Consider the following 576,716-nt stretch of genomic DNA (forward strand, 5'->3'; position numbering starts at 1 on the left):
CGTAGGCACACCACTCGCATTTTTCTGGTTTGTGTTACAACACAGACGCACACTAATGTTTAAGGATAAGAAACCAGTTTACAACAACAACAATAAACAACATACTGAAACATATCAGCCACAATAGTCCTAATCGTAACAGTTTCGTCAGTTCAGAGGAGGGCCAACGTTACAGCGCCTGATTCGAATCTGGATAGTAAGTAGTGAGGCGGTAGGGGAATGAGGGAGTAATAAAATGCAACGGCCTGCATTTTCGCCTCACTGCCAGGACAACGAATCTCGGGCGCCTGCTCCGGAATCTTAAACAGCCGAGCGGCACGCGCTCCGCGTTCTTACAAAACGCGAATCCGCGTCCGTCGCAGGAGGCCCACAACCTGTTAGGAGACCAATAAAGCTCCGAGGAAACAGAGCCCGCCACTTGCCGCGAGCGAGTGGCAGCGGGGGTGGGGGCGGTCGGAGGAGGGGGGGAGGCTTTCGGGGGAAGAAAGAGAGGTCCTGCGAAAGAATAACGACGGGGAAATGATGCGGGCACAGGGCGACAGCGTAATAAGCAGTCCAGAGGCGGACGTGTCATAAATGTTTAAGCGCGCCGCTACAGAATGGGCCGACCTGTTGTAAACACGGCCGCGGCTGGAATTCGGCGGCAGACACTGTGCAGGCGCCGGCCTATCTACACCGGCAGTGAAAAGCGGGCATTCTTCGGCAGCGGGGGCTGGGGCCGGGGGGGGGGGGGCGGCGGTGGGAGGCGGGGGCGTATCGTGTTGCTGCCGCCGCCGCTCGGTACCGTAGAAAATAGCCTCAAGATAGCGTAAGAGGCTAATTTTAGGTGGGCGTGTACTGGCCCGATGCAGGACTCGCCAGGCGTGCACTCTCGTGCCCACTCACTAACACACAAACACACACGCACGCACACACACAAGCGCGCATGCTGATACCATTTCCATCTCTTCCATCTCCTCCAAATCCTTCCCCCACCATCCACTTACTCGTTACTCCAATAAGTGCACCAACACTTTGAGTATCTCAACAATACTAAAGAAGATTCAATAACCGGTCCTTTATCCTCGCCAAACATTCTTTCTGCTCTTTGACATGAAAACGTCTATTCGTCAGAAGAACTTCGTGTGACGAAATACCGTCAGATTTGAATCGTTAAGAAGTACGTGACTAATAACGTATAAATAGTTGAGGCATGGAAATGGGAAAGGTAGTAACTGCAAAAATTGAAACTTTTCAGGGAGACGAAAAAAAAAAAATTACGAATTTCGTTTCGCTAACATAATTTCAGGAACTGCTTGGAATGGAAGACATACACACATGCTTTTCATATCTACCTCTACATCAATTCTCTGCAAGTCATCCTGAATTGCATAGCACATGGTACGTCCCATTGTACCATCCGTTAAGGTTCCTTCCACTTACATACGGAGCGTGAGAATGACGGTCTGAATGCCTCTGTGCGTGAACAATTATTCTAATCTTATCCTCACGATCAATATGTGAATGATACGCAGAGGGTTGTACTATATTCCTAGAGTCATCATTTAAAGGCTGTTCTTGAAACTTTATTAGCAAATTTTCTCGGGATAGTTTACGTCTCTCTTCAAGAGTCTGCCAGTTCAGTTTCTTCAGCATCACTGTAATGCTCTCCCACGGTCAAACAAACCTGTGATCGTTCGTGTTGCCATTTTCTATATGCGTTTAATATCCCGTGATTGGACTGTTTGGTACGGGTCCCGACAGTGGAGCAATATTCTAGAATCGGTCGCATGAGTGATTTGTAAGCGATCTCCTTTGTATACTAATTGCACTTCCCCAGTATGACAGGTTCCATGCCCTCTTTTGCATGTATCCTCTCATTTTTATCAATTTTATTAATGTTCTATGTCATTGCACGGTAGTAACAGACAGACTAAGGTTATTGTAATGAGAGTATTTGTACTGAGAGTTCCAAAAATACTTTTTACTCAATCCTTAAACATGTTGTTTTACTTCCGTGGGTGGCCTGGGTGAGGCGAGCATCGTAGGACGCGGCACACTGCGTTTCCGGGTGGAAGCTGGACTTGCCTGACTTCTGAGGGGTTCGTACAATAGGCTTAAGCGCCTGGCGGAACGACTTCCGTCGGTCGAGTTTCGCGTATTGTATGCAGGGCGAAACGACCCGCGAGACGTCTGAGTGTCGCCGCAGTTTATGTTTACCGTTCTGGCGCGTCCGGAACTAAGATTCCTGTCACCGACTGACTGCATTGTCCTCATGATTCTGAGAATACTTGTGGACTGTGCCCTGCTGGGTGCGACTGTCTGGCACCGGATGGCTGGTGGTCCAGGCAGGTTGTTTTCGTATCCGGTCAAACGGCAAGTTCAGTGCCCTCAGCTGAATAGTAGAGGCATGATTGGTCAATTTAAACTGAGGCTAGTTGACGTCATAAAGCCCTGCTCAATATTGGAGGGAACGGTCGCGATTGGCGCAAATAATGTTCTGAGACGGCGTGGGGGAATTTTGGAACCAGAACTGAATGCTGATTCGCGGTTTTCGAGGAGAGTAGGGAGTTGAGCAATGCTGGCTTCGTTCTTGCATTGAATCACAGAAGGGATTCGGGATCTGATCTTCCTCGGAGTCGGACGGTCTTACGACTTGGTCGCTCGTTTTCGGAAGAACTTAGAATTCTCGGACAGCCTTCGCGGCCAGGGGTTGACACAGAAGTCGGCGCCTACATCATCAGGACGCTGCCTACCGACGACGTACTGCAGATTTCAGTACTGGTACAGTATTTTGCGGCTCCGGCATTGTAGGACCTTATCAATTTTATACTGAATCCCTTAACAGCACACGCGTTCGCTTTGCTACAAGCCCTCCTTGCTTGTTTCTCCATGTGATCCCATTTGAGCACTCACTACTAATTGCGATACTGCTGTATATAGTCGGGAGATTAATATTTGATTCACTAGGGCCTCCAGTAATTATCGTCAATCGTTTGCATCACAGAAAGTAGGAGCCCCATGTTCTCGAGCCAACTCTTATCCTCATAATATTTCAGTATACCTGTCCTTTAACACACTTTTTGTGTCGATAATCATTCATGTTGTGATGTATAATAAATCTCATTTTAATATTTAATCCGCATATCGTTTCGTAGATATATGCAGAATCCCATTTAATGTTGTTTATTATGATAAAGTTCTCTTTTTTTCTGAGTAGATTATGATTTTTATTAAATTATTGTGAGTGTGAACTCCTTATTTTACCAACTAGCAGGGTCCACCGTCATTTTCTTCCGTTACCGTTGGGCCCCCCCCTCCACCCCCCATGAACCATGGACCTTGCCGTTGGTGGGGAGGCTTGCGTGTCTCAGCGATACAGATGGCCGTACCGTAGGTGCAACCACAACGGAGGGGTATCTGTTGAGAGGCCAGACAAACATGTGGTCCCTGAAGAGGGGCAGCAGCCTTTCCAGTAGTTGCGGGGGCAATAGTCTGGATGATTTACTGATCTGGCCTTGTAACATTAACCAAAACGGCCTTGCTGTGCTGGTACTGCGAACGGCTGAAAGCAAGGGGAAACTACGGCCGTAATTTTTCCCGAGGACATGCAGCTTTACTGTATGATTAAATGATGATGGCGTCCTCTTCGGTAAAATATTCCGTAGGTAAAATTGTCCCCCATTCGGATCTCCGGGCGAGGACTACTCAAGAGGACGTCGTTATCAGGAGAAAGAAAACTGGCGTTCTACGGATCGGAGCGTGGAATGTCAGATCACTTAATCGGGCAGGTAGGTTAGAAAATTTAAAAAGGGAAATGGATAGGTTAAAGTTAGATATAGTGGGAATTAGTGAAGTTCGGTGGCAGGAGGAACAAGACTTTTGGTCAGGTGATTACAGGGTTATAAATACAAAATCAAATAGGGGTAATGCAGGAGTAGGTTTAATAATGAATAAAAAAATAGGAGTGCGGGTTAGCTACTACAAACAGCATAGTGAACGCATTATTGTGGCCAAGAGAGACACAAAGCCCATGCCTATTACAGTAGTAAAAGTTTATATGCCAACTATCTCTGCAGATGATGAAGAAATAGATGAAATGTATGACGAGATAAAAGAAATTATTCGGGTACTGAAGGGAGACGAAAATTTAATAGTCATGCGTGACTGGAATTCGTCAGTAGGAAAAGGGAGAGAAGGAAACATAGTAGGTGAATATGGATGGGGGGGAAGAAATGAAAGAGGAAACCGCCTTGTAGAATTTTGCACAGAGCATAACTTAATCACAGCTAACACTTGGTTCAAGAATCATAAAAGAAGGTTGTATACCTGGAAGAATCCTGGAGATACTAAAAGGTATCACATAGATTGTCTAATGGTAAGACAGAGATTTAGGAACCAGGTTTTAAATTGTAAGACATTTCCAGGGGCAGATGTGGATTCTGACCACAATCTATTGGTTATGAACTGCAGATTGAAACTGAAGAAACTGCAAAAAGGTGGGAATTTAAGGAGATGGGACCTGGATAAACTGAAAGAACCAGAGGTTGTACAGAGTTTCAGGGACACCATAAGGGAACAATTCACAGGAATGGGGGAAAGAAATACAGTAGAAGAAGAATGGGTAGCTCTGACGGATGAAGTAGTGAAGGCAGCAGAGGATCAAGTAGGTAAAAAGACGAGGGCTAGTAGAAATCATTGGGTAACAGAAGAAATATTGAAATTAATTGATGAAAGGAGAAAATATAAAAATGCAGTAAATGAAGCAGGCAAAAAGGAATACAAACGTCTCAAAAATGAGATCGACGGGAAGTGCAAAATGGCTAAGCAGGGATGGCTAGAGGACAAATGTAAGGATGTAGAGGCTTGTCTCACTAGGGGTAAGATAGATACTGCCTACAGGAAAATTAAAGAGACCTTTGGAGAGAAGAGAACCACTTGTATGAATATCAAGAGCTCAGATGGCAACCCAGTTCTAAGCAAAGAAGGGAAGGCAGAAAGGTGGAAGGAGTATATAGAGGGTTTATACAAGGGCGATGTACTTGAGGACAATATTATGGAAATGGAAGAGGATGTAGATGAAGACGAAATGGGAGATACGATACTGCGTGAAGAGTTTGACAGAGCACTGAAAGACCTGAGTCGAAACAAGGCCCCGGGAGTAGACAACATTCCATTAGAACTACTGATGGCCTTAGGAGAACCAGTCATGACAAAACTCTACCATCTTGTGAGCAAGATGTATGAGACAGGCGAAATATCCTCAGACTTCAAGAAGAATATAATAATTCCAATCCCAAAGAAAGCAGGTGTTGACAGATGTGAAAACTACCGAACTATCAGTTTAATAAGTCACGGCTGCAAAATACTAACGCGAATTCTTTACAGACGAATGGAAAAACTGATAGAAGCCGACCGCGGGGAAGATCAGTTTGGATTCCGTAGAAATGTTGGAACATGTGAGGCAATACTGACCTTACGACTTATCTTAGAAGAAAGATTAAGGAAAGGCAAACCTACGTTTCTAGCATTTGTAGACTTAGAGAAAGCTTTTGACAAAGTTGATTGGAATACTCTCTTTGAAATTCTGAAGGTGGCAGGGGTAAAATACAGGGAGCGAAAGGCTATTTACAATTTGTACAGAAACCAGATGGCAGTTATAAGAGTCGTGGGGCACGAAAGGGAAGCAGTGGTTGGGAAAGGAGTGAGACAGGGTTGTAGCCTCTCCCCGATGTTATTCAATCTGTATACTGAGCAAGCAGTAAAGGAAACAAAAGAAAAATTCGGAGTAGGTATTAAAATTCATGGAGAAGAAGTAAAAACTTTGAGGTTCGCCAATAACATTGTAATTCTGTCAGAGACAGCAAAGGACTTGGAAGAGCAATTGAACGGAATGGACAGTGTCTTGAAAGGAGGATATAAGATGAACATCGACAAAAGCAAAACGAGGGTAATGGAATGTAGTCGAATTAAGTCGGGTGATACTGAGGGAATTAGATTAGGAAATGAGACACTTAAAGTAGTAAAGGAGTTTTGCTATTTAGGGAGTAAAATAACTGATGATGGTCGAAGTAGAGAGGATATAAAATGTAGACTGGCAATGGCAAGGAAATCGATTCTGAAGAAGAGAAATTTGTTAACATCGAGTACAGATTTAAGTGTCAGGAAGTCGTTTCTGAAAGTATTTGTATGGAGTGTAGCCCTGTATGGAAGTGAAACATGGACGATAACTAGTTTGGACAAGAGGAGAATAGAAGCTTTCGAAATGTGGTGCTACAGAAGTATGCTGAAGGTGGGTAGATCACGTAACTAATGAGGAGGTATTGAATAGGATTGTGGAGAAGAGAAGTTTGTGGTACAACTTGACTAGAAGAAGGGATCGGTTGGTAGGACATGTTTTGAGGCATCAAGGGATCACAAATTTAGCATTGGAGGGCAGCGTGAAGGGTTAAAATCGTAGAGGGAGACCAAGAGATGAATACACTAAGCAGATTCAGAAGGATGTAGGTTGCAGTGGATACTGGGAGATGAAGAAGCTTGCACAGGATAGAGTAGCATGGAGAGCTGCATCAAACCAGTCTCATGACTGAAGACCACAACAACAACAACAACAACACCGTTGGGCCCATAATCAATTAGGTGGTACGTAAGGAGCAGGTCGAGTGCGTGTCCAGTTCTCATGCAAAATTTGTCTGAATTAAAGAGGTGCAAACTCTTCTCCACCCCGGCACCTTGCAAGTATTCTTCCAACAAACAGAATTCTGCCGTCTGCTTTACTCAAAACTGAGCCTCTGTGATCATTCCGTTTCATATCCCTTCAAAGTGTTACACCCAAGTATTTGTACGAGTTGTTCAATTCCAATTCATATTATAGTCGTAGGATACTACGTTTTTCCGTTTTGTTGAGTGCGTAATTTTTGCATTTCTGAACATCTATAGCAATTTGCTAGTATTTGCACCACTTTGAAATCTTTTCAAGGTATGACTGAATATTTGAGCAGTTTATTTCAGACAATACTTCATTATAGGTAACTAAATCACCCTCAAAAAGTCTAAGGTTAGTATTGACATTTTCTGCAAAATCACTAATATGCGGCATGATCAGCAAGGGTCCCAAAACACTTCTCTGGCGCACACGTGAAGTTACTTCTACATCTAAGACGACAGGCTGCATTCCTACCAAAAAGTCCTGTCTCCAGTCACAAATTTCACTTTATGCGCCATCTGGCCGTACTTTTAACAACAAGCGTAGGTATGGAATAGAGTCAAACGCTTTTCGGAAATCCAAAGCTTTCAGTATATCATGTGAGAAAAGTGAGAGTTGGGTTTCGTATGATCGATGTTTACGGAATCCGTGCTGACTGGCATGTAGGAAGTCATTCTGTTCGAGATGGCCAAGGTCTCTTGTTCGAGGAATCTAGGACTGATTATAGACAGAAAGGGGCTAATTCAGCCGCCAATTCAGTATAGAAGCTGAAAAGGATTCCATCGGGCCCTGGAGTATAGTTAGTATTTCACTCATCCTTTCACTACCACGAGGATTAAATTGGGGCGGCTCTCCGGGGTTTTCCTTCATAAAGCAACATTTGGAAACAGAGTTAACTATTTTGCTTTTCTACCTTCGCTTTCATTTCCTGTCTCATTCGCAAGGGACTGCACACTAACTTTGGTGCCACTAACAGCCATGTCGTGAGGGGTAGCCGCGTGGTCTAGGGAGCCTTGCCACAGTTCGCGCGACTCCCCTCCATCGTAGGTTCGAGTCCTCCCACGTGCACGGGTGTGTGCGTCGTCCTTAGTGTAAGTTAGTTTAAGTTAGATTAACTAGTGTGTAAGCCTAGGGACCGATAACCTCAGCAGTTTGCTCCAATAGGAACTTATCACAAAATCTCAAAAACTAACATCCTTTAGAAATGACCAGAATTTCTTTGGGTTTTGAGAAAGATCATTTGACAATATTCTGCTGTCACTGAAGGCTTCAAGTATTGCTCCCTTGGCAGCCCCCTGTGCTTTGTTTCTCAGCTCGTATTACGCAGTAAACTTTGTTTCTTTAGAAGTTTCTATACAGTGAATGTACACATGGAGGGTCCCTCCCATTATGAATTGTTCTACTAGATACATATGTATCCAGTGTATGGTAAATTATTCTTTTAAACCTGAGCCAAAATTCCTCTACATCCTCCTGCCTTGTGCTGAAAGTTACTAGTTTCTCACTGAGATGTGACACTGCTTTGGGTTACATATGGCATTTGAAAAATTTTACATTTTTTCTCTATGAAATCTTACTTTCCGTACATAAAACATCACTCATTATAAAAAATCAAAATAACTGTTCGTTCTGTTTTATGCACAGATTTTGCGGTAAAATGTATGTTACTTCTTATCAAGGAAGTTCTTCGTAGAGAATATGTCCTTTTTTTGTTTTGTTTTTACATCTGGGATGACTGGCCGTCTTTCAAGGCACTCCGAAGTAATGACTGACCTGTCCTTTCTTAAAATTCTGTACTCGTCCACATTTCTATGTCATTCAACGACTATCTTGTTTTTATGACATGAAAACCATTTCTTGACAGCATAATGCAGCTGAGGGAACTGGTTTTTAAAGGAGTTCTGTTCAAAAACTTGTCACATTCTGCAGAAAATTCATCAATACTACATTATTAGGCCTCACATCTTTAGCCCTGCGAATCATTTCTGCTGCCTCTTCTGGAGTTTCTACATATAGTTTTTCTTTTCTCAATGATGTCGAATTCCATATCACAAGGTATGTATGGATGTCCTGCAGATATAAATTTCTGCTTACCACTGTGAATGGAAGAGGTTTTGGCGGCAGAGTGATTTATAAACGCAGATCTGCATCACAGCAAACACTGCTACTTGTTACCAAAGCGCCTATACACGCTCTGTCGTCAAAACACTGTAAAAGGAGATACTGCCTTCTCATTTGTGACCGCGAATTGTGTGAGAAGGAACACCACAAAGGAAGGGGTAGTTTCATTGCCGCCCTTTATGCAACTTCCTTAGGTCTTCTCGTCTATATTCTCTGTTGTGGTGTGTCGTAAAAGTTTTCCTCAATCACCAATAGGAAAACTGCTTGATTTCAACGCTGGGTGTTGCAGTTCTGACCTCCATCGCTTAGGCGCCAAGAGAAGGGGTGATCTATGGGGGTGAGGGGTGGGGTTACGATCTTCCCATAGCGTGACAAGTCCACATCGGCGCTCAGCAGAATTTTGGTGAAATTTGGTGCCAATGTGGCATCATTAACTCATCGTCAAAACTCACATGAACTGAGCTCAAATCTTTTTTTCCGCACGTGCCTAGTAAGAGGGGAAAATGACGAGGTTTCACAAAAGTGACCCTTTAATTATTTTGCGCAGCGTAACTTGAGCTGAGTACTGGAATGGTTCTTAGACACTTCTGCGACTGATTTCTTTCTTTATTCCTGTCTTTGTCTTTGTCTAATGGCCTTTCTGGCAACGGGGCATCATACTAGCACGTTATTTCTTTTAGTAATCCGTTTACAGATTCCAGTACATATTACTACCAGGAAACTCTCCTTAAATTCCAATCTGAATGCATTATAAAAGACTGAAGAACGTTGCTAGCTTTTAGAAATATGTCCTTGCTATTTGAAACTGTTATGGGCAGGCAGTTGCTATGATATTTCTTACTTTCAGCCTATAGTGAGACATTGTGGATTGTGTGACAGGGGTGAAACGATTTACACTTTTATCGAATGCGCAAGTTTCATGAAAATCTCTAGACATCATAGGTAATTTAGTTACCTCTCCCCGCCTTTCCCCCTTTCATTACACTGTCGCTAACAATCTTGACGTCGCCAAGACTCTTTTATTTCTTTTGTGTTTTCACAGGATAGCATTCAGACATATGCTGATGAATGAAAAATGCAATCACGGTAAAGAGCAAATCGTCTGACCTCACTTACGCCGCAAATAGCGTTCTGAAACGACCGAACCAAATTACCCTGAAACAGATAATTGTCTGACGTCAGTAATAACAATCATAGCAGTTCCTGTCGCTGACATGCAATTTGCAGATCAGACCGATTACCTGGTAGCTGGCGAGCGGCGAATGATCACTGGCCCAAGCAATTTTGCAGCACGGACTAAATGATAGCGCAAACGTATCGGAAATTAACTCCCACACAGCTCTATACTTCATCTTGACCGTTAACAGTTCTAATGTGGACCCCCGAGTACTGACAACTGGAAACCGCAATTCTGATACGAGTCTCATTGCACTAATAGACTTCTTCAACAGTTAAATGTCTGCTCATATTATGTTTTTACCTGGATGTCCTTTTGAGATCATGTTTTGCAAATGTCATTCACTGTACATCAGTATATTTTCTTTTCACCCTTTGTCGGGTTTTTGAATTTTTTCAATGTGCATACATTCACTTACGCAAGGTTTTCCTTTTTCTTTCAGTTCATAAATGTATTTTATAAATTTCTTAATTTGTTCATTATTTATTTTGTCATGTTCTGTGCGACTTTATGAGCCAAGGCTGGTCAGTCATGGAGCAGGACATCTCATTCTTAATGCAATGAATGCTGGTTAAAACATAAAAACTTGAGATTTGAGGCAATTCAATACATACAAACGAGCAATAAATAATAACAGAAGAATAAAATCTTTCGAGAGGAACTTGTGTAAGGAGTAAACTGGGCGTGACTCAAATCTGTGAGTCATCTTTCATATTTTTCGTCTGTTCTTTGAGGCTGCTGAAAATAGAACTCGCAGCCCAGGGCACAGCTATCTATGCAACAGTTGCCGGTCATTTAGCTATCTACCGCTCAGCGTGCGGGTACTGTTTATTTTTGTATCTTTAATTCCCTACTCTTGAGAGTCTGACGGGCTGTTGTAGAACAGTCTATGTTCTTTACAACCAAATATTCCTATTGGCTGGGACAGGGGCAGAGGGAGTCCCAGTTGGGAATGCTTGGGAGTGATATCCAGTTCCACCCTACGATAAGGATGAAGTAGAGCTTCTGAACTCCTTGATGGGAACCAAGGGGCTTAAATTCCTACTTTTAGTTTGTTTATGAGTCAGTGCTGACTTTTGTCCCAACCAAAAACTAAAATTGTGTGTGTGTGTGTGTGTGTGTGTGTGTGTGTGTGTGTGTGCGCGCACGTTTTGCCCCTTGCAAGCATTAACATATGAAATCACACAAGATGTAGACATGAATAACGAGAAAACTGAGCTTAATAGCCACAATGAACATGAATGATAGTGATATAACATATTTATAGAAGAATGGTGACCGCCATGATTGAAGTTCTTAAGATATCCAAATTATTTACAATTCTTAAATAAATTTTGATAATTCAGGGAGTTTAATTTCCGAAAACTGTAGCCAGCAAAACTATTTTCAATATAACTGAAATGAAACATGCTAATCCCCAAAATTCATGAGGGAAGATGTGAATAGCAACACTTATAGCATTTGCCGACCTGGAAAAACCGTTCGACCATGTCAAATGGTACAAGATGTTCGAAATTCTGAGGAAAATAGCGCTAAGCTAATGGAGAGATGGATAATATACAACATGTACAAGAGCCAAGGGGGAACAATAAGAGTGGAAGACCAAGAACGAAGTGCTGGGATTAAAAGGGATGTAAGACATTATTGTTCAATCTATATATCTAAGGAGCAATGGTGGCAATAAAAGAAAGGTTCAGGAGTGGAATTGAAATTCAAGATGAAGGGATATCAATGAAAAGATTCGCTGATGACTTTGCTATCCTCAGTGAAAATGAAGAATTACGTGATCTGCTTGTAACACCTATTTTCGACCTACTTTCTCTCTATATCGATATTTCTGTGTCGATCTGTAGTGTTGCTTATGTCGAGTGTTGTATCTGTCATGGAAAATCTTTGACTGTGTATACATATTTCAGTTATGCAAACTTTCTGAACGATGTTTAATCTGTGCTAGTGGATTTAAAAAACTACTGGAGTGATTGTTATATATTATGCTGTAAATAACTTGGTCCATAGTTAGGGTTCAAGTGGCTCTGAGCACTATAGGACTTAACATCTGTGGTCATCAGTCCCCTAGAACTTAGAACTACTTAAACCTAACTAACCTAAGGACATCACACACATCCATGCCCGAGGCAGGATTCGAACCTGCGACCGTAGCGGTCACGCGGTTCCAGACTGAAGCGCCTAGAACCGCGCGGCCACACCGGCTGGCATAGTTAGGGAACTTAGGGTTGAATGTAAAAGATATGGGGAAGCCCCGCACCTACGGAAGTAGCCTGGTGGAGTGGAAAAGATGTGGTTGGCACGCAAGTGGCAACTCGTCCTTTGTGACGGGTAAGGTGTCTGGGCTTAGCAATGCTGTGATTAACATCTCGGTAGCAGTAACGAATCATGGTGGCTCATATTCTTGGAGTATTGAGCCCAGAGAGCTTAAGAGCAGTATTTATGGGCCTCTGATGCTAGATTTGGTGATATTATTATCATGACATGATTTTTGGCCGTATAAAGGTATAAATCCGACGGCAAAAAGATCTATAACAGGGCGAGGCCAACAATACTGTCATGACTGCATCGCCGGCATGCTAACAGCCACTACAAATTACGCCACCAGTACCACCATCCTCCCATTAAATTGTTTATATTTGACACTCTGTAAATGGAACAGGTATTTGTGGAATTTGGTTGATTTTAATAATAACCGTGTTGCTGCTAAAACCTCTATCTTACACCCGTAATTATACCAAAGCAAAAACCTGGACAGGAATCCCATCCTTGTGAATTTAATTCCATGTGCCCTAGATTATTATGGAAATACTTATTCAGCAGCTGTAAAAATAGTTGTGACTGCGTTCTAATGTGTGAAGTTATAGTGTTTAAAATTCATTTTTATAGTTCAAGACATACTCCACTTCCAGTGCTGTTTTAAATCAATCTGCAGTCATTTCCTTAAATAATTTGCCTTACTTGAAAAGCTGCCTGAAAATAGTAAAGTTAATCTGAAAAGTTAATCTGAAGTGGAAAAGATTATTAACGGTTTCATTTATGCACTTTGATCAGAATTACAAAGTTTTATCAGTGTTCATTTCATGAGAAAATGTTTGAGTCTGAATTTGATGTTGTGTTGGCATTTGCACAGCCAACTATGTTTTGATTAGGTTAAAAGACTGCTTATGAAAGCACACTGATTACTCAAAGAATTATCGTTTGTTGTGCTTTACTGAATTAATAATTATTGCTTAAGATACTTAACATTTCTCACACGTACTTGTGTAGTTTTGTTAAGAGCATGGTTCTTCAAACCATGAAAGTTTAAGGACCCTAATTTACTAGGCTAGTTAGTTAGTGAAGCGAACCAAAGGCTCCTTCAGAGCCAGTGTAGTTAGATTTGCATTCTGTTTAATTGCTTCAAACCAAGTTTAAGAAATAAATATTTACTGTGTTAGCTATTCTTAAGCAAGTTGGTTGATACATAGGCTAGAGAGCCTGTACGAAGCGAGAATGTTATAGAATATGGTCATTAACAGAACCCCCGATTTAAATCAGAATCATTTCATGCTCTTGCCTGTTTAGTATTGCTACTAGTTTCATGTGCGTTGGCCCGTTAGTTCTATAAACCGCTACACCTAGTTCATATACGGTACATGTTGTTGAAAGGCGTGTTACAGTTTGCTATCTCATTGGCCAGTTGTTTGTCGGACTCCCAAGTTAGTAGTACATTTATCTGCAAGGTTAGGTTACTGTGTTGTAGCGTGAACAAATATAAAGAACCAGTTTAGTGTGTGTGTCTAGGAAGGTTAGGATAGTCTTAGAACTGCCTTTGCTTGACACAAGAATGGCGAATTAGGATGGCGATCGATATTAATATGTAATGTTACAGCTTGCTTTTGTGCTGGGAGAACTTCTGTTCTTGACCCACCTGTTTACTATTGGTTATACTCTGCTGGAATGTTTCGGAAACGAATCCCAGTTTGATTGTTCTTTTCTGTTGTTCTCTCACGGTCACAAGTTTCTCGAAAATTCCTCGCAGAGATTAAACGTTGGCATTGATTGCCGTTTTAGCTGATCGGTGTTACCGTTACAAGTCTAATGAGTATAGAATATGGGCTGCAAGTAAATCGAAGAAAGACGAAAGCTATGAGAATTAGCAGAAATGAGAAGAGCAAAAACTTAACATCGGGTTTGATGATCACGAAGCAGACGAAGCTAAGGAATTCTGCTACCTAGGCAGCAAAATAACCAATGTCGGACGGAGCAAGGAGGACATCAAAAGTAGGCAAAAAGGGCTTTCCTGGTCAAGAGAAGTGTACTAGTATCAAACTTGGGCCTTAGTCTGAGGAAGAAATTCTTGAAAATGTACGTTTGTAACACAGCATTGTATCGTGGTGAAATATAGGTTGTGGGGAAACCAGAACAGAAGAGAATCGAAGTATTTGAGATGTGGTGCTACAGCAGCCAAAGATTTCCAATGAAAGCTAAACAGTTCATGGGCATTTGAAACCAAATCTTCCAGAATTTGAGGCCTGTGTCTTAACCTCTTCCTAGCGTCACAAAGTGCAATAATTTAGAAAATTCACGCAATAGGATACTTTTAGTGAAATCTAGTGAATGGAATCAATCTTTTATGATGGTCTCACTAGGTTCGCAACAGGGAGTTCGTCAGTGGAACAATGTTCATAACTTGAATCGACCTGGATGTACATCAGAGTCAGTTGCGCTGGCTGATGACCTCGCAATGTGTTTCCCGCATTTTAGCAATCTCCCCGCTTCTCAGAGAGCTCTACAACTGCAAGATGGGAGCTGTCTTTAACAAGCAGCATAACGTCCGCTTTTATTTAATTAAGTTTCATAACCAGGAGTCAACTTCGTGTGCAACGCTCTGACGCTGCCGCGTTTTAATACAAAGCCTTGTCGCTAGCGTTGCAACTTTGAAATGCAATGGAAAAGGAATTTAATCTATTCTCCGTAGCCTGTTTCCAGCAGTGACATTTTTCCACTGTTTCCCATTTCACATTTCAGGCTTGTGGAAGATGTAGCGGTGCGTTCAACAACATTCTCTTTCATTCTCTTTCTCTTTCTCTCTCTCTCTCTCTCTCTGTATCTCTCACTGCCCTTCTGGCTCCCTCCTACCTCGCGTCCGCTGCTTTCAGTATGGCCGTTTGTGTGTGTGTGTGTGTGTGTGTGTAGCAACCTGCACGCTGCTAGGCTTGCTATTGATTTCCTTTGTGTCCGTGGCTAGGTGTCGAGGTAACCACTGCCATCCACTATGCAACCCTGCACTCAAGTACTGCCCTTTGTCCCCTTTCTCCGTCCTTCCCCACACCCGTCCCCACAAAGGACATACTGAATGCCTTTCACGTCGGACTTGCCCCAGCCATTCTGCCTCTTAAGAATTCCTAAAAAGGAATCTCACAAAGTTTCTTTCAGTTGGACGTTGGCCTCCTCAATATGTCATCAGATTTACATGTTACAGTGCAGTCGATAAGAGTTTCTTTGTCATCTGCATTACAGCGGCTTTCGTTTGGACAGATGTGCTCTATGAAACATGTACTTCGTCCGAAGCTTTCTCATAAAGCACTATAGTTCGTATTTTGGCTTTGTTCGAAGATCAAGGGGCATATTAATGCGCCGAAGGCGGATAGTAACCTAGGTAAATGACGGAGCCAAGTTATCTTAAACATCTGGACCTTTTAAGTCAATCAGAGAGCATATCTTAGCTGCCAAACTCAATGACTGTATATCCGACTTCATCAAGTAGCATATGCGACAGGTGATTTTGCGATGGCTCATTCTCTAGGAGTCACCGATTTCTTGAAATAAAAGAATTATTACGGAAATTAAAGTATAGGAAACTTTTCAGTTCTGAAATAAGGTAGAAATATAAATTTATTGATGAGTGATTAAAGCTTATTACATCAGACTCCTTAGGCATCTGGCTGCCATGCAGCGAGTTCTGTTTCCATTCCCGTCCAGGTCGGAGATTTTCTCCAATAAGAGAATGGGTGCTACACAGCACATCATTTCATCATCATCGACACGCGAATCGCTCAATGTGGCGTCATCTGGAAAGACTTGCAGCTTGTCGCCCGAACTTCCCCTGGTGGGATTCCTGGCCATACTGCAATAAGATCATTTCCTTTCATTTCGAAGATTATTATTAATTTTGCATATGATGTTGGGTTTCACGAGATATAGCTAATAGCTAGTGATGATTAATAGGTAAAGAGGTATTTTTTCATAATTTTTGTGCCTCGTTATTCCATTTTATGCAAAACTTAGTAATTTTTGTCAAGATTACGTTTTCCTTTAAAAGTAATCTCTTTGGGAATTTGAAACGCGCCTCGAGAACGGATGCACCAGAGTGAGAGCTTCAGAGTTGGAAGATGACATTGTCCGGCAATCTAATGGATCTGAGCAGCCATCCCAAAACTTTATAAATACAGCTAGATTGGCTGAATGCTGTGAAAACGCAGCTGCGTTAGCTGTGAAAGTAACACCTCCCTGGACAGTCAACTGTTTTCTTTCAGTGCCGAGGTTTCAAATGGCACACAATCCCAGAGGTCGCTCACAGGTTGCTGGTTGATCTTCTACAGGCAGCACTCATCTTCTGCGGTTAGCAAAGTCATCGTCCAGGCCAAATGAGCCTACGGCTTAGGCTGCATATTGCAGAATTTAGCTGACTGCCTAACGCCTCAGAAATTCAGGAAGGTCCGCCGGTTTTGTCGATCTTTTTGCTCGGTAATAGCTACAATTAAATACAACGCATCTACGATGGTTGTTCGCTATTATGACACCATCCGGACCGCCATCACCTCTATAATGCCACTAGACAGAATATCTGTCGCTGATTCTAATTTTCATGCCTCATTACTGTGTCCGTCTATGTTCCTATGTTCTTACAGACCGGCCGGTGTTTGCAGGTCTCTTAAACGATGTTCCTCTGTGTTGATGCTCTTCACGGGTAGGCAGCCGGATTTCACCGTCCTGACGACTTTATGTTTCGACAGCCCAACTGGGCACCATCTTCAGTTCAGATAACAGGTGCACAATCACGCCGAGACTGAGGCAATATCAGAAACAGAGGCTCCTTTATACCCCGGGAACACATCACTGCGCGTGTGCAAGAAGCCTGGAGTATATATAAAACGCGCTGTCATTGCGATAAGGCTTATACTGGACAGGTTATTCGTAAGGTCGTGATCGATGTGTGGAAGAACAACGCCGCACACGTTTGATCCAGTTTGAAAAATCTGCCGTTGCTGAACACTATGTCAGTGAAGGATACAGAAGGTCGTTTTATAGGAGACGCAGATTATTACCGTAGCTTCCCGTTACTTGGATAGTGTACTTACAGAATCCATCGAAATACGATCATCTGATGACGTTTTCCTTTTATGAGGGTGTGGAACCATATTTTATCAGATATAAAACAACAACGGTCTTGTTTTCGACTGGCTGCATCTTTGATTGAGAGTCATTGCTTTTGTTATTTTCTGCTGCCGTTGGCGCTGCATTTCTTTGCTTCGCAGAGCACAGCCCTTTCGCTTCTCGCGCACGCGTAGCGGCCGATTCCCGGGGTATCATGGAGCGCCGTATCTGATGTTACCTCAGTTCCGGCGTAACTGTGTACTTGCAATCTCACTTGAAGATGACACACCAGTGAAGAGCATCAACATTTATTACACCGGAAAAATCTATGTAATCACAATGTTTCTCTATAATAAAGATACTTTCGCCATCCATTTTAGTGCTTTCTACTACACTCCTGGAAATTGAAATAAGAACACCGTGAATTCATTGTCCCAGGAAGGGGAAACTTTATTGACACATTCCTGTGGTCAGATACATCACATGATCACACTGACAGAACCACAGGCACATAGACACAGGCAACAGAGCATGCACAATGTCGGCACTAGTACAGTGTATATCCACCTTTCGCAGCAATGCAGGCTGCTATTCTCCAATGGAGACGATCGTAGAGATGCTGGATGTAGTCCTGTGGAACGGCTTGCCATGCCATTTCCACCTGGCGCCTCAGTTGGACCAGCGTTCGTGCTGGACGTGCAGACCGCGTGAGACGACGCTTCATCCAGTCCCAAACATGCTCAATGGGGGACAGATCCGGAGATCTTGCTGGCCAGGGTAGTTGACTTACACCTTCTAGAGCACGTTGGGTAGCACGGGATACATGCGGACGTGCATTGTCCTGTTGGAACAGCAAGTTCCCTCGCCGGTCTAGGAATGGAAGAACGATGGGTTCGATGACGGTTTGGATGTACCGTGCACTATTCAGTGTCCCCTCGACGATCACCAGTGGTGTACGGCCAGTGTAGGAGATCGCTCCCCACACCATGATGCCGGGTGTTGGCCCTGTGTGCCTCGGTCGTATGCAGTCCTGATTGTGGCGCTCACCTGCACGGCGCCAAACACGCATACGACCATCATTGGCACCAAGGCAGAAGCGACTCTCATCGCTGAAGACGACACGTCTCCATTCGTCCCTCCATTCACGCCTGTCGCGACACCACTGGACGCGGGCTGCACGATGTTGGGGCGTGAGCGGAAGACGGCCTAACGGTGTGCGGGACCGTAGCCCAGCTTCATGGAGACGGTTGCGAATGGTCCTCGCCGATACCCCAGGAGCAACAGTGTCCCTAATTTGCTGGGAAGTGGCGGTGCGGTCCCCTACGGCACTGCGTAGGATCCTACGGTCTTGGCGTGCATCCGTGCGTCGCTGCGGTCCGGTCCCAGGTCGACGGGCACGTGCACCTTCCGCCGACCACTGGCGACAACATCGATGTACTGTGGAGACCTCACGCCCCACGTGTTGAGCAATTCGGCGGTACGTCCACCCGGTCTCCCGCATGCCCACTATACGCCCTCGCTCAAAGTCCGTCAACTGCACATACGGTTCACGTCCACGCTGTCGCGGCATGCTACCAGTGTTAAAGACTGCGATGGAGCTCCGTATGCCACGGCAAACTGGCTGACACTGACGGCGGCGGTGCACAAATGCTGCGCAGCTAGCGCCATTCGACGGCCAACACCGCGGTTCCTGGTGTGTCCGCTGTGCCGTGCGTGTGATCATTGCTTGTACAGCCCTCTCGCAGTGTCCGGAGCAAGTATGGTGGGTCTGACACACCGGTGTCAATGTGTTCTTTTTTCCATTTCCAGGAGTGTATATTAGACGCGGGAGGCTTCTATAAATGTATTCATGGCATTCTATGAAATTGTACAGCTCTTTAATTTAGTCTGTAGTCGACACTTACTTAACTATAGCTGTGCTGTTCCCTCCTGTCCATAATCATGCTTGGTCACTATCGTTGTGATCAAGCATGAGGTCAAGGTGAATTATGCCTGCCGTAGTAGAAACATTTTATGCTTTAGGCAAAAGTCAGAACAGTAAGCTGGAACAGTGGGTGAGCCTTTTATTCGCTCACTCGAACGATAGTCGATAGAAGCCTTTCCTCTATGCTATCGTCGTCACCTAGCAACTTGAACCATGGCGTCCCGCCAGAGGGCGCAGCAGGCCCACATAACGCTCATCGATAGTTTCCTTCAACATCGGAGAATTTTGGTAATTCGATGGGTAACACTCCAGTCACACACAGCTTGCCGACGGCATCCCACAGTGATCAGTGCTCTCACCAGTACTTTTCGGCAAGTACGAGACCGATCTCCAGATCTTATAACAGGTGGCACTGTCTCAGTTCGCGGATGAATCTGCCGTTCTCACCAATGGTCGACGGGTGGCTGCAGTTATCTCCCGCTTACAACGGCAATTCGCGATCATTGATCGATGGGCAAAAGAAAACTTGATCTCTCTCAATGCCACCAAAACAAGGGCGGTGAAGTCCACTCGCGAACGTCCGATGCTACGCGACCTGCTGATCCTCGATGACCGAGAAATCCTCTGGTCAAGCCATGTCCAGTATTTAGGAGTCACACTGGATACAAACCTAGTGTTTAATCTTGACATTCAGGACAAACGGCAGAAGATTTGACGGCTCATAATCCAGCTCTACCCCCTATAGAAGAGTACAAGCATGCAAGCGTGCACTAAACTTCACCAGTACCGAGCAACGATCCTCCCAGCAATACTCTACAGGTGCTCAATGTGCATCTACAAGGGGTAAGGTTCGCGACGAACTAAATTAACAAACGTTCCTTGGAGAGACTTATCGATAAAATCGAGGCCTTACGTCCCACATCTCTTCATCTGGCATACACAGGCTTTGTCCGTCCCGAACATTGTTACTGGGTTTGAGTGCCTCGTGCTATCATAGAAGTTCAGTAATAACATGCCACCTATAGAAGAACCAACATAATTTAAGGGATCCATGACAAATAGCCCACAGTCGTTATGATGAGTAAATAAAGATAATATTACCCACCTACAGCAGACACCGGAGTCCAGTCACAAAGTCGGTAGCACTGAGTAGACACCACACACACACACGCACACACACACTCACACACACTACTAACAAAATGTCAGTTTGTTTTCACAAAGGTTTTTCAATAGCAAATGGTATACATGCTTTCACTCATAAAATATTAAGTGCAGTGAACAACCGAACGTCACCCATTGGGATATTTTGTCATCTCTCAAAGGCTTTTGATTGTAAGTATTGTAGTATGAGAGGGACAGTGCACAAATGGTTTAATTCATTTTTAACTGGGAGAATGCAGAAGGTTGAAATTAACATTACAGATGTCCGCAAAAATCAGCAGAGTCCTCTAACTGGGGAGGTATCAAGAATGGCGTCCCACAGGGTTCAGTGTTGGGTCCCTTACTGTTCTTAATAAACAAAAAAAAATGGTTCAAATGGCTCTGAGCACTACGGGACTTAACAGCGGAGGTCATCAGTCCCCTAGAACTCAGAACTACTTAAACCTAACTAACCTAAGGACATCACACACATCCATATCCGAGGCAGGATTCGAATCTGCGACCGTAGCGGTCGCGCGGTTCCAGACTGCAGCGCCTAGAACCGCTCGGCCACTAGGGCCGGCCTTAATAAACAGGGAGTTTGAAAAGAACTCCCTAGTTTTAATGTGTCCTAAAATCTGTACAAAGTGACACACTATTCTAGTTTGTGGTGTTTAATTCATCAACTCTCCAGTTTGTAGGTCTGCTTGATCTTGAGACGACACCAGAGCTATTTTTTTCTTCTGATCCCTCAGTTCAGTCCAGGTGTGCATGCAGTGTAGTGCAGAGCAACTCAGCAACTATGTGTACTCCGCAACAGAAAGTGCTGTGTGTTATTTGGCTTTCTTTTGGGGCCACATAAAAATGTTGTGTACAGTGAAAAGATAAGAGATATCAATCATTTACGGAAAAGAATTGTTGGGGCGGTTGGGACAGTTACACCTGAAATGTAGGTGAATACTTGGCGAGAAGTGGAACATCGTCTCGACGTGTGCAGGGCAACAAATGGATCCCACGTTGACATCTACTAACTTTAAATAAAACTTGGAAAATTTTCTTTCATGATATGAACTCATTGATGTAATTTTTCATTAATGTCTCCATTAAATTTATACTTAAAACTAGGGAGCTCTTTTTCAAACAACCTGTATATTAATGACTTCCCACTCCATATTCATGAACAGCTTAAGCCAGTTCTTTTTGCTGGCAATACAAGTATAGTAATCACATTCAAAAAGCAAGAATCAGCTGAGGAAATTGTAAATAACGTCTATCAGAAAATTATTAAGTCGTTCTCTGTAAATGGACTCTCACTAAATTTTGAGAAAACACAATATAACACCAATGATAAATATAGACTATGGACAGAAGGCTGTTTTTAAGGCAGATTATTTTGCGTTTTTAGTTATGTTAAGAGGGGTAGGACGTCAAACGGGCCGACTTGGAGCAGAAGAGGCACCACAGGACATTTCAATTTCCACTGTCTATACTTCTACAAATAAATAGCAGTGAAAGTTCGTAAACATAACGAAATTTTTTTTGTTTACACGTGAAATTTCATCATTTTTTTCACTTACTAATGGCAACATTTGTTGCTATAGGTATACTTTTCTTCATAAGTAAGAGAGATTCTTCGATGAACAGCATTCACAGCATGCAAACCATACGTAAAAGTGTATGAAACTCTAGAACTTTCCAAATCTGTTAAAAACTGTGGTAAAATTGAGGTAATTAACTATAAAATTTGTGTTTTTTCTAAACATGATGTTTAAAATATAACAGCTCATTCGTTTTTTCATAAATTTAATAAATTCTAGAGTTTCATACACCTGTAAGTATTGTATGTATGAATGCCTGGAGAACGCTACACACCTTCGTGTGTAGTGCCAAAAGTGGGGTACAGAGGATGTGGTGTTACGGTATAGGAGTGCTTTTCATGATCAGGGTGTGGTCCCCTTACTGTGCTAAAGAAAACGCTAAACGCGAAAGGATACCAACACATTTTACAGCATTGTTTAGTGCGTGTAATAAAGGAACAGTTCGAGGTCGCTGAAAGTATCAGCATGACAATGCATACAGATACAAAACATCATCTGTGACGCAAAATGTCATTCCTGAAATGGAATGGTCTGCCATGAGTCCCGACCTGAACCCAATGGGACACCTGTAGGGTGAGTCAGAACGTCGACTTGCCTCCAGAACCTAACATCCAACATCACTACATTCTCTGGTTTCATGAGCTGTTATTCTTCTGAAGACATTCAGGCAACTCACTGAAAGTATACCTAGCAGAGCTCAAGCCGTCATAAACGCGATGATGCTGTTCATAACAACATAAAACGCTGCTGATGTACAGAATTTGAACCAGCTGCAGCTTTCTTCAGCGGTTGTAAGAACCCCCACTTATACTTAACCTCCAGAAATGTCTCAGTATATTTGGGAATGTTCAGAGCCCGCAAAATCTGTCTCTCTTGAAGGCAAGACCTTTAAGGTAGCAAAAATCTTGAGTGGAAGATTAACATTTTGCTTCTGAATATTGGAAGAAAATAAGGCCTTAAACGACAATAAATGACTGTATTTCGCAAACGAACGTTTCTCCAACTTCAAAGTTGTCAAAATCTGGAAACTTCAAGAGTCTGTCTGGTTTAGTAATTGAGTTACTATGGATACATTTCAGCATATGTACTGTGTCAAAAATTATGAACAAATTTCTACTACTGCCATTAGGATGTTGAATACAGGGCTGCAAAATACCACTAGGGGTAAGTAAATCATAAGATTTTCGAATTACTACTTTCTTATCTGAAATTGAAGCCAACACAGTAAACCTTACTTTTTCTACTTCGGTAATTATATGTAATAACATATTTCTTAGCTGTTGATCAGTTAAATTATCAATGGTAGTCATACATTTTTAAATTTTAAAAATACAGTGCATGTCATGGAAACCTGAGCTGTTTTGGTAAGATCATTGCTATCAGTGTTACTGGCAAAATTAATTGCACCTCCTTTAAAGATTAAACGAGGCTCAATGTAAATGTCATCGAAGAGCACGTGTACCACAAGTTCATGATCTTTTAAAAATGTTTTCTTAACTTTCAGATACTCTACACTGCCATCAACACTTATACTATTTAAACTGAACTTACCTATCAGCTTTCGCGACAGTGCATGGATGTAGCAAATGTAGGTAACCACTATTGCGCAACTCTGTGTATGTAGATGGTGAATGAACATATAGAGAAGTTGTCAGTAATAATATATTCCCACAGTAACTGGTGTCATGTTTTGTTAGGAACTGATTTTGCTCAGTTATCAGCTGCAGCTGTGAACATGTACCACCCGAAAATTTATCTTCTAGCGCTTTCACCATATTTTCAGTCACCAAACACTTGTTTAAATTGTCTCCTTCAGACACTATTGACTCAACATATATCTATTTCTATCAAATACATTCTTGGTTTTTACTGACTTACATTTAGTGGGAACTTTATGCCGAGGAATTTTGTAGCCGTTGACAGAAAGTAGGACACTTCAATAAGTATTAATAGTGACAGAACCTAAAATAGCTGGTAATTCTTTGCTGACATCAATGAAACACAGCACTACCTTCTTCTCGCACGTGATACTGCACCACTGTTTCTTTTTGATATGGGTTGAACTTGAAAAGTAATTGCAAAAGTTCCCCAAATTTTTAATAGCGATTTGTCCTTCATGTTGCCTGTAAGCTCCCAAACGTCTTGCCACTACTTTCTCAAGATTCTCAACTTCTACATCACACAATCTTCTACGGGAGGGTCCAGCTGTCGTCACGTATACTAGTAAATTTGGAAAAACTGAAGGCCATGCATTTGGTTTCAGCTTGGGATATCTTCTTTCAAATGCCTTTACTTTTCCATCAACGACAAACTTTTCTGTCTTGATTATGCACTCTTCAGTGAAATGTTTTATGCATATCATTGGTTTCTTTAGCTTTGAGAAATTGGTCGGAATTTTCCTTAGACACTTTTTCTTTAGTTTTTCATCGCTTGGTAAAGAAAATATGCTGACAGCTTGGTTTTGAGATCTGTAATTAGTTTTGCAGCAGTCGCACTATAGCACCTTAGCATTTCTGGTACCAGTATCTGAAAACAGAACTTCATTGTAGCTTTTGCAATGTAAATACACACATTTCGAAACGTATTTGTACACATTTAGTAAGTTTTCAGTACAGCTTCCGGCATAACTTCTCAATTAAACACAAGTGTTCTCTGCTTATTAAGTAGTCGCAAAAATAATTATATTAGCATTTATGAAGTACTTACTGTTCAAAAAACTGCAAATTCGTAAACTTTTCCTTGGTAACAGAACACTGTAGCGGCGAGTACTTAACCCACAAGTCAATACAACGTTCAACATGCAGAGCAACACATCAGGAGGGGCACGGCTTGAACAACAGATCTACTCTGTCACAAACAAGATGGCTTCCAGTGGCCAGGCCGGTATGTTTAGTCGGCATTGCGTATCTCGCTGCTGACGTAACGGGCGTTCTCATGTCTAGCCGCAGTGCCTCAACCTACCGTCCACTTGCATATGGTCCACCGGCTTCTTGGGCCATCCCGGGAGCTGAAATCTTTACTCCCGACTGTGTGTGTGTTCTGCAGTATCGCTTTACTCATTGAATGTTACATGATATCTGCAGTCGATATACAAAATTGTAAAACTGGAAAATAAAGGAATATAATGTGGCTTCAATGTAAGAGAACCTTAAACGCTTTTGCGGATGAACGCCACATGTATTTGTTTTCAGATATGCCAAGACATGTTGGCCGTAAACAGTTTGCTTTCGATTTATGATGCCCTATGTGTTATCAGTAATGGTAGTAATTATTGTTTGCCCATTTGAGTGTCCATGCCACCGACTGCGACCGCCAAAGTAGTCTATTTCATTCACGGTGGGAGTAGTGCCGTTGGTGTCATTCACACTGAGTGAGGCCTATAGTGGTGGCGTTTACCATTCATCGCCCATACCCTTCCGAACGTTATGATCATTACGAGCAAGTTGGCGACCTTTCTCCGGTATTGGCTTTTCCAATAAATGTCAAATACTATGTTGTCATGCATGTCACTCTAATTCTCATTATTGCCAACATAAGAATTCCGACCATCTCTACGCTACCTTTCCTCTGAGGGATCTTTAAGAGGAGCTTCCATAGTAGAGCTGTTGCAATTAGACTGTTAAGTAAATGGAACACCATGGCGGAATACAGCTTTCTAAAACTGTTCTTCGTATTAAGACTTGAAACTAACGATGCTATAATTTGTATATCTAGAATGCCTTGTCAACTCTCTTTTCCTATACAAATTCCAACTGTGATAGCTCATTTGTTTTACTTTGTGCATTATAAGATCATTTATTACCAATGAAGAATACTCGTCATTTAAGACAGTAAGTTTCCACAAAATCTATGTTATGGTTTTTTTCCACTACTGTTCCGTTAACTTCTCCAATCCCAATTACTACGCAACGATTTAGCAAGATTTTTTTCTTTTTTTTTTCAGCAGGAGAACTTAACAACGGGTCATGGTTGTCGTTCGCAGTGGTCTTGACGCTGGAGCGGAAAGAAAGTGATGTGGCGATGCACTGGCTACGGCGACATCATTCTGCGGTCATTACTTGCCCGCCTGAGTCTGGAATCAGCGGCCATCAGAATATTCGATAATTATTTCACTGCGTCACTCCGATTCAATTCCGCGGTCGCCCCACGCATGGGACATTTCGATGGGAGGCTGCGACGGGCCTTGCTGAGGATAATTGCGGGTTTCCGTGACAGCGTTGTGCCCATTCCGAGTCCCAAATGGAATTTTAAAATTGCACTCGTCGAAAAAATTCCTCTGCCCTGTTCATTTTGCCAGGAATGCACCGCGAGTTGAAAATGTCCGATCTCATTTTTGTTTCCAGTGTCCCTCCATTTTTATGGCGCAATTTTTCTGTCATTTATCGTGGCCGAGCGGGATCTCAATTTATCATACAATCTGTCGAAAATTTATGGACTTTCTGACTCTTTATTGTGAGTTATTCTTGATTCAATGTAATATCCCATTGAAAATGTCACCGTGATGCGAAATTTTGGGGTTTCAACTAACTAATCCAAAGTATTTCAGTTTGTAATGGCTTCATAAGAGGAAAAAAATAAGAGTATGCAATCTACGATTCTATCTAATTTCTTCACGTATGGCACCCCCAAAGGGCATTGTATGTAATCTGGCCGAAGCCCGAAATGAGAGGCATTTCATTGTGCTTTGTAGTCCCACAATTAACTTATTTCCAAAAGCCGTAATAACGTTCTATTTTGTGAAGTAAAACATCTCCTACCATTCTGAGAAGTTAATTAGTATTCAGTCACAGTCTTACCCTCATATAATCCACTAGGCTGAGCTTACAAGGAGAAAGTGCCTACTTCGTCATCAACGATTTCATCTAAATTTGTGGTATATACAGGGCTTGGCCAGAAATGAAACTGACAGGCATGGAAGCTGCATACGGCCAAGCGCATAGAAAAAGTAGCATTTCTGGCCCGTTTCGGGAGAGACATAGCTCCCAGGCAGCCGTTGGCGCAGCAGAAAGTGTACAGAGCGGTAATACAAGGGTCGTGAGGTCGAGTACCTATGCTGAAACATTTTTTTTTTTTTATTTTCTTCTTTTACGCTACTTAAGCTGCAAGCAAATCGAAATAATGCTCAGTATATCGTATGGCAAGGAAAGCGTTTCTGAAGAAGAGAAATTTGTCAACATCGAATATAGATTTAAGTGTCAGGAAGTCGTTTCTGAAAGTATTTGTATGGAGTGTAGCCATGTATGGAAGTGAAACATGGACGATAAATAGTTTGGACAAGAAGAGAAACGAAGAGCAACGACTGAAAATGGCGATGGATTATAGTTCGTATCTTTTCAACAGAAACGATCTGATCACGTGAGAAAGTTCCACGGTAATAACTGAAGAACACATTCAGTTTGGAATTAAAATATACGAGAAAATAATGGTAGTTTCACACCGTTTGTGTGCGACATTGAGTTGATTTGGTTCGAAGACGTCGACGATGGAGGGAAAATGAAGAAATGGATGGCGACTTCTGATGTAACGTAAAAACTGAAAATAAAAAGGAGAAAGTTTCTGCATAGGGCGTCGACCTCACGACCGTCGGATTATCGTTCTGCACTATACAAAGGAATGGAAACAAAACTGAGGACGTGTTAGATGACGGTTTCTCTTTAGCAAAAGGAAAGCACCAGAGAGGCAGTTCTGGCACGAATGATAATAGAAGCAAGAATAAAGAAAAATCAAGACAATTTCACAGGACTTGGCGACCTGGAAAAGACGTTCGACAATGTCAAATAGTGCAAGATGTTCGAAATTCTGAAAAAATAGGGGTAAGCAACAGGGAAGGATGGGTATTATACGTACAATATGTACAAGAGCAAAGAGGAAACAGCAAGAGTTGAAGACCAACAACGAAGTGCTCAGATTAAAAAGTATGTAAGTCAGGGATGTAGTCTTTCGTCGTTACAGTTCAGTATGTACATCGAAGAAGCAATGACGGAAATAAAAGAGTTGTTCAAGCGTGGAATTAAAATTCGAGGTGAAAGGATATCAATGATAAGATTCGCTAATGACATTGCTATCCACATTAGCGAATCTTATCATTGATATTCTTTCACCTCGAATTTTAATCCTGCAACGATCTGCCGATTGTTACAGGACCCGTCGAGTGAAATGAATAGTCTATGAGATCAGATTATGAGTTGACAGTAAATCTAAGAAAGACGAAAGTAATGAGAATTAGCACAAACGAGAACAGCGGGAAACTTAACATGACAATTGGGGATCTCGAAGTAAAGAAAGTTAAGGAAACCTTATACCTAGGCAGCAAAATAACCCTCGACTGCCGGAGAGAAAAGGTATATATGGAAAACACTGACAAGAAGAAAAGACAGGATGATTAACACATCTGTTAAGATGTCAGGGATTAACTTCCATGGCACTAGGGGGTAAGAACTATAGAAGAAGAAAGAGATTTGAAGGCATCTGGCAAATAATTAACGTAGATTTCAGGTGCTACTCTGAGATGAAGAGGTTGGCACACGACAGGAATTCGTGGCGGGCGGCATCAAAGCACTCAGAGGACTGATGACTCAAATAAAAAATAAACTAATAAATGAACTCCTTCTGCTGCTCCTGGAAACAGCTCATGCCCGATCCGCGCCAAAAAGTTATTTCTTCTAAACCCTTGGCCTCTGGATCTCCCGCTTCTGTTTGCTTTCATTTCTGGGCGACCCGTACATATACCAAAAAATTTGACGAAACCGTTGCTGAGAAGCAGGTGCGGTCCCCTTGTTAGTATGATAGATGCTCATGAGCAGTGGCAGCTACAAGCTCACTCAAGACCTAGAAAATTCTCCACCTCTCACCAGGCAGTTTCTTGGAGATCGGTCTTTGGAACGTATTTGTAAGGTATGCAGAATGTAACATCTGAACGTCGTTGGTTACCACTTAGCAGACAATCAGTAGGATTTTCTGTGCTCTTGTTAGTGAAACATCAGTTCAGATGATTCGTTTCAGCATCGTATCGATAATAAATGATGTATGTAAGTATTAACGACGATGGTAAAGTATCCATTGCCTGTTAACTTATCACTGAAAATCGGTGGAAATATATTACGGCCACAGTTGATGTTAAGAAAATTGTTTGAGACCAGATGTGGTATTTCTGTACTCTTTTAGTGCTGTCACGAATATTCGTAAAAAGTGAAAAACCAAGATCCCTGGCTCCTCAAACCACGATCCCTGTTTCTGCTGGTAATGAGCTTCACTTCTGCACAGACAAATAGCAATGCACTGTCGTCGAAATGCAGGAATCTTCGACAGTTTTAATTAATCACTACTGACTACAAAACTTGATTCAGGATTCCCACACTAATTAAATCCTTGTTGAATCAGTGCCATCAGCAAAGGCAACATAATACCATTTTTAAGTAATTTTACATTACTGATCAAGCAGCAAAGATACCGTACTACTGTAATCACTGTATTAGACCTATTCGCTTTCACAAAACTATATCTCGAATTGCAATGTACTCATCGAAACGAAATATTTAGCTCTGTGCCAGTTGTAAGTTTATGTAGTTGACATTGGGACCTGCCTGATGCAACTACAATCCAATAAAAAAGAAAAAAAAACGACGTTTCACGAAGGAATATCCGAATGGGACGGAAATCCGTACACGTTGTAGCGCTCCAAAGACAGAAAACCCCGATTAACAAACTTTGTGGGAACTTAAAGTAGGGAAGTGAGTCATCTTGACAGTGGTGGCAACTATTGACGATAAAATTTACACTGGTAATATTTTGATTAACACCTCTATCATTCAAATACTGAGATTAGCATACAAAAAGGGGAGATAAAAGGAAAGGATTATCATAGATGCTTTATCAAACATCTATAGAATAAATAATAACTTAATCATAGCTAACACTTGGTTCAAGAATCATAAAAGAAGGTTGTATACCTGGAAGAATCCTGGAGATACTAAAAGGTATCAGACACATTATATAATGGTAAGACAGAGATTTAGGAACCAGGTTTCAAATTGTAAGACATTTCCAGGGGCAGATGTGGACACTGACCACAATCTATTGGTTATGAACTGTAGATTAAAACTGAGGAAACTGCAAAAAGGTGGGAATTTAAGGAGATGGGACCTGGATAAACTGACTAAACCAAAGGTTGTACAGAGTTTCAGGGAGAGCATAAGGGAACAATTGACAGGAATGGGGGAGGAAATACAGTAGAAGAAGAATGGGTAGCTCTGACGGATGAAGTAGTGAAGGCAGCAGAGGATCAAGTAGGTAAAAAGACGAGGGCTAATATAAACCCTTGGGTAACAAAAGAAATATTGAATTTAATCGATGAAAGGAGAAAATATAAAAATGCAGTAAATGAAGCAGGCAAAAAAGAGAACAAACGTCTCAAAAATGAGATTGACAGGAAGTGCAAAATGGCTAAGCAGGCATGGCTAGAGGACAAATGTAAGGATGTAGAGGCTTATCTCACTAGGGGTAACATAGATACTGCCTACAGGAAAATTAAAGAGACCTTTGGAGAAAAGAGAACCACTTGTATGAATATCAAGAGCTCAGATGGAAACCCAGTTCTAAGCAAAGAATGGAAAGCAGAAAGGTGGAAGGAGTATATAGAGGGTCTATACAAGGGCGATGTACTTGTGGACAATATTATGGAAATGGAAGAGGATGTAGATAAAGATGAAATGGGAGATACGATACTGCGTGAAGAGTTTGACAGAGCACTGAAAGACCTGAGTCGAAACAAGGCCCCGCGAGTAGACAACATTCCATTAGAACTACTGATGGCCTTAGGAGAACCAGTCATGACAAAACTCTACCATCTGGTGAACGAGATGTATGAGACAGGCGAAATATCATCAGACTTCAAGAAGAATATAATAATTCCAATCCCAAAGAAAGCAGGTGCTGACAGACGTGAAAATTACCGAACAACCAGTTTAATAAGTCACGGATGCAAAATACTAACGCGAATTCTTTACAGACGAATGGAAAAACAGGCAGTAGCCGACCTCGGGGAAGATCAGTTTGGATTCCGTAGAAATGTTGGAACACGTGAGGCAATACGGACCTTACGACTTATCTTAGAAGAAAGATTCAGGAAAGGCAAACCTACATTTCTAGCATTTGTAGACTTAGAGAAAGCTTTTGACACTGTTGACTGGAATACTCTCTTTCAAATTCTAAAGGTGGCAGGGGTAAAATACAGGGAGCGAAAGGCTATTTACAATTTGTACAGAAACCAGATGGCAGTTATAAGAGTGGAGGAGCATGAAAGGGAAGTAGTGGTTGGGAGGGGAATGAGACAGGGTTGTAGCCTCTCCCCGATGTTATTCAATCTGTATATTGAGCAAGCAGTAAAGGAAACAAAAGAAAAATTTGGAGTAGGTATTAAAATCCATAGAGAAGAAATAAAAACTTTGAGATTCGCCGATAACATTGTAATTCTGTCAGAGACAGCAAAGGACTATGAACATCAACAAAAGCAAAACGAGGATAATGGAACGTAGTCGAATTGTCGGGTGATGCTGAGGGAATTAGATTAAGAAATGAGACACTTAAAGTAGTAAATGAGTTTTGCTATTTGGGGAGCCAAATAAATGATGATGGTCGAAGTAGAGAGGATATAAAATGTAGACTGGCAACGGCGAGGAAAGCGTTTTTGAAGAAGAGAAATTTGTTATCATCGAGTATAGATTTAAGTGTCAGGAAGTCGTTTCTGAAAGTATTTGTATGGAGTGTAGCCATGTATGGAAGTGAAACATGGACGATAAATAGTTTGGACAAGGAGAGAATAGAATCTTTCGAAATGTGGTGCTACAGATGAATGATGAAGATTAGGTGGGTAGATCACGTAACTAATGAGGAGGTATTGAATAGGATTGGGGAGAAGAGAAGTTTGTGGCACAACTTGACTAGAAGAAGGGATCGGTTGGTAGGACATGTTCTGAGGTATCAAGGGATCACAAATTTAGCATTGGAGGACAGCGTGGAGGGTAAAAATCGTAGAGGGAGACCAAGAGATGAATACACTAAGCAGATTCAGAAGGACGTAGGTTGCAGTAGGTACTGGGAGATGAAGGAGCTTGCTCAGGATGTAGTAGCTTGGAGAGCTGTATTAAACCAGTCTCGGGACTGAAGACCACAACAACAACAACATAGAATAAATTCAGAATCATATGACCGAAAGTTAAATCCAAGAAAGTAATTCAGTCAAAGATAATATTTACCACGGAAGAAAGCTGTAGCCGAATCGAAAAGGAAATTCAATGCGACTACAATGCAACTCGGACATGAAAATGTTCTGTTAGTTAGTGGCTCTTCAGTCGCTCTAGAGTACTTTTGCGATAGTTGTCGGGACGCAAACTCTATTAGATTGTTTCAGTTTTCGAAGTTTGATAATTCGTGAGGTAGAGACTGAAGTACTGCTCAGTCAGTCGACTAATCCTTACCGTTCTCAACGCGACGGTATAGTAAGACGAGTATTAGGCTTCAATTGAGTGATATTGGTTTATCGGACACAGCCTTCGTACTGATGAACAGCTACAAACCTTGAGGGCAATGGATCAACGACAGAAAAACAATTCTTAGTCTTGAGTGGGAGACAATAAACGAAGACACGAAGAAAGACAAGCACGGCGATTAGTCAACATTTGTCGCCAGCGTCACCATTACTGAAATGAACAGAAGTTAATCTTGAATGATATATCGGTGTGCGTGTGTTGTAGGGACAAACAATTAATTACAGAAAGAACAATAAAATCTGAGTCAAAAGATAAATCTTACGTGTCGCCTAACTCACTAACGGACAATACAACGTGTATTAATGCAAGTTGATTGACTGTTTAAACATTTTAAGTGACTAAATGAGTACATGAATAATGGACAGTGAAAAGTGATTAGTTTAAACCAGTATTACGGCGAATTAAATAAACATTTACTCCATCATAAGTTATCTTTGGAGTTACGTCGGACCGTTTTTAAAAACGTGACGCAGCAACGGTATAGCAATGGAATAGTAGACAGCAAAATTTCATCCTCGCTAATTAAGACGTGAAAATCGACCCTAATGATGAAATCAAGAATCAAGATTTTATTTCATCACGGAACTAACCGGGCATAAAAATAAAAATAAACGATTGCAGTTTACCAGTTCGCACAAGCTGAGAATAGTGTTGCGAACAGATAACAGAATATTTCTTTACCACTCGAGGAGTTGTGTTCTTACGAGAGTTACAGGTGCTGTTCCACGTCATACCGACGGGGACGAACATCGTTGCTAGTCGCGTCTCCTCCCGGTGAGTGAAGGAGGAGAGAAAGGACGTCACAACGTAACAAACGATTGCAATTTCAGAAGAATTAGTGATTGATTCAATAGAAAGAGCTTCACAAATTCAGCAAGTAAATAAAGCGTTGATCCACCTCTGGTCCTTATACGGTTTATCATGCGGCTTGGCACTGATTGACGGAGCTGCTGGAAGTCTTCCTGACAGATGTCGTGCCAAATGTATCCAACTGGCATGCTAGAGCGTCAAAATCCCGATCTGGTATGATAGCCCTGCCCATAATGCTCAAATCACTTTCAGTTAGGGAGAGATTCGGTGATCTTGGGCGCCAAAGTAGGGTTCGGAAAACACGAAGGTAAGCAGTATAAAGTCTCGCCGTGTGTGAGTATTATCATGCTGAAATGTAAGCCCAGGATTGCTTGCCACAAAGGGCAAGAAAACGAGGAGTAGAATATGGTCGATGTGCCTCTGTGCTGTAATAGTTTCAAATGGTTCAAATAGATCTGAGCACTATGAGACTTAACTGCTAAGGTCATCAGTCCCCTAGAACTTAGAACTACCTAAACCTAACTAACCTAAGGACATCACACACATCCGTGCCCGAGGCAGGATTCGAGCCTGCGAAAGTAGCGGTCGCGCGGTTCCAGACTGTAGCGCTGCAATAGTGCCGCGGATGAGAGCCAAAGGGTTTCTGCTAAGAAGTGAAATGGCATCCTCGACCATCGCTCTACTCGAGTCAATGAAATTCCAGGCCAAAGACGTGTCTGAATATGCCTCTGACAGCTGTGAGACACCAACCTGATTTCGTGGTGCGTCGATTTTTTCTTTTTTCAGTAGAATCGATATTGCTCACTCGCTCGTACATTAGCTAACGTGAGACGAGTCGACTGGGAGTAACACAGGAAGAAAAATCGTTTTGCGTTCTCAGTTTCAATATGTCAAATTCAGTTACAACTGTGCGACTTGAATTTCATCAATAGTGCGGCTCTCCTACATTATAAGAGCTGTACGAACCTCGCATCCCACCAATGATGTTCGAGGTCACCTGATCTCCCGCTATGTGAAAAGCCCCGTCTGCATGAATTCGCTCGCTTCCAACAACTGTGGGCGAAGTGCGACGCCATAATTCAGTAATACAAGCATCGTCGCAAAAGTATGGGACGAGTCTGACTATCGTACGCATATTTGTCATGACTACGATGGACAGGAGAGCACACGGATCGTCTGTGACAGGAAAAAGATAAACTGTAAAAAGTATTGCAAAGTCCATGTGCTTGAGTGTGAAAGACATACCCTTCTAAAATCGGATGATTCTTTTGAAAATAAATTCTGTGAGTAAGCTGAAGAAACCTTATTCCAGGAAGTGTACATTTTTGTAAATATTGCAGTAGTGTTGAATTCATTATAAACGATGGTATCTGAACGATCAATGCCCAACAATTTTTTTGTCAGAAGACATTTGTTCCTAAGATTTGTAAATAGTCAGCCGGCCGCTGTGACCGGACGGTTCTAAGCGCTTCAGTCCGGAACCGCGCTGCTGCTACTGGCGCAGGTTCAAATCCTGCCACGGGCATGGACGTGCGTGATGTCCTTAGGTTGGTTAGGTTTAAATAGTTGTAAGTGTAGGGGACTGATGACCTCAGATGTTAAGTCCAATAGTGCTTAGAGCCATTTGAACCATTTAGTAAATAGCCAGTAATCAACATATCGTTTACACATACTGATTTTCGACGTAGTGTCAACAATGTTCCATGGCCGTACATCAGCGTTCTGTAAGATCAGGTATTCCCTGCTGGTAACAGCTCTTGTCCTGTGCCTTTCGTCATATTTTAACTGCATGAATTACGCTTTAATGGTCTTCAATGTTCGTCCCACGCTGATAATCCTTAAGTGGACCAAACAGATGGAAGTCTGACAAACGCAGGCCTAGGCTGTACACTGATGTGACGAAAGTCATGGGATAGCGATATGCACATACACAGGAGCGGTAGTACCTCGTACATAAGGTGTAAAGCGGCAGTGCATTGGCCGAGCTGTCATTTGTACTCAAGTGAGTCGTTTAAAAAGGTTTCCGACGTCATTATGGCCGCACGCCGGGAATTAACACTTTGATGGTGGAATGGTAGTTGGAGCTAGACACATGGGACATTCCACTTCGAAAACTGTTACGGTATTCTATGTTCCAAGTTCAATAGTATCAGTGTGCGAGAATACCAAATTTCGCGTGTTACTTCCCACCATGGACGGCCGACAGCAGCGGCGTTTGAGAAGATTTGTCAGTGCTGAGAGACGACCAACACGGCCTGAAATAACAGCAGAAATCAATGTCGGACGTACGACGAACGTATCCGTTAGGACAATGTGGCGAAATCTGGCATTAAAGTGGCTACGGAAGCAGACGACGAACGCGAATGCCTTAACTAATGGCACAATTTCACCCACAGCACATATTCTGGGTTCGTGACCATATCGGCTGGACCCTAGACCATTGGGAAACCTTGGCCTGGTCAGATGTGTCTCGATTTCAGCTGGTAAATGCTGATGGTAGCGTTCGAGTATGGCGCAGACCCCATGAAACCATGGATCCGTATTGTTAACAAGGAGCCGGCCGGAGTGGCCGAGCGGTTCGAGGCGCTACAGTCTGGAACCGCGCGACCCCTACGGTCGCAGGTTCGAATCCTGCTTCGGGCATGGATGTGTGTGATGTCCTTAGGTTAGTTAGGTTTAAGTAGTTCTAAGTTCTAGGGGACTGATGACCTCAGAAGTTAAGTCCCATAGTGCTCAGAGCCATGTGAACCATTTTGTTACAAGGCAATGTGCAAGTTCATGGTGTAGCCGCCACTGCAAATGTAGATGGTGGCGTCCGGTGGAGGAATGTAGGACGTGGATGGAAACTGTCAGGATGCGCCGTATTAAAACTCAGCCGTGATCTTCAAGTGTTTTATTATTCCCAGCTACAGTGCCGCACTCCTCTCTGTCACAGGGTCCCACGATTCCTAGGACACCACTTCACTTGTCTGCAAAACAGCTTGGCGCGGAAGGGCTACCTCAGTGACCCGTGCAACGTACTGTGGCGCGCAGGCCGTGTACAGCCGCTGAGTTTTGACGACGTCAGGATGTGCTGGCAGCCGACTCGGTGGCCTTCGCCCATTACCTCAGCACCGCTCGCTGGGGAGCCGCAGGGCAGCCCGCTCCATGCTTCTTAACCATCGTGGTTAAGATCGCACCGAAAACAAGCGCCTGCGATCCGACAGCCAAATCTGCGGCCCTTGCCTCGGGATGCGTCTGGCGTGTGTTGGGAGCCAACAAGACCGCCCGCGGTAGCGAGCAATCGAGTGGTCCGCTGCTGACTGGCTGTGGACCCCTCAGAGGGTCAAGGAGAGCTGCCACACTTGAATACCCTTCGTTAGAGAACCGGCACCTATTTACACACAGCTGTGCACCTCTGTTTTGATAATGCGCTGCTCCAAGTCATGTACTCATAACACCTAGGTTGCGACAGTCGGCCCCTTCTGCACGTAACTTGCGCCATGCAAACAGCTGCATTTACTCTTCTCAGTCGTTCGACGGCACTGTGGCCTCCATTCTAGTTCGCAACCTCTGGTAAGCGTAACTTACTGTCAACATGCCTGCGCCTCGCTGCAACTTGAGTGCTCAGAAATATTTCACTGAATCTAACTTTCCTGTCTTAAACGGTGGTGCGCCGGGCGCGGTGGTCTCGCGGTTCTAGGCGCGCAGTCCGGAACCGCGCGACTGCTACGGTCGCAGGTTCGAATCCTGCCTCGGGCATGGATGTGTGTGATGTCCTTAGGTTAGTTAGGTTTAAGTAGTTCTAAGTTCTAGGGGACTGATGACCACGGCTGTTAAGTCCCATAGTGCTCAGAGCCATTTTTTTTTTTTTAACGGTGGTGCCACTACATTATTCCACCCTTCGGGAAGACCCAGTCCCCGGGTCGACCTCTAACTACTCTTAAACTTGTTTTGGTCGGCACGTACTTATGACATATTTATTACTACCATTAGAAAACTTAGCTGTGGTCTAGTCCTCTTAAGTACATGACATGAGACAATACGTAAAAGTTCCTTACTGGATGACCACTCCACTCAATGCTCGATCAATCCCTTACCTACCCGTCCTAGGCCCTCGGTACGCAATCCACTGGGACTTGGACTACTGTCAGTTCCTTTTTGGATTTGGCTCTCCGCCTGATCAGAATGAAAACAACACACAGTAAATGTAAGGCTGCAATGGCACTTGGCACAGAGGTGCTCAAAAGGCTCGTTACTTGTCGTTGCCTTTCCCTATATTGAGCGACATGCTGCACAAGCTGTTCGACTGATATGCGGCCCTCTTGCTCTGAAATGAACTGGTTTACGGATCTCAACAGACCTGGCTCCAGAGTTTCATTTAACAAGGTCAGATTCTGCCTTGGCAAAAACTCTAAAGTTGCTTCTGGCCAGTACAGCTGTGGCTGTGTAACATTCACTTGCACGCTGGCAGATGGAAGGTTGATTCTATTATGTTACATGCAGTTCCATCGATTAAAATTCTGATCCCCTCGAGCTCTATAGTTTTCGCTTCTGGAAATACTCCCTGCTCAAAACAACTTGTACTACTATCAGATTTTCGTAGGTGGGGAAGATCCAATGCATCCCGACCCGTTGCAAGACCAATTTTGGCTCCACGATGTCTCTTGGACAGTCTGTTTCTTTCCTCCTGGCTAAAAACAACTGCACCTTGCACGTGGCCAGATTGGCGCTTATCACCCTGGCTGGACATACTGTTACCTTCCCTCTATGGCAGCTCCATAATTCCTCCCTTGTCATCTCAGCGTACTGGCTGTTTAAGTGCCGAGATCAGCAATACCTCCTCAGTTTTTACTTCTAGAAACTTGCTCAATGCTCCCCTTTTCAGTGACCTGAGGACAGAGATTACCATCACCCTTCCTCCCTCTTCAAAAAGACTGTTGTCCTCACCAGGCTCACAAACAACATATGAAACAACATATGAAAATACAATGCCTAAGTAATCTACGCAAACCCAATGACACATAACAAAAAAATGGTTCAAATGGTTCTGAGCACTATGGGACTTAACATCTGTGGTCATCAGTCCCCTAGAACTTAGAACTACTTAAACCTAACTAACCTAAGGACATCACACACATCCATGCCCGAGGCAGGATTCGAACCTGCGACCGTAGCAGTCGCGCGGTTCCGGACTGCGCGCCTAGAACCGCTAGACCACCGCGGCCGGCGACACGTAACAAAAAAACAAAAAGTACAAGTACTCTACTACTTTCTGGAATGCAAAGCATACGGTACACCATGCTGTACTCTATCATCCTGGTTTTCCCTGCACGTAACACCTCTCTCCACTCTCTCTTTCTTCCTCTTCCCTTCGTGTGACATGCCTGGAATCACATCTGGACAACCCTTAAATGGCCAAAACCGCCCAATGTGTACTATCGTTCTTCTATTAGGCAGCTGAAGCTTAACATTAATGGGGGATGTGGTTTCAACTACTTGGTATGGCTCTTGATACCTCATGACGAACTTCTTCATTTTCCCTTTTGGCGTGCAGGGGCTGGATAGCATTATCCACTGCCCTACTCTGCGGTAAACTTCCTTTCCGCTTCACTACGTCTTCCTGCCTTTCCAAAGCCTTCTTATTCGCCTTTTGTACCCGTTTCCAAACATGCCGAATTGTCCGTGCAAATTGACGTACAGATTCGCTGGCCCTTCCTTTCTGTAGCTTCACTAAATCAAATGGTGACAGCATTTTTCGCCCATACACTTCCTTAAACGGAGACAAACCGGTATTGGTATGGTCTTTTGCATTGTATGCACATACAATATGCTTCAAATACCCGTACCACGGACATTGATGAGCATCCACATAAAACTCAGCATCTTCCCGATTGTTCTGTGTACACATTCTGTCCTTCTGTTCACCTGTGGATGCAACGCACTCATCCCCAACTTCTTTATGTTCAACAATTTACACTGTTCCTTCATTAAATCCGACATGAAGTTGATCCCTTGGTCAGTAATTATTGTCTTCGGTACATCAAACTTCAAAATCCAGTAGTTTATTAATGCTTGCACGACCATTGCTGCCTGTTGATTTGGCATAGCCACCATCTCCACATACCTCTAAAAATGGCCTATTATTGTCAGAATGAATCTGTTCCCCGATAGTATTTGACTGAAAGAGCCTAAATCATCAGTTCCCAACATACAAAATGGACATGTCACTTCCGGCAGTCATTGTAGCTGTATCCGTTTCCGACTCAAATCTGCTCTCTGCGCATATGGTATACAATTATTGACATACTGATCCACATTTACTTTCCTACCCTTCCACCAATACCTCTCCGCCACTCACCTAGTCATCACTCTACTCCAACTATGACCAGATAACACATGATCATGTGCTTCTTCTAAAACCTCATCTCTTCGCTTCGCTGGCACTACTGCCCTTAGCCCTAACTTCTTTTCCCTGCACAGAAGACCATCGTACATATTAAATTGTGGCTGTGTCCGATACAATTTACAATCGTTGTCCATGTTCTGTAATTCTTGCCATACTGCCAGGTCACAACCTATGACTTCTACTTTTTCCACCTTTCTACTCAGTGCATCCACATTACTGTCTTTCTACCCAGGCTTGTGCACCACCTCGTAGTCGAATTCACTAAGCCCCACAGCCCACCTAGCGAGTCTAGTGGATGGATCCTTCAACCCCAACAACCACTTCAATGCAGCATGACCTGTCACTACCCGAAATCTTCTCCCACATAAATAACATTTAAAATATTTGATTCCATAGATTACACTAAGCATTTCCCTCTCTGTTGGTGAGTAATTCCTCTCTGCTGCATCAAATGCCAAGACGCATAGGCTATAGGATTTCTTTCCCATCAATTTCCTGACTAAGAACACACCCTAATGCTTGATTCGATACATCGCATGCTAGAATAAATTCCTTTTCAAAATCTGGAAACACAAGAACCGGACTTGATGTTAACACTTCTTTCAGTTTGACAAATTCTTTCTGACACTCTTCGGCCCACTGAAATTTCCCACACTTCCGTAACAACCGCGTCAATGGCTGTGCTAAATCTGCAAAACCCTTCACGAACTTTCGATTGAAATAGCAAATTCCGACGAATTATTGCACTTCCTTAACTGTTTTCAGCTTACAAAAATCCCTTACAGCCTGTACCAACCTCGGATCTGTTCACACTCCATCGATACTGATGATTTGACCTAAATATTTCACTTCTTCCAATGCAAAATGACACTTCTCCAGGCTCAACGTCAAATGAGCTGCTCTTAACCTCATAAAGACTTCCCACAATCGCTGTCTATGCTGCTCCATACTACTTGAAAGCACTATAATGTCATGCAAATAGACAAGACACTGCCGTGGTTTCAAACCCCTCAACACATTGTCTAGCAACCTCTGAAACGTTGCCGGAGCGTTTTTCAAACTGAATGGCATTCTGATGTACTGGTAATGGCCTCCAAGAGTAGAGAAAACAGTTTCTGGACGATCCTCTGGAGCCACCTCTAACTGATGATAACCACTTGTCAAATCCATCGTAGAAAAGTACTGGCACTGTCCTAACTGATCCAAAGTCTCCGATATGTTTGGGATGGGGTATGCGTCCGTTACTGTCTTCTTATTGAGGTATCGGTAGTCACAACAGAACCTGTATTTCTTAGTTCCATCCATAGATTTTTAGACACAACGACAATGCGCGCTCCCCAGTAACTATTACTGTGCTATATAATACCGTCGACAAGCTGCTGATCAATGAAATCCCCCACAACTGGCTGCAAATACCTTGGTATTCTTTATGGTTTACGGTAAGCAGGTGCTTTGTTCCCTGTTGGTATCCTATGTTGAACTAATGGTGTTGCTGGTAATGGCCCTTGCAGAATAAACAAATCCTTAAATTCCCATATCAATTCTTCCATATGCTCTTTTTCTCCTCCTTTCAGATGCTTAACTTTGTTACGCAATGCAGTTCTATCAAAAATGGCTCTGAGCACTATGGGACTTAACATCTATGGTCATCAGTCCCCTAGAACTTAGAACTACTTAAACTAACCTAAGGACGTCACACAACACCCAGCCATCACGAGGCAGAGAAAATCCCTGACCCCGCCGGGAATCGAACCCGGGAACCCGGGCGTGGGAAGCGAGAACGCTACCGCACGACCACGAGATGCGGGCCGCAGTTCTATCGGCAGTTAGTAGTTGATCGCTACGCCTACCTCTCGAACACTAGCCTTCGTCATCTCGTACATCCAAATTCGCTACTAAAAGTCCTTTTCCCAAATTCGCGTCTGCAGCACTAAAATTATCCACGTTCACAGGGACTGCACACCCATCGTTTCCCTCTTGTATGCGTACAATACTATGTTTCACAAAACAACCTAATGGATCCAAAACTTCATTATCCTCCAATGGTTCAATAACACATAACGTATCCACAGGTAGACTTGACTCTGCACTTACCCAGAGCAACTTCCCGGTGCCACTAGACACACACTCACGCGAATTAAGCCTTAATGCTAATGTACGTGGCTCAATTGGTTTGTTCATTACGTTGAACGCGCCTCGCGACAGCTCTACATTAACAACAGTTTCCCCTGGCTGAAATAACATTCCACCAAGTTCCACAGTACATTGTCCAAGGTCAATTTTGGCATGATGTTGATGAAAGAAATCTACTCCTAGGATCATGTCGTATCCCTCGATTACCCATGATACTACCTCCATGCATGCATTAAATCGGACTTTTTCTATTCGAAAGTCATCTGTCACCGACCCCAAAGGCGTGACCTCCTTTTCCCCGATTCCATGCAACCTGTAACGTGGTGGGTCTAACTTCTTTTGTCCCATTCTCTCTTAGTAGAAACTGATACCTTTGCCCTTGTGTCCTAGAAAATCTTAAACTTTTTAGTTCCTATGGATCCTACCACCGCACATTCCACATCTGCACACATGTTTGTAGCATTGCAATTAAACGGGAGCTCCTTTAGGTGGGTCTTGGGCCTCCTCTGCCGTTTAACGATTGTCCACCTCTACTAACTCCACGTCTCCATCCTCCACGCTGCTGATTTCCACCCCTTCCTCTCTTCTTCGGTGACTGGGTACATTGCCTCTGCACATGTCTCATATGACCACATTCATAATATTTTATACGTGCTGTAAACACAGTTTGTCTATCACAAACCCCAGTTGCCATGTCTATTTCCTCGCATTGGATTGCCAGCTGAATGGCTAAATACCAATCTTTCGGATACCCTTCACGCACTTTCCGGGCCATATGCGCCGGTAACCCCCTCAAAGACACATCAAGTGCCCTTTGCTCGGCCTCCTGCAACAGAACACCATTCGCTTCATCACTCTGACGCAGCTCTTAAGCATACTCGTTAATTTCACTTATTCTGTCCACAAATTACTGTACTATCTCTCCCTGTCTCTTCGTCATTATTCTGTACCTTGTACCTCTGTAAAAGCAGCTCCTTCAACTGCTTAAACTGTCCTGCCTTCCTTAAGGCCTGAGAACACCTTACATATGTCTTTGTTTCACCCGTTAATCTAATCTTGCTTACTTGTAACAACTGTTCATCACACCAACCATTCATCACAGCTGAAATTTCCAAGTCTTCTACAAACGAATGCACATCCTCAGATGCCTTGCCAGGAAACGGAATAATCGAACTCACGGTGGCTGGATCAATCTCCTGCTGCGGCATCATAGCCAAAACCAACTGATAAGATGCGGTTTCCCACTCACATCTAGATGTTAATTCACTTCTCAACTGCGGATTGTCTGCTGTGATTTGTGCTACTTTTTCCAACAAAATCCATACCGCTTCTGGTTCTGACACACTTCGCGTCCCTGACTCTGCCATTGTGTTGCTTGCGTTCCCAGTTAGTCCCATTTAAATCTATAAAATCCCATAGAAACAAAACATTTAACTACAAAAATAAACTGACCTCCTACAGCTCAGTATCTAATCGTATGTTTTATGCGATGATTTAATAGGAGGAGATAAGTAAAACATCATACTCAACCCAGTACAAAAGTAATCAGATGACACGAAAAAAAATCCTTCTGCCCCAAACACACTTAGTTTGAGAATTCAAAGAAAGAAAAAGTCCAACACTCAAAAAGAAAAACCGGTCAACACTCACCAAATTTTCTGATAGTAATAGCCGGCCGGTGTGGCCGTACGGTTAAAGGCGCTTCAGTCTGGAACCGCGTGACTGCTACGGTCGCAGGTTCGAATCCTGCCTCGGGCGTGGATGTGTGTGATGTACGTAGGTTAGTTAGGTTTAATTAGTTCTAAGTTCTAGGCGACTGATGACCTCAGAAGTTAAGTCGCATAGTGCTCAGAGCCATTTGAACCAATCTGATAGTAATACAGGCAGTGGGCTAGAACGTCGCACTGTAGAGATGACGCCCGCTATTCTGATACCAAATGTAGCCATCACTGCCAAATGTAGATGTTGGCGTGTGGTGTAGGAATGTAGGACGTGGATGGAAACTGTCAGGATGCGCTGTATTAAAATTCTCCTGTGATCTTCAATTGTTTTATTATTCCCAGCTACAGTGCTGCTTTGCTCTCTGTCTACATCACAGGGTCCCGTGATGCTGAGAACGCCACTTCACTGTCTGCAAAACAGCTTGGCACAGAAGGGGAACCTCAGCGACCCGTGCAGCGTACTGCAGCGCACCGACCGTGTACAGCCACGGAATTTTGACGACGTCAGGTTGCGCTGGCAGCCGACTCAGCGGATCTCGCCACTGTTGCCTTAGTGCCACTTGTGGGGAGCTGCAGGGTGGCCAACTGCGTGTTTCTTTGTCGTCATGGTTAAGATCGTGCCAACAACAAGCGCCTGTGATCCGACAGCCAAATCTACAGCCCCCGCCTCTGGATGCCTCTGGCGTGTGTTGGGAGCCAGCAAGACTGTCCGTGGTAGCAAGCCATCGACTGGCCCGCCGCTGGCTGGCTACGGATCCTGCGTTGGTCTCAGAGGGTCGAACCAGTTCCGTGGACTGGAACGCCAGTGCTGTGACACGCCGCACGGTCCAGGAGAGCTGCCAAACGTGAATGCCCGTCGTTATATGCCGCTCCGAGTCACATACTCATAACACCTAGGTTGCGACAGTGGGCCCCTTCTGCGTGTAAGTTGCGCCATGCAAACCCTTGTGTTTACACTTTTCCGCGCTTCGACGGCCCTGTGGCCTCCGTTCTACTTCGCAACTGCTGCTAAGCGTAACTTACTGCCAACATGCCTGCGCCTGGCTGTAAATTGTGCGCTCAGAAATATTGCACCGAATCTAACATTCCTATCTTAAACAGTGGCGACTCCATAATGGTGTGGGCTGTGTTTACATGGACCCTCCGGTCCAACTGAACCGAGCATTGACTGGAAATGGTTATGTTCGGGTACTTAAGAGTCCATTTGCATTCATGAACCTCGTTTTCCAAAACAACCGTGTGATTTTTATGGGTGTCTATGCGCCATGTCACTCAGCCACAGTGATTGATTTGAAGAACGTTCTGGATAATTCGAATGATTTGGCCACGCAGGTCGCCCAACGTGAATCAAATCGATCATTTATGGGAGATAATGAGGTCAGTTAGTGCGTAAAATCCTCCACTGGCAACGCATTTGCAATTACGGACGGCTATAGAGGCAGCATGGCTCGTTTCTGCAGTTGGCTCCCAACGACTTAAGTTCATGGCACAACGAGTTGCTGGGCAAAAGGAAGTCTGACACGATATTAAGAGGTATCCCGTAACTTCCGTTACTTCATTACAGGGTGTATGAGGGAATTATGTCCAACCCAATTTGGTGGTATTGTCCAAGATTTTGAGGTATGTGCGCACGCATTGTCAAGTTGGTATCAGATTTATTTTGTGATTATCCCGTAACTTCCGTTACTTCATTACAGGGTGTATGAGGGAATTATGTCCAACCCAATTTGGTGGTATTGTCCAAGATTTTGAGGTATGTGCGCACGCATTGTCAAGTTGGTATCAGATTGATTTTGTGATTATCCCGTAACTTCCGTTACTTCATTACAGGGTGTATGAGGGAATTATGTCCAACCCAATTTGGTGGTATTGTCCAAGATTTTGAGGTATGTGCGCACGCATTGTCAAGTTGGTATCAGATTTATTTTGTGATTATCCCGTAACTTCCGTTACTTCATTACAGGGTGTATGAGGGAATTATGTCCAACCCAATTTGGTGGTATTGTCCAAGATTTTGAGGTACGTGCGCACGCATTGTCAAGTTGGTATCAGATTGATTTTGTGATTATCCCGTAACTTCCGTTACTTCATTACAGGGTGTATGAGGGAATTATGTCCAACCCAATTTGGTGGTATTGTCCAAGATTTTGAGGTATGTGCGCACGCATTGTCAAGTTGGTATCAGATTTATTTTGTGATTATCCCGTAACTTCCGTTACTTCATTACAGGGTGTATGAGGGAATTATGTCCAACCCAATTTGGTGGTATTGTCCAAGATTTTGAGGTATGTGCGCACGCATTGTCAAGTTGGTATCAGATTGATTTTGTGATTATCCCGTAACTTCCGTTACTTCATTACAGGGTGTATGAGGGAATTATGTCCAACCCAATTTGGTGGTATTGTCCAAGATTTTGAGGTATGTGCGCACGCATTGTCAAGTTGGTATCAGATTGATTTTGTGATTATCCCGTAACTTCCGTTACTTCATTACAGGGTGTATGAGGGAATTATGTCCAACCCAATTTGGTGGTATTGTCCAAGATTTTGAGGTATGTGCGCACGCATTGTCAAGTTGGTATCAGATTTATTTTGTGATTATCCCGTAACTTCCGTTACTTCATTACAGGGTGTATGAGGGAATTATGTCCAACCCAATTTGGTGGTATTGTCCAAGATTTTGAGGTATGTGCGCACGCATTGTCAAGTTGGTATCAGATTGATTTTGTGATTATCCCGTAACTTCCGTTACTTCATTACAGGGTGTATGAGGGAATTATGTCCAACCCAATTTGGTGGTATTGTCCAAGATTTTGAGGTATGTGCGCACGCATTGTCAAGTTGGTATCAGATTGATTTTGTGATTATCCCGTAACTTCCGTTACTTCATTACAGGGTGTATGAGGGAATTATGTCCAACCCAATTTGGTGGTATTGTCCAAGATTTTGAGGTATGTGCGCACGCATTGTCAAGTTGGTATCAGATTTATTTTGTGATTATCCCGTAACTTCCGTTACTTCATTACAGGGTGTATGAGGGAATTATGTCCAACCCAATTTGGTGGTATTGTCCAAGATTTTGAGGTATGTGCGCACGCATTGTCAAGTTGGTATCAGATTGATTTTGTGATTATCCCGTAACTTCCGTTACTTCATTACAGGGTGTATGAGGGAATTATGTCCAACCCAATTTGGTGGTATTGTCCAAGATTTTGAGGTATGTGCGCACGCATTGTCAAGTTGGTATCAGATTTATTTTGTGATTATCCCGTAACTTCCGTTACTTCATTACAGGGTGTATGAGGGAATTATGTCCAACCCAATTTGGTGGTATTGTCCAAGATTTTGAGGTATGTGCGCACGCATTGTCAAGTTGGTATCAGATTTATTTTGGATTCTTGTCAGGCAGAACACATCGCAAACGCTTGTTGAGTTTGGTCACAGTGTTCACACATGCCTCTCAATGACTGACTCCATTAGCAGCACATCTACGAGAATGACAGCATCATTAATCCAAAGACTATCAGCAGGACTTCGTGAACAATCTGGGGGATGCCTTGAATTTCCTCTTTTTTATGACTATGGATGGATCCAGTCCAGTGACTACCTTTCTTTTTCCGACTCAAAGTGATGCACCAGCGAAAAGTCCTAACTAGCAGAAAAAAATGTGGCTTCTAAATATAAGAAGGGTAAGAGAACGGTCTTGCAAAATTACGGACTAATATCCTTAACATCGGTTTGCTGCAGTATTCCAAAACATACTCCGAGTTCGAATGTAACAAATTTCCTAGACCGAAAAGATTTTGTCCACGAATCGCGTTTTAGAAAGCATCACTAGCGCGAAGCTCTCATCTCACATGATATACTGCGGACTGTAGATGAAGAGTAACACACAGATTCCATATTTATAGATTTCCGAAAAGCGTTTGTCACGGTGCCCTACTGCAGATTGTTAGCGAAAGTACGAACAGATGGAACAGGTTCCCCTATATACGAATGGCTTGAAGATTTCTTAACTAATAGAACCCAGTACTTTGTCCTCGATGGCAAGTGTTCATCGGAGACGAAGATATCGTCAAGAGTGGCCCAAGGAAGTATGATAGGACCGCTATCATTCTGTATGTACATAAAGGATTTTGCGGGCAGGGTGTGCAGCAGTCTGTGGATGTTTGATGATGATGCTGTGGTGCACGGGAAGGTGACGAAGTTGAGTGACTGTAGGAGGGTTAAAAGATGACCTAGACAAAATTTCTAATCGGTGTGATAAATGGCGGCTAGCTCTAAATGTAGAAAAATGTAAGTAAATGCTGAATAGTAGGGAAAAAAACCGTAATGTTCGGATACACCATTAGTAGTGTCCTGTTTGACACAGTCATGTCATGTAAATATCTGGGCGTAATATTTCAAAGCGATGTGAAATGGAACGAGGATTGTGTCAGGGAGGACGAATACTCGACCTCTGTTTCTTGGGAGAATTTTAGGGAACTGTGTTTCATCTGTAAAGAGACCGCATACACGACGCTAGTACGACCTGTTCTTGAGTACTGCTCCAATGGTTTGGACATGCACCAGGTCGGATTAAAGGAAGAGATCGAAACAATTGAGGTCCGAGCTGCTAGATTTGTTACTGGCAGTTTCGAACAACACGCAAGTATTACGGAGATGCTTCGGGAATTCAAATGGCAATCACTAGAGGAAGGAGTCGTTCTTTTCGAGACATGCTATTTAGAGAACCAGTTTTTGAAGCTGGCTGTAGAACGATTCTACTGCCTCCAACACACATTTCTCATTTAAAGATCACGAATATAAGATACAAGAAACTGGGGATTATACGGAGGCATTTTTCCTTTGGACTACCTCCGAGTGGAACAGGAATGAAAAAGAAGGTGAAAGGTACCCTCCTCCACGCGCCGTATGGTGGCTTGCGGAGTATGTATGTAGGTGTGGATGAAGAAGGGCGTCACCATTGCCCTCAAACTGCAGCAGCAGTTTAAATGAAATGGCGTTACTTTCAAACTTATGGCCTGTTGTGAGCATTCCTGGAACCCATTTTGAGCACAAGTTTGAATATCAAAGAGGCTCACTCATTATATATACACTTGTATTGCTCACCGATAGATGCAGAGCCAACAGTCGAATTGTAATGTGCCGGTCTGCATGAATAACGGCATCCGCGCGATTCACCATGTCAGTGGAAGTGGCTATGACGGGTTACCCAGAACGTGGTCGACCATGAATCTCAGTTCCTGCACTTCCTGTCGCTTTAACTCTCAGTACCCGTCGGTCAACAGTGCTCCTCTCAACTGTGTCATTACCATAAACTGCTCACAAATGTATTTGTATGTACACTAGGGTCTGTTCTCCCGCAAGCTGTAATTAAATTGCAGTACTTTCCTTGTAATGAGTGCCTTTGGCCGACACCATTTTGATGATTCACTAGGGCTCTACCACCTGTCGAAAGATTCATCAAATTTGAGCTACCTAAATGGACATAAAAATTTACAGCGTCATTGATTGAACGACTCTCATACGACATATGCAGCATATATAAACATATCAGAAAGAGATATCTCTTATAAGATCAATAAATGAAATAAATGTTGCCATGTAAGGTGATTCATTATGTTCAGTATGTTTTTTGGAAGTTTGTGTGTAGTCCTTCTGGCACCTTATTTTTATGTTGTTAATGTTCATGGTAGCGTATTGAGTCTGTTATCAGAGTATGAATTGTGTGTCGCTTTATTAAAGTTTAATTGCTATTTACAGTGATTCAGAATGCCAAAGTATGTCTAAAGGGTTACTTTTGAACTTTCCGTTGATTATGGTACTTAGCAGCATCAGCAATGCCGCAAAACGAAGCCAGCAGTCTCTACTTTGTGATTATTCAATTACTGGTATGTGACCTATAGAGCTCTTCAGTATGCCTCTGGCATCCATTTAGATTTGTTACCGATAGGTTCGGACAACCCGAAAGCATCACGGAGATCCTTCTGAAACTCAAAAGGGAATCCCTGGAGGAAAAGTGATGAGAAACTTTAGGGAAGCGGCGTCTGAAGCTGACTGCAGAACGATTCTTCTGCCACCAACGTCCATATCGCGTAAAGACCACTAATATAAGATCAGAAAAATTAGGGCCCGTGCAGAGGCAGATAGATAGTCGTTTTACCCTCCTCTGTTTACGAGTGGAGCGGGAAAGGAAATGACTAGTAGTGGTACAAGGTGCTCTCCACCACGCACCATACGGTAGCTTGCGTAGTAATTATGAAGGTGTAGAAACTTTTACGGAGGCTGCTTCGAAATACATGCAAAACAACAAGTAGCCATGGAATTAGATGCTGATGTAGTACCGTTTTATCTGTTTGAAAGGTGGTTAATAAATACACTCCTGGTAATTGAAATAAGAACACCGTGAATTCATTGTCCCAGGAAGGGGAAACTTTATTGACACATTCCTGGGGTCAGATACATCACATGATCACACTGACAGAACCACAGGCACATAGACACAGGCAACAGAGCATGCACAATGTCGGCACTAGTACAGTGTATATCCACCTTTCGCAGCAATGCAGGCTGCTATTCTCCCATGGAGACGATCGTAGAGATGCTGGATGTAGTCCTGTGGAACGGCTTGCCATGCCATTTCCACCTGGCGCCTCAGTTGGACCAGCGTTCGTGCTGGACGTGCAGACCGCGTGAGACGACGCTTCATCCAGTCCCAAACATGCTCAATGGGGGACAGATCCGGAGATCTTACTGGCCAGGGTAGTTGACTTACACCTTCTAGAGCACGTTGGGTGGCACAGGATACATGCGGACGTGCATTGTCCTGTTGGAACAGCAAGTTCCCTTGCCGGTCTAGGAATGGTAGAACGATGGGTTCGATGACGGTTTGGATGTACCGTGCACTATTCAGTGTCCCCTCGACGATCACCAGTGGTGTACGGCCAGTGTAGGAGATCGCTCCCCACACCATGATGCCGGGTGTTGGCCCTGTGTGCCTCGGTCGTATGCAGTCCTGATTGTGGCGCTCACCTGCACGGCGCCAAACACGCATACGACCATCATTGGCACCAAGGCAGAAGCGACTCTCATCGCTGAAGACGACACGTCTCCATTCGTCCCTCCATTCACGCCTGTCGCGACACCACTGGAGGCGGGCTGCACGATGTTGGGGCGTGAGCGGAAGACGGCCTAACGGTGTGCGGGACCGTAGCCCAGCTTCATGGAGACGGTTGCGAATGGTCCTCGCCGATACCCCAGGAGCAACAGTGTCCCTAATTTGCTGGGAAGTGGCGGTGCGGTCCCCTACGGCACTGCGTAGGATCCTACGGTCTTGGCGTGCATCCGTGCGTCGCTGCGGTCCGGTCCCAGGTCGACGGGCACGTGCACCTTCCGCCGACCACTGGCGACAACATCGATGTACTGTGGAGACCTCACGCCCCACGTGTTGAGCAATTCGGCGGTACGTCCACCCGGCCTCCCGCATGCCCACTATACGCCCTCGCTCAAAGTCCGTCAACTGCACATACGGTTCACGTCCACGCTGTCGCGGCATGCTACCAGTGTTAAAGACTGCGATGGAGCTCCGTATGCCACGGCAAACTGGCTGACACTGACGGCGGCGGTGCACAAATGCTGCGCAGCTAGTGCCATTCGACGGCCAACACCGCGGTTCCTGGTGTGTCCGCTGTGCCGTGCGTGTGATCATTGCTTGTACAGCCCTCTCGCAGTGTCCGGAGCAAGTATGGTGGGTCTGACACACCGGTGTCAATGTGTTCTTTTTTCCATTTCCAGGAGTGTATATTGTGATCTCTCTGGGCCATTAGCTTTTGGTACAAGAACAATTAACGTATCACAAAGTATAAAATTTTAATGTACTTGCTACCACGTGACGAAGGGGGGAATGGTGTTTACATAAACACAGCAGAGAATATCCCCGTTAAGTCAACTACGTTAGTACTCGACAAGAGTGGAGGCAGTACACAGTCGCAGTAATTCCCAGATGAGAACATATGAGGAGCTTGTTCGCTACTGGCGCGCTGTTTATTAGAACACGGTCTTATTGCTCTTTCCATAGACTGCTCTCACCTGTCGTGCACATTATCCTCCATAAATACTGAACATACGAATTTGCAACGAGGTGTACTACAGTTTATTACCGCGCTCAAAACATTACTCTTTTCTAATTATTTGTATGTCGCTTTTTACTAAGCTGTATTGTGAATTTTAGAGATTTTTTTCAGTTTTTATATAAGAGGTGCTTTTATTTAATGGTTATTTAAGGCCGAATAGCACGGAAAAGGGCAAAATACAGGGACCAAAAGGCTACTTACATCTTGCTCACAAGGGAACCTCCCCATCGCACCCCCCTCAGATTTAGTTATAAGTTGGCACAGTGGATAGGCCTTGAAAAACTGAACACAGATCAATCGAGAAAACAGGAAGAAGTTGTGTGGAACTATGAAAAAAATTAGTAAAATATACGAACTGAGTAGTCCATGCGAAGATAAGCAACATCAAGGGAACGTTCACACTGGAGCGCCGTGGTCCCGTGGTTAGCGTGAGTAACTGCGGAATGGGACGTACTTGGTTCAAGTCTTCCCTCCACTTAAAATTTTACTTTCTTTATTTTCGCAAAGTTATGATCTGTCCGTTCGTTCATTGATGTCTCTGTTCACTGTAATAAGTTTAGTGTCTGTGTTTTGCGACCGCACCGCAAAACCGTGCGATTAGTAGACGAAAGGACGTGCCTCTCCAATGGGAACCGAAAACATTTGATCGCAAGGTCATAGGTCAACCGATTCCTCCACAGGAAAACACGTCTGACATATTCTATACGACACTGGTGACGGCATGTGCGTCACATGACAGGAATATGTTGTCGACCCTTCTATCTTGTACACTTAGCGAATGGGTAAAAAGATTCTTCTACCTTGTCCGATTTAGGTTTTCTTGTGGATGTGATAATCACGCCCAAAAACGTGATGAAAACATAAGAGTTTGTCACATAAACTGAAAATAAAAAATTAAACTTTTCACTCGAGGGAATACTTGAACCTAGGACCTGTTGTTCCGTAGCTGCTCTCGCTAACCACGGGACCACGGCACTCCTAGACTCGCGTTCTCCTTGATGTTGCATATCTTCGCATGGACTACTCAGTTTGCATATTTTACTAATTTTTTTCATAGTTCCTGTTTTCTCGATTGATCTGTGTTCAGTTTTTCAAGGCCTATCCACTGTGCCAACTTATAACTAAATCTGAGGGGGGTGCGATGGAGAGGTTCGCTTGTCAGAAACAAGACGGCGGCAGTTATAAGAGCCGAGGGACATGAAAGGTAAGCAGTGGTTGAAAAGTGAGTGAGACAGGGCAGTAGCCTGTCCCCGATGACAGCAATACCGTCCCTTAGTAAAGGAACGTTCTCAGAACATATGCTTTTGCTTTGCTACCTTCAATTTCAGATCCTGTGATATCCATGAGCGTCTGCTCATTAAGTCCCGTCGATTGCCTAAACTACGGAGGGAGTTCCGTTATTTCCACATTACGTAAATACGGCAGTATATTTCTTCGTAATGAGTTAACAACACCAATTCATTTAATTTCGTATTATAACAATTTACTTGATTTATTACGTAGTGCCGCACAAAGGAATTCCAACTTAGACGTCATTCTGGCAAGGACTGTTCAGTCAGAGCAACTACTTCTTGTTTTGTTCAAGACTGCCGAATGATTTCCTCATTTGCGCCATCATAAAAAAAAAAAAAAAAAAAAAAAAAGTTCAAATGTGTGTGAGATCTTATAGAACTTAACTGCTTAACTGCTAAGGTCATCAGTCCCTAAGCTTTACACTACTTAACCTAAATTACACTAAAGATAAACACACACAACCATGACCAAGGGAGGAATCGAACCTCCGCCGGGACCAGCCGCACAGTCCATGACTGCGGCGCCTTAGACATGGTAACCATGTCTCAAGTTCGTGGTGTTGGTGAAACATCGACAAACTTTTTTATTGATAAATCATTGTGTGTGAGGACCCGTAGGTCTTGTAAACTCTCTCATGATGATAATACGAGGCCTGTTCAGAAAGTAAGCTCCGATTGATTGCCAAATTGAAACCACAGTGAACATCAGAAATGTTTTACTTGTAACAATTAGCTACACCTTTCAGCTACCTCTCTACGTAGTCGCCGTTCTGACTTAGACTTTTGTCATAGCGTTGTACCAACTTTTCAATAGCCTCATCATAGAAGGCAGCCGCCAGTGCTTTCCGCCAATTCTCCACGCTGGCCTACACCTCGTTGTCTGTGTCAAAATGTTGTCTTCAAAGACAGCGGTTCATGTGACCAGAGATGAAACTCAGGGGGAGACAATTGCGGACTGTATTGTGGGTAATCTCACATTTCCATTTGAAAACGATGCAGGAACATCTTCATTGCCCCTGCAGAATGCGGCAGAGAATTGTCTTGAAGAAGAAACAGCACGACAGTTATGTAATGTTAGCTGCATAGCTTCAGGCGAAATTTCTCACCAGGCCCTCGTACTTGGCGGCAGACACTATTTTCTAGACATCTTTACGCACTCACTGCGAGCTCAGAAATGAGAAGAGCGACGTGATGCTAACTGGGGTTATACTAGAGACACTACCCAACACATCTGTGCAAAGCTTTATCGGATTTTCATAGTCGTTTCCATTTCGCGACCGATCGGAGCTTACTTTCTGAACGCCCCTCGTATCTGTGTCTTTGTCCGTGGTAGAGGTGTTGTTATGAAATGTAAAATAGTTGGCGATATGACTGTATATAATGCTATGTAATAAAGTGGTGGTACATCCTCCGAACTGTGGATGGCTGCGCCATCATGAAGGACACCTACAACGTAACAACGGACACAACTAGGACACAGTGACGCATTTGCGAACTTATTATTATGTTATATAGATGCCCTTGACAACAGCGCAAAATCCGAAATAAGTCGATTATATGTAGTAAAATAAAAATAAGTGAACTGGACAGTTTTTGTGAAAATTATTTTTCTAGGGATTATAATTATTATTTTCGTAGCTGTAAATATTCATGTGTGAGACATTATGATTAGATATGTAGCAGTCATTACAGCACACTTAGTTTAACTCTTCATTTTCATTAGTTATAAATAACGTAAGTGCTCAAACTGTATATTTTGCTTGTCAAAACGATAAACACCGTGGAGCCCCCAACTGCAGAAAAATGGTTGCACATACAGCTATATGATTCAGATTATGCTTCCATAGTTGTGATGATACCTATATCGAGATACTTCTTCTACATTTCTAGCTTTTGGTGTTAAAGAGTCAAACAATATTCACTATTCACAGCTGCGTTATTCTGCAGGGAAATCTTGCAGTAGTTTCAGATAATGGAAATACAATTACCCAACTTCGGACCATCAAAATTCGATTAAGTTTTAAGAACAGTAGACACCCTTTCCTGCGGACGAGGTATGTTGGTTTAGAAGTTGCCCTGAATCTATGAATGTATAAGAAGTCGGCTTCCAAAAACTCTCAAAAGGAGATGCTCCATATTGGCTGCTATTTCCACCTGTTATTGCTCTTCAAATGCGAAAGAGAATCGTTGAGTATTCGTAATATATTATGCAGTCCGATTTTCCAAGTGAATACCCACATAACTTTCCCGTAAGTTCTGTCCACGTATTTACGCACTGACTATGACAAAATAAATGACGTTGATTTTGGACAAACTCAATTACACCAGTTCACCAATAACATTCAACGTGTAGAACTTTGAGTTTATCTATGTTTTTACAAGGTACTTCTGCAGGGTATATTTTTATTCACTCTAGGGCAACGGTTCTATTAACTGTGCAGAAAATAAAAGGAAGCAGCAGACCTTCAAATTTCCATTAGAATGGAACTTTACAAGCGACTGCATTACGCAGTCCTGCTAGTCTCTCACGCATTCTTTTTCGAATATGTGACCGAATTGTTATTATTTAGAAGTATCCGTTCGTGCTACCGGTAATGACCCTCAGACAACACGTTTGGCTGTGCTCTTCCTCTCTGTGACTCACTAAATGTATACGTAAATACACTGACGTGACAGACGTCATCGGATAGCGATATGCCCATGTACAGACGGCGGTCAACTGATGGAAAAAAGTTGGGAGTATAACAAAAGGGTGATAATGGTTTTTATAGACATAGAAAAGGCATATGACTCAGTTGACAGGGAAAGACTCTGGGAAGAACTGAAGAAGATAGATATAGAAGATGAATACATTAATATTATAAAGACAATGTACAGAGGCCACAATTGTAGAATTAGACTACCATTGGGGAACTCTGAAAACTTCGAAATAAGACAAGGACTTAAGCAAGGAAGTATTCTATCTCCTGCGCTTTTTAATGTTGTGATGGAGGGAATGAATAGGGCAGTTAAAGATATAGTAAAAGAGACAAAAAGATGATTTTTGCAGATGATATGGTAATATGGGGTGATAAAGAGGTAGATGTACAGTTACAGCTTGAAGGAAATAATGAAAAAGTATGGATTAAAATAAATAAAGTGTGAAGTAATGGTATTTGGAAGAGAGAAAGGAATCAACGGAAATATTACCTTGAATGGAGAACCCCTCAAAGTGGTAGAAAGTTTCAATTATTTAGGGAGTGAAATATCTAGGGATGGAAGAATAACTAACGAAATTAATAGGAGGTTACAGAAGGGAGGCAATTTCTACCAAACAATAAAACATCTGATTTGGAATAATGAAGTTTCAGAAAGAACAAAACTCCTTATGTATAAGAATTGTTACATCCCTATTGTCACCTATGGTGGAGAAACATGGACAATGACAGAAAGGGACTGGAGCAGACAGCAAGCAGGGGAAATGAAATTTCTCAGAGCAGTTAAGGGAAAAACAAGAATGGACAGAGTAAGGAATGTAGAAAAATGAAATGAAATGATCGTATGGCATTGTTGGCCGGGAGGCCCCATGCGGGGAAGTTCGACCGTCGTATTGCAAGTCCTTTTCAGTTGACGCCACTTCGGCGACTTGCGAGTCAATGATGATGAAAACACAACACCCAATCATCACGAGTGAGAGAAAAACCCCTGACCCCGTGCGCGTGAAGCGAGAACGCTGCCGCAAGACCACGAGCTGCAGACAGGAATGTAGAGATTAGAAAGGACCTCAAACAAGAAAGTATGAGAGAAGAAATTGAAAGAAAGAGATTAAGATGGTATGGGCATGTTAAGAGGATGCATGGGTAGAGACTCCCCAAAATTATGGAAGAACTAAAGATGGATGGGAAAAGACTTAGAGGGCGCCCAAGAACACGGTGGAAAATGGGAGTGAGAATATCTGTGAGGTGTGACCTGGCAGCAAGGTGAGGAAGAGAAGTGGTGGGAGGACCGAGCCAAATGGAGAGGACTCGTCAGCAACCAGACCCGGCAGTAGCTGGAGCGGAATTCGGATAGAGATAGATAGACAGACGGCGGTAGTGTGGTGAACACCGAGGTAAAAGAGGTATTGACGGAACTGTCACTTGTACCCTGGTGATCCACGGGAAAAAGCTTCCGATGTGATTATGGACGCATGACGGAACTTAACAGACTTTGAACGCGGAATGGTAGTTGGAGCTAGACACATGAAACATTTCATTTCGGAAACTGTTAGGAAATTCAATATTCCGAAGAAGAGCAGTGGCGTTTGCGTAGAGTCGTCAGTGCTAACAGATTAACCAACACTGCTCGAATAACGCAGAAATCAATGTGGGACGTACGACGAAGGTATCCGTTAGGACAGTGCAGAGAATTTTGGCGTTATTGAGATGTGGCCGCAGACGACCGACTCGAGTACGTTTACTAACAATGAAACATCCCATTTGAAAATATAAGAATGACGGTACTGGTAAACCTCTTACGTTAATTGATTTTCAAACAGCTGAGCAAAACTGAACGTACTCAGACATTTCTGTCTTTACTTACTCTCATCATCACTAAACTGTGACTAACAATAACCTATACCTTTCATGAATCATTTACCTTACAAAAATCTTCGTTACTCGAACTACTGCAACACAGCGAGCGCCAATACTGCCAGCTAAATAAAAGATTGTAACTACTGAAGGCACTAATTACTAATAGGCATAGTTCGCAATTGAAAGATTTTGGTAGAGAACAAACAATGTATTTACCTTAGTAGTGGTTCATGACAATCAGGTTTACAAATATCCTTTTTCTGATAGACACACGTCCAGATCGTCCGCTCTCAAAACGCTGCCATCTCTCTCCCCACATCCACCACTGCTGGCGGCTCACCTCCAACTGCACAACGCTACGCGCTGTTCACATCCAAATGCCCAAAACTACAATAGCGAATATTGCAACATTGACAACCAGCCACAGACTGCACACAGCACAGTCAGTGATTTTCATACAGAGCGCTACTTGGCGTTACCAACATAAAAACCTAAACAGCCTACTTACAACAGGACGACTTCGCCTGCAGTGCTTCTCCTGGGCTCGTGACCGTATCGGTTGGACTCTTGTTGACTGGAAAACCGTGGTCTGGTTAGATGAGTCCCGATTTCAGTTGGTAAGAGCTAATGGTTGGGTTCAAGTGTAGCACAGAGTGCACGAGACCATTGACCCAAGCTGTCAAGAAGGCACTGTGGAAGCTGGTGGTGGCTCTATAATGGCGTGGGCTGTGTTTACATGGACTGTGTCATCTGGTCCATGTGAACCGATCATTGACAAGAAATGGATGCGTTCGGCTGCTTGGAGACCATTTGCAGCCATTCATGGACTTCATGTTCGCAAACAACAATGGAATTCTTATAGATGACCATGCGCTATGTCACCGAGCCACAATGGTTCGCCATTGGTTTGATGAACATTCTGGACATTTCGAGCGAATGATCTGGCCACCCAGGTCGGCGTACGTGAATTCCATCGAACATTTATGGGACATAATCGAGTCGTCAGTTCGTTCACAAAATCCTTCACTGGCATCACATTCACTATTATGGACAGCTATAGAGGCAGCATGGCTCATTATCTCTGCAGCGTACTTCCAAAGACTTGTTGAGCCCATATTTTGCAGGGTTGCTGCACTACGCCGGGTAAAGGGAGGTCAGAGACGATATTAGGAGGTATCCCAGTGTATACCGAATGTTTAGGTCTGTTTTTCCAGACTAAAATAACATATCGCCGAAACTAATAAATATATTTTGCCTGCAAGGCATAGCTGATTAGGTAATACAGTATGACCGCTGTCCACAGCTACATCGAACGCAGACTGGTGCTGCTTCATGTTCAGGACCCGGCAAGGAAAGTACGTAAGCGGAGCAGAGACGAATTACAAATCTTTCTAGCGGCACTTAGCAACGCTAATGAAGATATCCACTGACATAAGAGATGTTGACAAAGGTCAGATTATTACGACCCGCCACCTCGAGACAAGCATCGCAGAAACGGCAAACCTGGTCGGCTGCTCGCGCGCTACTGTCGTCAGTACCTACGGAAAGTGACTGAAAGACGGGTGAACCACGAACAGGCGGCAAGTCGTTGGACGTTCACGCCTCTTCACGTATCGTGGAGGTCGAAGGAGGTTTCACCGCTCTGTAAAGCAGGATATGGGGTGATATGTGGCAAATCTGGAGACACACTACAGTTTTGGTGAAGGTACAAACGTTACGGAGCGCAGCGTTCAGTGCACATGGTTGAACATGTAGCTCCACAACAGGTGAACCTTAGCTGTTCCCTGTTCATCCAGCGACGTCGTTAATTATGATTGTAGTGGGTATGGGGACATCGCGATTGAGCTTTGAAAGAATGGAAACGTGTCGCCTTGTTGAATCAGTCACGTTTCGTGTTATACCAGTTCTATGATCGGTTCAGATCCTCTGCCATCCAGGCTAACAGCTGCTTGAACTACGCAGCTAGTTGGACACAGTTTGGTGGGGGCACCATTATACAATGGGGGACATTCGCCCGGACTTACTTCTGGCCTGTAGCAGTAATCTAAGGCATCATGACGGTTGAGACTATGTGAACGTTATTGCAGACCACCTGCATCTCTTCACGCCTGATGTCTTCCATGGAGGTGACGGAGCTCATGATACAGTACCGCTCATTAATTTTAATAAGCCGTAAGTGTTATCTTACAGTCCCGGAGGAGGTTCGAGTCCTCCCTCGGGCATAGGTGTGTGTGTTTGTCCTTGGGATAATTTAGGTTAAGGAGTGTGTAAGCTTAGGGACTGATGACCTTAGCAGTTAAGTCCCATAAGATGTTACACACACTTGAACATTTTTTTTATGTTACATTTCAAATATGTACTTGAACAAAAATTTATTTCTCTATATATTTATATTTAATTACGTTCATTTAAACGTATATAATACAAACAGAACCACTATATTTTGCTAACGTCAGAGTATCCTCCCTTGGATTTAATGACTGCCTCACAAACTAGTGGCATATGTTTAATATGTTTTCGAAGGTACTGCAATTCGGTATGAGCCCACCCATCCTGAACGACATTCCAGAGGCGTTCCTTCCTTGTTATATGAACTGTCCGGATACATCTGCCCACTTCATCCCAGACCATTTCAGTGCGATTACTATCAGGAGTTTGGGACGCACACATCATATCTTAAGTAACGTATGTTCTTCCTTTGATGGAATGTACCTGGTACAGAACGCTGCCCGATCTTCATTATCCTGTGGAAATGTGAACTTCTCCCTATTAAACGCAGTCTACATGCTGTAGTATGATAATGAAGTATACGGTGGCAGTTCTTCTATGTTCACAATGTCACGAACTCTCTCGCTCTTGCAACACACCCGCAGACAATAATACAACCCACTACCATCTTTAAGTGTAGTTAGAATGCACTGCTGGGTCATCCTTTCTCTTTCTGATCGACGAAAGGATGTCTCTTCTGTGAATGACACTTCTTTCCACTCTTCTTGCATCCATTTACTAATTTTCCTAGGCCATATGAGCCTCTACTTTTTATTTATGAAATTAAGAATGTGTTTATTCGTTTCCATATGTCCTTTCAAACCTTCGTCAATCAGTGCCCTTTTTGTTGTTGCAACAGATATGTTTTTCTTCCTTTTTTTTATTTTCTACCAGTTCTGTACGAAGTTGTGCTGCTGCTTCAAAACTATTACTCTTACTGATAATTCTTATGAATTTGTCTTCACTTTTAGTTGTTTTATGACGTCGTCCTGGTCATGGCAGGTCCTTATTGCTACCTGTTGTCTTCTGATGGGGAAGGCTGTATTTCACTCCCCACTACAGGCAGTATTTCCCAAAATATTATACATTATGCGTATTCGCAATTGCGAATAATGACAATCATCAGCTGTAGAATGGAATGACGACAGTGAAAATTTGTGCCAGACCGGGACTCGAACCCAGATTTCCCGCTTATCGCGAAGGGTCGCCTTGCCATGCGTGTACGATTCATGGCAGACCTAGACAGCCAAATGGTATGCCGGCATGGTAGCTCAGCGTGGTCGGCCAGAGGGCTGCGTGCTCTTTGTAATGAAAAAAACTGAGTCAAGGAATCACCGATCAACTGGAACAGATGACTTGTGACGTCCGCCCAGACCAAACGCAACGAACTAAAAAGTGTTAAGGCACCCCCTCGTGATCGGCGGGAAATCCAAGTTCGAGTCCCGGTTCGGCACAAATTTTCACTGTCGTCATTCCATTCTACAGCTGATGGTTGTCATTATTCGCAATTGCGAATACACTTAATGTACATGTTTCATAACGGCTGTAATCGCCGCAGTGCTTGTTCCTTTGGACACGCATACATGTCTAAAGGAACTTTACATTGTAATCAGAATAACACAGGCACTGCAATAGCGTATTCCCACACAAAGAAGACTAGTGTTCAGCGGGAAGTTACCCTCTATGGAAAATTTTTTTACATTTTAATGATACTATTTATTGTTTAAAAATTAATTGTTGTTTGTGTGTTATTAGTTATGATTTAAAACTGAATTAATCACTGAATGAAACAAGCTTTTCTCATTTTTGAAAGTTTTATTAACATTTAAAATAGACAAGGTGTTCTACTGCGGTCCGGTCCCATACTCCTACAGCTACGAGGAGAGAGCCAGGTGCAATGCGGTGGTGAGTTACGCTCGAGAGCGCCAAGAGAACGTCATTGCCAATAACACATTTATTAGGCAGTAATACAGGATTGTCTTCCGCAGTACCGCACCACAGCCAGTCCTGTGGAGCAGCGCCTCGTCAGTAGTGAGATACGAGTGTACTCTGTTCTCGTAGAACCGCCAGGCCAGCGAAGCGTCGGGTGTCAGCTATTACGTCACGGGATGGCCATCGAGCTGCGGACTCTGGTGGCATTCAGCTCTACGTATCGATGTCCATATTACTCTCGTCCACACCGAAGGTTGGCACTCAGGAATCGGGCCCCAGGTACACCTGAAACACTCTCTGGCACGCAAATGTCGGCTCTCCGTCCCTCTTTGCGTGACAGGAGCTGGCAGCATCGATGTCTACCACAGGTTCAACATGAGCAGCAGCAATGGCTTTTCTTCTCGAAGGTGGATGATGGACGACGTCCAGGTCATGCAGGTGAAGCCTCCAACAGACCTGCAGGGTGATGGCGACCTCTGCACTCAATCAGTGTGGCCTCGGAAGTGCGATTGGCAGCAGCAGCGTCCTTCCAGCTGGACTTACGAGGTGCATTCAAATTCTAAGGCCTCCGACTTTTTTTTTCTCCGGACTGGAAGGAGATAGAAACATGCGCATTCTTTTAAAATGAGGCCGCGTTCATTGTCGATACGTCCCAGAGATGGCAGCACCGTACGGCAGATGGAATTTTACCGCCAGAGGCGACAATGAGAACTGTTTTAAATACTTAAAATGGCGACGTTTTCCTTACTTGAACAGCGTGCAATCATTCGTTTTCTGAATTTGCGTGGTGTGAAACCAACTGAAATTCATCGACAGTTGAAGGAGACATGTGGTGATGGAGTTATGGATGTGTCGAAAGTGCGTTCGTGGGTGCGACAGTTTAATGAAGGCAGAACATCGTGTGACAACAAACCGAAGCAACCTCGGGCTCGCACAAGCCGGTCTGACGACATGATCGAGAAAGTGGAGAGAATTGTTTTGGGGGATCGCCGAATGACTATTGAACATATCGCCTCCAGAGTTGTCATTTCTGTGGGTTCTGTGCACATAATCCTGCATGACGACCTGAAAATGCGAAAAGTGTCATCCAGGTGGGTGCCACGAATGCTGACGGACGACCACATGACTGCCCGTGTGGGATGTTGCCAAGCAATGTTGACGCGCAACGACAGCATGAATGGGACTTTCTTTTCGTCAGTTGTGACAATGGATGAGACGTGGATGCCATTTTTCAATCCAGAAACAAAGCGCCAGTCAGCTCAATGGAAGCACACAGATTCACCGATACCAAAAAAATTTCGGGTAACCGCCAGTGCTGAAAAAATCATGGTGTCCATGTTCTGGGACAGCGAGGGCGTAATCCTTACCCATTGCGTTCCAAAGGGCACTACGGTAACAGGTGCATCCTACGAAAATGTTTTGAAGAACAAATTCCTTCCTGCACTGCAACAAAAACGTCCGGGAAGGGCTGCGCGTGTGCTGTTTCACCAAGACAATGCACCCGCACATCGAGCTAACGTTACGCAACAGTTTCTTCGTGATAACAACTTTGAAGTGATTCCTCATGCTCCCTACTCACCTGACCTGGCTCCTAGTAACTTTTGGCTTTTTCCAACAATGAAAGACACTCTCCGTGGCCGCACATTCACGAGCCGTGCTGCTATTGCCTCAGCGATTTTCCAGTGGTCAAAACAGACTCCTAAAGAAGCCTTCGCCGCTGCCATGGAATCATGGCGTCAGCGTTGTGAAAAATGTGTACGTCTGCAGGGCGATTACGTCGAGAAGTAACGCCAGTTTCGTCAATTTCGGGTGAGTAGTTAATTAGAAAAAAAATCGGAGGCCTTAGAACTTGAATGCACCTCGTATTCCTTAGATGGCCGAAGACAGGTGGTATGCCAAGGATCGGCCTCCACAGCCCCCCCTCTCGCTGGGTGGCTACAGCTGACACAAAGGCTGAGGCTCCGCACTGGGCACTCAGCAATCAGCACTGAGCAGTCAGCAATGAGACATTGGTTTAAGAAGGGTGGGGTATTTATGTTGGCGCTTCCCGTGCAACTCTGCGGCAGTGGGATCATTTTGACATCATGTGTCGTGGTTTTCCCTCACTGTCAGCTCTTCTAGTGACTTCAGGCTTTCACAGCTTTCTCTTTCGGAGAATATTTTCTGCTGGCTTGACACATGAATGCTTACAAGGGAACCTCCCCATCGCACCCCCCCCAGATTTAGTTATAAGTTGGCACAGTGGATAGGCCTTGAAAAACTGAACACAGATCAATTGAGAAAACAGGAAGAAGTTGCGTGGAATTGTGAAAAAATAAGCAAAATACACAAACTGAGTAGTTGATGGGAAGACAGGCAACATCAAGGACACTGGGAACCCAGGAGCACCGTGCTCTCGTGGTAACGTGAGCAGATGGAGAACGAAAGGTCCTTGGTTCAAATCTTCCATCGAGTGAAAAGTTTAATTTTTTATTTTCAGTTTATGTGACAAACTCTTATGTTTTCATCACTTTTTTGGGAGTGATTATCACATCCACAAGAAAACCTAAATCGGGCAAGGTAGAAGAATCTTTTTACCCATTCGCCAAGTGTACAAGTTAGGTGGGTCAACAACATATTCCTGTAATGTGACGCACATGCCGTCACCAGTGTCGTATAGAATATATCAGATGTGTTTTCCTGTGGAGGAATCGGTTGACCTATGACCTTGCGATCAAATGTTTTCGGTTCCCATTGGAGAGGCACGTCCTTTCGTCTACTAATCGCACGGTTTTGCGATGCGGTCGCAAAACACAGACACTAAACTTATTACAGTGAACAGAGACGTCAATGAACGAACGAACAGATAATAACCATGCAAAAATAAAGAAAGTAAAATTTTTACTCGAGGGAAGACTTGAACCAAGGTTCTCTACTTCCGCAGTTGCTCACGCTACCACGGGGCCACGGCGCTCCTGAGCTTATGTTCTCCTTGATGTTCCCTATGTGTCCCATGGACTACTCAGTTTGTATATTCTGCTTATTTTCTCACATTTACACACAACTTCTTCCTGTTTTCTCAATTGATCTGTGTTCAGTTTATCAAGGCCTATCCACTGTGCCAACTTATAACTAAATCTGAGGGGGGTGCGATGGGGAGGTTCCCTTGTTAGTGCTGCGTTGTACCTAGGAGTGCTTACGAAACTCTTATTTTCACTAGTCACTAGTATGAAGTTATCTCTCGGCTTCTATCATGTCATTACGCTTCTTGCAGACTTGGACGCTCAGTCGTTCCCCCCATACTGCGATAGCTTCCGAGTGTACTGCAACTTGCTCAGCATTCGCCCCTAGCTGGCAGTCTAACGGTCACTGACACAGGCAGTTCGGCTTCCGGGTGCTGCCAAGGTAGACCTTGGACGAAGTTGTAGTGTCCACCATGAATACTATTCTAGGGCGTAACAGTTCTATCACAGTACCAGGATTCTCAAAGTGTTTTGCCAGAGGAAAAGTTTGGCAACCCTTGCTCTAATAGAGAACCCACGTTGTTTCGAAACTTGGGGCATAGACAGACCCGTTTGTCCGACTGCTATAATTGCAGCACGTTTGTCTGTGAATATTTCCACTACTAACTGTTACTGAGGAAATGAAGTACAGCAACCTTATCGTATGTATTGTACCACACCTTGAAGTACACTGTGGGCATCACACCAGTACAGTGAACAAAAAGGCAATGTGTAATGGACATTCATTCATCATGTAGGTAAATAAACATACCAACTCAGGTTTTTATTTTGTGTTTATATAGTACTCATATGGATATTATTGTATGCAAATGAAAACAAACACATAAACCTGGCCGCGCGGTGTAGCTGCGCGGTCTGGGGCGCCTTGCCACGGTTCTCACGGCTCTCCCCGTCGGAGGTTCGAGTCCTCCCTCGGGCATGGGTGTGTGTGTCGACCTCAGCATAAGTTAGTTCAAGTTAGATTAAGTGGTGTGCAGGCCTAGGGAACGTTGATCTCAGCAGTTTGGTCCCGCAGGGACTTACCGCAAATTTCTAAACATAAACCTGACATGTTCACTAGTTTTGACCTCGTCCTTTGCTTGCTCACCCATAGCCATGGCATTATGTGGTATCCACTGGAAGCTAGATATCAGTTATTAGTTTTATTGATAGTGCAACTGTCAGAGTTACAAAGCCAGAATCGTTCTACAGTGGTTTGAGAAGCACAATAGTGAACTCAAGTTTCTGTCTTTTCAATCCAGTTCGTCTGATCTGAACTCGATGGAACACATCTGGTACGCCATCGGACACCATCTCCGCGACCGCAGACAACTGCCCTGCAATTTATGGGAATTTCGAGGCCTGTGCACAGACATCTGGAGCCACATACCTTTGGAATCCCACCCATACCACGCTCAATATCTGCTGTATTGCATTCCGAAGTTGGTTATTAAGTAGGTGGCCATAATATCTGGCAGTTATTCATCAGTGCTTCTGTATTAGTACTTTCCACGCTACACAGAAGCTACCGCATTGCTCGTCCAGCTGCGTATGCAGGTGTTACGTTATTGTTAATGCGGACACTATTATCAGCCTGGATGGTTGCTTCTGCCCCAGAACAGCATGTGCACGAGTGGTGGGTTGCATTCTACCAGTATCCTGACGAGCGCGGAATAAGCGAAGTCCTGTTAGTAGTAGCGTTCTTTGTTCTGCAAGACTTCGGTACAAAGGTTCGTGATAGCGTCTCGGTGGCGTGTGTGTACATACAGACAGTGTCTGCTACCTCAGCACAGCTCGCTGAGACGTGCTTGACCCGTGTAGCGGGTGTGTATGCAAAACAGTGCTGCTGCTTCAGTGAAAGGACGCGACTGACGCAGAGGCCGTGCTGATGTGAGGTAGATACATCTGGATCCCTGACAGCCTGCAGGCTTACGCGGCATTGGCCGTGAACAACAGGCCAGACACGCAGATGCTCTGCATCGAACCCAGGAATCTTGGAGTCGCATGGAGTGCCGTACGAAGACATCGGAATCGTCAGGTCCAGCGGTGGTGGGTAGACCAGCAACTAGACTGACGACGCTGTTAGGAGGCAGAGTTAGAGCTGCTAGGCCCACTAATGAACCATTGGCTGGTGTGGAGACTGCTATAGCATTACCGGCAGTCGGAGTCCCTGAAAGTCCGCAGCTCGTGGTCGTGCGGTAGCGTTGTCGCTGCCCGCGCCCGGGTTCCCGGGTTCGATTCCCGGCGGGGTCAGGGATTTTCTCTGCCTCGTGATGACTGGGTGTTGTGTGATGTCCGTCAGGGTGCGACACTGACAGTATTTCGGCACCCGGTAGCACACCTTCACGCCTCTCAACGAAGTCTGCACTGGGGTTATTACCACAACACAAGGGAGCTACAGTGTAGTTTGGAAAGTGTGAGGGAGCTACTTACAGAAGTGAAGCTATGAGGGAGGACGGGCCCTGAGTCATGCCTGGATATCTTGGAGAGATCATTTTTCATGAGAAGCAAGATTCCATGTTTGAGACTCAGTATGACACTCAGTTTTAATCTGTCACGAAAATCTCTAAACAGCGAAGGGTTGACGCTGTAAACAGCGTAAGTTAGCTGCGAAACTAAAAGTTACGAGTCAGTTACACTGTCACACAGCAGAAGCTACCGAATGCACCACATTGTTTACAGTGTTCATTCATGCTGCGGGTAAACACCGACTGTCATTCGAAACATTATGTCTCCAGCGTCCTTACACGTTTTAAAATTTTTCAGTTGTGGTAAGCAGGATACACCATAACTAATAGCGAAAACTGAAATGGGTGAAGATGTACGAAAACAGAAGTTTGCCAGATATTCGCGAATGTGTAGTTACGAGCAACCACTTGCTACAGTGACAAATATTGACCTTGTTAGTACAAATGTAGAGAAGAAAGTGCAAATGCAGACACCATATTTTGTTTCTGACTTAAAGATATTTTCTTTTGGAGAGTTCTAAATTTCTGATTGTCATTATCAATTATAACAAGTCGTCAAAATGGTGATTAATATCTATTGTTTCTATTCGAAAAGGAAGATTCACAAAAAGCATGTAAAACAGCACTAAAAAAGAGGGGTGCAAATATGGGTCCTCCCCAAAAAAATTACAAGAAGTCTTTTAAAACATTCTAATAAAACTGGACAAAACGATGCAAAACGGTAGACTAGTTTACAGAGAGCAACTCGTATACATAAACATTTTTAATGAACATGAAATTAAAAAGTATTTACAAAAATTGCAAATGTAAATGGCTCTTACAGCCCCGACGCAATCTATACGTGCCTTATTTTGGCACGTAACTCACTTAACCGACACTTTTCTGCAATTTTTACTCGCAAAAACTGCAAGTTGCGCCGCTCTCCATCGTCGATATTCCAGTCACTATTGCTGTCCACAACGGGACGGTCGCAGGAGTCTGAGGGATTTCACGAAGAACAGTATCGTTTCGTGGGATGTGTATTCTTTTTCTGGAGGTGTCAGCAACCCAGCAATCCACACCGCTTCCGAACCTGCAAAAACTCAACGGCGTCTCTTTGACCAGTTTTGTCAAGCATCTTGGTCAACTGACAACTTCCAGTGATGAGCTTGACACTTCCCGTTTTGGGTCACTGAGTGTCTTCGTAGCATTGGTGACAGGAGAATCTCATTCGAAGTCACCAGGCAATACTGCAGTGTTTAAATAAGGACCTATATTCAAACCAAACCCACCTAAATAAGTCGGCCTCTACCACAGGTAACATAAGGACGTGGGGTCTAAAGACGTGCTTCTAAAAGTGCATAGGATTCTGCTTTCTGGAGATCATTGTGCCATAAAAAGAAAACGGTCTCACACATCGACCAAAAATTACAATTCAGAACGAAACATCATTTCACACTATAGCAGACGCTGCATACACATTTCCTGAAACAAGCGCTCTAACTGCTCAGTGATATATTCTATCAACAAGCGGCACCGTTTTCAGTCCTGAACGCCAGTCAGTAGCATCTTCCCTATCCCCTTGGGGAGAAGTGCAAATATTTACACATGTGCCCGATTTAACATCTACACGTCTATTTTAAATGTAAACTTTTCGATCATACTCCGATTAAAATTACATCGTGATCGCCGTTTCAAATAATCGAGGGACAGAGACCAGCAGCCTGTCAAACGTAGTTGATTCTTGGGCACTATGTGCTCCCTGTCTTCTCTGTTTTACAGGTACACAGAGTGCATTGTGTACCTTGGCTGGCTACAAGCTGGCAAAACTGGGCCCCCAGCACTGCAGTCTGTCAATCACAAAGTAATTTTAATCACAGGGTAAGTCCCAATCTAAATGGGCTGAAATTTCACCCATGACCACGGTTGGAAAATGCGGTAGATGCATGACAGGGCACCAGTACATTTTGCTGATGTAACACATCTAATGCGGTGAACAGTCCAAGATGAACAAAAGAGGCAGGACCTGTCCTTGCCCCCAAGATCACTTGACTTCAATTCCATTTTGGCTTGTTTACATAAGTGAAGGACACAGCACTTCAGTCGATATAGTTAAAGAACTAGAGCAGTGAACTGCACAGCCATGTCAAGATCCCGTAATATCAAAATATAATTAATGTAGAGTAATGAAATTTTTGGAATACATTTGTCTAGGTAACGTATTTAAGTTATTAACATTTATAAGGGGGTTGTTTGTGTTGTTGCCCCAGATGATAATTAGACGAAATATTTGTCAGGATTTGTAAGCGGTGGGTCCTCGAGGTACGGCAATACGTGAACACCGAGAAGTGGGTTTAAACAGTTTTGTTAACAAAGGCTGATTATATAACACGCACAGTACAAGCAGCCATCATCACTGTGTCTGACATCCTAATTGCGGTCGTGTCGAAAGGCTCCATGGTGAACTAAGAAAAGAGACATATTCGCGCCCGAGACCACGCTAGTTAATACTGCCCGCTGCGGGCGGCGGCCAGTGGCTTACTCCCTGCGTCGCACTGCGGCCCGGCGCACGTGTCCTCACCAAGCAAATTGACAGCATTCCAAATATACACACTGGAATATCATAGGTAAATGGAAGCGCGACATGAGCCACTGAAAATGTGAAATACTGGTAAATTAATTACCGGTGTAACCGTCAGACTGCTGAATTCAAGCATGCAAATATGCATTTATTGTGTTTTACAAGTTCTGGATGTCGTTTGTGAGATGGAGTTCCATGTCTGTTGCACTTTGTCGCTCAATGCAGGGACGTCCGATGGTGTCCCAGATGTGCTCAACTGGAGACAGATATAGAGATCGAGAAGGCCGAGACAACATGTCGCCGCTCTGTAGTGCATGTTGGGTTACAACAGCGATGTGTGAGCGAGCGTTATCCTGCTGGAAAACACCCCATGGAATGCTGTTCATGAACGGCAGCACAACAAGTCGAACCAAGTTGACGTACAATTTTGCATTCAAAGTGCTTGGGATAAACATAGGAGTATTCCTGATGCCATTCGAAATTGCACCCTAGACCACAACTCGAGGTGCAGGTCCAGTGTGTCTAGCACGCAGTCAGGTTAATTACAGGCTTTCAAGTGGCCTCTTCCTAAACAACACAAGGCCACCACTAGCATCGCGGCAGAACCTGCTGTCATCAGAAAACACAACAGGCATCCACCCTGCCCTCCAATGATCTCTCGTGTAACTGCACTGAAGACGCAAACGGCAGTGGTTAGGGGTCAGTGGAATAAACACTGCAGAGCGTCTGGCTCGGAACTGTCCTTGAATTGATTGATAGCAGTTAGTCGTGTTACTGTCGTGCCAACTGCTGCTCAGATTGCTGCTTCGGATGCAGTACGATGCGCCAGAGCCATAGGACGAACGAGATGGTTTGCCCTCTCGGTAGTGCTACGTGGACGACCGGAGCTGTGTCTTCTTTCGATTGTACATTCTCGTGACCACAGCTGCCAGTAATCATGTACAATGGCTACAATCCCAGTAAGTCTTTCTGCAGTACAGTCGAAGGAACATCCAGCTTCTCGTAACACTATTATGCGAGCTCTTCAAATTCAGTGAGGTGCTGATAATGGCATCTCAGTCGCCGTTTTTGACTAACATAAACACACCACGTCCAGTCTCAAAGGTAACTAGCGCCTGTTTAAAGCAAATCTGATTTGCATCCTCATAGTGGCGCTACTAGCGCCTCTCTTTACACGATTGGCTAGAAATCTGAATAAACATCATCTTTCAGATGCAGAAACACGCTTATCAACTTGTAATGTCTCTTGCAGCGGTCTCTCCGCGATATTTACAGAAATTTTATAAATCATATAACTCAGTACATATCTCGAAATATCTCTTCTTATCTTACCGATTATCAAGGCAAAGTAGTTTCAAGCCCAATTATTCCTTGGAGCGTCCATTAACTCCATGGAATAGCTTCTCTGCTATCTATGTTTTCTCTTAGGAAAAAGAATAGGGGACTTCTTGCCGATTAGTCGTGAAAGAAGGATGTATATGTATGTATTGTTGAGCTAGTCGCCATCTTGATGAGATTCTGTATGAGAAGGAATTTAATACATGAACTAAACTAAAGTAAGTGTGTTCGCGTATTATTTAACGGATTATTATTATTGACAGTGTCTGCTTACTACGCTGTGTTGCACGGGATCAGTGGGCAACGTCTGATTTACACTGGACGAACCTGCCGTTTTGTATGCTCAAGATATCCAGTTACTTCAAGTAAATAGGCTAACACGGTCTTATCAGCAGATCTCCGGTCTTCCCCATGTGATCACCGAAAGTTAATAATTATTACAAATGTTTCCAGGAGATCGACTGACAATTTTCGTCACACCGAGACTTCGAAATTGCTTCACTGCCTTATGGAATTTAAGTTAAGCTTAATTTAATCAGGATAGAACAGTATTGAACTGTGTGAATGTGATAAGCCTGCTTTGTCAATGAAAATTCCCTTAATATACGCATGTATTTACTATCCTGATCAGTGAAGCTAAATCAGGCCGGTGTGAGAGAGGTTTTTAAATTTTAGATCACATACAAAATATATTAAAAACTTTCGTTTACGTCGCACGTTTTCTTCTTGGTGCTACCATTTTTTTTTCCGTTAGTGTATAAAGCTAATTGTGGCAAGAACCTAAACGAAATGCAGTAACTCCGTAATCAGTCACCGGCGACCGTGGTCCCTTACATCAAAATACTCAGACGATATCCCTCAAAAACCACACTACTGGCCATTAAAATTGCTACACCAAGAAGAAATGCAGATGATAAACGGGTATTCATTGGACAAATATATTATACTAGAACTGACATTGCGATGTTACAAAATAAAAGTGATGTCGTTATTCAATGGAAAGTTGGAAATTGAGATATCGCTTACTGTTTTATCAATCACAATTGGCGTAAGAATCATGGATTGACCATTGTCATAAAATATTGCATTATGAGATGTGAATAGTTTTTACTTGCAGTTTCGCGTGGCTTGAGGCAGTCACAACTAGCGTGCTATTGATTGAGAAATTGTGTTCTTGTCTTTCCAATTACTTCATGATCGTAGAAACGATCATACCCGGTTGTGAAGTTATTGTTATGACAAAACAATTTCCTAAGGCACCAGAAAGTTCTTAAGGGCGCAAAAACAACTGCAACATCACACAAAAGGGAAATTCAATATTAAAGCTGATGCAAGATGACGATAAAACAGTTTTCTTTTTATCAATGTAACACGCACATTGGACTGCTGATCTTGGTGTCTGTAATCTTAGCAAAATGCATAATTAAAATGAAAATAATACTGAGGAGATGATAGGAATGAACACAGCTAAAATGAATTTAGTCCTGTCTCTTGATGGACAAAGAAAATGAATGTGCACTATAGGAAGACCCTGAACTCCAGACCAGTCCCGATCCTTAACAAATGTATCCTATAGGTTGTAAGTTATACTAATAATTTTCCACTTCTTCTGTTTCATATTGTAAATGAAAACCCGGGAAGCCACCTGAATTCGTGGCACCACAGTGGAAAGGACAGATGTACTGCATGATGAACGCCGTAGACGGCTAACACTGAAAGTGAAAGCATCACCAAGTGTAGTGCTACGTCATTAAACTGTAATTGAACCACAATGAGTCAACATAGGCTCGAACATTGTCCACTATAGTTTAGTGAAAATAAGCACTCACTGTACTCATGTATTAGCGTTATCGTCTTTCTAATTACTTCATGATCGTATCTACTATCATGAAATAATTAGAAAGACGATAACGCAATTTCTTAATCAATAGCACGCTAGCTGTGACTGCCTCAAGCCACGCGAAACTGCAAGTAAAAACTATTCACATCTCATAATGCAAAATTTTATGACAATGGTCAATCCATGATTCTTACGCCAATTGTGATTGATAAAACAGTAAGCGAAATCTCAATTTCCAACTTTCCATTGAATAACAACATCACTTTTATTTTGAAACATCACAACATGTGATTACATTTTCACGCAGTTTCGGTGCATAGATCCAGAGAAATCAGTACCCAGAACAACCACCTCTGGCCGTAATGACGGCCTTGATACGCATGGAAATGGAGTCAAACAGAACTTGGATGGCACATGCAGCTTCCACACGATACCACAGTTCATCAAGAGTAGTGACTGGCGTATTGTGACGAGCCAGCTGCTCGGCCACCATTGACCAGACGTTTCCAATTGGTGAGAGATCTGGAGAATGTGCTGACCAGGGCAACAGTCGAACATTTTCTGTATCCAGAAAGGCCCGTACAGGACCTGCAACATGCGGTCGTGCATTATCCTGCTCAAATGTAGGGTTTCCCAGGGTTCGAATGACGGGTAGAGCCACGGTTCGAAACACATCTGAAATGTAACATCCACTGTTCAAAGTGCCGTCAATGCGAACAAGATGTGACCGAGACCTGTAACCAATGGCACCCCATAACATCACGCCGGGTGATACGCCAGTATGGCGATGACGAATACACGCTTCTAATGTGTGTTCACTGCGATGTCACCAAACACGGATGCGACCATCATGATGCTGTAAACAGAACCTGGATTCATCCGAAAAATGACGTTTTGCCATTCGTGCACCCAGGTTCGTCGTTGAGTACACCATCGCAGGCGCTCCTGTCTGTGTGATGCAGCGTCAAGGGTAACCGCAGCCATGGTCTCCGAGCTGATAGTCCATGCTGCTGCAAACGTCGTCGAACTGTTCGTGCAGATGGTTTTGTCTTGAAAACGTCTCCATCTGTTGACTCAGGGATCGAGACGTGGCTGCACGATCCGTTACAGCCATGCGGATAAGATGCCTGTCATCTCGACTGCTAGTGATACGAGGCCGTTGGGATCCAGCACAGCGTTCCGTATTACCCTCCTGAACCCACCGATTCCATATTCTGCTAACAGTCATTGGATCTCGACCAACGCGAGCAGCAATGTCGCGATACGATAAACCGCAATCGCGACAGGCTACAATCTAACCTTTATCAAAGTCGGAAACGTGGTGGTACGCATTTCTCCTTCTTACACGAGGCATGACAACAACGTTTCACCAGGTAACGCCGGTCAACTGCAGTTTGTGTATGAGAAATCGGTTGGAAACTTTCCATATGTCAGCACGCTGTAGGTGTCACCACCGGCGACAACCTTGTTTGAATGCTCTGAGAAGCTAATCATTTGCATATCACAGCATCTTCTTCCTGTCGATTAAATTTCGCGTCTGAAGCACGTCATCTTCGTGCTGTAGCAATTTTAATGCCCAGAAGAGTATTTATGTTTTTCGGTAGAGTCCTGGTTTACCCTATATAACTTAACGTGTACATTATATATAGCTCTACAGTTTCTGTAACAGTGTAGATTTCAGAGCTGAATAGCGCTAAAAATGTGTTTTAAAATTCAATTACGCTATTTTTATCCGCTTGAGAGAGGTTCCACATACAGCAATGTATCTCAGGAGAGCGAAGAAGACATAAAAAGATGTTTGTTTATGTGCGTGGGATAAAGACGATGTGGTCACTGGGTTTCTGTTTCAAAAGCCAGCAGCAAGATGAAACGGCGAGGCAGATAGAGAGAGAGAGAGAGAGAGACAGAGAGAGACAGAGAGAGAGAGAGAGCTCTGCCCATTGGTAGACCGCCGCGAGCGTATACGTCACGCCACGCCACACCGCGTGTGAGCTTTTCAATTATGACAGGCGGACTGCCAGCGATTGGCTGTTTATCGCGAGCTCGCGTTTGTCAGTCTCTCTCGCGCATCGCCGAAACAAATGGTTCAAATGGCTCTGAGCACTATGGGACTTAACATCTGTGGTCATCAGTCCCCTAGAACTTAGAACTACTTAAACCTAACAAACCTAAGGACATCACACACATCCATGCCCGAGGCAGGATTCGAACCTGCGACCGTAGCAGTCGCGTGGTTCCGGACTGAGCGCCTAGAACCGCTAGATCGCCGAAACAGATCACGTTAACCTGACTCTGATCGGAACGTCAGTCAAAATGTCACCTACGAGCTGTCTGACCAGACACGACGTGCGCTTTGAGTGATCACTTTATAGCGCAATGCGGAATGTGTATACATACCACCAGCACGGCGAATTGGCCCTTTTTCTTAACAACATGTCAGACAACGGCGCGTCACGGATCACAAGTGTAACGTTAGTGTCGTGTTCCAACTTTCCAGTTTAAGTTACGGGGGATTTTAGAAAGGAATTCGGTGTTTATTCCTAGTGACACTTTACGGGCTAATACGAAGAAGAATGAAGGATGATTAGGGTTTAATGTCTCGTCAACGTCGAGGTCATTAGAGACGAAGAACAAGCTCGGATTGTTTTCAAGGATTGGGAAAAAATCCGGCCGTGCCCTTTGAACCATCGTGACGTTTGCCTGGAGCGATTTAGGGAGATGACAGAAAATCTAAATTTGGATGGAGGTACGCAGGTTCTGAAACGTCGTCCTCCCGAAAGCGAGTCCCATTGATCAGAATCTCGATGGATAATATGAATGTAAAACAATAAGTAAAGGCATTTATTTAGCCCCTTGGGTTGACAGCACTGTCTCAACATTGATATGCCTGAATCTCACTGTTCTCCATATTCGTTACCTTTATTGGTTCAGTGAATATTTCTGTTTGCAGTGCCCTTAAATCATTTTATTATGAATGCCACGTTGTCCGCACCCACCAAGAAAGATGTGATTCGTTCCTTGTACTTTGAAAGAACTAAAGCTGCGGTGATTATTCTCAGAATGCAGCCGCATTATTCTGGTAGCTGTCTTAGTGAATGCGTGGATAATCTCACCGAAATAATACAGGATTTGGGCTGGACATTATTAAAAGAAAGGCCTTTTTCGTTGCGACGGAATCTTCTCACTAAATTCCAATCACCAACTTTCTCCTCAGAATGCGAAAATATTTTGTTGAGACCGACCTACATAGCGAGGATCGATCACCACGATAAAATAAGGGAAATCAGAGCTCGTACGGAAAGAGCCGAGCGGTTCTAGGTGCTTCAGTCCGGAACCGCGCGACTGCTACGGTCGCAGGTTCGAATCCTACCTCGGGCATGGATGTGTGTGATGTCCTTACGTTAGTTAGGTTTAAGTAGTTCTAAGTTCTAGGGGACTGATGACCTCCGATGTTAAGTCCCATAGTGCTCAGAGCCATTTGAACCATTTGTTCATTCTTTCCGCGCGCTACAAGAGATTGGAATAATAGAGAATTGTGAAGGTGGTTCGGTGAAACCTCTGCCAGGCACTTTGATTTGAAGAGTATCCGTGTAGATGTAGATGTAGATGTAGGTGAACGTGTACCTTTCTGTGAGGAAGAGTGTTCGGGTGGACTACCCGCTTTGAAAATGAACAGTTACATTGAAAAATCAGATCAAACGTTTCGTGACGATCGTCGTGCCAGGACGGATGATAATGAACATGAGTTAAGCATTACTTACGGTTCTGTATTTGCAATCGTCTATTAATCTCTAAATTATTGCAAAGTTTGTGCTCGTTGGGTACCACGGATATGGACCTCTAATACAAACAGTCACGTTGGGAATTGTCGAAATCACAATTAGCACACGGTGAAAGGGATGGAGGAAAATTTCTCAGTCATATCATTAACGTTAATATGACGTGGTTTCATCACAATGAACGGCTGGATAAGTGTTAGAGCATGGCGTGCAAATATCCAACTTTTCTTATAGCAAAAAAACATCAGAATCCAAGATTGTGCAAGGCAGTTGATGGTGTTTTGAGAGGTTTAAGGTCTGCTGCTTCGTAATTACACCCCTGCAGGTCAAATAGTGTACAGTGAGCTTTTGCAAAATGTGAAACCCAAAATCAAAATAAGAGGGAGAGGGAAGCTTTCGAAAACTTGTGATTTCGCATCAGTATAATACCATACTTCATACAACTAGTAAAACAATCCATTGCATTCGCAATTTTGACTTTTCAATTTTTTCAAACGATGGAGTATCACCTGCTTGAATCCAAGTTATCATCGGATGGCGTGATAGTGGAGGCGGTAAAGGAGCAGATCTGAGCGACGCTATGAAGCTTCTTCCAGGAGAAACGTTGGGGAAATGACGACAGTCGCATTTTTTTTTCTCTTCTTACAATAATAACTTTTACTTTTTTCTTGTCCTTGTAGTACATCAGTGTTCCATTTCTAACCACTGCCTGATGATACCATTTTTATTTCTATCCGCAGCAAGCGGTCCTAGTGTGCCTCATAATATCTCTGGCGCTCCATTTGAAAGCAACGGAAATGTAAATATATTACCTCAGCTTGATAAACCATGAATTTGGCTCCCTTCCTAGCTCGGTAAGCTTTTAAGTTTTATGAACGAGTACCCCTGCGTAATATCGTGTAGGGCCCCTGCGAGCACGAAGTGCCGCAACACGACGTGGCATGGACTCGATTAATGTCGGAAGTAGTGCTGGTGCGAATTGACATCATGTATTCTGCAAGCTCTGTCCATAAACCCATGACAGTACGAGAGGATGGAGATCTCTTCTGAACAGCACGTTGCAAGGCATCCCAGACATCCTCAATAATGTTCATGCCTGGGGAGTTTGGTGGCCTGCGTAAGTGTTTAAAATCTGAAGAGTGTTCCTGGAGCCACTCTGTAGCAATAATGGAATTGTGGGTTGTCGCATTGTCCTCCTGGAACTGCGCAAGTCCATCGGAATGCACAATGGACATGCAATGGATGCAGGTGATCAGACAGAATGTCAGAGTAGTTTCTAGACGTATCCGAGGTCCCATATCACTCCAACTGCACATGCCCCACACCAACAGTATGAACATTTTCCTGCTGACATGCACGGTCCATGGATTCATGAGGCTGTACACGTCCATCCTCTCGATGTAATTTGAAACGAGGCAACATGTTTCCGATCGTCAACAGTCCAATGTCGGTGTTGACGGGCCCCAGCGAGGAGTAAAGCTTTGTGTCACGCAGCCGTCAAGAGTACACGAGCCCATATCGATGATGTTTCATTGAATGGTTCACACGCTGACACTTGTTGACGGCCCAGCACTGAAATCTGCAGCAATTTGCGGAAGGGTTGTACTTCTGTCACGTTGAACTATTCTCTTCGGTAGTCGTGGGTCCCGTTCTTGCTAGATCTTTTCCGGTTGCCGTGATGTCGGAGATTTGTTGTTTTACCGGATTCCTGATATTCACGGCACACTCGTGAGATGGTCGTACTGGAAAATCCCCACTTAATCGCTACTTCGGAGACGCTGTGTCCCATCGCTCGTGCACCGACTATAACACTATGTCCAAACTCACTTAAATCTTGATAACCTGCCGCTGTAGCAGCAGTAACCCATCTAACAACTGCGCCAACACTTGTCTTTTACAGGCATTGCCGACAGCAGTGCCATATTCTGTCTGTTTACATATCTCAGTATTTGAGTATGCAATACACACCATTTTCTTTGTCACTTCACTGTATAATAGATGAAAATAATCTAACGACAGTATTATTTGTGTGTGATCAGCTTATCAGAGGTAGTACAGAGGATGAAATACAAGAGTTTCTGTTGAAATTAGTCATGCTGCCAAACAATAAAAGTAAACTGCATGATAAGGTCCTACAATCACGCGGATGCCAGCCTACCGCTGTGTCATCCCTTGTCATGTGGCGTCATGCAAAAGCTGTATGGAGGTCCATAGGGCTAGCACACCGATCTCCTTACCACTGTTGATTTTTCAAGCTTTGGATCCGTTACCTCTCATTGAAGTAGTTCTCTGATGGCATTACAAGGTTGGCTGCACCCCGTCCCACCTCTATAGTCAATGGAAAATCCCCGGCAATAGTGGGAATGGAATCCGGGTCCTCCGCGTAAGGAGCAGACGTGCTGACCACTAGGCTATGGAGGCAGATCTGCCAAATAACGCAGTATGATATATCTGCAGAAAACCAGAAACAATGGCCCCCCATGCTGAAATCCAGGTCGTGTCTAAAACTGTTATTGTAAGCAAAATCATTAAGCAAGTCTCGTAGTTTCCATATTTGGGCTTTCACAAAACATGTCAGAAATAAGTGGATCCCCACACAGTATTCACCAGATTAAAAAGTTTAATGAAAACAGTACAACAAAAACTAGGTAACATCAAACACTATTAAAATAATATATGAAACTGCCATATCATTGTTCCTGCATGGGAGTGAAAATTGCACTTTAACATCTGTCAAACTGAAAATAATAGAAGCTACCGAAACTTAGTTCCTGTGATACCTAGCAGGACGGTCACTGCTTGATCTCAAATGTAATGAAAACAAATAACAATAGATATATCAATAATATTATACTATTTTATTGTTATTATAGTTATTTCTTATCCCCCTTTGTAGCTGAGTGGGCAGTGTGGCTCAACTGAATATGGAGGTTCAATTACAGATACTTCTAAGGTCTTTTTCTTTGTGGGCTGCACTCAGCCTCGTGATGTCAGTTCAGGAGCTGCTTGAGTGGGGAAAATTGGTATGACATTGCACCAGCTATACTGCATACGAATGGTAATGACGTAATGACACAGGCGGTCATTTCGCACTGAATGTTTCTTCTGGACGTGAACACAGGGCTGGTAATGGTGATTATTACTTTAACCCAGTGCTGAAACACACCTCTGTTACCAATTACATGATGTAACGAGTTCTAAACGTCTTGTAAACACGACCCATTATCTAAATGTAGACGATAGGTCTAAAGATAGCAATAAATATTCAACTTCAGAGCATTGTTGATATAATAATGAAATACAAAGGCTACTGGTTACATGTCTTGGAAAGTATGCCTGAATCTATTGTAGTGGGTGGTGCAGCAGGTGCTGTCTTAAAACTCGGTGAGAACTTTCCACATGATTTATTTGTTTTCACTGCTGCGCCCCGTTCAGCTTGGCCCACGTCACAGAGTCCCGCAATGCTGAGGCCACCGCCCCAGTGACCCAGTGCAACAAAACTGCTGTGTGTCGGTCTTGTAGGCCAGCAGAGTGCGGTGTCGTCAGGATGCTGCAGTTGACTCGGCGGTCTGCGTCCCTGCTGACTCAGCTGTCCCCATTCTCACTGCCTCTGCGCCGCTCCGAGGAGCCGCCGAGCTGCCCGCTGACAACTTCAAGATGGTCCGTGCCGTGTTCCCTCGCCAGCGTGGCTTAGGACGCTGCGACGACAAGTGCCCGTGATCCGGCGTCCGAATCTGCGGCCCTCATCTCGGGATGCCTCCTGCGTGTTTTGGAAGCCAGGACGAGCGTCCACGGTAACGAGCTGTGGAATGCCCCATCACTGGCTGGCTGGCTACGGACCTCGTGTTGAACCAACGACCCGCCATGGACTGGAATGCTGGCGCCCTATCTGCTGCTGTGTAGTGTGACACGCCCCGCCATCCAGGAGGGCTGCCATCCTTTAATGAACATCATTAGAAAATGGCACCTATTTATACTCGGCTGTGTGCGTCTGTTTTGCCAAGTGCGCCGCTTCGTGTCCCGCACTCATAACACGCTAGGTTGGCCAGTGGGCCCATTCTGCCTGCGACTTATGACATGTAAAACAGCTATGTGTACTCTTTCAGCAATTTGATGGCCCTGTGGCCTCTATTCTACTTCGCAACTATTGGTATGCATAACTCACTGCAATCCGGTCCACACCTGGCTGTAATTTGTGCTCGGAATATCGCACAAAACTAGCTTTACCTATCCTAAATGGTGGGGCCGCTACACTATGGTAGCCAAATTATTTGGCAGCAAAAACCAGTAGGCCGAGAAAGGTTTGCCCCTGAAGAATATGTTAGGGCTAATAAGGAACCAGAACAGACAGCTGGGCCTAGCTCCCGATGCTACTACTGCTGTTGCTGCTGCTGCTGATGATGATCTATGGGCGATTCTTCGGAGTAAGCACCGTATGTGCTATATGCCACAATTGTTGGCTTTTCGCCAAAAACTGATGCAGGAGAGTACTTCAGCGTAGACTTAGGCAGCATTTAGACATAATCCACAGAACTTGGATCCATTGTCACGTTCCTTCAATAAAAGTAACTATGGGTAAAGCTCTCTGAGGGGTACGGAAAAATTTCCGCCAGTAAAGATAAGGGGTACTTCTTTCTGGAATTCTCTTCTTGCAATAATGATACAATGCTGGGACCATGTCAGGACCATAGCTACTCCCTATTAAACTTCATCACTGGATTGTGTGAAACAGTACATAACTGGGAAAAAGGTAACGGTTGGCATACAATCAAGTCTTCTTTCACCAAACGGTAAACTGCAGCTGTTAGGTTTCAGATGCTTTCTCCATTTCTTGGATTTTGCTTCAAGTGACGTCTAGGTTTATCCCAATTTCAAAATATGGCTCGGTGTGAAGGAATTTTTATCGGACATGGAAATGGACCGCATCCTTAACGGAGTGTTTTGCGGAATTCGTCAAAACGTGCTTTCCCTAAGGGATGACAAAATTTAGATCATTGCCTATGCCCAGAAATAAAATATGAGGTCGTATCAAAAAGTTCTTGAAATCTGAATTTTGCATGCAGATGTATAGGAGTGCACTGAAATATCGGAAGGTGTCTTTCCAAATGTCCTTCAATCAGTATGGCTAATGCATATAAATTCAGGGGTTTCGCTAGTTGTTGGGGAGCATATTTCTTTTACCATGTTGGCGAGAGATGGCGATAGCTGATCTGAAAGAGCATAAGATTTTGTTTTTAACTTGGGAAAACCACTGCAGTAACGCACGAAATGTTGGAGCCAACTTTTGGAGACGACAACTTAAGACGAGCACGGACATACGACTGGTACAAGCGTTCCAAATATCGAGGAACTGGCATCACACTTGAAAATGTTTAAGAAGTGAGTGACTTGACTTTTCGAGACGGTGGAAAGATCATGCATCACTTCTGGAATGCCTTGGGGAAAAATTATGCTGCATGTGAACGTCTTTTGTCAGGAGAATTGAACATGGGGATGATTGCGGGTATGTTGGTGCCACAACTGCTTCAAGACGAACTGTAACAACACCGCGTAAAAGTCTACACAGAGCTTAAACAAACACTTCAGTACGATCGAGCCTTGTCATAGCCATGAACTGAACTTTCGTCACCAGGTGACGAAAGTTCAGTTCATGGCTATGACCGTGAAACCAACCAGCGATCGGTGCAATGAAAGAGTAATTCTCTGAAGAATAATGGTCTGAATTGTCTTACTTATTGCTATCCTCGTCCAAAAAGGTCAAGTCCATGCTGATCTGCCTACTTTTTTTTATTGAGGTGATTGTTCATAAGGAGGTGGCCAATAAAGAATTATGTCGCAATGTTACAAGACATTTGCCGGATGATATGAGGAGAAAATGTCCACAGAAGTGGCTTACGAAAGACTGGGTACTCCACCCTGACAACGCAATGCCGCATACGGCCTACGTTATTCAGCAACTTTTTACTACAGCCGAGATGATAGTTGTTCACCATCCACCGTACTCAGCAAATTTATCTCCCTGTGACTTCTTCCTCTTCCCCAAGATGAGTGTGAAGTTGACGGCACGAAGATTTGAAGCAGTGCAGAAGAGTCAAGAGGAGATGCAGAGGGCGCTAAACACTATAACGTAGAAAGACTTCCACGATGCATTTCGGAAGTTGCTGCGTCTGTGTATTTGCTCCTAATGGCAGTACATTAATGCTGGTGGTGCAGAATTTCGAGCCACCCCCACGTTGTAGCTGCGGATCGTTACAGACAGTACCTCAGACCTTGGTGGAATACATTCCCCTTCTGGCTCGGCATGTTGGGCATGGTCTTCCGGATTCCTTACCTCTGATATTTGTTGGTTGGTTGATTTGGGGGTCAGGGGCGAACAGCGAGGTCATCGGTCCCGTCGGGAAGGGAAAGACGGGGAAGACAATCGGCCGTGCCCTTTCAAAGGAACAATCCCGGAATTTACCTGAAGCGATTTGGGAAACTCAGGGAAAACCTAAATCAGGATGGCCGGACGCGGGTTTGAACCGTCGTCCTTCAGAATGCGTGTCCCGTGTGCTAAGCGCTGCGCCACCTCGTTCGGTCCTAATATTGGCGGACGACTTATGGCCAGTTGCAATGGTTCTTCGTTTCCTCCGACAAAGCGGTTTTTATTCTCAGATACCATGTTTCTAAACTGCTTGCGGGATGGGTGCGACGTGGTTTGCTTTGATGTCTCTCCTGTCGCTATCTAGTTCCTGTGGACTTCAGCCATATCCGCTCTGCTAGTCGCATGGTCATCCCTCTTTTACTAAGTTTTACATGCTTTCACCCTTTATGCCGCACCATATTTTACACGGAGGTGACAAAAATCACGGGATAACTCCTAATATCATGTCGAACATCCTTTTTCCCGGCTTAGTACAGCAACTCGATGTGGCATGGACTCAACAGGTCACGGAAATCGCATTCTCAACTACTGACCCGTGCTGCCACTAAAGTCACCCACAATTTCGAAAGTGTTGCCGGTGCAGGACTTTCTGCACGAAATGATCTCTCGATTATGTCCCATAGATGTTCGATGGGATTCATGTCGGGCGATCTGTGTTGCAAAATCTTTTGATAGAATTGTCTGTAATGTTCTTCAAAGCAACCGCAAACAACTGTGCCCCGGTAACATGGCGCATTGTAATCCGCAAAAATTCCATAATTGTTTGGAACATGAAGTCCATGCATGGGTGGAAATGGTCTCCCCATTTCTAATTCAACGATTGGTTTACATGGACCAGAGGTGCCAGTCCATTCTATGTAAACACAGCCCACGTCATTATGGAGCCGCAACCAAGCAGCACTGTGCCTTCTTGGCAACTTGGGTACACGATTCCGTGCAGTCTGCATCACACTCGAACCTTACCATAAGCTGTTACCAACTGAAATCCAGACACGTCTTACCAGACCACAGTTTTCCAGTCATCTAGGGTCCAACCGATGTGGTCACGAGTCCAGGAGAGGCACTGCAGACAATGTCGTCCTGTTAGCAAGGATAATCGCGTCAGTCACCTGCTGCCATGGCCCATTAACGGCAAATTTCGCAACACTGTCCTAACGAATACGTTCTTCGTACGTTCCACATTGATTTACGGTTATTTCACACTGTGTTGCTTGCCTGTCAGCACTGAGAACTCTACGCAAACGTTGCTGCTCTCACTCATTAATTGTAGGCCGTTGAACACTGCGTTGTCCGTGGTGAGAGGTAATGCCTGAGATTTGGTATTCTCGGCACACTCTTGATATTGTTGATCTCGGAATACTGAATACCCTAACGGTTTTCGAAATGAAATGGCCCATGCGTCTAGCTCCAAATACCATTCCTCGTTCAAATTCTCGTCGTGCGGCCATAATCACGTCGGAAACCTTTTCGCATCAATCATCTGATACAAATGGTAGCTCCGCTAATGGACCGCCCTTTTATATTCTGTGTACGCGGTACTACCGTCATCTCTATGATACATATCGCTGTCCTATGACTTTTGCCACCTCAGTGTACTTTTTAGGCGAAGCAGTACAGTGAAGGCAAGACTTGAAGGATCCTTATCCTTCAAACTAGCTGATGACGGAAGAGCAGTTGAACAGGTTTCTATACTTCCTCAAAGGGAGATGGTTCTTATTTGATCCATTATAAATGGTTCTGTTACCATCTTTTAACAGTTTGTCTACAGCCGACAGGAAATGGATCGGTTATGGGAGCGTTGGCCCCGTCGGTTGCTGATACGGAGACCATATCAACTTCCTGCACTGATTTGATTCATATTGAAAGCTTGTGTAGATCACTTCAACATAAGAGCTTATATACAGGGTGAAGCGAAATTCGCGCACTCGGGATTCACAGCGCGACTCCTCACATGCCTGCAGTAAAAAAATGTCTGTCACAAAATTTCGTCCGGCGACTACATCAGCAGAAAAAGGATGTTAAAAAGTGGCAATCTGGCAACACTGTAACCACAAGTATAGAAACTGTCTCAGTAAAGATATTGTAGTTGTGCTGTACAGTTGGTGCAGCAATTAGATTTTTGTGTTAGCATGCAGGAGGTCAGGGTTAGATCCTGCGTTCAGGCATATGTTTTTTATTTGCTAAATGTAGTCAAGGTGGTAGGGTATCTAGCATCTTAATCGTCAACAGCGATTGTAGCGGGTTCTCTGGAAGACATTTGCACTTACATACGACAATCGTAGAAATGGAAGATTGGTCAGCTTTCAAAGATGCCCTTTCCACGTCGTGGGCTCCAATTTATTCGCACCATTACCTCTACTAGATATGAAACCTGTTTTCTTTGTACCCTCCTCTAACGGTCACATAGATTCGCATCAACTATTATTGTTGCCTCGTTCAGGTCCACTACATTTCCTTAGGGCCTTACGTTACCAGTAGTACTAGCAACGTGCTTTGCGAATAATTTCCAAACTGGGTTACTATTTCTGTGTTATCACTATGGTCCCATTAATAATTTCAACTATCTGTTTCTTATTTGTCTAACCACGTATTTGTTATGTTCAGCGTTACAAAATGTTGTAAATTTTGGATACATGTGACATAAGGAACGGTGAATATCACAGTGTGAAATGTCAGAATGAAATTAGCAAATAAAAAAAATGCACCTCAATTCAGGATTGAACCCTCGACCTCCTGCATGCTCCCCCAAAACTCTATCCACTTCGCCGATTGTACAAGTAAAACGTCCTCACAGAGGTAATTACCGTGCGTGTTGGTAGTGTTGCCAGATTGCCACTCTTTAACGTCCTTTTTCTGCCAGATGTACTCACCGGGTCAAATTTTGTGACCGACCTTTTTTTATCACTGGCATGTGAGGAATCGCTCTACGAAGCCTGAGTGCGCGAATTTCGCTTCACCCTGTATAAGAGCTTATACATAAAAGATTTGCAACAACTGCCCGAAAGTAACGCGCTCCTAAAATAGCGTGAACATCTCGGATTTATTTTATGAGCATAACATGATGTCATAGGAGCAACGACGTACGTGACATAATCTACTACTAAAAATCATCCGTAAGATACTTGAAAATGGCCTAAGGCCGAAACTGTACAGCTGTACATGATATAAAGAGAATGGCAAGTGAAGTCATCTAGAAATCTTTCAAAAAATTCATCGCAGCTGCGAACCGTATCGCACAGAAAAAACAAAGATAAACATTGTGAAAATAATAAATGAATCTTTCAGTAATGATAGTTTGCGCAGTCGGAATAGTTACGTGAAAATGAAGGGAAAAAAAAGAAATGCAGGCGAGGAGATTTGTAAGTAGGCTGTTTAGGTTTTTTTATTGGTAACTCCACCTCTGTATGAAACTCACTGGCTGTGCTGTGTGCAGTCTGTGGCTGCTTTGCATTGTTGTAATACTCAACCATTGTAGTGTTAGGCAGCTGGCTGTGAACAGCGCGTAGCGTTGCTCAGTTGGAGGTGAGCCGCCAGCAGAGGTGGATGTGGGGAGAGAGATGGCGGAGTTTTGAAATTTGTCATGAACTGCTATATATATTATGACTATTGAGGTAAATACATTGGTTGTTCTCTATTAATTTCTTTCACTTGCTAACTATCCCTATCAGCAGTTAGTGCCTTCAGTACTTTGAATCTTTTAATTAGCTGGCAGTAGTGGCGCTCGCTGTATTGCAGTAGCTTGAGTAGCGAAGATTTTTGTGAGGTAAGTGATTTGTGAAAGGTATAGTTTAATGTTAGTCAGGGCCATTCTTTTGTAGGGATTTTTTGAAAGTAAGATTGCGTTGCGCTAAAAATATGAAACAGTTTAAGGACAGTCATGTATAAATGTTCAAAAAAGGGGACGTTTCATATGTCGACCCTTAGCCGAGGATACCTCACTGGAATCTTCTGATTTTGTTTCTTGTAGTTTGTGTAATTAGTGTAGCTTTTGTTTATTGCTAGCGCGTAACTGTGTGAGAAAATCTCCTCTGTAGTTGTAGTTTTTCATTGTTGTACAGTAAAACAGTTGTGGCATGCATGTAGATTTGCACCAAGTATTTCGCAGCTGCAATTAACTAGATATTATTTTCAGTGCTATAGTAATGTGTTCTCTTGTTTTTGCTCTTCAAATTGTGCTTTTCTGTGTTATCGTGTGAAATATTGTGACAATAATGGCGTGTGAAAAACGTAACACTAGGCTACAAAGTAAACAGAGAAATAATAGTGACGACGAGGGTAGCTTATCAGCACCACTGTGTAATGAATTAACAGACATTCAAAGTAGTAATTTGGTAACCGTGCATAGGGAAATGGAGCGGGCGTCAAATAATGGCGTAGACAATGAAACAAGTAGTGAACAGGGAAGCATTATCGATCGATCGGTCGGCAATAGCTCGCCTCAGGAAGCCGAAATGACGCGACACGATCTCGCAAATACTGTAGACTCAGGTTTTGGGTCCTCACCGTTTTCTCAAATGAGTCAAGACACATTTTCTGCTTGTCAAAATGTGAATGTTGCCGGTGAAAAGGCACTGCAAAAAAGCATAGAGAAACAGATTCCAGACACTAATACATTATTATTGCAATTAATGCAACAAATGGGACAAAATCTTCAAAAGTTAGACACAATGGAACAAAATCTTAAAAAGTTAGACGCAATGGAACAAAATCTTCAAAAGTTAGACTCATTGGAGCAAACTCTTGAACAAACACGTGAGGATTTAACTACTGAGTTACATCACATTGAATCGAAATGTCAAAAAGTCTGTAATGACGTAAAAACACAAATTTGTGAGCATTTCCAACCTACTTTTTCGCGTCATGAAAATGCTCTACAGAATCACGAAGCAGCCATAAAAGAACTGCAAACTACTGTTCATGAAAATCATGAGACCTTGCAAGCTAAATTTGACTCAGTTGCATCTACCGATTCGGTTACGCAACTTGCAAAAGCTCAGGAAAACTTGAAGGACACAGTAGATTCGATTTCAACACAAATGGACACTCTGAAACTTGGTTCAGAAAAACACACTGAGGAAATGTGTTCACTATCGGAGAAAGTAGCCGAACTTTCGGATCAGGTCACTAACTTATCTACAAAGGTAGATGATGATCTGAATGACACAAGACCTGTAGCCTTCACTGACACAGAAGTACAAGATCATTTGGCACAAGTAATACAAGAATTACATATTTCAGAGGACACTCGCGCTCCAGTACGGGGAGAGGGACATAGAAATACGGAACAGACACAAAATAACAACACAGGGCACTTCGGAAATTATGAAAGAAATTGGCAAGGTACACCGAATTTTGAGATGGAACCGCCGAAACGACGTAACAATGACCGACATGCGACCTGCCGACATGATGATTTTGACTATAAGCTGTTCATTACTACACGTACATTCAAAACATTTAAGAATTCTGGCAACGACATTCATCCACAAGCATGGCTCCATCAATTCTCTCATTGTTTTCCTCCCAACTGGTCGTTAGAACACAGATTAGAATTTATGTGTGGCTACTTAGAGAATGAACCAGCTGTAAGAATGCGATCGGTCATTCACGATTGCCACAGTGAAGGAAAATTTTACCATGCCTTCCTCTCAGCATATTGGTCTCAAGCCACACAAGACCGAGTAAAACATAGCATCATGATGATGAAACACTTTGAACAATCTGAATTTTTCAGTCTTGTCAAATATTTTGAAGACATGTTGCATAAGAATCAGTATCTTTCAAACCCATACAGCCCCTCAGAACTCATCCGCATTTGCTTACTCAAATTGCCTGAACATTTACGACATATTATTTTGGCAGGACGTTACAAAGACGACATTGAAGCTTTTCAAGGGCTCTTACAAGAACTGGAAATTGACACTGACAGTCGCGGAACGCGAAAACAGGAGCACAACAATTACAGGTCACATCCGTCACATTTCCGAGATGAAAGAAATAATAACTGGACACGACAAGGCTATTCTCACAACACAAATCGTGACCAAAACAGACACCACCCGTATGCCAACCGTTGGCAGAGTAGTAATAGTTACAGGGAAAGATCACCTCTCCACGGTAATGACTATCACAGAGACTACCAGAGAAACAGACAATATGGCAACCAGAACTATTATTATCACGGGAGACAGAATAACTTTAGATGCAATGGTCCAGCGCGCAGTTACGATTCAGGGAGAAATTCTCCACCACGTGACAGACAAGGAAGAAACTACGGAACCTACCGACATAACGACAGACCTGAATTTCATCAGAACTGGCGGGATTTTAACAGAGCTGGGCCCTCTCGGCAAGGCGAATTTGTAGAAGATAGGTCTCCTAATCCCAATAACGGCGCGCGCCAACAAAGTGACAGACAATGACTCGCACAGCAGGCAGCCGCGTGCGCCCGCTGGCTCCGAGAAAAATAACATAAGACGCTAGCCTTGAGAAAAATTTTAGCATTCTTTACCGACGTATACCACATGATAATTGCGTTGAAGTTGAAACTCTGCGTACTAGGAAGAGTAAAGGTTTACACCACATTTCACATGTAAAACCGTTTATAGAAAGATAATCTGCTTTTTAACTTTGTCTTTGCCATATAACTTTTCACTTCACGTTTCTAGTATGCTTTGTCAGACTGAGAATCTGTTAACAAGCAACAATGTTTGAAGTTAAATATCCAGTCAAGAACCAAGAGAACTTATTGAAACAGAAATTACGAATGCATTGTTATAGTGAACAGACGTCACAGTGTTATTGTGTGTGTACATTCTTGCTTGTTAGTTCCACTATCACGTAACGACTATAAGGATCGCATACTTAGAACATATACCGGCAATGCTAATGAGATTTTCATGCAACATTTTGGTTTACTTAAAAAAAAAAAAACATTCTGGATTTAAGGTACTTTCTGTGAGATACCAGAGGACACAGTGGTTAGTTTATGTGACAACTACACGGTTTTATCACGACGCTACTAATGAGTGACAATTTACAATGTTGCTTTTGCAGTGTTCTGTTTTATGTCTGCACAGTTTTATTTATTATTCTGGAAAGTAAAACATGTTTTAGTAGTAACTTTTGTGGTATAGCAACAATGAGACAGCCTTTTCCGTGGCACAACAATACGTTACAGTACAGTACTTTCTTCATCACAACAATAAGCGTAATAACTAAGATATCTATACGCAAAGCATTTCACCTTTGTTTATCATGGGGTAAGTACATTGACTTCTGCAGAACTTAGCTTTCGGAGGACGCTAATTACGACACTTCCACAGAATTATCTTACAGCAAGACGGACATTTAGCGCTATAGGACACGCATCTGAGTGTTTAATTTTGTACTTAAAACATTTATTTTTAAAGATATTTGAAGTACAATGATACGAAGTTTTTCCGTGATACATTTCATTCCATTGCAATAATCTGTAACACCTGAGGGTATAATTACATTAATCCTCGGGGGGGTATACGCTTACTTTGTGTACCATGTGTTTGGCAAGCACAAGGAGCCCTAGCTAATATGGTATTTGCTTATACGACTTTACACATCGGTACCATATTTCTCTGACACACAAATTACACAGCTATCTGGTCATTTAACTGAGAGATAAACATTTTTTTTTACTACATCAGTGACATATGTTTACCCAATTTCACAGTTGGGTAACTTCACACTTATGAAATTGTATTTTGTTTGTACTTTGTGAACTGTTCATATTTTTTCGGAGCCATTGTGGTACTATGAGAGCTTTGAATGATGTATTTGGTATGAGATCATGATTTTAAAGTACGTTTGAGGCAGATGACACTTTTGACTTGAGCAGAGAATTTTTTAGGGTTTGAAATTATTGCAGAAAGCTACGACGTTTTTGAGATTTGACTGAGGTATTATGATATTATTACGATGACTATGTGTATTATGCTGTTGCGGTATGTTTATGATCAGTAAGCTGATGCTATATGAGTTATTTGATTATGCTACATATCTGTTACGATGAAATATTGTAGAAGTGTCGACAAATAAGGTAAGGAATAATGAGTGTGGAAAAGGATGTTGGAAACCAAGAATCGTACTTTAAGAGTTATGAAATGTGTGTACATGCGTGAATGTATCACAATGCTGGCGAAAATTTTTTGGACGCTGTTATATTTATAGGATTTTGTTTCTACAGATTTGTAACCCAAATTCTTGACCTGTGAAATATATTTATATGAGACTGTCACTGTAGCGGAAACTGGTGTCATAAATATTTCGGTAAGAAAGTTCAGTGACCACCTGCACATAATGCGTCGTGGGCACCCAGCTGAGCGGCCAGGTGTGTCAGACGCCTGGAGAAAAAGTCACTATTGCGAGCCCTTTTCAGCGGCACAGGTAGAAAAAAAAGGGAGGCCATTATCCTCGCTATTGACGTTTCTTTGTAGAGAGCATCGCAAAAACGACACGGCCGAACTAGAAAACATATGTTGACACTGTGGAGCTCTTAATTTATGATATTTACAGAAATGCCTAATGAAATGACGAGAAATATTTTTACATCTGCACACCTGATTCTGACAAGCGTCTTTCTACGAAAGTTGAGAGAATTTCTACTAACTTATGAAATGTCACATGACTATTGAATGATATTTTTATGCTTTGGTTTGTGTAATTGCTTATTTCATTTGATATCTGGTTTCCAGCTGTCTTGCAGCATTGGTTTCATAAAATGAAATTAAATGCATTTGCTAATGTGAACACTTTCTGTCAACAGATCTATTAAATAATTACTTTATGATCCACATTCTTCGAAAAAGGAGCTCTTGGAATGGAAAGAACAATAATAAGGGACTAGTAACAGGAACTGCATACATAATTTTCTTTTCAACTACTTGATAATTTTTTTTGGTAGAGTAAGTTATCGTGATGCATCACTCTAGTTTTAAGATGTGACATAGGTATTAGACATGGCCATTTTTAGTGTAATATTTTTTCTGCTTGAGCTATGTCATGTTTAGAGATAAGTTTTTTTTGCTGCTGCTGTTTGCCATGCATAGTGCTACTAAATTTCACTTTGTATTATTCTTTTAAGCCAGTTTTACTACTGATTTATTTTTCTTGTTGCTGCACATTGGTTCATATTAGTTGTAATGTTGAATTGCTTGGTAATTTAGATTTACTGTAGGTTACTTTGCAAATTTCCATTTTTTTGTCATTGCTGTTTGTGTTAATTGTTTTGTGCTGCTGCATTGCCTCGTCCCTTAGTTTAGAATCTGAGCTCAGTAAATTTAAGTTAGCTTAAGAGAGGGTAGACTATATAAGAAACTAACTATGATGAATTGGAAGCAATGCATTGACAAGGTATATAAAAAAGATTTGGGCCAAAATGAGTATTGTACAATGAGAAATAATTATTTTGAAAGAAATATGAATAGAATACAGGAAGGAGGTTTAGATAGGACTTTTTGGCAATGATGATGAATGAAGGGAGATCTCCAAGAAGTAAAGAAAGTTTTGTTTGCAAAATACTGCAGTAAAACAAACCCTGTCCTTTCCTTGTATTATTCCGCTATGTGTTTGTGTACCCTTGTGTATTTGTTTTCTTCCTGTCTCTGTGTAGTTTCATAGAATTTTTTCTTCTTCTAATACTAAGCTACATTCACTATGATGAGGAATACTGTTATCCTCAAATATAATTGGCATTAATAATATGTTATTTTCTTTGTAAAGATGTTTAGACATTATTTATTCTGTTCTGTTTTAATGCTCATGTGTAAAATTGATGTTTCAAAATTTATTCTGATCTTTTATGTATCTACTTATGTCATAATTCCTGTAACACTGTTGTATATGTTATTTTGATTCTTTTGTAAAGCCTGTACTACAAATGTTATCTGTATTGTTATGCTCTTTAATGATGTATTTTCTACCTTTGTAATTGTATTCTTATGTTATAAAATTGTAATTGACACCAGTTCATCAAATTAAGTAACTTGTAAGTTACATTTCACTGCACACGTTTCTGTTGGTCATAGTATATGGACAATATGTGAGAAGTAGGGACTGTTAGTGTTTGCGCGTGTGTTAATAATTCAGCAAGGGACTGGATAACAGCATTGCTGGTTCTAAGGACATTTCAAACAAATTTTTTTGTGAGTGGACAAGTGGTGGTTTATGGACTTGCTATATTCTCCGCAAGACTCTTCGATGGTGATTGTGCACCTGCACAGTCACAATAGATGGCTGCTGGCCATCTCTACAAGGACTACAGTGGGTCTGCATCTTTGATGACCCACCAGTCCACAATCTCTACCAGGAATACACTGGGTCTGCACCTCTGGTGGCCCACCAATACCGTAATCTCTACCAGGACTGCAGTGGGTCTGCTCTGTGATGACCTACCTACCAATCTTCTTCAAAACGTCGAATGACTCTGCTGTGGGTTTGCTCTGTTGTGGCCCATTACCTGTCAGCATGTCAAGAGTCAGCACTGTCTTTCCGTTGGAAGGGCAACACTACTTCTTCAAGACTGCATGGAAATCCACTACGTCTATGTGCATTGTCTTTTACTGCTCAGATTTTGTGAAAAACACGGCAATTTTACTGTGATCAACGATCAGGACTGTCTTTACGGACTGTGAGAAAATTTTAGCTTTTGACCAACATTGTATCAATAAGTGTGTGCATTTGATTTCCTTGTTATTGTAATTATGAAAAATTTTATCAAATATGTATTGCCCACTGTCCAAAACAATTTGTAAAATTTTTTGTGGGGAGCATGGGGGCTACGTAAGTAGGCTGTTTAGGTTTTTTTATTGGTAACGCCACATCTGAATGAAACTCACTGGCTGTGCTGTGTGCAGTCTGTGGCTGCTTTGCATTGTTGTAATACTCAACCATTGTAGTGTTAGGCAGCTGGCTGTGAACAGCGCGTAGCGTTGCTCAGTTGGAGGTGAGCCGCCAGCAGAGGTGGATGTGGGGAGAGAGATGGCGGAGTTTTGAAATTTGTCATGAACTGCTATATATATTATGACTATTGAGGTAAATACATTGGTTGTTCTCTATTAATATCTTTCATTTGCTAACTATCCCTATCAGTAGTTAGCGCCTTCAGTACTTTGAATCTTTTATTTAGCTGGCAGTAGTGGCGCTCGCTGTATTGCAGTAGCTTGAGTAGCGAAGATTTTTGTGAGGTAAGTGATTTGTGAAAGGTATGGTTTAATGTTAGTCAGGGCCATTCTTTTGTAGGGATTTTTTGAAAGTCAGATTGCGTTGCGCTAAAAATATTGTGTGTCAGTTTAAGGACAGTCATGTATAAATGTTCAAAAAAGGGGACGTTCAGATTCAACTCAATTATCTCGTGTGCTTCTGAAACCAATCTGTTAACACGCTCTGCCGAGGACTCCTTGAACAGCAGCGAACTTACAAAATCTATAAGCACGGTAAAATTCTCAATTATCTAGATAATGGTTGAGAGTTGTGTCTTCCTGTTTACATCTGTTAAGGGACTGATGACCTCAGATGTTAAGTCCCGTAGTGCTCAGAGCCATTTGAACCATTTGAACATCTGTTAAAGCCGTAGTCGTTCTCCACACATCCTGTTAATATGAATTAGATCGACGAGGGGAAGTTCATAGGGTCCCCTTGTGAGCCCTGGGGCGACACAGTCGATTGTACCCACCCACCTACTGAACCTCTTACTTCTGCCACCTTGTTTTACTACTGTCGGTCCAGCTGATGTTAATTACGTTTTTTAATCTTCTTATTTCACTGTTAGGAAACTCCCAGTGACAAAGCATTAATTATTCCGTCACTGCCTTAGCCTTTCATCTGGCTGGTGGAGGTGAGTTGTTTCTCGCCACGCATAAGCTCTGCTCTCTAGTCTGCTGACTTTTAAATCTCTTTAAATTATTTCTCATACCCGGCATCTATATTGCTTTCAGTGCCTTGGTTTTACAACTCTTATATTCCATTAGAAATCGATCAAATTTATGGATGATATCACTAATTCCAAATGACCTCGCTTTTAATCACCTAGTTCCTCCTCTCTCTCTCTCTCTCTCTCTCTCTCTCTCTCTCTCTCCTCCCTCCAACGAACCAGTGAACATATTTTGGGAACTTTTGGATACCATATCTCATTTATTCGTAAAATTCAAGCCAAACGTGCGTCATTGAAAGCCGTCTCGCGACGGTATTAGTGTCTTTCTCACTTGCTGTCCCTGTCTCCTTGTTTTCTTTTTTAACTTACGCTGTACGAGGCCAAGTCAATGTTTTCCAAATTTGGCAGGCGCGGAATTCTACTGCGGACTGCGTCCAGCCGAGCCCCGCCGGGCGAGGTGGCTTGTCCCGGGTCGCTGCTGTCAGTGTTTAATAACGCCATTATGCAGGCCGCCTTGCGTCGCTGGCGGACACAAATCATCTTGACGTAACAGCGCGGTGCGGCGCGCCGTCCGCAAATCGCGAGCCCAGGCGCGCAAGCCGTCTTTGTCGGCGGCGCACTTTGTAGCCGGTCGGTGCGAGCCGTCAAGGTGCATCACACGGGCGGATGGCCAGGGGACGCGCGCGCGGCGCAGCGTCTGATGCAGCGGGCTCTAGAGCTGCACGGAGTCGCCTATGTTACGCCAGGCGTGGGCAGCCACGAGTTCCCTTGCCTACAGAAATAGCGCTCACCCTGCGAAACTTCATCTCCTTTTCCTTGAACTGTTTTCCAGCATCGGTGCAGGGTCTGCTGCACGATTACCAACTGATTTGGCAAGGTTAGTTTAAGGTGTGGTCGGACGCCACCCCGTTACAAGTCTGCACCGGATACGGTGGCCGATGAGCAGCGACGAATTTTCGAGGCATTCGGTGAGTGCAACGGTTATCTGGAGCGGGATGCCAACACTGCGCGCTCTCGACTTGTTGGCGACGTGCTGCGATGACAGAATCCAGGTACACACCCTGAATATACACTACTGGCCATTAAAATTGCTACACCACGAAGATGACGTGCTACAGACGCGACATTTAACCGACAGGAAGACGATACTGGGATATCCAAATGATTAGCTTTTCAGAGCATTCACACAAGTTGGCGCCGGTGGCGACGCCTACAACGTGCTGACATGAGGAAAGTTTCCAACTGATTTCTCATACACAAACAGCAGTTGACCGGCGTTGCCTGGTGAAACATTGTTCTGATGCCTCGTGTAAGGAGGAGAAATGCGTACCATCACGTTTCCGACTTTGATAAAGGTCGGATTGTAGCCTATTGCGATTGCGGTTTATCGTATCGCGACATTGCTGCTCGCGTTGGTTGAGATCCAATGACTGTTAGCAGAATCTGGAATCAGTGAGTTCAGGAGGGTAATACGAAACGCCGTGCTGGATCCCAGCGGTCTCGTGTCACTAGCAGTCGAGATGACAGGCATCTTATCCGCATGGCTGTAACGGATCGTGCAGACGGGGACGTTCGCAAGACAACAACCATCTGCACGAACAGTACGACGACATTTGCTGCAGCATGGACTATCAGCTCGGAGACCATGGCTGCAGTTACCCTTGAAGCTGCATCAAAGACAGGAGCTCCTGCGATGGTGTACTCAATGACGAACCTGGGTGTACGAATGGCCAAACGTCATTTTTTCGGATGAATCCAGGTTCTATTTACAGCATCACGATGGCCGCATCCGTGTGTGGCGGTATCGCTGGAAGCGTGTATTCGTCATCGCCATACTGGCGTATCACCCGGCGTAATGGTATGGGGTGCCATTGGTTACACGTCTCGATCACCTCTTGTTCGCATTAACGGCACTTTGAACAGTGGACGTTACATTTTAGATGTGTTACGACCCGCGGCTCTATCCTTCATTCGATCCCTGTGAAAGCCTATATTTCAGCAGGATAATGTACGACCGCATGTTGCAGGTCCTGTACGGGCCTTTCTGGATACAGAAAATGTTCGTCTGCTGCCCTGGCCAGCACATTCTCCAGATCTCTCACCAACTGAAAACGTCTGGTCACTTGTGGCCGAGCAACTGGCTCGTCACAATACGCCACTCACTACTCTTGATGAACTGTGGTATCGTGTTGAACCTGCATGGGCAGCTCTACCTGTACACACCATCCAAGCTCTGTTTTGACTCAATGCTCAGGCGTAACAAGGCCGTTATTACGGCCAGAGGTGGTTGTTGTGGGTACTGATTTCTCAGGATCTATTCACCCAAATTGTGTGAAACTGTAATCACATGTCAGTTCTAGTATAATATATTTGTCCAATGAATACCCGTTTATCATCTGCATTTCTTATTGGTGTAGCAATTTTAATGGCCAGTAGCGTACTTCATACGACTTTACGGAAACTATTCGGTAAAAAAATCCATTTTTGCGTTACTTACAGCTTTATATGCCAGCTGCAAGATGACATATCCGTCATTTCGTTAACAGTCATAGTTGTTGTGATATTTGCAATTAAGTAAGACATTGCGCGAAATTGAAAATTAATAATAGAGGTCTCTTTGATTTTTGCGTTTGCTGTATATTGCATAATATGTTGCTGCATATGAATTTAGCATACGTATAGAATTTTTGTTTAGACTTAGGTTGAGGTTTCTGTCTGTCACCAGTCCCGACTCATTTGTATCACATTCACCAGCAATAATGTCAGAATGAAATATCCATAACATTCCTCATATTACATAAATGGGTTGAGGTAACGAGGCAACGGCATTGCCGCAGTGGGTACACCGTGAGATCACCCAAGTTAAGCGCTGTCTGGCGTGGCCAGCACTTAGATGGGTGACCATCCAGACCGCCATGCACTGTTGCCATTTTTCGAGATGCACTCAGCCTCGTAATGCCAATTGCGGAGCTACTCGACCGAATATTAGCGGCTCCGGTCACAGAAAACCATCATAACGACGGGGAGAGCGGTGTGCTGACCACACACCCCTCCTATCCGCATCTTCAACTGAGGATGACACAGTGGTCGGATGGTCCCGATGGGCCACTTGTGGCCTCAAGACAGAGGTGTCTTTTTTTTTTTTTTAGGTATCGAAACGAAATTTTGCCAAATGATAGCACACAAACAGGAGAGTATTTTACCTTATTGTTACGTACAAAATTTAATTATCTACAATGTTTTTCCGCTAACTTTCTTGATGAAAAAATGTAATTTTTATGGGCCTTCGATTGCTGGTGAAACGAACAATGCTGATGTTTTTGGAACAACATAAGTGAATACATTTATTTTTATACCAACCTATTTATAAGCTATTAACCTTACTTGTCCTTATTCCCTCGCTTAACAAACTTAATAAACCACTCTTTCTGAATTCTCTCGCAATTGTGTCTGCACAAGATGTTAGTGAGGTGGCAGTGCATAAACTTTGCTGCGGTTTGGAAAAAGAAGCAAATTCTAATATGGAAACAAGAGAAATGTAGGTTTCAATCAAAATTTTGCCATTTATGACACTTCTCTGAAAGTTACAAATGGTTCAAAAGTCAGGCGAAAATAAATTGCTCCTTCTGTTCCATTTTCAGCGGAATTGTTTTTAGACAATAACCAAAGCAGAGCTGCCAGTCAATGTCTTTGGATGGTCGCCGCGCAAGTGTGAGTGTAAATGGGCTTCACTTCATATTTACAGAAAATGAGTGTGTATGCTTGAGTTTGGAATGGTGGTTTCCCTCCAGCGCACAGCATTTCGTCTAGCATACTGACCACCTGCCAGCAACCCACACCATTCCCACTCTCCCCATGCTTGCCCTGCCAACTCCGCATCTACCTAGCACATTATTCTGCACCCTACTCCCCAACTGTCTGTGAAAGTTTTCCAAATGTGTGTGAATCATATAACTGAGATGGGATAGTGTACCAGCCTATTATTCATTTAGTGGGATGTGGGAAACCACCTGAAAACCACATCAGCCGACTGGACGGATTCCATCCTAGTAGCTCAACTTTATTGCACACCACTATCTGAGCTGATAGTTTCCCTGTGCAATAGCACATAGAAATGGCAATGTTGGTAGATCTCCTTAGATCTTCAGTTCCACGAGTGAGTCAGCAACTGCAGAAATTAATACACACACTCCTCTCATGAAGTACACCAAAGATAGGCCTGTTCGTAATTCGAATACGCGGCATCGACACCTGTAAAATTTTCCTGATTTTCAAACAGTTTCTGTCAGTAGATCTGTTATGCTACACATAATACGTGAAAATTAACTTACCATCAGGTACATGGATTTGGGTAGTTTTGTAGCCTATGAAGTGTTATCTTATCAACTTCCGTTTTCTTCCACACATTTCAATCCATAGCCTTCAGGCTTGGGCGAGCTGTTGTAGAATTGACAGATATATATTTTTTCTTTTAATTTGCCACTCCCGGGAGTATCTGCCTGGTTTAGATACAGCTTGATAAAGAGAGGCGGTTATTTACAGTGAAATGTCCCAGCAGACTCCTAGTGGGGTGGAGAGAATCCCAACACAGGTTATATTGGAGGGTATTACCACTTTCAGCACTCGCCTGATAACCAGGGGAAACTTCCCAGAAACCATGGTCAGAAGCGGGGAACTTAACTTAATTGTGATAGGATGTTATCAATCGATTCTCAAAAATTTTAAGGTTTAATGTATATCTCTGTTACGGGTCGGTCAGTGTGTGTGAATTTCTTTTTCGGATTTAGATCTACTTCACAAATTTAACAATTTGTGGTCTTCAGTCCGAAGACTGGTTTGTTGCTGCTCTACGCGCATGTCCCATGGTACCCAAACTTGCGGTAATTACGCCCTGACGGCTAAAATGTAATTTTCTGAGGGGTAAAAGCAATATAGTTCAATTATATTCTGATTACGAAACAAAATCATTTTTGAAAGGTCATTGTTATTATCACACATCTCTCTCACATAGGCCACCCGCTACACGTATACTTTGCAATTGTACCATTCTATGACAGTAGAATTGAGACATAAATCACATTTACTTAAATGTCTCATCAAAGTGCTTTCTCTGAACTGTAGGTAGTTCCCGGAATAGACTAGAAACTGCTTCATTATTCATGTTGTCCTAGTTGTGGCCTTCAGTCCGAAGCCTGTCTTGATGCGGCCCTCCATGCTACTCTATCCTGTGTAAGCGTCTTCATCTCCGAATAACTACTGCAATCTGTATCTTTCTGCATCTGCTTACTGTATTCCTCTCTTGGTCTCCCTTTACGATTTTTGCTTCCCACACTTACCTCCAGTGCTAAATTGGTCATCCCTTGCTGTCTCAGAATGTGTCCTCTCAACTGATTCCTTCTTTTGTTCAAGTTTTATCACAAATTCCCTGCCTTCCCAGCTCCACACAGTACTTCCTAATTAGCTACCAGATCGACCCATCTAATCTTCAGCATTTTTCTATAGCACCACATTTACGAAAAGCTTCTGTTCGCTTTTTGTCAAAACTGTCTCACTTCCATGCATGGCTACAATGCAGACAAATACCTTCAGAAAAGATTTCCTGGCACTTAAATCTATATTCGACATTAACAAATGTCTCTTCTTCAGAAATTATTTTCTGTCCATTACCAGGCTACGTTTTATATCCTCTCTACTCCGTCCCTCATCAGTTATGTTGCCACGAAAATAGCAAAACTCATCTACTACTTTAAGTGTCTCTCTTTCTAACCTGATCCCCTTAGCATCACCTGATTTAATTCGACAACATTCCGTTATCCTTGTTTTGATTTTGTTGATGTTTATCTTATCTTCCTTTCAGGACACTGCTCATTCTGTTGATTTGGTCTTCCAAGTGCTTTGCTATCTCTGACAGAATTGCAATGTCATCGGCAAATCTCAAAGTTTTATTTCTGCTCCCTGACCTTTAATTCCTACTCCAAATTTTTCTTTGGTTCCCATTGCTGCTTGTTCAATGTACAGATTGAATAATATCGGGGATAGGCTACAACCCTGACTCACTTCCTTTTCAACCACTGCCTCCCTTTCATACCCCTCGACTCCTGTAACTGTCGTTTGGTTTCTGTGCAAGTTGTCAATAGCCTTTTGATCCCTGTATTTTACCCCTGCTACCTTCAGGATTTCAAAGATAGTATTCCACTCAGAACTGTCCAAAGCTTTCTCTAAGTCTACAAATCCTATAAATGTAGGTTTAACTTTCCTTAACCTGTCTTCTAAGATACTTCGTAGCATAGTATTGCCTCGTGTGTTCCTGTATTTCTCCGGAATTTAAACAGATCTTCCCCGAGATCTATTTCTACCTGTTTTTCGATTCTTCTGCAGAGAATTCGTGTTAGTAGTTTGCAACCCTTACTTATGAAACTGATTGGTGGGTAATTTTCACGCCTGTCAGCAACCTCTGTCTTTGGAATTGGAATTATTACATTCTTCTTGAAGTCTTAGGGTATTTCGTCTGTCTCATACATCTTGAACAACAGATGGAATAGGTTTGTCATGGCTGGCTCTCCCAAGGATATCAGTTGTTCTGACGGAGTGTTGTCTACTCCTGAGGCCTCATTTCGACTTAGCTCTTTCAGTGGTGTGTCAGTTTCTTCTCGCATATCACATCCCCCATCTCATCCTGATCTACCTCCTTTACCATTTCAATAATGTTGCCTTAAAATTCATCTCCCTTATATAGACATCCTATATACTCATCCCACCTTCCAGGTTTCCCTTCTTTGCTAAGGACTGGTTTACCATCTGAGTTCTTGATTCGCACATGTGCTTCTCTTTTCCCCAAAAGCGTCTTTAATCTTCCTGTAGGAGGTATCTACCTTTTCCCTTGTTAAATATTTTTCTAAATCCTTGCATTTGTCTTGTGGCCATTCCTGTTTAGCAATTTTGCACTTCCTGTCAGTCTCATTTTTAAACGTTGGTATTACCCTTTGCCCGCTTTATTTGCTGCATTTTTAAAGTTTCTCCTTTCATCAGTTAAATACAGTATCTCTTGTGGTATCCAAGGTTTTCTACTACGCCTTGTCCTTTTATCTATTTGATCCTCTGCTGCCTTCACTGTTTCATTTCTTAAAGCTACCCATTCGGCTTCTAGTGTATTCCTTTCCCCTGTTATAGACAACCGCTGCCTAATGCTCCTTCTAAAGCTCTCACGAACCTCTAGTTCTTTCCAGTTATCCAGAGTCTCACCTCCATTATTTCCTACCTTTTCCAATTTCTTCAGTTTTAATCTACAGTTCATAACCAATGAATTGTGGTCAGAGTCCACACCTGTCCTGTAAATGTCTTACATTTTAAAATCTGGTTTCTGACTCTCTGTCTGACCATTATATAATCAGTCTGAAAGTTTCCGGTGTCTCCAGGTCTCTTTCATGTATACCACCTTCTTTTATTATCCTTAATCCAAGTGTTAGCGATGATTAAATTACGCTATGTGGGAAATTCTACCAGACTACTTTCTCTTTCATTCCTTTACCCAAGTCCACATTCACCTACTATTTTCCCTTCTCTTTCTTTTCCTACTACCGAATTCAGGTACACCATTACAATTAAATTTTCATCTGTATAATTTCTTTTATCTCATCATACATTTCTTCAGTCTCATCGTCATCTGCGGAGCTAGTTGACATGCAGACTTGTACTACTATGGCAGGCGTGGGCTTCACGTCTATCTTGGCCACGATAATGCAACAATTTGACAGCACACCAAAATAGGAAGTACGCAATGGCTACGAGACTTCTGCAGGGCCTACGCTATATTGTTAATATTATTATATTGTTGTTGTTAGTGATTGAGGTAAGACACAGAGTAATGGCAACTTGGAGTCTTTCAATACTGCCGGTTCAAAAGGAAGGGGTCCAGCAATCAAGTGATTGACAAACAGGCAGGTCCAAGTATAGTGCACACATTTTAATTTGGCTGATTCTGGATAGCGTTGTATGGTGTGGGAGAAGCTGTTTTGTAACGAATGTCTACCCTCAATGTCGGTAGTTAGCTTTCTTCTCTAAGGATACTCTGGCATACTCGTTTAAGATCGTGTTATCTGTTGTGCCGAATTATAGTTAGATTTATTCATTGTAGCAAATCCATTGCCCCACCAGTCAATGTATAAAACGAGTATGCTGATCAGTGAATGTAAAGCACCATTTTTAAGCGCACATTTTCAACAATATTAGGCCCCTTTGTTCAGAGTCCAAGCTCAGGTTATTATTACCCCCTGTAATCGGATGCAAAATACATTAACCTAACGATTACTGTCACGACTTATATATAACCCAAAGAACGAACATTTCATAGCTAATGTACAAATTGTAGGTAATTTTCATTCTCTCTGTATTTTATCTTCAGTACTAACAGAATTTTCATTCATTTGTTTCATTAACTATGAGAGCGAAATCTTTAAACCTGCATATATGTCTAAAATATTGGTGCTCGCAGTATTCTGAATACAAACGCGACGCAGTTTATTTTTGCTTCTGTCTCACTGTCAGTGTTATTCTCTGTTCATGTTATTGCGCTTGTAATTTTCTTTATTACGAAAGATGCTGTAATCTCTGGTTCCGCTCTCTGGACTGTATTCCACACGGTAATTCTTCCTTCTTAAATAACACTAGATTCGATGTTAATATTATAGATGGCTGGTAAGAAAGTGGTGAAGGTTGTAGTTGGGCAATTTCAGAAAAATCAGAACTTTGCAGTACATTTTACGGCAAGAACTGGATATGAAAGTAACACACATTACGCTTTTCATTTTTGTTTTATTTGAATAAATGCGTAATCGTTTATTGACCGCGAATCACACTAAATTCGACGTACTATGCTACTTCAACTTCTAGCATATGTTTCTCCTTTCAAAGCGATGTTTGTACAGATGCCTTCTTATATAACGTTCTTTCCCAATTAAGAGTAGTACGCCGGGTAGACACGTTCTTTGCAGTTTCTGTTAAACGCGACTTTCGAACTCCACCATGTTACATTCACTTTGAGCTACATTCTACACAGATAATTAATTTTTAACTTCTTTATAGTACCCTTACGTATCTCGCTTAACGTGTCACTTAACCGTCTCGCAAACGGTATTATCCCCTTCCACGCAATACTGTCCTTCAGCTCTCTGCGTTCACTTCAAACCACGTTCCACACCGACAGTCAACTATTGTAACTTTTTGTGTTTCTCTCGCGAATCGAACCATTAATCAGTTCAGAAAACGCCATTACACTTTCCTCCAGTCGATTATTGTCCTTCAATTGTTCCTTTGCTTTTATATCAACATTAATTCGTCCGGGTATAGAAGTTATACAACAGAACATATACGTGTATAATACTTTATATATAACTTCATATGCTTCAGCTAATTTAAAATGAAGACCTCACTCAAAGTTGTATATCACATTTTTGGCAATACTGAGTTTTCACTATGATAAAATGGTACATTGCTTGAGACACGCTACAGTAGCAATGGACGTCATTTTTTCTGTTTACAAGTTGAACTATTTGTAGTTATAACGTTGACCATCATTAAATAACATTGTATGTCAATGAAAACGTGGATGTGGCTGATGTAAGTTTCATTCCAAAGGATATGGTATCATTAAATAAAAGCATAGAAAGGAAAATAGATCGATGAAACTGAAAGCAGAAACCCGAGAAAAGTAAGAGGAACAGTGGAAAATCTATCATTTCTACAGTTGATAAAGGCGTGCCTGAAAAAACTACGGGTACATCAAATCTTACGCGTAGAAGAACGTTGTAAGTCATTATAATGTAAAAATAATACGTTTGAATAATCTGTTTGATATGGCCGTCGGTCTGTGCAAAACAACAACAGGATGGTTACAGTTCGATACAACTACCTTGTTTTGACAGGATATTTTGCGACAGTAGATCAGACGTTTACCATTTCGGGACATGCAGTAGCTTTCTGTCCTGTGACCGTACTTTCGCATTAACCGGAAAAAAGAACCCCCATGAGATGCCCTGACTACCTACGAATGACAATGCACTATGTGATCAAAAGTATGCGGACACCCCCAAAAACATACGTTTTTCGTATTAGGTGCAATGCGCTGCCACCTACTGCCAGGTACTCCATATCAGCGACCTCAGTAGTCATTAGACATCGTGACAGAACAGAATGGGGCGCTCCAAAGAACTCACGGACTTCGAACGTGGTCAGGTGACTGGGTGTCACTTGTGCCATACGTCTGCACGCGAGATTTTCACACTCTTAAACATCCCTAGGTCCACTGTTTCCGATGTGATAGTGAAGTGGAAACGTGAAGGGATACGTACAGCACAAAAGCCAACATTCATGTTTTAAGCACCTTCTTGCTTCCTACTGTTGAAGAGCAATTCGGGGATGGCAATAGCATCTTTCAACACAATCGAGCGCCTTCATAATGCACGTCCTGTGGTGAAGTGGTTACACGACAATAACGTCCCTGTAATGGACTGGCCTGCAGAGAGTCCTGACCTGAATCCCACAGAACACCTTTTGGATATTTTGGAACGCCGACTTCGTGCCAGACCTCACCGACCGACATCGATAGCTCTCCTCAGTGGAACACTCCGTGAAACCTTCCAGAACCTGACTGATCTTATGCCTGCGAGAGTGGAAGCTGTCATCAAGGCTAAGGGTGAGCCAACACCATACTGAATTTCAGCATTACCGATTAGGGCTCCACGAACTTGTAAACAATTTTCAGGCAGGTGTCCGGATACTTTTGATCACATAGTGTATGTAATATCTACAGTTTTTTAAGTACATCTTTCACTATACAGGAAATACCCAGAACGACTTTATTGCTGTCAGTGTTCTTGAACGAATTAAGAAGTGTGGCCCAAACTTGAAAATTAATAGTTACACTGAAACTTCCTGGCAGATCAAACTGTGTGCCGGACCGAGACTCAAACTCGGGACCTTTGCCTTTCGCGGGCAGAGTGAAAATCTTATTCTGGTAATAGATACACTGTTGAATATCAATACAGATGATCGAAATTCATTGTATCTGCTTCTTACTCATAATGTCATTCACTCTTAGGGTACGTCATTCTCTGCTAAAAACAAAAGAGAAAAATCAACAACAGGTAATATCCCAATGCCTGTTAAGAGGTTTCCTTCATCTACATCTTTGTGACCGTCTGCAATTCACACTTAAGTGCCTGGCAGTAGGTTCATCGAACCATTTTCACAATTTTCTCTACCATTCCGCGCTCTAACAGCTCACTAAAAAAACTAATTCTTACACCGTTCCTGTACGAGCTCTGATTCCGCTTATTTTATCACAATAAAAATTTCCCTTTACTTGTAGACAGGCGGTAACAAAATATTTTGCACTCTGAGGAGAACGTTGGAGATTGAAATTTCGTAACAATATCGAGCCTGAATGAAAAACGCCTTTGTTTTAATGATTGCCACCCCAATTCGTGTATCATATCCGCGATACTCACTCTCCCATTTCGCGATAACACAAAACGATCTGCCATTTTCTGGACTTTTCCGATGTTCTCCGTCAACCCTAAATTCCCTGGCAGTATAAAGAGATTTTTCCTCTATCGGCAAACAAAATGATTGACTTGCTGGATATGTGAAGATATTGTGATGTACAATAATGGGAATTTCATGAGAACTTACCTTCCGAGTGAACAGTTCAATTTATATTTACTCTCCAGAATGAGATTTTCACTCTGGAGCGGAGTGTGCGCTGATATGAAACTTCCTGGCAGATTAAAACTGTGTGCCTGATCGAGACTCGAACTCGGAACCTTTGCCTTTCGCGGGCAAGTGCTCTACCATCTGAGGTACCGAAGCACGACTCACGCCCGGTACTCACAGCTTTACTTCTGCCAGTATCTCGTCTCCTACCTTCCAAACTTTACAGAAGCTCTTCTGCGAACCTTGTATCCTTTCTTTCAGGAGTGCTAGTTCTGCAAGGTTCGCAGAAGAGCTTCTGTAAAGTTTGGAAGGTAGGAGACGAGATACTGGCAGAAGTAAAGCTGTGAGTAGCGGGCGTGAGTCATGCTTCGGTAGCTCAGATGGTAGAGCACTTGCCCGCGAAAGGCAAAGGTCCCGAGTTCGAGTCTCGGTCGGGCACACAGTTTTAATCTGCCAGGAAGTTTCATATCAGCGCACACTCCGCTGCAGAGTGAAAATCTCATTCTGGAAACATCCCCCAGGCTGTGGCTAAGCCATGTCTCCGCAGTATCCTTTCTTTCAGGAGTGTTAGTTCTGCAAGGTTCGCAGAAGAGCTTCTGTAAAGTTTGGAAGGTAGGAGACGAGATACTGGCAGAAGTAAAGCTGTGAGTAGCGGGCGTGAGTCCTGCTTCGGTAGCTCAGATGGGCAGTCTGCCTTCGGCAGTGACACATTGCGGACCGTGTTGCCTGCCGGCCGCGCTGTGGTGCGCGCGCCTGTTTGTTTACGCCGGAGCAGCTTCGCGTGTGCGGTGTTATGAGTCTAGAACGAGATGGCACACTCGTACAGAAAAACGACTTTGAAGTTCAGTTTTGCGAACGACTATACACGACCAAAGGCACACGAGATTGAACGTTTCTTCAGAGAAGAGGTAAAAATCGATCCACAGGAAATCGTGGGAATCAATCTATCGCTCGTTTCAAGCGTCGTCTATGTCAAGCTTGTTGACGAGGCTGCTTGCGAAAGACTTCTACAACGATCACCGAACGGGTATCGTTTCTGTCATGCCGACGGGAATGTTGGTGCGGTTACAGTCGATCACGCGGGAATGGGGATCCGCACTATACGAGTCTTCGAACTTCCGTTTGAGGTCCCGTCTGAACTTGTTACCGACGCCTTTCGACCACATGGTACAGTTCTATCCCATGTGGCCGAAAAATGGACGAGTTTTACCACGTACCCCGTTTTAAATGGGGTGAGACACATACGGATAGAACTGCGCAAGCACGTCCCCTCTTATTTGTACATAGGAGGTTGTCACGCGATTATAATCTATGATGGGCAACCTCGCACTTTCTCGGGGTGCGGGAAAGAAGGTCACGTCCGCTCGGAATGCCTCCAGCGACGTTTAGTGCAAACTCCACGGGATGACGTTCAGGCGCCACAACGGACGACTGTCTTACCGTTTACCTTTGTGGAAGCCCTGAGAGGCGACGTGAGGGAGACTTCCGATGGGCACCAGCAGCTGCCCCCTATAGAGAACATGGACACCAACGGACTGGAACTCCGACCACCGGTTCCACCACAGCAGACACAGGACACCACAGAAGAGATGCAGCTGACGGCCCCTCCAGGCTCATCCGTGGTGGCTGCCAGTGCTTCCACCGAGAGCATGATAGGCCAGGCCCCAGACGGAGGATACGCAACCCCAACAGCCGATGCGGAAGCAAGGCAACGGAAACAGCGTTCGCCGAAGAGACGAAAGAAGCATCGACTGACTTCTGCTGACGATAGCCATAGTCCCGAGGGGACAGTGGACGACAACGACAGTATCGACCTGAGACCAGTGGATTCAACAGATACCGAGATGACAATGCAGGAACTAAACAGCGACGATAACTTGAACTCTCCTTCTGGTGACCGGAAGGCGGAAGTGGAGATGACAACTGTCCAACATCAGAGCGATGACAACGTTACCTCCCATCCTTCGACCAGTTCCGGAAATATGCTGGGGGACTGGGCGCAAGAAATGGACCAACAGGGACAGGATGAAAATACGAACGCGACGATTGAGGACAGTCCTGGCCAGAGGCCGGGAGGGGTCGGGAAATGTTGACCAACTTAGTGTGTTGAGGAGCGCCGGGGGCAGATGGACGCTTAATGACACCGCCCTACAACTGATGAACACAAGCCAGGCGTACCGCATTGCCACGATAAACATTAATGGCATACGGACACCGCTTAAAATTCAAATGCTGAAAGATATGTTACGCGCTGCGGACGTGGATATTGTACTCCTACAAGAAGTGCGTTTCACATCGCCGCCAGAGTTCTACGGTTACGAGGCACATTATTCAGTGCACGATGAAAGTGGATGCGGTGTGGCGATTCTCACCAGGGAAGGAATAGGAGTGGAGGACGTCAGGTCTCTCCCTTCGGCACGTGGCATAGCGATCACTGTCGACGGCGTTAGTTTCATCAATTTATACGCACCATCTGGCTCCACAAAACGAAGAGAAAGGGCGACTTTTTACACCGAAGAGATAGCACCGTTGTTCGCTGGACGCTTTGATAACTATATAGTGGGCGGCGACTTTAATTGTGTCGTCGACAAAAAGGACCAAGTACCTCATTATGTGCCATGCATGGAACTGCGTGCGTTGATTACCGAAATGGCGCTTCTGGATACCTGGGAACTGCAGCATGGTGACAGACCGGGTTATACGTTTGTCACGGGACACTCGGCGAGTAGACTTGATAGAGTGTACGTGACACGAGCTCTACGGACGACGATACTGGATGCCGAAATCTGGCCAGCGGCTTTTACGGATCATATGGCGTACGTCTGTACGATTTCACTAACGCGTCAGAAGATATGGCGGAGTAAAGGTCACTGGAAAATGAATTGTGCACTTTTACGTGACACTGAATGTCACCGGTCGATAGAGGCGGCCTGGGAGACCTGCGTTCGCCGCCAACGAGCATACACCTTGGTTCTCCAGTGGTGGATTAAATGCGCAAAACCAACGTTACGGAGAACGTTGATACGATACGGGCAGGACAAATCGCAGTGGAACCGCACAACGGCTGATTTTTATTTTACAGCCCTGAGGGAGCTGATGACCCAACAACCATCGCCGGAAAGGCACACGGCCATGCGCAGGATAAAAGCCAAGTTATTACAGCTGACGAGACTAAGAATGGAAGGTATAATGGTCCGGGCGAGATTGGCGGACACAATTGCTGCCGAAACCCCCTCCATGCACCACGTGGTACGTGAACGCCAACGGCGACGCAGGACATTGATCAGGGAACTAATCTCTGAAACTGGCCAGCAAGTTGTGCACCAGCGTGATATTGCGCATGTGTTTACCGACTATTTCCGCCAGTTATATGGACCTGTACATGTGAACCACGAGACACTACATGATGTCATCTCGGAAATGCCAGATAGAGGACCACCATTGGATGCAGAGACTTTCATCACAGCAATAACAGAGGACGAGCTGACAGACGCAATTGCCAGGGGGGCTCCGGACAAGTCCCCAGGACAGGACGGCTTCCCAATTGAATTTTACCGCGCCTTTACATACCTCATGGGACGGACCAGGATTCAGATGTACAACGAACTCCTGTTACCGCAGACTGAGATACCTGCCGAATTCACGGAGGGTATCATCATCCCAATACCCAAACCACGCGGTGGCAGAAATCCAGGAGATTATAGACCACTCACTCTCTTGAACTGCGACTATAAGATTTTCGCGCGCATCCTTGGGGCTCGCCTGCGGTCTTCACTTTCTGATAGACTCCTCATAGATCAAACTTGCCTCGGCGGTAAGAGCAACGTACATACAGCGCTCAGTGACTACCGAGATATCATCGCATTGGCCGCGGCATGCCGAGTGCGTGGGGCACTCGTCGCTATTGACTTCGACCATGCGTTCGACAGAGTGGATCATACCTTTTTGCATGCGGTGATGGGCAGATTGGGAATCCCACAGGCCTTCATCCTAGTGATCATGCGACTATTACACGGCGTATGATCAAAGGTCTCGGTGAATGGGCGGGGCACTGACTACATTGTTATTTCAAGGTCAGTTCGTCAAGGTTGCCCCCTTTCGATATTTTTGTATGCAATGGCTTTGGAACCCTGTCTATATGATCTCCGAAGACGGTTGGAGGGAGTGCCGTTGCCACAACTGACCTTTCATTGCCGCGCCTATTCTGACGATGTGATGCTGGTGGCACGGACAGGCGAAGAAGTACGTACGGCGTTGGCATGAATACAGCGATACGGGATGGCGGCAGGAAGCGTGCTTAATCTACAAAAATCACGCTGCATGAATGTCGGACGAGGATTACAACCGGGGGAGGAAGGCCCGCTTATCTTAGTTAAGACCATAAAATGCCTAGGTATTACGTTCCACACGCATGAGCAGCGGACAGCAGCGGATAACTACCGACGCATATTGAAGCTGATGCGGACAATGGTGCTGTTACAGAAATTAAGAGCGTTGGATATGATTCAGAGGGTGACCTATGTTAACGTATACCTAGCACCGAGACTCACTCACGTAGCGCATGTCCTGCCTTTAACGCGCACAATGGCATCACGGATACAAGCAACTTTCGGAAACTACGTGAATGTGGGACACCTGTTTAAGATCCGATACACAACGCTTACGCTACCACCTGGAGAGGGTGGTCTTGGTCTAGTGAACGTATATGAAAAGGCACGGGCGTTATTCGTCAGTACGATTTTCCGACAGTGGCGCGGTCAATTTCGCAATATCTCGGGTGCGTTGGCCGATGTACTAGCGCCCACTTCAATGCTGCCCCCAGTCGATGTGGGCCATATTTCACCGAAGCTGTTGAAACGTCCCCTTTTAACAATTATACACGACTGTGCTTAACCTGACACACAATATTTTGTTAGCGCAACGCAATCTGACTTTCAATAATCCCTACAAAAAATGGGCCCTGACTAACATTAAACTATACCTTTCACAAATCACTTACCTCACAAAAATCTTCGCTACTCAAGCTACTGAAATACAGCACGCGCCACTACTGTCAGCTAAATAAAAGATTCAAACTACTGAAGGCACTAACTACTGATAGGCATAGTTAGCAAATGAAAGATTTGGATAGAGAACAACCAATGTATTTACCTCAATAGTCATAATATATATAGCAGTTCATGACAAATTTCAAAACTCCGTCATCTCTCTCCCCACATTCACCACTGCTGCCGGCTCACCTCCAACTGCGCAACGCTACGCGCTCTTCACAGCCAGCTGCCTAACACTACAATGGCGAGTATTACAACAATGCAAAGCAGCCACAGACTGCACACAGCACAGCCAGTGATTTTCATACAGAGGTGGCGTTACCAATAAAAAAACCTAAACAGCCTACATACATAGCCCCCATGCTCCCCACAAAAAATTTTACAAATTGTTTTGGGCCCTGGGCAATACATATTTGTTAAAATTTTTCATAATTACAGTAAGAAAGATATCAAATGCACACACTTATTAATACAATGTTGGTCAAAAGCTAAAATTTTCTCACAGTCCATAAAGACAGTCCTGATCATTCATCACAGTGAAACTGCCGTTTCTCTTCTCAAAGTCTGAGCAGTAAAAGACAATGCACATGGAAGCAGTGGATTTCCATGCAGTCTTGAAGAAGTAGTGTTGTCCTTCCAACGGAAAGACAGTGCTGACTCTTGACATGCTGACAGGTAATTGGCCACAACAGAGCAAACCCACAGCAGAGTCATTCGACGTTTTGAAGAATATTTTTAGGTAGGTTATCACAGAGCAGACCCACTGTAGTCCTGGTAGAGAGTATGGTATTGGTGGGCCACCATAGGTGCAGACCCACTGCAGTCCTTGTAGAAATAATGGTACTGGTGAGTCAGCAAAAGTGTAGACCCATTGTAGTCCTTGTAGAAATAATGGTATTGTTGGGTCATCAAAGATGCAGACCCACTGTAGTCCTTGTAGAGACGGCCAGCAGCCATCTGTTGCATATGTGCAGGTGCACAATCACCATCGAAGAGTCTTGCAGAGAATATAGCAAGTCCATAAACCACCACTTGTCCACTCACGAAATTTTTGGAATTGTCCTTAGAACCAGCAATGCTGTTATCCAGTCCCTTGCTGAATCATTAACACACGTGCAAACAGTATCAGTCCCTACTTCTCACATATTGTCCATATACTATGACCAACAGAAACGTGTGCAGTGAAATGTAACTTACAAGTTAATAATATGATGAGCTGGTGTCAATTACAATTTTATAACATAAGAATACAATTACAAAGGTACAAAATACATTATTAAAGAACAGAACAATACAGATAACATTTGTAGTAACAAACTTTACAAAAGAATCGAAATAACATATACATCAGTGTTACAGGAATTATGACATAAGTACATACATAAAAGATCAGAATAATTATTGAAACATCGACTTCACACATGAGCAATAAAACAAAACAGAATAAATAATGTCTAAGCATCTTTACAAAGTAAATAACATATTATCAATGCAAATTATATTTGAGGATAACAGTATTCCTCATCATAGTTCATGTAGCTGAGTATTAGAAACATTCTACAACATAAGTCTTATCATATAAACATATAAATACAGGAAAAACATAAATACACAAGGGAACACAAACACATAGTGGGATAACACAAGGAAAGGACAGGGTTTGTTTTCATAGTAACATTTGGTACTGCAGTCCAACCCAAAACTTCATTCCATAGATCTTTCGTCTTATTTCAACCTTTGCTTCCACCAAAAAAATCCTATCCAAGCATGCTTTCTGTATTTATTTCACATATTTCTTACCTCATTATTTATTTCCAAAAAAATCCTACCTATACCTGCTTTCAGTACTTTCCGTATAACTTCTCAATGCATTTCTTCCAATTCATCGCAACTCATTCTCTTCTATAGTCTACCCCCTCTTAAGCTAACTTAAATCTACTGAGCTCAGATGCTAAACTAAGGAACGAGGCAACGCAGCAGCACAAAACAATTAACACAAACAGCAATGATAAAAAATACAAAAGGCAAAGCAAGCAGCATAAATTACAACTAATATAAGGCAATGAGCAGCAAACAAGAAAAATAAATCAATAGTAAAACTGGCTTAAAAGAATAATACAAAGTGAAATTTAGTAGCACTATGCATGGCAAACAGCAGCAGCATCTAAACATGACAAAGCTCAAGCAGAAAAAATAGTACAGTAAAGACAACAATGCAGACAAGGGAGATGTATATTCACATCTTAATGTCTATGTAATTAAAGTGGTGCACCACAAAAACTTATTCTATGAAATAAATTACCAAGTATTGTAAAGAAAATTATGTATGCAGTTCCTGTGAAGGGTAATGTCTTTTTGTGCTCCCTCATTTTTTTGGAAAAATATCACAAAACTATTATTTACTGGATCTGTAGACAGAAAATATTTATATTAGTACATCTATAAAATTTTATTTTAACCAATGCTGCAGTGCAGCTAGAAACTAGATATTAAACAAAATAGGCAAAGCAAGGCGTGAAACGTCATTCACTAGCCATATGGCATTTCATAGTGCAGTGAACAATCTTTCAACTAGAAAGACAATAGATGTGAAATGTTTATCATTATTTCATTTCAGTAAATATCATAAATTAAGAGCTCCACAGTGTAATCATATGTTTTGTAGTTCGACTGTGTCGTTTTTGCGATGCTTTCTGCAAAGGAATGTCAATAGCGAGGATAATGGCCTCCCTTTTTTTTTCTACCTGTGTCTCTGAAATGGGCACACGCTAATGGCTTTTTTCCAGGCGACTGTCGCCCAGCTGGGTGGGTGCCCACGACGCATTACGTGCAGGTGGTCACTTAACTTTCTTACGGAAATATTTACGACAGCAGTTTCTGCTACAGTGACAGTCTCACATAAAAATATTTCACAGGTCAAGAATTAGCGTTGCAAATCTGTAGAAACAAAATCCTATTGATATAACAGTGTCCAAAAAGTTTTCGTCGGCATTGTGATACATTCACGCATTTACATACATTTCATAACTCTTAAAGTACGATTCTTGGTTTCCAACAACCTGTTTCACAAACCAGAGTGAGTCCCTAACCACCACTCATTATTCCTTACCTTATTTGTCAACACTTCTTCAATATTTTATGATAACAGATACGTAGCATACTCAAATAACTCATTTAGAATCAGCTTATTGATCATAAACATACCGCAACAGCATAATACACATAGTCATCGTAATAATATCATAACACCTCAGTCAAATCTCAAAATCGTTGTAGCTTCCTCCAATAATTTCAAAACCTAAAAAAAAAAATTCTCTGCTCATGTCAAAAGTGTCATCTGCCTCAAACGTACTTTAAAAATCGTGATCCCATACCAAATATATCATTCAAAGTTCTCATAGTATCACAATGGTTCCAAAAAAATATGAACAGTTCACAAAGTACAAACAACATACAATTTCGTAAGTGTGAAGTTATCCAACTGTGTAATTATGTAAACATCTGTCACTGATGTAGTAAAGAAATGTTTGTTTCTCTGTTAAATAATCAGATAGCTGTGTAATTCTGTGTTAGAGAAATATGGTACCGATGTGTAAAGTTGTGTAAGCAAATACCATATTAGCTAGGGCTCCTTGTGCTTGCCAAACACATGGTACACAAAGTAGGCGTGTACCCCCCTGAGGATTAATGTAATTATACCCTCAGGTGTTACAGATTACAGCAATGGAATGAAATGTATCACGGAAAACCCTTGTATCATTGCACTTCAAATATCTTAAAAAAAATAAATGTTTTAAGTACAAAATTAATCACTCAAATACGTGTACTGTAGCGCTAAACTGTGCGTCTTGTTGTAAGATAATCTCTGTGGAAGTGTCGTAGTTATCGTCCTCCGAAAGCTAAGTTCTGCAGAAGTCAATGTACTTGCCTCATGATAAACAAAAGTGAAATGCTTTGCATATAGATATCTTAGTTATTACACTTATTGTTGTGATGAAGAAAGTACTGTACTGTAATGTATTGTTGTGCTACAGAAAACCCTGTCTCATTGTAGCTATACTACAAAAGTTACTACTAAAACCTGTTTTACTTTCCAGAAGAATTCAGAAAAACTGTGCAGATATAAAACAGATACACCGCAAAAGCAACATTATAAATTGTCACTCATTAGTAGCGTCATGATAAAACCGTGTAGTTGTCTCATAAACTAACCACTGCGTCATCTGGTATCTCACAGAAAGTACTTTAAATCCAGAATGTATTTTCAAGTAAACCAAAATGTTGCATTAAAATCTCATTAGCAGTACCAGTATGTGTCCTAAGTATGTAAGCCTGATAGTCGTTACGTAATCGTGCAACTAACAAGCAAGAATGTACAAATACAACACTGTGTCGTCTGTTCACTATAACAATGCATTCGTAATTTCCGTTTAAATAAGTTCTCTTAGTTCTGGACTGGATATTTAACTTCAAACATTGTTGCATGTTAACAGTTTCTTAAGTCTGACAAAGCATACTAGTAATGTAAAGTGAAAAATTTTATGGCAAAGACTAAGTTAAAAAGCAGATCATCTCTCAATAAACGGTTTTACATGTGAAATGTGGTGTAAACCTTTACTCTTCCTAGTGCACAGAGTTTCAACTTCAAAGCAATTATCATGTGGTATACATCGGCAAAGAATGCTACAATTTTTCTCAAGGTTAGCGTCTTATGTTATTTTTCTCGGAGCCAGCGGGCGCACGCGGCTGCCTGCTTGTGCGAGTCATTGTCTGTCTCTTTGTTGGCGCGCGTCGTTACTGGGGTTAGGAGTCCTAACTTCTACAAATTCGCCTTGCCGAGAGGGCCCAGCTCTGTTTGAATCCCGCCAGTTCTGATGCAATTCAGGTCTGTCGTTACGATCATATCGTCTGTCGTCATGTCGGTAGATTCCATAGTTTCTTTCTTGTTGGTCAAGTGGTGGAGAATTTCTCCCTGAATTTTCATTGCACGGTGGACCGTTGTGTCTGAAGTTATTCTGTCTCCCGTGATAATAATAGTTCTGGTTACCATATTGTCTGTTTCTATGATTGTCTCTGTCATATTCATTACTTCGGAAATGCGATCTTTCCCTGTAACTATTACTCTGCCAGTGTTTGTCATATGGGTGGTGTCTGTTTTGGTCACGATTTGCGTTGTAAGAATAGACTTGTCGTGTCCAGTTATTGTTTCTGTCTTCACAGAATTGTGACGGATATGACCTGTAGTGATTGTTTTCCTGTTTTCGCATCCCGCGACTGTCTGTGTCAATTTCTAATTCTTGTAACAGTCCCTGAAAAGCTTCAATGTCGTCTTTGCAACGTCCTGCAAAAATAATATTTCTTAAATGTTCAGGCAATTTCATTAAGCAAATGCGGATGAGTTCTGAGGGGCTGTATGGGATTGAAAGATACTGATTCTTATGCAACATGTCTTCAAAATATTTCATAAGACTGGAAAATTCAGATTGTTCGAAACGTTTCATCATTATGATGCTATGTTTTACTCGGTCTTGTGTAGCTTGAGACCAATATGCTGAGAGGAAGGCATGATAAAATTCTCCTTCACTGTGACAATCGTGAATGACCGATCGCATTCTTACAGCTGGTTCATTCTCCAAGTAGCCACACATAAATTCTAATCTGTGTTCTAACGACCAGTTGGGAGGAAAACAATGAGAGAATTGATGGAGCCATGCTTGTGGATGAATGTCGTTGCCAGAATTCTTAAATGTTTTGAATTTACGTGTAGTAATGAACACCTTATAGTCAAAATCATCAAGTCGGCGAGTCGCATATCGGTCATTGTTAGGTCGTGTCGGCCGTTCCATCTCAAAATTCGGTGCACATTGCCAATTTCTTTCATAACTTCCGAAATGCCCCGTGTTATTATTTTGTGGCTTTTCCGTATTTCTATGTCCCTCTTCCCGTATTGGGGCGCGAGTGTCCTCTGAAATACGTAACTCTTGTATTACCTGTGTCAGCTGATCTTGTACTTCCCGGATTTCTCTTTGGTGTTGCGTATTTATTTGATTCTGATTTTGTTTGAATTTCCTAATTTGTTCGCACTCTTCTGTGTCATTAAAGACTACCGGTTTTGTGTCATTCAGATTATCATCTACCTTCGTAGATAAATTATTTAGCTGATCCGAAAGTTCAACTACTTTCTCCGATAATGTACTAATTTCCTCCATGTGTCTTTCTACTGTGTCCTTTAGGTTTTCCTGAGTTTTTGCAAGTTGCGTAACCGAATCGGTAGACGCAACTGAGTCAATTTTAGCTTGCAAGGTCTCATGATTTTCATGAACAATAGTTTGCAGTTCTTTTATGGCTGCTTCGTGATTCTGTAATGCATTTTCATGCCGCGAAAAAATAGGTTGAAAATGCTCACAAATTTGAGTTTTTACGTCATTACAGACTTTTTGACATTTCGATTCAATGTTATGTAACTCAGTAGTTAAATCTTCACGTGTTTGTTCAAGCGTGGTGTCTAACTTCCGAAGATTTTTTTTCCATTGTGTCTAACTTTTGAAGCTTTTGCTGTGTTTGTCTCTGATTTTGTTCCATTATGTCTAATTTTTCAAGTTTTTGTCCCATTTGTTGCATTAATTGTAATAACAGTGCACTGGTGTCTGAAACATGTTCCTCAGTGCTTTTCGGCAGTGAATTTGCACCGGCAACATTCACATTTTGACAAGCGGAAAATGTGTCTTGACTCATTTGAGAAAACGGTGAGGACGCAAAACCTGAGTCTACAATATTTGCAAAATTGTGTCCTGTCATTCCCGATTCCTGAGGCGGGCTGTTGTCGACCGACCGATCGATAATGCTTCCCTGCTCACTAATTGTTTCACTGTCTACGCCATTGTTTGCCGCCCGCTCCATTTCCCTATGCACAATTACCAAATTACTACTTTGAGGCGCTGCAGTCTGGAACCGCAAGACTGCTATGGTCGCAGGTTCGAATCCTGCCTCGGGCATGGATGTTTGTGATGTCCTTAGGTTAGTTAGGTTTAACTAGTTCTAAGTTCTAGGGGACTACTGACCTCAGAAGTTGAGTCCCATAGTGCTCAGAGCCATTTTTTGAACTACTTTGATCATTAGTTAATTCATTACTCGGTGGCGCTAACATACTGCTTTCGTTTTCACTGTCATTTCTCAGTTTACTTTGGAGCCTAGTATTACGTTTTTCACACGCCATTATTGTCACAGTATTTCACACGACAACACAGAAAAACACAATTTGAAGAGCAAAATAAAATAACATAGCAATGGAAATAATGTCTACTTAATTGCAAGCGCAGCTGCGAAATACTTGGTGCAAATCTACATACATGCCACAACTGTTTTACTGTACAACAATGAGAGGCTGCAACTATAAAGGAGATTCTCTCTACAATTACGCGCTAGTAATAAACAATAGCTACACCAATTACACAAACTACAAGAAAAAAATCAGAAGATTCCAGTGAGGTATCCTCGGCTAAGGGTCGACATATAAAACGTCCCCTTAGAAAAATTATACACGACTGTGCTTAACCTGACACTCAATATTTTGTTAGCGCAACGCAATCTGACTTTCAATAATCCCTACAAAAGAATGGGCCCTGACTAACATTAAACTATACCTTTCACAAATCACTTACCTCACAAAAATCTTCGCTACTCAAGCTACTGCAATACAGCACGTGCCACTACTGTCAGCTAAATAAAAGATTCAAACTACTGAAGGCACTAACTACTGATAGGCATAGTTAGCAAATGAAAGATTTGGATAGAGAACAACCAATGTATTTACCTCAATAGTCATAATATATGTAGCAGTTCATGACAAATTTCAGAACTCCGCCATCTCTCTCCCCACATCCACCACTGCTGGCGGCTCACCTCCAACTGCGCAACGCTACGCGCTGTTCACAGCCAGCTGCCTAACACTACAATGGCGAGTATTACAACAATGCAAAGCAGCCACAGACTGCACACAGCACAGCCAGTGATTTTCATACAGAGGTGGCGTTACCAATAAAAAAACCTAAACAGCCTACTTACACTGTCACATTTCAAGTCTTTTTTTTTTTTTTTTTGGAGCTTAGCTATGTCAGAGATTCCTTCCCAACAACACGACTACCGACGACGCGAGACGTATACCAACTCTTACTACGCCGGTGCCCCAGGAATACCCTGGAAAAGAAGTACCCAGACAAGAACTGGCGACAGATATGGCGCGTTATACGGAACGTTTACCTCCCAAAGTCGGTACGCTCAACGTGGTATGTGGTGATAAATAGGAAGTTCGCAACGAATCAACGGCGTCACGCGATTCATTTGGCAGACACTCCACTATGTTTAGGCTGCGCAACAGTGGACACTGATGAACATCGTTTAGCATGTAGTGGGACGGCTCCAGTGTGGCACTTGGCACAACAGATATTGGCGTTCCTGTTACGCTCCGCCCCTCACACAATTTCATCAGACACACTTTTTTTCCCCCAAGAATCTTATTTCCCGGTCCAAAAAACCAATGCAGTGACATGGGTGCGGGGAATGGTGGTGGGCTACGTGTATAACGAATCGGAAAAGGACAAAATTGATTTCTGGCATTTTCTCCTGGATGGACACACGAAGCTGCAACAGCATAAGAAATATAGGCAAGACTTCGCTAATTACTTGCGACTTACATTTACCGATCCGCCGGCCAGATGGGGTGTGACGGGTGAGAGATGAGATAGACGGAGAAGCCGAGATAGACATCGATCACACTTACGACCCTTAGTTAATTTCGAGAAGACGACCCAGTCTTACACCAACGTCTGGAGAACGAGTCGATAGATGGCTCTCTTGCACTATCGAACGTCGGGTCGTGAGCAGGTGTCGCCCCCGACACGAATTTCATTTCATTGCTACAGGAGCATGTTTCTTTTGTATATGTACTATCCGCAATGTCTTCATGTCTTTCATTTGGGCATTTTCAGTTTTATTCATTTCCTTAATTAATTACTTTTCTAATTAGCCACTATTTGTCAACATATGGACTTTGTAGACACTATTTATGCGATAGTACAACAACATGTATGTCAGCAAAGATGGTAAGCCTGACATTGGATACAAAAAAAAAAAGAAAAGAAAAAAAAGATGGATAGAAGAAAAAAAAAGGTGGTAGAGCACTTGCCCGCGAAAGGCAAAGGTCCCGAGTTCGAGTCTTAGTAGGGCACATAGTTTTAATCTGCCAGGAAGTTTTATATTTAATCTGCTCAACTTTTTCTTCGCTATTGTTTCTCATCATGCATAAAGTTTTTTGTAAGTTCGGAGGTTCATTAAATAAGTACCGTCTATTATTTCAGTAAGTCAAGTAATACATTCTGTTAATACTTTCCATTATTTTTGCCATTGTAAGAGAAAATTATACGTTTTTGATGTACAACGGTATTCCACAATGTAGTTTTACAGGATACGCAAGGTTTTTACACGGAAAGCTACATAAAAAAATCAAGATAACTTTATAAATACTGTAAAACATGCTAAATACATGTTGCTGTTCTCTAATACGTACTGTATCGCTTGATCATACAGAATAAAACACATATACAAATAGTATGAAAGGAAAACAACAATACTTTTAGTTTCTGAAAAATTATGAAATTGTGATTTACAACTTTCTTTGAGGGAAGTCATCAAATGTTAATAATGAAATAAATAAATAAACACACGAAAACCATTCTGTCGCATAGGATTGTCATGGAGGTTATTCTACATCTACATCTACAACCACATCTACATAGATACTGTACAAGCCGCCTTAAGATGCGTGGTGGAGAGTGCCCTGTACCACTGCTTGTCATTTCCACTCTTGTTACACTCGCAAATAATGACTGTTCGTACGCTCTGTATGAGCCTTAAATTCTCGTATCTTATCTTTGAGGTTCTTACGCACGACGTGTGGCGGAAGCGAATCGTTCGGCAGTCAGCTTCAAAAGCCGGTTCTCTAAAGTTTCTTAGGTAGTGTTTCCCGGAAAGAACGGCGCCCTTCCTCCAGGAATTCCCATTTGAGTTCCCGAAGCATCTCCGTAACTTATGTTTTGTTCGATGGCGCGCGGTGTAACTGTAACTGTGTGGTCACGGGCGCCTTGTCACGGTTCGCAGCTCCCCCCCCCCCCCCCCCCCCGTCGGAGGTTCGAGTCCTCCCTCGGGCATGGATGTGTGTGTTGTCCTTAGTGTAATTTAGTTTAATTAGTGTGTAAGCTTAGTCACCGATGACCCCAGCAGTTTGGTCCCATAGAACATTACCACAAATTTCCAAAATTTCACCCGGCCTGGTATGGATCCAAAACACTCGAGCAACACTGAAAATAGGTCGCACCATCGTCCTATATGCAGTCTTCTTTAAAGGTGAACCACTCTTTCCCTAAAATTCTCCTAGTAAACCAAAGTCGATTATTTGCCTTCCGTACCACAGTTTTCCCATACTCGTTCTACCTTATATCGCTTTGCAACGCTACACCCAGATATTTGTGAGAGTGTAATCTTATGGGGCTTAACTGCTAAGGTCATCAGTCCCTAAGCTTACACACTACTTAACCTAAACTACCCTAGGGACAAACACACAAAACCGTATCTGAGGGAGGACTCGAACCTCCGCTGGGACCAGCCGCACAGCCCATGACTGCAGCGCCCGAGACCCCTCGTCTAATTCCGCGCGGCCCTAGATATTTAAACGACTTGACTGTGTCAACATGGACACTAGTAATACCATATCCGAAGATTACAAGTTTGTTTTACTACTCATTCGCATTAACTTACATTTTTCCACATTCAGGGCTAGCTGTCATTCATCACACCACACCTATTGGAAATTTTGTCTAAGTCGTCTTGCAGCTTCCTACAGTCACCCAGCTTTGACACCTTACCGTACACCAAGGCATCATCAGCAAACAACAGCAAACAACAGCAAACAACCGCAGACTGCTGGTCACTCCCCACCCCCATATCAAATAAGATTTTATCAAGAGCGTTTATGGTTTGCGTACATCAATTTCGAACTGTTTAGGTTAAATTTCCTGGAATAAATAAGTATGAAAACTAAGCGCCTCAAAAATTTGCAAGGACTTCAGAAAGTCACAAGCCGTGTTTCACACGGTATGTTCTTCAGTCGATTGCCTGATGGTTGAGTGGCAGAAGAAAATTTTGCAGCCAGGATAACAATATATCCCATATGGGTAGTACAAGCAAACCAAAAGTAGAACGAAATTTTCACTCTACTGCGGAGTGTGCGCTGATATGAAACTTCCTGGCAGATTAAAACTGCGTGCCGGACCGAGACTCGAACTCGGGACCTTTGCCTTTCGCGGGCAAGTGCTCTACCGACTGAGCTACCCAAGCACGACTCACGCCCCGTCCTCACAGCTTTACTTCTGCCAGTACCTCGTCTCCTACCTTCCAAACTTTACAGAAGCTCTCCTGCGAATCTTGCAGAACTAGCACTCCTGAAAGAAAGGATATTGCGGAGACACGGCTTAGCCACAGCCTGGGGGATGTTTCTAGAATGAAATTTTCACTCTACAGCGGAGTGTGCGCTGATACGAAACTTCCTGGCAGATTAAAACTGTGTGCCGGACCGAGACTCGAACTCGGGACCTTTGCCTATCGCGGGCAAGTGCTCCACCGACTGAGCTACCCAAGCACGACTCACGCCCCGTCCTCACAGCTTTACTTCTGCCAGTATCTCGTCTCCTACCTTCCAAACTTTACAGAAGCTCTCCTGCGAACCTTGCAGAACTAGCACTCCAGAAAGAAAAGATATTGCGGATACATGGCTTAGCCACAGCATGGGGGATGTTTCTAGAATGAAATTTTCACTCTACAGCGGGGTGTGCGCTGATATGAAACTTCCTGGCAGATTAAAAGCCATGTCTCCGCAATATCCTTTCTTTCAGGAGTGCTAGTTCTGCAAGGTTCACAGGAGAGCTTCTGTAAAGTTTGGAAGGTAGAAGACGAGGTACTGGCAGAAGTAAAGCTGTGAGGACGGGGCGTGAGTCGTGCTTGGGTAGCTCAGTCGGTAGAGCACTTGCCCGCGAAAGGCAAAGGTCCCGAGTTCGATTCTCGGTCCGGCACACAGTTTTAATCTGCCAGGAAGTTTCAAACCAAAAGTAACTGTACAGGCAGGACAGAATGACATATAGCCTCCACTACGGTAAAAAATATCAAAGACTGACTTTCTCAAAAGGATGCAGAAACGACTGAAAGATAGAGCATCCTCTTCCCCCATCCCTCCCCCCCTCCCCCTGACCCAACAGTTAAGTGCTCACATAGCCATAGTGACAAGACCTGTGTTCACGATGCCACAGCTAAGTGAAAATCTGATAATGGTGAGTGCTCACTTCAATTTTATATTGTGTAAGGAATGACACTGTCAAATTTGTGAGAGTTCGAGCTAATATCGCTCTTAAATCAATTTCATGACAGACATACCTCTCAAATTTTCGGAAAATTATTTTAAAACCCGTATCTCTGAACTACAATTTCTTGGATGTTATTCTAAAGTGATATAAGAAATAATAATTATTATTATCATTATATTAAAACATTTTAGTGTCGTAATTAAAATCGTAGGCATCTCTAGCACGTTAAAAGTTGGGATGACGGAGACTTTTGTACGTAGACGGTTGTGGGTAGTGGAGGGAGACAGTAACACCGGAGCCGTCCTCTGGATCCGCGCCCGCCGTCAAGAAAACCACAAAATAGTAATAGCTGCATTACGCATGTAGTCCGGACGCAAGAGGCAACTGTGAACATTAACTGCTCTGGTGCTGTGGTGTTGATTTGTGAAGCGATATCTCAGGTGCCCAGTCTCACTATTACACCAATGTCGGCAAAGTGCTATCACAACAATAATAGCACAAATGAATAAAGACACGGAAGATTCATGGAACAGTGTACCACAATTGATTGAAGATAAGAGAAATGGCATTCACGTAGTCCCTGCAGTTCCCTCTTTTATTTTACTGAACCTGGCAGCTTTATGCTAAGATCACCAAATGAAAAGCTGTCGATGTCGGACAGATTTTGAATATGAGTAGAGGCGAGAGAACGTCTCGTTGGCTGTTATGGGTGAGAGCCACCTTTGGCCACTTTCTGGTATATAATCGAGCACCAATTATTAGATACCCAGATCCACAACTCTGTTGGATATACTTCTCTTAGTTAATGTCGTTTCATCAAGAGTTACTGGCCGACGACTTCATTTGGTTCAAATGGTTCAAATGGCTCTGAGCACTATGGGACTTAACTTCTGAGGTCATCAGTCCCCTAGAACTTAGAACTACTTAAACCTAACTAACCTAAGGACATCACACACATCCATGCCCGAGGCAGGATTCGAACCTGCGACCGTAGCGGTCTCGCGGTTCCAGACTGTAGCGCCTAGAAACGCTCGGCTACCACGGCCGGCGACTTCATTTGAAATTTAAGGTTATGGTGAGGAATAAATAATAAACAAAAGCTTTAAGGAATATCATTTGTTATGAAGATCCAATACCAACAAATATGTAAATCTGAATCGCTCTAATATGGCCACCATCAGTGATGTTATGGTCCAAAGTTTCACCATATGGGAATTAATGTTACGGTGTCGTCAGTTTCCTACATACATTCACCGCATTTTACTTGGCTAATAGATGGTTAAAAAAATTAGAACCACGTTATTCTTTTTTAAATTTAATGTATTTGTTGGCCTATGGCGTGAACGATTTAGCCAGACAAGTGAGCAATGACAGACGTGGTATGGAATATTGTATATACAACGTGTTGTTGTTGTTGTGGTCTTCAGTCCAGAGATTGGTTTGATGCAGCTCTCCATGCAACTCTATCCTGTGCAAGGTTCTTCATCTCCCAGTACCACCTGCAACCTTCATCCTTCTGAATCTGCTTAGTGTATTCATCTCTTGGTCTCCCTCTACGATTTTTACCCTCTTCGCTGCCCTCCAATGCTAAATTTGTGATCCCTTGATGCCTCAGAACATGTCCTACCAACCGGTCCCTTCATCTTGTCAAGTTGTGCCACAAACTTCTATTCTCCCCGATTCTATTCAGTACCTCCTCATTAGTTATGTGATCTGCCCATCTAATCTTCAGCATTCTTCTGTAGCACCACATTTCGAAAGATTCTATTCTCTTTTTGTTTAAACTATTTATCGCCCATGTTTCACTTCCATACATGGCTACACTCCATACAAATACTTTCAAAAACGACGTCCTGACACTTAAATCTATACTCGATGTTAACAAATTTCTCTCCTTCAGAAATGCTTTCCTTGTCATTGCCAGTCTACATTTTATATCTTCTCTACGTCGACCATCATCAGTTATTTTGCTCCCCAAATAGCAACACTCATTTACTACTTTAAGCGTATCAGTTCCTAATCTAATTCCCGCAGCATCACCCGATTTAATTCGACTACATTCAATTATTCTCGTTTTGCTTTTGTGGATGTTCATCTTATATCCTCCTTTCAAGACAATGTCCAATCCGTTCAGCTGCTCTTCCAGGTCCTTTGCTGTCTCTGATAGTATTACAATATATACAACATAGGCAAATAAAATTACGCTAACACCCGTTAAACTTCATGGTACAATTGTGCATTCAACACAATCCATGTATCACATATTCTCATTGTGGCTTATTTATAACTGTGTATCCACTTCTTGAAGAAACAGGGCCATGCTGGCACAGCCCGTTGGGGCAGCTGCTGAAACAGGTCTGCCACAGATGTAGGTTGGGGAATTCTTGCTCTTGTCAAGCCCTGAGATACTGGCGTCTTTGTCTGTCGTAATGTGAACCCAAGTATCACATGGCTGAGGTCTTCCATGGCAGTTGTGTATACTTCAGAGCACGGAGATGACTGAACTTATAAGGATCTGAAGGATAACAGCCGTGATCTAGCCGGATGAGAATCATAGTGGTCGTTTGACGTCTAGATTGCTTGATTTGGGGAAATAATGTCAAAAATGGCTCTGAGCACTATGGGACTTAACTTCTGAGGTCATCAGTCCCCTAGAACTTAGAACTACTTAAACCTAACTAACCTAAGAACATCACACACATTAATGCCCGTGGCAGGATTCGAACCTGCGACCGTAGAGGTTGCGTGGTTCCAGACTGTAGCGCCTAGAACCGCTCGGCCAAAATAATGTCGTCTTCTGGATTTTTGTGAGGACTGCCGCGTCTGTACCATTCTTGAAAGACTCGTTTCGTTACACAGGGAGCGAAATATGCTGGAGGAAGAAAAGTGTAGTAAAGTTGGCCATCAGTCACATTTAGTTTCGCCAGTTGGTCCACCAAAACCTTACAGATAATACCAGAGTTGCCCTTAATCCATAATGTCGGGACACGTTTATGTTGGTTTTCACAGACAAAAAAATGGTTGAAATGGCTCTGAGCGCTATGGGACTTAACAGCGGAGGTCATCAGTCCCCTAGAACTTAGAACTACTTAAACCGAACTAACCTAAGGACATCACACACATCCATGCCCCAGGCAGGATTCGAACCTGCGACCGTAGCGGTCGCGCGGTTCCAGACAGAAGCGCCTAGAACCGCTCGGCCCACAGACATTACCCCAGGCACATGACGGTTACTGTTGGAGGCCTTTTGCTGTTTTTCTAGGTTTTCCAGTACACGGTTAGAATCCATGACAATAAGCGTGTCACTGAATTAATTTGCCACTTATCTAAGGAGCTCCTTAACTGCAAGGAACTTCGATAATGAAGATGGTAGCTTTTCTGTCGGAAGTTCAAACGTAGCTACAAAAACTAATAACTGAAGAAAATTATCAACTACAAAAAGCCATAGTGGATAGAAAACAAGTGATAAATGAATGCACAGCTCTCTGAGATGGAACTCTGTTCTCTTCCCTCAAAGAATTATTAGAGAAGACCAACCTACAGAGCTCTCACCCCCCAATCCCCACCCCACAAAAAAAGAATCCTCAAAACTACTGTCACAGTTTTGTCTCTCTCTCTCTCTCTCTCTCTCACACACACACACACACACACACACACACACTCACTCACTCCCATATCACACACAAAGAAAAGGCTTGTAATAATAATAAAAAATCCTCAAATCTGCTCTCTCTCTCTCTCTCTCTCTCTCTCACACACACACACACACACACACACACGCACACACACACAGATGCACAGACAGCTCTGAAAGATCCAGAACAACCGCCAGGAACACATTCAACTGTTCCACCTTCAGCCATCTTGTATTTTACACCTTCAACTGTTCCACTGTCTGCCATGTTTATTTTTACAGCTGGTAAAAAGTGAAACAATGACAGTGACAGTCACAGCTCAATATATAGTGTTTGACAATGATGAAGACGAGGAAAAAGAAAACGTTAAGTGAAACATAATGTAAACACACACACACACATCACACACACACACACACACACACATACACACACACACACACATACAATTAATTAGTTTCAGGGAAAGCCATAACAATTTCCAAATCGCAATTTTGGCTTAAACAATTTATCTACTTTAAGGTTCAAGTGGTTGCAGATGACAAACTGGAAAACAAAACAATCGCTGTAGAAACGCAATCCATCAGAAAAACCACACCATGTGGTAAAAAGGTATTAATTCATAATTTTATGTGTTTTTTTTTTAAAATATCTGTAATTACGATTTAAAAACCAATACTTATATGCATACAAACAGTAAAGAACATTCTTTATCTTTAACAGCCATAAAATATAAGCCCACTGAAGATGCTGCTACTGCAGTGAAATGTGTTTCGGTTAAAAAACAAAATTGTGTTTTGCTAAAGGCGGACCCTATCCAAAAACATATGTACAGCCCAAGATAGTGGTTCTCCGCAGAAGTAAGCAAAGCCAATTTCCTCTCTTGTTTTGTAGAGCCCCATAGACGAACCTGCAAACATATGACATTAATACGAGCTAGTAAATAAATAAGCAGAAAAGAGAAGCGCAATAACTTTCCGTCAGGTGTGTAAGTCAAAAGCGGACGCAAGGTACGTAACTTGTCTTAACACACCGTGCGATATTTTGCGCCTGTCCGCTAAATCTGCTTAGTTTAATGCACATCCAGTGAGTTTACAGCTGACGGGACGCAATCGTTAAGGAGAAGGGAGGGTAATCCAAGCCAGCGCACGTGACGTGCTTGGCTGCACCTATGTGCATCTGGCCTCCTCCATCATTGCTGCGCTGCAACTGCTGTGTAATCCAATACAGCACCTCCCACATCCCGCCCGCCTGCATTCTCCTCCAGTTTCAGCCACGCCGGTTGACAGATGCCTCGGTCGAGTGGCCTACTAAGACGCCGCTCCGTAATGAAACATGGCGTCAGGAAACAGGCAAGTACACGCACTCCACAGACAGCCAGCCATACAGAGCCGTGTCGGCAGTCGAGCCTCGGAGAGCGTACACGTCCCTCCCAGCTTTCAGGCAGAGCTAAGGAGTGTCATATGTCACATCAGCCGGTGACGTGAACAGCTGGCGTACATTGTTCTTCAGTGTTCTTTCAGTGTCATGTCACGAAATCTGCTATATAAGCAATGGTAACTCCTAAGGGAATACGATATTTACAACACATATTTGAATATTTGTTGCAGTGTGCAGCTTCAAATTCCGTCATTGATTTTTAAAACTCGTGTATTATCGCCAGTTGTGAAATGCAGAAAGTAGTGAAACACAATTTGGAACTGTTGACTTTAGATGTGGATACTTGGACAACAACAATGAAAGCAATAATACACAACGTTATGACCGAGGGCCGATATTTTCTTTCTAGTTGTTGTTGTTGGTGTGGTCTTCAGTCCTGAGACTGGTTTGATGCAGCTCTCCATGCCACTCTATCCTGTGCAAGCTTCTTCATCTCCCAGTACCTACTGCAACCTACATCCTTCTGAATCTGTTTAGTGTATTCATCTCTTGGTCTTCCTCTACGATTTTTACCCTCCACGCTGCCCTACAATACTAAATTGGTGATCCCTTGATGCCTCAGAATATGTCCTACCAACCGATCCCTTCTTCTAGTCAAGTTGTGCCACAAATTTCTCTTCTCCCCAATTCTATTCAATACCTCCTCATATGTGATCTACCCATCCAATCTTCAGCATTCTTCTGTAGCACCACATTTCGAAAGCTTCTATTCTCTTCTTGACTAAATTATTTATCGTCCACGTTTCACTTCTATACATGGCTACACTCCATACAAATACTTTCAGAAACGACTTCCTGGCACTTAAATCTATACTCGATGTTAACAAATTTCTCTTCTTCAGAAACGCATTCCTTGCCATTGCCAGTCTATATTTTATATCCTCTCTACTTCGATCATCATGAGTTATTTTGCTCCCCAAATAGCAAAACTCATTTACTACTTTAAGCGCCTCATTTCCTAAACTAATTCCCGCGGCATCACCCGATTTCTTCTAGATTCCTCCTCTTGTTACATTATTGTTAGGGTTTCATGTAGCATACTGAAGCCTATATTGTCTATTCTGTCGCTAAATCTATTACTTAAGAGAACAAAGGAGAAAGGGGTAAGTCTACATCTGACCCTGCAAACCTCCGTGAAGTGTGTCGCAGAGGATACGTCCCATTGTAGCACTATTAGGTTTTCTTCCTGTTCTATTCACGTATGGAGAGCGGGAAGAATGATTGTTTGCATACCTCTTTGCGAGCAGTAATTACTCTAATCTTATCCTCACGATCTCTATTGGACCGATAGGTAGGGAGTTATAGTATATCCCTAGAGTAATCACTTAAAGAAGGTTCTTGCAACTTTCCTCGAAATTGTTTACATCTGTCTTAAAATGTCTGCCAGCTCTTTTCCTTCAGTACCTCTGTGAGACTCTCCTGCGGATTAAACGAACCTGTGACTATTTGTGCTGCCATTCTCTGTAAACGTTCAGTATTTCCTGTTAGCCCTATCAGGTACGGGGCCGACACACTTGACCAGTATTCTAGAACCGGTCGCACGAGTGATTTGTAAGTAACTTCTTTTGTAGACTGATTGAACTTCTCCAGTCTGCTACCAATAAACGGATTTCTAGCACCTGCCTCAGCCACGACTGAACCTATGTGATTATTCAATTTCATAACCCTACAAAATGTTACACCCAGGTATCTGTATGAGTTAGGTGGTTCCAGCAGTGATTGATTGATATTATAGTCATAGGATGACTACGTTTTTTTGTTTTGTGAAGAGCAAAATTTTACTCTTCTAAACATTTATAGCATGTTTCCAATCTCTGCACCACGTTGAAATCTTATCCAGACCACTTACCTGGGGCACACTCGAAGTTACTTCTGCATCTGATGATGATTCTCCATCCAAGATAACATCCTGTGTCCTCCCTACCAAAAAGTGCTTAATCCAGTCGCAAATTTCACTTGATACCCCATATGATCGTAATTTTGACCATAAGCGTAGGTGCGGTACTGAGTCAAATGCTTTGTGGAATTCGAGAAACACTGCATCTACCTGGTTTGCTGTCATTACGCCTTGTGAGAAAAGTGCGAATTCGTTTCACATGATCGATTTGTTCGAAATCGATGGTGGTTGCTATGGAGGAGGTCATTCTGTTCATGCTACCTCCTTATCTCAAAAATCTGACAGGTATTCCGTCGGGACCTGGAGCTTTGTTCGATTTTAACGATTTGAGCTGTTTCTCAATACCACTGACACTCATACGTATTTCATTCATCTTTTCAGTAGTACGAGGATTAAATTGGGGCCATTCTCCTGGGTTTTCCCTTGCAAAGGAACATTTAAAAACGGAGTTAGGCATTTCAGCTTTTGCTTTGCTACCCTCAATTTCAGTCCGTGTCTCATTCGCTAGGGACTCGTTACTAACTTTGGTGCCAGTGTCAGCATTTACATACGACCAGAATTTCTTTGGATTTTGTGAAATGTCATTTGACAATATTCTGCTACAGGCATCATACATTGCTCTCTTGACAGCCAAATGCGCTTCATTCAGCATCTTTCTATCTACAACCCTGTTTATTTGCAAGTTTCTTTACAGTGACTGTATACCATGGCGGGTCCCTTCCATTACGAACTGTTCTACAGGGTCATATCTATCCAGTGCGTGGTCAACTATTCTTCTGAGCTTGAGTCAGAGTTCCTCTACATACTCATGGCCTGTGCCGAAAGTGACAAGCTCCTCACTTAAATATGATAGTACTGATTTTTTATCTAGTTTACTGAACATAAACACCTTTCTGCTTGTTTTAGTTATTTTTTATCTAGTTTACTGAACATAAACACCTTTCTGCTTGTTTTAGTTGTCCTTCATGCCTGCTTATCAAAGTTACTTAACGCTACATTCGCCTACCTCAAGGTTCGTACACTACAGTGCACAAATCGTTAGATGAGAAAGAGCTTAGTCACAGAAATATTTATTGTTTCAACGTACTTGTACCGGAGAAAAAGGAGTCAGACCCAGGAGTGCCAAATGGGAGAAAAAGAAGACCTGCCCATAATTAGAATTAATTTTGATTCTGAGATGACTTGGATTTATTTAGAAAGACAGCTGTTTTATTCTCCACTCTTGTTCTAACATTAAAACTATGGATGTGCAGTTAATGAACAAACTAGTTGAAATAAACTGAAAGGAAAGGAACCGTTCAGAGTGGTCTTTCTTTTAGTGAACTATCGCTCTTTTACTCCTTGTTTCCCGTATCTGCTGGAAGTTAAAATGCGCATGCTCGAATCTCCCTCCCCCACTCCCAGGACCTAAGCGTCCGTAATTCTGAATATCTAACGGTGAAATATGTGAACTGTATCTGACCGGAAGGCCGAAGTCGTTGGGTTACTTAATTCAGTTCAGGTTTCCGATCGGAACTGTGCGAACTGCGTCGATCGAAACTGTTCCTTTAGTTCACATAGTTAGATTAGTCTCCAGTTACAGTCCTCCCCTCCTCTGACCCTGAGTAAACCCTACTTGTAACATAAATGCTGTTAGGCTGCACAGGTGTTTCTTTTTTATTTTTTAAACCTGTTTACCCTATATCTAAATATTTCTTTCACATATTTGGTATTAATTTGTGTGAACTATTGAATGGTTCAAATGGCTCTGAGCACTATGGGACTCAACTGCTGTGGTCATCAGTCCCCTAGAACTTAGAACTACTTAAACCTAACTAACCTAAGGACATCACACACACCCATGCCCGAGGTAGGATTCGAACCTGCGACCGTAGCAGCAGCGGAACTATTGAATAAGAATGGGGAAACAGAACTAGGAAACAGATAAACGCACTTTTTGACAACGAGAATAATTTTATCTTTAGTGGTTCCCACTACTCCATTTCCTAAGTAAAGGCAATGTTTAAATGCGAAAGCGTTCAGCCCATCCTAACAAAAAAATTGCATAAGCAAAATAAAAGTTCTTAGAAATATCGATTCTGAGTTAGTTCCTAAACGTCATTCAGTGTTTGTAGGCAGTAAAATTTTGCTTTCTGATTTATTACTTTAATGGTTTTCGTAAGTGCTCTTATTTATTGGGTGCCTTAACATTAAAAATGAACTATATAGTTCATTTGAACTAGTTCGCCGGCCTAGTTCAATAATAACAACTGTCTGAAGAGGAATAGTTTCTAAAAAAGTACGACTTTTCCCACCACTAATAAAAAACCATTTGCTCAGCTTCATTGTATTTGTAATTCTATTAAGATCAATGTCTTTGATAGTACAATATTGTTGTTACTGCATATGAATGACAATATTCAGGCTCTAGAACGTGTAGTGTCTTAATCAGACAATATTTAAAATACACTTTACGAGAAAGTAAATTATGTCTCTGGCCTAGCAATGTATGCTTGCTACGCCAGAGACTCAGTTTGACCAATTTTAAAACCCTGGCACATCATATACTTTTGCTCACTGTAGGATCTGATAGTGAAACACGAAAATTAATACAACTGTATCTTAAATCGCTGTACTGGCAAGACGCGAGAACTTGTTAACACGATTAAATTGCCATTTTTTACCTGAGGATTACGAATAACAAAAAATTTAACAGTCCGATGAGCTTTCCGAAAAAAAAAAACAGATATTGTTTCTTTACTATCATTGACAACGCTACCGTAATGATTTACGTTACACTTCAGTATTTGTATTGGATTCAAAGAAGATGTATAGCAAATACATAAAGATATAACCTCATTCTAATATGCTATTTCTTTTAAATAAATCACAATAATTACTAACAGATTTCCAATAACAGTCATTTCTGTAACTTCTACGATTTAATTTGCGTTTCTTTGTTAAACATATTTTTTGTTCCAATTCATTACGTATACAACAATTATTTTCTTATAGAAAGACATAGTAACATTAGAAATAATTAAATATTATAGTACTTTTTCTTCTGTGACAACTCGTCTCTAGCATGTGAATAACAAATCATTACTTTCAAAATGTTGGATAATGTTAAGCTGTTAACGGCATGTAAGACTGAGAATAATTTATGCTTTTCTAAAAGGTGTTGTTTTATGTACCAACTGACATTACTATCTTTTCCAGTGGGTAGGATCACATTTCAGCAACAGAATATTGGTGTACGTATCACTGGGTTTCATTTTTTGTACTTGCGCTCCTGTAGAATTAAGTCACCTGAACTTACCCCATAGTCTTCACTTACGAAAATCTCTCCATAAGGTTCGTATTAGACGTTACAGTATAGGTTACTACGAATTCTTTAAATTTCATTCTTTTGGTGAGCATCGTAAATATTTTAATAAGTTTATTCACATATGTTTCTTGTCATCCTCATTTGTACCTAGAAATTGATTTTTACGCTTTCTATGCTTTGCCAAACGAACAGTAATCTATGACAGTAAAGTCGGTATTATGTGATGACGATTTTCCAGTCTCATTTCGATATTCCATGAGTGCAGCTGTGTAGCAATAATTCAGTGCCGTGTTTTTTGAGATTATGCCACGAATGTAATGAAATGCAATGGTTTAGCTTTCGTATATATGTTTTCATTTACTTTTAATTAATATATTTCACATTTAAATTATATAATCACTAATAAAATATCATCTTCGTTGTACTTCAGCTACCGGTACCCTGTTTCAGCTGGAGCTTTATTCAGTGATGACTAGTATTTGACTTAATGTTTTCGCTCTTTTCGTTTTTACTACGAGGAAAACGAAAATAACTGAATAATGTAAGTTACCATAATAGTATACAGATGATCGTAAGACGACGGAATATGCTTCATTTCCGAGAGCGTCGAAGGAAAAGGCTAATGCTAAGAAACTTTTCTACGTTATGCAGTACTTTAACAATAATGTACAAAGATAGTGTTAGACCAAAATCCAAAAGACGAAAGGGAAGTCGTTCCGTGAAATTTTGTGTAAAAGTGATGATATCGTTATACATTTTGTAGAAATTTATTTTCAATGACTTCTTCAGTTACTTACAATTTCAGTTGTTGTTTCTGTGTGAGAATTTTCAGTAAACATTTTGTGTACACATTTTAAATGTGCAGTTCAGAGTTTTTGCTGCACAAATCCATACAATTTTTACGTTTATTACTGCATAATAAATAAGTACATCGTTAATGACATGGATTCTTCATGATATGATACTAAGAAATATGTTTCTCAATTTATGTTAGCCAACGCTTTACAAGAGACAACTTCATCGAGGTTGTAACTACATTACAAAACGCTTCCGACATCTTCTAGTTCGCTATTTTGTATAGAAACTCACGTATCTTGTACTATTACATGTAGTTAGAGACACATTTTGTTTCTAAACGTTGTAAATATTTCATGAGCTGTTTTTGCAGGCTATTTTTGGCTGAAAAATTATCGTAAAATTATGTGTAGTTTTCTTTGCGTTTGGAGTTAACACAGAGCTGCTTATCACGTATATTTTCTGTGCACTCACGTACGTCTGGAATAGATGAGTAACACTCATGACTCCCGTGTCTGAATCATGCGTGATCGTAATTTAAGAATCTGGTTGGTTGGTTGGTTGCTTGGGGAAGGAGACCAGACAGCGTGGTCATCGGTCTCATCGGATTAGGGAAGGATGGGGAAGGAAGTCGGCCGTGCCCTTTCAGAGGAACCATCCCGGCATTTGCCTGGAGTGATTTAGGGAAATCACGGAAAACCTAAATCAGGATGGCCGGACGCGGGATTGAACCGTCGTCCTCCCGAATGCGAGTCCAGTATCTAACCACTGCGCCACCTCGCTCGGTTTAAGAATCTGGCTGTGTTACTGTATTCATAGGTACTGAATATACTAACACTATATTTGCTTCTTAGTACCCACAGTTTACAAATCATCTATCACTGAAACTAAGGTTTCTCGAGCTGAACTAACAGTTTTACGTTATGACTATTAGATTAGCTCTAATATCAAACAATATATCATTGCTGTAGCATGTGAGTAGCGTCGAAAACTTCATAATTTTAATTAAATTAACTAGTATTCCAGATAGAGCTCCAGTTCCTTATAATTTTAGTCATCTTATTGTTGATGAGCGAATGAAATGACTGTATTTTTATGATGCTAACAGCAAATTACACATACTCATTGTAGAAATTAATTTTAGTTGCTGTTAACAAATGCAACAATGTGATTATCAGCTTATAGCACTTCATGTTCATATTTGCCTGTGTAAAAGCACCAGACGTTTCAATAGCCCATAGGTACTACCTGGCCAACAGCTGCGTCAATATACGACGGCAATAGCCATCTACGGGAGTCTCACACTAGTCCTAAAATGATAAACAGAATCTCAGGTAATGATGACCAGTCACTTCTCACAGATGACCTGAGAACCTATACTAAATCTGTAACAAATAAAATGGTGAGACTGATTACAGTAAGCCTACATATTCATGAAGATAATATATTCTTATATGCGAGATGATGCACATGTGTACTGTTCGAAGAAGAAAGCTTCTGCTGTAGGCATGTCAATGCATAGACCAGGGTACAACCAATAGATGATCTTCCTATGCAAAGGTGATCCCCAGTTTGAATTTCAGAGGGACAGGCAAAAGCTGGATCAGTTTCTCGTTCATCAAACATGTGTGAAATGGAGGTAATCAAAAGAGTTTGTATCCCTGTATACAGAGGTATATAGTTCATCGTGGATTTCTGCTCTGTTTTGATGTGGAACTCGTGCCCTTGACTTTTTATAAATGATGAATTATAGGTAGCGCAGGGAGCAGTCGCACTCGGTATGGTGGTTTCTGTCTAGAATATGTATACAGTGCTCTATGTACGTACGTTTCTACACACAGAATTTCTCATTAAAACATAGGCTTACTGATGTATTACTGTGTACGAATACTGGAATTCTCTTGGTATATGTCATAAACTCCATCATTAACCCCGTTACATGTCGCTGCATAAGCCTCTTGATTCTTCATGTAGTCACATGTACACTTGATGTTGTATTATACTGCTTGCAGCGTAAACCATTTAGCCGATGCGTGCTTCTGTCCATGGTGGAATTTCAGCTAAGTAATTAAGTAATATCCCCAACATACAAAAACTTCCAAACCTGTGTGAAGTGATATTTGTATGAAGAGTGATGGCAGAACTGGCTTGTTGTTAACAAATGACAGTCTGAGGCTTACGTCATAAGTGAATTCATTGTGAACGTGAAAAGGGTAGATCATAAACAGAAAGTTGTCAACAGAACAGCGTATATTTGCTTTACAGGTGAGGAGGAAATATGATCGAAATTATGAAGACGTGAGACGATCGTTCACAGCCACCATACAAGCAAGTTATCTACAAATTTAATCGTTGGTTAGAGGTGACAGGTTATGTAGCTGACTTATCACGCAGTGCAGTTCAAAATTAGTAACTTCTAAAGAAAACCAGCAACTTGTCAGACAGATGTTCAAGGAGGATGTAAAAAACATTACATGTGAAGCTTTATAAACCTACATTAACAAACGCCTAAACGAAGATACTCCTAATCTAAAACGTGGATGGTGTGTGATCCGCAATGAAAGCAGTCCAAACTCTTGCAGAATAATCCTGTGGTCTGATGAAGAAAGTTTCAAGTTAAATGGGTGAGTTAACGAAAGCAGTCGCGTGTATTGGTCTCCTGAAAATTCGTGATTTGTCGTTGAGGAGGAGTTAAATGTCCCTGGAGTCACAGTCTGCGCTGGTATATGCAGCAAAGGAGTGACAGACCATTATTTTTTTGATGGGACTGTTAACGAGTAAAGGCACCGCGAAATAATTTAAGAAGTTATCATTGAATGACGGTAGACAATACGCCTGTACTTGAAACTTTGCGAAACAGGCTACTTGGCAGCAAGACGGGCTCCACCTCACGACCAATTGCACGTCCGTGAGTTTTTGGATGAGAATTTTCAAGAGTGGATAGGAAGGCAGTGTAAAATTGATTGGTCTCAAAGTTCACCAGACCTCAGCCCTTGTGATTTTTCAGTGTGGGGGATAGTGAAACACAATGTTTTCGCCACAAAACCATTAAATCTACAGCATTTAAGTGCTTTGATTGAACAAAAATTTTAAAACATTTTTGGTAGTAATAGGAAATTATGTGGCAAGACATGTAAATCAGTGTTCAAACGATGTATTAAATGTGTAGATGACAACGGAGAACACTTTGAACAATTTTAATAGCACCAACTACTTTGTGTAAACCGTTAAAGTTGCAAAACACTGTACTAAACGTTGTGTTAGCTAACTTTTGCCACTCCTTGTGTAATGAATTGAAGTGGGACACAAAATTTATTAAAAACCCTTATCAGCATTGTCCATTGAAGATAACACCTAAGTGATGTAGGCATCTTTCTACTTCTCTTACAATTTCTGTTACTCTCTTGAAACTACTGCAATTTATTCCACAGATAAAACTTCGAAGATAGAATAGAACTGCACTGCCTATAACTGTGATTTTAAGTTCCTTTCGATAATACCGGAAGTATTGTATAATTGGCTAAATCTCATCTTTTTCCATACATTTCCATTTCTGCAGTTATTCTTTGATGTATGTAAACCAGTTGTAACGTTCCCGTATATAAAAATTTCTGGTACAAAATTGACTGTGAATTGAAACTGATAAATTTTGGACGTAAGCAGCGCTATGCCATGGCCCTGTGAAATCAACCTAAATAAACTGAAAAATTCTTACCTCATAATGGTGTCACCAGATAACGCTGTCTATATATTTGCTCCTAAATGGCACAGCTTAGTGCAATGCTGGCCTATATAGAACTACTGAAGAACATTTGTCTGAGATTTGCATTATTAGAAAAAAAAACTGACTTTGCTTGTTGACACAGCTGCATAACTGGTCCTCCGATTATTAATCAACACATGACAATGATCTGGGAAAATTTGTAAAATATTTAAACTAAGTAAATGACTGGTAAAAAATTATGTTGTGAAAAACCATAGTATTGAAAACATTTCTGCAAACCATTACATAAAAAAATTAGAACATTACGAGTCTGACTTAATTAGTGCTGACAAACCTCAAAAAGATTGAAACATATTCATATTAACATCTCAGACAACAAATTTAAGTACGCGCATGGAATGAAGAATAATAAAGCTTACCGTACACTACATGGCAATGAATTGCGCTGCACCAGGGCCGACTGCTATTGCTCTTATATGGCTAGGAGCTGTACTGTACCGGTGAGCTACTACGACTTCTGCTCTACAGGAGCGAGCGATAACTACTGTGGTCGATACTGCTCTCACGTGTGATTCTATTGCAGCAGAGACGTTTTATATCGCAGGCAGCGCGTGAGCAATACATCGAAGTTACATTTGCTCCAGTAGGGTAGTGAACAGTAAACCTCTTACATAATGAACCCCTTACACAATTTAAATACTAAAATAGCTCCTCAGACAACCTCCAATACTCTTGATTCAAACCTCCATTGTTACAGAGAGGAGAAAAGTATGACAAAATTCGTTTGACCACCGCCTCACAAAATTAAAAACGTCTATGGACTGTAGGTAAAATTTTAGAGAGAAACTGAATAAAAAATTTGACTGGCAACACATTCCGCTCTGCTTGTAAATTTTTGAATAGATAATGTGCATGTGTAGGAAGTGACGGAGACAAATAAATCAAACTATTTAAGTCTATAATTAAGCCTAATGCAAATGTAAACACAAAACGTATAATATAAATCGCAGCTAGAAACTTATAAAAAATGTATACGTTTGTAATCTTTCTTCAAATCGCAGTCTGATATTGCGAATATGGAAACAACAGCTTCTCTTATAGATCCTTCCAAGTACGGCTTATTGTATAAAAAAGGTGGTAATATGTTAATTAATCATTTTCAAGTTATCATCCTTTTGACAAGTTTGATGTTTTTGTCCTTTTCTTACTATACTGTGCTAAATTTTTGATCTGCCCTCCAATTATTCCTGATCGTCCCACTAATCTGACCCTCCATCCGGTAATCGATTTCAACAGATGCATTTCCTCAACAGTTATTTCTGGTAGCGAATTATTTCGTATCTCATTCTTCCGTTTTATTTCCAACGTGCTCGTACAATAACACACTTCAATTGCTTCTGATTTTACATCGTTCATGTATAAATAAAACGAGAGCCATCTAGTCCCACTTCCCTGAGTCACTCTTGATTGTACTCTTCCCTCTGATGAGCACTCGCCATCCAGAACAGTGCGATGGATTCTATTACCTAATAAGTCTTCGACACAATCGCATATATCATAATCCGTTCCGTCTGATCGGTCCTTCGTTAACAGACTAAATGGGACACTGCGTCAAACGCTTTTGGGAAGTCTACGAATATCGAATCTGCCTGTTGCACGCAATCCATGGTTCGTAGGATATCGTGCAAGGTAAGTCCAAATTTGTAAACATTTAGCTCTGTATTTTAATATCTTATTCTTCTTTTTTAGTTCTCCCAAGTCTCGGTTTCACCTCAGTCTGCACTGAATGCAGACTTTCAGTAACTTTGGCCTTAGTTCCTTCTGAATACCTGATACCAGTAGAGGCAATTTCTTGAAGAAAGCATTTCTCACTTGCGCCAAATGCTTGTGACTACGTTAGTAATGACCATCTGCAACGTTTCACATCGTTTAAGTATTTAGGAGTAACGCTAAGAAGCCATATGAAATGGAACGCTCACGTAAAATCGTTATCAGAGAAGGCAAATGGAAGACATAGATTTTTTGGAGTGTTCTAGGAAGACATAATGCATCTGTAAAGGAAACCACATGCAAGACGCTAGTTCGACCGTTCTAGGGCAGTTTTCCAGTGTTTTGTGTCACAATCAAGTAGGTGTAACAACAGACATTAATGAAATTTGGGGACGCGCTGCGTAACAGGGCTGTGTAGCCCACACCATCGTTTAACAGAAATTATTGGGAATTTAAATGGGACTTCTCGAATTAAAGAGACGTGGTTCTCCCGAAAAATTGTTGCGTAAATTTAGGGAACCTGTATTCGAAGAAAACGGTGTACTATTATTCTGCCACCAACGAATACCTTGCATAGGAATCGGGAAAAAAAGTAATAACGTTTACGTCACGTTCAGAGGAATATTAAGTCACATTTCCTTCACTTAGTACTCAAACAGAACAACAGCGATAAACTATAATATCTATAAGACGTACCCTGTGCTACTCACTCTGCTCTCGGTTGCGGAGATGTAGATGTAGACTCTACGTTTAAGCCATCGTATTTTTTCACAGACAGATAGAACAATTATTTCAGGTTTTCTGCTCTTTGAAACATGAAGGTTTCTAATATTTAGCTCAATCTGTAAGTTATCAAGTTTTACATCAGCGAGCACTTAGAGTGAACGTTGCGTCTCGGCTCGGGGAGCATGTCTACAAATCAACACCGTTTTAGAAAGCATGGATCGTGCGAAACTCAGCCTTCTTTTTCTCTATATCATGCGAAAAATGGAAAACGGGCAACAGGCAAGTTCCGTACCCGTATTCCTAGATTTCCTGGAAGCGTTCGACGCGATGCCCCACTGCAGACTGTTAACGAAAACCCAAGCATACGGAATAGAATGACTTAAGTAATGGAATGACTTAAGTAATGGAATCCAGTGCGTTGTCCTGTTTCATCAAAGGGAAGGGTATCATCAGGAGTGCCCCAGGGATGGGTAATTGGACCGGTCTCATTCTCTGTATATATAAACTATGAAAAATCGGAAGCAGTCGAAGTGTGGTACCAAGTAAATACGTTCTAAATCTCGCGGAAGAATGAGGTACGAAATCATGCGCTACCTGCAATAACGGGTCAGAAAAGGTGTGTGTTGAAACCGGTTACCAGACGTAGGGTAGATGAGTGGGATGATCGAGATAATGTAGAGGGTAGATGAGAAGTTTAGCACAGTCTAGCAAGAAAAGGACGACAACATCAAACTTGCCAGAAGGATTAGTTAATACATTAGCAATTTTTGCAACTAGCCATATATAGGTGGAACAGTTCGATTGTTTCCATATTCGTAGTGTCAGGCTTGAATTTGAAACAAGATTACAATTAAGATTTAATGAAGTGTTCCGAATGTACATTTGCATTAAACTTAATCATAGATTTAAATAATTTGATTTATTTGTCCTCATCACCACCTACACTGGCACATTCGCTACCGAAACCTTTACAAGCAGAGCGGAATGTGTTGCCAGTTAAAACATTTTATTCAGTTAGTCTCTAAAATTGTTTCTACTGTCTTTCAACATATTTAATTTTCAGGGGCGGCGATCAAACGAATTTTGCTATATTTCTCTGCACATTGCAACAATGGAAGTTTCAATCAAAAGTACTGGAGACTATTCCACTAATTAATTTTGTATTCGCATTGATTTCCATAGATCAAAGAATAATTGAAGAGATGGAGGTGGAAAAAGATGAGATTTAGCCAAAATACACAGTAATTAAGATATTATGAAAAGAAACTTGAAATCATACTTATAGGTAGATGAATTCTATTCCATCAAAGTTTTATCTGTAGACAAAATTGCAGTAGTTTCAAGAGAGTAGTAGAGATGGTAAAAAACGTAGGAAGATTCCTACATCAACCGTGTTTTACCTTCATTGGACAATGTTGATAGGGGTTTTTAAGGAATTTGGTGTGTCAGTTCAATTCATAGCAGAAGATACAGCAAAAGTCAGTATTTAGTACAGCGTTTTGCAGCTTTAATGGTTCATACAACGTAATTTATGGCACTGAAATTGTTAGAAAAAAGCGGTAAGACCATTGTGTTGCCACGAACGCATTCTGCTGAATTTCTGTCTGTATTTCCATTATCTGTCGCTGTGATAGAGTTTTTCGCTTCCAGTTCTTTGTTTCTCGGAATGCATTGTAATTTCAGAGCTGCACAATGAAACAAAGTGTTCTATTTTGTATTTCTCTGCCTTCTTTTTTAAAAAAAGTCTTTTTAATCTGCAGTATCACATTGATATCGAATACAGATCTTACTCGCTGGTACCGTACTCTGTTTTATGCTGATATCTGATTAATCCGTGCCAGGCACGGTTTGCCGGACGCCATACGCGCACGTGGAACTCATCGACTGCTGTCCTATTACATCTATCGGATAGAGTTCTCTGCGCTATTTCTGTACGGGAGAGCAAAAACAGAGACGTATCGAATGGTTGCATGACATAACATCACCAATATATCACGTGACATCAAATAACAAGCACCGTGGCCGCTTTGCATGAGAAGTGCAATAATCAATAAAAGTCACAGATGAACAACGTTCTTTCTTAGAAGACCTGATTCAGAGATGTAAGTGCTTACGCGACAACTGAAAGCTCCTTTTTGACAACTCGGTGTTTACATACACGAGTAGCGTTCAGCAGTATGGCAACGAATATTGAAAAGATTCTTTTGTTCTCGTGAGCGCGTGTCACGCTGTTATGAAACACAATGGTAAATGCGCTCAAACAGTTTAAAATGTTGGAATTTCCCGTACACTTAGTGTTCGTACCCTGTTGCATATCCAACGAATCGTTTAGTGTTAGAATTCATTTAAATGTAATACGAGTGTTGCCCAGAGAGTAATTCACCGCCTTCTTTCTTTTCTCGTCTGAAGACAATGCTACGAATGCGAAACGATACGTATGTATTATTTGAAGAGTCCTGAATTAGTGCGTCAAGTTTCCGTCACTTCCGACAGGTACCGAAGCTGCAAGACAGTTTCAAAATGGCGTCTGTAAGCGATGTACATTACAATCAACGTGCCGCCATTGAATTTCTCACTGCAGAGAAAGAAACTGTGGGGAATATTCACAAACGCTTGTGCGAACTATATGGAGCATCTGCTGTCGACAGTACAGTTAGTCGCTGGGTGTGGAGGGTGAGGTCATCAGCTCGTGGTCTAGTAGATAGCCTTGCTGCCTCTGTATCACAGGATCCTGGGTTCGATTCCCGGCCGAGCTGGAGATTTTCTCTGCCCGGGGACTGGGTGTTTGTGCTGTCCTCATCATTCCTTCATTATCATTATCATCATTCGTGACAATGGCTAGATGGGATTGTGTAAGAATTGGACTGTGTAACAATTAGGACTTTGTAGGGGCGCTGATGACCGCGCAGTTGAGCGTCCAATTAACCAAACATCATCATCATCAGAAGAAGAAGACGGTTCAGTGGAGCCCCACGACTTGAGCGGCCGGGAGACCATCCACGGCTGTCACACCTGACACGCTGCAGCGAGCTGATGTTTTCACTTGTTTGGGCCGTTAAAGGATGTCATTCGTGAAAGACATTTTGAGGACGATGAGGAGGTGATTCACACAGTGAAGCAGTGACTCCGCCACGAGGACAAGGATTTGTACCGACAGGGCACACACGCCCTAGTTTCGCACTGGAGGATTACGTGGAAAAATAGGGTGTGCACATAACACACCATTCTTTCGTGTGTGTAATTCTCATTACGCTCTCAGTAAAGAATTGTTGAAGGAAAAAATGCGGTGCATTACTTTCTGGGCAACCCTCGTATATGTAACAACCCTTTTCTTTGTGTATGAAAGAGGACTTCTTTTCAATCGATCTATGTTTTTATTTTTATGTGTAATGACAGGAATAGTCGGGGAATTACTCCAGGTAAATACACAAGCCGCTATAACGTTAGAAAGTGCGCGTGAAGTCAGTTTTGTATCCACAGTTAGCAGGGCGACAGAGTTTAGACTATGACGTGAGCGGAGTACTCCTGGTGGAGGGAGAGACACCCAGTTGGAACGTTACCAGAAGGTATCCACGAGGAATGACTACATGGGCTTCGAGAATGTTCTACAATACTGAGCGTAGGAGGTTACCTGGTCTACAGAAGTATTAAGATGTAGTGAGCCAGCGAAGACACTCCTCAGAGAATTAAATTCCGTATGAGATGTATGGGGAGACAGGAAAGTTTGCAGCAGGAAATTATAGTTTTGCAATTTTGGAAATCAGGGTAAAACTTGCGATAATTTCTTATCGTAATAAATTACATTCTGTCGTTAAATGAAGTAACATACGCAGAGATATGTTTATCCTTCAACTCGATGTGTCAGAGTCGGTGGAAATAATTTCGATAGTCTTTTATATGAAACAAAGGAAGTTCTTTAGAGCCCTACTAACTTCACACTCTTTCTTCCGTCTAGTTGCATGTAAGATTGCCATGTTTGTAGCTTCATGTTAATTGTGGGTAATGATGTTGCTATTGATTGACAATAATTTATTATCTATGGAATATGTACCATAAGTGACACTAATTGGCTGTACAAGCATCTTACTTGCTTCAGCAGTTTACTTCCGCTGGCAAGCGAAAATTTGGTGCTGAAATGATTACGCGCCATCAGCACACTATCACATGCATATTTGCACTCTTTCTCTTAGAACCTGCATATTTAAATTGTTATACGAAGCCCGGTTATTCTTGCTGTGCACTGCGACACATTTCATCGTATTGAGCTCCATTTTAACACGGTCAACCGGTTTATCGCTATCCTACAGCGATGTCTGCACCTGGTTTCATCGAAAAGGGAAAAATAATGCTAATAACGAGCAGAATCAGCTTCAGCTGAGAGTTTTGTTTCAATCCTATCTCAACTGCAAACTAAACGTGACCATTTTCATCCCAGCTGCAGCCATTGGCCGGCCGCTGTGACCGAGCGATTCTAGGAGCGACCGCTACGGTCGCAGGTTCGAATCCTGACTCGGGCATGGATGCGTGAGATATCCTTAGGTTAGTTAGGCTTAAGTAGTTCTAAGTTCTAGGGGACTGATGACCTCAGATTTTAAGTCCCATAGTGCTCACAGCCATCTGAACCATTTTGCAAGATTTGCGATACATCCCACATCAGAAAAATTATTGTTCTGAGGCACGACGCAAACTAGCATTCCATCTTCATTTTGATGAGATTTACGAGATGAAAAATCTCACTATGGGAGACTGACTTCTGGAAAAGATGTTAGGAACATTAGAAGTTCCATCACAGCGATAATGCAGAATAATGAAAGACGCAACAGGGACTGGAAAGATTACGATACCCTTCCGTCGGGGGTTCGATTTTTGGCGATGGACGAGAAAAACGTCCTGCATATGCTCCAGGCGGCTGTGTAGATTATGCTGCTGTTGTTTTCGATAGAATGTTTTATAAATTTGTGAGTTCAAATGATGAGTAACCGTTAGCTTTCAGATGAAGTTCACGACTTTAGCTCGGTTTAAAGTATATTTTGAAACAGTGGGTAATATGGTTATAAACGGAACTACACACAGAAAACTTCGTGTCCCTCCTGCACAAGCAAGAATGCCCAGGCTATTTGTTATGGGTAGCGTCGTTTCAGCTACAGAGTTTTTATCACTGACGGCCAAATTACTGTGGGAAAGTCCATCCTGTGAAATAGTATATGTAATGTACATGTACAGACAAATACATTACTGCAGTTTCAGAAAAATTGGATGATTTATTCAACAGAAAGACCACCACGAATTGAGCAAGTCAATAACGCATTGGTCCACCTCTGGCCCTTAAGCAAGCAGTTCTTCGGCTTGGCATTAATTGATAGATTTGTTGGATGTCCTCCGGAGAGATATCGTGTCAAATTCTGCTAACTCGCAAGTTAGATCGTCAAAATCCCGCAGCGTGTCCCCGCTCAAAATGTTCCAATAGTTATCAAGTGGGGCGAGGTACGGCGACCTTGCTGACCAAGGTAGGGTTTGGCCAGCACGAAGACAAGCAGTAGACAGTCTCGCCGTGTGCGGTCGGGCATTATCTTGCTGAAATGTGAGCCCAGGATGTGCTTCCATGAAGGGCACCAAAACGGGGCTTAGAATATCGTCGACGAATCGCTGTGCTGAAGGATTTCGTGGATGACGACCGAAGGGATTCTAGCACTCCAGACGACAACCCCCCCCCCCCCCCCCCCCCTTGGTTGCAGGACCGCTTGGCAGGTGACAACAGTCATGTTGGTATCTCACCACTACCTGGAGCGACTCGAAACACGTTTCGGCCTGGAATTCCTCTGACTCGAGTAGAATTGTCCTCCGTCATGAGTTCGGCTTCGAATTGACCCCAATAGCCAGCGGAAACGTGTCTGGAGCGGTGGGATACCAACTTGACTGTCGCCCAACGTACAGAACCAGGATTGAATCTGAGTGTCCACTGGGACCGTATTCGTTCTTCTATTTGGACGGTGGCAAACGGCCGAGTAATCCCAAGACATGTAGCAGCACTGGCACGGGTCTACTGCAAACGAATAAGTCGGCCGCATATTGTCGTAGACTGCCGACTGTCGGACAGATGGCAGTGATACGGGATTGGTCGGACGTAATCGGAGCAAGCGAACGCCTGCTGCTGCTTGTGTCTGGGTATGCCGCGTACTTAATTACCAACTATGAACGTGGAAAAGCTTATAGGTCTTGTGAATTAGAACAGGTTTCCTTGAGTTATTCAAGAGTCAAGGTATCAACATTGCGACTTACAGAGGAAATTGCGACTTGCAGAGGAAACTATGGTTGAAAGCTGGAGAGGACATGAAAGTGAAATGCATGTGCAAACGCTAATTGCAACGTACCACAAATTGTAATACTGTGCTACCAGATTTACTGAAAGCGCAACACATTTTTACTAGACACTAGAACAGATAGACGAGTACAATAGATTGCCATTCAATAAAACTGTTTAAAAAATTCTAGTAATTGTATTTAAAAAAATTAGAAGACTATTTTCAGCTATATACCCACTCTGTGTAACTAGCTTTCTGTGAAATACTCAAACCGCTTCGTTAGTGCATTTCCCCTGTGCAAAAGAAGATCATAAATTTCTCTCGAGTGGAATACACTCCACTGACACCGCGGCTCTCACTGACAGAAACACATCTTTTTGTCGATTGTGTTCGCTGGAAAATGAATGCAGATGCTGGTTCTTCCGCCTCCTTTACAATTAGGACGTCGTTTCGTAATACATTTGACTGCAGTTGCGAGCTAACATCCCAAAGATGTTCGGGCTCACATGCGGTTCCGCTTCGTCGAAATGTCTCGGCTCAAACTCGTCCAGGGGTTGAACCTCACGTGTCGCATTACACGCCCTAAATTAGAAACGTGTGACCCTTTGGTTTAATTGTGTGGCTGATGGCAAGTTCGTGAAATGCAAAGTTAACATAACATATAATAACGACAATAATAATATCTGGAACTAAATTAACGACCCATAAATGATGTAGGCCACACAATTGCGATTTGGTTAGAATAATGTTTATTCAGAAAGCAAACTAATATCGGAAGTGGTCGTATTTAGAGTTCCTGTTACACTCGGGCGCATATCCATTTGACACAGTACGATTATTCACTATCTCATCGCGAAATACAAGTTATCGATGCGAAAAGTTACGAGTTCACACCAGGCGCGCGGCTGCTCACCGCTCAGAGACTAAGTCCCGCGATATCACACAACGCGAAATTTTCTATGTCGTTTCACTTCCGAGCTGCCTAAGGCCGACTGTCCGCTTTTGCACCATTTTCACCATTTGGTGTCTAGACCAGAACTGTACGCTTTGGCGTCTGCACCAACACTGTCCCTCAGCCCGTCTTCGGCCGCGTTTCCCTCGCGCCCAACATCATCGTTCAACTCACTAGTGCAGTTCCCTTTCCTGAAGCCGTCCATTCTAAATTACTTTACATTTTAACATACTTAAATAATCAAAGTTTGACGACTCTCACGTTCTAAATAAAGTAACAACGATATCCATTGTTAAATTCTTTTACATAAAACCAATACAATTTCCTTCTTAACTTTGAAAGCCACGGCCAGTAGCCTTCCACGAATGTGCTTTCTGATACGTAAATAAAGAACAAAAGTAACTATTATGCACTAAACGTTACAACAAATATTCTATTACCTAATGATTTAATGAGGTGTCGTGCTGTCACCGTTCAATGTGTTTTTGTGGAGGAAATGATGATCCGATGCTTAACTGAAAATACTGATAATTTAAATTTACTGTATCTTTTAAACAAATGAAGTTACAGAGTTGATATTTACAGCATTCGTCACTTTAATGATGGGCTTCTATATGAAATGTCAATCATTAAGATCGACTAAAGCGTTAAGATTTTAGCATTCAGGTCTTTGTTACAAAACTTGTTAATTTCACTTTAACAGTAAATCCTGAACCATTATAGATATGATCAATATTCAAGTTTTATTGGGATCATCATAAAAATTTATAGAGGATGGCAGATTAAAATTACTGTAGCTTCTTTCCCTGCATTACTACAAACTTAAATCGTTTTCATAAATGTTTCCTTTTATGGCCGATCTTAGGTCCGCAATATTTAACACTGCTACGTCTCCTTGGCCACAAACAGCTTGTACTGGGTTTCCCTATGACGTAGTTTCTCGTCTGTCTCACTCGCACACTACAGCGCTTAGGCCTCAATAGACAACAGACGCCTGTGAATTTTCCCATCTCGTGGTTAATCAGAGCCCTTTGTGGCGCACGGTCCTCGACGGCAGGGTTCGTTTCACAATTCCTGTAGGCTCACTTTTAGGGCCATATATTTAAATGAGAGCGCAATTCTCGTTAACTACACAGTGGCAGCGTTGTCAGGCTTTTTGATTTCAACAATTATTTGCAGTGATCTTCATTCAGTAGTCATTATTCCAAACTCACCTCCTACAACTTGTCGAGCCTCAGAAAGACGTTAGCTGGAAATTATCTCTATTGGTCCATATTTTGACACACGTTATGTACCTTAATGTTTCCTCTTGGAAAACTGCAACGACGTCGAACACTTTCAAGATTGCGAGAAAACACCACCGTTGCTCTCTTTGCCTTATGTCCATTGGTGATAGCTAGAAACTTATAGTCTGGACCAACTACTACTCGTAAGAAAAATCAAGAAGAGGATGCTCACAGTTCCTTAAGATACTACCCCAATGGCGGAGATTCTTTATTCTCGGGTGTTTACCATCCGTGTATCCCACATAATTTGGAAACTGCCATTTCTTCCAAAAAATTTCCACTAGTGGCTTGATATCGTCTTTTTGGATAAAGGTATGCAGAAAACGTGCATATTATCCGAAATTACTTGACAAGTTTTCTTCACTTTTCTCCCAACAATACTGTAACTATCCACGGGAAACTTGCAGTTCAAGATAACAAGTTCTTCCTCACGTTCGCCCGCACACGGTAAGAGTTTCTACTGCTTGTCTTCGTGATTGCTAAACCCTGCCTTCGCCAGCAGGGTCACCAGATATATACCCATTTGTGAAGGTCTGGTGCATTATGAGTATGCACTCCAATCAGCTCGATATTTTGTCGACATAAAGCGCCAATTGGACAGAATAGGATATTTTACTTTATATTCCTAACGCGGTTTTTTCCTTTTCAATTTCAGTATTCTTTTATAAAAACGGCAATGAAACTTAGATAATTTGAAAACCCGCTAAAACGCTCTTTTCGAGTAATGTGATGCCTGTGACGTCACTGGCTAGTTCTCTGCTCCTACTGTCGCTATGCTAATTCACAGGGATGCGTTGATTTGGAATTAACGTTTCGAAAAATGCGCTACAAATTGTGTGTGGTACAATACTGTACAAATACATCTACAAAGAAGTCCTGAAAAGTTGTTTTTGAGTGTTACAGAGAATAAGAAGGTGCGTATAAAATGTGATTGCACTGTACCGGTAAAATGCTACTGCGTCGATACACAAGTTCCCCAACTTAGTTGCCGGCCCGAGTGGCCGAGCGGTTCTAGGCGCTTGAGTCTGGAACCACGCGGCTGCTGCGGTGGCAGGTTCGAATCCTGCCTCGGGCATGGATATGTGTGATGTCCTTAGGTTAGTTAGGCTTAAGTAGTTCTAAGTCTAGGAGACTGATGGCCTCAGATGTTAAGTCCCATAGTGCTCAAAGCCAGCCCCAACTTAGTTGCACTCCGACGTTAACATTAATTTTCCTCCGAGATATATTTTCCAACATTTTCAAGGAAGGATAGCGTCATTCAACGAAATTAACTCTTAGCGAAAATTGTCGTTTTACCCAACTTTACACAAATTATTCGGTTGCTCCGTTGTTAGCGCGGTAAACCGACGAATTTTATAAGATGATGTCCATAGATTGCTTCTTCAAATCAAACCCGAAAGAATATTTTAACTTATTTGGAAAAAGACCTCGACAATCCTCTCAAGTGAATACCAAATCAAAATTACAAAACTTCACCACACCGACCACAAATAGAATGTTCTTATGTTTTCCTTGCCGTTTACATGAACTTACATTTGCCATCGCTGTTCACACACGTCACGTCCAAATAGATATTTTCTGGTTCATGTGACCACATGCCTTTCACTTTATTAGAAACAATGTTTTTTTCTATCTTTGTACTGTCCATTGTTTAAACTTTCGAAGTGTCAACATTTTACATGAAGATGAAGTAAGTCTGCGTCAGACACTGACGTCAGTTTACACTCACGAACATCACAGCCCTTATGTTTGTGTCACCTGCATGTTGCAAATGCTTTATATCTCACCATATAGAAAATTTCATCGTCCTACACCTTGTTGTACTGTGGGCATATGATGTTTCCTTAACTATTAGACATACTTTCCAAAAACAGTGAATTATTTGTTCGCCAAGTAAATGCATTTATCCTCTGTTGTCCATTTCTCAGGCTAAGATTAATATGAAGCTAAATATAATACAACCCACCATCGAAACAACTGGCAAAATCGTTCTTGCTAACGCTATTTTCGCATTTCCTGTAAAACCTACCAGAATTCGAATATGTGACCTTTTCATCCGCAATCAGGTGCACTATCCGTTGCGCCATCGAGGTATGTTTTTAGCACTTTTCTGCTGAGAGGATTCTATAGAGAAAATCAGCACTAAGATCCGACAAGAACAGTTTTACTGTGTTTTTGGTCGTAGCTCACAGCTGATAGCTGACAATCTGGTTATAATATAGGGATGCATTTCCAATAGTTCTACAATTCCTTAATTTGAGCGATTTTAATGTTGTTACTTAAAAGTTATAATTGAGATATCCATCACTAAATAGCTAAACTGTGAGAGACGCTAAAGCGTGGGAGACGAGTGCCATCAAGCCATGGGGAGCACGAAAGGTATCAGCATGCACCTCCTGCAGGAGGGCAACGTTAACTTTGGCACAGTACAGCGTTTCACGGAGTAAGGCCACGAATGGTATTGACACTGACCGTGGCTATGCAGTAAGTTTGAAAGACTGAGATCGCCAGGAGGATAGGAGATACAAACATTGGATAAGCATAGGAACTCCCTCTTAGTTCCCCGTGGAAAGGCGCATCACTGTAACAAGGATGGAGCCCACCACACCCAGTCGGCTCCATAGTTGTACACCTCCAGAACGCCCAACCTTAGCGTCGACGTCGCCCGCACAGGAGATAGATGTCTCACTGGGCTGCTTCAGTGGAACACTATCAGAAGTGCGCTTACAGGTGGCTCAGACGCATAAAGGGAGACATCCACGGAAGACACAGACGTGAGAAGATCGATGTCCGATGCTGACTGGAGATGGAAGTGGGGAGAGACATCGTGTCGTCCAGTTCAAATGGTTCAAATGGCTCTATGAGCACTATGGACCTTAACATCAGTCCCCTAAACTTAGAACTACTTAAACCTAACTAACCTAAGGACATCACACACATCCATGCCCGAGGCAGGATTCGAACCTGCGACCGTAGCGGCCACGCGGTTTCAGACTGAAGCACCTAGAACCATTCGGCCACACCGGCCGGTGTCGTCCAGTTCCAGGGCGTCAGAGGACGGCGCATGATTAGTTAGAGGGTCGACATGCTGTCCACACGTCCGATGGAGCCAGTCAACAGAAGATGTATGGCATTGCCTCCTCCGTTTCCTTGGCGACCGTTGCTTCCTAAGACCTCGTTCCGTGTCGTATGGCGGGCGGTTGTCGTCCGATATGCGGCCAGACGTTAGGAAAGCTGAGATCAACAACTATGGGTTCGGAAGAGACGGTTTGCGCCTGCTGACGGCCAATGTCCGTTGGTACTGCCTCTGGCAGCGGTATAGAAGAAAATGGTTCAAATGGCTCTGAGCACTATGGGACTTAACTTCTCTGGTCATCAGTCCCCTAGAACTTAGAACTACTTAAACCTAACTAACCTAAGGACATCACACACATCCATGCCCGAGGCAGGATTCGAACCTGCGACCGTAGCAGTCGCGCGGTTCCGGACTGAGCGCCTAGAACCGCTAGACCACCGCGGCCGGCTCGGTATAGAAGAGACAAGCATCACATCCATCGCGTCGTCGAGAGGGTTCGACGCCGGTGCTGACTGATTCAGAGTGGGCGCAGCAGGCAGTCCCGCCTCGGACGCGTAAGTTAGAGGTAACGGATTGGGCGCCGCAGAGAGAGCAATGTCTCCAATCGGCGCCTGAACCAGTCTCAGTTCAGTTTTTATCTGACGAACACCACTGGGGACACGGTAGGTTTCGTACATTTTCTACGTTTCAGAAACGTGACTACGACTTGCCGTAGGGCTTATAGGCGGTCACCACAACGTCCCACGATACTTCAAAAGGGACTTCCAAAACCATCAAAGTTCTGAGCCCAAAACGAACGTGATCAACCACGTCCGTCCCTATGCGGCCGTCAGAGCAACGGAACTTGAGATCATTATCCTGGCGTCCGCAGCTCGTGGTCGTGCGGTAGCGTTCTCGCTTCCCACGCCCGGGTTCCCGGGTTCGATTCCCGGCGGGGTCAGGGATTTTCTCTGCCTCTTGATGACTGGGTGTTGTGTGCTGTCCTTAGGTTAGTTAGGTTTAAGTAGTTCTAAGTTCTAGGGGACTGATGACCATAGATGTTAAGTCCCATAGTGCTCAGAGCCATTTGAACCATCATTATCCTGGCGCTGCACATCGTCGGCGCACAGCCCTTCATTCTCCAACTCTATGTACGCAGTAGTAATGAGGATCGAAATATGTATTCCGAGAACGTTTTGCGGTGGGATACGCATTTCGTCCCGTATAAACATTTCTGCTTCATACGCCTCTAGTCGTTCACGATCCAAAATAAAAGTCAATTTAATCGAAGCTTCGCGGTAGGAAAACGCCATGATGGTCGATGAAGTCAGATTCCAAGACAAGCCGCTATGCAGAAGTAAACAAGCTTCACCACTGCCGAAGGCAGACTGGTAACTGCTAAACCATTCGGACATAGTGGTCATCGTTATGCACGGAATGCCCTAGCACGCTTGATGCCAGACCCAAATTCTCAACTTACCTACACACCACTAATGGCAGTGTCCATTGCCCATTTTCTCCATTACTCGTGGCATTTCGCCGATTCACTTAGCCTCGTGCGCATCCCCACTGAAAAGACCATTGGAGACCGTCGCCTTAATTATACACTACTGGCCATTAAAATTGCTACACCACGAAGATGACGTGCTACAGACGCGAAATTTAACCGACAGGAAGAAGATGCTGTGATATGTAAATGATTAGCTTTTCAGAGCATTCACACAAGGTTGGCGCCGGTGGCGACACCTACAACGTGGTGACATGTGGAAAGTTTCCAACCGATTTCTCATACACAAACAGCAGTTGACCGGCGTTGCCTGCTGAAACGTTGTTGTGATGCCTCGTGTAAGTAGGTGAAATGGGTACCATCACGTTTCCGACTTTGATAAAGGTCGAATTGTAGCCTATCGCGATTGCGGTTTATCGTATCGCGACAATTCTGCTCGCGTTGATCGAGATCCAATGACTGTTAGCAGAATACGGAATCGGTGGGTTCAGGAGAGTAATACGGAACGCCGTGCTGGATCCTAATGGCCTCGTATCACTAGCAGTCGAGATGAGTGGCATCTTATCAGCATGGCTGTAACAGATCTTGCAGCCACGTCTCAATCCCTGAGTCAACAGATGGGGACGTTTGCAAGACAGCAACCATCTGCACGAACAGTTCGACGACGTCTGCAGCAGAATGTACTATCAGCTCGGAGACCATGGCTGCGGTTACCCTTGACGCAGAATCACAGACAGGAGTGCCTGCGATGGTGTGCTCAACTACGAACCTGGGTGCACGAATGGCAAAACGTCATTGTTTCGGATGAATCCAGGTACAGTTTACAGCATCATGATGGTCGCATCCCTGTTTGGTGACATCGCGGTGAACGCACATTGGAAGTGTGTAGCCGCACGGGATTAGCCGAGCGGTCTCAGGCGGTGCAGTCATGGACTCTGCGTCTGGTCCCGGCATAGGTTCGAGTCCTCCCTCGGGCATGGGTGTGTGTGTTTGTCCTTAGGATAATTTAGGTTAAGTAGTGTGTAAGCTTAGGGCCTGATGACCTTAGCGGTTAAGTCCCATAAGCTTTCACACACATTTGATCTTGCATTGACGGCCCTTTGAACAGTGGATGTTACATTTCAGATGTGTTACGACCCGTGGTGCTACCCTTCATTCGATCCCTGCGAAACCCTACATTTCAGCAGGATAATGCACGATCGCATGTTGCAGGTCCGGTACGGGCCTTTCTGGATACAGAAAATGTTCGACTGCTGCCCTGGCCAGCGCAGTCTCCCCATCTGAAAATATCTGGTCAATGGTGGCCGAGCAACTGGCTCGTCACAATACGCCAGTCACTACTCCTGATGAACTGTGGTATCATGTTGAAGCTGCATGGGCAGCTGTACCTGTACACGCCATCCTAGCTCTGTTTGACTCCATGCCCAGGCGTATCAAGGGCGTTATTACGGCCAGAGGTGGTTGTTCTAGGTACTGATTTCTCAGGATCTATGCACCCAAATTGCGTGAAAATGTAATCACATGTCAGTTCTAGTATAATATATTTGTCCAATGAATACCCGTTTATCATATGCATTTCTTCTTGGTGAAGCAATTTTAATGGCCAGTAGTGTACATGTACAGTGTTGTTCTTTCGGACAACTGGATGCGTCCACTCGTTCCTGAAAAACGGGATTTCAGCAGACTGACGGACAGTCAGATAAAAAATGACAAAAATATTTTTTTCGTGAGATATAATCAGAAAATAACAATTTTCGAAATTTGAGCTTTACTTATATTATGCCAAGCTTCATGATCCAATATGAACAGGAAGTACCCTACAGGTTCTAATGAGCAAGTTTGCGAGTAACAAAACGTGTGACACTAATGGCAGTATTTTTTGATTACATTGACATAGTAGCTTACATTTTTTTTACACTGCCAAGGGCTCATAGGCTTCAGTATGCGACATAAATTTCAGCTTGATATTTCCACCTGCTCCCGAGTCGGACAGACGGACAACAAAGCGATCTTTTATCGGTTCCGTTTTTACGGATTGAGATACGACATCCTAAAAATTAAAAAATACTGATAAAAAAGTTCAAAATATTTGTTAACTGTGCAGTTTCATTTTTTTCGCCTTCTTCGGATTTCGTTTAGCTTATTTGAAGGGTATGGGGAAAGACAATGTTAACCCTCAAATTTAAGTTTTTCAAACCAAGTACATTAAGACAATGGTAACCCTCATCTACGCTAGGTGGTGTAACGAGTTCATCTTATTGATGACAGATGGCAGCACAAAGTTGACTTGTTTCTGTGGGAACCCACATACGCTGGTGAGAAACAATGGTAACCCACAAATTCAAAATGGAGGCAGCAGCAGATCGCAGTGAGGGAAGTTGTGATATTTTTGCTATTTTAAGTGAAGTGTGTGGTGATTCCAGTGATTCTGAATGTTTTGATGATGATATTAATGATCCAGATTTGAATTTAAACGAGTCAAGTAAGTCAAGGAAGTTTTGTTTTCGACATCGTGTTGTTATTTGCTGGTTACTATTATCTTCGTGCTGGCTAGTTAGGCTACGTATTTTATTTCCATATTCAACTGTTTCACAAGATCTTGATATGAAGATAGAGTCAACATGTCTTTTAATGCAACTACATTGTCCTCTGTAAATCATGGTATGTTTACAAAAAGAAATATTCTCGTATTTGTGGGTTACCATTTTATTCATATTTCAGGCAAAAAGGAATATAAACGTCTCAACAATGAGATTGACAGGAAGTGCAAAATGGCTAGGCAGGGATGGCTAGAGGACAAATGTAAGGATGTAGAGGCTTGTCTCACTAGGGGTAAGATAGATACTGCCTACAGGAAAATTAAAGAGACCTTTGGAGAGAAGAGAACCACTTGTATGAATATCAAGAGCTCACATGGCAACCCAGTTCTAAGCAAAGAAGGGAAGGCAGAAAGGTGGAAGGAGTATATAGAGGGTTTATACAAGGGCGATGTACTTGAGGACAATATTATGGAAATGGAAGAGGATGTAGATGAAGACGAAATGGGAGATAAGATACTGCGTGGAGAGTTTGACAGAGCACTGAAAGACCTGAGTCGAAACAAGGCCCCGGGAGTAGACAACATTCCATTAGAACTACTGATGGCCTTGGAAGAGCCAGTCATGACAAAACTCTACCATCTGGTGAGCAAGATGTATGAGACAGGCGAAATACCCTCAGACTTCAAGAATAATATAATAATTCCAATCCCAAAGAAAGCAGATGTTGACAGATGTGAAAATTACCGAACTATCAGTTTAATAAGTAATGTCTGCAAAATACTAACGCGAATTCTTTACAGACGAATGGAAAAACTGGTAGTAGCGGACCTCGGGGAAGATCAGTTTGGATTCCGTAGAAATGTTGGAACACGTGAGGCAATACTAACCTTACGACTTACCTTAGAAGAAAGATTAAGAAAAGGCAAACCTACTTTTCTAGCATTTGTAGACTTAGAGAAAGCTTTTGACAATGTAAACTGGAATATTCTCTTTCAAATTCTGAAGGTGGCAGGGGTAAAATACAGGGAGCGAAAGGCTATTTACAATTTGTACAGAAACCAGGTCGCAGTTATAAGAGTCGAGGGACATGAAAGGGAAGCAGTGGTTGGGAAGGGAGTAAGACAGTGTTGTAGCCTCTCCCTGATGTTGTTCAATCTGTATATTGAGCAAGCAGTAAAGGAAACAAAAGAAAAATTTGGAGTAGGTATTAAAATTCATGGAGAAGAAGTAAAAACTTTGAGGTTCGCCGATGACATTGTAATTGTGTCAGAGACAGCAAAGGACTTGGAAGAGCAGTTGAACGGAATGGACAGTGTCTTGAAAGGAGGATATAAGATGAACATCAACAAAAGCAAAACGAGAATAATGGAATGTAGTCAAATTAAATCGGGTGATGCTGAGGGAATTAAATTAGGAAATGAGACACTTAAAGTAGTAAAGGAGTTTTGCTACTTAGGGAGTAAAATAACTGATGATGGTCGAAGTAGAGAGGATATAAAATGTAGACTGGCAATGGCAAGGAAATCGTTTCTGAAGAAGAGAAATTTGTTAACGTCGAGTATAGATTTAAGTGTCAGGAAGTCGTTTCTGAAAGTATTTGTATGGAGTGTAGCCATGTATGGAAGTGAAACATGGACGATAACTAGTTTGGACAAGAAGAGAATAGAAGCTTTCGAAATGTGGTGCTACAGAAGAATGCTGAAGATAAGGTGGGTAGATCACGTAACTAATGAGGAGGTACTGAATAGGATTGGGGAGAAGAGAAGTTTGTGGCACAACTTGACTAGAAGAAGGGATCGGTTGGTAGGACATGTTTTGAGGCATCAAGGGATCACAAATTTAGCATTGGAGGGCAGCGTGGAGGGTAAAAATCGTAGAGGGAGACCAAGAGATGAATACACTAAGCAGATTCAGAAGGATGTAGGTTGCAGTAGGTACTGGGTGATGAAGAAGCTTGCACAGGATAGAGTAGCATGGAGAGCTGCATCAAACCAGTCTCAGGACTGAAGACCACAACAACAACAACATATCATTGATTAGGATATCATTTTATTGGTTAACAGCACTTTTTTAATATTACACTATCCATACAAAAAAAACTTTTTTTAATAGAATGAAGAGGATCGCAACAGAACTGACGCTGGGAATAAGGACATCACAATGAAAACATCGAGAGAAAAAAAAAAGCTAGTGAACAAACAACAACAGAGGAGGAATAGTGGACTTGATATACTAAAAAAGAAGGTACAGTGATCCTGGCGAGAAAAGTGTTTTGAACGGATTGGGGAGAAGCTTATACAGAGTAAAAACAAGTCATTCTGGGGCTTTGGGGACTTCAATAGACAAAATGCTTTTCGGTTCCATGCGGCTGGAGCCCATAAAAAGAAGATATACAGGCAATGAAATTAGCAGGCGTAACCACACTGTGCGATACAGTGTTATAAAAGATGGCAAAAGCACTGGTGTCTGTAAAGCATTTCTAAGCATTCGTGGTTTGCAGCACAACAGAGGTAGAGAAGGAAACATGCAATCCAAAATGCGAACAGGGGCTACTACTCCACCAGAAGATAGAAGAAGCAAACACAAGAATAGACCACATGCCTACTCAGAGGAAGACGTGCAATTAGTCAAAAAACATATAGAAGGTATTCCAAAATACAAAAGTCACTTCAGTAGAAAAGATAATGGTGATAAATTCTATGTATCGATGGGATATTCCATACAGAGTTGCTACAACCATTATAAAGATGAATACTGTCCTGATATCAAAGTGAAGCCTGTATCTTTCGATAAGTATCATAGCATTTTCATTCAAGATTTCAATATTTCATTCAAACTGCCAAAATCAGATACTTGTCCAACATGCGATTCTAATGAAATTCAACTGATAGCAGCAAAAAACGACCTAGAAAAATTAAGAGTAATAAATATACAGGAGGACTTACATCTTAGAAAAGCACAGGCAGGTCAAGATAATATAAAAGTGCAAACCGAGAAGGCAGTTTTTGATAAAGACATTCATGTAATAACTTTCGATCTACAACAGGCATTGCCCACTCCTAAACTCTCTACAGGTCCAATATTCTACATGAGGAAACTGTGGACATATGACTTCATCATTCATTCCTGTAATTCGTCACCAGGTCATTTCTTTGTTTGGGATGAAACGGTAGCATCAAGGGGTTGAGAGGAAATAGGCAGCTGCTTACTGAAATATTTTGAGATCACAATATACAAGCGAATAAATTGATTGCAATTTCAGATAACTGCTCGGGGCAAAACAAAAACTGGAACATTGTGTTTGTTTGGATGCTGCTTATAGCAAAATGAAGATTTTCCACCATTGAGAACCACTTCCCACTTCCTGGGCGTTCAATGTTGCCAAGCGATCGAGATTTTGCTGTTGTGGAGAAGTATGTTCGCCGACATGTGCAGTTTGTATATGCCCCTCAAGACAGGGTGGACATCTTGAAGAAATGTGGCCAAAAGCGACCATTTTGTGTCCATGTTATATCATCAGAAGATTTTGTATGCATCAGTGACATGAGATCTACATTTAGTCCAAAGAATATCTCAGTAGAAGGGCACAAGGCATTACTGCGAGATGCTGTACGGCTCCTCCTCGATGCAGATGACCCGGGAATCTTGTCCGTATCAAATACATTTCATGGGGAAGACTGGCAGAAAGTCAGTTTACATAAATGTGGTCGCCCTACAACCTTAGAACGAACCAGTCTTCAAAAGACGTATTCCGGGTCAGTTCCATTTGACTCGAAGAAGAAACAAGACCTCATATGTGCACTGCACTGGATACCACCTATTTATCACAAATTCTACAAAGCAATAAAAACTAAGAAGACGTCAACAAATGAGGACGAGTATGTAGATGCATCTGTAGACGAAATGTGAGAATTTTCAGCTGTCCTGTGTTTGTTGTAGGAAAAAAGTGGTATGCCACATAATATGTTCTTCATAGCTAGGAAAAGATAGAGTTTTGGACATTATTAACTCAAAGTTCGTATTTCTTTCCATTGATTTCTGTGCTTAAGATGTTTCACAGTGACTACTACCAGTTGCATAAATAATAAAATATTAATAACTTATGTATGGAATATTTTCTTAACCTTTTCCAATTGAATATCTCCATTCATGGCTAATGTGGGTTACCATTATATTTCCCCATACCCTTCATTTGTCTAAGACACCTGACTTCTTTGCTCTCATGCCCTCTTTATGTTCTGACTTCAGGTTTCGCTCTGTCGGTCTGTTGAAGTTCCCTGGTGTTATTTGTTTCTCTTAACTCTGTATCAACGTGTGTTACTCTCCTCCCCACATCTCTGTCCATTATTTGGTCATCAAAGTACATCCAACACTTTTGAAACTTCTTTCGTCTAGTTCGTGTTAGCGTTGCATTTTAAGATCACCATGATATTCCACATTCACAGCTCCCGATTTTTCATTTTTTCCCCAAATGACGACTTCCTTTCTGGGACACAATATATTTCTAAGTACTTTCCCACCATCTTTCTCATACCCAAAAACGTCCCTGTTATTGAGAATCTAAATCCGGACAACGTAAATGTCATATGGGCATTCAGCCATGCTACTGTGTGGAATGGATGTTAACTCGCTGATACATATAGGAACAGACACTCCGAATTCATTGATGGGACAAGTGATTTTAATTATCAGCTGACAATGCATATCTCATGACAACCAGAGGTAGTCCTATGCTCATTCTTTCTTTATCTGTGATCGTAAACAACTTTTACTGACCGAGCCCAGATCTAATTCAGACGACAAATGGTGGTTCAAATAAACAAATTTGATTGGAGATTTGGTAGGGCTTCGTAAAATGGGCTGCTTATAATCTCACATGGAATTTATTGAACAATAAAAGAGCAGACCTCGTTAAACATAAAGTATACACAAATTACTGGTCCTCACATTTTAAAAAAAGTAATCAATTTGGTTTTCATATCGAGGATAGCACTTTATTATATGTGCGTGATCGTAAGGGTAGCGTCTGCATCAAGAGATTGAAGATGGACATGGGATAGCACTGGCAGAGGCATGCAAAAAGGACAGTATTCACACATGGCTTCAACCGAGATAACATACACAAAAGATTTCTCTCCAAGAGTACAGAACCATGTAAATGTTATAATTCACATGATAGAGAAACGGAACTGAGTTTCCATAAAAGGTGCCAAAACTGGGCGAAGAGTTAATTAATTCAAGAATCACGAAAGTATGCGAAATATACGATAAATACGGACTCCAGAAATTAAGTTCACTTCATTAGATAATACGACAGGGGCCTACAGACTGTCATGGACATCTGACTGGACCTAGGTGAAGCTCGAAAAATTAAGTTAAATTCCAGATTTGGGAACTGAATAAAAATTTACTGTGCTAGTAGATGTTAGATAGACTCAGAAAATTGAGTTCTATTCATTATGCAGCGTTACAGGTGCGTACACACTGTGTGTATGTAACTGGACATGAGAAAACCACAACAAGGAAAAGGCCAAACATTTCAACTCAAAATTACGTAAGATTCGTGTATCTTACACAAACATCAAATAATTGAGAGGCTGAAAGTATTCTTTAAAATGTTTTAATATCGAATAATCGTGAAGTCAGACGGTAAAATATGCAAACCTGAGTAACTGAGAAATTGAAAATATTTGAACCTTATTGGAGATGGAAATATGTAAAACTCACACTACACGATGTGAAATCCAGAGAAACCTCTCGATCAAATAATACGACAGCGCGAAAGAAATCTGTTCTCCATAGAATTTACGTACGGTATCTGCCTGTGTGATAAAATGACTTTGTGTTAAATGTTTCCCCTGAATGTTGTCAGTCTTTTGTTAGTTTAGGAAAAATTGCTGTACCAGAACTATTATAGTAATTACACAACAAATGATCACCGAATAAATTGCATCTGACTTTATCTGTTAAATCTGTTTGATATCACAATGTAGCACTTTCATAAAACTTTTCACTCGCATTAAAACTCTGAATTTATACTGATATCATTCTAATAAATGCATTTTTACAATCACTGTGTCCGAATCTGAATTTGAACTACAATCATAATGAAATTTGTGGTTTACCTGTGCGCAGAGGACCGTTCGTCTGTTCTGCAACCTTGTTTTTTTTTTTTTTTTTTATAATGATCTGACTGTCGAAATTAAGTTCCACTCGTTGCACTCGCGATGTGCAATGCAAGACGGGAATTCATTAGTACTCAAAAATGTTACTCATTACACAACTAGCGATGTTCAGTGCGAGTGTGTAGTCAAATAAATCCATGAATTCAAATGAAAAATCGTGTACGAATCTCATCGACACGTTAAGTTTTAACTGAGCTTCACTAAGCCATAGCAATAATACAGTTTTCTACATTTCTCACACATGAACTTATTCGCAAAATGTCTCGTCAGCATTTATCACCATAGTGAAAGACAGAACCATGTTACTTCGCTACAGAGACCGTCGCAGGAAATCTAAACCACAAGTACTGATATAACAATCAGCATACTAAGCAATTACAAATATAATAAACCACATTATCTTTAAATGTTATCTTTTGTCATACATACAATATTATAAACCTTCTGCTTAATATCGCTCTTTAAACATTATTTTTCAAAGATGGCTGCAAATAATGCTGTATTCGCTCCAAGACAGACCATCTTCCGGCCATTTCAATCCAAGTACAGTCCACATAGTTGCTACTAGCCCAGTCTGACGTTACAACTGTGACAAAGCGGTGCTAACCTCTCTGACCAATATCTCTGGTCGCGAACACTGTTACAAAGTGTGTAATTACAAAGGCAATGTTGAAGCGACGTTACAAGGCTTGAAAACATTTATCAAATTTACAAAATAATTCATATTTGTCGCCATGACATGCTCAGAATTTTCGTATCAAATAGGACAGCCACCTTTCAAGGCTTATTAACGACTTAAGCCCAGTCGACATGACCTTGATACTACCGATGTGAGTAAATAAGCACATTTTCTGTAACTAGTAAAAAACAGTGTATTCCTGTCCCGCATTAGGTGCATCTACTCTCCTTGATATTATTCTACACAATGTCAGTGAATTTACTTTATGAGACAATCAAACAAAACAGGTTTGCTTCGTGTGGTAAAAAGCTTGATCTGAACACAAAAATTCCCACGAAAATCACAGTATCTCGTTCAAAAGCAATATAATTTTCGTTTCAAACCATAAAACCCCTAATAACATCCTAGCACTGAAAAAAAGTGGTAATTAGCGTACTAAATTACTTAACCAATATTCTAATCTTCGTTGTATCCATTGCGGAGTGAACTGTAAACATGTCTGTCTTACCCACAGCCCACTCGAAGAGTGTCGTAAATACCGCCTACCATTACCTCGCCCATTTAAGGCTATGGTGGAGAGGAGAGCGGTGCTCCAAACAGTCTGCCCACCTTCGACAGCATAGTGGAACAACCCTGACTAAATCTCCAAACTGCATAACCAACAAGAATGTATGTTCAACTCAATTCACCACGCATTCAGATTCAGAAACAAGATTGGGATAAAGAGAATATTTATGCAGAAGTGAAAACAAAGAAACAATAGTTACGTTTATCCATGGAAAAATACCTTTACAACTGTGAAAAAGTTTGTAATACGACAACACAAAACACAGGGTAATGCAACGACCGTCAAATTTATGCGAAAGTAGTTTAATGGGGTTGCCATCGATGGGAGAGTATCTAAGCATAGGATTGTCATACCACTCTGCAGTGCATTCAGTCAACCCATACACAAGGTGCAGTTCAGCAAATACTTAATTAGTGAAATTGTCCATGAAATAATTATGTTGACACTCTTTCATTAACGCCAAATGTGAATTTCGCCTTAACAGTCTGGTTTTGTGTGTTTCCTGTTTCTGTACTCTGTCAGTTCGACGCAGAGCCTTCGGAGTGTGAATGAGAGCCTGCCTCTATTTATTTATTGAATTTCTGTCCTTGTGCAGCTCCACTTCCTTTCTTCTATCCTGTATGAATGAGAAAACAAGCAAAAGAGAGCAGTTCAAAACTTACTCCTGCACAGTCAGACTGTTAACTAGTCTTGTAAGCTCTGGTGTAGTATTGTCAACTCAAACTTCTGGGTAGACAATGCTGGGACCAAAGAGGGTAACCTCATGGCGTGGCAGGACCGCTGTTTTCGCATCCAATGTGGTCAGCTGGTACTTGTTCCTCTTACCAACGACTGGGTCGGAACGTTAGGACATAGCGCGCCGCGGGTAAAATTCATTTCTGGCGACCACATCTTTTCTATTCTGTCCCCCCAGTCAAGTATACGGTTTTTTTTATTCTTGGTCATCAGTCTACTGACTGGTTTGATGCGGCCCGCCACGAATTCCTTTCCTGTGCTAAACTCTTCATCTCAGAGTAGCACTTACAACATACGTCCTCAATTATTTGCTTGACGTATTCCAATCTCTGTCTTCCTCTACAGTTTTTGCCCTCTACAGCTCCCTCTAGTACCATGGAAGTCATTCCCTCATGTCTTAGCAGATGTCTTATCATCCTGTCCCTTCTCCTTATCAGTGTTTTCCACATATTCCTTTCCTCTCCGATTCTGCATAGAACCTCCTCATTCCTTACCTTATCAGTCCACCTAATTTTCAACATTCGTCTAAAGCACCACATCTCAAATGCTTCGATTCTCTTCTGTTCCGGTTTTCCCACAGTCTATGTTTCACTACCATACAATGCTGTACCCCAGACGTACATCTTCAGAAATTTCTTCCTCAAATTAAGGCCGGTATTTGATATTAGTAGGCTTCTCTTGGCCAGAAATGCCTTTTTTGCCATAGCGAGTCTGCTTTTGATGTCATCCTTGCTCCGTCCGTCATTGGTTATTTTACTGCCTAGGTAGCAGAATTCCTTAACTTCATTGACTTCGTGACCATCAATCCTGATGTTAAGTTTCTCGCTGTTCTCATTTCTACTACTTCTCATTACCTTCGTCTTTCTCCGATTTACTCTCAAACCATACTGTGTACTCATTAGACTGTTCATTCCGTTCAGCAGATCATTTAATTCTTCTTCACTTTCACTCAGGATAGCAATGTCATCAGCGAATCGTATCATTGATATCCTTTCACCTTGTATTTTAATTCCACTCCTGAACCTTTCTTTTATTTCCATCATTGCTTCCTCGATGTACAGACTGAAGAGTAGGGGCGAAAGGCTACAGCCTTGTCTTACACCCTTCTTAATACGAGCACTTCGTTCTTGATCGTCCACTCTTATTATTCCCTCTTGGTTGTTGTACATATTGTATATGACCCGTCTCTCCCTATAGCTTACCCCTACTTTTTTTCAGAATCTCGAACAGCTTGCACCATTTTATATTGTCGAATGCTTTTTCCAGGTCGACAAATCGTATGAAAGTGTCTTGATTTTTCTTTAGCCTTACTTCCATTATTAGCCGTAACGTCAGAATTGCCTCTCTCGTCCCTTTACTTTTCCTAAAGTCAAACTGATCGTCACCTAGCGCATTCTCAATTTTCTTTTCCATTCTTCTGTATATTATTCTTGTAAGCAGCTTCGATGCATGAGCTGTTAAGCTGATTGTGCGATAATTCTCGCACTTGTCAGCTCTTGCCGTCTTCGTAATTGTGTGGATGATGCTTTTCCGAAAGTCAGATGGTATGTCGCCAGACTCATATTCTACACACCAACGTGAATAGTCGTTTTGTTTCCACTTCCCCCAATGATTTTAGAAATTCTGATGGAATGTTATCTATCCCTTCTGCCTTATTTGACCGTAAGTCCTCCAAAGCTCTTTTAAATTCCGATTCTAATACTGGATCCCCTATCTCTTCTAAATCGACTCCTGTTTCTTCTTCTATCACATCAGACAAATCTTCACCCTCATAGAAGCTTTGAATGTATTCTTTCCACCTATCTGCTCTCTCCTCTGCATTTAACAGTGGAATTCCCGTTGCACTGTTAATGTTACCACCGTTGCTTTTAATGTCACCAAAGGTTGTTTTGACTTTCCTGTATGCTGAGTCTGTCCTTCCGACAATCATATCGTTTTCAATGTCTTCACATTTTTCCTGCAGCCATTTCGTCTTAGCTTCCCTGCACTTCCTATTTATTTCAATCCTCAGCGACTTGTATTTCTGTATTCCTGATTTTCCCGGAACATGTTTGTACTTCCTCCTTTCATCAATCAGCTGAAGTATTTCTTCTGTTACCCATGGTTTCTTCGCAGCTACCTTCTTTGTACCTATGTTTTCCTTCCCAACTTCTGTGATGGCCCTTTTTAGAGATGTCCATTCCTCTTCAACTGTACTGCCTACTGCGCTATTCCTTATTGCTTTATCTATAGCGTTAGAGAACTTCAAACGTATCTCGTCATTCCTTAGTACTTCCGTATCCCACTTCTTTGCGTATTGATTCTTCCTGACTAATGTCTTGAACTTCAGCCTACTCTTCATAACTACTATATTATGATCTGAGTCTATATCTGCTCCTGGGTACGCCTTACAATCCAGTTGCTGATTTCGGAATCTCTGTCTGACCATGATGTAATCTAATTGAAATCTTCCCGTATCTCCCGGCCTTTTCCAAGTATACCTCCTCCTCTTGTGATTCTTGAACAGGGTATTCGCTATTACTAGCTGAAACTTGTTACAGAACTCAATTAGTCTTTCCCCTCTTTCATTCCTTGTCCCAAGCCCATATTTTCCTGTAACCTTTTCTTCTACTCCTTCCCCTACAACTACATTCCAGTCGCCCATGACTATTAGATTTTCGTCCCCCTTTACATACTGCGTTACCCTTTCAATATCCTCATGCATTTTCTCTATCTGTTCATCTTCAGCTTGCGACGTCGGCATGTATACATGAACTATCGTTGTCGGTGTTGGTTTGCTGTCGATTCTGATTAGAACAACCCGGTCACTGAACTGTTCACAGTAACACATCCTCTGCCCTACGTTCCTATTCATAACGAATCCTACACCTGTTATACCATTTTCTGCTGCTGTTGATATTACCCGATACTCATCTGACCAGAAATCCTTGTCTTCCTTCCACTTCACTTCACTGACCCCTACTATATCTAGATTGAGCCTTTCCATTTCCCTTTTCAGATTTTCTAGTTTCCCTACCACGTTCAAGCTTCTGACATTCCACGCCCCGACTCGTAGAACATTATCCTTTCGTTGATTATTCAGTCTTTTTCTCATGGTAACCTCAGCCTTGGCAGTCCCCTCGCGGAGATCCGAATGGGGGACTATTCCGGAATCTTTTGCCAATGGAGAGATCGTCATGACACTTCTTCAATTTCAGGCCACATGTCCTGTGGATACACGTTACGTGTCTTTAATGCAATGGTTTCCATTGCCTTCTGCATCCTCATGTCGTTGATCATTGCTGATTCTTCCGCCTTTAGGGGCAATTTCCCACCCCTAGGACAAGAGAGTGCCCCGAACCTCTATCCGCTCCTCCGCCCTCGTTGACAAGGCCGTTGGCAGAATGAGGCTGACTTCTTATGCCGGAAGTCTTCGGCCGCCAATGCCGATTATTTATCAAAATTTAGGTAGTGGCGGGGATCGAACCCGGGACCGAAGACGTTTTGATTATGAATCAATGACGCTACCCCCTTTTTTTCCCTAGACCACTCTTTTTTTATTCATTTATTTATTTTTATTTATTTTTATTTTTTTCATTTTTTAAAACTTTTTATTGTTTTTAACAGTAAGGAACTGAAAACTAGTAAGTGCACTCGTTGCGTCGAGTTGGGGACGCACATAACTAAAACCATGCTAATAGTTGTAGAAAAAGGCATAAAGAAAGAGAGCAAAGTGCGGGGCGAAGGAAACCATGAAACAAAACTGAAGGGTGGAATCCATACCACCATTAACCAGTGCTACATCTTGCACCGGATGGGAAAACTAAAACTGCGAAGACCTTTTCGCACCGGGGACAAAAAGAGGAAATGGGGCAAATACTGCTACAGAATGTGAGGGTTCACAACGAAACTTTCGATCTGCTGTATCATCCAGGTATGACTTCTCGTAATGATGAAAGTAGATCCCACGTTGTACCGTGTAGTGTTCTATCATCGTATTGTAATTTTAGCTTCTCCTACCCATGATGTTCCAGCTACGTGGAGGGTCGTGGAACGCACTCCACAAAAAATTGGAAAAATATTGTCGATACTTTGGGTTACGGAGGATCTTGCAATGTCGTTCCTGCAAATAGTTCCAAAAGTCTAAAGTGTCCTTAGCGCCGTCTTGAAACAAATAATGCACTGCATGTCCACGAAGCCACGTCAGTGCATTAGTTTTAGTGCGTGGGTAATATGTTTCATCCGGGAATAAGATAGTCTTGGGGTCGATATGATTCGGCGTTACCCGAAGGAAGTATGCTGACATTTGCCTCACTAAGTGCCACACTGCCGTAGACTCGCCACAGCTAAGACGGTGTTCATCGTCGTCTTGAACGCCACAGCTCGTGCACGTGGGTGAGTCTACCATGTGGATCGCATGTAGCCTTGATCTGGTCACCTGCTTACCGTTGACAGTGATATACCACATCGCCGTGACGTCAGTGTCCAGTGTTACGTGGTGAATTGTCCTCCACACTACTCGCCAGTTGACGTTCGGGTGCTTCCTCTCCACGACGTTATCGGGTCGTCCACGTTGCAGGACCCTATAAACGGTCTTTGCCGTCGCCAGTTGAGTCGCTGGTAAGGCAAGTCGAACGTAACTGAGTTCGAGGTAATAGACACCGATGTAGAAGAGCGAGGAGGGGACGTGGTGTATCGGCACAGGTGGCAACAGGGAGGGCGGTGCTAGTTCTTCTATTAACAAACTCGTCAGACTGTCCGGACGGCGGTGCCATAGTTTGACTAATGTGCTCACAAATAGGGCGACCGCTCTGTCATAAACGCGATAAAGGCCAAGCCCTCCCTGATCCGGGGGAAGGGTGAGAGTCTCATATTTGATCTTGAAAAGCATTCCTGAACTCACGAAGGACCCAAAAGCCGCAAGTATACGGCGAGCTAACATCACCGGTATAGGTAATATCTGGGCGATGTGCGGAATGCGTGACGCTAAATGTGTCTTAACATACTGGGTCCGTTGGACGATGTCCAGGGCTCGTAGGCGGTTGTTGGCAATTCCAGTCCGAACATTTCGTAAAAGCCGTCGAAAGTTGTGAGGAGCGGTTCGTCGTATATCGTCTGTAAAATCAATGCCGAGACATTTCAAACTATCTCTGAGCTGTAAGGGGGTGACACTGTTCTCAGACAGTCCGACCCCGATGTTCATCGCCACCGATTTTGCGACGTTGATACGACTACCAGTGGCCATGCCATATGTCGCTATCCAATTTAGTGCGCTAGCGGTGTCGTCACCGTTGCGGATGACAATCACCAGGTCGTCAGCGTACGCTTTACACCGGAAAGTGTGGCCTCGTAACGTCATACCCGTTAGTCGTTGGCGGAGGCCGCAGAGGAGAGGTTCCATGGCCACAGCGTAAAGTAAAGTGGACAGAGGGCAGCCTTGGCGTATCGATCGAGAAATGGTGAGGGGCTGCGAAGGTCGGCCTTTGGCGATCACTTTGGACGTCGCGCCACGGAGTAGTCGCATGACGACAGTGACGAATGGCTGTGGGTACCGCATATGTTGGAGGACCGCTTCCAAATAGTTGTGGTCCACTCGGTCGAAAGCTTGACTAAAATCGATTGGCGCCAGTGCACCCTTCAGACGACATGCCCTCACCAGTGAGATCAAGTCACGATATTCACTGAGTGCTGTCTGAATATTATTGTCGCCTCCTAATGACGTTTGATCGGGTGAGATAACATTTCGTAGGGTCTGGCGTATCCGCGCCGCCAACAGTCGAGAAAAGATCTTAAAGTCGCAGTTCAATAGCGTCAACGGGCGGTAGTCCTGCAGTCGTGAGCCACCGGACGGTTTGTGAATAGGAATAATCATCCCTTCCACAAGGGCCGCAGGAAGCGGCACGTCCGGGGATAGTAGTTCGCGACAGATGTCCGTCCACATCGGCAGGCTAATAAATATTGAAAAGTCCGGTAAAATTCCAAGGGGAGGCCATAAGGACCCGGAGACTTGTTGACAGCTCCTTTTCTAATGGCGTCGATCACTTCTTCTTCTGTAATTTCTTCCATCAAGGCCGCTTCCATTGCCGTTAATCGTCTGAGAGACGTCCTCCAGTGCTGTCGGATCAGGGGTCTGAGCGGAATGGAGTTGAGAATAATGATTGTAGAACGCTGTGTTTATGTCTTGTTGCGTGGTGAGGCGATGACCGTCCTCCGGGTCGATGAAGCGTATCAGCGCTCGTTGGCGTCGTTTACGTTCACGAAGGACGTGGAACATTGACGGGCGTTCGCTCGGTATCCGATCCTGCGTCCTCGAGCGGATGACTACCCCCTTTAGGTGGCGTCGCATATGAGCGAGGATCTGAGCCTTAGCACGGTGGACCGCCGTTTGTCGTTCCGGAGACGGCGCCACAGCATCGCATTCGCGCAGGACCCGGAAGTAAAAGTCGAGTGTATGTCTTCGCCAAGTAGCGTGGTCACGACCGTAGATTATCAACATTCGCCTCAGTGCCGGTTTGGCGCAGTCCAACCACCAGCGGATCGTTGTGGGATATGCACGGAGGCGATTTTCACACGAATGCCACGTATCCTGAACGGCTTGGCGGCAATCCGGGTACGACAGGTGAGCGATGTTTAATTTCCACGGGCTGCGGCTTCTCCACACTTGTTGCCGCCGCAGAGTGACGGCACAAATGTAAGCTGAGTGGTCCGAGAATGCTGCAGGCCACAGTTCCGCATCCTGTGTTCCAGCGGCGAGAGAGCGTGAGACATAAATCCGATCAATACGACTGGAAGAGTGACTTGTGAAGTGCGTGAATCCAGGTCGGTGTTCCCAAGTGTCCACCATCTGCAGGTCTCGAATTAGCGTCTCGAGTTCCGGGCACGGATTATGTCGTGGGAGTTGGTCTCTGGGCGCCAGTACGCAATTGTAGTCACCTCCAAACACCAGATGGTCGTGGCGGCCTTGGAAGAGCGGGGCGACGTCTTCCGCAAAGAATCGTGAACGTTCGCGACGTTTGTCCGTCCCGAAAGGTGCGCAGATATTGATAACGCGGACACCCAGTACTGTGAGTGCCATTCCTCTTGCCCCAGGCAGAAACAGGATATCGTCCGCTACTATCCCTTCCCGAAGAAGTACAGCGACACCGCTGCCTGTTGGAGAAGCTGGAGAGACGCAAGCATCGTAACCGTACATGCCTGGGAAGTCGTCAACGTACACTTCCTGGAGAAGGGCTATGTCGATGGAAGCAGAGTTCAACATATCCTGAAGCAAGGATAACTTAGCGCGCGTTCGTATAGTGTTGATGTTTATAGTTGCAACGCGATAAGTTTGAGGTCTATCCCCAGCATCCGTGTTGGCCATCAATACCCTTGTAAGGCTGTCTCGTCACTGTAACTGACGGCGGGAAAGGATCAACACTGGTGGGGTAAATTTCCCCCCCGTGTCGTCCGACACGATGGACAAGGAGTGTTCCTCACAGTCGTCCGCCCAGTCGCCATGAAATACCATCGGCTGTTGGCGGCTGTTTGTGGCTGCTGCGGCACTCGGCGCTGACTCCATCGGCTCTGCTGGCTGGGAATCGGCAGCGGCTGTCTGCTTGTGATCCTGCTGTTCTGTGGGGTCGGAGGGGCTGAAGCCGTCACCACGGCGTTCTGTTGAGTCTGAAGTTACAGCGGCCTCTGTACTGCCGGTACCGTCGTCGGAATTTCCACAGTCCATGTCAGACGATCGCTGCAAACACTCGTCCGATGGAGCACGCCGCCGTCTCTTGTGTTTTCGCGGGGAACGCTGTTTACGGACGTGTGTTTTAGTATCTGAATGTGGGTGGATTTCTTCAGCTGCTCCGGTGTCTGGAAGAAAAGCCGCTGTCGGCACAACCCGTGGATCAATGTCCATCCTGGCATCCACGCCTTCTTGCAAGGTCGGTCGGTGATTATCTTCAGGTGGGGGGCGCCGTTGTAGAGGCCGGATCCTGTACTGCAGAAGCCATTATGGTCTCGCCATCGGGGGCGGCTATCGGACTAATGTCGTCAGCATCGGAAAAGGTTGCTGCCCGTGTAACTTCGGCGTAATTGAGAGGAAGGGTCTTCACCGTAGAAGGAGTCATAGGTTCACCTGTCGGGATTTGAGTAAGCCGTCCTCGGAGACAATCCGACCAGACGTGCCCTACTTGGCCACAACCAGAGCAAGTGCGTGGCTGACCGTCATACATAATGATCGCCCTACATCCGCCGATGACAAGATATGACGGAACATGTTTGGTCAGTTCAATTTTAATCTGTCGTACCCCGTTAAGAACGGGGTACGTTGTAAAGGTGGTCCATTTTTCGGCCATATGGCTGATCACTCTGCCGTAGGGCCGGAAAGCCGCGGTGTCTACGTCCGGTGGTACTTCGAAAGGGAGTTCGAAGACGCGTATCGTACGGAGGCCAAGACCCGCGTGATCGATAGAGACCGCCCCAATATGGCCATCAGAATGGTTGAATTTAAGATCGTTAGCATGTGCGCTCACGATTCTGTTGCACACCTCGTCACTTACTAGATTGACGTAGACAACAGTGCTCGTGATAGAGAGATGGATACCAATTATGTCTCGCGGGTCAATTTTAACGTCGTCACGTAGAAAACGTTCCACTTCAAAAGCTCGCGGTCGTGCATGATCGGTTTGAAAACTGATCTTGATGGTGGTTTGTCTGTATGAATGTGCCATGTTGCGTCGGTAGTGATGGACTCTTAACTAGCGACAACGCAGTAGTAAACAACTATGGGCACTCGCGACCGCGCGGACGGGACGTAAACAAGACGTCCTCGCCGCAGCGCTGCGGAAAGCAGACTGTGTCCCTAGACCACCAGGCCAAGTGTATGGTATGTTACCCTTTCTTCCAACTACGCTAGAACAATTCTCAATTGATTCGGTGTGATACAAGCATAATGATGTGCAAGTGGAGTGTGAAGTCTCGTTTCTTTATAATTTTCTTTGTCAATTATATTTTAACTTTGGCCCATAATCCAGCCATGTAGTTCATGATCACTTCATAAGTCTACGTTTTGGAGCCTGAGTAGATCATTTCTGGGATTTTGTTTCAGCAATTCATCAGTAGTAGATTCACCTTTCGTCATTGAACCGCTTTATCCATGTTTTCTTCTCTGGGTTCGGTATCGAGATTAAGACTGCAGATGAAACATGCTTGAGTACAAGCTGTATCAGATCCAGCCATCAGCTTTTGTGTCCTAGCATCCGTTGCACGGTGAAGTTGAGTAAGCCAGTGGGAATGTAGCGCAAGACGGTTGGGAAAATGATTGTTTCCTTGTTTTTGAACCCAGGCTTCCTCGCCAACCAGCAACGTGCAAGTTTAAATAAATCTAGTTTGAGTGTTTAAATTCAGCTTAAAGGATCACTTTTATAATAAATATTTTTTGGGCACTGAAAATTAATTGCCAAGTTAGGATTTTCCTTGAAATAATAAAACAGCTCAAATTAAATGAATTCAGTTTCGATGCTAATTAACCTAAATCATCTCTTTCGGCATCATGTTGTCCCTGCAATCAGCTTCAAAGCATTACTTGTAAAGACGAAAGTGCAGTACAGATGATAGAAGTGTAGAAGATTCAGAGAAACTTGTATGTTTATTACACAACTTTCACCAACTCTTACATGTATATCAATGTTAGCGTTATCTGTCACACTATTAAGTAATTTATTAATGATCATTTCAAATTTGTTTACAGGGCTAGCCTTTGGTTCCCAGGGTAAAACATCCACAGGTATGTCTGGAAAGCGAATAGGGCATACGTAGATCCAAACTGAGCAACCTCCGATGATCATGGCAACAAATATAGTAGATGTCGCAGATTTAACCGTTCAGTTTAATCACAAGGCAGGTACAGCAACCTTTCAGGTTGCAACCCTTTGCCAGGGTAACTGTGCAATCTTCCATCCAAACTGTTGTGTTTCACTTTTAACGAACAATTAACTCAGCCGTAAAAAAACTTGTCAGAACGGAACAGTAATGAATACAATCTTGAGGTAGGAGAATAAAGTGGTCTTTAATTTTGTGACCAACATGTAATATGAGTGAATGGAACAAGTGTTTAGAAACAAGACATCTGGAGTGCTATGCACATATTTTCAGTGCAATAGAGATACATACCTAAATAAGAGCAAAGAACCAAACGAAATGCAATTATTAAGCCTCTAGCAACCGGTAGCCACGAGTTCCCCTATACCAAAATACTCGTAAAATATTCCGGAACAACCTTCAAAATTTTGGCAGTGGAGTTGTGCTCCACCCAGTATACTGCGTTTCTAAGGGTATTATAACACCAAAAAGCTAAAGTTTTCATTGGCCGTCAACTAACACTACGAATAGTTGGTAGTAGAAATGAGGGAGGCCGTGAATGACATACCATACTTGAACTGTAATACTTACTAGTAACTGGTAGCCCACTACGTGTCCTAAGGATGATCGCTGCAAAAGTGGTCTTAATGTCTATAATTGTAGTATTTTAAGTATATTACGTGATGCTACAGTGGTATACATAGAAGTATTGAATGAAACATAATACATTGTTTTATATATGCACTAGCGCGAACCACAGGAATACTGTATAATGTTAGAAGAATAATTAACCTAGCAGTGCCTATTGTTCCGAAAGTGAAACATTATGTGAAATGCTGGCAGAACTTTTAAATTATTGCTAGGGATTCTTTGTACCAAGATAACTTGTGCTCGTATCGCAATTAAAGGAGTTACTTACATTGCTGACCACCTAAACCACAATAACTGAATTGTAGAAGCGTTTGTAAATGTTTGCTGAGAAAGTGAAACGGCAAGAAGGGTAAGTTTTCAGCAAATAAACAAAATGTCAAGTTACTGTAAAATCTGTTGTGTTATTCACTTTGAAGTTACCGTTTTTGTACTATGTAATATACCAGCAACGTTGTAAAAGTAAATTAATTTTTAAAGCGTTTTTCTAACGTTCAACTCTTGGAATAAAGGTCACAAGTCACATCATACAGTTTTGAGTTTCTCTGTTTCATTCTTTTACTCATTAAACTAACAGCAGTGGAGATTGTGGTAACTTATGAAGCAGCAGTTATCCCACCTGAGGATCCAAATTTATCTAGATATGACTGTGGCGATAAAAATGGCTATGAAGGAACGTTGATCGCCTATCTGGAAATCAGCTTTTGTTAGAGGTGTGATAGAGGCAGTTTCAAGTACTTTGTTTGAAGGCAAGGCAAATGACATTGTAATAAATAATGAAGAAGTCACCTAGCTCATTGCAAACAGTGTGTGACAAAACATACAATCATGAAAGAACAATTGTGTGTCCCAAAGTATCTCATAAAGAAATAACCGGTCCTTATTGGAGGATGGATATTGCTAACTTTCTAGCAAAAAAGAGGATTCGTCCTAAATTCCTACTTGATGACATATTTCCTATCCAGCGTTTCGAACTATTTTCTAATGACAGAGTACTTAAGTTAATTATTGAACAAAGTATACTTTAAGCAAGTGACAGGAGATATGAATTTCGGTGTGGTACACTGGAGCTAAAATTAGTGCTACCAATATTGTTGGTAAGTGAGCGTATTATGGCACCCACGTGGCGCCTGTATTGAGAACAGCAACCTGATATAAATAATGCTATGATTTCCAGTGCATTTTACTTAGGTGGTTGTTTTTAATTGATATTTTTTCTCAGAAGACGTTGGCTTTATGTCGAATAAAGTAAAACACAAACGTGTTCAAAATGTTCAAATGTGTGTGAAATCTTATGGGAATTAATTGCTTAGGTCATCAGTCCCTAAGCTTACACACTACTTAACCTAAATTATCCTAAGGACAAACACACACACACACCCAAGCCCGAGGGAGGACTCGAACCTCCGCCGGGACCAGCCGCACAAGACCCCTCGGCTAATCCCGCGTGGCACACAAACTTAAAACACAAGTTACACAAGATATTAGATTCCTCAGAAAAGATTAGTGGTACAGTGCCATTTGGCACTATCCCAAAATTGTAACGTACCCACAATTCATTTGGAAAGTGAAAATATTCAAATTTTGCGAAATGGGGCACACTGCACGACACGGCTCCTAAGAGGATAAGGAGCAAAGATCATACAGATATCTGGTTGGGAATACGTTCCAAGGGAGGTACACCAACTCGAAGATGGACCTGCAAGATCTTTCACAGCATAGATTTAGACATTTGAAATCATGCATGAGAACACAGCCAGGCAAGTGAGAATGCTCTGTCTGTACTAGTGATTTAGCACCACACTCAAGAGGACAGTAATCCAGAGCGTCATCATCTATTAATGCCACCAAAGGCACGTCTTTCAGAAAAGAAGGCGATGTCACCTGCAAGAAGTGCAGATATACCTCGCCCATGCGGCTTTTTGGGAGGATGATTGTAGTCCTATTTTGTATCGTTCGGTCGCTCTGCCGATTGGTTCGGTATCTGAGCGCACCAAGCGGTAGGCTTACCACAATTGAGTCTCTGTGTAATCCCATAAGCTGTTCGGTAGCGAGTCGGTGCGGCTCCCAAGGAACCAACGTGTTGTCATCTCTCCCCGCGCCAGCCAATCAAAGACAAGGGACAACAGCTGCGCCGCACACAGCGCCCCATGCCTGAAGCAGCTAGCTGACACAACTGCCTGACACCCTATTCCATCATTGTTTTCGAAAAGTGTGTTTACAGTGAAAAGTGCTGATCACATAAGATATCACTGGAAATGCCGGAACTTTGTCAGTGCTTGGTTGACTCGCGGCAGCTGTATAGCAGCCCCTATCCCCATTTTCAGTCCCAAATAGTTAGGAGTTTTCAAACCCCAGAAGAAAAAAAATAACCATTCCATTTTATGAATAATAAGATTTGCTCTCCTGATTTAGTCATTTTAGGATTTGCTAAGCAAATGTACCTTCAGTTGCAAAGGGGTGGCTGTAGCTCTTTGATGGGATCTCACATACGGCTGCCGTTCCTCAATCAAATTACAGGCCGCCTCCCTGATTAGTCTGTACATCGCTACAAAGTTGCTTTCTGGCGCTTCAAAGTGGTTCGTCTCATCCCGCAGATTACGTTGCCAAATCGCATGGCGTCGTATTTGTTTGAGGCTCCTTGCCCAGTTTCATCGCTCTTGCCTTCTTCTTAACAGTACCATGCCCACCATGTCCACTTCAATGATTCTTGGGCTAAAACGCATGCACAATTACTATTATGAACTCACTTGCTACTCGGGTACACCCAGTGATTCTTCATTTAAACCTAATCACTAAATCTGAAAAAAAGTTCTTTATTTCTAAAATAACCAATTATCTCCTCAATCAAAGCACTCCAAACCAAATGAACAGCCATACTGAAACTTCACCACCTCTCCGTACAGTAGATTAGCAATCGTCAGGCGGACCGATCGTTAACAGCCCTCAGTGTCGTACAGAATAGCAACACCCTGCTGGTTCCCACGAGGTGGCCGCCAATAATCCCTGCCCACACGTTCAGCCTGAACCAATGCTAATGGTTGTAACCTACCCACAAAAATTTTGAAAAAACTATATTTATTAGTAATGGAGCCACAGCTAAGTGTAACCTCCCCACAGAAATTTTATAATGACACTACTTAATAGAAATGGAGCCAAGCGCAACCTCCCGCAAAAATATTAATGACAAAGACAATTAAATGAAAGCTCGCTATCTGACTCAAGTACAAGTTCCCATTAAATAATGAACGATAATCTCATGACAATGAAACTACAGTGATAACCAAAAGTCAATTAAACCGAAATGTCGGTGTTTGCCCTGTGCGAATTCAGAATAAATTTCTTACCTTATTAAAAACTGCATGTCAAAATTCTGCTCTTATTCTGCGGCACAGCTTGCAATAGATGTATCGCCATAACTAAATTTTTTTGAAGTTAACTGAAATTTTTTGTTTAAGGAAATGCAAGGGAATCAAATGACACTTTTGTTAAAAAAATTACTTTCAAAAAAAATCAAAATTATTATTGGGGGCGATTTTTGAAAGTTAAATTACAATGACTGTTCGTTACATTATCTGATGAGCGCAAAGCTGCATGATTATTTATTTAAATAAATTATACCTCGTCCTGAATCTCGACCATTGCGATGCCGACGCCCGCCGACTGCTCTCCGCTACTGCTAGCAACCGACTCCAAGCACTACTGAGGACTGACTACTGCAGACTGACTGACTGCTCGCTACTGCGAGTCGAGCGCAACTGCTCTGGTCAGAGATTCTACAATGTCTCAGCATCACTGCCGCACAACATACGTGTTTCATAACCCTCCACTGGGGGGGCAAAAATTTGGCAGCGATGGTGAGTCATTTGGACTTGCCATCGTAACAAATTTTTCTTTTAATTAATTAACATTTACAAAATATTTAGATGTATCACATGAATTAAATGTTGTGCGCATGCACCGATTACAAAACATTACAAAACAAATCAGGAAAAATGTATATACAAATTATTTGACAGATAATAAAATGCACACACACGGAAAAATTCTTTAGCAGTTTCATAACAGGCAAAAAAAATCATGTTGACAAGTGTCATGAGTGCACATGCACTGCAGTGGAGAACATATCAGTAAAAGACGAAATGTATATACAAGAGTAACAAATGACATAAATCATAAAAGGTATACAGAATGAACACAAATCATATCAAAAATTGAGAAGAGTGCACAGGCACTGTAGTTCAGTTGAAAACATATTCACATAAGTGCACATGCACTGAAAACTTTTGAACATTTTTATAACAAATAAACGCAAGAGTAGAAAAAATCATCAAATCACAAAAAGTATATACAATATAGATGACAAGAGTGCACACATACTGCACTTCAAAACAAATCGAAAATGTCTTTAGTATTTTGACAACAAATGGCAAAAATCATGTCGACAAGTGACACAAGTGTACTCGCACTAGAGTTCAACAAATCGAGAAAAAATGTATAGGCCATGAACATAAATGGTGTTAGTAAAAAATGATTTTCACTATTAGGATAGGAAAGGAAGGATTGCATCATGGTTGTAGCACTTTAGTTTGCACATAGCTGCACTGAAAGTCCATATCTTTCCACAGAATCACAACTAAGTGATACAATCTGCAGTTCCGTTCCCAGAAGTATTTATCAGAGTATCAAGACAGTGAAACGTCGTAGTAGTATTCCATACTATCATTTGGCAGTATACCAGGTACACCAAACAGTGGGACCAGAATAACGTCTTCATCGCTTACGGTGGTGGACAGCATGTCGTGTCAGCACCACGCTCTTAAGAGGCAGCACACAGTGCTCCATAACAAAGTCTTGATTAGTGATTACATAAGTAGTTTCTTCGCCTACAGTGGTGGACAGCATGTCGTGTCAACACCACGCTTTTAAGAGGCGGCACACCAACGTAGAATTAGTGCAAAAACCAAATATAGTGCTCCATGATAATGAGGATGGACAAGACAAATGGATGTTACAATAATTTCAGGTAGTTAGGTCAGAAGGTGAAGGACATTAACTAACACACAAGTCTTGATTAGTGATTACATAAGTAGTTTGCGGTATCCATACTCTAGTCATTGAACATTTCTGTACCATGAATGTAGTATTACAGAAAAATGTTCATTAATTAATTTAAAGACAAGAGTGGTAATCAATCGCCATCAAGTATTGAGTATTACAAAACATTTTTCCTCATTCAAATGACATATTTACAAGTAACTATTAACACTCAGTGGCCTAGCAACTTTCGATGAGTACAAAATATTTATCATCATTCAGTATTAATATGGGAAGTCATCATTGAAAACACTAACAAAACGTTAAGTTACATTAATTATTGGCACTCAGTGGCCAGCAAGTATTGAATAGTATAAAACATTATTCATCATTCAGTATTCTTCATATCATTAAGAAATCATTATTAAAAATCAGTTAATTACAGTCATAGTTTTAATAATCATGGGCATAATAAGTAATTACATTAATTATGGGCACTCAGTGGCCAGCAAGTATTGAATAGTATAAAACATTATTCATCATTCAGTATTCTTCATATCATTAAGAAATCATTATTAGAAAAATCAGTTAATTACAGTCATAGCATTAATAAGCATGGGCATTATAAGTTACATTAATTATGGGCACTCAGTGGCCAGCAAGTATTGAATAGTATAAAACATTATTCATCATTCAGTATTCTTCATATCATTAAGAAATCATTATTAAAAATCAGTTAATTACAGTCATAGCCTTAATAATCATGGGCATAATAAGTAATTACATTAATTATGGGCACTCAGTGGCCAGCAAGTATTGAATAGTATAAAACATTAGTAGCATTAATAAGCATGGGCATAATAAGTACTCTCATTACAATAGATAGTGGCAATTATGTTTTGGTATCATTAAGAAGTCATTATTCAAGTGACATATTACTCAGAGCTGATCAGTGTTATTCAGAATTATCATAAACTAGTGACATTATCTGGGACTGTTAATACATTTTGTTTTTTCTGCTAGCAATGCATTGCTTTGGGTAATTATAAGGGAAAGCAAGAAGAAATAAGAGAAAAAATTGCTTCTAGGTTGTTCCTATAAATGAAAAGATTGTGTAACGTCATTCGTCATGAGTCAGCTGTAGCAAGGTTATCACATTTATAAATGATAGACACAAGTGGGTAAGAAAAATGCAAGTTCTAGAACAGGTATAATAAGTAACAAGTTTAGTAAGTATCATAAAAAGCTTCTCCTGAAAGAAAAATACAAAATGGATTATTGAGCTGAAAGAAGAAACGCAGACTATGCTGAAAAGTAGTGAACTTCGAATTAACAGGTAGTGAAATGTGTATAAAAAATGTGTTCCATAGCTGTCCTTTCCAAAACCTTCAATCATCCTACTACGCAATATAACACCTGCTGTCAAAGTAAACTGCAACAAATACTTAAATAACTACATAGCATAAATACATGACTTCAACATTATCCTCATCTGTAAAGAAAAACTTCATTATTCATATCATCATAACTCCATCATTATCATCACCTGTAAACAAAAACTTCATTATTCATAGTACCATATTCTTCATCATTGTTCATTATCAGCATTCATTATCATCTGCAAAAATCATTTCATTATTCATCACACAACTATTCCTAATCCCTAGCATATTTCATCACTTAAAACTAAAATGTGTAGTTCTGTCTGACAGCTTGCATCAATCGCTTTGTATTCTGAAAGAAAAAATTAGTTAAGACTGCTATTCTGCGATGTGTATAATATATTCTGGTTAATGCTTGTTAATTCTGATCCATTTACTCGTCCTCATTAGCTTATTGCATCTTCTTTCGTTTATTCCATAGGTGAAATTCCCACTTCTGTTTAATTCATTTCCTGTACGCATCATTTATTTCTGAAATTGATGAACAAAGATTAATGTCTTGCATTTAAATCATATACCCATTAAATAGTGACTGGTTAATGGTGACTCAATTAAGCATACAACATAACATGACAGAAAACGTAATATCTCAAAACACAGACAGTGTTTAAAGGCAAAAAGTGTACAGAGAATATCGTAATGCAGCAGCAAAAAAGGAAAATGTAAAACAGTCATGATGTTGAGATATCACAAGGCAAAATGTCAAAGTCAAATGGTGTGTGTTATACCTTAACTAGTTCACAGTGCATAAAAACAATCGTACATACATAAGAAAGACAAAATGTGACATTCGTTGTGTTCAGCTTATATGTAGTGTAGTTAATAGATGCGATAATTAAAGACTTCAATGGAGAGAGAATTTGATAAAATTAATGCGTCATTATAGAGAATTGCATAATTATTCATAAAATGCGTAAGTTCATCTGAAAAAATGCACGGTCTAGTGTGTAACGACAAGAAGAGCGACCTGCTAACCTTACCTTGCCGGGCACTTGCCAAGAAAAAAAATACGATAATCATCAATAGGTAGTCACATAAATGTAATTGCATAAGTGGTCACAAAATGTGTAAGTTCATCTGGAAAATATGCACGGTCTGATGTGTAACGACAAGAAAAGCGACCTGCTAACCTTACCTTGCCGGGCACTTGCCAAGAAAAAATACGATAATCATCAGTAATTAGTCATGTGAATATAATTGCATAAGTGGTCATAAAATGTGTAAACAGCCTCATAGCATGTTACATCGTAAAGTGGTTTCATTCGATAAAGGGTTTAATGTTTGACACATGATGGTTGCCTTTCGATTTTCTGGTTCTCAGAGTTTCGACGTGTACAACATTGGGGTGAGGAATGCTGCGAATCCGATATGGACCTGCGTATAGAAGTTCAAATTTACTGCACTTACCTTTTAATTTGCTGGATAAATAGTGTGTACGTACTAATATCTTCTGTCCAACGCGAAAGTCTCGGTGTCTACAAACCTGTTTTTGCTGTCTTCTCCGGCGCTCTGCGGCACGTTTGATGTTGTTCAGCGCAATGTCAATTATTTCGTGGTGTCGTAATCGACGAGATGTAGGAAATGTTACTAATTCTTTGATTTTGTTTGGTGGTTCAACGTTTTTCAGTATAACAGACGGAGGTAGCATAGTGGATTCATTTGGAATGGAATTAATTACATCTTGAAATGAGTGTATGTGTGTGTCCCAATTAACATGTCTTTTGTGGCAGTATATTCTACACAGTTTGCCAATTTCTTTCATTAGTCGTTCACAAGGGTTCGAAGAGGCGTGGTACTTGGATATATAAATCGGAGAAATGTTTCTAGCTCGTAACATGCGTGTCCATATGACAGAACGAAATTGTGATCCATTGTCAGAAATTACTTTCATCACATGCCCTACATGAAATAAGAAATGCTTTACAAATGCTTTCGAAACAGTTTTAGCAGTAGCTTTGCGTAACGGAGTGAAGGTAACAAATTTTGAAGTGAGTTCAACAGCGACAAAGATGTAGCAAAAACCTCTGTTAGTTCTCGGAATTGGACCAAAAATGTCTACTGCGGCCATATGTCTTAATTTAACAGGTACAATGGGATATAATGGAGGAATGTGTGAAGTGGTGTCAGACTTAGCTTTCTGGCAAATTTTACATGACGCTAAAACTCGTCGTATACGTTTTTCCATGCTGGCAAAATAACAGTTCTGTCTCAATATAAGAAAACATTTTCTGGCTCCGTAATGTGCGTAGCTTAAATGAGTGTACCAGATTAATTTGTTAACCAGTTCGTCAGGAATGCATAACAACCAATTGTTGCTGTCAGGATGAGAGCGACGAAACAGAATGTCATTGCGTACGGAGTAGTGGTTCCTAATCGTAACATTATTCTTATCTTGCCAAAGGTGTTTAATTTCTTTCCACACATTGTCTTTACTTTGCTCTCGTGCTATGTTCTGTAATGACGATGAAATAAAATTTTCAAATGCAACTTGTTGAATGTACATAACACTGAAATTTGCTTTGCAGAAGTTGGTTGCGACGTCTTGCTGATTGTTGCTGAGAGAACGGGATAATGCGTCTGCTATTACATTTTGTGTGCCGGGAATGTGAACTATCGTAAAATTAAATTCCTGTAAATAAAGTTTCCATCTGCTTAATCTATCGTGAGTGAATTTAGCTGAAAGCAAAAATTGTATCGCTCTGTGATCTGTGTAAACGGTCGTGTGTCTGCCATAAAGAAAGTGCCGAAATCTTGTGAAAGCCCATACAACACATAACGTTTCCAATTCTGTGACGGAATAATTTCGCTCAGCAGGTGACAAAATGCGGCTTGCAAATGCGATGTTCTTAATTACTGTTGAGCCATCTTCTTCAATTTCCTGAAAAATATGTACGCCTAAAGCTGTGTTGGAACTGTCGGTGGCAATGGAAAAATTTCTAGTAAGATCGGGGTGCGATAAAAGTGGAGCATTCAACAAAGCATGTTTCAGGTTCACGAATTCAGAATGTGCTTGCTTGTCCCATGACCAAATAGTGTTTTTACCTGTTAATTGGCATAATCTAGGTGTATCTAAAGCAGAGTGATGAATAAATTTACGAAAAAAGTTAATTAAACCCAAAAAACTGCGTAATTGCTTCTTCGTCGTAGGAACAGTAATGTCACGTAGAGCTTGAAGTTTTTCCGGATCAGGCGCAATGCCTTCTGCTGAAATTACGTGTCCAAGAAATTTTATAGAAGTTTTGCCAAAATGCGATTTACTGAGGTTAACTGTGAGTCCTTGTGCATGGAAAGTTTGCAATAGTCGTTCTAAAATCAGATTATGTTCAGACCAGTTAGCTTCTGCAATAAGAATGTCGTCTACGTACGTCGTAATTCTGTCTTTAAGTTCTGTCGGAAGTATTGTGTTCAAACCGCGAATAAAAGCAGCAGAAGAAATAGTTAAGCCGAACGGTAATTTACAAAATTGATAACAGTCGCCGAAACAGAGAAAAGCTGTATATTTTCTGCAATTTGGATGAAGTTGTATTTGCCAAAATCCCGATTTCAAATCTAATGTAGAATAAATAGCTGTACCGTGAAATTTCTGTAGTAGTTCTTCTAATGTCTGTGGTCGATCTGTTTCATTAATAATAATGTCATTAATGTGACGTGAATCAAGTACGAGGCGAAGTGAGCCATCTTTTTTCTTAACAATATGTAGCGGGTTTATGTACGGACTAACTGCTGGTTCTATAATTCCTTGGTCGAGCATATCCTGCAACTCTTTTTTAACTTGTTCTCTATGAATATACGGAATAGGATAATGCTTAGCTTTAAATGTGTCGTGCTGTTTGACTTGAAATTCATACATAAAACCGGACATAGTACCAGGAATGTTGTCGAAAACTGGAGCTTGCTGTAAAAGAATTTTGTGTAACTGCGTTCGTTCGTCGTCTGAATTTGCACTGCTTTGTTTAACTTTATCTGAAATCATCTGCATTACGTCGTAGTCAGTTTCGTCTGGAGTATTATAGTTGTGTACGTACGTATCCGTGAACAATGTGGGATTACAGTCTATGTTACGCAATACTGAAATGACCTCTGTACAATTAATTGTTTCCTCTTCTGATGATAATGAGTGCTGAAATTCTAAAGCCAATTGCACATTTTCATCCTTCAACATTAAATAAGAATTTTGAAAATCAACCACTGCATCGTGTTGTACGAGAAAATTAGTACCTAAAATTACGTCTGTTGTCAATAAAGGAACAATCCAAAAATTTGAATGAAAAGTATGACCTCCAATACAAAATGATAAATGCGTCTGTAATTTAACGTCTACTCCTTTACTCGATACTGCTCCTTTTACTTTCGTTTTGCCTAAAGGTAATGTAGGATAAGTATTCTCTTTGTTGCACTCGTTAAAAGTTTCCTCATTAATAACTGACATAGGTGATCCGGAATCAATTACCGCTGAAAATTTCGATGAACCAATTTTAATTTCGATGACAGGATGTGAAATAGTTTTCTGAACAACTGGTTTTTCCTGCAAAAGAGTGTCTCTGATGTCGTCAAACGTAATTACATTCTCGTGAACAACATTTTGCGTGTCAAAACTAGTGCTTGTGTTATTGGAAGATACGTCCCGTACAGTATCTAGTCAGATTCTATCTGACGTGTTATTATTATCAGGAGGATGTTGTGGCATTTCTACAATTTGAACAGTTCTATTACTTCTTCCAGACGTGTTACGCTCTGGATGATACCTACTGTCGGGTTCGTTCATTAGAATAGGTTCTTGTGGATGATTTTGCTGTTGGTAAGATCGACTGTTATTATATGTACGTTGATAATTGTGCTCGTCATTTTTACGTCTGTCGTGATAGTCATTCCTATACGGTGCATTGCGATAGGAATTGAAATACTGTCTTCTCTGCACGTAGTTATTTCCTTGCTGCCGTGCGTCACTATTTGTTGGATCTGGGACTATACGTGCACGCGGCGAAACATTGTAGTTGGGTTGACCTTGTGCATTACATTGTTGGTTATGTATTCCAACCGGCTGACTTTCATGCTGTTGTGGTGGAAAACGTCTATTGTTACTAAAAGGTGGTTCCTGTTGCTGAAAGTTTTGATGATGTTGATAATGAGAATTTTGTCTGCTGTTAAAGTTCTGGTAGTTGTCGTTCCTAAAGCGTCTGTTATTTTTCCTATTGAAATTACGTCCCTGATCATAATTACTGTAAGTTTGTTGACCTTGGTTATTATACGAAAAGTTTTTATTTACAAAAGAATAATCAGATTGTTGTACTTCTAAGAGTTGTAACAGATCTCTGAATGCTGAAATATTTTCCTTTTGCTGACCCGTTAGAAGTGAAACTCTTAATGACCGTGGTAACTTAGAAATGCATAATTGTATAAGTGCAGATTCACTATAAGGCTCACTTAAATACTGGTTCTGTTGCACCATGTGCTCAAAAAATTGCATGACACTGGGAAAATTTGTGTTCTCATAATTTGGCAAACTAATTAGCTGATCTTTAATTCCGCGCTGTGTCGTCTTCGACCAGTACGCTGACAGAAAAGCATTCTGAAATTCCTCTACTGAATAACATTGTCTCGCGATCGGCCTCATACGAGTTGCCGGTTCGCCTTCCAAAAAGCTGCAAATAAATTCAAGTTTGTGTGTTACAGGCCAAGTCGGTGGAAAAGCAAAGCTAAATTGTTGTATCCAATCTAGCGGGTGAATCTGTGCTCTGTCGTTTTTAAATACTTTAAACTTTCTCACTGACAGAAAATGTTTGTAATCGAAATTATCGTCTCTGTGTGATGGAACAGGTTCATGGTTGTAAGAGAATCTGTTGAACTGTGATTGTTCGGAATCAAAGTCGGGTGCTCTTTGTAGATTACCCAAATTACACGCGTTGCGCGAATTTGACAAATGTTCGCAAAGTGGCGTCTGCTGTGATGCGTTATTAGCCGAAATATTTTTCATCTCTGTTACTTCCTGCTGTAAACTTGACAGTTTTCTACGCAACGTGTTATTAGACGAATCGATTTCATTAATTGTTTGCTGTAAATTTTGAAATTCAGTTGTTTGACTAAATGAAACCGGTGAAATGTCGTCTGATTTGCTGTCATTAGTACTTTCAATAGCATCAATACGACTGGCCAATTCATCATATTTTTCAGTCAGTGTTTTTGCCTGATCATCGTTTTTAGAATCGGACGCATTAATCTGTTTTTGCAACTTACGTGTAATTTCGTTCAGTTTTTTAACGTCAACTTTGACGATATCGGAATCCTGTGTTATTTCTAATTCTTCAAATCTGTCTGTCACTGCCTGAATATCTACTGCGTGTGTATCTGTTTTTGATTTAAGATCAGAAATTTCATCACGTAATTCCGCGTTCAACTGTTTGATGGAATTAATTTCCTCGGACACTGTGGCAATATTATTGTCTACGTATGTTTTTGCTTTTGCAAACATTTTACGTTTGTCTTCTTGTCTCTGAGCTGTGATTGTTTCCATTACTTGTCGTTTCACTTTATTTTGATCCTGAATAAATTTGCGGAAACGCGTATCACTGTTTTCTATGTGAAGACTAAGACGTTCGTTAATTTGAGAGTTCTGTTGCTCGAATTTCGCATCAATCTTTTCATCCATTTTGCGCGAAAGTTCTACCGTCATTGCTTTAAACTCGTCGCGTAATTGTGTAGTTTTTTCAGAGCATTGTTTAGCGACTCCGCTAATTTCGTCTCTGAGTGTTTCTGTTGTGGCTGTTTGCATTTCCCTTAATTCTTGAGCAACAGACCTAATTTCTGCGCTACTTTTTCGTGAACAAGCCTCAATTTCTTCGCGTAACTGTTCCTTAGTGTCATGGCACTGCGCGGCAACGGCTCTAATTTGTTCACTTAACTGTCTGGAATTGTTATCTAATTTTTCATTTAACTGTCTGGAATTGTCGTCTAATTTGTCATTTAAGTGTTGTTTAAGGATTTCGTTATCTTGTTTGTTCTGTTCTCTAAGTTGTTTGTTATCTTCACTAAGTTGTCTGAGATTTACATCATTGTTATCTAATTTTTCATTAAACTGTTTGGAAGTGTTGTCTTGTTTTTCAAGAACTTGTAGCAATAATGCCATCAATTGATCCGAGGTAACATTACCTATTTTATTCACTGTGCTGTTTAATGGTGGATCTAAAATTGTCTCGCTTTCTGTAACCATTTGGTTATTCTGAGATTCACAAAAAGGTTTGTCAGCCGGATGTACACTGTCAGACATTATTTCGGAATTAAATAAATCCGTCATACTTTGTGTATCCTGCTCATTTTCATTAGACAAATTTGTCTGTTCGTCACGTGAATTTAGTAATCCGGTTGTGTTAAGCTGGGCAGCGCTCATTACAATAGGGCGCCCCGCGTCATCGATTGTCGTCAAATCAACATAAGACACAATCGAGTTCGTTTGTTCATCATTAAGGTCTACATCATTAGAGGTTGGAACACTCTGATTGTCAGTGAACGCAGGATTGTCATCATTACACTGCGTGTCACTAGTACTATTGGTGAAGTTATTTAATTCACTTATTTCGTTCATAATACCTCGCGATACACTATTCACAGTCTTTCGCGGCATTTTCACAACAGTCACAATTATTCACAAAATAAATAAGCGCAATGCAAAATCAACACACAATTACAACAGAGCAAAGAATTGCCGATGATCTGAGGAGAGAAATTCACAAATTAATAAAAGCGTTGCGCCAAATTATAATTATATTTAAGCAAATAAGAGCAGATATCTGACTGTTTTTCAAAAGATTCTCAACGAAATACGATCCTGGCAGGGTCGCCAAGTGTAACCTACCCACAAAAATTTTGAAAAAACTATATTTATTAGTAATGGAGCCACAGCTAAGTGTAACCTCCCCACAGAAATTTTATAATGACACTACTTAATAGAAATGGAGCCAAGCGCAACCTCCCGCAAAAATATTAATGACAAAGACAATTAAATGAAAGCTCGCTATCTGACTCAAGTACAAGTTCCCATTAAATAATGAACGATAATCTCATGACAATGAAACTACAGTGATAACCAAAAGTCAATTAAACCGAAATGTCGGTGTTTGCCCTGTGCGAATTCAGAATAAATTTCTTACCTTATTAAAAACTGCATGTCAAAATTCTGCTCTTATTCTGCGGCACAGCTTGCAATAGATGTATCGCCATAACTAAATTTTTTTGAAGTTAACTGAAATTTTTTGTTTAAGGAAATGCAAGGGAATCAAATGACACTTTTGTTAAAAAAATTACTTTCAAAAAAAATCAAAATTATTATTGGGGGCGATTTTTGAAAGTTAAATTACAATGACTGTTCGTTACATTATCTGATGAGCGCAAAGCTGCATGATTATTTATTTAAATAAATTATACCTCGTCCTGAATCTCGACCATTGCGATGCCGACGCCCGCCGACTGCTCTCCGCTACTGCTAGCAACCGACTCCAAGCACTACTGAGGACTGACTACTGCAGACTGACTGACTGCTCGCTACTGCGAGTCGAGCGCAACTGCTCTGGTCAGAGATTCTACAATGTCTCAGCATCACTGCCGCACAACATACGTGTTTCATGGTTAGCTGCCAACATACCATGGGGATGCTCCATAGCACACAGGTGAAAGTCGTCACCGTTGAGAGTGCCACCCCTCGTAAAAATAAACTCACTTGTGAATAGAATGGATGACATAAGTCCCAGCATCTTCGTGGCTCGTGCAACGAACCAGCAACAAAACCATCGCCACAGAGGCAAGTCTGTAGGTAATGTGGCCTAAACGCCTTGTGATACAGACAGTGACACCTGTCTTGGAGAATGCTCCACAGCGTCGTATGACTTACACTATGCTGGCAGACCACCTGCCTGGCGCTGATATCTAGGTCACTGGAAGAGATCTGTTGTCCCCAGCTTCAAGTGGACATATCTCACCTGAAATGCATTTTCGATGTTATGGCCGTATGACCTTTTTATTCTCTGATGGATCGTTTCCCGTAGTTTTCCTCATTTAGAAAAAACACCCTGTATTCAATGACTAAATACACTGCGTGATCAAAAGTATCTGGACACCTGGCTGAAAATGAATTACAAGTTCCTGGCGCCCTCCATCGGTAATACTGGAATTCAATACGGTGTTGACCCACCCCTTGCCTTGATGACAGCAGGCATACGTTCAATCAGGTGCTGGAAGGTTTCTTGGGGAATGGCAGCTCATTCTTTACGGAGTGCTGCAGTGACGAGAGGTATCGATGTCTGTCGGTGAGGTCGGGCACGAAGTCGCCATTCCGAAACATCCCGTAGGTGTTCTATAGGATTCAGGTCAGGAGTCTGTGCAGGCCAGCCATTACAGGGATGTTACAGGGATGTTATAACTGCGCTACAGGCTGTGCATTACGAACAGGTGCTCGATCGTGTTGAAAAATGCAATCGACATCACCGAATTGCTCTTCCACAGTGGGAATCAAGAAGGTGCTTAAAACATCAATGTAAGCCTGTGCTGTGATAGTGCCACGCAAAACGTGGGGTGCAAGCCCCCTCCGTGAAACATAACACCACCGCCTCCGAATTTTACTGTTGTCACTACACACGCTGGCAGAGGACGTTCACAAGACATTCGCCATACCCACACCTTGCCATCGGATCGCTACGTTGTGTACCGTGTGTACCAAGTGAGGCGTCGTTTGGTATTTACTGGAGTGATGTGTGGTTTATGAGCAACCGCTCGACCGTGGAATCCAAGTTTTCTTGTCTCCGCCTGTCATAGTACTTGCAATTGATCCCGATGCAGTTTCAAATTCATGTGTGATGGTCTGGATAGATGTCTGCCTACTACACATAATGACCCTCTTGAACTGTCGGCGGTCTCTGTCAGCCAACAGAGGAGGTCGGTTTTTACGCTTTTATGCTGCACGTGTCCCTTCACGTTTAAACTCCACTATCACATCGGAAACAGTGGACCTAGGGATGTTTGGGAGTGTGCAAATATCGCGTACAGACGTATGATACCCAATCACCCGACCACGTTCGAAATCCGTGAGTTCCACGGAGCCCCCCTTGTGCTCTCTCACGATGTCTAATGACTACTGAGGTTGCTGATATGGAGTACCTGGCAGTAAGAGGCAGCACACTGCACCTACTATGAAAAACGTATGTTTTGTGGGTGCCCGAATACTTTGGATCACATAGTGTGTGTTATCCCAAGCAACATGAGTAAATATCACATATTTCTAAAAGGACAAAAATTCGGGCTGTAATGCGCTAAAAACATTTCCTAGTTACTTGCGTGTTACAAAAAACCAGCAATATCTTGGGACGCATCGAAAAGGTGACGCAGTATATAATTCAGCAGAAGTCAATGTAAGGCTCAGAACAGAGCGGTACGTACTACCAAAGAGCAACAAGAACTTGCTTGGTTTCCTTCGTAGTAAAGTACTATACAAACTTTTTTCCCTGCCCAAGTGAGCAGGACGAGCTATTTTAAATCTTTACCTATTGTAGAGCCTTGGCCTTCCAGCGAGATCTAGAAAGACCAGAGTAGAGAAACGGTGTCCTGCTTTGGGATATTCACGAGGGAATTCTCACTTCTTGCGGTTGCGTTACAGCGAAGGGAAATTTTCAGGACATCTTAATCGGAAACGATTTGTAACTTATCACAAATATATTTTTAATGTTATTTGTACTACCTAGTACAAACAGAGCCACCAATGAACTGAGAGAAAGAGAGAAAAACAGAGAAAGAGAGTCTCAGAGTTTTTTATTTTGCTTTTTGTGTGAGTGCATGTTAGCACGCTCAGAGTACCATGGGTATGATCGCAGGTATCAGTTTTATAAATAAAAGAATCCGCTGCTTTTTCTGTTTTTGTTGGCACCTTAGGACGAAAGAAGCTAACGTCATAAGAGCCCCAGCAATGTGTTAAAATGGGCGTGTTTCTAGTGTAAGGACTTCGTGGTTGTAGAAGTTGGTTGCAACATGGGAGCCTAAATCGGATTGGTAGGCGAATGAAACTACGGTGTAATGAATATTAACAGTGAACCTGAAACGCTACTCAAAAACCAACAGACATATTGTAAAGGTAAAATTAATAGTTACAACTACTCTTATTTTTTACGAGATCTTTCGATAAGAGTTTCTAGGACAACATGTGTCCACGGTCGAAAATGAAACCTCCTTCGCCATGTTGCTACGGCATGTAAAGAGCACGACGCGTTCTGCTGCCTGTGTTTTATCTGCTAAATGGTCCAAATGGCTCTGAGCACTATGGGACTTAACTCCTGAGGTCATCGGTCCCCTAGAACTTAGAACTACTTAAACCTAGCTAACCTAAGGACATCACACACATCCATGCCCGAGACAGGATTCGAACCTGCGACCGTAGCGGTCGTGCGGCTCCAGACTGTAGCGCCTAGAACCGCTCGTCCACCCCTATTTGGTATCTGCTAAAACCTAAGATAGCTCGGATAACAACCTAAGATAGCTCGGATCACAAAGACGCGTTAAAGTGTAAGGGGTTAATGAACTGACACCGGGGTATAATGTAATGCGCCGTCAAATGTTCTTTGCCGTGAGAGAAAAGTGATGCGGGGTCGCCGCTTAATAGATGATGATGGCTGATACAATAGTGCCCTGTACGTAGTCTAGTTAAAGTTATGGACGAGAAGACGTTTCCTAACCTGTAAGGAGACATTTAATCTCCCAGAGTTAGTTCCCACAGAGAAACGGATGTTCGTCCCAGCGATGGAATACTCCTACGTGTAGCAACGCTGAGATTGTTCGAAGCGACAGATGTGCTAACAGGCCTGTTTGTAGGGCCACAGCCTTGGCAGGAGTACCAGCAATCTCATTGCCCGACCTGGTGACGAGTGCGGAACCTCTGCGTACGATGCATTCGTGCAGTGAGAGAGAGATACAGTGAAGACATTACTGAATCCTTTGTAACAAAGGAAGGCAAATGTACTCGCACACAGGCTCTAGAGAGTACTAAGGGAATCAGAGCATACAACAGAGATATACATTCCGTGTCCGCGGATGTACAAGGTAGCTTCTGACGTTAGTGGCTCTAATTACTGGAGAAGCTGCGTATCACCAGCTGGCAGCAGATAGCGAAAGTGGATACTCTGTGTTTCTAATGATAGTAAACGTTAAAAACTCACTGCAGGTCACCATACGGAGCTTCCGAGACGAAAATCCTCGTCTCATCATTGTTTACTCTGCAGGTAGAGGGATTCTTTTCCATACTGTTCTCCTTTTTCATTATTTTTGTGTAGTGATGAAATACACTCCAAGATAAAAAATAGGTAGATGCGATGACCATGTACAGACAAACAAATGATTACATTTTCAGAAAAATTAGATGATATATTCAAGAGAAAGAGCTTCACAAACTGTGTGAGTCAATAATGCGTTGGTCCATTTCTGGTCCCTATGCAAGTAGTTATTCGGCTTGGCATTGACTGATAGAATTGTTGGATTCCTTCTGAGGGACATCGTGCCAAATTTTGTCCAATTGACGCGTTAGATATTCAAAATCCTGAGTCGGTTGGAGGACCCTTCTCAGAGTGTTCTAGGCGTCCTCAGTTAGTGAGAGATCCGGCGACCTTGCTGGCCAAGGTAGGGCTTGGCAAGCACGAAGACGAACAGTAGAAGCTCTCTTCGAGTGGGGGCGAGCATTATCTTGCTGAAATGTAAGACCAAGATGGCTTGCCGTGAAGGGCAACAAAATGGGGTGTAGAATATTGACGAATTATCGCTGTGATGTGAAATGAAATGGCATCTCAGACCTCCACTGATGGTTGCCGGGCTGTATATCAGACGACTGTCAGGCTGGTAACCCACCGCTGTCTGAGGCGTCTCCAGACTCATCTCTACTGATCATCTGGGCTCAACTCAAGTGGGACTCATCACTGAAGACAGTTTTACCCTATTGAATGAGATTCCAGGTCGAAGACGTGTCTTGACACGCCCCGGCCAGTAGTGGGATATCAACCTGTCTTCTGCCGTATGGCCCGACAACCTTGATTGAAGGTACGCGGTACCATTTCTTTTCTTAGCAGGACCCCTTTGGTTGTCATTCGCGACAGCCTTATTTCACAGCGGTAAGTCAACGATGTTCTGTTCCCCGTTTTGTTCCCCTTCATGGCAAGCCATCCTGATCTTACAGTTCAGCAATATAATCCCGCCTGCACACGCCGGAGTTTCCACTGATTATCTTCGTGCTTACCAAATCCTACCTGGGCGAGCAAGGTCACCGGATCTCTCCGATACTGAGAACGTTTGGAGCATTCTTGGCAGGTCCCTCACACCACCTCGGGATTTTAACTAGATAACGCTCCAATTGGACACAATCTGGCGCAATATCCCCCAGGACGACATCAAACAACTTTACGAATAAATGCCACGCCGAATAACTTCTTGCCTATGGGCCAGAGGTGGACCAACGCGTTACTGACTTGGTCAATTTGTGAAGGTCTTTCTCTTGAATAAATCATCCAATTTTTCTCAATTGCTATCATTTGTTTATCTGTATATGTACATCGCGTCTACCGATTTCCGTCCAATTTGAATAATTCCTTTGTGATGCATCTTTCTTTTGTCTTAGTGTACTATACATATTCCTTCGAGTGTCTGTCATTTCATATTTATAAGAATTTCTGTTACACTGACCCTCGAATCAAACATACTGATAACCAATCGTGCAGATCTTTCCATGACCTGATGTCCCCTATATTATAACCTCATTTCAATTTCACACATGAATGTTGCATTCAAGGTAGATTACGACCTTTGTAATATGTGAGAAGCCATTTGCACAGAAAAACTGATCTAGCATTGCTGTTCTTCTCATGACCTGATGTTCCCTGTATTATATCCTCATTTCGATCTCATACAAGAATGTAGCATTCAAGGTAGATTACGTCCTTTGTAATATGCGAGAATCCATTTGCACAGAAAAACTGCAGTATCCAGCATTAAATTGTAACTATTGTTTGCTTGGTCGACGGTAGAATCTATGTGATCATTTCGCTTCGTACTGGTACATACTGTTTCTCTTAGATATTTGTGGTTAACTTCAGTTATGACTCATAAACCATATCGTCAAGGCTACCAGATATTTTTAATTTTCGTTTGCAAGTGAACTTCAAGTTTCGCTACATTCACAAACAGTTGTCAATATTTGCACAAGGATGACATTTGCCACGCTCAGACGACATCACAGCGCCTCACAATATTCGTAGATCACTGCGCTATTTGGAAAATATTACGATCGTAATTCACACAGTCATTAATTTAGAATAGGTGGAGCGGCAGTGCCACCATCACACATCTCATTTTCCGCACTCCGGAAATTACTTTTGTTTCTGTGAATGTCTCTCTACTCACGATAACGCGTTGTCCATACACACACACTACACACACACACACACGCACACACACACACACACACACACACACACGCGCGCGCGCGCACACACACACACACACACACACACACACACACACACATACGCACGCACGCGCAGGCACACACGTACTTATATATAAACGCAAATACAGGCAGACTGAAAACAAGTGAAAACAAAAATTCGGGAAAGTTGGTACCATGTGCAACAACACATTCCACGCTAGACACAGAAAAAGGAAGTTGAATTTTTTTGTTACGAAATTACAGCGGCTATCTGAAAAGTTGAGAATAAACGAAAAGTTTCCCAGATTGCGGAAAGCAGCGTGATTTTTAAATAATAAATAAGACGTTTTACTGTAAGCATATTTTCCTCTTATTATAAAACATATATCTAAATACTACGTAAAAACGAACAATCGACTTATATTTCAGGACACGCACTGAAGAACCTTGTTAAAATGGCGAAACGTGTCTGGGTGCATAAATAAAATTTAAAAAAAATATGTGAAGCATGAAACATGGCGTATTCTTGTAAACTGCGGAAATTTCTATTTAGTTCACAAAAAGTACTTCGTATCATTTGTATGTTCAAATTTTTTCCTGGTCATCCAGATGTAGCGTAATGCTCCAGATACAATCGCTCATAAATCGTTCCTTTGGTATCTGTATTAATTTGCACTTTCCTTATACATCAGTTATATATTAATGTATGACAGCCATTTTTTGCCAGATTACAAACTTATTAGGTTTATCTGTACCAGAGGCGAACTCCATTAAGTCATCAGCATAACGAAGGTGGTTCAGTTACCTTGCAACAACATTACTGCTTCTACGTTTTTCTAGATTAAGGATGCAGAAACTTCATTTAGGACTGCTGGGAGTAATTTTTGTGATGTGAAGTCACCTTTCCCGACTCCTGCTTCAATTATGATTTTCCCAACACTCTAATGAAGTATAACAGTAGCTGTAGCATTGTCGTATATATTTTTAGGTTGAGTGTCACTGTTTGAATCATTTTATTTTTCCTCAAGGGCTATTTATACTTATGATTTTGAAACAGAATCAGAAGCTGTCTTAAAATCTATAATTCTATGATTTCATTCACGGCCTTCAAATGGACCGGGATATTCTATTAACTATTAAACCAGAGTGACCATAATGTCTGATTAAAAACTTTGTTTTCATATGTGAATAACTTGTACACCCCGGAGAGGAGCCTTGTAGGCCTATAGCATTTTATGTCTTGTTTTTCTCCCTTACAGAATCGATCAAGAGTCACAGAATTGCCTTTCTCCTTAGACATTTTGTGTAATAATTTTGTCATTTTGATATTTAACTGAAGTCTGACTCGTTTTATAAAGAGTACAGTGTTTAGTTGGAATGATCTGTCTGGCAGTCTAGCATCAGGTCGATTTTTGGTACAGATGCGACTGAATATTGTCATTTTTTATCGAAAAAGTACTGCACAAAGTCTGAGATTGTAATCAATAACATTCGGAAAGATATGAACATATAACAGGAACAGAAATCGCCCTTTCGCACTTTCCAGGCCGGCACTATAAATAACCCGATGTGAGTTTGGATGACCGTCCATGGTTCTATGGTGTTTTCTGTCTTCGAGACACGTTAAATCCAGTCGTTACGCTGGGTAGATAACCGGTATTTTCTTAGCGTATTGGCCTGATGGGTGATCTAAAAACTTAAGGAAGTATGAACACATCGAGTTCACTCAGTTTACCAGTCCATGGTTCTTAGGTTACGACACGAGACAGTACCCGAAGAAAAACGGAATTATTATTTAAAAGCTACATGTTTCGAACTGTTTACAAAGTAACCTCACCCTTCAAAATACTCTCCATTACAAGTAACACATTTGTCCCACCGATAGTTAGACTGTTCGAAACATCTTTTGTAGTCATCTTTAGAGATGGCTGTCAGCTCGCTTTTTTCTTGACTTCTTCTGTACTGTGAAATCGATGTACTTCGATGCCTATTTTCATGAGTTGAAATAAGAAAAAGTCTCACAGAACCAGGTCAAGCGAGCAAGGTGCGTGGGGCAGCGGAACCACGCCATTTTAGCCAAAATCTAACAGAAATTGCTGTGTGTGCAGATGCGTTGTCGTAGTGGAAGAAACAGTCTCTTGTCTGCTCAAATCTTGCGTTAAAATCCACTAAACCGAGCTCCGAAAAAACTCACTAATCTCTGATAGTTGACCAGTTGTGTGTCGACAGTCTGCGAGCACGAGCTCTCAAATTGTTTCAATATTTTCGTCGATTCGGGCAGTTCGTGGACGTCCAGAATGATGTTTGTCGTCAGTCGACGTGTCGCCAATTTTTAAATCGAGCAAACCACTCGTACACTTGAGTATTTTTCCATAGCATTATCTTGGTAAGCTGTTCTCAACATTAACACAGTTTCAGCAGCATTTTTACCGAGTAGTAAACAAAATTTCACAGCTGCACGTTGTCACTTGAACTTGACATCATAAAAAAGGAAACAAGAACAAAACAGCGCTACCAAAGACAATCACTGAAGATGCACAGAGCAAGACAGGTCGACAACACGGGCGGCACTGAACTGGCAATCATTTGCGCTATACACGCCTAGCGATAGAAATGTGTACTACGCAAGCTCCGCCCCACGGCAATGTTATTGCGGTTATTTTTGGGTACCCCTTCGTATGTTGTCTTTCGCATGACCATTGTCTTCGGTATCCATATAGCTTGCCTTGGAGAAGATTGTTTTCCCACAATTTTGTTTCCATATAGTGGAGGAGTAAGTACTCTTCCAAAAATTAGTGATCTAAAAACTTTGCATTTGTTTTTATTGCTAATCGGACTTTGAAAAAAAAAATAGACCTCGTTATATGGAGTACTACCGCGTCCCCCAAAGCAAGGATTTACAGTTACCTTGGCAACTGGTATTCTGCGTGCATCAACGAGAGAAATTACTGCAACGAAGTCGCCACAGAAACTGTCAGAGCGTAACTGCTTCCTTTGACGCAACGAGCGCACTTGCGCTCTCAAACAAAGACTGTGTATTATGACGACTATTACCGCGTCGCCTGCAGCTGTTCGAGTTTGATAAACGACTACAGGCGAAGTCTTAGGTCACCTTCAGGTCTCGTAATTAGCCGCCACACGTGCCCTTGTAACGCCAGGACGCGGCGTCCCGTAGCGACGCCCTAATACTCCGCATTCTGTGTACCTGTTTGCAGCCAACTCTGGCAGTATATCTTAGCACGCTATACTCTTCTAACTGGCAAATGTCCAGTTTACATGTTGAGATGAAAAATGACAGTTTCGTAATTGACTGTTTTTGCGTTAATCCTTGCATTAGGTCTACATATATTGTTAGGGATGATCAAAACACATAAATTTTCATTTATCACACAAAACATGGATTAGTGCGTCTACGTTCTGATATGTGTTTTGGCACTACATGCTGTTGCAGAGAACGCTAGTAATTTAATTGCTTATGGCAGTTTGTTTAAACTGGGTTCTGTATATGCATGCAGCAGATACCATTTGTTTTGTTAATGTTATTAAATCACAGTAGCATTGACGCTGATATAAAACACGATACTTGTTCCAACTAAACTAGCTTAGCCCCTATGTCGTACATCACCACTAGATGCTCCAACCAGACCGCAGGCCAATTGATTTTCAGCTTTTTAATTCATACACCTGACTCCGTAGCCGAGGCGTGTTCCATCCGAATGTAGCCTCCTCGAATCCTGGCAGCATAATTCATTTACGTTAAAGGCATTTTGCTTAGAGAAGACACGGTGGCGTAAAGTTTCTGATAATCAGAAAGTGTAACTTCATTCTGGACTACGTTCCAACACTCTGTGCGACGTATTACTGTCTATGATTCGTCTGTCACTATCTTGTGAGTGACAGTATGTGACATTGATCATCAAACCGTTGGGTGGAGTGGCAAAGTTCAGTGCCTCCAATTTTGTTCCTTGAGAGGAACAGAAGTTATGGCCAACAACCTGATAAACTTCTGGCTCTATGTAAAATTGCTAAGTGGGTCTAAGGTTTCCGTTCAGTCACTCACTCACTCTCCAGTCTGGTGAGGCAGTTGAAGATAGCAAAAAACGAAATGCAAATTTTATATTCCGCGTTTAAGAAATCGTTCACGTAGCAGAATCGTATAAAGATACCGTCGTTTGATCATCGCTCAGAGTTCCGTATAGATGACGTGCTAGTAAGCAGAGAAACAACTGAAAGAATTGAAAATAAATCAGTCGCTAGGTTCGGATGGAATCCCAGTTCTGTTCTACAGAAAGTGCTCTACGCCATTGGTCCTTTACTTAGCTTGCATTTATCGCAATTCTCTCACCTAGCACAAAGTGCCAAGAGACTGGAAGAAAACATCGGTGACTGCTGAATTTAAGAAGGGTAAAAGAACGGAGCCGAAAATTACAAATACCCTTAACAATGGCTTGCTGCAGAATTCTAGATCACATTCTGAGTTCGAATGTAATAAATCTCCTAGAAACCGAAAAGCTTATGTCTACGAATCAGCACTGTTTCAGAAACCATCGCTCTCGTGAAACTCAGCTTGCCCTTTTCTCACATGATATAATGCGTGCTACGGAAGAAGGGCAACAGGCAGACTCCATATTCCTACATTGCCGAGTGGCTTTTCACACAGCGCCCCACTGCAGACTGTTAACGATGGTACGAGCATACAGGTACGGTAGCGACAGTAACTACAGGGCTATTACAAATGATTGAAGCGATTTCATAAATTCACTGTAGCTCCATTCATTGACATATGGTCACGACACACTACAGATACGTATTTTGTTCGGCTGAAGCCGCACTTCAGGTTTCTGCCGTCTGAGCGCTCGAGAGCGCAGTGAGACAAAATGGCGACAGGAGCCGAGAAAGCGTATGTCGTGCTTGAAATGCACTCACATCAGTCAGTCATAACAGTGCAACGACACTTCAGGACGAAGTTCAACAAAGATCCACCAACTGCTAACTCCATTCGGCGATGGTATGCGCAGTTTAAAGCTTCTGGATGCCTCTGTAAGGGGAAATCAACGGGTCGGCCTGCAGTGAGCGAAGAAACGGTTGAACGCGTGCGGGCAAGTTTCACACGTAGCCCGCGGAAGTCGACGAATAAAGCAAGCAGGGAGCTAAACGTACCACAGCCGACGGTTTGGAAAATCTTACGGAAAAGGCTAAAGCAGAAGCCTTACCGTTTACAATTGCTACAAGCCCTGACACCCGATGACAAAGTCAAACGGTTTGAATTTTCGGCGCGGTTGCAAAAGCTCATGAAAGAGGATGCGTTCAGTGCGAAACTTGTTTTCAGTGTTGAAGAAACATTTTTTCTTAATGGTGACGTGAACAGACACAATGTGCGAATCTGGGCGGTAGAGAATCCTCACGCATTCGTGCAGCAAATTCGCAATTCACCAAAAGTTAACGTGTTTTGCGCAATCTCACGGTTTAAAGTTTACGGCCCCCTTTTCTTCTGCGAAAAAAACGTTACAGGACACGTGTATCTGGACATGCTGGAAAATTGGCTCATGCCACAACTGGAGGCCGACAGCACCGACTTCATCTTTCAACAGGATGGTGCTCCACCGCACTTCCATCATGATGTTCGGCATTTCTTAAACAGGAGATTGGAAAACCGATGGATCGGTCGTGGTGGAGATCATGATCAGCAATTCATGTCATGGCCTCCTCGCTCTCCCGACTTAACCCCATGCGATTTCTTTCTGTGGGGTTATGTGAAAGATTCAGTGTTTAAACCTCCTCTACCAAGAAACGTGCCAGAACTGCGAGCTCGCATCAACGATGCTTTCGAACTCATTGATGGGAACATGCTGCGCCGAGTGTGGGAGGAACTTGATTATTGGCTTGATGTCTGCCGAATCACTAAAGGGGCACATATCGAACATTTGTGAATGCCTAAAAAACTTTTTGAGTTTTTGTATGTGTGTGCAAAGCATTGTGAAAATATCTCTAATAATAAAGTTATTGTAGAGCTGTGAAATCGCTTCAATCATTTGTAATAACCCTGTATTTCGAAAACACATTTTCATAAGAAAAACAGCTTATTCAAAGGAAACTTTTTATAATTGTTATGCCGCTTGATTAACAGCGCTAACTGAGCTGACATTACAAATCGAGGAACATTCTGTTCCATAAATGACCATATTACTACAGTATTTTTGTAAAACTGACTGTGGTTAGTGCTACAAAATTACTGTAATTTGGCAAAAGTAATTCTACAGCTGAAAAGACTTGTGGAACTAGAATGAGTGTACATAGCCATTATTATCTGGTAGCATAACCTTTGGCCTTAATTACAGCCGCACGGCATGATGGCATGGAGTCAGCGAGGGAAACCAAACGATGCAGGAGGATTTTCTGCTATTTTTTAACCAAAGATTGAAATAACTTGTCGCGGCTGGGAATTTTCGTCGCCTTGGCCTTCGATCGAGTTCCTCCCAAAGGTGGTCAATCGGACTGAGATTTAAGCTTTAGCTAGGCCATTTAAGCATTTTTGCTCGAGTTCTTGTCAAAAAGTCCGTGACATGAACATAGGTGTGCTTAGGATCACTGTCGTGCTGAAATTCCCAGTTTCGTCCCATTTTACCTTTGGCCTGGGGCAACGTATGCGTTTTCAAGATTTAACAATATTTGAAACGATGCACAGTGCCTTTAATAGGCACCAGAAGGCCGACACTTGAACGAGAGAAGCATCCCCACACAACGACGTTCCCACCAGCATGCTTTACGGTGGATACTTGGTGGCAAACATCGTTCCTTGCATTGCTCGGTCTTCGAATATAGTGGCCGAACTGTTCTAGGCGCTACAGTCTGGAACCTCGCGGCCGCTACGGTCGCGGGCTCGAATCCTGCCTCGGGCATGGGTGTGTGTGATGTCCTTAGATTAGTTAGGTTTAAGTAGTTTTTCTTCGAACATATCGAATCCCACCGTAAGACAGCGGATTAAAACTTTCACCGCTCCAGAGCACACGCGACCACCTTTGAGGTGTCCCGTCCTTAAGCGCCCTGGCCAACTCTAGTCGGGCTTTCCTATCCTTTGCCGATATTTATGGGTTTTTGCTTGGACGCCGGCCTTGAAGATTAGACTCTCCGAGGATTCGTTTTGCGTGACTGTTCGATATTTCCACGTCGTAGAATTCAAGCAGCTCTCTGTTCAAATCAACAGCGGTCTTCTTTTGGTCGTCCTTTGCCATCCTCCCCATGAGATTCTTCGTTTGGAGTGTGACTTTGCTGTGCCTACCCGTTTTTGTTTATTATCTCTAGTCCCTGTTAATCGCTTCTTGTTCCAGACACTCGCAATTTGTCTGGACAACCCAGAATAGAGAGCAACATCTGCCTGAGACTTGACTCGCTGTAGGCCATCGATTACCGTATTTTTGAGGCCTACTGAATACTCTTTGACCTTCGGCATGCTTCGAACTCGTACAAACATAACACAAGCAAATGTAAGCGAAAGGTATTCGACGTAATAGTGGCGCAGACTTTTGTTTTCCGACTGTAAACCACGGAGTCAAAATACTTTTGGACGAACCACAATAGCACTGGCAGTGTTGTACTTACCGCCACTGCGCTGAGTCCTGATGCATCTGTTTAGATGGGTGCGTACCGCCACATAGTGAGCCAAGGCGGGTTAGTTAGGAAGGGCAGTGCACGATGCACACCCTAGCGGCGAAAATAGTTTGTCGAAATACTTATTCTTGGTACTGTAGGTTTCCAGACACTTGAGTGGCTCGATGACTTCTTAAGTAATTTAACCCAGTATGTTGTCTCCGACAGCGAGTGTTCGTCACAGGCGAGGGTGTCGTCAGGAGTGCTCCAGGAAAGTGTGATAGAACCGCTGTTATTCGCTGTATACATAAATGGTCAGGTCGACGGGTTGGGCAGCAATCTGCGGTTCTTTGCTAACGATTCTGTGGTGTACGGAAAGGCGTCGACGATAAATGACTGTAGGACGGTACAAGATGACTTAGACAAAATTTCTAGTTGGTGTGATGAATGAAAGCTAGCCCTAAATGTAAGAAAAGGAAAGTTAATGCGGATGAATAGGAAAAAGAAACTCGTAATGTTCGGATACTGCATTAAGAGTGTCCTGCTTGAAACAGTCACGTCCGCTTAAATATCCGGGCAAAGCGATATGAAATGGAATGAGCCTGTGAGGATTGTGGCATGAAAGGTGAATGGTCGACTTCGGTTTGATGGGAGAATTTCAGGAAACTTTTGCTCATTTGTAAAGGAGACCGCATTCAGAACGTTAGTGCGACCTATTCTCGAGTACTGCTCGAGATTTTGGGATCCCCAGGAGGACTGATTAAAGAAAGACATCGAAGCAATTCAGAGACGAGCTGTTATATTTGTTACCGATAGGCTCGGACAACACACAAGTGTTATGGAGATGCTTCGGGAAATGAAATGGGAAACCGTGGAAGTATCTGTCGCACCTCCTTTTGACCGGCGTAATGAAGCACCACGACGTGACATGCACTCAACAAGGCGGTGGAAGTCTCCTGCAGAAATACCGAACCGTACTGCATCTATAGTCGTCCATAATTGCGAAAATGTTGACAGTGCAGGATTTTGTGGACGAAATATTCTCTCGATTACGTCCCATAAATATGTCTTACGAATTACTTATTCACAACCGGTTCCGTCATAGACCATCTTCACAGTGCTGTGCAAGGGAAAGTAACAAAAGACGAAGTCATGAACATCGAAATAAAACACAATTTCCAAAAAAAAAAAAAAAACACGTAAACGAAAGCTTCAAATGCTTACAATCCTTTTTTTTAACACTGGCAGTCTAGCATACAAGTAGGATCCAAGGGGTCATAAAGCTAGGTCAAAGACCATACAATCAGAGATGATACTTGCACAAAGTAAGATGCATCATAATGCCGTAACTTAAGAAGTACAAATCAGTAAAAAATAGCGATGATGAACGCAAAGCTGTTATATACATACCGATTTCATTTCCGTGCGCAAGCACTATGACAGATATCAACGGCCAAAATACAGTAAGCTAAGATAAAAACATCACCTACATGAAAATAAACTACTTTCAAATGTGTCAGGAGTATAACAAATATAACAAAACTTCTATATCAACGTGCATTAAAAAATACGCATAATTCCTTATACATACCTTTAGTGAAGTACAATAAGTCAAAAACCAATCAAAAAATGAATAAGGTCTGTATATCAGACCTCCTCTGTGCCTACACTTCGTACAATATGTCTTACGCAAGTACACACCCAAAGTATGCATCAGATCTAATCGATAACATAACACAATCCGAAAATAAGTAAAAATAAACATACTATCATATATCCATCAATTTGATGATCAGATCAGCACTGGGATGGGGAAAGCGACGGGGTTGAAAATAGGCATCTGATAGTACACGTAATAGTGGTTGAGGATATACACATATTCATAATGGTCAACTCTATGAACTATTGAACTACTATTGAACAACTATTGAACACTTAAGCCAAACTAGCAAATGCCAAAAATAAACTTTAATAAACTGCAAACCTCATAACTTGTGGAACCAACACCCACACAAAGTGAAAAATACAGAAGATGAAATACATAGATAGTGATGCATCCTTATGTACCTCCACGCAGTAGTAAGACTATACTCAAAACATCGTTAAAATCATTAAAAAGGAAGCAGAGCTCAACATTTCTAGTCCATGTATATAACTAGTATTTTTCAAGGCAAATATCAGTTAAAATTTGAAATAATAGATCTAACACGTCCTGTTGTAGCACCTACGCAGCACGTCAGAATTCAATACCAGCAAATGAAAAATTATAAAAAACTTGAAAGTGGTGTACTAGCACCACATCAGAACATTGTGCCATTGGCAGTCAAGAAGAGCATATGTCGATGCAAGTACATATAAGAAATGAAATATATATATATATATATATATATATATATATATATGAAAAACTGTTTGAAAATTGCCTGAAAGCAGTTCAGATGTAAATGACAGATGACCGTTATTTGGTCATTATTGTTTCCATTGGAGGATCTGGAAAGCCAGACGACTCCGTTGCTAATCACGACATAATGTCTGTTATCCATGTATTGTAAATGTGTATATACCTTTCTCGCAGGCAGATATTTCTCATTTTGCAAATAAATCTCTTTGCCGAACAATTGAACGCGTGTTTTAGTAACTGTTCATGCGGCAGAAATGTGATATCGAGGCACGACATAATAAAGTTGTAACGTACACTAAGCTCCCCTTGTAGTCGATACTGCCTGATATTTGTGTCTGTAACACATTGTTGATGATTGTTATTGAACTGCGCGGGCCCTCCCGCCGGGGCTTCGAGTCCTCCCTCAGGCATAAGTTAGTTTAAGTAGTGTGTAAGTCTAGGGACCGATGACAGCTGTTTGGTCCCTTAGAAATTCACACACATTTGCACATTAGTAAACCTCCCGAATGTAATTACAGTACCTTTAATGTCGTTTTAGCTTCTGCTTTCTCTTCATCGATAATACGTCAACACTTTCATGAAGTTCTATTATTCTTCGTGTAATTAGGTATTAGCAGATTTGCTCAGCTTGAAATTGCTTAACGAACTACAGCCATCACGATTTCATCGCAGCATCATTTACTAAAAAAATTAGTAGGATTGAACTTTGGCACACGTACCGAGTTAAAACATAATATAAAACTCCGGAAAATATTTTGAAAAGTAAGACAAAAAGGAGCGTCACAGTGAACTGCCATTTGCACAGCTAAAGAGAGTTAAAAACATCAGGAACAGTACTTACGCAATAACCCCTCTCTGTCTGTGTAGATATCGTTGCATGATTGTTGTATCATGTGACAGACTTGAACATATAAGACGGTGTAACGTGACAACGCTTTACTTACGAACAGGAACGAAAACTAGAATCGGCCTAATCCCATTGACAAGCTCATGACGCTTTTCTCGGAGAGAAAGTCGTTTCTATGGAAATGAAAACGAAGCTTTGTGTCGCATTGTTGACTGGAAGAGCCCTAGGGAACTGCACGTTTAGCTCCATTGGAGTCAATTTCTTTCTTCTTGCACACTGGTCCCGCGTCAATGAGATGCGTGTTTGAATTACTGTATCTGTTTAGTGTACACAAGAACACCGTAAATTTATTTGTAAAAGAATTAGTCACTTTTTAAGTGAGAACGGTGGTCGCTTTGGAGCGCCGTAGATGTAGAACAGCTACGAGCAACGCTGGTTCTAGAACATTACTCCACACAAGCAACTTATCATTTGGTGCCCCTAACCTCCGTCACTCTCCCCGCCCACCCTTCACACCTCGTACACTTCCTCCCGTATAAAGTTTCGCTACTAATTGTGATACGCACTGTATACAAACCTTGCACTTCAGCGTCCCCTCCCAGCTTGGCACCCCAAGCAGCCTCTACTATAGTGGTACCACGAAAATAGGTTCCTCAAACCATCTGACCGTTCTAGAGCAGCGGTTCCTAACCCGTGGGCAGCGGCCCACTTGAGGGCGACATACAGCGACACACCGGCCCGTGAACGCTGACAGAGAGTCGAAGACAAGATAAAAATTGTTGAGAGCTTCAGGGGTTTGACCCGTCAGTCGTGAAGGTCAATGAGAACTGAATCAAGTAAGACTGAAATGCCCTATCGCTACCCTATACTGACTTTTTTTTTAATGCTGAAAGTTGGAAATTTTTGGTAAGAACTACGGGACCAATCTGCTGAGGTCATCGGTCCTTAGGCTTACGCACTACTTAATCAAACTTAAACTATCTTACGCTAAGTGCAACACAAACACCCACGCCAGAGGGAGGACTCGAACCTCCGACGGGAGCAGCCACGCGAACCGTGACAGGACGCCTGATAACGCACAGCTACACCGCGCTTTTGGAAGTTACCAACGTCGTGTGTCACTAGGCCGCTCTGAAGCGTACACCTCTACATACTGCACTACAGAGCTGGTGCGCTGCCTCGTCAGACTGCTCGCAGCGTAAATACATAAAATACCACAATACTGTCGTAATTTCTTGAGTTGATACACTACTGACCATTAAAATTGCTACACCAAGAAGAAATGCAGATGATAAACGGGTATTCATTGGACAAATATATTATACTAGAACTGACATGTGATTACATTTTCATGCAATTTGGGTGCATAGATCCTGAGAAATCAGTAACCAGAACAACCACCTCTGGCCGTAATAACGGCCTTCATACGCCTGGGCATTGAGTCAAAAAGAGCTTGGATTGCGTGTACAGGTACAGCTGCCCATGCAGCTTCAACACGATACCACAGTTCATCAGGAGTAATGACTGGCGTATTGTGACGAGCCAGTTGCTCGGCCACCATTGACCAGATATTTTCAGATGGGGAGACTGTGCTGGCCAGGGCAGCAGTCGAACATTTTCTGTATCCAGAAAGGCCCGTACAGGACCTGCAACATGCGGTCGTGCATTCTCCTGCTGAAATTTAGGGTTTCGCAGGGATCGAATGAAGGGTCGTAACACATCTGAAATGTAACGTCCACTGTTCAAAGTGCCGTCAATGTGAACAAGAGGTGACCGAGAGGGATAACGAATGGCACTCCATACCATCACGCAGGGTGATACGCCAGTATGGCGATGACGAATACACGCTTCCAATATGCGTTCACCGCGATGTCGCCAAACACGGATGAGACCATTATGATGCTGTAAACAACACCTGGATTCATCGGAAAAAAGGACGTTTTGCTATTCGTGCACCAAGGTTCGTCGCTGAGTACACTATCGCAGGCGCTCCTGTTTGTGATGCAGCGTCAAGGGTAACCGAAGCCATGGTCTCCTAGCTGACAGTCCCTGCTGCAGCAAACGTCGTCGAACTGTACCTGCAGAAGATTGTTGTCTTGCAAACGTCCCCATCTGTTATCTGAGGGACCGAGACGTGGCTGCACGATCCGTTACAGCCATGCGGATAAGATGCCTGTCATCTCGACTGCTAGTGATACGAGGCCATTGGGATCCAGCACGGCGTTCCGTATTACATTCCTGAACCCACCAATTCCATATTCTGCTAACAGTCATTGGATCTCGACCAACGCGAGCAGCAATGTCGCGATACGATAAACCGCAATCGCATAGGCTACAATCTGACCTTTATCAAAGTCGGAAACGTGATGGTACGCATTTCTCCTCCATACACGAGGCATCACAACAACGTTTCACCAGGCAACGCCGGTCAACTGCTGTTTGTGTATGAGAAATAGGTGGGAAACTTTCCTCACGTCAGCACGTTGTAGGTGTCGCCACCGGCGCCAACCTTGTGTTAATGCTCTGAAAAGCTAATCATTTGCATATCGCAGCATCTTCTTCTTGCCGGTTAAATTTCGCGTCTGTAGTACGTCATCTTAGTAGTGTAGGAATTTAAATGGTCTGCTCGGATTTTTTGCTGCTGGAGGATTGGAAGCGACCATGGCCCTTTTAAGAAACAATAGCGGCATTTGCTTGGAACGATTTGAGTGAGTGCAGAAAACGGATATCTGGAGGACCGACCCGAGTGTTTAACGTGGGTTACCCACTGCACGACCTCGCTCAGTTCCCATAGAAGTGAAAACGGTTTGACACGGTTGGTATATTTGTCGGATATTTTCGGTTCCCTCAACGCTCTTTAGTTATCTCTGCAAGGCAAGGACGTTCATAAGTTTTTTGTGAAAGGCAAAGTGAAACCAATGACAGTGAAACTTCAACTGTGGACGCAAAAATTGGGACAACATTCCTTCGACGTATTTCCAGTCGTACAAGATTTTCTGGGAACGAAAGAAGCCAAGTTTATGAAACAAAAGCTACAACTATAAAAGATCACCTCAAATCTTTGTCCTCCAGCATCAGATAACTTAAAATTAAATGTTTTCCTAAATTATATCCAGATATTTTTAATAGGACTAATTGTGAACACTAATGTCCAATACTAATTTATTTTAATTACTTGTCTTAAAAGACAGCAACTCTTTTTATGTTTCTTTTATGAACTCGTGAAACTGAGGTGAAATCCAATGGATCAGAAGTCCCTTTGAAAAATATTACTTAAAACAGCTGAATATGTCAGCAAATGAAGAAGACTCGTTAACTGAACTTTCATGTGAGTAGACTTTAAAATCGTTTTTTTTAAACAAAATCTTTGGTGTTCAACAAGAGTATCCGGCAATTGCCAACATTGCCCTGAAAAACTTGTGGACAACCTAGGTGAAAAAAACAGTCAAAACTGCCGCTGAGTTCTTTTTAATATTGAACGCTCCATTTTGGGCTGTTGTAACAGCTACGTCTATATAGAAAAACATAAATATGTATAAAATTACATGGTATAGAACATTTTTTTTACTAAGTAGGTGGTCCGCACAGCTAAAAAGACTGAGAAGCGATGTTCTACAGCTAACATGTTAGTAAAAATTTCGAAAACAATATTGCACATCTCTATTTGTAGTCTAGATTATGATAGAATACTTTGCAAAAGAAAATTCTTGGCACCTGCTGCGAAAAAAAATAAAAACAAAATTAACGTTGCAAGAAACTATGAAGAGAAGAAATTTTTTTGTTCAACCTGTGGCAAAAACAGAACCACTGACATATCTGGACTGAAAATAATACACGAACATTGTCAAAGTTTATACAGGGTGTTCGCCAATTCTGTTAAAGACTTCCAGAACTTTTAGAGCGGAGAGAGAGTACGTGAACTTTTGAATAGGAACTCTTGTCCGGAAACGTCATTCAACGACACTACAAAGCGTCAAAGTTATAGGCGCTGACGCCTGTAAATGTATGTACTTACAGGGTGATTCCTTCATGATGTTACAAACTTTCAGGGATGACGGAGAAGGATAAATCTATCAGTTTGAGGTTCCAAAAATGAACGAGACGGAGGTTATAAGGTACGGTAAGCAACTTTCAGAGGTGGGATAGTATGGACCAAAACAAGAAAAAATGTCGAGTAAACATGTGCTCTAAAATGCATCTCTTAAGAGCTATGAGCACTTGTTCAATAGGAGAGATGTGTTCCACACTAGCGAAGATGAACGATTGCTCATAGCTACTCAGGTATGTATTTTAGATACCATATTTAATGGATAATTTTTCTTATTTTGGTCCATAATACCACCACTCAAACTAGCCCACCCTACAGTCTTGGCAAGCATAGTACAGGTACATGTATTACTCCACTGTCAGTGATATCAGAATAGTTTTCGCTTCTAACTTTCGAGACGTTCGTTTCGGAACCAGGGATCCTTACCTCAAATTGATACCTTTATCGGCCTCCTCCATCGTTGAAAGTATTTAAGATAGTGACGAAATGACGCTTTATACAGGGTGAGTCACTAGCTATTGCCACCTAGAATTACTTCGAAAGTATTATAGGAGCTGAGAAGTTTGTAGACAAAAGTTGTATGGGACAACGGGGGCCATAATATGGCGTTGATTTTTTGTTTCTAGGTGGTGTCACATCAGAGATATGGTCAACTTTGTTTTTTTTAATGATATGCTATAGTTTGGTACTTAATTTCTGATAGCGGCTATGAGACGAATCCAGTGATGTGTAGTAGTAGATGTTTGAAGGTCAACGAAGGTTAAAATTACCAAATATGCAGCAACCACTCGCAAAATCATGTTTTATTTATTCACTTTTACAAATCGATTTCAATTGATTAACAGCCATCATCGGTGCTACAAATACAAGAATAAAAATAATTAATAACAGTGATCAAATGAATAAATGTACATAAAGCAACGTAAACCAATTAAATGCACGTAGACGCATTAAACCATTTAAAATGAACATACAAATTTACCTTTCAACCAATATGTGCCCTGAGTAGTAATACTGTCTTAAGCAGAGGTCAACCATAAAGTGATACATCGAGATTTGACTCGGACAACTAGAAGCCACAAGGGGGCGCTGCAAGGGTGGCATGAACGTCCATTTACAGAAGGTGTTCGAAGTGATGACCATTGCTATCAATGCAGTTTTGCAATCTTCTTATCATTGATTGAGTGGTATTTCTCATCATATTGGCACTTATCGAAGCGCATGCCTTAACAATTCTCTCTCGCATATATTTAGCTATAGTTGGAACGTCTTTATAAACAACGTCTTTTACGAATTCCCACAAGAAAAAAATCCAAAAGCGTCAAGTCTGAAAAACGAGCCGGCCTCGACACATCTCCTCCGCGTCCAATCAACGATCTGGTAATTGTCTCTGAAACTCGTTTCTAGCCATCAGCGAAAATGTGCCGTACACCCATCGTGTTGATACAACATTCTGTTCCTTCTTCCTAAAGGTATTTCTTCCAATAACAGACCTAATGTTTCTTGCAGGAATGTGGTGTACTTCCTACCATTAAGATTTCCTTCGATGAAATAGGGGCCTACAATTCTGTCCTCCGGAATCCCACACCATACCTTCACCGACCACGGTTTTTGGTGTGCAACTTTCCGCAGCCAACATGGATTTTCAGTTGTCCAATAATGGATATTATGCAAATTAACATTTCCATGGTTAGTGAATGTAGCCTCGTCAGTAAATAAACTTAAATTAATAGACTTGTCATCCCTCTGAATCTGAAGTTAGGCCCATCGGCAGAATTAAATGCGACGCCCACAATCCGTACCAGTTAATTCTTGGTGGAGAATGATATGTAAGGATGATATTTATGGCGATGCAGATTCCTTTGTGATTTGATGCGAACTAACACAAGGATCACGAACCACAATGCCAAGAGTACCAATTTTCGTTTCCTTGTTAGTAACTTTCCATTGCAGGATATGTTTCCGATGCGACAAAGATTCAGTTGTTCTCAATTTATCATACACATATTTAAATTTACGACGTATAGGGTGAGTACGTTGAGGATATCCTTCACCGTATAAGTCTCTAGCCCTCACTGTATTTCGTTGGCATTCTCCGTAAATGAAAAGCATATCGACTTGTCCTTCGGAGGAATACATCATTCACCATCGCTTGCGTCGATGATACTAGTCTTACTGTTCCTATTAATGTTGTTCTGCGAAACGGTCGAATGGTGTTTACATGTCAATGGCATGTTAGATGAATAAGTCGTATTCGGCAAATATTTACTATTTGCACGATATACGAGAGAGAATTGTCAGAGCATGCGCTTCGATAAGTGCCGATATCATAAGGAATACCACTTAATCCATGATACGAAGATTGCAGCACTGGATTGATACCAATGGTCACCACTTTGAATACCTGTAAATTGACATTCATGTCACCTTTTTGACCTTCGTTGACCTTCAAAGACCTTACTGTTATACATCATTGGATTCGTTTCCTTATTCCAAAATAAAAACTAAAATACCGTAAGAGCTGTGTAACGAAAACTGTCGTGCCGATGAGTCACGTTCTGTTGCACCTTGTAGAAACTTCCAGCGAGTAAGTTGTTAAGAACTAATTTTTGTTACATCAGAGATATCATTACTGTAGTGTGTCACGGCTGATCGCACTTTATTTACGTTAGACTCCATGAGCCACAACGATGGAGAAATTGTACGGCGCCGTCAGTAGTTGTGTTCTGACGGCTTATTATTATTATTATTATTATTATTATTCTTTTTTTCAGCTCTCCCTGACCCTTCGTCACTGCACCCGTCATCCAGAACGCCGATGTACGCTATACAAAAGTAACTGTAGGTACTTTCAGGCTATTATTTCCATTGAAGTCGAGCAAAATATATTTTTGTGTATGGTTTTCTGAAAACCAAGTTGTATCTAAGTACACTACTAGACTTTTGTGCTCAGCGCGCAGTAAGAGCATTTTATTAAAAAAAGATGGTTCAAATGGCTCTGAACACTATGGGACTTAACTTCAGAGGTCATTAGTCCCCTAGAACTTAGAACTACTTAAACCTAACTAACCTAAGGACATCACACATCCATGCCCGAGGCAGGATTCGAATCTGCGACCGTAGCGGTTGCGCGGTTCCAGACTGTAGCGTCTAGAACCGATCGGCCACTCGGGCCGGCAGCATTTTATTCAAAACTGTTCTTGCTGCTGCCGTGCCACTGCATTTTGTAAAATTTTTTGTCCATCATATACTTTCTAAACATAAAACCAAGCGAGCGGCGAACACAAAGTTAGACCAAGTAATTTTATCACGAAGATCGTTCTGTCTTTTTCCAAGGCATCGCATACTCTCCTCTGTCGTAGTATCGAAGTACAGTTCTATGCACTAACTTTTTGTCAAAATCGACAAATACCGTAATATCCCTTTCTTGGAAAATCAAAACTCCTCCTCACATCTACAGATCTTGCCGATGTTACTGCACTGTTAATACAGAATACAGTTGATTCGGAAATATCGCAAGATTTTGTTGTAATTTTATGAACTTGCGCTAAATTTATATTAATCCTGGCCGCTTCACTGTTGGTCATACCAGTAAAAAAACACCAGTACTTTAGATACGACGATTTTACAAGTGGAATGTTTTCAATTGTCTTTTCGCCCATTTAACACACCGATCGGAGTAGCACTAGAGGTAGGCCGTTGCTCCTGCAAGTCGTTCACTACCAAACAGACGTAACCGCACCGTTACAAGAAGACTGAAACCACACGTGAACACACGATAACGCACAGAAACACAGAACGTTCAGCTGGCGCTGACCTACTGCGCTATAAGCAGTGTACATGTGGCAACAAAGGTATGAGGTGGGCAAATCACACCGGTTAGCGCCGACAGACTGCAGGGGGCATGTGTGACCTTGAGGTGTCTAATTTCGTGACGGCCACTCTATTGGACCATTTACTATATAGAAATCTAGGAGTTATGGTGTCTCTGAGGCCCCTCTCAGCTACGCGCCTCAAGTGGCCGCTTATGTGGCTTAGACCTTAAACAGGCCCTGGGTAACGGGAGGTCAAGTTACCCTCCTTCGATCACGTGAAGTCATGTAGTGCTGCGTATGTACCAGTCGACTGTACGGAATGAGCAAACTACATGGAAACGTGACGCGTGGCAGAAAGGAACTATAATGTTTTCACGTGCCCATGACCACACCGAGAGTGAAGTTGCCAGATTTGGCGGCGCATCAGCATCGACTCTTCAACGCATCTACTAGGAATGGTGTACCTCTTACAGCTATGTAAGATCACCGTTCGGAAAATGATCCCAATCGTCCGGAGACCTTGTCTTTGACAGCCGGTTTCAAACCCGACAGGAGTTGCTTCTGTCACTGATTGCTGTTCCGTCTCAAACAGTTTGCGAACAAACGGTGGGAAGGGAACTGCATGCAATGGGCATTTGGAGTCGGTTACCTGACAGAAGGTATTGTACATAAAGCTGTACGTCTTCAGTTGGCCGGCCGGAGTGGCCGAGCGGTTCTAGGCGCTACAGTCTGGAACCGCGTGACCGCTACGGTCGCAGGTACGAATCCTGCCTCCGGCGTGGATGTGTGGGATGTCCTTAGGTTAGTTAGGTTTAAGTAGTTCTAAGTTCTAGGGTACTGATGACCTCAGAAGTTAAGTCCCATAGTGCTCAGGACCATTTGAACGTCTTCAGTTGGCCATAGAGCACAAAAATTGGACAGCAGCTGGCATGTTGTCCGACATAGCGCGCCAAGTCGCCATTATATGATGTTCAGGTGTGTGTGAATTCCTAAGGGACCAAACTCTAGATTGTCACATAGATGACTAAATGGTAGATATCGAAATAGACGACAGAGGGATAGAGAAACAATTAAAATCGCTCAAAAGAGGAAAGGCCGCTGGACCTGATGGGATACCAGTTCGATTTTACACAGAGTACGCAAAGAAACTTGCCCCTCTTCTTGCAGCGGTGTACCGTAGGTCTCTAGAAGAGCGTAGCGTTCCAAAGGATTGGGAAAGGGCACAGGTCATCCCCGTTTTCAAGAAGGGACGTCGAACAGATGTGCAGAACTATAGACTTATATCTCTAACGTCGATCAGTTGTAGAATTTCGGAACACGTATTATGTTCGACTGTAATGACTTTTCTGGAGAATAGAAATCTACACTGTAGGAATCAGCATGGGTTTCGAAAAAGACGATCGTGTGTAACCCAGCTCGCGCTATTCGTCCACGAGACTCAGAGGGCCATAGACATGGGTTCCCAGGTGGATGCCGTGTTTCTTGACTTCCGCAAGGCGTTCGATACAGTTCCCCACAGTCGTTTAATGGACAAAGTAAGAGCATATGGAATATCAGACCAATTGTGTGATTGGATTGAAGAGTTCCTAGATAACAGAACGCAGCATGTCATTCTCAATGGAGAGAAGTCTTCCGAAGTAAGAGTGATTTCAGGTGTGACGCAGGGGAGTGTCGTAGGACCGTTACTATCCACAATATACATAAATGACCTTTCGGATAACATCGGAAGTTCACTGAGGCTTTTTGCGGATGATTCTGTGGTATATCTAGAGGTAGTAACAATGGGAAATTGTACTGAAATGCACGAGGATCTGCAACGAATTGACGCATGGTGCAGGGAATGGCAATTGAATCTCAATGCAGACAAGTGTAATGTGCTGCGAATACATAGAAAGAAAGATCCTTTATCATTTAGCTACAATATAGCAGGTCAGTAACTGGAAGCAGTTAATTCCATAAATTATCTGGGAGTAGGCATTAGGAGTGATTTAAAATGGAATGACCATATAAAATTAATCGTTGGTAAAGCAGATGCCAGACTGAGATTCATTGGAAGAATCCTAAGGAAATGTAATCCGAAAACAAAGGAAGTAGGTTACAGTACACTTGTTCACCCACTGCTTGAATATTGCTCGCCAGTGTGGGATCCGTACCAGATAGGGTTGATAGAAGAGATAGAGAAGGTCCAACGGAGAGCAGCGCGCTTCGTTACAGGATCATTTAGTAATTGCTAATGCGTTACGGAGATGATAAATAAACTCCAGAGGAAGACTCTGCAGGAGAGACGCTCAGTAACTCGGTACGGGCTTTTGTTGAAGTTTCGAGAACATACCTTCACCGAGGAGGATATCTCGCGGAGAGACCATGAGGATAAAATCTGAGAGATTAGAGCCCACACAGAGGCATACCGACAATCTTTCTTTCCACGAACAATACGAGACTGGAATAGAAGGGAGAACCGATAGAGCCGGCCGCGGTGGCCGTGCGGTTCTAGGCGCTCCAGTCCGGAGCCGCGCTGCTGCTACGGTCGCAGGTTCGAATCCTGCCTCGGGCATGGGTGTGTGTCATGTCCTTAGGTTAGTTAGGTTTAAGTAGTTCTAAGTTCTAGGGGACTGATGACCACAGCAGTTGAGTCCCATAGTGCTCAGAGCCATTTTTAGAACCGATAGAGGTACTCAAAGTACCCTCCGCCACACACCGTCAGGTGGCTTGCGCAGTATGGATGTAGATGTAGATGTAGACGTAGACGAAGAAATTATATTATCTGAACATGGGACTGGAAACGCTTTTGTTTCATTTTACAACTAGTTTTCTCCAACTCATTAATAATGGTGAACACGTAAACACACGCGAACCAAACGTACCAGCATATCACATGGAAGTCTTTCTCATATGGTACGTTCAGTATGCACTACGTGGTCCTTAATAAATGAATCAGTCCGCCAGACAGTCATGTGGTCAACATTCAGTGATGCAGCTACTTGTGTTATACTAACACGAGGGTCGTCGTCAACTTCATGAAGAATTGCAGCCTCCCGTTGCGGTGTCCTCGTCCCTCTAGCAAGTATCATGCTAAAATGCCCCATGTTCCCTAAGTCGTCAATCAACGGCTTCAAACGTTTTCGTGTCGGGCCACCTTCGCCCTGGAAATCTCTCCCTGTACAAATGTTAAGTGCGAGCGCTATTGCCGTCAGCTAATCCATCAAATGGGCATCTGCTACCTCTGCATCTGTGTATACTGCCATTGTACGAGCCAAGTCTGTGAGTAACGTAGTAACCCGTGTGCTTGCAACTGTCGTACTGATCCCTTCAACTGCTGGTGTTACCCATAAACAACCTATAACATACGTCGCATGGCAACAGGGACACGTAAAACAAGACACTGGTGGTGCACAACATAACCAGGCGTCATCGAGAGTGCATGTTCTCCGTGAGTCTAACGTTCTCTTCTTGTGCGTATCCCATGTTTAATGAGTTGGAGAATTTGAGTTGTAAAATGAAACAAAGGGTTTCCAGAACAATGTTCATATAATTTCTTCGTCTACAAGTGAGGAATGTGTCCTGCAATTTATGCTGTATATTTCAGTTACATCCTGAATAGTTATACTTCATTCAAATTTCACTCCAGCTTATTTTGTTCCATGCAAACGTCAGCAGAGGTCGCTTTGGCTGCAATATAGCCACTCCCTTGTTTCGCATTTAGCGTTTCGGCATGGCCGAGCATGGAAGTTTATTTGTTCAGCAGCGTGTTAAGGCAGCTCTCCTTTACGCCGCACTGAAAAATGTCACAGCAGCGCAAAGAAGCTTTAGCGCAATATTCCACACACGTAGGACTCCATCAAGATTAACGAGAAAATTTCAAGAAGACAGCGGTTTCTTGGAAGGGAAACGACCTCGGGCGCTGACTGTTGCTTCTTCGGAAAACATCGCAGCGCTACGGGTCGCCCTTTAACGAAGTCCAAATAAGTCGTCCTGGCGGGCGGAAGGGGAAATGTGGATATCTCATCCTTCCGTACCAAGAGTTTTACAGAGTGATCTCAAGCTCTCCCCTTACAAAATGACTGTGTTACACAAGCTGACTGAGCAGAACAAACAGGGAGGACTGGAGTATTCATTACGGGCAGAAGGAAAAGATGAAATGATGAATGTTCAACACATAGTTCTCAGACGAAGCTTATTTCCAGCGAAGTGGAACAGTAAACAAACAAAATGGTTCAAAAATGGTTCAAATGGCTCTGAGCACTATGGGACTTAACATCTATGGTCATCAGCCCCCTAGAACTTAGAACTACTTAAACCTAACTAACCTAAGGACATCACACAACACACAGTCATCACGAGGCAGAGAAAATCCCTGACCCACCGGGAATCGAACCCGGGAACCCGGGCGTGGGAAGCGAGAACGCTACCACACGACCACGAGCTGCGGACAAACAAACAAAATGTTCAGTTTTGGGGTAGAGAAAAAAAAACAGTGTTAATTTTCATGAAAGTGACAGTGTGAGTAGCTCGGAGCAGTCTCGTCGTCGTTGTTCTGGACGCTCACGGACTACCACAGAGGAGAAAGACAAGGGAAAAAAAACAGTGTTAATTTTCATGAAAGTGACAGTGTGAGTAGCTCGGAGCAGTCTCGTCGTCGTTGTTCTGGACGCTCACGGACTACCACAGAGGAGACCAGACAGCGAGGTCATCGGTCTCACGGGATCAGGGAAGGATGGGGAAGGAAGTCGGCCGTGCCAGCATATGTCTGGAGCGATTTAGGGAAATCACGGAAAAGTTAAATCAGGATGGCCGGACCCGGGATTGAACCGTGGTCCTCCCGAACGCGAGTCCAGTGTCTAACCACTGTGCCACCTCGCTCGGTCGGAGCAGTCTCTTTCAATGACACTATCAATGACGACCTATACAAGACGGTGTTTTAAAATGTCTCTCTGACACATCGTTTCACCAATGCAAGACGACGCAACACCTCATAGGTCTAATGCTGTACTGGATTTTCTGCAGTAAATATTCGCCAATCGTGCGACGTCCCTTCCTTACCCGTAGCACCAACGTGCGCGTCCGCAGCTCGTGGTCCAGTGGCTAGCGTTGCTGCCCCTGGATCATGGGATCCCGGCTTCTGTTACCAGCCTGATCGAGAATTTTCTCCGCCCGGGGACTGGCTGTATGTGTTGTCCTAATCATATCATCAACATTCCGAAAGTGCCGAGACCGGAAATGGAAGGATTTGAAACTTTTACGGCCCTAATCACTACGATGTTGAGCGCCCCACACAAAAAAATGGCTCAAATGGCTCTGAGCACTATGGGACTTAACTGCTGAGGTCATCAGTCCCCTAGAACTACTTAAACCTAACTAACCTAGGGACATGACGCACATCCATGCCCGATGCAGGATTCGAACATGCGACCGTAGCTGTCGCGCAGTTGCAGACTGAAGCGCCTAGAACCGCTCGGCGACACCGGCCGGCAGCGCCCACAAACCAACATCATCATCACCAACGTGTAGGATTTTTTTGGCCTCCTTCATGTCCAGACATAAACTCTTCTGATCTCTTTCTGTGGGGATATGTGAAAGAGAAACTGTTCCTTTCGAGAGCACAGAATAGTATGGAAATGCGAGCCCGGACAGTGCAAGTTTGTAACGAAATAAATGAAGACAGGTGCCACAAAGTCGAAAGGAATAAGTGTATTCGCCTTCGCGAAGTTGTCCGCTGCAAGGGAGCGCATACTGAAAACATGACAAAGTGAAATGCATTCCCATGGATCGGACCATCAGCGTGTGAATTCTGAAAATGTTCTTTTTCGGAGCCGGCCGGTGTGGCCGAGCGGTTCTAGGCGCTACAGTCTGGAACCGCGCAACAGCTACGGTCACCGGTTCGAATCGTGACTCGGGCATGGATGTGTGTGATGTCCTTAGGTAAGTTAGGTTTAAGTAGTTCTAAGTTCAAGGGGACTGATGACCATAGATGTTACGTCCCATAGTGCTCAGAGCCATTTGAACCATTTGATGGTTCGAATGGCTCTGAGCACTATGGGACTCAACTGCTGTGGTTATCAGTCCCCTAGAACTTAGAACTACTTAAACCTAACTAATCTAAGGACATCACACACATCCATGCCCGAGGCAGGATTCGAACCTACGACCGTAGCAGTCGCACGGTTCCGGACTGCGCGCCTAGAACCGCGAGACCACCGCGGCCGGCGAACCATTTCATGACCTCAGATGTTAATTCGCATAGTGCTCAGAGCCATTTGAACCATTTTGTTCTTTTCAAAAATAAAAATGTTGTGACAATATTGAATGTGTCAACTATTCGTGCACAACCCTGTGCATAACACTTCTCTTATCCATCACTGTGTGCCGGCCGGGGCGGTTCTAGGCGCTTCAGTCTCGAAACGCGCGATCGCTACGGTCACAGGTTCGAATCCGGCCTCGGGCATGGATGTGTATGATGACCTTAGGTTAGTTAGGTTCTTAAAAAATGGTACAGATGGCTCTGAGTACTATGGGACTTAACATCAGAGGTCATCAGTCCCCCATAACTTAGAACTACTTAAACCGAACTAACCTAAGGACATAACACACATCCATGCCCGAGGCAGGATTCGAACCTGCGACCGTAGCTGTCGCACGGTGCCAGAATGTAGCGCCTAGAACCGTTCGGCCACCTCGGCCGGCTTAAGTAGTTCTAGGGGAATGATGATCTCAGATCCATAGTGCTCAGAGCCATTTGAACCATTTGAACCACCCATCACTGTGTATCCCGTATGGTTGCTCTGCTGTTTGAGCATCTTGTACATGCCAAGCAGGGGCTACCTCGGAGCTGTAGAGAATAGAAGTTAGCTACCCTCACCCTGCGGCCAGACCAGCAAGAAGGAAGGAGAGGCGGGGCGCGCACCCGCCGGGCCTCGAACCGCGGCCGCCGGTTGCCAAGGCCTGCCCCGCTGCCCACTGGCCGGCGCAGCACAACCCGGCGGCGGCGGCCTTCGCACCGCACAGCAGCGGAGCGCGGCGCGGCTGTCTCCCCGCTCCTCTCGCCAAGTGCTGCTAACCTTGAGCGCGGCCGGTCACGAGTTCGAATCCAGTCGTGGGCAAGAATATCGGCATTTTTTACGGGCGCGCCGCGGCCAGACGGCTGGCTGCATATTATTTCGCGCCAGCGAGCAGCGACATGTCTTGCAGGCGAGCCTCCCACCTCCCGGTGCAGCGGCGGCGCGGCGGCTGCGTCTCTGCCGGCTACCGTGTCACTGCACCCGCCCGACGCCCTTCCTCCGTCAGGACTTGCAGCAAATGCAGCAAAAGTTGAAGCACATTAATTTTCATAAAGAGTACAACTTAAACAACAGCACCAGAAATGATAGTAATAGTTTATATGCGTTACAAACCGGACACAAAGGGAAGGACCAGGCCCCTTTGCTTTTTTTCTTTTATCACTCGTTTACTACATCAGAGAAATACACTTTTTAAGACAAAATTTAACTATGTGAAATATTGCTCCCAGTAAAGGTTAACATAAGCAGTGACAAAACTTAGTTGGCTTAAGGGTTTCTGCTGGCAACATATTTTAAGGAGGCAATGTAAGGTTTATATCAATTTAGCTCAAACACGTAGCTAGTGATTGAATCACAACACAGACACTTCAACAATTTCGGTAACAAATAAATAGCGTGAATTTGTACTCACAGTAACCAACTAATCAACAGCTTTGCCACTAAATAAGTAGTAGGCCATTTGGAACGAATTAGCAGCACCCTGCAACTAGGGGACTTAATACCAACAGTCTTTAAATGTCTTGCTCCCCATTAAATAAACAAACTTACAGTAATTAAATGAATAACATATCAAACACACTACGCTCCACTCAAACTCTTCACTGGAAGCCAAGCCAAAATGAAGATTCCATTAACTGACTAGCACTGAAGTCACACTAAAGCTCATCTCTGTGTTCCCGGACACACATGGGGCGAACTTATACAAGACAAGATTTTGAAGGGAGCACATCAGTAAAACCGGTAGTGGAGCTAACTCGTGCCACTGAAAATTAAGGTACTAGACCGGGGCACAATGTGGTATACAATGAGGTTGCCTTAGTGCTATACTGCGCTCCAAAAAATTAATTCAAATGGCCAATTCAAAATATAGTACACATAAACCAGCATTAATTAACGAGGAGTGACACCAGGTCGCTCGAAGGGATGACAACACTTAATTGCAAAGACAAATGCCGGAACGGGCAGTAACATCAAACACCTTCTCCGAGTTTTAACCAGGAGTCACTTCCCGCTATAGAAGTAAACATTTAACCAAGCACAAGGAAGGAACCCCAAAGACAAAATTCAAATAAAACCGCCAAAAGATCATAAAGGACAGGGAACCCCAACTATTTAAATCTAAAAGAATTAGCTCTCCCCAAAGGCAGTGTAAGCGCGAAGGCCATACTTAAGAGGCCACCAAAACTGGTTACAAGAGGTCTTATACATTTGCTCCTTTTCTTTAAAGAAACACAAGGCTGCTTAACTTCTGCTGACTCCTGCTGGACGTCCGGTATGGCTCGTGTAGGATACACCGGGCAGCAACCCAAGCTAGGCGGTCGCAAGGCATGGCGAGCAAAATCAGGAGAGCAGACAGGCAGGCAGCCAACACATATCCTCCATGCTGAACCGGCAGACCGTGTACAACCAACTCCACATATACGTGGTTGCTTCCACCTCGTACCTCGCGGCGTCTCAGCAGGTAGCCCGAGCAAACGTCAACTCCCACTCGCCCCACGAATGCGAAAAACAACAAGTCAAGCAAAGATAAGAAACATCGAAGGATCGATAATGGACATCCAAGAGACTGGCGCGCCAGTAACGAGCGCCACGGCTCAATAGTAAGAACGATACGTTGAAATGTGGCTGTTTTGAAAACAGCCGCCCTACGTTTACTGTGTTGTTGCTCCATGGCTAGCGTAATTCACTTGTCAGAACACAGACATTTAGTCAAGTGTCGCTTCTTTCTGATTGACCGAGGTATCGTTGCTCAGTCTAGAAAATGTACATCTACACACATCAAAAAAAAAAAAAAAAAAGTTTCGCATCACCCCAGTTCCCAGAACTCCTGAAGACAGACGTTGACTGTGGATATTGTTGCACGGACACAGTCCCTTTGGCTGTTAACAAAACCCGCCCACGCCGGCCGGAGTGGCCGAGCGGTTCTAGGAGCTACAGTCTGGAACCGCTATGGTCGCAGGTTTGAATCTTGCCTTGGGCATGGATGTGTGTGATGTCCTAAGGTTAGTTAGGTTTAAGTAGCTCGAAGTTATAGGAGACTGATGACCTCAGAAGTTAAGTCCCATAGTGCTCAGAGCCATTTGAACCATTTTGAAACCCACCCAAAGATGTAAACAACCATACATGAGCAACTCCTATTAGACGGAGGGGGTCCGACAGACAATCACTTTCAGTTATTCCACCAGGAAGGAGGTACACGGCTCGTGTTGTCTGTAGTTCAACCATTCCTAGACGGTCAGTACCGCGGTTCGATCGCTTCCGCATTGTTACCTTGTGCCAGGAAAGGCTCTCAGCAAGGGAATCGTCCAGGCGTCTCGGAGTGAACTAAAGCAATGTTGTTCGGACATGGAGGAGATACAGAGAGACAGGAACTGTCGATGACATATCTCGCTCAATCCGCCCAAGGGCTGCTACTGCAGTGGATGACGGCTAACTACGGATTATGGATCGGAGGAACCTTGACAGCAACGTCACCATTTTGAATAATGCTTTATGTGCAGCCACTGGACGCCGTGTTATGACTGAAGCTCTGCACAATAAGCTGCATGATAAGCGACTTCACTCCCGCCGTCCATGGCGAGGGCCATCTTTGAAACAACAACACCATGCAGCACGGTACAGATGGGCCCAACAACATGCCGAATGGACCACTTAGGATTGGCATCACGTTCTCTTCACCGATGAGAGTCGCATATGCCTTCAAACAGACAATTGTCCGAGATCTGTCTGTAGGCAACCTGGTCTGGGCGAATGCCTTAGACACACTGTCCAACGAGTACAGCGAGGTGGAGGTTCCCTGTTGTTTTGGGGTGGCATTATGTGGGGCCGACGTACGCCACTGGTGGTCATGGAAGGCGCCATAATGGCTGTACAATACGTGAGTGCCATCCTCCGACCGATAGTGCAACCATTTCGGCAGCATATTGGTAGGGCATGACAATTCGCACCCCCGTCGTGAACATCTTGTCAATGACTTCCTTCAGGACAACGACATCGCTCGACTAGAGTGGCCAGCTCGTTCTCTAGACGTGAACCCTATCGAACATGCCTGGGTTAGATTGATATGGGCTGTTTACGGACGACGTGATCCACCAACCACTCTGAGGGGTCTACTCCGAATCGCCGTTGAGGAGTGCGATAATCTGGACCAACAGTACCTTGATGAACTTGTGGATAGTATGCCACGACGAATACAGGCATACATAATGCAAGAGGACGTACTACCGGGTTTTAGAGGTAACGGTTTGTACAGCAGTCTGGACCACCATTTTTGAAGGTTCGCTGTATGGTGGTACAACGTGCAATGTGTGGCTTTCATGAGCAATAAAAAGGGCGGAAATGATGTTTATGTTGATCTCTATTACAGTTTCCTGTATAGGTCCCAGAGCTCTCGGAACCGAGCTGATGCAAAACTTTTTTATGATGTGTGTATATTAGCACGAGGTGAGGGCTTTAACCAGCTTCGGCCAATGAAAACGATAAGCAAATGAATTCGGTTGCGATTGAACTTCTCATGGTCAGAGCTTGTAGTCATGTAGAAATTTTTGAACGACAACATATTTGCCGTCGACAATAGAAATTATTTATCAAGATACGGAGGAATTACAGACAATGTCTACGAGTGGGCGTTGATTTAATCAATGGAGAAAGTCCAAAATTTTGTGCCGGATCGGGAAGCGAACCCAGCCTCCCGCCCATTAACATCATTACTCACGGCATTTCGCCATTTTCTGTAAGAGTTCGAGTCTGATGTGGATCCACACTGAAGAGGTCACTGGCCGTCCACACCTTAACTATGTCTGAAAAGCCACTATAAAAATGGCTTTGAGCACTATGGGACTTAACATCTGTGGTCATCAGTCCCCTAGAACTTAGAACTACTTAAACCTAACTAACCTAAGGACATCACACACATCCATGCCCGGGGCAGGATTCGAACCTGCGACCGTAGCAGTCGCGCGGTTCCGGACTGAGCGCATTAACCGCGAGACCACCGCGGCCAAAGACACTATATACACATGGTGAGGCAGCTAAGTCATAACACCCCTTGTATCTTCCCAACCGTAATAGATACAAAGATGCTGTCTGGACAGTGAATTGCAGGGACAGGGGCTACTTGAATGCATCAAATGGTTCAAATGGCTCTGAGCACTATGGGACTCAACTGCTGTGGTCATAAGTCCCCTAGAACTTAGAACTACTTAAACCTAACTAACCTAAGGACAGCACACAACACCCAGCCATCACGAGGCAGAGAAAATCCCTGACCCCGCCGGGAATCGAACCCGGGAACCCGGGCGTGGGAAGCGAGAACGCTACCGCACGACCACGAGATGCGGGCTTGAATGCATCACACATCATGTTTGTGCTATTTGTTATTACAAAGATACGAGGCCATCTTTGGTTTTTTTTAAATGGAACCCTATGTAAAATTTTAGCGTAACATGATGGGCTTAAAAATACGATTTCAAATATGTGTATATCATAATATTTAGGCGATTAGTTTTTGAGACACAGATGTTCTCGTATCGCGTACGTCCTTCAAAGCGGAGGTGTCCAATGCGACATTTCCTGTTGTGTAGAGTACATGGTAAACGTCGCGACTCCATCCTTGCATAAACCCGCCCATTTATCCGATAATAGTAATACATACTGCGATATTTTGCGCAAAAATTAACTGATGATGTCGTACAAATATTATTCAATTATTTGACAACTGTGATACCAAAATACTAGACAAGATACAGTATTAAAATACTACAAGACGTTAATACATTTTAAGTAACAGAAATACAAATGTAAATGAGGAGGCCCATATTAGTCACAATTATTTCGTATGAATTTACTATTGATCACAATACGAAGCAAATACACATGAAGATGCAAAATACATACTGTACATGATACAAAACTTTACTGAAGCATATGCTGAACTATAAGGTCATCCCACCCATTCCACCTCATCAGCGCTTCTTCTGCCTGCCCTCCCCACATTTCCTTACCCCCATTTTCCACATCTGCCTTTCTTTTCCCACCCCCTTTTCCCAACAACTATTAGTGCCACCAATTCCCCCCCCCTTACTCCACCCCCTCTTCTGTCCCAACAGTTACTCCTGTCCCATTGCTGCATCAGCCCTCCATCCTTATACACCACATTTCTTCCTCTTCAAAGACCAGCCTTTTCCTCTTCAGCAACTGATTCCCTATCCAATGGCAGGTCCTCCCAATTTCTAGTGACAGGAAAGTTATTCTTTCAAATATCAGTGTTTCGGCAACATGTTTTCATTGTTTTAAATGTGGACTTACTGTGTTTCATTTTACCATTTATTATCAGTGTTTTAACTAACAGTGCAAAAGGTCATATATCATGTATCTCAATGCTTCCATTTTATTTTACACCTTTAAAAAGTTTTAAATTCGGTGTATATATCACCGCTATCTGTTTCTTGTTTTTTAACCTAATTTACTTTTTTATTGCCCATTGGCTGAAGAGTAGGTTGCCTGTACCGCTGACAGCCCACCCTCTCTACCCATATGGGGCATATAAGGGATGAAATAATAATAAAACAATTGAAAAAATAAACATTTCCTACGCAACTTTAGCCAGCTTCCTCCGCCAGACAATGAGATCTGTCCCAATGTTTATCCCTCCTACCAGCTTTAACACTTCCCCACCTATCCCACTCCACACCATGGCTCCTCTCTCCTTTTCCCTCTCCATCAATCCCTATCCCCTTCTTGTACCACTACCCTCCCCAGACACCATTACTCCTTCTCATGTTCTGTCCCTCCCACCATCTGTATTCGCACTGATCGCCCACTGATTATCCATCTCCTACCTATCAACTCCATAGTCTCCCCACCTCCTTATTCACACCCCTCGACCTCTAGAGAACGTATTCCCTCCTCCCACAATACTTCTCATCCAGTGCAGGTATTTCACATATTAAGTGAAAGTGCAGCGCTCCAGTGCTTTTTTCGGAGAAGAACACCGCCTCATCACAATTGTGTTTTTTAAATTACATATATATTTTTTTCTTCCCCCATGAACCATGGACCTTGCCGTTGGTGGGGAGGCTTGCGTGCCTCAGCGATACAGATGGCCGTACCGTAGGTGCAACCACAACGGAGGGGTATCTGTTGAGAGGCCAGACAAACATGTGGTTCCTGAAGAGGGGCAGCAGCCTTTTCAGTAGTTGCAGGGGCAACAGTCTGGATGATTGACTGATCTGGCCTTGTAACATTAACAAAAACGGCCTTGCTGTGCTGGTACTGCGAACGGCCGAAAGCAAGGGGAATTTACAGCCGTAATTTTTCCCGAGGAAATGCAGCTTTACTGTATGATTAAATGATGATGGCGTCCTCTTGGGTAAAATATTCCGGGGGTAAAATAGTCCCCCATTCGGATCTCCGGGCGGGGACTACTCAAGAGGACGTCGTTATCAGGAGAAAGAAAACTGGCATTCTACGGATCGGAGCGTGGAATATCAGATCCCTTAATCGGGCAGGTAGGTTAGAAAATTTAAAAAGGGAAATGGATAGGTTAAAGTTAGATATAGTGGGAATTAGTGAAGTTCGGTGGCAGGAGGAACAAGACTTTTGGTCAGGTGATTACAGGGTTATAAATACAAAATCAATTAGGGGTAATGCAGGAGTAGGTTTAATAATGAATAAAAAAATAGGAGTGCGGGTTAGCTACTACAAACAGCTTAGTGAACGCATTATTGTGGCCAAGATACACACAAAGCCCATGCCTACTACAGTAGTACAAGTTTATATGCCAACTAGCTCTGCAGATGATGAAGAAATTGATGAAATGTATGACGAGATCAAAGAAATTATTCAGGTAGTGAAGGGAGACGAAAATTTAATAGTCATGGGTGACTGGAATTCGTCAGTAGGAAAGGGAGAGAAGGAAACATAGTAGGTGAATATGGATTGGGGGGAAGAAATGAAAGAGGAAGCCGCCTTGTAGAATTTTGCACAGAGCATAACTTAATCATAGCTAACACCTGGTTCAAGAATCATAAAAGAAGGTTGTATACCTGGAAGAATCCTGGAGATACTAATAGGTATCAGATAGATTATATAATGGTAAGACAGAGATTTAGGAAACAGGTTTTAAATTGTAAGACATTTCCAGGGGCAGATGTGGATTCTGACCACAATCTATTGGTTATGAACTGCAGATTGAAACTGAAGAAACTGCAAAAAGGTGGGAATTTAAGGAGATGGGACCTGGATAAACTGAAAGAACCAGAGGTTGTAGAGAGTTTCAGGGAGAGCATAAGGGAACAATTGACAGGAATGGGGGAAAGAAATACAGTAGAAGAAGAATGGGTAGCTCTGAGGGATGAAGTAGTGAAGGCAGCAGAGGATCAAGTAGGTAAAAAGACGAGGGCTAATAGAAATCCTTGGGTAACAGAAGAAATATTGAATTTAATTGATGAAAGGAGAAAATATAAAAATGCAGTAAATGAATCAGGCAAAAGGGAATACAAACGTCTCAAAAATGAGATCGACAGAAAGTGCAAAATGGCTAAGCAGGGATGGCTGGAGGACAAATGTAAGGATGTAGAGGCTTGTCTCACTAGGGGTAAGATATATACTGGCTACAGGAAAATTAAAGAGACCTCTGGAGAGAAGAGAACCACTTGTATGAATATCAAGAGCTCAGATGGCAACCCAGTTCTAAGCAAAGAAGGGAAGGCAGAAAGGTGGAAGGAGTATATAGAGGGTTTATACAAGGGCGATGTACTTGAGGACAGTATTATGGAAATGGAAGAGGATGTAGATGAAGATAAAATGGGAGATAAGATACTGCGTGAAGAGCACTGAAAGACCTGAGTCGAAACAAGGCCCCGGGAGTAGACAACATTCCATTAGAACTACTGATGGCCTTGGGAGATCCAGTCATGACAAAACTCTACCATCTGGTGAGCAAGATGTATGAGACAGGCGAAATACCCACAGACTTCAAGAAGAATATAATAATTCCAATACCAAAGAAAGCAGGTGTTGACAGATGTGAAAATTACCGAACTATCAGTTTAATAAGTCACAGCTGCAAAATACTAACGCGAATTCTTTACAGACGAATGGAAAAACTGGTAGAAGCGGACCTCGGGAAAGATCAGTTTGGATTCCGTAGAAATGTTGGAACCCGTGAGGCAATACTAACCTTATGACTTATCTTAGAAGAAAGATTAAGAAAAGGCAAACCTACGTTTCTAGCATTTGTAGACTTAGAGAAAGCTTTTGACAACGTTAACTGGAATACTCTCTTTCAAATTCTGAAGGTGGCAGGGGTAAAATACAGGGTGCGAAAGGCTATTTACAATTTGTACAGAAACCTGAGTCGAGGGGCATGAAAGGGAAGCAGTGGTTGGGAAAGGAGTGAGACAGGGTTGTAGCCTCTCCCCGGTGTTATTCAATCTGTATATTGAGCAAGCAGTAAAGGAAACAAAAGAAAAATTCGGAGTAGGTATTAAAATTCATGGAGAAGAAGTAAAAACTTTGAGGTTCGCCGATGACATTGTAATTCTGTCAGAGACAGCAAAGGACTTGGAAGAGCAGTTGAACGGAATGGACAGTGTCTTGAAAGGAGGATATAAGATGAACATCAACAAAAGCAAAACGAGGATAATGGAATGTAGTCAAATTAAATCGGGTGATGCTGAGGGGATTAGTTTAGGAAATGAGACACTTAAAGTAGTAAAGGAGTTTTGCTATTTAGGGAGTAAAATAACTAATGATGGTCGAAGTAGAGAGGATATAAAATGTAGACTGGCAATGACAAGGAAATCGTTTCTGAAGAAGAGAAATTTGTTAACATCGAGTATAGATTTAAGTGTCAGGAAGTTGTTTCTGAAAGTATTTGTATGGAGTGTAGCCATGTATGGAAGTGAAACATGGACGATAACCAGTTTGGACAAGAAGAGAATAGAAGCTTTCGAAATGTGGTGCTACAGAAGAATGCTGAAGATAAGGTGGGTAGATCACGTAACTAATGAGGAGGTATTGAATAGGATTGGGGAGAAGAGAAGTTTGTGGCACAACTTGACTAGAAGAAGGGATCGGTTGGTAGGACATGTTTTGAGGCATCAAGGGATCACAAATTTAGCATTGGAGGGCAGCGTGGAGGGTAAAAATCGTAGAGGGAGACCAAGAGATGAATACACTAAGCAGATTCAGAAGGATTTAGGTTGCAGTAGGTACTGGGAGATGAAGAAGCTTGCACAGGATAGAGTAGCATGGAGAGCTGCATCAAACCAGTCTCAGGACTGAAGACCACAACAACATATATTTTTTGTCCTTTTAGCTGTCTGTCATTAATCTCTTTCATTTAAAAATCAAACAGTCCTCATATTTTGTTTCTATCATCTGTGTTATGTCTTTAGGAATGCTCTTGACTGAAGTGTGGATTATTCTACCACTTACAGCCCACCCGCTCCCGTATAGGGCATTGTGGATGAAACAAGAAGAAAGAAAAAACATATAGGTTGCAACTGATGGAAAAAACAAAGAAGGCGCAAAATACTCGTCATTGATACAGCCAACGGTGCAGCACAATAAATTTAGACAATGCATCACAAGATCCCACGTAGTAAATACGGGATATGTCACCTTACCAAGCTCTAACCTGAAGATTGTAGGTATGTAAAAACATATGAAGATATAATTACAAATACCAAAATGTTTAAAATGCTTCACATAAAAGAGTAAAAAGTAATTATACAATAATACGGTGCACTGCAACAATTGGGAAATAAGTCATTTATATAGTCAGCGGTGAATATGCAGTCCTTTAAAGAATTCGGTTCTGTTCCGCCACGCTTTGCGAGACTAAAGCTGTCGGTAGACGGACCGTGCATTCGAGCGTTCGGCGTGCCGAGTTTCTGAAGTCAGAGCGTGGAAAAAATATGTTGGGAAGTCTTTATGGACATGCAGGCCAATACCGATCATGCCAGATATTCTGAATGTGCGTTTGAACGTACACCAATGAAATGGAAGAACGCCGCCTACGTCAGATAACTCCATTTCTTTTCAGTGCAGACTTCACGAGAATCCATTTTGGCTTTCTGTTGGATGAAACCCATACGTAAATATGACGTTTCTAAACACCATAAAATTGCGGACTTCTTGAAAACCCATCGTTAATTCTACGATTTGTTTTAATAAACGTCATGTGGTAGTTAGAGAATATAACTTGCGTAATATGAAGGAATGACGTTTCAGGGCACCGTTATATGGAGCATCCGTCAAGGCCACATTGTTGTTTGTACAATTAGTTATAATTAAACGTCAGTCAATGTACGATTTGAGCTCTCAAGATGTGGTAAGATACAAATTATGGATGTAAATTATTAATGGTTGGTGCAGCATAATGCTCTGAGATGTACTTCAAAATAGTAATGAAATAGATGATGTGTTGCAGGTTCGCGTCCAACTGGATCCAAATAGCTTTTACTAACCTGCGCGCTCTTGTACGATCTGATGCTTGCTTAGTAGGTTAACAGAAGAGTATTCTATACACATCATGTAAAGTTTTGTATCGAATCGATTCCGAGAGTTCTGGACACTGTGCACAAATTTGGGATAGAGATCATCATTTCCGCGCTTTTTATTGCACATCAAAAGCACACATTGTATGTAGTACCACCATACATCGAGACTTTCAGAGGTGGTGGTATAGGTAGCTGTACACACCGGTACCTCTAATATCCTGCAGCAAGTCCTCTTGCATTGATGCATTCCTGTATTCGTCGTGACATACTACCCACAAGTTCATCGAGGCACTGTTGTTCCAGATTGTCCCACTCCTCGACGGCTACTCAGTGTAGATCACTGAGAGTGGCTGGTGGGTCACGTCGTCCATAAACAGACCTTTTCAATCTATCCGAGGCATGTACGATTGGGTTAATGTCTGGAGAACATGCTGGGCACTCTCGTCGAGCGATGTCGTTATCCTGAAGGAAGTCATTCACAAGATGTGCAAGGTGGGGGCGCGATTTGTAGTCCATGAAGACGAATACCTCGCCAATATGCTGTCGATATGGTTGGACTATCGGTCGGAGGATGGCATTCACGTATCGTACAGTCGTTACGGGCCTTCCATGACCACCAGCGGCGTACGTCGCCCCACATAATGCCACCCCAAAGAGCAGGGAACCTCCACCTTGCTGTGTTCGCTGTACGGTGTTTCTAAGGCGTTAAGCCCGACCGGGTTGCCTCCAAACAACACTCCGACGATTGACTGTTTGAAGGCATACGCTACACTCATCGGTGAAGAGAACGTGATGCCAGTCCTGAGCGGTCCATTTGGCATGTACCGTGCCGGCCGCGGTGGTCTAGCGGTTCTAGGCGCGCAATCCGGAACCGCGCGACTGCTACGGTCGCAGGTTCGAATCCTGCCTCGGGCATGGATGTGTGTGATGTCCTTAGGTTAGTTAGGTTTAAGTAGTTCTAAGTTCTAGGGGACTGATGACCTCAGATGTTAAGTCCCATAGTGCTCAGAGCCATTTGAACCATTTGGCATGTACCGTGCTGCATGGTGTTATGGTTGTAAAGACGACCCTCACCATGGACGTCGGGAGTGAAAAATGGTTCAAATGGCTCTGAGCACTATGCGACTTAACTTCTGAGGTCATCAGTCGCCTAGAACTTAGAACTAATTAAACATAACTAACCTAAGGACATCACACACATCCATGCCCGAGGCAGGATTCGAACCTGCGACCGTAGCGGTCGCTCGGCTCAAGACAGTAGCGCCTAGAACCGCACGGCCACTCCGGCCGGCTCGGGAGTGAAGTTGCGCATCATGCAGCCTATTGTGCACAGTTTGAGTCGTAACACGACGTCCTATAGCTGCACGAAAAGCATTATTCAACATGGTGGCGTTGCTGTTAGGGTTCCTCCGAGCCATAATCCGTAGGTATCGGTCATCCACTGCAGTACTAGCCCCTGGGCAGCCTGAGCGATGCATGTCATAGACATTCCTGTCTCTCTGTATCTCCTCCATGTCCGAACAACGTCGCTTTGGTTCACTCCGAGGCTCCTGGACACTTCGCTTGTTGAGAGCCCTTTCTGGTACAAAGTAACAATGCGGTCGCGATCGAACAGCGATATTGACCGTCTAGCCTTGGTTGAACTACAGACAACACGAGCCGTGTACCAGCTTCCTGGTAGAATGACTGAAACTGATCGGCTAATCGGCGTTGCTCATGCATGGTTGTTTACATCTTTGCGCTGTTTTGTGACATCTCTGAACAGTCAAAGGGACTGTGTCTGTGATACAATATCCACGCTCAACGTCTATCTTCAGGAGTTCTGGAAACTGGGGTAATGCAAAACTTTTCTTGATGGGTGTATAACTTCAGTATTATGTATATATAAGTGCGCTCCTTCTGATGACTGAGTTTGTTCGGTTGGCTTTACCTACAGCACAGCTTTCACTACTTGCAGTAAGATAGTTTCCACTTTTCTTGTTCCAAATTTCGTATTTCGTATGTCATAAAGATTCTGATACTGAATTGCAACAGTGATCAAGTAAGAATGACTTAAGGTTTCTACTAAACAGTGAGAATGATAAAATAATTTTTAATTTATGTGTAAATTTGCATTGCATTGTTTTTAATGGTACCTTTATAATATGATCTCCTTATTGACTGGACATGGTACTTTCCTTTTTGCCTTATACCGTGTCCATGGATGTTAAAAATTTGATTTATGTGTACTGCAGTCAGAACAACATGACTGGCATATGGACAATAGCGCTAACGTGGGAATTTTATGCGCATCTGTTTTGTAAAAAGTGTGATTTGCGAGCCAATTACAGCCAACAAGTGCTGCTGCAAGGCGCTGCGATCGCGTAACCACACTGAGGCACGCGCACTGTATGTACAATGAAGGTCGCATCATTTCAGGAACACTCAGCAGCACGTTGAACTCGGGCACGCTCGACTTTGACTGTCGAAAGCACGACGGCTTAAGCTACTTCTTCTTTGTTCGTCGTCCGAGACAGTATGTTGTAGCAAGCAGTTTTCTGGTGTTAATGCGGAGGCATTTGTCCAGCAGATACTGTTATTATGAAAAGACAGCAGTCGGCTGCAAGCACTGCAGTCACTTTCATATAATTGGGAACAGAATTACGACAAAGGTCGATTTAGGTGAAGTTGCACCGTTTTCTCATGATTTTCCGTGCCGATTTCACTCTCAAAATATCGTGCCTTTTTTTCCACATTTCACTTGAGTCAGAACGCGTGCTAATCTGAATCGTAGTCTGCATTACGTATCTATAAACTTAAGTGACTTACAAGTAGTCTTTTATACTCATTCACAAATTTTCAGAGGATCTGTAACATTATTTCCTTTTTAAATCTGAGATTTGGTTCGGAGGTTCGGAATCAATGCAAGCAATTATTATTCAGTCTTTACCCATCACCATACTGACGAAATTGTATAACTGATCTACTGGTACATTACATTGTTTAACCATTACAAAATGGCTCTGAGCACTATGGAACTTAACATCGGAGGTCATCAGTCCCCTAGAACTTAGAACTACTTAAACCTAACTAACCTAAGGACATCACACACATCCATGCTCGAGGCAGGATTCGAACCTGCGACCGTAGCGGTCGCGCGGTTCCAGACTGAACCGCCTAGAACCAAACGGCCACACCACCAGGCCTATCCATTACATTTAGATTTCGTGGAAACATTAACTCACACATTCTACCAGCCGGGATAGCCTTACGTGTTAAGCGGCCGCTTCCGAGTTGGCGGATGCGCCGGCCCCTGGATCAAATCCGACCGACGAATTAACGATGAGAATAGGTGAACCGACTGGACTGGATGTGGTTTCAGCCTGTTTCCCACAGCACACTAGCTGAATACTGCACTGGTTCCCAGGTGCCAGCCGCTGTGGCCGAGCTGTTCTACGCACTTCAGTCCGGAATCGCGCTTCTGCTACGGTCGCAGGTTCGAATCCTGCCTCTGGTATGGCTGTGGGTGATGTTATATCCTAGCCAGTAATGCCACCCGAGCCCGCTGCCAAAAGGTTGGCAGCATCAAAGTCCGGACGCCGTCCGCATAAGCAGCGCCAGCGAGACAGGAAATCGCCGCAAGTCTGCGCGCGCCACCGCTGGCTTCTGGCTTCTTAAGCGCTGGAGTCGCGAGCGCTAGGACAGTTCTGGATTCGCCGCTCAGTTGTAGACTCGCCACCGAATTGTGTACTTGCTAGTCAGTTGTGTGTTCATCGCAGCAGAGTTGTTGTTTGTCGTCAGCCGACGCTGACCTAGCCGCACCGACTCGAACTAGACAGATTTCTGTAGATCATGTTCACCACTGTGTTCTGTATCGTCGTTAATAAAGATAAGTACCGACTTTCATTTAATCCGAGTGTTTGGGTTTTCATCTTTCCGTTCACTGTTCCAGCGGACCGGTCGGACCGCTATTAAAAGTGTGGCGGTGACTTCGTAGGCCGTTTCTACAGCGAAGTGTTGTCGCTACGAAGGCCGTCACAAAACTGGCGACGAGGACATCCGAACTCGTGTGCAGGGCTGGTTCAACTTGTTTCTTGAGATAGAATTGTGGGGGCTGGTTTAATTTGTGTTCACTATGTCTGCCGAATTACAACAGTTGATCTTGTTACAGAGTCAGCAAATACAAAGTCTGGTGGAAGCAATCGCCAAACAAGCGGCTAATCCACCACCACACAAGAAACAAGCACAGGCAGCACCGCCTTTTCGTGCTTTTGAGGCATCACGAGAAGAATGGCAAGAATATTTCGCGCAGTTGCAGGCGCACATGTCAGTCTACAAAATCACAGGTAATGAGCGGCAGCTTTATTTAATTTCCACTGCAGGCGTGGAAGTCTATAGACTACTTTGTAAGTTGTTCCCGGAATCCAAGCCAGAAGCTTTAGACTATGACGTTGTTGTTACCAAGCTTGCTGAGTATTTCGAGTCGCGAGTTCATGTGGCAGCAGCCAGATTCAAGTTCTTCCGATTAAAGAAACTGCCACATCAATCTAATAAACAGTGGTTAATAGATTTACGGGGCCTCACCCGTCAGTGCCGATTTAATTGTGTGTGTGGAGCTTCCTACAGTGATGTCATGTTACGAGACGCTATTACTCAAAACATTGCAGATTCTCGTATTCGTGCTGCTATCTTAAAGTTGCCTGACCCGTCATTAGAGACTGTGATGAACATTATTGAAGCCCAAAATACTTTTGACTACGCTGAGTGTGAGTTAGATCAGCCATGTATTTCTCAAATTGCCTGTGCTAAGCAAGTTATGTCACGCCCGCGGCCCCACCGGCAGAGTCAGACTGTAAACACTAGCCGGCCGCGTCATGTTAAACACATTCGTCAGCCGCGTGTGCAAAATGATAGAGTTAAATCTTGCCCTAAGTGTGTTCTTGCTCATCCTCGTGAACGTTGCCCGTTAAGAAACGCGGTTTGTCACTTTTGTCAAAGGAAAGGACACATCCAGACTGTTTGTTTGCGTAAACGCAAGAACAATTCTAGTGCTGCCCAGCCCATGGATATTCATGTTCTTCAAAGCCAGCCCGCCCAGGAGGTCGGGTTTAAAGACTCTTCCACGGTTCGTGTGGGTAATAAACTTGTTCGCAATAAGCCACCCACCCGGCCCTCTGCTATGCGACCCAAGCGTAATTCAAACGCTGTAACACGTAATGTACACACTGCAAGTGAAGCGGGAGTTGTTGTTCCACCCGCCCAACCCACGAGTTGTCGTAAGCAGCGAACACGCGCTAAACGCGCTGATTTTGTGTCTTCCGCCTCCACTGCACCGATCCAGAGACAGTGTAATAAACTATTTGTGAAGCTACGCATCCAGGATAAGACCTTCAATTTTCAATTAGACACTGGTGCGTCTGTGACTCTCATAAATAGTGCTACGTATGCGGCTATCGGCCGCCCTAAACTTTCAGCGGCAAAACATTCTTTGGCTACTTATAGTGGCGAACACATTCCTGTGTTAGGTGTATGTAGCGTGCCAGCCACATTCCGGGGCAACACAAAAACAGTTTCATTCACAGTGCTCCGCGCTACAGACAGTGTAAACATTTTCGGATTAGACTGTTTTGACTTGTTTGGCCTGTCTATCCACGACAATGTGTTGCAACTTAATTCTGTTGTTGTTCCTCAAGACAGCATAACCGATTTGTGTAAACGATACAGTGACATATTTAAAGACGAACTCGGTTGTGCTGCGAACTTTGCCGCTCATATTACGTTAAAAGATAATGCTCAGCCTCGATTTTTTCGTGCTCGTCCAGTGCCTCACGCCCTCCGGGCACCTGTAGAAGATGAACTTCGTCGTTCGCAAAACAACGGTGTTATTCAACCCGTTTCAGCGAGCCAGTGGGCTTCTCCCTTAGTTATTATAAAGAAACCGTCTGGCAAGTTACGTTTGTGTGCTGATTTTAAGTCGACAGTTAATCCTCAGACTGTCATTGATTCTTTTCCTTTACCTAGACCGGACGAGCTGATGGATAAGTTAGGGGAAGCTCGTTTCTTTTCCAAAATTGATCTCCGTGAATCATATTTGCAATTGCCCCTCGACGAGCAATCACAACAGTATTTTGTCATAAACACGTCGTTGGGGTTGTTCCGTTTTTTGCGTTTGCCTTTTGGTTGTGCGTGAGCTCCAGCTGTTTTTCAGCGTTTTTTGTCCCAACTTCTGGCTAATGTGCCATCGTGTTGCAACTATTTAGACGATATTGTTGTGTCCGGTCGGACGCCTGCTGAACATTTCCGTAATTTGGGGTGTTTGTTTACAGTGTTGTCTCAGGCAGGCCTACGTTGCAACATCGATAAATGTTCATTTTTCCTTACGGAGTTGGAGTATCTGGGACATGTTATTAATGCTCAAGGCATTCACCCCTCCCAGTCACATTTAGCAGCTATTCGTGATTTGCCCGCCCCTCGCAATCTGCATGAATTGCAAGCAGTTCTTGGCAAATTGACATATTATATTAGGTTTATACCTAATGCATCACAGATTGCTGCACCGTTGCATCGTCTCCGCCGTAAGAATGTTCCGTTTGTGTGGTCAGCTGATTGCCAATCAGCCTTTCAGCAGCTTAAAGAGGCTTTATTGAATGATCGTTGTCTGGTCCATTACGACCCTGACAAGCCTCTGGTGTTAGCTTGTGATGCCTCTTCTTTCGGCCTCGGTGCTGTGTTGTCTCACCGAGTCGGTAACACCGAACGTCCTATTGCGTTCGCATCTAAATTGTTAAACAAAGCTCAGTGTAATTATAGCCAATTGGACAAGGAAGCGTTGGCTATTGTGTTCGGTGTCACAAAATTCCATCACTACCTCTATGGTAGACCATTCTATGTAGTCACAGATCACAAGCCCCTGACGTCGCTGTTTCATCCGTCTAAACCAGTTCCTCAGCGGACAGCTCAGAGACTACAACGTTGGGCTCTTTTGTTATCACAATACCAGTATGAGATACTGTATCGCCCTACAGCTCAGCATGCAAACGCTGACGCGCTTTCTCGATTGCCGATTGCTGCGGATGAGGTCTTCGATTCCTCTGACGACTCTTGCCATCAGATTGACGCCGATGAGCATCAATCCCTCCGGGATTTTCCGATTGATTATCGTCAGGTGGCACGTGAGACAGCTACGGATCCTCATCTGAGTTTACTATTACGTTTTGTTCAACGTGGTTGGCCGTCCAAGGCAAAGGACATATCGGATCCTGTGGTTCGTCGCTATTATCCGCAACGTCATCTGTTGTCTGTTTCGCACGGAGTTTTGCTGTTACGCACCGAGAATGACCAGCTTCGTGTAGTGGTTCCCCAAGTGCTCCAATCCAAGGTCCTCGACTTGTTGCATCAAGGTCATTGGGGAGTGGTCCGCACCAAGCAGCTTGCCCGCCGTCATTGTACATGGATCGGCATTGATAAGCAGATTGCGCAGATGTCTACAGATTGTTCGACGTGTGCCGAACACCAAGCTGCTCCGCCTCACCGCTATTTTGAGTGGGCACGCCCTGCCGGTCCCTGGCAGCGAGTACATATTGATTTCGCTGGTCCATATTGGAATTCTCGTTGGCTCATCGTGATAGATGCATTTAGTAATTTTCCGTTTGTTGTGCCCATGCAGTCTGCAACGTCTGCACAAACTATACAGGCGTTGACTTCAATTTTTTGTATTGAGGGTCTTCCAGAAGTTTTAGTGTCTGACAATGGTCCACAATTTACCTCTGCTGAATTTGAAAGTTTTTGTTCTGCCAATGGCATTCGCCATGTTCTTACTCCGCCGTTCCACCCTCAATCGAATGGTGCAGCTGAACGTTTTGTACGCACATTCAAGGATCATATGGACCGCCTTCGTGCTACGCACTCTCGTCAGCAGGCCCTCATCACGTTCCTGTCGTCGTACCGGACCACGCCACGCGACGGCCCTTCGCCTGCGGAGCTTCTCCACGGCCGTCGTCATCGCACCCTACTACGGTTGTTGCACCCCCCGGATCGACCCGCCGCTTCTGAGCATCACACGCGTTTTCAGCGCAACGATGCGCCGTTTTTTTTTCAGAGTTTATCACGGTCGCCGTCGTTGGGAACGTGGTACCGTGATAAGTGTCCAGGGTCGCGGTTTTTATACTGTTCAAGGTGCTACTGGGGTGCACAGGAGGCATCAGAACCAGTTGCGCCGCGCTGGCCGCCCGGATTCTGCCGCTCGTTCTTTGTCCACAGATTTGGTCCGCGGCGGGTTCCAGCCGCGCCTTCCGACTTCGCTGCCGCCCCCAGGGCAGCAGCAGCAGCCGTCGCCGCTACCACGCCGACAGCCCGTCCCGTTGATGCCTCCCGCGCAGCTTCATCCGGGAGCGCCCCAGGTGGTCGCTCCGGCGCCTGCGGTCCCTCTTCAGTCGCCACCGCCTTCGGAGCTGATGGACGTCGACCCCTCAGCCGGGCCGCCTTCCCAAGCGGTGGCTGTGCAACCTGTCCTGCAGCCGCTTTCCTTGGGCACCCCCAAGGAGTCTGACACCGCAGCGCCTTGTCCGGCGCCCACTCAGCAGCCGTCGACGCAGCGTCAGGAGACGCTGCCTCTCTTCGTGGGTCCCGTCGCCCCGTCGCATCCAGTACCAGAAGCTGCGCCCGTGGTCACAGGCGTGCACCCTGACCTCGGTTTTCAGTCGGTGTTTCCCGAGGCCCCGCGCAGCCAATGCTGGGGTGCGGACCGGGGACTGCCACCGACAACAGTCTTCGCCCCGGTCTCTTCTGCTACGCCTGCGGCCAGACCCCTCCCCCGCCGTCGACGCTCGCCACGTCATTATTCAACGACGGTGCGGCGATTTGGGGGGGAGGAGTGTTATATCCTAGCCAGTAATGCCACCCGAGCCCGCTGCCAAAAGGTTGGCAGCATCAAAGTCCGGACGCCGTCCGCATAAGCAGCGCCAGCGAGACAGGAAATCGCCGCAAGTCTGCGCGCGCCACCGCTGGCTTCTGGCTTCTTAAGCGCTGGAGTCGCGAGCGCTAGGACAGTTCTGGATTCGCCGCTCAGTTGTAGACTCGCCACCGAATTGTGTACTTGCTAGTCAGTTGTGTGTTCATCGCAGCAGAGTTGTTGTTTGTCGTCAGCCGACGCTGACCTAGCCGCACCGACTCGAACTAGACAGATTTCTGTAGATCATGTTCACCACTGTGTTCTGTATCGTCGTTAATAAAGATAAGTACCGACTTTCATTTAATCCGAGTGTTTGGGTTTTCATCTTTCCGTTCACTGTTCCAGCGGACCGGTCGGACCGCTATTAAAAGTGTGGCGGTGACTTCGTAGGCCGTTTCTACAGCGAAGTGTTGTCGCTACGAAGGCCGTCACAAAAGGTGATGTCCTTAGGTTAGTTAGGTTTAAGTAGTTCTAAGTCTAGGCGACTGATGACCTCAGATGTTACGTCCCTTAGTGCTTAGAACCATTTGAACCATGTTGTGCCCGCATCTCGTGGTCGTGCGGTAGCGTTCTCGCTTCCCACACCCGGGTTCCCGGGTTCGATTCCCGGCGGGGTCAGGGATTTTCTCTGCCTCGTGATGGCTGGGTGTTGTGTGCTGTCCTTAGGTTAGTTAGGTTTAAGTAGTTCTAAGTTCTAGGGGACTTATGACCACAGCAGTTGAGTCCCATAGTGCTCAGAGCCATTTGAACCATTTGAACCATGTTGTACCCAGGTACCGTCTCATTTACACTATACGCAAACGTTTAGTTTCACATGAATAGCACTAGACGCATAGAGCTGGGGGTACAAATTACTCCGTCCCAGGTTTAAGGTGGTAGAGGGCAAGGGAACATGAAGGGTATCCGGTGTAGTGTTTCGGGATATTTGTAACCATCCTAACACACCTTTGGAAAGCCATAGACAAGAGATGCTCGTGAGTTAATTGAATAAGGATAAATGTAGTGGGTCAGCTTCTCGTGGTCTCGCGGTAGCATTGTCGCTTCCCGAGCACGGGTCACGGGTTTGATTCCCGGCGGGATCATCGTTCCCCTACGCTCTGTCAAGAAGCATGGGACTTCATTTCCAATGTAGTGGGAAAGGGAAACTGTGTGTTTTCCTTTCTTGTATGCGGTGAATGTGGAGCAGTGGTGGATCCGGCGAGAAGGGGGACCAGTAAAAATTGTATTACAACCACTGGTCGTCCGGGAGTCATTTGTGTCATGGTGCAGCAAGTGTCTGAATCCGAGAGCCATGGGTTAAACAACGCACCAACAAGGGCGTAACGCACAATTGATGAGTGGTAATCGATTTTCTGGTATTTCTCTCAGGTCCTACAGTACGCATGTAAGGACATCTTGAATGTATTCAAGAGAGTGGTATTACCGTAGCAATTGTTAGTTGTATTGTTAAAAGAACTAGTGAGAATGTTGAGCAAACTATAACCCTGTTTGTGAGAAGTGTAGTTGTTTATTTACTAGCGCAATAGAGAGATTCCAGGAATCTTCACCGCGGTTGGATCGACATGTAGGTGGCACGGAAGGAACTGGACCACCAAACAACTACTCTGAGAAGAGCATAAAAGTAATATTACTTTCATCTGGCGGTGTACTGGGTTCGGTAAAACATTGCCCTGTTATACCGGCCATGGATGCAACTTCCCGCTACTGCTGGTGTAAGACCCACCACAAATCTTACAAAATGAACAACAGCAGGAAAAGAAGGAAAAATACACCCCACCAACCCTCCTCTTAAACTAACTTTGCAAATCCGTTAGTAAATATTCCGATCATGCACCGATACGGTATAAAGGCACAAGAAAAAGAAGAAGATTAAGGCACGTCTTTTGCTGGCATTAACAGTTTCAACCATGTGTATTTGCGTCCTTGTTAGAATTCGCATGTACTTTCATGCGACGGCATGCTTCTTGCTTTTACTTCGAGTTGAATTCGGGGTAACATTGCGTTCCACGTTGAAGTTTTCTTGTTTTATTAATTATTTTCAATAAACAAGGTAGTTTGAACCTGGTGCAGTTACTGTACTTCGAGAGTTTCACCTGCTGGGCCTACGTGATTGCGGACCATTGGATTCACCACACATGTAAAATGTTTATAAGTTAATAGACGAAGTAGTAACAGATGACAAAGACATTTGTCCTCCCATAAATCGATTTTTAACACTTGGAGGTTGGGTCACATGTGTTTAACAGTTTCATGCACATGTTTAATATGCAGTTGTGTTACTTCCGAGTAACTTTTCCCCTTTCTTGTTGCGCTTTGCTTGAACTTTCATTTGTGTCCTTGGCATGCGTAGCTGTTGAAGGAGAAGATGTTAAGAAAAATTCCGCTGACAGTTGATAAAACTGTTGTTTCAGTAGTAGACAGTCAGTTTCGCGGCCTAAAGCTGCATCGTCAGCTGCAACAATGTTAAACGGTCGTAGGCGTACCCATAGCTCCTAGTAAAGATATATTGTTCAGTGAATATTATCTACATTACGTGATCCACGGGTCACTGTCGTTCGCTGAAGTAGTGTAGATAGTATTCACTGAATAGTCTATCAAGACAAGGAGCGATGGATACACCTATGACCTTTTGCCGCGCGGGATTCGCCAAGCGGTCTTGGGCGCTACAGTCATGGACTGTGCGGTTGATCCCGGCGGAGGTTCGAGTCCTCTCTCGGGCATGGGTGTGTGTGTTTCTCCTTAGGATAATTTAGGTTAAGTAGTGTGTAAGCTTAGGGACTGATGACCTTAGCAGTTAAGTCCCATAAGATATCACACACATTTGAACATTTGAACCTATGACCTTTTAAAACTGTTGCACCTGATTATGCGGATTTAGGCCAAGAAATCGCTTGTGTATCAATAAAAACACAATTCTACCAGCCGTCAGTGGAATGTTTGTTAACACCGTATTAGTATAAAGGTCAGCTCGCGTTATCATTGGGTCACATTCACTTTCTGGGTAATTTTCAGGGCAAAAAATTTTTTCATTCTTTGGCATGAACACTGGTAATTTGTTGAGATAGCAGGACGCCTTGCAACAAGACACTTACTGCTTATAGGTGGATACACAGAGTGAGAAATTTATTATTTATTATTCTGGATTTACAATGTGAGTACATTTTTCCAGCACCTATTCTAGATTACAGTAAGTCACTAATTATTGTTCTCCACTCTTCTCTATTTGTCCATAAATATTCAGGAATGTTGTTCTTCCTCATTGCTGACTGAACTCCCTGTATCCATGTATCAGGTGGTCGTCCCCTTTTTCTTCTTCCAATTGGTACCCAGTCGATTATGCATTTTGGTAGCCTTTCCTGTTCCATTCGTCTGATGTGTCCATACCATTTAAGTTGTTTGTGCTCGATGAAATCAATAATTGAATTTTTACATTTCATCTTGTCTCTGATTACTTCATTTCTTATTCTTTCTCGTCTTGATATTCTTGCTGAACGTCTCCAGAAATCCATTTCTGTGGCTAATAATTTTGATTTCAGTTGCCATTTTGTTGTCCACACTTCTGAACCATATGTAATAATGCTCCTAACTATTGTTTTAAAAATCCTTATTTTGTTATCAGTTGTTATGTGTTTGTCAGTGAGAAATTTAATTACGATAATTAAAAAGCAGTCTTAAAATTTCTTTTAATCGGAGTGACCGATTTCAGTCCTTATTAGCGTAAAATGTAGACTATTAGCGTAAAATGTATTACAATAGTCTATATTACTAAGATTTGAAGAAGAGTTATACATAAAATACATCTTTAAATTGCTATGAAATACCTATTCGTCAATAAATATAAATTGTAGTAAATAATTAGGTTACAATAAAGTAGTCTAGGCTGCCCTCTGTTATTCGTTCCGTAACACACATGTTGTTGGCAAAGATATATGGAATAGCAATTTTGCCGTGCGTTTTAAAGAACACACCTCAGGTACTAGTCGAGGTAAATCATTATTGGGCCCACATTTAAAAGACTGTGATCACTCTAAAGGGTCAATCCAAAATAATTTTAAAATTCTCCATATTGACCCTAAAGGACCTTTATTAAATTCACTAGAAGAAACAGAAATTTACGCACACCATAAAAACGAGCCTCTGGCATTATTGAACGACCAGCTTGATTTTAAGGACAAATATTTCTTTGGTCTTTTTGAAGACTTGTTATAATTTTGACTGCTATTTCGTTTTTTCTCTAATCTATGTTTTGGTTTACCTTCTTTCTATACAAATAATGCCGACTTTTGGTTTTATCATTTGCATTTTTGTATGATTAATGAGGTTATAGTTTATTTATATTTAAACTGCTGTTATGTTAGTATTCTTAATGTTCTGTTTCCAACCCCTCTCCCCCCTTATGTCTTCACAAACTGTTTTTCTACTAGCAGTCTCTTTTTAACGGATTTTGTATCCTTTAATGTTGCATGGGTTATTACCGCATCACCATTTCTTTACACAACATTATCTGTTATATGAATTTATAACCATTTCGTGTCTGGAGATGTGATGGAGCTCTGTATATCTAAAACTTTATGCTGCCCTTTGTGTCTATGTTTCCTTCCTACATATTAGGCAAGATTGTTTGTTAACTAACGCCCCATGTTTCGCTATTCTGCCATTCATATTACCATGAATAATCTCCGACGACTGTTATATTCACTACTATATTTTCTATTTATTTTTTATGTGTCACATCGATAGAGGGCGCCGTCTCTACGGCAACCCTCAACGTCCATATAGATTATCTTTGCTAGTGGCTTCTGTCTATCACTATAGCAAGCTTTGACAGCTATTCCATATGTCTTTGCCCACAATACGTATGTTACGGAACGGATAACAGAAGGCAGCCTAGACTACTTTATTTTAAGCTAATTATTTACTACAGTTTATATTTATTGACGAATAGGTATTTCATAGCAATTTAACGATGTATTTTAGCTATAAGTCTTCTTCAAATCTTAGTAATATAGGCTATTGTAATACATGAATTTTATCCGTAGTGGATGCTGTCGAACTACGCGACTGTTCCTTTATAGGGTGTAGAAAAATATCCGCTATCAGTCACAATAAAAGGTTATTTATTTGTCACGCGTCCGGTTTCGGGCTTGCGCCCATTCTCAGGTGTTTATACATACAAGTACATGTTTATACTGTTGGAGATCACTGTATAAATACAAAAAATTATTTGCTGGTGACTACACAGATGCAAGTGGGACAATTGTAAGTGGTAAGGCAGCATTTGACGAAAATATATCTGTACTTACATGAAGATGAAGCACCATTATTACAGTTATGCTGTGGTGATAGTTTTGCCACTTAGTTACGCACTTATTGTCATTTTCAAGTCCATATGATGTGCACATCATAATAGCGAAATATGAAGCTATACTTAGTAAAACGGAAATATGGACCTGAAAATGACAATAAGTGTGTAACTGTAACTGGCTTCTATTCTGTAGCCAAATTTGTAATTAGACAGTTGTAGAACGCGTAATAAAAAGACCAAGATGTTTATTTTACGATTGATTTTAATGGTTTTTACCACAAACTGGATAGTATTAAAAACTGATTTAACTGGATTTATTTGCCTGTTTTTGATAGACGTGCCGTTGCTGTTAGTTGTATCACGAGTAAACGCTTGCAGAGGAGTGATGGTGGTGGAAAAAAAAAACGACAACAGTGTGTTATTAGTTTCAGATTAACTGGTTAGTTGTAGGAATACAGTTGCAAGATAATGATGGGCCCCTTGCCAGTTTCACTCTCTGTGGGTCTTCTACAATCTGATAGCGGTAAAGCTCCCAGGGTTACACTGCGGTGACAAAAGTCATGGCATACCTCCTAGTATCTTGTCGGACCTCGACGTGTTCGATGGGATTCACGTCGAGCGATTTGGGATACCAAATCAGTGGCTCGAACTGTCTAGAATGTTCTTCAAAACCAATCGCGAACAATTGTGGCCCAATGACATGATATCGTTGTTTAGGACCATAAAGTACGTGAATGCCTGCAAATGGGCTCCAAATATCCAAACATAATCCTTTCCAGCCAATCGTAGGTTCAGGACCAGTCCACACCATTATGGAACTGTCAAATGGTCCATATGGCTCTATCCACTAGGTCATCAGTCCCCTAGACTTAGAACTACTTAAACCTAACCAACCTAAGGACATGACACACATCCATGCCCGAGTCAGGATTCGAACCTGCGACCATAGCAGCAGTGCGGTTCCGGACTGAAGCTCCTAGAACCGCTCGGTCACAGCGGCCGGCTATGGAACGGCCACCAGCTTGCACAATGCTTGTTGAGAACTTGGTTGCATGGCGTCATGGGGTCTGTGCCACACTCGAACCCTTCCCACAGTTCTTACCAGCTGAATTTGGGCTCATCTGAACACGTAACGGTTTTCCAGTTGTCTAGTGTCCGATACGGTCATGACCTCAGAAGCGGCGCTGCAGGCCATGTCGTCCTTTTATCAAAGGCACTCACGTTGATCGTTGACCATTAACGCCCAATTTCGTCGCACTGGTCCTAACGGATACGTTTGTCGTACTTTCCACATTGATTTCTGCGTTATTTCACACAGTGTTGCTTGTCTGTTATCACTGACAACTCTACACGAACGCCGTTGCTCTCAGTCGTTAAGTGAAGGCCTTCTGTGGACAGATGAAGGTCATTTCCAAGGTCATGTCAATACCCAGAATTGCAGAACATGGACAACGGAAAATTCGCACACATATCAACCGGTACCACTTCATTCTGCGAAGGTGACTATTTAGTGCTGCTGGACGGCATCGTTTATCGTAGGGCCGTATGTTTTTGAGGAGCTGAGTCCTGCGGGTTCCGTTATCTGCAGCGTCACCGGTAAACGCTATGTGTATCTTTTGCCCACTGACATCATTCCAGCCCTTCAACAGCGTGGATGTGTGGGTAGGGTCATTTTTATGCCAGATGGCGCTCCTTCGCATACTGCACAACCAGAGGCATTTCGGAAATGCTATATTTATCAACCGTCATTTAACTGAACATCCTCATCACTTTATCGTAATCCGTGTTACTTAAGGTTGTAGTGTTACCTGAAAGATGTTGCGTACAGACCTCCAATTACGAACGCAGATAAAGTGAAGGCACACGCTGCGTAACGCATTCTGAACGTCATACCCGAGACACACTGATCGCTGGCCGCTGTGGCCGACCGGTTCTAGGCGCTTCAGCCTGATACCGCGCGACCGCTTCGGTCGCAGGTTCGAATCCTGCCTCGGGCATGGATGTGTGTGATGTCCTTAGGTTAGTTAGGTTTAAGAAGTTCTAAGTTCTAGGGGACTGATGACCTCAGATGTCAAGTCCCATTGTGCTCAGAGCCATTTGAAGCATTTGAACACACTGATCTGTTGTGGAAGATGTTGTTTTTCGATTTCAGCTGGTGGCAGAAATCGGCAGACAACATATTGAACATGTCTTGGGCTAGTCTCTTGACACTTGGAAACCGACGTCTTTTTGTTTTATATGCGGTTTTTGACCCCAGGACAATGAAAAACCAATTTTTTCCATCCTGTGTGGTACGACCCTGCCGTGGTGGAGGGGGAACAACTGTTGGCCGCCGAAGTTGTTCAATCATGCACACTGCACAGTACGAACGGCGAAATGTGCAACTCAAACCACAGTTGTCGTATTGTGTTCATTTGTCATTTGTAGCCCACACTATTTACCTTAAGACGCTCACAACGCCATCTCTTGGTAAAGTATTCGTTACATTTATTTGTTCAGTGGCGTTTCCCCTCGTGTCAATAATATGCTGTTCAAATCTGACGTCATTCTGAGCAGTGTTTCCCTTTCTACGGCATTTTGAAACTGGAACTTCAATTGCGGACAAGCTGCACATTAGTTCTGATGGCTACTAACTGTTCTGCACATTGGTTTTATGACGTGCTCCGCATATAGGAGACTCTCCCACCTATTAGATTTTCGAATCTAACAATGAATCTAATAATTTACGTTTTTGTTCACTCTGCTTTTTATACAGCAAAGACACGAATCAAAAACTCACTTTAGTTTCCACTCTCCACTGCACGATCACTGTAGGAGGTGATGCTTATAGTTATGTAATGCAAAAGATTTCACCGACAGCTGACCTTCATACGGTGCTGCTGAAACGACGTACTGCAGCGGTCAAGACTTTGTAGCTCCTGCTAGACTCCTCGCAAAAAGACATAATTATCCTTCCACCCCCTTCGGCCACTCCTGGCTTTGGTGTCCATAGTACTGACGCCACACTCACTGCTGGTTGTGTAGTGGTCTCACATTTTTACTTTGAACATAGTAATTTAAAATCGTAATAAGCGGTACGAGTAGAAGAACCTGTATGATACGAATGCGTAATGTGCAAAACGCATAGCAAGAGCGATACTTCGCTTTCCGGTAATACTAGAGTCTGCACATGTTTGTGGAATGGACCTCACTTGATGGGCCAGTGCTTGGTAATGCAGCACCTTTCAAATAACTCGCTCACTGAAGTATCAAGCTTACACTCTTCACTTTTCACTCTTCAAACCAAAAAGAACTCTAGAAAAAATATTACTTAACAACGCATTGGGTGTTGTATACTGTGTACCTTTCTTCTGAATAAAATTCATGTGAACTGGTTTTTAATGAAAATTACTTTGTGTATATTGACAAGGAACACTTTCAGAAATAGCGAATGTCCCGAAATTAAGTAAAAATTCTATAATTTTAAAGGTAGTAATTTGCAGCTGTCGCAATAATGCACAGAGAAACATGAAATTCGAGAACTTTTCTTTAAACTGTGCTACACAGTGTCGATGTTACGCACGAAAGACAATTTTTATAAAGGCTGATATGAAAAAAATCTTTCTGCACATAGTTTCGACTTTACTTGGGAGATTATACAGCTGAATTTTGCTGGACGACGTCACGCTGTATAGCCTGCCCACCTGCTTCTACAGTGCTCACTGCATACTTGACGTACTTCGTAATCCTGGACAGGGTCCTACACCAGTTTGGACAGTGAAGCCCACTAAATGATGATCGCGAAGTTAGAACTAGTCGGAGCAGAAAAATGTTTTATTTAACAGCAGGTTCTGATAGCATATATAAAAAATAAAAAGTCCTTCACTTACCACCGAATTTATTTTATTGTTGAAAACATGACTGCCAGATTTACAACAGGTTTTCACCTGACAATTGGTCCTTCAAATGAGTAAATATGGCCCAGGGAATGAAATCTGTAAACGTTCACTCAGACTGAAATGTGATTAGCTTTCATAGCCAGTACTGAGAGTGACAGTCACCGAAACCGTTGAAAAATATCGGCGTGCATAGTGTCCGGAGCACTGCAGTAACTCTTGTAAAAAAACTGTAGCTGTCGAGATGATAAATACATTCAGTGCAGTGAAAAACATTTCAAACTTTCCTTTATTTTCTATCACGTTTGTGAAGTTTACCGTTTGTATGTGCTGGGATTATTCTTTGAAGCGACCCGTACAAGGAGAGCTGTCAGAACAATAGGATATAATCCAACGCCAACATTCTTCCCCAAATGAACCTTCAATTTTTTTCAATTTCTATAAGCACAAAATGAGAAGAACACGATGTTTGTGTGTGCCAAGTGGTGGTGGAATTATAAGACTTAATTAGTAGTGTACGAAGAACTTAACACAGCAAGATCGACACCAAACAAGACAAAAGATGCTACGACCACGGGCATGGATGCAAACAGAAGAGTAAAACTGGCCCGAGAATGATTTTGGTGAAGTACGATAAACTGAGTTTTTAGAAAGAAACTTTTATCGTGTATGAGACAGAATGTTTAAAATCGCTGTGCATGCAAGTTATGACAGTAAGGCATGGACTGTTATTGTGTAAAAGTTTCAATAACTGAGGGTTGCCCAGCGATCTGAGGAGAGAGACATGTTGGGATTACTCAGAATGGCAACAACGCAAACAAATGGATTGCGAGATGTAATTATGATGGTATGAAAATTAAATACGGGAGGTCACTACCTGTAGTCATGTGAATGAATGGCAGGTCGACCAAGGAAGCTCTTTGATGAATTCCAATGAAAAAAGATAGAGAACATTACTAAACGTCCAGGAGTAACGTGGGTGCATATAGATGAAGAGAGGAAATGCTTAGGAACATCTCGGGGACTTTATTATCCAGAAGTTCCAGTGATTCTGTTTATGATGGCGATGGAGAAGTACAGAAGTTAATTGTTCACCTAATTTCCCCTTTCACCTAGTTTAGCTCAATAATAAATACGCATTAATAGAATATTACATTTTGGTGCATATAAACTCCTCCATCTTGTTATTATGTACACCTCCTCCTCAGCAGTTTCATTTTATGTGAAGTGAGAAAAAGATTCATTGCCATGGAGACGCATCTTTCAATTTCTTTTTACAGGGATTTTGCTGTCTCATTCAAAGTTCCCACTGGAAACAGGAGATGGAGTCTATAATGTGTAGTTCAGGTTTTGTTTCAGAGTGAGGAAAACACACTAATGATGCAGCCTTATGTTATCAGGGAACACGACAGGGCCGCCACATGCGTCATTGCTTTTAGGAACCACTGAGTAAGCTTGAGTGCTATTGCTATTGCTACTTGCACAATCAAATAGGCCCAGGACGAATCATGCACAACAGCGAATTTCCGAGGAAACTGCTAAGGAACCTATTACACGGGATATTTTTTTTAAAATTACATTATATTCTGTGTAAAGACTAAGAGGAGTCACATTCAGTGAAAGGAAGCGAACGGCGTGCTTGTTACGTAAGTCCAACAGTACAGAATTACATAAAATTATGATACAGCACTAACGAGTTAACATGAGTTTCGTCAAAAACAGATACGCCTTAACTTTCCCTGTAAAAATATTCTTCTATGTAGCAGAAGTATACGGCAACGGCCTTGGCGCAGTGGCTACACCGGTTCCCGTGAGATCACTGAGCGCTGTCGGGCTTGGTCGGCACTTGGATGGGTGACCATCCTGGCCGCCACGCGCTGTTGCCATTTTTCGGGGTGCACTCAGCCTCGTGATGCCAATTGAGGAGCTACTCGACCGAATAGTAGCGGCTTCGGTCAAGAATACCATCATAACTGCCGGGAGAGCAGTGTGCTGACCCCATGACCCTCCTATCCGCATCCTCCTCTAAGGATGACACGGCGGTCGGATGGTCCCGGTAGGCCACTCGTGGCCTGAAGACGGAGAGTAGCAGAAGTACTTTAATTTACGCTTAATCTACAGATTACTAACCTCAATAAATTTAATGTAATCTGATGGTTCACTATTACGTTTGTTCCAGTATGCCCTTGAAGCCTCTGTGCAGAATAGTTTTATCCTGAAATCACAATCATGCTCTTAATTATCTTTCGATGATGCAGAAGTATTCGTATGGTACTTGTAGTACTTCCTGGCACATTAGAACTGTGTGCTGCATCTGGTCTCGAGGTTGAGACCTTTGCCTTTCACCGATAAGTGTTCTGCGATTGAGCTATCCAAGCACGACTCACGACCCTCCTTTACAGACGTACTTCACCATTACCTCTCTTCTACCTGAGAAGGCGGATTTTGAGTCGTGATTAGCTACCTCAGTCGGCAGAGCATTTGCCTCCAAATGGTAAAGTTAGCAGGTCCGAATCACAGTCCAGCACACGATTCTAATCTGCCAGAAGTTAATCAAAGCACATTGCGCTGCAGAGTGAAAATCCATTATGGACAAATACTGATAATGACAAAGAACATTAATAAATATTTTGTGTTGTGAAACGGTTGTCAAAAAATTAAGTATTTGAGAGAGATCACTGAATTCTTTTTTAAACGTTAGTTACAGTTCTTACATTTAAATTTTGAAAATAGTATACATTTAAGTCGTGTCTGCAAAAAACTGTTTCTGCATATCATTATTGAACGTAAGTGTATGGAATGAATCGGTTTCTCCGTAATTATAAAAGCGTATTCCTGTAACCACATGAACTGAAAATATTTTCAAACTGTTTATCTTTGTTAAATCTAGTTCGTGGTTTTTCCAATTTAAATTGTAACGTGCTTGTAGTCTCCAGAATGTAATACCACCCACTTGTTGTATTTCATTATTTAAACAAATTATCTTGTGCTCTGTGAGAAGTGCTACACCTACATCGACGTGATTACTCTGCTATTCACAATAAAGTGTCTGGCAGAGGGTTCAATGAACCACCTTTAAGCTATCTCTCTACCGTTCCACTCTCGAGCGGCGCGAGAGAAAAACGAGCACTTCAATTTTCCTGAGCGAGCCCTGATTTATTTTATTTTATCTTGATCATTTCTTCCTATGTAGATGGGTGCCAACAGAATGTTTTCGCAATCGGAGGAGGAAACTGGTGATTGAAATTTCATGAGAAGATCTCGTCGCGACGAAAAACACCTTTGTTTTAATGATTACCACTCCAAATCACGAATAATGTCTGTGACACTATCTCCCCCATTTCGTGATAATACAAAACGAGCCGCCCTTCTTTGAACTATTTCGATGTCATCCATCAGTCTCACCTGATGCGGATCCCACACCGCACAGCAATACTCCAGAATAGGGCGGACAAGCTTGGTGTAAGCAGTGCCTTAGTAAACCTGTTGCACTTTCTAAGTGTTCCGCCAATGAATCTTAGCCTCTGATTTGCACTACTCACAACTTTATCTATGTGATCGTTCTAATTTACGTTGTTTGTAATTGTAATCCCTAATATTTAGTTGAATTTACAGCATTCAGATTTGTGTGGCTTATGGCGTAATCGAAGTTTAGCGGATTCCTTTCAGTACTCATGTGAGTAACTTCACACTTTTCTTTATTCAGGGTCAAAATGGTTCAAATGGCTCTAAGCACTATGGGACTTGAGGTGATCAGTCCCCTAGACTTAGAACGACTGAAACCTAACTAACAAAAGGACATCACACACATCCATGCCCAAGGCAGGATTCGAACCTGCGACCGTAGCAGCAGCGCGGTTCCGGACTGAAGCGCCTAGAACCGCTCGGCCACAGCGGCCGGTTAATCAGGGTCAGTTGCAACTTTTCGCACCATAGAGGTATCTTATCTAAATCGTTTCCATTTCTTTTTGGTCATCTGATGACTTTACAAGACGGTAAATAACAGTATCATCTGCAAAAAAATGTAAGACAGCTACTCAGACTGTCTCTTATGTCGTTAATATTGATCGGGAACAATAGATGGCCTATAACACTTCCTTGGGGAACGCTGGGTGTTGCTTCTGTTTCACTCGATGACTTTCCGTCTATTACTACGAACTGTGACCTCTCTGACAGGAAACCACGAATCCAGTCGCACAATTGCGTCGATATTCCAAGGCACGCAGTTTGGTTAGAAGATGCTTGTGAGAAACGATGTTGAAAGCCTTCTAGAAATCCTAAAATATGAAATCAATTTGACATCTCCTATCGATAGCACTCATTACTTCATGAGTATAAAGAGCTAGTTGTCTTTCACAAGAACTATATTTTCTGAATTCGTGCTATGTGTCAGTAGATCGTTTCCTTCGTGGTACTTCCTAATGCTCGATGTTATAAAACTCTACTGCAAGTCGACGTTAGTGATACGGGACTGTTATTCAGAGGATTACTCCTACTTCCCTTTTTGGGTATTGGCGTGACTTGAGCAACTTTCCAGTCTTCAGGTACGGATCTTTCTGTGAGCGAGCGGTTGTATATAATTGCTAAATATGGAGCAATTGTATCAGCATACTCTGAAAGGAACCTGTCTTATGTACAGTCTTGCCTTTATTAAGTGATTTAAGCTGCTTTCTATGTTTCTCATCTTGGCAGTTGTTCTTCATTGGAATCCAGGAATATTTAGTTCGACTTCTTTGGTGAAGGAGCTTCAGAAAACCGTTTTTAACAACTCTGCTTTAGTGGCACTCTGTGACTTCACCGTTGTTATCGCGCAGCGAAGGTATTGAAACTGTATTTACTGAATCTTGACCATGTTACCCAGAATCTATTTGCATTGGCATATCGTTTTTTTCAGTTGTTTTATTAGGCGGTCGTTTAGTAAGAGAAACAGTATTTTTTTGCTATTCTTACACTTTTATCATCTGCGGAAGTGGAAATGGGAGACCCAAGATAGAATTCTGTGGCAAACCATGCACGACTGCTTCAGGTTTAGAAGATCTATCGACATACAGAAGGAATGTACTTAATACATGGTGCTTTCTGTCATAAGACGAGAGCCATGCACCTGCTGTGTCGAATGTTCGGCAGAATTTTAATTTTTTCTTTGAGAAAATCACAGGTAGCACGATCAAAGCCATTAGCTAAGTTAAAAAACATTTCTATTTTTAATAATGTTTGATGTATTCACACCAACATATTATCCATTAAGGATTACCATTTCCCATTCCTCAGATATGTTACTGATTACTTTGTGTTCAGTGCACGCCCGACTCTGGCAACGATAACAGGGAATCTGAACACGTACAGCGTGCAACATCCGCGTAATTTGTGCTTTGACTTGTTATGCAGTTACTGCAACAAACTTATCGAGAACTTGCAACACGTGTTGGAAAGCGCCAGTGTTGGCACTGAATCTCTGATGATTGTGACTCGGTTGTACGCATCGAGACAGAAATTTGGCAACTGTGGGCATAGTGGAATAGTTTAATATTAGGTCCAGAAGGGATGTGAAATGATGTATTTCAAAAGAATTTTTTTTTGTTCTTTACAGTCCACTTTCTACAACTGATTGTGGTCTTGTGTGCTATATCAAGACTCACCCACTCCATACCTCTTCTTCTTCCTCCTCCTCCTCCTCTCCCCCCCCCCCCCTCCGTAGTGTCTTGTCCAACCACGTCACGAAACTCCATTGACGTTAATCGTCTATTGGCTAGGACCGTTGTGGCTAGTGGCCACCTCGTTTTAATTAAGAGCAGTAGACTATATAGTCGATTTTCTTTGCTCCCTTATCTCCTCTCACTCGTTATCAATCCATGTAACGAAACAACATTACATTGTACTACAGGTCAGCACACTCGACTGACAATCACACATTGAACATCCATAAGTTGGAGGGAAACGTCCACAAAATTTAGGTACCTAGCAACGGTAGCAATGCATACTTCTCACATGCGAGTTAGAAAAGGCGTATGATTCACGTTTCACACCTTGGAAAGGCCATCTAATAGGAACTGGGAAGAGTAAATAGTCTTGTATTCAATGTACACGAATCATAACTAGCCACTTCTACGGACAATATAAATCTTATAAGCCATTCCCATAGCCATACATCAACACTGTAAATGGTAAGCTGGCCGGAGTGGCCGAGCGGTTCTAGGTGCTACAGTCTGGAATAGCGCGACCGCTACCGTCGCAGGTTCGAATCCTGCCTCGGGCATGGATGTGTGTGATGTCCTTAGGTTTAAGTAGTTATAAGTTCTAGGGGACTGATGACCTCAGAAGTTAAGTCCCATAGTGCTCAGAGCCATTTTTTTGTAAATGGTGAACAACATTTTATAGGCATTACTAAGAGCTATTATATACATGATATCTTTCATAACATCGGGAAAAAATCTCGGTATATTCTAGGTTGAATGACAGATCCTCTTCGAGATCTTGAAAGACGCTCCTGTTGACTGGGAACGTAAAATAATATTGAATATATAACATGCGCTTCAGTCTCAAGGTGTGAAATTAAAAACCAATAAACGACGAAAAGATATAAGCTAAGGGAGGTCTCGTCATCTTTTTTGTTTAATTTTGTCGTTAAGAAGGTAATGAAAGGCTTCAAAGTAAAACGATACATTGTCAAGGTAAATGATATTTCAATCCTGTTTTAAAATCTGGGAAATCACACGGCTTTAGTGAGTACAATTGAAAAATACATATAACCAACATATATTAACAAAATAAGTACATGTTTGAAAACCTTTTTTTACAACCAACAGTCTGCGTATCAAAGAAAACGAGAGACCTTCTCTTAGTTTGAAAAGGAAGGAACAAAATTACCAAGATGGTCACCTGTAGTATACTCTTGAAAGGCACTGAAAGTGAGGTACTGATGACGTGAAAGAATGATGATATATATGTGGAGAAAGATGAAGGAAGAGCAACAAGACATAAAAATTCAATGAAGTTTCAAAAGGAAAAAAACGAACAAAGAAGTCAGAAAACTAGTTTTCAGAAGCCTAAAACACAAATTTTTTGGTCATTTTATGAGGTGCAGCACCTCCTCATCAAGTACCTTGAAAAAAAAAGTCAGGGGAGGACACTATACAAAATAATGAATGAGGCTTTGGGTTTAGCAGAAAGCCCAAACAACAGGAAATGAAGAGAGCAACACAAAATGCTGGAGAAAACTTGCAACGGTAAATAATTTATTTACACACGACTGTGGGATCAAAAATTGTCATACGCATAGTGTATAATGAGGAGTTCCATCTATGGGAAAATTTTATACTTTTCTGGGAGCACGTGTTAATCATTATGTATGTATATCAAGGCAGTTATATGGTGTGGTTGTCCTCTACACCCATCCATGAAGAAGGTGCCCGTTTTGCCTGAAGGGCGTGCTTTTGAGATATAAGGGCTGGTAACTTCCGTCATCTAGAAATTCGAGAGTATTCGAGAACATTCGAGAGTATTGGAGAGCATTTCACAACATTCTAGAATATCTTTTTGATACTGTCTGGAATTCGCCACTGGTCGCTCTACCCACTGGTAGAGGTACATCAAGCAAGCCGTGTTATGGGTTCGAACGTCAGTTTCTTATCAGTGAAGCAGGGAGGAAAAAGTAGTGCAGTGAGTGAATAAAAACAAACTGTGAAGTGTGAGTAGTCAAAGTAATACAGTGACTGAATGTAAACTGAAAATAAAGTGTGTCAAGTGTACTAGATAACAAAAATGTCATTTGATTTATATTTTAGACAATGTCCAAACGTGAGAGAGGAGGTGATCTTGCCAGCTCTGTAGCAATATGGCGAAAAGAAAAAGAACAGCGAAAAAAAGAAACAGACGAAGGTCTCCAAGGACGTTTTAGTGCCCGACGAACGAGAATGAGCCCAGTGAGAAGCAGAGAAACCGAAGAACAATCAAACGAACGGATTGAAGAATCAAGAATTACGACACAATCTTATAATGAAGGACTGCGAACTCAGGACAGCCACGAAAATATCGCCTTACGAGAAGCGCGGACAAGGACAAGTAAGCACTACAACCTAACAAATGAAGCACTCCACTACGACTCGAGAAAGAATATAACAAACACAGACACGAAGTAATCGGAAACATGGGTAACATCTGCCACAAATTTCAATTGAGAAACACCAGGATTCTACTGCATGCATGGAAAAATTCGATAAGCACCACTGGAAGCACCTCCGCAGGAATTTTTACATCACCGGGGAAACTCCAGAATCAAGCCACTTTCTTCAAAATATAAAAGCGTACAAAGCTTGCTTCCAAATGACTTCTTTCGGTGTCACTTCGATCAACACTAATAGAAATGAAATCTAATATGGTTTTTCCATCCAAGTACAAATCTATCGCAACATGGTATCATTACTACCAGTACCCAGGGAATACCATAAATTTCTTCAAGTATATTTCATCGGAAATGAAGAAACACGAATTGATCAACGACGCACAAATGTCAGTGGACTGAGACGAGAAGTAGTCCAAAATGTATATAAGATCTTACACAAATATAATCAGCTGATTCACATATTCAAAACGGCGCTAGACTGAATGATTTATGATGAATATAAAGTTATAAAAGGCCACCTGGAGAACACGGACGTCAATTTAGTGCACCTGAGATAGACGAAGTCGCCATCCTAACTGTGGACAATGAAAGCACAAGTCGTGAAATAATTGTGCAACGAAGAAGTACACATTGCAGTGAAACACAGTTCATATGATGCCCACCTATGTCCATTAATATTTCTGCACGGGAAGGACGGAAATTATTTTAATTTGAAACGAATGCAACCTGAAACAGGGGTAGAAACAAAAATAAAAAGTCGCTTCCAAGAAGTTCCATATTTACCGCTTAATGACCAGAGACAATGAAATATACAATCACATTTTCAACAGTCGCCGTTTACTCCACCAATTCCTAGTAGATATGTATGCAAAAATAGAAGCTGAACGGATGTTTTACATAAGACTGAACCAGAAGAAACTACCCACGGAAAAATACATCCAACTTCGAGACGCAATCATAAGTGACGGAAACATTAATTACTTTGGAACAATGGTAATTTTACCCTCATCATACATAGGAAGACCGAGACACATGTACGAATACATTCACGATGCAACGACCTACGTAAGATATTGTTGACCTGACCTCTTCTTAACATTCACATGCAACTCGTGGCCAGAAATCAAAGAACAACTAAGATACGGACAAGCCCCATGTATCAACACGACATAATAACCCGAGTTTTCCGACAAAAACAAATGAGATTTTTTGAAGTCATTAGAGAATACCACATCTCTGGAACCGTTAGATACTGATTGTACACATGATAATGGCAAAAACGAGGACTGCCGCATTCACACAATCTCATTTGGCTACACGACATCATTCATCCCACGGATATCGAGAAAATCATCCAAACTGAGTTTCCTAGTCAGGAAGAAGACCCGAAACTATACGACACAGTGGTGAAAAACATGATTCACGGACCATGGTGGTAATTAAATCCCAATTCGCCACGTATGAGTGATGGGAAATGTACATAAGAAATACCCAAAACCATACTTGGACTACACACAAGCCGGAGTTTACGGCTATCCCAAATACAGAAGAGGACCACCCGGAAACTGTGGTTTCACAGCAAATACGAGTACTATGCAGCGACGAACTAGAAATAGATAATCAATAGGTAGCACCATATAACGCATAACTTCCCAAAATATTCCAATCGGACATAAACGTAGAATAGTGCAAGTCAGTGAAATCCAGCAAACATGTCCGTAAGTATGTGAACAAAGGCAGTGACATGGCAGTATTTCAAGTAGCCAAAGACAGCTAACAACAAACCAAAAACGACGAGATCCTTATGTGTCAAATGGGAAGATACATCTGCAGTAAGGAAGCAGCGTGGCGGATTTTCGGGTTTCCCCATACACGAACGCGAACCAACTGAGCAACACCTAGCAGGACATTTGGAGACTCGACAGAGAGCTTACTTCACAAAAGACAGAGCCAGAGAAACTCCAAGAGAACTACATCAGAACACAACATTAACAGCTTTTTACCAACTGCGCCAAACGGATCCATTCCTGGAAATATTACTATACTGTAAGTAGGCTGTTTAGGTTTTTTTATTGGTAACGCCACCTCTGTATAAAAATCACTGGCTGTGCTGTGTGCAGTCTGTGGCTGCTTTGCATTGTTGTAATACTCGCCATTGTAGTGTTAGGCAGCTGGCTGTGAACAGCGCGTAGCGTTGCGCAGTTGGAGGTGAGCCGCCAGCAGTGGTGGATGTGGGGAGAGAGATGGCGGAGTTTTGAAATTTGTCATGAACTGCTATATATATTATGACTATTGAGGTAAATACATTGGTTGTTCTCTATCAAAATCTTTCATTTGCTAACTATGCCTAATCAGCAGTTAGTGCCTTCAGTACTTTGAATCTTTTATTTAGCTGGCAGTAGTGGCGCTCGCTGTATTGCAGTAGCTTGAGTAGCGAAGATTTTTGTGAGGTAAGTGATTTGTGAAAGGTATAGTTTAATGTAGTCAGGGCCCATTCTTTTGTAGGGATTATTGAAAGTCAGATTGCGTTGCGCTAACAAAATATTGTGTGTCAGTTTAAGCACAGTCATGTATAAATTGTTCTAAGGGGACGTTTCATATGTCGACCCTTAGCCGAGGATACCTAACTGGAATCTTCTGATTTTTTCTTGTAGTTTGTGTAATTAGTGTAGCTATTGTTTATTGCTAGCGCGTAATTGTAGAGAGAATTTCCTTTGTAGTTGTAGTTTTTCATTGTTGTACACAGTTGTGGCATGCATTTAGATTTGCACCAAGTATTTCGCAGCTGCGCTTGCAATTAACTAGATATTATTTTCAGTGCTATGTTAATGTGTTCTCTTATTTTTGCTCTTCAAGTTGTGTTTTTCTGTGTTATCGTGTGAAATATTGTGACAATAATGGCGTGTGAAAAACGTAACGCTAGGCTCCAAAGAAAACTGAGAAATAATAGTGACGACGAGTGTAGCTTACCAGCACCGCTGTGCAATGAATTAACAGACATTCAAAGTAGTAATTTTGTAACTGTTCATAGGGAAATGGAGCGGGCGTCAAATAATGGTGTAGACAGTGAAACAGGTAGTGAACAGGGAAGCATTATCGATCGATCGGTCGGCAACAGCTCGCCTCAGGAATCGTGAATGACAGAACACAATATTGCAAATACTGTAGACTCAGGTTTTGGGTTCTCACCGTTTTCTCAAATGAGTCAAGAAACATTTTCTGCTTGTCAAAATGTGAATGTTGCCGGTGCAACTTCACTGCAGAAAAGCACTGAGGAACATGTTTCAGACACCAGTGCATTGTTATTACAGTTAATGCAACAAATGGGACAAAGGCTACAAAAATTAGACACAATGGAACAAAATCTTCAAAAATTAGACACAATGGAACAAAATCTTCAAAAGTTAGACACAATGGAACAAAATCAGAGACAAACACAGCAAAAGTTAGACACAATGGAACAAAATCTTCAAAAGTTAGACACAATGGAACAGAATCAGAGACAAACACAGCATAACCTTCAAAAATTAGACACAGTGGAACAAAATCTTAAAAAGTTAGACACAGTGGAACAAAATCTTAAAAAGCTAGACTCATTGGAACAAACTCTTGAACAAACACGTGAAGATTTAACTACTGAGTTACATAACATTGAATAGAAATGTCAAAAAGCCTGTAATGACGTAAAAACTCAAATTTGTGATCATTTTCAACCTATTTTTTCGCGGCATGAAAATGCATTACAGGATCACGAAGCAGCCATAAAAGAACTGCAAACTATTGTTCATGAAAATCATGAGACCTTGCAAGCTAAATTTGACTCAGTTGCATCTACCGATTCGGCTACGCAACTTGCAAAAACTCAGGAAAACTTAAAGGACACAGTAGATACTCTGAAACTTGGTTCAGAAAAACACACTGAGGAAATAAGTACACTATCGGAGAAAGTAGCCGAACTTTCGGATCAGTTCACTAATTTATCTACGAAGGTAGATGATAATCTGAATGACACAAAACCGGTAGTCTTTAATGACACAGAAGAGTGCGAACATTTTAGGAAATTCAATCAAAATCAAATCAATATACAGTACAAAAGAGAAATCCGGGAAGTACAAGATCAGTTGGCACAAGTAATACAAAAATTACAAATTTCAGAGGACACTCGCGCTCCAACACGGGAAGAGGGACTTAGAAATACGGAAAAGACGCAAAATAATAACACAGGGCATTTCGGAAGTTATGAAAGAAACTGGCAATGTGCACCGAATTTTGAGATGGAACGGCCGACACGACCTAACAATGACCGATATGCGACTCGCCGACATGATGATTTTGACTATAAGCTGTTCATTACTACACGTCAATTCAAAACATTTAAGAATTCTGGCAACGACATTCAACCACAAGCGTGGCTCCATCAATTCTCTCATTGTTTTCCTCCCAACTGGTCATTAGAGCAGAGATTAGAATTTATGTGTGGCTATTTAGAGAATGAACCAGCTGTAAGAATGCGATCGGTCATTCACGATTGTCACAGTGAAGGAGAATTTTACCATGCCTTCCTCTCAGCATATTGGTCTCAAGCCACACAAGACCGAGTAAAACATAGCATCATAATGATGAAACATTTCGAACAATCTGAATTTTCCAGTCTTGTGAAATATTTTGAAGACATGTTGCACAAGAATCAGTACCTGTCTAACCCATATAGCCAATCAGAACTCATCCGCATTTGCTTAATCAAATTGCCTGAACATTTACGACATATTATTTTGGCAGGACGTTGCAAAGACGACATTGAAGCTTTTCAGGGACTGTTACAAGAATTAGAAATTGACACTGACAGTCGCGGAACGCGAAAACAGGAGCACAACAATTACAGGTCCCATCCGTCACATTTCTGCGATGAAAGAAATAATAACTGGACGCGACAAGGCTATTCTCACAACACATATCGTGACCAAAACAGACACCACCCATATGACAACCGTTGTCAGAATAATAGTTACAGAGAAAGATCGCTTTTCCATAGTAATGAATATGACAGAGACAACAATAGAAACAGACAATATGGGAATCAAAATAATTATTATCAAGGGAGACAGAATAACTTCAGACGCAACGGTGCACCATGCAGTTACTATTCCAGGAGAAATTCTCCACCACATGACCGACAAACAAGAAACTATGTAAACTACCGACAAAACGACAGACCTGAATTCCATCAGAACTGGCGAGCTTCAAACAGGGCAGGGCACTCTCGACAAGGTGAATTTGTAGAAGTTAGGTCTCCTAATCCCAATAACGACGCGCGCCAACAAAGGAACAGACAATGACTCGCACCGCAGGCAGTCGCATGCGCCAGCTGGCTCAGAGAAAAATAACACAGACGCTAACCTTGAGAAAAGATTTAGCATTCCTTACCGACGTATAAAACATGACAATTGCTTTTCAGTTGAAAGTCTGCATACTATGAAGAGTAAAGGATTACACCACATTTCACATGTAAAACCGTTTCTTGAATGATAATCTCCTTTTTAACTTTGTCTTTTCCATAAAATTTTTCACTTCACGCTACTAGTATGCTTTGTCACACTAAGAAACTGTTAACATGCAACAATGTTTGAAGTTAAATATCCAGTATAGAACCTAGGGAACATTTTTAAACAGAAATTACGAATGCATTGTTATTGTGAACAGACGACACAGTGTTATTGTGTGTGTACATTCTTGCTTGTTAGTTGCACGATTACGTAACGACTATCAGGCTTACATACTTAGGACACATACTGGTACTGCTAATGAGATTTTAATGCAACATTTTGGTTTACTTGACAATACATTCTGGATTTAAAGTACTTTCAGTGAGATACCAGATGACATAGTGGTTAGTTTATGTGGCAGCTACACGATTTTATCACGACGCTACTAATGAGTGACAATTTACAATGTTGCTTTTGCAGTGTTTCTGTTTTATATCTGCACAGATTTTTCTGAATTATTCTGGAAAGTAAAACATGTTTTAGTAGTAACCTTTGTGGTATAGCTACAATGAGACTGCCTTTTCCGTGGCACAACAGTACGTTACTGTACAGTACTTTCTTCATCACGCCAATAAGCATAATAACTACGATATCTGTACGCAAAGCATTTCACTTTTGTTTATCATGAGGTAAGTACATTGACTTCTGCAGAACTTAGCTTTTGGAGGACGATAACTACGACACTTCCATGGAGATTATGTTGCAACAAGACGCACAGTTTAGCGCTACAGTACACATATTTGAGTGTTTAATTTTGTACTTAAAACATTTATTTTTAAAGAGTTTTGAATTACAAAGAAAGTTTTCCGTGATACATTTCATTCCATTGCTGTAATCTGTAACACCTGAGGGTATAATTACATTAATCCTCAGGGGGGTACACGCTTACTTTGTGTACCATGCGTTTGGCAAGCACAAGGAGCCCTAGCTAGTATGGTATTTGCTTATACAACTTTACACATTGGTACCATATTTCTCTAACACAGAATTACACAGCTATCTGATTATTTGACAAAGAAACAAACATTCTTTTTACTACGTCAGTGACAGATGTTTACACAATTACACAGTTGGATAACTTCATACTTACGAAATTATATTTTGTCTGTACTTTGTAAACTGTTCATATTTTTTCGGAACCATTGTGATACTATAAGAGCTTTGAATGATGTATTTGGTAAGGGAGCATGATTTTAAAGTACGTTTGAGGTAGATGACACTATTGAAATGAGCAGAGAATTTTTTTAGGTTTCGAAATTATTGCAAAAAGCTACGACGTTTTTGAGATTTGACTGAGGTGTTATGATGTTATTATTATGACGACGATGTGTATTATGCTGTTGAGGTATGTTTATGATCAATGATATGATGCTATATGAGGAATTTGATTATGTTACGTATTTATTATAATGAAATATTGAAGAATGTCTACGAATACATATATGTGTAATAAGGTAAGAAATAATGAGTAGTGGTTAGGGACGCTGACTTGTGAAAAAGGATGTTGGAAACCAAGAATCGTACTTTAATAATTATGAAATGTGTGTACATGCGTGAATGTATTACAATGCCACTGAAAATTTTTTGGACGCTGTTATATTTATAGGATTTTGTTTCTACACATTTGTAACGCAAATTCACGACCTATGAAATTTTTATATGAGACTGTCACTGTAGCGGAAACTGCTGTCGTAAATATTTCGTTAAGAAAGGTAAGTGACCTTGGCGTAATGCGTTTTTGGCGCCCAGCTGAAAGGTGGGTCTCTGTAAGCACCCAGCTGCGCGACAGACGCCTGGAAAAAAAAGCCATTAGTGTGTGCCAGAGGCGCAGGTGGAGAAGAAAAAAAAGGGAGGCCATTATCCTCGCTATTGACATTCCTTTGTAGAAAGCATCGTAAATACGACACGCTCAAACTTGAAAACATTATTACACTGTAGAGTTCTTAATCTATGATATTTACTAAAATGCCTAATGAAACGATGAGAAACATTTCACAGCTATTGTCTTGCTAGTTGAGAGAAATGCCATATGGCTTGCTTTATGTATTTATTTACTCATTTTGTTTAATATCTAGTTTCTAGCTCCACTGCAGCATTGGGTAAAATAAAATTTAATAGATGTACTAATATAAATATTTTATGCCTACAGATCCAGTAAATAATTTTATGATATATTCAAAAAAAAAACGAAGGAGCATAAAAAGACATTTCACTTCACAGGAATTGCATACAGAATTTTCTTTGCAACTACTTGGTAATTTTTTGGTAGAATAACTTCTTGTGGTGCACCACTTTAATTACATAGACATTAAGATGAGATTATACATTACCTTTATCTGCATTGTTGTCCTTAGTGTACTATTTTTTCTGCTTGAGCTTTGTCATGCTTAGGTATACGTTACAGCATTTACTGCAGCTGTTTGCCAGGCATAGTGCTACTGAATTTTAATTTGTGTTACTCTGCTAAGCCAGATTACTATTGATTTATTTTTCTTGTTTGCTGCTCATTGCCTTATATTAGTTGTAATTTATGCTGCTTGCTTTGCCTTTTGTATTTTTTATCATTGCTGTTTGTGTTAATTGTTTTGTGCTGCTGCATTGCCTCGTTCCTTAGTTTAGTATCTGAGCTCAGTAGATTTAAGTTAGCTTAACAGGGGTAGACTATATAAGAGAATGAGTTGCGATGAAATGCATTGAGACGTCATACGAAAAAAGTACAGAAAGCAGGTATAGATAGGACTTTTTGGAAATAATGAAGAACAAAGGGAGATCTCCGAGAAGTAAAGAAAGTTTTGTTTGCAAAATACTGCAGTAAAAGAAACCCTGTCCTTTCCTTGTATTATCCCACTATGTGTTTGTGTACTCTTGTTGTTGTTGTTGTGGTCTTCAGTCCTGAGACTGGTTTGATGCAGCTCTCCATGCAACTCTATCCTGTGCAAACTTCTTCATCTCCCAGTACCTACTGCAACCTACATCCTTCTGAATCTGCTTAGTGTATTGATCTCTTGGTCTCCCTCTACGATTTTTACCCTCCACGCTGCCCTCCAATGCTAAATTTGTGATACCTTGATGCCTCAAAACATGTCCTACCAACCGATCCCTTCTTCTAGTCAAGTTGTGCCACAAACTTCTCTTCTCCCCAATCCTATTCAATACCTCCTCATTAGTTACGTGATCTACCCACCTTATCTTCAGCATTCTTCTGTAGCACCACATTTCGAAAGCTTCTATTCTCTTCTTGTCCGAACCAGTTATCGTCCATGTTTCACTTCCATATATGGCTACACTCCATACAAATACTTTCAGAAACGACTTCCTGACACCTAAATCTATACTCGATGTTAACAAATTTCTCTTCTTGAGAAACGCTTTCCTTGCCATTGTACTCTTGTATATTTGTGTTTTTCCTGTCTTTATGTGTTTAGCTGATGTTGTTCTGTTGTAGAATTTTTCTAATACTGTGTTATTTACTTTGTAAAGATGTTTAGACATTATTTATTCTGTTTTGTTTTCATGCACATGTGTGAAGTTGATGTTTCGAAAGTCATTCTGATCTTTTATGTATGTACTCATGTCATAATTCCTGTAACACTGATATACACTCCTGGAAATTGAAATAAGAACACCGTGAATTCATTTTCCCAGGAAGGGGAAACTTTATTGACGCATTCCTGGGGTCAGATACATCACATGATCACACTGACAGAACCACAGGCACATAGACACAGGCAACAGAGCATGCACAATGTCGGCACTAGTACAGTGTATATCCACCTTTCGCAGCAATGCAGGCTGCTATTCTCCCATGGAGACGATCGTAGAGATGCTGGATGTAGTCCTGTGGAACGGCTTGCCACGCCATTTCCACCTGGCGCCTCAGTTGGACCAGCGTTCGTGCTGGACGTGCAGACCGCGTGAGACGACGCTTCATCCAGTCCCAAACATGCTCAATGGGGGACAGATCCGGAGATCGTGCTGGCCAGGGTAGTTGACTTACACCTTCTAGAGCACGTTGGGTGGCACGGGATACATGCGGACGTGCATTGTCCTGTTGGAACAGCAAGTTCCCTTGCCGGTCTAGGAATGGTAGAACGATGGGTTCGATGACGGTTTGGATGTACCGTGCACTATTCAGTGTCCCCTCGACGATCACCAGTGGTGTACGGCCAGTGTAGGAGATCGCTCCCCACACCATGATGCCGGGTGTTGGCCCTGTGTGCCTCGGTCGTATGCGGTCCTGATTGTGGCGCTCACCTGCACGGCGCCAAACACGCATACGACCATCATTGGCACCAAGGCAGAAGCGACTCTCATCGCTGAAGACGACACGTCTCCATTCGTCCTTCCATTCACGCCTGTCGCGACACCACTGGAGGCGGGCTGCACGATGTTGGGGCGTGAGCGGAAGACGGCCTAACGGTGTGCGGGACCGTAGCCCAGCTTCATGGAGACGGTTGCGAATGGTCCTCGCCGATACCCCAGGAGCAACAGTGTCCCTAATTTGCTGGGAAGTGGCGGTGCGGTCCCCTACGGCGCTGCGTAGTATCCTACGGTCTTGGCGTGCATCCGTGCGTCGCTGCGGTCCGGTCCCAGGTCGACGGGCACGTGCACCTTCCGCCGACCACTGGCGACAACATCGATGTACTGTGGAGACCTCACGCCCCACGTGTTGAGCAATTCGGCGGTACGTCCACCCGGCCTCCCGCATGCCCACTATACGCCCTCGCTCAAAGTCCGTCAACTGCACATACGGTTCACGTCCACGCTGTCGCGGCATGCTACCAGTGTTAAAGACTGCGATGGAGCTCCGTATGCTACGGCAAACTGGCTGACACTGACGGCGGCGGTGCACAAATGCTGCGCAGCTAGCGCCATTCGACGGCCAACACCGCGGTTCCTGGTGTGTCCGCTGTGCCGTGCGTGTGATCATTGCTTGTACAGCCCTCTCGCAGTGTCCGGAGCAAGTATGGTGGGTCTGACACACCGGTGTCAATGTGTTCTTTTTTCCATTTCCAGGAGTGTATATGTTATTTCGATTCTTTTGTAAAGCCCCTATTACTACAAATGTTATCTGTATTGTTATGTTCTTTAATGATGTATTTTGTACCTTTGTAATTGTATTCTTATGTTATAAAATTGTAATTGACACCAGTTCATCAAATTAAGTAACTTGTAAGTTACATTTCACTGCACACGTTTCTGTTGGTCATAGTATATGGACAATATGTGAGAAGTAGGGACTGTTAGTGTTTACACGTGTGTTAATAATTCAGCAATGGACTTGATAACAGCGTTGCTGGTTCTAAGGACAATTCCAAAAACTTTGTGAGTGCACAAGTGGTGGTTATGGACTTGCTATATTATCCGCAAGACTCTTCAATGGTGATTGTGCACCTGCACAGTCGCAACAGATGGCTGCTGGCCATCTCCACAAGGACTACAGTGGGTCTACACCTTTGCTGACTCACCAATACCATTATTTCTACAAGGACTACAGTGGGTCTACACCTTTGCTGACTAACCAATACCATTATTTCTACAAGGACTACAGTGGGTCTGCACCTCTGGTGGCCCACCAATACCGTAATCTCTACCAGGACTACAGTGGGTCTGCTCTGTGATGACCTACCTACCAATATGCTTCCAAACTTCGACTGACTCTGCTGTGGGCTTGCTCTGTTGTGGCCCATTACCTGTCTGCATGTCAAGAGTCAGCACTGTCTTTCCGTTGGAAGGACAACACTACTTCTACAAGACTGCATGGAAATCCACTACTTCTGTGTGCAATTTCTTTTACTAATGAGACTTTGTGAAAAAAAACTGTAATTACTATTATGATGAATGATCAGGTCTTTATGGACTGTGAGAAAATTTTAGCTTTTGACCAACATTGTATCAATACGTGTGTGCCTTTGATTTCTTTGTTATTGTAATTATGAAAAACTGTATCAAATCATTATTGGCCACTGCCCAAAGCAATTTGTAAAATTTTTGTGGGGAGCATGGGGGCTATGTAAGTAGGCTGTTTAGGTTTTTTTATTGGTAACGCCACCTCTGTATAAAAATCACTGGCTGTGCTGTGTGCAGTCTGTGGCTGCTTTGCATTGTTGTAATACTCGCCATTGTAGTGTTAGGCAGCTGGCTGTGAACAGCGCGTAGCGTTGCGCAGTTGGAGGTGAGCCGCCAGGTTTTTTTATTGGTAACGCCACCTCTGTATAAAAATCACTGGCTGTGCTGTGTGCAGTCTGTGGCTGCTTTGCATTGTTGTAATACTCGCCATTGTAGTGTTAGGCAGCTGGCTGTGAACAGCGTGTAGCGTTGCGCAGTTGGAGGTGAGCCGCCAGCAGTGGTGGATGTGGGGAGAGAGATGGCGGAGTTTTGAAATTTGTCATGAACTGCTATATATATTATGACTATTGAGGTAAATACATTGGTTGTTCTCTATCAAAATCTTTCATTTGCTAACTATGCCTATCGGTAGTTAGTGCCTTCAGTACTCTGAATCTTTTATTTAGCTGGCAGTAGTGGCGCTCGCTGTATTGCAGTAGCTTGAGTAGCGAAGATTTTTGTGAGGTAAGTGATTTGTGAATGGTATAGTTTAATGTAGTCAGGGCCCATTCTTTTGTAGGGATTATTGAAAGTCAGATTGCGTTGCGCTAACAAAATATTGTGTGTCAGTTTAAGCACAGTCATGTATAAATTGTTCTAAGGGGATGTTTCAATACGTCGACGTCCCTGCCTATTATATTTGGAACACAACAAGAAGAATATTTCAACGACGAAAACAAGGAATTCCAGTACATTATCCACGAATCATGAAAACTGGCGCAATAGGCCGAGTGTAAACCTTACATCCGAACAACGCCCATGTTTACGGATGCTGCTACAAGAAATGCAGGAACCAACAACTTTCACAGATCTCGAGACTCTTGACCGTTACATACGCCAGACAAAGAAAAGTATGCCAAAGCTTAGGACTACTGGAAAACGATAACCACTTGAATTTACACTACTAGAAGCCTCATTCACTCCCTCAGCTGAACAAATGAGAGACTTACTCGTCTTAATTCTAACAACAGGTAACCCACCGAATCCAAAAGGGCTATGGGACTCCTTCAAAGAGAGTATGAGTGATGACATACTGTAACAGCTCCGACAAGCTCATATTGAACTGACCATCGAATTCAACGACGACATCTACAATGAAGCACTCATTCACCTAGAAAATAAATGTTCAGTAATAAACAACCAGGCCTCAGTACAAATTGGGATGCAAGCACCACGAAAAGGTGCTAAAAGTGGGCTAATTCGAAATTACAGAGGAAAAAAGTTACAAGATCAACGAACTACTTCGATACATTGCTCAAAACAAACCGCTCCTCGGTGACCATCAAAATGAAATTTACGACGGTATCATGGACCAGATCGACAACAATACTGGCGGAATTATTTACTTAGGAGCACCAGGGAACTCCGCGAAAACGTTTCTAATAAATCTATTGCTCGCGGAAATTAACGCTATACAACACATCCCACTTGCACTGGCACCATCCAGCATTGCAACCACACTTACGAAAGGAGCGTGAAGTTCCCATTCCGCTACAACTAACGTTGAATATAGCTGAAGAACGATTCCCATTAGGTAAAACCTCAAGAGCATCTGGACGGGGTTAACTTCTAAATGAAACTAAAATTATCTTCTGGAACGAATGCACAATCACACATTAAAAATCACTCGAAGCCATGGAGACAACATTACAAGACTTTCGAGGAAATTCAGAAATGATGAGAGGAACTCTACTCATACTCTCTGGAGATTTTTGACAAAACACTTCCAGTTATCCCCAAGTCAAACACCAGTAGACGAAATCAGTGCATGCTTAAATAATTACATTTCTGGCCATACATACAAATACTGCGACTAACAAAAAAAATGAGAGACGAGTTATCGAAAGACGAAACAACAACACATTTTCTCAACAACACTTACGGACAGGCGAGGGCACATATCCTTCTGACCAGACGACCTGCATCATTAAACTCAACAGTGATTTCTGCAACACAGCCATTGCTGAAAACGAACACATTGACCAAATTTACCCAAACGTTGTTCACAACTGTACCAACTCGGACTGGTTATTTGAAAGACAATTTTGGCAACTAAAAATCATACTGTCGACGATATCAACTTTAATATTCAAAAGAAAATTCCCTGTGAGGAGAGTATATATAAATGGATCAACAAGAGGTAAACGTTGAAGAAAGTGTGAACATACATACAGAATTTCTAAACTCTTTGCAAGTACCACTGCACTGCCTCAGATCGTACAACTCAGAAACCTAAACTCAATGTGATGGATCACGGATGATCGTCAAAGAGCTATGAAATAACCCATCGAAGCCGAACTTACGACTGGAGAGTATAAAGGACACGCACTATTTATCCCCAAAATACCACTGCTCTCTACTAACTAGCCATCCCAATTTAAAAGACTGCAATTTCCAAAGAAATTAGCCTATAGTTTTACAATAAACCTAGCGCGAGAACAAACTTTAAAATACTGTGGCATCAGTCTCAAAGACTCCTGCTTCTCTCGCGGTTAACTTCACGTAACCTCCTCTCGAATAGGAAATTCAAAATATTTTTACATGTATAGCCCGGATAGCCAAAACAAAAAAATGTTGTTTGTAGACAATCACTTTAAATAGTTAAAATATGTTTTCAATAAAAACTTTTTACTTCTTATACTTTAACAAGTATTGTAAATAGTTAGAATATGTTTACAATATTTTTTTACCTCTTATTCTTTAAAGGTTATGCTTTTATTCCAACAACCACACAATTTCATATGAATTTCCTGAGCGAAGCTGAGTACACCAGCTAGTGAAACCTGAGAATGAAACAAACATTTATGGATATTATGAAACAGCTAGATTCGTACCTGGCGTCGTCGGTAAGTTTTGGAGCCAAGTTTTTCAATGAGTACCCTTATTCTGCCTGATTGAATTACTTATCTCGTCCAGAGTACTGCTTAAGCAGAACACATTCACAGAAACTAATATTTCATCGTACAAAATTAGCCCTACTATCTGTCTTTCATGTTCACTCACAAGCTTCAGGTAGATACGTCTTTGAAGAGATAAGCGTCTTCACAACAAGTTTTCTCTAAAGAATTTTATTACAAATAATCCTTTATAAGTATAAATTAGTAATAAAGTTCTCTTTAGGAAAGTAATGATATCCAAATCTACTTAATTAAATCGGAAGAAACAACTAATTGTAACTACCTAACAGGAATTGCGTTATTCTTGCAGAGCCAGACTATTTATTGTATTACAGTACTGTATTTGCTTAAGATAATTTAGTCGTAATGTTAAGACTCGTTATACATGCACTATTTTGATGCGGTTGGTACAGTTTCTGAGGGTGTGCGAACTGCGGTCACGATGTTTCATTGCTGAACGATTTGTGTAAACGCTGGGGAGCATGTGGACTCGATAATATGTGAGATTTCATTATCTGATTTGAATTTAATATACATACGATTAAAACGTTGGAGAGACGTTTTAAATGTAAATGTGGATGCGTAATTGTACCTGTTGTTGGTTACAAGAATAATAACAGATCATGTAGAAATATTGATTGTAGAATCTGGAAGTGTATGTTATTAACTTTACATCCGGACACGGTGTTTGCTTCCTCGTTTCTTTATTGGAATTCGGTTCGTTGACCGTATAACCATCTTATGAACGCACGTTTACGTAAAGTACATCCTGAAAATAGCAAGGTTAATTAAGATGGTGAACACGTTATGAAGCAGCAAAGAGCATTTAAACCTATTTTTTTCGATTTTCTTCAGTTATCTGCCATTCAAAGGTTTTGATGGTGTTATCTGTCATTTCGTATATTGCGATAAATTTTTTCATCGTTGCATAACTACTCTGGTGTGTAATATTTTAGGACAAAAGTAACTTTCGCATGATGTGTCACTACCAAGCAAAGTAGCTCGACGAAACTAGGACCATACATAGAAATAATTTCTACAGTGCAATACAGAAGGTCATTGAAAGAAGTACATCATAAGACGAACAGAAACGACACTTTTATTCGAAGTTTCTTCTTCTTCACATTTTCGATGGTCTAAGTTTTACTTACACTTTCCAAGGAGGTGTTAGAGGCCCTCTGCTATTCGTAATCTACATAAACGAAAAAGAAGAGCATCTGAGCAGCCCCCTTGTTTGTAGATGATGCTGTCGCTTACCATCAAGTAAAGGCATCAGAAGATCAAAATCAGTTGCAGCACAACTTAGACAAGATATATTATGATCCGAAATCTGGCAAGTTACTATAAACAATAAGAAGTGTGAGGTCCTGCACATGAGCACTAAAAGGTTGCACGACAAACCACACAAATTTAAAGGTTGGTGTTTCAATTAAATACCTACGGATTACAATTAGCCTGTTCCATAAGAACATGGACACAAACCTTAAAAATTAAAAATATTTTTATTACAAATCTGATTATCAGTTCTGTTAACTGAAACACTATTTTTTTTTTAATTTGAAGCTTCATTTTCATGTTAAAAAGTGCTGGAACTGAACAAGTGGGTTTGTAGCTTGTCTAAAAATTCAGCTTCTAGACCCTCTTAGTTTCCAAAAGTACTACAATGATGCACTGTAAAGTAATTTATTAACAGAATATCTCTGAAAAACTTTACAAATATGTTAGGCGAGCCCATTTGATAGCTTATATTGATTTTATTTAATTAGTAAAGTCCTAATGTTGATTTTACATTTATCTCCCGTCATTCCGTTACCGAAAAAAGCCTGAAATTTGTTTTTCAGGGTCAAAGCAATTTTATAGAATCCTGAAAATAGGCATACAAATATAGATTTATGAGATAGATAAAAGTCTCATAGCAGAGAAAAAAATATTTTGTAGTGGTAACGGAATGACACACATCGATAACGGAATGACATAAATGGAGTACCGGAATCACAATAATTTTGTAACTGAATTTGACTGACATTCCTTAAGATATTGTAGACAAAATACATTTATATGTAGGCTATACAGCAATTTTGTATGTTGGCTATACTGTTAGTAAAAATTGGGGGGAAAATGGGGTAGTCCCACAATCCAAGAATGTACTTTTCAGAGAGAAGAAACTTACATAACCGCGCGGAGTAGCCGTGCGCTCTAGGGCGCATTATCACGGTTCACGCGGCTACCACCGTCGGAAGTTGAGTCCTTCCTCGGGCATGCGTGTGTGTGTTGTCCTTAGCGTAAGTTAGTTTATGTTAGATTAAGTAGTGTGTAAGCCTAGGGACTGATGACCTTAGCGGTTTGGTCCCGTGGAACTTTCCACAAGTTTCCAAATTTCCAAACTTAGCTTCTGAAGAGTAACTGCTGAAGGTGAGTTAATAAGCTTCTTTAGTTAAAATTGCAATCAAACGATTAAATGGCTGCATACTACATGAAGATAATTACTTTGATAAACCTCTGCTTTCTTTGAGAAGCAATAGCAATGCCAAATTATAAGCAAACCTCAATATTGCCTATAGAAAAAGAAGTTGCTGATTTCCTATGTACTGCAACAGAATGTTGATTACCTTTGAAGGTCACTATGTATTATGCCTAAATAATAGAGACATTTTTATATATTGTGTTGTTAGAAGATCACTATAATCAATAGATTTTTTATTTAAAGTACATATCGGCTTATTTGCAGCAATTGCACTGTTTCCACAATAATTTTCAAACAAGATATTTCATTTTTACAGTTGTTATCACGGCTCTCACATGAGCTGAGAAAATTAGAGAATAACGGAAACAACTCGAGGAGAAAGGGTTAAGTGATGAGATTAAGGGGAAGGACAGAGAAAGGAAAAGGAGGAAATGGCAAAGTTTAACTGCTGCTCAACTTAAGAAGGAAAGAGAAAAAGAGAAACTTAATCAAGAAAATTCAGAAATAAGGTTACATCCAGCAGTGAAGGCAACAGTGGTGATACTTGCGTCATCTGCAACAACAGTCCATATAAATTTCCCGGTACATTAACGAAAGCAGTTAAACGTGTGGAAACTTGTTTACGTAGACGTCGAAGAAAGTGCAAGAAAGTTAGCTTAAAATTAGCTGCTGCTCATGGAGTTTTAGTAAGCGAACAACAGGTGAAAAATCAGACTCAACGCCTAAATCCAGGTACCGAAGAAGCTGTTTCTAGTTTTTAAGTTCGAGATGACGTTTCATGGCAAACTCCTGGAATGAAAGTCTATGTGGTAATGAATGACAAGGAAGGTGGAAAAACCAAAGTCCAGAAGAGGTGCATGATAATGACCTTGAAAGAAGCCCATGCTATGTATCAAGAGAAATTCCCTGACATGACAATAAAATTGTCCAAGTTCTGTGCATTGAGACCAAAGTTTGTGTCCACCTTACAGGATACACCGCACAACGTGTGTCTCTGCCGCTACCATGAGAGCGTAAAGCTACTTTTGAGAGTTATAGACGAGCTTGTTCCGCAAGTGAAAACCACATTTTGTGACTCCATTAGGACAATAGTCTGCAATCAAGAGAAAGAAGAGTGAATGCCGTCAGAATGTGAAAAGTGTGCAAATGTACGTTTGAAAGATAAGTATTCTTTGGATGAGAACTTAAAGAAAAGCTGATCAGATGGACCCAATGGCAAACAATGAACCAGCGAATCACGCGGAAAGGGATTCATGGTACTGTTGGTCACAGTCTTGATGCTCTTTCAAACATGCTACCCCAATTCTTGCAACATACATTTATTAAAAGACAACAAGCAAAATTTTCTGAAATCAAAAAGAATTCTGCAAACAAGAGGAACATCCAGTGACGAAACCATCACAGATGCACACCGTCTTGTTTCTTACAGCACAGCTCCTGTCATTACTATCTCCGTATTACACAGTATTATTTACTTACTACGTAAGCACTGTGCTCAGAGTTGCGTGGGAACCAATACCGAGCAGGCAGTCTCCGAACGCTGGTAACGCTGCAGCCCGTTCCTCGGACTGAAAGAGGTGGTGTACTGGTTTCATGGAGCGGCCTTGTAAAGCAGTCCGAGGAAATCTTTGCATCATTTAGGCCTTCAAATTGCTGTGTCAGCAGTATAAACTCACAGAACAATGAAGAAATTCGGTCTAGTGACGATAAGGCATTCAGTAGTACAGATACTGTAGTTCGTCATCAACTGTCGCAGTCAATGCATGATGGTCAAGCGGCAGAATAAACATTCGCCGTTAGAGTTTTCAAAGTAATAATCAATCGCATAAAGAGCCTTCGCTTTTTTGCGAAAACAGTAATTCTGTGTGCAAGTGGTGTAACACTATGTAGAAAGATCATTTTTCAACACACTATAACTTCTTAACAATACACTACTTGGCCAAACGAATTCTGACATCTATCAGTGGACATTAGTGTAAACACTCTTAGCCTTTATTACGGCTTGAACCCTGATTCTGACACCTTCAGTGAGATATCTGAATGTCTGTGGTGGGGTGGCAGCCTATTCCTCTTCAAGAATCGAAACCAGAGATGGTAGTGATGTTGCGGTCTGATGCTGCAGTCTGGAGCGGTGTTCTAACTCATCCCAAAGGTGTTCCATCGGTTTCAGGTCTGGACCCTGGAATGATCAGCCCATTTCAAAAATGTTACACTACTGGGCATTAAAATCGCTACACCAAGAAGAAGTGCAGATGATGATAAATGGGTATTCATTGGACAAATATATTATGCTAGAACTGACATGTGATTACATTTTCACGCAATTTGGGTGCATACATCCTGAGAAATCAGTACCCAGCAACCACCTCTGACCGTAATAAAGGCCTTGATAAACATGGGCATTGAGTCAGAGCTTGGAAGGCGTGTACAGGTAAAGCTGCCCATGCAGCTTCAACACGATACCACAGATCATCAACAGTAGTGACTGGCGTATTGTGACGAGTCAGTTGCTCGGCCACCATTCACCAGACCTTTTCAGTTGGTGAGAGATCTGGAGAATGTGCTGGCCAGGGCAGCAGTCGACCATTTTCTGTACCCAGAAAGGCCCGTACAGGACCTGCAACATGCGGTCGTGCATTATCCTGTTGAAACGTAGGGTTTCGCAGGGATCGAATGAAGGGTAGAACCACGGGTCGTAACACATCTGAAACGTAACGTCCACTGTTCAAAGTGCCGTCAGTGCGAACAAGAGGTGACCGAGACGTTTAACCAATGGCACCCCATACAATCACGCCGGGTTGTACGCCAGTATGGCGATGACGAATACACGCTTCCAATACACCGCGATGTCACCAAACACGGATACACCATCACGATGCTGTAAACAGAACCTGGATTCATCCGAAAGAATGACGTTTTGCCATTCGTGCACCCAGGTTCGTCGTTGAGTACACCATCGCAGGCGCTCCTGTCTGTGATGCAGCGTCAAGGGTAACCGCACCCACGGTCTCCGAGCTGATTGTCCATGCTGCTGCAAACGTCGTCGAACTGTTCATGCAGATGGTTGTTGTCTTGCAAACGTCCCCATCTGTTGACTCAGGGATCGAGACGTGGCTGCACGATCCGTTATAGCCATGCAGATAAGATGCCTGTCATCTCGACTGCTACTGATACGAGGCCGTTGGGATCCAGCACTGTGTTCCGTATTACCCTCCTGAACCCACCGATTCCACATTCTGCTAACAGTCATTGGATCTCGACCAACGCGACCAACAATGTCGCGATACGATAAACCGCAATCGCAATAGGCTACAATACGACCTTTATCAAAGTCGGAAACGTCATGGTACGCATTTCTCCTCCTTACACGAGGCATCACAACAACGTTACACCAGACAACGCAGGTCAACTGTGTATGAGAAATCGGTTGGAAACTTTCCTCATGTCAGCACGTTGTAGGTGTCGCCACAGGCGCCAACCTTGTGTGAATGCTCTGAAAAGCTAATCATTTGCATATCACTGCATCTTCTTCCTGTCGGTTAAATTTCGCGTCTGTAGCACGTCATCTTCGTGGTGTAGCAATTTTAATGGCCAGTAGTGTATTATCCAAAAGCCATTTCCCCACAGTTGTTGCTTCATGAGGGGATGCATTGTCAAGCTGATAGAATTATTGTCAGCAAGCTTTTTCGCTACTGTACGTAGTACGCGATGCTATGAAATGCCTTCATATGCTTCCTCATTTAGCGTTATCTTAAGCGACCACATAACCACGAAAAACACTCATATATCGTAACACCACCACTTCCGCAGTTCACTGTTTTTGGCAACACACATGATGGAAGGAATCGTTCTCAAGGCATTCGCCAGACACAAACCTTTCCTTCGCAAGGCTACAGATTACAGCGCGATTGATCACTCCAAATCAGTCGTTTACAGTCATCCACTACCGAGCGGCGTCGCTCTGTAAGCGCTTCTTAGAACTATCTGCAGAAATGTGTGGCTCATGAGAAGCTGCCTGACCATTTTGTACTCCATTCTTTTTAATTCCTCATGCACAGTCACTGTGAAACCTCCCCTTAGAAAAATTTATGAATTACTGTGCTTGAAAAACTCTTACTTTATTTGATTTACAAACAGCTGAGCAGAACTGAACGTACTCAGACATTTCTCTCTTTAATTATTCTGATCAACACTAAACTGACACACAATATTTTTAGCGCAACGCAATCTGACTTTCAATAATCCCTACAAAAGAATGGCCTATACCTTTCATGAATCATTTACCTCACAAAAAACTTCGTTACTCGAACTACTGCAATACAGCGAGCGCCAATACTGCCAGCTAAATAAAAGATTATAACTACTGAAAGCACTAACTATTGATAGGCATTCTTAGCAAATGAAAGATTCTGATAGAGAACAAACAATTTATTTACCTTAATAGTGTTCAAAAGTCATAATATATACATCAGTTCATGACATCGAGTCTTACAAATTTACTATTTCTAACGGACACACGTCCAGATCATCCGCTCTCGAAACTCCGCCATCTCTCTCCCCACATCTACCACTGCTGGCGGCTCACCTCCAACTGCGCAACACTACTCGCTGTTCACATCCAACTGCCAAACACTACAATAGCAAATATTCCAACAATACAAACCAGCCACAGACTGCACACAGCACAGTTAGTGATTTTCATATGGAGCGCTACGTGGCGTTACCAACATAAAAACCTAAAAATCCTACTTACAACTGTGCTATCTGAACTGCTTATAGCTCGTTAGCACTCACGAGCGATTCCTCCCGCTGATTTCATGCAATTAGTTCAGCCACTCTCCGAAATCATCGACGCTTGCTGTCCATCAGTACATGAGCTCTACCGGGTTTTGGTTCAGCTGTGATGGTTCCTTCGCGTTTCTGCTTGACAGTACATCACCAACAGTCGACTTGGGCTGCTGTATAATGGTTGAAATGTCCCTCACGGATTTGTTAATCAGGTGACATCTAGCGACTAACACTTGTTCGAAATCATTGAGTCCTCCTTACCAATCCATCCTGCTTTTACTGCATCTTTGTTGACAACACAATAGTCCCCGCCTCCATTTATATCCACGGCTCCACCTCTCGTGACTTCTAGTGCTAAAATTTCCGTTACATACCGTCGTCCGGATACTTTTGACCGAATAGTTTATATTGCATTTTTTATATCCCGCCCGGAAGGCGGCACATGGGTCTGCTCCTGTAAACTGAAGGGTAGGCTGAATGTAGGAAGTGAGTAGAAGCAGGTGAGGTAAAAATCTATCGGTACTGCAATTAAAAGTGGTTTTACTATATCACAACACAATAACTTTAATACATAGTTTGTAACTTAACTTTGGCTGAGATGAGCACGTAGGTGCGACGCTGGATGTATCAAAGCTCACAAAAGTTACACAGCGAAAATATGTAGTGAATCGCCCACTATGAAATAGAAACAGTGTCGCTTGGTCGTTTACTCGGATTCAAATGGGCTGAATCTTCAGCGGCGCTCGTAGAGCTGCACAGCGCCGGCTAGAGGGCGCTGCCGTCGGTGTCGGTGTCGTAGTGCCAGCCTAAGAACTTTTACCTACGCCGTGGCATCGTAGCTATCGATACCACAGTATCTTTTTACAGAGATGTACCATGTAACGAAAATATCTGCTGTCATTTCATGCAGGACAAAACAAGAATACACAGCACCAGTGCGTCTACGACGGTATTACGAGGATTGCTCCTATCGTCAGAAACATCTTTTATTACTGTAGTATGGAGTAAAAAATAGCATTTCAAGATCCCTGGTTCATTATGTACAGACTGCGGAATCCAGTTGCAGTACTGACGTCGGGCAGCAGTAACTGAAATAGTCAATCGATGCACTACTACTACTTTGCAACAACAATTTTGGCAGTCAGTGTAGCACTGTTTATCTACATCTACATCTACATGGATACAGTGCAAATCACATTTGTGCCTGGCAGAGGGTTTATCGAATCAGCTTCACAATTCTCTATTATTCCAATCTCGTACAGCGAGCGGAAAGATCCAACACCTATATCTTTTCGTACGAGCTCTGATATCTATTATTTCATGATGGTGATCGTTTCTCCCTATGTAGGTCGGCATCAGCAAAATATTTTCGCATTCGGAGGAGAGAATTGGTGATTGGAATTTCGCGAGAAGATTCCTCCGCAATGAAAAACGCCTTTGTCTTAATGATGCCCATCCCAAATCCTGTATCATTTTCAGTGACACTCTGTCCCCTATTTCGCGATAATAAAAAACGTGCTGCCCTTCTTTGAACTTTTTCGATGTACTCCGTCAATCATATCTGCTGAGGATCCCACACCGCCAAGAAATATTCTAAAAGAGGACGGACAAGCGTAGTGTAGGCAGTCTCTTTAGTACACCTGTTACATTTTCTAAGTGCCCTGGCAATAAAACGCTGTCTTTGGTTAGCCTTCCCCACAATATTTTCCATGTGTTCCTTCCAATTTAAGTTGTTCGTAATTGTAATTCTTAGGTATATAGGTTTAGCAGTAACATTCAGACGAACTGCTCTCGACCAGCAAAAGTGGAGTCGTATATCAGGGTATATTGTAGAAATAGAAGGAATCATGCCGGCCGAAGTGGCCGTGCGGTTAAAGGCGCTGCAGTCTGGAACCGCAAGACCGCTACGGTCGCAGGTTCGAATCCTGCCTCGGGCATGGATGTTTGTGATGTCCTTAGGTTAGTTAGGTTTAACTAGTTCTAAGTTCTAGGGGACTAATGACCTCAGCAGTTGAGTCCCATAGTGCTCAGAGCCATTTAGAAGGAATCATATAACACACATCTTGGAAACTATTACAGTTAGAGACTCGTGATTTGCTGCAAAAAATTTAGCAGCTCGAAACGTTTTTCACTTTTGTTCTTTGTTGCAGTTTTGACTCGGAGTGCATCAAAATGGCTACAGGCCAGGAGGTGCGACGCGTCATCTGATATGCAGAATACAAATCTCTGCAACGGTACTGCGATACCGCCAGTATAGGAGGGCAGAGTCCAGAGAAAACAAGCATAATAAAACAGTTAAAAGGCTTTAAACGAAACAGATGATGCCAAAACGTTCCTCGTAGTGGGAGTGTCCCTGTGTCTCAAGCACCTGTTAACAGAGTGCAAACTGCATTTCAACGTAGCCCCAAGAAGTGAGTCAACTGTTCATAAAGTTTTGCATAAGCGGTTACGCCTTTTCGTGTACAGAGAGTGAACAGTCCAAGCATTGCAGCCAAATGATCGTCATCCGTGGTATGCATTTTCCTCTATCTTGTTGGTCGCCATATATACTGACAATGTTTGCCTGCTAAAGTGCCTGTTTTCAGATGAAACACCATTATACAGGGTGATTCAAAAAGAATACCACAACTTTAGAAATTTAAAACTCTACAACGACAAAAGGCAGAGCTAAGCACTATCTGTCGGCGAATTAAGGGAGCTATAAAGTTTCATTTAGTTGTACATTTGTTCGCTTGAGGCGCTGTTGACTAGGCGTCAGCGTCAGTTGATGCTAAGATGGCGACCGCTCAACAGAAAGCTTTTTGTGTTATTGAGTACGGCAGAAGTGAATCGACGACAGTTGTTCAGCGTGCATTTCGAACAAAGTATGGTGTTAAACCTCCTGATAGGTGGTGTATTTTACGTTGGTATAAACAGTTTACAGAGAATGGGTGTTTGTGCAAAGGGAAAAGTTCTGGACGGCCGAGAACGAGTGATGAAAATTTAGCACGCTTCCAGCAAGCATTTGTTCGCAGCCCCGGAAAATCGACTCGCAGAGCTAGCAGAGAGCTGCAAATTCCACAATCAACTGTATGGAGGGTCCTACGAAAAAGGTTAGTTATGAAACCTTATCGTCTGAAATTGGTTCAAGCACTGTCTGCAGCTGATAAGATTAAAAGAATCGATTTCTGTGATTTTATCCTTGCTCAAATGGAAACAGATGAATCTTTCGTTTCAAAGATTGTGTTTAGTGATGAAGCAACTTTCCACACTAACGGGAAAGTCAACCGTCACAATGTCTGTATATGGGGCACTGAGAATCCGCGGGTAACAACTCAGTATGAACGTGACTCGCCTAAGGTGAACGTTTTCTGTGCCATTTCAGCCAATAAAGTTTTTGGTCCCTTTTTCTTCGAAGGTGCTACTGTAACTGGACTACAGTATCTGGACATGTTAGAGAATTGGCTGTTCCCTCAGCTCGAACAAGAAACACAACAATTCATATTTCAGCAGGATGGAGCGCCACCACATTGGCACTTATCTGTCCGTAACTACCTGAACGTCAACTACCCGAGGCGATGGATCGGCCGCCAGGCAGCCCGTGACAGAGCACTTCATCACTGGCCTCCAAGAAGCCCTGATCCTACCCCCTGCGATTTTTTCTTATGGGGGTATGTTAAGGATATGGTGTTTCGGCCACCTCTCCCAGCCACCATTGATGATTTGAAACGAGAAATAACAGCAGCTATCCAAACTGTTACGCCTGATATGCTACAGAGAGTGTGGAACGAGTTGGAGTATCGGGTTGATATTGCTCGTGTGTCTGGAGGGGGCCATATTGAACATCTCTGAACTTGTTTTTGAGTGAAAAAAAACCTTTTTAAATACTCTTTGTAATGATGTATAACAGAAGGTTATATTATGTTTCTTTCATTAAACACACATTTTTAAAGTTGTGGTATTCTTTTTGAATCACTCTGTATATTTATGGACAATTGAATCCCCATAACATTAGAGTTTGGAGCTCCGAAAACCCAAACTCGAGAGTAGATACGTGAAAGTCTGAAGCTTAATCTTTGGTGCGGCGTAATGCACGACAGGTTGATAAGGCCATTTTTCTTCCCAGAGAAAACCGTTATGGGATTAGTTTATCTGGACATTTCAAACGCTTCCTGGCAACACAGATCGAAGAGCAGAAGCAGTTCACCACTTTCCAGCATGATGGTGCGCCCCCACGTTGAAGTTTAACATGCGGAATTTGCTGAATAACGTATTTCCTAAGAGCAGGATAGGTTGTGATGGCTCAGTCGCATGTCCCCCACACTCTTCGGATGTCACGCCATTAGACGTTTTTATGTGGGGCTACGTCAAGAATCGCGTGTACACGACACCAGCCAGTGACACTGCTATCTTCGTACACGAATCAATGAAGTAATGAGAGATGTTGGCGCTGCACTGCACTACATGGACACAGTTCGAATATCGCCGTGATTTTCTATGAGTGACGAGTGGGGCAAGCATTTATACTCTCTCCTAACATAAAAAAAATTGAGAGCTGCTAAACGTGATACGACAAACCACGACTCTCTGTCTCCAGTAGTTTCCAAGACATAACTTTTTTTAAAAGATAGCGGAACTTTATGGACACCCAGTAGTCTTAGGAAACTACAAGTTTTTTTTTCAGGGGAGGGCTGTTTCGAACTTAAGTTGATGAAGCTTTACACAGATTTATTGGTCAGTGTCTCTAGTACGCCAGTCGATCGCGTCACTTCGATCTTTTCATTTCTGACCGCACAGTGAGCACGTAAAGATGCTTGGAAATAGTCTCAAGTACGAGGGTCTGGTGAGAAATTTCGCCTCAAGCTATGCAGCCCACATAACATAACTGTCTCCATCTTCAAGACAATTCTTAGCCGCTTTCTGCAGGGGCAATGAAGATGCTCCTGCAGCGTTTTCGATGGGAAGTGTTCGATCATCCAAAATATAGCCCGTAAATGAGTTTCGTCTCTGCTGTCATGAACCGCTGGCCATGAAGACAACATTTTGGCAAAGACGGCGAGCTGTAGACAAGCGTAGAGTACTGGCGGAAAGCACAGGCCGCTGCCTTCTGTGACGAGGGTATTGGAAACTTGGTACAACGCTAAGACAAATGTGTAAGTCGGGTCGGCGACTATGCAGATAAGTAGCTGGAACTTGTAGATAGATGACGCAAATAAAACATTTTTCATTTTCCCTGTGATTTCCATTGCACGGCCGATCGGAAATTAGTTTCCGAATACCCCTTGTATTTTCCATATTCGAGACACGGGGTGTTATCGTCGATTTTGTCGTTTATATCACGAAAAACTTTGTATGTAGTGTGCTAGATAAGAAACTCAGTTTTCTGTACTGTTGCAAAAGATTGTTATAACCGATCATACAGTTTATGCTCCGAATACAGAACTACACCCAGTCATGTGGACAAGCTACAGTGGAACGCAGCAGTACTGTTTGCCTCTAATTGCTTTCTACCTGACGCAATATTCGGGAGTTTTAGGTAAAACGCAAAGGAATAAAGTTGTAAAGTATTTCCAGGAATAACATCAGCTTCGGAGAGCCGTATTTTTTACTGTTTTACAAAGTTGTTTTTGCGAAACAGGCAGCTACTTCCCACTTTGAGCCAACCTTGTTGTCCTTCTAACATCGAGACACAGTTGTAAATGGCACCGAAAGAATTTAATTACAGAAAACTAAAACTGTATTCGCCGAGCAGTAATGGGCAGTGTCGCAGCAGTGTTAAGTTTAGTTTTCGTGCTCGTAGAAAAGTATTAGAGCGATACAGACTCAGTACGGCGGCAATCTCCAGAGTAAACTCTTTGGCGCAGCAGCAGAGTCGTTCAAAGGCTAGGGGGCTCCCGCCGACGGCAAACGCTCTTCTCTATTATTGAACGTCGCTAGGGTCTCAAACAAGAGTGCCCTTTCAGTTGCTCGCAGTTAGCGTGTACCTGCTTTCCGTCCGCTATTTTCTTTTTGTTGCTTTCTACTGCCAAAGTTAGTTCTAAATGCATGCGTACAAACAGATTAAATCCACATTAGACTTACGCTACGGTGCCTGTGTTTGCTGCTATAGCTGTTGTTTCGAAAATGCGTCGTTTTATGAATAAGCTTGTAACCTCCCCACAATAATTTAAAATCATTAATATAAATAAATATCGTCATTCAGTGTAACCTGCCCACAAAATTCTTTCTGGTTTAATCTAAGCTCAAAATTCATTCACATTTAGCGTAACCTCAAAACAGAAAAATTCGTAAACCTCTCAACAGTAAAAATTATAATTATGTCGTTCACATTCAGTGTAACGTCCCAATAAAAACTGAATTCAGTAACCTGGTAATAAAACAATGTAACTAACCTCTTAATTAAATTGTCGCTCACTTATGACTTTTCAATAATTCACTGTGAATTTAACCTGGTAAATTTTGGACGACAGCAGTGCTGCGTCATGGCCCTGAAAGATCATTCTGAATAAAAAAAGGAAAAATCTTACCTCAATGAAGTCGCCGGATATATCTGCTCTTACAATAAATTTTTCCGGCACAGCTCTGTGCAATGCTGGCGGACCTATCTGTCATTTATGAAAGGAAGCAACTGATTTTTCTATTGCAATAATCGGGATGATCATGGATGGGAGAAATTAGTAAATTCTTTAAATTGAAATGAATGGTTGTTAAAAGTCACTTTTTATGAGAAAGATTATTATTACGAGACTTTTAAAACGTTTACATGGGACTTGAGATAACATTACTACATATGCGCGAGGCTGCTTTTTACCTTATACATTAATACTCAGGCTCCGACATCGCTGCACCGCGACCGGGCCAGCCAACACGATACACCAGACCAGACCAGAGCAGACTCCAGACTAGCAACAACTTACTGCTACAGCTATACAGTTCCTACTGCAGTCAACACTGCTCTCTGGTCAGAGATTTTCTTATACCTTGCATATCGAAGGCAGCGCATGAGCAATACATCGAAATTACATCTGCTCGGACCTCTTACAAGCTATATATTTGTTGAAACCAGTTGTACTAAATAAATTTTACTCCTTTATTAGATTCAGTCACCTAGTGCCCTTCTTCAGGAAGCTGTACACAAAAATATACCACAAAAATAAGTACAGGTTCGACAAGAATATTAAAATTTAGGTTCGAAAACTTGAAGATAAATATACGGTACTTGCTTGTAATTATCACACTATTTGCAAGCGTCAAAAATAAGTAAATGTATACAGTATATTGCTGTAGTCTTAAGATATACAGGAACAGTATGTAATACAATATGTAATAAGTCCATTACTGCAAAAAGAGCTCGTAAATACTCACATATTGATCATAGTGCCTGCAGAAAAATGGCATAAGGAAAGCAAAAAAACAAGTAAGGACATCATGCTAGAACTGAAGCACGCAGGCTAATGATATGCATATCTTGAGGTTGGTCTCAAGGTGGGGGTAAAAGTACGATAAAATAATAAAATAAAAATTTACGCAGCTGTAGTTGTCGTAAGGCAAAAACGCAAATATAAGTGCGCAAAACTAGCGTAATAAGTAATAAGTAAAAAGCTAATGATGAATAAAATAATAAAATACAAACGACATGGGGCGCAGTAGATGGGATATTTAGGAACCAATCATCGCAACAGCTGCAATGAGGTTGGTGACGTGCAGGGAACCTGTCGGCAAAAAGAAAATGCAAAGCGCATCATGGGGCTGGAAGCTGCAACGGAAGTAAGTGGAGGACCGATTCTCAGTCAGTAGCTAATATTAAGCGCCAGAAAGTAACTGTGGCGGAAAGGAAGCGTGGGCACATTTGCAGGTTCAAAAATGGTTCCAATGGCTCTGAGTACTATGGGACTTAAATTCTAAGGTCATCAGTCCCATAGAACTTAGAGCTACTTAAATCTAAGTAACCTAAGGACAACACACACATCTATGCCCGAGGCAGGATTCGAACCTGCGACCGTAGCGGTCGCGCGGTTCCAGACTGCAGCGCCTAGAACCGCTCGGCCACCCCGGCCGGCTACATTTGCAGGCTTCTACTGCAGTGAAACGAATGGTACTGGAATATATGCAGGTCTCAAGTACGATTCGTCAGTGAGTTGTAACTAGTGGAATTCATACCAATTGTATGGTACCGTAAGTTTTAGAACACATCGCTGAATTGGTGCAGAGAGGTCAATAGCGTGCTACTGGGAAACAGCGCGCGAGATGCACCAAGGGACGAGAAGTAATAACTGGAGTAAATGGAGAAACAATTCCCATTAAGTAGCCAAAACGAAGGTTCAGAAATAATCCTGGGACAAAGAAAACGTGAGAATCGTTGTAGACTTCTGTTACAGTGGAATAACGAATTTAGAAACGTGTGCCGAGTCCGAAATACACTTCATGAAGTAAATATAACTAGCGACATTCATATTACTTGTATGAAATAATATTGTGTCCAACGTGTACTCATTTGTGGTACATTTTTCTGTCCAGCCTTCTGACATAGAGCACCAGTGCCTAAAACCTGTAAATCAATAAAATTTCTTTTGTGCAACTGTTTGCTGGCTACTGCAACAAGTAGAAACACAGTTGCTGAAGATGGATAAAATATTTAACTTATATGTATATTGTACGACTAATTTGCGAAAGATCAATTTCATGGTTTTCATGTTGCATGTATTCTCTCGTGTAATCCATACAGGCAGAAAAATCTGAAAGTAAACATAGCAAAACTTAGGACTTTCACTCTCGTACCTGTAGTTCAGTCTGTCGTAATGAAGTTCAGATGGTATCCTCGTACCCTGGTTCCTTTCTAGAGTAAATAAGTTACAAGGAATTTTGAAGCAGACTTTGACCTAAGTGATTGTAAGTGGCTGTAAGTTCCAAGTTTGTACTGTAATTCACAAAAAAATAAAATAAAATAAAAAATAAATAAAAATGAGACTGTGGGAAGCCAGTGATTAATCATTTGCTGAAAGTGGCACAATGTAAAATCGTAGATAAAACTTACCATTAACGTTTGCCATGTGCAGTATATTTCGCGTGTAATTTTTCTACTGATCAACAGTTAATTGAATTATTTTCTTACGAAATCTTAACTAAACAAGTGTAATTGCCTCATTTAGTTACATCGCACTAACAGAAAACAAAACTCGAGTCATTAATAACTGTGTACGTTAGAGCACATTCACACTTCCTTAGAGGGCTTCAGTTGGAAATGTGCAACTTCTTTACATCTCGTGATTTTTCTCCGTAAACTAAACACCTTGCTTCTTCTAAAGATGTCCTTTCGCTTCAGTGGAAGCACTCGGTCGTGGACTCGTACAAGTGGCCCTGCAGTTGTGATAATCGGTGGAAATCCCAAATTACTTTGCAATAAAGAACCCACAGTTGTTCTTTTTCAAGGGATGCCTTTTTTTAAATCTTGTGGTTTTTGATAACTACACACGATGTGTTGCACAAACTACCGTTTACTCTTAAAATTCTGAAATCACACTCAGATTAAATATTTCATTAGTTCTGGCTCACGTATGTGACCGCACTAATACCAGCCCAAGAGTCAGTCTTTTTAAAGCCATGTTTACCATATTTCTAGCAAATAATTGTCGCTGCCATTACTGAAGGACTTTACGCTGTGGCAGCCTTTACTAGACTCCCCATCAGCAATATTATCTGTGACAGGCGAGAGCCAGCATCGATACCACTGTCTACTGTGACCTTCACTACTGGACAGACGCTACCAGCAAAGAGATCGGAGTTCTTGACGACACATGGGAGCTTCTGGCTAAAGCGTTTTAGTCAATCAGATCAAAGAGAATATAGTGCTACTATGTATGCTGGCCCCCCCATGAACCACGGGCCTTGCCGTTGCTGGAGAGGCTCGCGTGCCTCAGCGATAAAAATAGACGCACAGCAGGTGCAACCACAACGGAAGGGTATCTGTTGAGAGGCCAGACAGAAGTGTGGTTCCTAAAGAGGGGTGGCAGATTTTTCAGTAATTTCGGGGGTAACAGTCTGGATTATTGACTGATCTGCCCCTGTAACATCAACCAAAACGGACTTCTTGTGCTGGTACTGCGAACGGCTAAAAGCAAGGGGAAACTACAGTCGTAATTCTTTCCGAGGGCATCCATCTTTACTGTATTGTTAAATGATGATGGCATCCTCTTGGGTAAAATATTCCGGAGGACAAATATCCCCCATTCCGACTTGTGGGCGGGTACTACTCAGGAGGACGTCGTTAGCAGGAGAAACAAAAACTGGTGTTCTAAGGATCGAAGCGTGAAAGGTCAGATCCCTTAAACGAGCAGGTAGGTTAGAAAATTAAAAAATGGGGATGGATAGGTTGAAGTTAAATATGGTGGAAATTAGTGAAGTTCGGCGGCAGAAGAAACAGGACTTTTGGTCAGGTGAATATAGGGTTATAAATAAAAAATCTATTAGCAATAATGCAGGATTAAGTGAGGGATAAAAAATTCCGAACGCGGATACCACAGAAGTTCAAGTTTATATGCCAACTAGCTCCACAGATGAGGAGGAGTTTGGGGAAATGTATGATGAGATAAAAGAGATTATTCAGATGGTTAAGGGAGCCAAAAATTTAATCGTCATGGGGGACTGGAATTCAACAGCAGGAAAACGAAGAGAAGGCAAAGTAGTAAGGGAATATGGACTAGGGGAAAGAATGAAAGAGGAAGCCGCCTGGTAGATTTTTGCACAGAGCATAACCAAACATAGCTAACACTTGGTTTAAGAACCATAAAAGAAGGCTGTATACATTGAAGAGACCTGCAGACAGCAGAAGGCTTCAGATTGATTACATAATGGTACCACAGAGATCCCCCCCATGAACCATGGACCTTGCCGTTGGTGGGGAGGCTTGCCTGCGTCAACGATACAGATGGCCGTACCGTAGGTGCAACCACAACGGAGGGGTATCTGTTGAGACGCCAGACAAACGTGTGGTTCCTGAAGAGGGGCAGCAGCCTTTTCAGTAATTGCAGGGGCAAAAGTTTGGATGATTGACTGATCTGGCCTTGTAACACTAACCAAAATGGGCTTGCTGTTCTGGTACTGCGAACGGTTGAAAGCAAGGGGAAACTACAGTCGAAATTTTTCCCGAGGGCATGCAGCTTTACTGTATGATTAAATGATGATGGCGTCCTCTTGGGTAAAATATTTCGGAGGTAAAATAGTTCCCCATTCGGATCTCCGGGCGGGGACTATTCAAGAGGACGTCGTTATCAGGAGAAAGAAAACTGGCGTTCTACGGATCGGAGCGTGGAATGTCAGATCCCTTAATCGGGCAGGTAGGTTAGAAAATTTAAAAAGGGAAATGGTTAGGTTAAAGTTAGATATAGTGGGAATTAGTGAAGTTCGGTGGCAGGAGGAACAAGACTTCTGGTCAGGTGACTACAGGGTTATAAATACAAAATCAAATAGGGGTAATGCAGGAGTAGGTTTAATAATGAATAAAAAATAGGAGTACGGGTAAGCTACTACAAACAGCATAGTGAACGCATTATTGTGGCCAAGATAGACACGAATCCCACGCCTACTACAGTAGTACAAGTTTATATGCCAACTAGCTCCGCAGATGATGAAGAAATTGAAGAAATGTATGATGAGATAAAAAAAATTATTCAGGTAGTGAAGGGAGACGAAAATTTAATAGTCATGGGTGAGTGGAATTCGAGAGTAGGAAAAGGGAGAGAAGGAAACATAGTAAGTGAATATGGATTGGGGCTAAAAAATGAAAGAGGAAGCCGCCTGGTAGAATTTTGTGCAGAGCATAACTTAATCATAGCTAACAATTGGTTCAAGAATCATGAGAGAAGGTTGTATACATGGAAGAACCCTGGAGATACTAAAAGATATCAGATAGAATTTATAATGGTAAGAGAGAGATTTAGGAACCAGGTTTTGTAAGACATTTCCCGGGGCAGATGTGGACTCTGACAACAATCTACTGGTTATGAACTGTAGATTAAAATTGAAGAAACTGCATAAAGGTGGGAATTTAAGGAGATGGGACCTGGACAAACTGATTAAACCAGAGGTTGTACAGAGTTTCAGGGAGACCATAAGGGAACAATTCACAGGAATGGTGGAAAGAAATACAGCAGAAGAAGAATGGGTATCTGAGGGATGAAATAGTGAAGGCAGCAGAGAATCAAATAGGTAAAAAGACGAGGGCTAGTAGAAACCCTTGGGTAACAGAAGAAATATTGAATTTAATTGATGAAAGGAGAAAATATAAAAATGCAGTAAATGAATCAGGCAAAAAGGAATTCAAACGTCTCAAAAATGATATCGACAGGAAGTGCAAAATGGCTAAGCAGGCATGGCTAGAGGACAAATGTAAGGGTGTAGAGGCTTATCTCACTAGGGGTAAGATAGATACTGCCTACAGGAAAATTGAGGAAGCAATAAAGGAAACAAAAGAAAAGTTCGGAGTAGGTATTAAAATCCATGGAGAAGAAATAAAAACTTTGAGGTTCGCTGATGACATTGCAATTCTGTCAGAGACAGCAAGGGACTTGGAAGAGCAGTTGAACGGAGTGGACAGTGTCTTGAAAGGAGGGTATAAGATGAACATCAACAAAAGCAAAACGAGGATAATGGAATGTAGTCGAATTAAGTCGGGTGATGCTGAGGGAATTAGATTAGGAAATGAGACACTTAAAGTAGTAAAGGAGTTTTGCTATTTGTGGAGCAAAATAACTGATGATGGTCGAAGTAGAGAGGATATAAAATGTAGACTGGCATTGGCAAGGAAAGTGTTTCTGAAGAAGAAAAATTTGTTAACATCGAGTATAGATTTAAATGCCAGGAAGTCGTTTCTTAAAGTATTTGTGTGGAGTGTAGCCATGTATGGGAGTGAAACGTGGACTATAAATAGTTTGAAGAAGAAGAGAACAGAAGCTTTCGAAATTTGGTGCTACAGAAGAACGCTGAAGATTAGATGGGTATATCACATAACTAATGAGGAGGTATTGAATAGAATTGGGGAGAAGAGGAGCTTGTGGCACAACTTGACTAGAAGAAGGGATCGGTTGGTAGGACATGTTCTGAGACATCGAGGGATCACCAATTTAGTATTGGAGGGCAGCGTGGAGGGTTCAACTCGTAGAGGGAGACCAAGAGATGAATACACTAAGCAGATTCAGAAGGATGTAGGCTGCAGTAGGTACTGGGAGATGACGAAGCTTGCACAGGATAGAGTAGCATGGAGAGCTGCATCAAATCAGTCTCAGGACTGAAGACCACAACAACAACAACAACAACAACCACAGAGATTTAGGAACCAAGTTTTAAATTGTAAGATATTTCCAGGAGCAGATGTGAACGCTGATCACAATTTATTGGTTGCGAACTACAGACTAAAATTGAAGAAACTGCAAAAAGGAAGGACATAAGGAGTGGGACCTGGATAAGCTGAAAGAACCATACGTTGAAGAGTGCTTCAGAAGGAGCATTAAGGAATAATTGACAAGAACAGGAGAAAAGAATACAACAGTAGAAGAATGGGTAGCGTTGAGAGAAGAAATAGTGATGGCAGCAGAGGATCAAGTAGGTAAAAGGACGAGGGCTAGTAGAAATCTTTGGGTAACACAAGAGATATCGAATTTAGTCGAGGAGAGGAGAAAACATAAAAATGCATTAAATGAAGGAAGATAAACGGAATACAAAAGTTTAAAAAATAGACAGGAAGTGCAAAATGGCTAAGCAGAACAATGGCTAGAAGCATATATCACAAGGGGTAGGGTAGATACTGCCTACATGAAAATTAAAGAGACCTTTGGAGAAAAGAGAACCATCTGTATGAATATCAAGACTCCGTCCGGACAGGCCTTGGATGGCCCAACGGTAACGACTGGGCGCCATGTAATCCTCAGCCCACAGGCATCACTGGATGCGGATGTGGAAGGGTATGTGGTCAGAACACCGCTCTACCGGCCGTATGTCAGTTTAGGAGACCGGAGCCGCTACTTCTCAATTAAGTAGCTCCTCAGTTTGCCTCACAAGAGCTGAGTGTACCCCGCTTGCCAACAGCGCTCGGCAGACCGGATGGTCACCCATCCAAGGGCAAGCCCAGCCCGACAGCGCTTGACTTCGGTGATCTGACGGAAACAGGTGTTATCACTACGGCAAGGCCGTTGGCTATCAATATCAAGAGCTTAGATGGAAAACCAGTCCTAAGCAAAGAAGGTAAAGCAGAAAGATGGAAGGAGTATATAAAGGGGCTGTACAAGGAAGATGCACTTGCGAGCTACGTTGTGGAAAGGGAAGAGGACGTAGAGGAAGGTGAGAATGGAGACGTGACAGCGCACTGAAAGGCTTAAGTCGAAACAAGACCCCGAGAGTAGAGAACATTCCTTTGGAACTACTGATAACCTGCCAAACTTTTCCATCTGTTGAGCAAGAAGTGTAAGACAGGCGAAATACCCTCAGACTTCAAGAAGAATATAACAATCACAATTCCAAAGAAATAAGGTGCTGACAGGTGTGAAAATTACCAAACTATCAGTTTAAGGAGTCACGGCTGAAAAATACTAACTCGAATCCTTTACAGAAGAATGGAAAAACTGTTAAAAGCCGACTTTGGGGAAGATCAGTTTGGATCCCGGAGAAATGCAGGAACACGCGGGGCAATACTAACGCTACGACTTACGTTAGAAGATAGGTTAAGAAAGGGTAAACCTAGGGTAACAGAATTTGTAGACTTAGAGAAAACTTATTATGGATAGCTTACCGTGGCTACTGTTCACTGTGGAGATGTTGAGAGTATTGGTGGCCTTGAAAGTTTTAATAACCATGACGTCATTCCTTACCGTACTTTTAATGTTGGTGAAGTTTGTAATAGGGATATTGATTGGCATACTCGCTTTGAAATTCTAATGATAGCAGGAGTAACATATAGGGAGCTGAAGGCAATTTACAGCTTATAGAGTTAACCAGACAGCAGTTATAACAGTCGACGGGCATGAAAGGGAAGCAATGGTCGAGGAAGCAGTGAGACATGGTTACAGCCTATGGCCAATGTTATTCAATCTGTACATTGATCAAGCAGTAAAGGGAACAGAAGGGAGAATTGGAGTAGGAATTAAAATTCCGAGAGAAGAAATAAAAACTTTGAGGTTTCCCGATGACGCTGTAATTCTGTCAGAGACAGCAAAGGAATTGGAAGAACAGTTGAACCGAATAGACAGTGTCTTGAAAGGAGGACTTAAGATGAACATCAAGAGAAGCAGAACAAGTATAATGAAATGTAATCAAATTAAATCAGCTGATACTGATTGAATTAGATTAGGAAACGAGATACTTAAAGTGGGAGATGAGTATTGTTATTTAGGGACGATACGAAATATAGACAGGCAATTACAAGAAAAGTATTTCAGAAGAAAGAAATTGTTTAATATCGACTATAGATTTAATTCTTATCAAATCTTTTCTTAAAGCAATTGTATGAAGTGTAGCCATGTATGGAGTTGAAACATGGACGATAAACAGTTTAGACAAGAAGAGAATAGAAAAAAAATGGTTCAAATGGCTCTGAGCACTATGGGACTCAACTGCTGAGGTCATTAGTCCCCTAGAACTTAGAACTAGTTAAACCTAACTAACCTAAGGACATCACAAACATCCATGCCCGAGGCAGGATTCGAACCTGCGACCGTAGCGGTCTTGCGGTTCCAGACTGCAGCGCCTTTAACCGCACGGCCACTTCGGCCGGCTAAAGAATAGAAACTTTTGAAATGTGGTGCTACTGAAGAATACTGAAGATTAGGTGGGTAGTCGATGTAATTACCAAGTAGGCACTGAATAGAACTGTGGAGAAAAGAAATTTGTGGCATTACCTGAGCAGAAGAAGGGATCGGTTGGTAGAGCATATTCTGAGACATCTAAGGATCACCAATTAAGTATAGGGGGGAAGTTTCTGGGGTAAATACTCTAGAGGAAGATAAATAGACGAATACAGTAAGCAGATTCAGAAAGATGTAAGTTGCAGCAGTTATTCTAAGATGAAGAGGCTTGGTCAGGATAGAGTAGCATGGAGAACTGCATAAAACCAGTCTTCGGATTGCAGACCACAACTACAACGACATTATAGTGCGATCTTCTTCTGTGAAATAGTTTTGGAAAAATACGTTCTGTATTCGGCCGGTTCTGTGTCGTCCTCCGTTTCAATGCCATTATAGTCGCAAAGAGCCAGGACAGGTGGCTTCGATCCGTTTACTGATTTACCGCAAGACCAAAAGTTATTAGGGTTTTCTGTCATTACTAACAGTTTGAACTTCGTAGGTAAAATGGCATTGCCGGAAGGAGCATAGCAAAAGGTCAAGGTTAGCTATGAAGTTACAGCGGGCTAGCAGTCTAGCTTCCAGGTCAGTAAACACGCCGTACATCAAGCAGATGTCCGCCCCCGGTAGCTGAGTGGTCAGCGTGATGGAATGTCAATCCTAAGGTCCCGGGTTCGATTTCCGGCTGGGTCGGAGCTTTTCTCCGCTCAGGGACTGGGTGTTGTGTTGTCCCAATCATCATCATTTCATCCCCATCGACGCGCAGGTCGCCGAAGTGGCGTCAAATCGAAAGACCTGCACCAGGCGAACGGTCTACCCGACGGGAGGCCTTAGCCACACGACATTTCATTTCATCAAGCAGATCCGCGCCGGCACCACTCGTGACGCATGAGATTGAGCGCTGGCTTACCGTCCTCGCGACTCGCTCGCCATGCGAGTCCGTTGGCCAGGAACTAATTGACATACAGTCGCTGTGGCCGGTGTTGATTTAGATAGCCTCGATACGCTGCTGCGAAGCTGAAGGATAAACAGACGAGGGCAGACAGACTAGTAAACAATTGGTCTGTAAAGCAAATACTGTGCGACAGCGGCGCGCGCGTTGTATAATGGATAACGGAGACCGGGTTGCAATGTCATATGAATTACATACAGTGCTTTTCATAAATCAAGAGAGCATTAGAAAAATAGCGACTCAAAATGTTATGCTTTGAGTGTGATGAAACTTAGCAAATGTATAGAATGTAGAATACAGTACAGATATAAAAATCAATGAAAATAGTTTATTTCAGAACTTCGTTGGTCAGTGAAATATGTTGCATGCATACGCTGCTGAGACGAAACAGTATGAATAGTAAGCTTAATTGCGTGTTGGTCCACCGTCGAAACTTAATGCAATCGGGTGGCAGTTTCTGTCTCTGAAGTAGGACCCTGGAGAAGAGCGTCTAGTCTTGAGTTGTAACAAGCTTCTGACAAGGAACAAGATTTTTTCATTTACTGTGAGAGTTTTAGCCTTTTTTTTTATTGAGTCATCAACTTTCAGACTGGTTTGATGTGGCCCGCCATAAATTCCTCTTCCGTGCCAACCTCTTCATCTCAGAGTAACACTTTCAGCTAACGTCGTTTTTTGCTGGATGTATTCCAATCTCTGTCTTCCTCTGCAGTTTTTGCCCTCTACAGCTCCCTCTAGTACCATGGAAGCCATTCTCTGATTTCTTAACAGATGTCTTATCACCCTGTCCCTTCTCCATGTCAGTGTTTTCCACATATTCCTTCCCTCTCCGATTCTGCGCAGAATCTCCTCATTCCTTACCTTACCGAATGGTTTAAATGGCTCTCAGCACTATGGGACTTAACTTCTGAGGTCATCAGTCCCCTAGAACTTAGAACTACTTAAACCTAACTAACCTAAGGACATCACACACATCCATGTCCGAGGTAGGATTCGAACCTACGCGCGGTTCCAGACTGTAGCGCCTAGAACCGCGCGGCCGCTCCGGCCGGCGACCTTATTTTTAACATTTGTCTGTTGCACTACATCTCAAATTCTTCGACTCTCTTCTTTTCCGGTTTTCCCACAGGCCATGTTTCACTACCATACAATGCTGTGCTCCAAACATACATTCTCAGAAATTTATTTCTCATATTAAGGCCTATGTTTGATACTAGCAGTCATCTCTATGCCAGGAATGCCCTTTTTACTAGTCTGTGTTTGATGCCCTCTTTGCTCCGTCCGTCATTGGTTATTCTGCTGCCTAGGTGGCAGGATTCCTTAACTTCATCTGCTTCGTGACCATCAATCCTGATATTAAGTTTCTCACTGTTCTCATTTCTGCTATTTCTCATTATTTTCGTCTTTCTTCGATTTACTCTCAGTCCATATTCTGTACTCATTACTGTTCATTCCACTCAGCAGATCATATAATTCTTCTTCACATTAACTCAGGATAGCAATGTCATCAGTGAATCGTATCATTGATATTCTTTCAGCTTGCATTTTAATACCACTGCTAGACCTTTCTTTTATTTCCATCTTTGCTTCTTCGATGTACAGATTGAACGGGTAGGGGCGAAAGGCTACATCCCTGTCTTACACCCTTTTCAATCCGAGCACTTCATCCTTGGTCGTCGACTCCTTCCCTCTTGGCTCTTGTATATATTGTATATTACCCGTCCCTCCCTAGAGCTTATGCCTATTTTTCTCAGAATTTCGAATTTCTTGCACCATTTTACACCGTCGAACGCTTGTTCCAGGACGACAAATCCTATGGAAGTGTCTTGATTTTTCTTTACTCTTGCTTCCATTATCAACCGCAACGTCAGAACTACCTCTTTGGTGCCTTCACCTTCCCTAAAGCCAAACTGATCGCCATCATTTTAGTTTAAATTCTTAAATATCATCAGAGTAGATTTTGTTTTTTTTTTTTTTATTCTTCTTATTTACATGTTGCGTACATCCCAACTTCAGGAAAGCCACAGTCGGGCAATTTTCTCTTTTGCAGGAATCTGTTTGTTGTTTGTCAGTCAGTCCACGCTGCTTTGTTTGTATTTTTTCAGAACTCATGCAGTTTTTTTTTAGACAGTATGGTATGGATAGGGACTGTGCCTGTTGTGTGCAGACACAAGGGGAATCTGTCGTTTTCCGTAAACAGTTGGAAGCTACGTTGACTGCAGCCAGCAGGCTTCTGGCAGTTGCTCGAAGCTGTGGCGACATCGGGGCATCAGAGGCGAGACCTGCAAAATCTTCGGTGCCATGTGAATCCCCTATTGACCTAGTTGTCGCCGCGACTTCCGATAAACAACATCTGACTGGTCTGTTTTAACTCGAGAGTAGGTGGCAGACAGTGGTGATTTCCCGTGTCCTGGGCGGTGAAATTAGGAAACGGCCAAGCAGCTGGCTCCCTCCGACTGAGCAACTGGTACGAAGTGCTATGCGGTGTTGATAGTACCTCTGAGCCAGCACAGGACACCTCTCCCGTTGGACCAGTGGCCGATTTCCCTACCCTTTCCGGACCAAGTGCAGACGACGGGTATCATAGACACTGGGAGCTCCTCAAGGACATTGCAGTGGGTCGGAACAGACTGCCAGTATGCACTCGGTATGTTTGCCAGGGAGTCTTGTTGGAGACGTGGAGGAGGCTCTGCCAGCGGCTATCGAGCGTGCGGGGTGCAACCGGATACAAATCGCCACTAATGTAAGCACAACTGACGACTGTCACTTGGGTTCTGAGGTCATCATCTGTTCCTATAGGCTGGTGGCTGATTTGGTGAAGCAGTGTAACCAGGGTCGATCGCGGTCCTCTGGTTTCTAGCAGAGTGGAAGGTCTAAATAAGACTCTCAGACGACTCTGTGATGATGCGGATTTCTCAACCTCCCCTATCAAGTGGAGAATTGTAGGGCTCCCCTTAACAGGTCAGGCGTGCATTACACGGAGGAAGCGGCTACTAGGATAGAGAAGTATATATGGCGTGCAGATAGATTTTTTTGTAAGTTAGAGGAATCCCTCTGCCCTTGGAATCAGAGATAAATTGACTGCCGAAATCGATGATAAATGAGTCACATTATTTTGAGACAATGCTAGTCCCTACAGATCGGAAACAGAAATTTAATATGACAGTAAATAAGTAAATGTCGTGTGACTAGGGCCTCCCGTCGGGTAGGCGTTCGCCGGATCTTTCGATTTGACGCCACTTCGGCGACTTGCGCGTCGATGGGGATGAAATGATGATTAGGACAACAAAATCTCCGACCCAGCCGGGAATCGAACCCGGGCCCTTAGGATTGACATTCTGTTGCACTGACCACTCAGCTACCGGGAGCAGACAATACGAAAAATGGTTCAAATGTCTCTGAGCACTATGGGACTTAACTTCTGAGGTCATCAGTCCCCTAGAACTTAGAACTACTTAAACCTAACTAACCTAAGGACATCACACACATCCATGCCCGGGCAGGATTCGATCCTGCAACCGTAGCGATCGCGCGGTTCCAGACTTTAGCGCCTAGAACCACTCGGCCACTCCGGCCGGCGGCAATACGACAGTAAACTGCAGGAGCGTTCATGATAAGGTCCCATAATTAGTATCACTTACTGAAGGTTATAATGCCTGGATAGTATTAGAAACAGAAAGTTGGTTGAAACCGGAACTGAAATGCTAAATTCAGAAGTTCAGATTGGAATACTTATCCCAACGATGAGTTAGTTGACAATGGCGGTGGCGTATTTCTTGCACTAAAGAATTCGATAACATCCAGCGAAGTTATCACGGATACCAAAGAGAATTAATCTGGCTGAAGTTTGGCATCAAAGGACGGTCAAAAATGGTAACTGGAAGCTTTTGCAGACCATTTGCGTCAGGAGCTATAGTGATAGATCGTTTCAGAGAGAACTTGCAGAATATCATGAATAAGTATCCTGATCATGCTGTTGTAATAGCGGGTGACTTCAACTTGCCAGGTATAGATTGAGACAGTCATGCTGTCAAATGCCAGAGACAGGGATTCGTGTAACATTCGTCTGAATGTTTTGTCCGAAAATTACTTTGAGCAGATAATTAGAGAACCAAGTCGTAAAGGTAACGTCTTAGACCTTCTGGCAAGAAATAGGCCTGAACTTCTCGAATGAATTAATGCAGCGGATTAACCAGTGATCATAACGCTCTCATAGCAACTATAACTACGGGTTTTACAAGAAATTTAAAGAATGGTACGAAAATATTTTTGCTTATCAAGAGTGACCGGATAAAAATTGCAGAGCCAAGACGTGGAGCACAAATGAAAAATGCACATTACACAAGTACATTTCGAGCACGGTCTTAAAGGATGGGAAAGACCCGCTGTATTTTAATAGCCATGTTAGAAAACTGCTACGTAAACGAAGAGAGTTTCATCACAGAGGGAACTCAAAACCTAGCTAACAACGGAGCGAATATGAGCGTAAGCAGAGCAGTGAGAGAAGCATTTAATACTTTCAAAGTAAAACTTGGTCAATCGATCCGACTAAAAAAACCTAAGAAGATTTGGTTTTACATAAAGTCAGTGACAGGTTCGAAATCATCTGTTCATTCACTCAGTCACCATAATGACACCGAAACTGAAAATTACGGAGTGAAGGCCGAAATACTGAATCCAGTCTTCCGAAATCGTTTCACCACGGAAGATCGTAACACGGTCACTCGTTAAATTCATCCTACAAACTTCAAAATGGCAGCTATCGAGATACTTGATCGCGGAATAGAAAAACAACTATAATCGCTTTTTAGTGGAAAGGCATCAGGACCAGATGAGTAACTTCTACGATTCTACGGAGATTACCCGAAAGAACTTGCTCCCATTCTAGCAGCAGTTTAATGTAGGTCGCTGAAGCAGCGAATGGTACCTAGCGATTGGGAAACAGCACAGGTCATTTCCGTTTTAAAATGGGGTCATCGCCATGTGCTGTTGCCATTTTTCGGGGTGCACTCAGCTTCGTGATGCCGATTGAGGAGCTACTCGACCGAATAGTAGCGGCTCCGGTCAAGGAAAACCATCATAACGACCGGGAGAGCGGTGTGCTGATCACACGCCCCTCCTATCCGCATCCTTATCTGAGGATGACACGGCGGTCGGATGGTCCCGATGGGCCACTCGTGGCCTGAAGACGGAGTGCATAATACATCGCCCAGATGCCCATATTTATAGGCCTATATCGTAGACGTCAATCTGTTGTAGAATTATGGAGCACGTATTATGCTTTCGTTTTTGGAGAACGAAATCCTCCTCTTTCAAAAAATCAGCATGGATACGCAAACAGAGATCTTGCGAAACTCAGCTCGCTCTGTTCCTCAATGAGACTTACACCGCTGTATATATTGGCGCTCAAGTCGATGCCGTGTTCCACAGAGGAAATGTTTAGTGAAAAAAAAAAAGCACGAGTTTGTTATCGGAACAGATCTGCGACTGGACTGAAGAAGCGATTGATGCTCAAATGCTTCAGACGGCTCTAAGCACTATGGTTCTTAACATCTGCCCGCATCTCGTGGTCGTGCGGTAGCGTTCTCGCTTCCCACGCCCGGGTTCCCGGGTTCGATTCCCGGCGGGGTCAGGGATTTTCTCTGCCTCGTGATGGCTGGGTGTTGTGTGCTGTCCTTAGGTTAGTTAGGTTTAAGTAGTTCTAAGTTCTAGGGGACTGATGACCATAGCTGTTAAGTCCCATAGTGCTCAGAGCCATTTGAACCATTTTTCTTAACATCTGAGGACATCAGTCCCCTAGACTTAGAACTACTTAAACCTAACCAACCTAAGGACATCACACACACCCATGCACGAGGCAGTATTCGAACTTGCGACCGTAGCAACACTGCGGTTCCGGACTGAAGTGCCTAGAACCTCTCGGCCGCAGCGGCCGGTGCGATAGATGTAATTTCACAGTACTCCAAGAAAGCGTGATAGGACAGTTACTGTTTACACTGTCTACAGATGATATAGTAGAGTGCGTCAGAAACCTTTAAGGCTGTTCGCAGATGATGTGGTTGTGTATAAGAAAGTAGCAATGCCAGAAGACAGTAGTGATCTGCGGAAGGACCTACAGGAGATTGATGAATGGTACAGCGACTGGTGGTTTACCCCGAACCCCGAAACTAAATAAATGTAGCGCACTGTTCATAAATAGGAGAAGTAATCCACATGTGTACAATCACTGTGTTGGTGACAAACTGCTGAAAACATCAACCATCGTAAAACATCTAGCATACCGACCTTAAGTAGAATGGCCACGTAAAACAAATAGTTGGAAAAGCAGATGGCATACTGAGATTAATAGGAAAAATCTCAACGAAATACAATTCATCCGCCAAGAAGTGGCGTACAAAACACTTCTTCGACCGAATGGCTCTGAGCACTATGGGACTTAACTTCTGAAGTCATCAGTACCCTAGAACTTAGAACTACTTAAACCAAACTAACCTAAGGACGTCACACACATCCATGGCTCAAGCAGGATTCGAACCTGCGACAGTAGCGGTCGCGCGGTTCCAGACTGTAGCGCCTAGAACCGCTCGGCCACCCCGGCCGGCACTTCGACCGAATGCTCATCAGTCTGGGACTCCTACCAAGATGGATTACAGGAAGAGACAGACAGAATCCAACAAAGAGCGGCGCGTTTGGTCACAGGATCCTTTAGCCGGCGTGAAAGCGTTACAAAGATGCATAACAAACACTAGTGCATGCGCTACAATGGAGGCGTTGTGCATCACACGCAGGTTTACTCTCGAAATGTCAGGAGAGTGATTTCGGGGAAGAGTCGTACAACATAATACTTCCTCCCACATACGTTTTGCCGAATGACCACAATGAGGAATTTCTAGAAACTAGAGATAATACAGAGGCTTACCGACAAACATTCTTCCCCCGTACCATTCTCGAATGGGGTTTAGTTCGTGGTGCCAGAAGTACCCTCTACCACGCAGTCATGTGGCTTACGGGGTGTTGCTGCAGATGTAGATACAGCCACGATTCAGCGCGGTTTGCGTTCGACAAGTCGTTGGCCAATACTGCGTATGTCTACGCACAGGTCACGCAGTCGCCGTAAATTACGCGTCATTGGTTTTCCGGCGCCGACCTAACACCCGTTAGTGTCCCAGGTGTGTTCCATCGTGTTCAGATCTTGCGAATCTGGTGGTCAAGATACCAGCTGAGTTTCCTATCATGTTCCTCAACCCTCTGTAGCAAGTCTGTGGCCTTGCGTCACGGGCTGTTATCCTGCTGGAAATTGCTATTGCCGTCGGAGAACATATCATGTATGAAGAGATTGGCGTAGGCCACAGCTGCTATGGTCGCTTTGATTACTACCACAATTCAAATGGAAGACCACCGTAGCATAACACTGCCAGGCTACGTCCTTCATGCGGTGCATGTTTCAAGCAACTGGTCGCCTGGATGGCGAAGTATTTTGACACAACCATCGATCTGGTGTAACAACAAATGTGATTCAGCCGACCACACGACTCGTTTACATTGATCCATGGTCCAGTCTAGATGATCACGTGCCAAATTCAGTTGTAATTGATGATTTCGTTAGGTCAACATAAGAACATGCAGGGATAGTCTTCTGCAGAACCTCATTTTCAGCAATGTGCACTGAACGGTGGGTTCGGAAACACTTGTACCTGCACTAACGTTGTATTTTGTCGTAACATCCGCCACAGATCGCCGCCTGTCCTGTTTTAGAGAGCGGGCCATTTTCCGACCTCTACGTTCTGCGATCAGGTGTGGACGTCCAACACCTAGTTGCCTGTCGCCTTCTTTCAACCATTTTCCAGTAGGTTCTCACTACAGTAGCCTACGAAGAATTTCACCGTTTCGGAGATGCTCTTTCCAAGGCACAGGACGGCAACAGTTAGTCCTTTGTCATTTCCGTGCATTTTCCATTTTCAGCCAACATAGTCGATAGAATAATTCCCATTCGTCTAAGCTGTACTTACGTATTGTCCTTACCACGACACGCGCATGAAGCGTTACCAGGCGGTATTCTATCTCGCGATTCTATCTCACAAGGGGAAGCCGCCAATTGTGAAATTCAGATTCGATTCATACTGCGCATAATAAAAGCTCATGGCCAGAGGTGTAATGTGGGAAAGCACCAAGATGCACTTCTCAGCCGTTGTCGAGAAAATCGACAGTTAAAAGAAACCGTTGCGGTAAAATACTCTCTACGATTAATAATTTTCTACAGCGTCGTGGTGCAGCGGTAAGCGCTCGGGTTCGTAATCCGGAGGTCGCCGGATCGAATCTCGCGCCATGCAACCTTTTTTTTAGTATTTGTTTTTTGTAATTCAAATATATATATAATTCCCGGCAATCTGTTGCAACAATTATGCATATAATAAGTTGTTGAAAGTCGTTTCTCGTGGAAAAACTGGCAACTTCGAACATCATTATGTTTTCCGCAAACAAAGTTGTATTTCACAAATGTTATTAATTGTCTTCATAATGTTAACCACGTATAGTTAACGGAAGATGTAGAAACGATATTCCGAAACGAATACGTATAGCGTAAGTCAAACGTTCGAATTAGAACAGAGACCCCACGAACACAAATTTGCTGTGGCAGGTATGAAATATAAACTCCGTGACTCGCTCGTTACACTTGAAGGACAGATGTTGAATGGGCCGAAACGAGCAGCCGCATAATAGCGTAGTTGCCTGCTAACTTCGAAAGAAGGTAGACGCGGTCCCTAGCGCAAATATATATATATTTGAGTTACAAAAAACTAATAAAAAATTGCATGGCGCGAGATTCAATCCGGCGAACTTCGGATTACGAAACCGAGCGCTTACCGCTACGCCACGACGCTGTAGAAAATTGTTAATGGTAGAGATTATTTCACCGCAACGGTTTCTTTTAACTGTCGATTTTATCGACAACGGCTGAGAAGTGCATCTTGGTGCTTTGCCACATTACACCTCTGGCCATGAGCTTTTATTATGCACAGTATGAATCGAATCTGAATTTCACAATTGGCGGCCTCCCCTTGTCAGACTGAAGCAACAAATGAAACTTTGTACCAGGGTCACAATGCGGAGCCGGGCCTCCTGCTCGCTAGGCAGATGCGCTAACCACACTTGAGTCAGCACATATATACGTCATAGATGTCAGAACTACGAAAAGTTCCTTGAACCATATACACTCCTGGAAATTGAAATAAGAACACCGTGAATTCATTGTCCCAGGAAGGGGAAACTTTATTGACACATTCCTGGGGTCAGATACATCACATGATCACACTGACAGAACCACAGGCACATAGACACAGGCAACAGAGCATGCACAATGTCGGCACTAGTACAGTGTATATCCACCTTTCGCAGCAATGCAGGCTGTTATTCTCCCATGGAGACGATCGTAGAGATGCTGGATGTAGTCCTGTGGAACGGCTTGCCATGCCATTTCCACCTGGCGCCTCAGTTGGACCAGCGTTCGTGCTGGACGTGCAGACCGCGTGAGACGACGCTTCATCCAGTCCCAAACATGCTCAATGGGGGACAGATCCGGAGATCTTGCTGGCCAGGGTAGTTGACTTACACCTTCTAGAGCACGTTGGGTGGCACGGGATACATGCGGACGTGCATTGTCCTGTTGGAACAGCAAGTTCCCTTGCCGGTCTAGGAATGGTAGAACGATGGGTTCGATGACGGTTTGGATGTACCGTGCACTATTCAGTGTCCCCTCGACGATCACCAGTGGTGTACGGCCAGTGTAGGAGATCGCTCCCCACACCATGATGCCGGGTGTTGGCCCTGTGTGCCTCGGTCGTATGCAGTCCTGATTGTGGCGCTCACCTGCACGGCGCCAAACACGCATACGACCATCATTGGCACCAAGGCAGAAGCGACTCTCATCGCTGAAGACGACACGTCTCTATTCGTCCCTCCATTCACGCCTGTCGCGACACCACTGGAGGCGGGCTGCACGTTGTTGGGGCGTGAGCGGAAGACGGCCTAACGGTGTGCGGGACCGTAGCCCAGCTTCATGGAGACGGTTGCGAATGGTCCTCGCCGATACCCCAGGAGCAACAGTGTCCCTAATTTGCTGGGAAGTGGCGGTGCGGTCCCCTACGGCACTGCGTAGGATCCTACGGTCTTGGCGTGCATCCGCGCGTCGCTGCGGTCCGGTCCCAGGTCGACGGGCACGTGCACCTTCCGCCGACCACTGGCGACAACATCGATGTACTGTGGAGACCTCACGCCCCACGTGTTGAGCAATTCGGCGGTACGTCCACCCGGCCTCCCGCATGCCCACTATACGCCCTCGCTCAAAGTCCGTCAACTGCACATACGGTTCACGTCCACGCTGTCGCGGCATGCTACCAGTGTTAAAGACTGCGATGGAGCTCCGTATGCCACGGCAAACTGGCTGACACTGACGGCGGCGGTGCACAAATGCTGCGCAGCTAGCGCCATTCGACGGCCAACACCGCGGTTCCTGGTGTGTCCGCTGTGCCGTGCGTGTGATCATTGCTTGTACAGCCCTCTCGCAGTGTCCGGAGCAAGTATGGTGGGTCTGACACACCGGTGTCAATGTGTTCTTTTTTCCATTTCCAGGAGTGTAGTTTTATTTGATCATAATCCTGTGTCTCATCAGTGTATGTCGGTTTAGTGCAACACACATAGGGCTCACACAGAATATGAATACCCCAATAACTTTAGATTACACAGAGCATGCTGGTTTTCGTGCTGAGGCCCAGAACTAGATAATGTTATTTACCCTGCAATCGGTTGTCAGACAGGCAAACATCTGGGGAAGACAGGCGAACATTTCCACTTTTGGCACATCAAAACTCTGAATATCACTACTGAAAAAAAAAAATAGTATCACTCGGAAGCATCGAAAACATGCACCATGTCGGTATCAAGAGACTGAGCTGGCTACTCAACACGCTGAATTTTTTGTTATTGCACCCCGTTGTGGAGGAGTGCTACCTTCTGTTCCACGCAGATACATTAGCACCAACTGAGGCATGTATACAGGGTATACAGGGTGTTACAAAAAGGTACGGCCAAACTTTCAGGAAACATTCCTCACACACAAAGAAAGAAAATATGTTATGTGGACACACACAGCAACAGAACGTACCAGCGTGACTTCAAACACTTTGTTACTGGAAATGTTCAAAATATCCTCCGTTAGCTAGGATACATGCATCCACCCTCCGTCGCATGGAATCCCTGATGCGCTGATGCAGCCCTGGAGTACGGCGTATTGTATCACAGCCGTCCACAATACGAGCACGAAGCGTCTCTACATTTGGTACCGGGGTTGCGTAGACAAGAGCTTTCAAATGCCCCCATAAATGAAAGGCAAGAGGGTTAAGGTCAAGAGAGCGTGGAGGCCATGGAATTGGTCCGCCTCTACTAATCCATTGGTCACCGAATCTGTTGTTGAGAAGCGTACGAACACTTCGACTGAAATGTGCAGGAGCTCCATCGTGCGTAAACCACATGTTGTGTCGTACTTGTAAAGGCACATGTTCTAGCAGCACAGGTAGAGTATCCCGTATGAAATCATGATAACGTGCTCCATTGAGCGTAGGTGGAAGAACATGGGGCCCAATCAAGACATCACCAACAATACCTACCCAAACGTTCACAGAAATGTCGCATGTCAACACAAGCACCGAAGTCAACATTATCTTCCTTCAATTGGGCCAACTGACGAACCTAAAATGAGCTCTAACATGGAAATTAAGCGTTTCCGGACACATGTCCACATAACACCTTTCCTTTATTTGTGTGTGAGGAATGTTTCCTGGAAGTTTGGCCGTACCTTTTTGTAACACCCTGTATACACTGATCGGCCGGAGAATTATGACCATCTACCTAATAAGCGGTATGTCCACCTTTGGGACGGATAACAGCGGCCGGCCGTTGTGGCCGAGCGGTTCTAGGCGCTTCAGTCTGGAACCGCGCGACCGCTACGGTAGCAGGTTCGAATCCTGCCTCGGGCATGTATGTTTGTGATGTCCTTAGGTTAGTTAGGTTTAAGTACTCTAAGTTCTAGGGGACTGATAACCTCAGATGTAAAGTCTCATAGTGCTCAGAGCCATTTGAACCATGTGACAACAGCGGCGACGCGGCATTGCAAGGTAGCACGAGGCCTTGATAGGTCATTGGAGGGAATTGGCACCACATCTGCATATACAAGTCAGCTAATTACCGTAAATTCCGGGGAGGAGGACGACGAACTCTGACGCCACATTGAATCATATCCCAGATCTGTTCGATCGGGCTCAGATCTGGCGATTTGGGGGGCCAGAACATTTGGAAGTCACCACTCCATCGCACTCCTGCCTTGTGACATACCTCATTATCTTGTCGAAGAATGTCACTGTCGTCGGGCAACATGATTGTCATGAAGGAGTGCCAGTGTTCGATTCTTCTTGGCCATCGTGGTGGCTTGCATGCGATCCACTGGACCCATGGACGCCCACGTGAACGTTCCCCAGGGCATAATGAAGCCGCCGCTAGCTTGTCTCCGTCCCACAGTAGAGGTGTCAAGGAACTGCGCCCTTGGAAAATGACGGAATCGCGCCCTCTCATAGGCATGATGAAGAAGGTATCGAAATTCACCAGACTATGCAACGCGCTGCCACTGCGCCAACGTCCACTGCCGATGGTCCCGTCCGCATTTCAGTCGTAGTTGTCGATGTCGTGGTGTTAACATTGGCACATGTGTGGATTGTCGGCTGCGGAGGCTCATCGTTAGGAGTGCTAAGACACACTTTTGCTCTGCCCAGCATTCAAGTCTGATGTTAGTTCCGCCACATTTCACCGCCTGTCCTGTTTCACCAGCCTGCCCAGTCTACGACTTCCGATATCGGTAATGACGGTTGGTCACCCAACCCCACGACGTCTGGATGTGGTGTCACCTTCGTTTCGCCACGTGCTGAAGACACTCACCACAGCATCCATCAAACACCTGATAATTCATGCAGTTTCCGAAATGTTTGCGCCGAGCCTCCGGGCCATCAGAATCTGCCCTCGGTCAATCTCAAATAGATCGCGTGCTTTCCCCATACTACACAGGGACAGCGCGCTCACAGATACTACATGCATCGTACATATGTCTGACCAGCAGTCATTCCTCGCCAGGTGATGATGCTATCGCCTGAAAGTGTCGGTCGGTAGTCGGTCGGTGGTCATAATGTTTTGGCTGATCGGTGTACATAGACATGAGTTGTCACTGTTCTACTAGGAAATAGATGTCGGTTATGAGCTGTGGCTGGCTCAAGTCATGCTTGTCTTGGGTTAGACCTTGGTTGCAGTCCAGTGCTTTTATATCTTCTGCGATAATCTCGATAACGTTGCTGTCCTCCCCGTGAGTGGCAGCAGCAGCGTGTATCGGTACTAGAACTGCTGTACTATTTTGGTGTGGCGGATATACACTGCTGGAAATTGAAATAAGAACACCGTGAATTCATTGTCCCAGGAAGGGGAAACTTTATTGACACATTCCTGGGGTCAGATACATCACATGATCACACTGACAGAACCACAGGCACATAGACACAGGCAACAGAGCATGCACAATGTCGGCACTAGTACAGTGTATATCCACCTTTCGCAGCAATGCAGGCTGTTATTCTCCCATGGAGACGATCGTAGAGATGCTGGATGTAGTCCTGTGGAACGGCTTGCCATGCCATTTCCACCTGGCGCCTCAGTTGGACCAGCGTTCGTGCTGGACGTGCAGACCGCGTGAGACGACGCTTCATCCAGTCCCAAACATGCTCAATGGGGGACAGATACGGAGATCTTGCTGGCCAGGGTAGTTGACTTACACCTTCTAGAGCACGTTGGGTGGCACGGGATACATGCGGACGTGCATTGTCCTGTTGGAACAGCAAGTTCCCTTGCCGGTCTAGGAATGGTAGAACGATGGGTTCGATGACGGTTTGGATGTACCGTGCACTATTCAGTGTCCCCTCGACGATCACCAGTGGTGTACGGCCAGTGTAGGAGATCGCTCCCCACACCATGATGCCGGGTGTTGGCCCTGTGTGCCTCGGTCGTATGCAGTCCTGATTGTGGCGCTCACCTGCACGGCGCCAAACACGCATACGACCATCATTGGCACCAAGGCAGAAGCGACTCTCATCGCTGAAGACGACACGTCTCCATTCGTCCCTCCATTCACGCCTGTCGCGACACCACTGGAGGCGGGCTGCACGATGTTGGGGCGTGAGCGGAAGACGGCCTAACGGTGTGCGGGACCGTAGCCCAGCTTCATGGAGACGGTTGCGAATGGTCCTCGCCGATACCCCAGGAGCAACAGTGTCCCTAATTTGCTGGGAAGTGGCGGTGCGGTCCCCTACGGCACTGCGTAGGATCCTATGGTCTTGGCGTGCATCCGTGCGTCGCTGCGGTCCGGTCCCAGGTCGACGGGCACGTGTACCTTCCGACGACCACTGGCGACAACATCGATGTACTGTGGAGACCTCACGCCCCACGTGTTGAGCAATTCGGCGGTACGTCCACCCGGCCTCCCGCATGCCCACTATACGCCCTCGCTCAAAGTCCGTCAACTGCACATACGGTTCACGTCCACGCTGTCGCGGCATGCTACCAGTGTTAAAGACTGCGATGGAGCTCCGTATGCCACGGCAAACTGGCTGACACTGACGGCGGCGGTGCACAAATGCTGCGCAGCTAGCGCCATTCGACGGCCAACACCGCGGTTCCTGGTGTGTCCGCTGTGCCGTGCGTGTGATCATTGCTTGTACAGCCCTCTCGCAGTGTCCGGAGCAAGTATGGTGGGTCTGACACACCGGTGTCAATGTGTTCTTTTTTCCATTTCCAGGAGTGTAGTTTTATTTGATCATAATCCTGTGTCTCATCAGTGTATGTCGGTTTAGTGCAACACACATAGGGCTCACACAGAATATGAATACCCCAATAACTTTAGATTACACAGAGCATGCTGGTTTTCGTGCTGAGGCCCAGAACTAGATAATGTTATTTACCCTGCAATCGGTTGTCAGACAGGCAAACGTCTGGGGAAGACAGGCGAACATTTCCACTTTTGGCACATCAAAACTCTGAATATCACTACTGAAAAAAAAAATAGTATCACTCGGAAGCATCGAAAACATGCACCATGTCGGTATCAAGAGACTGAGCTGGCTACTCAACACGCTGAATTTTTTGTTATTGCACCCCGTTGTGGAGGAGTGCTACCTTCTGTTCCACGCAGATACATTAGCACCAACTGAGGCATGTATACAGGGTATACAGGGTGTTACAAAAAGGTACGGCCAAACTTTCAGGAAACATTCCTCACACACAAAGAAAGAAAATATGTTATGTGGACACACACAGCAACAGAACGTACCAGCGTGACTTCAAACACTTTGTTACTGGAAATGTTCAAAATATCCTCCGTTAGCTAGGATACATGCATCCACCCTCCGTCGCATGGAATCCCTGATGCGCTGATGCAGCCCTGGAGTACGGCGTATTGTATCACAGCCGTCCACAATACGAGCACGAAGCGTCTCTACATTTGGTACCGGGGTTGCGTAGACAAGAGCTTTCAAATGCCCCCATAAATGAAAGGCAAGAGGGTTAAGGTCAAGAGAGCGTGGAGGCCATGGAATTGGTCCGCCTCTACTAATCCATTGGTCACCGAATCTGTTGTTGAGAAGCGTACGAACACTTCGACTGAAATGTGCAGGAGCTCCATCGTGCGTAAACCACATGTTGTGTCGTACTTGTAAAGGCACATGTTCTAGCAGCACAGGTAGAGTATCCCGTATGAAATCATGATAACGTGCTCCATTGAGCGTAGGTGGAAGAACATGGGGCCCAATCAAGACATCACCAACAATACCTACCCAAACGTTCACAGAAATGTCGCATGTCAACACAAGCACCGAAGTCAACATTATCTTCCTTCAATTGGGCCAACTGACGAACCTAAAATGAGCTCTAACATGGAAATTAAGCGTTTCCGGACACATGTCCACATAACACCTTTCCTTTATTTGTGTGTGAGGAATGTTTCCTGGAAGTTTGGCCGTACCTTTTTGTAACACCCTGTATACACTGATCGGCCGGAGAATTATGACCATCTACCTAATAAGCGGTATGTCCACCTTTGGGACGGATAACAGCGGCCGGCCGTTGTGGCCGAGCGGTTCTAGGCGCTTCAGTCTGGAACCGCGCGACCGCTACGGTAGCAGGTTCGAATCCTGCCTCGGGCATGTATGTTTGTGATGTCCTTAGGTTAGTTAGGTTTAAGTACTCTAAGTTCTAGGGGACTGATAACCTCAGATGTAAAGTCTCATAGTGCTCAGAGCCATTTGAACCATGTGACAACAGCGGCGACGCGGCATTGCAAGGTAGCACGAGGCCTTGATAGGTCATTGGAGGGAATTGGCACCACATCTGCATATACAAGTCAGCTAATTACCGTAAATTCCGGGGAGGAGGACGACGAACTCTGACGCCACATTGAATCATATCCCAGATCTGTTCGATCGGGCTCAGATCTGGCGATTTGGGGGGCCAGAACATTTGGAAGTCACCACTCCATCGCACTCCTGCCTTGTGACATACCTCATTATCTTGTCGAAGAATGTCACTGTCGTCGGGCAACATGATTGTCATGAAGGAGTGCCAGTGTTCGATTCTTCTTGGCCATCGTGGTGGCTTGCATGCGATCCACTGGACCCATGGACGCCCACGTGAACGTTCCCCAGGGCATAATGAAGCCGCCGCTAGCTTGTCTCCGTCCCACAGTAGAGGTGTCAAGGAACTGCGCCCTTGGAAAATGACGGAATCGCGCCCTCTCATAGGCATGATGAAGAAGGTATCGAAATTCACCAGACTATGCAACGCGCTGCCACTGCGCCAACGTCCACTGCCGATGGTCCCGTCCGCATTTCAGTCGTAGTTGTCGATGTCGTGGTGTTAACATTGGCACATGTGTGGATTGTCGGCTGCGGAGGCTCATCGTTAGGAGTGCTAAGACACACTTTTGCTCTGCCCAGCATTCAAGTCTGATGTTAGTTCCGCCACATTTCACCGCCTGTCCTGTTTCACCAGCCTGCCCAGTCTACGACTTCCGATATCGGTAATGACGGTTGGTCACCCAACCCCACGACGTCTGGATGTGGTGTCACCTTCGTTTCGCCACGTGCTGAAGACACTCACCACAGCATCCATCAAACACCTGATAATTCATGCAGTTTCCGAAATGTTTGCGCCGAGCCTCCGGGCCATCAGAATCTGCCCTCGGTCAATCTCAAATAGATCGCGTGCTTTCCCCATACTACACAGGGACAGCGCGCTCACAGATACTACATGCATCGTACATATGTCTGACCAGCAGTCATTCCTCGCCAGGTGATGATGCTATCGCCTGAAAGTGTCGGTCGGTAGTCGGTCGGTGGTCATAATGTTTTGGCTGATCGGTGTACATAGACATGAGTTGTCACTGTTCTACTAGGAAATAGATGTCGGTTATGAGCTGTGGCTGGCTCAAGTCATGCTTGTCTTGGGTTAGACCTTGGTTGCAGTCCAGTGCTTTTATATCTTCTGCGATAATCTCGATAACGTTGCTGTCCTCCCCGTGAGTGGCAGCAGCAGCGTGTATCGGTACTAGAACTGCTGTACTATTTTGGTGTGGCGGATATACACTGCTGGAAATTGAAATAAGAACACCGTGAATTCATTGTCCCAGGAAGGGGAAACTTTATTGACACATTCCTGGGGTCAGATACATCACATGATCACACTGACAGAACCACAGGCACATAGACACAGGCAACAGAGCATGCACAATGTCGGCACTAGTACAGTGTATATCCACCTTTCGCAGCAATGCAGGCTGTTATTCTCCCATGGAGACGATCGTAGAGATGCTGGATGTAGTCCTGTGGAACGGCTTGCCATGCCATTTCCACCTGGCGCCTCAGTTGGACCAGCGTTCGTGCTGGACGTGCAGACCGCGTGAGACGACGCTTCATCCAGTCCCAAACATGCTCAATGGGGGACAGATCCGGAGATCTTGCTGGCCAGGGTAGTTGACTTACACCTTCTAGAGCACGTTGGGTGGCACGGGATACATGCGGACGTGCATTGTCCTGTTGGAACAGCAAGTTCCCTTGCCGGTCTAGGAATGGTAGAACGATGGGTTCGATGACGGTTTGGATGTACCGTGCACTATTCAGTGTCCCCTCGACGATCACCAGTGGTGTACGGCCAGTGTAGGAGATGACTCCCCACACCATGATGCCAGGTGTTGGCCCTGTGTGCCTCGGTCGTATGCAGTCCTGATTGTGGCGCTCACCTGCACGGCGCCAAACACGCATACGACCATCATTGGCACCAAGGCAGAAGCGACTCTCATCGCTGAAGACGACACGTCTCCATTCGTCCATCCATTCACGCCTGTCGCCACACCACTGGAGGCGGGCTGCACGATGTTGGGGCGTGAGCGGAAGACGGCCTAACGGTGTGCGGGACCGTAGCCCAGCTTCATGGAGACGGTTGCGAATGGTCCTCGCCGATACCCCAGGAGCAACAGTGTCCCTAATTTGCTGGGAAGTGGCGGTGCGGTCCCCTACGGCACTGCGTAGGATCCTACGGTCTTGGCGTGCATCCGTGCGTCGCTGCGGTCCGGTCCAAGGTCGACGGGCACGTGCACCTTCCGCCGACCACTGGCGACAACATCGATGTACTGTGGAGATCTCACGCCCCACGTGTTGAGCAATTCGGCGGTACGTCCACCCGGCCTCCCGCATGCCCACTATACGCCCTCGCTCAAAGTCCGTCAACTGCACATACGGTTCACGTCCACGCTGTCGCGGCATGCTACCAGTGTTAAAGACTGCGATGGAGCTCCGTATGCCACGGCAAACTGGCTGACACTGACGGCGGCGGTGCACAAATGCTGCGCAGCTAGCGCCATTCGACGGCCAACACCGCGGTTCCTGGTGTGTCCGCTGTGCCGTGCGTGTGACCATTGCTTGTACAGCCCTCTCGCAGTGTCCGGAGCAAGTATGGTGGGTCTGACACACCGGTGTCAATGTGTTCTTTTTTCGATTTCCAGGAGTGTAGTTTCCGGCTGGGTGGTGTCTGACCTGTCGGTCGGTTGGCGTGGAGCAGCAGGCAAGTCCCCGAGTCCACGTCGCGTGGAGTCGGGCCGGAGCCGCTGGCTGCATGCACGCGTGGTTGGAGTGTGAGGTGGTGCTTGCGTGTTCGTCGCCCACCGATCTTGGACATGAAACTCGAGTTCCTACTTAACCTACTATCGAGCCTCAACTGTTTGCATTTCTTTGGTACATTCCCTCGAGCAACAACGTTTGACCAGCGGTGTCTTCTGCCTTGTGGCCGTTGACGTTCTGGTTTCCTGCCCTGGTGGTTGGCGTAATTTTCGGCGATGTATTTTCCTCGGCACGTTGTTGCTGTCCAGTGTGGCGTGTAGTTCGACAGCTAAGGTGTTTTTAGTCGTCGTGGGCGCCAATATTCTGTGTGTCAATGTGGCCGTTTTGCTGGTTGCGTCGAACGGAACTGATTTGCTTGATTGGTCGGTCGGCTGTCTGCCGGTTGAGTTGCCTTCAGATTAAGAAGTCATTTCACAGGCTGCCTGTCTCACTTAAACGGGCGTTAGTGTTACAATCCCAGGCCGACCCTTGGAAACTTCTGAGCGCCGTTCCTTGTGTGCTACATACTAATTTCCCTGTTTGGGTTTTAGTTATTTGGTTGATGTGCGGCCTTCAGACAAGTTTTAATATTTCTTAATGTTCTTGTTTTGCACTTTTGCATTAAATGTTTTAAAATAAGGCCTTCTGCTTTTTAAATTTAAATTCTTTTCTAGGGCTTAATCCGTTGAACACATTTGGTTCATATGTGGCCTTCAGACCAGTTTAATATCTCTTAAATTAATGTTCTTGCCTTGCCCTTAAGGCATGGGATTGTTATTTTTTTATATGGGCCTTCAGTCGAATTTTGTATAAAAATGTTTAATATACGGTCTTCTGCCTTATAAACTTCAAACTCTTCTTTCTAGGGCTTAAGCCGTTGAATTATTTGCTGATGTGCGGCCTTCAGCCAAGTTTTAATATCTCCTAACTTAATGTTCTTGTCTTGCCCATTTGCATGAAATGTTTTAAGATAGGGCCTTCTGCTTTTTGATTGTAACTCTCCTTATTGCTTAATATCCGGCCTCCAGCCAAGTTCCATTAAAATTAAATTGCTAAAGCCTTCAGCCTGTTTAGATTGAAGATTTAGAAAATATTTTTTGGTGAAACCTGCAGAAGAACCTTGTAATTCAATTTCTTGCTTAGGCCTTGTGACTTGGATTTTGAGTGTGGCCTACAGCCGATTTAAAGTTAATCAAGGGAGGTCGATTAAAGTTTTAAGTGTTTTGCATCTTTGTTGTAATATCGTGTGTTGATAAACAACATTTTTATGTTGAATGCAACTGACAGGAACTCATTTTGGCCCCTTTCCACAACATAATCCGCTCTGTCCTGCTAGCTCAGGCATTTCAGGTTACCACAGCGTATCGATTATCGCGGTTTCCATTATTTTTATTCTAGTTACTTTTAACAGCTATTTATAACTACCAGTTGTTTTTACTACCGAATTCCCCGGACGGGGGTACAGTTAATTCTGAGTGTTCGTCAATCAAAGTCAGATCTCTTAAGGTAGTCAACTGGCAGTGCCGCGTCGCTCTCCAGCCTAGTCGTCTGACAACACAGCCCATTTTCAGATTTTTTCTTAATTATTATTTTTTTCGTTTTCTTGTGGTTCTATAGTTAAATCTCCGAAAAGTACTTTGCTAGAGTTTAACTATTTTCATTTGGTATGGCAGACGTGCAAGTTGATTCTGATGCGCAGTACCAGGGTAACACTTCCTGAACACTGGTTAACTGCAACAGCATGTGCGGCGGAATGTGGAGCACATTAAGGAAAATAAAAATCCAGTTATTTGTGCACTCTGTAGAGCCCCCTGACAGTCGGTGGTTATTTCTTAGAAGTACGAAAATACTTGTTTCAGTCGAATATATATCCTCCCTTGGAATGTCATCGTCTGCTAAGACCTACCCCAGATAACAAGAGCTGTGAGCGAATAGTATAACTGCTGCAGATAAAGACTTATACTCATCTACTGACGGTTATTTCCATATGGTAATTCTACATAGTTACACAACATGAAAGCGAAGTACACATTTCGATAAACAGATGATATGCAGTCCGACAGTCATTTCGTTGAGCTATAGGATAGGTTGCACATTGTCCATCCCAGTGCTCTGTTCGTTTATTCGTGGTGAGATCTCAGATTACGCCTAAGAGCAGTACGCACGTATGTAAACAGAAGGCGCCAGTCACTATTGTCAGTTACTAAAATAACTGATAGTAATTATTACAGTAACTGTTACTTCTCAGTAACCGGTTATTTATTATTATTTTTGTCACCTCTACGAGGAAATGTGTTCGCAACCATAGATACTGGCACTTTTGCGTGCATCAATCTCAAAGACATCTGCTCGATTACAACGATCCATATCAAAAGACGTCAGCTGTCGATTCGAGAGCTAAACAGTGAATGCTCTTCTACTCTTATGTAGCTCAGAGTAAACGTTAACGCGTCCAATTTAGATGCAGCCCCTTGCGCCTAACGGTGATCTTGTATTGTATTATATGGATCTGGGGACCTAGAAACGACGGAGAGGCATCGTCCCCACCGTAGGCCTCAGTGATTCACAAACCCTCAATAGGTTACAGCAGTCCACTCACCCAACCGCCGCCCCACACCGAACCCATGGTTAATGGTTAGTGGATCCCCCCCCCCCAGGGAACGTCTCACACCAGACGAGTGTAACCCCAATGTTTGCGTGGTGCAGTAATTATGGCGTATGCGTACATGGAGACAGTGTTTGCGCAGCGATCGCCGACATAGCATAACTGAGGCGAAATAAGGGGAACCAGCCCGCATTCGCCGAGGCAGATGGAAAACCTCCCTAAAACCTTCCACAGACTGGCTGGCACCCCGGACCTCGACACTAATCCGCCGGCCGGATTCGTGCCAGGGACCGGCAAGGCTTCCCGTCCAGAAAGCAGTGCGTTACACCGCACGGCTAACCGGGCGGGTTACGGTGATCTTACAGAGCAAGTTCTAACCCTGAAATGGCAGAGGATCATAATCTGAGTAAGTTACGATACAGAACTAATAGAAATGAATACTCAGTTCTGAATGGAAGTACACAACCAACAACGTAACTACGATGTTATTGCACTTGGCATCCCGTGAAATATCGTCAATTGTGCAGCGCGGTGTTATCCGTAATCATGAATACCCACGAGAGTGGAAAACGGAATAAGATGTTGCGAAACTGGGCATATTCAAGTGAAAAAGAACTTATATTCAAAGTTCTACAATTTTGACAGGAAGGCAGAAGGCAGAATCAGTTAATGATACATTTACAGAAACCTATCTTAATGGTGGCAGAAATGGTAGCGAAGGCAGAAAGAATAGAATAAAATACATTTTGAAATTGTTAAATGAAGCGGGGAAACAGTTAAAACTCCTATAAAACAAAGGCGTTGTAGAAAATTAGTTTCTCTAAATGACTTCGATAAAACGTAAAAAAAAAAATTTGTGCGTTATGAGGAGAAGAAAGAACGTCCAGCGCTGAGAAAGTTGCTTATATTTCCCAAAACTGAGATAAATTTATAGGGTGAATGGAAACATCTGTCATTGGACCTTCTCTTTTACTAAACCTAGTTGGTAAGGATCCCAGAATTGCCAAGAAAACTCAAGAACCTGAAAAACAAATGTTTTGTACGCCACTCTTTTGTGACTAAATTACGTTTCCTTAAGAATCTCCCAATGAATCTCAGGCTGGCATCTGCTTTTCCTGCTATTTACTTTATGTGCACGTTTCATTTATGATTGCTCCGGATGATTGCTACTGGTATTTTACGGTACTTAGTTTTCCAGCGATTTGTTTGTTCTACTTATGCGTATGTGGGGCCTTAAAAAGTTTTTCCGGGTTGTGTGAGCCAAGACCACAATTCTTGCAGTGAATTGTAAGAAATGGTTATTTAAATTGCTTTACTACAGTCGCGAGAGAGTTCAACAACTGTGCTTATTTATAAAGATTTATATGTTGCTTATTTAGATTTGTACGAGCCGTATAAAGGAGGTTGATAGTACATTAAATCATGACAACGACAATAGTAACAGTGCATTTTTTAGAAACTTGGAAGGCCTCTTCCAGTCATTTCCCTCGACGCAATGCCTGTATGACTAACGGCCCCGCTCATCGATTAGAGACAGCGGCGCAACGGCTCTAGGGCTGGACAGAAATTACCGGTATATAAAAATACCGGTATTTCGTCATATTAAAACCGGTATCTAAATTATCGACTTGTCGATTAATCGCCATTTAAGCTGCATATCGAAAGTCTTACTTTTTACTGTCTGTCTTACCTTGACTCATAGGTAGATTTCTTGCCCATTCCAGTTATTACTAATCATCGCAGTCTGATGGTAAATGTCTTACGATGGGCTTAATTTAATTTCATATTCAACACTACAAATGAGCACCAGATTTGAAAGTGAATGTATCTAGACTAGTATATTCATGAAAGTATGTTACTTCCGTGTGTCATTTCTACCATTGCGAATGATAGGTACGAGACGCAAAACGAACACGTTTGGTGAAAGCACTGTATGAGAATGATGGAAATTATCACTTCCCACTCCCAGAATGCGCTCTCTCTTCACCCCCTGAGCTCCTGGGTTAAGAAAAGATAGACATGCTGTAAGAGTAACGTAGACAAGTCACACACATTACTGTACTGACGTTTAGTGAAAAATGGACTCTTGTTGTCTGAAATGCTTATAGTAAGGACAGTAGATCATGCGCAGAACACATACGAGAAGCGATTCACTCCCGAGACTTCTCACGCGTAGGGATGGGCAAAAAATTTTGGCATAAAAATATCGATACTATTGTGCCAGTAATAACTATTGTAAATGTCGACACGATCTATCTCGACAATTAAAAAAAAATTCCCATTCGTAATCGGCTCGCACACCGACGCAGCAACAAGCCGGCACGTAGACTGGCTTCCGTACACACCGTAAAACCTGTTCGTTGTACAGTAGAACGCCATCAAACAGAAGAAAATACAGTTAACTGTAAATGTCGAGTTACAGTTGCTTCACATAACTTTATTTTCATAATTTTATTGTTCGATACCTTTCGTAATTTTATACTTTCTGTATTTTCCAAATTTAATTTTAGTTGATTCACATAACTCAGTTTTTATAATTTTACTATTTCTTACACTTTTATACTTCCACTATTCTACAATCTTAATATTTTAACATTACTTCTGTTTTACATAATTTTAACTTCTTATACTTTTAGCATTGCACCATTTCTTCTCCACAAGTCACTATTGTGTTTCACATTGTTTTCTTGATCATTTTCTTCATGTGGAGCAGCACCCCAATATTTGTTAAAGGACGTTTTGAACCTCTACATCTCAGCTGTTTCTCAAAACCATTCAGTTTATTATACATTGAACAGCAGGCCAATTACGGCCTTAAAGAAAATTTCCAAGCGCAGTCTACAAACATATCAAAGATAGATCAAGCATAAGTTTCGCTTGCTGACATTTTACTCTCACGTGTTACACCCTCGCAATTAGGTTTTCTGTAGCAAACTAACTTTGTTCATATTTTAAATGTTGACAACCATATACACACATCAAAAAAAGTTTTGCATCACCTCGGTTCCGGGAGTTCCGAAACCTGTACAGAAAACATCATTTCCACCCTTTTTATTGCTCATGAAAACCACACATTGCATGTTGTACCACCATACAGCGAGACCTTCAGATGTGGTGGTCCAGATTCCTGTACACACAGGTACCTCTAATACCCAGTAGCACGTCCTCTTGCATTGATGCATGCCTGTATTCGTCGTGGCATAGCATCCACGTGTTCATCAAGACACTGTTTGTCCAGATTGTCCCACTCCTCGACGGCGATTCGGCGTAGATCCCTCAGAGTGGTTGGTGGGTCACGTCGTCCATAAACAACCCTTTCCAATTTCTCCTAGGCATGTTCGATAGGGTTCATGTCTGGCGAATGCGCTGGCCACTCTAGCCGAGCGATGTGGTTATTCTGAAGAAAGTCGTTCACAAGATGTTCACGGTGAGAGCGCGATTTGTCGTCCATGAAGACGAATGCCTCGCTAATATGCTGCTGATATGTTGCACTATCGGTCGGAGGATGGCATCCACGTATCGCATAGTCCTCACGACGCCTTCCATGACCACCAGCGGCGTATGTCGGCCCCACATAATGCCACCCCAAAACAGCAGGGAACCTCCATCTTGCTACACCCGCTGGACAGTATGTCTAAGACATTCAGCCTGACCGGGTTGCCTCCAAACACGACTCCGACGATTGTCTGGATGAAGGCATATGCGACACACATCGGTAAAGAGAACCTGATGACAATCTTGAGTGGTCCATTCGTTATCTTGTTGCGCCCATCTGTACCGCGCTGCATGGTCTCGTGGTTGCAAAGATGGACCTCACCATGGACGTCGGGAATAAAGTTGCGCATCATCCAGCCTATTGCGCACAGTTTGAGTCGTAAAAGGACGTCCTGTGGCTGCACGAAAAGCATTATTCAACATGATGGCGTTGCTGTCAGGCTTCCTCCGAGCCATAATCCGTAGGCAGCGGTCATCTACTGCAGTAGTAGCCCTTGGGCGGCCTGAGCGAGGCATGTCATCGACAGTTCCTGTTTCTCTGTCTCCCTTCCATGCCCGAACAACATCACTTTGGTTCACTTCGAGACGTCTGGACACTTCCCTTGTTGAGAGCCCTTCCTGGCACAAAGTAACAATGCGGACGTGATCGAACCGCGGTATTGGCCGTCTAGGTATGGTTGAACCACAGATAACATGACCTGTGTACGTCCTTCCTGTGGAACGATTAGAACTGATCGGCTGTCGGACCCCCTTCATCTAATAGGCGCTGCTCATGCTTAGTTGTTTACATCTTTTGACGGGTTTAGTGATATCTCTGAACAGTCAAAGGGACTGTGTCTGTGGTACAATATCTACAGTCAACATCTATCTTCAGGAGTTCTGGAAACCGTGGTGATGCTAAAGTTTCTTTGATGTGTGTATTTTCGGCTGTTATATATTCATTACTTGCGATCATTTGCTATATTACCTGCTAGTAGCCGGCCGTGGTGGTCTAGCGGTTCTAGGCGCTCAGTCCGGAACCGCGCGACTGCTACGGTCGCAGGTTCGAATCCTGCCTCGGGCATGGATGTGTGTGATGTCCTTAGGTTAGTTAGGTTTAAGTAGTTCTAAGTTCTAGGGGACTGATGACCACAGATGTTAAGTCCCATAGTGCTCAGAGCCATTTTGAACCTGCTGATTATTTTTTCCTTTCAACTTGTCATTCTTATGCTATAGCAGTTCCTGACACTTTTTCTGAATGTGACTATGCATTTGTGTATTGTTACGTAAAATACAGAAACACACAAGAAAAAATACTCGTTATATGTCATCAGGCGTGCCATGTATTACAGTGATATACAGGACATAAAATCCCGTCTGAGGCCTACGATCATTTTTATGTTAATAATTGGAACCAATGTTGTAAAATCGCAATAAAGTCATTTTATTGGAACATGTTATGCGTTTCGGGATTTCACCAATCTTCAGACATCACAAACTTCAACTCCTGCCTAACCAACCAGGCATACGGCCTTGACAACTCAAAGAGGGTATCGAATAACATATGACTATAACTGCCACGCAAGTAGTCTCGAAGCAGAGCGTACTCCTGGTTGGTTAGGAAGGAGTTGAAGTTTGTGATGTCTGAAGATTGGTGTAATCCATAAACGTGTAACATGTTCTAATAACAGAGTCAATTGAACATATCATGACTTTATTGCGTTTGTACAGCATTGATTGCCAATTACTAATGTATTACAATAGCTATTCTGACTCTGTAAGCTAGCGTCAGTCATGAATGTCACTTTCTAGAAAAGTAAACATTATTTACATGAATGCGTGATGTCTGTTCTTTCGGTCACTTCCGAAAAAACAGACATCACGCATTCATATAACTGATTCGCCTCGGTGGGCAATGAATCCACCATCTTTAGTGCGGATGTACAGTGTCGTCCGACTTCCTGCAGGAATCTCAAAGTAGGGAGCATGGAGGATGTGGACGAGGACTGAGGACAGGTGGCGCTGGGTGGAAATGTGGGTCGACCGTGAAGCTTGCAAAGGTAGTCCGCGCAACTGCGATAGACTGTGTGGCATCTCTGACTAATGTATCCATCTACGGTCACACTAATTGCTGCATCTTTGCTGTAATTGTTTCTCGCTTGGACGAAAGTAACGTTTGGTGTTCAGCAACGAAAACGAAAACATATAATATCCTACAACATGGCATTAGTTACAAGGATTTTTTTACTGCAAGCAGTAAACATTTTGGTTTCCATCTTGACGAGAACGCATGCACAAGCATGCTTGTCCAATCGTGCTTGGAAGTGTGTAGGATAAAATTGCACAAGCGTAAGGAGCGTACAAGCAGCTTGACGCTTGCTCGAATTTCGATTGTGTATACTTGTGCACTGTTCATGCGTGTGCGTGATTGAGCATGTGTACCAAGGATAGGGAGGCTCGCGCAAGCATTCATCAATGATTTGATTTGACTTATTTTGTACTTGGTCCTGTTAAATTACATTCTGTACAAAGTTTGTGATGTAATTAGAAGAACATAGTGCTACATGGGGAAAAAAAGAAAAACAGCAGTATTTTGAGACAGGTTGTGTAGCGTGCGAACTGCGAATAGTTAATATCGGAATAATGTTTTCGTTTCTTTATTCATTCTTTACTCTACATTTCACGTTTCCTCTTTCTTCTCGTAAAACAGGCAAAATGACTGCCACTTGCCCATGCGTGCTTGCCAAGCATGCAGCTACGTGTGTGGCCGCCGTAACGTACTCACCCAATGCCGTGATGCCAAGCACACGGCCGTGAGTTATGCTGAGGTAGAGTTCCGCTGCATGGATGACCACACACGCTGTCGGGATGCCGTCATCGATTTACTGTTGCGGAAGTCTTGATGAATAAAGCATGTTTATACTGAATGGCCTCTTCTGACTCCGCTCTCGTCTGGGTACTGGTAGAAAGCAACGCACAATTCCTGCACGCGTCATCATGAGGCAGGAGTGACCTTCAAGGCTAATAGTGATGTCCGCATTGCTGATTCCATTACAGGTAACACAGTAAAGGACGTTTTGAAATTTTCCACCTCGGGTGTTTTTTACAAGTATTCAGTTTAATATGCGCGCCTCGGTGGCCGAGCGGTTCTAGGCGCTTCAGTCCGGAACCGCGCGACTGCTACGGTCGCAGGTCAGATGTTGATTTTGTCAACTGCCTTGTCCAGTATTATAATATGTTTAAAATTCAATGGTTGAAGAGCGGCGGCTTGCATCCCCTGACACTGACAGCCTTCTCCCCCCGCCCCCCCCCCTCCTTCCCCTATAGGGCGACGATAATGAAATGACAAAAAAATTGCACCTGTAATTACAATTTTAGGCTATCCGTTGTAAAATATTATTTTTTATGTCAGTTAGCCAAACTTGTGTCTTCGCTCTGTTTCTGTATAGACTCCGTTTAAAAATGACCTATGAAACCGAAACTTGCCAAACGTGGAAAGACATATTAAACTGAGAAAAAAAGGTTCAAATGGCTTTGAGCACTATGGGACTTAACATCTGAGGTCATCAATCCCCTAGAACGTAGAACTACTTAAACCTAACTAACCTAAGGACATCACACATATCCATGCCCCCTATCAGTGTCAACGAGGATGCGGCCTTTGAACTACAGCACGAACATTTATGTCGGAGCCATGACTAGGCGACGTCTGTGTAGCATCACGTAACGACGAAGTTTCAAGTGTGAGAGGGCTATGTCGCTGCCGTCGCCCATCCTATATTGCGGTGGCAGAGGGCGCTTATAGTCCACAGTCACTGGAGGCGTGGCATTGGGTCCGCCAGGTCCCCCAAGACTGTTATCGGCTTCTGTTCTGTTGCTAACTTTGACGCTCGTGGGATGGTACCGATACTTGATACCACAGATCAAGGAACACTGGAGGTGTCCTTCACTCGGTGGCACCTGCTGGAGTCATACAACATTGGATAGCTGACTTGCAGATGACGCTACTTGGCCAGACTGAAGCTCCTCGAGCCCACACTGGGCTGATGGCTGGAGACTCTCATGCCTTTGACTATAGTCAGATCTCAAGCAACCAGACGAAGTACAATTGCTGCTAACGGCTGGACGACGAGCAATTATTGTCGTCCTGTCCACCTATGGCGTAACAGGAGTCGGCCTCCTCTCACTGAGATATCTAAGGAACTGCAGCTCTGCGCCATGACATGTGGAAATCCAACCCACCGCTACATCAGACCTCCGTATTACAGACTGCTGTTCCAGAACTCTGGGGCGCAGCAACAAGATTTTGCAGCCGGCTCGTCTACAAGCCTCTCAAAGGGTTGCTGTAACATGTCGAATCCGTTACGCTCATGTCATCCGTCCCATTCTGTCTCCCTGCCCTCTCTCGCCTATCGAAATCTCTCCTCCCCACTTTTTCTCCCCTCAGCCCTCACGCCTATTTTCACCCCCCTCCCCCTTTCCTCTCCTTCTTGCACACGTTACCTACCTAAGCCAAAGACGACGATTTCATACCACAGTATTGTGATGCGTAGTTTCTGCATGACATGATGAGTCGCTTACGCAACCACATAGGTAAGTCCAACAGTTATGTACAATAATTTTCTACTTGTTGTAGAGTCATATAAATTACTTACTGTCTTTTCTAGGTCTTAAAATGATTAAATGTGACCAAAATTACTCATTTTCTAAAAATTAGAAATGTGCAATTGAGATTAAAACTTAACGATGTATGGATAGATTTACATTCCATGAAATACACTGCTTGAAAATTGCTAAGGAACAACTGACAGCCGGCCGCTGTGGCCGAGCGGCTATAGGCGCTTTAGTCCGGAACCGCGCTGCTGCTACGGTCACAGGTTCGAATCCTGCCTCGGGCATGGATGTGTGTGATAGGTTAGTTAGGTTTAAGTAGTTCTAAGTCTAGAGGAGACTGATGACCTCAGATGTTAAGTTCGATAGTGCTTGGAGCGATTTGATTTGAACAACTGACACTTGTTAAGAAAGAACTGCCAGTTGGTACGGAACAAACGACAACTGCTGCAGGACATCTGACAAATTACAGTAAAAGGAAATGCAGAGGACTGGACGTGATAACTTCAGCGAAGCCTATGCACGAACGCTCTGTAAGCATTCGAGTGTTCATGCGGTACGGTGGTTGAAGAAGGATGTTATGGAACCTAGTGGTGCGACATTCCGTGTGGTACGGCAACGTTTCTGCAAGACATTATTTAAGTGCTTGCGATCGAAGCGTCATTAGTATGGCCACAGTAAAGTGTGCGACCAAAAGTGACATGTCTCAATTTAAAAAAGGCCGCTAAGTTGGAATTGCTATGCGGAACCATGCTGGTGTTCGAGAACAGGCCACCACACCGAAGGAGGATCGATACGTAGATCTAGTGGCGAAATGGGACAGATATCTCACTCCTAGGCAGATCACCGCACACCTTGCACCCACTACCGGGACACGTTTCTCTCCAAGAACCATTTCTCGACACGTTTGTATGCTCAGATTGGTTGGTTGGTTGGTTGGTTTGGGGAAGGAGACCAGACAGCGTGGTCATCGGTCTCATCGAAGTAGGGAAGGATGGGGAAGGAAGTCGGCCGTGCCCTTTCAGACGAACCATCCCGGCATTTGCCTGGAGTGATTTAGGGAAATCACGGAAAACCTAAATCAGGATGGCCGGACGCGGGATTGAACCGTCGTCCTCCCGAATGCGAGTCCAGTGTCTTACCACTGCGCCACCTCGCTCTGTATGCTCAGAATCCTGATAAATGCGTCCCACTTAAACCACGTCATCATGGAGGAAGAGTTCGTTGTTATAGGAAGTATGTTGTTTGGAGTCAGCAACAGTGGTCCAGAGCGACGTTCTCCGACGAATCCCGCCTCACTGTGTACGAGATTCTGGCCACCAGTTAGTGTGGAGAGAGAGGGAAACACGATTCACACCACAGAATATTCATGGACGTCGTCGGTACGGCCTAGGCGTTACGGTATGGGGAGGTATTATGCACAATGTCAGAACTGCACCCCGTATTTTTGTGAGAGGTACTGTTACAAATGGTTCAAATGGCTCTAATCACTATGGGACTTAACATCTGAGGTCATCAGTCCCCTAGACTTGGAACTACGTAAACCTAACTAACCTAAGGACATCACACACATCCATATCCGAGGCAGGATTCGAACCTGAGACCGTAGCAGCAGCGCGGTTCCGGACTGAAGTGCCTAGGTCACAGCGGCCAGCTGGTACTGTTACACACAGCGATGATGCACAGAGATTATTCTGGATCATGTCCATCTGTTTAGGCATACAATGAAGGCTTTCACGACCGGATGCTTCAGCTGCCGAGAATTCTTCAGGGTTGTATGGCCGTGGTCCATGGAACTCTTCTATCCCTGACGTTTCGTCCAAAGCTACGTTGGACATCTTCGAAGGTGCTCCTGGATGTGCTGAGTCTTGCCGAGTCGGCAACGCTCAGCACAACCAGGAGCACCTCCGATGACGTCCAACGTAGCTTTTGCCTTTAGTCAAGTTGTGCCACAAATATCTTTTCTTCCCAATTCTACTCAGTATCTCCTCATCTACCACCTAATCCTCACCATTCTTCTGTAGATGTAATGTAAATTGTGTATTAGTGCCCATTGTTTTGAGAGTCTGAACTGTGTCGAAAATGAAAGTTATTTATATCTGTTATCTTGCTTTCTCATTTGCTGAAATCGTTGTCATTTTTTGTTATAAATATACTACTCCACTTCTGCTACGTAAGTACTGTGTTTCATGTCGTCCATTATTGCCCGTCATTATTCCTGTCCAACGATGCCTCTGTTCCTTACCAGCTGTCAAGCCGTGTCGTTGCCGCATCCCGGACGTTCAATTCGAATTACTGACGCCACCCCGAGACCAGGGGACATGCTCGACCATCTCCCTTATTAAGAAAATCAAAGTGATTTTAATGTATTGTAAATTCATCTCGTCGGCTTTTCGAGGAAGGTAGCTAGTGAACGAAGGCGCAAAGGTGTGAACGGCCTTCAGGGTGAGGTACCTGGCACTTTAAACGACATCACCATTTCAGTAGGTTCCCCGATCACCATCCTCAACGCCCCCCGACCTCCTCTGTGTGAGAATCGAGTGAAAGAGGGCCACTTTACAGCAGACCGTAAAGTTGGGCTACTGCTCTGATTACCGATCAGAACAAAGTGTCCACGCAACCGTCGTTAGTATCTCGTTTAACGAGAACTTTCCACCCATTACGGCGGCTGTTTCGCCCCCCCCCCCCCCCCCGCTCCTTTCCTTCCAGATGGCCATCTGCATATTCCATTATCCGATTGTGCAGCAAGCGGATTTAATTAGCCGGCCTGCGGCAGCTGTCCAATCCGGATTCGGGTCACGACGGTGCATTCTAATCTGCCGGCCAGCCTTGGCAGCGGCTCCGCCATGAATAACTAGAGTCAATATTGGAATGCAGCTCGTGTCCCTCCGGCTGTCGCTCGCCTGCATATTCATTGCTATCGACAGCGGCGCGGCCTACATCGCCACGCCGCGGCGCTCTGCTTAACCGAATGCACTTCGCGCCCGTTCTTTTCGACGCTGTCATGTAGCCACTCCGTCCAATACTAGAAGTCGTTACGTTCTATGCAGTCTAACTTAACTCTGTGTGCCGTTTTACTCGCTTCGGGCTGACGTCTGTTATTTTCAAGATGGCCTGGCACATTAACCATCACGGACGTTGTGGTTCCTTTTGAAGCCACATAGTTACTTCGTCATTTCGTAGCACTGCACGGTAGCTATATTGTAGCATTGATCGCCAAACTGCAGCCCAAATCAAGTATTAGTGCAGCCCGCGATTCTCAGCGACCTTTTGCAATAATACGCATCTAGCCAGCAACAGCCGAATCCAAAAATGTCAACTAACGATAAGGGCTTGGGAAGGGTGCAGCTTCGTTGCTCAGTAACACGCAAAAATACTCTCAGAGGGAGTAATATTTTAAAGTGTGCTTTATTTGAATTGCCTTTCGTGAAGTCGACCGTTACCTCAAGATGAGGGGTAAGTACAGCGGCCACTCCGGGGCTATAGGATGTGAGAGAGGGAATGTTTTATTGTTTGTCGTCCAGTACTGACAACTCTTGGGCGTTTGCAACTCGCATAGCTCAGCTGCTGTGGAACAAACTTTAACGAGGAAGTAACATGGATTCGTGAATATTCATGATAGAGACAGTCCTTTTCAAATGCGGCACATATTTGTAGCAAGGAAGTGAAATTAAATTAAGGCTGTGGTAGCACAACTCAATCAGTAGAAAAAACGTTTAGTAAACATTCGTGATTCTGTTTCATATTGCATAATACATTTAACAATAAGTACAGTTACAGCTACGATTGCATTTATCATCTGCTCACACAAACCACAACACACATCGTCAGGCGAACAACAGTAAACGATCGACGAGAAGCGTTCCGGATGTAGTTGACTTTTAACGACCAGTACTTTGTGGCAGGTGCCCAACTAATGGCGCCATTACTGTAGCTAGTCTGTTAGGGGTACTGCCAGTTAATAGCAGAAGGAATTTAACTTTAGGGGCAAGAAGCAGAAAATTTGAGCTTGGCCAATGGCATTGTAATTCTGCCAGAGACAGAAGAGTATTTGGAAGCGCAGTTGAATAGAATGGAGGGTGTCTTGAAAGGAGAATAAAAGACGACCGTCACCTAAGCCAAACCAGGTGAATGGAACGTAGTCGAATTAAAACAGGCGATGCTGAGGGATTTAAACGAGGAAACGAGACGCTAAAAGTAGTAGATGAATTAACTATCTGGGCACTAAAATAACTGATTATGGCCGAAGGAGAGAGGACGTAATACGTAAGTTGGCAATGGCAAGAAAAGCGTTTCTGAAGAAGAGAAACTTGCTAACATAGAATATAAATTTAAGCATTAGGACGTCTTTTCTGAAGGTTCGTGCCTGGAATGTAGCCTTGTATGGAACTGAAACATGGATGATGAAACAGTTCAGACAAGAAGACAACAAAATGTGGTGCTACAGAAGAATTACGAGTATTAGATGGTAGATGAGGAGGTAATGAGTAAAATTGGGAAGAAATATTTGTGACACAACTTGACTAAAGGAAGGGAGCACTTGATACGATACGTTCTGAGATGCGAAGGGATAGCCAATTTAATACTGGAGGAAGTGTGGGAAATTGTGCAGGGAGACCAAGACACGAATACAGTTCAGAATGATGTAGGTTGCAGTAGTTATTCGGAGATGAAGAAGCTTGCACTGGATACGGCAGCGTGGACAGCTGCAACAAACCAACCTTCAGATTGGTGAGCACAACAACAACCATTTAATAATAAGACCACTGCTTTTGCGATCAGAAGCGCCGCTCCAAAATGTCGATATTGGTCCTTGAGCAAAAAACTTTGACGTCCACTGATCTGTAACCATCCTTTCGTCTCCATTTGTTTCTGCCCTCTAGCGGCTGCAGCTTGAACTACCTCACATATTTCATATCTTAGCAGGTAGACGAGCAAACGCAGGAGCCATTTTCGTATGGTGCACTATTTCCTGCGTTTTCAAGTTTTGATTGAATTTCTCTCGGTAAGACATGTTTTCTGCATGGATTCGGAACAGAAAAACATCCTGTTCAAGTTTATTCTCTGCTTATTTCGACAGTAATTAAATTTATGTGTTTATTTTCGTAATTACTGCCATGGTAACTTTTGAAACCACTGCAGCTGTAAGGGCGGTTTCGCACTTGTCCGGCAGCTCTATAAGCGGCGCTGTGAAACGTCCCCTTAGAAAAATTAATGAATTACTGTGCCGGTAAACCCTTTACGTTATTTGATTTTCAAACAGCTGAGCAAAACTGAACGTACTCAGACATTTCTCTCGTTACTTATTCTGATCATCAGTAAACTGGCACACAATATTTTTAGCGCAACGCAATCTGACTTTCAATAATCCCTACAAAAGAATGGCCCTGACTAACAATAACCTATACCTTTCATGAATCACATACCTCACAAAAATCTTCGTTACTCGAACTACTGCAATACAGCGAGCGCCAATGCTGCTAGCTAAATAAAAGATTCTAACTACTGAAGGCAGTAACTACTGATAGGCATAGTTAGCAAATGAAAGATTTTGATAGAGAACAAACAATGTATTTACCTTAATAGTGTTCAAAAGTCAATATATATATATATATATATATATATATATATATATATATATATATATATATATATATAAGTTCATGACATCCACTCTTACAAATTTACACACCTCCAGATCATCCGCTCTCAAAACTCCGCCATCTCACTCCCCACATCCACCACTGCTGGCGGCTGACCTCCAACTGCGCAACGCTACGCGCTGTTCACATCCAACTGCGCAACACTACAATAGCGACTATTCCAACAATGCCAACCAGCCACAGACTTCACACAGCCCAGTCAGTGATTTTCATATAGAGCGCTACGTGACGTTACCAACATAAAAAGCTAAACAGCCTACTTACAGCCGGTACACGGCTGTCGAGAGGTACATTGTATGAGACATTCACACGTGCCCGGTGCCTATTAACCCTCGGTTATTCACGCGGCGTACAAACTTGCTCCAATGTCTTTCTAAACGCTGTTTTCCTGTTTTTGGTAAGAGCTGTGGGTTTAAAATTCTCAGAAAGTGACTTTCATGTTCAAACCTGAACGTGCACCAAGTGACGTGTGCAGACCTCCACGGAACTTCTCGCAGAAAAGACGAAGTCTCCGGTGTCGTGTTTGGAGCACACATGTGCTCCGCACGAGTATCACAGTACACTTTTTATGGTATGTATAAATTTTAATTTCCATCATATTTGAAATATTTTTCGATTTTTGTAGTTATTTAAGTTGCCGTTGTTATTTAGGTACAATAACAGATCGCACATCTGATGAAAAGTTTGGATGCGTTGGTTACAGGAAGAACTGCAGACTGATGATCCTTCCGATTGTGACTTTGATATGAGCTATGGATGTACTATCGAGGATGATGATCAAGGAGACGAGCAAGCTATAAAAAATAAATTTCAATAATCAGAAGAAGAAAATGAGCACGTGGAAGAGAACTTCAACAAGGAAAGTGAAGATGAATCTAATTACTATTTTGGTAGTGATAAACAAAATGGAATAAATTACTGGGTCATTCCAATTTTAAAACAAAGTCCAGCAATATCGTTATCCGTTTTCTTGGCCCAAAAGAAGACGGAAAAAAATGCGAAATTTGAAACATGATAATTGAATGGTGATTTGGTCGTCAAAAGTACCAATATTTACACAGGCAAAATCAGGCACAAATTTTCTAGAGAGCGAGATTCAAAATATACTAACGAATGTGAAATACTGCCCTTCTTTGTATACTTTTTTCACTGTATGCTAAAATCTTCCAGTTTGAATATTTGCAAAAATGGGACATTGAGAAAGGCAGTAGGATTAAAGAGTCCATTTGACTATGTCAAAGAATATATTTCATTTCTTGCTTCGGTACCTCAGATATGACGCCGTAAATGCCAGAAATGAAAGAAAAAAACTGTAGAAAGTGGCACCAATACTTTAACTTGTGGATTAAGTTTCAAAAAAAATTCAAAAGTGCTCTACTCCTTGGGATTATATCACGTTGATGAGCATCTGGTTGGTTTCTGTCAATTTAGACAGTTTATACCTAGTAAACCTGATAGTCATGGCGAAAAGGTTTTGCATTAGTGGATTGTAGGATAATTTGTACTATGAATATGGAAATTTAATGTGAAAACAGTCAGTGTGGCCTTTTGATGTAAGCACTGCAGGAAAAGGTTTCGTCATTAGAAATGCGAAACCAATTCTAGGCGGAACGTTGCATCACAGGCGATAATTGGTTTACTAGCTATCCTCTGACTCAAGAACTGCTTGAGGAAAAAAAAAACTTATGTTGCAACAATTAGACATAACAAAAAAAATACCTCAGGAGTTTTTACCAATTTCGAGAAATAAACACTTCTTCTGTTCTCAGCTTTAGACGTGATAGAACACTTGTATCCCACTGCAAAATGAAAAAGAAATCAGTAGTTTTACTTTCAAGTCTGCAAAGTGATGCAGCGATTGATGAGTCCGCCTGCTCTGAAAATAAACCAGAAATTGTTACATTCTACAGTGGCACAAAAGTTAGGGTTGACGATCTTGATCAACTTTTTTCAAATTACAAAACAGCAAGAACTACTAAATATGGGCCACAACGACTTTTTACCATATTTTAAATATCGCTGCTATCAATACTTTATGCATTAATTCAGCAAACAAGAACTATGCCAAAGTCAAACGAGCTGATTTGCTTGACAAAATCAGTTGGCAAATGGTGAAACTTCAAATTCAGGAACGGATCAAATTGACCATGGTTCCCAGACAACTAAGAACTTGAGGACTAGCGTTGTTAGAAGAGGACCCAGAAGTAAAAACGGAAACATTTGAACTAATGAAAGAGGGCAAGGGACATTGCAAACTATGTGGCAAATCAAGAAATAAATCTACACAAAGAGTGTGTGCAAAATGTAACGAAAGGGCGCGTGCTGAATACTCTACAACTAACATTGTTTGTAAAGACTGTCCATGATTTCGTACTGTACATATATACTCTGATTATTTATTGTGTAATTTGAGCTTCTTCAATAAAGTCATTATGTATAATTTAGTTACTTCTTGTGTATTTTTTCATGTTGTGAGTAGTAAATAGATGAAGTGGCGAAAACTCATTTTACATTTAAAAAGTCAAATGTATAATCCATGCCCTCGTTACAGAAGTATGAAGAAACTAATTCACTCATCATCGGAAAGAAAGTGAAAAACAAATAAAATGTTTTGAAATCAAAACGGGTTTGAGACAGGGAGACAGTCTCTCTCCGATCTTGTTCAAATGTGTTTTTGGAAAAAGTTATCAGAGAATGGCGAAAAGAAATGAGTCAGTTCAACTTTCCAAATGGAATCAGGCTAGGTCACAAACACCAGGGCTAACATTTGAATGCCTTGCTTTTGCAGATGATATAGTGTTTTTTTGCAGAGAATCTGCAAATTGCAACTAAATAGATTGAAGTCCTCAAGGAAACAGCAGTGAAGACAGGATTGCAAATATCTTTTGAGAAGACACAATATATGAACATAAACGCCACTGATCCAGTCTGGACAATGAGGACTAAGTATGGTGACATCAAAACAGTTCAGAGATTCAAGTACCTAGGAGAGATTTTAACTCCAAACAACAACGAAAAGGCAGCAATTGAAGAACTGGGAAGAAAAATTGAAATAGCATTCAGATTGTGTCAGAATACATACAAATCTAAATCACTCTCATACCAGGCCTAATTCCGATACTACAGCACAGTCGTCGAACCTTAATGTTTATATGCATCTGAGACAATAGCCAGGAAGGGACTTCCAGACTTGGAAAAGACAGATAGAAAATTCCTAAGTAAGATTCTTGGGCCCAGAAAAATATCAAATGAATTTACTTTCCGCCTAAGATCAAATCAAGAACTTTATCAACAATTTGAAAATATCACCACCACAATGCAGAAAAAAAGACTGTCTTTCCATGGACATATTACAAGAATGGAATCAGAGAGGCTCCCCAACAACATTCTTCTCTTCCGGGAGAACAAGAAGACACAAGTTCCATGGGTGAAAGAAGTGCACTGGGATCCAGAAAAATGCGGGATCACGGCAGAAGAAATAGTGAACGGGCAGATCTTTAGGAAAAGGGTTGCGGAGGTGGAGGAATTCTTCGAGGAGAAAACTGGGAAGAACAGAATTTCTCGGCAGAAGAACGTGCACGAGTGAGCCAACGGATGAAGGAGTACTGGCGAAAGAGGAAGGAAGAGAACTTTAGGAAGTGAGGGAAGTTGTGTAAACGTAGCCCTTAGATGGCTGTACGAAAATAAATAAATAAATAAATAAAAGTAATTCATTTTTAGGAAAAAATTGTTTGGAGTACATTAATACTGTGCACGAGTACCTGTGAGTACAAAAAACCGCACTAGTAGCGGAGGGGAAGCCATTTTTGTATGCGGTGCACGATTGCCTGCGGTTTCACATTGTGATTGAATATGTCTCTATAAGGCAGGCTTTGCGAGTGGATTAGGTACAGAACACCGTTCTGTTGAAATTTATACTCTGTGCACTGCGATAATAACTGAATTTATGTATTTACTAGCTGTTACACGCTGCTTCGCCGCACATCAGTAATTTTATTACAGTGAGTAATGGTGAGTAAGCAAGTTAGTAATTTTACGACACGTCTGTGCATATAATTGTGTGAAGACGTACGTATAAAACATGCATCAGGGCCGGTATGTAGGTATATAATGAACGTGTTTCTATTATTTTGTGTATGTCGAATCTGAATATATGCATTATATTTTCTAATCATATTTAAAAATTGCCTCGACTCATTACATTCGAGCAGAAGTAGAGTTTTTAGTAGTTTCTCTGGCTCATCTAGTGCTGGATGTGAGATTTTACCACCAGAGGGACACAGAACAACCGTTTCTCCCTTCCGTTTTAATGCATTACGGTGCCTGCACTTTCGATCCATCCTCCTGAGAGGACTAATTGACAACTCGTTGTTTGTCGTACATCCTTCATTTAAAATGACGCCATCAATGTGAGTCTTCAATCGTCTTGAAAGCTGTAAGTCACGCGTGTCGCTCAGCGTCTAATGTATCTGTAGCTCTTAAGACCGCCTGACGTTCTGCATCCGAGCTCCGACGGACATTAGACTCTCTAAGGTTTGTTGGATTCGACTAACTGTCTGATCTTGAGCTCTCTTAGAACTATGCGCTAAATCAGACTTACGTTTGTGAGACTTATAGTAAGTTTTAAATATGGTTCTCGGACTTACCGTCCGATTTTATTGTTGTATCTGCATCAAATTTCTCCAGCTATGCCAGTGGTGTAGGAACTCAATTTCATAAACCACGCACACGATAACATCGGATTTGCACCGACCATCGCGACAGCGTCGTCTGAATGCCACTCGCGTACACCATATTTTAAAATGTTAATAATACTCAAAAAGATACAATTTTCTAAAACAGCCTATGTTCTTCCTCGCGGTTCAAGCTAACTCCATACAAAATGCCATCGAAATCGGTTTAGCAGTAGAGGCATGAAAACGTAACAGGGTGCATTAGTTTCACAATTAATAATACTGATATTAGTATGGAAGCATGTATTAAACACATTGAGAATTCAGTAAGCATTGTATTGATTACATTGAATCATATTACATAAAACATATCAACCAATAAAAGCATTTACACAAATATAATAAAGTTCAAACGTCAAAGAGTAAATCGATTTTTCAGAGAGTAAATATTTTTCCTTAGGTTAGGTTAGTGTTTTTTAACGTCCCGTCAACAACGAGGTCATTAGAGGCGGAGCACAAGCTAGGGTTAGGGAAGGATGGGGAAGGAAATCAGCCGTGCGCTTTTAAAGGAACCACCCCGGCATTTGCCTGAAACGATTTAGGGAAATCACGGAAAACCTAAATCAGGATGGCTGGAGACGGGATTGAACCGTCGTCTATTTTTCCTTACTTCGCATAATATTCTTCAATAAATATCTTGTATTACACACTTCGCAAAGTCGCTGACCTTCTTTATCAGGTTCAAGCTATCTCATGCCAGATTTCATGGATAACGGCTCAGCGATGATAAAATGATAATGAGAACAACGCACACATCCAAACGCGAACAGACAATATTTTAAAAAATCTAAGCGATCGGGAATTGAAAAGGGGGACCCGTGAGCTAAAGTCTCTAACACTAATCGAATGACCACATGCGTTAATGTAAACTGTCATGGTACGAAGAATTTATAACAGACACATGACGCTCAGCAGCTAAAATGTGACGGGATTGTGACCTATATTAGTATAGAAGTATGGATTTAACATGTAAAGGGTTGTATAAGCATTGTATTTATTACACTGAATCGTTTTATGTAGAACATATCAAACAATAAAAGCATTTTCGTGATTATCATAAAGTTTAAAAGTCAAAGAGTAAATAGCTTTTTCAAAGAGTAACTATTGTTCCATATTTCAGTCATATTCATCAAATCAGTAAATATGTTGTAGTACACACTTTGTAAGATAGCCTATGTTCTTCCTCAGCGTTCAAGCTATCGCTATACCAAACTTTATAGCGATGGAAATGTTACCGATGATGGTGGCACTAAAGCGGAGTTACTAAATGATTCCGTAATTTCTTCACGAAAGAAGATGAAGTACATATTGCAGAATTCGAAACCAGAACAGCTGTTAGCATGAGCAACATAAAAGTAGATATCTAAGGTGTTGCGAAACAATTCAAATCACGTAAGAAAGGCAAGTCTTCCGGCCCAGATGGTATACCAATCAGGTTCCTTTCAGAGTATGCAGACACAATAGCGCCTTCTTAGCAATAATTTGCATTAGCGAAAGGTCTGTTCCTAAAGACTGGAAAGTAGCACAGGTCACACCAATATTCAAGAAAGGAAATAGGAGTAAGCCATTGAATTACAGACCCATATCACTGACCTCTATTTGCAGTCGGATTTTGGAGCATATACTGTACTCGAACATTATGAATCACCTTGAAGAAAATGACTTCTTGATTCATAACCAACACGGATTCAAAAAATATCGTTCTTGTGCAACACAGCTAGCTCTTTATTCCCATTGTCTTGTGACAGCCAGAGCGAGAGCACCAGCAGCAGCGAGTACTGTTTGTATAAAGCGTTTATTTTGCATTTTGTTTACGACCTTCCACTAAGGAAGGGATTCTATTAGTGTTTATCTGCTCTGCATAGTAACTAACAGTTCTTGATAAAACTTTACGTAGTTTTCGTGTTAGATTTCTTAGTGTTTTCTTGATCGTTTAGAACAGAAAGCGCCCTAAAACCGTCTTTTGTTTGTTTCGCGGCCGTTAGCCACTAGTCACTTGAATCAGCAGTTGTCTTGTGACAGCCAGAGCGAGAGCACCAGCAGCAGCGAGTACTGTTTGTATAAAGCGTTTATTTTGCATTTTGTTTACGACCTTCCACTAAGGAAGGGATTCTATTTGTCTTTATCTGCTCTGCATAGAAACTAACAGTTCTTGATCGTTAGGAGAGAAATTTATTTTGTACTTATTTGCTGCGCTTAGCTTTTAAATAGTTTTTCTGGGAAAACCTAGCGTAGTTTTCGCGTCTCGTATTTCAGTGAGTGTTTCTTGATTATCAGAGTAGCTCATCAGAAGATTATCTTGGGAAATTGTCACCGTATAGAGTAGGGTAAACATAGTCATGTGTAGGGACTGTGGTTGTTGTGAGCGGACGCAAGGAGAATTGGCCACTCTTCGGGGGCAGGCGGAGGCTTTGTCTGTTAGGCTCATCGAGCTCGAGGCGCAGGCGTCGGCTCGTAGTGGCGTTGGGGCAACTGTGGTGAGACCTATGCCTACTTCGGTGGCCTTGGAATCACATGGAACCCCTGATGTCGCTGCGTCTTCCGGCAGTGAGCATCTTACCGGTCAGCCATCACTCCAGGGTGAATGGCGGACAGTGGTGGGCTCGCGTGTGCCTGGCCGAAAGGCGAAGGTGGGATCTGGCCGCGTGGCGGCTGCCTTACCCCTTTCCAACAGGTACGGTGTGCTTCCTAGTGGTGATGACATCGTTTCCGAGCCACCACAGGATGCCTCGCCTGTTGGGCCAGTGGCCGATTCTCCGGCAAGGTCCCGACAGTCACAGAGGGCGGGCCTATTAGTTATAGGGAGCTCCAACGTTAGGCGGGTTATGGAGCCCCTCAGGAAAATAGCGGGTAGGTCGGGGAAGAATGCCAGTGTGCACTCGGTGTGCTTGCCGGGGGGTCTCGTCCGTAATGTGGAGGAGGCCCTTCCGGCAGCTATTGAACGCACTGGGTGTGACCGGCTGCAGATAGTAGCACATGTCGGAACGAATGACGCCTGCCGCTTGGGTTCTGAGGCCATCCTTGGTTCCTTCCGGCGGCTGGCTGATTTGGTGAAGACAACCAGCATCGCACGCGGAGTGCAAGCTGAGCTTAATATCTGCAGCATAGTGCCCAGGGTCGATCGCGGTCCTCTGGTTTGGAGCCGTGTGGAGGGTCTAAACCAGAGGCTCAGACGACTCTGCGACTATAATGGTTGCAAATTCATCGACCTCCGTTATTGGGTGGAGAACTGTAGGGCCCCCCTAGACAGGTCAGGCGTGCACTACACACCGGAAGCAGCTACTAGGGTAGCAGAGTACGTGTGGCGTGCACACGGGGGTTTTTTAGGTTAGAGGGACCCCCCCTTGGGCGAAACGATAAAATACCTGACGGCTTACCAGAGAGAACATCAGCATCGTTGATAAAGAACGTCCGTCCTCAGAGACCAAAAACAGGAAAAGTTAACGTAATATTGGTAAACTGCAGGAGTATCCAGGGCAAGGTTCCTGAATTAGTATCGCTTATTGAAGGAAATAGTGCGCATATAGTATTAGGAACGGAAAGTTGGTTAAAACCGGAAATGAACAGTAACGAAATCCTAGACACAGAATGGAATATATACCGCAAGGATAGGAGTATTTATAGCAGTAAAGAATTCAATAATATCCAGTGAAGTTACTAGCGAATGCGAATGTGAAATAATCTGGGTTAAGTTAAGTATCAAAGGTGGGTCAGATATGATAGTCGGATGCTTCTATAGACCACCTGCATCAGCAACCGTAGTAGTTGAGCGCCTCAGAGAGAACCTGCAGAACGTCGTGAAGAAGTTTCGTGATCATACTATTGTAATAGGGGGAGACTTCAATCTACCAGGTATAGAATGGGATAGTTACACAATCAGAACTGGAGCCAGGGACAGAGACTCTTGTGACATTATCCTGACTGCCTTGTCCGAGAATTACTTCGAGCAGATAGTTAGAGAACCAACTCGTGAAGCTAACGTTTTAGACCTCATAGCAACAAATAGACCGGAACTTTTCGACTCCGTGAATTTAGAAGAGGGTATCAGTGATCATAAGTCAGTGGTTGCATCAATGACTACAAGTGTAATAAGAAATGCCAAGAAAGGAAGGAAAATATATTTGCTTAACAAGAGTGATAGGGCACAAATCGCAGAATATCTGAGTGACCACCATCAAACGTTCATTTCTGAGGAAGAGGATGTGGAACAAAAATGGAAAAAATTCAGAAACATCGTCCAGTACGCCTTAGATAAGTTCGTACCGACTAAGGTCCAAAGCGAGGGGAAAGATCCACCGTGGTATAACAATCATGTACGAAAGGTACTACGGAAACAAAGAAAGCTTCATCATAGGTTTAAGAGTAGTCGAATCATAGCTGATAAGGAAAAGCTGAACGAAGCGAAAAAGAGCGTAAAGAGAGCAATGAGAGAAGCATTCAACGAATTCGAACATAAAACATTGGCAAACAATCTAAACAAGAACCCTAAAAAGTTTTGGTCATATGTAAAATCGGTAAGCGGATCTAAATCCCCTATTCAGTCACTCGTTGACCACGATGGCACCGAAACAGAGGACGACCGAAGAAAGGCAGAAATACTGAATTCAGTGTTCCGAAACTGTTTCACTGCGGAAAATCGTAACACGGTCCCTGACTTCAGCCGTCGCACGGACGCCAAAATGGAAAATATTGAAATAAACGATATCGGAATTGAAAAACAACTGCTATCACTTAGTAGCGGAAAAGCATCCGGACCAGACGAGATACCCGTAAGATTCTACAGTGATTATGCTAAAGAACTTGCCCCCTTTCTATCAGCAATTTATCGTAGATCTCTGGAAGAACGTAAAGTACCTAGCGACTGGAAGAAAGCGCAGGTCGTTCCCATTTTCAAGAAGGGTCATAAATCAGATGCGAATAATTATAGGCCTATTTCGCTTACGTCAATCTGTTGTAGAATAATGGAACATGTTTTATGTTCTCGTATTATGACGTTCTTAGATAATACAAATCTCCTTCATCATAACCAACATGGATTCCGCAAACAGAGATCATGTGAAACTCAGCTCGCCCTATTTGTCCAAGAAATTCACAGTGCCGTAGACACTGGCGAGCAGATTGATGCCGTATTCCTGGACTTCAGGAAGGCATTTGATACGGTTCCGCACTTACGTTTAGTGAAAAAAATACGAGCTTACGGAATATCGGACCAGGTTTGTGATTGGATTCAGGATTTCCTAGAAGAAAGAACACAACATGTCATTCTTAACGGTTCAAAATCTGCAGATGTAGAGGTAATTTCGGGAGTACCGCAAGGAAGCGTGATAGGACCTTTATTGTTTACAATATACATAAATGACTTAGTTGACAACATCGGTAGCTCCGTGAGGCTATTTGCAGATGACACGGTTGTCTACAAGAAAGTAGCAACATCAGAAGACTCGTACGTACTCCAGGAAGACCTGCAGAGGATTAATGAATGGTGCGACAGCTGGCAGCTTTCCCTAAACGTAGATAAATGTAATATAATGCGCATACATAGGGGCAGAAATCCATTCCAGTACGATTATGCCATAGGTGGTAAATCAATGGAAGCGGTAACGACCGTAAAATACTTAGGAGTTACTATCCGGAGCGATCTGAAGTGGAATGATCACATAAAACAAATAGTGGGAAAAGCAGGCGCCAGGTTGAGATTCATAGGAAGAATTCTAAGAAAATGTGACTCATCGACGAAAGAAGTAGCTTACAAAACGCTTGTTCGTCCGATTCTTGAGTATTGCTCATCAGTATGGGACCCTTACCAGGTTGGATTAATAGAAGAGATAGACATGATCCAGCGAAAAGCAGCGCGATTTGTCATGGGGACATTTAGTCAGCGCGAGAGCGTTACGGAGATGCTGAACAAGCTCCAGTGGCGGACACTTCAAGAAAGGCGTTACGCAATACGGAGAGGTTTATTATCGAAATTACGAGAGAGCACATTCCGGGAAGAGATGGGCAACATATTACTACCGCCCACATATATCTCGCGTAATGATCACAACGAAAAGATCCGAGAAATTAGAGCAAATACGGAGACTTACAAGCAGTCGTTCTTCCCACGCACAATTCGTGAATGGAACAGGGAAGGGGGGATCAGATAGTGGTACAATAAGTACCCTCCGCCACACACCGTAAGGTGGCTCGCGGAGTATAGATGTAGATGTAGATGTAGATGAAGTAATGAGTGCTGTCGACAAGGGATCTCAGATCCATTCCATACTCCTAGATTTCCAGAAGGCTTTTGATACCGTTCCTCACAAGCGACTATTAATCAATTTGCGTGCATATGGAGTATCGTCTCAGTCGTGTGACTGGATTGGTGATTTCCTCCCAGAGAGGTCACAGTTCGTAGGGATATACAGTAAATCATCGTGTAGAACAGAAGTGGTATCTGGCATTCCGCAAGGTAGTGTCATAGGCCCTCTGCTGGTCCTAATTTACACAAATGATATAAGCGATAATCTGAGCAGCCCCCTTACATTGTTTGCAGAAGACTCTGTAATTTACCGTCTAGTAAAATCATCAGACGATCAATTCCAATTACAAAATGATATAGAGAGAATTTCTGTATGGTGCGAAAAGTGGCAACTGGCACTAAACAAAGAAAAGTGCGAGGTCATCCACATGGGTACTAAAAGAAATCCGATAAATTTTGGGTATACGATAAATCGCACAAATGTAAGGGCTGTCAGTTCGACTAAATACCTAGGAATTACAGTTACGAGCAACTTAAACTGGAAAGACCATATGGATAAAATTGTGGGGAAGGCGAAACAAAGACTGCACTTTGTTGGCAGAACTCTTACAAACCCACTAAAGATACAGCCTACATTACACTTGTCCATCCTCTGCTGGAATATTGCTGCACGGTATGGGATCCTTACCAGGTAGGATTGACGTAGGACATCAAAAAAGTGCAAAGAACGGCAGCTCGTTTCGTGTTATTGCGCAATAGGGGTGAGAGTGTCACTGAAATGATACGCGAATTGGGGTGCAGTCACTGAAACAAAGGCGATTTTCTTTGCGTCGAGATCTATTCACGAAATTTCAATCACGAACTTCCTTTTTGTTGACACCCACCTATGTAGGGAGAAATGATCATCATAATAAAATAAGAGAAATCAGAGCTCGAACGGGAAGATTTAGGTGTTCCTTTTTCTCACTCGCCATTCGAGAGTGGAATGGTAGAGAAGTAGTATGAAAATGGGTCGATGAACCCTCTGCCAGGCTCTTAACGTGTGAATTGCAGAGTAACCATGTAGATGTAGTTGTAGATGTAGAATGGGTTCAGGGATTTGGTCGTGCAGGGTTTACCATTTTAACGTTCGGATAATAAGTTGCCGTCTCTTTAATCTAAGAATAGATGATCAATGCAGCTAGCCGCTATCTCTGTGTAATGTCTTGTATAGACGTGTATCTGTTGTCTTTAAGATCCCTTCACCTTCACACATAAGTCTATACAGTAAGGTAAGGCCCTCCCAGTTCTTGGCTGATCCGTAATAAGACAGGCGAAAAATTAGACAAATTGAGGATTATTAGTATTATCTCTATTTTCATTCGCTCTCTCTCTCTTTATCTATGTATAGTTTTTAATATAAGATTTCATTACGTGATATAGTGATAAAAAGAATCAGCCAAATAGAATCTTTGGTGGAGTCCTTCGTCTTGGTAATCAGCGGCTGGCTTGCTGTAAGAGATCTTTACATTTATTATTACTGTTAAACACTGCAGTCAGTCGGGAGAATCAATCGTTTGGACAATTTGTTCCTTTTACGAAAGATTGCGAATTCCGGATGTGTACGAAGCTTTTTTGGGCGATTTAACACAGCCTCAGCGATTGCAGGCTCTCTGCGACACAGCTGAGACTTCCCCACTAATCACAGGGCCAACGTGATCAACAAATGATTAAGAAAAAACTCATTCGTTCATTCACTCCAGAACAAAAAAGTCACAAACGTTATTTATGGAGGAAATCGTGTATTAAATCCATCTCCATTACATGTCCAGATCTCCGGTGATTCCACGTCTTAATTATTTTCCTTTTACAATCTCTTTCTCTTCAAAACAAACCGCTAGCGGCACAAATGTTAACTGGCTCGCTTTAGCGAGAAGCAGAATAGGTATCTCTCAGAAACACGTCAATCCCTCAACAGATACTCCATAAGCTGTCCTAGTTACCACTCTAACAACCATGGAGAATGCATATATGCATTTCTGTTATTTCAAAGAATAAATGGCTCTGAGCACTATGGGACTCAACTGCTGAGGTCATAAGTCCCCTAGAACTTAGAACTACTTAAACCTAACTAGCCTAAGGACATCACACACATCCATGCCCGAGGCAGGATTCGAACCTGCGACCGTAGCAGTCGCGCGGCTCCGGACTGAGCGCCTAGTACCGCTAGACCACCGCGGCCGGCATTTCAAAGAATAAATGCACTAGAAAATACTTTGGCGTCGACGAGCTGTCGCCGCATATATTACGAGAAAATCAGATCAGATAACTTTTCCAAAGTGAATGAATGTGGATGGTTTGATTGAAAATGATTAATTGGTGCGTGGTAGAGGGTATTTGCTGTGGGGACATTACAAGGGGTAACAGACGGAACTGTTTTCACACTTATAGTCTTAGTATGGATTTTCGTAATTATTGCGGTGTTATGTTTGGAAACCACGGCGGAGTGTCGTTTCACACTTGTCCGGCTGCCGTCTACGCTGCGCCGGCACCAGTTGTCGGGAGGTACACTGTGTGGGCCATTTCACGCTTGCCCGGTGCCGGTTAAACGGTACACGGCTGCCGTGCTGCTGCTATTGGAAGCCTACAGCCCCCGTGCCACAGCAGGGTCCCGGGGACGACATCTGGCGGTATTTCACGTTTTATGTTGTATGCATCAATGCTTGTGTCTTCTTTCGTATGAAATTATACTTCTTTGAACAGTTCTTACCTGTTTTATCGTGGTCGAAGTAGACTTGGAAGTACTAACTGCATTGAAAAAGGCAACACTACTTAAAAGCGAGAAACGGAAATCAGATCCAGTCAAACTATTAATAATTAGTACCATGAAGCCAAACCGAGACCTCCATAAGTCGTTTCTCAGTGGAACAATTCTGCCCTCCTCCGATGGTGTAGTGGAATTCCAGTTAATAGTGTTACAAGTCGTCGCTGGAGGAAAAAAAAAAGTGTGGTTTCTTACCTAGCACATCCCGTCGATACCACTCACCACAGGACAGCCACCACTATACCCTACAGTTCCGCTATCAAGACTTCAAAGAGACGTTTTGTGCGTCTGCTATTGTTTCACACTACTCCAACCCCTCATCATTTGATTCATTCTGTTTCTGAATTAAATATTTAGTTTTTCTTAAAATTCGTTATGAATCTGAAGTTTTTCTCTATTCTGGGAGATGAAGAAGCTTGCACAGGATAGAGTAGCGTGGAGAGCTGCATCAAACCAGTCTCGGGACTGAAGACCACAACAACAACAATACATCCGTCTTTGGTTGTTCAATCTCTTTAACCTTGTGGCCAGCATGGGAGCTGATTGCAAAACATTTAATGTTGTCCTTGGTGATTACACATTATTAAAATCTTTTGAAAGAGAAACAACGTTTAGAATTAAAATGCTCCGTTTCTTCTACTCTTCTCTGACTACCTACATGTGTACACACTGGATACATTCTCTGAAGGATGTGTTTCGATGTGTACTGAACCTGTGTTCTTACCTGTAGATTAAAAAACTTTGCAAACAAAAGTAGTTGAAAAAATATTAATATCATTTCTCAAGTCCCATTAAAAAAAAAAAAAAAAAAAAAAAAAAACATTGTCTATTCCCATGTCAATTGGAAGAACCCATCGCATCCTATTTCTTCTTTTATTCTTCTGGCGGTGAACCTAGAACTTCCAGGGCAGTAATTTGTTGCGATATCTGAATGGTGCGAAAAGTGGCAGTTGACCCTAAACAACGAAAAGTGTGAGGTCATCCACATGAGTGATAAAAGGAACTCGTTAAACTTCGGTTACACGATAAATCAGTCTAATCTAAAAGCCGTAAATTCAACTAAATATCTAGGTATTACAATTACGAACGACTTAAATTGGAAGGAACATATAGAAAATGTTGTGGGGAAGGCTAACCAAAGACTGCGTATTACTGGCAGGACACTTAGAAAGTGTAACAGATCTAGTAAGTAGACTGCCTACACTACGCTTGTCCGCCCTCTTTTAGAATACTGCGGCGCGGTGTGGGATCCTTACCAGATAGTACTGACGGAGTACATCGAAAAAGTTCAAAGAAAGGCAGCACGTTTTGTAATATCGCGAAATATGGGAGAGAGTGTCACAGAAATGATACAGCATTTGGGATGGGCATTATTAAAGGAAAGGCGTTTTTCGTTGTGACGGAATCTTCTCACTAAATTCCAGTCACCAACTTTCTCCTCCACATGCAAAAATATTTTGTTGACGCCGACCTACGTAGAGAGAAACGATCACCATGATAATATAAGGGAAATGAGAGCTAGTATGAAAAGATATAGGTGTTCATTCTTCCCGCGCGCTATACGAGATTGGAATAATAGAGAATTGTGAAGGTGGTTCGATGAACCCTCTGCCAGGCACTTAATGTGATTTGCAGACTATCCATGTAGATGTAGATCCGTCTGCTAAGTCTTTCTCACTGTTTAGGAATATGTGTATAAGTGAAGTCTGGCGTGCTGCAGTCGTGACACATTGTCAGGTACGGTCGGCGTAAGCTGTGGTGGAGATCTGGAACATATCAGAAGAACCCCCTACCAACCTTGTGGCCGCCATGGGAGCTGGTTGCAGAGCATGTAATGTTGTCCATGGTGATAACACGTCTTATTAAGGGCCATGTCCCATCTTTAATAATGTCCAGGGGAACATCATAAATCGCGATGGAGTCAGCGTAATTATTGTCTTTGAATAAAAGTGGAGCGTAACGTCCCGTCGACAGCACGGTGATTAAAGATGGAAAACAAGCTCGTGTTACAAAAAGATGGAGAAGGAAATCGGCTGCGACCCTTTCAGAGGAACCATCCGAGCACTTGTCTGGAGCGATTTATGGAAATTATGCACAACCTAAACGTAGAACCGCTGCACTCCGGAATGCTCTCCAGTTTGAGGAGAACGCAATTCGAACTTTTTCTTATTTTTGTTTCCAACCAACAGAATTTTCTCAATAGCTCAGAATTTTGCTTTTCATTTTGCTATTTCTGAATTTCAATTTTAAATGTCAACATAACAAAATGGCTCTGAGCACTATGGGACTCAACTTCTGAGGTCATCAGTCCCCTAGAACTTAGAACTACTTAAACCTAACTAACCTAAGGACAGCACACACATCCATACCCGAGACAGGATTCGAACCTGCGACCGTAGCGGTCGCGCGGTTCCATACTGTAGCGCCTAGAACCGCTCGGCCACCACGGCCGGTTCAACATAACATTTTTTTTATGTATGAGTAAATATATTGCTTGAGATTAACTCGTTGAATATCGTGCATTTAATCATAATAAGCAGGAAAACAATTCACCACTGACCTCCGATCTGATTTCAGAATTTCTGTCCTGGTCTCAGTTTTCATATTATAGTGGTCGTTGAAAAAGCTTACGACAGCCTATGTATTAATGTATCTGGCAAAATGCCATTCTCTAACTACAAATCTTCCAAGTGTAAACAGCAAAAAGAGAAAAATGTCGGTACACAAAGGAATTAAAGAAATGAGCAGTAAAAGAATAAAAAATTCAAGAATCATGTTTAAAAATACTCCCCCCCCCTCCCCCCCACCGCTCCCTCCGCTCTCATTTGATTCTTTGCCTAAACTCTTTTAATTAAGTGACAATGCATGATTATCCGGTGCGAGAAAGTGGTATCACTATTTTGTTTTCTTATTATTTTACACTTCATATATCACTATATGGAAAAGTTTTAACTTCGATTTTTAGACCTGTAAAGAACCCTTTGCGACAATCCAAACGAGTAATTTAAAAATATAAGTAAGTTTTATCCGGAGATAATTATTTCAACAAACGAGGATATTGTGATCATCTCCGAATGATAGAAATGCTGTATTTTATAAAATTTGCAGTTAGTTGTCACTCTGCATCTAAGCCTTAAGGATGACTCACCAAATGTTGTTTACGTGTGAGGTTCTGGAACTGTCATGGACTACAGTCCTCTAGCTCATTGAAATTATGTGGCAAAGGGTACTGCAAGAGAAGCTGATTTTCAGGATGGGGTGATACGAGAAGTTTAGTTTCCTTTAATTTACGTCTATGGTCATTATGTGCATTAGGACTTTGTTTTTATGAAACAGATCTGATGATGGTCATTAAAGACCGAAACCGGTAATCTGTTAACAAAAAGCTTGTGACCATAGACGTAAATTAAAGGAAACTTATTACAGATAAGGGTCACTGTTTCTTCGCGACGATGTCGCAGCTTGTGAGAGAAGTTTAGTGGTGCACTTGCAGCCAGCGCCTGCGGTGGTATGCGTTACGCAAGCATCTCACGAAACCATTTGAATGGTATTACAGAAATAGAACATGCTTCAGGACGACACATTTTCGCACTTCTTATGCGATTTGTTCAGTATGAACTTCACATACCACACTTATGGAACTGGCATCGACGACGACGACATTAGACACGGAGTACTAGCTGAGACTGGAAAAGGTTTGGTGGAAATTGGCCATCCCTGGATCCATCCCAATATTTGTCTTAAGCAATTCAATAAAAGCTAAGACTTTTTCATCTGAATGGACAGGCAGGGAATTGGACCCTAGCACTCCTACATACGACTCTGCTGTGCTTAGCCACTGCGCCACCTCGCTCAGTGTCAACGTTGATAATTGGTTGCTCGTGCAATTAACGGGCCCCCGTTGAATATGAAATGTGTGACTGTCCAGGATTCGAACCTGAGTTTTGCTTTCTGTAGGCAATGCACTTATTGACTGAGCTATACAGGACTAATTCTGGACTCACTCTCTAGGCTTCAGTTCTACCAGCACTTCCTTGCTACATGTATAACCTGCCATTACACTGATTCTTAACTTTCGTCGTACGGCACATACGGAGTCATTGTCGTTTACATTGGTCTGCTTCCTTAGCCCATACTTCTACGTCTTCACTGTCTTTAATTCTATGGCGATCCCTTACCGAGAACGTAATGATGGTTTCATCCTTGCTTGAAATATTCCGCGGTTTTTCTTCCCATGATGCTACACCACACGTTAACCAACCAAGGAAGTTGACAGTCAATTTGGCATGGCAAGTGGGGATTGTCCCTACTCCAGTAATGCATGTTACTGCTGGTTAATGTTAACATGGTTTGTGACTGTAGACTCACCGGAAAACAGTACTCGGCAAAGAATGTGGGGGTCGTTTGCATGCCCATTCACGAAGCACTTCCCCGTTATGGAAATCGGCACCTTGAAGTTCTTGATTCAGTGACACGTGTTATGGATGATACTTATGACGATGCTGTATTGTGGCTATATTACATACGGACATACCGGAATCGTGGTGTAATTACCGGGCGCTTATCTGTGTGTTGTGGTGCACTTTCGCTTGTGCAGCTACACTCCTGGAAATTGATATAAGAACACCGTGAATTCATTGTCCCAGGAAGGGGAAACTTTATTGACACATTCCTGGGGTCAGATACATTACATGATCACACTGACAGAACCACAGGCACATAGACACAGGCAACAGAGCATGCACAATGTCGGCACTAGTACAGTGTATATCCACCTTTCGCAGCAATGCAGGCTGCTATTCTCCCATGGAGACGATCGTAGAGATGCTGGATGTAGTCCTGTGGAACGGCTTGCCATGCCATTTCCACCTGGCGCCTCAGTTGGACCAGCGTTCGTGCTGGACGTGCAGACCGCGTGAGACGACGCTTCATCCAGTCCCAAACATGCTCCATGGGGGACAGATCCGGAGATCTTGCTGGCCAGGGTAGTTGACTTACACCTTCTAGAGCACGTTGGGTGGCACGGGATACATGCGGACGTGCATTGTCCTGTTGGAACAGCAAGTTCCCTTGCCGGTCTAGGAATGGTAGAACGATGGGTTCGATGACGGTTTGGATGTACCGTGCACTATTCAGTGTCCCCTCGACGATCACCAGTGGTGTACGGCCAGTGTAGGAGATCGCTCCCCACACCATGATGCCGGGTGTTGGCCCTGTGTGCCTCGGTCGTATGCAGTCCTGATTGTGGCGCTCACCTGCACGGCGCCAAACACGCATACGACCATCATTGGCACCAAGGCAGAAGCGACTCTCATCGCTGAAGACGACACGTCTCCATTCGTCTCTCCATTCACGCCTGTCGCTACACCACTGGAGGCGGGCTGCACGATGTTGGGGCGTGAGCGGAAGACGGCCTAACGGTGTGCGGGACCGTAGCCCAGCTTCATGGAGACGGTTGCGAATGGTCCTCGCCGATACCCCAGGAGCAACAGTGTCCCTAATTTGCTGGGAAGTGGCGGTGCGGTCCCCTACGGCACTGCGTAGGATCCTACGGTCTTGGCGTGCATCCGTGCGTCGCTGCGGTCCGGTCCCAGGTCGACGGGCACGTGCACCTTCCGCCGACCACTGGCGACAACATCGATATACTGTGGAGACCTCACGCCCCACGTGTTGAGCAATTCGGCGGTACGTCCACCCGGCCTCCCGCATGCCCACTATACGCCCTCGCTCAAAGTCCGTCAACTGCACATACAGTTCACGTCCACGCTGTCGCGGCATGCTACCAGTGTTAAAGACTGCGATGGAGCTCCGTATGCCACGGCAAACTGGCTGACACTGACGGCGGCGGTGCACAAATGCTGCGCAGCTAGCGCCATTCGACGGCCAACACCGCGGTTCCTGGTGTGTCCGCTGTGCCGTGCGTGTGATCATTGCTTGTACAGCCCTCTCGCAGTGTCCGGAGCAAGTATGGTGGGTCTGACACACCGGTGTCAATGTGTTCTTTTTTCCATTTCCAGGAGTGTATTTCATTAGCTTCTCCTATAACACGTTTGCTTCGTTTCCTTTTGCCGGTGTGTACGCTGCCATCAGACATAAAGGTGTCCACAATTATGTAAATGAAAGAACGAGAGCCAGCTTTCTTTGGAAGACGCTCGACATACAAGGCAACAACAACCTCAACATTTCTCCTACATTGTCCGTAAATCACGATCATTTCAAATTTTTCTTCTGCGGTTGCAACATTGATCATCCACTTGCACGTTTGTTCTCCAGATGACAGGTAGGTGTGCAAGTACTGTAATGTTTAGAGCCGCTATCTATTCCACATCTTCTCGATGTGTGAGCTCCAGTCGCAGTATACTGCCTGTTATGATAAGTCGTAGTTCGCTACACGGGTTCGCTACACTGCTACGATGGCCTGTCGGTAGTCGCCTGTTCGATATTTCGGAGGAATGCAACTTTGCGAATGGGGTTTCCAATGACCTGTTCTACCCTCGCACCGTGAAGCTGCGGCCCCACGTGCCATTGGATATTCAAGGGCCATCAGCAGCATTTCGTAAATTACGATTGTGTACCCATTTCTATTCCTCCGATTACAACGCCATCTGTGGCAAAACGAATAAAATGCTTCAGACAAAATGGAAGCAGATTTTGCCGCAGAATCGTAATCTGCTATAAAAAAAAAGACGTTCCCGCTGAAGATTTCAAAGTTGCTCCCCGCCTCCCACGAACGGGATGCGGTGGTGGGTCGGGTGTCATCTCGTTAGATCTCCCCCTCCGAGACAAATAAATTGAAATTAAAACTTTCTTGATATGATGTTTAGTTTTAGAGATATTTCAATGCCTTCACTTAAAATGAACACACTACAACTTACGTATTAACATAAGTTTTGTTTAATCTTTTGTACATCATTATGAACTTACGCCGCAATAAATATTAACGACAGAGATTATGTGCCTTAGGCTATTAACAAAGCAAAGACTTATTTTGTTGTACCCTTTCACCAAACGATATTAACATTAACAGACGGGCAAAGAGAACACTTCCAAAGTTTAAGCGTCGTTCTTTTGAATTAAGGTTAGTGATAATCTAGCTCACTTGTTAATTTCGATTTTGTTTTAGGTTCTTTTCCCTAATTTTGATTTCAAGCACTATGTTTCTTACCATCTTCTGATTGTAGTAATTATTGCATCTACTGCTGGACTGTGTAACAGTGCTTCACAATTTATAATCAGGTTCGACAATCACTGATGTAAACTAGTATACGTTCTGGTGTAACAATTAGGACAGTCAAACTCAGTAATCTCCTGTGTCTCTAATGTACCGATAGTAAGACATCGCTATACTCTCACCGGTACTTAAGACGTTCACGCAAAACTTATTCACAATAAAATTTTTCTGATCAAAATTAATCCAAAATACTACGCTCCCTTTTGACCGCTTCAGCTTCACACGGGATACTTCAAACTTGAACGAACATAACCTATTACATCGTCTGTGGATAGCTTTGCTCTTAGACTGGGTGGAATGAGCGTGGCGACAAACTCAAACGTTCACACACACTCTTAAAAATATCGAATACAAAGATATACAAACACATAGTTTAAAGGCACATAAACCAGAAGCATTTTGCAATGATCATCGCTGAGAAGCTAACTCTTTTGCTACTGAAACCTGCTACGTTGTTAAGTATTTCAATAAATGTTTGATGTGGGGATGCGCGTAGAGCAATCGGATAGATGTACTCTGCCATCGTGCATTAGTTTTTCGGTGTTTCGTTCGATGTTATCAAACGTAATAACAAAATATTGACTATTGTGGATGTTGGTTACGTATGAATGTGCTAACTTTAACTAGTTAGGTTATAACAATACAGAATGACACTACATACAAGCAATAACGAACACTTCTGAACAAAATGTAAAATCCGGATTGCTGTCAATTAAATCATATATTTTGTTAAGTGTGTTGGGTTAATATCTGGTTTTAATCTCAGGTATTAAAACAAATTATCATCACACATACTCTTCTACAATTCTCTCTGTACAATTAGTGTTTGATGGTTACCATCTCATTACACGACAAAACTTAATTATATTACCAAACATATTACTTTACAATTCACTCCGCATTGCTAACTGTTCATAATTACCATTCCATTACACTTCAGAGATTCATGGTTTTGCATATACATTCAACATGTCACGTGAAATGTTGACTTGGTTTAACTTATATTGTGTGCTGCAAAATTACTGCGAGAGTTCAATGCTGCTAATGTAATGGATAGTGCAGTATATCCTTTGCCTCGAACAACGATGTTCATATATAATTTAGTAGCAGCGAAAGACAATAACTAATATGTTGCAAGTAAATAAATACAAATTCTTTCTTTTTTTCGACGCTCATCTAATTTTTTCCTCTCGACAGCGTACAGCGTTTTCGTGTAATCTCTCTCTCCCATTCAGCCGCGATAGATATACAGGAGACGTTCCTACGTGGTGGTACTATATTATATGTGTTAAATAACCTTTCTATTATACTGCACTGTAGAATCTGCCATGGTGAGCAACTTCTATATAAAAAGTGATATGTTCATTAAGGGAGTGCAAATTTTTCAGTTGAAAAATGAAAATATAAAATTCAGCGCCTAAGTCTTTTTGTTGTCACCTTCATTGAACATCCTTTACGAAACGCTTTTCTACAATTTATTTTTTATGTTCCTACAATCGAGAAAATTTACAATCTGAACCTGCGTTCGCCATAGAGGATCGTATCGATTCTAGGTACACAGCAAAGTAATTAATTACATAAAAGTATCTATAAATTCAGTAAAGAATAGGATACTACAATAGGGTATGAAATACTGTTCCTTATACCTTTTAAGGAATGGCAACACTTCTGATTTAGTCCTCACCTACTCAATAGTTAGTTAAAGATTCTAGTTTGACACGTTGTAAAGAAAAAGATGGAGGCTGGGTGATAACTCTTGATTTAGTCCACATCATTTCAATAGTTGGTTAAGTATTCTGTTTTCACACTATGTTAAACTAAGATGGAGGCTGGGTAATAAAGCGCAGATAAGGCTCATCATGTGTCGCACTGCAGTGAAGGAAACTTTGCAGCTGTTGGGATGCTGCTGTTCCTTGGATACTGGACAGCAGAAAAATAGCGATGGTTATCCTATCAACAAGAAAATTAATTACCATAATTCAAATAAAATATCTATGGCTGCTATGGCACGTAATTTTATCGAAAAAAAACACATCGTAAAATTTAAAAACTATTCCTGAGGATGCGGTACTGGACTGTGTTGAGTGGATAAATAATGCGGACACAGCTTTGCATTCTCAACGATGACGTCGTTGCAACTACGTGTTTATATGGTGGCAGTTCCTTTTATGAATTTTAACTCAAAACGTTTCTAGCTATGGCCCTTAACTGTAAAAACTCACTTTTGAAATAGTTTACAGTTCATCACCCAAAACGATAACAGTTTCCATTCTCGTCACAGTCCATATATGATGAAACTAAATTCCCTGTATAGACATTGGGGGCAGGTTCCTTACACCAAAACGAAAGAAAATATCTAATAAACATGGGCTCCATAATGCAGACCTTACGTAATATGAGCACAGGTTCAATAAAAGATATGTGTTTCACAGTAGCGAAGATCAGCAAGTCCTCATTGCTTTTAAAGTAAGCATTTTAGGCTTCGCGTTAACTTGACATATTTTCTTGTTTTGGTCCATATTACCTCCTCCAAAAATACGGAAAACGAAGAATTTGCAGTAGCAGAGATGTGTCTCACCGTATCGAAGATGGACAGGTGTCCATAGCTCTTAAGGTATGCATGTTAGAGCCTATGTTTACGAAACTTCTTTTCTTGTTTTGGTGTACGGAATATGTCCTCAAAATGTGTAAAGGATATTTAGTTACACCCTGTATAAAGGGTAAATTTCACCCTCTTTTCGATGTAATTAGCATGGGTAATTACTCGATACACTGCTCGAAGAAATCACGCTGCATTTGTATCCTCTTGATAAGACTGCTTCGGATACTGAATTGTTTTTGATACCGTCTGCTTCTTCTTCCCGACATGTTCTGCAATGATCCGGAAATACATCTGTCTTGTAATTCTTACTTGGGCCGGCCGCTGTGGCCAAGCGGTTCTAGGCGCTTCAGTCTTGAACCGTGCTGCTGCTACGGTCGCAGGTTCGAATCCTGCCTTGGGCATGGATGTGTGTGATGTCCTTAGGTTAGTTTGGTTTAAGTAGTTCTAAGTCTAGAGGACTAATGACCTCAGATGTTCAGTCCCATAGTCCTTAGAGCCAATTTTTAATTCTTGCTTGTTTCCTTCCTCAAATGCTTCACCACTTGTGCTGTCCTCTTCTGTATCGAGTCTCATAATAAAAGTGTCTTCTTGTAATACTGATCATAAAGCAAAAATAACGAATCAGTCGCTCTGCAGAAGGTTCTAAGTTCTTCTGATCCGTCACCATAAGTTACTGCCTTCTCAGTGTTGATACACTGCCCCTGAGAACTTCCAAGTTTCTCCACTTTCCACCGACACACTAACTGATATGCCTTCCACAGAAATAATTAATTTTTTCACTTGTTAACTTCGTGTGCATGCTCTTCCATCGAATTACATCAGCATCCCACCACAGATTCCTATACTCATCAACCGTTACTTCTTTTCTGATGATTTTTTACGTAAATTAAATGTATCCCAACGGTACAAAGTTACCCCAGATTCACAGAAGTTGCAAGCTTGCTACCCTATTTTAGAATCTGGACTTTAACAAAAATGGCAAGGTACTGTTAAACAGAACACAGGGAGAAGTTATGATCTAAATGACAATAGATTTATTCATCCTTGGCATCAAAAGACAACAAAAATGTCTAAAGAAACGTCAAACAAACATTTTTATTTGACAGACGCTTTCACTAAGACGGGGTCTATAGTGGACAAAGTGATCAGCTGGGGATCGACACACGACACTAACCGGAACACTAATCACTTTGTCTGACTTCATACACGTGAATCCGGGTTATGGCACAAAAACTACGCCACCATCAAGCATCTATACTCGAGAATTACGAAAAAAAAAGGGTTCGAAAGAACAGGGTGCTGAGAAACAAATATTGGAGCCCTACGCCGTAGCAGTCCTGGTTAGGGTGGCACACCACAAAGCGTTCAGCAGCTGAAGTCATGGACAGCCGCAATCTGCTATTAATGGTGCGCGCCCGAAAAATGCAAGTATGCGGTCTCGCGTTCGGTTAATTCGGAATGCAGGTACTTGTCTATGAGGCTCTGAAGCCCCGGTGGATTCCAGTGTGCAAGTGGATCCGTTCGCTGGTCTGCCAAACCAATTTGACTCCGTGCCACGACTATGCGTGATGGAATATGTCAAATGTTTAGACAGCCAACTCAAGACAAATAAGTACACCCACGCATCACTCGTTGTGTGTGTGATGCTAGAAGCAGTACCTCTGACGGTTCAGAAGGTGACTGGCACAGACTCTAAGTGGCACACTAGGAAAGGACACAAGTCTCACCGTTCAGGTAGAGACCTGCAGTTCCTTACCAGTGAAGTGTCAGTACAGGAGTGCTCTTCTCTTTCTGTACGCTTTCCTCCTCAGCTCAGTAGCAAAAGCCCATTTACATCTTAGACTACCCCCACTTTAGCACAAGCCAATCACGAGCTAGAGTGCGACATTCGAAGCTCGGGGAGCGCCCTTTGCTCTGCATACACCAATTTGACAAATCAGCGGCTTTAAAGTTAATTAGGAGCAAAGGAATACAGATTCAACTACGCGGCCTCTTTCCCACGCATTTACGCCATGTCTTTTGCTAACAACATGACCAGGATAGAACCACACCCCTCCATAAAAAGCTTTTTATCTCCCCTGTTGCGTTTCCTAATAATGGTTATAAACTCGCTAAAAGCCTCGTGCTTTCACAAATATGTTTTGTAACAGAGTCTGGATGTTTGGGTGCCAGTGACCTGTCCCATGGAAATTCGCATAATGCTTACAATTGTCTCATCGGCTTCCTGCCTAACAAAGGCCCATCCTCTGCCGGTCTACAATGCGCTGGCCATTGCAGCAGCAACTTCTTGTCACTAGTAGGTCTACTTGGACACAAATGCCGACCGACTGGCGCCAACCAACGCGTCTGCACAGTGACAACATGGAACTTGGCCGTCTGGAAATGTTTCCACCCATGTTCTGCAGAAATAATGTGCTTCCCTTTGGTCCACAGTCGCCGTGCATTTTTACTGCAGTTGTTTCAATCGGCACCCTATTCCTTTGAACGCGGGTAAAGCTTACCATTATTCCTTCCCTATAGCAAGCAAGCAAGAGCTTTAATTACTGACCACCATTTCATCACGATGTATGAAGTCATATCGTAATAAAGATCATCTTCCCTAAGAACATGAAGCGGTATGACACTGAATCAGAAGTGAGAGTGCCCTGCAATCTCTTAAAGTTACAAACATTAACTTGGTGCGTAAGTTCACAACGTTTTTTAATAAACAATACAGATACGCAAAATAGAGAATTGAGTAGTCAGTAATATATTCTCCTTCACAATTTACAGCTCTCTGCCAACTCTGGGCTAACTTTTCGATTCCGCGACTGCAGAAATCATGCAGTTTTCAGGCGAAGAACTCGTTCAACTATGTTTGAATAGCATTTTCATCTGGAAAGGAAGTTCCTTGAAGGTTGTTCGATTGAGAGTGGAAACGTTCAAAATGTGAGGGTGCAGATCAGGTGAATAAGGTGGATGTGGAATGACTTCCCAACGTAGCTTCCGTATAGTGATTTTTGTTAGTCTAGCAGAATGCGGACGGCGTCGTCGTGGAGTAGCATCCCTTCACGCAATCTTGCTGGTCATTGCCCTTGGATTGTCTGCAAGACATCTCAGTTGTTGACAAGTGTCAGCAGTGATGCTTACACCTCAGGGAAGTAATTTGTAGTACATCACGTCCACCGGATACATAACATTACTTTTTGTGGATGTTCACAGGTCTTTGTACGGTAAGTTGCTGCTTTGTTTGGGCTCAACCACTCTTTCTTAGCATAAAGACAATATTTCTCGTCACCAGTAACAATACAGGACAGGAATGATCCGTGTTGTTCGCGAGCCAGTTGATGACGAGCAAGCAGAGATGCACATATGGACAGTTGCTGATTTTTGAGGTATTGGCTTAGAGCATGTCGTACCCATACACCTGATTTTTGGACCTTCGCCGTTGCATCCAAACGATGCACGACAGTGGAGTGATCACAGTTCATCAAGTTTGCCAGTTCCTGCGTACAATGACGTGGATTGTTGTGGATTAATGCATTTAAACCATCTTTATCAAACGCTGAAGGCCTTCCCGAACGTGGAGAGCCATTAATGTCAAATTGATTCTCCTTAAAACGAGAAAATCATCTTCTTGGCGTGCTCTGTCCAATAGCATTATCCCCATACACGGCGCAAATGTTTCTGGCTCCCTCCGCTGCTGTCACCTCTCTGTTGAACGCAAAAAGAAGAATTTGTCGTAAATACTACGATTCCTTCAATTGGTACACAATTTTCTAACGTTCACAGCTCCACTCCCTACCTCCAAATGACAATATGTAATCCCAAATAGCACCAGTGAATACTTACAAATAAAAATGACAATCGGTAGATAAACCCATAGCACCTGGAATACCAAAGTCCAAACAAAAACGCTACGAACTTGTGTACCATCCAGGTAGTTATAGTGAAGAGAGATGTTAGAAATTCACACAGTACCGTTCTCTGCACATCCATTTGCATAAACTATGAAACAAATAATGGAAGAGAGGAAAAAAAATATACGAGCAGTGTGAGAAATGTAATGCCACTCACAACACTGTGAGCGATCTGGCAACGCTGTGTTGTTCTACTTGTGTCGACAGGTGTATTCATCCCTTCCAGATGCTCAGTCTACATCTACATCTACATGATTACTCTGCAATTCACATTTAAGTGCTTGGCAGAGGGTTCATCGAACCACGATCATACTATCTCTCTACCATTCCACTCCCGAACAGCGCGCGGGAAAAACGATCAACTAAACCTTTCTGTTCGAGCTCTGATTTCTCTTATTTTATTTTGGTGATCATTCCTATCTATGTAGGTTGGGCTCAACAAAATATTTTCGCATTCGGAAGAGAAAGTTGGAGACTGAAATTTCGTAAATAGATCTCGCCGCGACGAAAAAGTCTTTGCTTTAGTGACTTCCATCCCAACTCACGTATCTTATCTGTCACACTCTCTCCCCTATTACGTGATAATACAAAACGAGCTGCCCTGTTTTGCACCCTTTCGATGTCCTCCGTCAATCCCACCTGGTAAGGATCCCACATCGCGCAGCGATATTCTAACAGAGGACGAACGAGTGTAGTGTAAGCTGTCTCTTTAGTGGACTTGTTGCATCTTCTATGTGTCCTGCCAATGAAACGCAACCTTTGGCTCGCCTTCCCCACAATATTATCTATGTGGTCTTTCCAACTGAAGTTGTTCGTAATTTTAACACCCATGTACTTAGTTGAATTGACAGCCTTGAGAATTGTACTATTTATCGAGTAATCGAATTCCAACGGATTTCTTTTGGAACTCGTGTGGATCACCTCACACTTTTCGTTATTTAGCGTCAACTGCCACCTGCCACACCATACAGTAATCTTTTCTAAATCGCTTTGCAACTGACACTGGTCTTCGGATGACCTTACTAGACGGTAAGTTACAGCATCATCTGCGAACAACCTAAGAGAACTGCTCAGATTGTCACCCGTGTTTCGTCTCTGTATAGCCATCAAGTGATTTTTGAGAGCGCCATCAGTGAAGTTGTGTTTTTGTTGTGTGTCACGGAAATGGAACAGTGGAACTTGGAGCAACTTTATGTAATCAGGTATTGTGTTAAACTTGCGGAATCAGCGAGAGTGGCGTTTGAAAAGCTGAAACAGGTCTATGGGGAACACTCTTCATCAAAAGCACAAATTTTTCGCTGGCACAAATCATTTTGTGAAGGCAGAGAACATGTTGAAGATGAACCACGTTTGGGGAGACCTTCAACTTCAAAACGTAACGAAAATGTGGAACGCGTGCGTGCTCTTATGAGTGATAGACTCGTAACAATAATGGGTGACCTGTTAAGCACTTTCACCGATCATCAAATTTCGACTGAAGTCGACCACATGCAAGAGGTTTGTGCCAAAATCATGCCGAAAATCCCCACAACTGAGCGGAAGAACACTCGAAGAAATGTATGCGTTGATCTTCTTGAGACATAGCCAATCACCACGAATGGTTCGGTCGTGTGATCACATGCGATGAATCCTGGATTTCTGAGTATTATCCTCAGGCAAACCAGCTAAGTCAGGTGTGGTACAACTGAGTCATCTCCTCGACCGAAAGAAGCTGATCAAGTCATGATGCGGCATGCACTTCTCTACAATGTATGGTCTCACTCGATTCACATACTGAGCCTTTTAAGGACCTCTTTGTAAAACACTTGGTTACCACTTTGTCATGGAGAAGAAAATGCTTTATGCACGAAACTCCTACAGTCAAAAAAGCAAATGAGCATTTTTTTGATTTTTCATTTGTGAAATGTTTCCTTCAATTCGGAAATCGACTTGGACTCGCGAGGGCTTAAGTCAGGGGAGTGCAGTAGGTGATATAGTACTTAGCAGCCCCATCAGACAAACAAATCAGTAACAGCTTGCACTGTACGTGCTTGAACATTGTCCTGCAAAATGATGGTCAGGTCATGCAGAAAGTGTCATCACTTCTGTCTCTAAGCCGGTCGTATGTTGTGTTCACAGAATGAACAGCATAGAGGCAGAAGTGATGACACTTTCTGCAGGACCTGACCATAATTTTGCAGGACAATGCTCAAGCACGTACAGTGCAAGTTGATTTGTTTGACTGATGGGGCTGCTAAGTGCTATTCCACCTGCAGCACTCCCCTCACTTAAGCCCTCGTGGGTTCAATTCGATTTCTAAACTGAAGGAAACATTTCACGGCATTCGCTTCAGAACTGCTACAAATTCGTCGGGCAATATACCGCGCCGCTCGAACTGTCAACACGACTGGCACTGCTAAGAGTATCCTACAACTTCCACATCGCTGAAAACGGGTTGTACACAATGCTGGTGACTACTTTGAAGGTCAGTAAAACTTTGAAACACGTATCTATTTTGTACGAATCAAGCCCAGTATCAAATGCCTCTCACCGAAAAATCTAAGCACGTCACGGCCTTTCGCACTGACTCAAACCTCTATGAGCTCAATAGGGTGCCATTTGGGTTAGCCATCAGAACTGCAGCTCTCTCTCTCTGGTTTGTTCGATCATTTCTTGGGGAATTTGAAATTTGACTGTTTATTTAAGTACCTGGATGATGTCGTCATTTAAGGAACATCTTTCCCATCGTAGACAGATGTCGAAGCTATGTCATATTGGGTTAACTGTCAAGCCACCTCAGATTACTCCCGGGAGGCGTCAGGTATCATTTTTGGGTCATCTGATTTCTGGGCATGGCATCAGTATCGACCAAGAGTGAATAATGGATTTGAAGAGGTTCCCCCAACCTAGAACTAGGAAGGAGGTAGTTTCTTGGAATGGCCAACTATTTCCACAAGTTCATTTCCATCTTTGCCCAGATTGCTGCCCCTCTTAATATTGTGTGCAGGAAGGAAGAAAATTTAGTATGGGGCGAAAGCCAGCAGTGTACCTTTGAAGTCATTAAGACCGCCATCACGAACCCTCTGGTGTTGGCTGTGCCCGACTTTGGCAAGAGATTTATTGTGAGAGGCACCCACATGCCTTGCTCATACTGTGGCATCAAGCAGTCAGGCCTGCAAGATGAGTGTTCTGCCAAGCGAGTGGATTCATTCTTATTTATCGAGTAACATGAACTCTAGTACTCACAATTAAGTTACAAGTTATCCTCCTATATGAATAATACGCAACGGAAACACGCATCTGACTATCAGTAATTTACAGAACTCTGACTGTTCACTACGCACTGGCAATACCACATTTTCTTTCTTTTTTATTTATCGGCTTTTGTCAGTGGGCATGGCTTTACATTGGAGATTCTCTATCTTATGGTCTCGTAATTATTTAACGCTACAGTGCACTTTCTGGATAGGACGGTGGATCTTTTATTATATCTCACACTTCGACTCTCACAATCATCATCACGAAACTTTCCTCCGGATCGAGCGGTACAGAAGCAACATGCATAACACACTAATGTTTTGAAACTACCTTGCTACTCTCCCATGCAAACCACACATACCCAAATTACATGACATACACCACACTACAACATGGAATACAATACAATAAATAGTCACAACACTATCACTTTCAGCTTTCCCACTTCTATTAGTATTTATCCCAGTTTCACACGACACTGCCCCACTTTGTAATTCTACTTTCCTACTATGAACTCTGGAGATATATGCACGTCTTCCTGTGCAATGCAAGCCAAGTGGCGTTGCTGGATGGACGGCCGACTCACCTTGCTTCTTTCTCAGAGATTTAATCTAGCGTCACACGGAATCATATCACGCAAAGTAATATTAAGAACGTATTCATCACACACGCGAGTCCTCAACTGATACCATGGACGAGTACTTCTCTTTATCCTTTGTCTCATACACAGATTGAGACTCACACAGTACTCACCACGTGGAAGTACTCGTCTCTAATTTCAAGTCCTGCACACGCCATTTCTTAAATATTTCAACTTATGGTACACACGCTATTTCTTAAATATTTCAACTTATTGTACACATGCTAGTAATTCAGCTTAACTTAAGCACATGGAAGTATTTCAACTTATTGCTACATGTGGTTTCATTGTGACCGTTGGTCACTTCCGAAGATTACTACGATCCCATTAATATTACCTACCTGACATTTAATTCTCCCCACAAAAGTTCCTGAAATAGAGAAATTATTATTTCAAACTACTCTTAAATATTCCACATGCATACCATGTCTCCACTCTTTTGTCTTTGTGGAGCACAACTAAAACAGGTCTTAACAGCACAAGATCCAGTGGCAGAGTGCTGAAACATGGCCGTTCTTGAGGTCCTCTCGCACCTCTGCTGAAGTGGGGGAGCACCTTTCTACCGTACTGGTCAGCCACATTTCAGGCGCTCAAAGCTCAGGTAAATTTCATCTCTTGGGTCCCACCAAAGGTGGCCAAAGGATCGTCTCAAAGATGATAATATATTCACATTCACTATCTGCAGTTAGCAGACGACCATACATTCATTCATTTCACAGATCTCACCAAACTGGATGTAGGGATTTACTTTGTGGGAGTGCACATGTGATCAATTAAATAAATAAATTGTCATTCTTTCCCACACTGGTATCCGGCTTCGCTGTATTAATTGAAATTGAGTTATTATTAGAAAAAAATGTGTTGTTCTGACAAAAATAATGAAGTATGTTGTACCTATTTTCAATGTCGGGCGGTACTGTACCCTTTCACCACCGGCTACCTATGCGGAAAAAAATGGCATGGTACTATCCTTGCAATGCGAGGGTAGTTCCGACACTTTTTTAAGAAAGCTGTATTAGAACAAACGTAGCAAGTCATCAAAATAACCAGGAGGAGACCTTAGCCCCTGGTGACCTCAAATAGACGACCAAATGCTGTTACTTTACCAAATTATTGACACAGTTGTTCCATTATTGCACTCTCCACAATCCGGAGTAACGTACACATACAAATTTACAATAATCCACATGACAAATAAACATTACATCATGCAAATAAAAAATAATGTTGAGATAAAAATTTGCTTAGTTACTGGGATCTTCGTTATTTTTATGAGTAGTCCAAACTTCACTAATTCTATGCCAAATAAAAAAACACTAATTGTACTCATGAAATTTTAAATAGCTCACCGTCCAAACACAGAACAACTAATCTGACATTCATAAATTGCGTTGTAATAATCTTTACACGGCAATGTCTAAATACAAAACACAGTCAACACAAGAAAAAAATTGCGTACACTAGTTACATGTAGAATATCAGGCTCCATACCATTACTCTAAAATGTACATCAAACCTACGGAGAAATTAAACTGAGACAAAAAAAACAACGAAATATACCACAAGTTACATACTGCTTAAGTAATATAGTCAATCTAAGACATCGTGTCATACCTCATTAACTATCATCACTTAAGCAATTGCCACCACTACTCGACTGTGAGTTTAACCTTATCCTTGTCCACCGATACAAATACCTGCTACTGAGCTAGTCAGTCCATCAACTTTGATCAATACACCCAGTAAATAGTTAGCAGTAAGTGCTTGGATCCACCAGTAGCTCTCGTATCTTACTCTACTGCTCATTTCTCTGCTGTTACACATTTAGACGACAAGAACTTACATTTAGACTAGCCTTCGTTACACCTTAATGTGAAATATCACCACTGTGATAATGCAAATAAGTGGCTTCAGTAAATACACCAACAAGATTATTACTGTCCACGACATCAAAATGCACCAGTTAATTCCGATATTTGTTGTGCAATGCAAACTCTTGTCCCCTGTGACAACCTTACTGACCAATGCAAGAAGAGCCGCTACGTTAGTATTACGCCACTGGCTAATAATTAAAGCATCATTGTACCAAATATTCTAATAAACATGCTACGTGAACTTGATAACCCAGAACAAACAAAAAAAAATACTAACTATTCTAAACACAAATGTTAATGAAATACAATTACACTTGCTGTCCCTTCAGGAATGAAACATATAAAAAAAATTTAGACAATTAAAAGTACAAATACATTATTCCCTATCTTGCGAGTCACACGGAATCATTTCATTCTGTGATTTTCTTGGGGTCAAAAAAGTTGCTTACAGGTTCCCCAGAAACACTGTCTCGGTGTCAAAGCTCTCCCATGGTTACCCGGACGAAAGTCTTTAAGTCACTCAAATCGGCACTTTGAACACGCACTGAATAGTAAACTGTATCTCACATTAAACACAAATGTCATAGTCACTCTCAGAGTACCATCCAAACGAATCTGGTCATCCAAAAATGGCCCTACAACTACTATTACCCACCGTTCTGTCCTTTCAGTTCATGGTGCAATTAAAAGTCGTAAGTTCCAACAAACAGCACTTATTCACGCACCAATTAAAGAAATGTCTCCCACTACAAACGCAAATGACAATGTCCCACTCTCGTTTCTTGCGTTCATACAATAATTAGTCACCAAACGACAACTGTCCTCTTTAAGTATACCAAACGTCCCACATGCAATTCACAAAGCACACTTAACAAGTCACTGCCAAAAGTTTATGGATCCCACCGTTCAGTGGTCAAGACAAAACAAAACAATCGTCCTGTCTGCTAAAGACAAAATCTTTTCCACCGCTCACAACGTGGAAACACCAGTCCTTCACTTTCCACCTTATGGAGACATACGAGCAGTCATCTTGTTTCACGGCTCCACAGTCCAGTACTAGTCAATAGTTGCTGGTAACAAATGCCCGCCAGACTCTGCTCCGCATCGTTCATTCTGCCGTGGCGCCGCCGCGCGAGCCGTTGAGCAGAAGAAACCACCCGCTGTTGCCTCCGCGGGATACTTTCGCCCGTCGTAAGGGTGGCGGAACATATGAATGGCCAGTGGTACGTGCGTGTCGCCCCAGTCCGTTGACCTGCTGTAGCGGGCGCGTGGAGTGTACCCCGACCGGCAGTGGAGTGGGGAGTGCCGCGGCTATGTCGCCTCTCCCATGGCGATGTCAGTTTGGCCTCCCGCCTTCTTATGCAGGAACAGGCGCGTTCTGCATGAGCACCTCAGTGCTACGGCACCCAATCAGTCAGACCCTTCCGTGCATCTCGCTACATTACAGACAAAAGGATATTCTTACAGTATTTAAATACTCATTGATTACATGTATGATCTATTAGATACATTGATAATAAAAGAATCTTTGTTCTAAAAAACATAAAGTCATACACCCTAGTTTTCTACACATACAACATCGACATTTATCCCTTTTCTATATACAGCACACACTTGTGCTATTGGTTGTACCTGTCGTCCCTCATACAAAACATGAAAGTGTAAAAAAAACCAAAAGGAATAAGAAACAATCTATACAGCTCATAATTACAATATCAAATAGTAGACTACTCTAACATCCTACCACAGTGAAAATATTAGAAACTGTTTATTCTAAAACTACACTATACAGTGAACCTTTGTGCTTGTGACAGACTGAAATTAATACCCCTTGAAAGTGTTCTAACAAAAAAATAAGAAATAATCTACACAGCTCTCAATTACCTACCACATGTTATTTAATAGTAAACTACTTTAACATCCTAACACAATAAACATTTTAGAAACTGATGACTCTAAATCTACAACATACAATGCACCTTTGTGCTTGTGACAGACTGAAATTAGTATCTCTTTATATATTTTACCTTTTTATTATATATATCAACATTTCTAGGACATGTATGTACCATCCACATGATGTCAGATCCTGACCTGCCATCGAGGTTCATCCAAATCAAACAATAACACAATAATGTTTTAGTTATGGATCGGTAGCATCCCCTTTCCGGGAGTGTGCACATTGATTGCACTACTCTATGACTCTCACATTTTCCTTCTCATTCAGTCCATTAATACACTAACAGAATAGGTCTAGAAATCAGCTAACCTTAACACCACCACACTCATGACAACATACCATACCTTTGCTCCCTTATACTCAACCACCACCACACTCACGACAACATACCATACCTTTGCTCCCTTATACTCAACCACATAACACATGAAGCTGTTTCGGAGATAGCATTCCAGTCTCCGAATTCGTCCTTTCACTCTGGCACCTCTCTCCATCGGCTTACCTCTGCATTCACTTTACCGATTATTCATCCTGCTAAATATCAACTTAGAATTGCGACATTTCATCTAAGAACAAAAAATACACAAATTATTCATCCTGCAAAATAACTGTACACATTCTTGGTACCGTTTTGATTAGTTATACTGGTACCAGGCTTCAACAACAACAACAAAAATTTTTTTTTTCATATTGCAAATGTTATTGTAAGAATTAGATTTACACTTATATTACATCTTACGTCAGTATTCCACAACGTTCACCATCTGGATCTCATACTCCCTTTATGTCCCTTCATGTTGTGCAGTTGTCCTCATCTCTTTATTCGTATTTCGGCTTTCCGTCCGTCGATTACTCCATCATTTCCTGGTCTTCCTTCGCCATTCGCATCAATCTCGATTGCAGCATACACAGGCCTCTCTGTAACATACATCTAAGACATCTCCACATTATTAATTCTACTCACCTTTATTCACCACTGTTTCATCACGTAGAATCTCTCTTTATTAATCACACTGCTTCACGTCGCTTCTCTCCTTAAATATCACCTTTATCAACTACTATTTATTACGTCACTTCTCTCATTATCTACCATCTTTATCCACTCATTAATCATCACGTTGTTTCTGCTTGATCCTTATTCATATGACAAAAAATACGTACATACACCACTCTGTCGACTCCTGTTCATGACTCATTCGACCAGTCTATTCCGTCATACTTCCTGACATCCCACCTGAAAATTCTTATGTTCGATTTGACCCTGCACAACGTTACACACCACAATAAATACACTGACTATCTATCATAAATTGCCTACTTTCGATATATCCTTAACTTTTCCATAATTTGATGTTAGAAATGTGATGAAGCCCACACGATTGTTTTCCCTTGATCGTCTCAATCAGTACAGCATTTTCATGGACAATCCGCCTCACTCTGAGTGGTCCACTATACACAGTGAAGAATTTGCTAGTTAGGAATCTAAGCTTACATGAAAATTAAATGTGTGCAGAGAATACAAGCTGGGAGAAATGGGCAGCCCAAGTGTTAGAAACTTAGGTGCTAATGGCCTCTTTCCCTAACACCAGATTCCGAACAACCATACACAGCACCTCATTATAACTGTCACCACGACAATGACATACTATATATCAGATAGCAGCTAATCTAAAAACTTCGATCACATTGCTGATATTACCTATAACAGCAGTGTAAATGCCCCCCCATGCCATACAGATCACAATGTTGACTTTTTTACATTACGTGTTAAGTACCTGCAATAGTCAAATCGCACTAATTAAACTGGACTCATTGGCATTATTACATAACATTTTTTTAGCTACTGGTTTTTTTTTTTAGGAAACAGTCCTTTTACTTTACTGTTCGAAATAAAAATTTGCAAATTTTGCTCTGAGAGACCAGCCTAACAGATGTCATTACTGGTGTTTTATTCTCTGATCAGAAGTATGGTATTTGCATTCCTACATATCAGTAGAGTATGTCTGTTACATAGACAATTTTCAGTGCCAGCGGCATGTGTTTTAAGGCAAGATGCTGAGGGCTGATATGTTGGATTAGTTTCTCCTATCCATCAATCTATTACGACAAGAAAGAAATGCCAGGATTCCATGCTCTCCTGTCATTCTGATAGTTTCTGCCGTTCCTATCCTCGGCTCTGTCTGACCTATGAGTCGTGTCGCCGTTCACAATGTTGCTCTCATTACCCAGTTCCTGTAACAAGTGCTGAAATGACGCGGAATCGTCTAAGCCTCTGCCTTCTATCACTATATCTCTGCGCAATTTCACTGGCAACTTCGTTATACCGATCCTAATGAGCTCCCCAGTTTCGTATGGCACATCCAAATACCTATTTCGTCTCAGCATTTCCTGATAACACGACACTGGATCTCTTATACCACCTTCGTTACAATTTGGCATCATCAATATGCTTTGCTTAACCTGGTCCTGCTTACTTTTCGACCAGAATTCGTTTAAAAACTTGTCACAAAATATCTTGTAGCTACTACAGTCTTTAATAACTTCCTGCATTTTCGCTCTACCCTCGTCCCTCAAATGGTTACACACAAACTTCATTTTGAGGAGTGGTCCCCACGATGAAGGTAATGAACCTTGAAATTGAGACAGCCACAGGCATGGATGTTGGTAATCATCAGGATCCGGAAAACAAGTGTACGTTTGTACCGACACGAAGTGCCTCCTACATTCTTCTTCCGCATTTAAGTTTTCCGACCTTGGACTGTACCCAGTTGGGTTTGCCACCGGTTTTATCCGACACAACCGTTCTTCTAACTCTCTTCGTCTTCCTCTTTCTGCCTATTTTCGTTTTTTGAATTTATCTCACTCTCCCTCTGCAATCTACCTGGTGGTGTGTCACCTTCGCTACTGCACGCTAATTGCAACTGTGCTAGTTCTTCCCTATGTTTCCTACTTATTTCTAATTGCGCCTCTTTAAGTTGTAATAGTGATTGTATCTCCCCCTGATTGGCATAAACCTCTCGCTGCGTACTGTCAGAGCCTGTCTCGCCTCTTATACTGAGCTTTTCTACATCTGCACTAATCGTATTCATTCTGACCACTACCTCTTTGATTCGCTCATCCGGCAACACATCCCTACGTTCAGTAGTATCACTCTCTATTGCAAATATTCGTACCTCCAAATTATTAGCTGTTTCTTTCACAGCGTCACATACTTGCTTCAATGCACCCAGATTCTTCTCCCCCTCATCTAACCGATTATTAACTGCGGGCAGACGCTCATCGATAACTGTGTGTAGCTTCCTCATTGCCTCTTTATTTCCCTTATCCATTGCCTCCAATCTTTCCTTATTTGCTTCCAATCTTTCCTTAGTCTCCCTATCTCTCTCCTTATTATCTCTATCCATCGCTTCCAATCTTTCCTTATTTGCTTCCAATCTTTCCTTATTTTCCCTATCTCTCTCCTTATTATCTCTATTCATCGCTTCTAATCTTTCCTTATTATCTTTATCCATCTTCTGTAAAAACTGCAGTAGCACATTGTCATTTGCTACTTTCGGTGCACTCACTTCGTTCACCTGAGAAACCATAGCTTCGCCAAGGGTAGCTTTACTTTCACTGCATACCTGACCTAGTCCCGGCTCGCCCGCGTCGTCGGGAAAAGCCACCGTTTGTGGACAAAACCCGCCGCATAAAGGATCACCTAGCCGCGGTCCGCTGAACAATTCGGCCCCTTCCGAGTGTTTGCCGTTCTCGCTCATTAACCCATGGTCGACAGCTACTTCCTGCCGCACTGCTACGTTCACGCCAGGATCACTATTCTCCATGGTGACTACACTTTTCGACTGCGACCTAGTTACTACGGACATTACGCAAAAAAAATTATGCAACGGTCTTCCAGCCTTGGACGATATAGCAATTAATTACATAAAAAAATAAAAGATCCTCACCAATCCAGAAAGAAATTGCAAACAAAAAAATTTTCCTTCTTAGTGCTATCACAATATATTCCATCAAAAAAAATTTTAACAGCAATAATCCTGGCAAAATATCCTGGCAAAAAAATCCTGGCAGGGTCGAAATTATGAGAGGCACCCACATGCCTTGCTCATACTGTGGCATCAAGCAGTCAGGCCTACAAGATGAGTGGTCTGCCAAGCGAGTGGATTCATTCTTATTTATCGAGTAACATGAACTCTAGTACTCACAATTAAGTTACAAGTTATCCTCCTATATGAATAATACGCAACGGAAACACGCATCTGACTATCAGTAATTTACAGAACTCTGACTGTTCACTACGCACTGGCAATACCACATTTTCTTTCTTTTTTATTTATCGGCTTTTGTCAACACGTGGCCACCGCACTGAATATGAGTGGCGCACACATTATAAATTCTGCATATCATGACAACATACAATTCGAAGGAAAAGGCCACCAATCTTTTTCTTTTCACTATCTTATTTATTCTGATAAATTCTATAACCTAAACACACAAATTCTATAACCTACAACAATAACACATGAGAAATTCGGCCCAGTGGGCATGGCTTTACATTGGTGATTCTCTATCTTATGGTCTCGTAATTATTTAACGCTACAGTACACTTTCTGGATAGGACGGTGGATCTTTTATTATATCTCACACTTCGACTCTCACAATCATCATCACGAAACTTTCCTCCAGATCGAGCGGTACAGAAGGAACATGCATAACCCACTAATTTTTGAAACTACCTCGCTACTCTCCCATGCAAACCACACATACCCAAATTACATGACATACACCACACTACAACATGGAATACAATACAATAAATAGTCACAACACTATCACTTTCAGCTTTCCCACTTCTATTAGTATTTATCCCAGTTTCACACGACACTGCCCCACTTTGTAATTCTACTTTCCTACTATGAACTCTGGAGATATATGCACGTCTTCCTGTGCAATGCAAGCCAAGTGGCGTTGCTGGATAGACAGCCGACTCACCTTGCTTCTCTCTCAGAGTTTTAATCTAGCGTCACACAGAATCATATCACACAAAGTAATATTAAGAACATATTCATCACACACGTGAGTCCTCAACTGATACCATGGACGAGTACTTCTCTTTATCCTTTGTCTCATACACAGATTGAGACTCACACAGTACTCACCACGTGGAAGTACTCGTCTCTAATTTCAAGTCCTGCACACGCCATTTCTTAAATATTTCAACTTATGGTACACACGCTATTTCTTAAATATTTCAACTTATTGTACACATGCTAGTAATTCAGCTTAACTTAAGCACACGGAAGTATTTCAACTTATTGTTACACATGGTTTCATTGTGACTGTTGGTCACTTCCGAAGATTACTACGATCCCATTAATATTACCTACCTGACATTTAATTCTCCCCACAAAAGTTCCTGAAATAGAGAAATTATTATTTCAAACTACTCTTAAATATTCCACATGCATACCATGTCTCCACTCTTTTGTCTTTATGGAGCACAACTAAAACAGGTGTTAACAGCACAAGATCCAGCGGCAGAGTGCTGAAACATGGCCGTTCTTGAGGTCCTCTCGCACCTCTGCTGAAGTGGGGTAGCACCTTTCTACCGTATTGGTCAGCCACATTTCAGGCGCTCAAAGCTCAGGTAAATTTCATCTCTTGGGTCCCACCAAAGGTGGCCAAAGGATCGTCTCAAAGATGATAATATATTCACATTCACTATCTGCGGTTAGCAGACGACCATACATTCATTCATTTCACAGATCTCACCAAACTGGATGTAGGGATTTACTTTGTGGGAGTGCACATGTGATCAATTAAATAAATAAATAGTCATTCTTTCCCACACTGGTATCCGGCTTCGCTGTATTAATTGAAATTGAGTTATTATTAGAAAAAAATGTGTTTTTCTGACAAAAATAATGAAGTATGTTGTACCTATTTTCAATGTCGGGTAGTACTGTACCCCTTCAATTGTACAGACCAACGTGTCCAACGCAGGAATTGCTGTGGTTCTCCTCAAGGAGATCAAGGTCAAGGAAACCCTTTAGCTTTTGCATCAGGGGACTGTCCAGAGCCAAGTTGAGTCATTCTGTTTACGAATGTGACACATTAGCCATTCAGTTTACCCTAGAACAATTCCAGTTTATATGGAACATAGGGAGTTCTATTTAGAGACCGGCAATGAGGCGTTAAGTTGAGTCCAGGTCACACCCAGGAAAACTAGTAGAAGCGCTAGATGGGCGGCCTGTATTTAGGCGTTTCATTTTAACGATCAGGTAACCGACGTGCTCAGCTGCAAGTTTGAGCAGGAATATATCACTGAGGGAGATCGAGCCCATGGCTCCAATGATCTTGCTTGTACTGTTCTGAGCGAAGTGCCACATTTTTTGCCCATCTTAAAATTAAGCAGGACCAGGATCCATTGTGTGGACCGATTCGGAGGCAGTTGTTGTCGAGGAATCAGGTGCCAAAGTTTCTACTGAAGAATGGTACACTGTGTAAACAAGTGAGTGAACCCAGGGAATTCAGGATTTGCTTGTCTCTTGAGTTAGTCCCCGCCATCTTTCATTACTTTCACAGTTCGTTGGTGGGTGGGCATTTAGGACTGTTCCAGACCCCAGAGAAGATATGAGCTCACCTCACCTGGCCTCCATTGTACAGGGATGTCCAGCGATTGGTTAGTGAGGGCGACTCTTGTAGAATGGGGAAACCTCAACAACAACCTGCAGAAGGGGTTATTGCAATGCGGACGCGAACAGTATCCTATGGATAAACTCTTTATTGATTCTGTGGGACCACTTTCTTGTACTAATAAAGGAAACCATTATATCCTTGTGGTCTTTGAAGCGTTTTCGCGATTTGTTTGGCTAGTTCCCAGCCGAGGGATTTCTACCGTTGTTACTGCTGGACGCCTGACCAATATCTTCTCCTGGTTTGACCCTCCTAAGGCTCTTGTGAGCGATAACGCTCTGTCATTGGTTTCTAGGTAATTTAAACAGTTCTGATCATGCAATAGCATTGAGCATATCACTACCACACCATATTATCCTGAGGCATCCTTTGCCAAAACAATAAATCTGGCCTTGATTTTATAATGCGTCCCAAAGTAAAGGGAATACTGCCCTCCTTTGGTTCAACTTTGCATTTAACTCCACTCAACACAAAGCCTCAAAACCCGTTCCTGCCACCCTTACGTTGTCGTGTCCCCTCAATTCTCCACCATCTAACTTGTGGAATATTTATGATCTTCTGCCCTCATCTATCACTCCTAATACCTTTAAAGAAAATTGGCAAGGGAGTAGAAACAGTGCGGAATCGTCCCATCGTCGGCAAGCAAAGAGCTGTGACCAGGGTAGACGTTCTTTCGAGGGCAAGGTAGGAGATAAGATCTTTGTTAGAAGCTACACCAGATAAGCCCAGGGTGGCATTAGATTTGGTAAGTTCACTCCCCAGACTTTATAGGTCCGTGTTCCATTGTTAAGGTATTGGGATTGATTAATTTTCTGGCCTAGGAATTAGCCATGGTAGACCCTCAGAGTCCACCTGAGTCAAGTTAAGCCAGTTATTTGACCCCCCTGCCTTTTCTTAGTGGTGAGGGGAATAATGGGTTTAAGGGGATGAGGTTGAACTGTGGAAGCTTCAATTTTGGTGCCACGAACTGCATGGGCTGCCGATATCAATACTGATCATATGTCTGGGGCTATGGTCTTTGGTCAAGGGATGTGTGTTTTGGTTTTTGGCGGGCTGTGGTACTGAGAGTTAGCTGGAGGGCATGTGGCTGGTAAGTTGTTGGTTTCTATTGGGGGGGGGGGGGGGGCGACTCCTGCTGACCGATATGGACCCCGAGGGGCCGCAAATGGTTAAATTGGTCGGAGCTAGCTTTGCCGGCTGGATTAAGGTTTGACAGCAGTGAGTTGCGGGAAGAGCAGCGGATGCCGGATGCAACCTGGTCAGCAAGTTCTGTCCCAACCCTGCACACTTAAATTTTAATTCACCTTGAGTTCACCTTTACAGACTGGAGGCAGTAGCAACACTGCTTGGGATCCTCAGAGTCACGGCTCTGTCACACCTGAGTGGGGTGAAGTGTCGTTTTTGTTGGTACCCGTTACCATAAGGCCACATCTGTGTTAATGTGGAATGGGACCTGTCATATTAACACACCTTCGAGTGATTGTGTGGGTAGTCATGAATCAGTGTAACTAATGTTAACTTGTTTTTCCAGACCATATTCCATGCAAGTGTCTGAATATCCTCTGTTGTAAACTGAATTGATGAAATTGAAATTGCAACATAGTCTGTGTAGAAGACAAGGAACCTTTTATAGATAGATGTGTCCTAGTAACTGGACTTGCATACACGGATATTTGATTTTGTTAATTTTCAAGTATTTTAAAGGGGTGTTAATCCTGTAACTTGTATGTGTTGTCACTTCTTGAATCTACAACCTAGACGTTGTCATTTGTAGCCTTGTTTGGATAGATTACTGTTCCCTTCTGGTGTGTGTTGGCGGGGTAGTTCTTGCAGCAGATGACGCATTCTTGTTTCCTTAGCCCAGAGCAGAGATGTGTTTTCTTCCCGCTGTGACGACACTTCCGTCGTCGCACGAGGCCTAGGTTAGCTCTCAATCAGGCGCCTCTACCAGCTGCCTCGTGTTGGCTCAAGTTATGCAAAACTAATCATTTGATATGTTCCCTGGTGGAGTGTCGTCAGTTAATTCCGAAACTCTTGATCTATTCAATATTGTGAATTCAGAAACCACATAAGCCTTAAAGCATGTTGTGCAAGGTCGAAGTTCCTTTTCACTGTACTTGCTCTTTAACTACTAATTTAAACCTTGCACCCTTATGGAATGTGTAAAATCGTTATACTTTTAAGTATGAGCTGTTGAGTTTTGATTTTCTATCCACAGTTATTAGCTAACTCCATTCATGGTGAAACTTGCCTGGCCGGCCGTAGTGGCCGTGCGGTTCTAGGCGCTACAGTCTGGATCGCGTGATCGCTACGGTCGCAGGTTTGAATCCTGCCTCGGGCATGGATGTGTGTGATGTCCTTAGGGTGGTTGGGTTTAAGTAGTTCTAAGTTCTAGGGGACTGATGACCTCAGAAGTTAAGTCCCATAGTGCTCAGAGCCATTTTAGCCAAACTTTCCTGTTTGTTGCCTGTTGGCTGAGATAGCCGTTTGCTGTAATTTGCCACCTTTTCTTGTATTTTGGAGGGTTCTTTGTTTATTTAAAGGGCATTGTCAATGTTTCCGCTGGTGTGTACCAGCTGGGGTCACATTTATATTGTATGCCATCCCAATTTTTCTTGAATTTTGAGGGATTGTGTGCTTTATTGCTTAAGAGATTTTATTAAATTTATAAATTGTTAACAGCTTTCCAGCAGCCACATAGACTGGGGTGACTTGATAGACTCATTGCATTTTGGCTGGACGTTGTCTATCAAGGCTAGCTCCAATGCCGGCTGCTGTGGCTGAGCAGTTCTAGGCGCTTCAGCGCGAAACCACATGGCTGATACGATAGCAGGTTCGAATCCTGCCTCGGGCATGGATGTGTGTGATGTCCTTAGGTTAGTTAGGTTTACGTAGTTCTAAGTCTAGGGGACTGATGACCTCAGATGTTAAGTCCCATAGTGCTTACAAGGGAACCTCCCCATCGCACCCCCCTCAGATTTAGATATAAGTTGGCACACTGGATAGGCCTTGAAAAACTGAACACAGATCAATCGAGAAAACAGGAAGAAGTTGTGTGGAACTATGAAAAAATAAGCAAATTATACGAACTGAGTAGTCCATGTGTAACATAGGCAACATCTAGGCTGACATTAGCTCGGCAGCGCAGTGGTCCCGTGGTTAATGTGAGGAGCTGCGGAACGAGAGGTCCTTGGTTCAAATCTTCTGTTCATTCAAAATTTTAATTTCTTTATTTTCGCAAATTTATGATCTGTCCGTTCGTTCATTAACGTCTCTGTTCACTGTAATAAGTTTAGTGTCTGTGTTTTGCGACCGCAACGGTAAACCGTGCGATTAGTAAACGAAAGGACGTGGCTCTCCAATGGGAACCGAAAACATTTGATCGCAAGGTCATAGGTCAACCGATTCCTCCACAGGAAAATGTGTCTGATATATTCTATACGACACTGGTGACGGCATGTGCGTCACATGACAGGAATATGTTGTCGACCCACCTAACTTGTACACTTGGCGAATGGGTAAAAAGATTCTTCTACCTTGCCCGATTTCGGTTTTCTTGTGGATGTGATAATCACTCCCAAAAAAGTGATGAAAACATAAGAGTTTGTCACATGAACTGGAAAAAAATTAAATTTTTCACTAGGGGGAAGACTTGAACCAAGGACCTCTCGCTCCGCAGCTGCTCACGCTAACCACGGGACCACGGCGCTCCTGATTCTGAATTAGCCTTGATATTGCCTATCTTGCACATGGGCTACTCAGTTTGTATATTTTGGTTATTTTTTCGTAGTTCCACACAACTTCTTCCTGTTCTCTCGATTGATCTGTGTTCAGTTTTTCAAGGCCTATCCACTGTGCCAACTTATAACTAAATCTGAGGGGGTGCGATGGGGAGGATCCCTTGTTAGAGCCATTTGAACCATTTGTAGCTCCAGTATGTCTAGCAAGCAGATAGACTGATTGCAGGCCTTCAACTGGCCGTCTTCTAACCAACACACGACCATACCTGGCACTGAGGCAGAACCAGTTTTCATCACAAAAAACAAAACAGCTACACCCTGCTCTCCAATGTCCTCTCGCTTGGCACCACTGCAGTCGCAATTGGCGGTGCTTGGGAGTCAGAAGAGTGCGCGGTACAGACCGTCTGGCTCGGAGCTGTCCTTGAAGTAACCGATCTGTAACAGTTCGCTGTGTCACTGTGATGTCAGCCTCTGTTCAAACTGATGCTGCACAAGCTGTACGATGCGCAAGTGCCATCCGCCGAACACGATGGTCTTCCTTCTCAGTAGCTTCTAGTGTGAACTCCGCTGCCACCAGTCACGTACAATGACTACATTTATTTCACAATTTTCTGCAATATTGTAGGAGGAACATCCAGTTTCTCGTAGTCCTGTTAGATGACCTCGTTCAAACTCAGTAAGGTGTCGATATGTCGTCCTCGTCGCCGTAACGACATTCATGACAGACGGGGACCCACGACGTCCAATCCCAAAGGTAACTAAGGCACACGACCGTTACAACGAGTGTTTTACGTACACCTGATTTGCATCGTTATAGTGGCGCAACTAGCACCACTCTTACACAACCAGCGCGAAATCTGACTAGCCATCATCTTTCAGATGTACAAACACCCCTACCAACTTCCGTTTACGTTGAACAACTACACTACTGGCCATTAAAGTTGCTACACCAAGAAGAAATGCAGATGATAAACGGGTATTCATTGGACAAATATATTATACTAGAACTGACATGTGATTACATTTTCAGGCTATTTGGGTGCATAGATCCTCAGAAATCGGTACCCAGATCAACCACCTCTTGCCGTAATAACGGCCTTGATACGCCTGGGCATTGAGTCAAACAGTACTTGGATGGCGTGTACAGGTACAGCTGCCCATGCAGCTTCAACACGATATCACAGTTCATCAAGAGTAGTGACTGGCGTATTGTGACGAGCCAGTTGCTCGGCCACCATTGACCAGACGTTTTCAATTGGTGAGAGGTCTGGAGAATGTGCTGGCCAGGGCAGCAGTCGAACATTTTCTGTATCCAGAAAGGCCCGTACAGGACCTGCAACATGCGGTTGTGCCTTATCCTGCTGAAATGTAGGGTTTCGCAGGGATCGAATGAAGGGTAGAGCCACGGGTCGTAACACATCTGAAATGTGACATCCACTGTTCAAAGTGCCGTCAATGCTAACAAGAGGTGGCCGAGACGTGTAACCAACGCCATCCCATACCATCACGCCGGGTGATACGCCAGTATGGCGATGACGAATACACGCTTCCAATGTGCGTTCACCGCGATGTCGCCAAACACGGATGCGACCATTATGATGCTGTAAACAGAACCTGGATTCATCCGCAAAAAATGACGTTTTGTCATTCGTGCACCCACGTTTGTCGTTGAGTACACCATCACAGGCGCACCTGTGTGTCACAGCCGTGCGGATAAGATGCCTGTCATCTCGACTGGTAGTGATACGAGGCCTTTGGGATCCAGCACGGCGTTCCGTATTACCCTCCTTAACCCACCGCTTCCGTATTCCACTAACAGTCATTGGATCTCGACCAACGCGATGCGATAAACCGCAATCGCGATAGGCTACAATCCGACCTTTATGAAAGTCGGAAACGTGATGGTACGGATTTCTCCTCCTTACACGAGGCATCACAACAACGTTTCACCAGGCAACGCCGGTCAACTGCTGTTTGTGTATGAGAAATCGGTTGGAAACTTTCCTCATGCCAGCACGTTGTAGGTGTCGCCACCGGCGAATGCTCTGAAAAGCTAATCATTTGCATATCACAGCATCTTCTTCCCGTCGGTTAAATTTCGCGTCTGTAGCACGTCATCTTCGTGGTGTAGCAATTTTAATGGCCAGTAGTGTACTTCTTGGTACTGCGGTTTTTTTCCGTCAGTGTATATGCCTGCATACTTACCGAACGAGGCCGCGGAGTTGATTAGGGCTACGGCCCTGACCACATGTTAAACCGGCACCCTGCTTAACTCTACGGTCGGAAGCAAAACCTAGGCAGCCGTGCAGGCGTCGACCCGGCAGGCAGGCACTTTCTCCGCGCGCGCGTCGACGTAGCCAGCGGCATGCAGCCGCAGCAGCAGCAGCTGCACTCTCGATGCGTGACGTCACAGCCGGGCCGCCGGCTGGCTGATCGAAGACGCGGCGGCCGCCTCGGTGACGTCACGGCAGCGCGGCGCGACGCGGCGGCTGCCGGGGCCTTGCTCCGGGAAGTGGTGCGCGCGCGCGCGCGCGGTGCGCGGCCTGACCTCTGCTGCGGCCGCGGGGGGATTCCCCGATCGATGGCAGACGGCGAGAGCCCGGGCAGGGGTACCTGCCGGAAGGGGAGTGCAAAACAGCAGTGGGGAGGGTGGCGGCACTGTCTGCGCCGCGCCGGGCAGCGCCCGCTTCCCGCCTTCCATATCCGGCGCGACATCTGGGTCACCGCCTGTTTCCTCACACTGCCCCCGAAGCGCCATGTTGGTTCACGTCTGCAGATGTACAACAAAGGGCAAGATTCCGCGGCCCAGTGACTCGCCGCGCTGCTTTCACCTGTCTGCGAGTTCGTAATACGGATTCTTTTCACAGCCCGTCCGACTACTTTTAATAACAATAACCATCCGCCGTCAGTCTACTGACTGGTTTGATGCGGCCCGCCACGAATTCCTTTCCTGTGCTAACCTCTTCATCTCAGAGTAGCACTTGCAACCTACGTCCCCAATTATTTGCTTGACGTATTCCAATCTGTGTCTCCCTCTACAGTTTTTGCCCTCTACAGATCCCTCTAGTACCATGGAAGTCATTCCCTCACGTCTTAGCAGATGTCCTATCATCCTGTCCCTTCTCCTTATCAGTGTTTTCCACATATTCCTTTCCTCTCCGATTCTGCGTAGAACCTCCTCATTCCTTACCTTATCAGTCCACCTAATTTTCAACATTCGTCTATAGCACCACATCTCAAATGCTTCGATTCTCTTCTGTTCCGGTTTTCCCTCAGTCCATGTTTCACTACCATACAATGCTGTACTTCAGACGTACATCCTCAGAAATTTCTTCCTCAAATTAAGGCCGATATTTGATATTAGTAGACTTCTCTTGGCCAGAAATGCCTTTTTTGCCATAGTGAGTCTGCTTTTGATGTCCTCCTTGCTCCGTCCGTCATTGGTTATTTTACTGCCTAGGTAGCAGAATTACTTAACTTCATTGACTTCGTGACCATCAATCCTGATGTTACGTTTCTCGCTGTTCTCATTTCTACTACTTCTCATTACCTTCGTCTTTCTCCGATTTACTCTCAAACCATACTGTGTACTCATTAGACTGTTCATTCCGTTCAGCAGATCATTTAATTCTTCTTCACTTTCACTCAGGATAGCAATGTCATCAGCGAATCGTATCATTGATATCCTTTCACCTTGTATTTTAATTCCACTCCTGAACCTTTCTTTTATTTCCATCATTGCTTCCTCGTTGTACAGATTGAAGAGTAGGGGCGAAAGGCTACAGCCTTGTCTTACACCCTTCTTAATACGAGCACTTCGTTCTTGATCGTCCACTCTTATTATTCCCTCTTGATTGTTGTACATATTGTATATGACCCGTCACTCCCTATAGCTTACCCCTACTTTTTCAGAATCTCGAACAGCTTGCACCATTTTATATTGTCGAACGCTTTTTCCAGGTCGACAAATCCTATGAAAGTGTCTTGATTTTTCTTTAGCCTTGCTTCCATTATTAGCCGTAACGTCAGAATTGCCTCTCTCGTCCCTTTACTTTTCCTAAAGTCAAACTGATCGTCACCTAGCGCATTCTCAATTTTCTTTTCCATTCTTCTGTATATTATTCTTGTAAGCAGCTTCGATGCATGAGCTGTTAAGCTGATTGTGCGATAATTCTCGCACTTGTCAGCTCCTGCCGTCTTCGGAATTGTGTGGATGATGCTTTTCCGAAAGTCAGATGGTATATCGCCAGACTCATATATTCTACACACCAACGTGAATAGTCGTTTTGTGGCCACTTCACCCAATGATTTTAGAAATTCTGATGGAATGTTATCTATCCCTTCTGCCTTATTTGACCGTAAGTCCTCCAAAGCTCTTTTAAATTCCGATTCTAATACTGGATCCCCTATCTCTTCTAAATCGACTCCTGTTTCTTCTTCTATCACATCAGCCAAATCTTCACTCTCATAGAGGCTTTCAATGTATTCTTTCCACCTATCTGCTCTCTCCTCTGCATTTAACAGTGGAATTCCCGTTGCACTCTTAATGTTACCACCGTTGCTTTTAATGTCACCAAAGGTTGTTTTCACTTTCCTGTATGCTGAGTCTGTCCTTCCGACAATCATATCTTTTTCGATGTCTTCACATTTTTCGTGCAGCCATTTCGTCTTAGCTTCCCTGCACTTCTTGTTTATTTCATTCCTCAGCGACGTGTATTTCTGTATTCCTGATTTTCCCGGAACATGTTTGTACTTCCTCCTTTCATCAATCAACTGAAGTATTTCTTCTGTTACCCATGGTTTCTTCGCAGCTACCTTCTTTGTACCTATGTTTTCCTTCCCAACTTCTGTGATGGCCCTTTTTAGAGATGTCCATTCCTCTTCAACTGCGCTATTCCTTATTGCTGTATCTATAGCGTTAGAGAACTTCAAACGTATCTCGTCATTCCTTAGTACTTCCGTATCCCACTTCTTTGCGTATTGATTCTTCCTCACTAATGTCTTGAACTTCAGCCTACTCTTCATCACTACTATATTGTGATCTGAGTCTATATCTGCTCCTGGGTACGCCTTACAATCCAGTATCTGATTTCGGAATCTCTGTCTGACCATGATGTAATCTAATTGAAATCTTCCCGTATCTCCCGGCCTTTTCCAAGTATACCTCCTCCTCTTGTGATTCTTGAACAGGGTATTCGCTATTACTAGCTGAAACTTGTTACAGAACTCAATTAGTCTTTCTCCTCTTTCATTCCTTGTCCCAAGCCCATATTCTCCTGTAACCTTTCCTTCTACTCCTTCCCCTACAACTGCATTCCAGTCGCCCATGACTATTAGATTTTCGTCCCCCTTTACATACTGCATTACCCTTTCAATATCGTCATACATTTTCTCTATCTGTTCATCTTCAGCTTGCGACGTCGGCATGTACACCTGAACTATCGTTGCCGGTGTTGGTCTGCTGCTGACTCTGATTAGAACAACTCGGTCACTGAACTGTTCACAGTAACACACTCTCTGCCCTACCTTCCTATTCATAACGAATCCTACACCTGTTATACCATTTTCTGCTGCTGTTGATATTACCCGATACTCATCTGACCAGAAATCCTTGTCTTCCTTCCACTTCACTTCACTGACCCCTACTATATCTAGCTTGAGCCTTTGCATTTCCCTTTTCAGATTTTCTAGTTTCCCTACCACGTCCAAGCTTCTGACATTCCACGCCCCGACTCGTAGAACGTTATCCTTTCGTTGATTATTCAATCTTTTTCTCATGGTAACCTCCCCCTTGGCATTTGCCAATGGAGAGATCATCAAGACACTTCTTCAATTACAGGCCACATGTCCTGTGGATACAAGTTACGTGTCTTTAATGCAGTGGTTTCCATTGCCTTCTGCATTCTCATGTCGTTGATCATTGCTGATTCTTCCGCCTTTAGGGGCAATTTCCCACCCCTAGGACAAGAGAGTGCCCTGAACCTCTATCCGCTCCTCCGCCCTCTTTGACAAGGCCGTTGGCAGAATGAGGCTGACTTCTTATGCCGGAAGTCCTCGGCCGCCAAGATTATTTATCAAAATTTAGGCAATGTCGGGGATCGAACCCGGGACCGAAGACGTTTTGATTATAAATCAAAGGCGCTACCCCTTTTTTTTCATTTTGTTCGTTATTGACCGTTATGTTCGGTCGTTGCGGACGTCGCAAGACATCCTGTTCAAGTTCGATGGTTGATCCTTCCACTCAGTTATTTATTACAGAGGCCAATCGGCTCTCTGACCGAACACGCTGAGCTACCGTGCCGGCGTAAACACACTGCACTTTTCAAGCGTTTTGGAGAAATATAGGTCCAAAGTTTCACTGCCTGGTGCCATCCATCCAGTGGGTAACAACCGCTTTTCGGTTATATCGGTCTTTTCAACGCCATTTTAACCGAGCGTTAAATTCGCTCGAAATAACCGATTAATGAAATAACCGATTTTCGGTTTTTTCCATATTTCCTGCAGTAAACGTAGAAATCGAACAATGAAAAATTTTGACTCCCTCAGATTCAAGATACATTAGATTAAAATACTAAATTAAATAGCCAAATAAAAGAAAACTTAGTGCGATTGACGTGGAAGAACTCTGTTTTACGTGTTAATTTGTCCGTTTACAAGTGCTACAAGCAAGTAAAGGCATATTACGCAGATACGGGCAACAGATCGTCTACTTTCAGCCCGCTGCTGTGGCCGAGCAGTTCTAGGAGCTTCAGTCAGGAAGCGCGCGACCGCTACGGTCGCAGGTTCAATCCTGCCTCGGGCATGCATGTATGTGATGTCCTTAGGTTAGTTATGTTTAAGTAGTTTTAAGTTCTAGTGGACTGATGACCTCAGATGTTAAGTTCCAATCAGAGCCATTTGGACCAGCTACTACCAGTTTTCATTGTAAGCTATGAATAAATTGGTTAATTATAACTTTTCTCCTTACTTCGTTGGTACCGCACTCCGTAATATACCGCAAGACTAGGAATGGTGTCATTCTATAATACGACTGATGTCCACGACAACAGCGAGAAACTACCATATAGACCAGATGTGGCAAATCTAGATCATCACTGGCTCTGCAATACTGCATCATTTCTTACACGATATGTATGTTTCTCGTTTTTTTGGCGTTGTTATTAAAATAGCACTGGAGGCTTTCCGATTTTCTGTAATAACGGAATATTTCAATACAATGGAAATCCTTAGATAAAAATTACTCGTTTTATAAAAAAAGATTTATTTCAAAACTATAAATTTTATTAATGTTGCTATGGCTAATTAATGTTCCGGTTTTTGAAATCTGGTTATGAGTTATAAATAAAAAAACACCTGTTATAACTGAGACCAAACAAATATCGAATTCCGGTCATTCAGAACTAAAAGTAGGTTTTAGCAGGACTGTTTTTCCCCTCCCTACCATCCACTAGCCGCATTATCGCAACCGTCTGAGGCTGTAGATCAGAAGACTGCCCACAATGCGAACGAATTACTTAAATTACTTCTTCTTTTTATTAATCTTCCTTCGAACACTTGTTCGCTACAACAAAAAACTTTTTTTCGGAAAGGAACAATAACAATAATTATAACCATTATGGTACACTTGTGGCGAGTTATAGCAAGGAATCGTGCTGAAATGATCTTTTAATTAGCTACCGGCACATTCAGGGTGATTTCACTGTGATACGCACCTATACAGTATAAATCATAACAATGTGGAATCGAGACGAAATGATCATTTATTCATCGATAAATTCATGCAGGTATCGCAATTACAGGGTGTTTTAAGAAGAGTCACGCATTTCTACAAGACGTAATGTTGGTCGGATCCAGAAGAAAAGTTCCTGTAATAATATGTCCGGAAACCAATATTTTTAGCGATAGGAGCTGCTGGAGATTCGCATTTCGCAGCCTGGATTATTTACAGATGAGGTAAGATTCACGAGAGATGGTACAGTAAATTATCACAATACTTACGTGTGGGCAGATGCAAATCCTCTAACAGTCTTGTAGGTGAGGTCTCAGGAACGCTTCAGTATAAACGTATGGGCAGGGATTGTCGATGAAAAGTCCATAAGGCCATCCAATTTACAAGACAGTTTAACAGGTGTTGTGTGTGACCAATTTGTGCGTGATGAATTTCCAATGTTATTGGAAAATGTTACCCTTGTAGAAAGACAAAGACTGTCGTTTATGCTCGATAGGACACCAGTAGGACTGTTGATATACTGAAAAATATCGCGCATCCGATATATCGATATTTGAAAGATGTATCATTTCCGGTCACGATATAAAGAAAAAATGTATCTATATCTCCAGATATCGACTACAAAAAGGACAAGTAATTGCCTATAAAATCATCGGGTGCACATTGTAAATATACTGCTGGCTTTAGAGCTGCATATTTAAGTACTGATTTATTGGTTCAAAATGGTTCAAATGGCTCTGAGCAGTATGGGACTTAACTTCTGAGGTCATCAGTCCCCTAGAACTTAGAACTACTTAAACCTAACTAACCTAAGGACATCACACACATCCATGCCCGAAGCAGGATTCGAACCTGCAACCGTAGTGGTCGCGCGGTTCCGGACTGTAGCGCCTAGAACCGCTCGGCCACTCCGGCCGGCCACTGATTTGTTATTAGATATTCTGTACATCAAGAAGCTAGCAGCCTGCCTATTTCCCTTAGAGCAAAAACTGAAAGGAAAACAATGCACGTTCACGCTTGGCGATAACCACTTTCGTAACAATGGCAGCTGCACGTAAATGGCACAATTAAAGATGTCCGATGGATCCGCCGTTGGGTTTCGTCACATACTGGATTTTTCCGGAAAACTTCATGTCGACGTCCCCGTTTTTTCATTTCTGCCAACGCCAGCGACCTAACAGTTGCAGTGTCAAAATTGCGTACTGAAGCTAAACGTTGCAGTTTCTCTTGGTAGCACCGACCGCCGATTATTTCAGCATTTCCCTCACTCGGCTCTGCCCACACCAAAGACTAAACTTGTCATTTTGATTGTTCTTCATCATTTTCTGCAACTGTTTTTGTAGGATGCTGGTGTGAAGAAACAGCAGACTAGTTGCGTTAAAAAATTGCTTTTTCTTCACTTCGGAAATCCTGTTATTCCATTCACACGACCACCGTCCCCACCCCACCTCCTAGGACTTCCTCTTTTATGCCACATATACTTGATTCACACAGTCAAAAGAGGAAGATTGGACGTGATGGAAGGTCAAAAAGTAGTAAGACTCTTCCACACAGCAAGAGTAAAATTATGTTCGACTACAGCTTCAAAAGAGCAACTTAAAATAACGAAATATCGTGAAAAAATGTAGTACAAAATAAAAATATTGGCTCTCGGTATTTCTATTTTGACATACATATATCGCCGAGATATATCGATATTTCCTGGAAAAATATAGATATATCGACACTTCATGAACATCCCTAGACACCACACTACTTTCTACAGACAGTGCGCCAGTACCTCACCGCAGCGTTTCATGGGCAACTGGTTGGTCGAGGAGGTCCGATAGCATTCACCGGACTTGAATCCGTTGGATTTTAGGTATATATTTTTGGTATATGTCGAGCTCATTGTGTGCAGTCGCTATACGAGCGTGTGACTAACGTGTACGACGCAGAGCGAATGGAGCCAGGTGCCCGTTGAAATAGTGCGTGATTCACTTTGGAGAAAGGCTGAAGGACGTGGCAGAATGTGTGGGAACCACATGCACACGCAGATGGGAATGACACGAGAGGTTGTCCCATATTTCTACGTGTACTGGTTTCGTCATGTATCGTTGCAGGAAATGTTCCTCTAGATTAGATCAATAATACATCCCGTAGGAATACATGCTACTTTTTTTAGACCATGTACAGTGTACGTTATTCAAAGCAGGTATAGCCTGGTATGATTTCACTGTGATACATGAATGTCTCGATAAATTAATGTTCATTTCAACTTGATTCGTTACTATCGCACGATTGTGTATACCACAGTTATGTACATTATTATTATTGTTCCTTTCTGAAGAAATAAGTTTCGTTGTAGCGATACAGTTCTTTGGTAGAAGACATGAAAAATAAAGAAAATGGCATAAGTCAAATGCAATACGGGCAGACTTGTAGCCTGCCGCCTTGGCCTGCCGCACTGCTCGACAGCTGGAGATCTCGTAAAGCTTTGTGGCTCTATTTCCTGACCAGTATTTGTCACATCTAAATATATACTACAACCGTGTGAAAACCTGTGATCCACTGCTATTAAGTGTCCCTCAATAGTGGCCAAAACTCATGGGAAATAGAGGTGGGTCTTTCGCGCCCGAACGGGTCCAAAGGAACAAGGAACGATATCTAAAGAACAGTCGTTCATCGTTCACTTTGGTCGTTGCAGGAGCGGCCGCAATTGGTGCGGCTGGTCCTCTTTCCCGAAAAGGTAGCGGCCAGTTCACGTTCTAGAAATAGTCGGTCCTCGTTCCTGAAGTATTGCGTTCGGTCCTCGTTCCCAGAACGTGCCTGTCCACGTTCGTGGAACTGTTACGGCCAGTCCTGGTTTCAGGAACCATCCCTGCCTGTCTCGTTCCAGTCTCCGTCTCGTTCTTTTGCGGATAGTCACTCATTGTAGTCACTAGTTCGACGTTTCATTTCAACTTTTTCACAATTATGTAACTTATATAAAACTTAAATTGTATGAGGTATATACATTTTTTCACGTAGCAGACAAAGAAATCTATTTACTTGTGGTTGTTTTAATTAACTGTAGAGCACACATTTATCACAAGGCAATTTTCAGGCTTCATCTGCTTAATTTAACGATAACCTCATATCATTTTATTGTAGTGTAAGAAAGTTTACTTAAAACCTGTAATTTTCGCATTTTTTCCAATAATAAAACGTGGCACACATGGAGCGTGTTATTTTTGAAGTTGGGCTGTTTCCTTGTGCTGTCCCCTAGTTTGGTTATCTCGCACAAAAAGAGGGTTATGTATGATCTCGCCTCTGGGAAAAAGAGGAAGGGTTGCCTCTCCACTGGAAAAATCGTAGAACGGCACAAATTGGTATTTACTTTTTATATATTTACTATTAAAAACAGTCTTGATCACGATTTATTTATCAGGGTGACCGGTTTCGACTACTGCTGTGGTCATCTTCAGACCTACAAGTTGCATACAAAGCTATAATTACAGGGCTACCTACATTAAAGGAAATACATAAAGTAATAAAGCAATAAAACGATGAATTACCATCGAGTAGCAACCTCTTTCTGTTGGAGAATCACTACTGGAGAAACCAGTGCACGTCTTACTATATACAGGGTGTTACAAAAAGTTACGGCCAAACTTTCAGGAAACATTCCTCACACACAAAGAAAGAAAATATGTTATGTGGACATGTGTCCGGAATGTGGTGTCACTGCTAGACACCACACTTGCTAGGTGGTAACTTAAATCGGCCGCGGTCCTGTAGTACATGTCGGACCCGCGTGTCGCCACTGTGTAATCGCAATCCTAGCGCCACCACATGGCAGGTCACAAGACACGGACATGACCTCGCCCCAGTTGTACGGACGACATAGCTTGCGACTAGACCTATCAAGTCTTCCTCTCATTTGCCGAGAGACAGATTAAATAGCCTTCAGCTAGTCCATCGCTACTACCTAGCAAGGCGCCAATTGTATCAGTGCTAATAGCTTACTACTATGCAAGAGATGTATTTCAACAAGAACAAGACTACATTAAAGTTAAGTATATGACAATCTCTCTTCTTTTCTTTATAGTTTTTCATCCAGTCTCCTGTTTCAGAATTTACGCCCGTCTGCGTTAGTTTCGCGTGCTTCTAGCCACTCATTGTGTCGAGACTTTAGGGAATCGACACAACACAGAAACGCTTTCTTTCCATGTTAGAGCTCATTTTATTACTTCTCTTCAAATCACATTAATCATGGAATGGAAACACACAGCAACAGAACGTAGCAGCGTGACTTCAAACAGTTTGTTACAGGAAATGTTAAAAATGTCCTCCGTTAGCGAGGATACATGCATCCACCTTCCGTCACATGGAATCCCTGATGCGCTGATGCAGCCCTGGAGAATGGCGTATTGTATCACAGCCGTCCACAATACGAGCACGGAGAGTCTCTACATTTGGTACCGGGGTTGTTTTAGACAAGAGATTTCAAATGCCCCCATAAATGAAAGTCAAGAGGGTTGAGGTCAGGAGAGCGTGGAGGCCATGGAATTGGTCCTCCTCTACCAATCCATCGGTCACCGAATCTGTTGTTGAGAATCGTACGAACACTTCGATTGAAATGTGCAGGAGCTCCATCGTGCATGAACCACATGTTGTGTCGTACTTGTAAAGGCACATGTTCTAGCAGCACAGGTGGAGTATCCCGTATGAAATCATGATAACGTGCTCCATTGAGCGTAGATGGACGACGAAACTAAAATGAGCTCTAACATGGAAATTAAGCGTTTCCGGACACATGTCCACATAACATCTTTTCTTTATTTGTATGTGTGGAATGTTTTCTGAAAGTTTGGCCGTACCTTTTTGTAACACCCTGTATAATGGAGGGTCTGCCCACTTCTGACGGCATGATGTCATTACTAACCAATGAGTTATAAGTCGAATAACAATGTAAAATTTCTTAGTTAAAAGAACATTGTCAAGAATTAAAAATAAATACACACTAAACTTAGCTTATTAAACAGCTATTGTCAATTACGAAGCGTTAAAAATATTTAAACATGTAGGATAAATGAACTTCGGTTTGGCGGTACATGGGTTGGCCTCTCAAGGCCTGTTAGTGAACCATTTGGAACCACTGGTTGCCATGGTGAAATTGGACGCAATTCCAAAGATGAGGCAGCAGGCTTCTTTCCACTGAAGTTGTTGTAAAGTCGATAGGTGGAAAGAAGCCTGCTGCCTCATCTTTGGAACGGCGTCCAACTTCACCATGGCAACCAGTGGTTGCAAATGGTTCACTAACAGGCCTTGAGAGGGCAACCCATGTACCGCCAAACCGAAGTTCATTTATCCTACATGTTTAAATATTTTTAACGCTTCTTAATTGACAATAGCTGTTTAATAAGCTAAGTTTAGTGTATATTTACTTTTAATTCTTGACAATGTTCTTTTAACTAAGAAATTTTACTTTGTTATTCGACTTATAACTCATTGGTTAGTAATGACATCATGCCGTCAGAAGTGGGCGGACCCATTATATATAGTAAGACGTGCACTGGTTTCTCCAGTAGTAATAATATGGCTCTGAGCACTATGGGACTCAACTTCTGAGGTCATTAGTCCCCTAGAACTTAGAACTAGTTAAACCTAACTAACCTAAGGACATCACAAACATCCATGCCCGAGGCAGGATTCGAACCTGCGACCGTAGCGGTCTTGCGGTTCCAGACTGCAGTGCCATTAACCGCACGGCCACTTCGGCCGGCTCTCCAGTAGTGATTCTCCAACAGAAATAGGTTGCTACTCGATGGTAATTCATCGTTTTATTGCTCTATAACTTTATGTATTTTCTTTAATGTATGTAGCCCTCTAATTATAGCTTTGTATACAACTTGTGGGTCTGAAGATGATCACAGCAGTGGTTCAAACCGGTCACCTTGATAAATAAATCGTGATCAAGACTGTTTTTAATAGTAAATATTTGTAACACATTGATCGCTGCCACTCCCACAATGTATTCAAAATTAATTACTTTTTATTATCTTTAAAAATATTGTTCAGAAGAAGCTTTTTAGAAGGAAGCTTTATTACTTTCAACTTAATTATTAGTACTTTAATAATACAATTTACAAACCTAGTATTTACTTACCACGTGGGGAAAATGGCAAATACGACAAGAAAATCAGATTTCTTGGACCTTAAAGGAATACTCAGGCACAAACTGAGGTATAGGCCTACAGAGATTTTGTTCCTTTCTTCTTCTTTTTTACTCTCTGTTCCATTATTTGGCGCCTGTCTCAGTCACGTAATTTAAATTTACTGGATTTAACAACGTTCAGTTCGGTAACTAGACGTAGAGCATTGACATCTTCATTTGTATGATATTGTGAAGAACGCGAAGAACCTGTCTTAAGGAACTTGTCACTCAAATCAAATTGTTTAAGTATATTCTTATTTTATTAGAAACGAGCATTTCAATTCCATTAGTCATAACTTTTGAGATTTCATCGATTTCTGCTTGAATCCTTACATATCTTCGTGTGTTGGTTCTGCTTCAGTATCCACTGTAGTTAGACTTTTAATTTAGGATTCAGATGATTAAGGCGACAGAACAAGGAGCAGGAGCCATAAATGATATTTCAGTTTTTGTAAAGCCACACGTGGGATATCACTACCGCCAATCTGATATTTACAGACGAAGTTTTCAAAGAAATTTGAAACCTATATATGAAGGTTTGGCTTCTGAAACGGCACACGATTATGCTTCTCGTACATAGCGATAAGAAATGCACAAACAAAACAGTCTGTTCTTGTGGTCGCAATACAGCTTCACCAGAGAACATAAATTTGTCGCCACGTGGCATAGACGTGCGGTCCAATGGCGCCTTCCCATGGTTCAGCGGCTCGCCCCGTCGGAGGTTGGAGTCTTCCCTTGGAATGGGTGTCAAGCGTAAGTTAGTTTAAGTTAGTTTAAGTTGTGTAAGCCCAGGGATCGATGACGCTAGCAATTTGGTCCCATAGAAGGTACCACATATTTTCAATTTCCATAAACTTTTCAACACATAAATGGTTTTCGCCATCCACCTTGCATGCTGGATCCCTCTGGGGCATGGAAAGATACTCAAGATACTTCAAGAGATCGTTTCTCGAGAAGAGAATTCGCAGTTAACTCGAAAACTATGAATGTAATAGTCTCATATATCTTATGTCATAGACATAAATACAAGAGACCTTTTTTTTTCAAAACGTTTTCAGTCAAAACACACATCTCTAAAAGGGGTCGTATTTACACCATTCTGACATACACTAACGATTTAACAAAAAAGAAATTCAGAGCGAGGTTCGTACACAACTTTTTCCTGCCCTTTTTTTCAGTAAATTACACGACCGTAATATGCGTAAAATAAAGAGCACCCAACTAACAGTGAATTTTCCCTTTCTTTTATTTTCAAATACATCTGTGTGTCAAATTTGTCTTTTAAGTACGTTAATATGTAATTTACTGACTCGTTGGTAACGATAATAATTTCAGCCTCGTCTGCTAATGGCTACCTGTGCTCACTTAGAAGTTATTGTTTTCAAATAACTGATTATTAATTCCAGAAATGCAGCCTGGGGCTCTTTTCAGCTGCTGACTGACGAAAAACTGATCATATTTTTCTATTGTAAGGATATTCAAAACAATGACGTGTGCTAATAGGTTCAAATGGCTCTGAGCACTATGGGACTTAACATCTGAGGTCATCAGTCCCCTAGAACTTAGAACTACTTAAACCTAACTAACCTAAGGACATCACACACATCCATGCCCGAGGCAGGATTCGAACCTGCGACCGTAGCGGTCACGAGGTTCCAGACTGAAGCGCCTAGAACCGCACGGCCACACCGGCCGGATGTGCTAATAGGTGAAGGTTTTGAAAAAAAAAAAGTTGTTTCTTTTCACTTGTTAAGTTTCGACGATCTACCAGTACATTTATGTACTTCCTGCCGTTGCTAATACAAACCTCTTAATTTCTGTATACGGTTTCTCAGCTCCAACGAAATCTTCACTACCCACGCAGTGTGACACTTTGACACGTAGTTAATTTACATACCCACAAACTGTAAAAGAAAACTAATAATGTTGGTCTGCAGAGGGTACTTCACTTCCAGTTATTTTATACTAGTAATGCCCACACGAATATATACAGTGTTCTGTAAACGAACTAAAACCAAGACGTTGTACTTGCTACGACTACAAGCTTCCCTCTAAAGTCAATGACGATTTGTGTTGCCCGCGCTGAGTCTTAAACAGTTCCGTAATTCGTACTTCCGTTCAGCCTCTCTGCCTTGCTTGCTCTGGTGGCCAAATCATTCAGTCCAATCGTCCAGAATGTTTTTCAAACCAATCTCGAACCATTGTGGCCCTCTTACATGGCGTATCATCCATCAAAATTCCATCATTGTTTGGCACCATGAAGTCCAGGAATGGCTGCAAACGTTCTCATAAACATTTCCAGTAAATGATCGGTTGAGTTGGACCGGAGAACCCAGTTCATTCCCTGTAAGTCATCTCGAGGCAGGTGAAAATCCCCGGCCCCGCCGGGAATCGAACCCGGGACCCCGTGCTCGGGAAGCTAGAACGCTACCGCGAGACCACGAGCTGCGGACCACGTTCAGCTAAGGAAATCGAAATAAACAACCTGTCTATATTATGACTGAGGGAACTGGAACTCTCACACCAAAATACACACAAGGTGACAGAAGTCATGGGATAGCGATAAGGGCATATACAGATTGGGGGGGGGGGGGGGGGTAGTATCGCTTACAAGAAGGTATAAAAGGGCAATGCACAAGCTTAGCTGTCATTTGTACTCAGGTGAGTCATGTGAAAAACGTTGCCGACGTGATTATGGTAGCACGACTGGAATTAAAATACAGGGTGATTCAAAAAGAATACCACAACTTTAAAAATGTGTATTTAATGAAAGAAACATAATATAACCTGCTGTTATACATCATTACAAAGAGTATTTAAAAAGGTTTTTTTTCACTCAAAAACAAGTTCAGAGATGTTCAATATGGCCCCCTCCAGACACTCGAGCAATATCAACCCGATACTCCAATTCGTCCCACACTCTCTGTAGCATATCAGGCGTAACAGTTTGGATAGCTGCTGGTATTTCTCGTTTCAAATCATCAATGGTGGCTGGGAGAGGTGGCTGAAACACCATATCCTTAACATACCCCCATAAGAAAAAATCGCAGGGGGTAAGATCAGGGCTTCTTGGAGGCCAATGATGAAGTGCTCTGTCACGGGCTGCCTGGCGGCCGATCCATCGCCTCGGGTAGTTGACGTTCAGGTAGTTACGGACAGATAAGTGCCAATGTGGTGGCGCTCCATCCTGCTGAAATATGAATTGTTGTGCTTCTTGTTCGAGCTGAGGGAACAGCCAATTCTCTAACATCTCCAGATACTATAGTCCAGTTACAGTAGCGCCTTCGAAGAAAAAGGGACCAAAAACTTTATTGGCTGAAATACCAACGTTTAATACACCACCTATCAGGAGGTTTAACACCATACTTCGTTCGAAATGCACGCTGAACAACTGTCGTCGATTCACTTCTGCCGTACTCAATAACACAAAAAGCTTTCTGTTGAGCGGTCGCCATCTTAGCATCAACTGACGCTGACGCCTAGTCAACAGCGCCTCAAGCGAACAAATCTACAACTAAATGAAACTTTATAGCTCCCTTAATTTGCCAACAGATAGTGCTTAGCTCTGCCTTTTGTCGTTGCAGAGTTTTAAATTCCTAAATTGTGGTATTCTTTTTGAATCACCGTGTAGTTTGAACGCCGAATGGTAGAGGGACGTAGACGCATGGGACACTCCATTTCAGGTATCTTTGGGGAATTCCGAAATCAACAGAGTTTGCCAAAACTATCAGATTTCAGACATTACCTCTTACCACCCACAATGTGGCCGGCGGTCTTTACTTAACGACCGAGGACAGCGGCGTTTGCATGGAGTTGTAAGTACCAACAGACAAAGAACACTGCGTGAAATAACCGCAGGAATTAATGTGGGACGTACGAGAAATGTATCCGTTAGGACAATGCGGCGAAATTTGGCGTTAATGGGCTATGGCAGCAGTTGACAGATGAGTCCCAGTTTCAGTTGGTAAGAGTTGATGATGGCGTTAGAATGTGCCGTAGACCCCACGAAGCAATGGTCCCAAGGTGTCAAAAAGGCACTGTGCAAGCTGGTGTAGGCCCCATAATAGTGCGAGGGCTGTGCTTACAGGGAATGGACTGGGTCCTCTAATTCAACTTAAACCTTCATTGACTGGATATGATTATGAGCCATTCATGGACTTCATGGTGCCAAACAAAGATGGAATTTTGATGGATGATACGCCATGTCAGCGGGCCACAATGGTTCGCGATTGGTTTGAAAAACATTCTGGACGATTCGAGTGAATGATTTTGGACACCAGATCACCCGACATGAATCCCATCGAACATTTACGGGACATAATTGAGTGGTCACTTCAAGCACAAAAGCCTGCAAGTGGCAACACTTTCACAGTAATGGACGACTATTGAAGAAACATGGCTCACTGTTTATCTAGTGGTCTTCCTATGACTCTTTCCTTGCGACGTCGAGTGGCTGCACTACTAAAAGGATGTTCCACACTATAATAAGAGGTATCTCAAGTCTTCTGTCATCCCAGTGTATTACACAAGACTTTAATACCAGAATGAAAATTAATGAAAGTCCAAATGACCATACTAGCTGTTTATAGTAGTTCTTTCGAAGACCCACGTCCGGTTTCACAACTTAAACCAGAATAACCAGCTAATGCGGCCATATGGACTTCATTCATTTTGATTTTAATTTACTAACAAAACCTTGCGTAATACAGTGGTATGAAAAATGGTTCAAATGGCTCTGAGCACTATGGGACTTAACAGCTATGGTCATCAGTCCCCTAGAACTTAGAACTACTTAAACCTAACTAACCTAAGGACATAACACAACACCCAGTCATCACGAGGCAGAAAAAATCCCTGGCCCCGCCGGGAATCGAACCCGGGAACCCGGGCGTGGGAAGCGAGAACGCTACCGCACGACCACGAGCTGCGGACGCAGTGGTATGAAAGTTCCAGTTCCATTGCTCATGTATGATTTTATCTATGGTTGCCCCACCTATAGAGTAATCCATCTACACTAGATAATCGATTAATTTATCGTGCACATTTTTTCGGGAAATTGATCTGGTATCTACACACATCAAAAAAAGTTTTGCATCACCCCGATTACCAGAACTCCTGAAGATAGACGTTGACTGTGGATATTGTATCACAGACACATTCCCTTTGACTATTCAGAGATCTCACAGAGCCCGCCAAAAGATGTAAACAACCATGCATGAGCAGCGGCTATTAGACGGAGGGGGTCCGACAACCGATCAGTTCCAGTCATTCCACCAGGAAGGAGGTACACGGCTCGTGTTGTCTGTACTTCAACAATGCCTACACGGTATATACCGCGGTTCGATCGCGTCCGCATTGTTACTTTGTGCCAGGAAGAGCTCTGAACAATGGAAGTGTCCAGGCGTCTCGGAGTGAACCAAACTGACGTTGTTCGGATATGGAGAAGATACAGAGAGACAGGAACTGTCGATGACATGCCTCGCTCAGGCCGCCCACGGGCTACTAATGCAAAGGATGACCGCTACCTACGGATCATGGCTCGGAGGAACCCTGTCAGCAACGCCACCATGTTGAATAATGCTTTTCGTGCAGCCACAGGACGTCGTGTTACGACTCAAACTGTGTAATAGGCTGCACGATGCGTAACTTCACTCCCCACGTCGATGGCGAGGCCCTTCTTTGCAACCACGACACAATGCAGCGCGGTACAGATGGGCCCAATAACAACCCGAATGTACCGCTCAGGATTGGCATCACGTTCTCTTCACCGATGAGTGTCGCATATATCTTCAACCAGACAATCGTCGGCGACCTGTTTGGAGGCAACCCGTTCAGGCCGAACGCCTTAGACACACTGTCCAGCGAGTGCAGCAAGGTGGAGGTTCCCTGCTGTTTTGGGGTGGCATTGTGTGGGGCCGACGTACGCCGCTGGTGGTCACGGAAGGCGCCGTAACGGCTGTACGATGCGTGAATGCCATTCTCCGACAGATAGTGCAACCATATCGGCAGCATATTGGCGAGGCATTCGTCTTCATGGACGACAAATCGAGCCCCCATCGTGCACATCTTGTGAATGACTTCCTTCAGGATAAGGACATCGCTCGACTAGAGCGGCCAGCATATTGTCCAGACATCAACCCTATTGAACATACCTGGGATTGACTGTTTATGGACGACGTGACCCATGTCCAATCGCCGTTGAGGAGTGGGACAATATGGGCCAACAGTGCCTTGATGAACTTGTGGAGAGTATGCCACAACGAATACAGGCATGCATCAATGCAAAAGGACGTGCTACTGGGTATTAAAGGTACCGGTGTGTACAGAAATCTGGTCCACCGCCTCTGAAGGTCTCGCTGTATGGTGGTACAACATGCAATGTGTGGTTTTCATGAGCAATAAAAAGGGCGGAAATGATATTTATGTTAATCTCTATTCCAATTTTCTCTACAGATTCCGTATCTCTCGGAACCGAGGTTATGAAAAAATTTTTGATGTGAGTATATATCACACAATTAAATAAGAAAGGAATGATGGACGAGTAAAAATGAACGGTACCCACACAATTTTTAATAATTCTCTGTACTTATTCCGACTTATCAGCCATTATCATGAGCCCACAGTGTTAGTTTGCCGAGTGGTCGAGCGGCTCTAGGCGCTACAGTCTGGAACCGCGTGACCGCTACGGTCGCAGGTTGGAATCCTGCCTCGGGCATGGATATGTGTGCTGTCCTTAGGTTAATTAGGTTTAAGTAGTTCTAAGTTCTAGGGGACTGATGACGACAGCAGTTATGTCCCATAGTGCTCGGAGCCATTTGAACCATTTTTTTGAAGCGCCTAGAACCGCTCGGCCACAGCGGCCGGCTTTCAGTACTGACCCTTCAAGGTTGGAACCAAGTATTTGCATAGGTTGATTAGGTATATCCGTTTTGCCATATTTTTTGTGTTTTGTAATCCTGATACAGACAAGTGAAATTAAGAAATCTGCTTTGTTAGGCGATGTTAGACTTTTGTCATGTAACAATCCAAGTGCGTTTAATTACGTCAGTAAGTGAGAATTGTAGAACAATTGAGAAGTTCATTGATTTTGAAGTTAATTTAAAATGTTTCATATTAGATTTTGTGAAGGAGAAACTTTATTTTGAATACAATTTTCGAACTGAAGCATTCGGTCTTAGTATATCCCGTTGTCAATATCTCATCCTCTTCAATGCCGTGTTTGTTTAAATGCAATGAATATTTTTTAAGAGAAATGATTTTTCAAATAGAGTCAGAAAAATATTAGTGTGGCAGAATTAGAAAATATTAATGTTTGTTACAGTTTCGATGCGGGCACCATTGCACAGCGCTGAGTCAGTATCCAAAGTTATCACTGAATATTTGCAAAGTTATTCATTTATCAACTGATATACTGACATTATTTGCATGAAGCTATTATACGGCCGTCATTGCACTTCGCTGAGCCAAGACTGAATATTTAGTATGGCTACTGTGGAGAGAACAGACTACCAAGCTTGCATCCGTCGCGACTCAAGAGCTACGGAAAATGTATTTCATTGTTTATTCGCATAGGGAATTTTATCAGTTTATTGCACTGGGCCACAGAACTCGGTACTCACGAAACTGAGTAAACTTCAGAGGGACTGATTTCGTTATAGGCATTACATACTGGTTTTCCAGATAGAGTAGTTTAATTTTTCTTTGGATTACAGTAAAACTGATTAAGCACACCATTTGCTCAACAACACAACAGACAGTAAATTTGGATAACACAAAGTTATTTTATAAAGAACGATACACATAAATATTTTTTAAAGAAAGTTTCTCGGTGTATTTACTGTGTTCTTTGTATATTGTTTACCCACTTAACCAAAACCTGTTACTACTTACATTATATGATGATAAGTACCCGAACATTCGTACTTAACGCGGAATAGACCACTAGATATCACTGTACGCAGACCTGCAACTGTAAGAGAAAGGAGGGGGGGGGGGGGGGGGATACTATTAGTAGAGCAGCAGTAACAGGAGAATAGGTCTGTCAGCTGTCAGGAGATCTCATTGACTTCGACCGTGCACTAGTGATTGGATGTCACGTGAGTGACTAAACGTCAACCATTCTAAAGCTGCCCGAGTCAACTGTTGAAGGTGTGAGTGAAAAGCGGAAAGGCGAAGGAACAGTCACAGTAAAAACACTACCAAGCAGATCTCACGTACTGATGGAAAGGGGCCGTCGTGCATCGAAGAGGATGGGTGTAAATAATCGCATGAAATCAGCCACATGAGTCACTAGTGAGTTCTAAAGTGCTACCAGCAGTCCAGCTAGCACAGACTGTGCATAGGGAGTTCAAAAGAAAGAGGTATAATGGTCACGCAGCTCGTCATAAGCTGCACATTTCTGAAGTCAATGCAAGTCCGACGTTTGAGGTTTTGTAAAGAGCGATGCCACTGGACAGTGAATGATTGTAAACGAGTGATGAATCGCGCTATACCCTGTGGATACCTAATGGAAGAGTTTGGGTTTGGCGAATGCCTGGACAACGTTGCCTGCCATCATGTGTGGTGTCAGCACTAAAATACGAGGAAGTAGTGTTACAGTACATGGGTGTTTTTCGGGATTAGGATGTGGTCCTCTTATTTCGCTTAAGGAAACGCTAAATGTGGAAGGACATGAACATATTTACCAGCATTGTACCCAACGTAGATTGGAGGAACAATTCGGAGACAACTACTGTTTGTATGAACATGACAGTGCACCCTGCGATAGCATAATCTGTGAGACAACGGTCTGTGGACAATACCATCATGTGTGGTGTCAGCACTAAAATACGAGGAAGTTGTGTTACAGTACATGGGTGTTTTTCGGGATTAGGATGTGGCCCTCTTATTTCGCTTAAGGAAACGCTAAATGTGGAAGGACATGAACATATTTACCAGCATTGTACCCAACGTAGATTGGAGGAACAATTCGGAGACAACTACTGTTTGTATGAACATGACAGTGCACCCTGCGATAGCATAATCTGTGAGACAACGGTCTGTGGACAATAATATTCCGAAATGAACTGGTCTGTCGGGAGTTCGTATCTGCACCCAAATGGAAAGCCTTTGGGATGAGACAGAACGTCGACCGTCTCGAAACCACAACACAATCTCCTCTGGTTTCGGCTCTTGAGGAAGAATGGACTCCCATTCTCCACAGACATTCCAGAAGCTCATTGAAAGTGTTCCCAGCAAAGCTCAAGCCGTCATGAAAGCGAAAGAAGTTGACACTTCCATTTTAATGTCCACTAATAGGTGTCCACACACTTCTGATCACATAGTGTATGGTTCTGTTGTATACGCTGTCTTTATTCAACAGCAACACTTATTCAAGCCTTTGACTACTGCTAAATTCATATAAATTTTTGTCTAGTTCTTCTGGTTTTTACGGTTAAAAGTATTTTTTTGTCCACTCACCTGCTTACTGCCGAGCTACATGGTCTCTCCTCGCCACCATATCACATCCTCAATAGGCAAGGCAACCTCTGGAAATCGGAAACGTCGTAGTAGGCAGAGGTATTTAACATATTAAACTTCTATATACTTAAGAAACGTCGTAGTAGGCAGACGTATGTAACGTCTATATATTTAAGATACCTGAGCTACATACACCGAGGTGACAAATGTCATACCTCCTAATTCGTGTCGGAGCCCCTTTTTCCGAACGTAATGAAGCAACTCGACGTGGTGTGAACTCAAGAAGTAGTGGAAAGTCTCCTACAGAATAACTGAGCCATGCTGCCTCTACAGCCGCCTATAGTTGCGATAGTGTTGACTCAATGTACTGTGCATATTGCTTTCAACAGTCTCCACAATCACTTCCAAAATAGTGTCGTGGCCGTTTCGTTTGCGTACAAATAAACAAAGATTTAATACAGTAAATTATTTATGACACACATCGCTCCGTTTTCGCCAGCTTCATTTCTTTGAGAGAGGGACAACCACGGGCAGTTGCAAACATTGTAGTCGCACTGGACACCGCACGCATACGAGAAAGTGGCTTCACCGTGTACACTATTTTATCGAGATATTCTTCATGCACCTTCCTTTCCTAATTGAATGAAAACAACGACCCATGTTAAAAAATGGCTCTAAGCACTACGGAACTTAACATCTGAGGTCATCAGCCCCCTAGACTTAGAACTACTTAAACCTAACTAACCTAAGGACATCACACACACCCATGCCCGAGGCAGGACTCGAACCTGCGACCGTAGCAGCCGCTTGGTTCTGGACTGAAGCGCCTAGAACCACTCGTCCACAGAGGCCGGCCCGACCCATGTTGCTTGAAATTAACATAAAGTTAACCTATTCGTATGGGGACGTACTTTCGACATAGAATTTGTAGTATGAGCTGTAATAAAGATACCACCGTGTTACAGAACTAATTTTATATAGGACAGCGAAAAAATATAAGCAGAAGACTACCTTGACATAGACAGTTACGTTCCTCAGTGCCACACAACGTCTGTTACGAAGAAAATTAACTTCAGTAGATAATATCCTATTCCCACTCCGAAAATAAAGTATTATACTGAAACTTCAATACCAATGAGACACACCGCTTAAATACGATTAATTTATAACTCTTTGATGTAGGAAAGACTTTTTCTGTGATTTTCACCGTACACATTTCACTGAAGGAAATTGGATCTTCAATGTGTCGTCTCTTGGTATCGTCAATTTTTTTGATCTTTGTATCAATTTTAAGGAATGATTTGTGGCTGTATCCGTGTAAAAAGGCCAAGCGTCTTGTCTATCGGTATTTTGCATAGAAACGACTGTCACTCACAAGAAATATCCTGAAAACACCTGAAGAAGGGTCCTTGAAAACATCAAAGCTGAAACTTACGTACGGACATGTTAATAAATCTGCTTATTTATTAGGAAGCAAATCATCATCGCACTTCCAAAGGCAGAAACAATAAAGAGAGATTCTAGTGCTGACGATTTCTAGTCGTGGTAGTGGGACATAAAAATTGAACACTTATTGGAGTAGATAGGAAGGTCCTACATCATTCATCCAGCTCTCAAAAGAGAAATTTCTCTTAAGAACTATGCGCGAGCCAACAACAATAAAATAAAATAAATGCTGTTTTTACATATCAGGAACGGTTAAGTCTTATACGGCACTTCCCGCAATCATGCACAGGATATTCGCATATGAACAGGACAAATAATAGATATTTTTGCTGTTTAACAAGGGGAAAAAAAGCAGAATCATTTGCCCTAGGAATGTTACGCACTATGCAATAGCTTTCACGATCGGCCCGGGACTGCTGCAAACACGGATCACCATGCCACCTAGCGGTGGCGCACTGAAGCTCTTTCTCTGAGAGCGAAACTGCGTGCGGTAGAGATAGTCAATGAAACTGTCGACTAAAGCCATATTTTTATGCCGAGGGCTGATGACCCATCATATTAGTCGCAGCGTTGTTCTGTCGCTAGTCTGTATTCTGCAGAATTAATGAACTTTGCCGAGAACTGCTGGTAAGTAATTAGTCAAGAATTAAGTCGCGATATTTTGCTTCGTTCTGCCTGTCAAGTAATACGTTAATTCTAAATTTTGTAAATCTTCTGGAAGTTACTTAGCGAGAGGCGACACACATATTCAACATTTCTTTTTCAAACGAAATGATCCTAACCAGCAACATGTAGTTCAGCTCCCATCGCACTACTGTGTTTTAGCGATCTCAGTTATCACGTCGACTAGAACCTTTTGACAAATTATTAGATTTTACAGCGGATGTGGCATTTGATCTCTTGGTTTCTTTCTGGCATTTGGTCTCGTTATCATCTATGAATTCTGGAAGAACAGAAAACATAGAGCAAAATAGCGATTCTGCTTGGAATTTTGATGAACTAGCTCTATCTATGAACGTTCTGCATGAAACATGTGTTTTTCAGTCCATAATCCAATAGAAATCAACTTTCAGTTGCTAAACATTTCGACGTTCCCCATTTTAATTACTAATCAAAATGTATGCGATTGTTACGGCGGTATACGACAGAGAGTTCCATGTTTGCACCATCTGTGCCAAACAGGAACTTACCGTCGCCACACGGGAATAACCAGCGCAGAATAAAAACAGAAATTATTACGATTCAACAATGAACGATGTTAAGATTGATACAGGCTTCCTGTTAAGGTTATACTATTCAGTATTACTAGCTAAGGACAGTGTATATACAGCATAAACTTAAATGTCAATGCGTAGGCTGTAGACGTTACAGGAGACAATACTAATCAGAGACCGCTAATGCTAACTACCTTAAAAACCATTTTCTGTCAGTTGCTGGATAATAGCAAATATATCTGTAGTCCACAAACCATGCAGAGGGCACTTTACATTTTACCACGAAATAGAAATCCCCTTTTCATTCGGCCACGCAGCGCGGGGAGAATGTTTGGCTGGCCGGTGTGGCCGAGCGGTTCTAGGCGCTTCAGTCTGGAACCTCGCGATCGCTACGGTCGCAGGTTCGAATCCTGCCTCGGGCATGGACGTCTGTGATGTCCTTAGGTTAGTTAGGTTTAAGTAGTTCTAAGTTCTAGGCGACTGATGACTTCAGATGTTGAGTCCCATAGTGCTCAGAGCCATTTGAACCATTTTTGAGAATGTTTGCTTAAATTCCTCTGTGCACGCTGTAATTAGTATGAACTTTGCGGTTCTAAGGTAGCGATATGTGTTTGACTGTAGCAGACTGGCCGGCCGGTGTGGCCGAGCGGTTCTAGGCGCTTCAGTCTGGAACCGCGCGACCGCTACAGTCGCAAGTTCGAATCCTGCCTAGGGCATGGATGTGTGTGATGTCCTTAGGTTAATTAGGTTTAAGTAGTTCTAAGTTCTAGGGGACTGATGACCTCAGATGTTGAGTCCCATAGTGCTCAGAGCCATTTGAACCATTTTTTGTAGCAGACTGACGGAAAAAAATCTCAATACCACAGAGGAGCTGTGCGAGAGAAACGAATGTTGATAGACGTGTTTCTACATCTGAAACATGGCGTCTATTCAAATTTCGTGCAGTTTCATAAGCGTGGCGGTAGTAGCACCACTATAGGGATGCAAATCAGGTTTGCTTTAAAGACACCTTTGGGAAGTTTTGGAACGCCGACTTCGTGCCAGGCCTCGCCGACCGTCGTCGATACGTATCCTCCGTGCAGCATTCCGTGAAGAATGGGCTTGCCATTCCCGAAGAAACTTTCCAGCACCTGATTGGACGTATGCTTGTGACAGTGGAAGCTGTCACCAAGGCTAAGTATGGGCCAATCACGATCTACATTTACATCTATACACTGCAAAACAGTGTGAATTGCATAACACAGGATACTTCCATTAACATCAGTTACTAGGCCTTCTTCCCATTTCACTCACATATGGGATGCGGAAGAATTACTACCTAAATGCCTCTGTGCATGCTGTAATTAATCTAATATTCGCTTCACAATTCCTACGGAATCGATAGGTATGGGGCTGTAGTATAGTGCTAGAGTCATCATTTGAAGGTGGTTCTTGGAACTTAGTAAGCAGGCCTACTCGAGATAGTTTACGTCTATCTTCAAGTGGCTGCCAGTTCAGTATCTTGAGCATCTCGAAGACACTCCCACGGATCAAACAACCTGTGTCCATTTTTATTGGCCTTCTCTGTGTACGTTAAATATTCCCTTTAGACCCAATTGGTACGGGCCTCACAAACTTCAGCAATATTCTATGGTGGGTCACAGGAGTGATTTGTAAGTTAGCTCCTTTGTAGAATGACTCCCCAGTTATCTACCAACAAACCTAAGTCTACTAACCGCTTTACCCGCAACTGAGTTTATGAGATTGTTCCATTACACATCCCTACAAAGTGTTACCACTAGGTATTTGTATGCGTTCATTCCAGCCGTGACTTATTGATTCTGTAATCTTGAACCATTAAGTACTTTCATTTTTAAAATGCACTATTAGCAAGTTGCTAGTTTTTGCAGCACTTTCTTATCTCATCAAGATCAAATTACATACGTGTGCATCGCTTCCACACAGTAATTTATTATACATAGATAAATTTATTACTTTCTAAAACTCTGAGGTTACTATTATATTGTCTCCAAAGTCATTAATATACAACATGAACAGAAACGGTCCCAACATACTTCCCTGTGGTACAACTGAAATTACTTCTAGATCTGTCGGTGACTTCCCGTCCAAAGATAACGTGTTACGTTCTATCTACCAATAAATACTTTATTCAGTCACCAGTTTCACTTAATACCAAATACGATCGTACTTTTGATAATAATCGTAGGCATCGTAGTGAGTAAAACGTTTTTCACGAATCTAGCAACGCTGCGTCTATATTTCTGTCTTGAGGCATTGCTTTCAGGATGTCTTGTAAGAACAGTGCGAGTTGGGTTTGTTATGATCGCTGTTTTTAGAATACATGGTGGCCGACATGGAGAAGGTCATTCCGTTTGACATACTTCATTACATATAAGATTCTACAACAAATTAATGTCAGGGATACTGGGCGGTAGTTTTGTGGATCACTTCTGCTTGCCTCCTCGAAGATGGGTGTGACCTTCGCTTTATCCCAACTGCTGGGCGTCGTTTTTGTTCTAGATATCTACTGCGGACTTTTTTTAAAAGAGAGAATAATTCAGCCGAGAATGTGTTATAGAATCTGATAGGGTTTCCATCAGATCCTGGAGTTCTGGCCAACGTTTGCAATATCAGCTGTTTCTCAAGACCACTGACATACGAGAGGCGTTCAGTACTATATTGTATTGCATTGTATGTTAACCGGGAATCTAGAATAGAAGAAGAGGCTCCGTCCCCGCCGTAGCCGCAGTGGTCCACAACCCCACGACGACGACCGCAGTCCACTTCACCCCTCCGCCGCCCCATGCCGAATTCAGGGTTATTGTGCGGTTCGGCCCCCAGTGGACCCCCCCCCCCCCTCCGCCCCCCCCCCCTGTGTTTGCGTGGTACAGCAATCGCCGACATAGTGTAGCTGAGGGGGAATAAGGGGAACCATCCGCATTCGCCGAGGCAGATGGAAAACCGCCTAAAAACCATCCACAGACTGGCCGGCTCACCGGACCTCGTCACAAGTCCGCCGGGCGGATTCGTGCCGGGGACCAGGCGCTCCTTCCCATTCCGGAAAGCTGTGCGGCTCGGCTAACCTGGCGGGCGGCGTTCAGTAAATAATGCAACACTTTTTTTCTGAAAGCAGGCTGTTTTATGCAGAATTCCATTACACCATTTTATTCCACGCTCTTTTGGGTACAAAACCTAAGTTTTCAACATAATCTCCGTTCAATGCGACGGCTTTACACCACCTTACTCAGACGACCTGTATGCCCACATAGTGCCGGAGAAGTGGTGGGGCGCTATTTATGGATTGTCGTTTTGTTTCCGCTTCGAGGTGATGAACCCATGTTTCATCGCGCGTGACAATGTTCTACAAAAGATTGTCCCGATTAGCCTCGTAACGCGCAAGGATTTTTTAACCGATGGTCCTTCGTTGCTCTTTATGGTGTTCTGTTAGGTGGCGAGGAATCCAACGGGCACACACCTTTGAGTATCCCACTTGGTAGACGAGTGTGCCAGCCCTACCAGCACAGACGATCCGTCGATCACCTCGAATGAGAGTGTCCGCACGGTCCAGCATTAGTGGAGTCACAATTCTGTGCGACCAGCGGCACGCATGAGATGGGGCAGATTTGTGCGACTTTATTGCGATGATGAGAGACGCCTCGCCCAACGACTCACCATGCTTTTGTTCACTGCCAGGTCCCCGAAGACATTCTGCAAGCGGCTATGAATATCTGCGATACTCTGGTTATCCCGCGAAAGAAACGCTATGACAGTTTTCTGCTTGGAACGCACGTCCACTACAGACACCATTTTGAAGATTACTTAGAGCGCCGCCAGTTATCGGAACATCGTGAAACTGTAGGGGCTGAAGCGGAAATATTCCATGATGTCCCACAACAAATACCGCATTTTTTAACCAAAATCGGTCTAGAAAAAAATGTGTCGCATTACTTATTCAACATCCCTCGTGTCTGTACCACTCTTCTTTGCAGTGGTGCTAGAAGTAAATTGTGGCAATACCCCTGGATTTTCATTTGCAAGGGAACTTATGAAAGATGAGTTCAGCGTTTAAACTTTTTCTTTGGTACCCTCAATTTCAGATCCTGTCCCGTCCATGAGTATCTGGACAGTAACTTTGGTATCACTAACAGCGCTCCTAACCCTCTTCCCGATGTTCGAAGATGTTATTTGTTGGTGGGGACTATACACTGAAATTTTCAAAAGAATTCTTCGGTGAGTTTGAAAACTTCAGCAAGTTTAATAAGATAAAGGTAATGTCGATATTTTGTCGTTGGGAAAAGAAGTGAGCTTTGAAAACGGGATGTCTGTACTAGTGTGAACAAACTATTTTGTCCAACCCTTGCCAAATGAATAGTCGCAGCGGTTTCTAGATCGATACCGTTACTTCGTCATCCCTGGGGCGTCATTAACAGTGTAACATCCGCAAGATTCAATAGCCGGTAACGAACGCTTTACGGGCTACAAAGTGCCTCTGGTGATAGAGTGGAGTGGATTATCAGCTTATTCGAAACCGGAGCGCACACGGATCGACTGTTTCGTTTTAGGAGTGATTCACGCGGAGCGTCTAGGCGGCTGTCAGTTCTAGCGCTCTGGCCGAGATTCCATTGTGCGCTGACAACAATTAAAGTTGATTAGTGGCGCGGCCGCTGCAGGTCACCGTCTCCGCCTCGCACAGTAGCCTGAATGGCCCGTAATGAGACGAGCCGCGCTGTGCGCTCAGCGCCACTGCACGGCGAGGCGCGCCGTCGGCCCGTTGGCACCGTTATTAGATCGGCCGGCGCCGGCGCGGTGGTTCGTCAGCGCGAACAACGAGCGCTGGAATCCTCTGGCCTTAATCAACAGGTAGCCAGCCAGGTAGGCGCCCGGGCCAAACCGGGGCGCGTTACACCGCGCCGTGTTGCGGGAACTGTCGGCGGTGATGGCGATGGCACACGACTGTGCATTCCAACACTGAACGTGCTGAGTTTCTGACGTCATAGCGTGGAAAAAGGAAACACGTAGAGCACAGCTAGCATGTAAGATATTCTGAACCTGCGTCTGAAAGTAGACCACTGAGATGGCATGCCTCCTGCGTCAGATGTACGCCATCTCACTTCAGTACAGAGACGCTTCAATTTAAGCCCATATGTATATGAATATACAGGGTGGTCCATTGATAGTGACCGCGCCACATATCTCACGAAATAAGCATCAAACGAAAAAACTACAAAGAACGAAACTTGTCTGCCGGCCGTTGTGGCCGTGCGGTTCTAGGCGCTTCAGTCTGGAACCGCGTGACCGCTACGGTCGCAGGTTCGTATCCTGCCTCGGGCATGGATGTGTGTGATGTCCTTAGGTTAGTTAGGTTTAAGTTCTAGGGGACTGATGACCACAGATGTTAAGTCCCATAGTGTTCAGAGCCATTTTTTTTAAACTTGTCTAGCTTGAAGGGGGAAACCAGATGGCGCTGTGGTTGGCCAGCTAGATGGCGCTGTCATAGGTCAAACGGACATCAACTGCCTTTTTTAAAGGGAAACCCCCATTTTTATTACATATTCGTGTAGTACGTAAAGAAATATGAATGTTTTAGTTGGCCACTTTTTTCGCTTTGTCATAGATGGCGCTGTAATAGTCACAAACTTATAAGTACGTGGTATCACGTAACATTTTGCCAGTGCGGACGGTATTCGCTTCGTGATACATTACCCGTGTTAAAATGGGCCGTTTACCAATTGCAGAAAAGGTCGATATCGTGTTGATGTATGGCCATTGTGATCAAAATGCCCAACGGGCGTGTGCTATGTATGCTGCTTGGTATCCTGGACGACATCATCCAAGTGTCCGGACCGTTCGCCGGATATTTATGTTATTTAAGGAAGCAGGAAGTGTTCAGCCACACGTGAAACGTCAACCACGACCTGCAAGAACTGATGATGCCTAAGTAGGTTTTTTAGCTGCTGTCGCGGCTAATCTGCACATCTGTAGCAGATAAATTGCGCGAGAATCGCTGTTGAGAATGCTACATCAACATCGATTGCACCCGTACCATATTACTATGCACAAAGAATTTCATGGCGACGACTTTGAACGTCGTGTACAGTTCTTCCACTGGGCACAAGAAAAAATTACGGGACGATCACAGATTTTTTGCACGCGTTCTATTTAGCGACGAAGCGTCATTTACCAAGAGCGGTAACGTAAACCGGAGTACTATGCACTATTGGGCAACGGAAAATCCACGATGGCTGCGACAAGTGGAACATCAACGACCTTGGCGGGTTAGTGCATGGTGCGGCGTTATGGGAGGAAGTGTAATTGGCCCCCATTTTATCGATGGCAATCTAAATGGTGCAATGTATGCTGATTTCCTACGTAATGTTCTACCGCTGTTTCAGTGCATGACAGAATGGCGATGTACTTCTAACATGATGGATGTCCGGCACATAGCTTGCGTGCGGTTGAAGCGGTATTGAATAGCATATTTCATGACAGGTGGATTGGTCGTCGAAGCACCATACCATGGCCCGCACGTTCACCGGATCTGACGTCCCCGGATTTCTTTCTGTGTGGAAAGTTGAAGGATATTTGCTATCGTGATCCACCGACAACGCCTGACAACATGCGTTAGCGCATTGTATATGCATGTGCGAACATTACGGAAGCTGAACTACTCGCTGTTGAGAGGAATGTCTTTACACGTATTGCTAAATGCATTGAGGTTGACGAACATCATTTTGAGCATTTATTGCATCAATGTGGTATTTACAGGCAATCACGCTGTAACAGCATGCGTTGCCAGAAATGATAAGTTCACAAAGGTACATGTATCACATTGGAACAACCGAAATAAAATGTTCAAACGTTCCTACGTTCTGTATTTTAATTTAAAAAACCTTCATGTTACCAATTGCTCGTCTAAAATTGTGAGCCATATGTTTTTGACTATTACAGCGCCATCTATCACAAAGCGAAAAAAGTGGTCCAACTAAAATATTCATTTTTCCTTACGTACTACACGAATATGTAATAAAAAATGGGGGTTCCTATTTTAAAAAAACCGCAGTTGCTATCCGTTTGACCTATGGCAGCGCCATGCAGCGGGCCAAGCATAGCGCCATCTGGTTTCTCCCTTCAAGCTAGACAAGTTTCGTTCTTTGTAGTTTTTTAGTGTGACGCTTATTTCGTGTGATATTTGGCCGGGTCACGATCAATAGACCACCCTGTATGCCGTTTCTAAACATCAGAAAATTGAGAATTTCTCGTGAACAGGGGTTAATTTATAATTTCTTGTAAGAAAAGGACGGGAAACTTTATATTGGTGGTTAAAGAATTACTATAACTTGCATATTATGAAAATACGCCGTTTCAAGGCAACGGTACATTGAGGATCTCTCAAAAACGCATTTGTTTTAATGAAATTGTCAGTTAACAAGATACCCATGAATAAAGCTTTCAGGAGATGGTAAGAAGGAAAGTATTGTCGTCATGTATTTATCGTCGATGTAGCGTAATGTGTGAAGACGATGAAACAGGCGATGTGTTGCTGGTTTGCGTCTCACTGGTTCCCAAATTTTTTTATTAATCTTCGCGTTTTATAATAGGTTCTGATACTTTCTTATTAGTTATACGGTGTTATGTACATGTAAGAGCGCTCTTTCTGAGGAATGAGTTTGTTGCATTGGCTTCATCTACAACACAGCTTGCACCACTTGCAGTAATATATACTGACGCAACAAAACACCGGGAGCGAGTTGTGCGACATAAACTAACTTGTAAGACGTGTTTCTACATCTGAAAGATGGCGTCTACTCAAATTTCGCACCAGTCGCATCAGATCGGCGCTAGCAACGCCACTATGAGGAGCAAACCAGTTTCCTTGAAATACAAGCTGCAACGGTAGTGAGCGTTAGTTACGTTTGAGACTGGACATGGGGAGTTGATGTCAGTCAAGAGTGCCTTTGAGGCGATAAAGCTGCCATTATCAGTACCTCACTGAGTCTGAACGTGGTCGTGTAAGAGGGCTACGAGAAGCTGGATGTCCCTTCAGCGATATTGTAGAAGTATTTGGCAGAAATGTAGCCACTATACACTACTGCTGCCAGCGGTGATCACGAGAATGTACGGTCGCAAGAAGACCGGGCTCCGGACGTTCACGTGGCACTACCGAGACAGAAAACCATCGTGTTCGGCGTATGGCTCTCGCGCATCGTACTGCATCTGCAGTAGCAGTCTGAGCAGCAGTTGACTCCACAGTGACACAACAAACTGTTGCAAATCAGTTATTTCAAGGACAGCATCGAACTAGACGCCCTGTAGCGTGCACTTCACTGACCGCAAACCACAACGCCGACCGTTGTGACCGAGCGGTTCTAGGCGCTTCTGTCCGGAACCGCGCTGCTGCTACAGTCGCAGGTTCGTATTCTGCCTCGTGCATGGATGTGTGTGGTGTCCTTAGGTTAGTTAGGTTTAAGTAGTTGTAAGTTTAGGGGACTGATGACCCCAGATGTTAAGTATCATAGTGCTTAGAGCCATTTGAAACATTTGACCCCAAACCACAGCCGTTTGCAACTTCAGTGGTGGCGAGATCACACTGGAGGGCAGGGTTGAGTTCTGTTGCGTTTTCTACTGGAGGCTCGTTCTGCCTCGGTGTCAGTGACGGCCGTGTGTTGGTTAGAAACCCAGTTGAGGGCCTGTAACCAAACTGTCTACTATCTGTGTTGCTTGAGGCTTTCCCGACGGACATGTATATATGGTTCTCGGGCGAGACGTCGGATGTCATAGTGAAAACTCCACAATATTTCGTCAGCGCAACTGGCCGACATCTTCAGGTGCGACGAACACACTGCTAAGGCAGGTTTTTTTTTTTTTTTCTTTATTGAATTTCAATTCCCCCCGAAGGGGGCGGGCTGGCAGCAGCTGACTACGCCGCTCTGCAGCCTACAGAATTTGTGTTAAAAAGAGGAAGATAATAAAAAATAACAGTTGGCGATAAAATCGGTGACTTAAAGGTAAAATGGCAGAAAATTCTAGAACTTAAAAATAAAACACATGGGTGATGATGCTAAGAAAATACACAAGAAGCAGAAAAATAACAGACAGACAGTTAAAAAAAACACGGCGACAGTCTGGTTTCTGTTCGCAAGATATAAAATGCACACCCAGCGACAGCATGATTTCTGTTCGCAACACTGTGGAAAGACGCACAACACTGAACACTCACTTAAACACGGCACTAAAAAGTTGACACAAATATGACATACCACAGCCGAGAGCAGGTGGGGGGGGGGGGGGGAAACTGGACAGATGATGAAGAAAATAAAAAAGGGGGGAAGGAGAAGAAAAGTGAAGGGTGGGAGGGGGGAAAGAAGCCAATGGAGAAGACCCATAAGAGGGGTGGGGGGTGCTGAGCAGACGTGCCAGGGAGTGGGGAAGGCAGAGGAGGGGAATGCAAAAGGACTCGGGGGGTGGGGGAGGAGAAGGGACACAGGGGGAGGTTGGGCGGGGAGAAAACACAGGATGGAAGGGGGGAGGAAGAGGGAGCCCAGGGAAAGGTCGGAGGAAAGGAGGGGGGTGAGGATCAGAGTTGATAGGAAGGATAAATGGAGGGAGAGAGGGCATCATCCGGGAGGGGGAGTTGACGGAAGCCACCTTGGGAAAGGAGATGGAGGGTGTAGAGATGGAGGGTAGGGGGGACACAACGGTGAAGACGTGGCAGGGGGCGGGGCTAAGGCAGGACCAGGGCTCCCCATTTATGCCAGTTTTAGGCAGGAAGTGCGCGTGCGTGGAGGCGCCAAATTCGATGGCCAATAGCGACGATATCAACTGATAGCTGGAAGGACAGTAACGCCACCTACAGGATGAAGAACCAAATACTTCGGCGCACGCGCGGAGGCTGCCGCCGCTGCTCTGCGCTGCCATCGGCAGCCCCAGCGACCTCTGTCGGAAGCCGCAAGCAGTACTGCGCGTCCACGTAGGCGCCTTGATTATCCTCCCGTTGTCAACAGGATATTTATGTTGCTGGCGAATCGTCGTCCGTCTTATGAGCAAAAGTATTCCTCTCTGCTCGAAGCGACTTCAATATGGCCAGTGCAGGATCCCATGCTGAACTAAGCTGAAAGCCCTTGTCTCTGTTTACAAGATTCGTCGAGCTACGTATTTCCACTGCTTCCTTAATAACACTGTCCCAGTACGAACTCGTCGATGCGAGAATTTTTGTATGTAGGTAATTCATAGAATGGCCTGTACAGAGACAATGCTCGGCCACTGCAGACTTTTCTGGTTGCTCCAGACGAGTGTAGCGTCGGTGTTCAGTGCATCTCTCTTCTACAGTGCGACAAGTTTGTCCGATGTACGACATGCCGCAGCTACAAGGAATCTCGTAAACACCGGGTCTTCTTAGGCCAAGGCTGTCCTTAGATGAGCCCAAGAGAGCTCTGAGTTTTGCCGGCGTACGAAAAACACATTTAACTTTATGCCTCTTCAATAGTCTTCCTATTTTTGAAGAGACACCGCCGATGTATGGCAAGATGACCATTCCCCTTTGTTCTTCGCCTTCTTCCACTATCTATACATGTTGGAGCTACACCTGGAGTTCTGATCTGGGGTGCGAATTCGTGTAACAATAGGAGCACTCTAGTGGTAATCCCATGCACCCAGGCTGCAAACTTGTACGTCCATATGATCATTCGACCGGTTGTGCTGTGATTTGTGAACAGTATTCCAGGGAATGTTCTCCTACAGGATAATGCTCGCCCACATGTTTTGTCCGATCAAGTGCAACAGGCATGTAACTATACCTCATATTAACATCCAGCACCTGTACACCACAATGCATGCACGTTTGCATGCTTCCATTCAGTATTCTGGTGGTTACACCGGTTGTTAACGTACAAGCATTTCACATTTGCAACGGCTTATCTCGCGCTTGCATTAACCTGTCATCTTCCTATATTAAAAACTTATATATGTAATTAAGACAAATGTATTTCCGAAATTTCATTTCTCTGCATTAATTATATTTTGGTGTTGCGATTTTTTCGTCAGTGTGTGTTGCACTTCCTTGTTTCAAGTTTTGTATTCACATATTGTAAAGATTCTGTTACCGAATGGGAACAATAATTAAGTAAGAATGTCATTAAGGGGCTCCGGAACGCCCTATACTTGCAATGTTAAAATAACGCTTATAAATTACATCTTTCCTCACAAAGTATTTGAGGTAAGAAGTTGAACTTTTTACAGATTATTTACTGGAATATGGACTTCAACTTAACACAGGGATTTTACAAAATTTTAGTTCAGTTATTAAAGATGATTTTTTTCCAATTGTAATGAAAATTCACAACATTTTTTTGCAATTTTTTATTTATATATTCAAAAATATACAGTTTTTTGGAAAAAGGCTGTGTTGAATTATGCAGAAGGTACTGTGTAACATTTACTGAAAGTTTGAAACAAATATGTTTGGAAGATCCTTAGAAAACATGTAATTAGTATGAGAAAATAAAAGTTTTGGGAATCGAGCGACAAAGATTGGATTAACTTTTTAGTGCATTCCAGGTCCATAGGATGGATTATCTTCATCCTCTGCAAACTCCTCCTCCAGCTTCCTCTTGTTCCTCCTCCTGTTTACTCTTGCTTGTACTTCTAGACTCTTTACAGCCCTGTCTGCAGCCCGAAGGGGTTCCTTGTCTAAAGCAAGCATTGCTCGTACCATGTTAGAACCTATCTTCATTCCCATATTTCTAAATACCTTGCACCTTACATTGTTGCCATCATTGAAAGTCGCAACAGCATCATACACACCAAAGTGAAGTGTTTCTATTCCAACAAATACAGTCTTGGGGATTCTCGACCATATAACACTATTTACACTTTCATTGGGGTTTTGAGTTTTTCCGTGAATACACTTTTTCAACAGTTCAGGTGCTGCTAAGTCTCTGAAAATAGGTTTTATACTTTATCTCACCTCACTAAAATGTACCTGATGAACACGGACGTTAATAATAACACCATTTGACAGCAGTTTAACAGCGCCACAGTGGGTCACGCCCATGTAGAACACATTTCAAAAAAAATTTAAAAATAGTTGTAGTCTTCGGAATTGAATAAATTATATATCTATTAAAAGGTAATAGTCTGCAGATTCAGAAAACGCAAAAAAGTAAAAATTGAACTTTTCATGATTTTGAGCCTTTCCGGAGCCCCTTAAAGTTTTACTAAAAAGTGAAAATGACGAAATAATTTTCATCTTATGTGGAGAACTATTGTAAATTTACTTCGCACTGTTCGTAATGGAACGTTTGTAAGCCGATGTTCTTATTAACTGGGCATGGTACTTTTCTTTTTGCCTTATAACATGTTGATGGATACGTAAGTTTTTATGTATACTACAAACAGAACCACATGAATTACTTATGAACAAGAGAGGAAATGACGTTTTAATAGAGATAACGTAAGAATTTTACTCATAAACAGTGCGGTTACGGTCCAGACACAGCCAACAACTGCCGCCTGAGCAAGGTGCGATCCCCTATACCGTGTTGAGGCACAAGTACCGTACGCACAATTCGCATCGTTTCTGAGCGTTCAGCAGCACGTTGAACTCGGCACGATCGACGTTTACGTTCGAAAGTTCGGTCTGTGTGCCAACGGTTTGAGGCTCCTCAGTGGTGTCCTTCGCAACTGCTCTTTTTCTTCGTACTGTGCGCAGAGAGAGGGCGAAAGGCTGCTGCTGTGACAATTTTTCGAACATTATGAATCAGTAGTTACTACTGATAAAGTTTGTTCTCGTCTGTCGCCACGCTGCTTCCGTAGAGTCTGGAGCAGCAGTAGCAAGACTCGTCGCATTCTTAAGCAGTCCTCATATGGGACGTGTTTCTCATCGCAAAGAATCCTAGACGTGTGTCCGTCTTGGTTGCTGCACGTTCAGAAACCCTCAGCTGCGTCTCACGAGGCGTGCCACTCATAGCGATTTGTGACCACTGCGCTATCCAGCATTATCGGCTGCAGCTAGAGGAAAACCTTTTCGAAGAAAGATGCTTAACTCGACTACGGTGTTTCCAGAGGAGGGTAAAAGGAAAGGCTTCAATCCTATGAATCCATCGGCTCCTATATTAAGTGCTACAATTAAGATTAATAAGAAGCTGATGACTGTAAGTTCATTTTTAACGCCAAGGATGGGCTTAGGTACCACACTGAACGATTTTTGGCTAAATATTTGAAGCAGCTTTATATTAAGCCTACACAGTTCTGTTTACATAATAGGAAACATTTAACTGAAAAACTCACGAACTCACCAATTCCAGTAGACACCTGTCTGGCCACGTTGGGCATTCGCATCATGTACACGAATATTCCTATTGGTTAGGCACAGGACATAATCGGTCACAACTTCAGGATGCGCAGCGGTCGTCAGATGGATGAGGTTAACTGTGTGCTGAATTTACTTGGGTTCGTTCTGAGGTTTCATTATTTCAAATTTGGGGTGCACACATATTTACAAAAACAAGGGTTATCTATGGTTTCTCTGCTTGCCTTGTGTATTGAGAATATCTTCATGACCAATTTCGATCCCGATGGCACTAACAATTTCTCCACATCTGCTTTCAAAATTTTTGCCTGGTATAGATATGTGAATGGTATTATCTCGCTGTATGGAGGTACACGAGATGACTGAGAGATTCCTGTCGAATTCAATCAGTTACACCAAAACATTCAATTTACTGTTCAAAACAATGAACAAGGTTCCTTCTCTTATTTAAATCTGCTTATGACATTTATCAGAAGCCCACGATCGCGGATGTTGTCATCCATCTTACTTCGGACCACCCATTCTTCTACAAAAAGGAAACCTTCAAATCACTTTTGAATAGAATTCTCAACGTCCTTCTTTCCAAAATAGCTGCTGATTGTGAATACCAAACCATCCAGTTTACTGTCTATTCGAATGGGTACGATGACGAGTTTGTCAGTTCCATATTTTTAGGACATCCTCAGAAAAAAGAAAAAAACGCTTTATTTCTAATAATTCATTGCACGGTGACGTGAAACACACCCTAACATTTATAAATGCAAATCAGGTTAGGCTTGCCAAGCATGCATATGACAAAATACCTTACCTTGGCAAAATTTCCGAAGAAATTGGTAGACGATTGCGCTCAAAAAGCATTCAACCAGCTTACTTTGTTGCCAAAATCGTGGGTCGGGTTTATAGCCATAAAGAGTAGAATGTTTCCGATAAATTGAAAGCTATTGTCGCATGTTGTTCTCATGCTATGACTGTCCAGTGAGATATATCGACCAGAGGTGTAGAAATTTTGAAGTGATATTCGAAGAGCGCCTTAGTCTGTTAGATTCTAAATCGGCCTTACCTTCGCACCTCACAGAACTCTGTCATACTGTCATTAGTCTTTACAGAAAACTTCAGGCTTTACGTAGGGAAAATAAGACAAATTTTTAAACATTCTTGAGGAGGAGGAGATTACGTGTTCCCTGAAAAAATTCCCTGAATGTATCCTCAATGGACATGTGTGAACTCAGACATCGTGGTTTATTACTCAATTTCGAATGCATCAGCGTTTAAGATTGCTTATGACTATGATTAGTTGGGTCCCGCTCCTTTTTGTTCGATTACGTTTTTATTGCCTTTTATCATCCTGTTTTGGCGATACTTTAACGAAAAATTTATCTAGTTTCATCCAAGACCCTCTATGAACTTAATTCTGACGGTATGTGTATTGCAATCGATTGCCCCATTAAAACAAAAAAGAAGATGAAATACCTTATTATATTAATGAATTTTTTATCTTTTTTACTGAATTTTAAATCAAGCACGATTCCTGTAGAGCGCTTGACGCTAAACTAGATCGTGGCTTTTATTATTTTTTTTTATAAATTATCGTTATCTGTCATCGTTTAGAACTTTTAATAGATGCTGTCATGAACCGCTTTGCAACCATTACTATACTGCTTTTCCATAGAAAACACTGAACTTATAATAGTTCCCACGAATTTTCGTTATGCGCGGATGCGCCTGTGCGCTTCACACGAGCCCTCTTTCCATGTCACTATCTGGCGTTTCCGCAGTTGCGTCTTGACACGCCAGCTGTCCGCACACAGTCCAGTGTGCGCACTTTCTATGGTTCTGACCATTGAGCTGTTTAGGTACGACACAATACGCAGTCTCGTTTCACTTCATCTCAGTTTTGTGCTAAACCTTAAGATGGACACATCAGAAGAAGTTTTGCATCACCCCGGTACCCAGAACTCCTGAAGATAGACGTTGACTGTGGATATTGTATCACAGACACAGTCCCTTTGACTGTTCAGAGATGTCACTAAAGCCACCCAAAGATGTAAACAACCATGCATGAGCAACCTCTATTAGACGGAGGGGGTCCGACAGCCGATCATTTCTAGTCATTCCACCGGGAAGGAGGTACACGGCTTATGTTGTCTGTAGTTCAACTATGCGTAGACGGTCAATGCCGCGGTTCGATCGCGTCCGCATGTTACTTTGTGCGAGGAAGGGCTCTCAAGAAGGGAAGTGTCCAGGCATCTCGGAGTGAACCAAAGCGATGTTGTTCGGACATGGACGAGATACAGAGAGACAGGAACTGTCGATGACATGCCTTGCTCAGGCCGCCCAAGGGCTACTACTGAAGTGGATGATCCCTACCTACGGATTATGGCTCGGAGGAACCCTGACAACAACGCCACCATGTTGAATAATGCTTTTCGTACAGCCACAGGACGTCGTGTTACGACGAAAACTGTGCCCAATAGGCTGCAAGATGTGCAACTTCACTGCCGACGTCCTTGGCGAGGTCCATCTTTGCAACCACGACACCATGCAGCGCGGTGCAGATGGGCGCAACAACATGCCAAATGGACTGCTCAGGATTGGCATCACGTTCTCTTCCCCGATGAGTGTCGCAAATGTCTTCAACAAGACTATCGTCGGAGACGTGTTTAGAGGCAACCGGATCAGGCTGAAGGTCTTAGACACACTGTCCAGCGAGTGCAGCAAGGTGGAGGTACCCTGCTGTTTTGGGGTGGCATTATGTGGGGCCGACGTTCGCCGTTTGTGTTCATGGAGGGCCCCGTAACAGCTGCACGATACGTGAATGCTATCCTCTGACCGACAGTGCAACCATATCGGCAGCATATTGGTGATGCATTCGTCTTCATGGACGACAATTCGCGCCCTCATCGTGGACATCTTGTGAATGACTTCCTTCAGGATATTTAACTGTAGTAAAATGTATAAAAAACGACGCGCTCTTGTTATATCATCAATGCACCACACCATTGAAACGGCATATGATCACAGCGTGCAGGTCATAATATGAAGAGTATCGAATATTAGGACCTTTTAACTATTGATATGTTGTTTCCTGTCATTTTATTACAACAGATCGTACCATAACAGACGCTTTTTCGAGAGATCCTCATTACGCCAGTGATTCGAAACAGCATATATTCATTGCACATACATTGTGGTGTAAAAACCACTAAACATGGCTTCCACTCCATATGACTTAATCCAATACGGAGTCTCCTAAATTCTGCTCCTGCCGTCCCCATCCCACACAGAGACCTAGAATTCTCGCTACAGCTTTTCAAATTTTCTCGCGCCATGCAGTTTATCTTGTGACATATGTCAACAGCAGAATGGAGTAATATTTGATTACTCCCTAGGTTAAAAGTTACGTTTTTTCTGTGTTTTCAGAGCAGCTAAAAGCCAACCAATTTACGTGAGTACATGTCAGATTACATTACAACGTAGTGCCCACCAAAACTGCATCACTGTACAACCGCAGACACCATTTGTAATAACACGGATGTTTGAAAGTCCACATTTTCATATTATTTCAATAACAGCTGCTCATACCATTGCAGATGACATGCTGTTTGCTGAAAAAGCCGGCAACTATAATAGAAATTGTGCAATAACTCTAAGGTAAAAAGGTACTGTACAGTTATTCACACAATACATCAAACCGAACAGTACACATTTAATAAAGTTTTGCGTACTGTATTGTAACGATGCTAATTTTTGCATGTTTCATAACACAGAACCCATTGATGCTAACGGTAGTTCACTGAAACTAGTTTGGAGAAGTAAATAAACAAGAAGTGCATGCGTCTAGTTGGACCACCAATCCCACATGGAATTGGAAGACACTGAGCACTATGGGACTTAACATCTGAGGTTATCAGTCCCCCAGAACTTAGAACTACTCAAACCTAACTAACCTAAGGACATCACATACATCCATGCCCGAGGCAGGATTCGAACATGAGACCGTAGCGGTCGGGCGGTTCCTGACTGAAGCGCCTAGAACCGCTCGGCCACAACGGCCGGCTCTTGTGTAAATGACTAAAAACAGCATGAAGGGCTCAGATCACCACACTTTTAGCTAGTTTAAGAGAAGATCGGCTCCTTTCTTTCCATGTTGGAGAACAGAACGCGTCTCCCAGAAACAGGGAAACTGGTGCTAGCGTTCGCAGTGTTGTCCAGAGCTAGCTGAAGGGAGCGGATATGGAATGATACATTACACTACAACGAACCATGTTTCCCACTCATTACACTGAAGCGACAAAGAAACTGGTATAGGCATGCATATGCAACAAACTGCATGTCTCTGCAAAGAATAAACCGCGAATGACGGGTGAGAGCGTGAGATGGATTGAAGAAAATATAGTGTGTAGGAGGGCAACACTCTGAACGTTTATAACCTGTTTCCATCTGAACACCCATTTTTGTAAGTTTGTTTGGGCCACCTATGCGCCACAGTGCTTATGTTTTTGCTGTGCTGTTATCATCTGCTACTTCTGGGGTGATGTTTGGTAGGTGTTTTCTTGTTAGTCCCATGAGTATACATTATTCATAGCCAATTTTTATATCAAGAAATAAAATTTAATTAAACTGAGTCCATATCCCTATATAACTCTGAATATTTACACAGCACAAATACCCAGAGATTTCAAAATGGTGCAAAGATTGGTAACCTGCCATAAATACAGCGGCGTCCAGAAAAATGTGACTCTCTTTGACAGTCACTATTACAGGATCAAAATGACACACCGTTAGCAATCTTGCAAGTAGGGAAAGTTGTTTTATGTGTTCAAAGTAGCTCGTTCTGTTCAGTTTTCAAGGTCCCCTATAGATAGAAGTCAAGACGTGTAAGGTCTGGATACCGTTGTGAGTAGTCAACAGCTCCTCTTCGACCTATCTCTCGTCCAGGTAGACTTTCATCCAAGTAGGCTCTGACATCTCTGTGGTAGTGAGCTGGAGCGCCACCTTGTTGCAGGTAAAATCTTTCAGTTCCAAACACCTCTCGAATGGAATGTAAAATCGATGTTTGCAGCATATGAAGAAACACCTCAGCAGTACCCTCAGAGGAGAAACGGCCAATCAAACCGCTCGATGACAGACAACACCACACATTAACACCCAGTAGATTATCATGCTTGTCCACGTGAACGTGAGGATTTTCAGGAGCCCAGTAGACGCAATTGTGGCGGTTTATAGTACTGTTCCGTTCGGATTGCCATACCTGCAAAACTTTCATCATCGCGGAGCGTGTCTTCAAACCACTCGCAGTACTCCATCCTTCGATCCATGTCGTCTTCGTTCAAAGCGTGCGGCTATGTTAGAATGTACACTTTCTACTTTGTAGCCCTCAGAAATCGTCGTACGCTTGATCGGCTTATCCCGCTTTCGCGTGCACCATGCTTCAAAGATTTCTGAGGTGATTTAGCAAAATATTGCAGCACAGCAGCGCTGGAAGCTGGTCATTGATGTTTTTGGTCGGACAGACTTTTCCTTATGCACATCCTAAATAGTATCGTCGGCTTCAAATTTATCCCGAACACGATAAATTTTTGTACTTGTTGATGTTTGAGTTCCGTACACACTACGCCATTGCCAGGTACCTCCAATATGTTTTCGTACTTCCAGTATCACTTCAGTACGGTCTTTCATTGCTCAAACTGCAATCTTACTTCATTCATAGCTGTACTGTGATCTGCTGCAGATTCGTGCCAAGTTCGGTTACGAAAACAATGGACTACGCTACCGCGCAAGATTGCAACAATATGTCATTTTGTTTCAAAGATATTAACTATCAAAGAGTGTGTACATTTTTCTGGACCCCTCTGTGTTCAAAACTTCAAAATTCCACAATTCCGTCGAGCGGGATTAGCCGAGCGGTCTCAGGCGCTGCAGTCATGGACTGCGCGGCAGGTCCCGGCGGAGGTTCGAGTCCTCCCTCGGGCATGGGTGTGTGTGTGTTTGTCCTTAGGCTAATTTAGGTTAAGTAGTGTATAAGCTTAGGGACTGATGACCTTAGCAGTTAAGTCCCATAAGATTTCACACACATTTGAACATTTTTTTGCACAGTTCCAAAAGGCAGAAAACATACACTACCATTTGTGGAAATTGCAACACCAACAAGGAAACGCGTGAATTCAATTAATTTAGTATTACAGGTACTACAGGTAACAAATGATTACTTTTTCAAATCCGTACATGTCCTTTGAGTCCTGCTATTCAGTATGTCGTGTGGCCCCCATGCGCTGCAATTAGAGCTGCTATACGCCGTGGCATTGAATCAATAAGGTTCTGATTACGTTCCTGAGGGATTTCCCTCCAAGCAGTTTGTATCCGAGTCCACAATTCCGTGACACCAGTTACTGGAGGACTGTGAGGCACCAGGTGTCGACCAACCATATCCCAGACACGTTCGATGGGCGACATGTCCGACGAACGTGCAGGCCAGGGAAGCAATGGTACCCGTCGCTCTTCGAAGAAGGTCTCTACATTCCTCGCAATATGTGGCCGGGCATTACCATGTTGAAATGTGGCCTGTGGAGATGCGTGAAGCAGGGGCAGTACCTCAGACTCCACGACCTCCGTTACGTACCGGCTACAGATCAAAGGGTCCGCAATACGGACGAGGCGAGATCGGTTGTTGTAAACAATGGCGCCCCAAACCATCGCACCTGGTGTTTGTCCGCTATGCCGCTCCACAATGCAGCCCTCCGGGTTGCGCTCACCGGACGCGTATGCGGCCATCACTGTAGGACACGCTGAAGCGGTACTCATCCGAAAAGGTTACATGTTGCCACTCAGCACCCCAGTGACGTTGACCACGTGCCCATTGCAGTCGGAGGAGCTTGTGGTTTCTGGTCAATGGAAGCCGATGTAATGGCAGGCGTGCAACCAGTCTAACCTGCAGCAGACGCCGACGAACCGTCGATGCAGACGAGTTCACACCTGTTGCAGTGTTTCAGCGACGAGCCAACACTGTGGATGACGCAGCACGGTCCGTAATGGCCATGCGGACAAGATGACAATCATCCCGTGTTTTGGTCATAATCCGTGGTCTAGTTCCCGCTCGTCGCTGCGTACGATCTAGCTCTATCCACTGCTTCCACACACTCATCACTGTCGTAGGGGCATGCCCTGTCCGAGCCGCAATGTCATGGTATGACAACCCCGTTTCCCGGAGACCGATCGCTCACATGCCAATATGGCTCCCTTTGACGTCGACGAGGCGTACTGGCACTCACTGCATTGTTCCCACCTTTCGTGACAGCTCTGCACCGACTACACTAGGCACAACACCTACCCTGTCGGACCTACACGAGGGGCTTCTGCTCGGCCTACGTATAGCACATCTCGCTGCTAAACGTATCACGTATTGTTTGCACACCCGTCGCCACTTCCACCAACTGTGGCGCTGTTCGGGTAATTCCTTCTCGGTGTTGCACTTTCCACGAACGGCAGTATAGTATGTTCCGATTATTATACCTTTGAGTCACACATGAAAATATTGAAATAAACAAATATTAGTAATCTTTTGAGCTCTGAAATAAAAAAAAGTGCTAGCGCAAAACCACCCCCCCCCCCCCCCCACCACAATAAACAGCTTTGCGTGTTCTGTAACAGTCCATTAAGAATCTTCATTTTAGCTTAGAATGTCTGCCTCTTATAATGTCTGGATGTTATTGTACAAAGTCCTTCAAACATGCATGTCTGAAGGACATTGTATAATAACTTGGAGACACTGTAAAACACTAGACGAGCTAAAAAACGACGATAATAATATTGTTTCTCCCTGTTGCGGAAATCACATACAGTGCGACTATCAGGGGATGGCGACAGTGTTACATACGGGGCTTTGGATCGGTTCAGGGAGCGTGCACGGGTAGCCGAAGTAATTAATGCGACCGCGGGCGATAAGCGGGAACTGCGGGCTTGAGTCCCGGTAAGCCACAAATTTTCGTGCGTTAGTAATAAATAGTATAGCTTATGTCAAACTGATTTCGCAATTTGAGAATAAATTTCGTAGCATTAACGATTTCGGCACTACACACACTGGAAAACACTGTCACACTGGAAACAACATTTTAGTGCATTTCTGATCATATTTGTTAAACAAGGGTCGCATAGTCAAGGGAGAAGTTGTAGGATGGGTTTATAAATGAAAAACAAAAAAACACTGAATTATGAGGGACTTCAAGTGACATCTTTTGGGAGGCTGAAAATAATACAATATCAGAGTACGTTATCTGCGCGACTCTTCTTTTCAAATTAACCACACAAATAACCCAATAAAATCCGCATTCAAGATGCATTAAAAATCAGTTACATTGCTATCTGCTCACAGAGAGAACTCTGAAATATGAAACAAACGTCTCATGCCATTGCTAACACCGAAGCTTACATCTTCAAACTGAACTATCGGCATGGGACGAAGGCCAGGAAGCAAATCACAGCATGAACGGGACGACTCTCAGGAAACGAACGACAACAATGCCAAGTTCTCTGTTCTCAGCCCAAACTCTCTTTGGAGGGGCGGCAGCTAGTTTGTAACCAACGTGGCGAAGGTACATGTCCTTCGAAGCATGAAAAGAGAGGGGAACACTGCAAAAATTTCCCCCTGATACGGCGTACAAGTATGTATAGAAAATTTCTAAGGTTGGCGTCGAGTGTGAACGGTCTTTTACTATGGACTGACGAAACATACACAGTGTCTAGAAGGTGAAGCAGTACAAAGGAGTGGCCCAACAGAAAGTACTGTTGATAAGGTGCAAACTTTCTCAAGTTTTTTGGGAACAGAAGGGCAGGATTCTTTTGACATTCCTGCTAAATATATACTTGCTACAGCTCAAGGGGGTACTTGCGGGCTAAGTCACCGTTGCGTCCGCGCATCAGGAATTAACTTCTGGAAACGGCAACTTCAGAATGCGCCGAGCAGGCAGTGAGAACCAGCCCAGGATACAAACCAACTGTTGCACAATGCTTTTCTGTCATATACGACGCAATTAGTCCCAGGATCCGTCTCCTAGCATAAGAACCTATGAACCACCACTCAACAGCCTTCATCGAGTGCTGTAATTTAAGTAATAAGTGTAACTAACTGATACAGGATCTAGAAGTAATATGTATCAGTTATGTTACAAAATACCTAGGTGTAGCAGACGGAAAGTCATCGAGTAAAACAAAGTAATATCCGGCGTTCCCCAAGGAAGTGTTATAGGCCATCTATTGTTCCTGATCTATATTAACGACATAGGAGACAATCTGAGTAGCCGTCTTAGATTGTTTTCAGATGATGCTGTCATTTACCATCTTGTAAAGTCATCAGATGACCAAAACGACTTGCAAATGATTTAGATAAGATATCTGTATGGTGCGAAAAGTGGCAATTGACGTGAATAAGGAAAACTGTGAAGTTATTCACATGAGTACTAAAAGAAATCAGCTATATTTCGATTACGCGATAAGTCACACAAATCTGAAGGCTGTAAATTCAACTAAATACTTAGGGATTACACTTACAAATAACCTAAATTGGAACGATCACATAGATAATATTCTGGGTAGAGCAAACCAAAGACTGCGATTCATTGGCAGAACACTTAGAAGGTGCAACAGGTCTACTAAAGAGACTGCTTACACCACGCTTGTCCGCCCTATTTTGGAGTACTGCTTTGCGGTGTGGGATCCGCATCAGCTGGGACTGACGGATGAGATCGAAAAAGTACAAAGAAGGGCAGCTCGTTTTGTATTATCGTGAAATAGGGGAGATAGTGTCACAGACATGATACGCGAATTGGAGTGGCAATCATTAAAACAAAGGTTTTTTCGTTGCGACGGGATCTTCTCATGAAATTTCAATCACCAGTTTTCTCCTGAGATTTCTAAAACATTCTGTTGGTACCCACCTACAGAGGGAGAAATTGTCTTCACGATAAAATAAGAGAAATCAGGGCTCGCACAGAAAAATTTAAGTTCTCGCGTGCCGTTCGAGAGTGGAACGGTAGAGAGACAGATTGAAGGTGGTTCATTGAACCCTCTGCCAGGCACTTTATTATGGATAGCAGAGTAATCACATAGATGTAGGTATTGAGTGGAATCATCATATATTCTTAATCACAGGTAAAATAGGTGGGCTGACTTTGGATCATTGCTCAATCTTCAAGGGAACTGCTTACAAAACGCTCGTGCGACCGATACTACTGCTGTATTGTATAGTACTCATAGCAAATAGGCCTACCAGAGTATGTTGCATTTATACAGAAAAGGACAGTGTGATTTGTCATAGGTTTGTTTGAGCCAAGATACACCGCGACGAAAACGTTGAGAAACCTGAACTGACATATGCTTGAAGGCAGAAGGCAACTGTTCCAAAAAAGCTTACTTGGCAATGTTTTAAAACAGTTATTTTGGGGTGGAATATAGTAATATACTACAGTAACTCCGGAGACAAGATGACACTAATTACAGCGTGCACAGAGGCACCGAAACAATCGTTCTTCCCACGATCTACACACGGATGGGAAAAAAGAGAGCTGTAATATGTGGTACAGTGAGAAGTATCCTCTGCCGTGCATTTCACATCCAGAGTATAGATGTAAGTGTAACTGGCGATGTCGAAATGTCGGATTATAGCGCTCCACAAAAATGAAAATACAGCACTGGGTAAGGCACAGTGTAAATAGCAAAGCAAGTCAACTTTATTAGGCATCAGCCGGGTATAAATTCCAACCTCATCGTGTGCAATTAGCCTCTTAGCCCTACATTCTGAGGCTATTTTATGTTGTGATGCTTTTGGTGTGAATGTGTTACCGGCACTGTGTGTAATTCGACAGTCTATAGAATGCCTAGGCAATAGACAGAACGCCTAAAATTGAACGTTGAAGTATGAAAAGACTGATGTTTTATACATTTCCTAAGCACTGCATACTTGACCAGATTGTCTGCTGGCAAAGTATATAATGCTCTGAGTCCCGCCATTTCTTTCCCGCCACCACTGGTTGTGCTGGCGTTCGGGTCTTTGTTTAATGGTTGCAAATACATTGTATTGCTCTACGACGTTCAACTATCACGCCACGGATATCGCCATAATAGTTCTCTAGTGTACAGCATCCGGATGACGTTTTACAGATGCTCTCCCGTCATCCCTTCCAGTTGTTCTTGTATCACTCTGTCGGAAGGGAATTAATGCCAAGTAGGAATCGAGCCATGCAGACAGGCAACGACGGTTCTGCTGTGAATTATCCCAAGTGAGAGCCAAGATTGCTAAAAACTGTGTTTCCCTAACCGAAACCTATTACCGAAAGATAGTCAACGATGTGAAAAAGATAAAGACAATTATAAAGATGGAATCACGAGACTATTGGCTGCTGAAACACTGACGTAATGGTTGTCGAGAATAAAACCAAGTTCAACCATGCTGTTAAAGAAGTAACCAGTGCTATTCAGTTTTAAAGTCGCGGTCTGCGAGTTATTGACATACTCCATAAGGCCCATTTTACTGTTGGTCATGGAGGGCTAGACATGATGGCTCAAATGATTCAAATGGCTCTGAGCACTATGGGACTCAACTGCTGTGGTCATAAGTCCCCTAGAACTTAGAACTACTTAAACCTAACTAACCTAAGGACAGCACACAACACCCAGCCATCACGAGGCAGAGAAAATCCCTGACCCCGCCGGGAATCGAACCCGGGAACCCGGGCGTGGGAAGCGAGAACGCTACCTAGACATGATGTTGAAAGAACTTTCATCCAAGGATAAGAATGTTACCCGTCACGATAATGACCGGTACATTCATCTTTGAGACCCTTGCCAGACGATGCGGAAAGGTGTTGAAAAGGTGTTCTGGTCAAGCCAACGGTTTCTTCGGAATTCAATTCCCGTTGTCATGGCAATCTCAGCGATTTTCAGTCCCATCCTGATAGAGAGTACAAGTTTATAATGGTCTACCAATATCCTAAGTTTGTTATTCTCAGGGCTCTTAAATCAAAGAGTGAGGAAGAAGTAGCTTACAATCTCATCAACATATTTAATTTTCTTGGTGCTCCAACGATTCTACAGTCCGATAACGGCAGGTAATTTGCAAAAAAACGTGGTAAGCAGCCTAGAGGAAATTTGCCCACCTTAAAGATCGTCCGTGGTAAGCCGCGCCACTCACAAAGTCAGGGGAGCGTCGGAAGAGCAAATCAGGGTGCTTGGATGCAAGATGAAAAAAGAAGTGATGGACTACGGTTCGTCCAACTTACGAAGATCAGTCCTATTCATTCTGGGATTAACAGGTCACCATAGGAAGATCTATTCGGGTGAAAAGCTAGAATAGTTCTCTTGATGTCGTCCGCGCCTGACGACGTTTACAAGATGTAAAGCTTGAGGAAGAACTAGAAAAATAATAGAGAGCGTACAAACAACACGGCAGCAGAAAGAAAGATGAGATGAATCAATACAAGAGGCACAGCACTCTGCAGAAGACATAGATGAGAATGCAACCTATGATGGAGAAAACCAAAACTGTGATTAAGATATGATTGTCAAAGAGTCTTCCATTTCTGGAAGTGTTCATGCCATCTGTGGACTTTCTCCTAAAGACAAAGACGATGACGGCAACGAAGTGAGAGTATATGGGGCCAGCATTTTGTGCAGTGTTTGCTTCGATATTAAGAAAGCTGCCCAAAGTAAAACGGAAGCTAAATTGGACCTTGAGATTCAGGCAAAAAAACGGGGGGGGGGGGGGGAATTCTAACAAAAAAGTTCCTCCTGGGACTTAGTGTGCCGCTGTGCGAGTTTGGATCCCTGACGTCGACAAACGCCGAGGTGAGTGATGACTCGCGCAATCTCTTGGTGTCCGCAGCTCGTGGTCGTGCGGTAGCGTACTCGCTTCCCGCGCCCGGGTTCCCGGGTTCCCGGGTTCGATTCCCGGCGGGGTCAGGGATTTTCTCTGCCTCGTGATGACTGGGTGTTGTGTGATGTCCCTAGATTAGGTAGGTTTAAGTAGTTCTAAGTTCTAGGGGACTGATGACCATAGATGTTAAGTCCCATAGTGCTCAGAGCCATTTGAACCATTTGAACAATCTCTTGGTATTTGATACGAACGTGACGAAAGACGGCTCTTGACGACTTGGAACTGCGGAAGGAAGCAGCTCTACGCAAGATCAGAGTTCACCGTTTGTCCAAAGAACTTAATGAGAAATGAAGACGTTCCTGACCACGGAATATCTGTCCAGTCTGTCGGTACTTCTCAGTCCACAGGAAGCGGCCAAGGATTCGTTAGGTGTACTCGTATGTGCAACACGAAATGACATGATATGAGGTGCCTTTCTATCAAAAAGTAAACTAAGTGCAATCCAAAATGTCACTTTAGCCTTTCCTTCTGCAGCAAGTAGGTCATACAATTTCTACTTTGTATTTTACCTGTAACAATATTCTGTTCACATTCGTCTTTAAGTCTTGAATTGTATGTACAAGATAAAACTACCAAAATGTAAAGTTTGGAAGGTAGGAGACGAGATACTGGCAGAAGTAAAGCTGTGAGGGCCGGGCGTGAGTCGTGCTTCGGTAGCTCAGATGGTAGAGCACTTGCCCGCGATAGGCAAAGGTCCCGAGTTCGAGTCTCGGTCGGGCACACAGTTTTAATCTGCCAGGAAGTTTCATATCAGCGCACACTCCGCTGCAGAGTGAAAATCTCTTTCTGGAAACATCCCCCAGGCTGTGGCTAAGCCATGTCTCCCCAGTATCCTTTCTTTCAGGAGTGCTAGTTCTGCAAGGTTTGCAGGAGAACTTCTGTAAAGTTTGGAAGGTAGGAGACGAGATACTGGCAGAAGTAGAGCCGTGAGGGTCGGCCGTGAGTCGTGCTTCGGTAGCTCAGATGGTAGAGCACTTGCCCGCGAAAGGCAAAGGTCCCGAGTTCGAGTCTCGGTCGGGCACACAGTTTTAATCTGCCAGGAAGTTTCAAAGTGTAAAGTGTTTTTTGTGAAGAAGAAAACTGAGTAATTAGTGTAACAAGTACTTCAGTCTCGGTTCTCCTTTATTTTCCGGTAAGTATATCCTGCGTTTTATTTTGTAGTTTTCTTTTTTCAGTGATGTGTACTGATTAATAAAGGTTTCTCATTTTGTGCCCTTTTAACACTTTGCGTAAATAGTACTGGTAATTCTGTTTAATGCCTTGGCATTGTATAGAATGCTTAGGATAAGTATGTAACATTTTCACAAAAATCTTGTATTTCATAGTTTGCCTAAAACCGTCAGCTGTTCTATACATTACTTAGACATTCTATAGAATACCAGGGTTTCACACAATACCGGTAACATATGCCTTGAGAAACTAATTAACTGAGGATGAATTTATTATAGTATTCAGCTAGTGAAACAGAACTGCATTAATAACATTTATTAATTACAAACAGTTGCACTTTGGTGTGGCATTTGTAATCAATAACAGATACAATAATTATGTGCACCACCTGAGGGAACGTAATGAAAGTTTAACGTGATTGCCTTCATTTCCACAAAATACGCTACCTGATTAAAAAAGTGAAGCACCCGGAAGGGAAGGACGAAACGAAATGAAACTCCATAGCTTGAGACCGATTTCAGTGATTACAAAATCGATTCGAATTTGCAAAGAACCTGGCAGCATGAGCCCAGTTATATCTGTGACACTGCACCTTCAAATGTAGTAATTGGTCCTTGATACATCGGACATTGGCATTGAGTTGGAGTTAACGTCGGAGCTAGTCACACATGTTCTATCGGGGACAGATCTGGGGACCTTGCTGGTCACGAGAGTACCCCAGCTACATACACACACAGTTCTTAGAGGAAAGCAGCTTGTGTCGAAGAGCACTGCCCTGTTGACCGACACCACAATACTGTTGTCACGAGTGATAACACATGAAGACGTAGGATGACCGTGACGCAGCTCTGTGTCATCAGAGTTGCCTCAATCACTAGCCTGGCTGCTGCTAATTCCGACCAATGGTACCGAATGATGCAAAGTGATGAAGGGATCCCATTAGTTGTTCTTGGCAGCCGCAGATATGAAGGGACTACGATGTGAATGGTGCACAACACGGCGATCCTCCCTTATTGTGATCAGATGGGTCGATTGCAACGTTCATGTTGTAACCGCGACTGGAACGGTCCCGGAGTGGCCATGAATGAAAGCGCGGCGGGACCGAACGGCAGCAGCCCGCGTACAAACAAGATGGACGAACGGGAAGGGTGGACACGCACAACGACAGACGACCGAGCAAGATACCTAGAACAACAACATGCAAGAAGTAACGGGGTAACAAGTGAAAACCTCACGAAATCAACAACGTCCACTAGTACACGGAAATAAGCAAACACGATATCTGTAAGCGAGATATCGAGAGATTCACACGAATATCAGACTGCCTCGCTGAGTTTTTTTTTTTTTCTTTATTGATTTTCAATTCCCCCCGAAGGGGGCGGGCTGGCAGCAGCTTACTACGCTGCTCTACAGCCTACAGAGATTTTTTAAATAAAGGAAGAAGAAAGAAACAAGGTAAAACAGGCGATAAAATGGTGAGTTATGGTGTAAAATGGCGTAAAAATGCGGAAAGTTAAAACGGAAAGCATAAGGGGTTGGCAATGTAGATAAAACACACCGGAATCAGACAAGTAACATAGTAGACACACAATTAAAAAACACGGCGACAGTCTGGTTTCTGTTCGCAAGAGATAAAAAGGCACACCCAGCGACGGTATGATGGCCGTTCGCAACAAGTCCCAAAAAACACAACACGGAACACTCACTGTAAAACACGCACTGTAGAACACTCACTGGAGAACACTGACGATAGTGGCAGCACAAAGATGACACTCCCGAGCCAAAGGCAGATTGGGGGGGGGGGGGGGGGGGGATGACCTCGCTGAGTGAGAGGCAGACCCTTAAATACATGATAGGGTACGTCGCTATTGGCCGACCTCACATTATACGTGGGCCAGGTGCGCGCGCGCAGCCACGGCTTATGGCGCGACGGCTGTAGAGACCTCTAGTGGTAATCGAGGTCCATGCCGTCTGGCGCGGATTTGAAACCCGCGGCGCTCGGTACCAGACTTCACGACGAGCATACATGCCCTCACGCAGTCCAGCATTAGGCTTCCGTTATAGCCGAATGCCCCACGTACCTGGACACTGCGTGATTGGTCTTGCTGGCCAAATGGAGACCCGCAATGGCGTCTCTGTCAAACTCTGTCAGGTGCTGATACTGTTGACTCAGCAATCTCGGTACCCTTGACAATGATTCCTTAAAATCTGACACTGTTCACGCCCCTTGTATACCGCACCAGGCCTGATAAGAACAGTTAACACTAGCAACACTAATGCATCCTGGTGGCCGTTCTACGAGTCACAGAGAACTGCAGCTCCAACCATTTACCTGCTCCCACATAATTACACTGACATCTGCCCACGTCTCCTGGGTACTTCACATTTTTTGGATGGCAGTGAACATCAGTTTTCGAACACAGCTACAATGACTGCCGATACTCTTCACTAAAATTAATAAAACTATTGTCAACTTCTCTTCACAATCTAACATTTAAAAAAATATAAACAGTATACTCATTTGATAATAATTATGTTAGGGCCTCCTTCGTAAATTTTCGTTATTACTTTCAGATAAATGAAACTTTGGGAGCCATATTTTTAATTAGCTGCATCACTGAAATTCATTGTTGTGAACTGTGAACTGTGGTACTACATGCATGCATGCGCTACAGAGATGCGTTCTTACATGGCAGAAATGAGGGCAACTGAACGTAGTTCTGTGTCTACCAGCAATGCCTTTGGCTGAAGTTCATTGCTTACTGACCGAAGTCAAACATGAAGAAATATCGTCTGATCTGGAAGTATCTCAAACGAAGCATGGAAACGAGGTATCCTACACTACGAAGATCTATGCTTAGGGTTTTCCAAAATTTTCTCTGCGCGTGACCTCAACCTGACTGACCATTTCAGATTTTTTTCATCTCATGAAATGAATTATTTGTTACTAACTTCCTTTGCTGTTTTGCAACATCGTCTTTCCCCTTAAGTCCCCTGCTTAGCTGAGATAGCCGGCACGGTAGCTCAGCGTGTTCGATCAGAGAATTAGCTGCTCTCTGTAACAAAAAAAAAAAAAAAAAAAAAAAACTGAGTGAATCGATCAATGATGAACTTGAACAAGCTTTAAAGGAGGTACACCACGAACAAATACAACGACCAATAAGGAACTAAATGAGATTTAAAAAATAGTGTTAACGTGGTGCCCTACTATACAGCAGGCAGGGTTAGGTATTTTCTCCGCCCGTGGACTGAGTCTTCTGTTGCCTTATCATCATCTCATCATCACCGACATGCAAGTCTCCCAATGTGTCGTCACCTGAAATAAGACTTGAACTCGGAGGCCGAACTTCACCATACGGGGCCCCCGGCCAACAATGCCACACAATCATTTTATTTCATTTCATCATCTTAAAAGAAAAACGTGCCGGAAATGCTTCATGCCTAAAAGCATTCTACTGATGCGTAATTTTAAGTTATAACTGCAGACTACTGACCCAAGATATGAATAGGACTCTCGGAGAAGCTACAACCACCCTTGTAGATGTCCTCCGAAGGTAGGGACGAAACTTTGGTTTTCTCCAGGAAATTCATTTCAACACGACACTATAACGCCTAACAGATGTCTGTATAAGGAAGCACAATAAAACTGTTTGATACAACAAATTAGCTAAATACTTGAAAATTTGAAATAACCTTATTTTAAGCACATCAGTACACAAGACGTTTATGTATTCAGAACAATATCTGACAAACGTCTTTCAAACTTTGTGGAAAAACTCTTATTCTACTTACCAAATTGTTAATGGCACTTTCGCGCATTTGTGGACTGATTTAAGCAACGTGGCGATCAGTTTGTATCTTTAACTCAGGACAAGTTCTCACTTTGTTCGCGTAAACAAGCGTAACGTTAACCCGCAAGAAACAGACAAATGGCATCACGTCCCAAGACCTTGGTGTACCATTTTGGTCACCATGGCGCGAGACGATACGACTATTAAATTTCGCCTGCAGCAGTCTGCGTGATTCATCTGCAGTGTTACAGGCAGCGTCACCTTGGTCTAACTATTTGTTCTCGAAGTCCATCCCCGTCCACTCTCCAAAGCATTCATTTATCTGAGATAATGTACGTCATTCACATGTGGCATTCTTAAAGGCTCGAACTCCCCGCTCCGCCGAAGCTCGCATCAAACAGTGGCTCTTCGTGTATGAATCGGCTGTAGAAGTGTTATACGAGGATTCTCATCGCGCCAAATCCGACAGTTATGACTAGTCATAGCTCCGTTTCAGCTAGAATTTCGCCTCATCGCTAAAGATGCATTGCATTCTCATTCACTAAGGTAACATTTTCAGCAGACCGGCCAGTACGACGTCACTTCGGCGTGTTAAGGTCAGTAAGTTAACTACTTTCCTCAAACTCTTCAATTTTCCTCGAATCGTAGAGAAATTGGATACTTCTCGCAGGCGAAAACTGTATGCGATTTGTGAAGTGTCTAAAGAACTTTCTTCGTATTTGTAATATGTTTGGACAACACGTAGTTCGACGGTAAAGTGATTCATTTTCATTCGCTGGTCTATCTCTAGATCACAACTAAGAAATAGCAAGCGTTCTCAATCAGTCGGATCGAAAATAGCATGCATTTTAAATTGTGTGTGTTCATTAGGACATCCTTTGCCTAGCTGTTGGAAATCAAGGGAAAGAAACAGGCTAGTGATTCACCCTAGGTGAATCTACAAAAATGAGCATGTACAAAGAACCACAAATATTTATCGATTCGATGAATAAAGTGTTGAAGAAAAATAGAGCAAAAAACACTGAGTGTTTCATCAAGTGTTTTGAGAGTTGAAATGTGTGAAAATTACGGTGACTCTTTTTATTATATTTCTTTTGCATAGTATAATAAATGTGATAACGTTAAAGTTGGTGGTGTAAGGGATCAGTCCGCCTTTGGCAGTACCGAGGCGACGACACATTGTTCGCACCCCACCTGTTGGGAAGTGCGCAAGCGAATGATTGCTGTTTACCTTCTCGCCACGCCAAATGTTTTACGCCAGTCTTTCGAGAGCAGCAGGGAACACTCGTACCACCAGGTCACAGTTAAGATCTCATTTCAAGCGGACCATGCAAGACGTCGAACAACACCCGCAGGCTGACCTTCTAGCGAAGATGGATGCCGAACCAGGAGTTGCACCGATTTCTGCCTTTTTCTTCACGGGAGCAGCATCGGATGACTGTCATTCACACTCCGACATGGAACAAAATGTCCCTACGAAAACGCAAGAGGCAGTACTTCGCGCCATCTGACTATTGCTTTCTCCAGATTTATGAACAGAATGAGGACCGCCCATCAGAAGATGCAAAAGACTCTACCACCCAGGTATCGGGTAGAGTAACACCCCTCGCTAGTGCTGCAACCCGTCTGTCCCGTCAGCGGCTACAGTACCTGCACCTACACTGATGGTTCACCTTCTGCCGCTGAGCATGCACGTGAGTGCTCCACTGAAAGTACTCTGTAGCGGCTGTCATTTGTCACATCTGACTCTTCGGCAACTGATATCGAGGATGAATAAGAGAACCCTGTGGGTGCCAAGGATGGGGATGCTGTGTTCAGCACCGCCACGTCACAGTGGCTGCAGCTGCACCGGCAGCTTTCATGGGGCCGCCCCTAGCGGCCACAAACGGCGTACCAAACATCTTACTGTCAGGAGAGGGGGGGGGGGGGGTGGCGATCGGACTTCCTGCCTACCAACAATTAAGGTCAATAAAATACGTGCACGCTATAACTTGGCCATCTTTCAGGACATGCTCAATGCAGCGGATATTGCTACTGCCCTCCTTCAGGAAGTGCATGCCGAAGGTTTCACAGGACCATTCGGCTACACGAATTGTGTCTCACTTCACCATAGCGGAGTGACGGTCCTCCTCCAACAAGGTATATTTGCCAAAGACGTCGAGTATCTCCCTGACCCCAGAAGTATGGATCTTACTATCCAAGGAGCCAGACTCATAAACATCGAAGTGCCCTCCAGCTCGGCGTCGCGAACGATTTACAATCATGCCCTTCGTTATGGAACAGCAGGATACCTTGATACTGGGAGGGGATTTCAACTACACCCAAGCGTCCAGGGATCAGTTTTCACGTCACTCTCCATGCACAGAAATTGCCGAAGTCGTCAATAGCCTCCAGCTCATGGGCTTGTGGTACTACGTTCATGGCGGTCTGGTTTTACGCGCTATTCATTTAGCCGCATCAATCAGGTTTACATTTCGCACTCCATTGTCAGGCAGACGAGAGCTGCTGAACTGTGTCCCATAGCGTTTTCTGACCACGCAGCCTATACCTGTGGCATCACCCTCGGTCTTCAGACGGTATGGCACAGCCGTGCTCCATTGAAGTTGAATGTGTCCCATCTCGCTTCTCCGAAGCGTAGGCGGCTCATACAGGATACAGAGGACTCACGCACCCTCCACCGCCGCGACAGCCCGTCTGCCGTTTCGTGCTCGTTACTCTGCACCAAGCCTGCTCTCCAGAAGATAGATACGTGGCAGCATAGAGGCGGCATTTCACGGATTTCTATTACAGCATTCTATGGGAACGTTCCACACTGCAGCACCCGCCCGCATAGCAGACGATGGTGATGATGAATGGACCAGATCACCACCTTCACAGCCCGCATCTCGTGGTCGTGCGGTAGCGTTCTCGCTTCCCACGCCCGGGTTCCCGGGTTCGATTCCCGGCGGGGTCAGGGATTTTCTCTGCCTCGTGATGGCTGGGTGTTGTGTGCTGTCCTTAGGTTAGTTAGGTTTAAGTAGTTCTAAGTTCTAGGGGACTCATGACCAAAGATGTTAAGTCCCATAGTGCTCAGAGCCATTTGAACCATTTTTGAACCACCTTCACACGCTGCGCCATTGAGAGGGCGATCGTCAGGCCTCGCCCTCAGAGTGGCTCAGAAGGGACCGTCGATGTATCATATCATTGAAGAAACACTGGCGAAGGGCCTTGATCCACGTAGTCACGGCAGACGATGGATGACCCCTAGACACTTAACACGATATAAAGAATGCCCTTTACACCAATCACACTAGGCAATACGTAGAGCATCACCATCCCCCAGAGGGGATTGTGGAAGTTTCTCAGCTCACTTTTGGGCACGATATAGGCTGCGGCAATAGATTTGATTGAAGACGTAATGGAGACGGCAGTCGTTGAAGCGATACAAATGAGAGCCACTCATAAGTCGCCAGGACCCGACGGTATGCCTCTGGAGTTCCACCACGCTCTCCAGCAATTACTGGCCCCAGCCTGGATAGATATCTGCCGCGATCTACTGTCACCCATGATGCAGCTATCTGGAGCCTTCCTTGAAGGACTAAATAACCACATACATAAACCATGAGGCAGATCCAGGATCTGCGATTATCACCCCTTCACGTTACTCAAAAGTGACATGAAGATTTTCACTCGAGTGCTGGCGGCATGACTCAAGTGTCCGATCCGTTATGTCTTTTCACAGGCGCAGGCGTTACGAGGCGATCATAACATCCACACTGCATCCTGGCAGATTAAAACTGCCGGACAGAGATTCGAACTCGTGGCCTTTCTTCAAGCAGTGCAAGTCCTGCAAGGTTCGCAGAAGAGCTTCTGTGAAGTTTGGAAGGTAGGAGACGAGGTTCTGGCAGAATTGAAGCTGAAATCTTTATATATTATGTTCTTTATATTATTAAAAACAAAAAAGGCGTTAAAAACTGTATAGATTTTAACAATGAGAATTCTTTGCTATTAGCTTCAGAAGCATCCAACCCAACTTACATTTCAAGGCAGTGGGTTACTCTGTACTGTTAATGAAATAATGAACAAATAATGACTTCACTTTGGAACGGCTGCTCTGTGGCCTCCTAGAACGTCTAGTGGGCATGACAGTCGGCAGACACACTTCTTGTTGCCGTGTCTATGCCGATGTTTGGCACTCCTTCTTCGTGACGGCGATGATGTTGGCACAGCATTGGCCTGGGTGACGACCTACGGCGCGGCATCGGACGGTACTCTCAAAGTCTAAAAGTCTTATGCTCTGTCTGTAGGTAAGGGGCTGCCCGATGGGCGCGTCTCCCCCTGTGAATAAGTGACATGGTATGTTCCTTGTGCATTGATTTCACAACTGACCTGCGGCCCTCATTAGCTCTCAACTGGAGCATTCTATTAAACCAGACCAGAGCAGGCCTAGCTGATCACCGTCTTAGGAATAGACATCCTGCAGTGGACGTGATGTGCCAACGCCTCTTAGTGTAGTGCATTCCCCACATGGCACTTATGCTTCCGATCCCACCATCACTGCCCCCTGCATGCTGGTGGCTTAGGGATCTTTTGTTAGTATGGGCATGCTATTTAGCATCTGTTACAAGTTTCTCATCCTCCCGAGGGACAGACGGGGCTTAGGCCTTTTTCATGTTCAGTACAGAGAAAAGGCCCTGTTTTTAAGCTCTTACGCGAAGAAATGGCGACATTGTCCGACACGTCTTTCAAGCCTGCTGCTGGAGGCCTTAATGCCGACCTGTCTTCCCCAATGCTGTTATCGGACAGCCCAGGTTCTACATTGGCCAAGTCTTCCTTGAACTAACTTACATCCACGCCGCTCCACGCTTGACATCGGCGAGGGCGATATGCGAGAGCTGTCCAGAAAGTAAGTTACGATTGATCGCGAAATGAAAATCACAGTGAAAATCAGAAATGTTTCATTTGTAACATTTAGCTACACCTTTCAGCTACTTTTCTACGTAGTCGCCGTTCTGACTTAGACATTCGTCGTAGCGTTGTACCAACTTTCCAATACCCTCATCATAGAAGGCAGCCGCCAGTGCTTTCCGCCAATTCTCTACGCTGGCCTAAAGCTCGTTGTCTGTGCCAAAATGTTGTCTTCATAGCCAGCAGTTCGTTTGAGCAGAGATGAAACTCAGTGGGAGACAATTACGGGCTGTATTGTAGGTAACCAAACATTTCCAATTGAAACGATGCAGGAACATCTTCATTGCCCCTGCAGAATGAGGCTGAGAATTGTCTTGAAGAAGAAACCGCACGACAGTTATGTAATGTTGGTTGCATAGCTTCAGGGGAAAATTCTCACCAGGCCCTCGTACTTGGCGGGAGACACTATTTTCTATAACATCTTTACGCGCTCACTAAGAGCTCAGGAATGAAAAGGGCGACATAATTCTACCTAGAGTCATACTAGAGACACTGCCCAACACATCTTTGCAAAGTTTTATCGGATTTTCATAGTCGTTTTCATTTCGCGACCGATCGTAACTTACTTTCTGGACAGCCCTCGTACACCAACCTGCAACCGAGTAGGGTACCGAAAGTGATTGAAATGAAATACACTAAATAGAGCGGCGTGTTGTGTGGCAGGTGACGAGCGCCGCCACTCTTGATACGGAAATCCAGTCCGCTTGGTATATGACGGTTAAGGGGGAGCAGGTGTGCCGGTCTCGCCTACAACAAATTCACCTCGCGGGCTAACTACTGCGTGTCAGCAACGGAGTGATGAATACGGATGACCATCGCCTTGTCTGCGAATCGGCAAAGAACTTTTGGCATTTTGCACGCCAAACGTTAGCTTTCTTCACACGCGTGACTCCCGACCGGATAACTGCTAAATTGCTCTTCTTCCTTGACGAAGTGATTTTTCCGAGAGTAAAAACGAATTCTGTGAGATGGATCCGCGACCCCGCCGTCCACTACTTGTCCGGTCACGATGAGAAAATATATCTCCATTTTTGGCACCACTTAAAAGAACGACACGGTGCAAGCAATATTTCTCAAAATTTGCTGGAGCGCGTTCCATAACCCGCTTCGCAGCTGGATTACCTATGAGAGGAGAAGCTCAACCACGAACACTTTTTGTTGCCAAAGGCAACCACATTGCTATGAGAACACATTTATAGTCAATCCCGCAACGAGTAGCGACATGGAGCGTCCTCACGTCAAACGAGACGAACTCTTTTGCTTTTCTTCCTGTTGGTAGCCGGCGAGGACCGCCTTTCATTTACCTTCCCCTCCGTTGAGGCATGCTATAGCACGAGCTTTTGCAACACATTGGTGATAGTGCACAAAAAACTGTTTTTCCGGTCACGTTCAATATATTTTCCACTTTTGCTTGATGCGTTTTGGTGCTCTTCGATCCTATGTCCTTCACCCTTCTTAGTTCCGAGGAAGAGAACGGCACATCGTCTCCAGGACTCGGGTTGCGTCACCTGCTCCCTTTTTCCCCGACTCACTCACTTTGTGGAAAAACAAAAAAAAAAAAATGGTAAAGTGCGAGCTTGAGAACGGTAAGATCACGTGATCGAATCCTGATCGCATGCAGGAATTTTTCAGTTTGGCTTTACGTTAACCTTCACCTCTTAATGATTTGACGATATTATAGGAACTACACATGGCTCGGATTTCACCTTCGGATGGACATTCCTATTCAGAACCCCCACACAACCATACCAAACGATTTACTTTGACGTTAATAATATACTACTGGCCATTGAAATTGCTACACCACGAAGGTGACGTGCTACAGACGCGAAATTTAACCGACAGGAAGAAGATGCTGTGATATGCAAATGATTAGCTTTTCAGAGCATTCACACAAACTGCAGCCGGTGGCGACACCTACAATGTGCTGACGTGAGGGAAGTTTCCAACCGATTTTTCATACACTAACAGCAGTTGACCGGCGGTGCCTGGTGAAACGTTGTTCTGATGCCTCGTGTAAGGAGGAGAAATGCGTAACATCACGTTTCCGACTTTGATAAATGTCGGATTGTAGACTATCGCGATTGCGGTTCATCGTATCGCGACATTGCTGCTCGCGTTGGTCGAGTTCCAATGACTTTTAGCAGAATATGGAATCGGTGGGTTGAGGAGGGTAATACGGAACGCCGTGCTGGATCCCAACGACCTCGTATCACTAGGAGTCGAGATGACAGGCATCTTATCCGCTTGGCTGTAACGGATAGTGAAGCCACGTCTAAATCCCTGAGTCAACAGATGGGGACGTTTGCAACACAACAACCATCTGCACGAACAGTTCGACGACGTTTGCAGCAGCATGGACTATCAGCTCGGAGACCGTGGCTGCTGTTACCCTTGACGCTGCATCACAGACAGGAGCGCGCCTGCGATAGTGTACTCAACGACGAACCTGGGTGCACGAATGGCAAAACGTCATTTTTCCGATGAATCCAGGTTCTGTTTACAGCATCATGAGGGTCGCATCCGTGTTTGGAGACATCGCAGTGGACGCACATTGGAAGCGTGTATTCGTCATCGCCATACTGGCGTATCACCCGGCGTGATGGTATGGGGTGCTACTGGTGACACGTCTCGTTCACCTCTTGTTCGCACTGACGGCACTTTGAACAGTGGACGTTACATTTCAGATGTGTTGTGACACGTGGCTCTACCCTTCATTCGATCCCTGCGAAACCCTTCATTTCAGCGGGATAATGCACGACCGCATGTTGCAGGTCCTGTAGGGGCCTTTCTGGATACAGACAATGTTCGACTGCTGCCCTGGCCAGCACATTCTCCAGATCTCTCACAAATTGAAAACATCTGATCAATGGTGGCCGAGCAACTGCCTCGTCACAATACGCCAGTCACTACTCTTGATGAACTGTGGTATCGTGTTGAAGCTCCATGAGTAGCTGTACCTGTACACCCCATCCAAGCTCTGTTTGACTCAATGCCCAGGCGTATCAAGGCCGTTATTACGGCCAGAGGTGGTTGTTCTGGGTACTGATTTCTCAGGATCTATGCACCCAAATTGCATGAAAATGTAATCACATGTCAGTTCTAGTATAATATATTTGTCCAAGTAATACCCGTTAATCATCTGCGTTTCTTCTTGGTGTAGCAATTTTAATGGCCAGTAGTGTAATAATAATAATAGTAGTAATAAAGCACCCCATGGAGGCCCGGGAAAAGAATAGGCCTCCGGTATGTTCTGCCAGTCGTAAAAGGCGACGAAAAGAACAAACCACGAATAGGGCTAACCCTCCTTTTAGTGTGATTAGTTGGTTCAGGACAGAACTAATGACGCCTCGGACAAGCGCTGTCATGGTCGGGGACGACGCTTGAACCCTATGCCCGTCCACAATGGTAACGACACTGCTAGCCACACGGAAAATGATTTAAATCCAAATAGAGGTGTTTTGTGGGATATGCTTCCTGCAACCGCTATAGAAGGAAAACAAAGACAGAGGATGAGATGGTCAGATGAAGTTAACCGACACCTCATGTTCTGTTATTACCAAGCAACAAACTTAGGAACCAACACGACTGGATACAGATCGCAAGTATACACAACATTTATTACCAGATACACAGAATTAAAAATTTTAACAGAACAACGACCAGCTGATCAGATTCGTGTAACAATCAAAAATAACAGGATACCCCAGTCAGAATTAGAAAACATCAAACAACAAGTACAACAAATATTGGAACAAAATAATGTGTAATCAGAAGAAGAAGAAACATCCCAGAGCAAACAAACAAAGAACAACACGCATCAATTAAACAATCAGAAGAAAACGAAATCTTAAGACAGCCTCCAGAACAAGCACAAATAGAACATGAAGTGACACACATGTTAGATATAGAAGAAAAATTTCAGCTGACATATATAGAATACAAAGACACAAATACAGACATTAGACCATTCTTGCATAGACCACCAAATAATCCACAAGTCGAAACAACAATAATAACTATCAACACAATCATACACAACAGAATAAATGAAAATACAACTATGGAAGAGTTACAACTACTGGTTTATATAGAAGCACCCACTACACTAAATATACACACTAGGCAGAGATCAGAACCAACCAACACACAGAAGAAACCAACAAAACCAGCATGGCAATACAGGCTACAGATCAGAATAGAACAACTGAGAAAAGACATCAGACAGCAAACACAATTTATAAGAAATGAAATATCAGACAAGAAACGAAAAAGGTTAGGTAAAATCTCACAACAAGAAGCGATAGAGCAATTAGATGAAAAGAATCAGAAATTACAAGCATTGGCCGAACGACTCAGAAGACACAAAAAAAGTGAACATGGAAGGAAAGAAAACCAAATATTCAACACAAACCAAAAGAAATTTTACCAGACAGTAGATAACGCACACATTAAAATAGACAATCCACCAAACATAACAGACATGGAACACTTCTGGAGCAACATATGGTAAAACCCAGTACAACATAGCAGGCATGCGCAGTGGATACAAGCAGAAACAGACACATACAAGATGATACCACAAATGACTGAAGTGATAATTTTGCAGCATGAAGTCGCCCAAGCAATTAATTCTATGCACAATTGGAAAGTTCCTGGAAAAGATAAAATAGCAAATTTCTGGCTAAAGAAGTTCACCTCAACACATTCACATCTAACTAAATTATTTAGCAGTTACATTGTAGACCCACACACATTCCCTGATACACTTACACATGGAATAACTTATCTGAAACCTAAAGATCACGCAGAGACAGCAATACCAGCAAAATATCGCTACATAACATGCCTACCAACAATATACAAAATATTAACTTCAGTCATTACAGCACAGAACAAAAGTATAAATGAAGAACAAAAAGACTGTTGCAAAGGATGTAAAGATCAACTGATAATAGATGCAGAGGTGACATATCAAGCTAAAACTAAACAAAGGTCGCTACACTATGCATACATTTATTACCAAAAAGCTTTTGATAGTGTACCCCACTCATGGTTACTACAAATATTGGTAATATACAAAGTAGATCCTAAATTGATACAGTCCCTAAACATAGTAATGAAAAATTGGAAAACTACACTTAATATCCAAACAAATTCAAATAATATCACATCACAGCCAATGCAGATTAAGCGTGAAATATACCAAGGAGACTCATTAAGTCCTTTCTGGTTCTGCCTTGCTCTGAACCCACTATCCAACATGCTAAATAATACAAATTATGGATACAATATTACTGGAACATACCAACACAAAACACACATTTGCTATACATGGGTGATCTAAAACTACTGGCAGCAACAAATCAACAACTTAACCAATTACTAAAGATAACAGAAGCAACTAGCAATGATATAAATATGGCTTTTGGAACAGACAAATGTAAGAAAAATAGCATAGTCAAGGGAAAACACACTAAACAAGAAGATTACATATTGGATAACCACAGCGACTGCATAGAATCGATGGAAAAAACAGATGCCTGTAAATATCTAGGATACAGACAAAAATAGGAATAAATAATACAAATATTAAGAAGAACTAAAAGAAAAATGTAGACAAAGACTAACGAAAATACTGAAAACAGAACTGACAGTAAGAAACAAGACAAAAGCTATAAATACTTATGCTATACCAATACTGACCTACTCATTTGGAGTAGTGAAATGTTGTAACAGACCTAGAAGCACTCAATACACTTACACGATCACAATTCCACAAATATTGAATACATCACATACATTCAGCAACAGAAAGATCCACATTAAGCAGAAAGGAAGGAGGAAGGGGATTTATCGACAAAAAAACCTATATTATGGACAGGTAGACAATTTAAGAAAATTCCTTATAGAACAAGGAGAAACTAGCAAAATACATAAAGCAATCACTCATATAAATACATCGGCTACACCATTGCAATTTCATTACCACTTCTACAACCCTTTAGATCACATAACATCAACAGATATGAAGAAAGTAAATTGGAAAAAGAAAACACTATATGGCAAGCACCCGTATCATCTAACACAGACACATCATCGATCAAGACGCATCCAACACATGGCTAAGAAAAGGCAATATATACAGTGAGACGGAAGGATTCATGATTGCAATACAGGATCAAACAATAAACACCAGATATTACAGCAAGCATATTATTAAAGATCCCAATACCACAACAGATAAATGCAGACTTTGCAAACAACAAATAGAAACAGTAGATCACATCACAAGCGGATGTACAATACTAGCAAATACAGAATACCCCAGAAGACATGACAATGTAGCAAAAATAATACATCAACAACCTGCCATACAACATAAACTAATAAAACAACACGTTCCCACAGACAAGTATGCACCATAAAATGTACTGGAGAATGATGAATACAAATTAAACTGGAACAGAACCATTATAACAATAAAACAACACCACATAACAAACCTGACATCATATTCACCAATAAAAAGAAGAAATTAACACAACTAATCGAAATATCCATACCCAATACAACAAATATACTGAAGAAAATAGGAAAAAAAATTGAAAAATCCATCCAACTGGCTGAGGAAGTCAAGGACATGTGGCATGAGGATAAAGTTGACGTTCTACCAATTATACTATCAACTACAGGAGTCATACCACACAATATCCACCAGTACATCAACACAATACAGCTACATCCTAACGTATATATACAACTACAGAAATATGTAATTATTGATACATGTTCAACTACCCGAAAGTTCCTAAATGCAATGTAACATATACTGTACAGTTAAAAGGAAGTCACGCTTGATCACGGTCCGCGTCACTTTCTATTTTTAACCAGACATAAAGTCTCAGAAAGGAAAGAAATAATAATAGTAATGTCAATATTCCTTTCAGACTTTCTTTCATCTAAATTTACGTAGACATACTAGAATAACATGAAAATGAAGGCACAATGATACTAACGACGCTAACAGTTCACATACCGCTGTGATTCTTTTGATGTGTGCATATTAGTTTACGATTTAAGCAGCTCATTTTCTAGCTACAATATAAGAGTACTCTTGCAGACCAGACCGAGTTAAAATTATCGTAATTTACATAATGTAATATTTAAGTAACTCTCAGTTTCGCCCCTTACCCCAAACTGTTGTACATGGTAACATAGTAAGCCAAATGTAAAGAAAATGTTGTTAACCGACGATGTTATCTGAACACGTTATGGATGAATAATAAAAGATAAAAAAGAACTTGGTGAATACGCAGAAGAAACTGACCTGACAGCAGTGAAAACACTGATACTGATTTTTATTTGGATAGTTGTTGTAGGTGCAGAAGTGTTGTAGGTGAGACCGGCATAGCATTATTGTGTTTTTTCCTCTAATTGAGACTGGTGGACGATGTTCGACAAATTTTCGCTTGGATTCGATCCATCAGCATGTGGGCAGGGACAGTCTCCTTTCGCAGGAGACTGTGTGCTCATGTGAATGCTCTTCCCTAACCCATTAGAGTTTTCTTTCGGAAATGTACTAGATTTGTACTGCTCTCAGGAGAAAGTTCCTGGGCTCAGCTAACTTGTCATAGAATTTTCCACAGTCCCAGAGCCAAAGTTTCTCTTAAATAGGTAGTAACTTGAGGTCCTACCAGGAGTTAGCACCTTTCAGAAGGAGGGAACTTGTGGGAAAAAGTATTAAAATATAGCAATATCTACGATGCAAACAAAAGCTAACCCACCTGTAACCATAACACTGATGAGCTGAAAGGGCTCATAACAATTATTTGCTTAGAACTGCGCTTGATTCGAGAAATCTGCGGATACTTACGAACCTAATGAAATGTGTGCCGCTGGTTGACATAGTGATAGGCACACAGATGAGACAAGCACAGACCAACGTGACAGATAAAGATCGTTTCCCACCCAGCGTGGATTTTCAACTGACCAACAGCGCATGTTGCTAATATATATCTTCCCATGATTTGTTAAAGATTATTCATCTGTAAACAAAGTCTTTCATAGTAAAGCCGCATCACTTCTCACTTTTCGTTGACACAATTCGGAGAACTGTAACCCACTTTGAAAGCTGAAACTGCCTGGCAGATTAAAACTGTGTGTCGGACCGAGACTCGAACTCGGGACCTTTGACTAACGCGGGCAAGTGCTCTACCACCTGAGATACACGAGCACGACTCACGTCCCGTCCTCACAGCTTCAATTCTGCCAGTACCTCGTCCCCTACCTTCCAAACTTCACAGAAGCTATTCTGCGAACCTTGCACAACTAGCACTCCTGGAAGAAAGGATATTGCGGAGGCATGGCTTAGCCACAGCCTGGGGGATGTTTCCAGAATGGGAATTTCACTCGGCAGCGGAGTGTGATCTGATATGAAACTTCCTGGCAGATTAAAACTGGTAGAGCACTCACCCGCGACAGGCAAAGGTCCCGAGTTCGAGTGTCGGTCCGGCACACAGTTTTAATCTTCCAGGAAGTTTCATATCAGCGCGTACTCTGCTGCAAAGAACAAATCTCATTCTGGAAGCACTTTGATAGTTGTTTCCGCTAAGTCGTTGGTGGAGTGATGTGCTTAAAGGAACAAATGTGTTGAGATCTAGTGTCAACTGCGGTTCATTATCCGTTCACTGCATTGCTCTTCATCCTCCCGGTATCCTGAAATTTTATGATATTGGCAAAAATAGACCGTTGGGCTTGACACTGCCATGGTACCTTTCAGCACACATCTACGCTAACATTTCGACGACGTTCGCAATAAACGGAAATCATACCCACTTGTTCGACTGCATACAGTGTTTTTAAACTCTGATTGGCTTCACGAGCAGGTCTTCGATACAACAGCAGAATAGAGAGCGCATGGATAAATACACGAACCGTACCTGACCCATGTGTTTATTTACGTCTGCTACAGCACAGGCAGACGTTTATGGGACCTCTTCTCACGTGGCGAGGCAGTCGTTTGCGACGTTGTAATGTTGTTGCTAACTGGAGAGATCCCACTCACAGGTCACTAATTCATCTTTACCGTGCCGCAAGTAAAATATAGAGGGTGGTGAGAAACAGTCTGGAAAGCTTGTAAGCGTGGTTCAGTGTAGGTTGTGATGAGAAATAACTGGTAAGAAAAATATTCGCTCTTTCGCACCGTTTCTGCGTTAATGGGCATTGGAGTTAGCTAAACGGGCTGTTGTGTGCGCAAATTCAAGCGGCCCAACGGATACAATTAATGTCAGTTGTTCTCATAGTATAGATGATAGCGCACGAGACTGCTCAGCATTTAGGCTCTCGTTCGATCCTTGCTACTGTCCAATGTTCAATATCTGTATCGTTCACTTGCTCGGTTTTAGGAAAACAAACGAGAAACAAGTTCGGCAACGCCCTGTGTGGCGGGCTGCTTGAATTTGTGAGTGCAACGGCCCGATTGGCTAACTTCAGTTTTAATTAACTCGGAAACGGCGCAACGTATCGAATTTTTTTCTTAACAATTATATCTCATTAAAATCTACCCTGCAGCACTCTTACAAGCTTTTCAGACTTTCTAACCCCCTCTATAGTTCCGTTAAAAATAAGTTCGGCATTTAAAACGTTAAAAATTACTTGAGTGCGTCACAGTATTCACTCACATTGCCCGCTTCAACTTACACAAAACCGTACCTCGGTATGTTTACTCGTTCTGGATTTATTTTGGAAACCTGTTGTAGATGTCTTAACCCTGTACTGCCGACAGAAGCAATTTTGTTTTCGAAATCTAAGTCAAATTACGTAAACTCTTCTACTGTAGCTACCTTTGTGTGGTCGCCAATTAATGTGTTAGTTATTATTTAAATAAAGAAGAGTTTTTAATATGCCACGTTTTTAAATCCAGCTAGAAAGTACAAAATAATTTCATCTATTTGTATACATACTCCTAACTCTGTACACATTGCGATTGCGAATTTTTAATAGCTGCAAAAATAGTTGTAAGATCTAAGATCTAAAACGGGAAACGTGCGGCGTATGCAACAGATAATAATACGTAAGTGAACTATTCATGCATCAGTCAGTAAGCAGTGTAATAGTAAGCAAGTGAACTGTTCATGCATCAGTTACGTGTTGCACGCACTCCACGTTTTTCGTTTTAAGGCTTGCAAATATTTTCATAGGTGTTAAAAATTTACAATCACATACGTTCAAGACTTTGTATATTGGGTTACGAATGTGTATGAGGGGCGTAGAAATTATTTTATACCTTTTAGTCCGCCTTAAAAACGTGGTATATTTAAAATGTCAGTTTTATTTAAATAATTATTGTCTGCTTTCTAGTCTTGTATGTACGTGTGTGTGTGTGGTTGTGTGGTTGTGTGTGTGTGTGTGTGTGTGTGTGTGTGTGTGTGTGTGTGTGTGATTTCAGACATTTTGATGGGATTAGAAGAGAGACGTGTGGTACATTTCAGGTTTTTTTCAGTTTCTCTTCACCTGACTGAACCAATGTACTGCTTCCTTCTACACACATCTCACGAAAAGACAGTGAAGGTAAAAATTAGGGATATTCGAGCACACTCCGACATTTACAAACAACGGTCACTGTCACGAACCATTCGCGACTGGAACAGGAAAAGCGGAAAATGGCAGTGATGCACAAAGTACCCTCCGCCACCCGACGAAAAAGCAAGTTAATATTGCATTGCCACTCACTTCGTAGCTATGTTGGAAGTTTCAATTCTCTATCTCTCTGGGCTGCAACTGTGGTAAACGAAGTATCCTCCGACACATACCAGACAAGAAAGGGAATTAATATTGCACTGTCGTGTTTAAAATGTCAAGTATTCAGTTCATTGAGAAGTTAGTTTGAAGTCGATTGCAGAATGTGTACCAAACAGACAGACAAGAAAGGGATCTAATAGACCCATGGTAAAATACGAGGGTGAGTCAAATGAAAATCTTAAATTTGTAATAACAATTTGTAATAACAAATCGAAATTTCGCGCCGTTATCCTGTAAGTTGCTAAGCGTGCTACAAATAGCGTGCAGAATGGCCTATAGGCGGCAGCATAGTGCAGATGCACACATACCGTCGCATTATCAGTATAAAGATGGCCGCCCCACTTGCGACTTGCAACAGGGACGAACAGCGTTCTGTTATTCGGTTTTTGCATAGTGAAGGTGTGAAAGCTATTGAAATTCATCGACGAATGAAGGTTCAGTACGGTGATGCATGTTTGTCACAGCAGCAAGTCCACGAATGGAGTAGGAAGTTCGCAAATGGTGTGACTTCAGTGGAAGATGCTCCTCGTCCAGGTCAGACACAACGAGTTGTGACCCCACAGAACATTGCAGCAGTTGAAGCCATAGTGAAGGAAAACCGCCGAGTGACACTGAATGGCTTTGCAGCATGTTTACAGATTAGTCATGGGTCAGCATACCACATTCCGCATAATGTGCTCCACTTTCACAAAGTCTCTGCAAGATGGGTGCCACGGCAGCTGACTCCTGACATGAGAGAACGACGTGTTGATGCTTGTGAAGAACTTCTTCGACGCTTTGAAGGAGAAGGTGATGACTTCCTTGCAAGAATCGTTACTGGGGACGAAACCTGGGTTCACTTCCACCAACCGGAAACGAATAGAGCGAGCAAGGAATGGCGCCATTCCTCATCACCAAAGCCAAAGAAGTTTCTAACAGAACCATCAACAGGGAAGGCTGTGCTGACTCTCTTTTGGGACGAAAAAGGCGTCATTTTGGAGCATTACATGCCTAGAGGGGCCACTGTCACCAGTGCATCATACACAGAACTCCTAAAAAATCATCTGCGGCCTGCAATCAAATCAAAGCGACGTCGATTCCTGTCAGCAGGTGTCCTTTTGCAACATGACAATGCAAGGCCCAACACTGCCCGTACAACATTTGCAACAATCACAGACCTGCATTTTGAGTGTCTTCCTCATCCACCATACTCACCAGACTTTACCTAATGTGATTACTATATGTTCGGACCACTCAAAGACGCAATGGGAGGAAAGAAGTTCCGTTCTGATGAAGAGGTACGCCACGCGTTGCATGAGTGGTTGCGCGGACTATCAAAAGAATTTTTTTCTAAAGGAATTTATGCACTTTGTAAGCGCTGGAGGATTTGCATTGAGCGTGGGGGAGATTATGTTGAAAAGTGGTACAGCTTTGTATCGCTTCTGCACAGTAAATAATATTTTAAAAAATATTTAAGGTTTTTATTTGACTCACCCTCCTACATCGAAACGCATGGTTCGTCAAGTGGAGCCTCCCCGTGGAAAGCATTGGACTCACATTCTGGAAAGCATTTTTTTTCAACACCGTTAGGCTGATTTAGGTTTCGAACAATTTTCTTGATTCGCTACACGTGGATTTGTAGGCAGATGGCGTCTTGAACAAGTCCCGGCCGGTAGCACTACTCATCATTGTCCAATTTTCGTTGTGCTCCAATTCTATACACTAACCACCTTTCGGATAACTTAAATATAAGTATAACCGCCCTCTGACGTCACGCCCGACACGTCGCGGGGTCTGGTTACTGCGGCGTCCGCCGCTGCCGCCGCCCTCGCGCTCGTGTCTATTGGGTAAATAGCGCCTTGTTAGGGGCCCCTGCCTGCAACCCGCGACGCGCTCCGCTCGCCGGCGCTTGATTAAGCTTTTCCTCATTGAGCTACACCAGAATAACTTGACTCCCCTCCCCTGTCTGCACCCAGCGCGGCAGACGGGTGCGAGCGTGGGTGCTGGGGCGACGGCACGGTGCCATTTTGCGAAATTCTGTCGCTGCTTAGGAGTGTGCGAAGCCCCGAAACCACACTGCGCCACCACCGACTGTGCAATTTCCAGCACACACACACACACACACACACACACACACACACACAGCAGTTACAAGAGCTGGAAGTGATTCAGTCAGATGCAAGTAGGTCTTTCAAAGCTATCGTGATAATTTTACTTAAAAATTGGATAGAGTGAAAATTGCGATACCAGTCATCATCTTGGCAGTAACATTCGGAGCAAGCGTCACACTGCGTAAATAATATGACGACTTGTTGTTGTTGTGGTCTTCAGTCCTGAGACTGGTTTGATGCAGCTCTCCATGCTACTCTATCCTGTGCAAGCTGCTTCGTCTCCCAGTACGCACTGCAGCCTACATCCTTCTGAATCTGCTTAGTGTATTCATCTCTTGGTCTCCCTCTACGATTTTTACCCTCCAAATTGCCCTCCATTACTAAATTGGTGATCCCTTGATGCCTTAGAACATGTCCTACCAACCGATCCCTTCTTCTAGTCAATTTGTGCCACAAACTCCTCTTCTCCCCAGTTATTCAATACCTCCTTATTAGTTATGTGATCTACCCACCTAATCTTCAGCATTCTTCTGTAGCACCACATTTCGAAAGCTTCTATTCTCTTCTTGTCCGAACTATTTATCGTCCATGTTTCACTTCCATACATGGCTCCACTCCATACAAATACTCTCAGAAACGACTTCCTGACACTTAAATCTATACTCGATGTTAACAAATTTCTCTTCTTCAGAAATGCTTTCCTTGCCATTGCCAGTCTACATTTTATATCCTCTCTACTTCGACCATCATCAGTTAATTTTTTCCCCAAATTGCAAAACTTCTTTACTACTTTAAGTGTCTCATTTCCTAATCTAATTCCCTCAGCATCACCCCTGATAACTCGGCTACATTCCATTATCGTTATTTTGCTTTTGTTGATGTTCATCTTATATCCTCCTTTCAAGACACTGTCCATTTCGTTCAACTGCTCTGCCAACTCCTTTGCTGTCTCTGACAGAATTACAATATCATCGGCGAACCTTAAAGTTTCTATTTCTTCTCCATGGATTTTAATACCTACTCCGAATTTTTCTTTTGTTTCCTTTATTGCTTGCTCACTATGACATCATATTCTCAGTCGAAGGCTATTCCACACACTGGGCCTGAAATAATAAATCCATTAAATCTATTCGCAGTTGCGAATATGGACAACCATCAGCTGTATAATGGAATGATGACACTGAAAGTTTGTGTCGACCGGGAGTCAATCCCGGATTTCCCGCTTATCGCGAGCGGTCGCCTTATCATTTGGCTATCTGTACACAACTAACCTTCAGACCCAAGCTTCCATTTGTCGTCAGCCATGCGTCTAAAACCTGTACTCGTACATCCATTATGTATATTCCTGTACAAGTGAGGCATTTTACTTGAAAGTCGCTTGACCTGTGTCGGAACATAAATGCGATATTGCGGTATCTGTGTTATTCAGAATTACGATGCAAAGTTCCTATGGACGCATGCATATCGAGAGAACCAGGCACTGCGGCGACTACAGCCGTTATGAATTGTATGTCCAAAGTAACTTTGGATTGCAGTGCAGAATAACACACATATTGCAATGACGTATTTATCCTCCGACAGAGGGCAAGCGAGTTTCAAGTAAAATATCTCAGCTATACGGGTATGTACATAATGAATGTACCACTACAGGTTTTAGACGCATACGGGTAGCCAAACAGTAAGGCGACCGGACGCGGTAAACGGGAAATTCGGGTTCGACTCCCGGTCCGGAACAAATTTTCATTGTTGTCATTCTACACTCCTGGAAATGGAAAAAAGAACACATTGACACCGGTGTGTCAGACCCACCATACTTGCTCCGGACACTGCGAGAGGGCTGTACAAGCAATGATCACACGCACGGCACAGCGGACACACCAGGACACGCGGTGTTGGCCGTCGAATGGCGCTAGCTGCGCAGCATTTGTGCACCGCCGCCGTCAGTGTCAGCCAGTTTGCCGTGGCATACGGAGCTTCATCGCAGTCTTTAACACTGGTAGCATGCCGCGACAGCGTGGACGTGAACCGTATGTGCAGTTGACGGACTTTGAGCGAGGGCGTATAGTGGGCATGCGGGAGGCCGGGTGGATGTACCGCCGAATTGCTCAACACGTGGGGCGTGAGGTCTCCACAGTACATCGATGTTGTCGCCAGTGGTCGGCGGAAGGTGCACGTGCCCGTCGACCTGGGACCGGACCGCAGCGACGCACGGATGCACGCCAAGACCGTAGGATCCTACGCAGTGCCGTAGGGGACCGCACCGCCACTTCCCAGCAAATTAGGGACACTGTTGCTCCTGGGGTATCGGCGAGGACCATTCGCAACCGTCTCCATGAAGCTGGGCTACGGTCCCGCACACCGTTAGGCCGTCTTCCGCTCACGCTCCAACATCGTGCAGCCCGCCTCCAGTGGTGTCGCGACAGGCGTGAATGGAGGGACGAATGGAGACGTGTCGTCTTCAGCGATGAGAGTCGCTTCTGCCTTGGTGCCAATGGTGGTCGTATGCGTGTTTGGCGCCGTGCAGGTGAGCGCCACAATCAGGACTGCATACGACCGAGGCACACAGGGCCAACACCCGGCATCATGGTGTGGGGAGCGATCTCCTACACTGGCCGTACACCACTGGTGATCGTCGAGGGGACACTGAATAGTGCACAGTACATCCAAACCGTCATCGAACCCATCGTTCTACCATTCCTAGACCGGCAAGGGAACTTGCTGTTCCAACAGGACAATGCACGTCCGCATGTATCCCGTGCCACCCAACGTGCTCTAGAAGGTGTAAGTCAACTACCCTGGCCAGCAAGATCTCCGGATCTGTCCCCCATTGAGCATGTTTGGGACTGGATGAACGTCGTCTCACGCGGTCTGCACGTCCAGCACGAACGCTGGTCCAACTGAGGCGCCAGGTGGAAATGGCATGGCAAGCCGTTCCACAGGACTACATCCAGCATCTCTACGATCGTCTCCATGGGAGAATAGCAGCCTGCATTGCTGCGAAAGGTGGATATACACTGTACTAGTGCCGACATTGTGCATGCTCTGTTGCCTGTGTCTATGTGCCTGTGGTTCTGTCAGTGTGATCATGTGATGTATCTGACCCCAGGAATGTGTCAATAAAGTTTCCCCTTCCTGGGACAATGAATTCACGGTGTTCTTATTTCAATTTCCAGGAGTGTATTCTACAGCTGATGGTTATCCATATTCGCAGTTGCGAATGCATTTAATGTATTTCATAACAGCTATAGTCGCCGCAATGCCTCTTCCTTTGGACATGCATGCATGTCAAGAGGAACTTTGCGTCGTAATTTTTGAATAAAAAAGGCATTGCAATATCGTGAAATAAGAAATGATGCAACAGTGCACTGTTTTCTCCTGAGTCAAGGTCGTTTTGCCTTCAGAGTGTGCCAGTATCTCTGCGTCGTCGCATGTGGTTGTAGTAAGGTGTTTTCTGTTACATAATGGACAGAACAGAAGAACAAACTCTAGTATTAGTATTGATGTTCTACTGCGAAATTCTAGAGAAAAGGTTTTCTAGGTTTCTTTTCAGATGGTCCGTACATACGAAAGGAAATAGCCAAGTGCTTCGTGGTCCGAGGAAGATATGAAACAAGCAGAAAGAAGTGTTATAGGAAGTCCTTCTGAATAAAGTGCCAGCAATGTGCTACATACTTTCACAAAGTGTGTGTGGGTGAAAAAGGACGAAAAATGTTTACTTGTGGTAAATGCTTGTGGTTTTGACATTGAAATGCACTGGGCGGAATAGTCCACCATGTTTATATACTATAATTTCTGCCTTCTTCAGATGCTTGTTTAATACTTTGTTCGTGTAAAGGAATTTCGACCTTTTATACACTGGAATGTATTCACCCATTAAAATACCACAATTGTATCACATTTATAGGTTCTTTAAAAAGATTCATGTCATATTATACGGGGCTTACAGTTGAAATGAGCGGAACAGCCCCGGTGTATCCTGTTTCAAAACGGAAATAAAACAGAGTACGAACTAAGGAAACATTGTACGGGGTGGAAATTATTTAAACCAAGCATCTCTGGGAGGCTCCACCAAAACAAACATTTCTCAAACATTTCTCTCTAATGTCATATCATCCTTTTTGAGGACTTTTTAAACCTGTAGAAGAAGTTTTCTCTGGATCAAAATTGATTAAGCCAACAAACTCTTTGAGGTTGCATGGAACACTGAAAACACTTCTCCTAACGTGTTTTTCTATTGGGGATCAGATCTTGTTTGCAGTAGACAAAAATATAACGCAACATTTTTTAATTCTTAATTACCAAAAGACAAAAATATTGACACAAAACAGTTAGTTCAAAAACAAAAATTACACTGGCAGGTCATCATCTGTATAATACAGTCCAAGACTGTACGAGTGCTGCTGCTACTGTCCAAGGAACAAGAATGTCTTCTAATTCAACATGGTTTTTTTAAACAAGGTTGTACATCTCTCCCTACATTAAAAAAATCCAGAGGGATCAAATCAGGCGATCGAGTAGGCCATAGTACGGGACCACCTCTTCCAATTCAATTTTCTGCAAACTGTCAGTTCAACAATTGACGCACACAACTGAAATGTCCCAGCGTCCTGTGATGCTGTAAACACATGTCTTGTGGTGGGTGACAAGTCATCCAGCAATCCAGGCAATGAAACTGAAATAATGCCGGCAATCTAATGGCCTAGGTAGGTGATATAGCACAATTAAATAATGACACACATTCACGTATATCGTACTTGATGAGCGGGAGTAAACGTGGAAGGTGGATTAAAGTTACTCCAAACATATGAATTGTGAATATTGAAGACCCTGTCGTTACGTTGTATGCACCAACCATACAGTGTACTCACTTCAGGTGTACCGCTCCATTAGTAAGCAAATACTGTGCAGTGTCAGGACGTACAGCTAATTGTGAATGTAAACAGCTTTTACAACTGATGAATGAAGTTTCCCTCTAGCGGTACAATGGGAACCGTTACTGCAATAAATCAGTCCTTAAAACTGAAGAGCGTATAGACCCTCCACCGGATTAAATAACACTCACAGCGGATTATGACATTAGAGAAAAAAATTTTTTTTGATATCTGGTGTGACCTCCCAGAGTTTTCGGGTGTAAATAATTTTCACCCTGTATTCATCGTCAAGAAATCGAAGCTAGAATCTCAAAGACAGCCGTGCGCAGATACTAACATATGTATGTCTCAGGAGAAAATCGGAAGGGTTAACATAAGAAGAAATTTAACTATTTATATTTGTCTTACAGCAAGTTGTACATATAGTTATTCCCCCAAAACAGAACAAACAGTATTTATTTATCACACACAGAAGATATTTAAAATAATAATTACTGTAGAAACCAATGGAAATGCAGAGTATCCGAGGAGGAAAGATCAGTATTCAAGTATATGACAGGAACTCTGGTATGAAGCAAAAACTTCCTATGGACATGTGCCCGATTCTAAATCATTTCGGAGATAGGAAACATTTAATGTACATTTGTTTTCGGACTAGTAGCACGAACATACGTGTCTTACCCATCCAACCTCTTTAACGTCGTATTCTAGCACAATCTACCACGTCATTTTCAGCCTCTTTTATCGAGATGTCTCTCTGCCGTTAAACTAGTACATTGAAGATAAAGTTGTCCATGGTGTGTTGCGAGTGAAGTAGTGTGAAGAGCTGAGAGTGTATCGGAGAGGAGCATTGATTAACTATGTTTGTACACTCTCTGGCTAAAACGCTGCACATCTACGCTAATGAAAAATATGCAGATTTGATGTATGTTCATTGCCTTGGCGATGGTAGTTATCCTGCTGCTGTCGAAGAATATCATCAGCACCTGCGACACGTCGAATTCTTAATTGTGTGTTGTTTATCAGAGTTTTCAGCACACTGCACGCAGTTACGATTCAGGGAGAAATTCTCCACCATGTGACCGACAAGAAAGAAACTATGGAATCTACCGACATGACGACAGACGATATGATCGTAACGACAGACCTGAATTGCATCAGAATTGGCGGGCTTCAAACACGGCAGCGACCTCTCGACAAGGTGAATTTGTAGAAGTTAGGTCTCCTAATCCCAATAACGACGCGCGCCAACAAAGAGACAGACAATGACTCGCACCGCAGGCAGCCACGTGCGCCAGCTGGCTCAGGGAAAAATAGACGCTAACCTTGAGAAAAATTCCAGTAATCCTTAATGACATATACAACATGATAATTGCTTTGAAGATGAAACTCTGCGCACTAGAAAGGGTAAAAGATTGCACCACATTTCACATGTAAAACCATTTATTGAAAGATAATCTGCTTTTTAACTTTGTCTTTGCGATAAAATGTTTCACTTCACGCTACTAGTACAATTTGTCACACTGAGAAACTGTTAACATGCAACAATGTTTGAAGTTAAATATCCAGTCAAGAACCAAGAGAACTTATTTGAACAGAAATTACGAATGCATTGTTATAGTGAACAGACGATACAGTGTTATTGTGTGTGTACATTCTTGCTTGTTAGTTGCACAATTACGTAACGACTATAAGGCTTACATACTTAGAACATATACTGCTAATGGGATTTTAATGCAACATTTTGGTTTACTTGAAAAGACATTCTTTATTTAAAGTACTTTCTGAGAGATACCAGATGACACAGTGGTTAGTTTATTTGATAGCTACACGATTATATCACGACGCTACTAATGTGTGACACGATTTACATTGTTGCTTTTGCAGTGTATCTGTTTTTCTGAATTCTTCTGGAAAGTAAAACATGTTTTAATAGTAACTTTTGTGGTATAGCTACAATGAGACAGCCTTTCCCGTAGCACAACAATACGTTACATTATAGTACTTTCTTGATCATGGTAAGGTACGCAATAACTACGATATCTATACGCAAAGCATTTCACTTTCATTTATGATGAGGTAAGTACATTGACTTCAGCAGAACTTTGGTTACAGAGGACGATAACTACGACACTTCCACAGAATTATCTTACAGCAAGACACACATTTAGCGCTACAGGACACGCATTTGAGAGATTAATTTTGTACTTAAACCATTTATTTTTCAATATTTTTGAATTACAAAGAAAGTTTTCCATGATACATTTCATTCCATTGCTGTAATCTGTAACACCTGAGGGTACAATTACATTAATCCTCAGGGGGTACACGCTTACTTTGTGTATCATGTGTTTGGCAAGCACAAGGAGCCCTAGCTAATATGGTATTTGCTTACACAACTTTACAAATCGGTACCATATTTCTCTAACACGTAATTACACAGCTATCTGATCATTTAACTGAGAGAGACAAACATTTTTTTACTACGGCAGTGACTGATGTATATGTAATTACACAGTTGGATAACTTCACTCTTCTGAAATTGTATTTTGTCTGTACTTTGTGAACAGTTCATATTTTTTCGGAACCATTGTGATACTATGAGAGCTTTGAATGATGTATTTGGAATGGAATCATGATTTTTAAAGTACGTTTGAGGTAGATGACACTATTGAAATGAGCAGAGAATTTTGTTTTAGGTTTTGAAATTATTTCAGAAAGCTACGAGGTTTTTGAGATTTGACTGAGGTGTTATGATGTTATTATTACAACGACGATGTGTATTATGCTGTTGAGGAATGTTTATTATGATATGTATTTATTATGATGAAATATTGAAGAAGTGTCGACAAATATGTATATGTGTAATAAGGTAAGGAATAATGAGTAGTGGTTAGCGACTCTGGTTTGTGAAAAAGGATGTTGGAAACCAAGAATCGTACTTTAAGAGTTATGAAATGTGTGTATATGCGTAATGTATCACAATGCCATTGAAAATTTTTTGGACACTGTTATATTTATAGGATTTTGATTCTACACATTTGTAACGCAAATTCTCAACCTGTGAAATTTTTTTATATGAGACTGCCACTGTAGCAGAAACTGCTGTCGTAAATATTTCGGTAAGAAAGGTAAGTGACCTTGATGTAATGTGTTTTGGGTGCCTAGCTGAGAGATAGTCGTCTGACAAAAGAAAGCCATTAGGTGGAGAAAAAAAAAGGATAGACCATTACCCTCGCTATTGACATTCCTTTGTAGAAAGCATCGCAAATATGACACGTTCATTACTTGGAAAGATACTTACATCTGCTCACCTGATTATGACAAGCGTCTTTCTACGAGAGTTGCGAGAATTTCTACTAACTTATGAAATATCACATGACTATTGAATGATATTTTTATGCTTTGCTTTTCATAGTTGCTTATTTCATTTGATATCTGGTTTCCAGCTGTGTTGCAGCATTGGTTTTATAAAATAAAATTAAATGCATTTGCTAATATGAACACTTTCTGTCAACAGATCTATTATTCTTCGAAAAAGGATCACTTGGAAAGGAGCCAGTAAAGAAGGGACCAATAACAGTAACTGCATGCATAATTTTCTTTTCAAGTACTTGGTAATTTTTTAGAATAAGTTTTTGTGGTGCACCACTTAATTTAAATAGCCATTAAGATGTGAATAGACATTTCCCTTATCTGCATTGTTGTCTTTAGTGTACTATCTTTTTCTGCTTGAGCTTTGTCATGTTTAGGTATAAGTTATAACATTTGCTGCTGCTGTTTACCAGGCATAGTGCTACTGAATTTCATTTTGTATTACTCTGTTAAGCCAATTTTACTACTGATTTATTTTTCTTGTTTACTGCACATTGCCTTATATTAGTTGTAATATTGCAATTGCTTTGCTAATTTATATATACTGCTGCTTGCTTTGCCAATTTCCATTTTTTTGTAATTGCTGTTTGTGTTAATTTGTTATGTGCTGCTGCATTGCCTCGTCCCTTGGTATATATATCTGAGCTCAGTAGATTTAAGTTAGCTTAAGAGGGGGTAGACTATATAAGAAACTAACTATGATGAATTGGAAGAAATGCATTGAGAAGCTATAAGAAAATGGTTTGACCAAAAAAAGTAGTGTACAGTGGAGAAAAACTATTTTTGAAAGAGGTTGTGAACAGAATACAGAAAGCAGGCTTAGATAGGAGTTTTTGGGAATCATGATGAACGAAGGGAGATCTCCATGCAAAATACTGCAGTAAAACAAACCCTTCCCTTTCCTTTCGTGTTATCCCTCTATGTCTTTGTGTACCCTTGTGTATTTGTGTTTTTCCTGTCTTTATGTGTTTAGCTGATGTTGTTATGTTGTAGAATTTTTCTAATACTATGTTATTTACTTTGTAAAGATGTTTAGACATTATTAATTCTGTTCTGTTTCAATGCTCATTTGTGAAATTAATGTTTCGAAAACTATTCTTATTATTTTATATATTTACTTATGTCATAATTCCTATAACCCTGATGTATATGTTTATTTATATTCTTTTGTAATGCCTGTGTTACTACAAATTTTATCTGTACTGTTATGTTCTTTAATGATGTATTTTGTACCTTTGTAATTGTATTCTTATGTTGTAAATTTATAATTGTATAGACACCAGTTCTTCAAATTAAGTATCATTTCACTGCACACGTTTCTGTTGGTCATAATATATGCACAGTATGTGAGCAGTTGGGACTGTTAGTGTTTGGACATGTGTTAATAATTCAGCAAGGGATTGGTTAACAGCATTGCTCGTTCTAAAGACAATTAGAAAAAAACTTTGTGAGTGTACAAGTGGTGGTTTATGGACTTGCTATATTGTCTGCAAGACTCTTCGATGGTGATTGTGCACCTGCACAGTCGCAACGGATGGCTGCTAGCCATCTCTACAAGGACTGCAGTGGGTCTGCATCTTTGATGGCCCACGAATACCATTATTTCTACAAGGGCTACAGTGGGTCTGCACCTCTGGTGGCCCACCAATACCGTAATCTCTACCAGGACTACAGTGGGTCTGCTCTGTGACGACCTACCTACCAATATTCTTCAAAACTTCGACTGACTCTGTGGTGGGTTTGCTCTGTTGTGGCCCATTACCTGTCTGCATGTCAAGAGTCAGCACTGCCTTTCCGTTGGAAGGACCACACTACTTCTTCAAGACTGCATGGAATTCCACTACTTCCGGGTGCATTCTCTTTTACTGCTCAGACTTAGAGGAAAAAAAAACACTGCAATTTTACTGTGATGAATGATCAGGACTGTCTTTAAGGACTGTGAGAAAATTTTAGCTTTTGACCAACATTGTATCAATAAGTGTGTGCATTTGATATATTTGTTATTGTAATTATGAAAAATTTTATCAAATCATTATTGGCCACTGCCCAAAACAATTTGTAAAATTTTTTGTGGCGAGCAGGGGGGCTATGTAAGTAGGCTGTTTAGGTTTTTTATATTGGTAACGCCACGTAGCGCTCTGTATGTAAATCACTGGCTGTGCTGTGTGCAGTCAGTGGCTGGTTGGCATTGTTGTAATACTCGCCATTGTAGTGTTGGGCAGCTGGGTGTTAACAGCGCGTAGCGTTGCGCAGTTGGAGGTGAGCCGCCAGCAGTGGTGGACGTGGGGAAGTGAGATGGCGGGTTTTTGAGAAGGGATAATCTGGAGGTGTGTCCATTTGAAACAGTACATTTGTAAGAATGGATGTCATGAAATGCTATATATATTATGACTATTAAGGTAAATACATTGTTTGTTCTCTATTAAAATCTTCCATTTGCTAACTATGCCTATCAGTAGTTAGTGCCTTCAGTAGTTTGAATCTTTTATTTAGCTGGCAGCAGTGGCGCTCGCTGTATTGCAGTAGTTCGAGTAACAAAGATTTTTGCGAGGTAAGTGATTTGTGAAAGGTAGAGGTTAATGTTAGTCAGGGCCATTATTTTGTAGGGATTATTGAAAGTCAGATTGCGTTGCGCTAAAAAAATATCGTGTGTCAGTTTAAGCACAGACATGTATAATTTTTCTAAGGGGACGTTTCAATTGGAGATATGCAGAAATCGCAACATGAAATCCGTACAATTAAATGTTAACCAGAAACTGAGCAGCGGGGAAAGGAAGCATATAGTCTCGTAACTAACTCACTAGGTCGTTCAAGAAGATTAAGTACACAGTTTCACGTAGGACATGTTTGCGTCGCTGTTGTTGGTTTACGAAAATACATTCAGGAATCCAAATAACTGTGTCATCGACTATCAGAGCAGGATTTAAAGATACATCCCAGTGCTTTAACTGAGAACGTGCCTTCTCATGTCACTCCACTAAGATCTCGCCTCGCTTTACTGCCATAACTTACCAACTTTAAGAACAGAAAAGACTAGCTGCAGCTTCAGCAATGGCAGAAAGCATGCGTACTGAAAGTGATCCCCACGGCAGGGATGGGAAAAACCATCCGGTTAAAACCGATACCGGTGTTTTAGTTCTGAATAACCGGTATTTTTCGGTATTTGCTAGGTCCCGCTTGCAACAGATCTTTTTTACTATTAACCGAGTCAAAAGCCGAAATATCGATTGCCCTTAGCAGAAGTGCTAAAATTTTTCGTTTTCAAATTACTATCCTTTTTTTAAAAAAAGAAAGGAGTAATTTTTACAAGTAAAATTTGCATTGGTTTGAAATATTGCGTTATTATAGAAAATGAGAAAAGCTACGAGTGGTATTTTAATGACAATGCCGACGGAAACGAGCAGCAAACACATGGCAAAACAATTGGTACAGCATTGCTGGGGCAATAAAGTCCCTGTTTCCGTATTTCGTGGTGTAAGTATGCGGGCATACGCAGTGTGCAGTGCATGTCCCCGCCTAGTCTATTCGGTAGTTTCCCGCTGTCGTCTCCAGACGTCCGTTGTATTGCTGAATTGTATCGAACCTAGTCTGGAAATATTTTTGTGAAGTGACGTACCATTGACGTACAATGCTTCATTTGCTTTAAAATGTTTAAGATTTGTCTGACATCTCTGTGAAATAATAAAAGAGTAAGGAAAATGTTGTAACAGTAGTAAATTAAAAAGATAACAATTCATTCATAGTGTCAAATAAAAATAAGAAGTAGCTAACGTGCTGCCTGTATGTACTTACTATTCCCTTATCTGCTTGTAGGCCTTAAAATCGGACAAATTAACACGAAAAACAGAATTCTTCAACCTCAGTTTTCAGGATTCAGCACTAAATATCCGTAATGCCCAGATAGCGGTATGATTCCCGATTACAACATGATTTTTGAGCAGAGTTTTAACAATTAGAATCAGTATAAGAACACTGGTGATTTTTTGTAGTATTTAAACACTTATTACTTTTCGAGATTAGCAGCGGGGTACGCACTAAGTTTTCTTTTATTTTCCGATTTAATTCAATATTTTGATTCTTTGCATCTTGAAACTGAGAGATTCAAAATTTTTCAGTATTTGCTCGATTTCTATTTCATTACAGAAAGTAATACGAATAAAAACCCGAAAATCGGTTATTTCAAAAACCGGTTTGTTTAGTGGTTTTAGCCGGCCGTAGTGGCCGAGCGGTTCTAGGCGTTACAGTCTGGAACCGCGCGACCCCTACGGTCGCAGGTTCGAATCCTGCCTCGGGCATGGATGTGTGTGATGTCCTTAGGTTAGTTAGGTTTAAGTAGTTCTAAGTTCTAGGAGACTGATGACCTCCATAGTTAAGTCCCATAGTGCTCAGAGCCATTTGAACCATGTTTTTAGTGGTTTTAACAGTCAGGTTAAAGTCGCATGAAAAAAAAAGATACGACATAACTGTAAACCCTGAATAATGATAACAAAACCAGAGGCTGTATTTGAATCCAACGTCGTTTATTCTTTTTAAAACATGTAACCAGTTTCGACACCAAATGGCATCATCTTCAGGTCCCACGCCTAACCTGCCACCCACAACCGGTTTCATGTGCAACGTGCAGAATCGTATGCAGCGGGACGAAATTAGCTGGATTCCGTACCTTCCGTAGCAATAACAAGGCCAGCATGGTCAGACGACAGTTTGGAGTTTGGGGACCGAGTAAATATATCTCTAGGACGACACACATGGATTGACGACATTGGAAAAAGCAAGTAATACCGAACGACAATTTAACCTCTTGAAACTTGCGGTGCAAGAGTCGCTTCTAACTTGAAATACAAAAAAATAATACAGTAACATAACTACCACATAACGCAGTTATTATACTATAAAAACGAAAATTATTACAGGCCACTGAAGACGCTCCATAAATAAAAGAAGCGAAACGCGTATGGCAAAAACAAACTGTCTGACTTTTAGATGCAGAGACGAAACATACTTCCATGAGTGAAAAAGAAATACCCTGAAAAGGAGTAAGATGAGGAAAAATGAAGTGACAGTGCCGTTCGGGTGAGCTTTCTTTCTTTCTTTTCTTTTTTTTCTTGTTCCATAGATCATGAATACGACACTTCGTAATGATGTGGAAAGTGTCAGGTTAATAAAAGGTGTCTATACAAGATATTAAATTAGACAAAATGTTACATGACACTTAATATTTTTAATATTTTTTGTGGTGGTTCGGGAAGTTACCCACTTACTATATCCAAAAATTCATCTAATGAGTAGACGAAGTTGCCATTAAGAAATTCTTTTAATTTCCTTTTAAATGCTATATGGCTATCTGTCAGACTTTTGACGCTATTAGGTAAGTGACCAAAGACTTTTGTGGCAGCATAATTTACCCCCTTCTGAGCCAATGTTAGATATAACTTTGAGTAGTGAAGATCATCCTTTCTCCTAGGTTGTAGCGATGTACACTGCTATTACTTTTGAATTCGTTCGGATTGTTAGTAACAAATTTCGTAAGCGAATATATACATTGTGAGGCTACAGTGAAGATCTCTAGCTTTTAAATAAGTGTCTGCAGGATGATTTTGGATGAGCTCCAGCAATTATTCTGATTACACGCTTATTTGCAATGAACACTCTTTTACTCAATGATGAGTTACCCCAAATACGATGCCATACGAAAACAGAGAATGAAAATAGGCGTGGTAAGCTAATTTACTGAGATGTATATCGCCAAAATTTGCAATGACCCTAATAGCATAAGTAGCTGAACTCAAACGTTTCAGCAGATCTTCAGTGTGTTTTTTCCAGTTAATCCCCTCATCAATGCATACTCCTAGACATTTTGAATATTCTACCTTAGCTACCGATTTCTGATCGAAGTCTATATTTACTAATGGTGCCATTCCATTTACTGTGTGGAACTGTATGTACTGTCTTGTGTCAAAGTTTAATGAGAGCCCATTTGCAGAGAACCACTTAACAATTTTCTGAAACTTTGTTTACAATTTCACCAGTTAATTCTTGTCTGTTGGGCGTGATAGCTATACTTGTATCATCGGCAAAAAGTACCTGCTTTGCATCTTCGTGACTATAGAATGGCAAGTCATTAATATATATTAAGAACAGCAGAGGACCCAAGACCGAACCTTGCGGCACCCCATTTTGATTGTTCCCCAGTTTGAGATATCACCAGTTTTTTGCTAAAAAATTGCTCTGCTTAACAGCAAAGTCCTTGCTACCTGTCACGGTTCGTGGTTCAATAAAAGAATATTTGAAGCTTCCTGACAGATTAAAACTGTGTACCGGACCGAGACTCAAACTCAGTCCCTTTGCCTTTCGCAGGCAAGTGCTCTACCATCTTTCTTTTATTTTGTTTCATTAAAAAAAAACGTATAGATCCGAGTCAGAGTGGGCAGGGGTCGTTCTTGGAGCCCTGGCCACTGAGTCCCCGTCTCCTGACAGGATAAGGGAGAGGCAGCGGGATGGAAACATTGTACATTTATGTAATTATTTTTATTTTTTATTTATTTAATTTTAATGTCCCAGAAAAAAAAACACTTACGAAAAGGAAAGGAAAGAAACACAGGGCCGAAGTAACATCCTCGTCACTTCACTGGGACTAATATCCTACCCCGCGAAACTAAGTAGACCCGGGACTACCCACCTGTTCGGGGGTTCATGAAACATGCTGCCTAGAGAGTTCTCAAAGTGCGTTTTTTATTTACAGTGACATCGGATGATTTCGTGTTGTTCTAGCAGAAAATGCCAATAGTCCTTGCCCGACATCACGGTCCGCGAGAGCACGTAGTGCGATGCGTGTCCTCCAATGCAGCGGATTACCGACGTGAGGGGAAAAAGACAGCGTCTGGGAAAAATAAAGCATCCGTCGTGATCGTGGATTCGTCGGAGCGTCGGAGGAGTGCCATGATGCGGTGTGTCAGCCGCCAAACATCCTCTGTCTCACCGCACTGCAGAGAATGTTCGTCGGTGTCCTGTATGCCACATATAAGGCAGAGAGGGGAATCTACCAAGTGAATGGCGGACAATCGTCGGCAGGTGACTGTCTTGCGGTTGATTAACGTATACCAAGACGATCTCGCTGCCGTGGTGAGGAGAGGCGTATGGACAATTCGCCAGATCTGACGCCAATCCCTCGTGGGGTAGTTAAGTTCGACAACATTGTTGCCGTGATGACGCCTCAAGTATCGATACACGAGGTACGATAATAAAGTCATGAGACTGATTTTCTTTTCAAGATGTGGCAAACCTTGAAGGCTTGTGTAGGCACAATGTCATTGACCTTGGTCTATAAGCTGCTTCTAGTCCAAGCGGCACATCGATGCAACTGCTCAGTCATGAGTTGTGCTGTAGTAAGTTAACACGTGTTTGTGTCTCTCATCACGGAAATGGAGCCGGCCGGAGTGGCCGAGCGGTCCTAGGCGCTACAGTCTGGAACTGCGCGACCGCTACGGTCGCAGGTTCGAATCCTGCCTCGGGCATGGATGTGTGTGGTGTCCTTAGGTTAGTTAGGTTTAAGTAGTTCTAAGTTCTAGGGGACTGATGACCACAGCAGTTAAGTCCCACAGTGCTCAGAGCCATTTGAACTATTTTTGAACGGAAATGGAACCGCATAATATTGCGCAACGGTATACCATTTCTTTTTGCGTTAAATTGGGTGAAAACGCGACGAGAACTTATGGTAAGCTTCAGAAGGCTTTTGGAGAGAAGGTTATGTCAAGAGCTCAAGTTTTTCGTTGGCATAAAATGTTTAGTGAAGGCAGAACGAATGTTGAAGACGAAGACCGTAGTGGACGACCCTCAACCTCACGGACGGATATCAACTTGGGCAGGGTGCGTGAACTCGTAGGATCTGATCGAAGATTATCCGTGAAAATGATTGCAGAAGAACTGAACATCAATCGAGAAACGGTTCGTCTTAGAATAACTGATGATCTTGGTATGAGAAAGATTTATGATAAAATGGTCCCCAAAAATCTCACACCACAACAGCGAGAAACACGGAAAAATGTGGTAGCCGATCTGTTGGACCAAACGGAAATCAATTCATAATTGTTGAGCCGTGTATCACTGGTGATGAAAGTTGGTTTTTTCAGTACGATCCAGAGACAAAACGCCAAAGTTCGCAATGGTGCTCAAAGGGATCACCAAGCCAAAAAAAAAAAAAAATCCTCGCATGTCATGTCAAAAGTGAAATGCATGCTTGTGTACTTCTTTGAAAAATGGCTCTGAGCACTATGCAACTTAACTTCTCAGGTCATCAGTCGCCTAGTACTTAGAACTAATTAAACGTAACCAACCTAAGGACATCACACACATCCATGCCCGAGGCAGGATTCGAACCTGCGACCGTAGCGGTCGCTCGGTACCAGACTGTAGCGCCTAGAATCGCACGGCCACTCCGGCCGGCTACTTCTTTGATTCCAAGGGAATTGTTCATAAAGAGTGGGTGCCTCCTGGATAAACTGTTAACCAATATTACTACAAAGAAATTTTAGAAAGACTTCGTAAAAGAGTTCTTTGTGTCCGTGCCAACATTGCTGACAATTGGATTCTCCATCACGATAAGGCGCCATCCCATACTGCTCTATCAGTACAGCAATTTTTAACCTGAAAACAAATGTCAGTACTACCACAGCCACCTTATTCACCAGGTATCGCTCTTATTTCCAAGAGTCAAAACGGCGGTCAAGGGACATCATTTTCAAACAACATAAGCTGTCCAAAAAGCTGCGACGAGGGTCTTGGAGGATATTACAGAGGATGTGTTTCCGCGGGACTGCTACGGTCGCAGGTTCGAATCCTGCCTCGGGCATGGATGTGTGTGATGTCCTTAGGTTAGTTAGGTTTAAGTAGTTCTAAGTTCTAGGGGACTTATGACCTAAGATGTTGAGTCCCATAGTGCTCAGAGCCATTTAGAGGATGTGTTCCATAAATGATACCATCAATGGCAGAAGCGCTGGAAAAAGTGTGTGCAATCAGAAGGTAACTACTTTGAATGAGGCAACACTAAACTTGACTAAAACGGTAAGCAACATTTTTTTCACATCAGTCTCATCACTTTATTGTAGTACCTCGTACCTAATAGGTAGTGGGGATCCTTGTAGAAGTTATCTGTAACTGAACATAACTAAAATCAACAAAGAATCGTGCGAAGTGAGAAAAGACCTTCCAGAACTAGCACATATCAGCGCACACTCCGCTGCAAAGTGAAAATTTCATTCTGAAAAAGAATATTTGGTACTTGTAGTTGAGCGTTTACGTCTACTTCAAGTAGAACAGTTTCGCGTTGCGCCGTTATGAAAGATGATAATCCCGTACGTTACGGCAGACGGCGTTGTTTGCAAAATCTTCGTAAAGAGTTTGCTGCATATCCTTTAGCGCTCTATGAAAATGTAGATATCAAAAGCAGAAAACTGGATTTGATATTTTTAGCACCGTTGAAAAGTGTAGAAAATGTAGGTTTGGCATGGAACTTATTGGTTTATGAGCCTGCAGACGAAGCGCCAGTCACGTTGGGAAATAATCAAGATTCGTAGCGCAACTGTGAAAGGTCTCTGTTGGATTCCTTTCATGTTAATTTCTTAAATATGTTGTCATTTACGGCATAAATTCCTCTTCTAAATTTACTGTGGTGTTCCTGACTATCTGGGAGGAGACTGAGCAGTGAAACGTGTTACTTTTACACATAAACAAGAACGATTTGTCACACTACTACACTTTAAAACACAGTTTATATGTAATTCATGTCACACAGTCTCATACGGAACCTACATCCGCTTTCTTTTATATACTGTATATGATAAAATACTGTCATCCCCCTTCCCTTCTGTGTGAGCAAATGTATTTGTAGTTGCATGCTGGATGGTAGCATACAAGCCTGTCTGCTAGAGAACAGTAGGACCAACGTCGGAACAGGTAGCTACGCTTTCTAAAAGTAGAGAGGTTTCTATGCTTAGTATGGTCCTGTCTGTCCCTTGTCATGTTGGTATAGGAAGCTGCCTCTCTGGTCACTTCCGTTTGTATTTGGGAAGCACGCTCGGTAGGAGCGCAGAGCAGTCTGTACGCGGCGAGCGTCTGAAGTGGTAAGATCTCCGGCTAAGCGCGTGTCTGCTAAGTCCGTAGGACAACGGATTTCTTAAGATCAGCCTAACTGAAAATTTAATCACCTTTATTTCAGGTTTAGCTCTAAAATATCTAATGTTATCTTAAATTGCAACGCAGTGTAATTCGAGTGTGAAGTTCAGAATATATTCCGGTAGTTGCTTTGTCACTACTTTGTGAGTAAAGTGGAACCACGTGTTGGTCAGTACCTCTAAGTTCATCAATCTTAAATGCGAATGTGCGTGAGATTATAACGTCTCGTCTTGACAATATTTTTCAATATAGCAACTTTTCTTTATGTTCAACCCACGTGGGGTGTACTTTGTGAGACCAGTACCACGTGCTTATACAATTGTTTGACCCATCAGGTTAATAGTAAGACGATAGTAATCAGTTCGAGGTTTTTCTTTTGTAAATTGCTTTTTGATCTAATTTATTTTAATTATCAAAATTATTGTGGAGTTACACTCTTTGTGAAAACCAAGTTGACCACGTGAATCATGTGGTGTATTCATCAAAGTAGCCCTCAGCTATTCTTTTCGGGAAGATTTCACACAGAGTTAGTATGAATTTAGTATACCAGTGTGTGGTAATTACATGACGGACAGGATTGTGCTACGGACGTAACTTCTTTGGGTGAAAATTGAATCGGTTGGTTGTGGTTAATTTCCTCTTGCATATGTTTCAGCGTTCTTCGTGTGTTATTTTATGAATGCAGTGTTGTATGCAGTCTCCCAATCTTGGCTCCATATTTGATGTGTTCCGTAAGATTACAATCTGACATTTTCACAATCCTAAATAAGGCACCAGCTTAGTTATGAATCGAGTTTGATATGCTGAAATTTCAATGATCATTGTTAAAATAAATTTACAAATATAAACTGATTTATTTCTTATTTAAATTCTCTTTTTATATACATATCACCGGTTGTCGTATGACTATTAAAAGATTATAATTAATGTTAGTCTAGTTGGGGATTTGGTAAGCTAGACTGGATACCTGGTGAAACAGTTGCTCAGTAATGCAAGGTAAACTTCACCAGACAGCTCACAGCTTTTAACACGCTTTTATTGGCTATCAGTATGGCTTTCATAGCAAATTAAAGCAACAACATTACAACTGTGTGGGTAATTGAAAAAGGTTCCAGGATGGTCTGCAGCTTGAAGTAACTGATCTGCAGTGCGACATGAAATATTAAGACATTCCAGATTTCTGCAACAGCTTTTCCAGAATCCATTTCCTGGTTTACACAAGTATCCACACGGATGCGCCACACCCGCCCCCCCTTCGCCACCCCCCGCCCCTCCTCCCTGTTCGTGCAGACATACCTTCGCTTTGCGTGAAAAAAATAGAATTACTACGCTCTAGCGTAGCTACCGCCGCCCACTTTTGTGTCTCTGTCGGTAGTAAAATTTTCTAACCGTCCACCAGTCCCACAACAATGGCGATTTATAGAGAAGACAAGTAATTTTAGAATCGCGCTCTACGAAAACTACGACTCAGTAGTTTTGGCACAGCGCATAAATGACGTAGTAAATGATAGGATTACGGGTAGTATTGATGCCTTTGATAGGAAAATAAAAATGAAAATAGAGAAAAATGGAAGCCGACGACTTGTGTATTGCCGGCCGGAGTGACCGAGCGGTTCGAGGCGCTTCAGTCTGGAACCGCGCGACCGTTACGGCCGCAGGTTCGAATACTGCCTCGGGCATGGATGTGTGTGATGTCCTTAGGTTAGTTAGGTTTAAGTAATTCTAAGTTCTAGGGGACTGATGACCTCAGATGTTAAGTCCCATAGTGCTCAGAGCCATTTGGACCATTTTTGAACTTGTCTGTTTTTTGTTTGTTTACTTGTTTTGCACATAAATGGAATCGCATATCGTTCAGCGTTAGTCCATTATGTATTTTATATTCTTACAAAATGTAAATTATATTTTATATGTAATAGAAATCAGTAGATCTCGTGATTTTTGCGGGCTTATGTAACCAAAGCAAGTACAGTTTACATGCAGAAACATAAGAAAATCTATACAACTATGGTTGCTATATTGTGCTCAGGAGAACTTTCTACATCATCAAAGGCAAGAGTTTCTTGTTATTACTGATATATGCGAAATTTGTTTATGAATAACAGAAACATGTTTAATATACGGTCGACGAAGCATTGAAGCCGTGTTTGATATGCCTTTCTTTCGATTTTTTCTTTAATTTTACATTTCTTTAGGTAACTGCGTTTTCTAGCGTTATATGATTGTAGTTTTTTTACTAAATCAGCCCTCTGTTTCACATTACAAATCAACAATTGTCAAATAATACCCGATTTAAAGATTTACAATTTTGCAGTAAATACTGTATTTTTGAGTGACAGATAGGAGAATAACTATGTAGAAGAAAAAATCTTCCATAGGTTACATGTGCTCTTTGTATACCCTCACTCAATTCCTAGATGGTTCACAGCTATCTAGTCAGAGACTGATCGCATTGGTAATCAATGCAATTGAAAGGAGGTAACGTCCAATAAGTGTGCAGCACACTTAACGTGCAAATAAAGTGGTTACGGTATTAATTGACCAAAGCTACTAAGAAAACCACCGAGGTCTACCTTACTTGCTACCATGGCCTGCGGTAGTTGTGCAACTCCTCTACGCTTTATAAAATTTGTAAAGGAGAGTTACAAGAACCTACTATGAAAGATAGAACTCTCACTAGTTGGCGTTAGGGAGCAGGTCGATTGCCACTGCTCTAGGGTATTAACGGACGAATACATGTTAAATAACTAACTTGCTCATTTGTAAGTAATCAATGTTAACAATCAATGTTATCGAAAATTTTGTTAAATTATAAAGTATAGGCGGATCCACAATATTAGTTTACAGCGCAACGAGTTTCCTCACGTGCCAGTGGGAACTAGCAGTTCTACCTCGAAAGGCTTTCCGGCAGTAGTGAAATCACTTACTGAGGAAAGTTGGCGGCAGGAGAGAAGTGATTTAGGTAACGCCGTCTCGTCTACCGCTGCAAAAAAGCTAGCAAACGAAAAGACCCGATACAGCGGGCGGTTCTAGTCGGGAAGAAGTTGGTCGCGCAAACTTTGTTGGCAAATAGGGACGTGTCGCCGGCACGGTTCCGGCCATCGGTTACCGGGATTAACACACAAACAACAGCGGAGGAGAAAAGGGAAGGGAAAGGAAGGGAAGAGAGCCGGCAAAAAGCCGAAGCTGACGTTTCTGGGACTCGCATCCGGAGGAGTCCCAGGTGAGGGCAGGCAGAAAATGCCGCCCAGCGGCGAAAGTAGCGGTCGTGTATCAGTCGCCGCTGCTACTAAACTGAAAGCAAGGAGCTAGGGGAATCCCCCCGCAAGACACGGTGGCGCCACTGACAATTTGTTTACTTCACGGTGACATCTTCTGGACGAGAAACAACAATAGTGGCTGTACTTGCTAAGTAAAAGTAGCAACAGTACACACGCAGTGTCGCGAAATCAGTATACAAGGTGAGTCACTTAAGGCCTAATATCGCTTCCATTTCATCAACGGTTCCAGATATCTAAACGACGTTTTCGGCAGATGATGGTACGCTAAGAGGCATGTACTTTGGTATGTGATAAAGAGTCTTAACTCTTCTATCGATCGAGATATTGAAGCAAGTATGACTTTTTTAAATACAGTACCAGCCATTGCTACACCAAGAAGAAATGCAGATGATAGACGGGTATTCATTGGACAAATATATAATTCTAGAACTGACATGTGATTACATTTTCACGCAATTTGCGTGCATAGATCCTGAGAAATCAGTACCTAGAACAACACCTCTGGCCGTAATAACGGCCTTGATACGCCTGGGCATTGAGTCAAACAGAGCTTGGGTGGCGTGTACAGGTACTGCTGCCCATGCAGCTTCAACACGATACCACAGTTCATCAAGAGTAGTGACTGGCGTATTGTGACGAGCCAGTTGCTCGGCCACCATTGACCAGACCTTTTCAGTTGGTGAGAGATCTGGAGAATGTGCTGGCCAGGGCAGTAGTCGAACATTTTCTGTATCCAGAAAGGCCCGTACAGGACCTGCAACATGCGGTCGTGAATGAAGGGTAGAGCCAAGGGTCGTAACACATCTGAAATGTAACGTCCACTGTTCAAAGTACCGTCTACGCGAACAAGAGGTGATCGAGACGTGTAACCAATGGCGCCCCATACCATCACGCCGGGTGATACGCCAGTATGGCGATGGCGAATACACGCTTCCAATGTGGGTTCACCGCGATGTCGCCAAACACGGATGCGACCATCATGCTGCTGTAAACAGAATCTGGATTCATCCGAAAAAATGACGTTTCGCCATTCGTCCACCCAGGTTCGTCGTTGAGTTCACAATCTCAGGCGCTCCCGTCTGTGATGCAGCGTCAAGGTAACCGCAGCCATTGTCTCCGAGCTGATAGTCCATGCTGCTGCAAACGTCGTCGAACTGTTGGTGCAGATGGTTGTTGTCTTGCAAACGTCCCCATCTGTTGACTCAGGGATCGAGACGTGGTTGCACGATCCGTTACAGCCATGCGGATAAGATGCCTGTCATCTCGACTGCTAGTGATACGAGGCCGTTGGGATCCAGCACGGCGTTCCGTATTACCCTCCTGAACCCACCGATTCCATATTCTGCTAACAGTCATTGGATCTCGACCAACGCGAGCAGCAATGTCGCGATACGATAAACCGCAATCGCGATAGGCTACAATCCGACCTTTATCAAAGTCGGTAACGTGATGGTACGCATTTCTTCTCCTTACACGAAGCATCACTACAACGTTTCACCAGGCAACGCCGTACAACTGCTAGTTGTGTATGAGAAATCGGTTGGAAACTTTGCTCACGTCAGCATGTTATAGGTGTCACCACTGGCGCCAACCTTGTGTGAATGCTCCGAAAAGGTAATCATTTGCAAATCACAGCATCTTCTTCCTGTCGGTTAAATTTCGCGTCTGTAGCACGTCATATTCGTGGTATAGCAATTTTAATGGCCAGTAGTGTAGTATGATGTATTTTTTTGCGGCATCCAAAACCCCTTGAAAAGACCAGCACCGTGATATAATGCTTGTTAATGTTCAGTTTGAAATTGTTCGCAAAAGAATCTAATACATAGTCTTAAACTGAAGGCCAAGTCGACCGGAAGCGGCTATTGCGTTGTAAACACCCTCATGCCAAGCTACGTCTTGTATCAAGCCTTTCCGACTGTTTTCTTGTCTGCACCACATAACTAGTAGGAACTTGCCGACCGTCTGTTGGTCTTCAACATTCCTTGCATGCTAATATGTACACCAATGACGTGCTACATTTCTATGTCGAATGGTAGCACGACACGTATTGCCAAGGAATATGGGATCAGCCACAGGAAAGTCACTGGCATCTTGCATCGACATAAATTCCTCCCTTACTCTCTGTCACTACATTAGGCTCTCGCAGGAGGTGACGTGTAAGTCGTACAGAATTTTGATGGTTTGCTCTGCATCGCTTGGAAGACGACACAACGTTTTTTCAATGTGTGCTCTTTACCAACGAAGCAACGTTTACGAATCACGCTGTAGTAAATTTACGTAACGTGCAGTGCTGGGTACCACTGGATAAGCGACAGTGCATTTGGTTCCAGCACGACGGCTTACCAGCTCACTCTTCCCATCTTGCAAGGCAAATGCTAACTGGAAAGTTTCCTGATCGCTGGATTGGACAAACTGCTGTAGTATAATGGCTGGTCAGGTCCTTTTATTTGGCTCCTCTTGAATTCTTTCTATGGCTAGCATTGAAAGATGCAGCATATCATGTAGACCCAACTACGTCAGACGATGTGTGCCGTCGAATCGCCACAGCATGCAATGGTATATCACCCAATATACTTTCATCTGTTCATCTGTCACTTGAAAGGCGATTTCAGATGTATCTTTCCGTCTATGGTGAACAATTTGAGAGCATAGCTAACTGTAAAGCTACATTTCGTTAAGAAAAGTATTTGTTTAGTGAGTGACATGTCGTCAGTCTTTCTGAATAAACTGTTTAGGTTATTCAAAGTGATTCCGTCTAATTACAGTTTCGAGTAGTATTTAGTAACACATTTTCCCGACAACAGGTGATTTACTTTAAGGAGCATTCAGGCGTTTCCAGGCAAAGACAGGCCAAGTATCTTCATTTTTTTTTCAAATCTAAGAAAGTTAATATAGTACTTTTCCCTTGACCAGAGGTGCCTGGAATGATCGACTGTTCTGTTTCGGCTTTGACAAGTTAGCAGCTACGGGGACGGTTTAAATGGAAAACTGTATGCGACACTGCAGTTGTTTCCACAACAACCTGGAAACATGACATACTTGAAATAGTTTTCCTAAGCCCTATCTGATGCAAATACTTTCATATACAGAAATCATAACTAACACTGTGTCTATATCGAATAGGAAACGAGGTTTTATCTCAGTTGCGTAGAGCACATAGAAAAGTCAAAGCAATCATCGGTTATATTAAAAGCATGGATCGTAACGCAAAGGGTATTCCACTGTTAAAAGCAGAGAGGAGAGAGCGGATAGGTGGAAAGTGTGCACAGAAGGCCTCTATGAGTGAGAAGACTTGTCGGATGACGTATAGAAGTAGAAACAGGAGTCGATATAGAAGAGATAGGGGATCCAGTAATAGAATCATTTAAAAGAGCTTTGGAAGACGTAAGACCAGTTAAGACAGAGGAGATTTATAACATTCCATCAGAAATTATAAAGTCATTGGGGGAAGTGAAAGCAAAACGGTTATTCACGTTGGTATGTAGAACGTATGTCTGGCGATATACCATCCGACTTTCGAAAAAACACGGTCCACACAATTCCGAAGATTGCAAGAGCCTACAAGTGTGAGAATTACCAAACAATAAGCATTATGGCTCGTGCATCCAAGAATAATATACAAAAGGATGAAAAGAAAACAGAGGAAGTTTAGTTGACGATCAGTTTGTCTTTAGGAAAGGTAAAGCCACGAGAGAGGCAATTCTCACACTGTGGGTGGTAATGACAGAAAGACTATAGAAAAATCAAGATTTCTTCACAGCATTTGCCGACCTGGTAAAAGTGTTCACTAATGTCAAATGGTGCAAGATGTTCAAAATTCTGTGAAAAATAGGGGTAAACTATAGGGAAAGAAGAATAATAAGCAGTAAAACTCGATCAAAGTGGAACGTGTATAATTCAGAAATCTGCCCAAATTGTACAAGTATTTCAGTCGGACGTATTCAATGTACTTTTATATGCTAATTTCTTTGTATAACGCGGAACGGAATGCAAATTTTAAAACTTCGTTAATAATTAATTAGAAAACAGCTTATGCAATACTATTGTATTATAGTATACATTAATTATTCACGACTCTTTGAAGATGCTACTTTTAACACAAAGACTGTACAGCCATAACAATGTTGTTAAGCGGCGGAAAGCCAACAAAAGAATTTCGGCGCAGCGCTGCTCAGCGGGTGTGGATATCAGGCCGCGCCGCTCCGTGCAACAACGAACAAGCTCACAGTGTCGGTGCATCAAAGGAAATGGTTCGTTCGTGAGCGCTCTGGTTGCTGGAGTTTCTCGTTTCCCATTATCACTGACGCTCGTGGGCTCACAAAAGAACATTGTTGAGCTCCCACGAACACTCTGCTGCAGTCTGCGCACTGAAAGAGGTGAATGTAGTTCCGATAAACAAGATCAAGCATTCTAGGGAAATGCATTGCGTGCATTATTTCCTCCGGTTTCAGCTGACTAGTAGCACTTTAAGTGATAATGTGATGTAGAACAAGTGGCCACTGAAGCTCAACAAAATGCACCAGCAACCGCTGAATTAATCAAAATGCGAAACACTTCATGTATTGCAGATATGTACATTCGAAGTGATGGCTTTCCGTCTACTCACTATACTTCAGCAACAGATTTAATAGAAATCCACAACACAGAAGATGATCAGGAAGAAAGAAGGAAGAAGAAGAGCAGGATGATGTTCCTAGAAAAAATAATGCTGCTGAGGAAGCTACTGTATGCATAAACGATGTTACACAATTTGGAGCACACACAAATTCTTCCATGGTGTTGGAACTATCGTGTAGTAGACTTAGTTGGGTAGAAAAAACTGTTTTGAACAGGAAATTCAAACAAGTTTCCTTCCTTGATAATGTGCGACGGAAAAAGTGAAAAGATAAGCAAATAAACACGGGAGTAATATATATGTACATACAACAATAGACGAATTTAAAGTAAGAACAAAAATGCAGAAATGCCATATTATTTATCAAATGGTGTAATAATCTATTGCTCTGTTGTACACTATACTCTAAATGGACATCTACTGTGAGAGAGGTAAGGTGCATAATTACAAATTTATATTTTTGTGCACGATACCTGACGAATTTTATGTAGCCTAGTGAGTTTTGTGTTATCCGGAAACATGTCCAATTTGGAAAATTATTTTAGTCCCACGCGATCTCGTTTTAAGCAAGTTTTGCTGTACACTATGTACTAGAGCCAAGAGTGAAACACAAGAGTGGAAGACCAACAAAGAAATACTTGGATTAAGAAGGGTGTTTAGTCTTTACGTCGAACAAGCAGTGAAGGAAACAAAAGAACGACTCAAGAGGGAATTGAAATTAATGGTGAAAGGACTTCGGTGATAAGATTCGCTGATGACATTGCTATTCTTAGTGAAAGTGAAGCTGAATTACAGGACTGCTGAATGGAATGAACAATCTAATGAGTACAGAACATGGACTGAGAGTAAAGCTAAGAAAGAAGAAACAAGACATAGGTGAAGTTAAAGAACTCTGCTACCTAGATAACATTATAACTCATGACAGACGGAGCAAAAAGGACATAAAAAGTAGACTAGTACAGGCAAAGAGAGCATTGCTGGCCAGAGATGTCTGCCAGTATCAAACATACGTCTTGATTTGAGGAAGTAATTTTTGAGAATGTACGTCTGGAGCACAGCACTGTATGTCAGTTAGATATGGTCTGTGGTAAAACAGGAACACAAAAGAGCCGAAGCATTTGAGATGTGGTGCCGCAGAAGAATGGTGAAAATTAGGTGGACTGATAAGGTAAGGAACGAAGGTTCTCAGCAGAATAGGCGAGGAAAGGAACATATGGGAAACACTGACAAGAAAAAGGGACAGGATGATAGGACATATATTAAAATATCAGGGAATTACTTTCGTAGTAACATAGGGAATGGTTCAAATGGCTCTGAGCACTATGGGACTTAACTTCTGAGGTCATCAGTCCCTTAGAACTTAGAACTACTTAAACCTAACTAACCTAAGGACATCACACACATCCATGCCCGAGGCAGGATTCGAACCTGCGACCGTAGCGGTCGCGCGGTTCCACACTGTAGCGCCTAGAAGCGCTCGGCCACTCCGGCCGGCCAACAGAGGGAACCGTAGAGGGTAAAAACAGTAGAGGAAGACAGGGACTGGAATACATACAGAAAATAACTGAGGGCGTAGGTTGCAAGTGGTACTCCGATATGAACACGTTGTCACTGTGGCGCAGCAGTGGATTTCGTGTGGGGCGAACCAAATCAGACGAAGACTGATGACCCAAAAAAAAAAAAAAATTGTATTGCTGCATATAACGACGGAGCCTCGCATGAGAGCTCTGCTTGGCAGTATTTACATCGAAATAGCTGACTCTGTCTACATTGCTTTCCAATTTCAGTACACTTCTCGATGTTTTTGCGAAGAGTTTCAACCTAAACATCAGCAAAAATTATATCACAGTTCTCGTCTTTTCAAGCGCTTTCTGGTTCCATTAAAAATTATGTCATTCTATTTCAAAAAATCATACTTGCTTCAATATACGGATCGACACACCAGTTAAGACACATTGTCACACACAAAAGTACATGCTCCATAGCGTACTATCATTTGCGGAAAATCTCATTTCGATACCTGGAACTATTCACGAAATAGAATTGGTGTTACGTCTTACCTGACTGAGCCTGTATATTGAGGAGGGGATCTAGAGTACTTAAAACATTGTTATAGAGATTTGAATACTCTCTTGTAATGAAACAGGATCCATTCTAATACTGCTCCTATCAAAAATTAAGATGCTGGAGTAAAATTTTAGGGTTAAATGAACGTTTTTTCTCCTTAAAACAAAATTTAATAACAAACGTTTAAAGGGATAGGAAACCAGATGCATTACTACTGGAATCACCGTTATATTGCTTGTGCACTATGTTGGAATAAACGGAAAACGAGAATTACAAAATAAAAAGGAACTCTTCATTAAACTCACCATCCACTGAATATATTGCACTATTACTATACTGCTCCTGTTACTATACTATTGGTGTTCACCAGAAAAGTAATCGAGTTCCCACATTGAGTTAAGAATAGTATCACGAGTTCTGAGGTGTAAACAAACTCTAGTGTCATGTCGTATCTATCAAATTTGGGTTGTTTTGGGGAAGGAGACCAGACAGCGAGGTCATCGGTCTCATCGGATTAGAGAAGGATGGGGAAGGAAGTCGGCCGTGCCCTTTGAAAGAAACCATCCCGGCATTTGCCTGGAGCGATTTAGGGAAATCACGGAAAACCTAAATCAGGATGGCCGGACGCGGGATTGAACCGTCGTCCTCCCGAATGCGAGTCCAGTGTTTTAAAGTTGTCCAGCGGACTAAACGCTTTGCAACTGACAGACCACGAACTCCTTCCTGACTGCTCGATGTCGGCTAGCTTAATGGCACATCCTATTTAAGGAACTGTATTTCACCAAAACAATGCAAAAAATGGTGAGATGAATTTCACCTGGACACACAAAGTAGTAACACTCACAGACACTGAAAATATACATCTATATGCAGTAGAAGGAAAAAAATAATGAAATAGGAAAATTCGTATTACTGCAAAAGTTTCAAGAATGTGTAAAAAATTTGAATGCCATAAGAAAGAAAGCTATGTTAATAGGAAAGAGTGTACACATAAATTTCATGTTATTTAACTGCAAAATTTATTTTACTGCCTGTAAGCTGTTGAAATTACTAAAAGTAATATAAGAGACCACGGAATAAAGTTATGTGAGACATAACAACAATGAGAACATTTAATTTCAATGAATAAATCATATACTTATTATTAAACAGAATGGCGGGTGAAAAGCATTTAGCTGCTAGAAATTGCATGTCATCTTCCCCACGTTGACAGCTCATAAGCATCCAGAATGAGATTTTCACTCTGCAGCGGAGTGTGCGCTGATATGAAACTTCCTGGCAGATTAAAACTGTGTGCCCGACCGAGAAGCTGTGAGGACCGGGCGTGAGTCGTGCTTAGGTAGCTCAGATGGTAGAGCACTTGCCCTCGAAAGGCAAAGGTCTCGAGTTCGAGTCTCGGTCGGGCACACAGTCTTAATCTGCCAATAAGTTTCAGCTCATAAGCATTGTACGATGCTGTCGTCCGTTTCAGTAACTAGAATCGTAGCTGTCAACTTGGAACGGGCACTTGTATCAGTGTGGAGTAGAAAATCAGTTATTTTCAGTATCCTTGTTGATTAAAGTAACTGTAGTTGACAATATGGACCAATAGTGCCTAGAAACGACAAAGAGGCTTCGTCCCACCATCACCCTCAGTGGTTGGCAATCCCACAACAGGCCATAGCAGTATACCCACCCCACCGCAGCCCCACACCGAACCCAGGGTTATTGTGCGGTTCGACCCCCAGTGGACCCCCTGGGAACGTCTCATACCAGACGAGTGTAACTCCAAATGTTTGCGTGGTAGAGAAATAATGGTGTACGCGTACGTGGAAACGGTGTTTGCGGAGCAATCGCCGACATAGTGTAACTGAGGTGGAATAAGGGGAACCAGCCCGCATTCGCCGAGGCAGATGGTAAACCGCCTTAAAAACCATCCACAGGTTGGCCGGCACACCGGAGCTCGACAGTAATCCGCCAGGTGTATTCGTGCCGGGGACTGGCACGCCTTCGCGCTTGGGAAGCAGCGCGTTAGACCCCGCGGCTAGCCGGGCGGGCAATAGTACAGTATTACACATAGCAAACGTACTATTCGCTAACGAGGCTGAGCTTAGCAAACTTTCCACTCCACTGTTTCTAAACCCCGCTATCATTTCATTTTCTGAGACAATATCCGATGATATGAATCACTTCATATTTATACTTTTACTTTACATCACGTTCTAAGCGCTGAAAACAGTCCACTTAGTAAACCTTTCTCTCCACTGTTACGATCTCATATTATTTCCCGACATATTACTTATAACAAGAAGCGCTAGGATTGCGCAAATAGTTTTAGTTCACAGACCGAGTTATGCATCGAAAACATTCCACACATGCTCGCCATTTCCTCGCTTACCAACCAATAACGAGGTATCTCTGCTTGTGTTTATACATTCTTATCAATTCACGTTGCTGCTTATCGATATAACATGAAGCGCTCTCTCTCCCGCGCAGAATAGTAACATAATTACAACTTTTTAAACTTTCCGATTCTGATATGCAATTTAGACACACACTGTACACCAAACATACAACACTAAAGCAGTAAACACACTGAGAAAACCAGATCAGTACCTCGAAGTCAGAGAATATATACGAAGTGTGACTCATTCCACTGCAGACAAATATATTGAAATGCCAGGAAAAATATTTTGCAGGTTTATAGTGATATGTTAACACCCTGCCTATTTTTAATTTCGCCTACCGAACTTCCTGTATGTCGGTGTTTCCTTTCTTGGGATCCAGTAAAGAACTTCCTTGGCTCATCACCAGTCCATTCACCTGGTTTCATATTCTGCCAACGTTCATTTAGTTTTCCTTACAGTCAGAATGAAGGCTTCTGCCTTTATTAGTAAACTCCTTTACGGACCTCTCCATTGGCTTTACCAGTCCCCTTAGATTTGAATCTGTAAAACTATTATACATCATTTTCATTCTTCTCCTTATTTCTTTCCCTGCCAATCAGCACGTCTTCAGCTGTCCTAAACAAAAAAACTAATCAAAAATTCCGCGAATTCTTTGTCAGTTTGCATCATTCAGTATTCTGTCTACTGTTTGTACATTATTTTAATCTAACTGTTCGTACAACTGTTTTTCAGGCGTACTTTCACTCATGTTCCGTAAAGTTCGTCTATTAAACGTATAAACTTGAACTACGGGTTAACAGCTCAGTCAAAGGTTCAGTTATATTCTATTAAGAAGCATTTCTTTTTTTTTTCGCAGTTTAAAAACCTGAAATTTTTCTTTGTGACTACTCAGACCAGTCTTGAGTGCATGGAACCGTGGGGCCTAAATCAATTGTGAAGTTTACATTTCACTTGAAGGGTAGCAAGTTTTATCATCAGTTAGTATGTGAAAATCGAAGTTTTGCTTGTTATATGATTGAAACTGTACCAAAATAGTTGTCTGAAACTGTTATTTCCAGCGAAAGTAGTAATTCAGAGTCAACTGTTCGTGCTGTAATTTCGCTCACAAATTGCTTTCTGTCCTCTATTAAACACAGTTTGATCTTTTGATGGTTCTAAAATCCAAGGCTTTTTTCTGTGTTTTATCCTAATTTTAGTGAATAAGTTGTACATTGCAGACAGGAAGATAATTACACTAAGTAGTAGGTTCACCAGGTTCCGAGGCTACCCTGAAACAAAATACAAAATAATGTTAACATCTTTATCGTCGTATTACCTTCAAAAAATATCCCTTCTCTTGTTACTACCTTACGGTACCGATCTTAGAGGCTGTGGAACACCTTACCCAAAGTTTCTACTGGAATTCAGATTCGCCATCACAGTCCGCTGCAGCGATTAAACGCCCTAAAAATGCACCCTGTTGAGGACAGAGTTCAGTACAGGGTAGAGCATGAAGCCTACTGTGGTCAAATCAGACGGGGTTGCGTTCGAGGACTGTTACTCCTCTTATTGGCCACAAACTGACACGAAAACGCAACTGAGAGCCAGAAAACAATGGCAAGTATAAACTCACACCATGGAATAGATCGTGTACTCGAAAGAGAATGTCACCAATTGCTGAAAAAAACTGTTAGTACATGGAACGTCAATCCTCATAGTTCCATATTTGTTCGAGTAATAGTGCTACGTGTTTCTCGTGCTATGTAACTACGCCTATTCAGGCTGTTTTAGTTTTATTTCTACGAGTAGCCCATGTTGTCTTAGACAAATTAAAGATTCAGGTATATCTTCTGAAGAAGGCTCAATTATTTGAGCTGAAACCTAGGTAAAGGTTGGTTTCATTACCGCAATCGAGGCTTATAGTTTCTTATTTACTATAGTACAGTCCCGGAGCGTTTGATTTTTTATGATTTGCCTCTTCATTTTGTCGTGAAGTGTAACGGTTTTGCATTGTTCCACTTCTGATGATCGGTCTTATTCAGCACAAATTCTGTGAATTATTTTGTGTATTCCTCTTCTGTTATATTTTTCCCACGTTTAATCATTTCTATTGAGAGTTCATCTCCGGTCGGTTTTCCTTCGCGTATATATCGAATGGTGCTACAGTTGGCATGATCTCGAATTACATTGAGACGACAAAGGTCAAGGGATAGTGATATGCACATACACAGACAGCGATAGTAGCGCATACACAAGGTATAAAAGCGCAGTGCATTGGCGGAGCTGTCATTTTTACTCATATGATTCATGTGAAACGGTTTTGACGTGATTATGGCCGCAAGACGGGAATTGACAGACTTTGAACGTGAATTGGTAGCAGGGGCTAGGCGCATGGTACATTACATTTCCGAAATCCTTGAAAGATTCAATTTTCGGAGATCCACAGTGTCAAAAGTGTGCCCAGCATACCAAATCTCAGGCATTACCTCTCACTACGAACAACGCCGTGGCCGACGCACTTCACTTAGCCACTTAGCGACCGAGAGCAGCGGCGTCTGCGTGGAGTTGAAGTGTTAACAGACAGCCAGCACTGTGCGAAATAACAGCAGAAATCAATGTGCAACGTGCGACGAAGGTATCCGATACGACAGTGCGACGGAATCAGACGTTAATAGGCTACGGCAGGACGACCGAAGTGAGTGCCTTTGCTAACTGCACGACGTCGCCTGCAGCGTCTCGCCTGGGATAGTGACCGTATCGGTTGGACCCTAGAGGTCTAGAAAACTGTGGCCTGGTCAGGTGACCCCCGAATTCAGAACTTATGGTCGGTTTCGAGTGTGGCGCAGACTGCAAAAAATCCACGGGCGCAAGGTGCCAACAAGACACTGTGCAAGCTGGTGATGCCTCAATAATGGCGTGGGCTTTGTTTACATGGCATGGCCTGGATCTTCTGGTCCAATTGAACCGATCATTGACTAGAAACGGTAAGGTCCAGTTACCTGGAGACCATTTGCAGCCATTCATGGACATCATGTTCCCAAACAACGATGAAATTTTTGTGGATGACAGTGCTCTATGTCACTGGGCCACAGTTATCAGCGATTGGTCTGAAGAACATTCAGGACAATTCGAGCTAAAGGCTTGGCCATCATGACCCAACATGAATCCCATCGAATATTTATGGGACATAATCGAGCGGACAGCTCGTGCATAAAATCCTGCATCTGCAACAATTTCACAGTTATATTCGGCTACAGAGCCAGTATGGCTCAGCATTTCTGCGTCGTACTTCCAACGACGTGTGAAACCACGCCACGTCAAACAAAAGGCGGTCCGACACGATATTTGGAGGTATCCTATGACTTTGTCTCCTCTGTGTATTTCTCATTTGCAATTCTAAAATCAAATGCTGACTCTGTTAGTGAACAATTTTCTTTGGGGTATTTTGAAAGATCTTTCCCTTCCATACTCGAGTACTAGGACGTGCAATTCCATGTTTGTGTCAGTTATATTTTTGCTTGGAATTGCGCTGCCTTAGTTCGTACTAATATGCTGCAGGTCCTCTCAGTAGACTACTACTACTACCTACTACGACTATCAGAGGTTTAATGTCTATTAGACAATGAGGTATTTAGAGATGGGAAACAGCCTCGGACAAGAAAAAAAGACGATGAAAATCGGGCGTGCTGTTTTCTAGGGATAAATCCTGGAGTTGGCCTCAAGTGACCCCGGGGGACTAGGAATACCACTCGAATATCATTCTATGGCGTTACCACGGCGCCAACTGAGTTTGGTTATGATTGGTGAGGCCGCGCTACTGGCCTTCTTCCATACTAGAAGACGGTCTCGTAGTCGTAATAGAATAAAATTGATTATACAGAAGATTCTTTCTGCATCCGGCAGGAAGCAAACAAACATTTTATCTGTCAAAGTCTATATTCGCCACCAAACGTCAGCACAATTTAAATTGCGTAAAAAATCGATTTTTGAGTAAATGCATTTTCGAAAAATTTAGACTCTCCTGTTTAGTACCATGTATAAAATATTTGGATGACGTGAATAGAACTATTTTAAATAATTTTTTAAAATAATTTCGACACACGATGTTCCGCACCTTGTATATGAGACGCGAAACATACCTGATATAGACAGCCTTGCCAGAGATATAATTGAGCACAAGAGAGTTAGCTTTTCTGTTGGCTACACTGCTAGACAGTTGACGATAGATTCTGCACCATTTGTATTGTTTCCTTTGTGAGTACATCCATGTCATTGTTGTGAAAGTCGTATGTGGAGAAGTCATTGAGTTTTCTTTCCTTCAACATGCGAAGACCTAGTCTGAAGGTATTTAGAAAGCGTGTACATTGGCGCAAGAAAGTAAAGTGTACTAAAAATTCGTCTGATTCATCTTCATCAGTATCTGATGTCCCAGTAGCGACTAACCTCAACACTGGTAGTGATACATTGAGTGATGCTGCTGCCATTACACCGGAAAGTGCTTTACGAAGAAAACTAGCTGGAATTGAAGAAGAATACAAGAAACTAAATGCTGGGACTAAAAATATGAGGTAATTAACGTCTCTTCATTATCAGACGTTTTGGAGAACAATGTGTGCTGCAAACAATGTGGAAAATGTGGTGCTTCATTGAAAACAAACTTACATGTAGGACTTGCTTGTGAATTAGAGTTGATGTGCAGTTATTGCAAACACAGTGTTACTTTCTTCAATTCCTCACATGTTACTGCAGATACAGGTAAACTATACGAGACAAACATTAGACTGGTTTATGGATAACGGTGTATAGGAAAGGGCAGGGCTGCAGGTGCCATGTTGTGTGGTGTGATGAACCTTCCTCCTCCACCTTCAAAATTTAACAAACACATAATTGCAATAGGCTCTGCTGTAGAAGATGTGGCACAGGAAAACATGAAAGATGCTGTTGAGGAAGCAGTTGTTGAAAATAATAATAGCAGAGACTTGTCCATAGCTTTCGATGGAAGCTGGCAGAAGAGAGGCCACACATCTCTGAATGGTGTAGTAACAGCTACAAGTGTGGACACTGGTAAGGTAGTTGATGTGGCAATATTTTCCAAGCATTGCAGATGCAAGGAGAAAATGAAAAATAAACATGAAGAGGAGTGCATGGCAAATTACTATGGGTCAAGTGGTGGTATGGAAGTTGCTGGTGTAAGAAGTATTTATCAACGCTCAGTAAAATGGTACAACGTTAGATACATAAATTATCTTGGAGATGGTGACTCAAAGGCTTTCAAAGAAATTGAGGAACTAAGACCCTATGATAACGATGTGAAAATTTCCAAACTGGAGTGTGTTGGCCATGTTCAGAAAAGGATGGGATCAAGACTTCGACGGCTCAAGGCTAGCATGAAAGGCAAGAAATTGAGCGATGGAAAAACTTTAGATGGGAAAAGTGGACTGACAGATGCTACAATAGATCATATTCAGAAGTGCTATGGTCTAGCAATAAGACAGAATACAGAAGATGCAGAATTAATGAGAAGAGCAGTCTGGGCTCTGTTTTTTCATACAGCTTCAAACAATGAGAATCCCAACATGGGCTATGTCCAAAAGGAGACGATAGTTGGTGCAAGTACAACAGAGGCAAGGTAACTAAGAAACAATACAATCACCCTCATCACCTGCCACCTGCCATAATGGATGAAATAAAACCAATATTCCGAGACCTCGCAGATATTAGTCTACTAAAGAAATGTCTTCATGGCCGGACTCAAAATCCAAATGAGTGTGTGAACCATGTGATATGGAATAGACCACCTAAAACTGTGTTTGTGGGTATAACCACACTTCACTTTGGCGTTTATGATGCTGTTTCATCATTCAATCAGGGCAATATAACAAAGTGCAAAGTTCTGCAGAAGTTGGGGCTCTGTGTAGGACTACGAACTGCCGCAGCTATGCTTTGTTTGGACAAGGAACGGCTCAGGTCCTCAGATAATGCCATAAAAGTATATTCAAAGATGGCTAGACAGCATAGCAGAGCCATCAAGAGGAAGCTGTTGGACGATTCTGATGATACATGCTATGGAGCAGGCTTGTACTGAAGTAAAAACTTTGAAGCTAATTTCCCGTAACTTTAGTTTTTTTGTGTATAAGGTACATTTTCTCAGGGCCTATTTATAGTAGAAAGATGAAATTTTCTGTAGTTGTTCCTTAAGACCTTCTAATATATCTGAATTAAAAGATATGTGGAATTATTTTGTATTAATGGATGTAAATTTTAAAATACTTGTTAAAATGTATAACTTTTTTAACATTTACAAAAAATAAAATATCTAAAAAACTATACATTATTTTTTCAAAATTAATAATTCAGCGTGAAAGCAGAACATATCTCTGGGTTCTGTGAAAAAATCAAGAGTATCGTCCAAATAACAAATGAGAAAATGTCCCTAACTTTTAGCTCAGTTTAACATTGAAAGCATAGGGCGTTCCATATGCCATTCAGTGGAAAAGAATATGTTGCTAAAACAGTATCTTTGCATCTGACTGCGTAGTGTCATCTACTTCCTACAATGGTCGTAATAATGCAGATAGTGGTACACGACAATAAACTAACAATTACCTCTCCCTTGAAACGTCAATATTCGTTGAATGAGAAATTGTACTGCACTGTAAATCAGTAAAATAATCTTCACAGTGACACAGATAGCTCCTCATTATACAAAGAAAAAAGGATGAATTATTTGAATAAAATAATATCAGCATACAGTACATTCTGAAGAACACATTTTCAGTCACTGTATCCGTAATGTCTGACTACTTTAGTCAGTCTGGCCTGACGCAGCAGCGAACGAATATCATTCTGGAATGGACACAAATCAATGATTGATGATTTACAATTTGTTTCAAATCTTCTTTCTGTTCAGTATGAGCATCTGCATGTTCTGTCCGGAACATTGTTACGCTGTTGTCACCGCCTGCGCCTCCTCCGCCCAGGTACAGTATCCTTTGGCAGTGCAGCTGGGCGGCGGTTCAGTAGCTGTTAATAGTCGGCAATATGTAACAGATTTTGTGAAAAATTAATAGCATGATTATCCCACACTGACAGTCCTTATTTAATCACTCAGCAAACAATGTTACCACATTAACTCACCGTTATTACTTTATAGATGCAAATAAAAGAAGCGTATATATACTGTATACAGGGTGAGTCACCTAACGTTACCGCTGGATATATTTCGTAAACCACATCAAATACTGACGAACCGATTCCACAGACCGAACGTGAGGAGAGGGGCTAGTGTAATTGGTTAATACAAACCATAAAAAATGCACAGAAGTATGTTTTTTAACACAAACCTACGTTTTTTAAATGGAACCACGTTAGTTTTGTTAGCACATCTGAACATATAAACAAATACGTAATCAGTGCCGTTTGTTGCATTGTAAAATGTTAATTACATCCGGAGATATTGTAACCTAAAGTTGACGTTTGAAACCTCCGACGTTCAGTTGCGTGTTGTAACAAACACGGGCCACGGTCGGCGAGCAGCATCTGCACGGACATGTTTACGATGACGACCGTTTTCCTGATCTTACACCTCTGGACTTCTTTCTGTGGGGTACGTTAAAGGAGAATGTGTACCCTGATGTGCCTACAACCCCAGAGGATATGAAACAACGTATTGTGGCAGCCTGCGGCGACATTACACAGATGTAATGCGGTGTGTACGACATTCATTACGCCAGAGATTGCAATTGTGTGCAGCAAATGATGGCCACCACATTGAATATCTACTGGCCTGACATGTCGGGACACACTCTATTCCACTCCGTAATTGAAAACGGAAACCACGTGTATACGTGTACCTCACCCCTCATGGTAATGTACAGGTGCGTCATTGTAAAATACCAATAAAAAGGTGTTAGCATGTGGACGTAATGTGCTGTTCCAGTCTCTTCTGTACCTAAGGTCCATCACCGTTCACTTTGGATCCTTACGTAATTCGGTGCTCTCCGATACACACGATCGAACAGCAGAGGAGTGGTACTCAAGCGTCAACTTTAGGTTACAATATCTCCGGATGTAATTAACATTTTACAATGCAACAAACGGCACTGATTACGTATTTGTTTATATGTACAGATGTTCTAACAAAACTAACGGGGTTCCATTAAAAAAACGTAGGTTTGTGTTAAAAAACATACTTCCGTGCATTTTTTTATGGTTTGTATTAACCAATTACACTAGCCCCTCTCCTCACGTTCGGTCTGTGGAATCGATGCGTCAGTATTTGATGTGGTTTACGAAATATATCCAGCGGTAATGTTAGGTGACTCACCCTGTATAGTCGAACCGTTACAAAATGCCACATGAAAGGTACACAACTGTATTTAAAAACAAAAACAAAAAAATTCTTGAACCGTGCTCCGGCTCGCGTTTGTGCCGTTGACAGGTTGGCGTCGTGTATTCGGATTGTGACCTCTCGTTTTCTTAGAGCGTTCAGCGGAGCAACTACGTTTGCTCGCTTTGTCGATCCGTGAGTGGCAGCGTTTATCGATATCGAGTACTGCGGTACTATCTTTGGAGCGACCTCTAGTATTTCCGGGTCGTCGTGTGTCGGAGTTTGGTTGGGACGGAGCAGCTGTGAGGTCCGACAGCGCCGGTACTCACCGAGGGAGCTGGCGATATGTGCACTGCCCGATGGAAGGATGTGGTCGCGAGAGTGCACGACCACGTCGAGGTCCGGATTCAGAGAGTTTAAGTTGAATGGATCATTATATTCGTGTAGTGCAACTTTCACTTGTGTGTGTGTCCGTCCGTCGAAGTGACCTCACGCCATCAAGCTGTCAGTTGGCGGTTTTATACTCCGACGTTTCCCTTGCTTGACTTGATTGGCAACGACCGATGGTTGGTCGTTCCGTCGGTGGTCTCAGTGGACGACGTGCATCTGGTCATTCAACGGTTTCTGTGTTTTTAGCGTTCATGCCTACGAGCAATTCGTCATGTTGCTGTATAGTGACTGTTTTAGCATTGTTGGAGTTGTTTGTGGCATTGTCTTTAGCGGTTCCATTTGCATCTAGTCAGATTTTGAATAGGCGGTTTGGTCTTAACCCTGTCTGCGTACTAGGATTTGGTGGAACCAACCTGTGTAATTAAAGACTTATCATTTGGCGATGTAAACTGTTATTCTATCGTTGTACTAGTTATCGCATGTTAGGTAGGTTTTGCGAGTGTGCTGGTCGGAGTTTAGGCTGTCCCTAGTTTGAGTTGCCATCCTGTTAAGTGAGCATAACTCTTGGCTGCCTGTCTGACCGCTTACGCAGCTGTAGGGACTTTTTCTCAGGTCGATCCTTGGAGCACTGTCTGTGGATCACTCCCTTCTTTATTTGGTCTGATTGTGTCAATTCTTTAAAAATAATATATTTTTTAAATCATTCCTATTGCTTGTGGCCTTCAGCCGACAAATAATTTGAATTCTTTCTTAATTAGGCCTTCGGCCGTCTGTATAGCTTGTGTTACAGTGAATTTATTTAAAATGATTGATTTTTAAAAATTATTTCCTTAAATAAAATGTACGCGTGTACTGTGTAACTGATTAGGTCCCGTCCACATCTTTTCCTGTTTTTCCTAAGCAGTCTCAATGTTTGGTCGGTGTCAACCACGGGTCTGAAAATCTTAAGGACGAAAGTAACTTCCGCATGATGTGCCACTGCCAAGTAACATAGCTCGCTGAAACTTTGAACATTCATAGAAAGAACGGCTACAGTATTGTACAGCAAGTACCTGCGAGAAATACGCAATGAGACGAACATAAACGACATTTTTATTCGACGTCAGACGTTAGACTGAAGTCACCGCGATTTATGAAGGTCCTCCGGATATTGCAAAGAGTACGGTGTGTATCACTACAGGCAGCTGTGCATGCTCTTCAACGTGCTCCGATACTGGTCGTATCGCTGGTAAAGAGTTCATGTAGAAAGGCATTGCATTGCTCCACCAGCGTGGTTGACAAGTGCAGGATGATCATTGGTGCAAGTAAACGCACTGCAGTATGTGTCTCCCCAACGCATTTCACACATGCTCGATAGAATTTAAGTTGAGGAAAGCGAGGCCAGTCCATTCGCTAAATATACTCTTGTTCTAAGAGTTGCTCCACCTAGCAGTTCAGTGAGGTCTCGCATTTTTATGCATAAAAATGAAGCCAGGACCGAGTGCATCCGTGAAAAGACGCATAGGGAGAAGGAGTACAGTGTCGCAATAACATTGACTAGTGAGTGTACCTTCAAAGATTTGGAGGTCAGTACGAGCGTGCAACATCATGCCTCCTAACCATACCACCTGTACCATCAAAAGGAACATTTTCGATATACACTCCTGGAAATTGAAATAAGAACACCGTGAATTCATTGTCCCAGGAAGGGGAAACTTTATTGACACATTCCTGGGGTCAGTTACATCACATGATCACACTGACAGAACCACAGGCACATAGACGCAGGCAACAGCGCATGCACAATGTCGGCACTAGTACAGTGTATATCCACCTTTCGCAGCAATGCAGGCTGCTATTCTCCCATGGAGACGATCGTAGAGATGCTGGATGTAGTCCTGTGGAACGGCTTGCCATGCCATTTCCACCTGGCGCCTCAGTTGGACCAGCGTTCGTGCTGGACGTGCAGACCGCGTGAGACGACGCTTCATCCAGTCCCAAACATGCTCAATGGGGGACAGATCCGGAGATCGTGCTGGCCCGGGTAGTTGACTTACACCTTCTAGAGCACGTTGGGTGGCACGGGATGCATGCGGACGTGCATTGTCCTGTTGGAACAGCAAGTTCCCTTGCCGGTCTAGGAATGGTAGAACGATGGGTTCGATGACGGTTTGGATGTACCGTGCACTATTCAGTGTCCCCTCGACGATCACCAGTGGTGTACGGCCAGTGTAGGAGATCGCTCCCCACACCATGATGCCGGGTGTTGGCCCTGTGTGCCTCGGTCGTATGCAGTCCTGATTGTGGCGCTCACCTGCACGGCGCCAAACACGCATACGACCATCATTGGCACCAAGGCAGAAGCGACTCTCATCGCTGAAGACGACACGTCTCCATTCGTCCCTCCATTCACGCCTGTCGCGACACCACTGGAGGCGGGCTGCACGATGTTGGGGCGTGAGCGGAAGACGGCCTAACGGTGTGCGGGACCGTAGCCCAGCTTCATGGAGACGGTTGCGAATGGTCCTCGCCGATACCCCAGGAGCAACAGTGTCCCTAATTTGCTGGGAAGTGGCGGTGCGGTCCCCTACGGCACTGCGTAGGATCCTACGGTCTTGGCGTGCATCCGTGTGTCGCTGCGGTCCGGTCCCAGGTCGACGGGCACGTGCACCTTCCGCCGACCACTGGCGACAACATCGATGTACTGTGGAGAGCTCACGCCCCACGTGTTGAGCAATTCGGCGGTACGTCCACCCGGCCTCCCGCATGCCCACTATACGCCCTCGCTCAAAGTCCGTCAACTGCACATACGGTTCACGTCCACGCTGTCGCGGCATGCTACCAGTGTTAAAGACTGCGATGGAGCTCCGTATGCCACGGCAAACTGGCTGACACTGACGGCGGCGGTGCACAAATGCTGCGCAGCTAGCGCCATTCGACGGCCAACACCGCAGTTCCTGGTGTGTCCGCTGTGCCGTGCGTGTGATCATTGCTTGTACAGCCCTCTCGCAGTGTCCGGAGCAAGTATGGTGGGTCTGACACACCGGTGTCAATGTGTTCTTTTTTCCATTTCCAGGAGTGTAGTTTCTGGGTTCACGGCGTATTATCATCTCTCCCCATGAGCGCACGTCCACAATCACTATTCTGACTGAATCTGCTCTCGCACGAGAACAGCACGCTACCCCACATCTCATTGGTCCACTCCCTATGCTCTTGGCACCATCGCAAACGATGCCGTCACTATGCATGTGTCAATGGAACATAACGTACTAGTCGTCGGACAAAGATACAACCCGCATGCACCAGCCGTGCCATTATTCAAAACCTCGCAGTCCTGATAAATGTGACTGTATAGGATCCGCTGTTTGACGTGGGATCCTTATTACTTGTTGCACGATGTAGCGGTCAGCTGCTGCTGTAGCTGACCGACACTACCGCTCCTTCGGGCAACAATGCCTGTGGGCCGGAAAGCTCCCCATGCACGTGAAGCAATGCTGCGAGAAATACCAAACTTCTGGGCTACACTCGTCACACTTCTTCCTTCCTCCAGATTTCCGAAGATTCTTACACATGTGAAAAATGCAGGTAGTGTTCAAATTACGGGCTAGCAGCTGGTCGTCGATTAATTGATTCCATGATATTTCGACTGGGCACCTGCCAGTCATCTTCAGGTGAGCCATCGAGGACTTGCTCCATTCCGTCCTACATAGGGCGTTGAAAGTATCCCGTGCATACGTCAACATTCAAGCTGACTTCACGGCGGCAGAACCCCGGCTGGTAGAACCGCGGTGTGCTCCCTGCCGCCGTTGGATAAGCAGCTGCAGCAGCAAGTCGTATACTCCTAGCTCATTCATTTGTTACATAGTTTTATTCTTAATTTCTTTGCGTGTTTTTGGTACTTGCATTGTTTAATTCATAAATTTCGGGCGTATTATAGTATTTGAGAGCTGTAGCGTCGCGTTTTAGTACCTGAATAGTGTAAATACGCATAGTCGTTTGTCTTCTGTTTTTGTTTTGAACGGCCGGTGTCGGTGGGTCACAGTCAGTGTGCTCCCTGCCGCCGTTGGATAAGCAGCTTCAGCAGCAAGTCGTATACTCCTAGCTCACTCATTTGTTACATAGTTTAATTCTTAATTTCTTTGCGTGTTTTTGGTACTTGCATTGTTTAATTCATAAATTTCTGGCGTATTATAGTATTTGAGAGTTGTAGCATCGCGTTTTAGTACCTGAATAGTGTAAAATCCCGTAGTCTCCTTCCGCCGCCGAGCAGTGTGTCAGCAGTGCGCAAGTAGCAGCATTACTGCATTTAGTAGGCAATCTTGTATTTTAATAACCGTTTAAATTTTGTCGATTTGTTGGCGCTCTCTGTAGATTAGGTCCGACGTTCTTTGCACAACAGTTTTTAGCATGGATAGGGACTGCAACTGCTGTGTTCGGATGCAGGCTGAGTTGGCATCCCTTCGCTCCCAGCTTCAGGCAGCGTTGGCTTCGGTCACACAGCTTGAGGCTGTTGCCAATGGGCATCACTGTGGGGGTCCGGATGGGGGTTTGTCGGGGACGGCCAGCTCGTCCCACGCATCCCCCGATCGGACTACGACTGTTGTTGCCCGGGATACTGCCCGCATTGAGGCTGATCCCTCACCTGTGGTAGAGTGGGAGGTCGTCTCAAGGTGTGGCAGGGGGCGAAAGACATTCTGGAGGGCTGAACGGAAGGCCTCTCCAGTTTGTCTGACGAACCGGTTTCAGGCTCTGTCTCAGGCTGATACTGACCTTCGGTCTGACATGGCTGCTTGTCCTGTTCCAGAGGTTGCCCCTCAGTCTGCAAGATCCGGGCGGTCGCAGAGGGTGGGCTTACTGGTAGTTGGGAGCTCCAACGTCAGGCGCGTAATGGGGCCCCTTAGGGAAATGGCAGCAAGAGAGGGGAAGAAAACCAATGTGCACTCCGTGTGCATACCGGGGGAGTCATTCCAGATGTGGAAAGGGTCCTTCCGGATGCCATGAAGGGTACAGGGTGCACCCATCTGCAGGTGGTCGCTCATGTCGGCACCAATGATGTGTGTCGCTACGGATCGGAGGAAATCCTCTCTGGCTTCCGGCGGCTATCTGATTTGGTGAAGACTGCCAGTCTCGCTAGCGGGATGAAAGCAGAGCTCACCATCTGCAGCATCGTCGACAGGACTGACTGCAGACCTTTGGTACAGAGCCGAGTGGAGGGTCTGAATCAGAGGCTGAGACGGTTCTGCGACCATGTGGGCTGCAGATTCCTCGACTTGTGCCATAGGGTGGTGGGGTTTCGGGTTCCGCTGGATAGGTCAGGAGTCCACTACACGCAACAAGCGGCTACACGGGTAGCAGGGGTTGTGTGGCTTGGGCTGGGCGGTTTTTTTAGGTTAGATGGCCTTGGGCAAGTACAGAAAGGGCAGCAGCCTCAACGGGTGCGGGGCAAAGTCAGGACATGCGGGGACCAAGCAGCAATCGGTATTGTAATTGTCAACAGTCGAAGCTGCTTTTGTAAAGTACCGAAACTTCAAGCGCTGATAGAAAGCACCGAAGCTGAAATCGTTATAGGTACAGAAAGCTGGCTGAAGCCAGAGATAAATTTTTACAAAGGTACAGACGGTGTTAAGAAAGGATAGACTGCATGCAACCGGTGGTGGAGTGTTCGTCGCTGTTAGTAGTAGTTTATCCTGTAGTGAAGTAGAAGTGGATAGTTCCTGTGAATTATTATGGGTGGAGGTTACACTCAACAACCGAGCTAGGTTAATAATTGGCTCCTTTTACCGACCTCCCGACTCAGCAGCATTAGTGGCAGAACAACTGAGAGAAAATTTGGAATACATTTCACATAAATTTTCTCAGCATGTTATAGTCTTAGGTGGAGATTTCAATTTACCAGATATAGACTGGGACACTCAGATATTTAGGACGGGTGGTAGGGACAGAGCATCGAGTGACATTATACTGAGTGCACTATCCGAAAATTACCTCGAGCAATTAAACAGAGAACCGACTCGTGGAGATAACATCTTGGACCTACTGATAAACAGACCCGAACTTTTCGACTCTGTATGTGCAGAACAGGGAATCAGTGATCATAAGGCCGTTGCAGCATCCCTGAATATGGAAGTTAATAGTAATATAAAAAAAGGGAGGAAGGTTTATCTGTTTAGCAAGAGTAATAGAAGGCAGATTTCAGACTACCTAACAGATCAAAACGAAAATTTCTGTTCCGACACTGACAATGTTGAGTGTTTATGGAAAAAGTTCAAGGCAATCGTAAAATGCGTTTTAGACAGGTACGTGCCGAGTAAAACTGTGAGGGACGGGAAAAACCCACCGTGGTACAACAACAAAGTTAGGAAACTACTGCGAAAGCAAAGAGAGCTTCACTCCAAGTTTAAACGCAGCCAAAACCTCTCAGACAAACAGAAGCTAAACGATGTCAAACTTAGCTTAAGGAGGGCTATGCGTGAAGCGTTCGGTGAATTCGAAAGTAAAATTCTATGTACCGACTTGACAGAAAATCCTAGGAAGTTCTGGTCTTACGTTAAATCAGTAAGTGGCTCGAAACAGCATATCCAGACACTCCGGGATGATGATGGCATTGAAACAGAGGATGACACGCGTAAAGCTGAAATACTAAACACCTTTTTCCAGAGCTGTTTCACAGAGGAAGACCGCACTGCAGCCCCTTCTCTAAATCCTCGCACAAACGAAAAAATGGCTGACATCGAAATAAGTGTCCAAGGAATAGAAAAGCAACTGGAATCACTCAACAGAGGAAAGTCCACTGGACCTGACAGGATACCAATTAGATTCCACACAGAGTACGCGAAAGAACTTGCCCCCCTTCTAACAGCCGTGTACCGCAAGTCTGTAGAGGAACGGAGGGTTCCAAATGATTGGAGAAGAGCACAGGTAGTCCCAGTCTTCAAGAAGGGTTGTCGAGCAGATGCGCAAAACTATAGACCTATATCTCTGACGTCGATCTGTTGTAGAATTTTAGAACATGTTTTTTGCTCGAGTATCATGTCGTTTTTGGAAACCCATAATCTACTATGTAGGAATCAACATGGATTCCGGAAACAGCGATCGTGTGAGACCCAACTCGCTTTATTTGTTCATGAGACCCAGAAAATATTAGATACAGGCTCCCAGGTAGATGCTATTTTTCTTAACTTCCGGAAGGCGTTCGATACAGTTCCGCACTGTCGCCTGATAAACAAAGTAAGAGCCTACGGAATATCAGACCAGCTGTGTGGCTGGATTGAAGAGTTTTTAGCAAAGAGAACACAGCATGTTGTTATCAATGGAGAGACGTCTACAGACGTTAAAGTAACCTCTGGCGTGCCACAGGGGAGTGTTATGGGACCATTGCTTTTCACAATATAGATAAATGACCTAGTAGATAGTGTCGGAAGTTCCATGCGGCTTTTCGCGGATGATGCTGTAGTATACAGAGAAGTTGCAGCATTAGAAAATTGTAGCGAAATGCAGGAAGATCTGCAGCGGATAGGCACTTGGTGCAGGGAGTAGCAACTGTCCCTTAACATAGACAAATGTAATGTATTGCGAATACATAGAAAGAAGGATCCTTTATTGTATGATTATATGATAGCGGAACAAACACTGGTAGCAGTTACTTCTGTAAAATATCTGGGAGTATGCGTGCGGAACGATTTGAAGTGGAATGATCATATAAAATTAATTGTTGGTAAGGCGGGTACCAGGTTGAGATTCATTGGGAGAGTGCTTAGAAAATGTAGTCCATCAATAAAGGAGCTGGCTTACAAAACACTCGTTCGACCTATACTTGAGTATTGCTCATCAGTGTGGGATCCGTACCAGATCGGGTTGACGGAGGAGTTAGAGAAGATCCAAAGAAGAGCGGCGCGTTTCGTCACAGGGTTATTTGGTAACCGTGATAGCGTTACGGAGATGTTTAATAAACTCAAGTGGCAGACTCTGCAAGAGAGGCGCTCTGCATCGCGGTGTAGCTTGCTCGCCAGGTTTCGAGAGGGTGCGTTTCTGGATGAGGTATCGAATATATTGTTTCCCCCTACTTATACCTCCCGAGGAGATCACGAATGTAAAATTAGAGAGATTAGAGCGCGCACGGAAGCTTTCAGACAGTCGTTCTTCCCGCGAACCATACGCGACAGGAACGGTGGAACGTAAAGTGCCCTCCGCCACACACCGTTGGGTAGCTTGCGGAGTATAAATGTAGATGTAGATGAACTAGGCTGTCCACAGCCTCACCGCTCACCGCGGCCCTTGGCAAAATCTGTGGTCTTCGATTATAACAAATCGTGAAGATGATAGGGTTCCATGCACTGTCCAACTGGTAGCCGCTATTCACGGTTCATCACAACATCCGCCAGGCATATTTCCACGGATTCTTTCATAACGGAAACCCAAAAAGATGTAGTGGTGGTCAGAATCACAGTTCTATTATACTCCACTGAATGTCTAGTGGAAATACACTGTTCCACAGTAGCGGACTTTCTTGGTTGCAAAAGGTGAGTGCAACGTTGATGTACAGTGCAGCATTCTTTCACAGTACTTGTGATCTGACCTATGTAAGCCATACCACACTGACAAGGCAGTTTGTAAATTCGGGCATTCCGCAGTAACAAGTCGTCCTTCACCGAGCCCGAACGGTCTGCAGCCTTAGATGGTGGACTTAAAGTCAATTTCACATTAAATTTACCGAGCATTCTTGCTATTTTAAACGAAATGTTACCCACAAAAGGAAAGATTTGCAGGTGTTTTCTCTTCTTTATCCATTTCCTGATTCTTGATTTTAATTGCCTAACCACTATCTTTAGGTGGGAGTGATCTTTAGGTAAACTATCTAGGCCTGAGACAGTGTGAGCTCTACGTACGAGCATATTAAGCACGCTCATAATTTGCAATGGGTGATGACAACTTCACTCTAGCAAATTCAAATTAGTATGACCTTACGATAAACTGAATGCCTCACCATGTCTAACCAAGACATCCAACAAAGGCATGCAACCATCTTTCTCTATTTCCATTGTGAATCGAATGTTCTTATGAAAGGAGCTGAGGTGGTGAAGAAACTCCGTCAGTTTATCTTCTCGATAAGGCCACACTATGAAAGTATCGTCCACCCACCTTCAAAATATAGTTTTCTTACGAGCAGCTGATTAAAGCTCTCTCTCCTCGAAATCGTCCGTAAAAAGGGTGGCCACCATGGGAGACAGAGGACTGTCCATGGCGACGCCATCAATCTGTTCAAAATATTCTTGGTTGAACATAAAATAAGTTGAGGACAGAGCATTCCGAAACAAAGCAGTGATGCCCACCTGAAAGTTTTTGCTAACTAGTGCCAAAGAATCTGCGTGAGGACCTTTGTAAAATGTGATACTACGTCAAAGCTAACCAAACGGTGAGATGACGATCTCTTGAGATAAATGGGAGGAACTTAATAGTGCAGAAGTTTTGCATTGCACACGTCCCGTAGGGTGGTAATCGAGAGGTTAAGAAGACAAGGTTGTGTACCGCCAACACAGACATTCATAAGGAGAGCGTCCAGTAGTAAGCAATAGTAGAGCACCTACATATGATTTTGCATAATTTCTTATCTCGTTGCTGACACCGCTGGTGGGAAAATGCCCACATCACATCCGTAACTTAGTTGACTTTAGCAACAGACTGGAGCTCTTCATCCGAGCAGTTCTGACCGTTTGGTTAGCTTAGATGTAGTATCACTTTTTACAAAGATCCCTCTCGCAGATTCTTTGGCACTAGGTGGCAAAAAGTTTCAGGCGGAGATCACTGCTTTGTTTCGGCATGCTCTATCCTCAACCTATTTTATGTTCATCCATGGGCATCCCTCTGTCTCCATTGGTAGCCAGCCTTTTTATCGATGATTTCGAGGAGAGAGAGCTTTAATCAGCTGCCCGTAAACCAACAATATTTTGGAGGTATGTAGACGATACTCCCATAGTGTGGCCTCATGGAGAAAGTAAATTGACAGAGTTTCTTCAACACCTCACCTCCCTTCATAAGAACATTCGATTCACCATAGAAATGGAGAAAGATGGTTGCATGCCTTTCTTGAATGTCTTGGTTAGACAAAAGAATGAGGGTTTCTGAGGCATTCAGTTTATCGTAAGGTCATACTAATTTGTATTTGCAAGAGTCAAGTTGTCACCACCCGTTTCAAATTAGGAGCGTGCTTAAAACACTCGTACGTAGAGCTCACACTGTCTCAGATATACATAGTCTACCTAAAGATCTCGCCCACCTAAAGACAGTGTCTAGAGGGAATGGATATTTCACCCAGCAGATTAACAGGGCACTGGCAGTTAAAACCAAGAATCAGGAAATGTGTAAAGAGGAGAACACTCCGGCCTTGTGGCCGAGCGGTTCTAGGCTCTTCATTCTAGAACCGCGCTCCTGCTACGATCGCAGGTTCGAATCGTGCCTCGGACATGGATGTGTGTGATGTCCTTAGGTTAGTCAGGTTTAAGTAGTTCTATAGGGGACTCATGACAGATGTTAAGTCCCATAGCGGGTAGAGCCATATGAACCATTTGAGGAGAAGACACCTGTAAATCTTTCCTTTTGTCAGCAACGTTTCGTTTAAAATAGCAAGAATATTCGGCAAATTTCATTTGAAAGCGATTTTCCGTCCAGAATCTAAGATTGTAGACCTTTTGGGATCGGTGAAGGACGACTTGTTACTGCGGAATGCTGAAATTTACAAACTGCCTTGTCAGTGTGGTATGGATTGCAAAGGACAGATCACAAGCACTGTGAAAGAACGCTGCACTGTACATGAACGTTGAACTCACCTTTTCCAGCCAAGGAATTACGCTGTTGGCGAACATCTCATTTACACCACACATTCAATAATTATTAAAGAACTGTGATTCTCACTACAGCTACATCTTTCTGGGACTCTATTATGAAAGAATCAATGGAAATACGCTGGCGGAAAATATGATGAACCATGAATAGCGGCTACCAGTTGGACAGTGCGTGGAACCCCGTCACCTCATGATTTGTTCTGATCGAAGACAACAGAATGCGCCAACGGCTGCGTCGAGTGGTGAGACTGTGGTCAGCTGAGTTCCGCGGTTCCGCCAGCCAGGGTTCTGCCGCCGAGATGTCTGTCTCGTCTGTCGATTTTTTACGCATGCAGGGAATATTCGCAGGAAAATATCGTGTGATGAATTAATCGACGACTGGCTGCAAACCCGAATTTGCTTGAACATTCAATTCAGCAATCGCACTCGAAGATGGTCGTCAGGTGGATTGCCGAAACATGCAGTGGAGATGATTATATCCGCCAGCATACACGTAAAGAGCATAAATATGTAAGGCGTCGGGAAAATCTACGGATTTACAACGTGTGGAATGGTTGGCGGAACTTTCCTTTATAAGGCCTTCTCCTTGTACCTTGTACCTTGCACCGTAGCTGCCAGCTGATTGACTCAACTGTCTTCTCCCGTTGCTTCAAGTGCCTCGTATTTCTGGCCAGCCACGTTTGGCGCTATAGCCATTTGGCGCTGTCGTCAAGCTAATCTCACGCCATGTGAAGTCTAGCTTTCTTTGCACAACTGGGAGACATTTGTCAATGTGCTCGCGCTGCTTCATTCATTTCCATCGCATTGTTATCTGTCCCGTGCTTACGTTTTGTAACTACTACTGCTGTATCCGAACATGACGGCTTTGTTGTTCCTTCTCATCCGCATTAGCTTACATTTTTCTACATTTAGGGCTACCTGTAGTTCATCACACTATCTACGAATTTTGTCTAAGTCATCTTGTATCCTTCAACAGTCACTCAACATCGACACCTACCCCCATCCGTCTGTCTTTCTTTAAGCCGACCTGCTACAGACCAGAATAGTACTCAAGAATAGGTCGCACTTGCGTCCTATATGCAGTCTGCTTTAGAGGTGAACCACACTTACGAAGAACTCTCCTAGTGAACTGAATTCGACCATTCCCCTTCCCTACCACAATCCTCACACGCTCACTCCGCTTCATATCGCTTTGCAACTTACGCCTAGATATTTAAACGACAGGGCACTACTAATGATGTATCCGAACATTATGGGTTTGTTTTCCCCATTGATTCGCATTAACTTACACACATCAAAAAAAGTTTTGCATCACCCCGGTTCCTAGACCACCTGAAGATAGACGTTGACGGTGGATATTGTGTCACAGACACAGTCCCATTGACCAGAGTTGTCACTAAACCCGCCCAAAGATGTAAACAACCACGGATGAGCAGCGCCTATCAGACGGAGGGGGTCAGACAGTCTATCAGTTCCAGTCATTCCACCATGAAGGACGCACACGGCTCGTGTTGTCCGTTCTTCAACCATGCCTAGACGGTCAATACCACATACGGTTTGATCGAGTCCGCATTGTTACTTTGTGCTAGGAAGGGCTCTCAACAAGGGAAGTGTCCAGGCATCTCGGAGTGAACCAAAGCGATGTTCTTCGGACATGCCGAATCGCCAATGAGGAGTGCGACAATCTGGACCAACAGTGCCTTGATGAACTTGTGGATAGTATGGCACGACGAATACAGGCATGCATCAGTACAAGAAGACGTGCTACTGGGTATTAGAGGTACCGGTGTGTACAGCAGTCTGGACCACCACTTCTGAAGGTGGTACATCACGCAATGTGGTACATCACGCAATGTGTGGTTTTCATGAGCAATAAAAAGGGCAGAAATGATGTTTATGTTGATCTCTATTCCAATTTTCTGTACAGGTTCCGGAAGTCTCGGAACCAAGGTGATGCAAAAAAATTTTTTTATGTGTGTATATTTATCTACATTTAGAGCTAGCTGCCTGCCATTCACCACATCAACTACAAATTTTGTCTAAATCATCTTGAATCCTCCTACAGTCACTCAACTTCGATATTTGCCCGTACATCACAGCATTAGCGGCAGACAACCGTAGATTAAAGCCCGCTCTGTTCGCCAGATTATTTATGTATGTAGGAAGTAACAGCGGTTCTGTCATACTGTATCTACATCTACATGGATACTCTGCTAATCACATTTAAGTGCCTGGAAGAGGGTTACGGGAACCACCTTAACAATTCTCTGTCATTCCAATCTCCTATAGCGCGCGGAAAGAACGATCATCTATATCTTTCTGTACGAGCTCTGATTTCCCTTATTTTATCGTGTTGATCGTTCCTCCCTATGTAGGTCGCTGTCAACAATATATTTTCGCATTCGGAAGAGAAAACTGGTGATTGAAATTTCGTGAGAAGATTCTGTCGCAACGAAAAACGCCTTTGTTTTAATGACGTCCAGCCCAAATCCTGTATTATTTCAGTGACACTCTCTCCCATGATCTCACACTTCTCGTTATTTCGGGTCAACTGCCAATTTTCGCACCATTCAGATATCTTTTCCAAATCGTTTTGCAATTTGTTTTGATCTTCTCATGACTTTATTAGTCGATAAACGACGAGAAAGTGTATGAGGATATTGAAAGGGTAATGCAGTATTGTAAAGAGGGACGAAAATCTAATAGTCATGGGCGACTGGAATGCAGTTGTAGGGGAAGGAGTAAAAGAAAAGGTTACAGGAGAATATGGGCTTGGGACAAGGAATGAAAGAGGAGAAAGACTAATTGAGTTCTGTAACAAGTTTCAGCTAGTAATAGCGAATACCCTGTTCAAGAATCACAAGAGGAGGAGGTATACTTGGAAAAGGCCGGGAGATACGGGAAGATTTCAATTAGATTACATCATGGTCAGACAGAGATTCCGAAATCAGATACTGGATTGTAAGGCGTACCCAGGAGCAGATATAGACTCAGATCACAATATAGTAGTGATGAAGAGTAGGCTGAAGTTCAAGACATTGGTCAGGAAGAATCAATACGCAAAGAAGTGGGATACGGAAGTACTAAGGAATGACGAGATACGTTTGAAGTTCTCTAACGCTATAGATACAGCAATAAGGAATAGCGCAGTAGGCAGTACAGTTGAAGAGGAATGGACATCTCTAAAAAGGGCCATCACAGAAGTTGGGAAGAAAAACATAGGTACAAAGAAGGTAGCTGCGAAGAAACCATGGGTAACAGAAGAAATACTTCAGTTGATTGATGAAAGGAGGAAGTACAAACATGTTCCGGGAAAATCAGGAATACAGAAGTACAAGACGCTGAGGAATGAAATAAATAGGAAGTGCAGGGAAGCTAAGAAGAAATGGCTGCAGGAAAAATGTGAAGACGTCGAAAAAGATATGATTGTCGGAAGGACAGACTCAGCATACAGGAAAGTCAAAACAACCTTTGGTGACATTAAAAGCAACGGTGGTAACATTAAGAGTGCAACGGGAATTCCATTGTTAAATGCAGAGGAGAGAGCAGATAGGTGGAAAGAATACATTGTAAGCCTCTATGAGGGTGAAGATTTGTCTGATGTGATAGAAGAAGAAACAGGAGTCGATTTAGAAGAGATAGGGGATCCAGTATTAGAATCGGAATTTAAAAGAGCTTTGGAGGACTTACGGTCAAATAAGGCAGAAGGTATAGATAACATACCATCAGAATTTCTAAAATCATTGGGGGAAGTGGCAACAAAACGACTATTCACGTTGGTGTGTAGAATATATGAGTCTGGCGACATACCATCTGACTTTCGGAAAAGCATCATCCACACAATTCCGAAGACGGAAAGAGCTGACAAGTGCGAAAATTATCGCACAATCAGCTTAACAGCTCATGCAGCGAAGTTGCTTACAAGAATAATATACAGAATAATGGAAAAGAAAAATTGAGAATGCGCTAGGTGACGATCAGATTGGCTTTAGGAAAAGTAAAGGGACGAGAGAGGCAATTCTGACGTTACGGCTAATAATGGAAGCAAGGCTAAAGAAAAATCAAGACACTTTCATGGGATTTGTCGACCTGGAAAAAGCGTTCGACAATATAAAATGGTGCAAGCTGTTTGAGATTCTCAAAAAGTAGGGGTAAGCTATAGGGAGAGACGGGTCATATACAATATGTACAACAACCAAGAGGGAATAATAAGAGTGGACGATCAGGAACGAAGTGCTCGTATTAAGAATGGTGTAAGATAAGGCTGTAGGCTTTCGCCCCTACTCTTCAATCTGTACATCGAGGAAGCAATGATGGAAATAAAAGAAAGGTTCAGAAGTGGAATTAAAATACAAAGTGAAAGGATATCAATGATACGATTCGCTGATGACATTGCTATCCTGAGTGAAAGTGAAGAAGAATTAAATGATCTGCTGAACGGAATGAACAGTCTAATGAGTACACAGTATGGTTTGAGAATAAATCGGAGAAAGACGAAGGTAATGAGAAGTAGTGGAAATGAGAACAGCGAGAAACTTAACATCAGGATTGATGGTCACGAAGTCAATGAAGTTAAGGAATTCTGCTACCTAGGCAGTAAAATAACCAATGACGGACGGAGCAAGGAGGACATCAAAAGCAGACTCGCTATGGCAAAAAAGGCATTTCTGGCCAAGAGAAGTCTACTAATATCAAATACCGGCCTTAATTTGAGGAAGAAATTTCTGAGGATGTACGTCTGGAGTACAGCATTGTATGGTGGTGAAACATGGACTGTGGGAAAACCGGAACAGAAGAGAATCGAAGCATTTGAGATGTGGTGCTATAGACGAATGTTGAAAATTAGGTGGACTGATAAGGTAAGGAATGAGGAGGTTCTACGCAGAATCGGAGAGGAAAGGAATATGTGGAAAACACTGATAAGGAGAAGGGACAGTATGATAGGACATCTGTTAAGACATGAGGGAATGACTTCCATGGCACTAGAGGGAGCTGTAGAGGGCAAAAACTGTAGAGGAAGACAGAGATTGGAATACGTCAAGCAAATAATCGAGGACGTAGGTTGCAAGTGCTACTCTGAGATGAAGAGGTTAGCACAGGAAAGGAATTCGTGGCGGGCCGCATCAAACCAGTCAGTAGACTGATGACCAAAAAAAAAAAAAAGACAGTTTCATCTGCAAACAACCCAAGACGGCTGCTCAGATTGTCTCCCAAATCGTTTATATAGATAAGGAACAGTAAAGGACCTATAACACTGCCTTGGGGAACGCCAGAAATCACTTCTGTTTTACTCGATGACCTTCCGTCAATTACTACGAACTCTGACCTCTCTGACGGAAATCACAGATCCAGTCACATAACTGAGACGATATTCCATAAGCACGCAATTTCACTAAAAGCCGCTTGTGTGGTACAATCTCAAAAGCCTTCCAGAAATACAGAAATACGGAAACAATCTCAAATCCCTTGTCAATAGCACCCAACATTTCATGCGGATAAAGAACTAGTTGTGTTTCACAAGAACGATCCTTTCTAAATCAATGTTGACTGTGTGTCGATAGACCGTTTTCTTCAAGGTAAAACCGAACACAATATATGTTCCAAAATCCTGCTGCATATAGACGTTAATGATATGAGCCTATAATTTAGTGGATTACTCCTCCTACCTTTCTTGATTATTGGTGTGACCTGTGCAACTTTCCAGTCTTTGAGTATGGATCTTTCGTCGAGCGAACGGTTGTATATGGTTGTTACGTATGGAGCTAATGCATGAGCATACTGTGAAAGGAACCTAACTCGTACACAGTCTGGACCAGAAGACTTGTTTTTAATAAGTGATTTAAGTTGCATCGCTACTCCGAGGACATTTACTTCTACGTTACTCATGTTGGCAGCTGATCTTGGTTAGAATTCTGAAATATTTACTTCGTCTTCTTTTGTGAGGCATTTCTGAAGGCTGTGTTTAGTAACTCTGCTTTGGCACCACTATTTTCGTTAGTATCTCCGTTGCTATCGCGCAGAGAAGGCACTGATTGTTTCTTGCCACTAACATACTTCACATTCGACTAGAATCACTTTGGATTTAATACCAGGTTTCGAGACAAAGTTTCGTTGTGGAAACTATTATAAGCATCTCGCACTGAAGTCCGCGTTAAATATCGAGCTTCGGTAAAAGATCGCCGTCTCGGGGATTTTGCTTCTGCTTAAATTTGACTTCTTTGATTCGTTGTTTCTGCAACAGTGTTCCGACGCGTTTTGTGTACTAAGAAGGATCAGCTCCGTCGTTTGTTAATTTATTTGGTACAAATCTCTCAAATGCTGCCGATGCTATTTCTTTGAATTCAAGTCACATCTGTTCTACACTTATACTATTAATTTGGAAGGAGTGGATGTGGTCTCTCCGGAAGGCGTCAAGTGAATTTTTATCTGCTTTTTTGACTAGATATATTTTGCGTTTATCTTTGGAGGATTTGGGGGTTAGAATATTCAGTCTCGCTACGACAACCCTGTGTTCGCTAATCCCTGTATCCGTTTTGATGCTCGTTATTAACTAAGGATTATTTGTTGCTAAGAGTTCAAGTGTGTTTTCACAACCGTTTACTATTCGCGTGGGCTCGTGAACTAACTGCTCGAAATAATTTTCAGAGAACGCGTTTAGCACAATTTCGGATGATGTTTTATGCGTACCTCTGGAATTAAAGATATAATTTTCGCCAACATATCGAGGGTAAATTAAAGTCACCACCAACTATAATCGTATGAGTCGGGTACGTGTTTGAAACCAAACTCAAGTTTTCTTTCAACTTTTCAGCAACTGTATCATCTGAATTGGGAGGTCGGTAAAAGGATCCAATTATTATTCCAGTCGTCAACAATGACTTCTGCCCATACTAACTCACAGGAACTATCTACTTAAACTTCGTGACAAGATAAACTACTTCTAACAGCAACAAACAAGCCACCGCCAATAGTGTTTAGCCTATCCTTTCGCAACACCGTTAGGTTCTTCGCAAAAATTTCGGCTGAGCTTATCTCCGGTTTTAGCCAGCTTTCAGTGCCTATAACGATTTGAACATGAGTGCTTTCTATTAGTGCTTGGAGCTCTGGTACTTTACAATACAGCTACGACAATATACAACTGTTACACCGATGGTATGTCTTGTCTGTGATGAATACTCACTGTCGAGGACAACGTACTAGATTCTATCACTTAAGAAGTTTTCGAACCTCTCATGTATCTGGGGACCTGTTCCATATACTCGTACCTTCTCTAACAGTCTGCAATGGGGTACCGCGTCAAATGCTTTCCGGAAATCTACAAATATGGAATCTGCCTGTTGCCATTCATCACCCGAGTTGAAGCGCACTTCCTCGGTGCAAACACTAATTATGTGGGTAGTGGATGCTTCAGGATATGGCTTTTATGACGGAATCCCTAGACCATTGCGAGGTGCCGGGACTAGCAGTGAATTTAACACTAAATTCTTCTCGAATCTTCATATGAAATGATGCTCTAAGCCCCCCCTTTTCTAACTCCTACTTTTGCTGTTGCACATTGATTAAGAAGAAACGCGAACTGACTGTAATCAACCTTGCAAGTGGAGTAGAAAAGAGTTTGGCACCTGCAATAATTTAATTTGATAGACATTAATTAAATAAAGGAAAGTTTCAGTAACGTAGTGAGAAATGAAAGGGTTGCTCTACCGATTAACAGAATGAAAGTTCTGTCCAAAATAACAATTTGATTTATTATGACTAAACTCAAAATCATAAACAAAACACATGAAACATTTACAATACATCAAAATGGATCAAATTGGATACTCAAATAAATGCTGTGAAGGTTAAGTTGTCCATAAACTAGATTGTGACATTTATGACGAAGTGGTATGTGGAGCCAATCCCTTGCAACTCAAATCTTAAGAGAAACACACAACCAGCCCAACATTAATTGCTGCTACAGTAGTGAGAACTCAGACAATGAACACCCAAGACAGAACAAAGTTAGAAAAAGAACAGGCGCGCTCTGCTGAGCTCTGATTATCACAGTGCAAATTCCCTAATCTGCCGGTGCTGCGGACATACACTACCAAGCTGTCTTCTTAACTGCAAGGACACAATCTGGCGTACCGGAAGCGATGGCTGGTTGCTTCGACGTCCCGTCGTGGTGATGATAATGTCGCGAGTATAGCCCGAAACAAATTGTCCTGGTCTGGTTGTTCCAGTCTAAAGACTACCTATCAATACAAATGCGCCTCTGAGGGAGACGAAGAAGGCTCGCCACACAATCACTGACGGTACAGTGATTGATTTTAACAAGCAAAGTCACACAGTAACTCCGATACAGTCAACTTTAGCCAAAACTGCCCAAGACAGACAACATAGGCCACTTGTACGCAGAACGCTCAATTGCCAACTGTACTCGGAAAGTTACGTTGAAGTCGAAACTTCAGCAACTTCGTCAAACAGTTACAATCAAATAAAAGTATATTAGACAGCCAACGGAAGGCAGGCTGTCCAGAGCAGCGAGCACTCAGTCTTGTAACCTACTCCGACCGAAAGGCGAGAGCTGACTTCCACCAGAGCACCCGTACAAAACCAAACACAGAACATTCCCACCCCCAGGACAGTGGCCGTGGCTAAACATTCCAATCAGCAACTCGGAAACCGGCGGAAAATTCCTCTCTATTGCCGAAGCACTACCATTCCACCAATGGAGATTCTTGGTGCCAATTTCTGCGCCGATTTTGCTACGTCACGGAGCTATGCCCTGAGCAAGCCAATCACAGTTACGATTTCGCAGAAAACGCGGGAATTTGCCCGCTAAGACTGCCTGGGGCATAAGTCATTCCCACGCCTCGCTGGTAGCCCGCCAGAAAGTGTTTTCGCTAAGTTTCTGCGAAGTACTGAAATCTCGAGCCCAGCCGCTCCTTCAGGCCCCTGCGGGCGTGTCTCCGCCGCTATTATATGTCAGCGTCTGGAAAGCATTCACTCGACTCCCTCACACCCGTCGGCTTAACCCTTTCAAGATCAGCAGAGCCCGCCTGTCACCGGACAATCCGGGTGACGAGAGACGCTGCGTGGGAAGTCCGCGTGTGAAGGAATAGCAACTTTTCACCGCATGCAATTAGAGAGGAAAATCGAATTACTCAGAGTAAGATAGAAATATGAGAGGGGGCTTCTGCCACCTCTCACCATTGACGTCACATTTCGGGTTATACATTTTATTTCAAACATAGTGGAAGAGGGAAATGCTTCAAAATTTCTTCAGTGTCGGTAGTTGTAACTGTTAACAGTTACTTACCTACATCAGAAAGTTCGTCTTGTTGTCCGCTTTCACTTAGAGAAAACTCCTTCTCCATAAATTTTCTCCCTCTGGACATAATTTCTATGGCTGTCTTAGCTGCCTCACGCTGTGTAGCAGTGATCGGACCAGCTTTCAGGCAGCGTACATAGAGCAGCACGTTGTTTCCCATCGGGAAGTGTTCCGGACGTAATCTCACACAGGGCTGACTAAAGAAACTCGGAGTGCCGCTAACGCAGACAGTCAGTATTTTCGATTTAACCTAGTTATTCTACTCCAGCGCATCATAGCACAACTTTCATATCTCAACAGAATCACGTACTGAGTTGTTACGACGTAGTAAATCAAGGTAACTGCATCCATCCGAAGCGTCTAGCCATCCAAGTTTAACTGTTTGCCAAAGAGCAAACGATGCAACTCTACACCACCTTGGCCGAGGTTCGAGCACCTTTGGTCACCGTGTCATTCCGGGAAATACTCAGTTATTTTAGTACTAATCATTGTTGAACAGTGTTAACATCGGCCTTTAAAGTTAAATGTTGATGAAGAACTTCCTACTCTGGCTGTTGCTTGTTCATTTACGTCTACCTGTACAGGGTGGAGAAAAACTGTATCACGAAATTTTGACCCTGGAAAGCTGATGCCAGTGGGAACCAAAATCACTAATGTTGTGTATGTCGACAACGCATGTTTTTTAAACTACGGAATCTTCGCGTCACGTGCTCCGATTGACCGTGGGATTGCTCTTTTGCCGTTCGTCGGTTGACGGGCAGTGCTATGGTTATCGGTTCACACATACAAACGTCCCTCGTCCCGTCACTGCACACGTGTCGAATAGATCTTGCTGTTTGGCTCCACCTCACATCATACGATGATGATGATGGAGAGGGTTGTATGGGAGCATGACGGTAAGGTCTTCAGCGCGCGCTCAGTAGCAGATTGAGACGGGCGTCAAGAAAATACTCAGAACAGTAAGATAAAACAGAACGTAAAACACAGGTAACAAGGTTGGAAAAATATGTGCCTACCCACACCGAAGCGTGGGACGAAGCATGCCGCCAGCAGTAAAACATGAACAACAAAGGAAGAAAGTGGTAGAGGGAGCTAAAACAATATAGTAAATGGAAGTAGCTGACTGACCGCAAGGGAGAAAAGGGAGGAGCCAGCCACTTTGCAATACACTAAAACCTTCAGCCTAGAAGTTTAGGCCAGAGTCCAGACACATCACAAGGCAGTCACACGTAAGCTTCGCTTCGGAGCACACACACGTCACCTGCGATTTAGTCATACAGTAAGGATGGCGGCACTTGCCAGGGCAAATTAGCTTCACTTTTTGCAAGAAACTCTACCCGGCCTGCTGGAAGATGTTCCCCTGGACATAAGGATACGCATGTGTGGTTGCAGCATGATGCGGCGCCCGCACATAACAGTCGTGCTGTGCGCAAATATGTAAATGAACTCTTCGACAGCCGGGTAATTGGCAGAGGTGCTCATAATACATGGCCCTCGCGGTCACTATACGACACGGCATCGTACTTTCTCCTGAGGGGTTCTTCAACGTTCTAGTTCACCGACCTAGGACGCGAACCACCTAGAAACGGATTAATGGACCGCATTCAACATGCCACCAATCACATCAGGGCAATGCCAGGAATCTTTGAAAGAGTTCGGCAAAACACCGTTCGACGTTACCAAGCTTGTGGCGCGTCAGAAGGTCGCCAGTTCGAGCACCTGCTTTAAGTTCAAAAATGGCTCTGAGCACTATGGGACTTAACAGCTGAGGTCATCAGTCCCCTAAACTTAGAACTACTTAAACCTAACTAACCTAAGGACATCACACACATCCATGCCCGAGGCAGGATTGGAACCTGCGACCGTAGCGGTCGCGCTGTTCCAGACTGACGCGCCTAGAACCGCTCGGCCACTTCGGCCGGCTTGTGTAATTTTTCCTCCTATCTATGTAATTATGTAGTTCTCAATTCGTTCGAGCAATCTATCATTCATGATATGAAACACAGTCATAGCTCAGTCACTCAAAATGATTCAGAAATTTTACTTGTTAGAATGAAATCAGGCGATGATTCTTCTCTGGAGGCTCGTTCTGTGCGGCAGTCTGCTAATCTGTACAAATGAAATGCCTCGTAATTTTGGGAGCATTGTATAATCAGTCGGGAAACCTCATATCAAGCGGATATTTGGCTTTGATGAAGTTTAACCTTCCGAAGAAGTGATGGAGCTCTTGGATTATTAAATGCAGGTTCGTATCCAGTCTTTCGGAAGTTCCCTTCTGATTAACAACTACGCAATATATCGATGAATATCATTAATTCTCAAATGTCAAATACACACCTTTTGTATGAAGGAGCAATATATATGTATATTTCCCTTTTTTTCGTACAATTTCGTCTCAGTTATCTTTTGTCATAAATCTCAATATTCAGATTACAATTCTTCAAACCAAGCTCAGGCTAATCGGCACGAAGACAATCTCGGAAGCTTTTTTCTTCTAACAACCACCAGAGAGAGTACTACAAACAATAATTATGCGCTCATGGCATAGCTATTGTATGAAACTACTTTGCGCATGGATTCTCCGAGTATGAAGATAGAAAAGTAGTAAACGTCATTCAAGGGTAGAATTGTATCAGAATAATCCATCGAATATAAAGAGATATTACACCTGCTTTAAGCAAACTATGTCCTAGCTACATGAAAGGCCCTTTTCAAGGCCTACACAGTTTGTAAAAGACATTCTGTACGCGAACTAACAGCCGCTGACGGGATTTTTCCCGGTACGTCACATCATGAAACTACAATGGATGTGTCGGGTTCCCTCTGGAGTGGAAGGCTGGCGCGATACCAACGAACGCGAACTCCGGCAGGCAAAGCATTCGCTGTCATGCGTTGCCCACAGCATCCGGGTCACAGGGTAATCCCGCGGCCAATCGGAGAGCGTGGCGCCAAGTTTCCTTGGTTTAGAAATTGTACGTCGTCGACCTACGCAACATTAATAATTTTGGTTCCTACTGGCATCAGCTACCCAGGATGAAAATTTCGTAACACAATTTTTCTCCACCCTGTATACTCCACGAGCCTCGCTCTGTAGCGGAGGCTGTTGTGTGTACCATTCCCCCTCCTCCTGTTCCAATCGCGTATGTTTCGCGGGAAGAACGACTGCTGATAAGCGTCTGCGTGGGCTCGAATCTCTCTGTTTTCATCTTCACTGTCTGTTCTCGAGTTAACGTAGAAAGAAGCGATACACTGCTTGAATGTTCTAGGAATATGCGCTCTCGGAACTGTCACAGCATACGATACCGTAATGCGGAACAACTCTCTTGCAGCGTCTCACAGTGAAGCTGCGTGATTATCTCCGTGACGCTTTCGCGCTTACTTGGAGAATCTATAACGAAACGCGCAACTCTTCTTTGAATTTTCCCTATTTTTTCTGCGAATCCTATCACATCGCATACTATCGAGTTGAACGAGTGTTTTGTATGCCACTTCTTTTGTTGATGGACTACGTTTCATGATAATTCTTTCAATGAATCTCAGTCTAGCACATGCCTCAGCCGTGATTAATTTTATATGGTCGTTCCACTTCAAATCGCTCCGTAGGCATACAGGTAGATATTTTGTGGAAGTAGCTGCTTCCAGTGATTCTTCTGCAAACGTGTAATAATTCAATAAACGGTGTTTCTGTCTATGTATTCACAATACGTTTTATTTGTTTATGTTAAGGGTCAATTGCCACACCCCGTACCAAGCTTCGATCCTTCGCCGGTTTACCTGCATTTCGCTACAATTTTCTAGCATTGTGACTTCTCTGCACACAACAGCATCATCCGCGAAAAGCCTCATGGAACAGCTGATGTTTTGTGCTAGGTCATTCATATATATTGTGAAAAGTAATGGACCTATAATACTATAAGTCTAAAGACTTCACTACGTTCAGAATGGCATGTTGTCTTCTGTTTGCTAGAAACTCTTGAATCCAGTAACACATTTGGATATTCCGTACGCTCGTATTTTGTTCAAGTGGCAGTGGGGAAGTGTGGAGAAGTCAAGAGACGCGGCATCTATCTTGGTGCCTGTATTTACTGCTTTCTGGGTCTTGTGAACGAACAGACCGAGCTGCGTTTCACACAGTTGTTCTTTTCGGCGCACATGTTGATTTCGCAGAGGAGATTTTCGGTCATGCGAGCATAAAACATGTTCCAAAATTCTACAAAAAGACCGACGTCAGAGATCTGGCCCTCGAAGTGTACGTATTTTGCTCGTTAACATTGTGCTGTCATCATTTCCTGCCTTCTGGTTTTCGTGGTTAGCAACTGTGGTAGCGTGTAAGGCTTCCAACGTCGATAGAAAACACATGATACATCAGATCTTCAGTACGAGTATGAAGTTTCTTCTGAGTTGTGATGGCTGACGTTTTTAGCATTACATTTAAGGCCAGAATGGGATTAAAATAAAATAAAATAAAGGGCTATTCAAAAAGATCACCCGATTTCATAAATGAACATCGAAACTTGAGGTAAATTGTAAATTACGAGTAGGAACTAGAGTTTTATTTACATGGAAGTTGCAAGTTTCCTGTCCATGTGGCTGCCGGTAGTGGTCTCCCTGGCGGAGCTATCGTTCGTTCATACATCTCCTAATGTGTTTCAAATCGAGATGGCATTAACACAGCAATAGAAGTCATTTTGTGTTCTCCGTTTCAACAGATGAAATTCAGTTGTGCAGTTCAATTGTGTGTGACCTGGTTTCCAACGAGTGTACGACAGTCCACTTTACACAACTGAAAGCCTTCGACGATCCCACCAGTAACTGCAAACCACTGGTTGTTTATGTGAAACGAAATCCACAGGTCAGTTCAGTGTGTTCGTTCAAGATGCAGGGGTCACTCAAAAGAGTTTTAAACATAGTCCACAGAAGTCTACATGTGGTGCCATGCGAGAGTTGGCCTGTCTGGTGAGTTCTGTGGCGATGTTTGTGTTCCAAATCGTATTGTATTCAAGTATGGTTGAGGGCACATTGAATGTTTGTGAAAGGTAAATGAAATCTTTGATCCTACACGTAAATGTAAAGAAGGATTCCAAAGTTTCTTGTACATGCATATAAAAGACATACGCTTGTAAAATCAAATCGTTCTTCTTAAAATTAAATCTTGCAGTCTTACGCATAAAGTAAAATTCATGTCAAGTTTATATCTTCATTAGTGTAGCAGTTAGTCTTGTGAAATGGGATAAATTATTTTGAAACGCTCTTTATAACTCATAGGTTGACGCTATTACTTTATTATACGTGAAAAATAAATAGTTAATGGGAATGGTATTGACAGTAGAAAATCTGACCTACCTCTAATGTTGAAGTAAACTATAGTATGCGTATGTAAACCCCTCTATATATTATCTTCATGTGTCTGTATTAAAAGTAATTACGTTAAATACACTACACAATGACACTTCCACGTTTCTCTATTACACAGCACAAATGATACATTTTACATGGAACTCGGTAACTAATCTCTGGATGTGAAATTTAAAACTTTTCCTGCGTATAGTCCGTTCAATAAAATTTCGGGCCAACTGCCGAATGTCAGTAACTTACTCTCACGATATTTCGGTGCAGAGTCTTCTGGTTATTTTTAGGTATACGCTGGCGACAATGCTCCATTGACACTGAACTGAGCAATAAGCCAGTTATACTGTGATAAAATTTGTAGGCAGCGATAAAATTTGGAAAGAGACAGAGATGGACATAAGGACAGACCGTTTCCGTTTCTATCTCCTTTCATCAGTTTGCAGCCCTGTCACGTTGGAAAACAAGGATATTAGGGCCACGAGAGGCTAAATTAGTGCCCATTTGATTCACAAAGAAATACTTAAATTCAGCCCTAATTGCGCACTTAATATTCGTTTTGAGTGGATGCCATCTATTTACTACTAGCTACCCGCTTAGATCTCATTTCATCTGCTAATTACAACCGATTCTACATTGCGTAGGGCTTGATGTCATCACATTATTTGTAAAGTCATCGAAAATCATTCTCGCAAATAGACATTATTCTGCGGGATCCGTAAATGAGCAGTCAGAGCTATCCCATTAATGCGGTATTCCGAAAACTGTAGTTAGCGTGCTAAATAATCTACCGGGCAGGGTTCGTCGTATCATTAGCGCATGCATCACAGCTTTGTTCGTCGTTTCATTTCTGCAACTTGATAACAGAAAACTGTTGCAACCTGTTTCTCGCCTAAGAATGATAAGTAAAAAAAAAAAACATCGACGCAAAAGATCTTACAGTCTTCCATTACTTCAATAACTGAATTTAGTATTATAGTCCTCTACTGTATTTAGTTTACATTCTGCAGAGACTGCTTTGGAGAATACACGTCTTCGTTGTAGACTATCAGTGTTCCTCCTGCAAAAAAGTCACAACAGCAAATACAAAGACATCCGTAGACTCGCAAATAATAAATTAATTTTGACTATCACGTTAATATGTGATGCCATGAAAGCAACAGAGGTCAAATCTGAAACATATTTCTACAGAGTTTGATTCAATTCTTACAAATTATAAACATGCATGTAAGTATGTATGCACGTATATATGAGTGTTCTACATCTCCTCCTAAACCACTTGATCGATTTCAACCAAACCTGGTACACAAATCATTTATTGTTGTGAAAGAATCACTGTGTGGGTAAGAACCACCCACCAAGCAAAGGGGGGGGGAGGGGGTCAAACAGCAGTTTAGCCCACAACTCGAGAATGCCCATACTCCATTTTTCCAGTAGTTGTGAATGAGAGCATTTAGAGACTTGCAGCAAACTTTACACATAATTTCAAACCTTTTCTAAACTTTTTCTCACTGTTGACGCCCACAATATGACGAAAGGAAAGAAGTTTGTCGCTTACTGCAGTTTCGCTGTTCATGCAGAAAAACTGTCACATGAAGCACGACGTTTAAATTTATTAGTTCTTTACTACTAACTGTATTCGTGACACATTTTGCAGACATTACTGACATATACTACTGAATGGACCAGAAAGGTTTCATCATCCTACGACACTTAGTTCAGGAGATACAATGTCATAAACACTAAACGCGTTAAAAAATTACCACGTCATCCAAGACGTTTAAATTTATTACTTCGTTGCTACCACCTCTATTCACAACACATTTCTCAGACAGCATCCATATATACCGCTGAATGTACCTAGAAAAATATATCTTTCGCGACTCATAACCCAGGATACATGACGTCATAAAAGTTAGGCTACGTGAAAATGAACTGAAGGTGAAATTCGCTTGACATGCAGGTTCAACATATGTACAAATACGTGTGAAATACTTTAAATATATGTGAAACATATCTGACATGTGCGCATGCGAGCAAAACCATGGGTAAACAGCTCGTGTAAAACCCTTAGAACGATTTCAGTCAAATTTGGTACATGTATTGACTACAAAGAAATACTATGGGTAAGAACCACCGGCCTCCTATTCGGGTGAGTGTGATAATGTGGAGAAAAAAGGCAGGATGAGGAGATGTACAGACAGCGAGGGGGGAAAGAGAAGATAGGCATAGACAGAAAGAGGAGAAAGGTGAAACTGAAATGGACAGAGAGGGGGGAGGTAGAGATGTGCAGAGATTGGGAGCAGGAGGGAATGAACACGCAGAGGGAGAGAAGGAAATGGATGGAGAATAGGAAAGGAGGAGATGAACAGAGAGAGGAGAGGAGGAGACACGAACAGAAAAGAAGGATGAGGAGATGAAGAGGAGGAGGAGATGGACAGAGAGAGGGGGAACAGGAAATGGTCAAAGAGAGGAAGGAGATGGACAGAGAGGAGGATACAATGTGAGGGGGAGGAGGGATTTGAATTACAGGGGAACAATGAGATAGATGGATGGGGAATGAGCACTGTGACGGGTAGGCTCTCAAATGGCTCTGAGCACTATGGGACTCAACTGCTGAGGTCATTAGTCCCCTAGAACTTAGAACTAGTTAAACCTAACTAACCTAAGGACATCACAAACATCCATGCCCGAGGCAGGATTCGAACCTGCGACCGTAGCGGCCTTGCGGTTCCAGACTGCAGCGCCTTTAACCGCACGGCCACTTCGGCCGGCGACGGGTAGAGAGAGGAGGACGATATGGATAGAGAGAGGGGCAGGAGAAGATGGACAGAGAGTGGGGGTGTGGAGAAGGTAGATCGAGAGAAGGGGTAGTGGAAATGGACAGAGAGAGGGAGGGGTGGAGGTGATGGATAGGGGGGGGGGGTGCATGGGCCGAGAGGGAACTGAGGAGAGATGGATAAAAAATATAGGGGACAGGTAGAGGGAGAGGAGCAAGTGGATAGAGAGAAGGGAAAGGAGGAGGTGAACATAGGGAGGGGAAAGGAGGAAATGAACAGAGAGAGGGGGCAAGAGGAGATGGACAAAGAGAAGGGAAAGAGGAGTTGGACAAAGAGAGGAGGGAGGAGGAGATGGACAGAAAGAGGAGGGAGGAGGGGAGGGAATAAAAGAATATTGGAGTAAATGAATACCAGTGCAACGCCAGGCATCTCAGCTAGTATATTATAATTTACTTTTAAAAAAACTGGTTGCTGCCTTACAGTGTCCGTTAAGTCTCCAGTTTTTACATGTTTATAATATAAACTGAACGTCACTTCTGGGTGCTATTCTCCTTAACTACAAACGTAATATACTTTAATTGTCTTGATATGGTAGTGAAATGAGTTAATCATAACTTATAAAGTAGAATAGCTCATTTTGTTGTTGAGACTAGATGTATTACATGTGCCTCTCGTCCTTCCAGCTCCTCTTTTGTTTATGTTTTTTACTGCAGTCCTACTTACATACAATTTAAATAAGTAAATTACAAAATATTAATTAATCCTCAGTTCGTGGTCGTGCGGTAGCGTTCTCGCTTCCCACGCTCAGGTTCCCGGGTTCGATTCCCGGTGGGGCCAGGGATTTTCTCTGCCTCGTGATGACTGGGTGTTGTGTGATGTCCTTAGGTTAGTTAGGTTTAAGTAGTTCTAAGTTCTAGGAGACTGATGACCATAGATGTTAAGTCCCATAGTGCTCAGAGCCATTTGAAGTATTAATTATGCTAAAAAGCGTACATGACTATTTAGTCTTGGTACATCCTTTTACATAATGCTGACTGTATGAACCCTGGTAGGTATAATACGAATTGTACATATTGGGGAAAATAGATGCTTGGAAGATGACCATGTGAGACGGAATTTATTATTTCCATGAGGTACCTTGTTCTTCAGTAGTATTTCAGTTTCATCATGTTTCATTAAAACGAAATTAAGTAACACTGATTTTCTGTAATTGCCTATTGCACTACGAGTAGTTAGTATGACGTTAGAATTGCTTCACGAGTGTTTTTAGCTTTTGCGAAGTTGAAATGGTAACTGTCATTATTTTGCGTATTTGGTCCAGGTCACCGCATATATAAATTGTACCAACACTATGTACTCCGCATCCTATCCCATTTGCGCCGGCCGCGGTGGTCTAGCGGTTCTAGGCGCGCAGTCCGGAACCGCGCGACTGCTACGGTCGCAGGTTCGAATCCTGCCTCGGGCATGGGTGTGTGTGATGTCCTTAGGTTAGTTAGGTTTAAGTAGTTCTAAGTTCTAGGGGACTGATGACCACTGATGTTAAGTCCCATAGTGCTCAGAGCCATTTGAACCATTTGAACCTATCCCATTTGCATACGCAGCGAGGAAAAAGTCAGTATATGCTTCTGTCTGGAGCCACATCACTCGCCGCTTATCCCCACGCTTCCTAAGCGAGAATACAGTGGAAGCAATAGAGGGCTGCTAAGTCTTCTGCGAATCTCCATTCTCTAAATTCACCCAAAACAGCCTGGAAAGTGCAGTGTTGTAACGCTTCCATCAGTTCGTCACTTTTAAGCATCCTGAGTCTCACTATAACACTCTTGTATGAGCGATACAGACAAGTACCGTCCTAGAAGTGCGTCGCTGAGTTACTTCACCGTTCTCTGTTAATATTCGAAAGTGTATATACTTGTTCTAGAAAAGGCCCTCGTAGAGCTTTGTCTACTGTTTCGTTAATAGAAGCGCTGAACTTTCCCATGAAACTCATGTATTCCATTCACATTCCTCATTGCTGATTTCGCTTGATCATTCAAACCCACATTGCTCTGTAGATTTGTTTTAAGTGTTTAAATAGATGAAGAGTCTAAAGACATAACTGTTTTTCTTGTTTGTGTGCACTACGTTTAAGTTACGAGAGAACATACAGGGTGGTCCATTGATAGTAACCGGGCCAAATATCTCACGAAATAAGCATCAAATGAAAAAACTACAAAGAACGAAACTCGTCTAGCTTGAAGGGGTAAACCAGATGGCACTATGGTTGGCCATAGGTCAAACGGATATCAACTGCGTTTTTTTAAACAGGGACAATCATTTTTTATTACATATTCGTGTAGTACGTAAGGAAATATGAATGTTTTTTCGCTTTGTGATAGATTAATAAAATTAATAACTGATGGTACTGATACCCCATGGTACACAAAACGGTTCAGATCGCTGCTGCAGAAGAGCGAGTAAAGCATGCCAAATTTAAAAGAACGCAAAATCCCCAAGACTGCAAAGTTTTACAGAAGTTCGAAATATAGCGCGTACTTCAATGCGAGATGATTTTAATAATTTCCATAACGAAACCCTGTCTCTAAATCTGGCAGAGATTCTGATCGTACATAAATCACACCAATCGCAAGACGCAATTGATACCTTCACTGCGAGATAACAACTGTGTAGTCACTGATGACAGTGCCAGTAAAGCAGAGTTATTAAACACGGTTTTCCGAAACTCTTTCACCAAAGAAGACAAAGTAAATATTCCTGAATTCCAATCAAGAACAACTGTCATGATGAGTACCATAGAAGTAGATATCCTCGGTGTCGCAAAGTAGCTTAAATCACTTAATAAAGGCAAGGCTTCCGGTCCAGATTATATAGCATTTAGGTTCCTCTAAGAGTATGCTTATACAACAGCTCCATATTTAGAAATCATATACAACCGCTCGCTCACAGAAAGATCCGTACCTAAAGAATGGAAAACTGCTCAAGTCACACCAATACCCAAAAAGGGAAGTAGGAGTAATCCGTTGAATTACAGGCCCATATCACTAACGTCGATTTGCAGTCGGGTTTTGGAACATATACTCTATTTGAACATTATGAAGCACCTCGAAGAAAACGATTTATTTACACATAGTCAGCACGGATTCTGAAAATATCATTCTTCCGAATCACAACTAGCTCTTCATACTCATGAAGTAATGAGTGCTATCGACAGGAGATGTCAAATTGATTTCATATTTTTAGGTTTCCAGAAGGCTTTCGATATCCTTCTTCACAAGCGTCTTCTAACCAAACTGCGTGCCTATAGAATATCGCCACAGTTGTGCGACTGGATTCGTGATTTCCTGTCAGAAAGGTCACAGTTCGTAGTAACAGACGGAAAGTCATCGATTCAAACAGAAATAATATCTGGCGTTCCCCAAGGAAGTGTTATAAGCCCTCTATTGTTCCTGATCAATATTAACGATATAGGAGACAATCTTAGTAGCCGTCTTCGATTGTTTGCAGATGATGTCATTTACCGTCTTGTAAAGTCATCAGATGACCAAAACGAATTGCAAAATGATTTAGATAAGATATCTGGATGGTGCGAAAAGTGGCAATTGGCCCTGAATAAGGAAAAGTGCGAAGTTATTCACATGAGTACTAAAAGAATTCCATTAAATTTCGATTACCCGATAAGTCACACAAATCTGAAGACTGTAAATTCAACTAAATACTTAGGTATTACAATAACAAATAATCCAAATTGGAACGAGCACATAGGTAATGTTGCGGGTAGAGCAAACCAAAGAGTGCGATTCACCGGTAGAACACTTAGACGGCGCAAAATTACTAATGAGACTGCTTACACCACACTTGTGTGCCCTATTCTGGAGTATTGCTGCGCGGTGTGGGATCCGCAGCAGGTGGGACTGATGGATGGCATCGAAAAAGTACAAAGAAGGGCGGCTCGTTTTGTATTATCGCGAAATAGGGGAGATAGTGCCACAGACATGATACGTGAATTGGAGTGGCAATCATTAAAACAAAGGCGTTTTTCATTGCGACGGGATCTTCTCATGAGATTTCAATCACCAGTTTTCTCCTCTCATTGCGAAAACATTCTGGTGGCACCCACCTACATAGGAATAAATGATCATCACGATAAAATAAGAGAAATCAGGGCTTGCACAAAAAAATTTAAGTGCTCGTTCTTCCCGCGCGCCGTTCGAGGGTGGAACGGTAGGGAGACAGCTTGAACCCTCTGCCAAGCACTTTATTGTGAATAGCAGAGTAGTCACGTAGATGTAGAAGGTAAGTCATTTACATTGCTCTTGTTACTCAGTTCTAAGTTGAGTAAAACTTTTTTACCACATCGATTTATAAACAATTTCCTTTGGCGTACAAATGAACTTCCTCGTTGTTGGCTTCGGTTCCACAGTTTCATCCGAGAACCATTAATGCCGATATGGCGTCAGATCGGGATCCCTAGGGATCCCTAGGTAGGGAAACGTGGCCACTATGTAAGACTTAGAAAAAGTCGTGTAATTCCTGTATTCATTTCAAAATATTTGGTGTGACACTTTATAATACGTAAATTCAAACTGTGTAAGCGGTAAGCTTCTATCTAATACTATGATTTGATGAAAATTCAGTTTCCATTAGAGTGACAACATTACCCCACCTTCCCCTACCTTGGTTAACGACATATTTCAAGGAAAGATGTGAAGAAATAGAAATAGAAAGGGGTGTCAGGACTGATTCGGCGTGTAGGAAAGTGGAAGCAACTTTCGGTGAAATTAAAAGCAACGCCGGCATCATTAAGACTGGAATGGTAATTCCACTGATAAAAAACAGAGGAGAGACCTGATACGTGGAAAGGGCACATAGAAAGCCTCAACGAGTGGGAGGTATTGTCGGATTACCTAATAGAAGAAGAAATTAGAGTACAAAAGATAGGGGATGCAGTATCAGAGTCATAATTGCCATGAAATAAGGAAGGAGAGATAGATAACATTCTTTTGGAATTTCCGCAATCGTTGGTAGAAGTGGCAACCAGACGACTATTCAAGTTGTGTAGAACCTATGAGACTGGAGATATGCCATCAGATTTCGGAAAAATATCATCCACACAATCCTGACAAAGCAAGGTCAGATACGTATGAGAACTATAGCGTAATTAGCTTAATATCTCATGAATCCAAGATGCTGATAAGAGCAGCATACAGAGGAACAGATAAGGAAATTGTTAATGTATTAGATGACGACCAGTTTGACTTTCAGAAAGGCAAAGACTCCGGACAGGCACTTCTCGCGTTGAGCTTGATGAAGGAAGCAAGAATCCAGAAAAATCAAGACACATACATAGGATATGTTGATCTACCAAAAGCATTCTACAATGTAAAACTGTGCAAGATGCTAGAAATTCTCAGGAAAGCAGGGATGAGTGATAGGAAAAGACGGATAATATACAATATGTACAGCAACAAAGATGGTACAGTAACAATGCAGTCGTTGTGTAGAATTTGTACATCGAAGAAGCAATTGACGTAAATACGAGAAAGGTTGAAGAGTGGGATTAAAATTCAAATTTACTAACGACATTGCTATCCTGAGTAAAGGGGACGAATCACCGGACCTATCAATTAGTATCATACATAAGCCTTAACTTCAAGAAGAAATTTCGAAAGTATGCGTTTGGAGCACAACGTGTGGCGGGGCGGGGTCGGTCGTCTGGTTTTTGTTAACGCTTTCGTTCAATTCACCTACCTCGATAGGATTCTCGCCAATGTCCCTTCACTCTGTGGTAGCAGATACGTGCTAGGCAGTGTACAGCAGCGTTGATGAAACAGCCACCTAAACTCTAGTTGAAAGTCAGTTCCTGGAAGTTTATGATTAAAAAATTGGGATCTTCAGTCTACTTGCAGTAAAGCATTTAAAATTAGATTAACTCTCCTTTTTATTCGTATTGAAACACATGAAATGGCTATAAATTCCGTATTTAATATGGTAAAACGTTATCATTTAAAGTTCACTGTCTGTATAACAAATATTCACTCGAAAAGCAGCCAGAATTTTAATAAGTCCGACACGACTAATTTTCACATTCTACTGGTCACAGACCCACAACTATTCGCCAGTTAAACATTCGGTCGTTTCAGTAGTCTTCTTCGTAAGTGGTGCTCCCCAAAATATTCCGTACAGAGAACGAAACACGCCACGCCGAGTTGATACTTCGACCAGAAAGTTCACACGCTCATATCTCTCAAACTACTTAATTTACAAACACCAAACTTTCATTAAAATGTTCGTGACTCCAGTCGCTGCAGTCACGATATGTTCGAACCGAAATTAGCTCACTATTTACTCATCTTGCAGGATATTTTAAGGAGCGATCTAACATCGTGTTATCCGTAGACCGGCTAGCAAGCGATCTTCTCGAGGTACTTTCCTAGATGTCCACTCCTCTTTTCGTGCGGGAACAGCTTAATTCTGATCGTTCCTTCCATATCATTCTCGCGGTAAATCTTACCTTATCCAATCACTAATTTTATAGTAATTAATGTCAGCAAAACTTCAAATTCTTGTATTTTGTTTAACCAAAATAAACGAAGTGCGAAATATTCTTCAAATTGACAAATAAACTTATTCCGCCTCTAACTTCGTTTCTGGCTACTTTTATACAAAATCAAGCACACACCGATATACGTGACGTGAATCGTGATTGCAACACAACTTTCCCACGGTTCGTTTGTACAAGGTTTTACGTAAAATAAAATATTAAATTTAAACGTATGTCCTACATACACTCTCTCGATCATTCTCACGCACTCACACGGCGAAATATAATCAAATAACAATTTTGAACGATTTTTGTATTATGTAATGCTTCTCCACGTACGCGTACACCACCATTACTCTACCAAGCAAACATAGGAGTTACACTCGTCTGGTGTGAGACGTACCCTGGGAGGGGGATTTAGGACAGCGGAGGGGTGAAGTGGACTGCGGTAGTCATCGTGGGGTTGTGGACCACTGCGGCTGCGGCGGGAACGGAGCCTCTCCATCGTTTCTAGGTCCCCAATTAACATACAATACAATACAATACAATACAAAAAATTACGTAATACACAGTGACTAAAGTTTTAAAAAGAAAATTCTAATTAATAGATTTTTATGGACTGATAACTTTGAAATGGCTTCAAATGATAATGAAAGTCAATCTGTTATTGTTCCTAACCTGGTTTAAAAAAACAAGCGTTGGTTCCAGGAGTTATAGGTAATTCTCTTTATCTCCAGAACTACAATAAATGAAAATCTGAAATTCTGACAGCATCATTCTATTAGTAACAAAAGGCTGTGTACCAAATTTGAACAAAATCGGATAATAACTAATATGGATTATTTAGATTCGTAGATGGTACGAATCTTCGTCTCGACTGAATGTCATGCTATGCACTTCTCACGGCAGACGGCATCAGCTGTGCTGTGAGCAAAGCGAAAAAAAAAAAAGGTAGCCATCCTGCAGCTACCGTACTAGACGGCTGCGTGCCTTACAGCGACGAATGTCATCCCATAATAACTTGCTGCGTTACAAGCGTTAAATGGTAGTGAATCTTGGACTGTGAGAAAACCGAAAAAGAAGCGAATAAAAGTATTTGAGATGTAGTGCCATAGAAGGATATAGGTGGACTGATTAAGAAATTAGGTGGTTCTTCGTAGAATTGGCGAGGAAAGGAACATATGGAAAACAATCTCGAGAAGAAGGGAAAGGATAGTACGACATCCGTTAAGACATCAGAGAATAACTTACACGGTACTGGAAGGAGCTGCACAGACTAAAAGCTGTAAAGGAAGACACAGACTGGAATATATGCCACGAATAAATGAAGATGTAGAGTGCAAGTGCTGCTCTGTGACGAGGCACAAGAGAGTAATTCGTGATGGACCAGATCAAACCAGTCAGGATGCGGATGAGTAAAACAAAAAACTTTCGTATGGAACAGGTACTAGATCAATTAATTTCCATTAAAGAAAGGGTGATGTTTTCTGACCTAAGCTTTAGCACTACACTGGTGTGTATGTGCCATTCATAACTGTGCGGAATAAGCGCCGTGAGATGACCGAGATAAAGCTATTACAGACTATTAGAAAGTAACTATCGTGTTTTGACGAGGTGATGACCACATCGTGTATCGAGTTGCCGAATTTGTTAGTGTAAGCGAGATGTGTAGAGTGGTGTAGAAGGGGCGTTCAATAAGTAGTGCAACACATTTTTTTTCGGCCGCTTTCGGTTGAAAGAATGCGGAATTTGTTGTGAGATAACGTGCAATATTCTCGCTTCTATATTCTATAGTTCCATGAAATTGTGACAGGTCGCGGCGCTATATGTTGAAACGTCCCCTTTGAACAATTATACATGACTGTGCTTAAACTGACACACAATATTTTTAGCGCAACGCAATCTGACTTTCAAAAATCCCTACAAAAGAATTGCCCTGACTAACATTAACCTATACCTTTCACAAATCACTTACCTCACAAAAATCTTCGTTACTCGAACTACTGCAATACAGCGAGCGCCACTACTGCCAGCTAAATGAAAGATTCAAACTACTGAAGACACTAACTACTGATAGGCATAGTTAGCAAATGAAAGATTTTGATAGAGAACAAACAATGTATTTACCTTACTAGTGTTCAAAAGTCGTAATATATATAGCAGTTCATGACATCCAGTATTACAAATTTCAAAACTCCGCCATCTCTCTCCCCACATCCACCACTGCTGGCGGCTCACCGCCAACTGCGCAACGCTACGAGCTGTTAACAGCCAACTGCCCAACAATACAACGGCAGACAACAATGCAAACCAGCCACAGACTGCACACAGCACATACAGAGCGCTACGTGGCGTTACCAATATAAAAACTTAAACAGCCTACTTACAATGTAGCCTTCTCAACGGCGTTTATAACGGAGGTGTGTTCCAAGCAGGGAGATGCCATTGAGTTACCTTTGGCGAAAAACTAGAGCATCTCGGGTATTCGTAAGTGCATCCAAGATGCTTACAGAGACTTAGTAGTGAACAAAAGCACGGTGAGTAGTTGAGCGACGCGTTTGCCATCGTCATAACAACAAGGTGGTTGAAACCTCTCCGATCTCCCGCGTGCCGGCCGGCAGCGTACAGCTGTGACTTCCGCAGTGTTGGAACGTGCGGACAGTCTCATTAGAAGTGGTCGACAGATCACAATCAGATACCTCGCTGCTCAACTGCAAGTGTCTGTTGGTAGTGCTGACATTCTAGTGTACCAGTTGCGGTACCTGAAGGTAATAAAAAGCAACGAAGGACCATCTGTGCGGAGTTGATTGTGCGTTACCTGGCTAATCGTAACAATTTTTTGTCGAACATCATCACAGGCGAAAAATCATGTGTCGATCACTTCGAACCGGAACCAAACGGCAATCCATGGAGTAGCGCAATACTATCTCTCCTCCGAAGGAAAAGCCGCACCCTTAGCTGGTAAAGTCATGGCACGGTCTTCTTGGACAGTTTATTCTTTTTTATGTCCTCCCTCATGGTGCAACGATCAACGCTGAGGTGTTTAGGGCTACCCTCAGGAAATGGAATAAACAACTTCAATGTGTTCATCACGACAAAGATGCAAACGAACTTCTTCTCCATGACAACACAAGACCTCACAGAAGTCCTCCGAGAGGACTAGACTGTTCTTCCCCATTCACCTTACTGCTTGGATCTTGCAACTTCCAACTTCCGTCTGTTTGAGTCCAATGAAGGATGAACTAGTTGCGAATCAGTACGTGTATGATAGGGACATTATTGGTGCAGCAAGACGTTGGCTGCGACGTAGGCCAGTGGAGCGGTACCACCCGGGCATATAGACCTTGCCAGTAGGGTGGCGTAAGACCGTCGCACTGAACAGAGATTTGTGTTGAAAAATAGGGTTTTATAGCCAAAAGAGTGGGAAACAATAAGATGTTTCGGAATCCTGAAAAAAACAATTTGCTTTCAGATAAAAATATGTTACATTACTTATTGAACTCCTGTCAGCCATAATAACAGTGACCGAAAAAGATCCTAAACGACAGAGATCAGAGGCGAGTGTCCCACCTTTTAAACGACCATCGGTTTGAAACATACTGCGAGGGGAAGTGCAGGCTGTGAAGGTTTTGAGATGACAACTGGCAAAAGGCTATTTCTCAAAGCAGCACATAAAGCTGCATGTCTTCAGGGAGACAAACAATACAGACACTAGGCAGTAGCTGACTGGAAATATGCTGTGCGGTCCAACAAGTAGCGGATTTGAGTTTTTTTAAACGTTGCAAGACGTCGAGTGCACCGGCGTTGCAATAAGGCATCTTACCTGGAGTGTGTGGGAGATGTATTTTATTCCGAAGGTGTTTCTGTGATGTTTTGCAGATGTTCGTAGCATGGCTTGAGCCCACGCATTCAGGTTACCGTGAGTATGAACAACTGGATTAATTTCACCGTTTTCGATGGTAAAATATTCATAATGAATATGCTGCGGAGACACCTATTTTGCAATTTGTAACTTTTCTAAATAAAAATGTTTATTTGTTGTCAACCACACCGGGACTGGCGCCCTATCTTTAACTTCTTGTATCTATTTTGTAATCCTGAACACTACAAGGTGTAACTACTTCCCCCATGAACCATGGACCTTGCCGTTGGTGGGGAGGCTTGCGTGCCTCAGCGATACAGATGGCCGTACAGTAGGTGCAACCACAACGGAGGGGTATCTGTTGAGAGGCCAGACAAACATGTGGTTCCTGAAGAGGGGCAGCAGCCTTTTCAGTAGTTGCAGGGGCAACAGTCTGGATGATTGACTGATCTGGCCTTGTAACATTAACCAAAACGGCCTTGCTGTGCTGGTACTGCGAACGGCTGAAAGCAAGGGGAAACTACAGCCGTAATATTTCCCGAGGACATGCAGCTTTACTGTATGATTAAATGATGATGGCGTCCTCTTGGGTAAAATATTCCGGAGGTAAAATAGTCCCCCATTCGGATCTCCGGGCGGGGACTACTCAAGAGGACGTCGTTATCAGGAGAAAGAAAACTGGCATTCTACGGATCGGAGCGTGGAATGTCAGATCCCTTAATCGGGCAGGTAGGTTAGAAAATTTAAAAAGGGAAATGGATAGGTTAAAGTTAGATATAGTGGGAATTAGTGAAGTTCGGTGGCAGGAGGAACAAGACTTTTGGTCAGGTGATTACAGGGTTATAAATACAAAATCAAATAGGGGTAATGCAGGAGTAGGTTTAATAATGAATAAAAAGATAGGAGTGCGTGTTAGCTACTACAAACAGCATAGTGAACGCATTATTGTGGCCAAGATAGACACAAAGCCCATGCCTACTACAGTAGTACAAGTTTATATGCCAACTAGCTCTGCAGATGATGAAGAAATTGATGAAATGTATGACGAGATAAAAGCAATTATTCAGGTAGTGAAGGGAGACGAAAATTTAATAGTCATGGGTGACTGGAATTCGTCAGTAGGAAAAGGGAGAGAAGGAAACATAGTAGGTGAATATGGATTGGGGGGAAGAAATGAAAGAGGAAGCCGCCTTGTAGAATTTTGCACAGGGCATAACTTAATCATAGCTAACACTTGGTTCAAGAATCATAAAAGAAGGTTGTATACCTGGAAGAATCCTGCAGATACTAAAAGGTATCAGATAGATTATATAATGGTAAGACAGAGATTTAGGAACCAGGTTTTAAATTGTAAGACATTTCCAGGTGCAGATGTGGATTCTGACCACAATATATTGGTTATGAACTGCAGATTGAAACTGAAGAAACTGCAAAAAGGTGGGAATTTAAGGAGATGGGACCTGGATAAACTGAAAGAACCAGAGGTTGTACAGAGTTTCAGGGAGAGCATAAGGGAACAATTGACAGGAATGGGGGAAAGAAATACAGTAGAAGAAGAATGGGTAGCTCTGAGGGATGAAGTAGTGAAGGCAGCAGAGGATCAAGTAGGTAAAAAGACGAGGGCTAATAGAAATCCTTGGGTAACAGAAGAAATATTGAATTTAATTGATGAAAGGAGAAAATATAAAAATGCAGTAAATGAAGCAGGCAAAAGGGAATACAAACGTCTCAAAATGAGATCGACAGAAAGTGCAAAATGGCTAAGCAGGGATGGCTAGAGGACAAATGTAAGGATGTAGAGGCTTGTCTCACTAGGGGTAAGATAGATACTGCCTACAGGAAAATTAAAGAGACCTTTGGAGAGAAGAGAACCACTTGTATGAATATCAAGAGCTCAGATGGAAACCCAGTTCTAAGCGAAGAAGGGAAGGCAGAAAGGTGGAAGGAGTATATAGAGGGTTTATACAAGGGCGATGTACTTGAGGGCAGTATTATGGAAATGGAAGAGGATGTCGATGAAGATGAAATGGGAGATAAGATACTGCGTGAAGAGTTTGACAGAGCACTGAAAGACCTGAGTCGAAACAAGGCCCCGGGAGTAGACAACATTCCATTAGAACTACTGATGGCCTTGGGAGACCCAGTCATGACAAAACTCTACCATCTGGTGAGCAAGATGTATGAGACAGGCGAAATACCCACAGACTTCAAGAAAAAGGTGTTGACAGATGTGAAAATTACCGAACTATCAGTTTAATAAGTCACAGCTGCAAAATACTAACGCAAATTCTTTACAGACGAATGGAAAAACTGGTAGAAGCGGACCTCGGGGAAGATCAGCATCCATTACCGCAGCTCATTCATAATTTTAAAGAAAATAAAAATAAAAAGTTATTTATGTGTATGTAAGTACCTGCTATAATAACTGAATTGTACACATATCTATATTCTGGCGTAGCTCACGTAGCTCCGTAGAAATGTTGGAACACGTGAGGCAATACTAACCTTACGACTTATCTTAGAAGAAAGATTAAGAAAAGGCAAACCTACGTTTCTAGCATTTGTAGACTTAGAGAAAGCTTTTGACAATGTTAACTGGAATACTCTCTTTCAAATTCTGAAGGTGGCAGGGGTAAAATACAGGGAGCGAAAGGCTATTTACAATTTGTACAGAAACCAGATGGCAGTTATAAGAGTCGAGGGGCATGAAAGGGAAGCAGTGGTTGGGAAAGGAGTGAGACAGGGTTGTAGCCTCTCCCCGATGTTATTCAATCTGTATATTGAGCAAGCAGTAAAGTAAACAAAAGAAAACTTCGGAGTAGGTATTAAAATTCATGGAGAAGAAGTAAAAACTTTGAGGTTCGCCGATGACATTGTAATTCTGTCAGAGACAGCAAAGGACTTAGAAGAGCAGTTGAACGGAATGGACAGTGTCTTGAAAGGAGGATATAAGATGAACATCAACAAAAACAAAACGAGGATAATGGAATGTAGTCAAATTAAATCGGGTGATGCTGAGGGGATTAGATTAGGAAATGAGACACTTAAAGTAGTAAAGGAGTTTTGCTATTTAGGGAGTAAAATAACTGATGATGGTCGAAGTAGAGGGGATATAAAATGTATACTGGCAATGGCAAGGAAAGCGTTTCTGAAGAAGAGAAATTTGTTAACATCGAGTATAGATTTAAGTATCAGGAAGTCGTTTTTGAAAGTATTTGTATGGAGTGTAGCCATGTATGGAAGTGAAACATGGACGATAACCAGTTTGGACAAGAAGAGAATAGAAGCTTTCGAAATGTGGTGCTACAGAAGAATGCTGAGGATAAGGTGGGTAGATCACGTAACTAATGAGGAGGTATTGAATAGGATTGGGGAGAAGAGAAGTTTGTGGCACAACTTGACTAGAAGAAGGGATCGGTTGGTAGGACATGTTTTGAGGCATCAAGGGATCACAAATTTAGCATTGGAGGGCAGCGTGGAGGGTAAAAATCGTAGAGGGAGACCAAGAGATCAATACACTAAGCAGATTCAGAAGGATGTAGGTTGCAGTAGGTACTGGGAGATGAAGAAGCTTGCACAGGATAGAGTAGCATGGAGAGCTGCATCAAACCAGTCTCAGGACTGAAGACCACAACAACACAACAACTACGGAAACACTATCTAATAAATGAGTCTCCAAAACTGAAATTGTATAACTGTATTTGTGTTTTAATTAACTTTTCCGAGGTAATTGGACAACCAAAACCGTAAATTAACTAAGCTATCCTGTGAAACTACCTGTTCTGCAGGAGTGAGTGGTGCTAAAATGCGCGACGTTGCAATACCTGACCAGCAATTCCAGCACACAATACTAACAGAATGAAAATGCTGTATAAAATTGCTAACCAAATTTTGAAAGAATAAATCACCAAAACGTTTTTACAGAATTGCCCTGTGACGTTACGTACGTAGTCCAACAAAACAAAATTTCAAACACAGAATAATGCACACGCAAATGTAACACTGCACTGTGAAAACAAAACTGCCTGCATAAGACATTACATCTGAACTGAACTATGTTTAAACTGTCCTGATAATGAACTGTGGAAAGCAGCACCTAACTCTGAATGATCATACTATGCTCTGACAGTTCTGCAGCTGGTCCAAACAAATTTTTGTGGCTTACTTGTGACAAGGGAAATTCGGTATTGGTCGAAGTGATCAATATAAAATATGCAGCGCGGTAGCAAGAATGATAAAAGGAAAGAGAATACCTTGTGCAGTGCAATGGAACAACGTGCAACTGTTTAAATCAACTCATGCTTCAGTTACTGTGTTCCTCAAAGTGCCATGCGGCGACACACATAGGCCTAATCAGAAAATATACTCTCTCATGGGGAGACGGTAACGGAAATTGAAGTTGCTAAATGATTAAAGAAAAGCTGACCTTCGAAAAACTGTAATGCAAAAACTGAAACTCATTGTCTAACTATTACAATCATGTACTCAAAAAAAATTTTTTTTGTAAGAAATATTACTCTGTCAAGTGATTAATTCCTGAAAATAGTAAAGGAGTGGTAAAAATCTATAATTTCTGAATGCAAGTCATGTGAATAGAAAACTTCACTTATTACGACCGAAAAATGAATCTAACTAAATCAAACCAATACACAAAGATTCCATTAAAACTTTCCGTTATCCGAACACATCATAATTACTCGCCAGCAAACAATGCAGCAACAATAGTACCTGATAATCTTCTGAAATTAATCTTTATCAAATCACATTTCATGATTCATGATCCTCTGTAATTGTCTGCGAGTTATCAGGCATGTTTTCGCACCCCGCACGCCTACTGAATCACTCGTTCTTAATTCCACTTTTAGAACACCAGGTGAAACGTACCATTCAGCAATCCTCCAATCTAGTGACTCTACGGGACGACCCGTGAGTGATTTCAGCTGGATATGGCATACTGAAGAAATTGTGGACTCTTTTCTTCATCCGACTGTAGTTATTATCAAGGTTAGAAATGGTGTGCACGATTTTAGTGTGATGTCTCCTGGAGATTGCTAATTTTTGCCGCTAAAAGCTTGCGCGAGCGTGGATATCTGCGGTTGTATCGCTTGTTATCGGCGATTAAAATTACTGAGCTGTTCTAGCACAAGCCGTTCTTTGGAATGTTCGCTTGTTAGTCTAGTTCCCGGTTATGCGTCGCATATGACATAAATAATGTTCAGCATAAAGCCGTGAATCTGTTAACGCTTCTGTCAAAGATATTTAAAAGTGCACAACGCAGTACTTGTTACAAAGATAAGTGTAGTACGTTGGCACGATCTATAAGCGGAGTAAATTAAAGTGCATATGATAAACGATCTGTATGATTAACGTTTAACAATATGCAATACGTGATAACTTATCCCACGAATTTATTTGGCTTCTCAATATCGCGGTAATGTTCCCCAGGGGATCTTACAAATAGCGTTTCAGAAATTGCGACAGAATGTTTTAATGTAAATAAATTATACACAACTGCAACCAGTCACTTTTTTCATTAGTAATGCTTTATTACATTAACCGGTTTTCGAACCCTTTCAGGTTCATCTTCAGATGATTTCGGGAGAATCCGGGAAGCTACATCATTATTGGTAGTAGCATAATGCTGGGTGCTGGTTCTATGGCAGAAATATGGGTCACACTTTAATGTATCGCCATGACTATAGATTATCTGTCGATATGGGTGTGAATTTAGTTTTTACTTACTGCGACAGTATAGGCGGCTTTTTTCGTATCTGTCTGCATCCATTTTGAAGTCCAGAACACTTTCACACAAGCTATATTAGTTCACACTTTAACAGTGACACTTCACCAGCATCCAGCATGCGCTTTACAACTGTTGCTTATAACAAAGATCTTGACAGAGAGATATGACATAAGCCTACTTTGTACAGAGATGAAATTTGTTGTTCTTTACATGTGTTAAAGTCGATATAAGGGCAAGTTTTTTCATCAGAATGGTGATAACATGAGAGCACTAGAGAAACTAATAATAAATTACTACAAGAATAAATTTCGGTGATCTGTTATGTTATTTCTATTTGTATGTTACAGGCAGTTTTTTTTATAATATTAAACATGAACAAAATTCCTTAGCTGTTGACTAATTTTATTCTAATATTAGAGTGATCTGGGATATTGGTAAAGGCAGATTATGTTTGTTCCAGCTAGAATTAATATGTATAAAGTACTGATTTATGTTAGCAATGGAGGGCTTTAACATTTAGAGATATGGTACATGTCTTATTCTGTGGTAGTATATTACATTGACACCAGTGTGGTTAGGATGTAAGGAGAGGTGGGGGGGGGTCATTGGGAGGGGGGGGGTTGGGGAGCTGGTGTATGTTTTATTGGGTGGTTACTTGTTTTGAACTAGTAGATCTTCAAAGTTCTGAAGGAAAAATTTGTTTCTCAGTTCAGTTTGATCATAAATATGAAACAAGAATGTTTTATACCGCACATATATGCATTGGATGCCACTTATATTGAAATAATACGAAATATCATCGGTATTCCACGCGAATCCGCGTCCACACTTCAACAAATATCCCCGAAAATAGGTTGAACACTACCCAAACTACTATTCCTTGTTCTAGAGGTGCCGAGGGCATGGGATATGGGTCATTCCAATGGTAAATCATATTTACGGTTAAAAACGCGCTGCCAAGCAACTGATATTCAAGCTCTTGCCCATCATTCAGTATATGATCATCAAGTTAACAAAGCCACGCGATCCGCGAGTGACTTAATGTTCTCAGCCCTATCTGAGGCAACCTGTGTTTATATGTGGGTCCAAGGTGGAGGCGTCTCTTCAAGAGCTACATTCTGTGATGAGGTAGTTGGGCATGGTCGATCCTTCCGTGCTGGGAAATGAGTTATTTACTACCTTACATGCCCTATTCTATGTAACACAAGTAAAGTCGGCCGAGGCTTGATGTGTACCTGTTCTATGATCCCTTTGTTCTCCCTTGCAGAAACAGTTTCGAAAAAAACTGCGAACTATCTCCAATGCTTGATATCCTAAGACGTCTTACGAGATCGAAGAATGTCCATAAATCGATCTGGATTCACGAAACCATCAACAACACTGCATGATGACTGTTGGAATAGCCGGCCGAAGTGCCCGTGCGGTTAAAGGCGCTGCAGTCTGGAACCGCAAGACCGCTACGGTCGCAGGTTCGAATCCTGCCTCGGGCGTGGATGTTTGTGATGTCCTTAGGTTAGTTAGGTTTAACTAGTTCTAAGTTCTAGGGGACTAATGACCTCAGCAGTTGAGTCCCATAGTGCTCAGAGCCATATGAACCATTTGAACTGTTGGAATAACTCAATCGCGTATGCTACCTAGCGGGAACGACAGGAACTAACAGTGTTAGGGGTGCATAAAACTTGAAGATATGCTGCATTCAGTCCTGTGTTAAATATTTTTCTAAGTTATTTAACCATTCCACAATTAAAGGTTACTTTTGTGTAACTAATTTATAGACACGCTGCATTCAATAATTCATTAGATATTTGAAAACAGAGGTGTCATTGAGTTTCTTTTGGTGGAAAACCAGAGCACCGCACATATTCATAGGCTCTTGCAGAATGTCCACGAAGACCTGTCAATGAACAAAAGCACTGTGAGTCGTTGGGCGAGGCGTCTGTCATCATCGCAACAAGGCTATGCAAACCTCTCCGATTTTCCGCGTGCCGGCCGGCCGCAGAAAACTATGACTTCTGCGGTGTTGGAACGTCCGGGCACTCTCATTTGAAGTGATCAACGGATTACAGTCAAACACCTCGCTGCTCAACTAGACGTCTCTATTGATAGTGCTGACATAATTGTCCACCATTTGCTGTAACTAAAGGTGTATGCCTGCTGCCTTCTCGCCACCGAACAGAACTGTGCAGAGTTGCTTGTGCGTTTCGAGGCTGATCGCGACAATTTTTTTTCGAACATCGTCACAGGCGATGAAATATGGGTACATCACTTCGAACCGGAAAGAAATGGCAATCCATTGAGTTGCGCCACACCATCTCTCCCCCGAAGACAAATTTAAAGCCCTAACCTCAGCCTGTAAAGTCATGTCATGGCGAAGGTCTTCTGGCATTCTAAAGGTGTCAGACTGCCTTATTTCCTCCCTCATGGAGCAACGATAAGTTCTGAAGTGTATTGTTCTACCCTCAAATAACTGTTCGTAGCCACAAAAATGCAAACGAACTTCTCTGTGACAACCGAAGGCCTCACACAAGTCTGCGCATCCGAGAGCAATGGATTGTACATCCTCATCCATCCTGCAGATTGGATTTTGCAGATTCAGACTTCCGTCCGTTTGGGTTCTATGAAGGATAAACGCCGCGGGAGGCAGTACGTGGATGATGCGTATGTCGTATGTCTAAGGCTTACAACGCTTGCTGACCAGTCTGGTGTGGCAGTGGAAGATAGCAAAACGAAAGGCAAAGTTTTAAATTTCACGTTCAGGAAATCGCCCGCACAGGAGAATCGTATAAACATACCGTCATTTGACCATCGGACAGACTCTTCTAAGGGCGACATAGTAATAAGCATCCCTGGCGTAGAGAAACAACTGAAAGATTTGAACGTAAATTAATCATCAGGTCCGGATGATATCCCAATTCAGTTTTACAAGGAGTACTCTACGGCATTCGCCCTCTACCTGTCTTGCATATCTAGTGAATCTCTCGCCCAGCACAAAGGTCGCAACGACTGGAGAAAAGCGCAAGTGACCCCTGCATGTAAGAAGTGTAAAATCTCTAACTTGCTGTAGAACACTTGAAAGTATTCTCTGTACGAATATAATACTCTTTCTTGAGACTGAGAAACTCATGTCCACGAATCAGCATGGTTTTAGAAAGCATCGCTCGTGCGAAACTCAGCTTGCCCTTTTCTCACATGATATACAGCGATGGAAGAAGGGCAACAGACTGGTTCCATATTTCTAGATTTCCAGAAAGCATTTGATACGGTGCCCTATTGCAGGCTGTTACCGAAGGTACGAGCGTATGGAGTAAGTTCACAGATATGTGCGTGGCTCGAAGATTTCTTGAGTGATAGAACCCATTATGTTGTCCTCACGGCCAGTGTTCATCAGAGACAAGAGTATCGCCAGGAGTGTCCAAGGGAAGTGTAATAGGACCTCTGTTGTCCTTTATGGACACTGCGGTTATTTGCTGATGATACTGTCTGTGGTGTACGGTAAGGTGTCGAAGTGGAGTGACTGAAGGAAGATACAACACAACTTAGACAAAATGTTTAGATGGTGTGATGAATGGCAGGTAGCTGTAAATGTGGAAAAATGTAAGTTAATGCGGATGGGTAGGAAGAACAAACCTGTAACGTTCGGCTAAAGTATTAGTAGTGTCCTGCTTGACACAGTCAAGTCATTTAAATATCTGGACATCGCCTCCGACGTCTACCAGTAGAGGGGTACCATGTGGGCATACAGTATCTCCCAGTAATGTGGCGCAAGGCCGACGCTTTGAACGGAGGTTATGTTGTGGGGAATAATATTGTTCACTGGTATCCTGAATAAAACCAACCAACTTTCAGAATAAAATGTGTTGCATTGCATTTCGAACGCTCCTCGTATGTCTCAAAATTCGTATATCTAGAGTAATAAAACCTCTCGTTCTACACTCTTTGTTTTTTAGTTAACAAGATTCTGGTGACTCTGAGCACGAATCCGATTTACAAGTAAATGGACATAGATCTCGTGCATAGATTGAAACTCACACTGAGCCGCGAGTCCTTCCTCTGGTCTCCTTATATGAATCTGCGCGCTCTACAATATAACAAAACAATCGCCACGTTAGTCACTGTTAGTTTGTTATAATGTCTTGTGTGACTTTGTTCTAAATCAAAAGTCTACTCCTTTGAACGGCCATTTAGTTTTTCACACGTATATATTGCTACCGTATATCATTCTATCGACATCCTACAACGTGGGTACATGTGTCTCTTACATCATCTATCCGTAGTCTAGAAACATGAAATTTTGTGTTTGAAGTCCCATCACATCGACGAAGTAGTTGTTATATACGACCAGAGTTCTGTATACCAGGGGAGAGGATAAAATTGGAGTACCTACTTGTAACTAACATTAAGAATGCAAATCGTCGTGCTGAATGATTAGAACAGTGCTGGAAGGAATGAAAACTATGTAGTCCAACGTGGCTCTATTTTCAGTTATCTGCTATTCCTTATAGATTTAAATGGTCTTACAATTAACACACGTGTGGCGGTGTGTACACTTTTTGATACAAATCTTATGGTTGATTTCGCTAGAGAGACAGCAATGGAAGAAAATATTACTAATGTTTTTCAAAGGAATAATAAGCGGTTCTCTGCAAATACGAGTAGACTGTCAAAACCCTTAGCATATAACAAAGAGATGACAGAAGTCATGGGATGGCGATATGCACATATACACATGGTGGTAGATGACCGACGCGAATGCCTTTGCCAACAGCACGATCGCCTGCAGCCCCTCTCCTCGACTCGTGACCATATCTGTTAGACCCTATACTGGAAAACCTTGGCCTAATCAAATGAGTCCAGTTGGTAAGAGCTGATGGTAGGGTCTGCGTGTGGTGCAGACCTCATGAAGCCATGGATCCTACTTGTCAACAAGACACTGTGCAAACTGTTAGTGGCTCGGTGGCTCGTGACCATATCTGTTAGATCCTATACTCGAAAACCTTGGCCTACTCAAATTAGTCCAGTTGGTAAGAGCTGATGGTAGGGTCTGCGTATGGTGCAGACCTCACGAAGCCATGGATCCTACTTGTCAACAAGACACTGTGCAAACTGTTGGTGGCTCAGTGGCTCGTGACCATATCTGTTAGACCCTATACTGGAAAACCTTGGCCTAATCAAATGAGTCCAGTTGGTAAGAGCTGATGGTAGGGTCTGCGTGTGGTGCAGACCTCACGAAGCCATGGATCCTACTTGTCAACAAGACACTGTGCAAACTGTTGGTGGCTCGGTAATAGTGTCGACTGTGTTTACTTCAAATAGAATGGGTTCTCCGTTCCAACTGAACCGATCATTGCTTATGGTTACGTTCGGCTACGTGGAGTCCATCTGCTGCCATTCATGGATTTCAGGTTCCCTAAAACGATGTAATTTTTATGTATGACAATGCGTCATGTTACCGGACCCCGTTGATCCGCATGAATTGAAGAACATTCTGGACAGTTCGAACGAATGGTTTGCCCTCCCGGATCGCCCGAGAGGAATCCCATCGAACATTTATGGAACATAATCAACGGGTCAGTTCGTGCACAAAATTCTGCAACCGGTAACCCTTTCGCGATTATGGACATTTATAAAGGCAGCATGGATCAGTATTCCTGCAGGTAACTTACAACGACTTGTTGAGTACTTGCCGCGTCTTGTTGCTGCACTTTGCAGAGCAAAAGGAGGTCGGACACGATACTGGTAAGTAACCCATGGCTTTTGTCAGTTCCGTGTTAAGTTCTATGTAACAAATACAATGAGTGAAAAAAGTCCCAGCACCAAGAAATAATTTATGTAGAGTAATAAATTCTGAATACATTTGTCCAGGAAACATGTGTAAGTGATTAATGTTGCAAGGCCACAGGTTAATCTATGCGCGAAAAACGCTTTGCAAATGTGAAATGCCGGGACAATAATAACTGGCGTAACAGCCAGAATGTTGAATGCAAGCATGTAAACGTGCTGCCTGATGTCTGTCTGTGGGACGGAGTTCCATGACTGTTGCAATTGATCGTTCACTGCAGGGATGGTTAACGCTACACTGCTGGCCATTAAAATTGCTACACCACGAACATGACGCGAAATTTAACCGACAGGAAGAAGATGCTGTGATATGCAAATGATTAGCTTTTCAGAGCATTCACACAAGGTAGGCGCCGGTGGCGACACCTACAACGTGCTGACATGAGGAAAGTCATACACAAACAGTAGTTGACCGGCGTTGCCTGGTGCAACGTTGTTGTGATACCTCGTGTAAGGAGGAGAAATGCGTACCATCACGTTTCCGACTTTGATAAAGGTCGGATTGTAGTCTATCGCGTTGGTCGAGATCCAATGACTGTTAGCAGAATATGGAATTGGTGTATTCAGGAGGGTTATACGGAACGCCGTGCTGGATCCCAACGGCCTCGTATCACTAGCAGTCGAGATGACAGGCATCTTATCCGCATAGCTGTAACGGATCGTAGAGCCATGTCTCGATCCCTGAGTCACCAGATGGGAACGTTTGCAAGACAACAACCATCTGCACGAACAGTTCGACGACGTTTGCAGCTGCATGGACTATCAGCGGGGAGACCGTGACTGCGGTTGCCTTTGACGCTGCATCACAGACAGGAGCGCCTGCGATGGTGTACTCAACGACGAACCTGGGTGCACGAATGGCGAAACGACATTTTTTCGGATGAATCCAGGTTCTGTTTACGGCATCATGAAGGTCGCATCCGTATTTGGCGACATCGCAGTGAACGCACATTGGAAGCGTGGATTCGTCATCGCCATACTGGCGTATTACCCGGCGTGATGGTTCGGGGTGCCATTGGTTACACGTCTCGGTCACCTCTTGACCGCATTGACGGCACTTTGAACAGAGGACGTTACATTTCAGATGTGTTACGACTCGTGGCTGTACATTAGATCCCTGCGGAACCCTACATTTCAGCAGGATAATGCACGACCGCATGTTGCAGGTCCTTACGGGCCTTTCTGGATACAGAAAATATTCGACTGCTGCCCTGGCCAGCACATTCTCCAGATCTCTCACCAACTGAAAACGTCTGGTTAATGGTGGGAGAGCAACTGGCTCGTCACAATACGCCAATCACTTCTCTTGATGAACTGTGGTATCGTGTTGAAGCTGCATTGGCAGCTGTACCTGTACACGCCATCCAATCTTTGTTTGACTCAATGCCCAAGCGTATCAAGGCCGTTATTACGGCCAGAGGTGGTTGTTCTGGGTACCGATTTCTCAGGATCTATGCACCCAAATTGCGTGAAAATGTAATCACATGTCAGGTCTGGTGCAATATATTTGTCCAACGAATACCCGTTTATCATCTGCAGTTCTTGTTGGTGTAGCAATTTTAATGGCCAATGGTGTACTTGCAGATAACGCTGGAGTTGTTGTCCGATGATGTCCCATACGTACTCGATTGGAGACAGCTCTGGCGATCGAGCAGGCCAAATCAACATTTTGACACAGTGTAGAGCATGTTAGGTTACAACAGCGATTTGTAAGCGAGTGTAATCCTGGTGGAAAACACCCCCTGGAATGCCGTTCATGAATGGCAGCATAACAGGTCGAATCACCAGACTAACGTATAAATTTGATGTCAGAGTGTGTGGGATAACCAGCCGAGTGCTCCTGCTGCCATACGAAATCGCACCCCACACCATAACCGCAGGTGTAGGTCCAGCGTGTCTAGGCCGCAGACAGGTTGGTTGCAGGCCCTCAATTGGCCTTCATCTAACCAACACGTGGTCATCACTGGCACCGCGGCGGAACAAGCTTTCATCAGGAAAGACAACAGATCTCCACTTCGCTCCTTAATGAGCTCTCGCTTGACACCACTGAATTCGCTTACGGCAGTGGTTCTGGGTCAGTGGAATGCACGCTACAGGGCGTCTGGCGTAGCGCTGTCCCTGAAGTAACCGATTTGCAACAGTTCATTGTGTCATTGTGGTGACAGACAGCTACTGCTCGAATTGCTGCTGCAGACGCAGTACGATGCGCCACAGCCAGATGCCGAACAAGACGGTCCTCCGCCTGGGTAGTGCCACGTTGCCGTCCGGGGCCGGGACTGCTTGCTACCGTACCTTACCATGACTACCGAAGCCAGTATAAGCCGGAGAGAACGTCCAGATTCTCTTAGCCTTGTTGCATGACCTCGTTCTAAGTGAGTGAGCTGCTAATGGCGTGCTCGTCGTCTTAAATACACTCCTGGAAATGGAAAAAAGAACACATTGACACCGGTGTGTCAGACCCACCATACTTGCTCCGGACACTGCAAGAGGGCTGTACAAGCAATGATCACACGCACGGCACAGCGGACACACCAGGAACCACGGTGTTGGCCGTCGAATGGCGCTAGCTGCGCAGCATTTGTGCACCGCCGCCGTCAGTGTCAGCCAGCTTGCCGTGGCATACGGAGCTCCATCGCAGTCTTTAACACTGGTAGCATGCCGCGACAGCGTGGACGTGAACCGTATGTGCAGTTGACGGACTTTGAGCGAGGGCGTATAGTGGGCATGCGGGAGGCCGGGTGGACGTACCGCCGAATTGCTCAACACGTGGGGCGTGAGGTCTCCACAGTACATCGATGTTGTCGCCAGTGGTCGGCGGAAGGTGCACGTGCCCGTCGACCTGGGACCGGACCGCAGCGACGCACGGATGCACGCCAAGACCGTAGGATCCTACGCAGTGCCGTAGGGGACCGCACCGCCACTTCCCAGCAAATTAGGGACACTGTTGCTCCTGGGGTATCGGCGAGGACCATTCGCAACCGTCTCCATGAAGCTGGGCTACGGTCCCGCACACCGTTAGGCCGTCTTCCGCTCACGCCCCAACATCGTGCAGCCCGCCTCCAGTGGTGTCGCGACAGGCGTGAATGGAGGGACGAATGGAGACGTGTCGTCTTCAGCGATGAGAGTCGCTTCTGCCTTGGTGCCAATGATAGTCGTATGCGTGTTTGGCGCCGTGCAGGTGAGCGCCACAATCAGGACTGCATACGACCGAGGCACACAGGGCCAACACCCGGCATCATTGTGTGGGGAGCGATCTCCTACACTGGCCGTACACCACTGGTGATCGTCGAGGGGACACTGAATAGTGCACGGTACATCCAAACCGTCATCGAATCCATCGTTCTACCATTCCTAGACCGGCAAGGGAACTTGCTGTTCCAACAGGACAATGCACGTCGGCATGTATCCCGTGCCACCCAACGTGCTCTAGAAGGTGTAAGTCAACTACCCTGGCCAGCAAGATCTCCGGATCTGTCCCCCATTGAGCATGTTTGGGACTGGATGAAGCGACGTCTCACGCGGTCTGCACGTCCAGCACTAACGCTGGTCCAACTGAGGCGCCAGGTGGAAATGGCATGGCAAGCCGTTCCACAGGACTACATCCAGCATGTCTACGATCGTCTCCATGGGAGAATAGCAGCCTGCATTGCTGCGAAAGGTGGATATACACTGTACTAGTGCCGACATTGTGCATGCTCTGTTGCCTGTGTCTATGTGCCTGTGGTTCTGTCAGTGTGATCATGTGATGTATCTGACCCCAGGAATGTGTCAATAAAGTTTCCCCTTCCTGGGACAATGAATTCACGGTGTTCTTATTTCAATTTCCAGGAGTGTACATTCTTGACCAACATCAAGTCACTTCTTCCGATCTCAAAGCTAACTGTTTCAGCGCCTATTTAAAGCTAACCAGACTTGCGTCTTCATAGGAGAGCTACTAACACTACTCTTATGCGACTGGTGCAAAATTTGAACAGATGTCTTCTTTCATATGTACGAAAGTGTCTACCAACGTTCGATAACCTTGCACAGTTCCATCTGGGTGTTAGGATTTTTGTTCCGCCAGTGTCTATTAAAACTAACCATTTATGGGACACACGAGCAGCAGTAGAATTTCGAAAGTTCTGGATGTACACTGCCTGACAAAAATGAGAAGCACCCAGAACACATGGACAGATGTCAATGTAACTTAGTATGTGTACACATTATCGACATTTGTGTAAAGGATTAGAATTGCACTCATTAGTGGCAGGTAGAGCAGCCACCAGAATGGATCAATGTTTTTTTTTAATTTTTAGTGTTGTTCCCGGGACTACTGGGGTATGTAATTACTTGAACAGCGTCAAATGTTGAATGATCACTGTGAAGAACGTAGAGATGGCCCGAACTCGCGTGACGAAACGTTATTAGCACCCGACAGCGTTTGATAGGGGCGCTGCTGTTCGTCTCCATTTGGCCAGCTGGTAAAATCGCACATACAAATAAACGTTTTCTGCGGTCAGTCACTTGTTTGTTTTGCCGCTATGCTTGCGATTATTCTCACCATCGTCTTCAGATGGAGAACTACTTATTTACATAGCTGGTGTTGGTGAAGACTGCAGACATCTTTTCACAGTAGCAGACCAAGGGCAGTGTAGATTATGTTGCGTCTTTTGTTAATGACAAAAATTGTTTATTTAGAAAAGGCACTTTTGACGTTAAAAAACATGAATTTCTGCCAGTGAATTGCGCTTACAGCGATGTCAGAGCCGTAAAAAGTCTTCATACTGTTGCTTGATGTATAGCCTCCCCAGCGCACGTTACGTTTACCTTGTCACTTCAAAGATGTACATGTTACCTATATGTTTATTTACATTGGGTACAGGGAAAAAATATTAAATGGTACCTACATGTATACCTTCTCTTTTTTAAAAAATGTAGAAGGTCTATGCCAGAATAAGGACATGTGTACAATTCATTCATTATACTAAGTAGTTACATATACATAAACATGTTTTAATTTTTTCATTTCATTTTTTGAAATATGCTTTTGCTTTAAAAAATATGGATGGGTAGCACCTGAATATACACAGGTGCGCAATTGAATTATTACATTAATTTCTTATATATTAAAAGATTACAACAGATCATGCAAATGTATTGTAGGCTGAACTTATTGCGAGATGAATGGATGTGGTAATATTAATTACAGTGCACTGAAACTGTAAAGTAATGGAACGCTTTAAGTACTTTGTCAAAGATTTTGAAAAAGTTGGTTGAGCCCATTTCACTATTGTCGTTGAGTAAATGTTCCCCAACTTTCTTTCTATGGATGTAAATTTCTAGTTCTTCATACAGAGGTATTCTATGGCCTTTTTCAGTGTATGTAGTATTTCAAGGTTGCTTTCTACTTTGCCAGATGGATATCAAATGGCTCTGACCACTATGGGACTTAACGTCTGAGGTCATCAGTCCCATAGAACTTAGAACTACTTAAACCTAACTAAGGACATCACACACATCCATGCCCGAGTCAGGATTCGAACCTGCGACCGTAGCGGTAGCGCGTTTCCAGACTGTAGCGCCTAGAACCGCTCGGGCACCCCGGCCGGCAGATGGATATCCTCTAAGCTTTATATGGGACGCTAGTGCAGATTAGTATGGTGAGCTGCATCGGAAAGCATTGACGTGTTATACGAATCTAGTATGGAAGCTGGACCTATGTAATGAGCTGGACTGTTACTGCATACGGTCTTTATATGCCAGAGGATGAAAATTTATCTTCACTACTTTTTCGGTTATGAAGAAGTCTTTGGCAAATTTTATTGTTTCTTTGGAATGCAATTCCTATTTTGTGTCGCTTGAAGATATTGCCAATTTTTTGGCAGATATTACCGAAGAGGCGGATGCTTGTTGGTGTATTTTCCAGGTTGTTGACGGATATTTTGTTCATTTCCTTTTTCTTTTTTGAATAAATTGTTTATTAATGAAGGTTTATACCCATTTGATGCAGCTATTTGTTTTATGGTTTGTTTCATTCTGGAAGTCTTCATCGCTCAATGGGATTTTTAGAGCTCTACGAATCATTAACCGGTTTGATGCTAGCTTGTGCATGTTTTTTTCAAAAGTTTTCTCAAAAACTTTGTTAAAAGCTTTTACAGAGTACTTAAAGTATTAACATAATTTACAGTTTCAGTGTATAGCAATTAATTTAATCACTCCTACTCATCCCTCAATACGTTCAACCTATAATTCATTGCCTTGATCTGTTGTAATCTTTTAATATGTACTAAATCAATATAATACTTCAGTTGTGCACCTGTCTACATTCAGGTGCGGCCCATTCATATTTTTTTGAAGAAAAAGGAAGCCATATGTATGTACATAACCATTTAATCTATTATTTTTATATCCATTACCGCAGCTCATTCATAATTTTAAAGAAAATAAAAATAAAATGTTATTTATGTTTATGTAAAAAAATGGTTCTGAGCACTATGGGACTCAACTTCTGAGGTCATTAGTCCCCTAGAACTTAGAACTAGTTAAACCTAACTAACCTAAGGACATCACAAACATCCATGCCCGAGGCAGGATTCGAACCTGCGACCGTAGCGGCCTTGCGGTTCCAGACTGCAGCGCCTTTAACCGCACGGCCACTTCGGCCGGCGTTTATGTAAGTACCTGCTATGATAACTGAATTGTACACATATCTATGTTCTGGTGTAGCCCTACCATATTTTTTAAAAAGGAGAATATATTTATGTAGGAACTATTTAACCTTTTATCTCTGTACCCAATGTAAACAAACGTATGGGTAACATCTGCAACATCTTTGAAGTGTCAGTGTAAACGTAACGTCGCTGGAGAGGACGTATATCAGGCAGCGGTACACAGGCTTTTTACGGCTTTACCGTGGCTGTAAATACAAGTCGCTGTCAGAAGAAACATGTTTTTAGCCCCAAAAGTGCCTTTCTAAATAAACAATTTTTATCATTAGCAAAAGACGCAACATAACCTACGCTGCCTTGGTCTGCTACTGTGAAAAGACTATGTACTATTCACCAACACGAGTTACGTAAATAAGCTAATCTTCAACTGAAGATGACAGTGTGAAGCATAGAAACGCGTAGTGGCAAAATAAAGAAGTGCCTGGCGCAGAAACTGTTTTGTTTGTATTTATAAATAGTTGCCGTCCTCATAATGCCGTCTATTACAGACAAAATATTCATGATAAAACAGTCCAATGTGAAGATTTATTGGAGCCTTCGGATGTCACAGTAGCGTTTTCTTGTGCTGCATGGGAACATGAGGGTAGGCTTACTCGACGTGAAAAACCCAGTCGACCCGTCTGACCACTAGGAGGATCGTCGTCTTGTGCGCCAAGCAGATAGTGACTTCTTCACATTAGCGCCAAGTACACTACTGGCCATTAAAATTGCTACACCACGAAGATGACGTGCTACAGACGCGAAATTTAACCGACAGGAACAAGATGCTGTGATATGCAAATGATTAGCTTTTCAGAGCATTCACACAAGGTTGGTGCCGGTGGCGACACCTACAAAGTGAGGAAAGTTTCCAACCAATTTCTCATACACAAACAGCAGTTGACCGGCGTTGCCTGGTGAAACGTTGTTGTGATGCCTTGTGTAAGGAGGAGAAGTGCTACCATCAAGTTTCCGACTTTCATAAAGGTCGGATTGTAGCCTATCGCGATTGCGGCTCATCGTATCGCGACATTGCTGCTCGCGTTGGTCGAAATCCAATGACTGTTAGCAGAATATGGAATCGGTGGGTTCAGGAGGGTAATACGGAACGCCGTGCTGGATCCCAAAGGCCTCGTATCACTAGCACTCGAGATGACAGGCATCTTATCCTCATGGCTGTAACGGATCGTGCAGCCACGTCTCGACTCCTGAGTCAACAGATGGGGACGTTTGCAAGACAACAACCATCTGCACGAACAGTTCGACGACGTTTGCAGAAGCACGGACTATCAGCTCAGAGACCATGGCTGCGGTTACCCTTGACGGTGCATCATAGACAGGAGCGCCTGCGATGGTGTACTCAACGACAAACCTGGGTGCATGAACGGCAAAACGTCATTCTGTTTACAGCATCATGATGGTCGCATCTGTGTTTTGCGACATCGCGGTGAACGCACATTGGAAGCGTATATTCGTCATCGCCATACTGGCGTAACACCCGGCGTGATGTTATGGGGTGCCATTGGCTACACGTCTCGGTCACCTCTTGTTCACATTGACAGCACTTTGAACAGTGGATGTCACATTTCAGATGTGTTATGACCCGTGGCTCTACCCTTCATTAAATCCCTGCGAAACCCTACATTTCAGCAGGACAGTGCACGACCGCATGTTGCAGGTCTTGTACGGGCCTTTCTGGATACAGAAAATGTTCGACTGCTGCCCTGGCCAGCACATTCTCCAGACCTCTCAACAATTGAAAACGTCTGGTCAGTGGTGGCCGAGCAACTAGCTCGTCACAATACGCCAGTCACTACTCTTAATAAGCTGTGGTATCGTGTGGAAGCTTCATGGGCAGCTGTACTTGTACACGCCATCCAAGCTCTGTTTGACTCAATGCCCAGGCGTATCAAGTCCGTTATTACGGCCAGAGGTGGTTGTTCTGGGTACTGATTTCTCAGGATCTATGCACCCAAATTGCGTGAAAATGTAATCACATGTCAGTTCTAGTATAATATATCTGTCCAATGAATACCCGTTTATCATCTTCATTTCTTCTTGGTGTAGCAATTTTAATGGCCAGTAGTGTAGAACATTCTGTGTCATCCCGCACCATTGGTCAGATACTTGCAGCAGCTGGGCTACGGAATTACCGTGTCAGGTGTACGCTGCCGTAAACATCACAACACAGCCGGCAGCGTTTGGAGTGGTGCTGTGACCGGGAAGCATGGTCTGCCGATGAATGGTGTCGCATTGTGTTCAGCGATGAACTACAGCTCTGTACCACCCCGGATGTCCACAGTCAGCGAGTATGGCGGTGACTTGAATAGCTGTCCCGTTCTTCCAATGTTTTGCTGATGATGATGGTTATGATGATATCTGCTAAGTTACAAGCGCCCTTACAAATACCCACTCTTCCTCTGTCCAGTCTCGCCACTTTCCCGAATGATAGTGAAATGATGAGGACGTCACAAATCCCTAGTCCGCGGGAGGAGAAAATCTTCGATCCAGCCCGGATCGAACCCGGGACGCCATGATACAGAGGCAGAAAAGCTAGTCACTAGATCACGAGCTGCAGACTCCAATGTTTTGGACAGGCACCGTAGTGTTACTCTGGCGTCATGGTGTAGGGAGTTACCTGGTATGGCTTCAGGCAGCAGCTGATAGTGGTGGAACATATTCTGACGGCTCAATTGTACGTCACAGACATCCTGCGTCCTCATGCGGCAGTATCGTGGTACCGTTTTTGAACACGAGAAATCTCGTCCACACATTCCACCTGTCTCTGTGAACTGTCTGTGTCATGTTGAGATCCACCAGGGGCCAGCCACATCTGTCTCCACAGAACATGTATGGGACAATTTGGACGTCACCTCTTTGTCAGTGGCAGTATCAAGCATATCAGGGACTAGTTACAGCAACTGTGGGCCTTTTTACCTCAGGACGGATCACAACATTTTTTTTTAAACACTGAAAAAACAATACACACTGTCACAACGTGTCGAAGCTTCATATAATTTCCTCATCCTCTTATAAATGTCACTTCTTTGGTCAGTCAGTGTAAATATTGAAACTTCCTGGCACATTAAAACAGTGTGCCGGACCGAGACTCGAACTAGGGACCTTTGCCTTTCGCGGGCAAGTGCTCTACCATCTGAGCTACCCAAGCACGACTCACGACCCGTCCTCACAGCTTCAGTTCTGGCAGGACCTCGTCTCCTACCTTCCAAACCTTACAGAAGCTCTTTTGCGAACCTTGCAGAACTAGCACTCCTGGAAGAAAGGTTCTCAGATGAGCTTCTGTAAGGTTTGGAAGGTAGGAGACGAGGTACGGGCACAATTGAAGCTGTGAGGATGGGTCGTGAGTCGTGCTTGGGTAGCTCAGATGCTAGAGCACTTGCCCGCGAAAGGCAAAGATCCCTAGTTCGAATCTCGGTCCGGGACACAGTTTTAATCTGCCAGGAAGTTTCATATCAGCGCACACTCCGCTGCAGAGTGAAAATCTCATTCTGGAGTGTAAATATTGATGAAAATGTGAACTGGGAGAAACGTTATTGCGGTCAAGAAACTAAGCTGAGGGGCTTTCTTCTTCGCACGATTGCTAGTTCGAAAACAAGCATATCGACACTTTAATACTGATAATTTCTGGGTATACTGATTGTGCATAAGTTAGCAGTGAGAATATTGTGTGACGGAACCTACAGTGGTCTTCTAACCACCACATGCATTCGGTACTGAAATTCGTCATAAATAATCCATCACAATTTGAAGATAACAGAATGTCAGTACCTACATAATTAGAAGAAAAAAAACTAAATTCGTCACTCATTAGTGAAGCTGTCAATGGCATTAGACATTAGGAGGTTGACAGCTATTAAAATAACTCAAAAATTTAATATAGGTTTCTCTTATGGACAATTACTCATATTCTGCAGAGTAAAACGCTCAGTTTCATTAAATTCAACCCGCAGTGTTGTTTGTCAATTTGCATGTATCTAAAAAGTCAATCAAATGATGTTCATGTAGCCTGTACATCGACACACACATATAATTTCCATAGCAGCTGTGGAAATTATTGTTTGGAGCACGGAAATACTTCGCTACAAGACAGTTACGTTAATATCGGAAACATAGGCGATCAGCAGTATTACAGCTTCATTTTTAATTATTAAAACTTATTGCTTGTACCACAATATGCACTAGAAACTCCTTGGATTCGGCATTAACTGCGAAATTCCACGCCGTTACACAGTTAAGGTAACGAGCTCATTATGATAGACATCAACAATGTTTCAGCAACAGTGGATCTAGTTTATGAAGAAGCTTGTAACAGGCGAGCATCCTAGTTACCACAGTGTCTAAAAGAATGTAATAGAATATTCAAGATTAATACCAGTATTTGAGCAATATTAGCATGCCTCCCGTTGCTAATGATTTCGTTCTAATTAGCTATTTTATTTCATTTTGTTTGGTAATGCATATCGCAATATAATGAATACAGTTTTGCCTTCTGGGAGTTATCAATCTTGTCATATTTCGACCTAATGGATGTTAACTGTCGATGATAAGAGTCAGTACTCGTTTTTCTTTCAGCAACCAAATTATCTCGTAGATATATAACGCGCTCCTTTTGTTGATACTCGATGAAATTACGAAGAATATGCCGTTTAAATAAAAATAAAAACTGATGGCTATGCTGCAGTTTTGTAACTGTGTGAGTTGCAGTAAACTATGTGTAAAAATTATAAATTTTCTTCTGTCTCATAAAAGACGTGCGATAGACGAGCATTTGAATTTTTCGAATATGGTCCATTGTTCAACTGATTAAACCAATTTTGTTGGTTAAATATTTTTAAAAACAGCTAAAATCATTCTTTTTAGCATTCATCAGTTCTCACTAGTATTCAATATTTGCACTGTTAGTCGATACCGTATTTCGTGGGATGTAGATCCTTCTTATAACAGATGTATTCAGACTACGATAAAACAAAAATAACCAGTGCCACACCACGGAATTTCAGGGCATCTGCCCCTCCTTCTTTCCTTGCTTGATCCCATCCATTTTTAAATTACACAAAGCTTGAGATTCATTTAAATGGTCTCTTGAACTTAAGCCTGTGTTTCGCCACCTTTGTGAATTACACAAAAGGTAGAATTCAGCAGTCGTTCAACAGATTAATTAAAGTATCTAATAAGGGTTTTGAGCTTCCAGACGTAAACTTTTTACTTGCTTAACCTCAAATATTGAACGTATTAACTTATCTGGAAAAAATCATATGTTCGAATCTGTTTTACACGTGGGAATTCGATTCTTTAAAGAACAGGGATGGGTTTACAGTCTGGAATATAACCCGGAAAGGATAGGAAACAGATCATGCCCATGCTTCCTGATGCTGTTTCCTGCGGGTTTCTTCAGAATTCTGGGGTGGATTTTGAGCAGTATGACAGCCGATATCCAACCTTATTCAGGATGACGTTGTACTCTGTAATGACTTCGACGCTACTGTAAGTCCGAATATTCCTTGCATCCCCGACGAAGATAGTAGCAGAAATTTCGCTGATATCCTTTCTTATATAATGAACAAGCTCGACACAGCACATGCGTGTCCGCAGAAATTTATCCAGAATGGGTCAAGATCCTAAAATTTCCTTATTTGATAACAGCCTGAAAACGTATCGTTCGCCAAGAACTAAAGTTGGCAAGAAGTATAAAAACCTCATTGAATCTCAGACGTTGATAGTTATCCACTTAGTACTTTTGATGTAAGTTATACTGATACCTAAGTGGAAGCATATTTCAATAGTATATGCATAGTACATCTGTTGTTAACATGAATATATACGTCAGCTTTTCGATTCAACGATGTAAATCGTCATATGATTACATCCAGGGTATCAATATAGTAATGAAATATGAACAGAAAAAAACTGACAAAAATAATTCATATTTTATCGTGTTAGGTGAACAATGAAAATTAAAAATCTCAAATACAAAAAAGTCAGAACGATTGAAAACAAAACACGTGGAATATTAACGACGCTAACAAACAAAAAAGCTTTATTAAAGCTCCTCGAAACTGAGAAAAGAGGATAAAATTAAAAGACGCTTTCACAACTTTTATGGTTCCTATAATGCTTTGTTTACTTGTAAAACTTCATGTCTCATCAGTTTTACTGTATGAGTTCTATTTTTTGACGTTGACTAGCCTAACTAAAGTTGAACAAACTTACAATATACAAGTACTGTATACCATATCCATGTACTTCAGGGTCCAATACAGTAGCTCTGCCTTGTCAAATTGCATGTATAGTCAGTAGGCCATCACATATCTTCTTCGTTCACAGACCAATGATACACTACTGTTACAATTCTGATGTGAAGCAAAGGGAGCCGGCATCCTCGTGGAAACTGAGGACGGATGAGCATCTCGTATACCGATGGCACGCTTTATGTAGTGCTGAGATTCAGCTCCTGAATTCGAGCGCCAGTGTGTCGATCTTGTTAGTTTCTGCAGCTCGATAAGAGTTGTACGTGGAAGATGCGGAGAAAACATTGAGAACAACATTTCGGCATAATTTTGAAAACACTCGCACCCATACTGACTGCAGAACAACCCCGAAGAGGAGCTGCGTGAAGGAAATGGGGCGATTTCCCGAGGAGAGCGTTACGGCAAAGAAAGCCCAAGACACACAGCTGCAAAAGAAATCAGTGGAGGGAGGGGGGCTGTAGCTGGAAAGACGACATCGATTTTGACCCAATGGCGCGGCATGTGCCACCTGGGGGAGAGTAGATGTAATGATAATGGTTTCAGCGTCTTCCGCCAGCATAGTGGTATAGCTACTAGAGCGCCATCAGTATCTACCATTTAATGGGGAATGCTCACAGCCAGATGACTCAGCGTGGTGTAAACGTGTGAAGCAAGCAGGCAACCATGCTATGGAGATACGCTCGTGCTCCCTACAACCAAGTGAGCGAATGTGAAAGGAGGCAAATTGGATGGTCCTTTCGGAAAATTGCCACACAAGTAGTGCAACGATGCGTCACGTGAACTTCTCACGCCAGTACACGAGGTTCTGGACGTCCACACAGCACAGACGTCCGTCAGGATCGTCGTGTTGTAAGGGCAGTAATGGCAGATCGTACAGTTACCACCACACAGATAAGAGTGCGTGTGAGCACAGGTGTGTCAGCATGAACTGTTGCGACCCAGTTATTAGCAGTGGGTCGAGCGGCACGCACACTTTTAGCCAGTCTTCCACCAACGCCACAGCATCGACGTACACCGCTTTCCTGGTGCCGTCACTGGATCACGTGGAATGGCACGCCATGGTCTTCAGCGATGAAAGCAGATTCTGCCCGCACGCAAGTGACGGTCGGTTGCACGTACGACATAGACGTTGTGAGTGCTGTCTCGTAGAGTGCATTCATCCAAGAAACACTGGCCGCACCCCAGGCCCTATGGTCTGGGGTGCGAGAAGCCACTACTCCCGTTCTGGGAGGGGGAGGGTAGTCGCTAATCAGTGCTTGGTAATAAAGAATGTTGTTAGACCCATTCTTTTACAGTTCTTCCAACAGGAAGGTAATTGTGTTGTTCGAAGAGGATAATGCTCACCCACGCACTCCAAGTATAGCTCAACGTGCTCTACAAGACGAGCAGCAGCTTCTCTCACAGTACTACCTCCAGACTTGCCTCCAATCGAGCACGTGTGCGATACGGTGGGACGAGAAGTGATTGTGCGACTCGTCAACCAACAACCTTTAACGCAACTAATTAAGGAAAGTGTCAGACAGTCAATGGTAGAAGTTCGTGAGAATTCTGTAATAAATTCAAAATATGTATCCAGATTCCAAAAGGAGGAAAATGGCCCTCCTGCGTTCCCTTGCTGACGCCTGCGGTTTTAGCATATACATCCATTGCCTCGGGAAACCAGTATTTGTGTTGTAATCTGAGATTTACTAATCTACTGCAACTGATTAATGAAACACCCAGTATCAAGTTAATGTAACAGTAGGTGACACACACTTCTAGTGAAGTATACATCACACAGTAATATTTGTTTTGTTCTTGTATGTTTATATTCCTTTCTATTACACAAATTAATCATTATTTAATACCACTAGAAGTTATTTAAAGACCTGCAGAAGACAAAGTTCATTTTGAAATTTCTAACGTAAAGTTACAGTTTTCCACAAACTGAAATTTCGTGTATACAGTCAGTTAAATAGTTTCAAATACAAGAAGACAGAATTAATTCATGTAAGGAAATTGTTGTAAAAAATACGTACACTTTTCATATAGACGTTTCCAGAAAACGTAAAATTTCATAGTTAAACATTCAAACAACAAACAATAGAACATTAACAACCTTTAAAATAATTTTAAGGACATTTATATTTAAAGATTAAAACTATTTTGGCACTGAAACATTTGAAAACATGGTGAACTAAAATAATTGATTTTTGTTACATAACTTTGCACGTTACTAAAACGATTGTAAAAACCGAAACTTTTACTAAATATTATACATAAAAATTTTTCATTTACAAAAATCATTACTTCAGGTGTGTTACTTGTTTATGGAAAATATGTTGTATTACTTAAAACATCATGAATTCTTAAGCCTAGTTTACAAGACTACACTAGGTTGCAGGCAATTGCGCTACCGGCCACTGCGCATGCGCGCCACGCGTTTGCGCAACTCGTTGGTGAAACTACACACTTTCGGCGTGTTGCAACTTTGCCGACACTAGTTGCAAGAATTTATGGTTACGTGTGTTCGTAGAGTGTAGGCAAACTGAAATATGAAGTGGGGAACGGAGAACAATGTTTGCTTTTTGGATATCTGTGCTCTCCATAGGTGTTTGTGGGATTTCAGTGATGCTGATCACAAAAATGAGCAACATATTGCTGCTCCTGAGTCCATCACGTGCGATAAGAACGTAGATGGTTTGACAATATCTGAGATGCAGGGCAAAATTTATTGAGTTAGGAGCACATATACAACTGAATTAAGAAAAGTACAAGGAAGTGTAATTCTAGTTGTGGCAATGCTCTCGTCTACAAGACTAAAATCCCATCGCTCGAGTTGGCCGACTCTTTGTTGAGGAATATTGTTGACAGGTGGGAAGGCTATAAAAAATCAAGAAGCTGCATTCTTTATTCAATATTCATCTATTTAAAGTGTCGCTGCAGCGCTCCCCATTCACATATGTTAGAATTTTGAAATATTGCCACTCTACAGATTATCTTCAACAGAGTATTTTGCAAACCATTCTCTTCTTAATGCGTCCTGCTTCGAATAATTATTGATGTTAATGTTAATAATGATTACTGTTAATGTTAATAATTAATAGTGTTAATGAAAAAGCGTCATCACCAACTAAAACTGCATCTTATAGCATGTCGAGTGTTCTCGATTGTAATGCACTCAATATGATATGTAATTTCAGTTCTGGCGACAGTGCTTCATGCATTACAGAACTTTTATTCCTTATCGCATAATTAACTCTATTTAGAGGAAACTTCAGCAGTTCTGGTGATATCCTAAGATAATTAAAAGAACTTCTTGGGTCTTCCGTTATAAATTATTTCAGCAAGGATGCTGAGCAACCGAGCTGACGTCTTTTTTTCATCCAGTCACGAACCGAACACGTTTCTTATTTTTTTCTTATGCAGCGATTCCACACAACAAGCTTTAACTCCATCACAACTCGTGCGACGTGCAGCTGGCAAAACTTTCATTTGAGACACGACTCAGGAACCCACGAAACGACGAAATTGAAGTGTATACTGGTTTCGCCGTTCTACAGTCAAATATGAAATCAAATGCATGCAGCTCATTCCATGCAACGAGTGGCACAACTTGATTGCTGTTTCTCGTGAATGTTTCCAACAACGCGATAACACTGTTCTATGCAGAAATGTTACGAACATATAATGAGTTGATCTTTGTTAATTTTTTGCCAGTTATGTAAATATGACGAGGTAAGCTTTGTTAATTTGTTGCCACTGAATTCGAAACTGTTAAAGTTTGCATGATAGCTCGAGTTTTCGAACTGTAGCCATTACCTGTCGTCATGTATTACGTCGTCGTGTAAACTAGGCTTTAATCTGCCGCGCAGGGTAGCCGCGCAGTCTAAGGCGTCTCGTCACGGTTCGTGCGGCTTCCCCCGTCGGAGGTTCGAGTCCTCCCTCGGGCATGGGAGTTTGTGTTCTCCTTAGCGTAAGTTAGTTTAAGTTAGATTAAGTTAGCTTCAGTAGTGCGTAAGCCTAGGAACCGATGACCTCAGCAGTTTGGTCCCATAGTCCTTACCACAAATTTCCAAAATTGTTTTTCTTAATCTTTCATTGTCGTCATTCATTTTCATTGTCGTCATTCCCTTATACAGTTGACGGTCGTTCGTATTGTCAACTGCGAATACATTTCATGTATTCCTTCAACAATTTATGTAAAATTTTGAGGCGGTATGTAATCATGCAACATATAAAACTGTGTTTCATTCCGCAGTTTCAATTACAGCCTGGAACTGTCGTTAACCTTAGGGAACTAACCAACTTTACCAGAGAAGTACTTATTAAGATTTTATATAGTCCTCCTCTCGCAGCATTATGCGTGAACATGAGTATTTTAAAATTGTTACAATGTTGCAGTTAAGCACTTGCCTGTATATAGTAAGGTATAGTACAACTTCTGGCATTCACGTTTTCTTAATACGTTTAATTCAAAAACGAGTGTTAGAAGTGATGACCCTAAACCTTGATACATTCCTTGCTGTTTCTTGTAAATGTTTCCAACAATGCTATAATAGTGTTCTATACAGAAATGTTATGAAAATATAATGAACTGAGCTTTGTTAATTTTTTGCCAGTTATGTAAATACAACGAGGTAAGCTTTGTTAATTCGAAACTGACGTTAAATTTTTCATGTTAGCTCGAGTTTTCGAACTGTAGCCATTAGCTGTCGTTGTGCATTGTTTCACCAAACATCAACGCATGTATATAACAAGTTAGCAGCACTGCCTGGGCACGCAGTTCTCTCAGTATGATAACATCAAGTTACTGTGTACTTGTCCAGATAAGGGTCTCCAGCAGTAGAATTTTGACACCTTCTTGATGCATTTTCCTGAGAATTTAGTTGTGGTATACTTTTAGCTGCCTACCTGCTATTGACATGCACATACAACAATGTCTCGTTGATATTCTGATAGTGCAGATTCGTTTTGCAGCATTTGAAATCTGGCGATACTTCCTTCCATAAAGTGTTCAATTGCGCCTTTGAGAAAAACAAGTGTGTTTCTTTTGTTTTTGCTGTAACATAAGTGACGTGAACGAAAATTAGATGCCACACATATATTTACTACGTTCTCGGATACTCCAGTTTGTGGCTGAATGGAAAAGGGAGAAAACAGACTGGCAAACGTTTAGAAAGGGTTTTATGGAAAACTTCAAAGTAGAAAATTTCAAAGAACGCGTGTAAGGCCTGATGCACTCTCATAAACAGCTGTAAATGTAGATTTTCGTAATCACATCTGGTTTTTTTCCTTAGAAAATTCTGATATTATGAGGGATGAACATGGTATGCACTTTCACCAGGATTTTTAGTGATGGACCAAAGGGACAAAGGGAAGTGGAACGCTACCATGTTGATTATTAATGGGTGATGAGAACGCACGCTCCTGCAACACCGTGCTAGAGGAAGATAAAAAATAAAAGTTTATGAGATATCTGATATTGTTTTATCTTTTTTGTATGATTCATACGGTGAGTATCATTGTCTCTCAAAATAGAGCCAAACAAAAATTGAGTTACTTTTTCGGGTTGTGTGAGCCAAAAACCAAACTGAAATCATAATCTATTCACCATAACATTTAACTCTTAAAAATTGGTAGAGCGACGTTTTTACAAAGGTTTGAAGAACATTGTATAATATGCACACGATACTTTGACATTTCTTAGCGCACTTCTCTCTTAACAAACTGTATAGAAAGAAATCTGTAAATGTTGGAGCTGGTGGTATAGCAGGCCAATTTCATGTACCACCTTTTCCGATTTAGCGACTGTTGTAATAGCGATCTAATACCCCCCGAGCGTTTGTGATTAATGTACTCGGCAATATAACTTTGAAAAAAAAAGCACTATTTACATTTTAGAACTCGTAAGGTGTTTCGCCCCAGTATATGCCAAAATTATGTCAACAAGTGGATAAAGAAGCTGACTCTGTTAAATTCTTGGAACTACAGCTTGATAATATATTCAAATAGGAGAGGGGGGGGGGGGGGGAACATACCACAAAACTCTTGGAGCACCGAAACATGTCTCTATTTGCAATGTTGACGTTGTCAGACATAGTTGATATAAAAATTAAAAATCTAGCACACTTTCCCTACTTTTATTTCAAAATATGATACGGCATCATTTTCTGGGGACGTAGTCAAACCAAGCTAAAGTATTCCTAGTGCAAAAACATTAAATACGAATTATTTGTGATGTAAACTCAAGAACGTTTTGTGGCGGCGTGTTTAAGGGGCCCGATATCTTAACTATTCCTTCCCAATATAGTTGGTTAGCGTAAATAGTTCACCGGGTTTCAAAGCACGGTTTATTGACAGGTATACGATGTACAAAGATGGCTGATACACAAAGAGGTAGATACATTTACGAAGTTTTAAATGCCCACCTCATGGCTCGCGTGCTCGCTAGATGCAGATCTGTGACCGCACTCTACAAGACGTCCGCAATGCATGAGCACAGTTATTGAGGGCTAGAATACGTGGCGTGTTCTTCGGATACGACCGTTCAGCTGTTCCTGGTCACCAGAGCATTTTGCGTTTATTTCGCCAGTTTCTTGATACTGGCCGGCTGTGCGAGGGAGAACCATAGGCCGACCGCGTGTCTCAGAGGAAATCGTGGAGCATCGGAAACAAAGCTCTGTGTGAACCCCACAAAAATCAACCGTTTGTGCAAGCTGTGAACTGGGCATTCCGCAGAAAACAGTGTGGAAGGTTCTGTGCCAGCGATTGCATTTCAAATCCTACCGTTTCGAGTTGTTACAACGACTGATCTCTACATCTACATCTACATTTATACTCCGCAAGCCACCCAACCGTGCGTGGCGGAGGGCACTTTACGTGCCACTGCCATTACCTCCCTTTCCTGTCCCAGTCGCGTATGGTTCGTGGGAAGAACGACTGTCTGAAAGCCTCCGTGCGCGCTCTAATCTCTCTAATTTTACATTCGTGATCTCCTCGGGAGGTATAAGTAGGGGGAAGCAATATATTCGATACCTCATCCAGAAACGCACCCTCTCGAAACCTGGCGAGCAAGCTACACCGCGATGCAGAGCGCCTCTCTTGCAGAGTCTGCCACTTGAGTGTATTAAACATCTCCGTAACGCTATCACGGTTACCAAATAACCCTGTGATGAAACGTGCCGCTCTTCTTTGGATCTTCTCTATCTCCTCCGTCAGCCCGATCTGGTACGGATCCCACACTGATGAGCAATACTCAAGTATAGGTCGAACGAGTGTTTTGTAAGCCACCTCCTTTGTTGATGGACTACATTTTCTGAGCACTCTCCCAATGAATCTCAACCTGGTACCCGCCTTACCAACAATTAATTTTATATGATCATTCCACTTCAAATCGTTCCGCACGCATACTCCCAGATATTTTACAGAAGCAACTGCTACCAGTGTTTGTTCCGCTATCATATAATCATACAATAAAGGATCCTTCTTTCTATGTATTCGTAATACATTACATTTGTCTATGTTAAGGGACAGTTGCCACTCCCTGCACCAAGTGCCTATCCGCTGCAGATCTTCGTGCATTTCGCTACAATTTTCTAACGCTGCAACTTCTCTGTATACTACAGCATCATCTGCGAAAAGCCGCATGGAACTTCCGACACTATCTACTAGGTCATTTATATATATTGTGAAAAGCAATGGTCCCATAACACTCCCCTGTGGCACGCCAGAGGTTACTTTAACGTCTGTAGACGTCTCTCCATTGATAACAACATGCTGTGTTCTGTTTGCTAAAAACACTTCAATCCAGCCACACAGCTGGTCTGATATTCCGTAGGCTCTTACTTTGTTTATCCGGCGACAGTGCGGAACTGTATCGAACGCCTTCCGGAAGTCAAGAAAAATAGCATCTACCTGGGAGCCGGTATCTAATATTTTCTGGGTCTCGTGAACAAATAAAGCGAGTTGGGTCTCACACGATCGCTGTTTACGGAATCCATGTTGATTCCTACAGAGTAGATTCTGGGTTTCCAAAAACGACATGATACTCGAGCAAAAAACATGTTCTAAAATTCTACAACAGATCGACGTCAGAGATATAGGTCTATAGTTTTGCGCATCTGCTCGACGACCCTTCTTGAAGACTGGGACTACCTGTGCTCTTTTCCAATCATTTGGAACCCTCCGTTCCTCTAGAGACTTGCGGTACACGGCTGTTAGAAGGGGGGCAAGTTCTTTCGCATACTCTGTGTAGAGTCGAATTGGTATCCCGTCAGGCCCAGTGGACTTTCCTCTGTTGAGTGATTCCAGTTGCTTTTCTATTCCTTGGACACTTATTTCGATGTGAGCCATTTTTTCGTTTGTGCGAGGATTTAGAGAAGGAACTGCAGTGCGGTCTTCCTCTGTGAAACAGCTTTGGAAAAAGGTGTTTAGTATTTCAGCTTTACGCGTGTCATCCTCTGTTTCAATGCCATCATCATCCCGGAGTGTCTGGATATGCTGTTTCGAACCACTTACTGATTTAACGTAAGACCAGAACTTCCTAGGATTTTCTGTCAAGTCGGTAAATAGAATTTTACTTTCAGATGGTTATGCCCGCCGACTGATGTTTTGTACTCGAATGCAGCAAGCTACGGAAGAATATGGAGATGAGTCTGCGGAAACATTAGTTTCTACATCTGCATAGATACTCCGCAAGCCAGCGTATGGTGCGTGGCGGAGGGTACCCGGTACCACTTCTAGTCGCAAATAGAGCGAGCTGTCTACGAGTATATGCCTCCATATGGCCCCTAACTTCGCGTATCTTATCTTCGTGGTCCTTACGGGCAATGTACGTTGGGGGCAGTAAAATCGTTCGGCAGTGAGCTTCAGATTCCAGTTCTCTAAATTTTCTCAATAGTGTTTCTCGAAAAGAACGTCGCCTTTCCTCCAGGGATTCCCACTTGAGTTCCTGAAACATCTCCGTAACACATACGTGTTTTTCGAACTTATCGGTAACAAATCTAGCAGCCCGCCTCTGGATTGCTTCGATTTCTTCCTTCAATCCGACCTGATACGGATCCTAAACACTCGAGCAGTACTCAAGATTAGGTCACACGAGCATCCTACATGCACTCTCCTTTACAGATGAACCACTCCTTCCTAAAATTCTCCCAATAAACCGACCATTCGCCTTCCCTACCAAAGTTCTCACATTCTCGTTCCATTTCATATCGCTTTGCAACATTACGCCACGATATTTAAACGACTTGACTGTGTCAAGCAGAACACTAGTAATACTTTAACCGAATATTTCAGGTTTGCACTTCCCTCTCATCTGCATTAACTTACTTTTTTCCACATTTAGAGCTAGCTGCCATTCATCACTGGAAATTTTGTCTAATTCGTCTTGTATCTTCAGTCACTCGACTTCGACGCGTTACCGTACGTCATAGCATCATCAGCAAACAACATGGCGACTGAGACCAAATGTTTCTAAAACCGAGGTAAGCCTGTTCCACCTCTCTAATCGCCTTTCATAAGCAAAGATCAGTCCACAGCTCGGCCCTCTTGGCACAATCAGATACAACGAAAGCCCAAAATACCTAGGAGTCACTCTGGACATAACTTTAACATACAAAAAACATCTTTCCAACTTGGCCAAGAAGATACAAATACGAGTGAACCTTGTGAGAAAGCTGGCAGGCAGTACATGGGGAGCAACTACATCAGTCCTCCGAGGAGCATCCCTTGCACTGGTATACTCTGCAGCAGAATACTGTGCACCAGTTTGGCTCCGAAGCACCCACGCAGCGATAGTGGACGTCCAACTGAACTCAGTTATGAGAGTAATTAGTGGCACAGCCCGATCTACACCTACTTGCTGGCGACCAGTGATTTCAAACATCTGGCCACCAGACCTCCGGCGAAAGGCTGCTCTTTACAACCTCTGTCAGCAAGTTTCTGAAAACAACTCGATACCTCCCCATGACGATTTTCTATCACTGCCCAGGAAACGCCTCAGATGTAGAAGACCAGCATATGAAATGGGAGTCCAAATGCTATCCACAGGATTCGACCAGGACGCAGAGTGGAAACGTGATTGGCAAGCTACAAGGACACGAAACCACGAACTTGTAGACAATCCAACAGTCCCAGTTCCAGGCTTCCGCCAACTAAGGGAGGTGTGGGTGCAGTTAAACAGATATCGGATGAAGAGGGTAGGTGCAAATACAACATGCACAAGTAGGATTTTTCAAATGACAGTGTGTGTGACTGTGGTGACACCCAAACAATGAGCCACATGGTGAATGAATGTCCAATCACACGCTTCCCTGGTGGCATTGAGAAGCTCCATCAAGCGTTCCACGAGGCTCTCCACTGTATCGAGTCCATCAACATCCGAGTGTAGTCTGAGCCGTTTTAAAACTTGTGTACTGTATATAATTTCACATGTATTTTTATATATATTTGTTTTGCTTAATGTGTATTTCTGTAATTGATGTATATGATGATAATAATAATAATAATAATCAGCAAACAACCGCAGATTGCTGTCCACTCTGTCCGTCAAATCATTTATTTATATAGAGAGCAACAGCGGTCCCATCTCACTTCCCTGAGGCACTCCTGACCACACCCTTGTCTCTGATGAACATTCGCCATCGAGAACAACGTACTGGGTTCTATTACTTCTCCGAGCTACTTACATATCTCTGATCTTATTCCACATGCCCTTTCCTTCGTGAACAACCTCCAATGGGTCACCGTGGAAAATACTTTCCGGAAATCTAGAAATATGGAATCTGCCTGTTGCCCTTCATACATACACCGAAGATCCAAAGAAACTGGTACACCTGCTGTAATATCGTGAAAGACCCCGCGGGCACGCAGAAGGGCCGCAACACGCTGTGGCATGCACTTGACTAACGTCTGACGTTCTGGAGGGAAATGACACCACGAATCCTGCAGAGCTGTCCATAAATCCGTAAAAGTACAAGGAGGTGGAGATCTCTTCTGCACAGCACGTTGCAAGGCATCCCAGATGTGCTCAATAATAATTCATGTCTGGAGAGTTTGGTGGCCAGCGGAAGTGTTTAAACTCATAAGAATGTTCCTGGAGCCACTGTCTAGTTATTCTGGACGTGTGGGTTGTCGCATTATCCCGCTGGAATTGCCCAAGTCCGTCGGAATGCACAATGGACATGAATGGATGCAGGAGGTCAGTCAGGATGCTTACGTACGTGTCAGCTGTCAGATCGTATCTACATGTATCATGGGTCCCGTATCACTCGAACTGCACTCGTCCCACACTATTACAGAGCCTCCACAAGCTTGAACAGTCCCCTGCTGACATGCAGGATCTATGCATTCACGCGCTTTTCTCCATACCCTTACACGTCCAACTGCTCGATTCAAATTGAAACCAGACTCGTCCGACGATACAACATGTTTCCAGTCATCAAGAGTCCAATCTCGGTGTTGACAGGGTCAGGCGAGGCGTAAAACTGTGTGTCGTGCGGTCATCAAGGGTACACGAGTGGGCCTTGGGCTCCGAATGCCCATATCAACGATGTTCCGTTGAATGGTTCCCAGGCTGACGCTTGTTGATAGCCCAGCACTGAAATTTGAAGCAATCTGAGGAAGGGTTGCACTTCTGTCAAGTTGAGCGATTCTCTTCAGTCGTCGTTGGTCCCGTTCTTGCAGGATCTTTTACCGGCCGCAGCGATGTCGGAGATTTGATGTTTTACAGGATTCCTCATATTCACGATACACTCGTGAAATGGTCGTACGGGAAAATCCCCACTTCATCGCTACCTCGGAGATGTTGTGCTCCATCGCTCGTGCACCGACTATAACACCATGTTCAAAGTCACTTAAATCTTGATAACCTGCCATTGTAGCAGTGGTAATCGACGTAACAACTGCGCCACACATTTTTTGTCTTATATAGGGGTTGCCGACCGCAGCGTCGTATATGAATACCCATGCCTATACCAGTTTCGTTCGCTTCAGTGTAGTTCGCAGTCTGTCTGTGAGACAAGGGCAAGCTGACATTCGCACGAGTGACGCTTTCTAAAACCATGCTGATTCGTGAACATACGCTTCTCTTATTACATTCGAGTGAGAGTTATGTTCAAGGATTTGCAGCAAATCGAAGCACAGTGGTCTGTAATTTTACGGGTCCGTTTTTTTTACCCTTCTAATATACTGGAGTTACCTGCGCTTTTTTCCAGTCGCTTGGGACTTTGTGCTGGGCGAGAGATTCACGACAAACGCAAGCTAGGTAATGGGCCAATGCCATAAAGTACTCTTTGTAAAACCGAACTGTATTTCCATCCGCAGTTGGTAATTTACTTCCTTTCAAATCTTGCAGTTGTTTCTCTACGCCAGGGAAGTTTACTACTATCCCGTCCATAGGGGAGTGTGTCCTATGGACAAACGACGGTGTGTTTGTACAATTCTCTTGCGTTATACGATTACTTAAACGAGAAATTTAAAACTTCGGCTTACGTTTTGCTATTGTCAAATTCCACACCAGACTGGTCGACAAGGAACTGAATATTGATATTAAGAGACAGACCATCTGTCAGGAAACCTGAGTGGTTACAACTGAGAGGATGGGGTACCGAATTGTCTTATACCCTTGCCAGTTGGAAAGGGCTTCGCCCAAAGTGAAAGTCTTATGTGGCACATCCAAGACAAAGGTGTATGGCTCCTTTTACTTCGGCGAGTAGATGGTTCCAGGTTCTGTGTATCTGGATGTACTGTAGTTGTGACTGATGGCACAACTGATTTCTGACACCTTGACTTACATCTCTCAGCAGGACAGGGCTCCACATCACTGGAAAACAAACGTGCACACCATTCTCGATAGAGAACTGCCAAATCGATGGATAGGGCGCGCTGGTCTGGGTAACGTTTCTCTGTTGCCATGGGCCCCCAGATCGCCATGTCATGCTATGTCATTTCTTCGTGTGAGATTATGTTAATGACAAAAGTTAAGCGACCCTAATGGATACAATGCTGTAAGATGTGCTGGAACGCGTCACTGTTGCTGTGACCAACATTGGCGGAACATACTAATGAACGTATGGACCGATCTGGATTATTCTTTGAAACTGTGCTGGGTGACCAAGGGCACATACAGTGGGCATTTGTACGAGGATGTGCTGAAAAGTAATGCCTCCGAATTTTTTGTCTGAAACTCTTGAAGTCTTCTAAATAAAACCAGACTTGTTAACATTGTACACCTTTATTCTTTATGTCTTCACATTTATTCTTCAACATACTCACCCTAGTCACGAACACATTTCTCGCAACGAGAGACCAGTTTGTTGATACCACTAACTGAAGAATGTTTGACTTTGTTGACGGAGCCCCAATTTCACCTCTGCTGCGCCGCTTCATCGCTACCAAAGTGAAGTCCTCGAAGTTACTGTTTAAGGTCTGGAAGTAGATGAAACCGGATGGCTCCAAGATGGGACTTTATGGAGGATGATCGATGACAGTGAACCCAAGACGTCAGATTCTTGCAGATGTCGCAGCACTCGTGTGTGGTCTGGCATTGTCATTCTAAAGGACAGGTTGCTCCATGCGTGGTCGAAGTCTTAAAATTCGAAACTCGAATCCGGCACACTGTTTCTCACGTACCGACATAGTAACGTTACACACCGCCCTGTTATATTCCACAATTTGGAGCCCTCTAGAAGGCATACGGCTGCAAATATGTCGACATGAAGAATAAAGATGTAGAATGTTAATTACGTTTGTTTTATTTAAAAATATTTCACATAAAAAATTCTGAGGCTACACTATACAGCTCGCCCTCGTAGAACTTGCCAGAAACTTAATGTTCGTATCTATCTTTTCATGTATCATGCATCTTTGTGCGTCGTATATTTGATTCGAAACAGTGCTTTGAAACCTGCTCAATCATTTAGGCTAATCCTGTATTTAGTCCTTAATGAAATTACCCATTAAAAATATTTATTTTTCATACCAACAGCTCAGTTCATGGATTCAGTACTATAAATAAGAAAGAATCTTCATAAAGAGTTGAACGCACTTCCTTTGGTCCAGAATGGTGTCCGTTATTGATGAACACACATTTTAAATAACGCGGCAGCAGCCATAAAAAGCTCAACCAATAATGAAGTTCAGTTTAAGCAGGGCCTTGAGGATACAGTGGTGACCAACTTTCCTACTCCACTGACGAATTTCTTAACGAAAGCGACTAATGTGTGTATGTTCTTAATAATATCAGATAATGCAAATATTGTGTACAATCTGACTTCTGCACAACTTCAATACACGGCTCCTCGCGCCGGAGGTTCGAGTCCTCCCTCAGGCATGGGTGTGTGTGTTGTTCTTAGTATGAGTTAGCATAAGTAGAGTGTAAGTCGAGGGACCGATGACCTCAGCAGCTTGGTCTCTTAAGGCCCCACACTCGCTACTGCATGCTTGACAACCACGCTTACGCAAGCATGCTTGTGCAAGCTTGCTTGACCGTGTGTAGAGTAAATTAGCGCAAGCATCAGGCTTGCACAAGCAGCTTGACGTTTGACCGAATTTCGATTATGCGTGCTTGTGGAAGCCTCCAAGCGTGTCCATGCTTGTTCGTGTGTGGCTAGAGTAGCGGGGCTTGAACAAGCACACATGTGTCATTCGGGCACAGACTGTGGAGAGAGCTCGTTTATTTAGATTTTGTGTCTGTCGTTTCCTTCTTCGTTCTGATGTCGGACCGGGAAGTGTTGGAGGAATTTATTAGGTGCTACGAAAGACACCCATTTTTATGGAATATTAAAAGTAAAGAATATCACGATGCAATGAAAAGAGACGCGGCATACGAGGTGATTCTCACAAAATACAAAGAAATAGAGCCATCAGCAACTGAAGGTACTGTTATTAAGAAAATTAATACATTATGAACGAATTACAGACGAGAAAAAAGGAAATGTGACGGCACTTACAAATCAGGGGCTGCAGCAGACGAAGTTTACAGACCTGTTCTGTGGTACTTTGATCTTTTCAGCTTTTTAAATGAACAGGAGACATCAAGATGCTCTTCGAGTAATTTACAAGGAATAGAGGTAAGTGAGATAGGTTGGTAGTGGTATTTAGTTACAGTATCACTGTTACAATTAAGATATATGCCTACGCTTTTATTTGTTTATACTACACTGCAATACACATTGTTTTCTTCTACATTTTTCTTTACTGCTAATGCACAAAATTATGTTGCCAAGGAACTTGTCCTTCATTCACAAAGTAGTTCATAAATTCCTCTCTCACATGTTTAGCATCAAGTGGAATGTATCCCGTAGTAGACCTTTGCAATGGTAGCATATTAGAATCCTATGTTGTTAAGCCATACGGCGTCACGAGGGACAAAAGATTCAAATACGTTTCCCCATTCATCCTGAGATAATTATGTCAATCACGAAAATATATCTTCAATTCACTCAGTAAATTTATACGAGAATACGGTTTTCGTTTTTTAAGCCACTGTTTACTCCACATCTCACGTTTCCTCTTTTGTTTTTGCCCTAAAACAAGCAAAAAGGCTGGAACAGCAAGCGCATCGTCGTCTGTGCTCGACATTTCCAATGTAAACAAACTGATGCTTGTACGTGCGTGTTTGAGTCGTGTGGAGGTGCGAGGTATTCTTGCACGCTTGAGCAAGCACGTTTGCGCAAGCGTGATTGTCAAGCATGCAGTAGCGTGTGTGGGAGCTTTAGGAACTCACGCACATTTGGACATTTTAACAGTAAAATAAAAAAAACTTCAGTACAGTAATGCGAGCATTGTAAATATGTGTTTTAAACTGAGTTTGCTATTTGATGACGCGTGGCTACAATAGACTAAGAATTAGCTTATACACCTTAGTGTATTGTACATTAGTGACAAAATTGTTATAAACTATTAAATAAAATTTTGTTTAATTTTTTTACTCATTCCTTATCCAAGAGAACCATTTCTCTAGGGATCTGTAGAAGTTATATTCGCATATAAGTTTTCTCTGAAAGTAGTTAATTTGTATGAATGGTTTCTGACATATTCAGCGTCCTCGAGAAACTCCTCGCTGTGGATCTATTAGAACGAAATATACATCTAATCTTATCAACCGTCATGCTGGAATCATGCAATCTGACGTTCTTGAAAGCTAAGATCTTCTAGAAAAACGTCCTTCAGTATGTTTGCATACGTTTGACTATGCAAAATGTTGCCAACATAACAAGGAGCAAGAAGTTTGCCATCCATTACTCCGAATGAAATTTTAGCTGACAACAGATATTGATGTTTACAGAACCAGGAGGCTCCAATAATCCATGTCGTGTCTATTAAATCCTCCATTATTCGCGAAGCTTACTTGTTTTTGGTTATAAGCCTATTGGACAATACATGAAGTGATCACGAAAACACTGAGAAAAGAAATTATCAATAGATAGAATTAAAGAAGTCAAAAAAGATCTTCAAAATAGCTAATTCATGCGTCCGGAAAGTCTTCCCGCAGCGGCGAGCTCCGTATGTTTCGCCTTGCGGAGAGCGTAAGATTGGCAGCACATTCATGTAGCTGAATAAGCTGGGGGCTGGGATTTACTACTAGTGGCTGCAGTGGAAGGTAGGATTCAACATTATAAAAATGAAAACAATGAAATTAATTAATTATATAATTACAATTAAATGCATTGTACTCACCAGCATCACAGTATGTTCTGGAAATATTTTCATCTTTCTTGAAGGCATAGGTCAACACTTTTACATTTATTTGCGAACACCTTTACCAATGTTTCATGCGTAACCGAATGCAGATAATCAAGTATCGCTGTCTTCAGTTCATCTATTGTCTTTGTGTTATTTTGACATACAAATGTTTTAGTCGCACCCCAAAGAAAATAATCGCTCGGATACAGAGCGGGGGCCAGAGACCTTCCGTAATTGCTCTGTCTCCAAAGATTACATCTAAAAGTCGTAAGGACTGGTGTGCTGTATGAGCTAATCCTTTGTCTTGTTAGAAAAATGAATGACTGGTCACATTTTCATTTATCAGGGCAATAAATGGATAAATTACCTGGGAACAATGGAGATTGAAAGTGACAGTACTACCGAAAAAGATCGACCCCTTTAATACGCACCGCATTATGACAACCCAAACACTGATTTTCTCTTAAGGCATGTGAGTATTGTGACGGCAAAATTCGTTAATTTTGGGAATTAATGCAGCGAGATAGGTGAAATCAAGCGTCATCAGTTAAAAATGTTCGATTTTGGTAAACATTTTTGGAAAGCAGTGATCAATTAATTGTTATATTTTGACTAAAGTTCAGTCTTGATCACATCATGTATGTTTTAATGATATAGGTAACCGGTTTCGGTTCTTTCTACAAAACCATCATCAGACTCATGGCTCCCTTAGGATGGTAGGCGGAGCTCTCCTCGCTGCTACGCAGTCAACTGACGAAACCGGTTACCTATATCATTAAAACATACATGATGTGATCAAGACTGAACTTTAGTCAAAATATACAAATGTTCACTCTAAAAAAACCAACTCCATGTCGGTTAACAAATAGCTGAAACTATTCACGATACGCTATTCGTTTTTTATGTAATTATCACAAAGCAGTAATTTCATACGGATACATCCCCAGTTTTTTGGTTATGCCCTTGCGTGCTGTCGTACGAGTGACTTTAGCCTCTTGCGATTAGCTGCTGACTGATTTTGTTGTACTTCGCAACATGATGTACTAAATGTCTTCAAGCTGCCGTTATTTTAAAATTGTGGACCTACAAGTGCGTGGTGAATATCATTAGCTGAACCTGTTGTGTGGAATTTGAGAGTTAAATCACGTACTTTGTCACAATATGGACACCTGGAAGCAGGAAAATGCAATCTGAATTACCGCCTCGCATGCTCCATAAAGTTTTTTCTTGGGCAGAAAACGACTTCCGCTAAAAACTCTCTCTCTGAAACAGTGAGCGTTTTCCCTATATTCAGCTTACACAATAACTAGACAATAACATAAGTGAGAGCTGCAACGCACACACAACGTTACTGCCCCCACCCTAACACTGCAGGTCCACGGAACACGTGCAGGCGAGACACGTGCTGCAAACTTCGCCGCTGCGGAGAGACTTTGCGGACGCACGGTACTTAAGGATCATAAATAACAGGAAGAAAACCGTTAAACTTAAAAGAATTCGAAGTCTGGGACTGGAAATAAAAACCGTTAGTGAAGGGAGACGAAAATTTAATAGTCATGGGTGACTGGAACTCGAGAGTAGGAAAAGGGAGAGAAGGAAACATAGTAGGTGAATATGGATTGGGGGAAAGAAATGAAAGAGGAAGCCGTCTGGTAGAATTTTGCACAGAGCATAACTTAATCATAGCTAACACTTGGTTCAAGAATCATAAAAGAAGGTTGTACACATGGAAGAATCCTGGAAATACAATAAGGTATCAGATAGATTATATAATGGTAAGACAGAGATTTAGGAACCAGGTTTTAAACTGTAAGGCATTTCCAGGGGCAGATGTGGACTCTGACCACAATCTATTGGTTATGAGCTGTAGATTAAAACTGAAGAAACTGCAAAAAGGTGGGAATTTAAGGAGATGGGATCTGTACAAACTGATTAAACCAGAGGTTGTACAGAGTTTCAGGGAGACCGTAAGGAAACAATTGTCACAAATGGGAGAAAGAAATACAGTAGAAGAAAAATGGGTAGCTCTGAGGGATGAAGTAAAGGCAGCAGAGGATCAAGTAGGTAAAAAGACGAGGGCTAGTAGAAATCCCTGGGTAACAGAAGAAATATTGAATTTATTTGATGAAAGGAGAAAATATAAAAATGCAGTAAATGAAGCAGGCAAAAAGGAATACAAACGTCTCAAAAATGAGATCGACAGGAAGTGTAAAATGGCTAAGCAGGGATGGCTAAAGGACAAATGTAAGGATGTAGAGGCTTGTCTCACTAGGGGTAAGATAGATACTGCCTACAGGAAAATTAAAGAGACCTTTGGAGAGAAGAGAACCACTTGTATGAATATCAAGAGCTCAGATGGAAACCCAGTTCTAAACAAAGAAGGGAAAGCAGAAAGATGGAAGGAGTATATAGAGGGTCTATCCAAGGGCGACGTGCTTGAGGACAATATTCTAGAAATGGAAGAGAATGTAGATGAAGACGAAATTGGAGATACAATACTGCGTGAAGAGTTTGACAGAGCACTGAAAGACCTGAGTCGAAACAAGGCCCCTGGAGAAGACACCATTCCATTAGAACTACTGACGGCCTTGGGAGAGCCAGTCCTGACAAGACTCTACCATCTGGTGAGCAAGATGTATGAGTCAGGCGAAATACCCTCAGACTTCAAGAAGAATATAATAATTCCAATCCCATAGAAAGCAGGTGTTGACAGATGTGAAAATTACCGAACAATCAGTTTAATAAGCCACAGCTGCAAAATACTATCGCGAATTCTTTACAGACGAATGGAAAAACTAGTAGAAGCCAACCTTGGGGAAGATCAGTTTGGATTCCGTAGAAATATTGGCAATACTGACCTTACGACTTATCTTAGAAGAAAGATTAAGAAAGGCAAACCTACGTTTCTAGCATTTGTAGACTTAGAGAAATCTTTTGACAATGTTGACTGGAATACTCTCTTACAAATTCTAAAGGTGGCAGGGGTAAAATATAGAGGGCGAAAGGCTATTTACAATTTGTACAGAAACCAGATGGCAGTTATAAGAGTGGAGGGACATGAAAGGGAAGCAGCAGTTGGGAAGGG

Source organism: Schistocerca nitens, chromosome 4 (genome assembly GCF_023898315.1).
Source record: "Schistocerca nitens isolate TAMUIC-IGC-003100 chromosome 4, iqSchNite1.1, whole genome shotgun sequence".
In the NCBI taxonomy this organism is placed as follows: Eukaryota; Metazoa; Arthropoda; class Insecta; order Orthoptera; family Acrididae; genus Schistocerca; species Schistocerca nitens.